At 40.7% G+C, this 576,716-nt stretch overlaps 7 protein-coding genes and 1 long non-coding RNA gene across 26 annotated transcripts; 6 read left to right on the forward strand and 2 right to left on the reverse strand.

Moving 5' to 3' along the window:
- The first annotated feature begins 12,898 nt into the window (after positions 1-12,898).
- TMEM71 (transmembrane protein 71) lies at positions 12,899-24,552 on the forward strand. Of its 2 annotated transcripts, XM_050314515.1 has the most exons (10): positions 12,899-13,003; positions 15,935-15,992; positions 16,954-17,163; positions 17,991-18,160; positions 18,659-18,838; positions 19,363-19,438; positions 19,931-19,980; positions 20,189-20,261; positions 21,713-21,739; positions 23,346-24,552. In XM_050314515.1, coding segments are annotated over exons 1-9 (831 nt in total). In that variant the 5' UTR covers positions 12,899-12,990; the 3' UTR covers positions 21,714-21,739; positions 23,346-24,552. The 2 variants fall into 2 exon arrangements, with proteins under 2 accessions (XP_050170472.1, XP_050170460.1); XM_050314503.1 differs by lacking the exons at positions 21,713-21,739; positions 23,346-24,552 and adding an exon at positions 20,658-20,780.
- A 3,945-nt stretch (positions 24,553-28,497) lies between these two features.
- DNAAF11 (dynein axonemal assembly factor 11) lies at positions 28,498-60,978 on the forward strand. Of its 5 annotated transcripts, XM_050324835.1 has the most exons (13): positions 28,513-28,555; positions 32,110-32,277; positions 34,483-34,548; positions 35,095-35,172; positions 36,960-37,132; positions 37,827-38,026; positions 39,154-39,342; positions 41,993-42,070; positions 44,526-44,591; positions 46,224-46,293; positions 47,113-47,208; positions 51,754-51,839; positions 60,366-60,978. In XM_050324835.1, the coding sequence occupies exons 1-13, from the start codon at positions 28,546-28,548 to the stop codon at positions 60,550-60,552; spliced, it is 1,467 nt and encodes a 488-aa protein (XP_050180792.1). In that variant the 5' UTR covers positions 28,513-28,545; the 3' UTR covers positions 60,553-60,978. The 5 variants fall into 5 exon arrangements, with proteins under 5 accessions (XP_050180805.1, XP_050180792.1, XP_050180813.1 ...); XM_050324848.1 differs by lacking the exon at positions 34,483-34,548 and having other exon boundaries at positions 28,498-28,555; XM_050324856.1 differs by lacking the exon at positions 44,526-44,591.
- A 42,919-nt stretch (positions 60,979-103,897) lies between these two features.
- Positions 103,898-308,294, forward strand: KCNQ3 (potassium voltage-gated channel subfamily Q member 3). Its single transcript, XM_050322270.1, has 13 exons — positions 103,898-104,537; positions 270,886-270,976; positions 272,485-272,611; positions 274,369-274,541; positions 276,492-276,647; positions 284,639-284,661; positions 286,878-286,934; positions 294,785-294,972; positions 296,043-296,145; positions 298,572-298,703; positions 299,580-299,678; positions 301,381-301,465; positions 302,204-308,294. Exons 1-13 carry the CDS (start codon positions 104,206-104,208, stop codon positions 302,939-302,941), a joined length of 2,304 nt encoding a protein of 767 aa, XP_050178227.1. The 5' UTR covers positions 103,898-104,205; the 3' UTR covers positions 302,942-308,294.
- A 10,192-nt stretch (positions 308,295-318,486) lies between these two features.
- HHLA1 (HERV-H LTR-associating 1) lies at positions 318,487-331,831 on the forward strand. Its single transcript, XM_050329314.1, has 14 exons — positions 318,487-318,543; positions 319,539-319,619; positions 320,096-320,179; positions 320,275-320,358; positions 321,669-321,752; positions 322,318-322,374; positions 322,509-322,595; positions 323,379-323,471; positions 324,558-324,755; positions 325,301-325,372; positions 325,608-325,682; positions 330,509-330,665; positions 331,293-331,375; positions 331,606-331,831. The coding sequence occupies exons 2-14, from the start codon at positions 319,598-319,600 to the stop codon at positions 331,647-331,649; spliced, it is 1,140 nt and encodes a 379-aa protein (XP_050185271.1). The 5' UTR covers positions 318,487-318,543; positions 319,539-319,597; the 3' UTR covers positions 331,650-331,831.
- Positions 331,832-335,466: 3,635 nt separating this feature from the next.
- OC90 (otoconin 90) lies at positions 335,467-354,594 on the forward strand. The gene is given in 17 exon segments (XM_050329301.1): positions 335,467-335,504; positions 337,520-337,526; positions 339,015-339,084; positions 339,303-339,362; positions 339,618-339,792; positions 343,232-343,344; positions 343,836-343,964; positions 345,536-345,577; positions 345,867-345,923; positions 346,217-346,219; positions 347,930-348,006; positions 348,008-348,032; positions 350,216-350,359; positions 350,629-350,727; positions 352,308-352,482; positions 353,543-353,649; positions 354,121-354,594. Coding segments are annotated over 17 exon segments (1,632 nt in total). The 3' UTR covers positions 354,432-354,594.
- A 3,329-nt stretch (positions 354,595-357,923) lies between these two features.
- On the reverse strand, positions 357,924-435,556 carry EFR3A (EFR3 homolog A). 10 transcript variants are annotated; one of them, XM_050329239.1, is made up of 25 exons: positions 435,473-435,556; positions 430,985-431,038; positions 425,125-425,205; positions 412,692-412,768; positions 410,725-410,852; positions 409,650-409,800; positions 401,070-401,191; positions 396,714-396,863; positions 392,111-392,248; positions 386,336-386,414; positions 385,181-385,316; positions 383,824-383,988; positions 381,351-381,462; positions 379,461-379,512; positions 376,467-376,639; positions 375,942-376,017; positions 375,197-375,358; positions 373,830-373,961; positions 373,257-373,324; positions 371,905-372,032; positions 366,782-366,870; positions 363,777-363,825; positions 362,811-362,914; positions 362,166-362,215; positions 357,924-359,150 (listed from the first exon to the last, which is right to left on the reverse strand). In XM_050329239.1, exons 3-25 carry the CDS (start codon positions 425,135-425,137, stop codon positions 359,033-359,035), a joined length of 2,472 nt encoding a protein of 823 aa, XP_050185196.1. In that variant the 5' UTR covers positions 425,138-425,205; positions 430,985-431,038; positions 435,473-435,556; the 3' UTR covers positions 357,924-359,032. The 10 variants fall into 10 exon arrangements, with proteins under 10 accessions (XP_050185196.1, XP_050185216.1, XP_050185226.1 ...); XM_050329259.1 differs by lacking the exon at positions 435,473-435,556 and adding an exon at positions 434,993-435,121; XM_050329269.1 differs by lacking the exon at positions 425,125-425,205 and having other exon boundaries at positions 435,473-435,551.
- Positions 435,557-464,802: 29,246 nt separating this feature from the next.
- On the reverse strand, positions 464,803-533,740 carry LOC126644855 (uncharacterized). Of its 2 annotated transcripts, XR_007630033.1 has the most exons (6): positions 533,670-533,740; positions 528,148-528,319; positions 513,699-513,806; positions 481,691-481,783; positions 480,464-480,556; positions 464,803-465,543 (listed from the first exon to the last, which is right to left on the reverse strand). It is a non-coding gene; the product is annotated as an uncharacterized LOC126644855 (long non-coding RNA). The 2 variants fall into 2 exon arrangements; XR_007630034.1 differs by lacking the exon at positions 528,148-528,319 and having other exon boundaries at positions 533,670-533,727.
- Positions 521,393-526,773, forward strand: LOC126644842 (RILP-like protein 2). Of its 4 annotated transcripts, none has more exons than XR_007630032.1 (3): positions 521,393-523,262; positions 523,764-525,446; positions 526,109-526,773. XR_007630032.1 is itself a non-coding variant. In XM_050324639.1 (3 exons), exons 2-3 carry the CDS (start codon positions 523,257-523,259, stop codon positions 524,211-524,213), a joined length of 456 nt encoding a protein of 151 aa, XP_050180596.1. In that variant the 5' UTR covers positions 521,393-522,900; positions 523,082-523,256; the 3' UTR covers positions 524,214-526,773. The 4 variants fall into 4 exon arrangements, 2 of the variants coding, with proteins under 2 accessions (XP_050180596.1, XP_050180584.1); XR_007630031.1 differs by having other exon boundaries at positions 523,764-524,858; positions 525,111-526,773; XM_050324639.1 differs by having other exon boundaries at positions 521,393-522,900; positions 523,082-523,262; positions 523,764-526,773.
- Positions 533,741-576,716: the final 42,976 nt, after the last annotated feature.

The following is a 576,716-nucleotide window of genomic DNA, read 5'->3' on the forward strand; positions in this document are numbered from 1 at the left end:
CGGGGATGGGGACACTGCCAGGGACACCGGGATAGGACACTGCGACAGGGATACTGCCAGGGGCATCGAGCTGGGACACGGGGACAGGGACACTGCCAGGGATGGGGACGCCGTGACAGGGACACCGAGCTGCCCTGCGGACACAGGGCTGCCCTACGGACACAGGGGGCTGGGGACACCGGGCTGGGCATACTGCCTTAGGGACACAGTGCCAGGAACACTGGGCTGCTATGGGAATACACTCGTATGGCGACAGTGTGCCAGGACGTGGGGCTGCCCTGAGGACACACTGGAATGGGGACACACCGTTGGGGACACTTGCCCAGGGACACAGGGCTGCCACGGGGACACACTGCTGGGGACGCTGCACTGGGCACACCAGGCTGGGGACACCCTGCGGTGGGGACTCCGTCAGTGCCGCAGCTTTCCCCAGGGCCATCACGCCCCGTCAGCCTCCGTCACAGCAATAGGGGAGAGCAGAGGGCAAGAAAGGTGGTGAAAGGACTGGAGCATCTCTCCTACAAGGAAAGGCTGAGGGAGCTGGGGCTGTTTAGTTTTGAGAAGAGATGACTTGAGAGGGCACCTCATCAGTGGCTATGAGTATCTGAAGGGAGGGTAAGATGATGGAATCAGGTTCTTCCTGGTGGTGCTGAGCAATAGGACAAGAAGCAACAGGCAGAAATTGATGCACAGGAAGTTCCATCTGAATATGAGTAAGAACTTCTTTGCTGTGCAGTGACTGAGCACTGGAACAGGTTGCCTAAGGAGTTTGTGGAGGCTCCCTCACTGGGGGTATTCAAGAACTGTCTGGACACAATCCTGTGCCATGTGCTCTCGGATGACCCTGCTTAAGCAGGGAGGTTGGACCAGATGACCCACTGTGGTCCCTTCCAACCTAAGCCATTCTGTGGTTCTGTGAGAAGGAGAAAAAGGGGTGAAGGTGGCTGCCAAGGTGGCTGCAGGGGTGCCATAGCCAGCAGTTGGTGGCCATAGGAGAGCCCTGATCAGCCACAGCGGGCTCATGGCAGCCTGTCTTTTCCTCATTTTTTTGCCCATGAAACTGGCTTTATCTGACCCACAGATTTTTATCATTTTTATTCAGTCCAGCCTCCCTCATCCCTCTGGGAGCAGGGGTAAGTAAGTGGCTGCGTGGGCCCTTGGTTGCTGGTGGAAACAACCCACTTGCTGTCCCTGTGGCACCCAGAGTTGTAGTGACTGGCCTGTTTTTCCCAGGTGTTAAGCTGCTACTTGCTGTTGCTGCTTCCAACGCTGAATTATTTGTTCCCTCTCTTGCTACACATTAAGCTCCAAAGCTTCTGCATGGCTGCTGTCAGCTCTTGCTGTTTGCTGTGCTGCTTATCACTGTGTTCTGCTCTGCCTGGAAGACCTGTGATAAAGGCAACGACCATGAGCCAAGTCTGGCATTCAGCCCCTGCATTGCTGCCATCCCAGTGCTCAGGGAACCATCTCATGGAGACATTCTTTCTCTTTTTCTCCAGGATAGGTGTTTCCAAGCTTGTGATGGCAAGGTCAGCATCATCATATCCCCGTGGATGTGATCAGTAAGATAACTGTCAAGTTTCCACCAGCTAATAAAAAAGTTTTCCTAGGCATAGTGCATTTCTGGAAACTGCATATTCTGGGTCACAGTCACCTTGTGAGTCCTCTCCATTGACTGACCTTAAAGAACTTTTCCAAACATACTGAGTTTGTGTGGCAGAAGTTTGGTAGTGGGAGGGCCAGGGGGGTGGCTTCTGTGAGAGATTGACAGAAACTTCCCCCATGTCCAACAGAGCCAGTCCCTACCAGCTCTAAGATAGACCTGCCACCAGCAAAGGCCGAGCCCATCAGTGTTTTGCCTCTGATGGTAGCTGGTGAGTGATCTTTCCTTGTCCTTATCTTGACCAAGGAGACTTTTGTTATATTTTCTCTCCCCTGTCCAGCTGAGGAGGGGAGTGACAGAGCAGCTTTGCTGGGCACTTGGTGTCTGGACAAGGTCAGCCCACCACAGTTCCTGAACAGCAGCAAGATGATTTGTGTGGTAGCCCTTGGGCCTGTCCAGAAAGTACCAGCTGTAAGAAACATACTCTGTTCACCTGGAGCCTCTGGCAGAAAATACCTGGAAAGACCCAAGGTTGACCTCTGAGGTTCTGGAGCTGGGGTTGTCAAGGGTTTGAGGTGCTTGTGCTGCACTACATGTTCACAGGAAGGGTCTCCTCTACACATCATGCAACTGAAGCTACATGGAGTGAGAGGGTAGGACTGATCACACAGTGGGCTCTAATGAAGAAACACCACTGCCCTTGAATGCTGGAAGAGATCACTGTTGGGCCAGGAGGCAGAGATTTCAGAGCATCATCTGAGGAGGTGGCTCAAGCCCAAAAGTATAATAAATATGAAAGGCAACATGCTCTATTTGCCAGTGGATCCTGTTGTGTCATGCAAAACCATCTGATGTGCTCCACACAGCAGCTTTCTACAAGGATCAAGTTAATTGACTGGACTTGTAAAGACATTTGGGAGATGTCCCACAGAGTAAGGGAAAGATGTCTGTGTGAGTGTCAAAGGACCAGAAGAGCAGCCAGGGTTGATGGTGATGACTGGAGAATGTAGGAGCTGAGTATGGTGCTAATGGTGTGGAGCAAGGGGTGGAGATTGTACTGGGTGTGACTGGGATGGAGTTAACTTTCTTCATTGCTGCCCGTGTGCTGCCATATTTGGGATTTGTAGCTAAAACAGTGTTGATAACACACCAGTGTGTTGACTATTGCTGAATAACACTTGCACAGCATCAAGGCTTGCTTTTTTTTTTCCACCTGTCTTCCCCAGCAAGTAGATGGGTGGTGGGCAAGAGGAGGGGAGGAGTCAGGGCCAGGACAGTTGACCCAAATTGGCTAAAGGGATATTCCATGCCATAAAACATTGACCTCAGTGAGAAAAGCTGAAACAGAGGAAGAAGAATGGCAGGGCTTTAGTCATGACTGTTGCTGGGAGACTGTCTGGGTATAGGTCTGCTGGTGGGAAGTGGTGAGTGATTGCCTTTGCATTGCTTGGGGTATTTTTGGGTTGTGTTGTTTGGCTTAGGTTTGTTTCTTTGGTTGGTTGGTTGTTTTTTTGGTTTTTTTTTTTGGCATTCCTTCATTTATTAAACTGTCCTCACCTGGATCTACAAACATTCCTAGGGGTGCTGGTTGACAGCAGCTGACCATGAGCCAGTGTGTGCCCAGGTGGCCAAGAAGGCCAATGGCATCCTGGCCTGGATCAGTGATAGTTTGGCCAGCAGGACCAGGGCAGTGATTGCCCCTCTGTACTCGGCACTGGAGAAAACAGACCTTGAATCCCATGTTTGGTTTTGGGCCCCTCACTACAAAAAGGATATTGAGGTGCTGGAGCGTGTCCAGAGAAAGACAATGGAGCTGGGGGAGGGTCTGGAGCACAAGTCTGATGAGGAGCAGCTGAGGGATCTGGGGGTGTTTACCATGGAGAAAAGAAGGCTCGGGGGGAACCTTCTCACTCTCTACAACTCCTTGCAAGAAGTTTGTAGTGAGGTGGGGGTAGGTCTCTTCTCCCAGGTAACAAATGGCAGGAAAAGAGGAAATATCCTCAAATTGCAGCAGGGGAGGTTTAGATTGGATATTATGAAAATTTTTTTCACAGAACGGGTGGCCAGGCATTGGAACAGGCTGCTCAGGGAAGGGGTGGAATCCCTATGTCTGAAAGTGTTTATAAAAACATGTGGATGTGGCAGCTGGGGACATAGTTTAGTGGTGAACACAGCAGCACTTGGATAATGGTTGGACTCAGTTATCTCAGAGGTCTTTTCCAACCTTAAGGACTCTATGATTCCCACTTTTGTTCTTTCTATTTTCTCCTCTCTGCCACTGCTGAGGGAGTGAGCGAGTGGCTGTGTGGGTGTTTTGCTGCTGTTCGAGGTCAACCCATCTGCTTCATTTAATCCCTGCGAGGCTGCCTCCCACTTGAAGAGTCTTTATAAGCAGACCGTTCAGTAGGATATTTTAAAGTATTTGCTATGGTATTTTTTTTCTTGCATTGATTTTCCCCCGTTACCGTTTTCTGGAAGGTGGTGGCAAACAGGAGAGACTGAAGGAAGAAAGAGGCTTGAAGAAAAACAAAGAAAACAAATTAAGAAAACAAAAAAAGGAAAGGAAATGAGAATTTTTCCTTTTTTTTTAGTAAAGAAGTTGCCATTGCATTCCTTTGAATTCTTCAGTTCTTACTACCCTGAGTGTAGTTTTGATGCAGGCTTTTGTTTAGAGGGTTTGTTACAGGATGTTGAAGGTTGTTGTGCAAGGAATGAGATCTCTTTGAGTGGCAATGAATGTGCAGCATCAGGATACCAGTGAAGGTGCTTCTGTCCAAGGAGAGAGAGGTGGTAGAGGCAGTGAGGATGGGGCTGGGTACATGGGGTGATTGAGCCATGCTGTTGACTGCCAGAGGCTGTCTGGTTTACACTGTGGTTTGAGAAGGTCTCAGAGCAGTGTGTGACATCTCACTGCTGAGGGAGTTGGGAAAGGGAGGCAGAGCTGACAGAAGGCACAGCAAGCCCCAGGTATTTGGTAATAGGGACATCTGCACACTCGCAGAAGGGCACAGGAGGGTGAGCCCATACAATCCCCTGCCCTGGCAGCTCCTGGGAGCATCAAAGGCCCATTTCCTTGAGCTCAGGGGAGCCCAGGGGCAAAATGGGAACCAAATGGGCAGCTGGGAACCAAATTAAGGTCTCAGAGGAAGGGACACCCAATGCAGGGTGCTATGTGTGACTCCTACCATGCTGCCTTCAGAACAGCAGAAGTCCACCTGTGGTCCTGCAGTACAGGGTAGCATTTCATTGCACTATTATCAGAACGTTTAGGAAAACAAGGAGCCCCAGATAGTGTGCCCATTTCTTTGGTGCCATTTCATATATACCCACCCCTGCCCTGGTGGATCCCTGTGGGCACCCACAGCCTCTGGTGGCCCTGACTTGCCTATCCCAGTGCCTCCCCGCCTCTACCCATGGTCCAGGACCCCTTTTCAGCTATGCTGTTCCACCTTAAAGCAGCAACTTTGGCCAAGACCTGTTTTTATTCTTGTGGCACAAAAACATATCTGATATTTAGTCTTGTCTTGTCTTGTAGGAAAACAGGGTTTACATGGCTGAATTGCCTGTCTGCCTTCCATTTTATCTTTCTTCACTTTCTCGTAAATCTTCTGCCATACTTCAAGCTTGACAGAGAGAGAGAGCCGTCTCATCACATTATCCCAACCTTTCCTGTTAAAATGCTCAACTGGACAGGGGACAGCAATGGCATCAACCTCACCATGATGGAAAGACTCGGTGCTTCTTTTCCTTCAGACACCAAAACATGACAAGGGCGAGGTGCAGGAAAAGAGATTTCACTGCTTCTGTAGTGTTTAATCTTGTCACGAAGTATGTCTTCAGCATCATGAATATTATACAGACCATAAATTGGAAACCAAACTGGATGGGAGATTTTATCTTGCCAGTCAGTGACTCACTGAGACTTGGAGGGGGAAGAGAGGATTTCATAATCAGCTGAGCATGAGCTCATGATATGCTGTTGATGCTGAAAAGACTAATGCAGTCTTCGCAAAGCACATGCACATGGAAGCACAGAGTAGGAGTAGAAAGGTGACATTATCTCTGCACTTGGTACCAGTATGTTGTTATTAAAATAACTTACTGTTCAGAAAAGCCATCCAAAAACTGGAAGGGTTCAGGAAAGATCTGGGAGCATGATTAAACACCTGGGGTGAAAAAAAAAGGATATTATGGTGAGAAACCCAGACATCAGTTTGTTTATTTTGCCATTTATTTTTTTCTTGTGGGTGATTGTGTTAGTCCATAAAAGAACCACTTTAAATCTCAAATACTGCAATCATGAGGTGACAGCAGAATAAAGCAAAATTATTTGGTTTACCCTTATTATAGTAGAAAGACATATTTAAGATGACTGCTGGTGCTTGTATTCAAATGGTGCCTGCACAGTGTCAGTCTGGCAAACGTGCAGCAACACCTCTGCCCTGCTCTATCCATCTGTGTAAGCGGCTTGGTCATGACCTGGCTCTGCTCTGTCATCATCTCTCCTTTTCCTGCCACTTCCTTCATCTATTTCGACACCATATCTGACAACAAGTTGCTGTGTCCTCCTCTTCAGTTTCCCTGCCCTTCTTTCATCCCAGAAACTCCTTCCCCTCCAGAAATTCCTCCTTCCTTTGTGAAGATTTCCACTATCTCACCAAACACTTTTCTTTCCCTCTTAAAGCCCTAGATTTTCCAGATGCTGGGAAATACCCTAAAATGGATGAGTTTTGTAGCATCTGGCCTTGTATGGGAAGAGAAAGTAGTTCCCACCCATTGTCATGGACACCAAACAAAATAGTAACCAGATGGGTTTGGGATAAAAACCCCATTTTTTTCCAGTTTTGAAAGATACTGAAGCTGGACATTATTTACTCAATTGCTCACTGGTTCTTTGCAGAGTGCCTTTAACTCAATAAATGATGTCTCTCAGAGAGCTGGCTGTTGGCTGCATTTCACTGCATGCTGGAAAGGTGACATGAACCTGTAAACTAGAAAAAAGGTTTCCTACTGGCAGTATTTTAAGGTGAAGTACAGTAAGGTGAGGATGCTAAGGAATGAGCCCTGCTAAAGCCAAGTGGATAATGAAATTTGCATTTATCAGAGTTCCAACCACAGTGAAAGAGTCCCAAATCCATGCAAAGAAAGAGAAGAAAGAGTAAACACTTACATTTCATGGGGTTAAAGGGAATCCTTGAGGCAGAAGTTGCTGCTCACCAGAGTGGTACCCCTTGATGGGTACCATCCTCCATGGCTGGAAGGGAGCAGATACCTGTTTTGGATGCAGGCAGCTTTGCTGTGTCATGTTGCAGCCTTGCTGAACCACTTTCTGTGTGTCATTTGGTATTTCTTGGGGGCACACTCAACATTTGCTGTGCTATGAATATTGTTTTGCAATGAATGTTAGACCTCTTGAGATGTAATTGTGCTTTTGCCTTGAAAACAGTGCTGTGCAATACATCACTTACTTCTGCCTTACATATTGCAGCCATCTGTCTTGGATTGTGTTTTGTTTTTAGGGGAGATTCTGTAGATTGGAACGCATCAGTAAATATTTTGCTGACTTTTCTTTTAAAACCTTGATGAGAGCAGTGCTGAACAAAAGCTATACTAATCATACCTGCTCTATGCACTGATTTCCTAGGTTATTTCTCTGTGAGATTTAAATTCAGCACATACTTTATGGTGGATCAACAGCGCCCTTGACTCACAAACATGTCTCAGTGGTGAGTTTTTCCTGGTTTGCCATTTCTGAGAGCAGACCTCAGGGTGGGCAAGGAATGTCCTGCCAAGAGGATGGCTGAGTTGGAGACACTGCCTGAGCACTGAGCAATGGGACATTTATCACCATCATAATTATATTGGGGAGTCCTGTGTGGGGAAAGGAGAGTTTAGCAGGCAAAGCACTCCAAACCCTGTAGTCTGGCAAGGATGGGCTTGTAGTCAGATGGACAGTGTTAATGTCTAGAGAGACTTTGTAACTTGGACTGAAGGAAAACAGAACTTCCAAACTCACATGTGGAGTCCAGGAGTGAGAATGAAAAAGTATACATCCCATCTACCAGCAGGCAATACCAATCACTTTGTAAAACTAATATGATATTTTCCTATCTTTTTTGTGGTCCTGTGAAAACTGGGGTGTCCTCAGGGGCTGAAGGGTGGTGGTTGATTTTGAGATTCACTCTTAGTGCCCAACCCTGCCAGTAAAATACTTGCAAAGCATTTGTTCATAGGAGCATGTGTTCATGGCAGGAGTCACTTGTTTCTTGATACTTGGCTATTGTGTCTGTGCTGGCATCACATGGGCAGGTTCCTGGAAGGCTATCAGAGTTCTGCTCTCTGTCCTTAATTGTCGTGTAGGCCACATTCAAATCCTTGATCTTTATGCAATACTGGAGAGCATCCAAGCTGCAAAACCACTCTGCCTCTAGTGTGTTGTGATCCTCCTCTGGATGCCAGGGCTGCCTGTGCCTTTGCCTCTCCTTAGAATAGAATTAGTCCAGGACATCAGTTTGAATCCAGGTGAAAATGCGAATATGGCACAGGCATGGCTGGAAAAAATTGCAAACAGTTCCAAGAAAGGCCTGTGGACTCTCAGTACAAGTTTCACAAATTTAGACTTTGCTTAAGTGCTGGTAGACAGGCAGAAAGGAACTCAGTCACTGTCAGATTATAGCAGTTATTTACAAACAGAGACAACTGATAAGGGCACTGTCTAAAGACAGGAATTTTAAAAGAATGTTATTAGAGTATCACTGTCAGTTGTTATGTCTTCATTTATGCCTCATTCAGTTTTATTTACTACAGAAATGACCATGACATCAGTATGATCAGTATTTTGCCAGTGCTGTTGCCTCGGGAATGAGTGGTACCAACACCTCTCAACTATAGGTTTTCAATATATATAAAGCATGCTATGATCCTTTATAATCATATGTTGGCCAAAAGCCTTCACAGTATGTTGGTACAGGACCCTCTGGTCCATGTAGCTCACATCAGGACTGTCACAGAAACTGCACAGGTTCTCAGGTCCAGTGAGCAGCAGTGCAGCACCACCTCCAGAGGAACATTAATTTTCATTTTGGGACTCAAAATGTCACAAGGAAACTCCCAACCAAAGACTGACATTTTATGTGTCTAGTTAGAGCCCCTAGAAGGTCCCTAAAGCTGCGTGTATCTAAGTGGCCTGTTCAGCTTTCAGCCCCCAAGGTGCTGCAAGTGGCTTGTCCAGCATTAACTGCAGTGACGTGGAAGACCAGGAGTGTGGACAATCAAGTCTTCACCATGTCTTATGGGTTCTTCATGGATTGACCATGTAGTGATGTGTTTGGACATGACATTTACACCCTTTAGAGCTGAGAGTAAGCAGTCTCCCCATATTGTCCCACCTGCTTTAGTCCTTGTCCTTCCCTCTCAGTCTGGATGTCCTAAAATGTTGAAATGTGCCATGAAGATTTGTGCTGGAAGCCTGATGACCTGCTAGCTTAGGAACCATGGCCATGCACCATTCACACCTGCCACATTAAACCTCTTCCCACCCATTCTCCAGTCAGACCAGTGATGGGTGCATTAATGTTTCTATTCTCTGCAAATAAGGTGCTGCTGGAGCACAGTTGGCCAGGAGATGACTCTGCCCTGACTATTTCTAGTCACTGCAGACACTGCAGTGTGCTGATTCATGAACTTTAATAAAAACAAGTCAGACAGCTTTTAGTACAGATTTGTGTGTTTGTTACTTTTCTTAGTATTTTCTTAGTGTTCCTACCTTCTTGTTCAGTACAGTCAGTTCTCCTTGGGAGGAAGTTTATGAAGGACTCTAATGAGGACCCACCTGGGTTGTATTAAAAACCTTGAAATTCTGCTTTGGCTGATGGATTTGAGCCTCTTCCTTTTGTTTTCTTTTTTTGATAAAAGTTTTAAAGCAGTACTTTCAGGTGCAAGGTCAGGGAGCTGCAGACTCTATTGGAAGCACTTCTTTTATTTTCCCCATAAGCACTATTACACTGCTTATGATGTGGCATTTTCCCATGTCAACGTCAAGTTAAATACCAAGGAAATTTCCCTCTGCTACCATATAATCAAAGAGCAAGGAGATACAACACAGACTGGTCATGGCTCTGTACAGAGCAATATCATTGTACATTGCAGGTTTATTTGATTTAGATCTTTCTTGAACCCTTTTTGTCTCTCTGTGTGCATAGTGTTCTACAGAGGTAGCTGTCATAGCAGGTAAGCTCTTGTTGAGATCCAAGCAGCGTGGATGTATCAGCAAGCTCAGAGCTAATTCAAAGTTTTACAGGTCTATGCATTGTACTCCACCATGCAAACAAAAAATGCCCTCTGTTGCCTGTTTTGCAGGAGCAATTAAGCTAAAATAATTAATTGGGGGGGGAGAAATCAAGCCTGAATCGAAGAAAGTCTCTGCTGGGGTTGCCATCTGATAACATAAAGAATCACTTTCTTCCTCATTAAAGCAAATTAATCTTTGTTCATACAGCTGACCTGATAAGGTTATTAAAATCATATATGATGTGTCAGTTCTGTAACTTACAGTGTAATGCTAACTTTATGCAGATCAGCCTTCTCTTAAAATTGAAATGAAATGTCTAGGTGTGTGAGGTTGTTTTTTTTTTAATTACCAGGGTACCTCAAACATTGCTAAGTATTTCTGCCACATAAAGGAATGCACTTAACTTAAAATGTTATAATTCATGAAGGTGAATGGAAATGGGTCTTAGTTTTCCCTGCAGCAAGACTGCAGGCAAGGACAGTTTCATAGACCTTCATTTTGATCCAGTGTGGCTGCTCTGAAGTTCTCATGGTCAGCCCTTCCCCTACCGTTTTGGGGGATTTTTTTTTAATTTTTCAATTAAATTTCAGATATCTTAGAATATTTTTTTAACTTGTTGAATACTATATAAAAAGTATTGGCACAGCTCTGTGATATGGGACAAATGGGGCCTGATTTGATCATTGAAGCTGGTGGAAAAGGTAAAGGCTGTGAGGTTTCCAGGAGCTACAGTTACAGAAGCATCAAATTACTTTCAGTTGCATTCAGTCAATAAGCACTCTACTCCTTCCACCACAGCCACTCAATTAACTCTACCAGGAAAATACTCTTAATGAAAATTGTGTGTTTAGCTTAATAGTGCACTGCACTGAGTTGCAGTGGGTTGCTGAGATGGCAGAGTTGTGGTGTAATATGTGCTAAAAGCTCATCTGCACACCCACAGAGGAGCTCAGAGAGACACCAGTGTGAGGGGGAACCTAAAGAATGCCCTGCCCCAGCTGTTCCCATTCCAGGAGCCATCAACCCAGAAGAGTACGGGGACACAAAGTCAGATGGGAACCTGCATTAAGGACTGAAGAGGAAGGGACACCCTGTCTGTTGGGCCTTTCCCAAGCAGCACTTTGCTGCCCCAGCCTCTCCCCTCTGGGACTGTCAGACCCAGCACAATATGTTCCATCAAAGGTAGAGTAAGCCTGGGAGAAGAGTAGAAAGATAGGTGGAGTTTAGTATTGTAATTTTTCATTTCCTTCCCTTTGTGGGTTGCACAAAACTACTGCACAGCAAGTAATCTTGTTGCTCTACTCATTTTGTAGAATCTGAAACCTTGAGATGGGGCTTGGGGTGGGGTGGGAAATTTGAGGACCAACAGGGAGAGGAACCAAAAAACCTGTATATATACCCTTGTGTGTGTGTACTAACTAGAATCTAGCACTCACCTATAAAATATTCACCAATGCACAAAGTTTATCCATCAAATGCTTGTGGAACAGTGAGTTTCAGATACAAATAGTAGTGATTATAAAAGAAAACACCTCCAAGTCTAAACATGATGTAGACACAATATATTTTAACTAATCAAGACCTTCAAAAAAGCAGTCCTTCCAAAAAGCAGTCCAAGCTTGGAATTACCTTCTTCCTGTTGAGAAGAATATGAAAAGAAAGCAAAAATATGCCCAAGGAGTAAATTAGTGTGTGTACAGAAATTCTTCTGTAGGTGACCTAGTTTTAAAGATCATTGGGAATTTATATTCATTGCCTGTAGAGAGACAGGGTGGCCAGGGAAATGCTGCTGTGATGCATCCATGGAAATAGTGTTGGACTAAATTTCCTCATTGGCATAATTACACTACATTAAAAGAACTGATGTGAAGATTGAATATGTTCCTATGTTTTCACATCTGAGCAAAAGGACCATAAAATGTTCATTTTAGTTTAACTCCCAAACAGAAGGTCTTTTGCAACATCCTAATTGCCTAATTCCTATTTTTGTTTCCTTTTCTGTGAGGTGAGATTTTTATACTCCTTTTATCAGTGGAAGTATTTTTCCTTCTCCAAGGGGAAAAACCCCCACAAACTATCATTAAATCAAATCAATCATATTTTACTAGATTTATGTTTTCTTCTTTTGTCAGTGATACACAGATACATGTAGAGACATAACTAGTAGAATATTTTATCTATTTGGAGATGAAGTTTTACCCCCTAAGGCTGTACAATTCTTCAGTGTCAGGCAGCTGATTTATATCACTTTTGTGTGTAATAGTTCTACAACCAAACCCTTTTGATTGCCAGGACATCTTATTCAGGCTCCATTTCTCTTATGTGGATTTGACTTTGGCTTTCTATACTTCAAGGTATGATGAATTGATACCTTACAGAGTATGAAACATACAGAGTACAACAATGAATATGTTTCCAAGTGGCTTTATTCCTTTCTCCTTTCAACAGAATTTACATTAACATTGCATGGTATATATTTGCAATAACGTTTTTGACCATGAAACTTAAACAGCTCTGAACTCCCAGCAAATGCATCTTCTGTACAATAGTGCTTTTGCAAAATGTCTCATTACTGTACATGGATTTTTTTTTTTTTTGGTAGCAGGATCATTTTCTTAGATCAAAGCCTGTCAGGCTCACGAGTATTTCAACAAATGGAATGATATGGATACACCACTTGAAAGTTTTCTGTGTGAGGTAGAAAAGTAAACTTGAAACAGAAATGTGTCGCTTTTCTTTACGAGAAAAGGTTCTGTCTTTGTTCTCTGTATGATCGTTGGAGTGAAACGCTATTTGTAGTGTATCTCCTCTTTCACAAGAGCCTGCAAGAGCGTTCACTGGGCTAACCTTAATCTTCAAAACGAATGCTTCTGATGGGAGGCTACTTCACAGGAAGCGTGACCTCATTCGGTCTCTGTGCCGCTGATTGCACGGGGCTGTTTTCAAAAGGAAACAGGGGACTTCATAACCTGCCTTTCCAAAGAGCCAGGGCTGATCTCTCCCAGGAAGCTGCCGAAGGAACACCCTCCACCAACCATCCCACAGGCTCTCGGGCTGATGATGAGAAACTTTTTTGCACACGTGTGTTAATTGTGAGATGGATTTTCCAGGTTTGGGAGATTTTAGACTTATTTATCTCTTAATAGATTTGTCAGCTGAGGAATAACTAAGCTTTGGAGTCATTTCTATGCTGCCTCTTCAGGAAGTTTTGCATTCTCGTGAATGTTGTTATCATTACCTGCAGGGAGAAAAGACTAAACTGCTCTTCAAAAATGACTGATATGTGTGAACAAATAAAACTCCCTTTGCAGACACTTGTGTTTGGTAGGTACAATAGAATAAAACTGGTTGCCTGGGCTTCAGCTATTTTGATAGTTAGCACTTTATTTTGGCAGGTATTAATGTAAATATTTAGACTGTAAACTGATGGCATCATTGGCTTGAACACTAATTTGATTTTTGGAGGGAAAGGTATTTAAAACTGACTGGCTTGCACTGTGACTCTTTGTTTATATCATAACATGAACTTTTGTATATTTTGAAATTCAAGGGAAGTTTTGCCTTACATTTTTATTTGAGTTCTTTACATAAAACATTGCCACATTCACCTCAGATTCACTTTTAGTGAGAGTTGATAGAGCTGTTGGTCTTTTCTCATGCCATAGTTTAAAGGTTCTGTGTTGATGGCTCATTTTTTGGGTTACAGTTACAACACTAGTGCTTCAGTGTAGAGTGGTGGTTGAGACGCTTTGTTTTGGCTTGCTGATGTCGTTACTATAGCTTCTCACGCTATTAATAGCCCAGAACTAGGACTGAATATTAAATGAAAGCAGAACACTGTGCAGCATTGTCTAAAACATGATGTTTCCATGTTTTCTCCATCAGTGATTGAATTATGATTTTCAGGAACTCTCATTATTCATGAGACAAACATTTTCATGATCAAGGGCAGTAAAAAAATCTGCTGGACTGCCTGTTCTACGGCTGTTCACAGAAGCTTGGTATTGTCATTACTTAAAATAGTTTGAAAGCAAATTGCAGCTGCTGATTAACTGTTCTTGAAAAGAGAGAAATTCAGCACCTCCCAGTAATATATTTGCATGTGTATATTGTTAACTTTCTTTTATAAATAGATGTATATACTCTATTCTGTCTTAAACTTTATTTCTGTGGAGGGTGGCAGATAAACAAGCATCCTGCAGAGACACACCTTGCGAAGTTATGAAACAATTCAAATGAGTAACAGAAGGACTGTGGTTTGTTCTGCCACTGTGATCAGCATGTGTCAACACTTTCTAATGAAAGCCCTATGAAAGCTGCTACTCTTAAAAGTTACTCTTTTTTAGCGGTTGCTACTTTATATGATCATAACGTGAAACAATCACGTGCAGTACAGCTGTGTTGTGGGTTTCAGTTGCTGGACAGTTTTGCTCAGATCATTAGAGAGTTGTAGTAGGTCTAGCTGATCATGAGATATACTTCTATATCCCTTTTCTAACCAATTTGCCCTAGAATCAATCACTTTTGCCCGAGAATACATTATAAATAATAATGTGATACATATGGATGATATTATCTTACACATCCTAATTTTCAAACAAGGCAAAATAAAACATACTTGTGTTTGTTTTAAAAGTCTCTTCCAGATAATTTATATTCCCTCTTAACCCAGGATGTATGAAACAGTCCTTTTCAAGGTGTATGGAATATCACATGTTGCACTGACACCAGGAACAAGTAAATTTGGGCACATTTATCACAAATTTTAATAAAAAAAAATCTTGTGGAGGGCATCTTGTTTGACTGATAAGATTTAGGATTTTCCTGGTTTAGTTTATATCCAGATCTACAAACTACCTGTTGAGTTCTTACCGTATTTTCTTTTAGAGTTTGGATGGATTTCTTGGTTTGAATATAATATCTTTGCACCTTTAAAAATCCTGATTTTGCTTAAAATAAGAGAAATTATTTCAGAAGGTAGTTGTATTTGAAAAAAGTAGCTCTAATATGTCAGACTATGAAATACACCACTGCTCTGACTGTCTGTACAACTTGCTCTGTGGTGTTCTGACTGATGCTACTTGATCTCTCTATACCTCCAACAAATTTCTTCCAGTTGTCTCCTCCTTTTGGAAGCGTTATAGCATAATTTTTGCATGGTAAAGTGATTTTTTTTTTTTTAAGTGTAGGAAAACAGTATGTAATGGGAGCAGGATAAAAGGACTGATTTGTAAAAAATAACCTGAAGGTTTTACTTCTTTTTTTGGTGACCCTGCCTGATCCCAAGGGTGTGACTGACAACTGAACTCCAAATGAGTATAAACAAGATACCAAAGTGGAAACACTGACCTTCATGTCTTTTCTTTGCCTCAGCTCATAACTGAACATAAAAAAAATAAAATTCTCTTAGACCTATCTCCTCTAGGAAGTGAATGATGGACACTTACTAAAATGTGTTGTAAGTCTGAAGCTCTAAAGATACAGGAGAGGCAAGGTAATATAGGGGAAGATCATATCTTTTAACTTTTCATGTAATAACAGATATAAATTCTCCCTATGGATAGCCATTGCTCATATTTCATAAGATTGATTCTGTCAGGTGCTGAACACCCAGCAGCACCTTGCAGGCTTAAGCCACAGTAATCCAGACAAATCCTATTTCCTTAGTCTCCTGCCACAGTATTACTGTCAAATATTTTTCATTGTCACAATCTCTGTGCCTGTTGTGCTATGTCTGCAATTTTCATCTGAAAATATAACGTAATGGTAACAGTGGCCTTTCCATTCTACTCTGTGTCTGTTGCCAGTACATGTACTGGTTTTGGCGTGAAACAGATCTCTGGTAAAACACCATTAAAATTACTGCAGTTATTGTATTTGTATAGCTCTTTCACCTCTTCTTTCATCTGTTTTATCTCCTTTAATCTCACTATTAATTTCCTTTTAATTTTTTAGCTTTTTTATGATCTTTTTGATATACACGAGGTACCTGCCAGTGAATGTGGTAATGACTCCTTCATATTTCCCCTTTGCCTCTGCAGGTTCAGCGGCATTTAATGGAGAGCATAGACGCAGCCTCTCACAACATATTTTTCCAAGGTACTGAGGAAAATCACACTTGCTTAATTTTATTTTGTTATAGATTTTGTAAAAATCCCTTTTGAGCCACTTAGAATTGTAGTGCCGATATTAATTTAATTGCTGCTGTAAATGGAAGTTCAGAAGTACTGCTGTGGAGATTGGAAACACTGGCTTTGCAATTACAAGGTTTTGGAGTATCTCTCTTCCATCTGCTTTTCCCTACACTGAAATTATGGTATCCCTCTGTGACGTGCCATATGGGATAGTTAAACCTGCTACTGAAACACACTGAATCAATCCAGTGTCTTCCTTTCTTTCAATGATGTCACTGCATGGCAGTTTGGAACTTGGAGGTGTTGAAGAGAAAGGACTAACCATAAATCCAATTTTACTTAAGCTAAGTAAAATGTCTATGACATTTAGAATCTTTCACCTCTGTCACTACTTACTTCTATTTTAAATACCACATACTATGTTCTTTCTTTCTGTGCTAAATTTCATCTCAGAGTCAGTCGTGTTTCAGTGGTGGATGAAGTTATCACCATGTGTAGACTTTATGTCGTGTTGTTCTAGCTGCATGGTATTCTAGGATTTGTGAGAGTTAAAAGTCACGCATCCTTAAATCCTCTCCAAGTATGGAGGTAGGTGTAGGTAGGTGTAGGTGTGGCAGGACTCCTTGGCCAAGAGCACTGCCACAGAAACACACCATGCATGTCTCAGCTCAAGCTGGCTCCATGCAGGCACGAAATGCTCCTCTGGCATGTATCCCTCCTGTAATCTGAAGCTCTGGAAAGTGTGATGCAGGCACACTTCAGCTGGCTGAAACCCCCTAGTACGAAATATCATCACATCCACATATTTTAAATCTATGTCATTACCAGCCCGCATCATCTGGGAATGTAAATTCATTGCTATTAAATCATGAGTTTGCTCTGTCTAGACCTTCACGAAATAAGAAGCTTTCATTTCTCCTTTTCAGCTGTGCTTGTGCCTTTCTGGACAATGATCCTGCCTATGAGTGTTCCACAAGCCCTCTGACAGGCTCCCTTTCCCCGTGTCGCCGCAGCCCTCGACTGCTTTCTAATGGCTATTACGTTTTAACAGAAGACAGTTTTCTGTCTGATGAAGAGGGCAACGTGACACTGTCACCATCCCACACAAGAGTTACGTATAAAGAGAATTTAATTCGGTAAGTGAACTATGTGCAGATTTTACTCCATGTTGGCAATTGCCTCCACCTCTCCGGCCTCATCCAGAGCTATCTGTGTCCCTCTACGTTCTGCTTGGATCAATGCTTGGATCAGCATTGCTTCTGAATGGGAACACCTCAACTGCTTCAGTTTAGAGAGTGCCGTGATTGAAATAACCTGATTTTCAGTCATGTCTTACTACCCAAAAACTCTCCAGTACACAGTTGTTGCTATAATTGAAGTTGTTTCCAATAAAAAAAAGGAGAGCTACAGCTCATTTTGCCAGTGGGGTGTTGCTCTGAAAAGGACTAAGAAAAAAAGTATATATATATGGTTTTTAGATGTCTACATCTAAAAAACACATGCACAAACATACATATATATATATACAAATATAAAGGTCTTGTCCTGGAATTCTTACTCAAGGAAATATCTCTGTTGATTCCAGAAGAACATCAGTTTAGCCAAGTATATAAGATGTAGTTCAAAAAAGTTGAAGTTCAATGAATCCACACTGCCCTGAGTGGGATATGGTAGGGTGAAACTCATGAGTAGCATGAGACACTCACAGCAGTATCAGAGACCAATAGCTATGATATCATTGAGTATCACAGATTCCAGAATCACAACAGCACGATCTGCCCTCCTGCCACTACATTCCCTGACAAACTGTGATGTGCAGGAGTCATTCCTAGTGACACACCCAGGGGCAAGAACAGGGCTAGGAGTAGCACCCAGAACCTGGTTCTTTTGTCATTCCTGCAGGTTTTAGAACTCAGCAAGAATAATTAGCTCTATTCCTTGATAACAAATCTTTTCCTTCCAGTGTATTCAGGCGAAGGAAGAAAATCCGTCGCTCTCTTGACAGCTTGTTCAATCTCAGTGCCTCCAGCTCATGGCTCAGCTCCACCATTCCCAGCAATATGGATTGCTCCCATGTAGATGATCCTTGGCCTGATGGATGCAGTAAATTAGAAGCCAATCACAGCGATATTGGTAAGCCCGGATCAGGTACCAGGTAACCAAACTACAATATTACAGATTTGGGTATCTGTTTTTTTAAGTTTTGCAGGGGTTGTCTACCAAGATGCGCAGATAAAGGATAGATGCTCAACAGAATTCAAAGTGAGGAATAAAGCTCCTGGCACGAAACCAGCATTATGAGTTTGTAAAGACCTTTGTTTCAAAAAGGCATTTTTAAACCGAATTTGAATCCAAAGTCATCATCAGTAATGTTTATTCTGCTGTGATTAATATCTGGCACTGTCTGCTTTCACCTGGGTCTTTCAATAACTTCATCATGTTACGCTCTATTCAGTTTTGTCTTTACTCTGCATATTTTCTCCAGCATACATTGGGCCTGCCAATTCCCTACCCATGACAATTTTGGAACCCCTCCTGTGATAAAGCAATTAACCCTCTCCCCAGTTCATTAAGACAAAGTCTCAAAGCTCTTCTTTTGTGCAATCTCAGTGATATGTGCACTTTTTGTAGGTGATTCAGACTCTTCTTATGGATATTATAACCATGTGTCACAAAGGCAAATTCCTGCATATAATGGAGCACCTCTCACCAAAGATGATGAGTTTCTTCAGTCTGAGAAACCATTTAGTGCTTCAAAACCCTTCTCACCATTTATGATAAATGCAAACAAAGAAACCTTGAGCAATGGAGGTATGTTGTGTTCTTATTCTGACATGCCTCATTTTTGAGTGAACTGAAAATACTCACATTAAAAATATGGATCTGGCCTCTTGCAGAATAGAACTTATTTCCTTAAACATATATTTTAAATTAATTACTAAAATTAACAAATTATTGAAATTGTTATTTACTTGTTTACTCCCTTCTGCTCACAGCTTTTCCTCTCCATTTTTTGTAAAAAAAAAAAAAAAAAGGAGGAAAATGGAGGAAAGGGCATGGGAACAAAAACTGAAACAGGCAATTATGCAGAAAAGCTTGTTTTCTGAGAGCATGGAGGGCATAGTGTCTCTGTGGTTGTGGGGGAAAAAGACTCCTGAGAGACACCCAGAGCATAAAAATTAGGTTTCTGCTTTGAATCACTCTAGGCAAGTTCTCTTAAAAAGGAACTGAAGAGACTGGTCTCACAGGCTGAAGGTAGTCTTTCAAAACACCTCCTGTCATACATTTACTTTCCGGAAAACCCATTAAAATTATTTTTCTGATTTTTATTTCAGAATCCAGGACAGTGCAAAATGTCATCTCTCAGATGGTTGCACTGATCATGTTTTTAATCATTTCAATATGCACAAGGTAATTTTTATTTCTTTTATTTGCTGTTTCTGACGTTAGTGCTTACTCCATTTCAAGTGGTGAAAAAAATTTAGAGTCACACGTTCAAGTTCCATTTATCTTTCTGTAAAAATATATTTTCACATGATAGTCGATGCAGGCAATTGTCTGAACTATATAGATGCATAAAACTAAGAAATGTATGCAGATATGAAAACTACCTTTCCAAGTGTGCTTGGACAGGGGTTTTGGCAGGCTGAGAAGAATCAGAATGCATCCATGTCTTTTTAAGTGCATGTTTCAGTTTGAGAAAGCTGAGGTCTTTCTTTCTTGGAGATTATCCTCAATAGTTTACATAATTTAAAAAGTTTCAAATTGCAGTTCACCTACCAGAGTTCAGAGGGTTCGTCTGCAAAAACCTTCTCTCCTCCTCCCACCCAGGCTTCACCTCTTTTAACCCAATATGTATCCTGTGGCTTTTTCTAAACTTTCTGGATAATTTTATATTTACAGATATTTTCTGGGAGGATTGCCTGCCACTTTGTTGCTGATAATTTTAGTTTGTAAGTACAGAATTTCTTTATATACAGCACAGGGGTTTTTTTACTGAAAAATAAGGGGGTTTCTACTAAAAAACAACCAAGAACCAAAATCCATCTTTGGGTGTATATCCATGGCTCTTACTGATGCCAATAAACAGCAGTATGTGGGCAAATGGGGACAGAAAGTAACCTTTAATCTACTAGAGGATTTTGCACTTGAATTTCACAGGTCTTTTGTCTCAAGATGCTGCTGTGTCATCTTTCTGCAGTCTTAACACATCTTTCAAAACCACAAAGTTTTGGTAAGTGGCTCCGGTGTCATGTGGAGAATAGGGGAATTTAGAAGTTTTATATTAAGAAGAGGAAGGAGAAATTCCTGCTGTTGTTTTCATGTCAGAAGACAAGATCTGAAGTTACTAGTGAAGTATTTGGCTTTTCCTGTTACTGATTTGTATTCACAGAAACTTTCTGTTTATTTTGAAAACTTGCCTTTTCATAATGTGCAATAAATTTTGTAGCACCTATTTGTTAGCAGAAAAGGAAGATAAACCTAATATGTCATAACATAGACAGAAACAGGCCAAGAAGAGTAACTTAAGAATCCAGAGGTATGTCATCAAGCCTTACACTGAAGTCCTTGCTCTCTCAGGCCACCAAACAGAGCCTTTTTTTTTTTTTTTAATGGGAAAAAATAAAAGCAGCTAATTATGATGCCAGCCCCATCACCACCTTCCAGGGACTACAGAATTGACATAACTTGGGACCACCAACCCAATGCACCGTTAGGTTCTGGAGAGCTTTTCCTTTGACTGATACTGCAATCTGATAAATGTCTTAGAAAGAAGAATTAAATCACCCTGATCAGCTGAATAAAAGTGCTGATGTGGCTGTTTCAGGCTGCATTATTTCTGTGTTTCAAGTGTTGCACAGAGCTGTAGCTTTTAAATCCTTCTGGAGAAAAATTTTTACATGTTTAGAGGGTCTGAATTACATCCTTAGATGAAGCACACAGGCCTTCATGCTGAAAGCACATATGGATGTGCTGGATTTATGAATTACCATTTCTTTTACTTTTTATGCATGAGAAAAGGTCTAAAATCTAAAATGCTGTTAAGACTAAAACATTTGGGCTTATCTGAACTTTTAGGGGGTGAAAGTGAAGCTCAAGAGGATCTTGTTTGTTTCTGACACTGTCAGTGTTCAGGAGTTCAGTGTATCCCAAGGGCAATACGACCATCTGACAGACCTTTTAGCCTTTGAATTGATTATTAGAAGTTGGAAGTTAGAAACAGCCAGGAGTGTTTTGGAGAGCCCTATTGCAATCACAGTCTCATTTTTTGAGCTCCCAAGGGTCTTAGCACACCACCTTGGATACTCAAGGATGTTGTTTCCAGCTTTTTTGCTATGTAATTAGTCTCTAAAACTTTGGTTTTACCAAGGTCACCATGTTAGGACCAGTGTGTTGCAAACACATTCTCCAGAGTGCTTTCTGTCTTCCTGAATATTTTAGCCCTGAGTCATAAACAAAGCTGTTCTTCACAAGGGAAAAAACATACTCTGAGAGCTTTTCAGTCACAGGTATAGAGAAAATAACCTCCTTTATGCTCATCACTAGTGAAAAGTTATCTGCTCAAACAAGTAGTCCTACAACTGAGCTAAATTTGTCAAACAGGGCCTACAACATATATTGATTATAAGAAACTGTGGTTTAAATCAAGACATTAAAAAACTTCTTCTATTTTTTCCCCCACAGAAAATAATAGGAAAGAAATAATCATTGGTGAGTATATGTTTAAGTTTAGAAAAAATCCATATTTTTAGGGATGAGCTCTATTATGAGACAGGGTTCAAGCAGGGTTCAGAAAGGTTCCATGGACTTATTATTAAAAGGTTTAGCTTCAGGACACTTGCAGTTTCCACTGCAAATTACTCCACTTTGATGTCTACAGCTCCTTTTTTACTTCATTTAGATTAAATATTTTTTTTTCAATTGTTTGACAACAGTGGCTAAATAGTGTAAACTGTTAACAATTGCTGTGCTTCAGCCCAGAGCAAACATGTTTTTCAGTAACAGGCAAAACAAGTCTTCCTTTTTCCAAGTTTGAACTGAACAGCAGGACCAGGTGCTGTGCTGCTCTGACTTGGTAGCATTCCACAGAAGCACTGAAGCAGCATCAACATGAATCAGTGCAGAATATCTGAAAAACACTTACAGATTCTTCTATTCCCTATACTTTTTCACTAAAGCCTCCTGCTCAGACTCCAGTTTCTATTTTTCAAGCTTTTCTAAGCCTTGCTGCAGCTCAAACCCTTAAAACAGGAGCACTGATTTACGAGTATTTGGAGTTGGCCATCCCAGTCCTGGCTCCATTATTTCCTTTATGTCTTTACTTTGCAAGGAAAAAAATGAAAAGAAGGAATTAAGTGGAGTTGCACCCAGGTTTATGTTCCTTATAGTGTGGATAGAACAGCCTTGTTCATCAGTTTCCTGGTTGAGTGCAGTTCAGCTTCCAAGATCTAAAGGCATCTGCACAGCTGCAGACACAACCTGGAAAACTTTGCAGTCGGCCCTCAGGAGGAGGGTGGTAATCCTGAGAACAGCATTTCAGAAAGGAGAGAAGGCATTTGATCACTTTGCAGACTTGTTAAAGCCTGTAGTTAAAATGGCATCCTATTCACAGTGTGCCAAGCTGTGGACGCTACATATGGCACTTCTTAAAGCCAGTGGAGCTGTTTGTGTAAGGGCTGCAACACCAGAGCTTGAGAGCTGACTCTGATTTTGAAAGCCAGTATCAATGTTAACCAAAGCAGGTATTACAGGATGGAGTAAAGAACTTGGCACTTGTTGCCTAGCAGGAGTAAACTCAATACAGACCGGCATAGGTTACTGCAAGACAGGACCTCCCACTGCTCAAAATAAGGTTGTCTCTTGCATTTCATGAAAACTTAAAAGCAGAGTTGTTACTTCTGTATATTTTGAAATGAGTTCACTAAAAGTTTCAATTTTTCCTCCTCCTCAAATTTATTTTCCTCAGCTCTTCAACATCAAACTCCTATATACCTCCTTATGGCCATTGTTACACATGTTCCTGGGGGAGGGGGGGAGGAGGAAACACTAACCAGAATCGTTAGTATTCTTCCTCCAAATACAATTAATTTTAGCATTATTTTTATTCTGGTCAAATGTGAGTGAGGCCATACTTTGTGACTGAAAGCAGTCATGCAAAATATTGCTGTACATATAGTCTCTCATGTCAATGAAATCCTGTGTAGACATGGGGTCCTACAAGCATTTTGACAATAAATTGATGGTAAAAAGTGTTTTCTAATCCCCATGAAATAATTTTGTTTATAAAAATTCATGTTATCACATCTTTTATCTATAGATTCTTGTAACAACATGCTGTCAAAGATAACGGATTTGGATAGTGGCTGAGTACATATAATAACGTATTTCAGAAGCTTTATTATATCATCTATATGAACTGCCTTTTGGCCTTTAAGCTGAGCATTAAGAAAAGAGGGGAAAAAAAAAGAAAAAGAGGAAAGAAATATTACTGGAAGGAGAGCACTCTTCAGAAAACCAGGAATCAGGATGTGGAAAAGCAATGATGAATCTGCATTACCTGGAATCATGTACAAAAGTGTGAGACCTGCAGGTATTTACTTTGGAAACACTGAGCCCTGTTTTTCAGCTTTTATCTTTGCTACAACAGACTAAACTACAAATAGAGCCAAAACCTGTTATCTTGTGACTCCTAATAATCTGCTTCTTGAAACACCTCCCTGTGTGCCAGTTTATCTAGAACAGCGTGGATTTCGTCTGGCCGTGCAACAAAGCAATGATAATGTGTGAAGATGCTGTTGCCCCCAAATCATTCTGTAACTCCTGTTGCTTCTGGTCACCTTGTCCCCTGGTGTGCTGAAAGCAGTGCTAGCACTGACTTGAAACGGTGCCTGTGGAAGGGCTGGGTCTGCCCACGAGGTACAATCAGGCTGGCAGGCAGAATGACAGGGGTTCGAAAACTCTGCAGCAAAACTGCACAAGCGACAGGTTCTGAAGGAAGAAAGAACTTACATAACTAAAACACCACTGTCTGTCCAACACTGTGTCTAAGCCAAGCTCAGGGAGGTTATAACTGTATTTCTTGCATGGAAAATCCAAACAAATGACGCAATGAGGAAAAGAGTACTTGAAGTTAAAATGTGCATTTCTCTTCCAAAGGGTAAATATATGCTGGTTACATTTTGAGGATAAGCATCAATAACTCAGCATTAAGAGCTTAAAGAGTGAAATTTCACCCAAATTACCAATTTTCATAACCATTCACTTTATTCTAGTCCATTAAATTGACTGCACAAAGACAGACCATTTGATATAACAACACCACGAATAAATGGTGACAATAGAATGTTCTTCATAAAACTGATGTATTATGTAACTAAAACAGTATTTATAATACTCATCTTCATATTTATGTGTAGTTAATGCAGGTGACTAATTTTGTCAGTATTAAATTATTCCTCTTCCTTATTTAAACTACAGAGACAACTGAGAGTAAACATCATTCTGTAAAATGTATAAATATTTTGTTACCTGTTTTATGACTACTTTTAGAACTAAAGAATTATAAAGATCTTTAATGTTTAAATAATCTCCTGGAATAATAATCTGGAAAATCAAATTCCATATTGAGAGAAAAGACTAAGACTGCAATTACCCTGCAGTCGTCAAAGCAATTATGCTGAAAACTAGAAAAACAGAGTTCACTGTAAACTAGTTAATTGCCTCTAAACTAGTGGAGAAAAAGCTGATTCAGAATGAAAAAAAAAGAAAAAAAAAACTGGTCTAAAACGAATTGCTACAATCTATCTATTAATAAATACAAACTGCAAATTAGAACTGTTTTGATCTGGAGAGAGGGAACTTCAAGGGCAATTTTCCAACTGGAGTTCAAGAGCTAAAAATAAAATTGCTCAAGCTCTCTTAAGACCTGCCCCCCATGATATTCATTAATGTTGAATTAAAAAAGTTCTGTTCAGTTACCAGACTGATTGGCTGTGACAGTTCCCTTCCATATATTCCAATGGACATAAAAACAAGCCTCGTCTGTTTTCTCTGAAATGAGACGCAATTATATGTTCATTGCTGTTGGATGAAAAATTGAAGCCAGGGTCTGTCTGATGAAAAAGTGAAAACAAGATTTTGCAGCCTCAGTGTTTAAATCCAGCCCTTCAGAGGCAATTAGTATTTGCAGGTTCTGTTAACTAACTGATAATTGTGAAATGTAATTCTAGCAAAGTAAAACCACTTATTGATTAACGATTAACTGACACATCTACAAACAGAGAAAACAACGAGAATTTTATGGTTTTCTCCCCATTAAACTCTTACTCCTGTTTAATATATTAACTCCCTTATTTGGAAAAAGAGAATCAAATAGAAATTCCAAGATACAGATTTATAACTCCCTGTGTATTATCTCAAACCATTTATTACTTTTTTTAAATTTATTTTTGTCATTACACCTTGTCTTACGCTTTCTTATTTCTTGCTGTGTTCAGCTGAATTTCAGGGTCATTCCTGAGTATATATCATGCAGTGCTTTATAGCAGGAACGTTCATGTTGAAGATGATAATATTGATGGCATCTCTTACCTTATGATGTTCCAAGTCTGTGAGCAGCTCTGGTTTGTAGTTATCCTGAACCATTACTCATAGAAGCCAACCCATACAAGGATAACATCTTTTATTTAAGTGATATGGAATAAACCACACTGGTACAGAATACAGATTATGACCATTTAGTCCAGTTCTGCAGAGTCTGCTCTTTGATGTATGTTTTTGTGAATTGGCTGCACTGTTTTTTAAACCTCTTTGCACATTTTAATATACCCTGAGCAAAACTGTTATTTCATTTTATATTGAGGGGGGTTTTTTAAATGGTTTCTCATGATGCTTTACTCCCCCACCTCTGGCATTTCCATAACAGTACAGTTGTTCCTGTTCTCATTTATTCCTGTATTTGAGGGTGTTGTCAGTACTGCAGATTATTATCATTAGGAATTTTATATATTTCAGTGAATTTGTTATTTGTGAGCTTATGTCCCACCCTGTAGATTGTGTGCTCTTTGGGGAAGGATTTATTGGTACTTTTGTGCAAACATAAAGCCTTGGTTTGTTATAGTTACTAAGTTACTTATCACCACAGAAAAATAAAACAAAAAGTAATAGGAAATAAATAGAAATATATAGGTTCAGATTCTGCCTGGGTATAAATCAGCTAATTTACACCAGCTGAGACTCTGAGCTGCAGCATTTCAACAGCTAAGATTCAGCCATGGATATCAATGTGCTGGGGCTGTAGCACCTTACCTGAGTATATACTGGTGGAGCCCACACGTGTTCAAAATACTTCTGATGCACTGTAATAATGCTATAAAGCTTATTTTTGTCATGGCACAGAAACATATTTTATATTGCACTGTTTTATGCATTTGACAAATCAAGTTGTAATGTAGTAAAGCCGTAAAGTGAATTTCTTCAGGAAAGGTATGCCAGATGCAACCCTTTTTCTTCCTTCTCTACTCCATTCTTCTGTTTGAAATGTAGGTCATTAAATTATCTCTGGCACGTACTTTTCTTCACGCTAATATTTCAGGCTTGTGCTAGTTAAAGCTCTTAGTACATAATTTGAGTGAAAAATAACTGTGTCAAAATAGTGAACACAAAAAATAACCAACTTCAGCCTCTGGCTTTGCCCTGTGTGTGCTAGGCCACCAGGTTAGGACCAGTGTGTTGCAAACACATCCTGCAAAGTGCTGCTTTCTGTCTTCCTGAATAATTTAACCCTGAGTCATAAACAAAACTGTTCTTCACAAGAGAAAAACAAACACACTCTGAGAGCTTTTCAGTCACTGGTGTACAGAGAATACTTCTTTTGTGCTCATCATAAGTGAGAAGTTTCCTGCTCAAACAAGTAGTCCTGTAGCTTACAGGACCAACATATATACTGATTAAAACAAACCATGGCAAAGGGTCTGGAGTGAAGTTGATCTGGAAAGAAGGGATGAATAAAAGGAGGGTGGGTTTAGAGTTGTTATCATTTCTCACTATCCTACTCTGTTTAATTGGCAGTAAAGTACATTAATTTCCCCAAGTTGAATCTGTTTTGCCCATGATGGAAATTGTTTTGTCATGTCCTGTCCTTATTTCAGTCCATAAGCTTCTCACCATATTTTCTCCCACTCTTCTGTTGAGGTTGGGAAGTGAGACAACAGCTAGTGGGCACCTGGCATCCAGACAAGGCCAACCCACCACACCTTACCATTTGGCAATTTATTTAGTTGCAAATTGTATATTTCTTTCTTCAGAACTATCATACTGAATCTCAGCAAAAGGGATGAACACCCTCCCCCTTTGTTTTCAGCATAACAAAATAACGTAGGTACTTCCACGTAATACAATGTAGACACAGCATTTAAAATACTGCACACAGCAAGAAGAAGATTTATTTTTTTTTTTAATTCTACTTATTGAAATTGATTACGTGGATTACGAAGTCTGCTCCCAGGTAAAAAATTAATAGTACTAGCAAAAGGAGTAGCTATAAAGTCCTTATTTGAAGAGGCCTGCAATTTGATATAAACCAGCAGGTAGTGGAACCAGTGGCCCTCCTTTAATCTCTGTGGCTCTGTGGAGGGGCCCTGGGACACAGCGGTGACTCCAGCCAGCTGTGTAAACATCCCTGTCCTCGGCGTGGATTTGATACTCAGCCAGTCAGACGTGCCTGGACAAATACTATGCAGTTACAATAAAGTGCATAAACTACTTCTGCTCCATTGTGTCTCATTATCCCCACAAAACTCAGTAGCCTTCATACTCCATCCACTAATCCGCAATACAGCGAGAAAGGTGCAGAGTGGCTGTGGAGAGCTGCATTTACATCAGAGGCAAATGACTTAATAAATGAATTTGATACTTTTTAAACCCCCTACAGCCTTATTTAAACTTACATGTGAATTTCCTGTTAGTAGAAGATGACCTTTAGGTTTGATCAGACCTTTCGGTTAACGAAGATCTGTGTTAGCAGAGTGCTGCCCAAGAAAGCGGTGGAGTCACCATGTCACCATCCCTAGGTGGACGTGTAGATGTGGCACTTGGGGACATGGTTTAGTGGTGACTTCTCAGTGCTTGGTTAACAGATGGACTTGGTGATCTTAGAGGTCTTTTCCAACCTGAACGGCTCTGCGATTCTAAAACTCTGTGATACTATGGATCACGGGAACAGCCAGCTTCCATCAACACGCTTTCACCCCCAAACGCGTGAGGCAACCTGGCTGACGAACACACACGGCAGGAGGAGGGCAAAAGTGTCACAGAAAGGACAGACGTGAGATTTATGCCTGAGGAAGAGGCATCTCTACTGAGCCTTCCCAGACAACGAGCGGGGGCAGGAGCGGCGGTAAAACTCTCTGTATGTTTGTGCAAAGGCCTCGGCACCTCCCTCAGCGCCGCCCGCCCGGGCCCGTTGCCGCGGCAGCGCGGCGGCGTCCGGTGATGGCGGCGGCGGCGGCGGGGCGGCCATGGTGCGGAGTGAGTGTCAAAGAGCCGCTGCCCTCCCCTCCCCGGCCCCTTCCCCCCTCCCCAGGACGTGCCCCGCTCTCTTGGACACCGCCTTCTTGTCCGCAGAAGGGGCAGCGGAGCTGGGGAAGGGTCTGGAGCACAACTCTGATGAGGAGCGGCTGAGGGAGTTGGTGGGAGAGTGTCAGTCTGGAGAAGAGGAGGCTCAGGGGGGACCTTGTCGCTCTCTATAACTTCCTGAAAGGAGGTTGTGGCCAGGTGGGGGTTGGTCTCTTCTCCCAGTAACAAGTGACAGGACAAGAGGAAATGGCCTCAAGTTAAGCCAGGGTGTAGATTAGACATTAGGGAAGATTTCTTCACAGAAAGGGCACTGGCTCCCCAGGGAAGCGATGGAATCACCATTCCTGGAGGTATTTAAAAGGCATAGATGTGACACTTAGGGACAAGGTTTAGTGGTGGATTTGATAGCACCGGGTTGGTCTCGATGATCTCAAAGGCCTTTTCCAACCTGAATGATTCCATGATTCATGTTTCCCCTTCCCTGCCATTCCCACACTCCCCTGGCTGCGCCGTCCCCTCCTGCCTCCCTTGCTCTCCTCAGGTTGGCTTGATTATCAGGTTTCCCTCCTCCCTGGCAATAACAACCCATTTTATTCTACCAGATACAGCACAGGGGTGCTCTTGTCTCCTGAAACAGCTCCTGAGAGGCCTCGCAGGTGGGGACCCCTGTGTGTGCCTGCCCCTGCAAGGGGAGATGCTGGACAGGATGGGTTATGTCTGAGCCTGGGGCTCTCAGGTGTGAAAAACCCCCAAATGGGGTTAAAATACTCCCTGCTATTATTTGTGAATTGATTAACTGTTACAGGTACAGCAGTATGGTTTAAAAGACTGAGTGCTCACACCTGCCACTCGTAAAAAAAGCTTCCCTTCCTCTGTGATTTTTCCTTTAGTCTATTTTGATTGTAGATCATCACTGAACTGCCAGTCCCGTGCACGGCTAAAACAGTGCTTTGGAAAGGAACTCCTCCCTGCATGAAGCTGGCAGATGCCTTCTCTGGCAGGCATTGCCTGAAGGAGAATGGCTTTGTCTCTTGAACAGCACAGCTTGAATTTGAGTTCTAAAATAATGGTTGCATACTTCACCTTTCTGAAATGCAGCCTCCCCTACTGTTTCGTGATACACCTGCAGCTGTCCACCTGTTTATTCTTCCAGTTTCTTTGATGTTATCCTTCATATCTGCTTCCTTTTTTGAGTAAAACATGCAGTTTTTGGAAACCCAGCTGTTAGATCTTCAAGATCTGTTATCTCCAGTTGAGCGATGCCATCCCTTGTTTCCTCCTGTATTCATGGGAACCTGGGAGTAGCTGTGATCTCCGAGGTCACTGGTCCAGTCTCCTGTTACTTCACACAACATCAGAAAATCTGTTTAATGAACTTTTCAGTGAGTTTGGTGTGTCTTGTCAATGTCCTGAAAATACTGTTATTTAAAATTTTATTTAAAATTTGTCTCTTACAAGTTTGTTTCCCTCATTCCTCTTAAATGAACTAGATCATATGCAAAATGTCAAATATTCACCCACTTGCCTACAGCAGGACCCCAAAATAGGTCCCTGAAGCTTCATAGTAGCTTCTATGTGAATGATTGTCTCTGCTTTGCAAACCATCTGGTAGTGGAAGTGGACAGTTTTGCATAATAGCTGCAACAGTAATTTCAATTTTCATCATAAAAGGGAAATCTGGCTGTAATTAAACCACCAGGAACAGTTTGTATGACTTCTTTTTGTATAAAGGGCATAGAGCATAGTATTGCCACAGTGTGTATGAGTGCAGATTAAGGAATGTTGTTTTCTTGCTCAAAATTACCTGGAAATAGTGGCATTGAAAAATCTGCTTCAAACACAGTAGTAAGAAGGACTTTTTTTTTCCCCTTTAATTTCCAGCAGATTTACCAAGTAATTTGTTAAAAATGCCAGTGTTTTTCATAGTTTCTGTAAAGACTGAAGTATTTAGTCATGATTATTTACCTTTTTTTTTTTTTCTCATTTCTCTGTTACTTTAATCAAGTTCAGTCAATGGTCTATTAGAGAGAAGATGGTTGTTCAGATGTAGCAAACCTACCCAAGATGATTAAAAAAGACAAAGACACCTTTTCCAACATGAATTATGTGCAGACAGGTTCCCCCTTTCCATCAATATCAGTATCACCACGTTTAATTCTGTAAATCATGCCAGATGAAAATCTGTTGAGCAGAAGGGAAATTTAACCCTGGTCATCTCTCAATCATTAATATACACAAAACCAGTTTCACCCCTTTCCCACAGACTGTAAATACAGGAGCTGCACAGGCACATGTGAGTTTGGGCTGTATTGGTACATAGTTTTCCCAGCTTGGAGCAGACCTGTCTGTGTGAAAATGTGCAGCCATTCCAGGACCACTAATACAACTGGATAATTTCACAAACCCTTCCTGAGATAAAGAAGTGAAAGAATACTTTTAATTAATGTGTGATAAGTTGTTTTCACAGATCTGTCTGTAATTTTTCTTTTTACTTATTTTTTCTGCAGAGACTTTTTTAAAGGATTCATTTTTTCTTGAGTTGGGGGGGAGAGGGGGATTTGTTTTCAGGCTTTTTGTGGGTTTTTTGAGGGTACTTTGGCATTAGCAATCCTGAAAATACCTATGCTAATTTAATAAACCACTGTTTTTTTCATCAGTACTTCACTGCTTGTCAGGGAGAAGAAAACACCAACACTTTTTGGTGCAGTGGGCTGGAAACAAAGTACTAACATCTAGCTCAGGAGTGAATATTGGTTCTCACAGAATTTCTGTACCTTCATTATCCAGAGCCTTTCCACTGTTTGAAAGATTGCCTGGCATTAATTATTACTACATGATAACTCTGAGCCCAGGTCTCTGGTTGTTTTCAGCCACTGAAATTCCTTTGCTGGTTGCTAATGAGCTGGTGGTGCCTAAGGAATGTCCAGGTATACATTTCATTCTAACAAACATTTATAAGCATGAGTTGGTAATGGCTTTGCCATAAAAAATATCTGCCCACTTTCAACATTTATCCTGCTTATTTCTGTGCACACTGTGCTGAAGAATGTGATGACACACTGTAGTCAGTTTACTTCCCTTCCACCTCCCCCACTGCTCTCTGTGATGTGAACATCTGGCATCTGGAAATAAAACAGTATAAAACACTCCATTTCTTGTCTATATGAATCAATCTGCAACCCAAGCTGTGCAGAAAATAATGGCTGCTGGATTAATTTCTGCAAGGGTTGTATCACACTCTCATGGAAGACTCAGCAGTTTTCATACAGATTTTTCCAAATGTTACAGGTGACATGATGTGTTTCACAAAAGATGTTTGCTGTGGCAGAGTGGCCCGAGCTTACTTGGGACTCGGTATCTTTTCTTGCAGTTTTTATTTTTGTTGGCATTCCTACTGGTCTATTTGGTGTGGTGGAACAAAATATTTTAGCGAATTTGTAAGTTGCTTTTAAGTCAAATGGCAGAAAATGACTGAGGGGAAATATGACATCTAATGTTTCTTTCAGTCACTGAAGATCTTGTTAGAAGACGTGCAGAACATAACAACTGTGAAATTTTTTCACTGGAAGAAATCTCTTTACATCAGCAGGAAATAGAAAAACTAGAGTATCTTGACAAATGGTGTAGAGATTTAAAAATTCTCTATCTTCAGAATAATCTCATTCCAAAAATTGGTAAGTGTTCTCTGGATATGTTTATTTTGAAATGGATTTACCTGCCTAATTTTGAAATCAGGGGAAAAAAAGTACTTTAAGGGAATGCACAGTGACTAACTACAGGGAGGTTCTGCGTGGATGTGCTCCTGCATGAATTCCTTTCTGATTTCTTTATCAAATTTCTAAGAAGCTCAGAAATTTGCAAGAGAAATTTTAAGTGGAAAAGATACTACTAGGATACAAATACTAGAGTATGAGTGTGGAACACCTTTCATTGATTAAAATCTCAAAAGCCAAGATATAATTAAATGTACCATCTTTGTGGCAAACAGACAAAGAGTTCAGCCCTGGACTGTGCTATCGTAGGATCTCTTCAGGCTCATCTTTAAATCAAGTTTTTATGCAAATGGTATTTTCTTGGTTGACGTTGAAATAATTTTCATTAGAACAAAATACTTGCCTTTGTGCATGAACCAAACTTTTTACAACACAGTCTCAGTGGTCTTCCCGCAGCACAGGAGAGGGTATAATTTCATGGGGTCTGCGTTTTGTGGCTCGTGTTTCGTTGGTGTTCTACTGAAAGATGCAACAATCAACCCTATGGCTGGAAAAGCTTAGACTCTACACATATTGTGTAGATGAAGAGTGAAGTTGGAAGTATTCAGGAATTACATCAGCATATCTGTTTGAAGTTCCTTAAGAGGAAGAAAATAATTACTGAAGTTTTAAGATGAAATTCTGTGCTCAGAACTTGTAGGCAAGTCCATTAAGGTCTCTGGAGGGGCTCATCATGAAACTGTACTGCTAACATCTGCATTTCTTAGAGAGAAGGAATTTTCTCCCAGAGAGAATAAGGTTTCTGAAACTACTTTATGCTGCTTTGGCCCATCAAAAAGGGGACTGAAACTTAAGCTGGTTTTCTCTCTGTTACTGTGTCCTTAATAAGACATGAGTTTTCATCTTGTGATTTTTCTGTCAGCACTCAGGCCTCCTTTAGGTTAGTACAGGATATCATATTCCGATTGTTGCTTTTTGGACACAAAGTTTTCTTAGCAATTTCATTTTTGAGGCATGCAGTTTTTGTCTTGTGTAGTGTAATGGCTTTCCAAGATAAGAACTTAGTAACTAATGGGATAAAAATCCAAAACAAACACACACCACCCTGCACTATGGCGGGTGACCAAAAGCATTGCCAACAGGGGTTATGGGACAGAGTTTTGGATTTGACAAGTAATTCTTCTAGTGGATACCAACATGTCCTTGCAGAGGGCATAGCAGTTCCAAGCACCGTTCTGAATATCATCCTTGAATGGTTAATATTGACTCTATTAGGATGTGTCCTTTCTCTTCTTGAACAAAACCTTTCTGCAGCCCTCAAGATCAGACTTGCCTACTGAGCAAGGTTGTCAGGCACCAACTGTATGGACGAGTTCTGGTCCTCTTCTATAAATGAAAAAACCCCAAGATATCACAGGCTTCAACACTCAACTCTCCCACATCTTCGTGTGTACAGGCACTGCCATTACAGAAATACTGCAAGAAAAACATCCAACCTAAGGTGCACAAGTTCTTGCTGAGAAATTAATTTCATCATTTGTTTGCGAATTATGAAGAAAATACCTCTCCGAGGCCTTATTACTAAGTGGTAGGATTCTGGTCACCACATCTGTAGACATCATTGTCTACAAATTATAGTATCTGTTACTGTATCTTCCCTTTATAACCAGTCATGAAGAAAAGCCATATTTTTGTGCATGATTTGATTCACTAGTTCTAGACAGCCAATTTAAGGTAAGACAAACTGCACCTTGAACAGCCTAGTTCTCTGTATTGATTGTAGAAGAGCCTGGACAACTAACTCAGCTGCAGACATCATCTGTGGTTGTCAGATGAACCTCCCTCTGCTTGAATTACTTTGTTTGCCTCAGCAGGCACAGTTTGTACAGCAGTTACTCAGTGCAGCTTGTGAATTAGAATTTGAGGTAAACTTTATGACTTCTTTGTCATAATTTTCTGATTTTCCCGTCAGATCTTTGAAACATGGTGATTGGGAAGAAATTGGTAACTATGACACAAGTTACACTCTGTATCTTGTCTCAGATTTAAGTCTCTGACCTGTGGGTCATGTATCTCAAAGTGGTCTTTGCATTTTTTCAGACATTTTTGGGAGTGATGAAGATTGTTGTTAACTTATTCCCTCTTTACCCCCTTTCTGTAATCCAGAGAGGAAATGTTCCCCACTCACTGTGAACCTGCTAACTCCAATAGGTCATGGTGAAAATAATACAGGTTAGACTCCAAGCTCAGGGAATGTGTGTGTGTGTCTTTGTTTTGTTCATACTGAACCCACAGAAATCCCTGTCTTTAAAATTTTTAACGAGGAGGAAGAGGAAGTTTCTTGAATTAAAACTGTAGATTAAAGATCTAAAAAATTTACATATACACTAAAAAAGCCAATATTTTCTAAAGTGTAAAACTCTAATTTTATAAAGCTTGTCTAAGTATGGCCTGATCCTTTCTGAGTTTCACAACAGGTGCTTTTTGCATTTTTCATGCTCTCAGCATGCTTTTTGGCCAGTCCTCTTGCATTAGATATATGTCTTATGGATTTGTGCTAAAAATGTGTTTATAAGATTCCTTAATGCTTTTTACTTTTTAATTTGTGTTTTCAGAGAATTTTGTTTTGTCCTTTAATTAATATTAAAATATTAATGCCCAGTAATGTGATGTGTGGTCTGATTTGTCCTTCCTATTTTTCTGCTTTATTGTTTCTTTGAAGTAAAGTGAGCAAGTAAAATGATAATACTGAAATAATGGATCTACGTTTTGTTACAGAAAATGTGAGCAAACTAAAGAAGCTGGAATATTTAAATGTAGCTTTGAACAACATTGAAAGAATTGAAAATCTGGAAGGTCAGTTTTTAAACAAATCATTTTGCCTTTTCATATTAGAACATTAAGTTGTGACTTTGTGTAAAAAAGGGTGGAAGCCAGTAAGCATATCCACCAGTGAAGGTATTTTGTTGATACTCAGAGTCTTTTTGTATGCAGGGTTTCAATAAATACTGCTTTGTAGCAAGTGCTTCCTACTGCTGAAGTTTTCTCCTTAAAATTAAACACTGAGCTTTTAAAAATGTCTCTGTGTAATGTTTCAACAATCATTTTCAATTCAGCAGTCAAGTGCCACACACAGGAAGGTTCTGCTCTGAGCACAGGTGTGGGGTATTTTTAAAGTGGTTTTCAGAAGATTTTTTTCTCACTGTATGAAATCCTGTCTGTTTTATCTGTGTTTAATCCTTTATCCTGTTGCTTTTGCACATTTTGTGTGCAAAGATCTGGCATTTTCTGAGATTATAATCTAAGATTTAGAGCCACCCATAAACACATTCCATATCACTGGAATAATTTATGACTTGATTGTTTTCTGGTTTTGATTCTGATTAGGGCAGTTGCTGACTCTTTAAGATATTCACCTTGACAAAGGAACAGTTAAAAAAAAAAAGAAAGCTAGTTTTTTGATTGGTTTGTTGTTTTTTGTTTCGTTTGGTTCACTGGGTGGTTGTTTTGTTTGTGTTTTGAAATCTGCAGGCTGATTCGAGAGGATGGCTTAAATCCAATAAAAAATTAGCAAATAGTCTAGAGGCAAATTTGTGAAAGTTGAAGAAATAGGTAGTATATCACATATTTGGCAATTTATTGAAAAACCTGCATTTATTTTCATGCCACTAAGTTTTAAATTCATCTGTCAGGCTGCATTATTTTTTTACCATGATTTGTTATTTACTTAAAAGTTAGGACCTTTGGGAATGCCCCTTGCATAGATTTGGGTTATTTAAATCCCCTAATAAATTGTTTTGCATTGTTACTTTCCTTCAGCTCCACTGTGAATAAAACTTGACAAATAGACCAGCAAAGGAAAAGAAGTGCTTACAATGATGAGCATCAAAGCTGAGCTTGCTCTTACCTGAACCTTTTTACTCTTAGAGTCAAGGTTTCATGGACAGATTATGATAAAAGGAGAGGCTGATAAATTTTGGATCGAGATAGTCCAGAGCATTTTGTTACCTAATTTGCAGTTTCTGTTTAAAATTGTTTTAGTTAACATTTTCTCACTGGTATTTGCAATTTAACCAGTGATAAAGTGTTTAAAACCCATGAATACAGTGGAACCTGTGGAAGACCTCTTCTTAACTTGGAGTGCATTTTTAGAAAACCTTGACTTTTCACTTTAATGATATTACCAAAGATTAATCATATACAGAAATGAAATCCATAATTGATCCTTCTGTCCTGAAGCAATTAAATTGTATTTTACCAACATGGTTAAGACTTAGTTGAGGAGGGGAATCAAGGCAATCAGACTGTTAAAAGTGAAGTCCATCTTCTCTAGAAATGAAACATTTAATACCTAATCTATAATTGATCACAAAGTTTTGATACTGATAAAACCAATAATGTTTTTATATTTTTTATTTTATTGAGTTTGTTTCCTTCCTGTAAATATTGTGACCTCATAAGCTTTAGCTGTGAGTCACTCTTTTCACTCAGAGTCTCAGAAAAGATGTATTCTGATAGAATAAAAATAGTTAGCAGAACACAAATGGAGGCAGTTTTATATCCAGGTGTGTGCATGTGTGTTCGTAGGTCATGTGTACATTTATGTTATGGACAAACTGAATTAAGGTTTTTCCAAACTTTAGGCTGTGAAGAACTGAAGAAACTTGACCTGACAGCGAATTTCATTGGTGAACTCTCCAGTGTTGAATCCCTCAAACATAACATACATCTGAAGGAACTGTTTCTAACGGGTAACCCATGCACTGAATTTGAAGGCTATAGACAATTTGTAGTGGCAACACTTCATCAATTACAAGTAAGATTAAAAAAATTAAATCCAAATAAAAAATGAGCATTGTTGACTGAACCTACTGATCCTAAATAAAATAAATATCTGTGCTGGGAAAACTAGTAGCATTTTTTTTTTACTTTCCATAGGAAATTAAATTATATTCTGAAGAATAAGTGACTGCAGTAAATTAATTCTAATAATGGGTTCTATTTTGATGGAACCACACATATTTGTTAACTTTTCTGTCCTTCTTATAGGAGATCCTTAAAGTTTTGAAGAAATAAATGTTTGTACCGTTCTGTGGTTTTTGTTTTTTTTCCTCATTTGTTTATATATGCAGTGGGTTTGTAAATTATTATCATTATTGCAGAAAGTTACTAGGTTGTTGGTACCATACCAGCAATATGTTCTAAACCTGCAGTGCAAGGCAGTAGAAAGGCACAAGTTGGTGTAAAATGTGCTATGTTATATTGGCTGCAAATAGCTACTTTGAGACTGAGCTTCTGTGCCAAAACCACCATAAACCATTTTCAGATCTGAATAGACAGTTATTAATTCTTTTGAATAGATTATAACTTAGTTCTATGGAGGTTTGTAAGGTGCATTTCTAATTCTATACAGAATTTTCAAAATTAACCTACAGTTTAATAGAATTATTGATTTGAATATGTTTAGACTTTCTCACATATCTATATTGATTTTTTTCTTCTTTGGGAAGTATTTGGATAGTAAAGAAATAGAACGTTCAGAGAGGATTAAAGCACTTCAAGACTATCCAGAAGTGAAACAGAAAATCAGAGAACAGGAACAAGTTTACCTTCTCAAAAGGGCCAGAGAAAAGGAAGAGGCTGAAAGAAGGATGCAAGAAAAAAAGGACAAGAAACAAAAACAGATGGAATCTAAGCTTGGATTCGACAGGTAACAGTAAGCAACAATAGTTTGTGAGCAAACATCATTTCTTCTCTTTCTTTATTAAGAAGTTTGGTTTTCCTCATTGAAGAGTGTATTATTTCACTTAAATATTTTTGTTCATCTTTATTGTTGATTCAAGCAGAATTATTTCTCCTTGTGCATGTTATCTCTAATGAAAAATATAACTAATTACAAACATAGTTTTTTATTGACTTGCAGACAGTGCAATAGAATTTTTGTCCCAAAACTCCAAGCTAAGTTGTCTGGGTGCCAAAATAACGTAATTGACAGCTTCTTTCAGGAGAACAGCTGGAAATTGTTATTTAAGGTAATGCAGAGGTTCCAGAGAAAGCATCTATTCACCTATAACTGCTTTTGCTTTAGCATTATTAGATCTGAAGACTGAAATGGAATGTAGCTGGTCTTTGGAGATGTAAAAGGCTGTGCAGTGTTCATTTTCATACTTCTTCCACTTCATATCACTGATACTCCCCAGACAGCAGCAGGATTTTTTGTTTGAGGTCATCTTACACTGCAGTTGCCATCTATCTTACTTTTAATCCAATAGAGACTAAGTTCCATGGAGCTGCCTGTGGAACTCTGTCCTCATAGATCACAGCTCTGTCATAAATTTAGTTTTCTCCCTCTGTTGACAGAAAATTAGAGAGGCATAGAGCTAGAAGGAAAAATTACTCAGTGCTAAGATGGCACCTGAGGAGATGCTTATTGCTACCTTATACATTTCTAATCTGCTGCTGCCTGGTATTGGGAATACTTAAACAACACATGGGCTGAAAGTTTTCTCTCACCTGAAAGTTGTGAGAGTATCTGAAAATTCTGCCTCTGAAGTTAAATCTGTTGAACTATCTATCAGGGTTTTCAGAGGATTAGGCATAGCCATACTATCACTTCTTAGACAAGTCAATGAAAAGCATTATGTCAAAATGTGTTTTATTGATTGACAAAAAAAGCAGAGCAGAGGATGTTACCCCAATATATAAGATAATGTTCTTGGTAGGAATTATACAGCTGTTATTACTGGGTTGAAAAAAATATTACTGCAATTATTCATTAGCAAGTACTGTTACTCTTCTTTCATTTCATTGGGATAATATTCCAGTGTTCTTGTGTAGCCCAGACTCCCCACAGGAGAGAGAAAACCATCAGGCAGAAGGAGATGGAGAGCAAGAAACATGCAGAACAGTTGAAGATGATGAAGAAGACAGAAGATTTTGGGAAGAGCCTACACCATATACTCCAGAATCTAGATTAGAAACTCACAGATATATTGAAGAAAAGAGAAGAGCTAAAGACAATACAAGGTGCTTTTTTGTTTTAATATATTCTATGAATTGAAGAAAGAGACATTTTCAAAGATACAGAGAACAGGTAGGTGACTGCCTGACATTAAATATTACAGAGAACTGGCAGCTTAAATCCCTGTTGCCTGTGAAAATAGGCTTATAAAATATAAATAAAATATTCAGATTGTTCATTTTATTTCATTTTTCTGAACTTCACATATGGTACTCTTTATTTTGCCTCAAATAGGGTTTTTAAATGTAGTTTCTCTTTTCAACTCCATTTTATGGAGTTTAGAAGTTTCACTTTTCTGTCAGCTAACTAATATTTGTGTAGTTCTACATTAAATATTCTACTAAAAGCATTCATGCAGATTGCATTATATAAATGCCATAAGGCCATGCTACAAAATTTTGCACAAGTGGCATTTCAGGAACCTTTTCTGTGTAACTGAGAATTTTTTTCCCATATTTTATGAAAGATAGTTGTCGCAAGTAATAAGATTCTTCCTGTTATCTGTGCTGCTTGGCATGGTGAATCTGAAGAAGTCTGGCCCCTGAAAAGCCTTTAAGACTTTCTAAAGTTGTCACTGGTTTTGCTGAACATGGAAAATTCATGCAGATACTGGCAAAAAGCCCCAGTATTTTATTGCTACTGGCTTATCAGTTCCACAAACATTGTAAGCAATGTCTTTTTTCTTTTTTTATATAACATAATTTATACCAGAGGTTTTTTTTAGCTGTTCTTTTTTAAGAGCATGCTTCTTGGAAGTTTTATCAAGCCTGAGTATTGAAAAAGCCAGTCCTAGGGAACTCTCCAAGAAGTCTGGAAATGTGCATAACTTGTTGCTATTATTAATTCAAGGTCTAGCACTTTCCTGGAGGAACTACTGTGAAGCCAGATCCTACCCAGTTAGAATGTTGCTATGTTTGGAAGTGCCTTACTCTACTCAAAAGCAAATGTGTTCCAAATGCTTCCCTGTAAGGATTCAAGGAGAGTCCAAATAATGTTACAATAAAGATAGAATAATTATTTTCTGGATTTTTTCTAAATTTTGAAGGCATCTTAAAGGAGTTAAAAATCCTTTTGAATTTCATTTTGTTTTAGTGTTGGTGTTTTTGTTAGGTAGCAGGAGAAAGGTGAGAACAGAAAAGTAGCCCTGACAACTTGAAATCATCGTTGCTGGTGGACAGAGGCTGAAATGCAACTTTAATATAAGTTACTCAGTATAAAAGGATGTGTGTTTTAGGATAAAATTGATACGAATATATCTTATGAGCAGAGTGGTGGTTTGTTCACTTTTCATTTCAAGTCAAGAGTTGGAATTCAGGTATAGAAACTGTTAGCCCACAAATCCCACATGGGGACTCCGATTTATACCGTAGAATAGTATGTAACACATGGGTAACTGTGTCTCTTTCTTTAACAGAAATAGTTTTTATATAGTTGTTCCAGTAGCTGTACTTGAGTGTTTTTGTTTCTTCCTCAAATCCATTGTATTTTTAGACCAAATCTATTTTTATGCCTTTTTAACCCCAGAGGGCTTAAGTACTTTATATCCCTCATTAGTGATTTACATTTAATATTCTCTTAACCTTGAACTTATAGTAAGAAATAGGTTCAGGAGCAAAAAAAAATCCAATGTATTGCTGTTGGGTTTTTTTGATAAAATGTTTTCTTTTTAATATGCTGGCTGAAGTAGCCATACCCACTATATTGACCAGCTGAAGAGTAGATTAATGCAACATGACAATTACAGTGCTGTATTTTTAACAGCCAGGTTTTTACCTACATGCAAGCAAGGATTTTCTTTTTCATGTTTTAAGATTCCTTACTCTTCCTTTCCTTGCTCATGATCTAAACATTTAAACGGGAAAATACCAGTACTGTGATCTGCCTTGTTTGGGCAGATAAATTTAAGGTAGCTTATTTATTGCACTAATTGAAAGTCAGCCACAGTTTGATTACTGGTAGCTGGAAATGGATAGTGAATATTAATGAGACAATCATCAATATATTAGGAATATGTGCTGTATATTTCAAGGAAGAACAAAGCAAAAAAATGTAATAAATACATCAACAAATAATCTGTATGTCTGCACTGGGGCCCTACTGTATCATATTTGGTGCTGCTTGTAATCTTTTGACCATTAAAATTCTTATTACTAGTGCAGAATAGAGACTGAGAGACAGATACTGTTTGGAGGTAGGCCAAGCATTTGTTCAGTAGCAGTAATTAGGTGAGCATGAATAAAATTTCTTTGGACTTGCTTAAACATCCATCAAACCAGTTAGCAGTAACAACACTTCATGACTAGTTTTACCATTCATATCTAGAATTTTCAGATGTGTAAGCAATCCACTGTTTTCTTATGGTATAGCAGATAATTTGATATGTTACTGTTTGATAGTGGGTATTGTGACATGCAGAAGAAGTTATTATCCGTGTAAGATGTGATATTACAAAGCATTTGCTCATCTTTAGCTGATGCTTTTAATGTGCAGTTGGAAATGTGATATAATCTGTTTTGTTCCTGAAATAAGTTATAGCCTGAACATCAAATACCAGATAATTCTTACTTCTTACTGTGCTCTTTTTTGCTATTAAACATAATAATAGCAAAATTTTAACCATTAACCATAAACCATTTTTGTTTCTGTTTATTTAAGGGAATCAAAAAAGAGTGAGAAGCCTCCTTGGACCTTGGTCACTGCAGAAGGAAAAGTTCTGAATGTGAATGTGCCTAAGTATGTAAGGTTAAGAGGTTAAACAATCTAATCTCTAGAGCTGATTTGGGAAACTGGTTCAAGATGTGTGACAATACAAAAATAAGAGAGCTGAGAAATTCTCGTTGGAGTATTATATTCCTTTTGGGAAAACTGTCTTCTAAATTTATATTCTGATGCTGGAAAAAGAATCAGTCTTCAGTGAGTAAAGTGTTGAAGATTGTTTAATTTAACATCTTGGTCTTCAATGGTTAAAGAACTTGTTTTACTGTAAAAGATGTAAGACATTTTAGTCTTTTCCCTTCTATGGTAAGGCTCTTTCTTGGAGCATCTTGTTAATAGTGGAAAAAGTTTAACTGGTTTGACTATTAAAGATAAATGTGTATGAGCAGCCACTTTAAATGTGGGAAAAAAACCCAACCGAGTAATATTTCTGGACAAAATCCTTTTGTCCTCTGATGCAGATATAAAATTGGCAGAATTGGGAAGGGCATGTTATCAGCTTCTGTGGCATGAGGCCCTTTGACAATGAGTGAGGTCTATGAACATCAACAGAGGCTGATGTTCTGTCAGCCTGGGTATTCCAGTATTTTGGAATGAGTTTCCAGGCATATCATCCATGTGTTGTCTTTAGTTTCACTTGAACCAAACCTTCATTTTCTAAGGGAAAGGAGGAGACTGAGAGCACAAACGTTCCCTTATAAACAGCTCCCCAAAGAGCCTCCTACAAGAGACTGGGATCAGAAAGTGGCCACTTACCTGTCTGCTATTCTCTGAAGAAGTTTTTCATCATCCTGCTTTCCAAATCTTGTAAATTTATAAACCCATGCATATTAAAAGAATTTGAAAATCTACATTATATGTAGTGCACAATATTCAGTAAAAATATATATATAGTTTTCTAGTCCAAAGAAGGCAAGCCTAAAATAATTTAAATCTTGTGCTAATAGAAGCTGATTATGCCTTTAAAAAACAGAGATATGTAGACTAAAGCCCTGGCTGTCTTTTTAGAAGAAATACAGGGTTTACTGTTAGTAGGAGCCCTGTTTGTGTCACCCAAGTTTTCTGGATTAGGATTTAGTCTGTGGATGTGCCCACGTAAAGCCAGACCAATGAGCAGTTTCTGTCATGGCTTCAACAAGAATATCACATCTCCTCAGTGCAATCTGGCAGTGAATTGGAGAGGCATAAAGAGAGAGATAAGAGTAAGCAGATGGTGTTCTCCAAAGTTTTTGCTTCAGTGTCGAAGTCTAATGGCCATAACAGTGTCCAGGTTTCTCCGCTGTTCTGGAAGGTTAGGAAGAGAAATGGCTGCGTACTACTGAGGACAGACTGTTTCTCTTCTCCAGTTCTGATTAACCTTCCTCCTAGAAAATTTTACAGTTCTATTCTCTTGTTCACCCTTCATGTGTTAGTGAATTCTCAAAACCAACGATGCAGTAAGGGAAAGAAGCTGTTTTGTATTCAATGCAGTTTCCATTTTAAAAAACTCATAAACTACAACTCCATAAACTTTTTTGCATATTGACTGTATCAGAATACAGGAGAAAAAAGAGTAAAAAGTATATGTTGGAAATATTTTTATTGCTGAAAACATTTACTCTTTTATCTGTTACCATTTGAGCATCTCTCCATTACCTGAACCCAATGTATCTAAGTATTTTAATGTCAATTAAATAGTCCAGATAAATTATTTGAAGCAAACACGTCTCATTTTGTACTAATAACTAATTTATATGTGATTTTATTCTGGTTTTTCTCTACTTTAATACATGGGAAACTTTCTGAGCATATGAGCAGAACTTGTAAGTCTAGACTAGATCTCCTTAGATTGTAGATGACATTTTCAATTTATAACTGGGAAGATTTGTTCATAATTTTAAGAACTCAGCCAGCAGATCACAAACATGCAGCTAATACAATCTACAGGCTCATTTTCAACAAATGTGAAGCTCACAGAACCAAGGATATTATGCAAATCATGTTTTACTTTGGAAATGCACAGACAGATATCTAGGCAAATTAATTGCTATGAACAAATTTTTTTTTTTTTTTTTTAAACATACCATAACGTTACAGTTGCCAAGTTCTGGGCTTTTCATGCATTTTATATCTGTTTTTTTTTCTATGAGGGTGTAACAGAGCAGACAGGTTTCACCAGCAGATGTCTCTCGTTCTGCATTGACAGAATGAGCTTAATTTTAACTGACCTTCAGCAGTGGGGTTTTTTTCATTTTCTTGTGGATTGAGTGGGAAGAACAGAAAATAAATGTAAGAATGACTTCGGTTCAAATGCCAGTATTTTTTTTTCTGTTCATGGGGCAAGTTGCAACCGTTTCTAAAATGATCACATGACATATTGTCTAAATGGTATTTGTATTCACCCAAAATTGCTGGCAGTTGAAGTGTGCTGTAATGTTTGCATATTCACTCCAGTTGTATTTATACTGGAAGTGTTTCTTATCATTGTTATTAGGCTTCATTTCTCTTTGAAAGATGATGAAGAAAACAACCAGTTCATCTTGGAACTTGCTGTTTACAGGTCAGATTTTTTTTTCCTCTTAATTTTTGCCATTTCTAAGATCTAATACCAAGTATTTCAGTTATACTCCTCTCTGTACTGGGGCCTTTTCAAGAGGAAAACAAAAATCAAAGGGGTGATGGAATAAATCTGGAGGCTGTGCCACAGGAGTGAAGCCAAATAAGCTAAAGACCCTTCAGATTGTTCTGTTACTCCTGAATGAGGACTGAATCCTTTTGGGAACTGATGTTTTCTGCAGTCCACAGGCAGGTCTCCTCCATGCCTGTCCTTTTATACTTATGTAAAATCTTTTCCATTCTTCATTTGCAGATCAGGGTTGTAGGGAGTGGGGTTTTTGCTCATTCTTTGGCCCTAGAAGTGCTCCAGTACAATTCACATACTTCTACTTAAATTCTTCTCCTCTCTGAAAAAGGGTAGGGTAGCCTTGTCCTACTTTCCTTGCTTACTGGAAAGAGTCCATGGCTAATTCTTGAACTATACCAGGGAATAAACTGGAATAAATTTGGTTGAACCAGGCCAAAGTATCATGAAGATAACTACTAACTATTTGATAGTTCTAAGCAGTATAATGATCTTTTCCATTCTTCAGGAAGAGGCTGGAAAGCCACAAGTTTATCTGCCCATAATAGGAACTTGTTAGAATAAAGCTTGAACTAGTTTTACAGCACAGAAATACTGTTCTTGCCCAGTGTTCTTCCCTTAAAGCTCATTAATTTCCCTCAGAAGAGGCCTGCTCCCTGTTTCTGAATTATAAGACACAGGTTTTTTGGAACCTCAGAAAATCTGTTCAGGTGCAATAAGTTGTTTGGTGTATTATCACAGAATCATTTAGGTTGGAAAAGACCTCTAAGATCATGGAATCCAACCTTTGACCCATCATCACCTTGTCAACTAAACTATGGCACTGAGTGCCATTTCTGGAACACCTCCAGGGATGGTGACTCCACCACCTCCCTGGCAGTGCATATTGTAATATTCTGTGCTCACTTGTAAGAAATGCAGACTAAATAATCTGAAAAATTCACCTGAGAAGTAATGTTATTAAAGAAGGGGAATGGGGAATGCACTTGTGCATTCACATGACTCACATCAGGTGTCACATGATGAAGAGCAGATGTTAAAGTGGAGTTTTTACAGGTCACAAATTTTGTCTGACAGTACTGAAATTTTAAAAGTATTGTGTTTCCTGGGAATGTAAAGGATTTCTGTTCATTGTTTTCCAGCGTAATTCTATGCAAAAAAGAGAACTCCTATTATAAATTTACCAGTAAGGTCTTCAGAAAGAAAAGTAGGAAAATAGTTTTGCAATTTTAAGTAGAACATAGATTAATTTTCTTATTAATGTAAAGCACTGCACTAATAGATGAAAAACCTTTTTATTCTCCACAAAGGTTTTGAATTGTTGCAGTTATACAATAGCTAATGTGGTGGATTTGACAGAATTTAAACATTGTTTTAATGGACAATCACAGGAAGATCGTGTTTTTCTTCCAAAGACTTTAAATTCTAATAATATTTTATATAACTTAATAACTGAAATTTAATTTTGTACTTTATAAGCTGTGAAATCATCACAAAAGAGGTAAATGGTCTACTATAGATCGATTCATTTATTTATATTTCATTCTGAAGATATTTGGACACTTCTCTGCTTGATGTTGACGTGCAGCCAACTTACATACGAGTGCTGGTGAAGGGAAAGGTTGGTGTTTTCTTACTACATTCATTTCAAATCAAGAGTTAATATTCACCATAGCTGTTCAGTGGACTTAGGATCTGACTTTTATGTTGTTTGTATCTATGCAGAAAGAATGTTCTTTAAATACCTGCATTATTTTGGACCACATATAAACTGTGGAAGTCCTAACCAGAAGACTTGCAAAGCCTGCAATTGAAATTTCGCTGTCTTTCTCTCCTTCTCTCTTCTTATTCCCCCCACACAGTGTACCATAATTCACTTTAGAAGAGAGCTTCCTAGTTGCCCTAGGCTAGAATTTAGCAATTTCACAATCTGGAATTTATAGCTGACAGAAGCCAGTGGATGTATGTTCTTCTGAAAGGGCATTTAAAATGTCATTCCAGTTTTCTCTCTTCTCAGTGGTTTTAATTTTGTCATCAATTTTTTTAAAAATTCAAAGTTCTTTCACAGTAAACCAAAATCCCTATTTTTGACTGTACCAACTGCATAAACAAAACTTCAGAATTGCTTAACTTCCAAAATAGACTGGATAATCTTTCTCATTTAATTGCTAATGTAAGTCAAGCATCATTTTATAACCCTCTTTAGAAATGTCACTTCAGGAATGGCAGCAATTCAGGAATATGCATCTGACTATACTTATAAGTAAAAGCTGTTTACCATGCTAATAATTTATTAGGATTATATAAAGTGAGAGGATTTAGAACCTATACTGGCCTTAAAATCAAAGGATGTGAGAGTGATGTTTTAACACGTGCTTTGTCCATATCAAAGGAAAAAAAAATTTTGCATGATATTCTTCAATCCCATATTTTCTCACAGCCATTTCAGTTTGTCCTCCCTGAGGAAGTGAAGCCAGACAGCAGTTCTGCTAAAAGATCACAAACAACTGGCCATTTGGCTGTCACCATGCCGAAGGTATGTAAAGTAGTGTGAGGAGACATCACACGAAAATCCCTAAATGTTGTGAGTGCTTTGGGAACGTTTCTGAGTTACAGGTAACATCTGGCTTGCTAAAGATATTCAGTCTAGCCTTTCCCATAGGGGCATATTTTCCAAAAAAGGAACACTGCATAAGAACAATTTAATCATAGGCCTTAGTATTTAAAATCCTTTTAAAGGAACATTATGAAAATCAGTATTAATAGAACTGTTTGTATTTATTTTAAACAAAACCATCTTTTTATGTGCTAAAAGAGACTCTGCAAAACATGCAGTCTTATGCAAATGTGTAAGAAGATAGTTTTTTTAAAATAATGACAATAAGCAACATACCTACTTTCTTTTGCCACTGTTGAAACAATAAAAACAATTTGATTTTTCAAAATTTGTGTGGCGCACATATGTATGAAGGTTACATTGTTGTTCAAATAGAGACACTCCTGTCACATCTCATGTTTGGAACAAGAGTTGCCATGAAGTTGAACATGAGTCAGCAATGTCCCCTTCTGTCACAGAAGACCAATTGTATCCTGAGCTCCGTTAGGAGTGTTGGCAGCAGGTTGAGGGAGACAATCCTTCCCTGTGTTTGGCATTGCTGAGATGCACATGGAGCACTGTGGCCAGTGCTGGGCTCCCCAGGGCAAGAGGGACATGGACATACTGGAGGGAATCCAGCAAAGGGTTGTGAAGATGATTAAGGAACTGGAGCACCTCTCCTGTGAGGGAAGGCTGAGGGAGCTGGGACTGTTCAGCCTGGAGAAGAGAAGGCTCGAGGGGATCTTATCAATACATATAAATACCTGAAGGAAGGATGCAAAGAGGCAGAGCCAGGCTCTTTACAGTGGTGCCAGTGACAGGACCAGAGACTGTGGGCACAGACTGGAGCACAAGAGGTTCCCTCTGAACATCAGGAAAGAATTTCTTACTGTGAGGGTGACCAAGTGCCTGCACAGGTCACCCAGGGAGGCTGGAATTCTCCAGTCCTGGAGATACTCCAAAACCATCTGGACGTGGTCCTTGGCAGTTGGCTCTAGGTGGCCCTGCTTGAGCAGGAGGGTTGGGCAAACTGACATCCACAGGTCCCTGCCAATCTCAGCCATTCTGTGATCCTGTGAACTTCATGGATTTACTGACCAAAGATGGATTTGTGTTACTTCACAGCAATTGCATGTAACAAATACCAGCCTATTGTTCTTTGTTCTATGTTGTAGTTACAGAGTGTTCTCTTCCCCCAGGGCTGAATTACAGTGCTCAGGTTAAATTTTTGGTATACATATACTTTTCAGATGCTTTCTATCCATAAAAATTTTATTATTATTAATAGGATGTAATCTAGGAAGCAAGGTATAATGAGTAATAATTAACAATTGGAAGGCCAATATGTATTTTTCTTGCAGAATATTGTGGCTGATTTTATCAACAATGCTTGAGAATACTAATTTTGGATCATCAATCTAATGTGAATTCCTTTTAGTAAGATAATTGGAAGACCAGAGTTCATGCAACTTCTTTCAGGCTGTATCAGTGATAAGACAAGCCTAGTGATTATATTGCACTATATTTAATATTTTTGTTCCTGATAAAAAATTATCAAAATAAAATTATTTGCAACTAGATAAATGGTCTAGCACATTCCTTAGGTAACTGAAATATTAAAAAATGCCACCGACCTAAAAATAGTGTCCTATAACATGCTACTTACAATAGTATCCTAAAAATATCTCACTCTTCTCAGTAACAACAGAAATCTAACTGAATTCTGAGTAGTTTTCACTTCCTTTAGTGAGTTTCTGATCAAGTTAGTAAACCTTTCACCATTCATCTTCCAGCCTGTTCATAGTTCCCAAGACTTTAAAAAGGAAAACAAAACTTCTTTCCTTGCCTCTCCAATTACCTTGCCACACCACAGATACTGGAGATTGTAAATTCCAAATGAAGTAGAAGAAAGCAAATAATTCTCACCTTCTTTTCTGGGAACATTTTTTTTTACCTGTGCCATGTACTCCACAGCAAATCCCACAGAGTGGGTGCCTTTCTAAGGCAGTGTCGATATCAACATTTTTTTGGAAGGTCATCAAAACAAACTGAAAGCCACAAGGTTCAGTGAAATGATGCAGTGACACTTTAAAAGTGTAGTGTTTGGACTGTAATAGTCATCTGTACAGAGAGTTTTGCATGACTACACTGGACGTGCTTCGTATTCTGGGAAAAATATTTGTGACTTGAAGCTTTTGAAATCTTGAACACCTGTTCCCTGACAGCATCATCTTTGCAGATGATTCAGGAAAATTAAAACCTGAGGGTTTCTTTAACAGACTTTGGCCAAAATTGGCATATATGATTTTATAAAATGTCATCATAGATTACGCCAGTAGCATTTTAATTAATGTCTGAGAAAAAGCATCAAAACCCAGCACTATTAGCAAGCAGGTTTAATTTAGGGCTCTGAGACATTCTGTGTCATGTTTTAAAACTTTCCTTTTCTTATTTTAGTGAATCAGAGAGAAAAATTTGGACTTTTTATTAATTCTTTATTATATAAGTGGTCACAAATGAATTCTGACAGCTTTTTATTGCCTGGGCCTTCAAAAGCATTTAGAAATGAAAAGATCAGTGAGAGTTAAATTCCTTAATTAATCTAAAAATAGGTGGTATGTATTATGAATGTCAGTGTTATTTGATAGAATTATGTTATATAATTCTCACTTATCTAGGTATGGTAAATGCAGTAATATTTCATTAGCATCAAAGGCATGTGGAGACATACAGCTGTGGAGCCCTGGAAAACCAATAATCCTTCAGAATAAATGTGTTTCAGTGAAACTCTGTTACTCAATGGAATTCCTGCTGCAGAAGAAGAAAGCACAGCAGGAAAATAATGTGGACTGAAAATACGAATAAAAATATGGTTTTCACATATTCCTTCTGTTTTCTCAAATAAACTGCAATTTCTGTTTAATACATCTATTTCTAGCATTCTCTGGCAATGATCTTAAAAGAGGTGTCCCTTCTGTTTTCCAAATAATGTAAATATTAGAAATAGTTTCATAGAATAACTTCCAGAAAGCTTCATCATATTAATTTAGTCCATCTTCCTGTATACCACAGGCTTTAAATTTGGCACAGTTATCTTTCTGCTGAGCCCAAAGTCTTACCTTTGGCCACAGCTGAAGCTGTGGCAGTTCTGTTTTTCAGAGGAGTTTTCCTCAGTGATCATTGTCACTAAGAGATGGACAGTCAGTTACTGTTTTTTTGTTGTTCTTGTTCGTTTTTTGTTTGTTTGTTTAGGGGGTTGTTTTTTGTTTTGTTGGTTTTTTAATTGAACAGAGGTAGGAGGACATCTTTTCAGCAGAAGAGCTTTTATGTCAAGCAATATTTGATAATTGATAGATGTTCTAGTAGGCAAATCCTAACCCTTCCCTAAGATGCAGGATCAGTTCTTGTGAAGGAAGTATCTTCTGTTGAGTGCAGAACCAGCACATTTCCTCACCATCCTTGATGATGTTCTGAGGGCAAAGTAAGGAACATGAGTCTCAACGGGATTAGTGGAATAAATTATTTTAACAGAACAGAACACTTGAGGGCCTCCTGAGAGAAGAGAGTACAAAGAAACAGACTTTGCTTCACCAGAGCATATACAGAATGAAAGGGCATCAGCCTCTTCACACAGAATTCCAGAAACAAATGACAGAAGCTACAGGTTTTGTCTTATTTCTTGTGAGGTTTAGAATGGAGACTCTAAATTCACAGGGCTTCTGGAACACACTGCTCTCAAATCTATTACACTATTAAATAGTCAATAAAATGAACTATTTGGTATAGTTTCTGTTCTTTTCCTTCCTTAAGGGGAATGCTTAAGGTATCCCTCTCCCATGATGTTGTTAAGAAGGGAAAGAGGCTCTTTTACAATGAGATACCCTTTTGTCAACAACACATCTTCCAAAAAATGATGGCAGACATGTTTTCTTTGAGTAGGAGAATTCACCTGGACTTTGAACTTAAGATTCTGCTTTAGCAAAGATCTGAGGGAGTTTGTGGTCACTTACCATTTTTATAAAGAGTGAGGAGAAGTCCAGACTGCAACTGATTCTGTAATAAAAATGTCTGAACAACAAGCACATGGACACCAGAACTGGAATGCAAGTGAGAGGCACATCTTGAGTCAGTTAGTTAGCTATGGAAAAAATAAGTACTATGCATTATTAACATGGTGCTAAACAAGACACCATATATTTAAATATGAATAGATGTATATATTTAAATTGTCATATATATATATACACACACACACTCTTTTATAAATGCTTGACTATAATTCCATTCAGATAATTTGGTTAAATCTGCCTTATGTCTGTGCTTCATGCCGAGCGAAGTGTTAAAATCTAACAGAAAGAGTAAATGTCACTTGAGAAAATTTATGCAGACGCTCTCAATTTTCTGTTTTTGAGAGATTATTTTAAATGCTTGTGAGCAAAAGTGTCGACTGTTATGGGAATTATTCTTTGTCTGTTTTTATTTCAGGCTAAAGAAATAACCCTGGCTAAGCAAAAAGTTTCAGCTTCAGTTAAACATTCTGACTGCGATACACTGCAAAAAAATGCAAGAAGGTAATTCCTTTTTGTCTCCCACATTTGTTTTATTTTTTTCAGTGTTATTCACATGCCAGAAAATGTGCTTCTTTTTATGTTACTGTTGAAAATATGAAAGCATTGATTTGTGAAGAGTAAAACTATTTCTATAAGCTTTAGACTAATAGCCTGTCTGGTGCTGTTTATAAAGTGATCTCCTCCAATAGCAGAGCCAAAAAAGCACTTATTTCAGCCCATCAGTTTTGTACCATCAGCTCATTCAGATTATTAACTGGTATGTCCTAAAACTAAATCACCTACTGAGAATGGCCTCTGCAGAGCTCCTTGCTATGGAACCCAAGTCTGAAAACCTTTTAGCAAGCAATGATTTTGAACCTCTCTCAGGAATGTGTTTTCTCTCTGATATGCAAGTTGTGCAAGTAAATAGGTTCAAAAGGCAATTCTGCAAGGGTTTATAACATAGATCCATCCTATTAAATGTGGTGTAAACTCCAGCTCTTGAAATCTTCCAGTCAGTGACTGCCAGAAGCAAGTATCCGTGATGCAGGATTTTTTGGTTTCACCCTTAGCAAGTATTCATGTAGATAGACACGAGGGTTGATGGACACTTGGCCTAAGTAAAAATAACATGATATTTCTTTTAATCCTTCCTTTTCCTCTTGCTGTAGCCAATGCTATTTATATCAGGAAAAGATATGATAACAACAGAGTTTGTTAAGCTGTTTATCTGTTTATATTTGAAGTGTTGCACTTGTTACCTTGTTTGTTTTCATTGTGGTGAATGTTGAAGAAAAGACTAAGCAGATAGTAAAAAAATGGTTCTGCAAGGGTCAGTTGTAATTAATGCTGCTTGTTATTTCTTATTTCTAATAAAAATCAGTCATTAACTTCTCTTCTTGCATGACCTGCATCATGAGGAGAAGATAGGACAAGAGGGCACGGGCTTAAGCTCTGCCAGGGGAGGTTTAGGTTGGATATTAGAAAGAAGTTCTTTACAGAGAGAGTGATCAGGCATTGGAATGGCCTGCCCAGGGAGGTGGTGGATTCATCATCCCTGGAGGTTTTTAATATGAGGCCTGCACGTGGCACTGATTGCCATGATCTGGTAATCACAGTGGGGTTGGATCAAGGGTTGGACTTGATGATCTCGGAGGTCTCTTCCAACCCAGTTAATTCTATGATTCTGTGATTCTATGATAGGGCAACTGTAAGAATTTATGAGGTTACTAAAGGGCCACGAGGACTGCACCCCTTCTTTAGGCAGGATTCATCACAACAGTGCATCCTCTTGATTACTGAGTATTTCAAAAATTTTTAGAAGGTCCAATCTAAACGGTGGATTCTTACTCTCCATTATATTTGCGAAGTCATGACAGTCTGGGGAAGTCCCTGGTGACTGGAAAAATGGAAAGATTGCACCCATTTTTTAAAAAAGGAGGGAAAAAAGAGGACACTAATGACTAGATACCTGTCAGCCTCACCTTTGAAATTTCTACTTTGTCTGGGAAGATCATAGACCAGATCCTCCCAGAAGCTGTGCTAAGGCACATGGAGGACAGGGGGCTGATTCAGGACAGCCAGCAGAGCTTCCCCAAGGGCAAGTCCTGCCTGACCAACCGAGGGGCCTTCTGTGATGGAGTGACTGCATCAGTGGATGAGGGACAGGCAATGGATGTCATCTGTCTTGACTTCTGTAAAGCCTTTGACACAGGCCCCCACAACATCCTGCTCTCTGAATTGGAGAGAGATGGATTTGATGGATGGACTGGTTCAGTGGATGAGGAATTGGTAGGATGGTTGCATCTAGAGGGGAGTGGGCAGTGACTCAATGTCTGTAGGGAGATCAGTGACAAGTGGTGTCCCTCAGGGGGCAATGACATAGACAATGGAACCAAGTGCACCCCCAACAAGTTTGCCAATGACACCAAGCTGGGTGGTGCAGTTGACAGACCTGAAGGACAGGATGCCATCCAGAGGGACCTGGACAAGCTTGAGAAGTGGGCCCATATGAATGTCATGAGGCTGGACAAGGACAAATGCAAGGTGTGCACCTGGGTCAGGGCAACCCCTGGTGTAAATAAAAGCTGAGGAAATAAAGAGCAGCCCTGAGAAGTACTTGGGGATACTTGTGCTTGGAAAACTGGACATGAGCTGGCAACGTGCACTTGCAGCCAGAAAGCCAGTTGTGTCCTGGGCTGCATCAAAAGCAGTGTGGCCAGCAGGTTGAGGGAGGGGATTCTCCCTGTCTACTCCACTCTGGTGAAATCCCACCTGGAGTACTCCATCCAGCTCTGGGGTCCTCAGTACAGGAAAGACATGGACCTGCTGGAGCCAGTCTGGAGGAGGGCCACAAAAGTCATCAGAGGTCTGGGACACCTCCTTTGAGGAAAGGCTGAGAGAGTTTGGGTTCTTCAGACTGGAAAAGATAAGGCTCCAGCGAGCAGCCTTGCCTACTAAAGAGGATCTTGAAAGATGGGGGACAGATTTTTTAATAGGGCTTGTAGTGATAGGACAAGGGGTAATTGTTTTAAAGTAAATGAGAAGAAAGATATAAGAAAGATTTTTTTATTATGAGGATTTCCCAGAGAGGTGGTGGATGCACCATCCCTGTAAACATTAAAGGTCACGTTGAATGGGGTCTCTGAGCAACCTGATCTAGTTGAGGATGTCCTTGCTCATTGCAGGGCTGTTGGATTTCAGTGCAGTTTTAAGTAATTATGAATATGCTTCCCACAGATTTTGAGGGTTAAAATATTGCAGGAATATATATTACAAAAGTAGAAGTAGGAAAAGAGTCTCTGAATTACAGCTCTTTCTAAAATTAGTAAGTTTTGACCTCTTTACTTGAAAAGTCGCTGAGTAGCCAGATGTTAAAAAATTTGCTGAATAGTTGTCTCTTAGATTACAGAAGAACATTCATTACAGTGGTTGCACTTGACAGCTACAGATGTCTTAGCTAAATGCTGTCAGACATATAATCTGCTAAACTGTAATGTAGTGCTTTAAATCTCTTTAACTCTTGTTAGCTAGATTACATGATGATACTGTCATTACTTCTGCCACATATGAGGGATTTCTCATGTGACTGTACACAGAACTGTATTTCAAACCTTCAGAGAGGCAAGTGTCTGTGGAAGCAATTTGACAGAGTAATTTATTACACTTAGAAAGCCTCTATTAATGCAGTAGCTCAGTATTCCATTCCTTCCTGGAACTGGCCTCACGGTTCAGCTGCGAGGTACTGAAGCTGAGTTCTCCACAGCTGCATAGATGAAACTCAGCAGTAGGTAGGAACCGACTTTTCTGAATAATACTAGTAATTTTAAGAGTAACAGTTACATAAAGTCAATAATCCTTGTCTCAGCTTTAGACTATTCTTCCTTTGGCATGTTTGAAAAGAAAAAAAAAAGAAATAAAACTCAAAATGTCTTTAAATGTAAATATACACACATTTTAATTCCTCCAGAAAAGAGAGATATATAAGAATACAACTTTTTTGCTTTGTTTTTGGGGGGTTTGTTGGGTTTGTTTTGTTTGGTTTTTTGGTTTGGTTTGGTTTGGTTTGATTTGTTTTTTGGAAAACACAAAAAATATACTGCTGGAGTATCCATCTCTGTCTGCTGGTATACCCATAAATGCTGGTATACCCATAAATGCCTTTGAACAGTTTCAACCAAATTTCACTAATTGTGAGAGACATAAAATTGCTTCTAAGTTATGTTGAACTTGGGACCAGGAAAACTTGAATGTTTTTAATCACTGTATTGGATTTTAATTCTAACCTTTTTCTAGCAAGCATGTCATGATAATACTCATTTGGCAGAACTTCCTTTATGGTTTGCAGTTTCATGGTCATAAACAAGCATTACTTTACTTTCCTTGGAGAAGTTTGTGGTTTTAGTTGAGCTTTTTTTCATTTATTAATGAGTAGAGAATAAAAGACTGATTATTTCAAAAACTCTCCACAGTTGTCTTACTTGGGATGTAGCAGTGTTGCTGAAGATGAGACATACTGAGATGTAGTTAAGTACCTGAGAGTAGATCACAAATCTTGGGAGTTGAATAGATTTGCAGAATCAATATTTTCTGGTTGCAAAGTTTGCTAGCTGTCATGAAGACATTGAGAACTTTCAGAATGCAAGTTATATTGTCTGGGAAAGGAGGAATGATAGGAACTATAATTCAATTGACTAACAAGAGAGTAGAGTCAGGTATGACTAAGCAACATATTAAAAAGGCTTTTTACTCAAATTAATCTTCAAGTATGGACTCATTTCCATTCTCATGGAGGCATGGAGCTAATCACAGCAGAGGGTATACACCTCTGTCATTTGATCAATGAGGAGAACAAAAGGTGGGGTGCCTCAGAAGTGATTTGAAAATTAATTTTCACACGCAGGCCTCTGGTAATCCCTGATTGTAGTAAGGGCAAGGAGACTTCAGAAACGTGCCCTTCTGCAGAAAAGCATTCTCAAGAACACTGTTCATTTAGGTCTTGTTCACTACAATCTGAAGTTATCTCCAGTTGTGTATATGTGACAAGGACAAAAGACTGAAGGCAGAGATGTACTTTAAAGTTGTGTTCTAAAATTCCATAACTTTGTAGACAACTTTGTTAGAATAAAGTGTGTTGTCACTCTAAGCTTCCCTTAATGTTTAACACTTTAGGGACTCGACTTTGGCTGACAAACTGAACAGTGAAAGGGGTGAAAATAAGATGGTATTACAGCCACATGCAAAAATTCAGAGTCAGTTTGCACATCACAGGTATTGGAGCATATTTCTTGCTAACAGACAAGGTCAGTTTATTTAGTATCTTGAAGTGATTGTGCAAAAGAAGGTAAGGGATGTCACAGGGATTATGATTTTCTGTCTAACTTTTAGAAACTTGGACTCTGCTATTATATACAGTCTCAGTCTGATGAATCCTATTTGTGAGATGTATTTGTCTTTTAGAACAGAATGACCCAGGCATCATCAGCCTTTCATTTGTCAGAACTTCTCACCAGTGATTTGTTAGTTCTTCTTGGTTGTAGTTTAGTCCCTGAAAAATGAATTTGATTCTACCAGTCTTTATATTTTTCCAATGATCCCGTCTGAAGACTCCAGTTATAGTTTCCTTTCTCTCTGTAGAGAGATTTGAAAGGCCTGTTATACAATGAAAGAGGTGTTAACCATAATTAGTTGCTTAGATTACCTAGTAGATGTTTCTATTTTCAAAAGTTTGAGAGTATGGCAAAAGTCAGACATTCACCATCAGTTTTTAACATACATAAATAAAGATTTGTTTCTCTCTCTAAAGCTCTCAAATAAGGTATTCGATATAACGGAATCATTGTGTTTTCTTATTCAAGAAAAGGATTTATTAGTACTTTTTCTAAGATGAAATTATTTTTGTGCTGTTTCATTCATAATGTTAGAAGACTGGAAAAAGTTTCTCTTCAAAGCAGTTGGTTTTGACTTGAAAATATCTTTGGATATCCTGGTGCCAGAAACAAAACTTTCAGTTAAATCTCAATAATTGTATATTCTGGATCAAATATATGAGAAATCTTTAGCAACCTAACTTTTATTGAAATTCAGAAGTTGAAGCAAGGGAATGTAACTGTCAAATCATTAAAGTATCAAATATGTGCATTAAGAACTGTGTGAACAAAAAGTGTAAATTATCAAGAAATATCGAATTATCAGATATGCACTCTGTCACACACCAGATTGTTCAGCAGGCTGCTATAGTTATGCAAAATGGAGGAACTAACTTTCTTTGTTGTGGTCTTTTCATTTGTACTTTAAAAGCATTATTGAACTGTGTGGAGTTAGAAATAGCTTTTCAAAGGGACAAAAATATCAGGAAGAAAGAAAGCATTTAATCCAGTATTATTTATTTTTGTATGGTGCTCTAGTCTTTAGACCATAATTTTTTGAGTAGACAGCATTGAACAGCAGGTAGTAGTGACAAAAACTATGAAACTGTGACCTTCATCTGCTTTTCAACCTGAACTCGAAGCATTTTGCAAACATTGAGATTTTCAGATCTGTGCTGTAGCTGGTCCTGCAATGAATATCACAGTTGTCTTACCATTGCTCATGGAAGAGCTTCAGCAACAAGATGATTTTATTTCTGCTAGGTAGAACTGCATGGAAAACCCCCTCATTCTTTCTTCCAAAAATGTTCAGTTGGGTTAGTCTTGATGTCATCAATACCCAGGCTGTTTTTGCGTAGATTGCACGATGAGAGGAGCAGATGCTCAGCAGATCACTGTGCCAGAGCTGCACTGACTCAGCCAAAGCTGCATCGTGGTAGTTGTGATCCCACTCTGAAGCTTTACTAAACAAGTATAGAATGTTTGATCATGTTCATGTAAGTATGTAAAAATCCACTTCCTTTCTCCAAGAAAATCACCTCTGATTGATTCTCAGTCTTACCTGTTGTCTAAGACACCTCCAGATTACGTGTCGATGAATTTTGAGAATGGCTGATGCATATAATCCTTTCACAGCTTGTTGATGTGTATTGTTACTTATGAAACTACTGCTAATTCATTTCTGGTATACTAAAGTTTATTCTGCTACTAAACAAACTACTCAAACTCCACAGAGTTTGTTGTATTTGCATGAATAACAATTTGTACAATTTTAGAGCTGCTCAACAAACGTGAAGTACCACTGCTAATTAAAATACTTCTAATCAAGGACATTCTTTTCTAATGTGATGGAAACAAACACTGAGCCTGATATCTTTTCATATTTATGGTTTTTCAGCTTCTTCTGTGGTGCTTCAGATTAGTGGTTAATGATTAAATTAAGATTCTGGACAGTGTCTGCTCTCTTTGCCATCTCACCAGCAGCTACTGATAAAGTGATTGCAGGTCACAGCACATTTCATAAATTACACAGGAAGCAAAAATGTCTGTTGATTTTTGGGGATGAACATTTTCCAGAATGTTGCCACAAATAGAATACATTTTTATTTCATTAAATAGCATGATGTAATATAAGGACAAAAATCTAGCCTTATAAATTGAAGAACATTCAAGGTAAATAGTTAAGACTTTTCTTGTATTTGTTTTCATTACCCATAAAATTCTCCTCTGAGCAGTTTTTGCTTATGCTACTATTTGGAAAAGGTTTACCCAGATTATTAAAGCAGGTTGTTTTCCCCTCAGCAAAATGATCAGTTGATTCCTGTATAGAAGAGAAATCCAGCGGCAGAGGGCTGAGAGGTGGTTGGGCTTAGGAACTGCCTCTTCTTTCGTCAGCACAGCATAGGAGGAAACCTCCCATGAACTCTTTTGCTTCCTCACTGGGACAGCGATCCTGCACACAGATGTGGGCTGGAATGTCTGAGATCCCACAGAGCCTTGATGGAGATGCACTGGCAGAATTTGGAAACTGCTTTGCAGAACTCTCCCTGTTTTAACAACTAAAGATGGTGTATTTTCAGTTAAAAATCTTGTAATATACTTTATTTACATGCTTTTGTCACCTGTGTTGTGATCCCAGAAGTGCATTCTCTCATGCAGTGACTTTGCCTCTGTTCTGTTTGTTCTGGTTCTGATCTCCTGAGTAAACACAGAGTTTTCTCACATCTGTCTCGTGCAATGCTGAGCTTGGAACTGTGACCCAAAGTACCACTTAGTATACAATGGAGTAGGAAGATGTACAAATCATGTTGTAATGGTACTATTAAATTTCCATTTTGCTAATTTTCATGTAAACACAAATTGCATGAAAGCAAGCTAGGTTTTTTCCACTTAATCACTGAGCCCCTCTATTAGAAAAGAACAATGAGATTAAATGCTGAAATTCAGAGAGTGTATTTCAAATCTTTGATCATCGTGTCATGTGGGTAAGTTGACTTAATGAGTGGCCTGTACACATTTCTAAGTGTGATCTGAAGGAGTATCCTTAATAGCAGTAAAATTTTGTTAAAACTCTGACCTTTCTTACAAATTTTTTTTTCATAGTACAATCATGGTGAGGATTGACATTACTAAAACATAAAAATTAGATGATCAAATAAAAAAGTTTATACAATTTTATTTTCTCTCTAAATAAAAGTATTTCTGTTTTCCAAAGATGAATTTGTCACATAAAAATTAATAAACAGCCAGTGTGTTAAAAATGAGCAGAAAGAAAAAAATAATTTAAAAACAATTAGATAAAAAAATGGTCTTATATCAAAAGGCAACCATTTGTAGTGTAATACCAGCAGTCACCATGTTCTGATATAAAACAAATTACAGATATGAAAAATTAAATTTTGATGTTTGTAGGCTAAAGATTATTTTCTACAAAATCTTAAGAGATTTTGTAGTACTTTTCTGGGTTTATGTTGAGGTTTTTTATAGCAATCAATTATCAAGTTACAAGAACTCTTAACCCTTGCTTAATTTGACTTAGTAACAACCCTCTCGCTAAAGTCAATGTCTTCATAAACAGGCACTCAAAATAGAATCACAGAATCACAGAATAAAGTCAAATAGTTCTCTTATATTTGACACTGAAGTTAAGTTTTTTCCATTTGTTTCCCTTTTGTTTCAGGAGTGGAAAAGTTGAGAAGTTAGAAGTGGATCCTAGCAAATACTCATTCCCTGATGTGACAAAGATAATCCAAGAAAAGGAACGAACTGGACAGGGACCTATAAAGCTACAACCAGAGAAGATTACAGAGGTTAAGAAGAGTTGTGTTGATTTTGAAAATGATGAAGATGTTCCTCCCTTAATTTGAAACATTCTTAAACAGTCCCTCTATAATATATGTCCCTCTATAATGTGTCCTTAAACAGTCACTCTCTCTCTCTATATATATATCTATGTAGTGTGGATGGCTGAGTTTTGGAACCCTATGTGTAAAGCAAATATAATAGAGCTGGAGTTGGAAATATGATTACATTTCTTATCAATAACTTTTTTATGCTTGTGTTTTTTGCTGAATTTTCTGTTAGTATATTGCTATATAAATTCATTTTTCTATATTGCTTGCTTAGTGTGAGATCAAAATGGGAGTCATATATCAGAAGCTGTCATTTCTTCAAGGAATTTACTGTCTGGGTTGAAAGATGACATATTACTGTAGAAAAAGAGAGAAGGAAGGAAGAAAGCACTTGTAACCAGATTTATGATTATTCTCATTAAACTAAGGATAGGAAAAATCTCTATGCATTCCTTCAGTGTTTTCATTTTCATGAAGGACAACAGTAGAAGAAAATAAGGTATTAGGAGAGTGAGAGACATTGCTGTAATCTGTCATACATCAGTGGATGTTTTTCCTGCATAATGCACAGCTCCTGGATTCTGGAGCTGGTTTAACAATGCCACTCCTTGAAGGTTGAAGGAAAGAATAAAGAGAAACTTCAAGCAAAAAGTGAGCTACATTACCTTGCTAATGCTCTTGAAATTGTTTCTTTGTCAAGGAAGACATCATTTGGTTCTGCAGAAAGAAAATGCTTCAGATTCACATCAGCTTTTGCTTCTGGTCAAATGGGATAGGGCAAGCAAACTTAAGTCAGGAAGAATCAAACCGTATTATCTGGTTAGAACTTGTTTTCATCCTGAAGATAGAAAATTAATAAGTTGCAATTATAACTGAACCACTAAAACTCCACTTAAAATACAGTGTTTAAGCAGCAGTCTAGATTCAGATAGTGCCCGTATACCTTCAGCATATAATCAAGTTCATGACACATTCTTCGAAAGTGTTGTATCCCTAACTGTGAAAAACATCATGCAAAAAACTCAGCAGTTCGAATGAAAATACTGCTATTGAATTCTGGGAATTTTTAGCCACTCTAAAGTGCTTTATGATTCTTCACAGATGTTTAATGTAAGATAAAGATAAATAGTCTATCTTAAAGGGCACTGAAGAGAAGCAGAATATACCCATCAACTCAGGCTGATGGCTTGAACTGATGCATTTCCTTCGGTTGCAATTTGAAACGGATATAGGATTAAAAAAATGAAGTTTCATACTAATGCTGCCTATACTGAGAGCTGAAAAGAAAGTTTATATATTACAAAGACATAGACCAAAGTGGAATTTGGGTATCATCTGATGCACTGTCATATATATCATCTCAGATTTTTCTTATGAACTGACTCAATTTTTCCAGTTCCACAATACATTATTCCATGATACAAGTCTCTCAGCCCTGAAATCTGTTTAATTAGCTCTGCTCTGGTTAATGGAGTATAAAAACATGAACTGCTTTTGCAATGTGTTCCTGTTCACTATAAATGGCTAATTGTGCTGAGGAGGAGGAGCCGAGGAGGAGCCAAGGAGGGAGCAGCAGCAGAGGCACCCTGAGGGGAGCTGGAGGAGCAGGAGGAGGGCAGGGGGGAGCTGCAGGTCCTGGGCAGGGATCATCCCCCTGGCAGCCCCAGGAAGACTTCACTGGAGCAGAGACCCCCCCTGCAGCCTGGGAGGTCCTAAAAGTTGGTGCTATTTTATGTAGCTGTGCAGCCCTAGTAGGAAAACAGGCAACAGACAATGTAATTTTTACCAGTCAGATGGGCAATTTATGTTTTTGTTCTTTTCAAGTCTACTTTTGTGTGGGAGTATGAATATTGCTGACCTTGGGATGGGTGAAGAGGAAAGGCTCCACCACCTTTTTGAGGATAAAAATCAGTAGATTTTGGCAGCACATCCAAAAATTTGTCTCCTGTAGTTTCATTGATTGCTGTGGGGATTTTCTGAAGTTTCTAGAGAGTTGAACCCATTGCAGGCTTCCCTATTTTCCTTGACTGCTTGTTTCTGAAAATCACATAGTGACAGTCCACCTTTCAGACCTTCTGCCAGTTTGGATGAACCTGTCAAGGGTTTCAGAAGGTTGTAGAAAACAGGCATCTGGTCATGTGTGATTATTTTATTGTTTTCATAAGCAAAGAGCTCTAAAAATTGGTCTCTGTTGCCAAACCAGAGGCTAACACATCTGGATCTTTCCCCTTTCCAACTCAGTTCTCTTTTTCATCTAGTTTCTAGTGAATGTATTTTGCTCTGTTTTGGGAAAAAAACCAAAAAACTGCATTGAGCTACAATTACACCTCATAGGAGAATTAATAGCAGGGACCAAAATATACTTGGAACTACCAAAGTAAGAGTTCTTTCACATGGTACCATAATTTTGGGTCCAGTCTGAAAATGGAGTGTGTTCTGAGAGTCAGCTTCAACGAAACTCTCAAGGATTTTATGGGCCATGGAGAACAGGAGCAGAGGTTGATCACAGAGAAATGAAGTGCACAAGCACAAGATGACACCAATGGCCCACAAAAGCATAAACACACCTCACAAAGTATCAGTTACTGACCACTAAGGTAATGCAACTTTGAGAAAAGAAAGCAAGAGGACAAAGGACATGTGGCCAATGTAGATAAAACATCCCCTGTACAACGAAAATGCAAAGAAGGTAACAAAAGGAATAAAAGATCTTCACAGCCCTCACCAGGAAAAGGAAGAGGAAAGAAGGAAACTCCAACACTGTCTTCCCCAGTTAAGGACGTGGCAGCTGATCAAAGCCATTGTGCATCTACAGCACGATGCTCCTACTTAGAGCAGGCAACAAAGAGCTGCTTTTTGGTTTGCCACTTGCCTCACTCTGCCACTGCAGACTCAGCAGTTGTATGTACAGTATTATCTCTTACTATGTAATTGGGTTAAGTAGATTAAAATTTCAGAAGGCTCTGAGTGTGTGTTGTGATGTTTCACCTCTAACTAGATGACTGGATGAATTTTAGCAGTATGCAGGGGATGGGCCTGTTCATCATCCATTAGACAGGAGATGGATGGGGTTAATGACAAATTCTAGCAGTACTAAGAGAAAAGATGTGTAATGGTTCAGGAGTGCCCTTGGATTTGCCACAAAATCTTGTTCTATAACTGGGATGGGATCTGCAGTCAGAACACGAGGGTTTTGTTGATGCACAAAACAGAAGGTGTCCAGTTCCCTCCAGCACTAAATTGATTCATCTTGGTCGAAAAAAAAAAAAAAAAGCAAAAGCAGAAGTGAATCTGTTACGCTATGACAGGGTAAAGCTCTCCTACACTTACAATTCAGTATTGAATTCAGTATTGTAGAGCAACGTGCAATAAAATAGCAAAGCTTGGTTTAAAACTGCCTTTTGTCCTACAGTCTTAGATGTGTTTGTTAATATACTCAGTGTGGGTAACAGCGTTGGACATGCAAAATATGCTTTCCCACTGCATGTTTCAACTGCTAATTGCCATAAGGGGAAGCTGGTGAGGAGCAGATAACATTTCTTCCTGGTTAATGAATACTGAAAGAAAGCTGCAGGGTGGCCTGAGCATTAAGCCTTTTCCTGAGCAGTTACTAAAGACCAGGTGTTTACTGTCAGAGCTTAGACTGGGTAACTAACCACCCAAACAAAAACAGCATCACAGAATGTTCAAAGTTGGAAAGGGCCTGTGGTGGTCATCTGGTCTGATTTCCCTGCTCAAACCTAGAGCCAGTTGCCCTGGACCATGTCCAGATGGCTTTGGAATATTTCCAGAGGTGGAGAATTCACAACCTCCCTGGGTGATCCATGCAGGCACTTGGTCACCCTCACAGTAAGAAAGAGTTTCAGGGAGAACCTCCTGTGTTTCAGTCTGTGCCCACTGTCTCTGGTCCTGTCACTAGGCACCACCTATTTATTGTTTAATTGTAAATTATTTGTGAATAAATGTGTTTCTTCTGTTACAGAGTCCTCTGTAGCACACTGAAGCAAATTGTTCTCATTTGCATCACTTAAACAATACTGACAGAATCCAGCTGTCTCCTTCCGCCTCTGATACACCCAGGCAGACTAAAAGCTCAATGAAGCTGAAATCTGAGCAAACAGCATATAAATTAACAAGGACAAAAGGTATGACATAATTTAGAAAACACAGCTTACTCTGAGAGTGACAGTTCATGTTTTACTTTTTAAAGAGTAGAAATGATCAAATAGATTATTAGTGGCAGAAGTGCCGCTGTTGGTTGCACAGTTGTGCGCTGAAATTACCTGATAATCAGCTGGGATCTCTCTGAGGCAGGTTCTGTACAAATTGTTCCCACATCAAACCTGTCACAGTTAAAACACTATGAGAGCCACATCAGGCCTCAGGACTATTCACTGTATCATTTTCCGAACCACCACGGATTAGCTGAGCTAGTTATCAAACCTTTAGACATTAGAAGGAACAGGGGGGCAAGGGAAATAATGTCCCCTGTTAACCCAACCATTGGCAATGTTACTTTGTCCCTTGTTTCCTTTAACATAAAGCAAGTTAGAAAGTCTGGGCATAGTCTCTCCTGCCTTACAAGCCCTTCCTATAGGCAACAGCAAGCAACCCCTGCCACAGAACAGGCTCTAACACAAAGCTTAAAAGAGAGCCACATATTGGTTTAAGAAACTACTCTACAGCTCCCCACAGGGAAGCCCTGATGTGGTGGGAATTGGCCAGCCCATTCCCTGAAGGAGATGGGGTAGTACAGAACCAGCCCTCTACTTTGGGTGTTGGCAAAATAAATACTTTGCCCTTGGATGACTCCAGCTCTGCACAGTGGCTATTTTTCCATATAGGCCACTGTCTGGAAGTGTGTCAGCCTATAAGGGACTCTTCAGCTTTCAGTGTGGTACAGCCTGAGTGTCTGGGGAAAAAAAGTCTCAGAAGTTATAGCATGTATGATATGAACAGAAGCACTTAAAAGCTCCACAGCTTTAAAATGTAAGCATCTTTCTCCTCAGAAACTTCACAGGAAATCTGTGTGTAGAAGAGTTGACTGGTGAACATTTGGCTAGAAAGATGTGAGCTGTGGCTATGCTTTGACCCTTGTTGTTGTGCTCTCAGTGCTAACCATCTGCAAGTCTACCAGCAGCATAATTATGCCTGTTTGACAGTGTACATAAATTAGTGTTGGCTCTTCTGGTTTTGCAACAAGGCAGGCAGCCATCTGACTTTTTAATTAAGGATTTAACTGAGATTGATAATAAAGTTCCAATATGCTTCCATATTTAAATGAAAGTGCATCAGCAGTATAAAATTTTCAAAGGGAAAACATCCATGGAGATTTATCAGTCACCTGTGAAGCATAGCTGAAGTGAAGCATGACATCAGCTATGGAAGATATCCAAGCTGTCTGGTTTTCCTGCACCAAACTCCATTCTGCAGTGGAAATCCTCTAAGGGAATCAAGTCCCTTTTTTTCCACTCATTTTATTTTAATTTCCATGAACCTGAGACTTTGTACTGTACTTGTGAACATTTAAAGATGCTGATATCCTGCATCATTTTCAGAACTTCCTTATGTGTGCTTATGCTCAGTAATTAGTTACAGCTTCAGCTACTTAAATGCTTAAAAACGTTCCACCCTTCCTTATGTTTGTAGTAAAAGCTATATTCATCTTACTAAAATTATTTTCCAATATTCTAAATAAAAATATATCTCTGTTTAAATTTATGCTTACAGTTTAGCTCAATCTGGAAATTCACGTTTGAAACTAAGTCAACTTCAGGCATTCTTAAAACTTTTCCAAGTGGGCCTCCAGTACAGGTCTACAGTATCTTAGATCAATCAATTCAACTTTTTCAGTTTCCTTCCCTCAAATCTTGAGTGCAGCCTGAACATTCTCAAAGTGGTAGTGAAGTGTCAAAGGCTCCTGCAGCATGTTAATGTGTATGTCATAGGTGTGAATGTGTCATCAGATTAGTCGGTGCTGACTGGGCTGGGGGGATTTTTGTGGGGCTGGAGGTAATTTCTCACACTTTATCAGCTGTGATGAGACACATAATTACATGCCTGTGATCTGTAAAGCAAATTCTCCCTCTTTATCAGTGTTTGACACTGGATGCTTAACAACCTGGTTAATCAGAACCAGATTATGCTGCTAGAATTAATGAGGCATTGAAAGGGTTTAATGACTGAAGGAAGCTTTCTAAAGCCTGTGTCTAAGGGATTTCTTAGTTTAATATTTGCTCATAAGTAGTAGAGAAATGTGTGGCATGGAAGTTGCAGTTATTCAGATAAATGAATTTCGCTGGGTCAACCTAACCCTGATATCACGGAAAATCTGAACTCTAGTTCATGTTCTTTTGATAGACAAAGAAGCTCTTTCTTCTTTCCCATTGTATTAGTTCAGGGTTCAGTACAGAAGATTCAAGGACAGCTGGCAAAAATGACCATTTAAATAATTTCAGGACTGAATTAGAAGAGATTTAATTGTTGTATAATATGTAAATCACAGGGTTAATACAAATTACTACACCTAGTTAGAGATACAGAAGTCTGCCTGTTATATGAGCTACAGAATTAGTTTCAGCACCTGATAGCACTTGAATTTATCACTGGGCCCTTCAGTCAGGAAAAAAACCCATAGTTTGATCAGATAGACTGAGGTTTCAGGTTTTCCTCTTTGATTATAAGAACTCTGTGTGGTATTCTTTGACTCAGAGCTTTTTTCAGATTGGGAAAGAGGATCCAAAGTGTTGTTCAGTGTGTCCAAGAAATGAACACCTGTGTGTGAACACAAGCGTGAATGTTCTTCCCAGTGCTTGTACTGCAAAATGCTCTCACTGCTTCTGTACTTCCTTACTCATACAGGGACATGACAGTGGGTCCTTTCAGCTGGTTCTGGGAATTATTGCCTGACACTGCAAACAAGGGAACAGCAAATGGAGACAAGCAGGACACCCACTTCAAAAGTACCATCCAGTCCTGAACTAAGCCAGACTCCATCACTCCATTTCCAGGTGTCCCAGTTTAAATGAGACAAGGGTCTTTTGCTGAGGATGGATTAGGAGGAAAAGACCCAAACTTCTCTTTCCAAGCAATTATAAATCCAAAATTAAGAGGCTTTGATTGAAGGAAAACAAATTATGGAAAAGGGAAAATAACAGCCCTTTATTAAAAGGTATGTGTGTATTAACAGGAACACGAAAAAAAAAAAAAAAACCAAGTAAAATAACTAAGTAATACTCCTATACCCACCAATAATCCCCTTTAAGAACAAAACCGATAAACCGGCAAAAGGAAAATAGTTCAATTTCTTGCAAGCTTTGGTGCAGTTCCAACCATAGTCAGCAGGGGGCGCCGTCGGGTCACTGGAGATGCAAAATTTGTAATGTCCTGTACCATTCACCAGGTGACGCTGTTGGATCACTGAAGGAGTAGAACTTGTAATGTCCAGTGCCCGTCACCAGGTGGCGCTGTTGGATCCTTGGCTGCCGCCAGGTGTGTGGGGGGGGAGCGGGGGGGAAGAAGGGGAAGGAAAACAACAGCAATAAAACAGAAAGTTCTCCCAATGGAAGAAAACTCACAAACTTCAGCTGATTAGGGTCCGCTGTAACCAGGGCTTGCAACCAGCCACAGCCGAACCAAGAGCAGCAGCCAGAACTCCCCTCCGACAGGAAAGAGACAAAGGAACCCGGCAGTGTCTGCAGCCCGCAGCAGCCTCTCACCCCGGCAGAGAGAGAGACTCCCCCCTCCACCCAGCCTCCACCCCCTTCCAGTCACACACCAGCCAACTCCCCCCCTTCGTTGTCAAGGAAACAAATCTCAACCATTAGGGGCTCGGGATGATTCTTTTGTTCAACTAATGGGCAATATACAGAGTGCGCGCGCGCACACACACACACGGCAGGAGGAAAGGAAAGAAAAATTCCTTGCTAAAAAATACGAACTATGACACCAGGCTACTGCTTCTAATGAACATGGAGCTGGTTTGGATCTTTCATGTTGATTTTAGAGTTCCTGGTTCATGTTCATAAGAAATTGCCATTTGCTTTTGCCAAAGGAATTTGGGTAAACAGCTTGATGTGCAAACTAACTCTTAAATTCTGCATCTAGCATGGTTTATTGTCAGGATGAGTCACTTAAGGAAAAAAGCCTTCGCAATAACAAATTCCCAGCACTCAGATCCCAGATCCTTTACTCCAGGACTCCATGCATCATTCCCAGAAAGGGCTAAGCTCCGTTGGTTTATCTAGTCTCTACTCACTTCCTGAGGAGACCTGAAAGCTTCCCAACATATCTCAGCTTAATAGATACTGAAATTACTGGTAAACCAAGAGTCAGAACTGGGAAAATATATCCCCATCCTGGGGGTGAGCACATGAAGAGTTTTAGATAAAGTGACAAACCTCAGTCACTCAATCCAACAGTGGAGAATCAATCCAACAGCTGAGAATACAATTCTGAATCCCATCATTTGAGGATATCATTCAGAAGCCCATCAGTTGAGGGTGGAGGTACAAATACACCAATAAATTTCTTATGCATTGGCCCACAGCAGTAGGTGTAAGCAAGACCAGCTGAAGCCACATCAGGAGTCCATTTGGCCCAAGATGTGGCTCATTTCAAGCTGGACTCTTCATAGAATAGCAGTGTAGCCACCACTCTGGAGGGCTGTGTGTGAGTGCCCCATCACACCTGCTAACCCTTGATGGAGGCAGGATTGAGATTGTGGTTCTCTTGCACTCTCCAACATAGCCCAGCCCCTTCCCCCTCATCCTGGGGGAGGCAAAATTCAATTTTGCATACCCTGCTGGGAGCACTTGACCCTGTTCTGTATAAGAAATATTGAAAAGAGTGATCCTTTCCTGATACAATCTCAGACAGTCAGCAGCTGTAGGAAAGCCTGACCTAAGGGCTAACATGCAATTATATTTGATGGAACACTCCTCTGTGAATCTGTGTTGTCATTATTTCACACTAACTATGCTTATAAACCTCCATTCTGTATCCTGTGGCTACAAGTTCCATGCTTTAATTATGCATCCTGCAAATATTGGCCTTAGTTTATTTTAAGCCTATCAACATTTCCTTGGGGATTCCTAGTTCCTTTGATTCATCCTGTTGTTTTCCTCAGAACCTTTTCTACTTCTATACGTTTCTACTTCATTGAGGAATGACCAGGACGAAATCTAAGATGTGTTTGTTCTGTAGTTTCACACAGCCCCTGTTATCTCTCATTTTCCTACAGATTTGTAGTGGTCTCTTTTCTTTTGAGCACTGTCAAGCACTGAGCCCACATATTTATAAAACTGCCTACAGGGAGCTCAGATTTTATTTCCTGAGTTTCAACAACTAGACACAAACTTGCCATTATGTACTGACAGATCAAGCTGGTTTAGGTAGGGTTATTTTCCCCTTTGTATTTAGAGACATTAAACTATTGTTTCCTTCAGTCACTCAACTCCTCGGGATTTCCAGACATTTTTGTGTTCTTCTCAGGCAGTTTGAGGTATGATTCCTGCAAACCTCAAAATTTATTTTAGCAAATACTATCATCTCATTGTTCATCTCTTTGTCTGGACCATTTGATAAGCTCAACTTTGAGCCCACGTCTCTATAGGGATCCACAGATAATCCTCCATTGTGAAAACTGAACTATTTATTCCTACTCTGTCCTGTCTTTAAGAAATTCTTAATCTTTGGGGTGACCTTCCTTCTTATGCCATGGCAGCTTAGTTCCTTCCATAATCTTTCAACCTTGTCAAAAGCTGCCTGAAAAACTGAATGCATTATATCAACTAGAACATTCTTTTCCATACACTCACTAAAAGTATGACTAGTCATTTTAGTTGCTTCTGTATTTAGTATCTAATCTGAGATGCCTTTGGAGGGCAGTGATTTTTCACCTTTTTCAATAAGTGACCAAGCCCTTTAGTCATTACCCTGGAGAAGTTTAACGTTGAACACACCAGTTCTTGCTTAAAAACTTGCGTAGGCCATGAGGAAATGTACAAACAGAAAGTAGAATAAAGTGGCATTTCTGATTATGCTGAAGACAGAGACTGGCCACAAAACACAAAGGTGAGAATTTCAAAAACACATGTCCTTCAAAAAACACAAAATAGACACTCCTTGCTTCCCATCCAGCTTTTATCCAGTTAAATGAGTTAAATGCACAAGAGTTTTTTCCACATGAAGGCAGATAGGATGAAAAAAAGACATCACTACTTGCAGAGAAAGCAGAGGAGTGTCCTCCCCTCTTTTGAACTGGAGTTGAGGAGGAAGCAGAACATGCTGAGATTCCAAAGGCACTAAGGGTAAAAACCCTTCAAGCACTTTTGTTCATGTCACTGCCTGAGAGTAAATTGCTGGGACCTTTTCACATCCACAGCAATCTGGCTGTACAATGGTTTTCAAAAATGTCATTTTCAGTTGGAAGGTCATTCCAGCAGAAAAGTTCTCCAACAGCTAGCAGTGCAAATTTTGACTTTCACCTTTAGAAATCCATTTCAAATTTCCTTTTTGAATTTTTTTTTTTAAAGGTAATGAACTCTTATTCTACATTAGAGCTCAAAAGAGCTGAATGTTCCTGTTCCCTTTAGATTTGAAAGAACTTACCATTTGCATGTCAATAGTCTTTAGCAGATCCACTTTGTACATCATTTGCATGCCTTTGACTGCATGACAATTAACAAATTAATGTCTGCATATGATGTATCTTTCTGGGAAATGGTAAGAAGTTAGTGAGAAGCTTTACCATATTCAACATATTCATTGGCATTTCAGGGTGAAGCAATTACAGTGCCTCCACTAAATTTATTACTGCACTCTGTCAAGGGATTCAGACCTTGACAGTTTAACCTTGATTATTCTGATAGTATGATATAGAAATATGGCAGACCATAAAAAATGCAAGAGTTGTTTAGACCTTAGTCAAGAAACTCATTGTGAATTCCATTGTAAAGAGTTTTGGAGTGAAGCATGACTTGAGAGTCCAAATATAGCATTTTAAATGACAAATACATCAATGAACCTGAGAACATCAGTCAGGAGAAGGAGTTATGGTCTGAATACAGGAACTGCAAACAGGTGCTAATTCTTCTTCCACTAAATCCTTATGAACTTGGGTAGTTTTTATTGGTCTCCTCCTTCATTCTGGCATTTCAGTACAAGAAAGGCTGTGAAGAATTCAACTGCATTTCCATGCATAGGTGTTGAATCCTTGTAAACAAGGTCTGATATGAATTTTTGCAGACCTTATGCATCTAAATCCACTGATGCACCACTAAGGTTGTATGTGTAAAACCCTGCAGAAGTGGGACAACAAGAATTAACTTGACATGCCCCCTGAAGCTTCCTGAGATCACTTTTACCTCCCTCTTTCTAATCAAAGATTTCTATAATCCTCGCAGGGTTGATGGAGTTACCTGATCATAGTCCCCACTCCCTCTTCTTCCTCTTTCAAAGTAGGTTGTGAGGCAACAAAATTTGTTCCTGCAGTGGTGATAATGCACTGTTAATACCCATACTATGGCAGTCTGACAAATTACCATTTTCTACACTCTGTAGACACTTAGAAGATGAGGGTGCACAGATAGGTTGAAGGAAAGTGGGAGGGGGGACTTGTGGAGAGTTGGGTGTGCTGGCAACCTTTGTCTGGCTTATGCTAGGATAGAGTTTAGATCCATGACTTCCCACGAGCTTCCCACTGCAATATCCATGGCCTCACACTCCAGTGCTGACAGCCAGCCTTCTGATATGGAGCGCTCATATAGGAGAGCTGAAGAAAGACTGCAGCATCCCATGCACTTGTTTGAAGACTTCTGGCTGGTAGTAGTGGATGGAGTCTGACAGTCCTGACCTCTCCAAGCACTGGGAGTCACCTGGTGGGTGACACCAGAAGGCTGAAGGCAAGTGATCCCCAGCATGTGGCACCCAGTCACCCTTAGCAACCCTTCCCTTTGATAAGACAAGAGGATCTGCATGACTTTTTGGTGAAATTAGCTCATAGAAAACAAATCTTTGCTTGTTAAATGCATGACATGTCAATTGTTTGTACATGCATCTAATTAGCACGAGATTCTAAGACATCTTTGGAGGGAGCCAGAGGGTAGAGGAGAGGCATCACATTCTGCTTGTTTGTCCCTTTTTCTTTGTCAAAACCATATCATTTATGTTAAATGTCTTATTAACCAGAGCTTGACTTTCTGACATGTAAAAATACATCCCTTTGAAACTAAGCTGTCCAGATTATGTAAGACCCAAGACACATTTTCTCCAGCTTTGCAATGGATTAGTCTCTGTTACCAGATCAGTGAACACTGACATCTTTTTTTGTTTGATAGCTCGGCATATTTAGTTGCTGAGCAAACCATGATCCTTTTTTTTCTTTTTTTTTTGCCTCTGGGTGCATTGCCAAGGTGCAGTCAAGCAGCAGAACATTTCAGTGAAGTATTTTATGAGAGAATTTGAATTTGGTTATGTCTTACATGAATTCATCCCAAGTCACCCTTGTTAGTTTAAAATATGAAGTAGCCTTTAAATTGGACACGTGCAAACACTCCATTTTAATTGAGAAACTATTTAATTGGGTACTGGAGCAGGTTGCCCAGAGAATTTGTGGGTGCCCCATCCCTGGAAGTGTTCAAGGCCAGATTGGATGGGGCCCTGAGCAACCTGATCTAGTGGGTGAGATCCCTGCCTGTGGCAGGGGCATTGGGACTCCACAACCTTTAAGGTCCCTCCTCACCCAAGACATTCTATGATTTTTCAAGTGTCTTTTCCGTACCTCAGCTAAATTTAACTAACATGAAACTTAACAATCAGCTCTTTGCACAGGCTGCAGCACATCCCAGGAGCTCTCCTGCAGAATGGCCATGCACAGAGCAGTCTCATGCCTTGTGCATGACCTACACGAGGTCTCTTCACCATGTGTCCCCATGCCTCAGTATCTTCTAACGATGTCTGATCTGTGCATTTCCAGAACTGACAGTCATCATAGAGTCATAGAATACCCTGAGTTGGAAGGGACCAGCTCCTTACAGTCTTGCAGACGTAAAATATCTTCCAATCTTTTTTTTTTTTTTTTCCTGCTGGGAAACTGTAAAGGGAGTTCACTGCCATTGAGAGCAGCTATTGCAAGTTCCACTGGCAGCTGCTTTTTCACAGGAGCCAGGGGAGGAATGTACAGAGGAGCCAGACTGGGAGTGTGGAGAAAGGCCCTTCAAAATGCCAATCACCTTTGAGAACACAGGCCCAGAGAGATGACAATGATCCAAGAAACTGAGAGGTGAAGATGTGCTGTGGAAAACTCACCAAAAAGACCCAGACACGCTTGCAGAAGTTGTTCAAGGAGCTGATCAGTCAGAGGGACCCTTTGCTAACAAGACATATGAGGATATCCCCAGTCAACAGATCACTGGTAAAATACCTTCCATCTGTGGATCTGTGGGTAGAGCCAGACATTAATTTATCCTCAATCTGTCTAGAAGCAAGGCTGATTTACTTCACTCCTGTCCATACGCAGTGTAGGGCAGAATATCACCATGATATGAAAAGCAGTGATATCAGTAAAAATTTGCAATGACTCCAGCTCATTGCAAATATTGTGCTAGTTCCAGATGTCTGGTTAGCACCAAATTGCTGAGAAAATGAAAAAAATGCAAAATATAAAGAGAAATAAATGGGATACTAAGAACTCCAGACACAAGGAATACCAAAAGACATGGTTGCCCTCAAAAAATCAGCTCTTCTTTAGTGCACACACCTGGCAGTCTTTATTCAGTCTTTCTTATCTTTATATAGAAAGAGAGTGAATGAATATATGCATAATTAAAAGATAGGGCTGATTTGTACTGTAATGAACCATCATAACTGTAGGAATTCCTGACTTTGTATATGCCTAAAATATCTTCTTTGAATAATATTTGTATTATTCTTATTTTTATTTTTATTTTTAATTTATTTAATTCTTAAAAACTATTTAAACTCCAGAGATGCCTTGAAAGAAGTCACTGACAATTATATGCTCCTGCTTAATATTCAGAAGAAAGAGAAAAGAAGCTGTTAAACTATCCATGGTCTGCGCCAGATCTCCAAATGTCTTCTCTGAAAGCTAATTACATCTTGGCATATGGAGTCTTGGCAAAAGTGTTGCAATAAAAATAGAGAACAAGAAAAGAAATAATTCTCTGCATTTAAAAAAAAAAAAATTCATAGAGCAAAACTCCTTGGTCTCCTGCTGCTTGCAAGCTGTTAATATAGACCAGAAAGGAACGTTTCCTAATTTAGTATGGACTTTCTTGTAAGAACTGCCAATTCTTCAGATGCTGGGGGAGAGCTAGAGTAGCAGAGCTGTCCAGAATACCAGAGTTATAATTGTTTTTGTCAGTCTCTGCTGCCTATCAGCAGAGACACTGGCAAGTAATCCAATTAAAACAAGCATCTCTCATTTGGAGACTTGAACCTCAACACGGAAATCCAAGCTCCACTGAGGAAAATGGGAGTTTGCCCTCAGCTTCAGTGAAACCAGGATTTAAAGAACTGGCCTTGATTTTAGAAATTATTGGTGGGCAAGGACATTTGAAGTGCATGTGTAAAACTAAACTATTAATTTAGTACCATTGATTTTAATGTGGAACATTATGTTCCAAGTCCAGCTGTCAGACACTTCAGTCAGATTCATCCCAGCTACCTTTAGATTCCTACCATGTAGATGTCTATCTCTCTCCTAGTCACTTTTCACACTTCTAAAATCAGAGAGAGAAAAATAAGCCGCTTAAAGATATAAATAATCTACTTTTGGCATTTGTGACAAAGCGCCTGTTTCTCAAGTCTATCTAGAAGAGGACTTTCAGGCTACATCTGTGCTATTAAGTTAACGGTGTTGATTCTCCACACAGTTTCTGGAAATTGTTCCTGATGCATTTTCTGCCTGGGACCAGCTACCATGCTCCCACGTAGTCCCCAGACTCAGCTGAGGAGCTAACACGAGCCAGGGTCATTCCCCATGGCACTATGGATGCAGCTCTTCTGTTTCCCAGTGGAAAGGATTTGTTCATACAGGTGCAGGCAGACACCCCTTGATGTCAGACAGGGGGATGTAGACACAACCTGAGAGACCTGGTCCAGAGTACAGGTCAGCTTTGGAAAGGTCTGCATTCAGCCACAGGAATGGATTTTGTGTGTCCAAGTAGATGAAATGGTTTTTTTCTTCCTAATAAAAAAACCCTTTCCACAGCACAACATTTCTTTGATGGCAAGGGCAAACATGGCAATCAGCGTGTGTTGTAAAGTGAGCTTAACGGGAAAGTACTGTCAGCAGCAATAGAACTGAATTCCTCTGCAGTTCTGATGCAGTGTTCATCCTCTCTGAGCCTGGCCTGGCAGGCAGAGATCTAGAAAGCCCAGAAAACAAGTTCAATATGTTGCAGCTACCATGCAACCCTGGATCTGCAATACTTAGAGCAAATGGGAACCTGATTGTGTGCTCAGTGCATGCCTGTATAAGAAATTGCAGTGTTTACCTTACTACATCTGACTTTTACATAGAATTAGGATTTTGACCTGCATAGAGAGGGAAAGAGAGATAAAGCTAAATTGATACTGTCCTGCCACATGGTGACAGCATGTTCCTGGACATTTCTGAGTCTTTGTACACTTTGTGCTTTTTCGTGCTCAAATATTTTTCTTCTGAGGTTTATGAAAAGAAAGCTCATCTTGAAACACTTGTGACTTTGGGTATGTGTTTGTGAAATTCAGTTTGACATAGGATAGAGATAATATTAGTTTACCTAAGGCCATGGAGAAAATCTGCTTGAGTGACGCCAATCCCAGATCAGTTTAGAAGAGTGTGATTTTTCTAGGGTCTGAGGAGATATGCTATAAAAAGATGAGGAGAACATTTTAACCATCCAAACAAAAATTTTATGGGAGATATTTTCATAATCAGCCAAGAGATTGTAATCCAAGTGCCACTGAAATAAAAAATAACAGGACTTCAAATCACCAGGACTATTTAAGAATTGTAAATAGATTGCATTTTAATGTTTCTTACCCATGTCACTTTTCACCAGGAGTTAGTTGGGAAAGATCCTTCTGCATCTTTAAAATATTTTCACGATATATAATAAAGTATATAAGGCAAGAATGTTACTGCTTATTTTAAGGCTATTTAAAACACGTTTCCTTAAACTATTATTGACTGTGCTCTTGGTGGTCAGAGTCACAGAACCATGAAATCATAGAAAGTCCTGAGCTAGAAGGGAACCCACAAGGATCACTGAGTCCAGTTCCTGGCCCTGCACAGGACAACTCCAAGAATCACTCTGTGTATCTGAGATTATTGTCCAGACACTTCTGGAACTCTGCCAGGCTTGGTGCTGTGACCACTGCCCTGGGGAGCCTGTTCCAGTGTCCAACCACCTTCTGGGGGAAGAACCTTTTTCTAATATCCAACCTAAACCTCCCCTGACACAACTTCAGGCCATTCCCTCAGGTTACCAGAGGTTACACAGATCTCCATTGATACTTTGCTACTTTAGATTTTGATCTGTTACACAGAGTTATTACATGAAGTTTTGGACTCATTTAGCCTAAAATTAAGAGGCAGAGTCCTACCTGTTATGAAATTAAGGAGGTGTTTATTTAGCTTTACATCTTCTGCATTAATGAGGATGACATGCTATGTAGGAACACTGCCCTGGGGAGACCACCAAGAAACTACTCCCCCTTATAGATTACCTGCCCCCTCCCCTCACCCCCAGCCCCAATTATTCAAATTTACTATAATTTTTCAAGACCATGTTATATCTACAGCTTCACCTTGTATTTCATTACCAAGGACAACTGTAGCAAACAATCAAAATGCTCTAATTTATGCTAATGTTTTCTTTTTATTTTGCTTTTCATTCAGCAAACAGGGTTGTACTAATCTTCCTCAGCAACAGAAACACTTCAGTCTATTAATAGAACTAGATGTTCAGTGCTCAGCTATCAAATGATATTAAGCGTATTTCTTATTCCAAAATTAAACAGTAATAAAGAGGAATAGAAGGTAAAACTTAATTAAAAAAATAGATTTGCACTAATACAATGACTGAAAATGAGATTTATGAACATTTCATATATAACTAGTGGTTTCTCCCATGTTTGCAAATCAGTGATAATAGGGAACCAGTCAAAGTCAGAGAACGAAATGCCTGTGTTAGACCCACAAGTCTATGAATGGTGCTTTAATGAGGGTTGCACCTGGTTGTTCAGAGAAAAGAAAGGTGCCCAGCGAGGTTCTGTGAGAGCCAGCAGCATAGACTGAGTGAGGTTTGGGCTCTGAAAACCACAGGCTGCAGTGAGAGCCTCAGACCCAGCCTCCATTTGGGACCCCACAGGCACTGCTGCAACACTCCCTGCAGTCCATAAGCAGCTCCTCAAACAGATGTGGGACAACCACGGCCCTCTGATCCAGCAGGCACAGGTACAGAGACCCAGGGACTGTAAACTGAAGCCACATTGCCAGGAATGGAAAAATTAAGCTAATGTTTAACTAACAGGGCAATTAACCAACTTCATGATTATTCAAATAAAGTCTTTTATCATTACAGGCCTTTAAACCATGGTTGAAAACCTCTACTATAAAAATTATAGGTCGACTCTAAGTTAAGTTGTGGTCCCTACTGTGTCTTGTGATTGACCCCTTTCGTCTCTACACATTCAGTTAGTTGCTTCATTTTTGAGGGAGGTGATTTGAGGTTCCCAATAATCTGAATTTTGTCCTTTGCCCGGCTTCCCTACTTCCTACCAAGGATTCCTCTTGAAGACCACCATGAACTTCTCTGACTGGCAGTGCAGAGAAGTCTTACTGCTCTTCTGCAGTCTGTTGTGGGTGTCACTTCCATGGGCAGAGCAGGAGAGGAAATCACTTCCATTCAAATAGGGAGAATTTGGTCTACAAATGGAGGTCAGGTCAGTCATGTTACAATTCTCTGAGGGCCACTGAGTCCTCCCACTGGAGTCATCTTGAATTATTTAATCTAAAGAATGGGAGAGAGATCTGTTATGAGAAAGAGATGGGATCAGTACTGAGTGACATGATCACAGGCCAGGACTATGTGTCACTTGTGAGTTAAAACTTAGATTGTCAGCAATTTAGACTGTCAGTGAAGTCAAAGACATCATGTCTTGTTGAGAGCGAAATTAGGGCTGTTGTTGGTGTTCAGAAATAGCACAGTATGTAAATGCAATTAAACCAGTATCACTGATGACTCTGAGAGACTATGCCAGCAGAATAAGCCTTGGCAAAGCTGTGACTGGCTCTGAGGCCCCTCTTCCACTTCCCTTGTGGAGCAGCTACTCCTTGGGGAAGGAGGCATCCCTTTCATCCTGGATGTACCTTTTAAGCTGCATGCCAGTGTGGTTCTGCTGTCAACACCTTCCTGTGCCCCCCACCCCACCACTGGATGAGCTTGGCACCTGGTTCCCAGCACTGCTGTGGGGTCCCTCAGAGTCTTAGGAATTAGAGCACCAAGGACATATTGGAGACTGTTTCAGTTCCCCAAGATCAGAACAGCTACACCCAAACTTTTCTCAGACATTTGCCCAATGTGCCTTTAAAAGCAGTGTCTATGGCCACGTTGTTTTTGTGCTGTAGACAAAGGCAGCACCATTTCCTCTGCCCTCACAGAGCAGAAAATATTGCTTATCCCTTCCACAGCCACCTTGCCTGGATGCCATGACTCCTAAAAGGCTCAGCCACACTTTCCCACTACTTCCCAGTTGATCCTTTCTCTGAAAACACTGCTCTTCTTTGGACATCTTGATCCAGCTACTCTCTCTTTCTAAAACCTTGTGTTAGAACTAAACTTGAATTAAATTTGAATTTGAGATATTATTTTTCCTAAGGGCTGTGCAAATGTTTGTGGAAGGTAATCTCATCTCCAGCAGTTGAATTCAGAATGTGCAATTTTCTTCTGCCAAGCACTAAGCCTTCTTCAAAGACTGTACCAGGGAGATGAGTAAAAGGTTTGTTCTGTTAAAGAAGGTGAAACCAAGGAGTGAGGTGGTTTATTGTCATTGCTAGTATTCAGTCACTGTGTGGGAAACAAGATTTCCCAAACCACAGGACTAAGGAAGGTTCCCAACCACTTGACAGCCAGTACAGAGAGAAGGGCGGCATGGGAAGGTAGTGATATTTTAATAGTCAACCTTGCCAAAGATAAAGATCTGGACTGCAAAGAACTGTCCTGCTTTGGAAATGTCTTTTCAGTAAACAGAAGGAATGTAAGACGAAGTGTTTCGGTTTTGATGCTCTACTTCTGTTGCACTCAGTTTGGGAAATGCAGTGCCAGCAACTGCAAGTGCTGATGAGACACAGAGAAAACTGTAAAACACTGAGGCATTTAGGGCCTTGTGGATCCCAGTAATGACAGATGATGGGCTACAATAGGCACAAAGCACAGACCCTTTGCTGGGTAAAGCCCTTTTAGAAGTTAACAGCAAGAGCAGGAAATAAGAAAATAGGACTTGATGATAGTGCAAGAGCACATATGTGGGGAGAAAGAAATCAGGTGAAACACTGAATGGGAGAAAGACTCAGAAATCAGTGACAATGAGGGAGACATAAGGGAACTGCAAGCAGTGAATCAGATATGAGCCTGAAAAGCAGTAGGGCAAGTACAGGTTTTTAAAGAAGTATAAATATAATTTTGGACTGGAGACCCAGGTTTCTACTCCAGATTGCATGGTAAGTAGTTGTGAAGCAGCAGCTCCCAACTTTACTGTTTGCAAGCTTTACTCTCTGTAATATGTTACTTCTTCCATATACCCATTTCTGGGCTCATGAGCCTATTGACATTATCAAATATAAGCTTGTTCAAACCTAATGATATATTGATTTCACTTCCATTTCAGGATTCTTAAGACATTTTTATTCTAATCTGTTTAAATAAAAGGACAGAAGCCTTTTTTAATGATCTGCTAGCATGCAGGCCAAATTCTTATGAAGCCTACATAACTCACATTTAGAAATGTTAGCTGAAATTTGAAGGACTTTTATGTTCACAAACTACATTCAAAACACTCTCCGAAAGTTTCTGGCCTCTGGTGCCAGCCCTAATGGAGTTCTCATGGGTGCACTTGTGGGCTGAGATTGGTCTAGTTTGACTTTTGCAGCATGCAACACACTGAGAAAGGATAATGTTGCTTTTTCTTGCTCATTGATTATGCTCTTGTATTGCTTTAATTCTCAAAATGAACTGCATCCAGTTAAACTTCAGAAATTTTAGGCAAGTTGGAAACAAGTAATAACATAATGTTAGAAAGATTTTGGCAGGCAAAAGTGAGTTTTGAAGGACAAAGCAATCACAGTGGGGCTAGACTGAAATTGGTGACTTAAAGGCAAACAATGCGAAATAATAAGGCAAATCCTAAAATAGCCTCGTCAGTCCTTATCCCTGCAGAGAAACCTCCAGCGATGTCTCAGGCAGCTGTTTTAACAATGGATACTTAGAAGCTTTTAGAAAATTAGTTTGCTTTGATTTCAGTAGTGTCAGACACCTGAACTTCTTATAGGAAGTTTACCGAAAATATAAGTTGAAGAAAATACGTCAGTATTTGGTTTCATATTAGCTTAAGTGGGAGGGAAGTGCTGTCCCAGAGGGATGTAAAGGAAAACAGTCCAGAAGCACCACCTTATTGCAGTCTGTTTTGAAGGGATGAGGAGAATGTGTCAGATCTATTTTGATTCAAGGTCGAGTGGTAAAAACAATAAAACCCAGTGATATGCCAAATCAAAACAAGCCTGGCATTAGGATTTGTTCAGACTGAGGTGTTCACTCTACCTGACAGTTATTCTGCATAGTGTGAACTATCAAGTATATATAAGACTATATACATATAGAAGCATATAAATATACAAAGCTATATGTATTCTAAGTCACTAGCATACTTACCAAAAAAACTTCCCAAATGCAAGCACTGTTGCAGCATTAGCTATTTCTTCTGCAGGCAGACCAAAACCCCTCCTCTGAATGATGTCTGTGCCTGCCACTCACTGTTATCCTTGTTGAGAGCAGCTGCACTATTTTTCTCCATCAGGGTAGTTCCAGTATGACTTGCTATCACTCACTGCGCCTTGCAGGGCCAAAACACGGTCCCTGTGCTAAAGAGCATCAAAGGAGTATGAATTTAATCAGACATCTTTCCTATTTAAGGCCCATAGCTGACTAATAATTGTAAAGCCTAATGTCAAATCCAGAAGATACTACTAATAAAAGCTCTGCTAATGACTGTGTTGCCAGGTGGGGCAGCCAGAGAGGTTGCAAGAGAGACAAAAAAGGAAAGAGGCAAGGGAATCCGAGTCAGATTGGGAAGGAGGACAATGCAGGATGATGTGCTGCAAAGCATATTGTCCATTGTAGCAAGTGCAGTATGTTAGAAGTGATAAAGATGTTTTCAGAGTTTACTCACTACAGGAAAACTTTATTCTGCCCTTGATCTCTGTGCAAGTTTCTGTTTGACATCAGTGGGAAATTCCCTTGCTGCCTATCAGCCTGAGGATCATCACCAAAAAGGACACTGACAATCACTTTCCACTGTCAATCACTATCCAAATCAGCACTACTCTATTTACAGATTACACTCTTCCTGTCCACCCACTGTTCCCCACTTATTGATACATCAGCTTAATGACAGCAAATGTTGTCAGACTAGCCTTGAAGGCCATAGCTTTTTAGATTTCTATTTATTTATTTATTTATTTATTTATTTATTTTAACCCAGAAAGACCATAAGCAGCAGTGGTAGAGTTTACCTCTGCTCTTCTGCTAATATTCCCTATTCCCCAATGCCAGGGACCTGCAGGGAGCAGAAAGAATTGAATTTCTGCCTTCACTGTGTTTATGCTGCTAATGAAGGAGGCTCATGGACACATTCATTCTGGGACACAGACAGCCACTTCTTGAGAAATGGGACTGAGAACACAGCTCATTTTGTCAGGGAAACTCAGCAGCGAAGACAATCACACTTGTTATTGAACTTCCAGGCTGCTCGCAGCCTTCCTCTGGGAGTTTTTGGGAGGGAGTGGAAGCTGTGTGACAACATTAATTAATGCAAGAGCTGTGCACGACTCCCTGTCTGTGAGGGGGACCAGGTGGAAAGAGAAGGTGCTGAGATAGATGAGCATGCACTGCAGAGCTAACCAGCATATATACACTGTATGTAGTACATACCATACAGCTGGTGGCTTTTTGTCGAGGTCTTTTGCTCACACAGTAGTTTTTGGTGTTTTCTACTCTCATGTCGGTATGCTGCTTCAGCCATGGCAATGGGAGGGCACCGGGACAGAGGCTAAACCCCTGAAACCCAGTTCTCCTCCATACTAGGCAAATGGTGCCTTGGATCCTTCTTTTGGGCCGTGAAAAATCCCTTTGCTTTGCTGCATCCCTGGGGCCCTGCTGTAAGTCTCCATCTCAGCTGCACATTGGGTAAGCCAGTGCCTGCAGTGCTCACACAGGGCTCTGGGTTTATGCAGTGGAGGCACTTCCTAACAGCAAGGGGAAAGCTGTGGCTGTGAATACAAAAATCTTGTTTTCCACAAAGAATATAAAGAGGAAAAAAATTCATTGAGGCATTCTCAAATCTTTACCCCTCAATCTCCTAAAAACCACAAGAAATTCTGCTAAAAAAGGCATTTGTCAAAAATATACATGAAAAATAGATCACTGCCCAAGTATGCCTGTGACTGGAGTGGAGAGGTATTGTCCTTTGCTGGAAATCCAGAGCTGGTATTGTACCCAACATGGCACTGCAGGCTTCTGTGAACAGCCTCTGCCAGCAGCATCTAGGAGTAGTTCCTTTGGAAAACTGCTGGAACACATACCTGTGATAACATAACCAGCCACTGAGTGTCCTCTTTGCTCCACAAACCCAGCTGGAAAAGGACTTGTGTGACGGAAAGGAGAAGGGATGTTTGACTATTGAGGAGCGCTCAGATACGACTGTTAGGAGCAAGACACAAACCTCGTGGTAAACTGGAGAGCATTAATTAACTCACCTGCTTGAATAGCACAGCGTTCAGCCTCTTTGATCTGCAGTTTCTCTCTGATGTGAGTATTTGAACTTAAAGATCACAGCTTGCTTCTGGAGAATGGAAAGAATACATTTCTTTCCGTTGTCTCCAGACATGCTGAACCAGGGATGGATTTGACCCAGTGAAGCATAAGGCTGAGCTAGTGAGCACCAAAACAATGCTTTTATATCTTCCTCTTCACACTCAGGGGCTGAATCTCACAATGCGGCAGTTGTTCTCTTTCCTTCCTCATTAATTAATTGCAGTATATAGTTCTCCTGAAATGGCCCATGCGTTGAAACAGATAGCCTGACTCATATTTTCCACTGAACATTGGCCAGGGTTTCCTGTCCGGGGATCCAATGCTACATCATTTGAGCCAAGACTCTCTATTTAATGACCATAACTCTTTTAATGGACTCAGTCTCCTCCTCATCTCCTGCTGGACAGGCTTCTGGGGGCTCCAGGTCTGTTCCCTGCCAGGTCAGAGAATGCTGCCAAGACCTCAGGGACCTGCAACACATTTCATGGCTTGTCAGTAGACAAGCTGTGAGAGTTCAAATCACTCCCAGATGACTTGGGACTGTGGACAACCACCAGCATGTCTCTCTCAGACTCTCCAGTTATGGTCCTACACAGGCAAGGTCATGCACAAAGCCATTTACAGCTGCTCTGAGATGTTCAAAGTAATTTTCATCTACCATTAGTCTGCTGACTGCAAACACCTTCGCCTTTGCTCAGTCACAGGACTCTCAGCACCTTCGTTCTCACTTCCTAATCCCTCTCCTTTACCACCTCAAGATGATTGCAGACCACACCTCCTCTTTGTTGCTATATGGAGGCACAGCTGAGCAGCACTGCAGTAATCAAAATGTATTTATTGGTTTCTTCCTACTATATATAGGCTGTTAGGAAGTTTAAGTTTGAATCCCTGCTGAGGCCGATCAGGAAATCATTAGGCAGAAGTAGAAGAAAATTAAATTCTAGAGTATACTGTTCTTCCTAAATTGTAACATAAGGATGCAAAAAATTATGGCAATTCTTGCAAGAGGAGGGTCATGGATGCCAGAGGAAATTCTCTCCTAGAAATTTTTGATGGAAGGAGAAACATGGTATATTTGCCACTTCAATTCCCTCTGTGTATCTTCCGTGCTGACTTATAAGATGTTACTGTGTTGAGACACCAAATGAACAGTATCCGGTTTCCCCCAGCAATTTATCCTTGTCTAATTAAAACCATAAACTCAGAATATCCTCTTGCTGTTCTGCAAGAGGGCAAATCTTGCTCAAGTCTGAACAAAGGCACCTGAAGATACCCTGAGTTATGGAGCTTCTATTTCAGCCAACTGCCAACAGAGTAATCACAAAAGCATATCCCAGTGTCAGATATATTGTCCCAGTTTCACAGGTGGAGCTCTGACCTTAAACTCGAAGGACTGGCTCTAACTCCAGGGTCAGTTGACCCATTGTCTCACTTGTTTTGCCCACCACTGCAGTAGAACCGATGAATAGTCTCATGTTTAAGAATTAAGTAGCACTGTTGTGTGTTCTAAAGGTTTAAGTGTGTCAGATCAGTAGTACAAGTCCTCAGATCTTACCTGGGATGGAGGCAGTGACCTTCAAGTGTGACTCCAGAGAATCTGTTTTATTGAAGCACCAAACAAAACCCCCCTGCCACCCCAATTATATATCTTTAGAACTTAGGTTACACGGTAACTGACTTTCAATCAAAGAATATGTAAATAACTTTTTGCATCCAGTCACTGGGCAGGTTGGGCTTCACAAAATTACATAGCAGCTGAGGTTGGAAGGCACACCTGGAGCTCATCTAGTCCAATTCCCTGCTCAAAACAGGGTCACTTATATCAGACTGCCCACGGCAAAAACCCCTCAGGCTCTGAGCATCTCCAAGGACAGAAACTACACAAACTACCTGAGAAACACATTCCGTTTCTAACCACCCTCAGAATACAAAGGTATTTTCGTGTTTTAAGTGGAATTTCCTATATTTGAATTTGTGCCTATTGCCTCTTTTACTATCACTGAACAACAGCGAGAAGACTCTGTCTCCATCATCTTTACTCCCCCAAACAGATATTCATAACCAAGGATAAGATCCCCCTGATCCTTTTCTTCTGGCTGAATAACCTGAGCTCTCTCAGACTCTCTTTGCGCAAGAGATGCTCCAACCCCCTCATTATCTTCACAGCCCTTCAGTGGAATTGCTCCAGTGTGTCCATGTCTCTCACACTGGGAGGCCCAGCACTGGATACAGAATGCAGGTGTGTCTCACCAGTGCTGAGCAGAGGGGAAGGATCACCTCCCTTAGCCTGCTGGCAATACCTTGTCAACTGCAGCCCAGGAGTCCGCTGGTCTTCTTCTCTGCAAGGACAAATTTCTGTGTCATGGTCTACTTGCAATCCACCAGGGACCCCTTGGTCCTGTTCTGCAAAGCTGTTTTCCAGCTTGTTGGCACCCAGCCTATTATGGTGCATGGGGTTGTTCCTTGGCAGATGCAGGACTTTCCATTTCCATGTATTGAATCTCACAAGATTCCTGTCAACCCATTTTTTTCAGCCTGTTCAGGTTCCCTTGAATGGCAACATGGCCCTCTGGTGTATCAACCACTTCTTCCAGTTTGGGTCACTTGAAAATCTTCTGAGGCTGCACAGTCAAGTCATCTGTGTCAGTAAAGCAGATGTTAAATAATATTTAGGCCAGGATAAAAGCTGTGTTACACCACTAGTGACTGACCTCTGGCTGGGCTGCTGCTGATAACAGAATATTGAGCCTGGAAGTGGATTGTTTGTGACCTGCTGTGTTGCCCCTTCAGAGGATACCAGAGTGATTCAAGTTCCCCCACCCAGACCAGAGTCTGTGAACGTGAGGCTTCTTCCAGTTGTCTGAAGAAGCATCATCTGCGATTTATCAGCTACATATCAGCCATGCTTTTCTGACCACTATTCCTGACCCATAAGCTCTCAGCTGGCTCATCCACCCTAGACAGAGGTTCTTGCCTTTCTCCTGCTCTCACATACTGGGAAACTTGTTTGACCTTCCAGCTGGTCCCTCCCAAAGAGCCTTTACTCATCCATTGTAGCACTCCAGCCATCGCTACTATCCCACCACAACTCTCTGATCCAAATGAGACTGCATTTGTCAAGTTTTCTATTAAAAGTAAGCTATTTTTATTGTATTAAAGAAAAACGATCAGGGTTAACAGCCTTCAAATGCATATCTCCCTGTTCATATAAAAACTTAATGAATAACACTCACCAAAAAAAAAAGAAATCACCTTAAAAATGAGGTATATTGATGAAACAGAGAAACATGGGAAAGATGAAGAGTCAGCAGCTCAGAAAGCTAATATTCTCCAATAAAATATTAATAGAGTGGGAAAGATTGTGGTTTAGTGAAACTTAGGCCTCATGAAAGCCAGTGGGATCTCAAAATCCCTTTCAGGGCAGAATAAAGGTTGTAGTAGGCAATAGAGGAAGAGGAAGATTGTTGGCACCTGATTAGACAGTCCTTATCTTAGGCTTGGGAAACAGCAGTGTATGTCTCCAGCAGGTATAAGGGTTTGCCTTGCTAGGACAGTTGCTTCTGCACTAGGACTGACTTGTAAAAGCTGTGCCAGATGGAGATGTGTGGCTATTTTTCTTGTTCTTAGCCAGTGCAGCCAATTGGTGAAAATTCTGCCTAGAGGGGGTGTTTCCTTGGTATGGTGCTCATCTCTAGGCCTTGCCACAGTCATTTAAATGATTGCTTTTGCAAATACAGATGTGCTAGAAAGCAACTCACGTGCTGCGATGGTTTGCAGTTTTTTCATGTTTTTTTGTATTTCTGCTCTGTTCTTATTCAAATTATAATGCATTTCCTTCCCCTTTCTTCTCCTCTTCATATTTTCACATTTTCCCTATACAGCTTGATGATTTTTTTTTTTTAACAGTGGTAATTATTGGAGGTTTTTATTAATCATGTTTGTGTCAGTTTATACCCAGGAACACAAGAAGAATGAGTCTTTTCTGCATGCAGCCAAAACACTTCCTTTGATAAAAACTGTCAACAGAAGAGATCCCCCCAGATAGACAGAGTATATGACATACTAGACAATGCACTGCCCACACATGGTATGTTAGAATTCTATCTGCTTTCATTTCTCTGCAAAAATTATGACCCAAGTCCAGGTGTGCAGCTCAGAGATAGAGACGATCCGCTGTAGTAGATCAGAACGAGACAGTGACACCTTGAAGAAAAGGAGTGAAGGATACAGAGAAAGTGCTAAAAATGTGGGAGCAGCAAGGGGAAAATGAAGGTGAAGTCAAGGAAGGAGAAGGTTGAAGTGAGTCACTGTGGGAAGAAAGTAGTGTCAGACCAGATGTCATGGACTGAATGGAAGCTGTGGACAAGGTTTATCAGGGAGACTCTCCTGTTGAGTCATGAGGTGCAGAAAGGACCCTCTTGCTCTCTAAACTCCTCAGAAAGGAGTCTGCATGTAGCTGGATCCACTTGTAGTCCCAGACTTGGTCAATGATTTGTGTCTAAAGGATTATATAGGTGTGATTGAGCCTCTATATGACTTTCTTGCGCAGGATAAAAGATGGCAAGCCAAACATATGGATAAAATAAATGATTTATTTAAACTGATGATGATAATGATTAGAATATAAGACTTTAATCAGAATTATTTACTACACAGTATAGATAGCTAGAACTATTAGTATAGTGCACTATTTATTAAATCAACAATTTCAAAGCTAGCCTAATAATTTTTAAGTAGAGATTGATGTTACTCACCCATATCAATGACTTTGGGCAAATCTCTTTCACTCAGCCTTGAGAAATGACCTTGAGGGAGTCCCCAGTCAAGGGAGGAATCTCCACACACTCCTAGGAGGAGTATGCTAAAAGCCCCCACCATTAAAAAGTGGGAGTGGGCTTTTATAGGATAAGGTGACTGTCAGTCATATATTTCCAGGTGAGCTGTGTCAGCTCAGCAGCCTTTGGCTCAGCAGCCTTAGACAGGTCCTCAGTACTACCACTTGTTGGTTCCTTTGTCAGGAGTCTTGGGGGCCGCATCCTCACCAGTGCCAGTTTCTGCTAGAAAACATTGTTCTTCACATCCTATGAATGTTTAACTTTGGAGTTGATGGGTCAGGCTGGTCTCAGCATTTTTCAACACCAAAAGCAGGATCAAACCCCCGTCCTCCATCCACCAATAACTTTTGCAAGTAGACTCAAGTTTGAGCTGTTTTACCCTCACTTAGGCAGAGCATCCACCAGAGCTTTCCAAGGAGCCAGACATCTCCACTTTGGATGCTCTTGGAAGTGCTTTTATCATCAGGGACTCCCCAGGTATTCATGGCAAGGATTGAAAGTATAGGTGTTATCTGGGATGAGGAAGTTCACGATGTTCCCCTAAATTAGAGCTGAAGAAATATCCTGTTAATAAACCCATAGTTTTTTTGACCATCTGCCCAGCAACAAGAATCCAGAATGCTGCCACGACCTCTGTTTTCATTCAAGGTCTCTGGATATTTGTCACTTCCAATTTTAGCATTCCTCCCAAACATGGACACAACACTCAGTGCTGTAAGAGGGCAGAGAGCCAACACGGTGTGATGTGCAGGCCTGCTTCCACTTTGTAGATGTAGTTTCCTCTTACATAAAGCAATTCTTGGAAGAACTCACTGTCTTTAGGAATCCTTCCTTCATGGAGGTTTGGGAGCTGATGAAGCATCATTCAGTCATTTTTTTTAAGATGAGACCCACAATCATGTCAGGGATCCAACAGCTACAGGACAGAACATCCCAGTCTGCACTTAAACACCACTTGCCTTTGCTCCCAAGCTTCTTCCCCTGGAGCAATTTTTTCATTATCGCTGTTTACTTGGAAAGATTTAAGGAATAAGGACAAGAATACTGTCTTCTTGATAAGCTTAAAATTGGTACAGAGCTTGCAGTGCTGATATTATTAAAGGATTGCAACAGTTCAGCTATTAATACATTTTCTCTGGCAGAGCTTAGCAGAATATGATGAATTCTGGGTAGAGTATGTTATGCTAATTAGCATAAATATAGGAAAGCCCTTTTCCCTTCTGAATATAAGAATACTCCAAGCAAATACTGTAGTTAACATATGCACACAGGATCACAAGATTATATGTATCACTGACAACATCAGCTTATTAGCTAGAAACATATGCTTTGTACAAGGAGAGGCTCTTACTGTCAAAGGAAGGGCAGGATCCTGGCAGATGAGGTGAGGAGAAGAAGTAGGTGGTGGAGCTCTTTAGATACAGGAGACTTCTTAGACTGAAAACTGCCTGTTACTGTACAAACATATTTCTACAGAACAGCTCTTCAGGGCCTTTTTGGGAAAAAAAATAAAAAAAAAATGACCCAACCCTTTCATTCCCATCACATTTATATCGGTTAATTATTATGGACTGGGGTTTTCCCCCCTTTTAATAAAAGCTATCATGCAAAGATGAAGGGGAAAAAAGCAAGCCCCCCAAAGATATCTTTCTCCTCAATAGTTCAAGTATTCAGTTGTATGGAAATAAATAACCTTGTCTGAAATGCTTCCTTATATAATAACTCCATAGGAATAAGTGGGTGGTTATGGGGGCAGTTTCCTTTTCTTTTTAAATACTGTCTTGACATAAGAAATTGAGAAGCTTCCAAAGCTTTTGTAATCAATTGACAGAATTGGATGCTGGTATGAAACATTGCTTTTGGAAAGATAACCAGGACTGTGTCACAGCGGGAGCTACAGTAGGATAATGAAGCACAATCCTCCTAATTACAAGACCAAAACAAAACAAAATGCTAATGCTTCTCAAATCACATGTAGTGCACAGACATAGAAGATGTTGCTGAAATGGAGGTCTTTACATCTTTCCCCTTTCTTTTAGCACTGCTTTAAGCCAACAAGAATTTCTCTGCTGTAGTGCTTGTTCATACAAAGCAGAGCTTGGCTCACATGTATTGATGTGGCCTTGAGCAACCTGGTCTCGTGGAAGGTGTCCCTGCCCATGGCAGTGGGCTCTCACTAAGAGATCCTTAAGGTTCCTTCCAACCTGAACCATTCTGTGATTCCAAACTTTTAGTCACTTGAGGTTCAATTGTATTTTCTCTGTGAATGCTTAAGAGCAATTTTATTTATGAGAGTAACCAGAGAAAGTAGAAACAAATGCACAGGAGAGTTTCCTTTCATTTTTCATTCAGAAACTGTTAAGAGCCTGATTTCTTCATCTCAAGTCTAGAAAATTACTTCAGATGCCATACTTGAAGAACTAATAAGGATATGAGCAGCCTGATCTAACAAAGTTTACAAAACTCAACATAAAGTTCCCCACTGCCTTCCTAGAATTTTACATTTTGGGGCATTATTTTTTGGTGTTTTTTTTGTGTTTGTTTTTTTTTTTTAGGAATGAATGTTTCTATTTGACCTGTATTGTGGTGCTGCATCATAAAAAATTAAGATGATACACAATATCTTCTATTATTCAGTACTACTCTGAAGATGCATCAAATGGAGTATGTTTTCCAAGCACAGGATGGCCCGTCTGCTGTTACTTACGCTGCAGTAAATTCTCTGGGGGATACATTATGCGACTCAGGATCAGGTTGAAACAACACAGTCCCCCTTGGTTCCTGGTAATCACATTGGAGAGGCACTTTGCACCATCCCATGCACGGAACGTGTTGTGTTATTCAGATCCGTCTTTTTAGTCTCTGTTTTCTTTCAAGTACACGAAACACAGGGCTGGGTCATCAGGAGTTCAGGTTTTGGTGAGACAGCACTAGTGATTAGGGTTCTAGCCTGTGTTCATAGTAAAAGGAATATATATATATATATATATAAGTAGCCACACCATAAGCCTGGTTGCTCCAGATCTTTTCCAGGTTGAAGGAAGAAGGAAAGACAAGGCAGAACTGAATCCTGCCATTCAGACACAAAATGCTAGAAGGGTTTGTTTTTTGGGGGATTGTGGGATTTATTTTTTCCCCTATTCAATCTTAGCTTTATTTACAAAATGCCTCTATCACCTATTCTCTATCCAGTCAGTATAGACTTTTACGTTTGATAGAAAAAGAAGTGTAATGACGGTAAAAATATTCTCCAAAATTATGTGTGGGTTAAAATGTGCTTGTTAAAAGACGTAGTAATAATTTGCAAAAGGCTTTGGCTATTGAGACAGATGCTTCAGAGAACAACTATTTCTCCTTCTGTCCCAGCAACAATTTATTGAAGGTCTGTATTTAGAAACATAGATCGTGGATGTCTTGGAGAAGGCTGCAGAATTACAGCTGCTCCAATCATTTTCTGTATAATTTTGATCACCAGGATCCAAGAATAAGACCTGCAGTGCAAAGCTGCAGTTCTTTGAGCTCCAGGGTGAACTCCTGCAGTCTGAAAATTAAGTGATCTAAGCTGCCTAACAGTTCTATGGATTTAATTGCTCGGAAGCACATGTGGATATTTTACATATTATAGAGACATTCTGAAAAAATTACTTATTTTTTTCCTTTACATGTGTTCTCTGTCAACCAGGTATAGTGAAGATTTCCTCTGTCTCACTGGTGCACTGTAAGCATTGGTTAAGTGAAGAGTTGGAAGTATTTAATTATTGTGATAATATGAGGCCATTATACCCCATTGATTGTAGGTAACTGGCTCTAGGGAATGCACTGTATAAACATCTGAAGTGCTTTCCAGATACTAATTATTGCCACATCATCTCCATTTCAAGGTAGGGAAATTAAGGCATGGATCAGTGAGCACTGGGGCTTTCGAACACCACAAATCCCAGGCTAGACACTGAAATCCATACTGAAATTTTTCAGCCAATTGCAGAGTTTTGCTCCATCCAAGCTTGATGGAAATCTGCTGGGGTAATACACAGGTGATACACTCAGGAGATGTGAGTGAGGCCTTTTGTTTTGGCCAAGTCTCCCTGCTTGCCCTTAGCTTTCCATCAGTTCTGTTTGTGCAGAGCTTCTGGTGGCTAATACAGCTTGAGCCTGGGCGAACTAAGGATGTATTTTGGAATATGGGGGCCAAGAGATTTGCTCCCTGTTGTGCTGGGAGTTGCTGGGGTGAGAGTTAGAAATTCCAGATTTAGCTTCCCAGATCTCCTGCCCTTCCATCTTTCAGTCTCCAGCAGCACCAAGTCACACCTCTGGTCCAGCACAGCCCTGTCGCAGACAGAAATGCTGAAAGGCAGCTGAGGAAGTGAGGAGGAACGTGGGCTTCCCTCCAACATCACAAATGTGCAATGTCTCATTAATGCATTTAAATTAATGCTCTGGTAGCTTCCTGGTGAGGACAAAAATATCTTGTGGTGCAGGCACTTTCCCTTTTAGTGAACAGTGATGCCTTCAATGAATAAGGTCTTGACAGTCTGAAAGAATTAAGTCTCTTTTTGAGCAGAAAGGTCAGCCACAGGTGAAGGAGTTGCACTGAGAATACCTTTAAACTGTTCTGTCTCTTGCCTCCGTGATGAATTGCTGGAAGCTCTTCTCAAAGGCTAGATATATTTAGACTTTCTTTGATAGATCATTCTTTTACCGGTGGATTGATTGGGCCAAGATAGGAGCAGATCAGCTGTAATTTGGCCTTAAAGCAGATGGTGATCTGGCAAAATGGATCCTCGTCTGCATCTCTTCCTCTGAGCTCTCATGTTTTATTCACTTACTGGCATCTGTGCTGAACTCTGCTACATTCACAGGGGCCACCAGGACTCAAAGGAACGAGAAAATACCCAGGAAGGCATTTAAATACATTTAAATCTCCTAAATTGTTGGGATTCAAACTTCAAGAGGCTGCAAGAGGGTGCTGAACTGGAGGCTGTAACACTGCTCTTCTGAAAACAGTAACAAAGTCTTAGGATGAGCTCTGGACTTTGCACTGTCCAAAGTCTCTGCCATTCAAGGGACTGTAATTTCCAAGACCTCACATTATGGCATGAAAAGAAAGTGGAAGCTCATTTTTTAACCTGCTTCTTTTCCCTTCATGAAATTGAAAAAGTGAGTTTGCAGTGTTCTTCTGAAACTACAGAAAGGTGCCTAAACACTGGTCCAAGAAAAGTGTCCCCACTAGGATCAAACATCTGGAATGGCAAATCTCCATGGCAAAAAAAAAAAAAAAAAAAAAAAAAAAGAGGCCAGCAGATCCCCCAGGCTCCTAACTTGTCTTATATGTTCTGCAACCAAAAAAGGATGTCTTCTTATCTTAACAGAGCAACAGCCAGCTCAGGTAGCCAAAATCTATGACTACACCAGAGTTAAAATTTATTTCTCTGTAACCAATTTAAATTGCTTGTGAATTAGGGAGGAAGGCGCAGCACCCGGAACTTCAGCTGCTTGAGCAACGCCCCTCAGCACTCATCAGTCTTTGCTGGGTGGAGTTTGGGGTGTCTGAGGCTGTCACGGTGGATGGATTACACTACAAACACAGGGAGAAAGAGGTGTTGCACTGGAAAGGAACAATAAATGGGTTCTGGCTGCTGTTGTGTTGCTGAATGCAGAGCAGTGCCATAAGAAAAGTCACTGCAAATTCAACCCCGTTAAAGAACCTCATGCAACTACAGCAGTACTGCAAGCAACCTCAAAGCTCAGAAAACAGAGGGAGAAATTTGGTTTTGCCTGCTCAAAATGCTGCATTTTGGCTTTGGCCAAATTTCTCATTTTATTACTACTGGTTTGAACCTCTAAAAAACCCCTTTGAAATGGTAAGCCATACACTTCAAACAAATCTTCAAAAGAAAGTTTTTTACTCTGTTTAAGCTTCTGCAAAAGAGTTAAGAACCCTCCACCCAATTTTATCATTTTCCTGTTAATATTTTTTGAGTTTGTCGAAAAAAGTTTCCCCTCAGCTCAAGTCCTATCGTGATTTCAAGAGGTTGAATCCGTTCATCTCACAATGCTTTTGTTCTCATATCTTGCTAGAAATGTCTACCAAAGAATTCAGCATTGGGGTTTGTAGTGAACCTGGGTATCACTAATGATCTTCTGCCTAAAAAAGAGGATCAAGCTGGAATTAAGCTTAAATGCTCCTCAGTTTGATTTATAGAGTCGTAGAATGTTTTGGTTTGGACCTTGAACACCATCGAGTTCCAACCTCCTGCCATGAGCAGGGACACCTTCCACTAGACCAGCTTGCTCCAAGTCCTATCCAACCTCCAGCCACAGTCACAGCCCAAACCTTTCCTGCTGTGAAAATGGGATGGGACAGCAAGATGAACGCACAGCCATGCAAGGAAGAAATATTTTCTCTTTTCATCAGAACAGAACTGATGTTTAGTTTGGGAGCCCAAGAGGTTATGACACCTTCTTTACAAGGTGAAACATTACAGTGAGTGTGAGTTCAGGCTGTCTGAAGATTCAAACAAACATAGGGACGTGTGGCCTTGCTACTGAACCTCACTTAAAAAGGTATCAAATCTTCCCAGTTTACAGGGCCACAGGTCAGCAAACAGATCTTTGTATGAGTGGGAACAGCCTGTTCAGTGCCTGACTTTCTGTGCTGCTGCCCTGGCTGGTCACACATGTCCTCAGCCTCCAGCCCAAGAAGAAAATAGTGCCCTGGTTTAAACCTCCCTGAAGCTCTGAGCACGAGGAACTACTGAGACACTGAAACCTTGAATTATTGCTTGCTCAACCTTTTAACAACTTCTTGCCAAACTCTTCCATTTTGCTGGTTTTATTTTGTTAAACTGAAATAGAATCAGCTTTCAAACTATTTTTAGTGAGCCAAAAACCTTGTTTCCCAAGCAAGAAACTTCTAAACCTTCTTTCCAAGAAAGAATAATAACAAAAAGGAAGACCTGAAGTTAGAACATTTTGACTAAAAAAAAAAAAGATTGGCTTCTCTTTTTTAAATCAATTCATCCATTCAAAAGAAAACTCTGAGAGTCTTTAACCTAATGCTGAAGAATTTCCATGGGTTTATGTTCCTATCAAAGTTTTCAGCTGTTAGACCACTATTCTCCTATCTGGGGTGTGTCCACTCCTCAGCCAGCCCTGAACTAAAACCCAGATTAAATAAATGACAGCAACTTTGGGCACTGAAAGGAACCATCTGGTGGAGATGGGCCTAACAGATGTGCTTTCACTGTCGGTACCTCAGTCCACACACCTAAGAACTGCACTGCCATCCACCTCCTCGTTCACCTGCCTATTAATAATGTAGCCCGTCTGTTCTTGCAGCGCTGAGGGAGCCCATTCATCATGCCAGGCCCTGTGCAGTACCAGACGTTCTACTCCCAATGCACTAAAGCCCTAATGCTCCAGTGAACTGTGTGCACTGGCCTTGGAAGAAAATGAAGCACAGGACCAAAGCCTAAGGAACTGAGACAAACAACTGCTCCCTGAGTGGTAAATGGAGTATTACTGATCACAGCCACACAGGGAATAAGTAATAGCAGAAACAGAATGCAAGATCTTTTAAGTGCTACACCTACATATTAATTTCCAATTCAACTCTCCTCCCAAAGAGATGAGAGCAAATCCTACTCCTTCCCTCTGTGTCTTCTAGACACACTGTCTCTGCTCGCAGTTTCTCTGAATCTTCCATTATGAAATCAAGCTAAGAAATAATAAGGTTCAAGAAGCACATCCATGTTGTCACTGCCCAGGTACCCTGGACTCTTCCAAACCAACATTTGCAATTTTCTTGCAAGGGCAACTTGCTGGGTAGGCAGAGGGTTACTCCAAAGCAGAGCCCTGCGACCGTGTTCTTGTGGCTACTTCCTAACCAGATCTTTTTAGGAACAGGAAAGATAATAGTAGTAGGAACAAGTTGCTTTGGTAGTGCAGGGTCCCACGTCCTTCAGGGTTGGAGGTATGGGCATTTATTGCTCAGAAAAGGGGAATAAATACTTAATTTGGCAGATTCCCAGTGCATTCCTTGCTCACTAAGCTGTAAGAATTATGCAATACCTGGGAGCTGCAACAAAGTTATAGCCACACCATCGCATGTCTGAAGTCAACTTTGGTACTGTGCAGGTTGATCAACACTTATCTTTGTGCAATAAAGTACAGTTACATACAATCAATGATTTTCCCTTTCTCCTTCTGAACACTAACGTAGAGGAGGTGCAAATTATGAAATAGAAAGGCAGCATTTGAGAACAACAGAAGCCATAAATTTCGAACCTTCATTCAAGGGGAATGTGTGTGTTGGGGTGGGTCTGGTCAGCTGAAAAGCAGGTAGAAAAAAATCTGTGAGCGCCTGGCATTGTGCAGCTCACTGTCACTTTCAACATGAGGAGACTGCATGAGTTGGAGAGCAGTGCCTGCCTGTGCAGGAGAATGTTCACCCTCAGACGAGCCATCTGAAAATCTGGATATTTGGGGGGGTGGACTTGGAGGCTTTTGCTGGTCCTTCTGAGCTTCAGTGTTCAGAAAGCCCTGGAGAAGCTTGTCAGAGTCTGCTTTCAGTGGGAGGAGGAAGTATCATCTTGGAGATGAGTGGGCAAGGAAAAGGAGACGGGAAGTAGATTTTCAGTTTTACATTTGGGAAGACAGAAGTTGTCCTAACACAGGGCAGTTTCTTCCTCTGTTTGGGGAAGTGATAAGTGGCATCCTTGGAAGACTGGAGTGAAATCTTGCAGCTACCAAAGACAGTGGACAGAAATTTTGCCCGTAGGATCATCGTCAACCCATGGGGTGTTCTCCTCTGAAGAGCTGAATATAAACCCACCTCTGCAAACCAGATATGAGTTCCACATGTGAAGGACTGATAGCTGTCAATCATGATGTAGCTCTTCGTTAAATTCCTTGAAACTAAAATATATGTCAGGTTCTTCAATCCTTTGTGTAGCTGGGAGTTCAGAAGGCAGAAATGATGTCATATTTAATTGCAGTGTTTCCAACCTTTGAGATAGTAAAAAACCAGCTGGACACCATCCTGGGCAACTGACTCCAGGTGGCTCTGTTAAAGTAGAAGGATTTGACTAGATGACCTCCAGAGATCCATTCCAACTTCAATCAGTCCTTGATTCTGTGATTCCATGAATATCTGAAGACTGCTTCCTATTCATGAGAGATAGCTCCAACTGAAGTTATCAGGAACCCACTGGAATAGGACTATTGTTGTAAAGCAGGCTGTGCCATGAGGACTTGACAGACAACATCTCCATTTCACGTTATGTGGTGCTTCATACAACCAGTTATGGTCCTACCCAGAGCTGGTGGTGAGGTTGTACCAGTTATTTAATAATCCTCATGTTTTACCTTCAGTGATGGAATCCATGTAATGAAGAAACACACAATTCTGACACCCAAAGCAAAGGCCTCTTCTCTCTTGCTCCACTAGAAGGGACTTGACTGAGGAGTTTGCAGAGGATCAGTTTATAGCAATTATAAATTGATATTCAAAGGTTTCTGCCATATCTAGCAACCATTCCTCCCTCTTTTCTATTTCAAATTGTGCCACATGGACATTCCTATTCTGCATAACATTAGAAGCACTAGGTAAATATTTCTAGAAGATACCCAAAAGAGGTACTGGTCTGCTAAACCAGGCTGCTGCCTTGTATAAAAATAGGCAGATAATGAAGGAAACCAGTGGGTAAGTTCCCTGCAAGACACGTTGTTTCAAGTGTGACTTCTTCAGGTCTAAAGGCAAAGGGAATTTGATGGGAGCCCTTTGTAAAACCAGTCACAGGCTGTACCTCCTAGTAACTCGGTACTAACTTTGTTTGATGTTGAATCTACAGCACAATCAGATTTCCACTACTGACATTCCAATTACTTAATCTGATGTAAAGGAAAAATATCCAGTTGACAGACTCACTTTGACAAGGGGAGACTGTTTTATATCAGGCACATTATGAAACCTTAAAAATTATCTGAAGTAAACAGAGAAATCATTTCAGTCAGTAATGATTCCAATACATATTCCTCAGAGTTGCCAACTGTAGTGATAAGAGGGCAAATGTCAGTATTCTGGGTTGATCGTGTGATGTCCCAACTCCTGGAAGGGAGACACTCACCTTACTTTCATTCACTTACAGTCAGGAGGGAAAGAGAGAAATTCCAAGAGGCTCAGAAAAAGTTGTAAAACTAAGGGAGAGGATGCAAAAGACCCATGAAGACCCATTTTTATTTGCTTACTTTCCTTCTGTGAAGAATTTTTTCAGGTAGTGCTTTGATTTTTAACGCTTTAGTGCTGCCTTGCCTTGTGTGCTGAAAGGCCATTCCTGAAAATGAATCAAGGTAAGGCAGATCCAGCCACGTGAGAGGGTTAAGCTCAGAGGGCTGAGAAACAAAGAAGTTTAGGATGAGTAGTTTTTTCAAGGAAGTCAAAGACTGGGATGGTCAGAGCTCAGCAGAGCTAGAACACAAGGTTTGAAGGTACTGATACAATGCATGAACCTTGCTGCTGAAATCCCTCCTCCTGTCTCAAAGACAGGGACTGTGCAAAATGATGGGACAAGATTATGGATGCACACGTGCTTCCTGACTGTGATGTGGATTCAGTCAGGTGAGCATGAGTGAATTATGGATGCCCTTTTGATTAGTTTTCAACGATCTTTTAATGACATTGAGACGGTGTGAAGTTACAGTGTATTGATTTTCTTCTGCCCATGCAGTAATTTGTAGTGGTGGAGATTTATTTTCCACTTCATGTTTTCCATGAAGCTGGTAGGCAGCGAGGCCAGTGGCAGATGGAAGCTGGTCTCCCATTCCTATGGATGGCACTGAGGATCACTGGGTGCTGGGGGACTCCATGCTTAGGGAGAACAGAGTTTGCATGGGGGATTTCTGTGGTTTCATTTCCACCACTGTCTGCTAGGGCAGAGCTGCTGCAGTTGCAAACCAGGGAACACTTGCCCTGCTATCTCCTGGGCAAGGGGACCTGTCCTGGCAAGTATTTGCCTCAAGTGAGCACTGTTTCTATGAAGTTATTTGACAGTTGGTGGGGTTTTTGCACTTTGTTTGGTTTTGGTGGGGTTTTTTGTTGTTTTTAGTTTTGGGGTTTTGTTTCAGGTTTTTGTTTGGTTTTTTTGCTTGGTTTTGGAGGTTTTGTTTGTTTGTTTGTTGGGATTTTTGTTTTGTTTGTGTGTGTATGGCTTGGGTTTTTTTTTTCTTTTAATAAATTTTGCTCACTTTGGGACTATCAGCCCCAGCCCCACAGTTATTCTGATCCTGAACAGGAGCTAGAACAGACTTCCATCCAGACCTGATCACTGCAGAGAAAACATTTTGAGGCAACAGGTTAGGGTTAGGCTCATCAGCAGTCTGGGGAAGGAGGAGCTGCCTGTCATAACTAACTTATTTTTCTGCACAGCTTTGAGATTTCATGGACATCTCCACCACTCTTCCATCAGCAGATTTAAAGAGAAGACACTGCTTTCAGTCTTCCCAACATGATTCTTGTGTGCCCTTCTGCCTGACCTGTTTTTGTGCAGTTCATGCAATGATCTGAAAGCCGGAAGGTGACATTGTTATCAGTTTGACCACCTGCAGATCACAGACCATAACTTCAAGTAAAATTAGGCCATAGATTTTAAAAAATAAAGATCAAAACTGCAACTCTGACTTAAGGCCAATATGAGAGAGCTTCATGCTTGACTAGGCTGTTCTGCCTTGTTCTTACTAGTTTTTCTGACTTGTTGGGCTTCACTTTGTGTTAGTTTAAGCCACAGCTTAGATTCCTTCTTTTCACTCTAAATGATAAACTAGAAGCCTTGAAGTACTGCAAAAATGTTACTTAATGAAATAGAAGAAGGATAGAAAGAGAAGGGCAACAAAATTCAGCATCAGTGCTTACACTGAAACTGAGATCCCACTTCCTTCTATGGTTATATAGCTTCACCCTCCATGCGCTGGGTCTTGCTATATATAAGACTCCTGGGTCAAGAGGTCCTCAAGCTTCAAATCTTTCATCCCAGGAAATGTTCCCTGTGGTTCTGCTCTTCAGCACCTTTCTCAAAGCATGCCCTACTAAAGTAGGACAAGACATTTTAATGAGTTTCACTCACACTGTAGACAGTGTTGCTTTCTGTTCCTGGTTCCTAGAGAGCCCCTGACTATTTTTTCACGTACCAAATCTCTCTTCCTCTGTCACTGAAGCTCGTGAGCAGCTGAGCTCATGAGCAGTTGATTTTGCTCCTGAAGTCTTTTGCACAGTAACTGATTTTCTGTTTGCACTTTTCCTTCTTGTAAACATGATCTAGATGTTCCAGCTGAATGTTCATGTTGCTCTGTGCATTTGTGTGAGGTTTACCAACCACTCCTGTGCTTTGTCATTCACAAGAATCCAGATAAATCTATGAAAAAGCCAAGATAAAGGCATAATATATTGACCAACAGATATAATCCCTTCCTGGTTTTCTGATTTTAGATATAAACTCTTTGACTGAAGCAGTTTCCTGTTTGACGAGGGCCAGCACAGCCTACTGGAGATGCTCACCAGCAGTTCCTCTGCACACTCCTGGCAGACCCTGTTACAGCTCCTGGCTGCAGCTTGGCAGAAGCACTTGCTTTTGATTACAGAGATCTCCAGTGTCAGCCAAGGAGGTGGATATCAAACCTGTGCATGCTGGTTCCTGCCAGCAACACATCATAAATAATAGTAATGGAGTGTAATTGCTCATTAAGCCAAATCATAGCCTGGAGCCCTCCATCTGGCCAAACTCCCTTCGACATCAGCAGGAGCTTTGCCAGCAGGTGTGCAATAGGATTGGGGTCCCAAGCAGTGGTACTGCCAACCACGTACAGTAGCACCACTACTGGGTTCTGATTCAGAGCCCCTTGAAACTGCTGTGTCTCTTTGGACTGATCTAGAAGGATTTAGCTAACTCCCCTTGTGTTTCACTGCTTCTCAGCCAGTACGGCTACATCTGTGCAACAGTTATCCCAGATGGAGTATGGAGGAGGAGAATTCCTGACACTGAGCTATGAGATTTTAATTTTAGAGAGGAGATGGAAACTCTTTCCTGTTGGGTCTCAAATGGTCGTTTGTATGGGTGTAATTTGAGGCTTGAAAATGTCCCAGAAGCCTGCAACTGAAAACCCCCAACATGTAATTGATATTGAAAAGTGTTGTGTCCCTGGTGCAAGGGCTATAAAAGGCATACTTGGTGTGCCTGCCTATCAGTCACCTATTGCTATTTGACAGTGGTACAACCCTTTGCAAGAGAAAATAATTTACTGCCTTCCCCCATGAAAATTATTTACCATTCCCATTTCGGTTTGAACATTTACTGTTGTGGTTCAAAGCTGTGATGAATTGGTTAACTATAAATTTTCTTTCCTCTACCATTCTCCTCCCACCTCTTCCTAATGCAACACTGGGATGAAGGTTAAGGCATAGGGTGTTATCTGAAGGAAATGCTCCACTCTCAGTGCCCCATCCATCCTTGCTAATGCTTATAGCTCCCCTGTGGTATTGGGAAGTGTAATCGCTATTGTACTGAGGTAGAACAGGAGCTGGAGAGAGATAAATGGCCTAGTTATCAAAACTTCCTAGCCTCCCACAGCCCTCCTTGGGAATACAGCTATAAATGACATTCAAATGATGCTGATAGATGTGAGCTGAGCAGGCAGCAGAACGTGTGCGGTCCCGGTGGTGCGCCTGGGCCAGCCCCTCCTCGCTGATAATGTCATGGAGATCTCAGCTATCCCGACACTGGCTGCAGACACTTGGGGGGTTGTGCATGAGATACGCTGCTGTCTGCTCTCAGCTGCTTGGAGACAAATCCCATGAGGTTGCAAAGGCTCAAAATTGAACGGTGACTGAAACATGGTAATGCTGGAGCTTGCAGAGCTGAAGGCAGAGGTTTTTTTTTTCCTTCTTTGGCACAGATTCTGCTCAAGAGAATCACCTCAGAGGTGAAATATGTAGGGAAAACAGCCCTTTTTCCACCTGGCACTGTGATGACAGAAGTGTCACTTATAAGTGACTTGGGTCCAAAACAGTATGGCCTGTGGGGGGTCCAGAAATCACCTCCAGGAGCTCCCTTTCCATATGCTGTCCTTCCTGGTGTGTGAAACAGGAGGACTGCACATCCCTCAGAAATGGAACAGGAGCAGCTAGAGTAGGTGGCAAATCTGCTTCTCTTATGAGTCTGGAAGAACTCTTGGGTATCTTGGCATCTCTTCAGGAGATACCAGGAAAACTCCCCCATCTGGAGGAGGAGAACCTCCCATGAAAACAAGAAGCAATCTGTAAGGCTTTGCATCTTATTTTATTATTTTAATTTAATAATTTATTTAATTTTATTGTATTTTATTTTATTTTTAGACCTTTTTTTCCTCCTAAGGTGCAGATATGTGAATGCACTGCCCTGCAGATAGCTTTTTACTCAAGAGCACGTCTTGGAGGGGTTGTTTCTAGTGCGTTGTGGCAGAAATCCCAGGGCACCAAGAGTGTAGGGCAAACAAAAGCTTGTCCCTTCCCGTCTTCCTTGCAGCCCAGAAACTGAAAGGAAAAGGGTACAGGGCTGTCAATCACATCCCGTCAGGTTTTAGGTCCGAAGTCAGGACCAGGGTGCGGGTGCACATGGCAAAGCGGAGCGAGGGGAGTTCTTGGGTCCCACCGTTCGGGGCGGACCCCTGGGGTCCTCAGCCGGGCTCGGGACCGGCGCTGCTCTCTCCAGGAGCCATCCGGGAGGGGACAGCGGCAGCATCTCCCGCGAGAGCCCCGTGCAAAAAGGGGCTCCCCGGCGGGGCCGGGGCTGCCCGGCTATGCTGCCCCCGAAGCCCCGCTCCGCGGGCAGAGGCTCCGGCTCGGCTCGGCTCGGCTCGAGCCGCAGCGGCAGCGGCAGCAGCGCCGGCAGCCACCCACCCGCCGCCTCTCCCGGCATCCTTCATCCCCATCCTCCCCTCCTTCCTGCTTCGGCGGTGGAAGCAGCCCCCGCCGGGGGCCGGGGATGCCCTCCTCTCCCCTCCCTCCCCTCCAGCCGCAACGGGGGAGGGGGGCTGTGATGCTGCAGGGGGATCCCCGGGTGTCGAGCGGGGTCTCCCCTTCCGTCGGCTGCCGGGATCTCCCCGCTCGGCGCCGGCGGCCCCAGCGGCGGCTGCGGGGGGCTGTCAGCCGGGGGCTGGGGGGCGCAGGGGGGCAGTCCCGTGGCGGGGGCCGGGACCGGTGCCCCCACACCGCAGATGACTCGACAGCCGGGGCTGGGGAGCGGGGGCGGGCGCCCGGCTATTTGCTGGCTGCATACAATGGGCCACTCCCTAACGTGAGGGCTGGGGGGAGGCAGGAGCTGGGAGGAGGAGGAGGAGGAGGAGGAGGAGGAGGAAGGGAAGGCGCGGGGGGTGGGGTGGGGGAGGAAGGGGCTCGGGCAGCGGGCTGGTAAATAAACTCCGCGATGATTCCCCTCCCTCCCGCCGGCCCCAGGTGCGCGCCGCGCTCCCGCCTGCCCGCCAGCGGGAATGACCTGACGGGGATGTGACCGACTCCCCAGCCCACCGCCGCTTACCCCCCGCTCCCTCCGTATATATATATATACATACATACATAGATGAATATATATATATAAATACATAGAGAAGTCGTTCTGGGGGGAGGGGCGGGGACCTCGGATCATGGCCCTGGGGCTCCCGGGGCTGCCCGCCGCCGCCGCCGATCCGCAGCTCGCCTCCGGGGCCCGACCATGGGGCTGAAGGCTCGGCGCGGCGCCGCGGGCAGTAGCGCGGCCGGCGGGGCGGCGGCAGCGGCGGGGCGGCGAGCGGCGAGCGGCGGCGACCCCGAGCAGGGCTCGCTGGCCCTGGGTGCCGGCGGCGACCGCGACGGGACGCTGCTGCTGGAGGGCGGCGGGAAGGAGGAGGGCGGCAAGCGGAGCCCGCCGGGGCTGGGGCTGCTGGCGAAGACCCCCCTGAGCCGCCCGGTGAAGCGGAACCACGCCAGGTACCGCCGCATCCAAACTTTGATCTACGACGCCCTGGAACGACCCCGCGGCTGGGCGCTGCTCTATCACGCCTTCGTGTGAGTACGCGGTGCTCCCCGGGGGGATGCCGGGGGCTGCCCCGGGGGGATGATGCGCCCGCGGACACCGTTTTGCTTTATCATTCTCGGCGTAAGGCGCTCCAGGGGCTCGCTCCGGCGCCGGGTGTGTGTGGAAGCAAGGGTCTGATACGGGGTGTGCTGCTGAGCGGCTCTATTTCTTTCTTTTCTGTCGTCGGGTTTCCCAAAAAAGAGAAGCTGCTTTTAAGTGTGTGTCCCTGTCTTGGCCGTACCCCCACGTTGCCTTGGAGTGGCATTCCCGAGCCTCTGTGTCTGAGACGCTGGGAAAGGGATGCCAGAAAGACCAAGCTCTGAGCGGTTTTAAGGCTCGAAGTGCTTCAGGGGAACGCGGCCAGTTCAGCTCAGCCCAGAGCACCGCGTGCTGTTACAAACCCCGAGCGAACCGGCTCCTTCAGTAGTTGAAAGTGTCAAATGGAAACCGTCGGGTTTTGGTCCGATAAGCATCACCCCGCAGTGCATGAAACCTGAGCGTTGCAGCGAAGTCAGGCAGAAAGTTACACTGACCACAAGTGAACTGAGAGGAAACAAAACTCGTTTTGCGGCCCGAAGGTGACAAGTCAAGTGAATAACGGCTGGTTTGCACTCCTAAAAAATTCTGTACCTTTAAGTTTTCATAAGAAAAAATAATTCTGGGTACAGCATAGAATGGAGCTGGCAGAGACCAATTAAAATAAATGTGAGGTTTAGTGTTGTGAATGTGTTTGGAAACCCAAGGGATTATCAGTGATCACGGTGGTACTGTTTTTCTTTGGTGCTATTAGGTGTGCACAGCTCTATGTGACAGAGGATTTAAGCAGTGATTTCTGAAACTGGTTTACTTGGCAAAGACAAACAAAGCTCTCTAAGCTGCATGGACTGTAGCCTGGAGCCTGATCGTGGGAAGTCTTAATCATTGGCACAGTCTTTGCACCTGCAAATAAAACACCTTGAGCTCAGGGCTATGATTTTACCTTCAGGCAAATTTTTCATGATGTTGGCAAGGATTTAGCCCTGGGCAAGTATTAAAATGAAACGTTCACTACTGGCGTGCTGCTGTGTGCCACTCACTCATTGCTGCTACCCCCTTTTCAGTGTTTATTTATGAAGTACATCTTGGGACACAGGTCCTGTTTTACAGATTAATTTCTATGAAAATGTGGATACTGGATGCTGTGACACTTTTTCAGTTCTTTCGCTCCTTTGTGCCACAGGAAAACTTGTGCTGGCAGGCAGGGAGCGACAGCTCTTGGAATGTGTTACTCTGGGAAGGCTCTTTGGTCCAGAGCTTGCTGTTCAGATTACGCTCAGTGTTGCATAACCTGCTTCTTGATGGGGAGAGCCATGTCTGGACAGAGGGGCACCCCTTTCATCCTGCCTTGGTCAACCCACACACACTGCACCAGTGAGGTTTTGGCACATGGCAGAGCATCGTGAGCAGTTGGCATTCCTCTGTGGCAGCTGGGTCAAATCTGTGCCCAGGCTTGTGTCTGGATATAGGCAATAGGACAGTGGATGTGTCTGGAGAGGCTCAGGTGAGCTGAGAGGTTCACATTTATTTGCAGTGGTATAAGAATTTCCAAGTTACAATGTTTATTTTCGGTAGCTCTCTATATATGTGGTTGACCTTAAAATCCTTATCCAATATGGCTCACAGAACGGGAAAATAATCAGGATGTTTGGAAGGTTCCATCCTTCTTAGGAGCGGCCTGACACTGTGTGGTCAACTTTGCTTTGGTGACTACTCAGTCCTGCAAAACTGAAATGTGAGTCTGACCTGCTCTCTCAGAAGTCAATAACAGTCTTGTTAAAACCATTGATGCCAAGTTCAGTGTTAATGAAAATGAAACAAAACACTTTTAGAAGTCCTTACCCTTAAAGCAAGTAAAACACACAAGTCTGTCAGCTGAGCACAAACACCCTGTCTCTTCCCAGGACACCCCAGGGGGCTCAGCAGTCCAAGTTGGTCCCACTGGGTTTCTGTTCAGTCTCAGCTCCTTCTGAACTCAGTTGAAGTTCTGGGGTCTTACCTCAGTGTAGGATCAAACCCTACAAAAAGGAATCTGGTGAGAGTGATGGCAGAGTGTGCTGAGATCTTGCTGACAGGCTTCAGAGCTTCTGCCTGCCACTGGAGAATGAAGACGACCTGCTTGAGAGCAGGAGAAGTGCTGTGGGAAGCAGCATCTAAGTTGGTATCCAAAGTCTCTGTTCTTGCTTTCAAATGAATTGTCTTTTAACCTTTTTTCCTTCCCTAACGGAGTCCCTCTGATGTTGGAGGTGTTTCTGTGATAATTTGTAGTGCCATCCCAGCAGTCCCCCAGTGATACTTTTCACACTAGAACAGTTTTCCTTGGGAAGGCAAGAGATTTGCAGTCTTTCCATAAAATTGACAATTTTGATCCTGTGTTACTCTTTAGTAAAAGTCCCATTTATCTTATCTTAGTGGCATGTTACACTTTGTGTCATCTTCTGAGTAATCTTGCAATAAATGCCGTGCACTCGAAACTACTAGTGAGATGGTTGCTCTCATATACAAATAACCAGACAATAAATAGCTGAGGACCAAAAGGGATTGCAGCATGGATGGATGTGATTAAGTCCTTATAGATCCAAGCATTCAGATACAAAGGACTCCAGTGCTGTGTATATTCCAGGGTTTGGGAAGCAGGAAGCTGCTGATGGAAGAGGGTTGCAACTTTCAGGACATGCTGAGGATGCTGTGTGGGGCTCAGGAGGGGCTTTGCCAAGGTCTTTGCAAAAGCTTTGGATGCCAGAACTTTTAAAAGGGTGGTACAGATGGGATCTCATTAAATGATACAGTGATGCACATGTGGCTGCCAAGGGGTCATGATCCCCTGTGTATCTCACTCCTATAATGTGCACATAAATAAGGCTTGGGCAGTGCCTGTTGTAAACTCTTGCTTTAGTTTTAGGTGGTGTTAGATCTACTGAAATTATTCAGTCTACTGACATAATTCAAGGAGAATGCATGAACGTGATCAGGCCAAGCCCTAGGGACAAAGATGCAGGGGAGAAAGGGAAAAGTTCCTGATGGCAACTTTAACATTCAGCTTTCACTGGCAGTGATTTCCAGAAAGTGGCACGAGATATTTTCTTTGTGATTCTTCCTTCTTGTTCTGCAAAAGTGAGTTTGTCCAAGCCTATCCTTGGGGAGTTGTTCCCTAAAGAAGCTGACTCTGTTTCCTTTCCTATCTGAAAATTTATTCTCTGCCAGCTCTACTGGACAGGAGATTTATGTATCACCCATGAAGTTCTGCTTTGCTAGGACACCAGGGTTGATGGACTTCTTGGCAATATGGCAATATCTTAGTGGCATAGTTGGTAAGAGAAATTTGTTTTTCCTAAGAAGAGCTTCACCTCTGTAAGGCTAAACTCCTGCTGAACATTTTCAATAAAATAAAATGAAATAAAGTAAAATAAAATAAATCTCTTTAACCTTTGAGGTATTTCATTTGGAAATATTTCTTGGGGGTTGCAGGTCAGGCTACAATCTATCCCTGCTCTTTCCTGAGCTCGTGTCGCTGTAGGAATAAGTGATGTTCCCATGATGCACTATATTACCCTTTGTGTTAGGCAGCACAAAATATTGTAGGAAACCCCTGCGGTTGTGCCTTGTGGGATGTGTACTTTGGCCAGGGAGACAGACTTGAGACCTGTCCACCTCCACAAACCATCCAAATGCTTTATTTATGCCCTGAAGCATTAATGAATAGAATGAAAAATTGAAAACAAGTAAGATTTTGATTTTTCCAGTTTAATTGTAAGCCCAGACTATTTGGTGGATAATGAACAGAGTCCACAAAGATAACATAACACAGATCAAGTTTGGAATTGCAATTTGTGGAAAATTTTCAACCTGACTTAAAGAAAAGAGAGGCTGAAGGAGAGATATCTAGGATATATTCTCATTTTCATACCAGCTTCTGAGACAGCTGCAGCCTTTCACAGAAAAATAAGACCAGGGAAAGGTTTGGGATTAGATTTTTCTTTTTGGGAAAGTGTGAAATATCAGCTGCACTCTGCTGGTGTAGATCACCGTGGTGTACCTGCTGAAGAGAAGGGGAAACCATGGGGAACATTAGAGAACCCTTCTCTATTTGCCATGTAATCTTCTTTCAGTACTGCTTAATACCTGGAATAAAAAGAGGAGGCATAGTCATGTGTTCCATCAAATTGTCAGCATTTCTGGGAAGCACCAGCGAGCACCTCCTGCATGACTGATCGTAGGTGTGTTGTTTGCAGAGAAGAGTGTCATGGGACTTGGGGAACAGGTTGAAGGTCTGGGGGCTTTCCATTATTTTCTTCCTCTCCTTTTGGGAGATGCTCTGTAAGGTGCTCACCCACCTCCAGCCTGTGTATAACATCTGGGGTGAAATAGGAACAGGTTTGGGGTAAAAAGAAGGACAAATATGAATCCTTCCTTGGCCTGTTTGGCAAGGACTTGTATCTAAGTGAGTCCCTGGAGCAGCAGAGCGAGCCTGGTCCATTAGCGAGTGCCCTTTGCTTATGTGTTTGCCAATCTGAGTTCTGTTTTTAATTATTTATGCTAATTCATCATAATGCACAGATAAATATTCTGCAGTATACTTTGTAAAAAATAATGAAGTCTTAGTCATTGGAGACCTTACCACACACCCCTGCTGTTGCAGCTCCAGGCTTGCGGAGCTGCCCTGGGTTTGTGTGTGGTTTAAGGAGATGAGACTGTGCCTCAGCCACTGGGATCAGCCCACATGACGGGCTGTGGTCACTGGGAGTTTGCTGGGAGGAATGCGAGGGGGCATCAGAGCCTGGGGAAGCCACTGCCTGGGTAACATGCGTGGCTTGTGTGATTCCCAACCATAGCTTTGGAGTCACTTCAACAGCTCGCAGGTGCCCAGTGCTTGTTGAAGCGTCCAAACTGCCTCTGACATTACAGACCTTTGGTGTGAATAGATGTGTTTTCATTTACAGCTTCTTATTTCTGTGCTTGGGCATTGGTGCTGACAGCAAGACCCACTCCGTAGTGGTACCTGCAGGTTGAGTTGGTTTGCCCACGTATTCCGTGTTGCCATGGCTATGCTGGTAACTTGAGTTTTGGTGCTACTCATGCCTGCTCAAGGGGCTCGTGGGAGCTGCAGGCACGTGATTCCATGTTGCACAGGTGTGTGCCTCAGTGTCCCCTAAATCCCTGGGGATGCAGGTCCCTGAGCACTCTTTTGTCCCCAGCTCAGACCATGCAATGCAGCCTCACCTGGATGGACGTCGAGATCCGCTGTGGTCAGCGATGCACGAGGGAGGGAGTCACATCTGGGTGAACGTCAGCACTGCCAGTGTCAGCAAACATGCAGCAGCTGGTCTTTCAGTGCTGTCAGCTCGGCCTAGGAACAAGAGCTCCTCAAAAAGAAGTCATGGTCCCTGGTGTAATGTCTATAAAACTGAACAGTCCCAAATTTCATCAATTTGTTGAGCAGTGATACAGCAAAGCCTCTCCAGCAGCCAAAAAATCAGATTTTTCTTCTCTGTTATGAACTTTGTGAGAGGAGCAGCACCATCTCAGTGCCATCCCAGCAGTTCTGGAGACACTACCCAGCAGTTAAGCCCAGGACTAGAGCTACCACAGTATCTCCAGCCTGGACTCTGGTTGGAAGCACCACTTTGTTCCTAGAAGCCATCTCAGTTTCTTCACGTGCTTCTGTTTGCTCCTCACAGCAAACATTAGATCATGACAGGACACAGCAGGTTCTGGGCTCCTCTGGAACAGCTGCTGGGTGGAGAGGGCACCTGAGTTTTGCTTATTGTTTTAACCTGAGAGGGAGATTAGGAAAATGGTACAAAAAATGAAGAGGGAGAAACTTTCCAAGCCTGTTTTGCTCATTTTGCTGCAAAATGTAGAAACACTCAAAACAAATCTAATGGGAAAAAATAGTAACTAAAGACTATTAACAGCTGGATTAAAAAATTAATACATATATATAGCGCCAGTCATACATCAAGGTGTGCTTGAATGTGTGCAAGTGAACATGAAGGTGCCCCAGCAATTCCTACTTCTCCCACAGGTCACCTCAGAACCTACTCACCCTGCACATTTCTGTTCTTTTTTTGGGACTCCTTGTTTTCAAATATCACTTGAATAAATCCTCTTTAATTATAGGTTACCCAGCATACAAACCTGTGCATGTATTTTGAACACAATTCTGTGTCTCTTGGTCATCAGAAGGTCCTTTGTAGCATTGAGATGCATGTTCAGTATTCAAGGACGAGGTCTGAACTGGAATAACTTGAATCTAATTTAACAGCTGTAATAAACTTTCTGATCAAAATCAGTCAAATGATTGTTAAGATCACTTATATCTGTTTTAAAAAATCATAGATTGTTCACCTTAGACACAGCCAGGTAGCTGAGTGGCTGGGTACCATGATCAGCCTTGCATGGTATAAATAAATTATAATGTTTATTCTTGTATTTAATAATGATATATTCCCTTCTTGTGTTTAATAATGCCACACTCTCTTCTTGTGCGTGGAACTTTACAGAAGGAATAGAGCCATGGAGACATTGTATCTGCTATTGCTTCTGGCAGATACTGTATTAAATAGGATAACTTAAATATTAATAGCTTTGCAGGGAATGTGGTCTGCAAGAGCTGTTAAGTGTATGCTGACTTCTGTCTCGAGATGGTAGCTGGGAAATTTAGTGTTTTCTGTGGAGAGAGGGACACGCCTTGGGATATTTAGGTTCATGGTAACCTACTTTGGAAAAAGGCACTTTGGGAGAACTTCCAGGCTGGAAATCTGTAAATTGCCTTCCCCAGCCTTAAGTGAGCAAACTACTTAAAAGTCTGTTTGACTTGGAGCAAGTGATATCAGGAGGAACCTCTCCAAGGCAGCACTGAGGTGATCTGAAGCACAGGAGTGCAACTGAGATTTGGTGGAAAGCAGCACTTGGTATCGTCATCTTCCTCTGCACAACCAGCTCTCTGTTCTGTTCAGGCCTGGCGAGATTCCTCTAACCTCCACTTCTCTATAGGATCCTTCAAAGTTCTTCATCCCTTCCAGAGCTTAACGGCCACCTCTAGTTGTAGTCACCAGGATAACACCTTGTCCTCCTTAGTGATGCAAACCATGCTGAGGTGGAGGTTTAATATCTCTAACACTGCTGAATCTCAGTTTGGAGAGGTGCTGAGACACTGGCAGAGAAGCCCCCAGTGTCTCTTGAGGTGCCATGTGCTCTCACTCCCTTCTCCTACGTATATCAATCTTGCCAAGGTCTTTCCCACTTTACTTTTTCTTCAGTGCTGGTCCATGGTGGTGGAGCAGTACAGACCCATGGTATGGCAGCAGCAGTGGAGGAGTCCTCATCCTCTCTGGATGAGGCTCTTGTCTTTTTACTTACTTTGAGTTCACACACTTTATTTTATGGATACTTATATCTCGCTTTTCCCCCAAGTTTTCAGAGCCGTGGCTGGGAGCTGTATGAATGTGTTTTGCATTACTTTGCCCACCTGTGTTAATTTGTGATTGTCATGTTAACTCCAGTGCTGTTTTTTAATCTCAGGTGCTTTTTATATTTGCTTTATTCTGTCCTTACTAGTGTCTTGATCACCTTCTAGATTAGTACCTTGTAATTTTTTGCTAACGTAGTTCTTTGCCAACATAGTTCTTTTTCTAGATCATTAAGAAAGTATTTAATAAGGCCAGAACTAAGAAACTTCATTCAGCATTTCACTAAATAAAGACTTCCCCCCTTCCTTGTTAATCTGATATCAATTTTTAGGGCTTTATTTATATCTCTGAACCCAGTTTTTAATGACATCTGAATTTTAATGGTCATCTGAATTAATACTAAAACAAAGATTTTATGAGATACTTCACCTGTGTCAAAATTGCAAATAGTTCCTCATTTATTTTTATTCAAACCTGTTTTGTTTATCTATTTAGTTCTGTGATGTTCATTTAATTGTTATCTTCCTATCTCAGATATTTTGTGCTTTTGACATGGTGTGTATCTAATATAACAATATAATTCATTGTTCTTAGTACCATCCGCCTCTAAAGTAGAGCTAAAGCAATGCTGAAAGCTTAAATGTCCTAATCCATCCAGGTCCTAGTTCTTCTATATTTTGTAGGAGCTGTTAATTTGGGTTATATCTAACTTTAGGTGAACGACAGAGATGCTAATACTAAACCAGAAGACTCTTTACAGGGAATTCCCCACTGACTGTAAATTCAGAGTCTAAAATTTTCTGCTTTCAGTGGGGATGGAGGAGAAGCAAGTACAGCTGTTGAGGGACTGATAGTGAAATCCCCCAAGCGCCCTGTGGGGAGCTGCCCACCAGCTCTCAGCAGTGCAGCATCAGCTCTGCTTATCTTTGCTCCCCTCATGCCTCCCCATGCAGGGCTCAGAGCGTTTATGAGGAGGGATTACACCCTGAGGAGGGAATGTCAAGAGCAGCTGATTGAAATTGCAGGGGAATTAATTTAGGAAGGTAATTACACGAACTGGAATTTGCTCTTCTACCTTTGCTAACACTGCTGCTCTTGTGAGACGTGCAGGAGGAATTTCAATGCACGCAGCTGGCTGAGGCTCCCTGATCACACCTCAGACACCGTCTGTGCCGTGGCACCAGATGCACAGGGCCACACTCAGGACCAACAGGGCCACACTCAGGACCAGCCTTGCTCTGCAGCTATGACAGTGGCTTTCCTCATGAAATTAACTATGTCTAGACCATTTGGCAGAGCCATACCAGGAGTGTTCCCAAGCAGTGACACACGCTGACTGATAGCACAACACTGCTGGATGACCTGTGCCATGGGTTTGTTCTGAGTGGCTGAGCACAGATCAAGTCCCCACAGACCTGGGACCACTCCCAGCAGGAATCTGAGTGGGGCTTTGGAGGCAAGTGAGGTCAATGATATGGACATTGGTCATGCCAGCTGGACAGAGGGCAGGGCTGAGCATCTTTGGGTTACTAGAAAAGACATAATTCTTATATGTGAGATCTTAAAATTAGGATATCCTCCTGGTCTATGCAGAAACCCACTTTTTTGGGATAGAATCTTAGAATAATTTGGGTTGGAAGGGACCTTTAAAGGCCATTTAGTCCAACCCTCCTGCCGTGGGCAGGGATGCCTTCAACTTGAGCAGGTTGCTCAGAGCCTCATCCAACCCGACCTTGAATGTTTCCAGGGATGAGGGAACCAACACCTCTCTGGACAACCTTTGCTGGTGTTTTGTCACTCTCATTGTAAAAAAATTCTTCCTTATACCTAACATAAATGGACAGTCTTTTAGTGTAAAACCATGACCCGTGGAATAAGACCCTTCACTTAGATAAAGACCCAAGAAATCCTAACCCACTGAAATAAGGCAGGTTTCACTCTATGTGTGTGTCCAGTCACACATTTTATATTCTATATCTTTTATTCTTCCTGTTCATGGGACTTTGCCACGGCTTCTGCCTTTTCCGTTTCAATATTCCTTGTGCTGATGAAACTCCTGTGGAGGTTCAAACACTTCACCCCTACATCTTGGCATATTAACAAAAGAATACATTTTTGTGATACAGATCCAGGAGGAAGAGCCTACTGATAATTCATTACCAAACTCCTTACTTGCATAACATAGAAGAAGATATTATTAGTTGCTTTGCTGCTGATATTTGGGTATTTCTCCTGATTTTGTCTCACTCATTATTGTAGATATTGCTCCATTACCTTGTTGGGTCCTGGGTGCAGAGGTGGGATCTGACAGAGGCAGTTCCTGCTCTCAGAGTATGGTGCTATCACATAGTGCATTGTCAAATACCCTGCTTTTTTCAGTGTTAAATTACTTAAACAAACTGCATTTCCCTGCTTTTCCTTAGGGCTTGAGCGTCAGTCTCTCCACAGTCACAATGGGATCCATCCATCTATCACATTATCTGAGGAAGCTGTCTGGAGTCCTTTTATAGATGCTGAAGAAAAACAGGAAATGGAACTTTCTGGAGTGCAATTAATCTCATTCTAAAGACAGTTCTAAAATAGGTGAGATTAATCACCTCTTGCAGCGCCTGAAACTTTCTGCTGACTACAAAGGAGAGCTCATGTGACTAACTTAAATTTGGGTATTTGCACCAAAAACACCTGGGGAATGGGAAACTTTTTGCCTGACCTGAAAGGCAAGGATCAAAGCCACACTGAGATGACAGCTGAATTTAGACATGTTCATGTATGGAATTTAGACATGTTCAGTAGGTATTTAACTTCTCTTTATAGTCAGTGGAGATCTAGTCAGTACAGTCAATGGATTTTTTGGTGCAATTCATCCAACCAGACGTGGGGATCTGCTTTACATGGAGATAAATTACACCTTCAGCTCTACTGAGCAACTCTCTGTTGTCTATAGCAGGAACTGAGGTGACTTGATCTCTGGTAAATGTCCTCAGTAAAAGCCACAATCAAACAGAAAAGTCACACCTCTAAATGCAAGAGGAACATGACTCTTATTATTACATGGGCTTTTATTAAAATTAGGCTCGATTCTAATTCCCTTTCCTCAAGAGTTTTACATATGTGACTACCTATTATCACAGACCATGACAAGCCTACGGTCATCCCTGACATGATACCGAAGAACATATGATTTCAGTAGCTTTAAGATCTTTCTCTAGTTGGGAGTCTTGGGCTTGCCTTTTCACTTTCCCTTTTTTCTCTGTTTTGCCATGGGCTTTATCTCCCTGAGCCCTCCCATATATTTGCCCTTGGTTTATGATCACAGTGGCAGTTGATCTTGAGGTCACACTCAAATCCAGACATAACTACCCTTTGTACTGGGCTTCAGATCCAAGCCTGAGATTGACTCCATTTTCTCTCCATCTTCTTGAGGCCATTCAGGATTTACCTGGGCACAGGTGTTACTGTGGTGGGAGTTTGCCAGCAACAGGCCAACTTCCTCCCATTCCTGAATTTCTGTCCATTTGCATTGCTTCTCTTGACTCCATCACTCAAAATTGCCTCACCAAATCAAAGACAACTCTGCTTTCTAGCAGACGTCCTTAAGGGACCAGAAAATACTTTGTGAGTGGCTTGGACATTGCCCTTTTGAAGCCTGTAAGAAGTGTAAAAGGTCAATTTGAATGGCTTGGTGTGAATGAGGGTGATTGTGAGGGTCATTCATAAGCTCAGAGTGTTTTTTTAAGTGCTACAGTTTTCTCTGTAAAGTTGGAGACCTTGCAGATATGTAGGCACCACTCAGTATTTTCAGGGGCATGCTCACTTTCATACACCAGCTGAATCAGAAAACCAGCATTATTGAACCTAATACTGAAATCATCAGAGAACTGTACAAAATCTGGATGCATGCAAATGCCCTGACATGAAGAAGTGGTTTTGGGTGGTGGTGTGTTCCTTTTACAGCTGCTAGTTTGTGTTTTGCTTGTTTTTGCAGAAATACTGAGCCAGCAACCTCTTTTAGTCATGTCAGTGCAAATGTAGAGTAAATCTATTACAGTCAGAAGAACAATTGGATTTGGCTGCTGCACCACAAGCTTGTTTTGGACCTGATACAAAATCTTTTCATTTTTTACTGATACTCTCTGCTAGTACCAGAGGCCAAGAAGGTCCTACACCTCTGGCAAGGTACTTCCCTTCTACAACAGACTTGTCCTCTCAGTAAGGTAAGACAGCTTAAGGAATGGGATAAATAGGAGAGACGGAGATCCCCTGGCAGATCAAACGAGCATCACCCTGTTCCAGAGCCACCTGTATTCACACCATGGTGTTCACAGCTTGTTTCCTTCATGTTGGGAGCTGGTTTATGGAAACATGGAAGCTTTCCTTCCCTCTCTGCTCCTCAACATAGAAAGAGGATTTTTCCTCTCTCATAAATCCAGTTACTTGGTTAACAAATCCAGTGCAGATAATCTGGGGAAGTTAAGCAAGTGAAGCATTTTCTGCCCATTTCTTGGTGAAGGTTGTGTTTGATCGTGGGGCTGTAGCAGGGATTGACAGTTGCAACCATAAAACCTTTTAGTTTGTAAGGTTTTAGAGGCCTTCAGTCCAGTCCCCAGAGCAGGGTTAACTTCACAGTCAGATCAGCTTGCTTGGGGCTGTATCAGTTGAGTTTTGTGCATCTCCAAGAGTTGAACTATTTTATATTGTGAGGAGTGATAAATTTGGTTACTCTTCACAGGTATGTTGTTTAATATATATCTTATAACAAGGAGAGTTCTAAGCCAGGAGTCATGGAGAGTCTTCTTCCCTCCCCACTCCATTCAGTCCTGAGTATGCATGGACAGAAGAGAGATGTAACATCTGGACAGAGATGCTGGGCAGATCAGCCCACTGTGGAGGAAACAAGGCTCCAAATTATTAGTACAAGGAGAGTTGTGTGCTGCTAGGCTAACTAGCACCAACACTGCCTGTGTTTGCAGTACTGACACTGGAGAATGCTAGGAATAACCTTCAGTGTAATCAGTACAGGTAATTGAAAAAAGAAACCTTTCCCAATGACTTCTCAATTTTTTTTTGTTTTTGTTTTTTTTTACTGTGCTTTGACGTTTCCACCGAATTTTCATTATTCAGAAGAATAATTCAGTCTCAACTCTACAACTCCTTCATGCTTTCCCAGCTCTTTCTCCTTGTTCCTCTCTCCCATATTCTCTTCTTCCCTTGGTGGCATTCATTGCCTCATTACTGAAGAACAGCACCAATCCCTGGATCATCCAGCTCTTCTTCCTGCCTTTCCTCAGTCTTTCCTATTTTGACTATGTCAGTAGAGTTCAGTCTTAAAATCTTAGAGTTCAGACTTAAAATCTGTGGACCTAAGTGCTAATAGCAGGTTGACAGAGCTGACATGACAAACTGTCTCCTACCCAGACATAGCTGTATTTACCTTTTGGTCTTTTTTACACTTTTTTATTTAAGTTACTGGATTTTGACATGGAGCTCACCCATGTCAGGATTCAAACTGTGCCTCAAATTCCCTCAGAGTAGGGACTCAACAAGAATTACTCTGTCCTTATGGTGCAAGGTAGTTTAGGTGCAGGACTTATCTCTGAATCATCTTGTGTTTCATTAGTGTTTCTCTCTTGCTTGCACAGCTCCCTGATGTCAAATATGGCATTTGGTGCTAAGGTGCTTCTGCTGGACCAGCTCGTGACTTTGAGCACAGCCCAAAGTTGGAGTCCCTACACAAACAGCATCCTTGTAGGAGAAGAGCTGTTTTGATTCAAACCCACACACTTCTGAGTCAGGGCTCCTGATCACTCTTTGCTCCAGGGGTGATGGTGGTGTTAGGGAAGGACTGATTTATTCATGACCTGTGTAGGTAACAGCTTTCTTGTGGTGACTCAGCTGTTCCCTCAAGAAAGAGGGAACATGAAGTGGAGGTGGACACCCATATCTCTTCCCAGAAAGGGTACAAACTGATTTAATATCTGTCCCTGGTTTCAGTGGTAGGAGGAAGTGGTTTAGGAGCACGACATGCGGGCTAATCCATGATCTGCATGTTACTGCATACATAGCCTGAGCTGTTGCTCCCAGTCAAGATGATAACACAATGTCCTAGTTTGCAGCTCCATTTGCTGTCAGTGTTGATAAACAGGAAATTAAAGATGGGAGCTCTTGGTGTGACAATAAATGGACAGCAGCTTTCTCTAGCAATTGAGCGTATGGGCAGGGCTGAATTCCTGAATCATCACATTCCCCAGCAAATGGGATGAGAAGGAACATTGCTCCCAGAGACCAAAACAGGACATAATCACCTCTGAGACAACATTTTGTTGGACACCATAGGGAAGCTCTTCTGTTACAGAGTAATATCTTACAGTTTTCTGGAAACAGTAACTCTAAAGAAAACATCATTAGGATGAGTGAAGAAAAAAGATTTTGAGCAGATGGAAATCTGTCTTCATTGGCAATGCATGTTTTCACTTATTCCACCATGAGTTAATTTCCCAGCAACTTGAAGTAGATAATGTGTTTATAAGCCTTAATCTGAGTTCTCCATCAATGTTTGTTCCAGGCTATGAAGACTAGGAGTTTCTGTTATACTAGAGGGCTTTTTAATTGCATAAATGATGATATAACATGGTTGAAAGATGATGCAAGATAAATTCAGGCTATATATAAGCTCTAATAGGGGAACAGATATCTGCTGGAAGAATTTGCACAAGAAATTATCAATTTTCCACTTGTCATTTTTAAACCAAACTTGGAGAATTTTCTAGAAGACAGCTGTAGGCTATAGCTTTGCTGCAAAATATGGGCTAAATCAATAATTCTGCATATTCTTGGCTGGTGATTAAGCAAGACTTAAAGTTATAACTAGGAATATGTTGGGGTTTGTTTTTTTCTCTAATTTAGCAACAATAAGAGAAGTGGATGAGAAATGAAGTAACTCAGGAAAAAGATATTTAGTTATATTGTAACTGTATTGTTAACATCCTAATATAATATAACAGAAGCAGTAGCAGTTATAGTAATTGGGCTGGGATTCTTGAGACTAAATGTAGTTATGTCTTCCCTGTAAATATCTAAATGTGTCATTTCAGTCTCCTCAGATTCTGGTATAAGCCACTGCTGCAGAAGCATTGCTGATGTTCAACTCATCCCAAAGTAAATGGCGACAGGGATATATCATGTCCTAATTACCATCGATGATGCCAAATAAATTGATATCTCTTGACTGTAGTGGGAGCTGCAATACATGGCTTAGATGTAGACACCTACATTACAAACAGTAACTTTTTGAGATGAATCCTATCCTAATCACATCGTTGAAGGCCTTGTGGGGATAGTAACTTCACAAAGTACTCTGGACAGGAGGGTAGAACAGAGCCATCCTTTTTGGCCTAAAGATGACTGCCCCGAATACAAAAATCTCATCCAGTCTAAAGTCTGGAACACCTTCCTCAAAGCACGTAAATACATGAACCAAGATCACAAAATTTCTGCAGCGCTGAATTGTGACTCAGTCTTGTCCCTAAATCTTGTTATTGTGCCTTTGTGCCTTTAAGTCTTACCCTCTGGTGACCTCTGCTGATGTCCCTCAGGCTCCACGTGCATGCAGAAGGTGAAGCTCATCTAGCATAGCTTTGCAGAACTGGGGTCAGAAATTGTTGCTGGTTTCTTTGGTCAAGGTATCCCTACATTAATAGTGAAATAATAATTGCAAGAATGTGGTATTTTGGTTTTGTTGTTATTGTTTTTATTTTTTGTTTTTGTTTTTTTTTCTGGAAAGGACCCCAAGTTAATGTTATCCTATTCAGAACATAAATACCTAGCTCTATCTCTTGAGTTATTTAAAAAATCAATTGCAATATGGTCATTCCTTCAGCTGTCATCTCTGTTGAAGAGTGGGATGTAATTTTTAGGTGTCCATGCAGTCTCTTTGCCACTGATCCTGCAAGGAGAACAGATGGACCTGTCTGATGTCTGCCTTGTCCAGAGGGAAAAAAGAATGGTTTTCAGCCCACAAAAAAAAGAAAAGCCAGAGGGAAAATAAGCAAGAAAGCCCATGTTTTTTAGAGTGAGACAAGAGCAGTAATGGTGCAGGGAAGAAGGCAGCAGCTGTGAACACAGTTCCAGTGACAATGACAAAACAGCAGCTGAGTTGGAGAAGGAGGCAAGGGAGATGTTGGAAACAAACTTGCGAAAGGGAGAAGGAAGAGGTGTAACCTCATTGTGAGAGGTAAAACAGAAGAAGAAGGGGAATTAAGATTCCTCATGTAGGTGAACATGTTAAAAGCTACTTAATGAAGGTGCTGCTTGTATAGAGAAAACAGCTTAATTGCCCTCCTGGTGCTGTGGTGCCTGTTTCAGGCAAGTTGCCTATTTTCCTCTAATTGCAAAGTGTCTTCAGTGTGAAACCTGATGTTGCTGTTGATCTACAGGGACCCAGTGTGCTCTCAGTGGACAAGCCCAAGACCTGGTCAGTAGTGAAGTGTTTTGGCCAGGCAGTGGTGGAAAGCAGCTGTTTTATTGCTTAAACTACTCCTACTCTGCCGAGAGCTGGGGGACTGTGATTTCTGAGGTGTATCCATTGTCTTTGTACATGTCACGGTTGTCACTGTCACTTGGCAGTACAGGGCTGTGAGTTCCATACTGACACCCAAACAGCACGAGAGTTAAACTTCAACTGTCAATGCAGTGCAGAGCATAGCCCTCAAGAAATGAAATCCCAGGATAGTGTGCTTTGTGGCAATTTGGGGCTGGCCCTGGAACAGTGAACCTCCCTCTCTCCCCTACACGCTCATGGTTTAGCTGCAAAACCTGAAGAAGGTCCAAAGAATAAACAGAGGCACCAAAGGAGCAGCACATTCCAGGCACATTGAATGTAAAAGAAAAGAGGAATAGCTTAGAATCTTAGAATCATTAAGGTTGGAAAAGATCTTCAAGATCATCAACTCCAGCCTTTGATCAAATACCACCATCCCCACTAAACCATCATAAAGTGTCATATCTACTTGTTTTTTTGGACATTTTGAGGGATGGTGACTCCACCACTTCATTCTGAAACCTAAACTTTATTCTCAGCACTCAGTTCCCAGCACTGGGAGAGGCACATAAGTGGGGTGAAGATTTTAGCTGTTCTCTCTCTCGTCTCATGGCCTGACAGCACTTCTCTTTAGTAAGTTTCAGTAAGTTTCTTTACGTCTGTGACCTTACCCTACAACATGATATCAAGCTGCAAGACCTTTTGTAATTCTCCATTTATGGTGTTATATCACTTACAGGATATTGCCTGCAGGTTGGTGGTTTGCTGCTTTTTGGGTTTTTCTTTAAGGTTAGGTAGAGGAAAGTCACTGGCCTTGCTCTGAGTCAGCAAATCTAGCATAAAATCAGGGTTTTAGTTGGAGATTAATCTTTGTGTTATGGTGCCCTTTTTAAGCCCCTGAATCATTTTTAGTGGAGATAAGGACATTTTTAGCAGTGTGCAGTCATGTGATAAGCCAAAATGAATGGGAGGTGAATGTGATGGCAAAGGTTATGTCTGACATACCTGTGAATGTGTGTTTGAAACAGCACAGTACCACACAGTCACTGCAGCTCTTATTCCTATTTGGATGTAGTAAGTGCTTTTTTACTATCCCAGAAATGATTTATAATGTATTTATACATACTACAGAAGCATCTTCAGGGACAAGCAGAGATGAAAGCCCTTTGGGCTGTGCATCCCAGAGTATCCCAGATTCCTTCCAGCACTTTTAGGTCCCACCACATTTCTTCCATAAAAACTTCCAGATTTTTCCTGAGAAGCTGAGGAGGCGCAGACACGCCTGACCTCCTCAGTGAGATGCAGTCCACCCTGCCCAGCTGAGTCCCTTGTGCTGTGTGCTGCCCAGACAGAGCACAGAGGATCTTTAACCCAGGTTGGGTCCAAGTTTGTACACAACACGGCACAGAAATGACTGTGATTGACAGCTGGGGCAGGTATAATTTAACAAGAAATCAGTTACAATGGCTGTAATAATCAGTTGTCTCAGTGCTCCAGAATTGTTAGTGTTTTGCATATGTGGCACAGACACAAGCCTTCTGCAAGTGAAGACTGGAAGGAGCAAAACGCCGTGTTTGCTGATTCTTACAGACTGCTCCTTTCTTGCTTGGGGGACGGAGAGTGAAAAGGAGAGTGAAAAAGGGGATCAATAAGTAGGAGAAGATGGTATCACTGGTGGAAAAGAGAGTGGTGTCACTCCAGACCAAGCAATGGTTCAGCATTAGTAACTGTTCTTTGAGAACTGAGGGTTCAGTCCATTGTTGTTCTGGGAAGACGTTGGGAAATAAAGGTCATGGTCCACTGGAGAGACTGTTCCCTCTGACTGGCCTTGAAATGATATTCAAAAGCCATCCCCAAAGCTGACATCCTCACTGGCAGTATTTTCACTTATGCCACAGATTAAATGAGTAAAAGGTCTAGTGCAAAGGGCACCTCTGCTTTGCCACTGTTCCTGAGAGTATGAACTCCAAGACCAGCCGGGGCTCAGTGGTAGTGCAAGGTGTGGGCACACAAACTGTTGTTTATCATACTATTTTCACTCTCAGGGAGAGAAGACGAATCAGCTGAAGGCTGTCGTGTTTCAGGGCTGCTAATTCAGCTTCTTTTATATCAATTCAGCTTGCCAGGGATGTTTTGTGGCTGGGGTCTCACACATGGTCATACCCCTCCTATGCAGCTGGCTGCTCATACAGAGCCTGTGATGGGGTGCAATATTTGTGTCTAATCCACCTGTTTGCTGGGGCCAGCTGGGTTTGTGTTTCTGACCAGTCTGGAGGTCCTGTCCATCTTTATTCTCAAACCACGCTTTTCAGCCACATTTCACTCAGATTCATATACAAGCTCCAGGTAGGTTGGGTGGATTTGCTTAATTCTCTTCACCTGAACTCTGCAGGTCCCTCTTGTTGCCCCAGGCCTACTGTCAGTGGGGAAATGGAGAGTTTAAGACATGTAGCCTGTGTGCATCCTCTGCCCCCACCTGTGTTCTGTCTCATCTCTGTCCTTCCTGCACTTCCATCTTTGATGGAAATACAGAGGATTTAGGGAGGTAATAAAGAAGATAGAATTGTGTAACACTGAGGTTTTCTTCGTTTTCTGGGCCACCATGAGCTGTTGAGCAATGACATTTCATGGCAGCTGCTGCCACGGGCTAAATATGGGAGAGATACGGGCTAAACCTTATGCACAAATCTCAAGGTGGGTTGTGATCCTTCCGCTGGCAAGTGGCTTAGCTCCTGTATATTGTTTATGTTGTTGATTTATGCAGACAGACTTGCAGTTGGCTTTGTTTTGGGCAACTCTGGAAAGCAAAGCCTGTTCCTGTGTGTCTGGATCCTGTATGTGGTGCTGCTGGGGGCAGGGAATGGGGACAGAGTTGACACAGGTGCTGGATGCTACTGGGCCTTGTAGGCAGCAATTTGCACCTTCTCAATAAGCAGGTCTGGTTGCAAGGTGTCTGATTTAACTGGGGAGGAAAGTGACAGGGAGGAGAGATGGGCTAGAAGGGCTGGAAAGGGAAAGCAGATTTTGTCATTCCATGGTCAAAACTTGTTACAGTGGGATGACACTCATAACTGCAGTTTAGGGGACAATGGCTGAAATTTGCTAATTTTTGAGTAATTAGGGAAGAGAGAGCAAGCAAGGAAAGTGGAAGGCCAGTTCATGGGAAGTAGTACTTTAAATAAAATATTTCTGTTGCAGCATCAGCAAGAACCTAGTTATGGTCTGTGGTCTCACTGCAAATGCAGATAACAAACTGGTCTTCACGCAAAGACCTTACAATTTCAGTGTAACAGGGGAATTTACAGGTAGATCCAGAGGAAAAGGGGTGAAACAAGAAACACTGGCAGCACTCCCAGTTTGCCCTCAGCATAAACTGTTAATAATAATGTTGTATATACCGCAGGAATAGATTATTTGAAGAAAGGCTATTAGAAAAGTCAGCGAGGCAGCTTCATGCATCTTTGCCTCCTCCAGCTGATGCCAAAGCAGCAAATACATTTGGGGTAAGTGCAATAAAGATCTGTCATGCAATCAATAAGGGCTGGCACAGATCTGGGAGAAAATGCTCTTCCCAGCAAGAGGCAAGGGAAAGCACAGGAGGAACCATGACTCAGGGGTACGTTGCTCTGTCAAGATGGTCTTGCAGTGTTTGGGCTGTGCTCCAGCATCTGTGCTGAAGCCCAGCCTTTAGTGATAAAGCTCTCCTAAGGACAGCGTGCTGTGCTTTGGAAAACATGGTGGGTGCTCCTAGAGGAGCACCTCTGCTCCATATCAGCTCCTCAGTCTTAGCTGTCAAACACCAGGAGATAAATCCTGGATGAACCTTGCAGGGTCCGGAGAACAGTGAACAAACGACCACTTTCTGTTGGAAGATGTTGTGCACCAGGGAAAAAAAAATCCATGAACCCAAGAACCTCTCTCAATTCAGCTGCAGAACAGTTTTCTAGAAGGATCCTTGTCTTGTCTGTTAGTGCATTGGAGGTTATCCCTGACAACATGAACGGAAAGAAAAATGAGTGAGCAGCTCTGAATAGTGTGTGCTGGAGGCGCTCAGAGAAACGGTGTCATTTCCATGTGTCATAAGCTGAGCTGGAAGTTGGCTGAATGTTCTGGTGAAGATTAAGTGAACTAAGAGAAAAACTGGCTGCAGAGAGGCCTGTAGTGTATGAATGCCAAAAATATGTTTCTGGCAAAGCCGTAAGACCTTCTGCCTGTCTTCATCATCCAGTTTTGTGTCCTTTGGCTCTGTAGCTTGACTGTTCCAGAGAAGAGCAGAGGTGGGAAATCAGAATTATGACTGTGCAACTAATTTTAGAAACACCAATATGGCACACCACTGCTCACTGGTTTATTTAAATCTCTGGCTAGAAAATTGCTGGTTGTAGAGGAATGAGCTTATTCTGGAGACAACAGCTGAAAAACATTAAAAGTGAGCTGGATAAAATGTCTTTCTGATTTCCGTAATTTCTTGTAGTAGTCAGCTGTTAAAAAGCCAAGCAGCTCCCTTTAAAAAAACCCCAAAGATTTCCAAGGTACAGAAAGCTTTTATGCCACATTTCTGACTTGGCAAACTGAAGAGGTACCAGGAGAAGCTGCTCAGTGTGTTCTACACACGGCTTCAACTTGGAAGTTGTCCCAGTTTAAATGAGACAAGGGTCTTTTGCTGAGGATGAATTAGGAGGAAAAGACCCAAACTTCTCTTTCCAAACAATTATAAATCCAAAATTAAGAGGCTCCGATTGAAGGAAAACAAATTATGGAAAAGGGAAAATAACAGCCCTTTATTAAAAGGTATGTGTGTATTAACAGGAACACGAAAAAAAAAAAACTCAAGTAAAATAACTAAGTAATACTCCTATACCCACCAATAATCCCCTTCAAGAACAAAACTGATAAACCGGCAAAAAAAAGAAATAGTTCAATTTCTTGCACCCTTTGGTGCTGTTCCAACCACAGTCAGCAGGGGGCGCCGTCGGGTCACTGGAGATGCAAAATTTGTAATGTCCTGTACCATTCACCAGGTGGCGCTGTTGGGTCACTGAAGGTGTAAAAAACTTGTAGTGTCCTATTATAGTCACCAGGTGGCGCTGTTGGATCACTGAAGGAGTTGAACTTGTAATGTCCAGTGCCCGTCACCAGGTGGCGCTGTTGGATCCTTGGCTGCCACCGGGGGAGGGGGGAAGACAACAGCAATAAAACAGAAAGTTCTCCCAATGGAAGAAAACTCACAAACTTCAGCTGATTAGGGTCCGTTGTAAGCAGAGCTTGCAGTCAGCCAGAGGTGAGCCAAGAGCAGCAGCCAAAAACTCCCCTCCGACAGGAAAAAAAAAAACAAAGGAACCCGGCAGTGTCTGCAGCTCCGCAGCAGCCTCTCTCCCGGCAGTGCGAGAGAGCGAGAGTGTCTCCTCCCCCAGCCTCCACCCCCTTCCAGTCACACACCAGCCAACTCCCCCCTTCGTTGTCAAGGAGACAAATCTCCATCGTTAAGGGCTCCGGGTGATTCTTTTGTTCAACTAAAATGGCCCATCACAGAGCACACACACAGGCAGGAGGAAAGGAAAGAAAAATTCTTTGCTAAAAATACGAACTATGACATTATCCACCCCTAATTTTTTTTTCCTTTTCTCATGCCACCATACATCTATCAAATGGAACCTTTTTTAACTCCACATATACATACATCATTCTAGACTATGTACATATTCACAAATACATATAGATACAAATATGGGTAGAGTTATGACCTGTTTACCCTAAGATTATATCTCCTTGGGGTATGCACCGGGTTTCTCCATCTTCTTGCATCACCCACCATGTGCAACCAGGTCCTTGGGCAAAGACAACTCCACGAATGGATTTGCCTTTGCTCGAGGCATGGTTAACCCAAACTGTTTTGCCTAACATACCTCTCATGTGAACCACTGGGACCTTGTCCCCGTCTACAGTGTGAAGGGACTCTGATTGGGCAGGGCCGGCTCGATTGACGGAGCCTCTAGTGTTGACTAACCATGTAGCCTTTGCTAGGTGTTGATCCCAGTGTTTGAAAGTCCCTCCACCTAATGCTTTCAGGGTAGTCTTCAACAGTCCATTGCACCGTTCAACTTTCCCGGCAGCTGCTGCATGGTATGGTATGTGATAGACCCACTCAATGCCATGCTCTTTCGCCCAGGTGGTAACTAAACTATTTTTGAAGTGTGTCCCATTATCTGACTCAATCCGCTCTGGAGTGCCGTGCCGCCACAGGACCTGTTTTTCGAGGCCCAGGATGGTATTTCTGGCAGTGGCGTGGGGCACCGGATGCGTCTCCAGCCATCCAGTGGTGGCTTCCACCATGGTGAGCACATAGTGCTTACCTTGACGGGTCTGTGGCAGTGTGATATAATCAACCTGCCAAGCCTCCCCATACCTGTATTTATTCCACCGTCCACCATACCATAGGGGTTTCAGTCTCTTAGCCTGTTTAATGGCAGCGCATGTCTCACAGTCATGGATAACCTGAGAGATAGCATCCATGGTTAGATCCACCCCTCGGTCTCGTGCCCATTTGTAGGTGGCATCTCTGCCTTGATGGCCGGCGGCATCATGAGCCCATCGTGCTAAGAACAGTTCACCTTTGTGCTGCCAGTCTAGGTCCACCTGTGACACCTCAACTTGTGCAGCTCGGTCTGCCCGTTCATTGTTGCGATGTTCTTCATTGGCTCGATTTTTGGGCACGTGGGCATCTACGTGGCGGACCCTCACAATCAGCTTCTCTACCCGGGTAGCGATGTCTTGCCATATATCAGCGGCCCAGATGGGTTTTCCCCTACGTTTCCAATTGGTCTTCTTCCATCTGTCCAACCACCCCCACAGGGCATTGGCCACCATCCATGAGTCCGTGTAGAGGTAAAGTTTTGGCCACTTCTCTCGTTCAGCAATGTCCAATGCCAACTGGACAGCTTTGAGCTCTGCGAATTGGCTTGATTCACCCTCTCCTTCCATAGCTTCTGCAACTTGTCGTGTGGGACTCCATACAGCTGCTTTCCATTTACGTTTCATCCCTACAATACGGCAGGAACCATCAGTAAAGAGTGCGTAGCGTATGTCTTCTTCTGGTAGTTGGTTGTATGCTGGGGCTTCCTCTGCCCGTACTACCTGCTCTCCTTTTTCTTCTTCTGCTAGACTAAAATCCTCACCTTCCGGCCAGTTCGTGATGATTTCTAGGATCCCAGGGCGATTTGGGTTTCCAATGCGGGCGCGCTGCGTGATCAGGGCAGTCCATTTGCTCCAGGTGGCATCAGTGGCATGATGAGTAGAGGGCGTCTTCCCTTTGAACATCCAACTCAACACTGGCAGCCGAGGTGCCAGGAGGAGCTGTTCTTCTGTGCCAATCACCTCTGAGGCAGCTTGTACTCCCTCATAAGCTGCTAGGATCTCTTTTTCTGTTGGAGTGTAATTGGCTTCCGATCCCCTGTAGCATCGGCTCCAGAATCCAAGTGGGCGGCCTCGGGTCTCTCCAGGCACCTTCTGCCAGAGGCTCCAGGAGAGGCCCTTATCCCCAGATGCAGAGTAGAGTACATTCTTCACATCTGGTCCTGTCCTAACTGGCCCAAGGGCTACAGCATGGGCAATCTCCTGTTTAATCTGTTCAAATGCTTGCTGTTGTTCAGGACCCCACTGGAAATCATTCTTCTTGCGGGTTACCAGATAGAGAGGGCTTACGATCTGGCTGTACTCGGGGATATGCATTCTCCAAAAACCTATGGCACCCAGGAAAGCTTGTGTTTCCTTCTTGCTAGTTGGTGGGGCCATTGCTGTGATTTTATCGATGACTTCAGTCGGGATTTGACGACGTCCATCTTGCCACTTTACCCCCAGGAACTGGATCTCTCGGGCAGGTCCCTTGACTTTACTCTTTTTAATGGCAAACCCAGCTTCCAGGAGAATCTGTATGATCTTTTTTCCTTTCTCAGAGACCTCTTCTGCTGTGTCCCCCCATACAATGATGTCATCAATGTACTGCAGGTGTTCTGGGGCTTCACCTTTCTCTAGTGTAGCCTGGATCAATCCGTGGCAGATGGTGGGACTGTGTTTCCACCCCTGGGGCAGTCGGTTCCACGTGTACTGCACGCCCCTCCACGTGAAAGCAAACTGCGGCCTGCACTCTGCTGCCAAGGGAATGGAGAAGAATGCATTCGCAATGTCGATAGTGGCGTACCACCTCGCTGCCTTAGACTCCAGCTCGTACTGGAGCTCCAACATGTCTGGAACTGCAGCACTCAATGGCGGGGTGGCTTCATTCAGGCCACGATAGTCCACAGTCAGTCTCCATTCTCCGTCGGACTTACGCACAGGCCAGATGGGGCTGTTGAAGGGGGAGTGGATCCTGCTGATCACTCCTTGGCTCTCCAGCTCACGGATCATCTTATGGATGGGAATCACAGAGTCTCGGTTTGTTCGGTACTGCCGACGGTGCACTATTGTAGTGGCAATTGGCACTCGCTGTTCCTCAACCTTCAACAGTCCCACAGCAGAAGGGTTCTCTGAGAGGCCAGGTAGTGAATTCAACTGCTTAGCAGCCTCTGTCTCCACAGCAGCTATTCCAAAAGCCCATCTATGTCCCTTGGGGTCTTTGAAATACCCATTCCTAAGGTAGTCAATGCCCAGGATACATGGGGCATCTGGACCAGTCACAATGGGGTGTTTCTGCCACTTCTTCCCGGTCAAGCTCACTTCAGCTTCCAGCACGGTCAACTGCTGCGACCCTCCTGTTACCCCAGAAATGGAAATAGCCTCTGGTCCCACATGTCCTGAGGGCATTAACGTACATTGAGCGCCAGTGTCAACCAAAGCCTTATATTCTTGTGGGTCTGATGTGCCAGGCCATCGGATCCACACCGTCCAATAGACACGGTTGTCCCGTGCCTCTACCTGGCTAGAGGCAGGGCCCCTCTAATACTGGTCTCTATCCTGCTCGTCACAGTTTTCCGTCTGCAAATACCGGCGGGAGGTACTCTTCTAGTGGGTCAGATCCCTGCCCACGGGATACTGGCACTGCACTCACTTTCACGGACTTTGTTTTTCTCTGGTCCTTCAGCTCTTGTACTCGGGCTGCCAAGACATGGGTAGGTTTCCTGTCCCACTGTCTCATGTCTTCTCCATGGCCAGATAGGAAATACCACAGCTCAGTTCGTGAGGTCTGTCTACCCTCTCTAGCTGGGGGGCGCCTGGTTCTCACTGGTGCCACCTGGGAGCTGTTTCTCTCAATCTTTTCTAGGATTTTCTCCTGTTGATCTTGTAATTTTGTAGCTATGTTAGTCAGGTTATTGATCGAGGTCTCTACAGAGGAAACGCGGGCTTGTAGTGATCCTTGGACCATACTGTCGTACATCCGAAGTTTATTTGCTATAAACGCCACTGGCTCACTCTTTTCCCCAGCCTCCAATGATGTCAAGTAACTGACGTGTGTAGATGGCCCCATACGTATGAAGGTCCACCACATGTATGGTGTAAATCTAACCTTGTCAGGATCGTGATTAGCTTGCATATCCCTTCCAAACAGAATCTCCAACAGTGCCATTTCCCTCAGGCGTCGGATCCCCTCCTCCATGGTATTCCAGCTCTTCACCAAATGGTCTGCCTGCAAAGCCTCTTTGTAAACGAACCTCTCTCTCACAGCGTCCAGCAGCCGTGCCCAGAGAGACAGGGGCTTTGATTCTCTCACAAATGCCTCTTCAATGCCCACATCCTGGGCAATAGACCTCAAGAACCTTGCTTCACCGCCATCAAGGTTTATGGTATCACCCGTGGAGTCCCAGACTCGAATCATCCAGGTCAGTATGGGCTCATTCGAGTGACGAAGGACATCTGACCGTAATTTCCGGAGGTTGTCATATGATAAGGACTCAGTGATGATTTCTGGCTCCGGGTTGGCTACCTGTGAGGGTCCTGCCTCCCCATCATCATCTACTGGGCGAACTGATTTGGTCTTATATTTCCTCTTTTGGATAGGGGCAACCTCCATTGACTTGTTTGGTTCCTTGGAACTGGCCTTATCTGGAGTCACCCTTGTATCAGACCTCTCACTTTCATCTTTTCCTTTACCCTGTGAGGGCTGCACCATACCGAGCACCTTTTGGTCCTGGTAAATCCTGGGCCTAACTACGAATATTAGATATGACACCGTGGCAATAGATATGACACCTTGCACGAGAAGCCCCAGAAGTAAAATGTCTCTTACATCTAAAGAGAGTTTAAATCTCTCAGAGGCTATTGTAGTGGAACCAAAGGGAAAATGTATGAAGGGTTGGGCAAATATACTCCCCTGTGTTTCTCCATAGGAATAGGTGCCATTATCCTTAAAACCCCAAAGGAGACAGTGTAGGTTAGAGCAGTAATATATCCTTGAGAACATTTCCCGAAGGAAAATAACAGGTACTGAGTTTACTATGTCATAAAACCAGTGCGAGATCTCAAACATACTTATTGCAAGGAGGGTCATAGTGTCTGAGCTGAAAAACATCGACAGGTGGGACATAGATTTCGGCATAATTATATACCACAGAAAAGCAGCGATCTTAGACTTCATGGTGCCTACAGGTTCACAAACACATATAAAGTCACACAAGGGCAGTTATTCCTTTTCCACTTTTCCTCTCTCGGGCCCCACGTTGGGCGCCAAAAGATGTCCCAGTTTAAATGAGACAAGGGTCTTTTGCTGAGGATGAATTAGGAGGAAAAGACCCAAACTTCTCTTTCCAAACAATTATAAATCCAAAATTAAGAGGCTCCGATTGAAGGAAAACAAATTATGGAAAAGGGAAAAATAACAGCCCTTTATTAAAAGGTATGTGTGTATTAACAGGAACACGAAAAAAAAAAAAAAAAAACTCAAGTAAAATAACTAAGTAATACTCCTATACCCACCAATAATCCCCTTCAAGAACAAAACTGATAAACCGGCAAAAAAAGAAATAGTTCAATTTCTTGCACCCTTTGGTGCTGTTCCAACCACAGTCAGCAGGGGGCGCCGTCGGGTCACTGGAGATGCAAAATTTGTAATGTCCTGTACCATTCACCAGGTGGCGCTGTTGGGTCACTGAAGGTGTAAAAAACTTGTAGTGTCCTATTATAGTCACCAGGTGGCGCTGTTGGATCACTGAAGGAGTTGAACTTGTAATGTCCAGTGCCCGTCACCAGGTGGCGCTGTTGGATCCTTTGGCTAGCCACCGGGGAGGGGGGGGAAGACAACAGCAATAAAACAGAAAGTTCTCCCAATGGAAGAAAACTCACAAACTTCAGCTGATTAGGGTCCGTTGTAAGCAGAGCTTGCAGTCAGCCAGAGGTGAGCCAAGAGCAGCAGCCAAAAACTCCCCTCCGACAGGAAAAAAAACAAAGGAACCCGGCAGTGTCTGCAGCCCGCAGCAGCCTCTCTCCCCGGCAGCGCGAGAGAGAGCGAGAGTGTCTCCTCCCCCCCCAGTCTCCACCCCCTTCCAGTCACACACCAGCCAACTCCCCCCTTCGTTGTCAAGGAGACAAATCTCCATCGTTAAGGGCTCCGGGTGATTCTTTTGTTCAACTAAAATGGCCCATCACAGAGCACACACACAGGCAGGAGGAAAGGAAAGAAAAATTCTTTGCTAAAAATACGAACTATGACAGAAGTGTAGCCATTTGAAATGTCACCACTGATTTCACAAATGACTCTATTGATGTTGAACACTTTGGCTGGATAACACACATATTATAAACAAGAAAAGTCTGGGCTTTTTCCTCGTTTTGATGTGTTAAGGCAATGTCATTGAAACAGCCATTATCCTCCCCTTCTAAACACAACGTAGGTAGATGTTTCCAGAACTACAGTACAGTGCTGATATCTCTCCATGGATAGTAACTATCAGACTTACTTCCTGGTGTGTAATGCCCTTGTATAGGCACTGTCACTGGTAGAAATTGGGACAGTCCTGTAAACCCATAGACCTGCAAGGAGCAGACTCAAGCCCTTCACTTCTCAAAGGGAGAAGTGTTCCCAAGTTGTCATCTTCCCTTACACATTTCTTTCAATCCTCTCTCGCCATTCACGTGGTCACCTCTCAAACCCCTTTCTGGCTCTGGCAGGGACAGGAGATACTGTGGCTGAGCCAAAGCAGGGACCTGGTCCCTCTCAGCAGTGCCACATCCCTGGAGCCCCTTGCTGTGGCTCCGGTGCCTGCAGCCCTACCTGTCCACCGTGGGCCTCTGATAGACCCAGGGAAGTGCTTCCTTACAAGCCTCTTCTGTGTGACAGGATAGTGAATTTAATGCCATTGTTGCCATGGCATGAAGAGCTGAATGGGTGGTTATGGGAATGGTGAGGCTTTGCTAGCTGTTTCCACCTTAGGTGATAAAAGTCTCCAGTGCAAATAAGGTTGTCAGTGCTTTTTCAAACGTAAAATTTTCTATAAATTGATTTTTTTATCTGGATGCAATGATTTTTTGGACATGAGGTATTTTGTTTGGAGGGACACGGAACTTTCCCTGTTGCTCTATAGAGCACAAACCCTTTGATAGATGAGCACCTTAATTCAATGTAAGGTAGACTATTGTTAGCAAAAGATACTCTAAATTTGCTGGACTACCTGGGGAACAGTAGTGAGTGGTTACAACAGAGGGAGAGGAGAGCCTGTAATGGAGCACACATCTTTCACTGTTGTGAGCTGAGTGATAACCAGGCAGGTAGAGGCTTGAAACAATCAGCTGTAATTGATCTGTTGGGATTTTAATAAAACCTTTGAAGCAATAAAAATGCTTTTATGAAAAACAGGTCTGGGTATCTTTTCTAAGGAGGTCTTTACTGTAACTGCTGGTTTAAATGTTAATTATGGTTTTGTGAGGCATCTCTTCTCAGCAAGTGATCAGCAGCAGAAAGATGTGGTGTAGTCAGCCCTGTGCCTGTGAGGTCATGTCTCTTTGGGACACTCCATGCCCATGCCTATGTTCTTCCTGAAGCTTGGGCAGCTCAGGGACGATTTGTGAACCCTTGAGGTATCTACAGCATGTAGAGAAGCGAGGAATCTGTGGGAATGCTGTGTCATGCAAGTGAGGACTATTTATAGCCAGGCAAGCTGAAAAGGTAGATATTGAAAATAAGCAGATTATATAAAGATCAGTCAAATACTGCAATTTTCCCTCAGATTATAAAAGAGCCTTTTGTTAAAATAGAAAAGCACAATCTTTAAGATATATCTATGTTTTTCTCCTATTGCCTGTGTCTTCATGTTTGGAGAAAGCCCAAGGATCCTTCTACACAAATAAGTTTCACAGCTGTTGTTGCTAGCACCTGGTCAGGAGTTCAGAGTTGCAAAGCCATTGACAAAGAAATATTTCTTATGTATCTGCTCCTAATTAGAGAAAAACAACAATAAAATAATTAAAAAAAAATCAATCTTTAGACTTGTGTTGTCTCTGTTTTAACACCATTAGGCAGAAACACTGTAAATGAAATTTAAACACATTTGTTTATTGAATTTTGAATTACAGATGACTTGAATATCTCTTAAAAAAAGTCTTAGTGGTTCTGACTCCCAGTTTGAGTACAGATCCCCAGATACTTGCAGAGTTTCTTGCAGTCCTAATCACAAGAGACCTTTTCTGATAATTATAGCAGCTTTTTACATATATGTTAATCTTCTTTATTTATTCCTTTCGCCTTTGGAAGGTTTATGTTACCAAGCAGTACAGAGATCTATGTGTATGTATAAGCTTTCCAAGATACAAACTGGGAAATGAATACTTCCAGCTTTCCCAAATTTGCTTTCTTTTTTTTAACAAACAAACAAACAAAACCCAAAAACCCCAACAACAACAAAACAAACAGACAAAACAAACAAACAAAACCCCCAAACTTGTATAAAATAGAAATCATAATCTCATTTCTCCTGGGGACTCAGTTCTGATTTTGCCTGTGAAAGGCTCCTGCTATTGTATCTTTCCAGAAGAGCAAAAAGGCATTTTTTTAAACATAATAGGTTCATAGTCTAAAAAAAAAAAAAAAAATGGTGTGGGTGAGATTAGGAAGGCAAAAGAAAAAATAGCTAATACAGTAAAGTGGAAAAAGTGACAAGTCTGTTCAGTAGATGTAGTGTGAGACAATAGCCCATTTACCTGTGTTATTACAGGTGCACCTGATAAGTGGGGACTGCTTTGGGCAGCACATTGTGCAGCCACAGGGTAAAACTGGTCCTTCCCTCATTGCTCAGGCACCTCTGCCTGGACATCAGAAGAGGCTTTATAGCTCTCAGACTCCCTTGGCAAGCTGATGACAAAAGTACGGGGTTGCAGGAGATTTTGTTTCTCTGAAAAGAAGCAAGCACCAGTAGAAGAAGCCAGCACAGGAAGGAGATCTTTGCAGGGACTGAGTTCTGTTCTCTTCTGTCTGAGGCAGGAAGATAATGTGGTCTTTTCCTTAAGTGAATAAAGTCTTTGTGAAAGCTAATTAGAACCTGTCCATACTGGGCTCAGAACAGGACTGCAGTGCACTACTGGACTGGCACTACTTTTGGATGATGAGCTCAGGTGTCAGTAGCAGCTGAGAATGGAGCTCCACAGGGGCCACGGAGGAGGCTGAGAAGGAAGGAAAAAGGCTGGAATACTCAGCAAATTAACCCAAACTGAGGTCTAGGCTCTGTAGGCAGGCAGTTCCCAAGAGTGAACAGTGCTCCGAGAGCCTGGGCACATCTGCACATCCCTGTCGGGTACACGGATCCTGCTGCTTTGCTCCCACGGCTGCTATTTGAAGACTGTTCAAGGCTTTTGCTATTTTAGTGGCTCAAAACCTTTCAATTCCATATCTATATTTATGCACAGCCTGTGTATATTCATTTCTGTCTTTTGCCAGTGCTGGTTTTCAGTTCAAACAGCTCTTCTGCTTCCCCCATTCCTCACTTTCCCAGCATAATTAAAGGGAACAGTCATCTTCTATCTTAACAGCTTGCTGAAAAGATCATGTTTGTGGATCTAAGACGAAAAATCCCCTGAAAACAGCCTTGTGATCCATTTTTGGGATGTCTTCACAATTTTTGCCACCTTGTTTTATAATACATGAACCAAAAATTAACTCAGAGAGACTCTTAGTGTCTTGTGATTTACTGACATTGGTGTTTTTTAAGTTCTGAATCAAGATCAGGCTTCTAATTTTCCTAGGAACAAGGACTGTCTTTCCACTGCCCCATTTATGATTTTAACAAATGAGAGACACAACAGAAATACAGAGCACGAGAGATCCTGTTAATGGATGTGCTTACTCCTTTTAAATGTTTCTTGAAAATAATTAGATTTAAAGTTGAGTTCTTTTTGTACCCTTATGATTTATTATAGGAAAAATAGTATAGGCAAGAAGATTGACTAAAAATATACAGGTTTCTCTTTTTCTTACTTTATACCTTGGAATATTGGAAATGTCAAAGTTAATTTTTGCTGCTATGGAGGAGTTCTCTGGCATGTGTTGGAGCCCAGCTGCTGGAAACTCCTGAGATCTCAGCCCAGCTGTTACCTGAGTGCCGGGAAGCAGAGCCAGTGGCACTAGGGAGTCCCTTGGTGGCCAGTCCCTCACTGACACCTCACCTGCATCTGCAGCAAAGCCCACAGGTCTTGGCTCAGCTGCTTCACAAAAGCAGGCTAAAACATTCATCCCTTGAGGCGGTGTCAGTGAATTTGCCTCTCTGATTAGCAGTTCCCTCTGAGCTTTTTATGAATTTCCATCATCTCCCTTATGATTTTCTCCAAACTGTTTAAAGATGCTCCAGGTAATTCTGGTGATGTTTTGCTCTTTGCTTAATCAATTTCTTTTAGCATCTCGTCTTTAGATACATCTGTCCTTGATTCCCAGTTTTCCATGTTCCTTAGGACAGATTGGTATTTCCTCTAAGTGCTAACCTTAGTGGGAAAAATTAACTTTTAAAAATTATTTTATTTTATTTTATTTTATTTTATTTTAAATTAACTTCACCTCTGAAGGATTCAATGCATAGAATTATTCAGTGAAGGTAAGCCCTGGCTTTAGAAAGGGATCAGTCAAACAGGTTATCTTTGTACAGATGTCAGATTTATAGCCTTCCTTTACCATAAACTGCAGAATTAATCACAGACATGGGCTAAGGGGTGATTCATGGTCGGAGCAATCCAGGTTGTAACTGTGCTCCTCTGTCAGTAGTCACTGTGTTTGTGACAAGGCTGGGCACTGATTTTTACAGCATTGATTTCAGACAGTGGAAATGCATTAATTACAGCCTCCTCTGTGATTTCTTGTTCTTGTCACAAGGTAGTTGCAGAGGTGGGGAAAATGCATAAATTATTTTGTGGGAATGCTGAAGACTCCCGTCAAAGATTTCACAAGAGGAGTGCGACAGGTGATGGGAGAGATGCACAAAGGGGAAGCATCTGATGCTGCCTTGTACAGCTTTTGCTTTTGGAGCTGTGCAGATAAATGACGACAAGGAGTTCAGATAAAAATGGCTGTGATTGACTGGCCCCTTTGTGTTAAGTTTGGGGCCAATGATTTAATGGAGAAGGAGGAGGAAAAAACCCCAAGTAACTAATAGGCATTCAAGATTTTTTTTTTTTTTTTTTTAAGTAGCTTCTAAAATTTCATTAGAATCCAGTGGATGCTTATCCTGTGTTATTAATGAGCTTTACTAGATGTCATGTGGAGTTTGGGAACATTAAAAAGCCACTGTAGTGATGTAGGGCTGGGAAAAACATATGAAAAGTAACCTTTTCTCTCCCCTGGAGTCTGGTTTTATTAAACCAGCTTGAGGGTAATTTTTCTACCTTGTAAGGGAGGGGGAGGACTTTAGGAAGAAAACTTTGAGAAACCTCTTAGTGTTTTACTTTTTTAAAGTGCTTCCTGAACTCCTTCCATTCTTTTCATGTTCTTCTGAACACCAGGAGTAGATGTATTCAAGATAATACACTCTCCCCTCTATGCAGCATAACCTCAAAATGTAAGATTGGGTGGGACCTTAGCTGGTCACCTTGTGCTCTGCTAAACCAGAAACCAAAGCACATTAGCATATCCCTGTCATTTGTGAAGGGTATTTGTCCAATCTCTTCTTAAAATTCAGAAATCATGTTGAGTAAATAATGCCTTAGACCATCTATCTCCGTTTCATTGCCTTTCCTGTTGGACAGTTTTCCTCCAAGTCTATTTGAAACCAATTTCTTCCCACATTTGTGTCTCTACTCACTTTTGTTTGATACCCCTCTTATAAATCACACATCCCCCGCTCCTTTTTATTACTGCAGCAAGAATCCATGAAAAATTTCCATCTGAATCACCTTATCTGGGTTCATGGTTGATTTTGCAGCTGTGGCAGATGATGTATTTTGTAGCAGTGACTTGTTCTGCTTTCTTCCTACCTGCTGATCTGTGCATCACTGCAGACTTCCCTGGTAAAAGCACTCGGTCAGTGATCACAGTGCTAGACCAAGGACCAGTTCTTGGGAACAACTTCGAAAAATTATCTCTTATTGACATCTATCTTCTGAGTACTGTCAGTAAGGCAACTGTAACCCATCCACTGTATGTTACTGAAAGATTTTAAAGTCAAAATGCTGCATGGTACTAATTTACATGCTTTTAAATACAAGCATTATAATTAATTGATCAATTGTTCTTTAATACAAAAAAAGGGAGAGTTTAAAAAACCACTTGCTGTGAGATTGTGCTGAAGGGCTTAATTACTTTTTTTCCTCAAATTTTTGTTGATGTAGTCTAGAATTCAGCATTATATTATTTACCCAGGATCAGTATCAGCCTGCTTGGTTTATAATTCTCTAGTTCATCCCTTTTATACTTTTTGGTATTCAAATGATGTTGACAGTCCTGCAGTCATTTTAAGTTTTCTTTGTTTCCCAGGATTGTTGAAATTAACTTTATGGAGAGAGTTCCTCATCCCTTAAAGGCTCTTGGTGCAAGATATGTGTCTGTTGTTTTTAAAAAAATGTTTAATTTTAGCAAATGCTACCTCACATCCCCTTTTCATCACAGATGGCAATCTTTCTGTTCCACCCTCGGTATAAAATTCCTGCTCAGTTTGATATAAAGACAAAAATATCTATCCTTTTAAAATATCTACTTTTTCTACTTGCCTAAGAACAGTTTTTCTGTGTGCCTGTAAGCAATAACTCACAGTGAAAAAAACGCTATAATTATTTCTATCTGTATTGGTCATTTCATTGTTCCCTTCATTTCCTCATCATCAGTCAAGTGTTTTGTAAATTATAATTACCATTTCCTTCCTGACTCTACAAATATATAAAGATTTATGCCTTACTGCCATTTCCATGTGCCTTTTTAATATTTCAGAAATTTTTTTTTCCCAACAGAGCACTGCCATGACTGTGGGTTTCTGGCTTTTGGAGCTTCCAATAGGAAATTTGAGAACAATTCCCACTGGAGTCTTCTGTTAGGATTTCTCTCTTTAAATTTCTGTCCCTGTCAGTGATGTTGAAAATCTCACTAGTTTGGCAAAACCTAGAGCTTTCAAAAATTCTTATGCTGCTGGTCACTGGTGTGTTCTGTTTGCACACAATAAATGTAAACAGATCATCATCATAATCTTAAGTACCTAAGCAACCACTCATTTTTAGCTCATCAATTGATTTTCCTTTGTCCATCAAAATGAGGTCTAGTATTAAGTTACACTATGCTAGGTAGAAGATTTCCTCTTCCAAGAAATTACCTGTTATTTTTAGAATATCAGGGGAATTTAATTGCTGATTGCACTCTTCCAAAAAAGGGAGCTCAAGTGAGGTCACCTCTAATGAATATGAGGCCTATGGATCAGGTCACTTAATTCTCCAGTGAGCTTTAGATACTGAAAACAGGTAGCAGCCAGTTCTCCTGAATCAGTGGAGTTATGATCCAAAGTGTCTTTTTTGTTGTCACTCAGAAAGTTGATGGCAGATTTAGGAGAGTTTACTCCTACTCTGTTAACGTGCTTCACCTGGGAAATATCAGAGCACTGAAACCAAAGGCTGTGGGTGCCTCTGGCCTCAGTGGGGTGACCTTCATCCGTGCCCCTAAGTGAGGCTCAGCAGGCTGAAAGACTTTACCCCAGCTTTTAAAAGATTTTAGGGGCCCATTTTTCGTGGCAGCACCTGGCTCTTTAGCTGTTTTTCAGTACCTGGGAAATCCTGAGAAGATGAACCCTGTAAACTTCCAGTCTGAAAGTCTTCTTTTCAGCCCCCTGAACATCAAACAGCACAGCGGCATTGTGGTGGTGCTTGTTTTCTTTGCAGAGTGTTACTGCAGCAGCAAATTAGAGCTATTGCAGGCACTGGAGGACCTGCTGAGCTATTTCACTCGTGGTGACTCTTCATATTTGATGTAATTTCTTGTATGTTGGGTAAATATTCACCTGGGATGTGATTTTGAAGATGACTTGCTTCTTTGTGAGGTGACAGCAAACTACCAAAGGATTGAACACCATGAGCTTTTGAGGCCTGAAGTCCAAAGATAAAAGCTGGCACATGACATAAGATAAAGCTCCAGAGCTGTTTTCTGAATTATCTTGAGATTTTTTTAGAGGAAAACAGGAAAAATGGAACTCCAGACTTGTTTTCCTGTTGCTGGCATCAGGAGCACCTGGGTCTCTCAGTCCACATTGACACAATATAACCCTGGAGTCTGTCTTGTGCATCTTTTGTTTTGCTCTGCCTGTGGTACACAGCTCATAAAACTGTATTTGGGCTTGCACTTCAATATGCCACTCTATCTTATCCTTGGCACACCGGGGGTGGAAAAATGGTTCTGCTCCTGAAACTCCAAATGAATACTTAAACGCACATATTTTTTAGTAGATGCTAATTAATATTATGGATAAGGGATTCTCGGGGATTTGGGGAGGGGAATGATTTTAAATAAGCAAATTATTTCATTTAGAAGTACATTTACTATACATAATAATGGATAGCTTTCTTATGGTGCTTTGCAACTTCAAAGTACTTTGCAACTATTAATTAATTAACATGCGTGCTCTTTTGGAGGTAGGGAACTAATTATTAACAGCCCAGTCTTTCACACAGGGAACTAAATGATAAACATTCGTGTTATTTAAACAATTTAGCCATTGTATTGCATGCTTAATTTGTCTCTGCAAGTACCACTTCTCCATACATAATGTGGATTAATGCATATGCAAATGAATAGCTTAAACAGCTGCATTCATGCAACACATGATGATCATCATGCATAATATGTGCCCAGTGCCTTCTACCTTAAAATGAGAATGAGTCATCCTTCCTTGTGTTCCCTGGAAGTCATTTGAGATTCATATTTGTCCCCAAGTGGGAGAGGAAAGATGGCGTGGGCCAAGAGTTGTCTGGGAAGATGGTCCTTCATGTAACAGATTCTGGAGTGAATCCTGTAAAGTGGTGGGGAAAACAAGCCTTAGACTGCCTGGAGCTAGTGCTGCACGTAGCTTATATGGTGACACTCTTGTTCCAAAAGAGAACCCAACTCAGTCCCAACTAAGACAAAGGAGTAAAGACCAGTAAAAAATTCAGCCTCACTTTGTTGGTGGCAGACCAGAGACACAGTGGCTCAGCCAACATTCTGTACCTCAGCTCCTGTCACCTGCACCTTGTGCTGCTGTTTCTGTGGGCAGCCTAAGCTAACCCTTATGTTAGCCTGGGTCCAAATCCTAGCAACCCTATGGCAGACAAATTTCAAGGTAATTTAGGGAGCCTTTGTCTCTGCCAGAAATCAGTCAAGAGGACGGTGCTGTAAAGATGGATGGGACAGATGATTCTGCTAGAACAGGCGCTGAGCACCAGGCTTGTGCCTCAGCCAGGAAACTACTCCTGTAAATCATTTGAGGAGGGTGAGCTTATATTTTTCCTCCAGGAATACCAGGTGATCACCCAGGAGTAGGTGCAAAGTGTGGACAGACAGCAGATCTAGACTGATGTTGCACTGTGCAGCAGCACTGGCAAAGCTGAAGAAACAAAGTGACCTCCCCAGGGTCCAGCACTTACACACCTTCACATGTTATTTAAGGCATGTCCATTTGGGATTTGAGATGCTGGTGGTGGGAGGCGATTTGCATCACAGACACAAGCAGGCATCCAGTTTATGCTGCAGTTCTGCCAGGAGCAGAAGGCAACATGTGTAACTGGGGATGAACTTCCCACTTCCCTGTGATGAGAGGAGAAGCTGCGCCATGAGATTTAGGGCTCCCTGAACAAAACAGAAAGGGCATAAGGAAAGCTGAGAAAAGCATCCTTGGGAAGGCACAAAAGGAGTGTGACAGCTGAGGGAGGAAAAGCAACTGCTAAATAAGCAGAAGTGTTACCAGGCTCAGACACATGGAGAGCTTAAAAAAGGCAACAGGAATAAAGCACCTGGAAGTGTGTGGAGAGCCTGGGGGATCTTAGCAGAAGTGAATCTGTGCAGACCCTCCTCAGGCTCCCAGGACATCCAGTCTGTGGGCTGCTGAGAAATTGCCAACATGGTCTTCTGATCTCTGCATGGCTCTGTGTGTTCCATAAGGCTTTGTGTGCTGGCACATGGACTGTCCTTATCACAGCTCCTGACTGTTCCACTAACAGTTCGCTTCAATTTTTCTATTTGCCAGTAATCCCATTTCCTTCCTCCTGGTCTTTTCTAACTCAGCATTGCCCCTCTACACTTTGGGCTCCCCTTTGCCTTCCCAGCAACTTCCACACTCTTTCTGTTTAAGCCACCCCTTAGAGAAACCCATGCATAGACAATTCATGACCCTTGGATGACACTTGCATCTCTCCTTGCAGCTCTCCTGCTGCCTTCTGTTCCTTCCCCATATTGTTATGTCTCTTCTGATATTTTCAGCCTGTTCTGCTGTACATTGCCCTGTTCTCTATTTTTACAGCTCCTGACACGCTTGTTTCCATTCTGAGATGATGTCTCTAGGCATTGCCTTCTTACTATTAACAATAACGACCACATAACTTTTTAATTTCTTGATACATTTTTAAGAAAACCTATATTTAGCTTTTAATCCTAACGTAGACAGCGTGTTCTTATCAATAATTGGCCTGTTAAGTTACGGGTACAGCTGAGTAAATTCCATGCTGATGAAACTGCTTGAGCAGGCAGTGCATTTAGCTGACTGTAGACTGGTATTTATGTAGTTCCAGCAGAGTAAATAAAGCCTAGTTGGGGGCCATCAATATAGCATTATTTTATCTCCCTCCTTCCTTTGCCCTCAGTTTGATGCAAAAGCCCAATCTCATACACAGAGTTGTACCTCCCAGACAGTATTAAATTTCTTCAGCTTCTACTGAAATGAATGGCACTGGGGACAGTCCCTGTCCTCCAAGACCAGGCTCTAATTCCCTGAATAAGCCTGAAAAGTTATGAGGCTGTTTCTAATGTCCATTCCCATCACAACTGATGATGTTCAGTGCAGGACTGATAGCACCTTTGCCTGTCCAGCTCCATGGACTACACTGATCACCCTCATTCTCTGAATAATAAATTAATATATACACTATGTAGGGGAGTGTTTTTGAATGCTGGGCAAAGTCAAAATTCCACATTTTTTCCTTCTAATATTTATGCTTGAAATAACTTTACTAATTCTACTTTCCTTATATTATAAATCATTTGCAAAACAGTCTTCTACAGGAAATGCTTATTTTGAATTTATTAAAAAGATACCTACAGCCTCCTGTATCCTCCAGGACAAGTTTATGTGCTTGTTGATATTAGTGTTTGAGTGCCAGCTCTGTAAAATACTCAACATGTGCATTGCTTGCTTTCAGTTTGAACAGCTTAAGAGAGTCAAATCATGTAATCATGGAATGGGTTGGATTGGAAGGGACCTTGAAGATTATCTGGTTCCAACCCCCTCTTATGGGCAAGGACACCTTCCACTAGACCAGGTTACTTCAAGCCCCATCTAACCTGGCCTTGAACACTCCCAGGGATGGGGCATCCTCAGCTTCTCTGGGCAACCTGTTCCAGTGCCTCACCTCCCTCACAGTAAAGAATTCCTTCCTAATATCTAATCTAAACTTTCTTTCAGTTTGAAGCCATTCCCCCTTTTCCTGTCACTACATGCCCTTGTAAACAGTTCCTCTCCAGCTGTTGTTCCTTTCCAGACAATCTTTCTCACATGCATGAGTAGACCTCTTCAAACTTACACGTAAGTTTAAAATGAAGCACACCCCTGTAATCAGTGTGTTCTAGGTCTGAGTCTCCAAAAAGATACCTTAGGCAAAAAAGTGATCGAGGTGGTTCCCCCCCCCCCAAAAAAATTAATCTGTTTCAAAAAACCCACTATTTTTTTATTATTTAGGACTTACCTGTCTTGATGCTCAAAGTAAGCTGATATAGGCAGAGATGAAATCACATACATGTACTAAAATTCCTTAAACCAGATTAGTAATGGCACAGTTACAAAGACCTGACACAGAGATGTGGAGAGTTTCTGAAGATTGTAGGAATGGATTTGCCCTATATAAGGTGGAAGAAATCCTGCCAGAGATGGACTGGTGAAGGAAAAGAAGAAAACAGCTCAAGGGTTATCAAAACAGAAGTTTTTAATGTTGTTTAAACAGATCTTAAGGTGGCTTTTCTGTATTTTGCAAAGTCACTGCTTCTCCTTCCCAACACCCCCCTGTGAAGGACCCTTATGCAGGAATGTCCTGGGAAGATACCCTGAGGTCTTCCCATTGGCCTTTGTTTCACCTCTTTCTATTGGCTGTTAACTCTTTACCTGATTGGGTTTTTCTGTGGTACCTTGGCTTTGTAATTGGTCCCTTTCCAATCCCCCTGAAACTCATATAAACCCCCATCCCCAAATAAACTTCCTCTTTCGTCCATCCCTCAGCCGTGGTCCTGTGTGTCCTTACGGGCTCAGAGAGCCACGTGCTCGAGGGGCAGTTGGGAGAGCATTACACCTCCAGAGAATGGTTTAACCCCCAAGACCTGAAGGTGCCCCCTCTCCAAATCAGCTGTCGTAGAAGGTAACGAGACCCTGGCAGCTGCTGCCACTTTGGAATGACCCTTTGCATGTTCCCCATGGACACCAATAACTTACTGCCTTATACCAAAGCAGTTGCTCAGTTCAGAGCTGCCAAGTACCAAACTGCAGACATAGCATTTCCTTGGACAAATAAACAGGAATTAGGTTGTTGTGTCACATAAGGTGCTTGTAAAAGAGTGTGTGGAGCCTGAGGAAAAATTAGAGAGTCAATCAGTCCCTCTGGAAAGAGAAGCACAGCTGGAAGGAGAGTGAGCATGCTGAAGCAGCCAACAAACCAGACAAATACATGACAGCATGAACAGTATCCCTGCTCTAGATTACAGACATTGGAATTTATGGCCCCAGTGTTTCCCATCCCGGCACATCCTTTTATGAGAGTTCCTTCTGCCTTTTATCATGTTGCACCAAAAGTGTTTGGTTTTGAGTTTTTTGGGGGGGTTGTTTTTTGTCTTCTTGTTTGTTTGTTTGTTTGAATTCAAGATTTTTCCTCTGCCTTGCAACAGCTGGTACATCTCTAGGGGGGAGAAGTCAGGAGAGAAACACTACACTGGAGTATAACCAGCATAGAAGTGGGGAGTGAGGCCCTTGAACACAGAGACTGGCAAAGTCATGTCAACACAGTTTGGACTGGAGGAAAAGTCTATGTATTCAGTTTGTTAGTGATTAGCTGCTAGGAGAGATGAACCAAGTGAGCCCAAATGCTGTCTGCCAGCAAGTCTTTTCACTGAGAATAGCTTCCTTTCTATCTTCTTAACCAAAATAAAACAATGGATTCTGGAAAATTTGCACATCAGTTTCTGTGTTATAGGCACAAAATCAGGGCAGATAATCCTAATGGCCCCTCAGAGATTTTCTTGTGTTCCCCCCATTATGATCAATCAACCTGAGCTCTCATGTCGTTTGGATCAAGGATTTCACTGTGAAGATTTTCCAGCACCAACCTTATCCCTTCTGATGTCCAAATTGATGCCTCTGACTCTCCCAGGCTGACACACAGAGACAGTTGGTGTTTGGAACAGAGTAATCCAGATCTCCCCACTCCCACATCCCTGCTGTGGTGCTGCCTTTGCTGTCCCTCGTATAGAGCAGAGCCACAGGCAGCAGAGCAAGTGCACGGATCAGCTCTTCTGGCTCCAGGGAGGTGGTGGTTCCTCTTTGGCTGCACAGGCTTGGAAAAGACAGGGAGAATTTTTCACGATGAATAATTTAAAATGAGCCTTTTTGACCTCATTTTCTATATGCATCTCCTAGCAGAAAGTTGAAGCTAAAGTCATTTGTCACGGCTGACTGTAAATCCAAGGGGAGCAGATGGGGGTTTCCCTGCCATGTAGCCGTGCAGGCAGTGTGTGCATGAAAATGGACTGTCTGGAATGAGGCAGGAAAAACCTCCACGAAGGAAAATGGAGCTGAAGTTAAATTTTTCAGAATCAACCTCCTGAGTTTAGTGGTGGGGCTTTGTTCTCCTGTGAACCTAGTCCAGGTTTCAGTCAGTTTAGAGGTAATGTCTTCATCAATTAATTCTACCTCTTCACTTATTTTTTACACTTGGAAAAAAATTGCTGTCCAGTAAACTGTTTTTCTTTCTGGTATCTGCTGGTAATGGCTTTGTGGCATACTGTGGAAAGGGCTGAGGAGGTTTCTGGGGCTTAGTAAGAACGTGGAAGATTCTCTGTCATTTGAAATCTTTACACGCTGTTTAGTGTCTCCTCGTGTTGTAGTAGTGCATTTATGGACTTGGTGAAGAAATTATTATCATATTGTTAACAATCCTTTACCAGTGCGTTCCTAAGGGTGATAGAATAGCCTTCTATTTTCCAGGGAAGCCCCAGTTATCTCCTTTCAGCTTTCATTACTGTGCATAACTGCACAGCTTGCCAAAGAGCAGTATCGATTCCTGCGCATTGAGCGGATCAGGGCTGGGTTTGTTGTGCAAATAACAACTCAGCAGCAGCACTGCAGACAGAGGAGCAGAAGGAGACAAGGCTCTGTCTCAGGCATTTGGATTTGTACGTTCTGCCTGGTGTTTGTGATGCAGTGTGACGAGCTGCCTTGGTCTCGATGCACATTTTCCGTACGAGCTCGATGCGCTGTGGGGACTTCAGGCTGTCAGCTGCAGGAGGCAGCTCCCGGCGGAGCGTGCCCTTGGAAAGGCTGTCTTGAGCTCTGAAAAATGAATTATTTAGACAGCCTCACAAACATCTTTGAGCCAAAGCTAAAGATACATCTGCTTGTGATGGGCAGCCATGAATGTGTGACGAGAGCAGAGGGGTTTCCCTGTGACACAGCCCAGCCTGTTGCTCGCTGCTGCAATGCTGCGCAGTGGAAAGAACAGCAACGGGAAGAAAGGGAATGCTCTCCCCGTAGGAGGGGTTTGCTTTTACAATAGCCTATATCACAATGTGATCTTCAGCTGAATCAAAATGTTACACGACCTGACATGGGTTTTGCTGAGGTTCTGGCTGACCAAGCACAGGACTGGTCTGGTGGGGCTGGTACTGGGAGCTGTCACTTGTGCCATCCCTAAGGCAGTTTGCACATAGGGATGATGTCTTTTAATCTGAAAATAGGCTCTAGTGGGGTTTGCAGCAGTTTAAGCCCTGCCCCAAGCCAATGCAGATGACTGCATTATGGATTTTTCACTGATGTGGTCACACTGTAGGGAGTTTCCTCGATGCAAACACCTAACGCCTTAGGCAAATCATTTAGCATCCCTTTCTCTTTTAGCTGTCAGATTGACAAGGTGCTGCCTGTCTGCCTTGGATGAGGAACAATGCCTTATCATTTTAGCTTTAGCTTCCAAATAACATGGGATTAGAAGGAGAATTTCCTTGAGGTTGGATTCCTCTGTTCCGGGTAGCTGAGAGGTTTCTTATACCTTCCTCTGAACTCTCCTGTGGGAGATGAGATGCTGTAACTACGGAGACCTAAGGCTGAGCTGAACTGGCAGTTCCTCCCCTCCTGCTGGTGTGGGAATTAATTAATATTTTTGTGCTACGTACAATCATGCAATGGTAAAGCAAAATGTGATGGTTAAGTGGTTCATCCCTATGCTTGTTTTAAAGCGTAGTTCTTGGTGCAAAACCTCTTTTTTTTACTGCTCGGTGCTGTATCATGCAGTGCTATGAAGCCTGTCTGGAGGACTTCTAGTAGTACTAGTAATAATAATGATAATAATTTCTAGCTCATATATAACCCTCCTTTGCAAGGTTTCCCAAAGTTCTTTTCCAAGGAGAATAATGTGTTAACAGAGAGAGAAAATTATTTTCCTTGGGTCCTTTGAAGCTCATGGGATGCAGGTAGAAGTGGGAGTGGATTTTTTCAGGCTTTGTATCCTTGCAGGCGCCACCTCTCAGGATACCAGTACTGTAGGTTAGAAATTGAAACGAGGTGTCTGAATTGCTCGTACAGTGGGTTTGGGTGGTTTGTGTAGGCTACAGTTTGAAACCGGGGAAAATGATTACAGATACCTCACCTATAGGACTATGGCTTTTGGGAAAAGAGCAGAAGCCTTTCTTATGTCTCTTTGCCCATCTCACTGTCTGTGCCCCAGTTTCCTTATTGCACAGGTACTTCCATAACTTGAGTAATTAACATCCTGGGTGGGAGGCATTAAGTGGAACAATAATGCCTGACTCAGTTTGACACTGAGTGCCAGGAAATGGTGAATATTCACTGAGAAATAAGGAGTTCTTAGTCACAGTCTTAAGTAGGATTAACTATGAGGCCATGTCCCCACCAGTGTAAGGACCCAGGATTTAGCCCTGCCAGTGCTCCTGGACTGAAAAGGCCAGTAGATTTCAGGAATTAGCCAGTAGATTTCAGCTTTAACACAAAGTACCTTCAAAGCACAGGCCCTGAGTGAAATAGCTCCATTCCTTGAGGTTTGAAAAAGGGACTTTGCCAAAAACTGTTGGGAACCTTGAAACTACAACTATGAGTGTCATGGCAAAATTCCCTAAATCATGTCTAGGAATGCACCCTCCCAAGGGCTTGGATGGTCAGCTGTGAGCTCCCAAAATGCACCGCATTTTGTTTTAATTTTAAAAGAGAAATCATCAGTCTCATTTGGGGACATGATAGCTTTTCATTTGTTGTGGCCCAACAGAGATATGTTGCTGATGTGTGTTACAGGAAAAGAGGGTGGGAAAAGGAGCAGTACTGAATTGTCCATGCTGGGACTGAGATACAGAAATTCTTCTAGGGGGTATTATTCTGGGTACATTTTGAGAAGAACATCTTAATTCAACTTTCAGTCATATTGTCTTGTTTTCACTTTTAAATATTAAATACTATGTACATGGCTTGTAAATACATCATGACTCAGCATTACCCAGAGATGTTGCAGAATTCATGTGGAGCTCTCAGGTTTTTTAAGAGCTGTTGATTCTTCCTTGAGGAGTGCATTCTGGGGAGATATATTTCCTTCCTATCTGTTCACAGATGAAAGGAATAGGAATAGATTTAAAGATTCTAATTTATTGGGAAGATAAACAGTTTATGGCTAGTATCTTAAAGCTTCTTTCCTATTCAATAGCAAAACACATATGGCAGCTTTTGCTCTTTAGAACCAAAGATAAAATAGTTTCTGGGAAGATGGAATATGTTATTTTCATGTTATTTTGGTTTTGATCTTTTTAGGAACAGGAAATGTACATTTGAGAAGGGTTTAATTTTGTTATGTTTTTGTTTGCTTGATCTTGCCTTTTTGTATTATGTTATTCCCCAACCTTTTTTTATGCATTATTGAAACAGATAATGAGATTCAATTCTTGCTCTAGGGAATTTTCTGTCCTTGCAAACAAAGAATTTACATCCAAAGAAGCTACAATTAAGAAGACAGACAAATAGTGGAAGGAAAATATTATTGCCTCTTAGCCTTGAGGTGGGGAGTGAATTACAAGGAGATTAAAGTTTTAGGTCAGCAAAACTCTTAAATGCATGTAATATGTGCCTAGATCTGGCCCACAAAGGAAGTAAGGATGTCTTTAAGTCCTGCTGACCTTGTGTGGCTTCTTAAAAGAGCCATGGAATACAAATAGCACAAACAGTCAGACATGAATTTGTTAGTTAAAGACATGGACATAAGAACTTTAATATGTAGCCTATAATTAAACACACACTTGAGCTTGACTAGACTGGGTAAAAGACACTCGGGTTAGATGGAAGTTGATGGAAGATTTCAAGTTCTGATGCTATTTCAGATAGTGACCTTGTGAGTGCTTCTTCGAGGACCTCATATTTTCCAGGCTTATCTGTCAATAAACCTGGCAATTGCCCATCTCAGTAATGTTTTTATACTGATCTAACACTTCCTTTGTCCATGGAAGGATGCAGTTTCATACTTTTGAGATTTGATTGATTGTGTCTTTAAAACCGCTATTGATACAGCTAGATAGTCCCCTTTTCAGAATGAAATAATCTCTTGTAGAATCTTCAAACACACAACGTGTAGGTCAGGCTTACTGATCTCTTCACTTTGTCAATCCTAGATATGTATTCTGTCTACTTTCGTCTTCCAAAGCCTTTAAATCTCCCTGAATATGACTTAAAAAAGGGTGGATTATTATTTTTTTGCATCCATCAGATGACAAAGTTTCTTCGGGATGCTTTCTTCTCTTGCAGTCAGAGTCTGCATTGAATTTTGTCTTTGTTGTTAGGTCCATAGACTTATTTTCTAAGCTTTTATCTTCTATGCAGAGGATATATCAGCTGCACAGTCTCTGCTGTGGGACTGGCTGAGTCATTCCTGCATTCACAAATAGTCTCAGTCCTGCTGTGCATTGATAATATCAGCGCTCATTGATGACCATCGCTGGAGCCCCTGGATCTGTCTCCTCCTGCTGTTCTCTCGCTTCCCTTTCAGGCACTGCACAATACATCTGAAATTTCCTGTCCCTGTGCACTTTGGGGTCTGAGCTCTGAAGGATTTTCTTCTTCAGGGGATGGTCCTGCAGTGGTCTCTGTGTGGGACCCATGTCTGGCCAGATGACAGGAGAGTGTTGACACCTCTAAGCTGCCACTGGTGGTGATGTCGAAGTGGGGGAAATGGTCCACCTTGGAGGCATCTCCTGAACATCAGGTCTTGCACATGCCATGCTTCTCTCCTGCCAAAAACACCAGTTCTCTTGATGCCTTTTACTTTGCATGCTGGAGACAGATGGCAGGCAGATTGGCAAAGCACTTTTGCTTATTCTGTGATATCTGGGGGTATGAGAGAGGTCATAACCATGCACTGCAAAGTGTATAAGGTGCAGGCATTGGTTTGGTTGGAGAGGAGGAAGCAGTTGTGTGAGCCCTGTGCTCAGTGTTTGACTTGTAATGGATCTGGGGGTGCTGTGGGACAGAAACGCTTCCTTTTCTGTGCGACTCCTCAGACCTGTGGCATAAATGAGACCTGTGGCAAAAATGAGACCTGTCCCAGCATGACAGTGCCCTGCTGGTGCAAATATCCCTTACAGTCCCTTCAGGGCTCAGTTTGAGTGATGCAGTTCTTGCTTGAGTTCCACAGTGGCGCACCCCTTGTTGTTGCTACCACTGCTACTCTTGGTTAAACTTCTGCTGCCAGTGATGATTCCCAAATCTCCTTGTTAGCCCAGAGGAATAAGCTCCTGAGGATATTGCCTCAGAAGAAACAGTCCAACAATCCTCCTGGCTTTACCATCTGAATATTTATCCTTCACCTTGATATTTTACCTATCATGCAGCTTGAAACCTCCCATCATAGTGTGTGGCTTGGGCTTGTGGCCACTCTTTTAAGATCTTCTATAGTTTTCACAGGCTTTTATCTCCTCCCTTCTGGAGCTATAATCAATTCCTGAAGATGGAGTAAGTAAGTGAAGAAAGTTAATTTCAATGTGTCCTTCCCAATAACCTCTTTAGCAAGAAAATAGCTCAGATATTGTCATTAATCATTCTTTTACGCAATCACTCTACCCAGCTGACTTTCTTCTGTTTTCCCGGTCAACAATTTTATAACAGGACTGCTCAGTTGACCAAAGGGCTGTTATTCTTCAGACTGGGGAGGGCAGGGGCAGGGAGGGAGTTTGCCTTGTCACTGTATCACAGCTAAGTTGTCTTGACGTGTGAAGAGCAGGATGGTGGAGGGGGTGGTTAAGGCTCCTCCATCCTACAGTACTCCGGTGAATTCTGTTTGCTTGATAATGAGCATTTTCCACCTATAGATTAGACACCTGAAGACATATTTTTGATAATATTGGAGGATTTGATAGAATCATAGAATAATTTGGGTTGGAAGTGACCTTGGAGATCACCTACTTCTAATCTCTCTGCCATGGGCAGGGACATCTTCTGCAGTAGAATATCCTGAGTGGGAGGAGACTCACGAAGGTCATCAAAACCGACTCCTGACTCCACACAGGGGAGCCTAAAAGTTAAACCATGTATCCAAGAGTGTTGTCCAAATGCTTCCTGAACACTGACAGGCTTGAGGCCGTGACCACCTCCCTAGGGAGTTCGTTCCAGTGCTTGACCACCATCTCAGCTAATACTTCAGAAGAACTGTGTGAGAATCTAAATAGACATTGTTTTGAATTGTACACTGCTAGTCACAGTGACAAAAGGTTTCACAGGTCTGGGTTGGTAGAAAACACGCAAATAAACGCACAAGCAGGGCTGCTTCATTTTTCCATGTGATTTTTAAATGCCATCAAAGAGCTAACTAAGATAATTAGATGCTGGTTGTTTTTTTTTTGTAATGAAGGTTTTTAGTTACAGGATCTTTTTTTTCCAGAAATAAACACCCTTGATTTGCTAAGGTATCTGAGTTTAGGTAAGTACAGTTGCTAATTGCACCCACAGTTAAATTGTATGCACAACAGGGCATGTTGCAGTTACTCTACAAAGGACAAGACTCTTTATCCAAATGTTTTCCTCCTCCTTGTCCCCCACCAGGATTTCACTCTTTCAGTATTAGAGGTGCCTTCACCTGTTTGGTCGCTTTCTTCCCCCATGAGTGTTTCAACCATGGTCAACCCAAATTCAGATCAGGTTGCTCAACACCCTGTCCAACCTGACCTTGAACAGTTCCAGAGATGGATTTGCCTCTCCAGTTGGAGGGACACCGTTGCAATTACTGATATTAGTCTTGTGTAAACTGGGTGTGACGTGTGAAGAGAGCTGGGGCAGAGCAGTCCTTGCACAGAACATCTGAGGCCAGGGGAGCTGGCTGTAAATAGGCAGCTCTTTGTTATTTTGGGGTAATTGCATCAGCAGGAATGGTAGGAGCCAGCAGTGTCTGTGCACAGGGAGCCGGGATGCAGCAAGGCAGGAGCGAGGACACAGTCCTGTCAGTCTTGGTGCAAAGTCCTCCTTAAGTCTCTGGTACCTTAAAACTTCTGATCTCAGCTGTTCTCCTGCCTCTTGGCAGGTATTAGGAGAAACAAGAGACTCAATGAACAGAGGAATCTGTTTAAAAAAAAGTAAATTGCTGCACTTCTGTATCCCCTAGTGACAGTAAGCGTGCAGGTCCTTCTGTATCAGATACAGGCAGGACTGGTACTGATGTCTGTCATTAACACTAATTAGACACTACTGGCAAAATTTTAACCATTGGCCCCATCTGAAAATCTGCCACCTGATCTTTTTAAATTTTCAACAAAAACAACAGGCCATTTCAGAAAATGAAATCAGGAGATATTTTTTTTTGTGCGTGGTAAAAAGGGATGCTACATAGAAATTTATGGCATCTTTATGACTGTGGATTTAGCACTGGTAAGAAACATTGCCTTTATGTCTGGGATATTTAATTTGCTGTTCCTGTACAAGTTTCCATATGGGAGAAACTGTGAGTTTTGGAAAATTCTGGTCTCTTACAAGAAACTCAGTGAAATTTATCGGCTGACTTCTTCCAGATTCTGTCAGCTCTGAGTCTGCTTGGGGTGGAGGGTGTTGGCTGGACTTGTCCAGAGACAGTTTCTTCCCAGGGAACGTCAGGAGGCTGGAAGAGGAGAGTTGCCTTACTTTCTCCTGCTTGATGCCCCAGGGAGGAGGAGGAGCGGGTGTGGATGTGGGAGCAAATGGGACAGCACATCTGACTTGCAGAAGGACTCCTCGCTTCCAGCTGCAGCCAGAGTCAGAGCGAGCTGTGCTGTGGACTGATAAAAACCTTGAGGATGGAAAAATGAAATATGGTGTCCTTATTCTGAGATGTCAAAAATTAAATTGTTCTTTTGATCCAGTCCTCCCAGCCCCGGTTCTTCCCTCAATAAAATAGATCCAGGACTGCTCTGATGTCACAGCAGATTTATGAGAAGAAATTTGTGTGTCTTCGTGGAGCTTGCAGGGATTTGTAGCATTGGGTGTGATGAAACCAACAGTCTTATTTTCCTGGCAGGGTTTTGAAGTGTGCAGCAAGGTTATACACAGGGTGCAGCTATGAGGGAATACTATTCAGAGGTTTGCCCAGTGTGCCTCGTTCTCTGCACTGAGTTGTGAAACCTGCAAAAATAATAATATATGTTCACTTATAATTACAGGCTTCATCATAATGCATGAGCACAGGGGAGGCAAATGAAGGTTTATGCATGTGCAATTATTGAATATCTGTCTAAATTATAGCATCTTGCTAAAGCAGCAGAGGTTCAGGCTAATTTAGGGAGTCACAGAAAAGGTCTGTAATACTGCTCAGTGCAGAAGTATTCTTAACCCCTACAACATGATTTTTTTTTCTTTATCAAGACTAGGTGTATTAATTTAATTTTTTATTTTCTGGATTCAGGAAAGGGAATGTGAAAATAATCCTTAGTTTTTTTCTGCAGGGCAGAGACCACTTGGTGCTTTGAATTTCCACACTACATGACACCAGGGCCACCATTCTTGGTGGCTGTTTGGTCTTACCCTATCAAACATAATAAATAATATTTTGAGCTCCAGATTGCAGTGTCATTGTGTGTTTATGCATATATATAAACTCGTGGTTTAAAGAGCCCTGTACTATAATTTATTGTGAAGTTCAGCCATATTTAAATGAAAAATATCCTTATTTTTCCTATGGAAATTTCTAACAAACCTTTTCTCTAGGCATCTGTACAAAATTTGATAGTGAGACCTTTCCAAAATCTCAGAAGCTGATATGTCTGTATATCAAATAAGGACCATTTGGATTTAATTTCTACTTTTGGGTGAAGACACAGTATTGAAGAAAACAAAAAGAAGTGAAATCTTGACTCCGCATAAAATTAATTTCTCCACAGCTTTCAATGGAATGGGAATTTTGCCTTAAGTGTAGGAAAGCTGTAAATATTATGCCTTTGTTTGCTGCATTTTATTGTCTTGTAAAGGCTCATACAGATGTTTTTTAGCCTCACCTGTATGTTTTTTTATCCATGACTTCTGAAGTTACACAAAAGCAGTACCCGCCTTCCAGTTTTCACACACAGAAGCCTCTGTAAGGCTGAGATACGCCTGAAAGGATAAATTAAGTTAGAAAGATCCAAACACAGTGGAGGGAGCTGGGCAGTTGACTCCCTCTATCTATAACCCCCATCTGTACAGAGCACGCTGTAAAACCAGTTACTGCGTTCCTGGACTCTCAGCGGACACTGGAGAAGTCAGGCTGTACTCCCAGTATGAGTATGAAACACTGCTGTTTTTCTGGACCATTTGAGAGCCCTGGGCAAGGCTGTGTCAGCATAAATAGTTCTGTGTTTGCCTGCAGTGACCTTTCCTGAGCCATAAGAGGAAATCACTGTGCTGAACTCTCCTGTTCAGTGTAGGGGAATTGGGTGCAAATGCTGTAACCTCACAAAAGCTCCTGTTTGCTGCTGCAGCAACTCAAATGCCCCATCCCTACCAGTGTTCAAGGCTGGGTTGGATGGGCATTTGAGCAACCTGTTCTAGCATAATGTATCCCTAACTATGGCTGGGGAGCTGGAATTAGATGGTCTTTAAGGTCCCTCCCAACCCAAACCATTCTGTGATTCTATGAAATCCATCGTGGGCATCTTTGCACAGTACTTTCAGTTTCTGGCATCCACCTGTCAAGTTCTTTTCCAAACCAGCTGACAGAAACATGAGAGAACCCTTGTGGGAAAAGGCAGTCATATGGACAAATTCTGGTGCACCACAGTTTGCCATTCCCAATATGGCAATAAGACCCACATAAAAAAAAAATATATAGATATTTGGGATCATCTTTCCAAGGCATGTAAGGCACATAACGTGTTTCATACAGGTAATGTTATTACATTACCCTCTTTTCCTCTTTTCAGATTAGATACAGGAAGAGCGGTCTGTGGCAAAGAGGAGAATGACATTAGGATGCCTGGCAGTGCTACTTGGATTTATGGCAGTAGTGCCCAGTGACCTTTCTCAAGGGTAAAGACCTTATCCACTGGGCACTGTGCAAACAGAATAAAATATGCAGTGCAGTCTCTGCCCCAGGGAATCTCACAAGACAAACATGACCAATAGTCAAGGCAGGCACCTGAAAGGTGAAGACAAAATGAGAAAATAAGATAAGCAGAACTTTTCTCTGGCAGCTATCCTAGCTTATAGGCCATTTCATAGAGGTAATTTTAAGAGCTTTTATGTTCTGTTACTAGACAGTTGTTTTTTCGTAGTTGCAGGGCATGCATAAACATTGAGTGAAGTTTGTTCCAAAGTGTTCCTTTGCTTGGCTTAATAAACCATTAGAAAGATAAGAAATGTAACAATAACATAATTTTATTTTTTGAGTTCCAGAGGCCCAGAATCTAATAAGGGAGGAACACTGCATTGCATGTAATTTATCTATGTTGGACCTTTGCTCCAAAGTAACTCCAACAAATAACAACAGACCAGAATAAAAGCAGAAGAAACATCCTGCAGGAAAATAAATTGATAATCTGGACACAAATCATATTTATTAGAATTATTAGGGTTATGGACTTTGAGAAAATACAATTTCAAAAGCAAATTTTCAGTCTGTGCAACTGTGGATGGTGGTCTCATTAGAGAGAACCTGACCTTAAATTGTGCAAACGGGTTTGCTACAGCTAAGAATTATTTTTAAGAAGCTAATTAAATGTATTAATGTTCCAACCATGAGATTATATTATGATGACAATTTAGACAGCAGGATCTTCAAATGTCCGCACATTCATAGCATTGCTGTGTTTATTAGGGAATCATCCAGAAGATCATTAGGACATCAGTGATCTGGAAAAGAACTGTAATCGAAAAATACCCTCATCACTGAGTCTTTCATTGATTTTCTGAGTATAACTTTTTTTTTACCTCTTTGGGCCCCAGTCAGGATGTGGAGGCTCATAGGAGTAGTTGTGGTCCAGACAAGATGACACTGTCACCAAAATCTCTGAAGTGCAGTGGCTCAGAGCACTCTGTATTGTATGGACCCCAGCAGGAAAGTGACTTGTACCAATGAAAAGAAGATGTTTTTTCTCCAAACCTGAAAATTTTTCAGTCCCAAAGTGCCAAAAATTGAGGAAAAAAAAGGAGCTCTTTTGTAGACCTGAGTTTTCAAATGAAAAATCAGATTTTTCTCAAATCTCTTTTGCTTGGTTTGAACACCCAATTTGACATCAAAATGAGATCTTGACAGAAAACTTTTTACCAGTTGTAGCTCAGTCTCCAGTGGCAGGTAGTTCCTATGAACTACCAATGTAAAGGCAGGAAACAATAATGAGCAGACAATCAACTGTGGACTTCATGAGTTGTGCTGCCTGAAGGAATTCCTACCAACTCTGTGCTCTTCTCCCTCTCCTGGATACCACACATATCCTGAGGCATGTTCATGTAAACAGAGACCAGAGAGATAAATCACTTCTAAGGTATCAGACTTCACAGGTTTTGTTGAGCTCAGTCTCTATATTTTTTTTATAAAAAGATCTGATGAAATGGAAGTATTATTTGCATTACCATATTATCCTCTTTTGCCTTAGTAAATTCAAGGAGTTCTCAGGATATGTGCATGGCTGAGAATGTTTTATTGGTTGTTTTATTTTGATGAATAAGATCCACTTGAACAGCAGCACAATATTTATTTTCTCACAGGGGGATTAATAGGGCATAATATAGTAAAGGTTTTGTCACATTGCTATATTCACTGCCACTATAACCTGATTTGGGATAACATATAGAAGTACGTCAGGGAACATCTAATTTTATAGCTTTTAAATTCAGTATAATATAAACTCAGCTCTGTTACTGAGATTTAAAGTCGTTGCAGGACAGAGGATTTTTGAACAAAGAACAAATCCATTATTCATTATGCAGAGTTCCAGTCATAGTGTTTTTCTTCAGATTCATTGCCTCTGTGTAATGCTGCCTTTGTTTGAGAAAGTTTGGGTTTTTCTCACAGTATGAAAATAATTTCTCTGCAGTAGAGTTTTTTATCTTGTTTTTTTTTAAATCAAGATGTTTCAAAGAGATTTATTGCCCGTATAATGTGATATTGAGAAGTCAGAAGGAGGAACAGGAGATCTGAGTTGTAAACTGTTTGCATCTTTGAGACAAATCACACACTATGGATGTGATTTCCAGTGTCAAAGGCAGTTCCACCATTTGCTATAAAAGCCCTTTATGTTACAACCAGACAGGGAGTGGCCATTAAATAGGTAGTTCCCAAACAATGAGCAGTAAATACTAATAACCTATGAATTAACTCATTCCTGAAAGAAGTGAAGGCCAAACACATTTTAAGCCTGACCAGTTTTCCAAAACATATCAGAAGAACTAAATATTTAAGAGTAAATACTAAATGCAGTAAGACCAACAAGACCACTCCTGTTTGTGGGACGAGGGCTATGGAGCTCAGCAAAAGAAGTGGACACAGGTTATGAAAACTTCAGCATATATTAGGTACAAAATACTTCTGCAAATCAATCAATTTCCTGTCTAGATCTGAATCAAGTAATTTTGATAATTGTGGTGCTGCTTTTGATTGCTTCCCTGGACCAAGGCCATGCTAGACCCCCAAGAAGCAGCTATGGACCTTGTTCTACACTCTTTAGTGAAGCAGTAGCCCTCCTCTCATCCAGCAGATGCTCATTTCTTCATTTCACCTTATCTAAAGGTATATCCTAACAACTTGTTTTTAAGGGGAACACAATGTTTTTCAATCTGCCTCATCGTTCATTTTGTTGCAGAGGGGAAACTAACATCTCTGAGGAGAAATCTGTGTGAGGGAACGTGGTGTTTTTTCTGAGCTAAATAGCCAACGAGTTCCTTTATATATTTCTTTCTTGGTTTGTGTGTCTTGCTAATGGGATGTAACATCAGAATTTGTTTTGCCTTTTGCTGGTACACCCACATTCATTTTACATTAGGATCCTCCTACATATTGCACCTTGTATGTTTCAGCAGATTTTGAGATATCTTCCCCTTTTAAGTGACTAATTAGGTGCACAGTGGTTTCTGGGTACATGCCTTTGTAGAGAGGCTGGAAACAGAGACCAAGGTTAGAGGCTCCAGGTTTGTTACCAGAGGTCGCTGAGAAACCACAGGATGTGTCACCAGGTCCTCAACCTCCATCACAGCCTTGTTCCTTCAGGTCAGAGAGCAGACACTCTGCAATATGCAAGGCAATGGGCATTTGCAAAATCAAAACACGGGAGTATGGAAACTTACAAGTACCAAACCAGAAGTAAATGAAGTTTGTAATAAAAATGTGAACATACTGTCTTTGGATAGCTGCAAAGTAGGATCATCACTGTTTTGGTACTTGCCAGTTGGTGGAAAGCTTCAACAATTGTTTTAAAATAATTTTTTTTTCTATTGTTATTAAGTACTTCTAAATTAATATCCTGGGACATGTTTTTTCCTTGAAGATACCAAAGGGAGGGAGAGAGATTTTGTTGCTACACTGGAAAAAGTAGCCTGATACAGCTGACTGCACTATAAAGTCAGGAGTGCTTTGTGGACCAATAGCTGACCACTTATAAATGTCCACCATGACTGCAAAGCTCATTATTTGGGAACTACCTGTTTAATGGTCAGCCCAGCTCTGGTTTGCTGTTATGACCATAAATGCCAGTTGCAACAGAAAGGACTTCTGTAACAAAAGGCAGAGCTGTGTTTGACACTGGAAATCCCATTTGGGTGGTTGTCTGAATGTTGTTTTGGCTGAGCCTGAAAGTAGCTGAAAGTTTGTTAAAAACATTATTTTCAAAAAGCAAGCAGACGGCTGAAATCACTGCTGTGAATTCAGTGGGCTCTGAAAGGAAACTTTTGTTGTTGTGGTTGATCTAAAGAGTTTAGAAAAGCATTTGCTTTCCAGTTTTCCCCCCTCATTTTATCAGGTGCTTCTGTGTTTTCTCCTGTGATCCTGCTGTCTGTTTCCTCTTTTAGTTTTCTTTTCATCACTGGAAAAGAAAGGGCGAGACAAAGAGAAAAGACATGATGAGTAAAAAGAGACGTTATTAATTTAACATTTTGTTAGAAAACTTTTTGATTTCTAATGATGGTATTTTATTTTTTTTTAACACCCAAAGGAAATAGTTCATTTTTACCAACCTGCAGTGCACAGACTAGTGCTTTCAACTTCTCCTGTGGAAAATAAATTGAGGCTCAACTACCTCCTTAATATGCAAATGCACATAACTAAATTCACAGTGCCTGACATTAAAAGATGAAGGGACTCAAATCTCCCAAACAGAAATCTTCTGAATAGTTCTGCAGCTGGTCTCAGTGCTGACTCCACTGACCAATGATGCTGGGGACACCATTCAGCTCTCTGAGCCATCAGAGCTGCCTAGGGGTACCCAGCCCAGCCTTCAGCTGCCTGTCCAGAGGATGTGGCTCGCTTAAAGGTCCTGAGACACTTCAGAGCATCTAGGTGGCACTAGCAGCCTATATTTAGGCACATGAACTGAGCCCCCGGGGTACGATTCAGGTTCAGTAGTGGACATTTGGATATCTACAGTGTGCTTTAGGTGTCTACCCTCTCATACTGGATAGAGACCCAGGTCTGAATTTGTTTACCCACAAACATACAGTGGTATGTGAAATGCCCTTGGATGTCAGAAGCATCTCTGCAGGGCTGGCAGATACTGGAGTGGGTGAGCTGAATTACTTCATAATCACTTCATAACGTTGCTTCCAGACAGACATCTCTGCTGTAGATGTTTCCATGGAGGATTCAGTCTGGAGCTGGCAGCCCCTGGGGGGCGTCCAAGCTCTCATGCCCCGCTCGCTCAGCCGGGAACAGATGGGGAAGTATTCGTGATGCACTTAGTGCAAACCAGACCCTGACTGTCCAGGTGGCAACTTGGTAAAGTGAGTCTTGTCCCCTTGTTCAGCAGTCATTCTCGAGAAATCACAAAGGACAAGAGCCAGGATGGCATAGAATGGCATAGGATGGCACAGGATGGGCTCACTGTGTTGCATGGAAGGAACATCACTATTCCCTTTAACCTGGTGGCTTTTAACAGCTGTGACTGGGTGACTCCCACTAGCTCTGACTACCTTCCAGCCCTGCTGCTGATCTGAGTCTGGCAGGCAAACCCTTCATAAAATTGATTTATAAGGGAAGAGGTCACAGGAAATCATTTTACAACACAGTTCATCTTCTATATAACTAGAAGGCCAGGGCAAATTTTTGACACCTGCTCCTAGACTGCTTTTTGGAATGGTAAGTGGGTAAATCTGCATCATTCTTTGGAATTTACTGAATGAAGGCTGCACTGAACAGTGATCTGCTTGTTGAGATACTTACCTGACTCCCTGAACTGTATCAAGGCCAGTAGTTTCAGGACCAGTCTTCCTAGAAACTGGAATCTCTTTAGGTGAAAAGAAAAGTTGGTATTTAGGTATCTCAGAAAGTTATTATTATATTTTCAAGGCAAAAAAGAATTGCCTGGACATCTAGGTGACAGAAAACCTTGAGAAGCCATGTAATCCAACCCTAGACCACAATTACTTTCTGTGTTTTCTCATACAACGGGTAGGGAAACTGAGGCGTGGTACAATTGCAGATTTTCCATGGAGACTCACAAACAAGGGAGGCTGACATGAGCCTCACTCGTGTATCTTTAACTGCATGTCTCCTGCCCAGGAGTCAGGTTGAAGTTGGAGTGTGTTTTGACTTTCTTCTCTAGTAAACTCTGAAATGCACCAGGGGAGTGTGTGCAGTTAATTACTGAATTTCAGTTTAAACTTGCCCAACTAAATCTCCTTAGTGAGAGTGCAGAAGCACTTCAGACTAGGAGCCCTAATGAAAGGAAATGCATTCCTTTACTCAGTGAGTGAAATGAAGTGGACACTATCTCGTCTCTCCACTAAATTCTTGATGAGGAAGACTCAAGACTATGTTCCCAACTGTGAAATATTACACACTTAATATTTTGACAACATTCTAGCCCTCCCACACAGGGGAGGAATAGATTATGACCCTCCTTCTCACACTATTCCTGATTTATACCCATCTGAAATGAGAGACTCTAGAGGTTCATCATAAAAGTGCTGACCCAGCCACTTGTGAGGCCGTGATAAATATTGCATGAGATATCCACACATGAAGAAATCTTTTATAGAGCATTAATCACTGCTAACTTAATGCTGTGGGATGTTTTACTATTTTGTAAGTACTAAATGATTAATTTTAAAAGCTGATTTACTCAGAACTTTGACCCAAACTTTTGGAAGGGTGAGGACACAGAGATTCAGGAGCAGCAAAATTTCACTTTGCCTCTGATGTTTCCTCTTTTTTTTTTCTGTCTTTTTTTTCCTTCCCATAAACTTTCTCTGCATTTCCCACCCTACGGAGTGTTGATGAGCTCATGTACCACTTGAAGCTACACAGTGTGAACACTCGCCCCTTTAATTTATAATGCTGGACCTCAGACACTCCAACAGCACTTCTCATATTCCCTTAGTTGTGAATCTTTATTCCTCTTGGTACTTTTTTCTTGCCCCCAGGCTTGGACCGAGCCTTAGGCAATATTCATCTGAGTGACTGCAAAGGCCTGAGTCATCTCAGCAAAGGCAGCATCTACTCTGACATGTGTGACACCCTGAACTCGTGGCTACACAACAAGCCTTTCTTCACCTAGAAGGGGAACGTAGAGAGGAGCCTTCACCTTTTGTAGCCATCCCTGGCAAATACTGCTCAGAGGACACTACGTGCTTGCAAGTGAGAAATTCCACTTTTAGTTAGGCTACTCCATGTCTGAGCTTCCCATCTAATCAAACAGGTCTTTTGGGGAATATTTCTCTCACCCTAAAATAGGGCAGAGGAACTGTGAAAGCTGTGATCTACGTGCACCTGCTTCTCTTCTGTGTTAAAAAAAAAAAAAAAAGCACCAAGGCAATTTGCTCAGATACAGACATTTATAGATAGAATGAGGTGATCTCATCCATCAGCATCAGGTTCAGCCACATGGGCCATGTGAGGTGCTCTAGGGCATTGTGGCTGCCCCCACTTGCCCCCTCTGGAAGGCTCTTGTCCTGTCCTCCATACCAGCGGTCCTGTGGATCCCTATTCCCTTGGACATCTCCAGTGGCACCTGACACCCATACGTGGGTAAATGAATTGAGTCCTTGGTATCATTAATTTGCACTCCTTCATGCACCTTGCAGGGTTTCTGCTTGAAATAGGAAAGTAATCCTCTTGTCCATGTTTTAAGAACCCATTTTACAAGAGCCTGCTGCAAATACAGGAAATTAGAGTTGAAGCTGAACTTCTGAACCATGTTCTTCAAAAATAAGGCTTCTTTTACCACATATTGGCAAACAGATTAGCAGCTCATGCAGTCCAGTTGCAGTCCAGTTGCAGACCAGTTTATTTGCTTCACAGCATTTGATTTCCTTGGCAAATGTGGAAACTGGTCTAGGCTAGAAGGGTTTTGCCTGGGGCTGACTGGGTTTGTGATTGTACAGATAACAGACATTTTCAGCATCCTGTAGACCGTGGCTGACCTTCATGTGCTTGTTCCTTTCCTTGGCTGACTCAGTTCATTTGCTTCACACAGTTGGATTTCCTTGGCAAATGTAGAAACTTTTCCTTCCTTTCACTGCTGTCCCAGCAACCAACATCTGGTGAGTTGTGGGCATCTGCCAGCTGTAGCTGCTGGCAGAGGTCTCTTCTGTGCACGTGCCTCGTTGCACTCTCGTGTTACAGCTGAACGCCTGTGTGGTATAAGACATTCAAGGATTTATGGAAAGCAGGACAATATTTGTGTGGGAAAATGCTTCTGGTTTCAGAACTCTTTTTAATTTTTGATGGGAGAGCTTGAAACAGAGAATTTGGGTGTCTCATGTAAAGCGTTGAGTGGGGCTTTTCTTTTGTTCCAGAACACCCTTGTTAACAAACTGTTTGCATAACTAAAACAATAAGAGCTTGTGACTGCGCCAGGTTAGGAAACACACAGACCAGTAGGATGAACAGAGCAGATGGAATATCTTGTATATTTTTATAAAATGATCAGTTTATTTCACAATTTAGACTTGATTCTTCATACTGAGTGTAATTTGACCACAGCAATCCAGTAACACAGGCCAGAATGCACTGATGTCCTCTTATTTGATGGTGTGTAAACTAAGTTTAAAGATAGCAATCACTCCAGCTAATTGAGAGATAAAAATACAGAGAACCTATGCTGCATTTTAGCAATGCTGGAAACTCTTTCTACTCCTTTTGTTATGTCTTCCATTTTCTTGTCAATATCTGTATTTTTGAATTCTCTTATCTAACTGCACAAAACCCCTCACACATTAAGTTGCCTTAAAAGAAAAATAACCTTGTAAACATTTTGCTGGAGGTTTCAAACGATAATGAGCCAGAGTGAATTTCTTGCTGTGGTCAACCCACGCACCTCTGAGAAGTGCAAACAGCAATAAGGAAGGGGAATTGCAAAGGATGGTATAAGGTGGTATAATTATCTGTAACTGGCTGGAATTACTGAAGGGAAGATGCAGGCAGGTTGTGAGGGCATTGTTGTGAGCATGGGTTTGATAGGACTGTGGAGCAGATCTCTGGTTTGCTTGAACTAGTGGTTTTTTTTGTTGCAATGGACAACAGAGAACTTTTTTAAAGGACAAGGAATTTCCTATTAGGAAAAAGTCGTGCAGCAACAGATGACTATGTTTATAGAGTGGTTCTATCAATCCAGCCTTCTTTTTTGGGTCCCATCCTGTCATGTGATAGTTGTATGTCTGGCAACATGGCAAAAGGAGAGCGAGGACTGGTTATCACCACTGAGAACAGTTAATTTCTTGTCTGCTGTCTGCCTCACTCCAAAATGCTCTGAAGAGCAAGGTTCACTGATCATTTTAGCTCCTGAGGTCAAAACAGAAGTACTGTTGCGTGTACAATACAATATACATCGAATGTCCAGTAAATTCAGCTCCTCTAGGAAACCTTAGATTTACTGAAGATGTTCCCTGTGTTGTCCATACACCAGAGATTTGAGCTACACATTCAAGGAGGAGCTATACCTTAGAGCACTTTCATGCCAATTGAACTTGATGATCAACCCTTCCCACACAAAATACTGTAGCATCATTGATCAACAGTACAATTTCTGTAAAAAAACTTCTTGTTCTTTGAGATGTTTTGCTGTTATGAGGAGATAAGAAAGCAAGAAGCCATTTTAGGTTTGTTAAATAAAGAGAATTTGTGGCTATTACTAGAGTAAAACAAGTGGTTATGCTCATGCAAAGTTATGTAATATTGGAAAGGACATCTTCAATCTGAAGTCAGACTACACTGGAATCTAATTGCTAATGTAATTCTAGAAGAAATTAAAGCTATTACAGGAGTGATTTCCACTTGGAAAAGTCTGTAGGAAGCCAGACTTCCCTGCCTCTCATCAGAACTAATGAAACCTTTCAGAGAAGGAATCTTCTCAGGTGATGAGATAATGATAGGAGAGAAGACCTGAAATTCTGCTTTCTTTTCTGTCTGGTTCAAGTCATGGACCTGACCTCCAAGCTTTACTCTCTTAGTTAAAATTAAAGAACCACGAAAGGAGGGTTAAAATAACCCTTATCTACATATGGGAACTGTGGAACCATGTCACAGGTGGTGTGACAGCACCTGGGGTTGATGGGGAACAAAAGAGGCTGTGGTAGCAAATGCACAGCATCTCCCTCCCTCTCTTTTTTGCATTAGCAATGATTATGTATGCAAAGTGGAGCAATTCCCACAGGAAGCTGGAGAGACCTGGGAGAGCCTGGCTGCTGGAGGGGCTTCTACTCCAATCTCTTTGTGCTGTCTCTTTATGCCTTTTTCATTTTAATCAAATGTTTTGTTTCTGTTGAAATTGGTACAGGCATCCCTTAAAAATGGCTCCATTGTGAATGAATCTCATTTTCCTGCCAAAAGTCATTTTAGTGGGACATGCTGGAAAATCCTTTTGCTTGCTGGCAATTCCTCCTTGTGGAAGACCAGCTGCTCATTTCTGGTAGCAGAGCAGGTATTAATTCCTCAAGGGGAATACACTGCAAGGGCAAAGCCTGCCCAAATGCAAGTGCAAAAGCCTGGGAAAGCCACTGGGGAAAGAAGACAAAGATTTAAAGATAAAGATGATTTTTGGCTGCAAGAGTGTCTGGCTTTGCCCAAGAAATGACTCATGACCTCTTGGCAGGGCAGTATCTCCTCTTGATGATCAACCCGTGGTGATTCTTTTGGCTTTTGCTGTTCCTCCTCCAAGTCAGGAGTTCTGACTGACACTCATTTCTCTAGAGGGGGCTGTGAGAAATATACCTGATCAGACTGGCCTCACAGGGACAGAGATGGTTGATGCCTGTCAGGAAACGAGTCAATAATGTACAAAACTGTGAGTACTGCAGACTTATTGGGAGAAGTTTTAGATACAGACATCATACAGGCACCAATAAGTTTATGACACCTAATGAGGCAATTTTCTCACCAGGGGCTCTTTCATTCCTTTCATCTAGTGTCTCTATTCCTGGTTGCTCTTCACTTTCCTCTTCCCTCCCCTCTTTTTAGTCAAAATAACCAGAATTAATTTCTTTCCTTTAATATAGATAGCGCTTGTCTTGGGAAAAACCTATTTCATCTGTCTAGGTAATGAACCCTCTGTTAAGAACTATGGTATTTTTAGGAGTTGCTTGCATATATAATCATGCTTTGCATTGTCAGGTATTTTATAGCACACCAGATTTTCCAGTGTTGTTAGACTCTCTTTATTTCTTTACTGATAAATATGCGTATATCTCATTGGCAGAGATGATAAGCTTAGCTGCAGGAGCTACAAGAGTAGAAATCAGAGACCAAACATGGTTTTTTTTTTTGTACCAGCAGTCCCATTCTCCATCATTCTGCTAGTGCCGGTAGAGAGGCTCTAGACTTACACAGGGGAATCTGAAGAATGTAGATTCTGTGTTATAGCAGTAGCTACCCTACACTTAACTTGGTGAATGCTGGACTGCTTTTTTTCTGAGAGGAATTAGCTGAGTGAAGAAATAGCTGTCTGCCCCTATGAAAATAAACCCTAATATGCAATTAAAATGAAAGATTTCCCTTCTGAGGGTGTGGGGAGCTGTTAGATAAAATTATAGGAGGACCAGATGCGAAAAGTACTGTTATTTAAGATATTTTTAAATGAGGATAATTAAAAGAAGTGGAACATATAGAGTCTGTCTTTAAAGGGGAATGCATTTGTAAGCCTCCCTGCTAGCATCTGTATCATTAGGGAGTGTGTAAGGACTAGTTATTGCATATGGCAGATAGATGACTAATTACAGAACACACACACACACTTGGATTTCCTTAATATAATAATGAGAATGTATTAAGTAGTGGTAGGTAACAGCAGGATCAGTGCTGCAGTATTATTATTATTTATTTCTATTACAGTGCTGCACATAGGAAGGAAATTAAATGGGACTCCCCATTGTGCTGGGTGCTGCATGAGCACAAATTGGGTGATGGACTCCTGTGGTTTAAACACCACTCTCTGTAGCCATTTCCTGTGGGGATTAGAGTCCAGCTCTGATGATGCTGGAGCAGGTACCTTTTTCACTTTAACTTGTGGGAATTAATTTTGCAATAGGTATGTCAAAGGTTTGACCACTTGAGGACTAGCAGAGGGATCCTGTAGAGCTGAGGGACGTACATGAAAGGGCAGAAGTGGAAGCTGCATTGGACAAGCAGGGTGGTAGCACAGGCATACAAATCGATCTGGGTGTAGAGGTTGGATTATTGCAAGAACAGTTTATTTCAGAAGAAAAAAAAAGGAAAACTTATAAATTCAAAATTTCCTGTGTGTCACTGAGATGATGAAATATGCAGCATCATGTCTCCATAGTGTAAGCAGTTCCTAATCCTCAACCATTTGTAGGGACAGGATATGTTTGTCCTCCTGGAAAAGAAAGGGATTTGAATAAAGATGAGCTGTGATAGGCAGGAGACTCACATGGCTTTTCCCCATCTCTGTCCTCTGCTTTTGGAGTACAAAGCCATGTTGTCCCTGGTCTGTGGAAAGCCCTGCAGCAGGCAGTCTGACAAGACATTTCGGAGGAGCCCCACTGGTTAATTCACATTCCCAGCTGCAGCTCTGTCCTATAATCCTTCTTCTGTCACCTGTGGAATGAGACAACACATAGAATCTCAGCTGTGATGTCAGAAAAATACCAAGAAGCTTGTCTACAAACTGAGACATCTGTCACAGGGGAAAAATTTTTGTTTGGTTCACATTTCCCTACACTAGGAAGTCTTAAGTCTTTTGTAATCTTACTGATTTGCACCCTCTTAGGAAGAGTAATAATTAAGAAAGGAAGTCAGGAACGTTTAGGTCTTTTTTGTTGCCAGCATTTCTTTCTTCCCAGTGAACACTTGCAGCATTTATTATACCTGCATTTTGCTTATATAAGAGTCTTTGTTATCAGAAAATATTTACAAGCTCAGGATCCTCTTCCCAATACTTACTTGAACTGGATAGAAAGAAAGACATTAAGATAACTATATCCTGATCTTTTTTCAGAATATTTTCCCAGATTTCTAAGACTTTTGGTGCAGTATTTTCTGGTTTCTTTTCTTTGTAAAGCCCATCTGATTTCTCTCCCATTATATAATGGATTCTACCTCCAGTCACCTCTAAACATGGTACGTAATGAATGTTCTCCTTTTTTCTTTGCCTTTTTAAACAGAACTCGCTGGGTTTATGTTATTTTTTTTGGTTGAAAAGACACCTGGAAGTTGTTCATCCTTTTCACTGTCTCCATCTGACTTTTGACAATCACGGAGCTTTTTCACATCAGTTGTTTCATTTCCAGGCAAACAAATGAAGTAGTTCCTCAAATGAAGACTAAAAGTGTACTTTGGGAGCATATGCTATGCTGGAATGAACCATACTTGTTGGGGATGTTATAGATTTCCTTTGTCAGCAAGTGGAGTGTATATGTAATTGAGTTTACTTTGAAAATTTTGTCTGCAGTAATCAATTTCTTTGGTTGGGAACCAATATTGGCTCTCTAAAATGCTTGAGTGACCAGCATTGCCTGAAGATGCAGTGCTGTTCGATGGAAATGATTTGGTTGCATAAACACTGTTATCCAGTGTGAGAAGCCCTGGGTTATCCAGGATAACTACATTAGGGTGACAAAAATGAGATCTGAAGGGGACCTAAGCTTTTGGAATCTGCTCTGGACTTTCTCAAGGCCGGATCAGATAACCCAGGATATGTCAGGTGACATTTTCTGCCTCCTTTTAGCAGAGTGATTCTTCTCAACACCACTGAAAGGTAACCCTTCTTTATGAGGCTGCACATATGAGGAATTAGGTGCTGGCCTTTAGATACTTCAGCTTAAGAAAGTTGTTGCCATGATTTTCACTAACAATGATAACTTTTATCCTCATCTATATGAGTAAAAAGGGAGCTCCAGATGTGCTGTAAGCAACTTTTTAACGAATCCACATTTGGTTAGCATTATTGGCATTTCTCTGGATATTCTTGTGTGGCTTTATTTGTGTGTTCTAATTAAAAGAACTAAGAAGCTTTTGGATGTCTTCTTTATTTATGCATTTTTTAATTAGAAAATTCAATAGTTAAGAATTGGGGCATGTGAAGATACAGCCATTTCATCCCCTGCTGTGATCTTCTTACATGTCCCGAATTAATTGATAGCAAGCCAAGTTAGAACTTGGATAAAAATACCGTTAGGGATTAATCCTGGGTGTATTTGCAGGTCAGGCTGATGATTTAATATGTGTCAGCTGGACGAGGCTGCTGAGTCTTGCAATTCTTCTTGTCTTGCCATGCCAGGCATCCTTATCCTGGAGATACACACTCACTAAATACCCTGTGATGCATTTTCCAGAGGAGGAGGTTTTGGTTTGGATGGTGTGGCCCATTTCCAAAGGCCTTGTGGCTTCTGGAGTTACAGCCATACCTGTGTCAGTGGGGCAGTTGTGCCCTCATTTGTCGCTTCCAAGGCCAAATCCTCTGGGGCCAAGGGAACTCTTTTGGCTGAAATGGACACACAACCATCCAGTCTAGTTGGGTTCCACAGATCTCCTCACAGGGGCCATACTCACCTCCCTACAAATAAGTCGTCATGCAAATCACCTGGATCCTTTGGAGAAGTTCTTTTTAAAACCATCCATAGGGTGTCATTTTCTTACAGAAGACCCCTGTGCCCCAATTTGTAGTTGTTGGAACAAGAAGCTGCTTGCAGAGGTGATTTGGACACTTGGATGAGTGAACCTTATGAACAGTTCTCTCTGTTACTGTTTGTCTGGAAAGAACAAAGATGTGGGCAAAAGCCTTGGCTTTCCCTTGGGAAAAGGGCTGGGGACTCCCATAGGTTCCTAACCTGTTCAGTTTCTCAACCTTTTCCTTCACTTGCAGTCTGTGGAAAAGAAACACACGAAGGACAGCATAACTCCACAGCAGTTTTCCTACAGAGAGCCCAAACGAAGTATTTCACCTTACCTTGTGCTACCTCTGAAAACAAGGACAAAAGCCATTGTTTCTGGAGAAGCCAGGATTTTCATCTGCATTCTCCTGACAATGATTCTGTGTAGCACAAATCAGAAATTATGCAAGAGGAATGCTTTGATACTCTGCTATTTATATGTATGCAATGCTAAATGAATTAGAAGCTATACGTAGATGATTATAACGTGTCAGCATTTTGGAAATGATAGAAGTAAATGACACCCTTGCTCACAGACACAATACAAAGGCAAAGGCTTGAACATGCAAAAAACAAGTGGGGTCCCTATTTTCCCATAAGGAAAGGAGACTCAGAATAAAACCCATTGAGGCAAACCCTGCATCATGATTGCTGCTGCTGTATCTCTCTCTTATACAGCTGTGGAATTATGTGGAGGAGGACTTGATTGCAAATATTGTTTACTGTCAGATTCCTGTTCCCTGGTATAATTCTGCTTTGAGTATCTTCTGAGTTCTGCCTTTGGCCAGCTCTTCGTGCCATTAAATAAACAGTAAATCAAAGTAATCTCCCCCTCACTGAAATATAAGTAAAAATGAAAACTGAAGTCGATCAGAAATTCATGGTCAGATTTGTTAGCTGTGTTAACACCACCGGTTTGCATCAGTTGAGAATCTGATCTTAGCACTTTTTTTTTTTGTCACCTACATTAGATTAGAAATACCTTTCTTAAAGCCTCTGTAAACATGTGTTCTTTAATTCTATTTTAAATTCTCAGTGGACTAAGAATGTGTCTAATTTACCCCTGCATAATGTGCCTAAAAGAATGCTCTTCAGTGTTGGAACACTTTATAGAGCATCTTTAAAACCCTTTATGGAGACACTAATGGAATTTTCCTGCTTTCTACCCAGCATTCCCCTTTCTAAAAACTTCAAAAATATACCAGACAGCATAATGCAGAATATGAATTGTTTAACATCAGGCATCTTTTCTCTCCTTCCCTTTCCCCATGCCAAGCAATTTTCTTTTTAAATGTTTCAAAATTTGCAGCTGTACAGCTGTAACAGGATGTCCTTAGCTATGGGAAAGCATCTGTATGCTTTCTGACTCAAAATGTTTTAATTCAATTTTAGGGTACACTTGATGTGATGAATTCAAGCCATGTAACTATTGAATAAGCATTGGGGAAGATGGATAGAGAAGTGGAAAAGTAATGTGTCATTTGATGACACATTTTCTTCCACCCTATCTCAATGTCAAGGACATGAAAGGGAATGAATTAGTTTGAACAAATATACTTAGAGACTTGTATTCCATTATCTATTACATTGGAACCAGTCTGAAATCAGACTGTCAGGGACACATTTGGATACTGAACTGAAGATTTACAAGGAAGAGGCAGCAGCTAGGGGAGAAATATGAAAAATGGAGCTCTGGGTGACCTCTCCCCAGTGTTTTATATTCATTGGAGCTGCCAGTGTTGTGTCTATCCAGGTTTCCTTTGAGACAATTACAGATGAAGGATGATCCCAAGACAAGAATGCTGCCACCAGCCAGGGAAGTCCTGCAGCTTGCTCTTTTTTCTGTCACAAAATTTCTGTGTGATCTTGGGCTAACCACACCACGAGGCTTGAGGCCCAGCCTTGGGAGGGGTGAGGAGTGAATTAGCACACAGCTTAACACATGCTGTGATGGCTGGTCATGTTCGTGCTTTTGGCTGCCCCCAGCATGAATGTGTCAGCTCCAGCCCCAGGAGGTGGCTGGTAGAATCAAAAACCATGTTCTGTGCACTGTCACCACTGAACAGTCATCTGTGATGCCGTAGTAAACAGTAGCGGTGAATAATCTGACAGTGCAGATTATAATATTTTTTCAAAATAATTATCCATTGGTTTTAAAACAAAACTGCCAGAGATATAGTTAAATTCATCCTGATTTATTAATGATTCAACAGCACACTTCAGTAATAATACGTGAGGGTACAAACCACATATTTCATCCTTTGAGGGACTGGGGTCTAAATTCTGATTCAAGGAAGAGTCTGGTTGTTTAATATTCATCTTTAGAACTTAGTGCTGCTATAAATCCTTCCTATGTTGGTTAGTTAAATGGTATTTTATATTCCTGATGTATTGATTAAGAGACTAAATTAAAAAGCTTCTGTTAGATTAGCATTTTCTTCTGGGAGCAGTTAAGCAGTGAAGGCTGCGTGACCTCTTCTGGAGATGTTGGGGACCCCCCATCAGTCTGCAAAGGCAGCCTTGTGGTTGTGATGGATGTGCAGTGAATGCAAGAGCCTGCCATGTGTGCCTCACAAAGTTTGTATGGAAAAGCTTCATAAGAGGGGAAATGCAGTAGGGTAAAAGTATTAATCTGTACAGTTCCTGCTTTCAGAGGGTTGGGGAAATCGGCCATGATATAGTAGAGAACTACTGACGGTAATGTGGGACCACTGTCAAGATAATTTGAACGTTTTTTTCCTCTATGAATTGCACTCATTGCCTTTCTGAATATGATGAGGCTTTACCTGTGTTTTGCAAAGTGCTTTGCAGTCCTTCTCTGAGATGTACTAAACTCCTCATATTTCCAGGACATGCTGTTGCTTGGTAAAGATCTGTCCTTTTGCTGGCAACAGCTTTCGCTCATGGCCTCTGTTCACCAACCGCAGAAGTGACCTGGTTCGAATCCATGCTTGGCTCAGACCCTGCTTTCTCAGGGATTGTTTTCCATACCATGTCCAGGAATTGTTTTGAATGAGATGCCTTGTGACTTTCTGAATCTGTTGGGCTTTTTTGTGTTGTTCTGTTTTGTTACATTAGCAGGGATGGACGGGAGTTTTGAACAAATCTGTTCACAGCAAACACATCGAGTTTGGCTGCTGCTGTTCCTCAGCTTACAGCCAGGAGACATTGCTGGGAAAGCACCTCTGCCAAGGTGCCTGTGGACATGCAAACAATATCCAAATAGAAGAGTAACCCTGAACAAAGGCTCTCAGTGTAGCTGTCAGGAAACATTTTTTTAATCATGTGAATAAAGGAGTCTGAGGGGAGACCTTATCACTGTCTACAACTCCCTGAAAGGAGGCTGTAGCCAGGTCGGGGGCAGTCTCTTCTCCCAGGTAGCAATTAACAGGATGAGAGGAAATGCCCTCAAGTTGCACGAGAGGAGGTTTTAGATTGGATATTAGGAAAAATTTTGTCACTGAAAAGGCGGTCATATATTGCACAAGCTGTCCAGGGAAGTGGTGGAATTACAGCCCATTGGAAGTGTTCAAAAATATGAAGATGTGGTGCTTGGAGACAGGGTGGGTTGTGGCAGCATGGCAGTGTAGGGTTGATGGTTGGACTCAGTGATCTGGGAGGTCTTCTCCATCCTTAATGATTCTACAGTTCTATGAATTGGGATATTACCTGGACTGAACATGTCATAGATTTCCCCTCCCTTTCTCTATACCTCAAGCCGTATCCCATGAGCCAAATTTGTCACTCCACATAATTATTTCAAAGATATTCCCATAGGTAAACCCAAACCAAATTGTTCCCTGTCCAAACCCAATTGTTTTTCTTTTAAAAAGGATAAATATCTAATATCTGAGTGTATCTTGTGTACTAAGCAGATAACCACAGTAATAAGAAACTGATTTTTGTCTAGAAGAAAATTACAGTCTTGTAACTGTGAAATACCACACTCCTGACCAAAAACAATAAAATAAATAAATAATATTTAAAAGGGCTGAGATCTCCGAAGTGGATTCAGATTTTAGGTATATACTATATTCAGTGGACGTGTATCTGAATCTTTGAGATTGCTTTGGAAATTTCATCCTCAGAATGTGTGCTGTGCCTCTTACCTGCCTATGCAGAGGGCTCTGTTTCAGGGAGAGCCATGTTTCAGGTGCTGCACGTTGTTGAAATGTTGAAATTTGATGAGTGTGTAAGGATAGGAGAAAGCAGATATAAATCATTACAAACGGAGGAGTCCAAAACAGACGTGTGAAGCCTTTGCAGCCAATAATGTGGTTACAAAATGTGGTCACTTTGTGACCTGCTTTGCCTTAAACTACAACCCTTGCCCCTTGGCGCTCTCCGTGTGCATTGAGTATAAGGTGAGGATGGAGAATGAGTTTCTGAACACAAATACAGCAGAGAATTCTTCAACATTAAGATGCAAATATGTAGGCAGGAAGGCTTTCTCGGGTCCTTATAATTGTAGTTATCTACTAAGCCAAAAAACAGGGACAAAGCATACCTGAGGAGAACTTGGGTTACTTGAAGGCCATATTTTTTCAAGTAAAAATGAATAAAATGGTTTTATGTATTTAATTTTTCCAATGTCTGGAAGATAAAGACTGAACAATTATATGTGTTCATCCAGAAAAACCCTTTACTCTGCAAAGGTTGTATTTAATAGCTTACAATTTGATAACTTCTCTCTCTCCCTCTTTCCGGGCTAGTTATGCCATCAGATACCTTTCTGTACCTTTCCTGATGGTGTCAGCATCTCTTACATAGGGGAACAGTTTTGTCAAGATAAAATATATGGTATTTTAGCAATACCATTGTGTTCTAAAGAAGTTCACAGCACTGTCTTGGGTTCTCCCCCTCCCTTCATCTGCAGCTGCGGAATATAATGGATTAATTTGCTGCTGCAGGGAAAACTACTCGAGCATACAGCTGGGATTGCCTCTTCCCTGAGGCCCCATTCCCTTACCTCAGGCTCCCTCCTGCCTTTGACAACCAGACATCTGCTCTTGCTGCTTCCCATAGCACTGTCACACCTGTATCTGTCCCATTAAACTCACTGAGTCTGCAAAGATTTATTTCATTCTTCTTGCTCAGGTTCACTTTTCATGCAGACAGCTCAGTGTCTGCAAACTTTCATAGATGTCTACACTGGGGTGAGGTGCACTGAGGGATTCCCTCACTTGTCCCATTATAATTTTCTGAGTTGGGAGAGGTAATTCAAAGTCTGTATTTAGACAGTTTTTTTCTGTGTTGAGTTCTGTGTTATTCTGAGGACACCGTTATTCGTCCCAAGACATCTGAGAAAGCACTTTACCTCTATTCAGTTTTTATTGTGATGAATTTTCCCATGTGTTTCATCTAAGCTATTATGCCAGATAAACTGTCTGAAGACTTTGCTGTTCCTGTTAGGGGCAAATGCTGAAAAGTTACCTCAGTGGCATAACTTGATTTGCTGAGGAAGCTGGTAGGAACTGGAGTTGTGTCTATTACTGGGACCATCCATCTTCTTTAATTCTGTGAGGCAGTAGCTTTTTGTTGTGAGCCTGCTATATAAAAGTGTACATGCTAAGGAGGTTGGCTTGTTTTAGACTACAATAGGACATTTAAAGACCACCTGAATTTTGTGGAAATAGAAAGCAGACTTCAGGAACAGCATTTAGCTTCAAGTGAAAGCTAGTGACTTTGGAGGTTTTAGCCTTTCAGAGCTCTCTTCTTGTGAGGAGGTTTTGTTGTTTTCCTGCTGATTAGCAGTGGAAGCTAATCATAAAGAATAGCAGGAAATTATGGGAAAGCCTGACTTTCATGGAATAGCATTAACAGGCGTGAAGGTCCATCCCCACAGTGAGGCAATAATAGGCAAGATGGTCCATCCCATCCCTGAAGCTGTGGGAAGAGTGTTGAAATGCATTAGGACAAAAGGGTGGAGGGAATCAGACTGAGATGAGGGGATGTGATAATGACAACAAAGAGGCTGATTTCATTGCACAAAATCTAAATATGGTTAAACATAGAAATAGATGAAAAAAGTTGTCTAAGCAATGGTATTTTTACTCATCAATCTTGTATATGCTTGCAATCATCACAGCATTTTTATATTTATTTTTCTTTCTTTCTACGTTGTTCTTTTCCCCTAGTCCATTTACTTTTCAAGCTGAGCCAGTTTCTGGTGTCTCTGCTTTGCAGCACTTGCATTATTCCTTTATTTTATTAGAAAAGAGGCACACAAATGCAGAGATGGGAACAAACATTTTAGCAGGGTGTCTTACAATAGGCCAAGGGTTTTTAAACTGAAGGAGGATGGACTTAGCTTAGGTGTAAGAAAGAAATTTAGCCATCAGCGTGCTTGTAGCAAGCGTGGGTAGAGCCCTTCTCAAATCTTCATTCGCGAAGCCTAGCCATGATGATGATGATGATGAGGTGTAAGAAAGACAGTTTTTACAATGAGGGTGGTAAAATCCTGGATCAGGTTGCCCAGAGAGGTGGTGGCTGCCCCATCCCTGGAAACATTCAAGGTCAGGCTGGGTGGGGCTCTGAGCAGCCTGGTCTAGTGGAATATATCCCTGCCCATGCAGGAGGGTTGGAACAGATGACCTTTAAATGTCCGTTCCAACCCAAACCATTCTGTAATTCCAAGATGCTTGAGATGGACAGCACTGGACTTTGCCATAGACACGGGCCCTGCTGCCTCCCCCTCAGAAGGTACAAGTCTGACTTGCAAATACTGCCAAAAGAGGATACAAAGTGAATGCATGATCTGGTGAAAAAAAAGAAACCAAACCCCTGAAATCATATAGAGCATCAATGCAGAACTCTAATGCCTTGGAAACCAAAGTTAACAACATTAACGTGATCCAGCTGATGGCTTTTCTTCAACACCTGCCCTGGGCTACACAAGGGAACCTTCTCTCCCCTGCCCTGGTGAAAGTAAATCTGAATGTCACCTTCTGCTTTCTCTTGCCTCTTGCCTCTCTCTCTTCATAGCTCTCCTTTCAGTGCAGGCCTAACCCAATTCTGCTTAGTTTGTAAAGCTGACAGGATCACCGCTCAAGGTGTTAAGTTTGTAAGGTGCATTCATTTTTCATTTCAAATTCTGCCTCTCAAGCTATCTATAGTTCGGCGTTTAGACAGCAAATAAAGCTGTAGCTGGTGAGCTGAGCAGAAAAAAGGGATGATAAATGAGTTAATACTGAGTTTGTCACAAGGCAATTTGCTGTATGAATTAAAACACAAATTGGCCCATGGGTTTAGGGTATACAAGCCCTGCTACAAAATATGTTAGTGCAGAAATCTGGTGATAGTGTGTTTGAAGGTCTATTTTTCTTAAAGCTAGGCAACTTGGCTGTCCTCTCCCTCTGGCACAAAGTCAAAAGAATAGAGAAGAACACTGTGCTCATATGAGTGATGCTTTAAAAGGGGAGTGTCATGCATGCATTAAATTAATCTCTTCAGGTCAGGGAAGCTGTCTGCTTAGCAGCATGTGTCCATAAAGTATTATGTACTTGTGGTCCCATTTCCTGAGGTCTAATGTATTGTTATGTTAAATGGTGCTCTTAGCTGGCCTCCTCTCCTTTTGGAAGTCACAGAGACCATTGCTGTTAATTAAAGTAATACCTGACTCCATGCTAGAGAGCAGGACATGTGCCATGAGAACAGTACTCTCCTACCACTCAAAACAGCTCCTGTCACGAAAAACGAAGGACAACCTGGACCTGCAGGAGAAAGGACTTAACACGGATGAAGAGGAGGTAGTGTAGTAAATGCCAAATTAATCTCCATTTTTATTTTAATTTGATATAGTGCAACCATATTGCCCTGGTCTAAGAGAGCAGCTCACCTTACACTCCCTCTGTTGCTGCCTGCAGACATCAGGTCTGGGTTCATGAGTTTGTGTTCCGTCACAGCGTCCCTCCTTCTCAGAGACTGGGCCTCTGTAGGCTGCACTTTTCAGACATGGTCTGTCTTCACTTGATGACTAAAAGTCCTTTTCTTCCTGTGACAGCCTTTTCAAAACAAATAATTTCCTTCTCACCCATGGCAAACTGAATGACAAGGAAAGGAGCGCACACTTGTGTATATATTTGCCTAATGCAAACCATAAATGTCCTAATCAATTCTCATAAATCCCAGTCAGTCAAGTAACCTCCATCTCAATGCACGAGACTATGTAATGGCATATTCTTCCCTCTTTTACATGTCCTGTGGGCTCCATGTGCCTTCAGAGCACCCACCAGCACTAAAGTCTTTTCACCACAGGGCAGCTGCAGTCAAAGATTCCCTAGATCCCTCCTGTAAGCTTGGGAGGAGCTGACTGTGGAGGAGAGCAAGTAGCTTTCCATGAACTACACCAACTCCCTCTCACTTCCCCCCCATCCCCTTTATTTTTACGGAAATTTATGGTTGTTCATTTAATTTTGCCATGTTACATTTCTTTTATTTTGGTTAAAATTTATCAGCCATCTTGGGCAGTAATGCACGCAGATAAATTAAAATGCTGTTAGGACTGATAACAATAATATGCAGAACTTCCTCAATCTCCTGGCTGCTTGTGAGTTACCAAGCATGTTACTAGTTGTGGTTCATTTATCTTTCCCAACCTGCCATAAGCTCAGGGAATACTCCCTTTATCTCACAGAGGGGAAGCTGAAACAGGGTGGGTAAAGTCTGGAGGTTCTAAGGTATGTAGGTGAAATGGGATCCAGAGGAAAGCAGGCACTTCAACTGTGAGATTCTTAACTAAATTGGAAGTTCTGGGCTTATGGGACTTCTCAAAGTCATGCAAGGATGGCTGTGGAAGAGCAGGGACCTTAGTCCAAGGTTCTGTATGCTCAGACAAACACTTTGTAATGATCCCAGATTTCACTGTATGCAGTTATGCACAGGGAAGGGTAAGTAGTTAAATATTCTTTTCTCCTGAGTGAGTTTGTGAGGAGCTTTGCCTTCGTCAGCTGCAAATGCGAAGATTAAGCCCACAGAAAGAGGTGGTACTTTGCTATATGTCACCCTGAGAAGTTTCCTAAGAAGAAGATTATAGAAAGAGGCTTTTCCTGCCTTGAAAGGCAGGTGTCAGCTGTGGTTTTTACCTGCTGTTGGGGTGTTTCTGAAATCTCTGAAAAATTGCCTGAAAGTGTCAAAGATCTGAGATCTTAATTTCTGTGATCCTCCTGGAGTCTGAGTTGAATTCTCCCACAGTTCTAACTATGCTAAACTTTGTCCTTCCTCTGCTTCTCCAACTGTGTTACAGTGATTGGCATTCAGCCTGTTCCCCATGCCACTGAACAAGTGCCAGAGCCCAGAAAGATTCATCCCGTGGGCTCCTGAACGTTGACACTGCTATTTGTTTGCAAGCTCTCAAAAGCAGAAAGACAATTGTTAGTGTTCTCAGAGCCTCTCATTTTCTTACCCACACAGTAAGAGGGGAAGAGGGGAAGGAGCTCTGCCTTACTTCTGGAAGGGCTGGACATTAGGGCTGTGAATCCTAGTTCTTTAAAACATAATTTGTATAACAACAAGATTACCTGGTTAGCTAGATGGCTGCCCATGCCCACACCTGATTCTGACTGAGCCTTGAATCTTATCTTTGTTTAAGAGTGGTAAGTTGTACCTTGACCAAGGTGTTCTTCTTTCATGAGGTGTGTGGCACTTGGGGCTTGGAATTCAGCAGAAGGAAAGTCAAGAACTGGGTTTTTCAGCTGAAATCTGTGGGAACTAGTGACAAGGTTTATGGAGCTGAAGTTAGTGGTGAGAGAAAATTTATGAAAATCGATTTTTTTTGTTACAATTTGCTATGATTCTGTGATCCTGATTAGAATGACCAGGCAAGAGATTCCTGGAAGTGATCAAATTTTGTTTAGATAAGACACTTGTAAATAGAAATTATTTTTGCAGGTGCAGAATTGATTATATTGGACAGTCTTTTTAGTGTATTTATTTTGGAGATTTTTTTTTTATGATATGTGAGAAGTGATAAATTATGTTTCCTGGGGTGTTCACAAGAACCACAGGCCAGCTGGAATATAGGAACTGAGCAGAAGAGCCTTACCCAAACTGGATGAAGGTGTCATTACAAGGATATTCACAACAGACTCCCATCATCAGTGGCAACAAGCAAGTACCTCTGTTTGAGAGATTTGATTCCTCACAGGAGTGCTATCCTGTGCCAAGGTCCCAATAAACCAGTTCTCCTCTTTGACAAACACTCTGTTCATGAGTGTCTGTGTAACAAACTGTGGACAGAAATGCCACAAAAATGTCAAGTATTCAGAAAGATCAATCCATGGGCATAACAAACCGGGCTCTCAGAGTTGACAGTGTGTCTAACAATATCTCCCTCAGCCCTGGTTCCTTATGTTTAAAATGGGGATATTAATGCTCTTGAAGTCTTATGAAAATAGGTCCCTCTTGGAGTCATGACAAAAATGGTACAGAGTTACCATTAAACAGTGGCATTAATCTGGAGTTTTGAACAGCTACCTGGTCAGTGCACATCATGTTTATGTGCAATGAATGAGATCGGAGCCCAGTGGGAAAACTAGTCTGATTATGTCCTTAAAGGCTATCATAGTGCCCATGAAGTAGGAATAAAAAGGAATGGAGGGTTAAATAGCTGTTACATTTTTCTTTTTGTATTTTCTTGACAGTTGAATGCTTTGACCCTAAATGTTGCTATTGTGTCACATACATTTCTGGACATGAGTGGTAATAAATATCAGTTCATTAGGGCCAAAAAGCTCATTTACAATATCCCCTTAGAGCTTCTTGATGGAATAGTTTGTGTCCCATGGGACTGGCTTTATAAGAACTGGAACATTTCTTTTTCTTTTCACAAAGCTTTACCATGACACATGCAATAACAAATACTGTGCTACAACAGTATGTGTTTGTGTTTACTCTGCTTGAGACTCCCCATCAACCCTCACCACTGTTAATAATCCTGTCATCGAAGTTGAGATTGCCATGGGAAGCATATAGGCAAAGTTAAACAAACAAAGTGAGGGACTAAAGAAAAATAAGCAAATTGCATCATGGAAATCTGTGTCCCTGCTGTGTGCTAACAGCATACCAGCATATGGAAGAATTGCCAAGAAAGGGATTAGGGAACTTCATTTCCTTAGAGAGGAACCAGGGCAGGCAGACCTCGCTAAAACAGAGATTGTTTTTTCTTGCAGATCAAGATCATTTCTTTCTCTGAACTCGTTTCTAGCTTCTTTCATTCAGTGTGACTCTGAATGTCTTGATGTATTTCTGTGTTTCTGTCTGGGCCACTCCATGCTTTTAGAGTTACTTCAGCAGCATTTCATCTGAGCTGGTGTCCCTGTAATGGCTGAGGTAAAAAAACCAAAAAAATCCCCCAGACAGTAAAAACCCAACACAGACAGTGGTGCTAGTGTCAAGTTTGATTTAAGAATCAAGTGAAGATTGATCTTGAGCAGGCAAGAATCAGTCCATAGTCTGTAAGCTAACTGTGAGAAAAGGTGGAAACATCTCACATATTAATGAGCATCTTGGAGTTGTGGAGTTCAGGATTAACAATGAGATATTCGTAGGTGCCACTGCATTAGTGGTGAGTTACAGCTTGCCTGTGTTTTACAATTAATCCTGTAAGGCAGGAAGGGATGTATTGCCATTGCTGTGTAATTATGTTACAGAGGTTCTTTCATTAAGCTCTGTACAATGGCAGCTGAGCAGTTCTTGTCCTGCAGCAGTGAACCTGCTTTTCAGGCACAGATGAGGGGACCAGCAGGAATGTGCATTCCTACATGTGCAACACAGCCATAGTAGGAGTGAAAAGCATCTCAGAGAAAGTCACTTCTTTGCTTCAGGCTATTTCTGACTCTGCTTTGCTCTCTGTTCACCCCAGAGAAGGAGGCTACAGAGAAATTAAAAAATGTCAAACATGTTAAAAGTGATGTGTCTTTGTGCAAGATATCTCTGAGGCTGTTGATGCTCTTTGCCCATCATCAATCACGTAGTGGGAATAAGACCTGGCTGGGCACCACCTTTGACTCCACTGTTGTGTTTAGACCCAGCAGCTGGGTGCATTGCATGTGTGGTCATACTGTTTTCCAGAGATGTCTGGCTAGAAGTAGGTTCACATTCTAAAGCTTCACATTATTGGCTTGATAGAGGCAGTTTTCTGAGTAATGTGTTCAAGACTGATGCTGAAATGCCAGCCAAGACAGGCAAGTACCTGGCCCTCAGTCAGATTACCCTTGGTCTTCTCCACTGTCCTCTGCAAACATCAATCATAGAATCATAGAATGGTTTGGGTTGGAAGGGATCTCGAAGATCATCCAATTCCAACCCCCCTGCCATGAGCTGGGACACCTTCCACTTGACCCAGCTGTTCAAAGCCCTATTGAGCCTGGCCTTGAGCACTTCCAGGGATGGGTCATCCACAGCTTTTCTGGGCAACCTGTGCCAGGGCCTCACCACCCTCACAGTGTAAAGAATTTCTTCCTAATATCAAATCTAAGCTTACACTCTTTCAATTTGAAGCCATTCCCCCATATCCTGTCAATACATGCCCTTGTAAATAGTACCTCTCTGGCTTTCTTGCATCACCAGAAATAAACTGATTTTCACTTATCTGAACTAGGTTTACTTGTTAGGATGAGTGCTGAGGAACAGGAAGGCTGTTAGCTATCTGAAAAGAGAAGGACTGGGCAACTACAGACTTTTGACCCTTCTTTGCATGTTGGCTCCTTATGAGTGCAGCAAAAGGAACAAAGCCAAGGAGAATGAGCTGTCTGACATTGCATGTTCCCATCACCCTTTATCTGAGCAGGCTGAAACCTGCCAGTTATAGCCAGAAGTCAGAACAAGCTTCCTAGCCAGAGCTGTGCATTTTAATTAGCTGCTGTGCACTTGGTTGCTGAGCAGTGACATAAAGCAGCTTTCTTAGCTGGGTTTTAAAAAGATGACAGTTTACGGGGAGGAATCTCCCATTTTAGCAATTTTCTTTGTCTGAGCACAGGTGCAGACTGTCTGCAGGCAAATATTTCTTACAGCAGGAACATCAGATTTTGTATTTGCCAGATCTCAAGATACTGCTTACCAATACTGCTCTGTTGAAGCCAGGAATTGTTTTGATTTATCTCAGCAGCAGATACATATTGGCTCAGGAAAACGAGGTGGGGGGGGAAGGAAATTAAAAGAAAAGAGACAACCAGGAAAGTGCAAAATAAAGGACAAACTTGGGTAGTTTGTTGCTATAATGAACTTCCCTTTTTAACCCACAGAATGTTATTTGTACTGCTGTAGCTGGCCTGTGCTAGCTTACAGGAGGTTATTAAAAAATCTTTGGCTAAGCTTGGTGAAGCTGATGAAAAGGTTTGCTTTATTTTAGTGAGTCTGAGAGTAGACACAGCACCACTGGATGCTTTCTAAGAAATAGAGACCCTTATCAATTTTTCCTCCTGCTGTGCAGGGGAGATGTCTTAGGGCTGTTTTTGCCTTTGTTCCATCGCGATGCTCCTCTGACAGTCTCAGTGCTGTCAGAGCCTTCTTGCAAGGGAGGATTCCAGCTCAGGAAAGTGATTCCCGTTTCTTTTATTTTTAGCATCAAGATGTCTTTTATTCTGGCTGAAGGACAAAATCCCTTTTCACAGGGGCTGCTTGAACAGCAGAAATGAGTGGCTATTAAAAGAAGGCTTACTGTAAAATAGGATAATAACCTAGTTATTTTGCATTTCTAAGTCATTCTTGAATTGATATTTCCTTTCCTACAATGTACACCAATTAAAAGCAACTGAGCAATAAAAAAAGCAGTCTGTGCAATAATCTGACAAAGAATCATGAGCTGTGAAATGAATTATTTTGTTGCATTAATATGAGGATCCATAGCAAATTCTTACAAAGCAGATTTTGTCCTCGACTATTGCTACAAATGTCCTTTAAGTCTTAGAAATATCTTGCATATTTTAATGCCTTTGATGTACAAATAAACATAGGTGACCCTTTAGGTTTCAAAGACAACTGCTCTTCTTGCCTGTCCCCTGAATGCTCCTTGAATGTCCTTCGTATTTCTACTTGTGCACAGGTCCAAAGGCTGTGCAAGGCTTTCTTATCCCTGATGCATTTGATGAGATTATTGACAATATATGAATATTCCTCTAGAGGTGGGGGATGTTCTCTGGAGGACAAAACATTGAATAGGATGAGGGTAGTGTAATATTCTCTATCAATGCATAATAGTTAAGAATGGTGTATTTCAGTGCCCCTGAGGTTAATGGGGAGATTGGGACAACCCTCAGTCAAGCTGTTTAGCAAATATCGCCAAAACCCTGCCGTAACTGCACTGCAGATTTGGATGCAAGAATGGAAGAGGACAGATGAAGCTTGTAAACAGACAAGGCACTCATTATGCTAACTTGATTGTAGCTAATTAAAAAGGGATATTAGCTGATTGGATTACAGGGGATGGAGCAGAATGACCCTTTGTTCATGCCTGTGCTTGCATCAGTAGGATCGTCTACTCCGTCCAAGAGCGTGTCTGTATTATCCCTGTTCTCATTTCTTCTCTCCTGCTTTCAGGGGCAGATGCTCCCTCACGGTCTGCTCTCCAGAGCACCATGCCAAACACCCCAGCAGCTGATGTGCCAGGCCAGCTTGTGCTCCTGTGGCTCTGCTGTCAGGCCGTGGCAGGGAGAAGCTGCCACAGCGCTGCTGCGCTCGCTGAGTGCTCGGTGGGTGTGCGTTCTGCTGGCTGCTCTCCACGGAGCTTGGAACAGACAATCAGGGAACCACATCCAGCACCCACTGACACCACACTAAGCAGGGCCCTTATTTCTTCCGTGTTGCTTGACAACCTCAGTTTCCGTGAACAGAATCTTATGCCCTGTCCCTGGAAGTGTTCAAGGCCAGGCTGGATGGGGCTTTGAGCAGCCTGGTCTGGTGGAAGGTGTCCATGCCCATGGCAGGGAGCTTGGAATTAGATGTTCTTTAAGGTCCCTTCCAACCCAAACCATTCTGTGATTCTATGAAGTTTCTTGTACAAACCTTAAATGATAATTAGATTGAAGTATTTTGCACCTACCAGATGTGAGACAACATAGACACTTATTGTCAGTCAGGTAAGAAAAGTAGCAATAGTGGAATATAGATTTTGCAACTAAATATGACCAAGACTGAAACAAAGCGTCACATTTCTACCTTAGTCCTTCATACAAAATAACAGGCTACCATTGCATAGTCTCTTTAGTTCTTGACCTGCAAAACCACAGCTCTTAGAAATGAAGTCTTAGCTGTGTACTAATTCTTTTGCCTTTGGCAGGACTGATGGTGTTATGATTTGTCATGGTTGTCTTGTGTTTTAAATTCAGAGCAGAATGGCAGACAGACAGAACTGCCAGAGCAGGCAGCAATATTAAGAAGCCTGAAGAGAGACTTGCATATGTGCTGGAAAAGGAGAGAGGAGTGTGAGGTCTTTTTCTGAAAAGAGGTGAGCCAAGGGAGTCTCTTCCCAGATTTTCTAGCAGGCCATGCCCCTCTCATTCTGTTCAGAAAGCAGATATTGAATCACAGTCTTGACACTAGAAGCTATTCTGTTCAATGATCATTTGAATATTTAGTGACCACCAAATTTTCAAAGGAAAGAGGTACTCTATAAAAAAAAAACATTTGGCACAGCTTATTTATTGAGGAACCAGCATTTCCTGGACTGGAACCAGACTATGGCTGATTCACTGTGCATAATCATTTGTTAAAAGCATTATGTTTACCCCATTTTGGTGTCTGTGTCCATTAAAGTCACGGAACATAATTACAGAGCTCATCTCACCTGTCTGTAGCTCTTTGATAGGAAGGTCCCGAATCTGCACTGCTCCTCTAGGCTTATGGAATAACTGTGGACAAAAAGCCCAGTGCTTTTGGAGGGCTGTAATAGCAAGAGAGATGTCTAACACAGTTGAACAGTTGATCCTCTCATGGAGATGCCTTTCTCCATAAGATGCAATTAATGGCATATAAGGACACTTTTAGAGATCCAGTGTATATTTGCCTGACAAAATCTTTAGGTATCTATGATGTGGATATCTGCATCAGAGATTTAATTGAGGCTTTTGTTATAGTCAGTGCAGGTAAGGTGTGACAATCATCTGATCTCTTCTTGAGATCTCATCATGTATGAAGATTATTCCTATAACTCATAGATTATATGAATAATAACACTCATTTAAATTGAATCTCAGCCTAACTTCCATTGAACACCTTGGTTAGATCTCTGTTGACTACTGGGAAGCCTTTGGTAACTTGTTCAGATACAGACCTCTACACTTAAAGGTCTTCCTGTGGAGTAAGAGGAATGCTGTCTCACCACTGATCTGAAGTTTCTTATCAGGCAAACTGTTGATCACCCTGTAGGGAAAGAGATTGGATTACCATTTTCACATTGAGAGGCAGAATAGTTGTCAAAATACATGCAAACATCAAGACTTGAGGATGCAGAACCATGGTTTCTCATTTTTAGATTAAAAATATAGTATTCATTACCACTTGATAGTTATCTAAATATGCCTAGGAAGTTTAATTTCAACAGAGGTCTGGAAATGCAGAAGGAAAAAAGAATCCCTTTCAATCACAAAGGATCAGGACCTGGTTCTGAAAGAAAACCTTTGATACAGCAAGAATTTAAGTATGGCCCAAGAACTGTTAAGGGAATCTCAGTCAGACTTAAGAGATGCTACTCGTGTTGTGGTTAGAAATGCAAGGTGCTAATAACATTACTCCTTTTAATCATGGTAAATTAGATTGATAACAGCATACCCTGATGTCACAAAGTAGGGCAGACACAGTAGGAACCAGGACTATTGAGGAGTAGATTTTTGGCTGCCCTAGGACAGGTGAATAGCAGCAGATTTTGTAGTTGGAAAATAGGGCACCTGTGCTGCAGGGAGTCCTGTGGTGACCAACAACCATTTTGTTTGAAAGGAAATGTGGTCACTGATGTTGATCCAAACAGCAATACAGAAACAGGGAGACTATGGAAATCTGCACTGAAAAGAAGGAAATTTATTTTAAAGCTGGTTTTGGTTTCTTTTTTTTCCTTTCTTCCTTCTTTTTAATTTGCTTGGCTTTGAAGAAGATATCTTCAAGCTTTGTGTTTTGTGTATATTGGTGCCCATTTCAGGTTAAAAATACCATTTAATTACAAACCCAGTGAAGGCATACTCACTGCTTTGGTGCCTGGATAGTTTTTTTGTCCAAGGTCATAATAAAAATTGATCCAGAAATCTGTCTCTCTTCAGTGAGAAAGTAAAGATAGTGTTGAAAGTATTAATGTGCAAAGCCTTGCTGCACTGTTTCCTATTCTGCTCAAGCTCTCAGGCTCAGTAGTGCCAATAATGCTGCTTTAGTTTCTCCCAGGTCCTCTCCAAGTTTTCTGTTGTCTAGAGTTTTCACAGTCTGTCTGAAAGTACATTAGGTTCATGTCCTCTGTTCTGAAATGAGAAGAATTGAACATGTAAAAACATTTCAGTAAGATGTTTTAAATTCAGTAAATGTGTTGATTTTATATTTTAAAGTTCAGCTGAAAGCAAGGACCTTGGGAAGATTACATTAGAAAAATAAAATAGTCTACCATGAGCAGCTGACACATCTAAATTATATATTTTACTGAATGCTGTAATTGGGAGAAGTTTGGATAAGAGTGAATTTTGGTACATGAGTGTACACTTAATGACCCCTTAAAAGACCTTTTCAGTCCTGTTTTTTATGATTCTCCCTGTAGAAGAAATTGGAAAGTATGTAAGCAATTTGACTGAAGACACTCATAAAACTCCCAGCTTTCTGAAGGTCATTTTCTTGACTGTGTCCATAGACATATAAATTCGGACCATATCAAAAAACAGATTCCTCTGAATGTGAGAGTGAGATAGAATGGATATAGACCAGTTGAGCTACCTAAATTCCAATGGCTATTTTCCACCACTGTAAAAATCAAGTATATGCTCTACATTACTCCTCTCAAACTTGAAAAAAGAATTTCCTACAATCCCCCGAGGAGTACAAAGTCTTAATGGATGCCATTATCTTATAACATTCAGCTTGAGAATAAATCTTTGGTTTAGTTTATTTTTTGTTGTTAGATTTATTTAGTTGTTGGGGGTTTGTGATTATTTTTTCCTTTAGTTGAAATAGGTGAGATTACTTTGTACACTGCATTTTATTCTCCTGCCTGTGACAACCAACTTGTCCGTCCTTATCTACCTGCCATCCAAACCCTGCCTGAGGTTTATTGATTTTGAGAAATGGTCCATTTTTTTTTCTGGAAGTGAAGTTATTGTCATACCACACTGAGAGGCCAGATACTTGACAGCTCTCAGAATTCTTTCTTTAGGATGCTGTGCCCTACGAACCAGTTCTAGAAACGTCCTTTTCTTTTTGTGTGTGTGTGTGTGTGTGCATGTGATTGAGAGTTGCAGGAAGAGCTACAGCTTTCCACCTTCCTTGCAGGCATTGTCTCACAGAGGGGTCAGTTGCTGCATTTTCCTTTAACTTTCTCTGAGTTATGTTCCATGCTTCCAATGACAGCAGAATCATGCCCCCAGATGTCTGTAGCTATGAATCAAGCACAGCTTCTCTACATTAATGGATTATTGACTAAAAGAGCCTGGAGTTGCTGTATGATTCATTTTGCCATTCTAGTGAATGTTGAGCTTCGGTGTGTCATTTGACCTACATACTAACCTGGGAAATTGCTCTATGAAAGACATTCAAAGTCAGATTTTGCCTAGTTTATGTTAACAGAATTCCCTATAGGTTTTCATCATGCAGTTGATTAATTTATTATTAGAACACATTATAGGCAGCACTGACATCATACTTCTAATTTACTTCTTGTGACCCATTTTGCCCTCCTTTTATTCCAGTATATTTTTTTTCTCTGTCTCTGATTAGTAGTTTCATCTTAGATTCATGGAGTCTGCATTTGAAAAATACGTGTTAGGTCATGTAGGACAAGTTCTGCCATTACTAAAGCTGCTGTGTAGGTGATACATGGAGGCCTCACTGCAGGCATTTCTGTAGCTAGGATATGTTGGAGTGTTCAGCAGTGCATTCCCATAACAGAGCAAGGTTAATCAGACAGTTGTCTGTCTTCTGTGCTGTGCTAGGCTGCCTCTGCCTCGAATCAGTCACACAGTGAAAACTCATCTGAGCCTCTAATTTGACCCATATTGCCTTTCTGAGCTATCTTGTAGTGGATTTAAACACAAATCCTACAATAAGTGGCTGTAAAAATAAAAGAAGAGCCCAGGGATCTGGGTAAAAATAGTATTTTGTGAGTCATTAGATCTGGCTTTTCTGTGTGATTAAGGCACATTTCTCGTCTGCCACACTCCAAATCTGACTTTCACAGAGCGAAATGTCTCTAGATAAAGGAGGTGATGATATTCTGCCTCATGCATTACTACCAAAAAACCCCCTCAAATCAGCTAAATTCTGATCACAAAAATCTTTATCCCTGGTGAAGGGGAAGGAGGCAGAAAGGTCACAATTTGACTTTCAGATCTCCAGTTACATCTTCAAGGCTGGCATTTGGTGCATGTATGTGGGGATCATTTCACTTGCAAATTGAGCATTTTTACTGACGGGTTCTCCTTATGTCTGCCTCTTTCATACATTATCTTGTTCATCTCATTCAGACATTTGCAGAATAAGGACTATGTTTATGGGCTGGAGGGGCCTAAGATAGTTACCCAAGACCAATTCCAGTTGCTACTATTTCATACAACTTCTTACTTGTGGATATCAAGCTCAATCTGAAAAGATTTTAAATATTTCACGCTCACAACTCCAAAATGAATGTCAGTTATGGAGCTTCACATACTTAAAAACCTTTGTCTGTATACTCGTTTATTACCCCTACGTTTTGTTGGCGTTGGCTTCGTTTGGCTCCCTACTATTTACTCTCCTGATTAATCAAAAAACTTTAATTTAGCTAAACTGACCAGATTATCACCTGGTACTCTCTTCTTAGATGATCTTCTCTTCTCTTCTGCATGACACTGGTCTTTGAGTTGCTTTAACATGAACTGCTTTTTCTGGAACATCAGTGTCCCTACTTAGACATAGTGTTGCAGAGGCAACCATCCCAGTTACAGATCAGTGTGCAACCAGAAGAAAACTGAGAACCAGTACCTAATATAATATATATTATTATAATATAATATTGAAAAAGCTTCCAGAGTAAGAGCCTATACTCCTAAGGGAAGAAAATAAGGAGAGGAAACTTTTTTTTTGAGAATCAGCGAAATTTTAGTAATCTGGTTTGTATAGTCTGTTGCTAGGTCGTGACTAGAATTAAGCGGTAATACTGATGTGCCTTGGCACTTCCATCTTCAATAACCTTTGCTATCATTATCTAATTGTTCCTCATTGCATACCTGAAAAGTAAATAAAGATGGTTTCTTAACAGAGGCACCCTAATTATAGCATAAATGAGAAATTCTTATAATTAGGCTATTTAAAATAGAAATAGTTCAGAAAAAAATGGGTAGTGACAGAACATAAAAGAAAATGCTATGCTAAAAATTATATCCCAAAATAAGAACCGGGACTTCTTCCCTGATTTTTTAATTCTCTTCTTATAACATCATTAAAATAAAGAAGAAACAAAGAAAAATTTAAGACATTGTGAGAATTTTTTTCATAAGAAAAGATAGTGTTTCTCCCTAACATTGGTGAAATGCATCGATAGTGAAGCAATATTGATGGTGAGGGTAAAACCCCACTATAATGGAAACCTGCACTTGATCCCAGTGCACTCACCACCTCTGTGCCTTAGGACAGGCAGGAGTTTCAGCTATCCTGTGCCTGGCCGTGAGTCCCTCCATCCTCTTCATGCTGGTCATGGATTGTATTGATCAGCTGACAGCAGAGACCAGGCATGCTGGGGATGGGGATTTACTTCCTGATGGCTGGAGTCAGTTGGTGGCTCTTTTCTGTCAGGTGCTTAGGAGCAGCTTCCAACCCAAAAAGGTGCTGTATTTCTCATTTCAAAAGATCCAGCTCCCCTCACCAACCCTGGATCTGAGGATTCTTGGGAAGAGCAAGTTCCTCTTAGATTAACTAAACAAAAAGATGTTTAAAAGTCAACCCCTGGCCCCATGTTGGGGATGGGGTACGTTCTGGATCTTAAGAGTCCTCACTCACTGCTATGGTATGCAAATCATTCCCTAGGATGATCATCTCAAAACAGCAAAGGAACAAGGAGGAATGCAGAGTTCACTGGGTCAAACAGGTTTTGCCAGTAGGTTTTTTCAAGGCTAGCATGATGGTGCCCTAGATTAGATACCAAGCTAGTCTAACTCAAGTTAATCAGGACTACAGCCAGGTTGTGAAACACATACTCCCTCATAAGAGCAGATACTTTTGAAAGGATTTCAGCATATTCTTGGTATCATTTCTCTGCTCACTGACATAATTCCTAGAGCAGATGAGACTTTTGTATATATCCCACATTTTTCAGCTAGAAAATAATACTACAAGGTTCAGGTGGTTTCCTAGATCGTAGAGGAAGCTAGAGCAAAGAACATAATGCTTCTGTAGAGGTCTAGAGCTCACATAATCCAAAGTAATTAAAGACTGATTTAGATTGATACTGAGGAATGTTCAAATATGTCAGCAAGAGCTAAAGATAGATTATCCAAATAGAGGATCTATAGATGCCAATCAAGGACAGTGATGAAATCTTGTTTTGTAAACAAGAGAAGCGTTGAGCTGGAAATCAACAGACTAAAATCGGTGTGTTGGGAAGTAGGACTAACTGAAAAAATTGAGCCAGTGGTACATGTAATGTTTTTCATAGAATCATAAAATTATTTGGGTTGGAAGGAGCCTTAAAGATCATTTAGTTCCAACCCTCCATCACGGGCAGGGATGCCACTCACTGGATCGGGTTGCCCAGGGTCCCATCCAACCCAGCTTTGAACACTTCCAGGAATGGGGCATCCATAACTGAGAAGCCTGTGCCTCACCTAATAAGTTTTTTGGGGCTTATTTGTTTGAAATTATGGGAATGATAACTGGAGAAGAGGTAGAAAGGATCAGAGTCATTATTTCTTCCATCTGCTGAACTCCAAACATCATAGATGTTGCTGAGCTTTCATATATTCACCTCGAGACATGATTGGGCAAGTTGGATGTGAAGAAATCTGTTTAGCTTTTTTCCCTCCTTTCTCAGCTGGCTTGAACAACTCAAGGAATAGTGGTTATACTATCTCTATTTTATGTTTTCTTTCCCTTTCTACACTTACTTTTTCTCTTTCTCATCTTTTCTTGCCATGTGCTTAAAAAATGGATCATGCTCAGAGAACATTTGGCTGTGAACTCATCACCAAAAAGGCAGCTAAGCAGCAATGTTCTAAAGAGCACCACAATGACATAAGTTTGCCAGGTCTCCAGGTGGCCTGAAAGTATGTTGTGTCTGTCTGTCTCCTACAGTGAGTATGTTTACAAGAGTTAGCACCACAATCAGAAATGGCAGGTTTTATCTTTGCTGTTCTTTTTTTCTCCCCTATGTGTATCCTGTTGTTATTCTGTCCAAAGAAACTGCTTAGGACCCAAATAAGAGAAACAGAGATCATTCCCATCTTCTCTTTTTCTCCCCTAAAGGCTTTTGCATTCAATGTCAAAGACTCTCTGTAGCAATTACCCGCAGAAGAAAATGAGGGATGCTGGTTTCCAAAGACGTTTCAAAATCTGACAATACTTTACTCTGAAATGTTTGCACTGCTTTTCCCCTCCCGTTCATTCTCCCCTCACTCATTCTCCTGAGAGCCAGCACAGCTCTGATCCAAACTATCAGTTCTGTGACAGGGCAGGTCTGAAAATCAAGCCATGTACCTTGTCTGGTGACAAGAGAGAGGACATGGCCGTGGACATGGAGATAAATGGTAATTTCTGTGAAACTCCCCTCCCTTTTGCATCCCCCAGGGCAGTGTGGCTCCAGCCAATGTGCAACTTCTCTTCTGATTTCCATCTCTCCAGGCCAGCACCTCCAGGAAATCAACTGGTCAGTGTTCTGGCTCACCAGCTGCATGTGTCATAGGCGTTTTGGTAGTCAATAAGGTCAGTGATGGACTCTCTCCTGCTCTCTTCTGTTTGAACAAGAGAAGTAATGACATAGGAGTCAAGAACGTCCCAAAAATATTTAGTTTGGGGGCTAAGTGCGTTGACGTGTCACCATCTCAGCTCTTATTTGTTATTTATTACCCATTTAATTCTTCTTCTGCTGCTGCTGTTGTCTCTCAGACACATTGAAACAGATCTTCCCAAACCCAAGATTTTCCAGCTTCAGATCTCAAAGGAAAACAAGCTGCAAGCAGAAGCTAACCACGTGAATAAACAAGAGTAATTTGCAATGTGAAAGGCTGCTGCTGACTTAGAATTAACAAAATTTCAGACCTCCTCAGCCATCCCTCTGCTTTTTGCACAGCCCAAGGCTTGTGTGTCCTAGTTAGGCTGTGTAGAGGGGGGGGGGTCTCTGTCTCCTGGTTTATGGGGTGAAAACATCATTTTAGATTGCAGGAACTTGTTCAGCTACCTCTAAAAGCAGAAAGGTAAAAGCAATGTGTTTTCCATTCTGGGGTAACCACCTCTTCAGGCTCTCTTCTCTCCCACTGCAAGTTGAAGTTTCCCAAACCTGATCCAGTGCCATGGGAAAGAAAGAAAAGTCTGTCCTTGTCTTCACTGCACTTTGCATCAGGATCTGTGTGGGTCAGATGTAAATGGTTTGTGACATTACATTCATCTGCAGCCTCCTGAATTGAAGGCTAATGTCTTCTGGGGAAGATCAAAGTGAACTGCCTTAAAACCCAAGCCCAGGAAGGAGCACAAATAGGTGTAGAAGTGACAGGATTTCGTGGGGTTGTTTTTACCTGGTAGCTTTACCTAGTGCGCAAATCTGAGGCACAGTGGGAAGTGCTGTTCCTGAATGGTGAGTCACGGTGGTTCTTGAGGAGCAGTGTGGGCCAGATGCACCTGTCTGCCTGCTCTCCTCTGACTCAACGTGGGAATAAAACCCTGATCTGACATCACAGCTGAGGCTGGAGCATTTTCCCTGGTTAAGGCAGAAGGAACCACTTTTCTATCGCTTTCTCTCATCTTTTTGTGACACGTTGTATATGTTGGTTGTCCTGGGCATTTTTCGCAAGTGTGGGCTGGGAACCTGATTCTCTGACATGAGTAAGCCCTTAGTAAATTGACTTAAACCCATCATATTGACTCTTGTCATTCTCACTATTGTTTTGAAGTCTTGAATGTAGTCCCTCATCTCATTAGCTGCATATGGCCATATGATGTTCCCCCTGCCCTTACCAAATCCAAATACAATATAAAGCTCTTGTTCACTATTTGCACACATGCTCTGAGCCAGTATGGCTGGTCTCTTATTACCTATTAAATTAACAACTTGCTTGGCAACTTCAGCCTGACAGAAGCTGTCTATATTTGTGTGCTTGACAGTCAACCTCCATGAAAATTACTGTTATTGTGGATGCACTCAGTGCATCAGCACCATTTACAGCAAGGGGAATTTTCAGGAAGAAGCTGTAGAACTCAGAAATTTCCCTTCAGGGGTTGCAAGATCTCCCTCTCTTGCACACAAACTTCTTGTCTTACCTCAAGTACTTATTGGTCATGCTCATATTTTCACTAACAGTATCAGATAGAAATCCAATGAATCCTGAATATACAGAAAAACATACTTCTGTTCTGGCAAATTTTATCACAGAGCAATGAAGAAATAACTTTCTCAATTTTACTAACACACAGAATGAAGCTTTCAAATACTGATATGTCAGCATTTGAAAAACTTAAATGAAAAAAAGGATCTTGAAGGACATTTCTTTTGAAATAGAAATATAAGAGAGCATTTCATGGTTGCTTGCTGTATTCACTTGCACATCCCATAGTAATTTTTTGTAATCCACATGCAGAATCTTCTGTTATGCAGGAAATACAAGATTATGTCAACAAATTTAAAGCTCATGGTATGTATCCATTTCTCTGCTTTCAGTAGACTGTTTTTTAAGTAGAAATGTGTTTGAATCTTATCCTAGACATTAGGTCTGAAGAATCTTGCCCTTAATGGTTGTAAGCTGGATTTGATGTTTAGGTCTGAATTAATAAACTTGACAGGTTTAAGACATGGGTGCAAGAACTGTCCAGACTGTGCAAAGTTATCATGCCCCTGGCGTGGCTGCAAACAGGGCAGGTTCCACAGAGATCACATCTTCAGGAACAGTACATGCAACCATGATTCCCAGGAAGGAGCAGGGATGTGGCAGGGGGAGAGAGAGGTTTCAATACGGAGCATAGAATCACGAAACTACTGAATGGGTCAGGTTGGCAGGGACCACAGTAGGTCATCTGGTCCAGCCTGCCTGCTCAGGTAGGGTCATCCCAGAGCACATGGCACAGGATTGCATCCAGGTGGTTCTCGAATGTCTCCGGTGAGGGAGACTCCACAGCCTCTCTGGGCAACCTGTAATGCCATGCCATACCTATACAATGCTATGCCAAGGTGTTAAGATCCATTAGTGAAGATTCCCCTGCCCAAATTAAGGTGCAAACGAGACCATATGCCAAAGTCAGTAGTTTGGATTTTATCTAACAATAAATGTGAGGTAAGGACATCAAAAGAAATAGAAAAGAAATGGGAAAGAGAGAGATATCAAGTAGAAGATAGTCACCACCAATGAATCCAGAGGCATCCTGTTAGTCCTTCTTCACCCTGGGCTTCCCGGTGGTGGGGGTCCCGGAGTCGTTCTTCTGGGGGGCTCCACCTTTATGTAGTCCAAGTTGTGGATATCCATGGGGTAATCACAGATGCCATTCCCATAACTTGGAGTGGTATATGTCTGAACAGTTAATTCCATTCCCACAGTGGGAAGTTTTCGTCCAGATGCATTAAACAGGATGCACTAACCAGATCTTGCCTCCACCAGGCCTGGAATTAGCGCCTTCCTGTCGCAAATTCCTCCCTTCTGTGCTTATCTCAAGTTCTCGCTGTGGTGGCTTATCTTATGGCAGGTTCCTTCTGTGTCCTTGACAGTATTTGAGACAGGCAACTGTGCTCTTTCAGTCCTTACACAAGCGACAGCAGATGAGTCCCAGTCCTTTTATGTACTAGTATAGATGTAGCTGGTGGATCCTTAGGAACTGTCTGGAGAAAATAGATGTCAAATGGCAGCAGCATCTCTGAACTTCCACTAAGGAAAACCCTGAGACAGCATCAAAAAGACAAACTGGAGAGAACAACCAAAGCACAGAGCAGAGACATGAGCTGCTGAAAGGCTCCTTCAGAGCGGGAGACACCATTTAATGGCTCCTTGGTCAAAGAGGGACTTTGCTGTTTGACTGGCAGACAGAAGAGGAATTCCAAACCCCACAACATTGCTGGTTTATTCCCTTGAGCAGCAAGGAATGATTTTTTTGTCATCTATTCTTATGGACCATGTCTTGTTTTAGAGCAGCTTTACAGCCTCCTGCTAAAGTTAAGAGAAGAGGAGGTACTGTGAGCTCAGTGCCCAAGACTGAGGAGCCAAGAGACTCAGACCCATGCCAATGTCACAAAAAGGGCTGGCTGAGGGTGAGAGCTAGAAGTCATGGTACACTGCGCTGGTAGCTTGTCAGAGTGCTTCAAAAGTCTTGCTTTACCAGTGGACAGGGTAGATATGAGAGGTGTTTCAGCTGGACTATGCTTAGAACCCCTGAAGAGCTGCTGAGAGGAATCTGAGACTTGAAGGTACCAGAAAAACATGACAGGTTGTGAAGGAGCACCTGTAGCCAAAAAGAAGAGGGACCAGCATTTCCAAATTAATTTTGCCCTGTTCTTCCCTCTCAGGGACCAGAAACAGTGTGAGAGAAGGCAACTGTTGAAGAAGTTTAAAACCTGGGGTTTCCACCTGCTTGCAGTGTAAGCCAGCTCCTCTGTGGAGCCCAGCTGGGGGTCACTGCTCACAGGGAGCTGCTCTGAAGCATGGTTTTGTGCACTGCCCACAGGGTGTTTTCATTTTGGAGTGCTGCTCTCAGAGATAACCAGCCTTATTCTCCCTCCGCTAGACATTATAAGGAGCATTTGTCTTCTTATTGTTTCCATATATTCTCTCTTTGTTTTCTCTCTTGATATGCTCAGGAAAAGCAATTGGGTATGCTTTGGGAACCTCATTTTAGGGAAAGATGCTACGTGCACATCAGCCATGTAGTCCAAGCCAGTTTTCTTGTTGGAGACAATGTGGTTGTATTTCTGAGCTGCGGGCAAGGCTCCTCTGTGTGGAGGTGACCTGGCCCACCATCTGGGCAGAGAGGCTTAACCAGTCTAGAGAGAAGCAACGTCCAGCACACAGGAAAGATATGGAAACCAAACAAGATGGAGACTTCCAACATCTTCTGTCCTAGCTTGCCTTCCTTCCCTGACTCAGGTTATTTTGGGCACACACGTGGGCATTAGGGATCTCAGCAATAACCCCATTTCAAATGTGAGCAATTTTAGGATTTTTGCTGTCCAGGCTTTGTTGCATTTGGCAGAAGACAGTAGCACACTGGTCCATGCTCTTGGCTCAGGATTTGATTTGCATTTCTAGTACATGGGCATTAATTTTTAGCCATCATTGGATCCCTCAGGAACCTCTTCTTTCCCTATTTATTTAGAAAACACAAATCACAAGCACTTTCCCAGTACAAATATAACTCATTCTAAATCCCTGCTAATTCCACAAGACACCAGTTTTACTAATTGCTACCTTGATTAATTAAAGTGAAAATAATTTAAGATGCCATTTGCTTCCAACTAGGAAGGTCATTTAAATTTGTTTGTTAACTGAGTTAGAAATACAAAATTTGTTCAATCTCTTTCCAATAATCAAGCTCATATTGTATGTTATCAAGTTCCCTTTCTGATTACCTTTTCAGTAGGATCATGTGGTCATGTTTGTGATTTCAGAATGATGGGGAGTGCTACCTAAGGCCCATCCTCCTTTCTAAAGGATTCAGCAAACTCAAATTATTACTTTGCTGTCTATTAGTGTGGGCTTTTAGAAGACCCCAGTCTCTTCAGTCTCTAGGTCAGTTCCAATGTGCTTAGATCTTAAGAAAAAATTAAAATATCTAAAATAAGTGTTTGCTTGAGGAGACAAGGAGGACTGTCACCATCTCATTGCTTGTGCTTATATCCACAGATACATTCAGTGATGGGAACAGCAATTTAGGAGTATTTTGAAGTTCATCTGTCCTGCAACTCAGATCTGAAAAATGCAGTTATTCCCTGGGGGTGCTGGTACAAATTAACACCACTGCCGACCCATTCTGGCTGCTCTGGAATTGTTTGTAGGCACATCAACATGCCAGGAGTAATCTGTTCCCATCAGTGGAATTAGTGAAACATTCCTTTCTTGTAAAAATTTTAAACAAATTCTTACAAACTATGGTCCCATCAGGCCATAAGCAATCTTATCCATAGCCCCCCCCCCCCTTATCAATTGGTCAGGCTTCCACTGGTGTTTGTGGAGTTTGGGCCTCACCACTGTGCTTCATACTGAGAGCTGGTGTTTTAAAGAAAGAAGTGCTTCAGTAGTTTCTCCAGTGGTGCACTGTGAGAGCTTTAGGGTAGCAGCAGTATTTTGACAGCAAAATACTTCTGCTGAAGTATCTTTTATGTACTTTGATCACAGTGCTCAAAGGATATGTTGGCTTTGGTCTTATCTCTAACTCTCTTCCACACAACCCTTAAGTGAAGGGTTTAAAGCAGCCACCAGTGTCTGTTTAAGAGGAATATTCTCTGAACTGAATTTTACAGGATTTTGAAAATTATTATTAAACACTTGGAATATCATATTTGACAGGTCAACAGATTATTGGGCTTTGGCTTAAATATCAAAAGCCACAATCCTTGGCACATTTCATCACACTGGGGAAATGCTTGAAATTCACTGCAAATAAAATATTTAGAAGCTGATTATCTAATGTTCTGCAGGGAAACTGATGGGGAGGCATGCTACAACCTGGCACCGTGTTTCAGCTGGATTTGTAGCTTCTTACTTACTGATCCACTTTTACAAAGTGTCTGTGGTAAGATTCTAATATCTTGGAGACTTCAGCAAATGTGAGGGTATTTCAGACCTCTCTATCTCTCTGTCTTCCTGCTTCTGTTGGAAAGGACCTTAAAGATCTTCTCGTGGCATTTCCATTTCCATGGAGTTTCCATTTCCATGGGAATGTGTTCTGATAAGGAAAATGCACAAAGATTGCTCCACCTGTCTCACTATTCCCAGGAACAGTCCAACAGTCCACAGTCCAACTGTGGACTCTGCCAAGAACCTCCTGTTAAAAAACCCAGAGAGTTGGTTTTGAAAGCCAACTCACAAAACAATGAAAGAAATGGGGTCAGTCCCTACCTGTTTCAGTTGTACAAGATCCACTGAATTCTGCAAGCCTGGAACAATTTACTTCAGCTGAGGAGTTGCCTTAGCATTAGAGTTTAACAATAACAGTCTCTTGAAGCCTGTTCCACAGATCTGTATGGGAAGTTTGCCATTGCCTTTAGTCCTTGGCAGCTGGACTAGAGTTCAGGCACGTTGGCCAAGATTCACAGTAGCACCATTGCTCTGGTCTCCCATGAATTTCAGTGAGATTCAGGCGGTAAAATACCTTTATGAATCTGGGCCTTCATTCCGAAAAAACTGAAAATCTGAGGAAGCTTATTTAGCACACAGTATCCTCAGAGCCTGTGGGTCATCCTATTTTTTTGTTAAAGCCAATCATTCTTTCACACTGCTAATGCACAAATTAATGGGATTAATGGGATACCTTTCTGCTGATTTCAGCCAAAAGGGTATTTAGCTGCCATCAGTGACTCATTGAAAGCTCAGAACTTGGCTTTTGGCATAAAAAATATAGGTCAAACCTCAGAAACAGAAGGGCAAAGCAAGGCAAGGTGACAGGTGAAGAGCCATCCAGGGAGAAGACTTACTCATAAACCCCAACAACATTCTTCTAATGCTGGAATCTGTTTTTATGGGGTTTTCTTTCTTTTTTTGAGCCTCTGTTAAGTCGTTTAGGTGAACTGATCAATGGGGTGAGGCTGAAGCCCAGGGCTCTCAAAGTTAATTCCTATGCAGCATCATTAATTATTCTCATTCTCCTAAGACAGTGACTTCCAAGGAGTGCAGTTTGCCTTACAGTGGGACAGAAGGGTCTCCATGGTTGACATATTTCTCAGACACACATTCCTGTTAAATTTGATCATTTTTGCTGATGCATGACCCATACAGAGGGTTCCTCTGTGCAGTTGTCCCTACTGTGTAGTAAAGCAAGAGCAGTACACAGCAGGGTGATATCTTAAGGGATGCATCCAAGAAGGAAGCAGGCTTCTGGGTAAACTTTTAGCCAAGGATTCTGGGGCCTGGCCATAATGTAGGGCTTTTCTTCAGTTTGTTACAGTCATTTCAACAGGGAGAGGAGCGAACAGGGTAGAGACCTCATGTTCATCACTGTGTCAGTTATTTCTGGCTTTCTGTCCTTGAGTCAGTGTAGAAATGTGACATATATGCTAGAGAAGGGCCACTGAAAGTAGTTTTCTCTTCCCAGTTCAGCTATCCCAGCTTAGGTCTTCCAGAGGAAAGGAGGAGTGAAGAGCTTTTACCTTTGCAGAACACCATGTGAGGAAGTGATGCATTAGCCTACTGCTGTATGGAGCACCCCAGGGGGAGGCAAATGAATGATACCCTGGATTATTCATAAAGATACTGGGTAAAGGCCCACATAGACAACTGAAATGAGCCCATCTTTCCTAGGGATCCCACTACTGTCCCTGGATATGCATTCAGTGAAGTCAGTGCAGCCCAGAGAGTAATTCAGCTTACCCTGGAGTGGGCAGCTGGTGCCTGCATGACCAGCTCCCTCCTCAGGCCCCATTGGCTCTATTGACTGAATGTCTTTGCCTCAAAAAGAGCTTAAGATAAGCAGTATTCAGACAGAAACCTATCTGGATGGATATATTTCCTTATTCTTGAACTGATTTCCACACAAGACAACATTGTATTTTTCCCAGGGCAAAATGGTTGAGTTCAAACCACCAGCAAAATTTCAGCTATGATGAAAACAAATCCATGCCAAGAAATTAGCTTTCTTAGCAGGACAGGTATTTTTCCTGCAGTATCCCACCTGTAATATAAAAAACCCAAACAAACAAACACAAAAACAAACAAAAACCACAACAAAAACAAAAACAAAAGTTCCCTCAATCAACACATTTTTGTGCTGGGTTCCCATTTGATTTTAGTACAAACACTTTATTTGTGTGTGTAAGTCTTCTTTTGGAAATGTTAAGTCAAGGGATAAGGGCTTTCTAGTAGACTAGGTGAGTCAGTAACACCAATGAAAAGATGTACTCAAAAGACTTAGCAGCCCACATCAAAGACAAACAACAGAAGGAAAGAAAAGATGGTGTTGGAGAGTCAGTTTGACAAAACAGGAAACTTAGAGGTAGTGTTTCAGGAAAGATGTAGGCAGGGAATGGATAATCAAGAGAGCATCAGATGAACCTGAAGGGAAAGAAATGTTCAAGTTTTGATTTTGAAGACGTGGCAAGGCACCTCACTCAAGTTAGTGGTACAATAAATAATGCATGATCTAGAGATTTTTGGTTTGAGTAAAACTTCCCGAACACTTGTGTATACCCAGGTTTAGATTTGCAGATTTGAAAACCTCGAATGTAAAAAAATAATGTTTTCTTGGTTTTGTTTTTGTTTTGTTTTGTTTTTTTTCTTCTATTTACTTGGTTGGCTTACAAATCTGTTATGCTTACAGTGCTTACAAATGCATGTTTGTGAACAAGGGGTGCATGCTTTCCAAAAAAGCAATGAGTAGCTGTTCCACCACCCTCCCTTCCTTCTCCCCCAAATTTATGTGCTTACCTGTGGTATGGAACATCCCTTTGGTCAGTTGGGGTCAGCTGTCCAGTCTATGTCCCCCTCCAGCTCCTGGTGCACCCCCAGCCTCCTCGCTGGTGGGGTGGGGTGAGGAGCAGAAAAGCCCTTGGCTCTGTGTAAGCCCTGCCCAGCAGTAACAAAAACATCCCTGTGTCATCAGCATTGTTTTCATCACAAATCCAAACCACAGCTCCAGACTAGGTACTGTAGAGCACATTATCTCTATCACAGTCAAAAAATTCTGTAGCTGTTACTTTATATCTGATTTTCCCCAGTATATGCCATTTTTAATTCAGATACATTTTTAACTAGTTTAACTCCAGGGCAGCCAGGTGTCATCTTGAAGATTTAACATTTCAAGACAGAATTAAGGCTAAGTGACTACAAAAGGAAAGAGCTGAAACACAGGATAGGGCTAAAAATGGAGATATGTATGCTATGGAAAACAGAGCACTTTGGTCATAAATTTGCTTGTTCTTTAGAGGAAACTGCAGCTCTTGTTTGCTGGGCATTTTCTGTTGTTCACATCTTGTTAATGGTTGAATTTTAAGAGATGTAGTGATTACTGAATCTGGAATTAATTATGAAAAATAATTTGGCAGATGAAGTATACAGGCCAACAGCATGAAGGAAGGACAAAACAAAGGACTTGACAGGAAGCAAGACCTGGCATTTCAGGATCAGCTCTCATTAGCTCGGTAGGGTTTTATAAAGGGACTGCATGCAGTGGAGCCAGTCCTAAAGAGATATATGCTCTCTGAATTTAAAGATAGGATAAGGACTTTTGAGGAATAACTTGTGCATTCTCTGAGGGTCCTTTATAATTTACCTAAAACTAACACAAGTTTGAGTATTGGCCAGTTTAACAACCTAAGGAACACAGAAGGTTTCTGTTGTAACTCAAGTACAGCATGCAATTTCATTATCTTGCTATCTCTTTTCACAGCAGCAGTTTAGAAGCCATGTATGTGAATCTGCCTTTCATTCACTTCCTAATGAGGATAGACAGAAATCAAATGAGTACCTGAATCTGAAAAAACCTGAATAATTTCCCCAGATCACCTCTATCCTCAATTTTAACTGTGTTGAACAGACAGTCTCTGACTGGCAAGGATGATGCACCCATAATCTTGAGCTAAGGCCAGTAATAGAGCTTTTCAGTAACAGAATTCATTTCCAGCAGGTGTTTGTGTTACTTTTCAGGGGTCTGTTCAGCTTTTCTTTGAAAAGCACAGCATTGGTAACATTCTCAAGGGTCAGGAACTGAGCTTGCACTGGTTTTCATGAGCTCCTGCCATGTGTCTCAAGCCTAAATCACCCCAATTGAAGCACTACAGAGCAATCTGTGAGTCCATCTATGTTTTCTTTGTGCTCATCACCAGAGCGTGAAGGGTGCTCTTGGAACTAAAACCAAACCGAATGGATTGGCACAGGGTTATAAGAGAGACTAAAGTGACAATATCCTTATTTCCCACAATGTAGGTAGGCACTTAAAGCTGCCCAGGTTGAGTCTGGGTCCGGATCTGTTCAATTCCTAAGGCACTGGATTGAACCTTTCCTTCTCCAGAGTGATGGTGTCCTGCAGCCACCACCTATGCCCAGGATGTCTGACACTGCTGGGAATGCCACTCAGGCACTTTGGATCTCAAGACAGACCAAGTGGAATCCCAAGTCATCCCAAGTGGGATCCTCAGGGAAATCAAGTCCTTGAGGAGGAACTGAGGACATCGAAGAGCCCTGAGTTCAGAGGTTTTCTCCATGGTAGGGAGGTGGGGTCAGGAGCAGTGAATGTCTGGCCCAGACCTTCTCAACAATATCCCAGTGGAAGGGAAACATTTCACCTCAAAGGGAGACTTTTCTTCTATGGGTAGAAAAGCTGCCTCCCCCATTCATGCAGAAAGAAGGATTATTGAAAGCCTGGATTGCTGTAGGACTGAGCCTTGCTCTCCTGCCTATGAGCCTGACAGGCAGTGTAGACATGATTACATCCGTGTTCTTTTCTCAGCCTCAGCTTCCACTTTTGGCTTTCCTGTTCACAGCAGATATAACTCCAGAGTTTCTTGCAGGCACTACATTTCTTGAGCACCACGTATGGGCAATTATACAGTAGAACATGAAATTATTACATTTCCTGACTTATGGTCAGTTATTTGTGCAATTTTCGTTCCAACGAAATAGCACAGGGTCTTTAACAAAGCAAGATAGGTCAGTCGCCTCAATTTGTCAGAAAATGATTTGGAACTGTCAGGTCTTATCTGTGACCTGAAAGAGTAAAAGAAACAGATCATCTGTTTTAAAATGGGTATAGTTGGTTATTCGACCAGGAGCTAAAGAAAATTTACTCCTGTTCCAGTCCTGCAGGACTGTCAGTGTATTTAGTAGGTAAATTTGGAGTCACCCCATGAAGCTTATGCAGCTACATTAGTGACTAGATGGGAGAGAATATGCATCTATCCAGCCAGGCATCTAAGGAAAAGGGTTAGCACCTGCAAGATTTGTTGATTTACTTTTGTCAATCAGTATATTCCCTTCTGTCTAAAAAAAAATGAATCTTCCTAACAATATCTTGTCTTATTTCAATTAGTTTTTGTTACAACAAGCAGCCTTGGTTGCAGAAAAACAATACCAAAAAAACTGTGAAAAATCTTTGCTCCAGTATTTACAGGGCAGGGCAGGTATAAGACATGCACAAAACCATTGTCCAGTGTAGACCTCAGGAAATGACAGCATTTTATACAGCAGTGGGAGATTAAACCTCAGAAGTCAAAATAGCCCTTCAAAGCAGGCTGAAGTTGCAGTGGGAAATCTTGCTTCTCTTCCATCAATAGTTAATAAACAAGGGTGAAATTTGCTTGGGTGATGTGGTTATCTGCAACGTGAACACCCAGATCTGAGCAACTGTCCCTGCCTACCCATTATATCCAGGGAAAGAGCTGGTCAGTAGAGTTTAGGATGCAATTTGCCTTATCATAAGCCTACGTTTGGTCCCTGTTGACTCTGTTGTCTTGAGTTTTGATTCAGTGCTGAAGATCTGGGCAATAGCTCTATGTAACAAAGCTGGGACTCCTCAGTTGTGTCACCTGTGCCTGTATTTCCCAGCAGCAGGGTAATAGGAATTTTGAACATATTATGCACAGAGGTGGCATCTGCATCTGCCTGTCCTCAGAAATAAACCTGACATTGTCAGCCTGTTCTAGAACAGTCTGTAGCTCCCACAGATGTGGGGAGGAGCTTTTGTGTTGTTTCAGCTCCATCGTACAGTGATCCCCCCAGATCTGCTGTAAGAGCAGAGACATTTTAGATGTAATTAGAAAGTCCTGCAATGGGCTAAGGCGGGTTTATTTCCCTTCACATCAAAAGTTTATTGGCTTTAGGGTGAGCTGTGGGTGTAATTCTGAAAAGGTCAGCAGCATAGCAGGGAGCATAAATCTATTTTACAGCCAAATAAAGGCTGACAGTGACTATGGAATGGTGCTTCCCAGCTCCATGAAGGAGCGTGGTGGCCATAGATGTATTGCTTTGGTGGTGATGGATCCTGAATCCATTCTTGCAATAGTGGAGGGTTGCTGTGACTTTGCAGTGCAAGCAAGGAAGGTAGAAAGTGCAGGGAGGAGAAAGTGGACTGTAGAGAGGACCATAATGCTGCAGAGGCAGGTAGAAATCCCTCTTGGAATAAACTGGAGGGACCACAGATGTACAAAGGCCAGTGCAAACTGAAAAAGTCATCAGAGAATAAATAACAAGTATCTGCTTCAGCTGTCCTTCTTCCTGACACACCAGACCAGTACATCACTGGTGAGACTGACCTCTGGACTTTATCTGTGGCTAAATTGAATGGCAGGAGTTCAAAAACATCGTACCAACAGGACCCAATAATTTTTTTTTAATTACTATTCAGTTCATCTTTATAAGTAGTTAGAAAAGGTTAAAGAAAAATAAATAGGTGTTAAAAGCATGTTGCTAATAGGAGTAGCATGTCCTTTTTATGTGGTACACTTCCATCACATTAGTAAATCTGTGGACCTCTTAGATTCTTAACTGTCATAACACTGACCAACCATTTATTGACAGTCATTAAGCATTTATTATCTCTGCCTGAATTGTTTCTAAATGTTCCAGTAATATAAATTGTCCTTTCAAAATGGAATAATGCAGCTGTGCTTTACCTGTAGTTCTCTCTTTGCCCAGCATTTAATATGTTTAAAATCCCCTCTGAGTAAAAATTTCTGTAGAAAGTCATTAGAAGGAGAGTGTTCTTTACCACAGTAATCCCCCATGCATGTATCTCTGTTAATTGAGTTACTTTTCTAGACAATGCAGTAATTATAGCTCATTCAAGAGCATCAAAGAGCTTTGCTGTTATTTTACCCTGACATTTTCTCCATCAGTGTGGGGTCTCATCAGCATAATGGGGGCTTCTCCCTTGAATCACAGGGCACAGGTAGGAACTGTGTTGTTTTGTCAACACTGGGAAACCGTGTCAGAGGCACAGGCATTTTTTACACAGGATTATTTTGTACAATCTTTTCCCTCCATTCAGGCTCAACCCAGGCAGAACACGCTGAGCTCTATGGTTGTGAGGCACCTGCCTTGGCCAGCACCTCTGTGTGTCAAAAAAGTCTAACAGATGAAAAAAAAAAAAGTTCTTACTATTTTTGTTATTATCTTCTGATTTTTAAAGACCCAAGATGTGTAACTGTACTTACAGGCTGGGACCTATTGTGTTGTGAGGCTGACTGTAAGGTCTGGGTTTGCTTTTCATGTAAGACAAATCCAACCAGGATGGCTTTGTTCCTGCTGAAGGCAGGGATTGGACCCCCATCGTTTTGGCTGGTGACTGGGCAGGGAATCAGATTTAGCAAGTACAGTATGTGTGGCTTCCTGAGCCTGGAGATGTTCTGCTTTGTAGCTCAAAGTTATCACAGATGAACATTAGTGAAACATGAAAATCAGCTTAGTCAGAGTACAGGAACAGGATATGGGAACAAGACTTTGTGTTGAGCTTTCTGAAATGTTAAACAATTCAGTGGGCTTCTGCAGTTTTCCAGACCTAATAATTTACTTGATCACTAAAGAGGCTTCTCCTCCTAAGTTCTGTCATTCTGGATATGACCTCTGGAGAAAAGCCCTCTGTTTACTTATTAATCAACAGTCAAATCTTAACTTATCAATATGTAATACTTGTTAGAACAGTTATCTGAGTAATGTCTATGCTTGGAGGGAGGTTTATCAGGTGTATACTGAATGAGAGTTTTGAGGGAGAGAACAGATAAATTCAAGTAGTAACAAAATAATTTTCAAGGTGAATTAGGTAGGGATCACAAAGGTCACTGCTATTTACCAGCATCCCTTCAAAACACATCTCCAGTAACTGATGCATCTCCTGTTCCCACAAAGAAAAGAATCCAAAGAAGAACTCCAAACTTCAATTGGGAACAAAAGCCTAGTTCCAGACAGTGATGGCTAAAGGTTATTGTTTTTTAATGGACTATGTGGTACATTCTGAGCTGCATCCAAAATGCTAAAATTTAGCAGTTGACATGGTTGGCAGTGTTGGTGAACCATAAATCCAGGTGCATTTAAGGAGGGATTTTTGGATCTGAATGTCAGCTTGAACCATTGTGAATATCTCGAAAAGCTCTCTGGTGACCCTCTCAGCAAATAAATGAAGGGCTGAGCTCCCCATTAGAGCTGATCTTTCTAACATCAGGTTTATGCTTAGTGTGAGGAGGCTGTGCTTCTATTGCTCCCTACATACCCTGCCAGGGTCCATCCTGTTCCTTTCACTGATGATTGCTTTGATAGCAGTAACTGCAGACTCCTTGTCCTTGGAGAAATGCTGTTCCTCAAGGAGAACACAGCTGGGCCTTGGATCCTACAGAGCCCCAGGGAATTGTTTTGTGATCAAGTGGGTAAGCTATTTGCTTGCAAAGGAGGCTGGAGAAGCTTGCAGAGCTATCATCCTGGGAAATGGGCCACATCTCATACAGCTGCTGCTGATCTGTAAACTGGGACCTTTCAGCCCCACAGTAATTATATATTGCTGTAAATTACTTTGGAGTGGCTCTCAATATGTTGTCATCAAGGCTGTCATCTTAAGGGACAAGCTCAGACACAAGAGAAAGAAGCTAAAGTGAATCAGACAATGGTGGTGGCTGAGTTCATTTCATTGAGCTTGAACAGTCATCCTGACCTCCATAAAAGTTCTCCATTTCTGTCTTCTGAGGAAAAAGCTATAGCCTTCCCCTTTTGAACTTTTTAAGTGGAGGAAAAGTAGGAAAGACTCTTTTGTCCTTTAGCCAGAAACAAGACAAGCCCATCAATGCTTTAGCAATAAAACCACACTTAGCATTTGTTGTTCTTACCTGCCAGGCCATAAATCAAATTTCAGCTTGTCACTCATTTCATCACAGAGCTTTCAACTTTTACCCACTCCAGTATTACACATCTGAAGGGTAGTGTAGAGATCTGAAATGTAGTGCTGAAATTTTTAAGGTGGAAGTAGGTGTGATTTAATTTATAGCTCTGGCTACTGCCCTTTTAAGCTGCATCTTGGACAGAATGCTGTTCAGATGCCCTTCTGGATTCTACTCTTCACCTCTAAACAATAATGTGCTTATGAGTGAGATCTGTCAGGAAAGTTGTAATGGTGCATAGCAATGTTAAGCAGACTTAAAAAATGTATTTTCTAATGAGATACTAAGAAAAGGAACAGAAGTTATACTCTGAATCTCTGATGGTCTTGTAACTGTAACATTTTAGCTCAAAAATGAGATAAAAATGAAATCGTTTTGCTTCATTATACTTGGTAATTTGGCTTTGCAATTAGGAAAATCTGGAGCAGTGTGTTTTGTATCTTCCTGGTATGAAAGATTATAAAAGCTCCATGAACATGTGTAAAAGTAGCACTATAGTGAGTGAGTTTCTGCTGATGAACATCTCCCTGTGTTCAATCTGACAACTGAAAATATAAGGAGCTCTGAAGCTGCCATTATGTTCCATCATCTCAGTGATCCGTGGATTAGGAACTGGCACAGCCACACTTAAGAGCTCTAAAGAAGCTGTAATAGCCTATCTTGTCAGCAGCCAGGCACTGTGGATTAAAGTGGGAGAGCACTGAACCACATACACTCCCTTTCCGTCCTGTGCTCTTCACCTCTTTTTAAACTGCGAGGGTTGTCCACTTTCAGAAATATAATAATCAGCAACTGTTGGTGAAAACTGGAGGTCTTTTTGTCATAACAACTTCTATGGGCCAGCTAGGGAGAAAACTCCTGATAAGTGTGGTGGTGGCTTGTCCATTGCAAATAAGTTTGGCTGTGATCCCTAAATGTGTCACATGGCCAACTCCCCCTTTCTGTGTCAGACCCCTGGGCTGTGCACTAATGGGCTTGCCAATGACAGTCCCTGTTTGCCAGGTCCATTAGTCAGCCTGCCCAAGCACAGCCATGCTCCTTGCAGGGTCTACTGGAGGCACCTGAATATGTGATGAAGTTCAAGATGATCTCGAGTGCTCGACCCAAGCTGGGTTTGTACAGGGGCAGTTCAAGTGTTTCTATGTGGAGCTGCTGCAGTGAAAGCCCTGGCAAGTGCAGAGCAGTGGTGATTCTTCTGCACTGCATTGCATTCTCAGTGTTTTCCCTGGGAAAGCAGCACAGCACTGCAGGGGAACAGGCTCTGTGCATTAATACAGTGGGACATGTCCCCCTTCACTGTTCTTTGGGACTGCAGGGCACTGGAGTGACCGGAGGTTTACAAGGACTAATCCAAATCTTGCAGGGCTGCAGCTGAAAGCTAATGGGTCCTATGGGACCCAGACTTACTCTGTAAAGAACCTGATGGATGTCTTTGCAACTTGCATCTGTAGTTCCTTTTGTTAACTCAGTTATCCGAACCCACCATTATCCTGGATAATTGAGAGTTGATCTTTAGGTTAATAACACCTATGTCTTGACATTTTCAATACATTTTTAGACTTAACATGAGAAATTGGGTGAAATAGTAATTGCTCATTTAAAGTTTTTAATGGAGTCCACTTTACATTTTAGTAACAAAACAGCATTTACCTTTGACCACTATTGACCTGGAGCAGATCTAGCCCAATGACCTACATGGGAAAACATCTATATCTGTTGCTAAGCATCTGAGCCAAGCATTCCCTAGTGCAATGGGTTTTCAGTCCTTAATCCTGGAAATAAATACAGAAAAGCAGAGTCTTATGACCAGGCTGGTACTTGCTGCAATTTCTGAGGTTTCTATGAGAAAGAACAGGGACCACAGTCAGGGATTTCAGGAAGAATAGCATATGTGTTTCAGGAAAATTCAGAATGCTACAGAACACTGTATGATCCAAATCTCAGGGTTTTCATGCACACAAGGTCAGGACTATGCACTGTTGTATCAAAGTTTAATATTTGCCATTTATATCTTAGTGAAACTTGGACCTGTCCTATTAATTTTGGGTTCTAGTCACATCTGCTTGCTCCTTCTGCTGTTATGGAGCAGGTAACTGAGCCATGATTTCTCTCCTCCCCTTCTCTCCCTTCCCCTTCTCTCCCCTCTCCTCCCGTTTTTTATCTTCTTCTCTGTTTCTCAAGATCAGTGGGAAAACAAGCTCATTCTAGATTCACAGCAGTTACACTTGTAATCTCTTCTCTTTTTTTACGAGGCACTATTAAATTAATTCTACCTCCATTAATCTTCCATCACTTAGACGCTCTGTATTCCTTGGAGAAGACAAGAGAAAAATGTTAAATCAGAGTCACTTCATCATTACTATATTTTTCCTCATATGCACAGGCGTGAACTTCAAGACCTGAAAGGTTCCTCTGAAACCTACTACAGAGGGAGAGAGATTGATCTTTCTGCAGTGGGAAAGCCAGTCCCTCTGCCTTAGTGATCTGTGCCACTCCTTCATGTTAAAGAGTTTGTGTATGATTTCCAGTCAATACTTTCTGACCAGATTTACAACCTTTTTTTCACTTTTTTTAAAAGATTAATATTTCCTGTTTCTTTTTCTTTTCATTCTTATAGCCCTCAGTTAATTCCGGTATGCCTTAGAAACCAATGCACATTTACTCCTCTCAATCACAATCATGTCAAAATTACATAAGAGAGGTAACTGTGGTTATAAAAGTCCTTCATTCTGAAAGAAGGAATCTTACAGTTTACACTATGATAGGATTGAAAGAGACCTTGTTTTTTCACATCAAATCATTTGCTGCTGCACTTTATGGAATCCAAATCATAATCATACTTCATGTTTTTGTCACCATCAACCTTTCTATATGACTGAGTGAAAGCTGCTGCCATAAAATTGTTACCAATTTTGTAGCCTAAAATTTTCATTGCCAAATTTTTTTTTTATTTTTTTTTAATCATTGGGAGAGGATGATCTCTTAACCCAAACAGCTTCTTTTTTTTTTTTCCCTCATTATTTCTAACTACATCGTTATTTTCATCTCTCTTGTTCAGGGGGACTGATGGTTTCTTGTACCAAATAATGCAGGTTCCATCATATTGGCATGTATGAAATGCCAGGAGTGCAGTGTCAGTGCAAGGAAACAGTTCTGAAATGCAGTGATTTTCTGGTTTAGGTACACAGCCCTGCCTCTGCGCAGTCAAAAAATTCACCATTTGTAATGTCTTCATCCCTACACAACCCTTATGTCCCCTTATGTAAGTGACAAAGTGCACCATCCACATTTTGCAGTGGGAAAGCAAGGTGAAGCCTTGAGTCACAGAGGGAGTTTCCCATGGACCAGGCAGCCTTGGCACACAAAAGCCCTGGCTGCTGGAAGATCCTCCCTCCCTTCTGAAGTTTTTGTAGTCGCTTAAGGGATTTGATTCTCAGGCCTCATTAAATTAAATGGGATGAGGGCATTCAGACATCTGAAGTTACTCTGAAAATCTCAGCTGTAAAAGACAGCTTATTAGGCCGTTTCCCCCATATCTTACAAGCAGAAAAAGCAGATCCATTGTGAGGGAAAGAGAGAGACCAGCACATCATAATAAATAAGAGAAATAGCTACTATTTTGTAATTCAATTGTAACTTCCCATTAAATTTAATAATGCATACACTTTAACTTCATTTTATTCTTATTAAGAGAAAATAAATTGGTCCAGGCAAGCAAGCAAATAATTAAATAGAAATATTAAAAAATGCATGAAGAGTATAGAGCTTAAATGTGTATCACTTTTATAGTGGCAGACATGATTTAGAAACTGGGCTCCTAAAAATGAAACATTCTTCAAGCTTTTGAAAGCTCTCTAGGAATTCTAGCATCAGAAATGAGTTTTCACAGTGCCGGTATCTCCAGAGACACAAGGTTGCTTATTTTTTCACAGTCCCCATCATGGGCTATATTAAATACAGGAACACTGAGGGTAAGTCCACACTGAGTGATAGAAAAGGCCACAGCATAGGACTGGAAATACCTGAGCTGCCTTTGAAGGCACATGGTGTGACTCTTGGGAATAGTCCTGTGCAGCACTAAGGGTTGGACTCAATGATCCTTGTGCGTTCCTTCCAACTCAGCATATTCTGTGATTCTGTAATTAGCTATCTGGGATATTAGCACCCTGCTTCTTAATAGGCTGAGGGAAGACAAGCTGCTTTCCAACTGAAGTAGCAGCTTTGAAACACAGCAATAATCACTACAGTGCCCTGCAGTGATTGCCTGATAGACCAGCCCTACCCAAGCAGATCAGGACCAGCATTTAGGTTCTGAAAATAGAGACATCACAAAAACCACTTACTGAAATTCCAGGGCTCTCTAAGGGTGTCCATGTTACAAGAAATTTACCTGGAGAGCTTGAAGTGAAGCCAATGGAGCTGATTTCAGCCAATTTTATCTTTATAAACACATGCAAACCTGACCTCTTTGAGGCCTCTTCACATTCATTGCCAGAGGATTTTCCAAGCGTTGCAGATCTCTTTTTCCACAGAGATGTTTCGTCTTCAACCAGAAAGTTTTGTGTCACCACACTGGCTGGAGAGAACAGGCAAGAAAAGGACAGGCACTTTAAGTACACAGAGAGAAATACCTCCTTAATCTGACTGACCTCTCACTTACATGCCTGTTTAAAACTTTCTTATTCTTTCAGCAAAATCCATTTGTGGTAGATAAACATTATCTGGATGTGCCTGATCAAATTACTGTTAAAAAAAATATATATATATTAAGTCTTGACATTGAAATGTCTAGAATTATCCTGTTAAGGAGAACTGAACATTAATTCTTTAAAAGGTCTAAATCATCTTCTATATGCAGAGCACTAGAAATGCTGTTGCAAGGCCAGGCAGACACGGAAGATAAAGGAGAGGGAATCTTTGCTTCCTCAGTGCTATCACTTCAGTAACTGTTCACCTTCATGGTTGAAATAAACTTTACAGTTTCAATATTCCTCTTTATTTCCTCTGCAGGGGAACGTTACATTGCATTACCGTTCTACCTGCTGATTTCAAGTCTGTGTGGGAAAGGACAAAAAAGTATGATTCTTTCTGCTTTAAAACAACTTCTGCTCTTCAGCCAGTGGCCCTGTATGGTAATGAGGCACTTGGACTGAGCTATGCAAACTTTGCCTCTGAATCTTGTTTTCCTAACAGGATTGTGGCAAAGTGGAGTTTGATCTCTTCTTCTAGGCAAGAAGCAACAGGACAAAAGCAAATGGCCTCAAATTGTGCCGGGGAGGCTCAGGTTGGATATTAGAAAAATTTTTTCACTCAAACAGTGGTTAATCACTGGAACAGGGTGCTCAGGAAAGTGGTGGAGTCACCATCCCTGGAAGTTTTCAAAGAATGAGTGGATGTGGAACTTCACAATGTGGTTTAGTGGGCATGGTAGTGCTGGTTGAAGGTGGGACTCAGTGATCTTGGAAGTCTTTTCTAATCTTAATCGTTCTGTAATTATTTGTAGACATGTCTATGCTCACTTGTATCTGGAGGCATTCCTCTTCAATATAGGAGATTTTATATAGAAGGCTTTATGTTAAATGCCAGGGAACAGGAGCACCAGAAATGAGTAACTACTACTGGCTTTTAGTGTCATTACTAAATTGGATAAGATGGAGTAATTAAAGGCAGCCAATACAAGTACCAAAAGCAGGTCAGGCAAAACAAACATGCACAAAAGCCAGACTTACTTGTTGCTTTTAGGGAACCTCCACAGCAGATAAGAAAGAGTGAAAGTATTGATCAAACTAAATGCTACTCAGAAGAGAACAAAAATGGTGTGAGGTCAGAGCACTGAAAGCGAGATATGTGGCTGTGTGAAAGACTTGTTTAGCAAGGACAGTGAGAGGGCTAGAAATGGGATGGAGGTCTTTTAACCAGGAAGGAGCTGAGGAGCTGCAGCACAGGCTGATGCCAGAACCAGGCTAGTGCTGTACATTGTACTGTTCAGCTGGAAGATGGATTGGGTTTCTAAAGAAAATACATGTCATATCTTCTAATAACAATGAAGAGCAGCAGGCTGACCACTGACGAAGAGGGATGTCTAGTTTTGAAGTGTTAAGGCAGAAGTGACAATATAGGCCAGAAAAATGATCTGTGAGGTGGTTGTAACTATGGGTGAAGTTAAAAGCGTTCTCACCCCTTTGTTCTTCTGGGAAGGATGCTATTTCCCTTAGTGACATTGTGCTCTAGTGCTTTAGAATGTTCAGGTTTTACTGGCTATTTTCTACTGAGCACAGAAGCTCTGGGAATAAAATATAAACCTTGATTTAGTGCCAATATCTACAGATCAATCTGAATTTCCAAACAGGTGAACATTATTCATGGCAATACATGGCCTGAGCCTGAAATAAAGCATGACATGAGTTACATTTCTGTCTCGGTCTTGCTCTGGGGACAAACCACAAGAGAGTGACACAACCAAAGGCGAAAGAACAAAATCATAACCATGGCTCCAGCATTTCACAGCCTGGAGAGCAGATCATCGGGAAATCCTTTTTAGCCATCACAGCAGGAACACTGCTTCCCTGTACTTTATCAGCCCAGTGAGAAAATCAGGACAACCTCTTTGCATTGGCAACTTGCCTTGCCACCACCTAGGGCTGTTGGCTCAGAGTGTCAGGATGTTTGAAGAGCTCTGCAGAAAAGCCAATATTTAAATGGACAGAGGGTCAGATTCAAACCTCCCTGGAACAAATGGGACTCCTACTACATGTTTGTGTGGGTTTTAGATTAAGGCAATGGGAGCTAATTTATCCCAGAGACCCTGAAAACCTCTATTCAGATATTTATGGAGGTTCATTGATAAAAAGGACCTGGACAACTGGAATGCTGCTTCTTGAGGGATGCTTCTTTGTCACTGACAAGAAGAGTTGAGTCTTCAGCTGTTGCTGACATATATTGTTACTTTGATACTCAACCTAACTTCTGAGATTTATTAAGGGAAACTTTTCATGGCCAATATAAATAGTGTGGGCTTTTGCCAATGTCCGTAACTGCTCAAACTGTAACCAACAGGGACTTACATGAACAATTGATCTGAGTACTTTGCTTTCAAGGGGAAGCAGATGGGAATGAGGCAGTGAACAGAAGTCAGGTAGGTGCATATAAACATAAAGAGCTAAAACTGTGTGATTGAAATGTTTCCCAATTTATAGTCTTACCACTACAGATCCAAAGAAATGGCAATTGGGTAACTTATGCCTGAACTGTTGGTTGAATATGCTTCCATATATACTGTGAGGCTGCTGGTAGAACAAAGTGTCAGATCTGGTCTTTTGAGCCCATATGCAAATATTTATTTACTAAAGAGACTGGCAGATTTACTATTAATGATTTTTTTTTCCTATAATTTGAATCCAACCTTCTCCCTGAACGTTGCCATAGACATTTTTAATTAGGACAATATTTTAAAATATTAGTTTATTTAAACATTGAAGAATATGTTATCAAGAGACACAGACATCTTGATAGGAGAATTAAAGTTATATACCATTTTTTGCTGTGTATTTTGGAGTTAGAATGAAGGACAGAAAAATTTCACTTTCGCCTGCAAAACCAATACATCATCATGTAAGTTACTGTGCCCTAAGCATTCATATTAAAAAATACACTGGAAGCCAAAATTCGGGGGAGAGGTGGGGGGATGGTTTGCAGGGATTTGTTTTAATAAGAGCAACTTTAAATGGAATGTTTCTAAGATAGAAGTATCAACAATCACCTCATATGACTTTAAAAAAGAGAGATTTTCTTTTCATTATGCAGAGAGAAGCCTGTGATGACGTTTGTTGCCTCTGCAGTTCTAGAAGCAGCAAGATCTGGTGTCAGTATGTCCGGTAGCAATGCCAGTTCATAAGGACACAGATCAACAGCTTGCTGAAGTCAAAACTGTCTCTCCTTTAGCCATTTCTATGCTCTTCACAAATTTATTCTTTACCATATTTTGTCTAATCTAGACTAATGTTACCTGTTCTGAATGCACTGGTTAAACGTGAGTCTGATTCACAGCCCTGCATGTCTTCTTTGTTTCCCTGATTTTAATTCTGTTTTTTTATCTCTTAAATATTGCTTTCTTTGGCTTTTCCTTCACACACCTTGCTGTTTGTTTTCACTGGTAACAAGAAGACAGATGCACTTTTGTAAGGTACAGCTTTATATTTAAATCCTGTCTGGATTTACGCTGGATTTTGCCAGCACAAGCCAGCAGCATGACTGAGGGTCTGACCTACACAAGGATTTAACACTTTTTCCCTCTGAGTCCCTGCTCCACTGGTGTAAGACAGTAAAGAACTGCTTTTGAACAGTGAGCCCTGATCCTCCTCCTGTCTCAGTTTGTGCTTATCCAACAAGTACAGACTCTGATTTCCCAGGTGAGATGATGGGGTCAGCCTCTTTCACCCCTACAAACTCATGGGACTTCCATAGTCCTCTTCCCACTTCTCTGCACTTAATGCTGCAGGTGGTCATGTTAGTTTTTATTTTTCAGCTATTTTAGTAATTTCCTTGATTTAATACCTGGTTTCATCTGGGGCTAACAGAAGAGACAGATTGGGAGGTCTTAGGTTGTGCTATAACTTTCCTCCTTTCTATATGAAGAGTGAAAAAAGACAGCAGTGCAGAGAGCAGAGTCCTTAAATAGTGCAAGGAATTTTTTTAGATGTTAAAAGGAAACAGCATCATGGAACTACCTGTGATTCTGAAATAACAACTTGGTTTACCATTTAATGAAAGACTGAGATTACAGCATTTTCAGTTGTGATTTTCAGATAAACATCCTGCCTTCCCCCTCACACATCATTGAATCCACAGCCATTTTCATAGCCATAATACAATAACTTTGTTAATCCTTACCATTGCTTCCAAGCAAGATTATAGTGAAAACTACCTGGCATTTTGGTATTCAGGAAAAATAATCCAAGAATTGAACCCATGGCATTAATTGTATTTCTAATGAGGGATTTTATAAGGAAAGCTTGGTGAATGTGGAAATTGAAACTCTGCTCCCAGCAATTATTAAATCTTTCATTGCTTTGCTCTATTCAAGGTACACTCAGAAAAGGAATTATTCTATATATGAGTAGCTGGGTATTGTCTCACCCTTTCTATCAGAATGGGGTTACCAAGACAAAGCACTACAGAGAGGTCTTATTGGGGATCAGAAATACTGAGTAGTAACATCTGTGCAGTTTTAAGAAGGTGAAAAACATTTCAGGTCCAAGTGTGAGAGGAGTAAGGGGTGATCTAAAAATTGCAAACCTGAATGTTATATTCTTTGTCTTCTATAAAGCAGGAAAAACATTCAGAAACATTTTGCATTCAACTGTATTAAACAGGTTCCACCACTTTCAGGTTTTGACAGCTTCTGTTCCATTGTAATGTAGTTTAGATTAAAACAGAAATGTTTGACAGGTTCATTCCAGTACTCAGCTACACAGTGAAAGGTCACTTATGCCTCTGCATATGGTGGGGTTTGGAAGAAATAATCTATACAGAAAGTAATTGAAACTGAAAATATCTGCATTTAACTGGTAAATGAAATAAGGTCTGATACTGCCATCCAAAAGCAAGTAATTTGTAGGCTGTGAGAGTTACATTTCAGGATGACACCAAGGGCAGCTTTCTAGCACTTCACTTCTGTTGCATGGTTGCATGGCTCTGTGGGAACTGGACAAAGTATCCTGATGGGCATCCTGCCTTCCATCCAGACCAGTGGGTGCTCAAATCCTACATCTGTTGAGAACAAGATAGCAAATTAATTACAGCGCATTGTATCAGGGATATAGGATCTGAGACTCAGACGATTTTTCATAGCTTAAATATGCAGCACTGAGCACTTAAAGGAAAGTGTCCATTTAAATTTGCCATTTTTTCGAGTTTTGAGGGGGGATTTAGGCTGGAAATGAACACACCAACAAACAAACACACACAAATAAACCCCACAGTGACAGCTGCAAAAATCTCTCCCTGCTCCAACAATCATCCAAGTGGAAATCAAGGCACTAGAGAAACCAGTGGAGTCCCTACCATGATATGATGTAAAATCCCAGCTGCAAATGTGAAGAGCTTTATAAGACAGATTACAGTTCTGATTTCTTAACAAGAGTTTCTGGAGTTCACCATTTCAAGGACAACAGATTTGTGCTTTAAAAACTTATTAGAATGAGCCAACTTAAAAGTAAAGCTTGTTCTTTCAAAACATAATCATTATGGGAAATAAAAAGAATAAGGAAAGAATGAATGGCAGAGCTTGTATGCAATTGCATAAATATATTTCAATAGGTAGTAAACTAAAGGTGAAACATTACAGTCTTTTATGTATAATTTAAATGACCCTGCTATCACATTGACATCCTGCCACTTTTATTCTAAAACTAAAATTCAAAAGCCAATATTAAGTAAAAGAAGATGAATCACTAGTCATTACCTCACAGATTTATTTATACCTGCATTCAGTTTTCCAAAACTGTGGCAGGCAAGAGGGCAAACCCCATCCTGGGGGGCATCAAACACAGCATGACCAGACAGGCAACAGAGGTGATTATCCCACTGTGGCCAGCGTTGGTGTGGCCTCACGTGGAGCCCTTTGTCCAGTGCTGGGACCCACCGGTTAAGAAGGATGTGAAGGTCCTTGAATGTGTCCCAAGGAGGGTAAAGAAGCTGGAGACAGGGCTGGAAAGCATGTCCTGTGAGAAGCAGCTGAAGGCTCTGGGCTTGTCTAGTTTGAAGAAGAGGAATTTGAGGGGTGACCCCATTGCTCTCTACAGGGAGAGGGAGGTGCTGAGCGCTTCTCCCTGGTATTCAGTGATAGGACATGTGCCAATGGTTCAAAGCTGCATCAAGGGAAGCTCAGTCTTGACTTTAGAAAGCTTTTCTTCACTGAGAGGGTGGTCAAACAGTGGAACAAACTTCCTAGAGAAGTGGTCGGCACTCCAAGACTGTCAGTGTTTAAGAGGCATTTGGACAATGCCCTTAACAACAGGCTTTAACTTTTTGTCATCCCTGGAGCGGTCAGGCAGTTGGAGTACATGGTCATTGTGGAGCCCTTCTAACTGAACTATTCTATTCTATTCCATTCCATTCTGTCACAAATAATTGCTTTACACAAGAAGACCTGGCAACTGGATAGTCAAAGTGAACACTTTTCTTAAATTTCAAAGTTTGCTTCTGCTTTCAGCTGTTTTTCATATGAATGCCTTTCCAACTGGAAAGTGCTAAGTGGGTTTGCAAACTCCAAGCCCACAGCAAGGACTTTTTTTTTTTTTTTTTCTTTAAGGTGGAGCAGCATTTGAATCTAAATTGCTCACAGTCCCTGGAGTTAATAGCTTCATTCATCCTGTAACCATTTTGGCTGTGGTATCAGAGGCATTACAATGTGACGCATAACACTAAGTCTGCAATACTAATGGTCACCAATATACTGCCCAAGTCATATTTCTCTTTTGCAGCAGTGTTAATAAAGCAACTGTGGAAGCTATAAACTGCAAGGGAGGGAAGTTACAACTGTGCAATGTTCCAGGGAGGTATTTGAGATGACCATAGTGGTTCCACAACCCATCAGTCATTTCTATAAGCAGGAAAAAGAAAAAAATCAAAATCATGATGGTATGTACTGAAGACTAAAAACACCCTATCAGTCTTGGGAGTGAGTGGTAGCCTTTGAATTACTAGCAATTTGTCTACCTGGCAAGTTTATCAACCTGGTGAGGCAGAAGACTGAGGAAAACAGATTTTTAGGGAAAGGTTTTAACATATTTTCAGTGTTCATTGCTTTACTGACAGAAAGTTCCTGCCTTTCTAGGGCAGAGAGAGACAAGGCTGAGGCTCAGTTTGTGCTCTAGGAGCTGCTGAGCTGCCTTTCTCTGCAGTAGTGTTGCTAGGCAGTTGCTAAGGCTGTTTTTGCTCCAAGCTAGATGATCTACCTGTTTACTGCTCTAAACTGTGGGATTTAGGCATGCATTATTATCCCCAGCCTGAGTAGTTAGCCCTGGCTACTCCTTATGGATATGCAGGATACCTGGTTGCTGTGCCACAATGAAAGGCTCAGATGGCAGCTTGGTTGAGAGCCAGGCTGTAGCAGGAGACTCCCAGGGCCACAAGGCGGGATTTTCCTTCGGGATTTGACTCCTCAGGATGAAGACTGGGATTTCTTCTTCTGAGAGTAGCTGTCACAGGTCAGCATAGGAGTGCAAACAGTGGTGTCATGCAAGCAGGACAGATTGTTCTGCCTGAGTTTTCCTGGGAGTTATGGCTGATTTTGTTGCTCTAATTATTTATCTAGTTGTTCTATTCATGCCCAAAGTATGATTCTAGTCATACCCAAAGTTTTCCATGAAATAAGCAGAATTCATTTGTACCACAGACAGTAGCTCATATTCCTTTAGTGATTAACAGTGTTTTCTGCAAAGAATTTAGAGCAAGGCCAGATTGATCAGATCTATGTTCAGCCACTGATGACATTACTCGCTTTTTCTATTGGCAAGGCATCACCTGAACTTGCATCTGCCTTAGAGGGAAACAAATAGAGTGTGCATATCTCTAAATCCTAAAGTCCCAGTAGCAGTTTTGATAAAATTTAATTTGGTAGATTGGATTAAAGAGATCTGGGATTGATTCTCAGTTCAGTTTTTGCTGGATATCCATCAAATGAGCCTATCAGGCAACAGTTCTGTGCACTCTCAGGTAGCTCACTTAATCTACTTTATGCTTTAGTTCATCCTTAGTGAAATAAGGCTAATACCTTATTACTACCTTAGCAGAAAACCCAAAAAGCATTACTGAATATGAACTATTCAGATGCTTGGAGAGCTGTGAGACAAGAGGAGGATATCAGTATTTTTTTTCTAATTTAGTAAGGTGATATTTTCTAAGGGAGTGTTCAGTTATCAAATTTCATTCTGGAAGAAATATTTCACATGGCCAAATCATTATTTATCATATCAATTCCGTATAGTCCCTTTCTAGAAGTCTTATTTTACAGAGCTTTCTCTGTTCCATCTCTAAATGGAGTTGGCGTCCTGCTGGTTGCTTCATCACTTCTCAACACTCCCAAGTTTTCAGAATGGCTTTCATTTCCCTATTGAATTACCACGATCTCTGGTGATAGCTGAGAACAAGCAACAAAGCAGAGATGTTTCCTCTGTACCTGCAGCCACAAGTCTGCGTTTTTTTCCTTTCTCCGTGAGTGCTACAAAAGTTGCTTCAATTAAAAGTACAGAGACAGTAAGATCAAGCACCTGTGTGAAAGGAAGTGAAATGAGGATTCACAAAATTAGTACCGGTGCTTTTGACAGTTTTGTGTAGGCTCTTTGCATCTGGGTATTGTCTACTTCAGTTTCAAAATGTTTCTTTTACAGAACCCATTGCAGTTACTTTACTGAGTTTTTTTATGTTTGTGAAAAGAGCTGGCTGGCAGAGCTCCAGCCTGCATCCTCCTCTCGCAAAAACAGGTATAAGATCAGCACAGAAGGGATGTGGGGATATTACCCTGACAGTGTTTTGCCTGAAGAAAAGCTTAGCATCACAGAAATTATTTTTGATTGGTCCTTAACAGGCTTCAGGTGATGGAGATGGTGACTGGCTGTGAAACAGATCAGCACTAGGATGTTCCTGGTGTTGGACACCTCTGCTGATATGCAGATGTTGTTTGCTGTCATTCTCTCTGTCTTAACATCATCCACATATTTCTACCAAAATAATTTTTTTGTATTATTCAGGCAAGAAATTTCACTTTTGGGAATTAGGCTAATGGTCCATATGCTTTGACCACTAGGAATAACATTGATTAGTTTCAGTGAGGAGACCAGCAGCCTTCATTTGATGCTGAGCAATAGGACAAGAGGCAAAGGACAGAAACTGATGCACAGGAAGTTCCACCTGAATATTAGGAAGAAGTTCTTTACTGTGTGTGTGACCAAGCACTGGAACAGACTGCCCTGAGAGGTTGTGGAGTCTCCCTCACTGGAGATACTAGAACTGTCTGGACACAATCCTGTGCCCTGTGCTCTGGGATGACCCTGCTGGAGCAGGGAGGTTGACCAGATGACCCACTGTGGTCCCTTCCAACCTGACCAGTTCTGTGATTCTGTGAAACATCAAAGGGACAAACACCTTTGGGACATGTTGTATTGCTGGATACACACCAGGTAAGCCTAATGCAGAACTGCTCCTGCTGTTGGATCTTACAAAGTTTCTTCTAAAATGGAAGTTTTCTCTTCTTGGTTTGTTCTCCCCACCCCAGTGACATCTCTCTCAAAAGGTGCACTGGGTGTTTCTGTACCAGATTCCATGCTCATTCTACAGATGCATTTTAGTGGGGTTGGGTCTTTGGAGTAAACTACTTGCATTGAGATTGCTTTGGAAAGTATAGGCTTATTACAGAAATCTGTCTGCAAAAGAGTTTCTATTTTACCCAGTTGTGAAATTATGGGTAAATGAGGAGAAAGCTGTGAAAATATACGTATGTATGGAAAGAAGAAAGAGAGTGATTTGGTGGGTGGAGGAGGGGGGAGATTAGGGAGTAATCAAGTGCCACTGAGACATAAGGAATTTAAACTGGCTGTTGATTACACCAGAGTAATTCAAGAAGAGAAGCAATAGAAAGACTGCTAATCATAAGCGGATCATATCTGACAAAAATGTGAGGTAGTGAACAACTTTGTTTATTTCCTCGTCTGTTCAGCCAGAATTTATTCTGCCTAAATTAAAGCATATAAGGTGGGTATGGCAAGAACTATTTTGCTTTAAGCTCCTTATATTCATCAGAGAAGAAGTAAAGACACCTCTAGAGTTTGCAAGAATGGGCCAAAAGTGGTTTCTCAATAATTGAGCAGAATATACCCCACAAGGTACTTCTTGTCTCTTCATTCACTCTTAGGAAAATTAGTTATTCTGAGGGCAACCCAAAAATTAGGGCCAGGTTTTTTTGTTGTTGAAGCTCTTTTCCAGCAAGGTGATTTGAACATGTAAAGGATGATTCAGCAAAGCACTTAATTGCATGTCTCAGCCTATCCCTAATTAGCAGAAATCTTAAATTCTTGTACAGTCCTAAGCATATCCTTGAAGTTAACTAAGGCACTTACCTAAACTGCTCAGTATGCCTGGTGCAAAGCAGGGAAGTTAAGCAAGTGTTTCCATGGCAGGCCATAGAACCTGCCAACAGATACATCATATCCCTGGTAAAACCAACAGCTGAACCTACAGCAGCAGAATTTCTTCCTTATGCTAAAATCACAAAACTACCTTTCCTAAACATGTAAACTGCACCCCCTTTCACTGTTCTAATGCATGGATGTGAGTTTTGTCCATGTTCCTGACATGGGAGCATTGTTCTCTGCATATTACTGTGTGTTTTGTGCTAAAGGATGTTCTGAAGTATAGAAGCTCAAAATATTTTTGAGAATCTGTTTCTTTTCACTGAACTTTATTGACCTTGAGTGCCTTGTGTTTCACTCTGAGAATGGCTGACTCTCTTTTTCCCAGGCTTTTGGAGTTCAATATTCAAGTGTGGGAGCCTTGGCTTTTTTCCACCTCAACGTGCCTGAATTTCTGCAGGAGAGACCACAAAGTGTTAACAGTGAAAATTGCTCAATATCCTCTGGTGTTCTGATGGATGGCAGTATCCTTGCTCCGTGTCTCTTGGTACAGCAAAACACTTCAGCTGAAGAGGTTTTAAAAATCTATTTTGGCTACTCGAATACATGAGTTTTGTGGTAATGAACAGCCTTGATACCAAGGTCAAATCAGAATAATTGCCACTAAGCAGATTTGTTAGTGAAAACAAGGCTGTATTATTTGATAAGGGAGTAAGGATTGGGGTTATCCTGCACTCTTGCTAGTTTTGGTCTTTACTGAGAATTTGCAGGAAACTGGGAGATTTATTCGTTCTTCTTCTTTCACCCTTCACATTTCCCAGTGTGGGGGGCACAATCTGCATCTTGTAATGGGAAAGGTCCTGCCATCACCAGTATCCAGATATACATATCCTGGGGCAGAATCCAGCCCAGTGCTATGAATAGTCCTCAGACAGCTGAGCCATGATCAGCTTTTATTTTATTTATGACATTTATTTTGTTCCAAACCCAAACTGGCTGGTTGCCCATGACGAGTACTATAGATATATTCCCCCGTTGGTCTCCAAAACCTGGCATGTCATTTGGTTTCATAGGAGAAAATAATTGTCACCTTTATGTGAAACAGCAGAGATTGGCTGTGACAAGAGATGGGATGATGGCCAGAACCACACTGGTGTTCCTGCAGGTGCTGGATGTATTGTTCCAGAGTTTTATTCATTCAACATGGGTTAAAATGACCATAAGATAGATGGTTTGGGGGATATTTTTTTTTCCATTTTGGAGGATTAAAAGCTGGGGTGGTTTGGTTTTTTTTTTTCTCTTTTGTTGTTTCTGTAGTTTGGGGTATAATCCACCACCCTGGAAGAACAGGGTATTTTCACTTGAGTGCTTTTGCAACTGAAAGAATTAAGTCCTCCATCTCTCCTCTTCTCCCTTGCTGTATTGTGTAGTTCTGGTTACTTTTGATCCTTTGTACATTTACAATGTTGCACATTTACATTGTACCTTTACGATGTTAAAGGTGACTTGTGTTGAGCTGAGGTTTTGTGGGTACTTCCAGATGAAATGTGTCCATAATTACCTGCAATTGCAAAGACTGAGTACAGGCCCAGCTGGTCTCAGGAATCCTGTGTTCCCTTCCTTCCTACACACACTCCTCTACAAGCAAAGAAACATAGAGTTATTTTCAGAAGCTCTTCTGAACATATTTGCTTAAACTCTGCCAATGCAGCCTCAACCTTCAGTTCTGACTGGCAATGTCATTCTTGCATCCTGTTTTATATAAATAACTGTGTAGCATTGCTGTCATTGCCCTTCATGATGTGTTGTACAAGGGAATTCCTTATAGATTTTTAAAGAGTACAGCCCTTTGACTGGGACAGGAAAATGAGTACAATCTAATCCTTGGAGTATTTGTAGTAAGTCACTACAAAATGCTAGTTGTCACAGCTTTAGTTGCTCAGCCAAGCTGTCCAAGGTGAGTTATTTTAATAACATGGTTTTAAGGCCTGGGATGTTTCCCAAATAATTTTATTATAATACTTAATGAAATGAGCCAATCTGCTCAGAAAACAATCTGCTCTCCGCTGCTCCTGAGATCTGTGTAGCATGAGTGAGTCTGAATTTGAAATAGATCCTAATCACCTGGCATGACCAGAAAATGTTTATAACTCTGGCTTTCAGGTAAGAAGTATGATAGAACCTTCTTGAAAATTTCAAAATATACCCTCTCTTTTTGATCCATATGGAGGAGAGGCCAAAGAACAGTCAGAGGCTGTCCACCTCATAGGGGTGGGGTAGGAGACTAGAAAGGCACAGTAAGAATTTATCCATGGTGAAAGACAGCAAATTAATTTCAGGGTCTACCTTAAATGAAGTACATGAACCTCAGAAATACTATGAAATTAAATTACTGCAAAATTTCTTCAGGCCTAATCATTAAAGGTCTAATTAGAAGAACATTATGTGTCAGTGTAGTGTCCCACTACCTTGTAAGACATATTAGGCTGGGATTTCTCTAGGATTTCTTCAGCCTCAATACCTTCATTTCTCCCTTCCATTTCTCTCTTCCTTCCTTCCATCTTCCCCTCCCTTCCTTTTTCCTTCTCATTCCCTTTCCTTTTTCCTTTTCCTTCCTTTTCCTTTTCCTTCTCTTCTTCCTCTCTTCATCCCTTTCCCCCCCTTCCTCCTTCCCTCTGTCATTCACTCCCTTGGTGTCTCTCAGCAGCCTGTGCAGCAAAAAAATTTGTTTTATTTTGAACATAGAACTGCAGTTTCCAACCTGCGGTTTGCAGACCCTCAGGGCTACTTGTAAGAAGGGAAGAGTATGAAAAAGAACTAGAAAAAGCAAATTGAGGTACTAAATCCCTGCATGATAGCTATGCCCCTGAAAATAAAATTGGACCTTCACAAAGTAAAATAGTTGGAAGCTACCAGGAAAGAAGGAATTATAACAAGAAAAAACATCAGGAGGTTTGGAAGGTCATTATGGTCAAACATACAGGGGAGGTAAACTTCAGAGGAAATCTGTTCAGTGTTAATACCATTTTAGATCAAAGGAATAACATAGTACCTGAGCTGTAGACAGGTAGTGAAATTAAACTTTTGAGCCTCTTTAAGACTTTCCTGTCACTTTATATAGCCATTAAAAAAAAAAGAAATCCTATTTCCTTCCCTGCAGTAAATTGACTGAAGTTCATTAATGAATTTGAACTCAAATATTAAAGCTCTGAGACACTGTTGCTTTGTATATGTGGGAACTTTCATTCTAGTGGATCTCAGAATGATTTATACATGCTCATTTCATAGGGCACAGGTGGCATCAGAAGCCACATTTCATACAGCTGTATCTGGCACATCCATAAATAACTTCACAGAAACATGTAGGTTGAATTTTTTTTTTAAAAGCATTACAAAGAAGTGATTTGTTTACAAAACACAGCAAAACTGCATGACTATGCCAGGTCTGGAAGTGAATTCTTCCTGAGGTAAAGGCATAAAGATGCAGAATAAAGATTATTTGCAATTCAAACACCAAAGTGTTACGTAATTAAAGCACACAGGTTTGAGTCAGGGGAATCTTCATATACCTGTGCATACAAAAGTGTCCAGCTCTTCTTGGATCAGACCAGGAATGTCACAACTGTTTGTCTAAGGCACTGCAATTTAATAGCATTTGCTGTTGAGAAAAGGTCTCAGGCTCTTTGCATAGACAGATTGAAAGGACCACCCCCACCCCAGGAATTAAAACCCACCCCAAAATGTTTGCTACACTAGGTGATGGCAGAATCATTGCTTCCTTCCTTTGTGTCCTTGCCCTTGGGAGTGGGTTCTGGCTGTCTAGCTTTGGGGCTACAGATTCTTAATCCTGTTGGATTTAGAGTATATCAAAAGCAAACTCCTCACTGAGGTATGTCATGAGGAAATCTTACCTGGGAATGCTCTTTGGTGTCATCCCATGAACCGAATTGGTTTGAATTAACACAGCCCTATCCATGCACTCACTTCTGTTGAGAGGCATCACACATTTTGTCTCATCTAACCTTGTCCCCCCCAGTGAACAGTGTTGCTGCATCTCATTTTGATCGAGCCTGCTTTGTTTAAAGGAAGGGCACCGTGACAAAACTCACAGATAATTTGAACCACAGGTAAGCTGGAAAATCTCTGACAAGCTTTAGGTCTCAGAGGCGAGTTTATAGCAGTTATATCTCTGGGACTCTTAGCAAGTGGAGTTAAATCCGGGCAAGGGGTGGTAGGAAGATGAGGTGGAGCTGAGCAGTGCTTTCCTAGTGCCCAGGAGCTGCAGGAGTTGGCTCCGCTGCAAGGGAGGTGGATTTGGGAGCACATGGTAATGGTGATTGCACAGAGAAGGGGTTGCATTCCTCCATGCAACCATGTGTAGTCCTCTTTCTGCCCTGCTGGAGCCCTCAGTACTCCCAGGACAGATTTTATGGCTTGTGCAGTGCTTGTGAGTTACTTACCCATGACACAAGCCACAGCTTTTGGAGTGCATCACTCTCATGAACAAAATGCCAAGCATGAAGCTGCCCAGGCTTGCAGGCATGCCCCAGTGCTCCCTGTTGGGGAGGCAAAGATGCCTTTGTTCTTTTGCAAGCACATTTTGTGGCCCAGAGATTCTGGTTTCTGGGATACAGCACGGAGATCTGCTTTATTCCTGTTATTCACAGTTTCTCCCGAACAATACTGATATATAAGAAGGTATGTTTTTTCATGGGCACTACAGTGTGAACAACTGTTCTCTGGTTAGATTCCTACCATTATTTGTCCACTACCCCAGTGGTGTTAGTGAAATTATGAGTATGATCCCCAAAATAATAAAAAAGTAAAATTTTAAAAGCTAAACCCAAGCAAAGTTACCAGTTTTCTAAAGTTAGAGCCTTCATATCTGATACTCTCAGACACTTCTGTATAGCTGTCACATCAACAGATCATTTTTTTCCTTTATTTTGCCAAAAGCAGAGATTCTTGTGTAATCATATAACTAAAGGAGCTGGGGCTTTAGAAAAATGCTGATTATGTTATACTGTTGCAATTTGCCAGAAGAATTGCTTCTCTGAGCAATTGAGATCTACAAGGTGCAGCTTAGATTATCCAGAATAAATTGTGCCTTGACTGAGAATCCAAAAGAATAGCCCCGTGATTATTATTTTGGGACAACCTCAAAGCAGGATTTTCTTCCCTGTGCCCCTGCCCCTGCATGCAGCCTCACTCAGCTCTCTCCAGCAGTCAGTTCATTTCTTTGCAGGGATTCTGCCCAGTGTGAGCTGGGTTTCACAGCTCCCAGGGGCTGCGGATGCACAGTTGCCTGCAGCAATTGAAATCTGAGCAATAAAATAAGTACTGTGTTTTCTGAAGCACATTCTCAGTGGTTTTACAGACTGATCAACACCTTCGGCTCCTAAAGGCAGAGCCTAAATCTGGAGTGGGGGAGCAGTTGCAGTGGGGTGTGTTGAAGCCAAACCTCCGACACTGCGGTGGGCTGTGCCAGGGGACATTTCACAGGATCGTTTCCACTCTGTGTTAATGATCTTTTATGCTGTTGGAGCAGCTGAAAAACGCTTCGTGTAATGGAGAATCAGCCTCTTTCCACGCATTTCTATCACTGCTTCCAGCAGCACAGCTGAAGACTTTGTCCACTGTCCCCACCCAGATCCCCAGTGAGCAGCCAGAGAGGCCCCTGTGGGTCCCTACTGCCAACATGGGGAGCCTCATCAATCTGCAGACACTCATTTAATTGCCTGCCAGGGCCTCTGTGTTTCCAAAGGGGCAGGATTTATGTCCAAAGAGTGCTCGTATCACTGCAGTGGGATCCAAGACTTGTCAATTCAGTTGCCAGCTGCTGCTGATTCGCGAGATGTCCAAGACAAGCAGCTTAACTTTCTTTTTTCCTCTGTTTCTGTTGTCAAAGAAACCACTTCTCGGCTGCACACCAGGGGGCTGTTGTGAGTTTGAATTAATTTGAGGCTTCCAAATTAAAATTGCTGCAATACAGCAATTCATTTCACCCTGTGAGGAATATCTCAGATCCGCTGACTCTTCCTGTGGAGGCACCTGTTTCCCTCCAAAGCCAGCTCAGCTAACTGGCTTAGGCATTTCACTGACTGATCTGAGTGTTAACTCTTCTCTTAGCAGGTCTTGGGAGCCCACAGGCAGGAAAAAGCACCCTAGCTTGTGTCACATGGGAAGTTAACTGAATATTGTGAACAAACCCTATTTCCAGCAAGCATGGGCATGCTGCTGTTATATTTGTGCTCTGGCTTAAAAACATTCAATTGAGAATGTCATTAGGGGGTTAATGGAAGCATTGTACTTAGAAAGTCTCTCTGAAAGCTAGTCTAGCCTCCTTACCTTACTGTGTGATCAAAGTCATTATTTTCCAGCTCCTGCTGTGATTGCAAACAGTCAGATTTGAGCAAATGAGCTGTGGATGTATTTATATCAGGACAATAACATGAGGGGGTTTGCAGAATGGCATGCTATGACTAGCTCAAGAAATAATGTAATTAAATTATTGTTTACAGAAAGGAGACTGGTACTTCTTAGTAGAAGATATTTTTAAACTTTCTTGAAAAGAAACTAGAGTCTGGAACATCCTTTACAAACAGAAATTAGAGGTCAAATACTAGATGAGAAAGCAAGAATGGGGGAATTTCAACTCCAGAACTTCATTAGGAGCACACACATGCACAGACAAACATACACAAAGATACACATACAATTATACCCTTTTTTCATGCAGATCTTAGGCAGAATGAGAGCATCTATACTATCAAGGCATTATTCATTTAAGCAGTGTGAGCAACTACTGAACCCATGATTTCCCAGCTTTCAGGAGACCAAGTTCAAGGCTTGAGCTTGACATAAAAAATAGGTGCAAGATATCAACATACAGTCTTCATCTTATGATGAGGGAATGCATTGTTCAAGGGCTTTTTTGTTTTGTTTTTCTTTTATTTGGGGAGCACTGTGACAGGGCAGAGGGACACGGGACTGGGGAGGGGGACAGAGTTACCATTTTGAACTCAGTTTATTGTCTATATTTGTCTAGTGACATTCCAGATGACCAAAGTATCAGTTTGGACACAGAGAAAATCCCTCATGGCAGCACCATGTCAGTTCAAATAAACCAAGCCCTAGATCTCCACTAATAGTAAGGGGAAATGAGGCACCTTGCCTACCTGTGGACTGAGCACACAGGTGTATAATTAGTCCCAGAATTAACCCTGCCTTCTTGCTTATATTTTGTTTGGGATTATTATTTCAAAGAAAGAACCATCATTTTCATACTTGCAGTTCTCATAACAGCTGGGTTACTGCTGTGACCAGTTAAATAGGGCTGAGTGACTCTTGTGGGCTCCTCTGACCAGGAGGAACCATCAGTTCTGTTGTAGTGCTGTCACGACACTGGAGGGGTGTGCTGGGACCACACTTGAACATTGTGCAACTGTTAGATTTTCCTGTTTTAGCTTCTGTACAACATCATAGACAAGCTCTGAAACTGTGGCTGCCAACCCCCAAATGCTTGACAGTTTCATCCGATGACATTTAGATTGACTTGAAACATGTGCAAAGCTTGGCCTGTCTCCAGAGCCAAAGTAGAGAGCCACCTCCACCACCAGAGCCTGTTTGCATCTTATTCCTGTTTCAGGAGAAACTTGGAGGCCCCAAAAAACATGCAGTCTGCCATGCAGTTGCTGTGCTATAGCTTATGCAGCCCAAACCATTCAGGCCTGTTGTGCCTGTAGCAGCTGAGATCTCAAGTCCTTGTTTCTTCTTCAGAATTCATCAGGACCATGGCCCAAAACATGAGTCTCTTGCAGTGGATCACCTCCTCTCTCCCTTGACATTACAACATCCCTCCCACTATCTATTGACCTTTTGCTCTTCTCAGCAAACATTTGGATGTGCCACTTTTTTGATTCCAATATCAGTTTGATCACCCCTCCAGTTTTCATGCTCAGATTATGTTTTACTTACCTATAGTAACATCAGCCTTGACTGACCTAGCCAGATAAACTTCTTAAAAGGAGTCCTTATGAAAGTTGTGTTTTAGATGGATACTGTCAGAGTGGAGAGATCCAACGTTGCTAATACGGCAGCTGTGGATGTTGGAAGAGTGCAGAGAGTAGACTGGAAAATGTGTTTTACTCTTAGTATTGCTCCTACACAGCTCCTACTTCTGTTTCTGGAAAAAAATCACCTGGGTGGATCAGTGGTGTGAGCTAGCAGGACACTTCTTTCATATCTCTTTTCCAGACTACTGAGTATTCAGCTAGGCCATGCAGTTCACCTGAAAAATGATAAGGGAGAAAGTTTTTGTCTTCTCAAACTGCAGGCAACATGATTTGTAAGGAGATAGAGAAGAAGGTTACTGCCTTTTCTTCAACTGAAGTCTCACCTCCCACCCTGACCTGGGAATTACCACTCTCACAGTGGTAAAGATGGCAAAGATGTGGAATGAATTCCTCCTGTCCTGTTTCTGTCAAAATGACCCACAATAGAAAAGACATTCCAGTTACCCTGAGCAATCTAATGCCTTTCAGCTTTCCTTCCCAAAAGGAAGGTAGATGTCATCAATTGATCCCATCGAGACTGCTGTGATTGAGAACAGTGTGGGCAGGTTCAGAGGTGTGGCTTGATCCTTAGGTCTGCACAGACGTCTGTTCCCACTAAGGAAAGAGGTGGGAAGAAGATTGTGTGGTGAAAATGATGAAATGCACCTGTGGAAGGTGTGTACAGTGCATTTCAAAGGTATGACAACAAGTATAAAGCACTCTGGCTAAACAGAGCCATTTCATTGTTTAACTAGAACACAGCTGATGTCCTTTCAGTGCTAGGGAAGATGTGTAACAGTCAGGTCTCAGATTTAGTATGTTTAGCTCTTTTTGAATGCTATTGAGGAGGTTTCACAGAATGTTACTGAATGTGCCAAAATGGAGTAATACATTTCATTTGTTGATCATCCTTCAAATGGCAAACTCACATGTTCTCATACTTGAATACCTTCATTTTTAAGTCAAGAAAGGATCCTTCTGAGCAACAGTATAAACAGCTCCTATACTGACAAGAAGGCTCACAATGTCATTTTGTATTCATGAAAGAACTCTCTGATTTTTTCTTTTTCAGAGCATCTTTTTTAGAAAGAAATCAGATTTTAGTTTTCTTTACAAAATTTTTAAAAAATTCCATCGCAGTACTCCCAGGATAAAAGAAGCAAGCAGGAAATAAAGATGTCTGTCCTTTATAAACAAAATGCAGTTAATAATCTGAAAGCCTTATATAATTTTTTTTTCAAAATTGATACTTTGGCCTCAGTAAGTTTTCAGAGAATGCTTGGTTTGCTCTCAGAACTGAAACAAAATCCACAAGTCCTGACTCTCAAACCCATACTATATCCAAGGGAACCAGAACTGTCCCTGAGGAAAAGTTAAATTAAAATTATTCTAATGCACTCCAAAGGCCACAGTTCTGTGTCTGTCTTCATCACTGGATTATTACTGGTGATCTGTTCCAATTTGGAACAGAGACAAAATGACAATTATGCTTCCTAACAAGTCTTGAAATAACCCATAAGCTTTGAGGTGCTACAAGAAAATTCTCTTTTCACATATTATTATTGGCTGGGACCATGAGGTTCTAGTCCCATTTGTCTGCAGGTATCCCTTTGCACCAAACTCTGATTTCTTACTTAACTGATCAGAGAGCACAGAGAGAGCAACCCAGAAAATTAAGCATCTAAGAATATACTCCTCAACACCAACCAGACAAGCTCAATTCACAGATTAGGTAAGGCCCTGGGACTGGGTAGAATATGTGAGGAGAATTAGGTACCCAAGGGTAAGCTCTGTCTCTGCAAGTAGATGACCATGTGAATTAGTCAAGAGAAAGTAAAGAATAGAAGAGTAAAGCCTAAATTCGGACATGCCCTTGGAGCTGGCTGTTTAGCACTGCACTGGGGATACTGCCTTACTTTGAAATTCAGCTATGAACCCTGGGCAGGTGAGAGGCTCTGACAGAAAATCAATCCTGCTTTGTCCATAACACAGGAGGCTTCCCATGGCCACAGCTCTTCTCACTTAGAAGCCCTTGGTTAGAGTTCATATCTGAATCTGTAAGAGTTAAATCCACCAGGTCCTTTAAAAAGTGTCCATTGGGTAACTCAGAGCACTGCAAATCTGTTTAGTCTGAATTAATCCTGCACGTGAATTGGCACCTGGAGCATAATAAAAGAAGTGAACACTATGACAGAAGGAGAGAAGAGTTGAAAATCACATCAAAACTCAGAAAATACGGATTGACAGAGAGAAAGTTTCAAGCAATAGCTTCTAAAAGACACAGGAGCTAGTTAAAAAAAAGAGGAATCAACTCTCAGTACTGAAACTCTCAGTACTTTTAAGTAGTTTCCATTTAGTGCTCTGGTGGAATTAGGCAGCACATGAAATGATGTTACAGAAAGCTGCACTCATGGGAGAAACCAAGCACGTGAGCAAGTGTGTTCTAAACAGATCACACAAGAAGGTGAGCTCATAGGAAAGTTTGGTTTCTCAAGCCTGAAAACACAGGTTATCACAGTGGGAAAAGAGTGGTGAGGAAGGCTAATCCTTTCAGTGACCAGACTGGACTGATAGAGGGATCTGGTGTGTAAAGTCAGAAAATCAATTCTTGAAAAAGCAAGAAGAATTTTCCCAGCAGGAAAAATCTTCCTGTCCATACTGAAGCTTACTAAAGATGACCAAGGCTCTAAGAACATAACTTTGGAAAAAAATAATTCAAAATAAGGAAAGAGACCTGAGGCAGAATGGCATTTGAAATTTCAGGTCAGAAGGTTTTGAAATATGTAAAATTGTGGATTGTGGCAATAAAAACTCTTACTTAGACAAGGAAATCATAGTTTATCAATTGCTTATCTATGAAGTGAAACAAAACAGAGGCTCAAACATATAGAACAACACAGAGAAAAGCTAATTCAACTAACACAGGCCCTGTTGAAAAACAATGCAACAACTCGGTCTTGACTATTTACCTGAAAGCAGATGGACATTTCAAATTGGTCATAAATGTTTTAGGCAAAACAGTGTTATTGATAGTTGATCCAGAAAGAGTGAAAAGCCATGGAGACATTTGTTTATTAAGCCAGGCAGTAGAAGGGAGGCACCAGAGCTGCTGATGGGGAAGAGCAAATCTACAGTGATAGAAATAAAAATGTACTGAAGTTGCTGTAATGATTGATATACAGCTGACTGACTGAATTCAATCACCTGTCCAAGGAAGACAGGTGTAAAAATAAAGGTAGTAACCAAGGACTTAGGCTTCTGTTTAATACTTTGAATCTCTGTTCTTCAGTTAAAGCCATTTGGCTACATTTGTCCACTTGAATTGAATTAATTGACTTACAATGATTTTACTTGGAATAAACAAAAAGAGATCTGTTCCTCCAGATTTTTCTTTGAGAAAAGTGGAGGTTTAGTTACTGAAGCCATTGGGACTGGACACCTCAGTGAACTGAATGTGGTATAAACTTCACATTTCTTTGGCCAAGGGTATAATTGGATATTGACAATTTGAACCCAAAGAAAGCAAACGATCTGGGGGGAAAAAAAAAAAAGAGAGAAAAAAATCCTACCTATTTAGACTATCCATGTTAAAAACATATCAATAAGGGAAAAAAAAGGAATTGAGCAAGAGAATCAGTCTTTACAGGAAGTGAAGACATGATATGCTAACTGCAAAACCAACTGATTTAAACATTATGAAAGAAATAGAAAGCAAGAACAGAAGGTTTTCTAGAATTATAAATAAAAAGAGACTAAGAACAGAAATGCAGGGGAAGTGAGGCCAAGAGCAAAGATTATTTGGGTACAAGCCAAAAAAAAACCCCAAGTGAATATATAATAAAAGAGGTTATCAGATCCAGTATGGAAACAAAACTGAAAGAAAATAAGGCTTTCTCACCAGGAGAACATCACACTCCTTGTCCCAGAATCCTGAAAAAACTGGCATATTGATTGTCATATGAGTGTTTTCAGTAAATCTGTCAAACTGAATGCCAGTATGTGCATGAGGAATAGTCAACATGTTACCTGTAGTCAGATGGTGAGAAGGTGATCTGTTGGCACTCTGGCCTCAGGAGCAGGCAGGGCAGTAAGAGTTTCTTACTTTTAAAAGACAGCAGTAAACAGAAAATGTAACATGACTGTGAAAGAGCAAATGCACTTGTGGGAGGCATGAGAAGTTTTAGTCACTGGAGAAGGGGAAGTATTGCTGAGATACTAAGATCTAAAATACTGCAAACCTGTGGTTTTTATTTGAGGTCCATGGAGTATTTGTAGGAATTGAACAAAAGGCAGGTCAGAGAAGTAGCTTTGTGTTCCATTGGCCTTCGGGCACTTGGAAAGGATCCCCAACTTCATTCAAAAAATTTCAGGAAAGATGGAGCCTGAGAAAGCTGCAGCCCATATTTATACACAAATCTGGCCACTCATATTGAGAGCAGAGAAGTTCAAACTAGGTCAGGTGCAGAAGTGGGCCACCCTCCACCCTAACGACAAAGGAGAGGGATTATTTTCTTATGAGGAGAGACACACTGAGTCAGCTTGTTTAACTTCAGCAAAGTGGAGGTTCCAAAAATATATGCTGTCTGTCAATACATCAGTGTGTGATCACTGGGGAGGCAGACACAATTGTCAGCAGACAGGACAGTGCTGGCAGAACCAAACGGGAATATACTGCTCGTGATTAATTCAGGCTGAAAACAAGAAGGGTTAGGACTAGTTGAGGAGTGAGATTATGTGACACTCTTGCATCAGAAGCACCAGAGGAGAGACAAACACAGCAATGGAGATGCAGTCTGACCTGCTTTTGCACAGGATTATGTGATGTCCCATGGGGAGCAGGGACGTAATGACCTAAGGGATTGATTTCCTTCAGATGTTTTATTTTCCTGTAATTTGCCTCACTGCCCACTGGCGTTTTTATCCCATAACCTGTCAGATTGAAAAACCCCAGTACCATCAAGGTTAAGGCAGATGTGTTGCTACTACAAGATAAGAAAAATGTTCCCTGTGTGTTTGACTTTCATACAAAGCTTCAGACTTTTATATCTCCACAAGACACTGCATCTCCCTGAGATCCAAGAGAGAACACAGTTTAACTGGTGCAGTTACTTGGGTGGTAGCAGTTATGATAACATCTTACTTCAGCCTTACGTGGCATTGTTCAGCTCAAAGGATTTCATATGGCTTTGAAAATTTATGACCTGATAAAACTATTCATAATGAGTTTTGTTTTACTTAATGGCTGGACCTACAGGGAAAGTAAGATCATGTGAGAATGTGTCAGAGTTCAGCTCTCAACAAAACAGTTTGTGGTATGGGCACCCTCCTTACATGTGAATCCAACCTATAAGCACCAAAATGCAAACTCCTGGAGAACAAAATATGCCAAAAGTACACTGTGGTTTGGGAAGACAGAAGTTTAAGGCAGGCCATCTGCTTCAAGGCCATCTATAATAAGACACCAGAATGAGCAAACTATGCTCTTCCTTGACTGATCACAACTGATGTGGAGTCCCTGCTCCTTAGAAAAATGCAACATGTACATCCCAAAACTATGCTTGGAAGAAATTTAATAATCAGGTTAGAAACAGGGAGAACAGGGCTAAACCATGTCACTCCACAATGCCTTGGACACTGGCAGATGTCACAGACAGTGTAGGTGAGACCTCCCAAGACAGTTAGACCTGTTATACATTCAAACCACCAGAAATCCTAAAAAGATGTAGCTATTTAGCCAGAGTACCAGACTTGCCTCCCAACCCAGAGAAGAAGTTATGTTTTGTGCAGGGGGCAGAATAAATAGCAAACTAGGGGATGGGCAGTTCACCAGTCTCATTCCCTGCATTTCTTTGTATTGCTGACAACATCGAGGATCCATTGTCATGAGTGTAGCAGAATCATAATATAAAAGCTCATTCCTGCACCAAGTTTTTATTAATTCAATGGGAAAAGTTAATGCTAGAAAGATAATAATAACAGAAAATATGACTTAGACAAATATGTGCCTTTAAGAATCTTTGTAGCATCTCTTCACTTGTAAAAGTAATTCATTAGCGCTGACAAATTTTGAAACATTAGTGAAAATCAGCAAGAACTTTATAAGCTTGCAGGAGACAATTTCTTTGCCATGTTGTGACCTAGTCTGTTCATGAATCAAAAAGTGTTGTGTGGCTTCTTGTAATAAATTAAAGAACATTCTGCAATCCCTCACACTCCTCCTTTGTGTGGGGTTTGTTTTTAGGGCTATGATATGCAGCACAGTTATATGGTGACATATCACTTAGTTCATAAAATACGTTCCCTACTTATTACCATAAATTCTGGGATAAAAATAGAGATTTTTCTTGCTTTACAAGATCCTCTAGTCTCATACAGAGGCAGGTAACTCTAGGTCAATAGTCTGCAGCTTTCCCATCTCTTGGGGTCAGCAATAGAATTTATAACTAGGTTGTTATTTTGAAACCATTCATTATTTCAGCTCTTTTTCAATTGCCTCTTTTCATATTTTGTTGCCTTGCCCTTTCCTAATGCAGCCTAACACCATCCTTGTGGTTACCCAGCACAGAACACTGAACAGATGTTTTCTTTGAGCTGTGCTCAACCAAATCTCGGCCCTTTCCCTCAGTAATTACAGTTAATTCTAGGAATCCTCAGTGAATATTAATAGTGGAAATTGTTCCATCAAATATCCATAACATTACACTGAATGCTCCTTCACAATTCAGTGCTCAATTACGCAGATGCATTACATCATCCTGAAGTTGCATGTACTCCTCTTTATGCTTAATTAGATTGAAAAAGAGTGCCTGGAGGAGTGGGGGAATGGACTGTGGGCTCCCATAAATCCCTAAAGCACAGTACACCCCACACTCAGAAATGTCTCTCTCCTTAATGTTTTAATTTTGTGTATTTGCTATTAATTTTGGGTGTTTATCCTCTAGCATGATGGAAAGGATGTACTTGCCTTGAAATTTATAAAGGCTTTCCATCCTGTACCCTGCTCAATTTCTCCTGTTTGATCCTGCAGTAAAGACACAGATCTTTACTGTGTTAGATCAACACAGTAGACCAAAACATAGACCAAAACACTGCCTCTAACTATGTCACTGACTGTCATCATCACAGGTTTAGTCTATGACTTCATCCCAGGGCCAGACAGGGGAGTGAAATGGGAAGCAAAGGATAATGGCTGTGATTAAGCACAAATCACCAGAGCAATTAGAGAATGTGACCAGACTGTAAAAAGCACAGGGAGATGTCTCTCTGTTCAATGAATTCATAGGGGTTTTTCTAGTCATAAAGCTGGTTTTAATGTTTACCACCCTCTTTGCTCCTATTCTGTTTAAGGAAGGTTGGCTGGGCATAAAGAAAAGCTACAAAGGCAAATAACCTGGTCTTTGTACCCAGCAGCTGTAGAACTGCACCCATGGTGGAGGGCAGAGAAGCAATTCTCTAAAGCACATGATGCTCCCTGAAGCCAGCAAGGAGCACAGCTCTCTGTTTGCCCTCTGACTTGGGCAAGCAACTCTCACTTACAGCCCTCTCTCTATTGGCTGATTTATTGAAAGAAACTGCTGATCTTTTTTGTTGGCTTCTGTCATCAAATCAGGCATCAAGAAGGCGTGGTTGTCTTGCAGTCATGCAGAAATTTGCTCCATTAAAGCTGGAATCATAATGTATATAATTAGCCCTCTGTCCAGACCTAGCAGTCAGTCATTAAGCAGGACTGAACACTGTACAAAGTCTTATGAAAATAGGACTCTGGTTAGCACAATAAAAATTTGACTAACGGTGTTTCATATCGTAGAAGGAAAGACTTGCTGTAAAGGATGTGGAAGAAGCTAAGGAATTCTACATTGCAGAGGTGTCCTGTGAAACAGATCGAGAAAGACCATCTGACCACCTCCTGCAGTCACATTTTTCAAGGTTGTAGAAACAGGCCATAGAAACTGTCTTAGGGAGGTACTCCCTGATGTTGTTGTTCCCAGGAACCATGCAGACCATATAACTGGAAGCCAAGACATCACTCAATCTCAGGTCCAATGTCCTGTGACACACAAGTGCAATCAAATGTGTTATCAAGTGATAGAAGCAACTTTATATGTTGGGAGACATGGTAATTGCTTAAAAGTCTTATTTTGTGACAAGTTCTGAGCATGTGACATAGGCTGCTCACATGGGGATTGTGGGCTACATACAAGCCCTGTCACCCCAATGGACATCTACCCATACATAACCAAACTGCAGGTACCTCACTAGCATTTTATCACACAGCAGGATATATCAGCTTTCTGGATGGGTGTGGACATTACTGATGTGAAGTGCAGGGCCTGAGGTTCAAGGCATTCAGATGCCTCTGCAAAATATTGCGTGCCTCAATTTGGGCAACATTTGGGGTACCATGGTCATTATTTATTTTTGTGAAATGTGCAGCTACTGCTAAATAAAGCCCCTGTTAAATGACATAACCACTCAAGGATGCAGTTGCAATCATGCTCTGTAAAAAGTGGACAGAAATAAACCCATTGGCCCAATGCTGTAAAACTGCCCAGCGAAGTGCATGCAGCTGCATTCAACTTGTGTGCATTATGCTATAGCTTTGGCTTTCTCATAAATATTAATATTGATCCTTTAGCACCTTTGGTCTAAGGATCCCAAAGCAGTTGACAAGTATAAATTAGCGAAGCTTTGCAACACCCAGAAGGAGAGGGTAAGTGCTGCATTCTTTTAACACAAGGCATAAAATGGCAAAATGAGGTTAATTGACTTGTCCAGGGTCAGGCACTGAGTCAGACTGGGAGCTGGAAAGTGATACCCAGGAGTTCCCATTCTGCTGCTGCTGGATATACACAAGAAGAGGAAATTGGGGAGTTGCCTGAGCAGTGTTTGCTACAGCTGGTGCTGAGTCTCACAGCCCATTATCTCTGTGTATAGGTGCCCTCAAGAGCTGAAGCACAAACACTCTCAGCCCATATGCTCAGGTGCTGGGAGCATCCCAGAGAGTTCTACAGGTGCTGTGAAGAGGATTCCTCTGGGCTGATGAATGTAGAGAATGACTTTAAACAGTGTGTGAGTTCAGTATGGAAGGGGAGTAGGCAGTGATGGATGCCTTTTTCTGCATTTAGAGCTACTTCTTTAGGGGAATTTCTCTGTTGCCATGGTCATTTAGGTCATTCAGGTAGAAAAAGGATTTTTTTTAACTCTTTTTTTTTTTTTTTTTTTTTTTTTTTGAGATATCCTGCATTGGTAGCAACAATAATATTGTTGTTTTTCCTAATTTCAAGTTGCTGAAATTGCAAACATTTCATTGGTCTGAAATGTAGAAAAATCATAAGGTTTCCATTTCACAGATCAGTAAGTAGAGGCTAAGGAAGCCCATCTGCAGCAGAACCAGGAACTGAAAATCTTTCACAGACACTGGACAGCTTTCCTTTGTGGCTACAGGGAAGTATTATATATGAACATGATAAAAATTTAAATTAATCTGCTGAGACATTACCCTGTATACTGACACTAAAAACACTGTCTAAAAGAGACCACAATAAAGATCATTACCATAATTACCAACCTAGCCAAAGCTATTACCAAAGCCAAAACCGTGGCTAAAATCACTTATGGTACCATGGTTCAGAAGTTCCTGCTCTAAGCTAACATGTTTTGTTTCACAGCTGTAGAGGGTTATGGATGTATGCATGGCCACTTACCATGCCCAGCTGATAGTCAATAACCTGTTACACAATGATGCTTTGATTGCTTTGGCTTAAGCAAGTGCTTAGACCTCTACTCTGAATTTTGGCTACATTAAAATAACCTCCATCTACTGTGTTTTTTCTCAGTGTAAGTGGAGATTTTTCCTGTCCCACATATGCACAAGGCAGTGGCTGCTTTTCTCCTGCTGTCAAATGGCCACTGGGAATGGATCATCCACTCTGTCATCCCAAAATAAATTCTGCCCGAGTCAGCTATAAATCAGAGTTGATCTCTGAGGCACAGTGGCTCCATGTTGCTCAGCCTACACTGATACAATGTAGGGCACAGTGCCACAATCCAGCTGTTGAGATATGAATAAACTACCAGGAATAATTTATAGAGAAATTTAAATTGCCACAATCCAGCTGTTGAGATATGAATAAACTACCAGGAATAATTTATAGAGAAATTTAAATACTGCTGACTTAGGGGAAATAAAATCACTGAAACACTGAGGGATGCGGCAGGCTTGAAGCCAAAATCACATTTGTTTTTGTTCTGCTCTGACATGGGGTGTAATTGGGTTACAGCGACAACATTGAAATAATCTTTTAAGGTGAGGAGAACAAAAACATTTCTGACAGTGGTCAGGAGCATGTGAACAACACTAATTGTTCATCAAGAATCAGAGAGAATTATAGAATCATAGAATATGCTGAGTTAGAAAGGACCCATCAAGATCATCAAGTCCAACTCCTGGCCCTGCTCACAATATCCCAAGAGCCACACCATAAGTGCCTGAGAGCACTTTCCGAATGCTTCTTGAACTCTTGGCTCAGGGTTGAGTGCCATGACCACGCTTCCCCTGGGGAGCCTGTTCCAGTGCCCAACCACCCTCTGGTGGCTAACTTTCTCTGATATCCAACCTAAACCTTCCCCAGCTCAGCTTCACGCCAGTTCCTTGAGTCCTGTCACTGCATTACGGGAGCAAAAGGGACACTGCCTCTCTGCTTCCCCTCATGGGGATGTTGTAGACCACTGTGAGGTCTCCCTCAGTCTCCTCCAGGCTGAACAAACGAGAGTGTCCTCAGCTGCTCCTGCTACAGCTTCCCCTCCAGACCTTTACCATCCCCATGGCCCTCCTTTGCACTGTCTAATGGCTTAATGTCTCTTTTATATTGTGGTGCCTAAAACTGGACAAAATATTTAAAGTGAGGCTTTATTAGCCCAGCGTAGAGCAGGACAATCCTCCCCTGACTGGCTGGCGATGCTTTGCCTGATGCTCCCAGGCCCTCCTGGCTGCCAGGGCACTGCTGACTCATATTCAACTTGCCATCAACCAGGACCCCCAGTTCCCTTTCCACAGTGCTGCTCTCCAGCCTCTCATTCCCCAGTCTATACACACATCCAGGGTTGCCCCTGACTGTGACTGTGACTGTGACTGGCCTTCCAGACACTCAGACAGGCAGTGGTCATTAACCTCCAAAGTTACTAACAAAAAAAAAAAATTCCTCTAGAATGAGTGTAGAAATGATATTTTTTTGTTTTTCCCTTTTTTTTTTTTTACTTTAAGTAATAAAGAAAATATTAAAATATCCAGAATGTATAGAGTGATATTTGGTTCACTGAGGGTAATGGGATCCACCAGTGATGGCTTTTTCCAAACTTTCTGTGGAAATATGGACTGAAAGACTTCCCCCCACTCTGAGGAGTGGTGGGTGGGGATGGGGCTGTGATTGGCCCCTCACAGCCCCTCTGGACTACTCCTTCTGCCTCCTCCATCTCCCTGCACCCAGCAGGGCCATTCCCTGGGCTGCAGCCCTTCCAGTGGGGAGCTGTGCAGCACAGACAGCTGGCACAACTCCCTGGGGAAAGCAGGGGAGCAACAGATGGCTGAGACAGAAAATGGTGTTTAGACTGAAATGAATTTTCAGCTCTTCCAAGCCCTTGGACTTTGCAGTGCTAGGAATGGATTTTGAGGACAGTTGCAAATTCTATTTTGGGTTGTCTGGTTTGGGGACTCCTGGTTTTGCCAATATAACATATCACCAGGCACTGTCTGGGCAGGAGCCAAGGCAGGTCCGAGCTGTAGCACCTCTTGGAGTCAATCCATCACTGCAAGTGACAACTTCCGAGGAGTTCTCTTCGACATTTACTTGGCTCATGCTCTCTTACCACTAACACACACTTCTGCTGCCTCCTTGAGAGAAACATGGGACACCAAAATGCCTTTAAATCACCTGTTTCAGCCATAAAGTTTTATTAACAAAGAATGAATTTCTGTCATTGAGCAGCACTTGTTGTTTCTTCATGGCCCCAAACCATGCCTCTTTTGGTTCTTCAGCCTGTCAGACTGAGCAGAACTCATCCTGGGGTACCTGAAGGCACTGCTTTGACCCTGCAAGTACTTGCAGAAGGTGTTGAATTCTACCTTCTTCTGCATGGCTATTATTTATTAATGTATTAGACTTTTGCTCTGCTATATATTCTTGGATTTAGCTTGCAATGAGATATGCAGATGTTCAGCCTGCTCAGCTAGCCAGCCAAAAGTCAATAAAATGCTGTAACCTGAGCAGGGAGAGAAGCTGCACATTATAGGGTCTGAATCAGTTCACCCGAGACCAAAGCCAGTGTATCTTTCCCAGTAGGATTGGAATGGAGATTATCCCAAGAGAACTGGTAGGTGAGGGCAGAATCTATCCTTTAAATGCTTATCATCTCAGAGCCAGAAGGCTGTATTTTAAAATGAAAAGATTAAAGTTTAAAGCAGACTAGGAAGGATTCATTTAGATGCTGATCCATTTAGGTGCTAGTAATGTTTTGCTAAGGTGAGAAAGGAGTTGATGGAAGATGTTGTGTTGTTTTTTCCTAGTAAAATGTTTTGGTTTATGTTGTGTTTTTTTTCCAGGACAAATTCCGTATCTCTTTGTAGTGCAAAGTACAGTGTGTCCTCAGGGTGGGAAGGAGCAAGCAACGAGATGAAAAATAAAAGAGCAGTGGGCAGTTACAAGATAAATTTCAAGGTCTTTTGGCACTGGGAAGCCTTAGAGGCAAAACCCCACTAAATTACCTTTTGTGTACATCCCAGGAGAATATTTTCTCCTTTGGCATGTTGAATCTGTGTGTTTACTCATGTATTAAAATTGCTGCTTGGTCTGCAGTGTAAAGATAACGTAAAATGAATCCTAAATACCAGATATAGGTTTACAGCCTGAGATGCTCTCTAGAGCTGTCATCACTTGTGGGTTGTGGTTGTGCTGGGATGTCGTGTTTTGTGCTCTGCAGCTTGTGGACAATGCCAAGGCTAAAGGGATTTAGAGGAACTGACCAGCAGATGTAGGCCAGGAGACTACTAGGGAAGCACAAAGCAAGTGATGAGCAATTGCCAAGTGAAGAGAAAATGGTGCTGAGGGGCAAGATTAAAATGTAGGTTATCACCATGCAAAGTTTATCCTACTCCTTGCTGTGTCAAAAGCTCTGTTAGAGTCTGGATTTCATCAGGGACTTGGGGACTGAGAGGAGCAGGTCCCAGACTTTCCTGGAGGAGGGGGAGCAAGTCACAGCTCTCAGGCAGACAGAAACTGGTCTCATTCCTCAGGGTCACAGCAGCCACTGTGCACTAGATGAAGTTGTTTTACTTCTGCATTCATAGTGCCAACATTACTTGCCTCAGTGGGGTGGGAGAGGTAAACCTCAGAACACAATGCCTTGGACACTGGCAGATGTCACAGACAGTGTAGGTGAGACCTCCCAAGACAGTTAGACCTGTTATACATTCAAACCACCAGAAATCCTAAAAAGATGTAGCTATTTAGCCAGAGTACCAGACTTGCCTCCCAACCCAGAGAAGAAGTTATGTTTTGTGCAGGGGGCAGAATAAATAGCAAACTAGGGGATGGGCAGTTCACCAGTCTCATTCCCTGCATTTCTTTGTATTGCTGACAACATTGAGGATCCATTGTCATGGGTATAGCAGAATCATAATATAAAAGCTCATTCCTGCACCAAGTTTTTATTAATTCAATGGGAAAAGTTAATGTTAGAAAGATAGCAATAACAGAAAATATGACTTAGACAAATATGTGCCTTTAAGAACCTTTGTAGCATCTCTTCACTTGTAAAATTAATTCATTAGCGCTGACAAATTTTGAAACATTAGTGAAAATCAGCAAGAACTTTATAAGCTTGCAGGAGACAAACAATTTCTTTGCCATGTTGTGACCTAGTCTGTTCATGAATCAAAAAGTGTTGTGTGGCTTCTTGTAATAAATGAAAGAACATTCTGCAATCCCTCACACTCCTCCTTTGTGTGGGGTTTGTTTTTAGGGCTATGATATGCAGCACAGTTACATGGTGACATATCACTTTGTTCATAAAATACGTTCCCTACTTATTACCATAAATTCTGGGATAAAAATAGAGATTTTTCTTGCTTTACAAGATCCTCTAGTCTCATACAGAGGCAGGTAACTCTAGGTCAATAGTCTACAGCTTTCCCATCTCTTGGGGTCAGCAATAGAATTTATAACTAGGTTGTTATTGTGAAACCATTCATTATTTCAGCTCTTTTTCAATTGCCTCTTTTCATATTTTGTTGCCTTGCCCTTTCCTAATGCAGCCTAACACCATCCTTGTGGTTACCCAGCACAGAGCACTGAACAGATGTTTTCTTTGAGCTGTGCTCAACCAAATCTCGGCCCTTTCCCTCAGTAATTACAGTTAATTCTAGGAATCCTCAGTGAATATTAATAGTGGAAATTGTTCCATCAAATATCCATAACATTACACTGAATGCTCCTTCACAATTCAGTGCTCAATTACGCAGATGCATTACATCATCCTGAAGTTGCATGTACTCCTCTTTATGCTTAATTAGATTGAAAAAGAGTGCCTGGAGGAGTGGGGAATGGACTGTGGGCTCCCATAAATCCCTAAAGCACAGTACACCCCACACTCAGAAATGTCTCTCTCCTTAATGTTTTAATTTTGGGTATTTGCTATTAATTTTGGGTGTTTATCCTCTAGCATGATGGAAAGGATGTACTTGCCTTGAAATTTATAAAGGCTTTCCATCCTGTACCCTGCTCAATTTCTCCTGTTTGATCCTGCAGTAAAGACACAGATCTTTACTGTGTTAGATCAACACAGTAGACCAAAACATAGACCAAAACACTGCCTCTAACTATGTCACTGACTGTCATCATCACAGGTTTAGTCTATGACTTCATCCCAGGGCCAGACAGGGGAGTGAAATGGGAAGCAAAGGATAATGGCTGTGATTAAGCACAAATCACCAGAGCAATTAGAGAATGTGACCAGACTGTAAAAAGCACAGGGAGATGTCTCTCTGTTCAATGAATTCATGGGGGTTTTTTTCTAGTCATAAAGCTGGTTTTAATGTTTACCACCCTCTTTGCTCCTATTCTGTTTAAGGAAGGTTGGCTGGGCATAAAGAAAAGCTACAAAGGCAAATAACCTGGTCTTTGTACCCAGCAGCTGTAGAACTGCACCCATGGTGGAGGGCAGAGAAGCAATTCTCTAAAGCACATGATGCTCCCTGAAGCCAGCAAGGAGCACAGCTCTCTGTTTGCCCTCTGACTTGGGCAAGCAACTCTCACTTACAGCCCTCTCTCTATTGGCTGATTTATTGAAAGAAACTGCTGATCTTTTTTGTTGGCTTCTGTCATCAAATCAGGCATCAAGAAGGCGTGGTTGTCTTGCAGTCATGCAGAAATTTGCTCCATTAAAGCTGGAATCATAATGTATATAATTAGCCCTCTGTCCAGACCTAGCAGTCAGTCATTAAGCAGGACTGAACACTGTACAAAGTCTTATGAAAATAGGACTCTGGTTAGCACAATAAAAATTTGACTAACGGTGTTTCATATCGCAGAAGGAAAGACTGGCTGTAAAGGATGTGGAAGAAGCTAAGGAATTCTACATTGCAGAGGTGTCCTGTGAAACAGATCGAGAAAGACCATCTGACCACCTCCTGCAGTCACATTTTTCAAGGTCGTAGAAACAGGCCATAGAAACTGTCTTAGGGAGGTACTCCCTGATGTTGTTGTCCCCAGGAACCATGCAGACCATATAACTGGAAGCCAAGACATCACTCAACCTCAGGTCCAATGTCCTGTGACACACAAGTGCAATCAAATGTGTTATCAAGTGATAGAAGCAACTTTATATGTTGGGAGACATGGTAATTGCTTAAAAGTCTTATTTTGTGACAAGTTCTGAGCATGTGACATAGGCTGCTCACATGGGGATTGTGGGCTACATACAAGCCCTGTCACCCCAATGGACATCTACCATTTAGGACATAACCAAACTGCAGGTACCTCACTAGCATTTTATCACGCAGCAGGATACATCAGCTTTCTGGATGGGTGTGGACATTACTGATGTGAAGTGCAGGGCCTGAGGTTCAAGGCATTCAGATGCCTCTGCAAAATATTGTGTGCCTCAATTTGGGCAACATTTGGGGTACCATGGTCATTATTTCTTTTTGTGAAACGTGCAGCTACTGCTAAATAAAGCCCCTGTTAAATGACATAACCACTCAAGGATGCAGTTGCAATCATGCTCTGTAAAAAGTGGACAGAAATAAACCCATTGGCCCAACGCTGTAAAACTGCCCAGCGAAGTGCATGCAGCTGCATTCAACTTGTGTGCATTATGCTATAGCTTTGGCTTTCTCATAAATATTAATATTGATCCTTTAGCACCTTTGGTCTAAGGATCCCAAAGCAGTTGACAAGTATAAATTAGCGAAGCTTTGCAACACCCAGAAGGAGAGGGTAAGTGCTGCATTCTTTTAACACAAGGCATGAAATGGCAAAATGAGGTTAACTGACTTGTCCAGGGTCAGGCACCGAGTCAGACTGGGAGTTGGAAAGTGATACCCAGGAGTTCCCATTCTGCTGCTGCTGGATATACACAAGAAGAGGAAATTGGGGAGTTGCCTGAGCAGTGTTTGCTACAGCTGGTGCTGAGTCTCACAGCCCATTATCTCTGTGCATAGTGCCCTCAAGAGCTGAAGCACAAACGCTCTCAGCCCATATGCTCAGGTGCTGGGAGCATCCCAGAGTGTTCTATAGGTGCTGTGAAGAGGATTCCTCTGGGCTGATGAATGTAGAGAATGACTTTAAACAGTGTGTGAGTTCAGTATGGAAGGGGAGTAGGCAGTGATAGACGCCTTTTTCTGCATTTAGAGCTACTTCTTTAGGGGAATTTCTCTGTTGCCATGGTCATTTAGGTCATTCAGGTAGAAAAAGGATTTTTTTTTTAACTTTTTTTTTCTTTTTTTTTTTTTTTTTTTGAGATATCCTGCATTGGTAGCAACAATAATATTGTTGTTTTTCCTAATTTCAAGTTGCTGAAATTGCAAACATTTCATTGGTCTGAAATGTAGAAAAATCATAAGGTTTCCATTTCACAGATCAGTAAGTAGAGGCTAAGGAAGCCCATCTGCAGCAGAACCAGGAACTGAAAATCTTTCACAGACACTGGACAGCTTTCCTTTGTGGCTACAGGGAAGTATTATATATGAACATGATAAAAATTTAAATTAATCTGCTGAGACATTACCCTGTATACTGACACTAAAAACACTGTCTAAAAGAGACCACAATAAAGATCATTACCATAATTACCAACCTAGCCAAAGCTATTACCAAAGCCAAAGCCGTGGCTGAAATCACTTATGGTACCATGGTTCAGAAGTTCCTGCTCTAAGCTAACATGTTTTGTTTCACAGCTGTAGAGGGTTATGGATGTATGCATGGCCACTTACCATGCCCAGCTGATAGTCAATAACCTGTTACACAATGATGCTTTGATTGCTTTGGCTTAAGCAAGTGCTTAGACCTCTACTCTGAATTTTGGCTACATTAAAATAACCTCCATCTACTGTGTTTTTTCTCAGTGTAAGTGGAGATTTTTCCTGTCCCACATATGCACAAGGCAGTGGCTGCTTTTCTCCTGCTGTCAAATGGCCACTGGGAATGGATCATCCACTCTGTCATCCCAAAATAAATTCTGCCCGAGTCAGCTATAAATCAGAGTTGATCTCTGAGGCACAGTGGCTCCATGTTGCTCAGCCTACACTGATACAATGTAGGGCACAGTGCCACAATCCAGCTGTTGAGATATGAATAAACTACCAGGAATAATTTATAGAGAAATTTAAATACTGCTGACTTAGGGGAAATAAAATCACTGAAACACTGAGGGATGCTGGCAGGCTTGAAGCCAAAATCACATTTGTTTTTGTTCTGCTCTGACATGGGGTGTAATTGGGTTACAGCGACAACATTGAAATAATCTTTTTTTAAGGTGAGGAGAACAAAAACATTTCTGACAGTGGTCAGGAGCATGTGAACAACACTAATTGTTCATCAAGAATCAGAGAGAATTATAGAATCATAGAATATGCTGAGTTAGAAAGGACCCATCAAGATCATCAAGTCCAACTCCTGGCCCTGCTCACAATATCCCAAGAGTCACACCATGTGCCTGAGAGCATTTTCCAAATGCTTCTTGAACTCTGTCAGGGTTGGTGCCATGACCACTTCCCTGGGGAGCCTGTTCCAGTGCCCAACCACCCTCTGGTGAAAAACTTTCTCCTGATATCCAACCTAAACCTTCCCCAGCTCAGCTTCACGCCAGTTCCTTGAGTCCTGTCACTGGTTACGAGAGTAAAGGGAACCTGCCTCTCTGCTTCCCCTCATGAGGATGTTGTAGACCACTGTGAGGTCTCCCCTCAGTCTCCTCCAGGCTGAACAAACGAAGTGTCCTCAGCTGCTCCTGCTACAGCTTCCCCTCCAGACCTTTACCATCCCCATGGCCCTCCTTTGCACACTGTCTAATGGCTTAATGTCTCTTTTATATTGTGGTGCCTAAAACTGGACAAAATATTTAAAGTGAGGCTTTATTAGCCCAGCGTAGAGCAGGACAATCCCCTCCCTTGACTGGCTGGTGATGCTTTGCCTGATGCTCCCCAGGCCCTCCTGGCTGCCAGGGCACTGCTGACTCATATTCAACTTGCCATCAACCAGGACCCCCAGTTCCCTTTCCACAGTGCTGCTCTCCAGCCTCTCATTCCCCAGTCTATACACACATCCAGGGTTGCCCCTGACTGTGACTGTGACTGTGACTGGCCTTCCAGACACTCAGACAGGCAGTGGTCATTAACTCCAAAAAGTTACTAACAAAAAAAAAAAATTCCCCTAGAATGAGTGTAGAAATAATATTTTTTTGTTTTTCCCTTTTTTTTTTTTTACTTTAAGTAATAAAGAAAATATTAAAATATCCAGAATGTATAGAGTGATATTTGGTTCACTGAGGGTAATGGGATCCACCAGTGATGGTTTTTTCCAAACTTTCTGTGGAAATATGGACTGAAAGCACTTCCCCCCCACTCTGAGGAGTGGGTGGGTGGGGATGGGGCTGTGATTGGCCCCTCACAGCCCCTCTGGACTACTCCTTCTGCCTCCCCCATCTCCCTGCCCCAGCAGGGGCCATTCCCTGGGCTGCAGCCCTTCAGTGGGGAGCTGTGCAGCACAGACAGCTGGCACAACTCCCTGGGGAAAGCAGGGGAGCAACAGATGGCTGAGACAGAAAATAGTGTTTAGACTGGAAATGAATTTCAGCTCTTCCAAGCCCTTGGACTTTGCAGTGCTAGGAATGGATTTTGAGGACAGTTGCAAATTCTATTTTGGGTTGTCTGGTTTGGGGACTCCTGGTTTTGCCAATATAACATATCACCAGGCACTGTCTGCAGGAGCCAAGGCAGGTCCAGCTGTAGCACCTCTTGGAGTCAATCCATCACTGCAAGTGACAACTTCCGAGGAGTTCTCTTCGACATTTACTTGGCTCATGCTCTCTTACCACTAACACACTTCTGCTGCCTCCTTGAGAGAAACATGGGACACCAAAATGCCTTTAAATCACCTGTTTCAGCCATAAAGTTTTATTAACAAAGAATGAATTTCTGTCATTGAGCAGCACTTGTTGTTTCTTCATGGCCCCACCATGCCCTTGGTTCTTCAGCCTGTCAGACTGAGCAGCTCATCCTGGGGTACCTGGTGGCACTGCTTTGACCCTTGCAAGTACTTGCAGAAGGTGTTGAATTCCTACCTTCTTCTGCATGGCTATTATTTATTAATGTATTAGACTTTTGCTCGCTATATATTCTTGGATTTAGCTTGCAATGAGATATGCAGACGTTCAGCCTGCTCAGCTAGCCACCAAAAGTCAATAAAATGCTGTAACCTGAGCAGGGAGAGAAGCTGCACATTATAGGGTCTGAATCAGTTCACCCGAGACCAAAGCCAGTGTATCTTTCCCAGTAGGATTGGAATGGAGATTATCCCAAGAGAACTGGTAGGTGAGGGCAGAATTTATCCTTTTAAGTGTTTAATATCTCAGAGCCAGAAGGCTGTATTTTAAAATGAAAAGATTAAAGTTTAAAGCAGACTAGGAAGGATTCATTTAGATGCTGATCCATTTAGGTGCTAGTAATGTTTTGCTAAGGTGAGAAAGGAGTTGATGGAAGATGTTGTGTTGTTTTTTCCTAGTAAAATGTTTTGGTTTATGTTGTGTTTTTTTTCCAGGACAAATTCCGTATCTCTTTGTAATGCAAAGTACAGTGTGTCCTCAGGTTGGGAAGGAGCAGCAATGAGATGAAAAATAAAAGAGCAGTGGGCAGTTACAAGATAAATTTCAAGGTCTTTTGGCACTGGGAAGCCTTAGAGGCAAAAACCCCACTAAATTACCTTTTGTGTACATCCCAGGAGAATATTTTCTCCTTTGGCATGTTGAATCTGTGTGTTTACTCATGTATTAAAATTGCTGCTTGGTCTGCAGTGTAAAGATAACGTAAAATGAATCCTAAATACCAGATATAGGTTTACAGCCTGAGATGCTCTCTAGAGCTGTCATCACTTGTGGGTTGTGGTTGTGCTGGGATGTCGTGTTTTGTGCTCTGCAGCTTGTGGACAATGCCAAGGCTAAAGGGATTTAGAGGAACTGACCAGCAGATGTAGGCCAGGAGACTACTAGGGAAGCACAAAGCAAGTGATGAGCAATTGCCAAGGAAGAGAAAAATGGTGCTGAGGGGCAAGATTAAAAATGTAGGTTATCACCATGCAAAGTTTATCCTACCTTGCTGTGTCAAAAGCTCTGTTAGAGTCTGGATTTCACAGGGACTTGGGGACTGAGAGGAGCAGGTCCCAGACTTTCCTGGAGGAGGGGGAGCAAGTCACAGCTCTCAGGCAGACAGAAACTGGTCTCATTCCTCAGGGTCACAGCAGCCACTGTGCACTAGATGAAGTTGTTTTACTTCTGTATTCATAGTGCCAACATTACTTGCCTCAGTGGGGTGGAGAGAGGTAAACCTCAGAACACAATGGCACCCAAGGGTGTCTGTCTTTCATGTGGTCATGTATAACCAAAAGCAATTCATCTTTCCTTGTGATGGTATTACCTGCGAGATTTTTGCCAGTTTACACACCACAGCCTGGGAGCTCACAGCACTGCAGAAATGAACTTTTGCCCAGGGAGAGCTCTCTGCCTAGTCTGACATGCCATGCTGCTTGTCCCAGAGATGATTTTCCCCCGTTCCTCAGGAGTATAAGTGCTCCTGGAAGTGGTAAAGTTGTGTTGACAGCAGCTGTAGTGATCAAAATGGGCTGTGCTGGCAGACACCACCTGGGCTGCATGGCATTTGGGAAGGGAGCAGGGAAGGAGAAGGGTGATTGCTTTTATTGTGGGTAACCTCCTCCTTACCCCGTGAGCCAGTGGCTGTATTATTGCAGGGTTTCATTTGTGATTAATGAGCTATTATCAGCATTATTAGAAAATCCAGCATAGTTGTTTGTCACCAGATAACATTCATCTCCTACTCAATTTCTGCTTTTGGCTGTCAGGCTTTGGCTGAAATCAGACATTGAGGTGGAAGCACTGGAAGGCAATGGATGATTTCAATTTAGGTTATATAAAGAGACCAGTTGCTCTGCAGAAGCACACCTCTGTGTGTTTGGTATTGATAGCATTAGTGCAAGCTAATTCATATTCCAAGATTGTAAGCTGGCTCCAGGTTAAATTGTATGTCCTGCAAAGGAAATTACCAAGCCACTGTTTCTTAATAACACAGAACAGTCTTTTTTTTTTTTTTTAATGAATTTTGAGTTCAAGCCTCACACTTCAGGACTATCTCAACAAGGCTCCCTTAATTGAAGTTTTGTTAGCACAAAGGGTCCTGGAAATTTCCAGAAAATATTGGCCCTGTAACCTTTGTACATTTGCACTTCCTAAGGTCTCCTGCAGCAGAACTCTTGGATTTGTGCTGCATGCTGTGATTACCTGTGTAACTCAGGGGAAGGCAGCATTAGGTTTGGTCTGACATCACCCAGGTGAATTGTGAAGATAGCAGTTAATTTATTGGGTTATTGTTAACATGGTTCTAAGAAGAACCTCCCATCAGAAATGTTACCTCTTGTTGTTTTGGAGCCTGCCTCTGTAGAGTGTTTCAGAATTGTGTGAATCACAAGAGCGCTGCCAGACTGCACTGAGAGGCTGTACGTGAAGTTACCTCATCTCCCTGTCTGCAAGAAGAAATTGCTGAGGCGTAATGATTCAGGTATGCGGATGGTCAGATATCAGACTGATACCAGAAAGCAAAAAAACCCATAACTTTCAGAAATGTGATTAGAGTCAAGCAGCTTCTTTGAATTATCTTGAGTTGTGTGGACAATATTTCATACTTATAAGACAGGAAAGTGTAACTGTGAAGCTTCTGGCACATACTTGTGTCAGATGACACTTTGTCTATAATTTCAGTTCCCACTTGAGGTTTCTCTCTCATCATCAACAAGCAAACATCAGGCAGGGGAGCTAACCTTCTGTCTCATATTTGTCAGTCTGTGGAAAGGACATGTAGCATACAGGGCTTCAGTAGGTCTTCATCACCAGTAGGGTTTAAATATTTTGAGCATGGACATGTTGAATAAAGGCAATATTTCATTTTGGCACCAGGCTCTATAGAAGCCAGTGGCTCATTCTGTATGTATATACATCACTCTTCTGTCCTGTTCTTCCTCTCTTCTGTCATTCCTTGCCAGACGGTAGAGATCTTACTCAACTTAAGTGATACCTCTCACCCACAAATATTTGCATTAAAGTTGAGAGGATTACTGAGCATGCATAAAGATGCCTGCCACTTTCTGGCTTAAAATAGTTGTCAGGTCCCCTTAGCAACTGGTTTTTGCATATCCAACAAAGTGTTTTCCATGAGTGTTAATTGTCAGACATTGATGCCCATGCTGGAGAGTTAACATTGATGCCCTCTTCGTGCTGCAGCTGTTACTCAGAGATTTGCTCACATTATATAATTAGATCAAATGATCCTCTTACATGTTTCTCTTTAATATTTCCTTGAGGGTAAATAGAAGGGTTTACTTAAGAAATAAATTTGTTATTTAACTTTCCGTTGGTTTGCTTTAGCTTTGAAAACAGACGTTTCACATCAACACTGACACCGATGGAAAACTTTACTCCATTTGTGGTGGTATGCCATCCCACAAACCCTTGAAATGATCCCCACTTTTGCTGTTTATTGAATCACTGCATTTTAAATTAACATAAAGCCTCATGCAGTTATAAGTAGTTTTTTTCAGCTGCCTGTGGCATTGTTTGTTCTTATGTCATGGTAAAGACCTCTGTTCTGTTGCCAGACAGTTTGATCCAGAGCTTGATTTTGCCAAAAATATCCAGAAACCTCTCATTTTCTTAACACTTTTCTCTCTCCATTTTAAGGTAAAACATTCTTTTCTGTCCATAACTGTCGATTGCCTCCTAGAACAGCTGCAGATTTTGTTTAGAGGGTTAGTTAATGAAGGCAAGGAGGAAGAAGTATGATGCTATTTCATATTCTCATCCTAAGGGGCAATGAAGCATCTGAGGTTTTCAACCTTGACTTTGAAATGGCTTTGTAATTATGCCTTCTTATGACAGTAGGTTTTAAAGTCTGTTTCTCGCTGGCTGAGTGGGAGAAGGAATCTTGTCATTTATGATGGCTGATAACTCGCATGCCAGATCAAAATTAAGAATAACCTTTCACCATCAGCTCTAGCACAGCCCTCATTCTTTCTGCCTTCTCAGTGGGTACCAATGAGATTACAGTCAGTTTGCACATGACAAACCAAAAATAACCCCAGCAGTCTGTTAAAATTTAACTCCCCCAAAAGATTACATCCTCACAAGCTCTGCAGCCTAGTGTGGTTCAGCTGATCAATGGGAGGTGAATCATATGCTTTATTTTTCTCAAAGTTTTCAAAAGTCTCAATCAGAAAAGAATTCATCTTGGGAACAGAGAATGATGTATCATGGTGTAATATCCAGCACAGATTGCATGGTAAAGTCTTTGCAGGATTAAAGCCCCAGGCCTTCAGAACTGACACGGTAAAATTCAAAACTAATACTTTTCTCCTAATAAAACCTTAGCTAAATCCTGTCTGCTTCCATTCCCTGAGCCTTCATTGCCCTAGTAGGTTTCTCCTATTCTGTACATATCTGTCTGTTGGAAAGCACATAAAACTACAGCATTAGCTAAGGGGCAGCTCAATTTGCCACCTGTATTCCAAGCCATTAAAATGAAAAGGGTTTTTTTACAGTTGTAAGATATCTCTTTAAATTGCTCTTTAAGGTGTCTCCCATTCACCAGACACACAGGTACTCAGAATTGGTGGGGTAAAAATTTGTAAGGTGACAACAAATAGGCTGGGAAAAAGAAAAAAAAAAAAAAAAAAGAGAAAACATCAAAGAAAAATAATCAGCAACTTTGAACATCTTGAGTTCAGTGCACAGTGACAGTATGTTTGGGGCCATCTCCCCCAAAGAAGGAAATCACCAGACATCAGAAGTACTTAGGTCACTGAAGCATGGAGATTTTCACATGAAAGGGTTTGGCTATAGGCTTTGCTGTCTGACTGTCACCATTTCTCTGTGCCTACAGTCTTTCATCATTGACCTGTTCATTTCTTCCCCTCTTGGGCTCATGCTTTAAGCTCTGATGTTTCACTATTAAAGTCACTGACAGTTTTGCCAGTAATTTCTATAAGAATAAGATCAATCTCTGACTTTTCTTTCACACTCTTTCTTAAGTTTCCAAATGTTTCTTTCTAGGCTTCATTCCCCAAAGCACAGGTGTTCATTTATTTCTTCAAGCATTTTGGGAAATCCTCTTTAGAGGATAAGGGTGATAATCAAAGTAGTTTAAATCTTTCATCTCTCCTACAAGTAGCAAACTAATATCTGTAGGATGTCTAGTTGCCAGAGAATAAATTCAGATACACGTTCACATGCTCACTCCTGCATACAAACCTGCCTCTAAGTAATTTTGGTATTCATGTTAAAAATAATTAAATAATTTCTGGTTGCTCACATCTAAGCTCTGTGAACAATTCATGCATTTTAAAGTTGCTAAATTAAACCTTCCTGACTCCAATAATGCTGGTATATCAAGCAGATGTGTTCCGGAGTACTACCCACTGCCTTGATATCTCCTGAATAGCTGCACATAAAGAGGGAAGAACACTCATGTAACACTGTCTATAAATATAACAACCAGCATACACTCTGGAGATGTTGTGAGGGCTCCAAAGTTAAGTTTAGTTTGAGGTTTTGAGCTCGAATCAGAACTAAAGCTGCCATAAAAGATGTTATAATGATAGAATATACTTTCCAGATTAAACATCTTCACAACCCCATTTAATTTCCTGTAATATTTTTAGCTCACATGAAAAGATGTTCTCCCTATTCATCAAAAGTTATTTTAAACCTGACAGGGGGAAAATGAAGCTACTGATGTCTGCTTCCTTTATTTAGTACTTTTCACTTGACATCCTGTGCTGTCACGTCAGCTTCCTAAAGCTGTTGAGGAACCAGGGAGAAGAGCTGGTCAGTAAAATTGTAGGGAGTGTAGGAACATGGAATAAGGAGTCAGATGTGCATTTTGGACCTGAAGGTATATTAAGTTTGCTGATGATGATAAATTGGAAGAAGCTGTTCACTCCCTCGAAGGCAGGGAGGCCCTGCAGTGTGACCTTGACAAATTAGAGGACTGGGCAACTTCACCAACCGCGTGAAGTTTAACAAGGGCAGGTGCTGGATTCTGCACATGGGACAGGGCAATCCTGGATGTTTGACCAAACTAGAGAACCAGAGGCAGGAAAGCAGAGCTGGGAAAGGGACCTGGTGGTCCTGGTCAATGGCAAGTTGAATATGAGTCAGCAGTGCCCTGGCAGCCAGGAGGGCCAGCCATGTCCTGGGGGGCATCAGGCAAAGCTGGTGGAGGGAGGGGTTTGTCCTGCTCTGCTATGCATTGGGGTGGCCTCACCTTGAATATTGGGGCAGTTTTGGGCACCACAGTATAAAAGAGACTATTAGACTATACTATTATATAGTATAAAAGAGCTATTAGAGAGTGTGCAAAAGAGGGCCACGAAGATGGTAAAGGGTCTGGAAGGGAAACCGTGTGAGGAGTGGCTGAGGGCACTTGATTTGTGCAGCCTGGAGGAGACTGAGAGAAGACCTCATTGCAGTCTACAGCTTCCTCACAGGAGGAAGCAGACAGACAGGCATGATCTTTTCTCTGTGATGACCAGTGACGGGACCCAAGGGAATGGCATGAAGTTGTGTCAGGGGAGGTTTCGGTTGAATATTAGGAAAAGTTTCTTCACTCAGAGAGTGATCAGGCACTGGAACAGGCTCCCCAGGGCAGTGGTCACAGCACCAAGCCCAACAGAGTTCAAGAAGCATTTGGACAATGCTCTCAGGCACATGGTGTGATTATTGGGGTTGTCCTGCACAGGAAGAGAAGTTGGATTCAATGATCCGTATGAGTCCCTATCCCAGTCAGGATATTCCATGATTCTATGACCTTTCTGTGTTCATTTCAGTGGTCTGTCCACTGCATGTGCAGGAGTTACAGCTCCTCCAGCACCTCCGTGCTGCACAGTCAGGCTCCAGAATCATTGGAAATGGCTACAGGGACCAACAGCTTCATTCACATGTAGTCACAGAAAATTGTTCTCTTCAGAGGATAACAGAGATGATCTATTTATGCAGTGCATTCACCAGGACAATGACTAAGTCACCTCTACGATGAATCTGAATCATTTAAATAAAAAAGGCCTATATTGAAGACCAAGCGTCTGAAGATTGAGACACTAATCATTTCCTGCTATAACAAAATAATTCCCAGATAGGCCTAAGAAGTAATGCCTTATGTTGCAGGGAAAAGAAAAGAAAATATCTAGGCCTAAGCCAAAACTCAGAGCCAGAGTGAAGTGAAGAGATATCCCTTCCTGATGCCAAATCTGGTTCTTGGCTTAAGTCAGACTGTGGAAGTAAGATGTAGAAAGTGTGTCATCCTGTGCATCAAAGACTTCCTGGATTTTGTGACATTTCTATTCAAGCTGTCATTACTTTCCTTAAATGACGGCCTTTGCAGATGTACTGCTTTTAATAAACAAAAAACACAAGTATGGAACAGGTTTCAGTGGGATGAAGAAATACCTGAGCCTGCTTTATCCATGCTACAATGACAATGGAAGCAGATTAACTGTGAAAGCGTAGGACTTTGTGCCCTCACATTAATTAATTCCTTCTTAGTATGAAAAAGTTAACCCATTCTATTTCAGCTACATTTGTCTTAATACCCTTGAAAGATTCATTAATTCTAGCACTTTCATACTAACACACCCTATAATTAAATGAGAGGTACAAAAAAGTAACAGTAATAGTATGGCCTGCTGTTTGACCATATCTGGTTCTCCATCTTCAAGGTAAGCTTTAAGGGTGTATGTACAGAAATTTGTTCTCAGGGACCACAGATAATATTTTTTCTTATTAATCAGGATTGAAATCCCATCACAGAGTAACTAGAGGGATGTCAATGTAAATTTGTGGTGCTTAGTGAAGACTGGGCAACTGTCTTATGCAACAGTGCTCAAGTGGTCTTTCAAATTCCTCTGCCAAGACACTTCTGCATCAGTCTGTTAGTTCTGTCCACACTGTAGTGGTCCTGAGGCACCTCAAACAGCATGTAGGACTTGAGGGATTACCCTGATTTTTAGCTGAATGATCAATGGTGTAATAAAGGATAAATAGACAGATGTACAATTTATTCCATGCTCTGTAAACTGGGACACTAACAAAAGCTGTGTAGAAATAAGTAAATAAATAAATAAATAGAGCAGAAAATCTGAAACAACTTTCAGGAAGCAAGAAAACTTTTATATGTGACGGTATCCTCCAACATAAAGAATTTCCACATGTTAAATAATTACAGAATGAATAAAGCTGACATCAGCTTAAGCACTGGAGCAGGGTTGAAGATGCAACAGAACTGTACAAGATGGCCATTGCATTATTAATTTCTACTGTGCTGGCCCAAGGGAAAAGCTGCTCCTGCTTTTGTGCACAGTGGGACATATCTTGCATAAGGACAATGACTCAAAATTCCTGGCAAAAAAATATTTGTATCTGAAAGATTTCACACACTTTTGTATTCTTCTATCCTGTGAAGGAAAGAACACAGTGATCCATGCTGGAAGAAGGAGCACAGGTTCCCTCAAGAGTCTAAAGAATGAAATATTTCTTAGCCTGCCCCGTAAACTCCAATAGTGGGGTGTGCAGAACTTAATTCCCTGCTTTCTATTGTGGGCATATTGAGTCACTTGTGTTAGATAAACATCATCCACAGCCACATTACATCTGTTTAGTGCACTCTTAAAGCAGGCACCTTGAGACACATCTAATAGCCTTGCAAGCAAGCTGAGTATAACCATGTGCTTATTTTTAAAATGTCACAATGACCAAAATAGTGCCAGTAATTTAATGTGAAGTATTCACCATGAAACCCTTTTCAATTTTGTTCTTGTGAGTAATTAACTTTAGCATTAAACTTACCACAGCACCCCCACACTTCTAATAACTTGAAAACTAATAGTTACAAGGTCTCTCCTCTCCCTCTCCTGCCCGCCCTCCCCTCCAAACAAGCCACCTGGGACCAGCTCCTTAATTTCCTGTTTAAAAAAATAGGAACTACTATGAGTATAGATCAGAATTCTGAACCTTTGTGGGGCTACTGCTGCTGGTAAGCTATGGAAAAATCAATGTGCAATCAGTCATGAGCATCTTGATAAAGACTACTCAGAAAACATCCCTGGAACAGTTAGACCCTATGAGCTAAATAATTAATCAGTGTTGAGAACAACTTCAAGCCATGTTATGCCAGATACAAATGTACATCCAATGCTGTAGATAGCCAGGGCTAATATCCCTATGTAATCAGAGCAATGAGATACTGGAGGGATCATCTGATTCAGGATGTCTTTCACCCAGGAAAGAGTTACAGCCTAGTGCTCACTTGATACTGTTTTCTGTAGTCACATGGCAAGTATGTCACCCTATCCCTAGAGATGTCTTGGTGGGATTTGGAGGGAGAAAAACCTGACTTTCCACACACTTTCGATGTCTGTGTCAACCATCACAGTTGTCTGGGAGGTCAATAAAAGCCTAGACATGACATTCATCCCTCTGCATCCATTCTAATTTTACAGGAAAAGGAAAAGCTCTATATGTCTGATGCAAACCTTCCCCATCATCCCAGTATTTGGGACTGGCAGAGGCACTGCAAGTTGTGAGCAGAGCATCAGTATTGCTGCTTTCTTCTCCAGACTTTCTGTTCTATTCACCTGCATGAGATGAGATTCAATGGATGATGTAGATAATCAGTTCAGGCACCCAAATATCTGTGTGCACAGGTGTGAGTTAAGTATCTGCTCTCCCACTAATCCAGCTGGTACAGTGTGTGCAGCTCAGGGCTGTTCTGCTCTCTGAGTGAGCTTTGTTGCTGGCTGGTCAGATCTATCATGCTATAGCTGAAAATGGATAACTCTTCACTCTTACAGATTCATTATTAGGCCACTCTCTGCATTTATGCCACAACAGAAGCAGGTGGCAAATCTTGAATTAGGAATAGGAATTCCTGTTACCATGGATGTCAAGTAAGAACAGAAAAGTTATCTCAAGGCTTGTGTCCCACTGTGCCCAGAACTCCTCTGTTCCAGAGGAAAAGCCTTCAGTAAATACAGCTATTCCATTTAGGAGAGACTCAAAGATTCATGTATTTTGAGGACACAAACATCTGAGTCCCAACAGAGTTGTTAGCAGAGATTAGACTGCTTTGCTAGATTGCATTCTGCAATCAGAACTTCTCATTCCTGCAAACTGGGGTTTATTTTTCTAAATGGACTTTACATATGCTGAATTCTGTGCTATTTCAATTTACTTATTCAACTCAATAGAGCTATTTCTTCAAAGAAAAACAAATAATAATATTCCCTTCCATATTGCCATTTTGTCCTGAAGGTTTGATAGAATTGTCTTTCTTTGAATCTGTCAGGTTGAATGGGGATAATATAATCTGAGATATTAATGAGTCAGTTGAGCAAAAGGACCATCATACATTGTGTTGAAAAGCATTGTTGCAGATGCTGGTGAAGCACTTCAGGAATAAAATTGGACAGGTCTGGAAAAGGCTGATAACCTCCAACAAGGACTTCAGACTTCAAATGACATATCACATGCTTACAGATGATTGTTCTGAATTCTGAACGCTGATTAATTGCTTGTGGCAATGCAAAACAGCAGAAATACTTTAAAACAGCATCAAATTTACATAGCTACAAATGCCGCGTGCTGTTGTTACTGCCCCGTTGTGTAAATCAGACTTCTGTGGATACAATGACCTCCAAAGAGCTTATCCACAGTTCACCTTCGAGGAGGGCGTGATTCATTTGCCATGCTGACACAACTCATCAGTTACTAATGAATGTGAACTGGAGATGAAAAAGAAGCACAGATAAATTGTCTGTACCACACACTTCAACTGTTCCTGTGTTGCCCTCAGTGGCTCCATTAGCACCATGGACCTGCAGCTGCAAACTCTTCAGAGTTCTTTCCTGGGGAGGTGCAGATCTTACAGAAATTCCACATGACACAGCCTCTGTAAGCACCTTTGGTGAATCACTTCAAAGTTATTGACTTATATTCTCATTAGTTTAAAGGCAATATATTGAAAAAAATCCCACTATTATAAAAGGATTTGCCTCTGCACAATTGATCATCACCCTCACATTTCTATCCAGACCACATATCTTGTTTTGTGTTGAACCATCAAAGCAGCAGCTGACATTTTAGGGTTGAAATCCACTTTCTGTCCCTCCTCTGTCTTCCCACCAAATTGTTTAAAAAATCCCAGTGTTCATACAGAACTACCAGGGAAGAGAAGCCCTCAAATACATTTTGAAAGGGAGGTAATAAAGTGCATAAGACCTGTGGCAGTTGTTTGATTGGTGTGAGGCTGAGTTACAGGGAGTGGTTTCATTTCTGCACTGAGAGAAAGGGCCTGGCAGCATTCAGCCATCTGGGAAAAGTGTGACTGGGAGACCACGATGCTCAGGTCAACATCCAAAAGGCACCCAAAAGTTGCACCAGGTAGTCCCTCATTATCAGATAAAAGCCCATCCTTTGCAATCAGACTGAGATAAGACTCTTATATTGATATGCTTTAAAATGGCTAATTTCACTTGACATTTGAAATTATCTGGAACCTCTGAGACATTCCCAGTTCTTTTCTAGAGAGATATTTTAGAATATTCTACATTCAGTGGCCTTTCCCTGGCCTCCAGCTAATGCCATTTTCTAGAGTACTGGAAATGGGCCAGAGCTGTGAATTCTTGTTGCCTGACTGATCATCAATGCCAAACTACAGCCTGCTTATCTATGGAGCACAAAGAAAAAATGAAGAGTCTGGTGTAAGAAAAGGTTTATAGGAACAGGATCAAGTCAGACTAGATTAAAAATATGGTTTAATTTGCAGGGAAACTGGGTCTATTAACACAGTATTCTGTCTGTGTCGATTTGTGTATTCCAAGAGAAAGCATTCCTCCACACCACCACTGTTCATTATATCCACAGCTCCTGTAACGTGAGTTTGGACCTTGCATCTTTTAGCACAAATCCTTTCTCCTCTTTTTCTCTCTCTGTGGATAAAGTGAGAGCAGCTCATCTGCTTTGCATTCTGCATGGTAAGAAATCCTTCCCTGACTGATTGGTGTGAGCTTGTTCTGCAGTACCACTGGGTCTGTGAATGGGTCATAGTCCACAGACCAGATTGTTAAGGAAAGCTGATGTGCAGTGTTGTCACACTGGCTCAGATGCAGTAATGACTCTGCACTCTCCACTTATATAAAAATTAGAAACATTTCAGAGTTACCTGGACCTGGAGAGTACTGGCAGTGTTGTGGGGTGCAGGTCATGTGCAGCAATGCATCTCTTCCTTACACAGCTGCAAATCTTTGACCATGCTAAAGTATCCACTGGGAATGGATATTGCATGCAACTTTTCTTCTGAATGTCCCACTCCATTTGAAAACTGAGATCACTGCATGAAGTGCACATGTTCACACATAAAGGTGTGTGATGGTGTTTGAGAAGGCACATGCAAAGAAGATACAGTCCCAACTGGAAATGGTTTTTTCACTTGGCAATCCCACCTGGCTGAAAGTGCTATGTTAGGTTGAAAGTATTGGCATTTTTGGAAGTACTTTTTTTGCAATGTAGAGTGCAAAATATAAAAAAACCCGCTACTATCAAAACTTCCAATCTGGTTGAAGTCTTGGATAAAGAGTAAAGACTCACTGTAAGAATCTGCCTGGTCACAAAATTAATATTGTCAATTCCCTACCTAGAAACTCTGTATTAGACACTACAGAGGTTATTTCTGGACAGTGCTGCCTTCATATTAGAAATAACTTTCAGCTATATCACCTTTGGAGGACCTAAATCATTTCATGTGAGTGCCTATGAAAAAGGGGAATTTGGTCAAGTCCTAGAAAGGGTGGGTGGGTGTGCTCTTGGACTTTTTTTTTCTGCTTGTTTGTTTTTTGTCTGTCTCCTACAGTCTTTTGATTTTCATCGATTTAAAATGGGAAGGTAGAAAATATCAACGACAGCACTTTCAGTCAGGGCAAGAGGCACAACAGTAGTTTCAGATGTTTCTCTCATTTATATTTTTTGGAGCTTTCTAAAAATTTACTCAGAGGATATAACTCATTCCTCTCCTCCTTCCTAAAGAAATGTGAGGGGTTTGTGGGGAGATCAGTGCATGTCTGTGTGAAAGGTTCAAATTCTTGTGTACCCCTGAGATTTTGTCCTGTTTGAAGTAGACTCCTTGATCTTTTGTCTCTCTGGACACAGCAGCATTGGTGATATTTAAAAAGGTACCTTCATGGAAATTCTTCTCCAGATGTTTGGGCATTCATATGGATGATTACCACACTTACCTTAGGCTCTTTATATAATATAAATTCACTTCTTTACAGGGTTTGCTGAAGGCTGGGCACTTGACTGCTCAATTACAGGCTGACCTTTGAATGCCCTACACTTTTATTTTTGCAAAAATTAGAAGAAACCAATGTATGAATCCTAAAGTTTACCTTCAAATGGCTTCATGCAAGTTTGTAGATGTTCTTTGGAGAATGTCCTGTCAGAAGCATTTCTGAAACTCATTTGATTTGTGGGTTTTGCAGCTGGGGCTGCTGGGGGATGCAGTTTGGCTGTGTGCCCTCCCTGCTTTGCTGTGCTGCATGGCTCTCTGTGTTTCCTTGTCGATGTGTCTCAACTCAATTAGCAGCACACTGCCAGCCAGAGATAAGCCCATGGATAAGCATACTGGTCACGGCAGATAAAAGCCCCAAACAATAGTTCAGTCCAATGTCCTTCACTTAATATAAAAATAGAATTTAAACCCCCTAACGAAGTAACTCAGGATATTTAGTTGCAACGGTCAGAATCTTTTCTGTCCTTATTCAAGCTGCAGGAGGATAGAAGACAACTCCTTGGGAGCTAATGCTGTCATTGCCTCTCCTCTGCTCCTGCCATCTGTCCCCCAGTCAGTCACCCATGTGATGAGCCGTCCACCTCTCTCCTAATAACTTACATATGCCAGGCCTTTTGGAGCACCTTTAACACTTGTCTCAAGAGGGGTATAGGATCTTGGTGGATGACTCTTGTCTTCCAAGGAAATGCAGTCTGGGCTGTTTTGCAGTCTCTTGCCAGCAAACCTGGGAAATGTGTCAGGCCATTCTCCTGAAATGTCCCCTGGGGCAGAAAATCCAGGATGGTGGTGTCTGTGCTATCTGACATTGCTGACCCAAAATACTTTGTACCAGCATGCCAAACTCCCTAAGAAAGCTGTCAACTGTGGGCAACAGGCACCAAAGAAAAAGGGTTTTAGGAGTGGACCTGAAGAAAAAACAACAAAATAAAGAGGCTTTAACCTGGGTCTTGGCTTATACATGGAGGAAAGGAAAGAGGAAACATCTGATACAAAAGCTGTTCTTTTGCAACCTGGATGCCCTGCTGTGAAGCACAGCTTTCCTCTCCCAGATCTTGATTTTAAAAGCTTTCCAGATTTAAGGAAAGGGCAGTGAAGCCAATTCAGAGACATTCCTGCCAACGAGAACACAAGGTCATCAAAAACCTGGCATGAGTAAGGGTTTGGGCTTTTCTTACTCAGCTTCCTACCATGCAAGGGACAATGTCTGTCATTTCTGTCACCAAGGGACTAGTGTCATTCTGGGCTACCACCGCATCACCTGTCAGATCAACTTGTATGCCAGTGAGACTAGGGAACTTTTGGGGATCTTTACTTCTTAGAGTTTCCTTCAGCATTTTGTGGAGGAACTTGCTTTGCCTCTACCACTGCAGCAGAACAAGAGTGTAATTCATCTTACTGAGTGTGGCATTGGTACCCTGTCCTTGCTCTATGATGGCATTGGAACAGGGACTCCTGCATGGAACTTTGTGTACTCAGTGGAATCTGGGGATGCAGAGAAAGAGGAATCTTTGAACATCCCTGCCTGTAGGACTTGCTGCTTTTTCCCTTCTCCAGGACCTCCACTAAGTTTCTCAGTGCTTTTCCCTGCATGTCCTGCACTTCTGTAGCCTCACAAAGTGTTTGCATTTTTTCTGTCACTCTTATCTCAGTACTGATCTCTGTCCTACTGCTTGGAAGAGCAGAGATTCAAGAATCTGAATATTAAACAGTGAATATTCCCAAGTCTGTGGAAATCAGGCACACATTCCCTTCTCTCTGAAGAGCTGTTCTCAAATATTTGGTAATGTCATTTTTTTTTTTTTTAGTGTTAAAAATCCCAACTCAAGCCTCTCATTAGCAATCATAAAACGATCAGTGCAAGATACTGCAGATGTTCTGTGAAAAATGAAGCTTGGATGAAGAGAAAAAGATGGTGGGTAGGAATATAGAGCAACTGAAAAAACTGTGAGAAAAGATGCATTTTTAATCCTTATGGGTAAAAGCCAATAGTTGAAGAAAATAAGCTTGTTCCAATATGAAATTTGGGAAAGTGTGTGGGAATCATGGTTTAGAACCATATTGCTTTGAGTACCCTAAACCAAAAATTTAGCAAAACATTGCCAGATTTTCCTTATATATCACAATCTTAGAGAATTCCATTAGCATTTACCAGGTGGCAGAACATAATGAAACCAGAGCACAGGCTTTAAGGGAAGATATAAAAGTTTGAAATGAAGCAAAGCAGAAAAAGCTAAGATCCATGTGAACATTTGGAGGCAGAAGAAATCCGAGTGGCTTGCAAGAAATGGTACTGAAGAAGTGAGAGCAAACAGAAGTCTGCATTGTCACACTGCAGGGGATTTCTTACTTGTAACTGTTCAAGAGGCTTTCCTGCTCAGAGCCTGGAATAGATGACAGGCAAATTATGATGTGATCTGCCCCTACAGTTTTGAAGAAAGAGATGGTGAAAAGGAAACATGATAAGCACCTGTGTATATATATAAAACTTCACAGGTTCTCTATGTTCTGTTGGCTCCAAATGAAAGCAGATAGAAAAGAAAAACTCAAAAAAATGGGAAATATTAAAACAAGTAAAAATTTACCAAATGAAACAGTCTGTGAAGCTCCTGCAAGAAACATTAGATTCAGCTCATGCATAGTCATAAACTGCCTCTTCTTTTCTGAAAAATTATATATTGTTTTTGGAATACTGTTTTTAATACACCAAAATATCATAATTAGAAAATATGAGCATTAAGTAAGTGATTTCTAAAACTAAGCATGTTTACTAGAATAACACATTAGTTGTGACAGTGACAAAAGAGCTCTGCCATTTGGTGGTCTGGAACTTATGCATGCAACAAAGTATTTAGATTTTAGGCATAATGCTGTGAACAGGGATAATGTAATGCGCTGTGAAAAATAATGTAAAATAATAACAAGGATGATTCTAAAAAGCTGAAGGATCACATTCAGGTATTTGGTATATGTGATTTACAGTCTTGAAGTCTGGACTGCCACCTGCTGAAACACTGTTTAACAGTGAGCTTAGGCTTAATAGAACTCAATTTTCATTTCAAACTTTGTTTTTTACCCTGTTTCTTTCTTCTAACCCTTGGTGCCTATGTCCCATGAATCCCACAATATGGGCAGAAGCAGCAAGGGGAAGATGTACCTTGTTATCATCTTTGCTGAGCAAGGGGGACTGATGAAGAAAAGACAACATCTGTGTAACATCTTGCATAGAAAGAGGACACAAGAAGACTTGCAGGCTTCACAAACACCAAGATCCAAAACAGAAGAGGCTTGGTTGCATAGCATCAATGCAAATTAAAATTCACAGAGTGCTCTGAACCACAGTTGCAATTGCAGATTCTCAGGGAGGATTTCTGAGATGTGAGTTGATTAACTTGTGGGTGATTGCAGTTGGTATTTAGCCTTTGGAAATGGTGCAGCAGGAGAACAGCTGACTCTTCCAAGATGGATTGCAGCTGCAGGAAGGGGCAGGAGCCTGGCTCTGTGGTCTGTGTGGTTTTTGGGTACTGCAAATTCAGCAGTTGCGTCTCTGAGGTGCATTCATGCGCATCCTGCAACAGAGGTTTCAGACCATATTCCCTGCTCAGATTTGACCTTAAAATTATTCATTGGGAATTGTGATCTCCAATCTCACTCTCTCACCCTATTTTTACTGGTTTCTTGTCCTGCATGATCTGTTGTTTTCATGGGTGGGCTCTCACTTGGTGCACTGGATTTTGCAGCTTGAGCTGTGCCATAGGTAGCAATCAAATAAGCAGCACCCCTTGTCCATTTATATCAACATTTGGGACTTTTAGCGAGCAAGGAAAAGCTCTTTCACCACCGTGAGGCTGCTTTTCTTGCATATCAAATACATGGGTGCGATCACCTGAACATCACCTGCACTGGGCCTGTTTCATGGGGAAGGAAAACAAGAGCGAGCTGTATCCCCTTGCTCTGTGGAGCACCGGTACCCTCTAGCGGTAAAACCGCAGGCATTTTTAGGCAGAAGATGACGATTTCACTACTAACTTGTCTTCTGTCTTCCTCTTGGACAAAAATCTGTACATCATCTTTAATTGACAATGGAGTTCTGTTGAATGATATGGTAAATTCACGCCTTTAGTTTAAGTAGCTAATGATGTAATGCAATGATGTAATTTCCTTGGACTGTTTTCAGTGTGTTTCACGTTTCATTAAATCATTTAAATGATACTTGTGAGCTGATGGGTGACTGAATTTTCACGTGATATAAAGAAATGTCTGTAATGGAAAGTATCAAGAGGCAGCTGCTCAAGGCTTTAAGTGGAGTGTCAGTGATGGTACCACTTTAATGGCTGTAATGTGGCAGATCAAGAGCTTATAGATAATCAAAAGAATCGTTGTCTTGGTTGAGGTTTCACTAGTTTGCTCATGGAGGTGCAGAATAGATGGATTGGGAGTCTTGGCAAGCCGGTGAGCCAAATGTCTCAAGCAGTGGGAATGTGGTTATAGGTAAATGGAAAAAGACCTATTCTGGACCCAATGGCTGTTTCTTACCAACTGCATAACCCATGCCCCAGGGCATGTCTGGTGAGTGGAAAAAGGTGAAACTTGTCAAAGAAATCCAGAATTATTTAGCACAAGAAAACACATTTATTTCTGTTCTAAACTTGCTCAAAATGGCTGATATGAAATTTTCCTGGCATAAGAAAATTCAGTCAGAACAGCTAATTTTAGGAAAGCCACAGCAAAGTAATCCTTCAGGGTTTGCTGTGAAATGTTTCACTGTTGTCTTTTCTTTGCATGGAGGGTGCTAGTGGATGCTGTTTGGAGGAAATTCCGCCCCCTGCCCCCTCCAAAAGGCAGCAGGAGTTATCTGGAGCTCAACTCTGTCCTTTTACTCCAGCTGCAAAGAAGTTGCAAATTCTCAGAACACCGTTTTCTAGCCCTAGGTTTTCTCATACATGAAGGAAGTGAAAAGCCAAGGCAGGTTAGAGGACAGGTGTCTCTGAGCTGAGCCCTTGCTCGCTGCCTCCACCCTGCAGGCTGTGGCTCTGCTCATTTCACCCAGTGAAACAAAGTGGAGTTTTACTCAAGAAATGAAATCGCACTACAGGTATCAGATTGAAATTCAAAATAGGTACTACAGACTAAACACAGCTTATGCCTATCATTTCTTTGATGTACCCTAGCTACGAGAGCAGGGGATCCAGAGCTTTTATGGAGACATCCTTCCCATTTATTTAGGGAACTCAAAGTTATTTCCATGGCCACCTGCACCTCTGTTCCTGTGGATCAGATTTTGGAAGCACATTAAAATGCCCATGATCTGGGTAGATGGAGTACCAAAATATGAACTTCGCCTACTCTGCCTCACAGTAATGACTTAGAGGCTCTCTTGATTTTTTTACCTCTTTGTGTATAAAGGATTTTGAATAGCTTGACCCCAGGAATAGCTTTACAAAGCAGATCAACAAGATTGAATTGAATTTACCAGCAGTGGCTGTTAAATTTTCAGTCAAATCTCTGTGTTCTGGAGCCTCTCAGACAGACTGATTTATCACACACTGTGTTTACTGGAGAGCAGAAATTTACCCTCTCCTGTTTCTCTTTCAATCCTTTTCATCTTTTCATCTGCATAGAAAATGAGTGCAAAAAGAAAAAGGAAAAAAGAAATGCAGTACAGTTTTCAAGAGAGGGTTTGTCCTGGTGCTGCATTGTAGAGAAGCGTTTACTGTTTCCCAGGTCTCAGGAAGTGCCAAGTAGATTCATTCCACTGTAACTGCAGTGCCATTCTGGGAAGCACAGAGCATGTCAGCTTGGAATAGACCTCCTGAGCAATACAGTCCTCTGCTATATCATACAATTCCTTCCAAAAATGCAGTATCACTCATTCTTGAAGAATGCAAATAAGTTAATTAATACATGTCTGTCCCACGAACATTCTGACTTAGGATCTTGCCGTCACTGCCAGTTTCCCCCACTCCATCCTGGTTGAGAATCCTTGATCTTCATGAAAGCCCACCTGTCTGCTCACCAGTAGGAAGCAGCCATGCTCTGATGGATTTTATAGGTAATATCTCCAATGCAAATACAGAGAGGGGTAACTATGCTGTGTTTTTTTTCTTTTATTTCATTCCAGGTTCCTGATTGTCTTGGGGTGTTTGATCTTAGCTGTCCTGACAACTTTCAAGGAGTATGAAACTGTTTCAGGAGACTGGCTCCTCCTGCTGGTAAGTAGGCTGTGGCTGGTTCATCACCCTGGTAACACCCTTGAATTGAAATCAGCCCCATCTGCAGGGATGGAAACTTACTCCCAGCTCTGCATGCCATAACATTTCTGCCACTGGTCCTGGGGCAGTGACCATGCACTTACCTACTGAAGAGTTCCCAATCCATTGTCAACAACAACTGAGTAAAAAGAAAGTGAGGTTCCTGAGTAAAAAGAAAATGAGTGGAAAAATATCAGCCTAAGGCTTTTGAGCATTAGCCTAACAGTCCTTCCATCAAGTTATCAGTTAATTTGCTACTGACCATGCCAGACCTAAGCACATTTGAAAACTATTTTTGGGAGGATCTTTCAAATATTTTGATTCACTCTGTAGTATTCTACTAATCCCAATATTTCTTTCAAGGGAGGTCATCAGAACTGGACTCATGCTTGTGCCCAATAGCAGCATAACTGAAATTGTTGCAGGCAGTGCCTCTGAGAGAAAATGTATTAGCAGCAAATACATTCCTTTCTCTGTGTGTTCCAGAATGCTGGTTCTATAAATGTTGAAGTTCATGCTCAAGACTTTATTTCTCTAGGCCTTCTGTTTGGCAGAAGAGTGAAAAAATAGAGGACACCCCCCTGCCCCCCCCCCCAGCATAAACATGGCATATTCAAAGCTTTATGAAAACGACCTTAACCGTGAACTTCCTCTGCTCCTATAGCTGTCATGAAATAGAGAGCACAACATCTCGCCTAACCTGGCCTTGTATAAAGTATCCCCAGCAAAATTAGTTCTAGGGTCTCAATTTACCCTTCCCTTGTACCCCCAGAGGCACGTAGATCAGAGCAACTGCTAAATGCCGAAAGGAAGGAAAAGTGAATTCCCCTTGCATGTTCCTTCTCATAAAGTTCCCCCATCCCTTAGGGAATGTGAAACTTGCTTTTGGCCTCTGTTACCCTGCTTATAGCCCATCTTTCACCTTTGAGAAAGCCTCAGGTAGTTTTTCTTCCTCCTGTGCTTGTTTGTGTGTGGCTCTCAGCGGTTTTCAGAAGCACCCAGGAGCTGTGGGTTTGAGCATGAGGAAAAGTGCCCCTTAGAAAGTATATGAATATACTGTGTCCTGCCCTGTGTCTGTAGATGTGGCTGCATGAATGAGCTGCTGGTGGGTCATCCTGGGTTATGGGTATAGAGTGCACCGGGGACTTTGCAGTCACCACTTGCAAATGTCTCCCCCTTTTGCGTGGAACAAGAGGCCTTTCTGTGTAAGTAGCTGCCCTTACATTAAGGCAGGGTAAGCACTTCACATTTACCCAACAGCAGGGGCAAATTCCTCCTGCAGACTGCTTGGAAGGCTGGAAAGGCATGTCCCACTTTGCCTTGCCTCTTTCATCAACCTGTATTCTCCTCCTCTCTCTCTCACACATATCCTAACACTTGTGCCTCATTTCCTTCAGCTACACCCTTGTGTCCAGAATTACTGCAAAACTTGTCATGAGACTAACAATGTAGTTTGTGTCTTGATACAGGAAACTTTTGCCATTTTCATCTTCGGAGCAGAGTTCGCCTTAAGAATCTGGGCTGCTGGCTGTTGCTGTCGCTACAAAGGATGGAGGGGGAGACTCAAATTTGCCAGGAAGCCTTTGTGCATGCTGGGTAGGCACATGCTCTCTACTACTGTTTTCTCTGTTTTGTTCTTTTCCTTCTAAGCCAGTTTGGGGGATGTCAAAGAACTGATGAATGGCAGTGCGAGGAGCACTGAAATCAGATCTGCCCTTTATGCCAGGACCTGTGTCCTGCTTGGAGTAGTTTTTTGAAGTAGCCAGCAATAACAATTAATTTGAGAGACATTTGGGTGTCTAGTCAGTGAGAAAAAAATGAATCCTTCTACTCTTCAAACACATTGCCCTTCTCCTGAGTCCCGCTGCATTCTTCTGAAACTCATCCCCAAAAAGACTCTCTCTGCCTTCAGTTTCAAAGGACTTCAGATCACAATCCTACCCAATCTTCCTCATCTCTCTTTCATGTTTGTGTTGTGTTTTACCGTTGTATTGTCAGTCTGCATTTGCAAACAAGTATCTTTGTGATTTCACCTATGTTATCATTCAGGCTTGGAAGTCACTGCCTATAACTATCCATAAAACTTCTCATTATTCATGTTTGAATCCCCTCCTGCAACTCCTCATCATAACCACAAACCAACCAGCCAGTATTTAGGAGCTCACTCTGCCCCAAGCACCTGTCTTGCACATCCACATTCATTCACTGATTTTAGGATGTTTCAGTGCTGTTCAGGCCAAACAGTAGAGTTTTGTTCTTTATTTGTACAGCATGTAGTACTCTGGGGAGCTGTGGGGCCACATGAATACACACCTCTCTTCCCTCTCCCCCCTTTTGTTCATCTCTTGGGTCTAAATGGTAGATATAAGATTGTAGCAAATTTTGTTTGTGCATCTGTGCTATCCTCAATTTAGTAGTGCTCCTTTGTGTGCTACTGTTGTATAGATACATCTTATACTTCTAATAGGATTGTGAAGGCAGCAGAGTGTGGTGTGAGCAAATGGGATTGATCCTGTCTCATGCCTTCTTGGTAAAATTGTCATCGCACTTCTGAGAATGAATCTTCATTGATATCTGGGTAAAGAACAGAAAATATTCTGGACTTATGAATATCATCTCTCATTTGTCATTCCTGCAAATTTTTTTTGAGAATGATTGGAAGTGAATAAATCTGAAATCCACTCTTTTGGCTGGAAATATAAAGACAATTTATATTATTACTATATTATATTACTATAAATTCTATATTATTACTTATCTATGCCCAGAGAATGTTTGAAGCTGTTTGGTACCACTTTCATCTTGTATGTGTATAGGATCAAAAGCAAGAGGGAAACAAAGAGAAAAAAACCAAGAAGCGATGTGGTTTTGCATTTCAAACCTCTTTAGTTGATCAACAAATTGGTCCTGTGAGCACTTACAAAAAAATAGTAGCACTGGCTTGGAGATTTTAATGGGAAAACTCAGCCAAAAGAATCAAATAGTGGGTGTACGATCAAAACTGAATTTCTCATCTGCTGACCTGTTCACTGTGGTGTTCCTGTGGTACAGATGAATAAAAGTCTGTTTTTCTGTCAGCCTTAGGACACTGTTTCTCTGCATACCTAAGCAAGCTCAGACAGAATCTCAAGTCCAGTGCATCAATCTGTAAACAGATCCCGAGGCTTTCCGGGAGGTTTTGTCTGTGATGCTGCCTGTGTGGCAGATGCAGATAGCTGTTTAATTGGAAAGAGCAGGCATTTCCAGGCAGCTTCAAAATATGCCATGGGAAATTTGCAGCACAACCAGATGGGATTAAGAAGCAGGTGACAGGGCCACTGTCGTTGGCAGGCTTTGTTCTTCTCGCCTTGCAGATATCTTTGTGCTGATCGCTTCAGTGCCAGTGGTTGCTGTTGGGAACCAGGGCAATGTTCTGGCCACGTCTCTCAGAAGCCTCCGCTTCCTTCAGATCCTACGGATGCTCCGAATGGACAGGCGGGGCGGCACCTGGAAACTTTTAGGATCAGCTATTTGTGCACATAGCAAAGTAAGTGAGGAGCTTGCAGGGCTCAGCTGGGGGCTTGGGGAGAAAGACTGAAGGGAAAGAGAGGGGATGCACAGGTACAGCAATGCCATGGAATTATGTTTAGTAGTTCCAAAAATAGTTTTGTTCCTTAAGTTTTATTCCCTCTTCCATTCTCTGAACCATTTCTGCCGCTTGTTTTACCCTTCTCCACTCAATAGTGGTGCTGGGAAGGGAGAGTTCATTCCCACACATTACAACAGGGATTTTGTCTTTTGTCCTTAATGAAAGCAGGGACAACCCTTTAATGGTGAAAGATGCTGAAATTTTTGACAGAAACGCCTGTGAAGCTGCGACATGTTTGTAGTGGCTTCTCAGACTTGTCTGGTCAACAGATGGAGCAGGACTGGACTCCAGAGGGATGGCAAGAGGCTGATTAGCAGATATGTGGTTTCTGAATGAGTAAGTTATTGGTAAAATTTTTCTGTGGAAGGATGGGTCAGACAATACAGGAATGAGACAATACAGTGAGAACCCAGACAGGGAAAATTTCTAAAATCATCTTTGTTTGGTCTAACTTGATGCTGTAGTCAGACACACCCTGTCTCGCACCAGACAGATATTTGTTCTTGCATTTTCACAAAACATTATTACAAGTTAAAAACTATCTGCATAATAATCCTCTAGATAAGATTTCTCATCTGCACGGGGTGTAGAAATATTGCATAGGCTCTGTGCTACATACTGCTTTTTCTTATCCATGAGTGACATTCCTGACATTTTAGGGGGGTTTGAAAATTAAAATGCCAGCTGGCACAGCATAATTAGAGTTTGCTTCTGCATAGAGGCTGATGGGGATACCCATTCTGCTTCATTTCTTACCAGCTTATGTTTCTTCCCTGTATAAACTTGCTACAAAGCAGGTGGCACATAAACACTGTCAAAAATGTTTCCCAGGAAACAGATCATGGAAGAAGTCTGTGTACCAAAGACATTGTTAAGAAATTGTTTAAGGCTTCATTTTGTGGGATTTCATTTACATGTTGCTTGTTTGGTTGCCCACCACCACCCTCTGGATCTCAGCTGGCTCAGAGATAAGAAGGGGTTGTAAGAACTTTGCTTTATTGGAGATAATGAAGAAACAATTGTGATAACAGTTTTCTTCTGTGATTGCTCACCAGAAATTAGCTGAGGAGGTTTGCTTACCTGAAGATTCAATTATGAAGTTCTCAGCTTCAATGTTTTGTTGTTTTTTTCTTCCAATAAAGTTCTCATAAAAGGAATTGGAATATTGATTTTTTTAGCCACTTTTGAAGAACTTCTCAAAAAATTTTTCTTCTTTGTTTCAGATGTTGTTGGGATTTTAATTTAGGTGACTGCATCTCCCACCTCAGTGGGATTAGACACACACTCCAGTCACTCTCTCTAAAACAGGGAGGCTCAGGTTTTGTTTTCACACAGATGCTTTTCAAGGTCTGTTCTTACTGCATGAATTCACGTTGAAGACATCATTCATTCGTGATGGAATCTGCTTTGATATGGCTAGAGAGAAGCAAATCCATCCTGCAGCTCTGGCTCTCTGGAGGGAGGGAGAGGGCAGGGCTGTGATTTGCTGGCTAAGAGTGACCAAGCCCAGGGGTAGAAGTGATGTGAAGAGCCAAGGTCAGGGACAGAGCCCTGCAGCAGCTGTGTCACGGGTGCAGATACATCCTTAGCCCAGCTTTATGCAGAACTACAACTGCAGATTGCTCCAAGCTGCTCCCCAGGGAGATGCCATGTAAGGGCTAATTCTTGTAAATCTCTGCATTATTTCCCACTGAGTGCTGAGCTGGGCTGGTCAGGGTCTGTGACCAAGCCAGCAGTGACAGCTCTGCTGTTACCCTGTGTGACTTTCTCTCCTCCTGATGTTTACTCTGCTACTCTGAGTACTGAGGATGTTTTCAGACCCTTCATGTCCATCTGTTTCTTTTGCAGGAACTCATCACTGCTTGGTACATTGGGTTCCTGACGCTCATCTTATCCTCGTTTCTTGTTTATCTGGTTGAAAAAGATGTTCCTGAAAAAGATGCTAATGGAGTGGAGATGAAAGAAGAGTTTGAAACCTATGCAGATGCACTGTGGTGGGGGCTGGTAAGTGACTCCAAAATATCTTATCCCCTTCTTAAAAACTTCATACCCAAGAAGAGATAAGATGTTGATATTAGAGATTATAGTGCAAGGGCTGCTGTATTTGGGTGAAAGGCATGTTACCCATGTAAAATTACCAGAGTAGGGATGCCCCTACAACCAAAGAACAGAACTTACATCCCCGTTGATTTTCAGGTTGATTTTCAGTCAGACAAAGGCCCTTAGGAGCTTAAACCTCCTTCAGAAATCAGTCTATGCTCCTGGCTCCTGGGAACCCTCTCTTTTAGAGGAGTATCTCTTCAGGTCTAACTGCCTGTGAAAGACCTGGCTCTCATGACAGCAGTGTCCTGCCTGTGAGAGCTGCGTCCCTCAGAAAATGGCAGAACCAGAGCTGCCAATGGATGGTTCTGTTGGGCAAGCAAAGAGCACCAAAAGTTTGGGCAGTTGAGGTAGACACTCTTGGAAGTTTGGTTCTTAAGAAACCAGTGACTGAAGATGTCTGAATTCAGATGCAGAAAGTAGAAAAATATTTCTGGAAAGATTAACTCAACTATTCTCATTTTAAATACATTGTCTTGCATGTATTCCACAAAAATCAGGCAGTAGGATGATGAACAAGAGGGACCTTTGATACGTCTGTTCTTGTCTCTTCTGATGAAGAGAGTATTGGTTTACATCATTAACTTATTTGATCACAAAATATTCCTGTCATTCCAGCATTCATGTTGCTTTGCTACCGATAGGCAGAGAAGTCTATATTATGCTGTGACTAAAATTCAGCAGCTTATTTTTTATTTAATGTAGTTCACTCATAAATGGCAAGATATTTCCCCATACTCCCATCCCATTGTTAGTCGAAAGGTATTAAGTGTTGACAGTCCTACCTCCCATCTCTCATAAAACTCTTATTTACAGACCAGATAATTTAAAAAAAAAAAAAGGAAAAACTTCTTCCTCCTACAGTGATTTAGTATAGAATGTATTACTCATACTCCACTGCAGTTTGTGCTTTGGCTGTATTGAAATAAATGAGCAATAAAGGAATGTGGTACTACTGGAGAGAACAGCCCATAAATGCCCTCAGTCTGCAGGCTCATCCATCAGTTAAGTACTTAATGGGAAAGCTGCTATAGCAATAAATGGCATTGTCTAATCAGTGGTTGATAAAGAGAGAAGAATTGATCCAAAGCTTTCACAGAAGCTTTTAATAAACTACAAATTACACCTGGCTGTTTCAAAATTTGAGGGGTGGGAGCGCTTTAAGAGGCAGGGTTTCTATTGAGTGATGTGGAAACTCTTTAGGAACTCCACAGTTCTAGAGTTAAACACTGTGACAGATCCTTCTATGATCCCTCCTTGGAAGCAGGATCTGGCATTACCATACAGCTCCTTGTTCTTAGACCATTTGGGAAAAACACAGAGGACACAACAGAGTGGAAGAGTCCTTTTCAGAAGTTCGATCCCAAGGCAAGGCTTCAAGGAAGGACTTGTCATAGTAGAAAACCAATTGAGGTTTGGCAGCAGCTCCTTCAAGGCTTTACTGAGGCTCCCTTTAAACTAAAACTGTGAAGATATGAGATATGAGGAAGAGGACAATTGACTGCCCTGGAGCTGGACTGGGTCCTGTAAGCAGTGAAGGGAGGTGGTACATGTGATGCAGCTCTGTTAAGAGTAGCATTTTCCCTGCAGGGTCTGTACAATCCCCCAAACCAGGAGGAACTGGGGCTGTGCTATCCATGGCTCACTGGTGGGGATTTTACTGACTTTATGCCAGAGGGGCCTCCAGCTTTTTTTTCCTTAATCAATGCCTAAACCTACTGTCCCCATGAAATCTCAGGTAGCAATTGCTCTTCTGCCAGTATTGCAAAGCTTTTTCATCTTTTCAGTTCTCAATAAGGAAGATTTATGAGAAAGAGATACTAATGCTCATTTCTGCTGGAGTGCAGCAAATCATTCAGCAAACATTTGGTAGCCTGACCTACATTTAAGATGGGCCTTTGCTTGATGGACATATTGTTTATTCTGACCCAACTCTATGTCTTAGTTTGGGTAATGAATATTGAGCCTTATTTTTCAGTGCTGTTGTTGGCAGCTGTTCATCTGATTTTGACTGGTGTTGAAACTTCAGCACTTGTATTGACAGGCATTTTAGTGAAGAGTTTTGAACTTTCTCCCAGGGTCCTGTTCCTAATCCTCATTTTCCAGCTGTAGAACTAGACATCAAGAGACATCATTCCTAGATCTATTATTATGTGATTGCAGAAAAGTCATTTATCCCTGTTTCCTTATCTCTACAAGATAAATAATATTATCTACCTTTGGAAAGTTGGCTTGTTTTTTTAAGTGGCATAATCAGTACCAGTCCTACCTATTATGAATGAAAGAATTCATAAAATGTGGCGCACTTTTGTATTGTCAGTGTTAACAACAAAAGGAAAATAAAGCCATACTTTGCAAGGTGTAAAATTTCACTGTCAGCATTTCATCTTAATACATCTGCCCTAAAAACAGGAAGGAGAAAAAAGCCACTCTGATCTCCACACTACATTAACTACAAATGAAAGGCTGCTCCCATTTTTCATAGAGCTTTTCATGGGTAATCATTAACGTCTCAATAACTTTTCTTCACTTTACAGTAATGTCATGTTTAGTAGGGAGTCATTCTTTGGATCAAGCCTCACAAGAAAACTTAGGTATATACATTCAAGTAACAGTTGAGCCTTATTCTTTTCATATTTCTTGCATGCCATTCCCTGCCTGCACTTTCTGTTTTTACTACAATAGTTCACCTAAGCACCATCAAAAGTAAGGGGTGATAAGACTGAAAAGTTATTAAGCATAAAAAGAAATTTGCATGACCTTGCAAATAGTTAATTGTTCTGCTGTTCAGAAAATATGGGATATAACCCTGGCTCTCCCAATGATATGCTTAGAAACAAGTGCTTTTCTCTGTTTTCATAGAATGGGAGTGATACTAACCTACTCTGCAAATCATTTTGAAATTTACTGTAAAAAAATATACACTGTAAGAGCTAAACACTGTTCCTTATGCAGTCCCAACCCTGCCAACACAAATTCTTGCAAGTTACTTGGAATTTGAGTTCACTGGAAGAGCATCTTTGCATGTGTATTTGCAGGTTTTGGTTCAGCAAATGGAAAACAAGTGGATGCTTTTGATCATCTGAAAAAAGTTAGTGACATGCTTTAATATCTTCCTGAACTGTGACCTAAGATGAGGGGCAAGAACTTTATCTTCCTTTAAAGAGTCATAGAGATAATCCTTCTCATTTCAGGAATAAGAAAGAAATATCATTAGAAATAATATTTTGACTGAGTTGTCAAGCACTTTATCCTATCCCACACAAACACTTCGCTGTCATTCAACTTCAGCTCACTGTTCTCATTCCCACTTCATTCATCAAACATGAAATCATCAACACACAACTCAGCTTTTCTAGCTTAAGCTCTTCAACTTTTGGAGAGCAGCTAGTGAAGCTCTCCATTTTTTTCATTGATGATTGGCCCGTACAAAATGGTCAGAAGACATTGATTTTGCAGTTTGATTTGCTTTCTAGTGGTTGATACATGGAGATATGTTCACTTCAAAGCAAAAAGTGGGTCAACATCCATATGGTTTCTACCTACAATGGCTGCATGCATTGGTGAAAAATATCCATCCTGTTTCAACAAAGAATTGGATTTGGATTATTCTTCCCATAGATTTATGTGACATTGTTTATTTTTACCCATTCCCAGTCACTTTTGAAAGTGTAGGTGAGAAAAGGGGCTAAGCAAAGGCCTTTAGTGTGCACAAGGGCTCTTTCTGAAGGGCATCAGAGTCCAAGTTAGGATTTGTGTTCATGTTTCTGTGTAGATAATCTGGGCGGTAGATGAGTTTGGATTTGAAGTCACACTCACCCTTAAATACCAATGAGGACACACACCACCTAAGAGTATGGAAATTGGTTGAGTTAGAAAAGATGTTTCCTCCTCAGACATTAGAAATTTTTTTGGTTTTGGTTGTTAGGGGTCAACTATTTTGAGATTAAACATTTTTGTGAGATGCTCTCTGCAGAAAAGAATGTTACTCAATAAAAGGGAAAGCTGATTGGCCAAAGTTAAGAAGTACCTTGAAGTGCAGAATGTTCTTTATTTTATCTTAGGAAAACTCACAGACTTTCTGAGATCAGTTGAACATGTTCACTGCAGGATTCATGTCTGTCTTCATAACATGAGTTTTGTGCTAATTTCTATTAGGGAAAGTTCAAATCAGAATACTTCTGGAAATCTCATTCAGAATGTTTGTTTTTCCAAATCTAAGTTCACCCATACAAGTTCAGCTGATAAGCTGTAAAAATATTGGAGTAAACATGACTGCCTTTTGCTTCCAGTTGCTTGAGATTAACTGAATCCAGTTATTAGCTAACTTGTGGAAAATATAGAAAAATTCCCAGGTTATTTTCATTTCTTGTTAGGTGAAAGTGGTAAACACATGGCATAGGGCTGTTTGATTCACTGTTAGCATTAGTTTATTATTTTTCTCCTCATTCATGTACCATTTGTTTATGAAACTCCAATACTAGGCAGAGGACAGAGAGGAGAGTATCTGGCTTGCATGATGGGATGTAACTGCATTGTTTCTTTGCATGACTGTTTCTGGAAAAGTATTTCTAGTTCAGTGGTTCCCACTCTTTATTCTGAGCAAGGGTAAAACATGTGCTGCAGAAGCCAGACATCTCTCGTATGTCCACCCACCAAATTAATCTCTCAGGTGGTCCAAAATAATTCCCACTGCTCTTGGGGAAAAAGAATTTGAGAGCTGAATTTTTCTTTAGGAAGAAAGAAACTGTCTGCACTGCTTCCACCTTCCTCCCTTTATGTATCTACCACAGAGTTAAGGAATTCTTGTCCTGGGTCCCCATTTCAAACACACAGGTTTTGGAACCCATGAGGGAGAGGATGCAATAGCACGCAAGACAAGCAATGGAAACATATCCAGGGTAGTCAGAGAAACTACCCTGCATTTTTATCAGTATGTTTGGGATGCATTTGAATCTCCCCAGTTCCTGGAACTGTGTTGGAAGTCGGGAATCACATTTTATTGAACGTTAAGAGTGCCAGGACCACTGTTTCAAGGGGAGGAAGAGTAGCTAACACCAGCTGGAGAATTCTGAAGGAGACAGGCAACAGTGTATGAAGCTGTGGGTGGGAACCACTGTCCTAGCCACTCTCATGGAGGGTGATGTGATCTGCGCATGCTTCGTACCCTGGGACTGAGCCATGCGCATGCTGTTTAATGGGGGAGATTGTGTCATGAGAACAAATGTTTCCTCAGTCTTTTCAAAAGATCAATGGAAACAAAAACCCCAGCAGATCCAGATTTCATCCCTTGGAAATGAGAATAAAGTCCCTTTTTTTTTTCCCTGATGACAGCTAGTCATTATCTGGAAAGAAGCTTGGGTTTTGTTTTGAGTTCTTTTGTATACAACATACTGTTGTATTTTGGGATGTGAAGCTGATTAATTATTTTCTGATGATTCTACTGCTCTGGCTGCCTGGCTATGAACACAATTGTCATATTTATTGCACAAACATACTGTTACGAATCTGAATGTTACTTTAAGGGTTAATCATCAGGATTCAATTAACAAGGAGGGCTTCAGCTCAGGTAATTTTAACTTAGACTAGAGACTTGCTTTTTAAATGACCTCTCATCTAGATCTTTCTGTAGTCAGTAACAAGAGCCAAGTTCCCCAAGTGTAAAGTCTTCCCAATATGAACCACACTCTTCCCACTCACTGGTTAGGGTTGCTAACTTCCCACTGAATACAGAAATAGGTCTAAAGATTAATCTTAGACAGGAAGATAGGCTTTTTTAACAGCTGAAGACAGATCAGATGAAGTCTAGCTCCTAAATTTAAGATATTAAAGCAACAGTCTCGGGAGAATTGTTTGTTCCTAAACTGACATTTGTCAATGGGGATAGCTGAGAAACTCCCTGAAAGAGAGTTTGGGAATGCTTTTAGTTTGTATTATCTACCATAAATACCACCCCCTTCCCCTCCAAAAAAAAAAAAAAGTACCCCACAGATGCATGTGCCTTCCCCCCAACCCCTTCCCTCTCCAAGTGGGCAGAGGAGAGAGAAAGAAAAAAAAAAACCAGCCAGGATTTTTGAGTAGAGGTAAGAACTAGGAGGAGGCAGTGTTAACAGGCAAAACAAATTCAGAGTGAGAATAAAACTTAGATTTATTACTAACAAACTAAAAGCTAAATTCAATACTAACAGAATAAGAGCTAAAGAGTAAAAAATAAAGAGTAAATAAAGAGTAAAGAGTCTTGAAACACAACACCTTCCCCCACTCCTCCTTCTTTGCAGATCTCCTCTCCTTCTCCCAGCCATGCAGAAGACGGAAAAAAGGGGGTTCATTGTTGTTTCAGTCCCTCGCCCGGACCACAACTCTTCCCATTTTGTTGTCCTGGAGGTTACTCTTCCATGGTAGTATAAGGGGACACCTATTTCACTGTGGTCTTCACCACGGGCTACAGGGGGACATTTCTGAGTCCTTCCTCTGTTTCCATGGGGTCCCTCCCACGGGAGACAGCCCCTGATGGATTTCTCCAGCGTGAGTTCTATCCCCTCTGGGGAATGCTACTAACACCACTGGTAGCCATAAAAAATTATTAACCAATCCATTTTCTAACTGCTTGCTTTTTTTCCAAATATAACAACACAGCTAAAATGCTAACTGTACAAAGGCAGTGTTGCTTGCTGATTGTCTGTAAACAGCTTTATTGTTTGTTATGATTAATCATGGTTTAGATTTCTCCTGATCCGTGCCATAGGGCCAGGGTTCAGCATCCAGGCTGGTCTGGGGGGAATTTAAAGTTCTGATTCATGCTGTTGTTCCATAGTCTTGCATAGAGAAATGTTATGGTGTAAGGGATGAAGTCTCTGTTGATTCACCATGTACAAAAATTTCTTGACTGTAAATACTAAGATGGATGTCTCAGACAGAACCGCAGGATAATCAATCTCTCTGGCAGTACTGTAAAAGCTACATTAAATTTGAGCCTTTGGTCCCACCCCTGCTGAGAAAAATGGGAAAGCTCCCCATCACACTGGGGAATTTACAAGCACCGAAAATGAAGGAGTCATCAATCCTAATACTGGTCAGTCACTGAAGACTGCAGCAGAGCAGCCATTGTCACTCAAACTGCAAGGTTTCAAATGGAAATGATATATTTATAACCCTCTTCAGCTAAGTAAAGAGTCAAAGGCACATACAGTAATTCTAAGGCAAAAGTTTAAGCTAAACTGCTATCAGTGGATAATCCATAATGAAATTCAGTAGCAATTAAAAGAAGAACAACTCCACAGACTCCTGCTGAAGCTATGTCCAATCGTAACCCCATTTATAGTGCAGAGAAAAGGAACAAGAACCGTAGCAATATTTGAAAGCTGTTCATCAGAGGTCAGGCCTAAGTTCCAGTCCCTGGCCTGATGAAGAATTATCTTTTGTTAGTTTGTTTTTTAAACATTTCATGCAACACATGCAGCACATTCAATAAAGGAAGTTGGGAAAAAATAATTAACACTTGCTGTCCTCTGGATTTTTGGGTTCAAATCTCCTTTAACAGAAAAGGAAAACCTATCCCAGGTTTTCTTACAATACAGGCAAGTGTTGTAGTGACAAATTATTGGGAAAGGTTGTCTTCCCCCTCTTGGCACTGTAATCCTGAGCTAACCTGCTCCTCTTCAAAGACTGCCTGGATGGGAGCTAAGTAGTTTGGGAACCCTCAGGAATCTTAGGTACTCTACATCCATGGCACTACCCAGGCTAAGCAGTCACTAATGTAGATGTCTGGAGATTTCAGCCACCTGCAGTGACGGCAACAGCTGAACTCTGGTCTTTAAAATGTAGGAGACAGCTTAGGAGCCGAAATCCTTTTGAGTATGTAATTCCACACCTCGAGTTGAAACGTTCTGACCCAGATGCAGCAGCAGATTAAAATTAGGTAAGTGAATGGCTGCTGCAGTTGACTGTTGGTCACAGATCCCCTAGAGAAGCTCCTGCATCTGCAGCAGCCGAACAGTTTGTGGAGTAGTCTCTGAGTTACTGTCTCTTTCAGACCAGTAGAAATCATTTTATGTTGACACACTGAATTAAAAATGGAAAAGTATGACTCACAACTCAAAGTCTTTAAAACTGTAATCCCGAGGCCCCTCATTCTAGCTGGATATATCTTGCTTTTATGTTGTTACATATGTAATAACCTCCAGCAAAATCATCAGTAAACCTGCCTTGGGGCCTTCCTGTTAGCAGGAATGTGTTTATGGAATGAAGCATTCAATTAAATGCATTGGAAACCCTCCAGGTAAACAGACAAATGATGGTACTTGTGGGAGCATCCACTGATTTCAGTAGAACTGGGATTGAGCCATAAAATCTGGTTGTTTTGACAGTCCTACCTCCCATCTCTCATAAAACTCTTATTTACAGACCAGATAATTTAAAAAAAAAAAAGGAAAAACTTCTTCCTCCTACAGTGATTTAGTATAGAATGTATTACTCATACTCCACTGCAGTTTGTGCTTTGGCTGTATTGAAATAAATGAGCAATAAAGGAATGTGGTACTACTGGAGAGAACAGCCCATAAATGCCCTCAGTCTGCAGGCTCATCCATCAGTTAAGTACTTAATGGGAAAGCTGCTATAGCAATAAATGGCATTGTCTAATCAGTGGTTGATAAAGAAGAGAGAAGAATTGATCCAAAGCTTTCACAGAAGCTTTTAATAAACTACAAATTACACCTGGCTGTTTCAAAATTTGAGGGGTGGGAGCGCTTTAAGAGGCAGGGTTTCTATTGAGTGATGTGGAAACTCTTTAGGAACTCCACAGTTCTAGAGTTAAACACTGTGACAGATACTTCTATGATCCCTCCTTGGAAGCAGGATCTGGCATTACCATACAGCTCCTTGTTCTTAGACCATTTGGGAAAAACACAGAGGACACAACAGAGTGGAAGAGTCCATTTCAGAAGTTCGATCCCAAGGCAAGGCTTCAAGGAAGGACTTGTCATAGTAGAAAACCAATTGAGGTTTGGCAGCAGCTCCTTCAAGGCTTTACTGAGGCTCCCTTTAAACTAAAACTGTGAAGATATGAGATATGAGGAAGAGGACAATTGACTGCCCTGGAGCTGGACTGGGTCCTGTAAGCAGTGAAGGGAAGTGGTACATGTGATGCAGCTCTGTTAAGAGTAGCATTTTCCCTGCAGGGTCTGTACAATCCCCCAAACCAGGAGGAACTGGGGCTGTGCTATCCATGGCTCACTGGTGGGGATTTTACTGACTTTATGCCAGAGGGGCCTCCAGCTTTTTTTTCCTTAATCAATTCCTAAACCTACCATCCCCATGAAATCTCAGGTAGCAATTGCTCTTCTGCCAGTATTGCAAAGCTTTTTCATCTGTTCAGTTCTCAAGAAGGAAGATTTATGAGAAAGAGATACTAATGCTCATTTCTGCTGGAGTGCAGCAAATCATTCAGCAAACATTTGGTAGCCTGACCTACATTTAAGATGGGCCTTTGCTTGATGGACATATTGCTTATTCTGAACCAACTCTTTATGTCTTAGTTTGGGTAATGAATATTGAGCCTTATTTTTCAGTGCTGTTGTTAGCAGCTGTTCATCTGATTTTGACTGGTGTTGAAACTTCAGCACTTGTATGGACAGGCATTTTAGTGAAGAGTTTTGAATTTTCTCCCAGGGTCCTGTCCCTAATCCTCATTTTCCAGCTGTAGAACTAGACATCAAGAGATTATGTTCATTCCTAGATCTATTATTATGTGATTGCAGAAAAGTCATTTATCCCTGTTTCCTTATCTCTACAAGATAAATAATATTTATCTACCTTTGGAAAGTTGGCTTGTTTTTTTTAAGTGGCATAATCAGTACCAGTCCTACCTATTATGAATGAAAGAATTCATAAAATGTGGTGCACTTTTGTATTGTCAGTGTTAACAACAAAAGGAAAATAAAGCCATACTTTGCAAGGTGTAAAATTTCACTGTCAGCATTTCATCTTAATACATCTGCCCTAAAAACAGGAAGGAGAAAAAAGCCACTCTGATCTCCACACTACATTAACTACAAATGAAAGGCTGCTCCCATTTTTCATAGAGCTTTTCATGGGTAATCATTAACGTCTCAATAACTTTTCTTCACTTTACAGTAATGTCATGTTTAGTAGGGAGTCATTCTTTGGATCAAGCCTCACAAGAAAACTTAGGTATATACATTCAAGTAACAGTTGAGCCTTATTCTTTTCATATTTCTTGCATGACATTCCCTGCCTGCACTTTCTGTTTTTACTACAATAGTTCACCTAAGCACCATCAAAAGTAAGGGGTGATAAGACTGAAAAGTTATTAAGCATAAAAAGAAAGTTGCATGACCTTGCAAATAGTTAATTGTTCTGCTGTTCAGAAAATATGGGATATAACCCTGGCTCTCCCAATGATATGCTTAGAAACAAGTGCTTTTCTCTGTTTTCATAGAATGGGAGTGATACTAACCTACTCTGCAAATCAGTTTGAAATTTACTGTAAAAAAATATACACTGTAAGAGCTAAACACTGTTCCTTATGCAGTCCCAACCCTGCCAACACAAATTCTTGCAAGTTACTTGGAATTTGAGTTCACTGGAAGAGCATCTTTGCATGTGTATTTGCAGGTTTTGGTTCAGCAAATGGAAAACAAGTGGATGCTTTTGATCATCTGAAAAAAGTTAGTGACATGCTTTAATATCTTCCTGAACTGTGACCTAAGATGAGGGGCAAGAATTTTATCTTCCTTTAAAGAGTCATAGAGATAATCCTTCTCATTTCAGGAATAAGAAAGAAATATCATTAGAAATAATATTTTGACTGAGTTGTCAAGCACTTTATCCTATCCCACACAAACACTTCGCTGTCATTCAACTTCAGCTCACTGTTCTCATTCCCACTTCATTCATCAAACATGAAATCATCAACACACAACTCAGCTTTTCTAGCTTAAGCTCTTCAACTTTTGGAGAGCAGCTAGTGAAGCTCTCCATTTTTTTAATTGGTGATTGGCCCATACAAAATGATAAGAAGACATTGATTTTGCAGTTTGATTTGCTTTCTAGTGGTTGATACATGGAGATATGTTCACTTCAAAGCAAAAAGTGGGTCAACATCCATATGGTTTCTACCTACAATGGCTGCATGCATTGGTGAAAAATATCCATTCTGTTTCAACAAAGAATTGGATTTGGATTATTCTTCCCATAGATTTATGTGACATTGTTTATTTTTACCCATTCCCAGTCACTTTTGAAAGTGTGGGTGAGAAAAGGGGCTAAGCAAAGGCCTTTAGTGTGCACAAGGGCTCTTTCTGAAGGGCATCAGAGTCCAAGTTAGGATTTGTGTTCATGTTTCTGTGTAGATAATCTGGGCGGTAGATGAGTTTGGATTTGAAGTCACACTCACCCTTAAATACCAATGAGGACACACACCACCTAAGAGTATGGAAATTGGTTGAGTTAGAAAAGATGTTTCCTCCTCAGACATTAGAAATTTTTTGGTTTTGGTTGTTAGGGTCAACTATTTTGAGATTAAACATTTTTGTGAGATCCTCTCTGCAGAAAAGAATGTTACTCAATAAAAGGGAAAGCTGATTGGCCAAAGTTAAGAAGTACCTTGAAGTGCAGAATGTTCTTTATTTTATCTTAGGAAAACTCACAGACTTTCTGAGATCAGTTGAACATGTTCACTGCAGGATTCATGTCTGTCTTCATAACATGAGTTTTGTGCTAATTTCTATTAGGGAAAGTTCAAATCAGAATACTTCTGGAAATCTCATTCAGAATGTTTGTTTTTCCAAATCTAAGTTCACCCATACAAGTTCAGCTGATAAGCTGTAAAAATATTGGAGTAAACATGACTGCCTTTTGCTTCCAGTTGCTTGAGATTAACTGAATCCAGTTATTAGCTAACTTGTGGAAAATATAGAAAAATTCCCAGGTTATTTTCATTTCTTGTTAGGTGAAAGTGGTAAACACATGGCATAGGGCTGTTTGATTCACTGTTAGCATTAGTTTATTATTTTTCTCCTCATTCATGTACCATTTGTTTATGAAACTCCAATACTAGGCAGAGGACAGAGAGGAGAGTATCTGGCTTGCATGATGGGATGTAACTGCATTGTTTCTTTGCATGACTGTTTCTGGAAAAGTATTTCTAGTTCAGTGGTTCCCACTCTTTATTCTGAGCAAGGGTAAAACATGTGCTGCAGAAGCCAGACATCTCTCGCATGTCCACCCACCAAATTAATCTCTCAGGTGGTCCAAAATAATTCCCACTGCTCTTGGGGAAAAAGAATTTGAGAGATGATTTTTTCTTTAGGAAGGAAGAAACTGTCTGCACTGCTTCCACCTTCCTCCCTTTATGTATCTACCACAGAGTTAAGGAATTCTCGTCCTGGGTCCCCATTTCAAACACAAAGGTTTTGGAACCCATGAGGGAGAGGATGCAATAGCACACAAGACAAGCAATGGAAACATATCCAAGGTAGTCAGAGAAACTACCCTGCATTTTTATCAGTATGTTTGGGATGCATTTGAATCTCCTCAGTTCCTGGAACTGTGTTGGAAGTCGGGAATCACATTTTATTGAACGTAAGAGTGCCAAATGAAACAGGACCACTGTTTCAAGGGGAGGAAGAGTAGCTAACACCAGCTGGAGAATTCTGAAGGAGACAGGCAGCAGTGCACGAAGCTGTGGGTGGGAACCACTGTCCTAGCCACTCTCATGGAGGGTGATGTGATCTGCGCATGCTTCGTACCCTGGGACTGAGCCATGCGCATGCTGTTTAATGGGGGAGATTGTGTCATGAGAACAAATGTTTCCTCAGTCTTTTCAAAAAAGATCAATGGAAACAAAAACCCCAGCAGATCCAGATTTCATCCCTTGGAAATGAGAATAAAGTCCCTTTTTTTTTCCCTGATGACAGCTAGTCATTATCTGGAAAGAAGCTTGGGTTTTGTTTTGAGTTCTTTTGTATACAACATACTGTTGTATTTTGGGATGTGAAGCTGATTAATTATTTTCTGATGATTCTACTGCTCTGGCTGCCTGGCTATGAACACAATTGTCATATTTATTGCACAAACATACTGTTACGAATCTGAATGTTACTTTAAGGGTTAATCATCAGGATTCAATGAACAAGGAGGGCTTCAGCTCAGGTAATTTTAACTTAGACTAGAGACTTGCTTTTCAAATGACCTCTCATCTAGATCTTTCTGTAGTCAGTAACAAGAGCCAAGTTCCCCAAGTGTAAAGTCTTCCCAATATGAACCACACTCTTCCCACTCACTGGTTAGGGTTGCTAACTTCCCACTGAATACAGAAATAGGTCTAAAGATTAATCTTAGACAGGAAGATAGGCTTTTTTAACAGCTGAAGACAGATCAGATGAGGGCTAGCTCCTAAATTTAAGATGTTAGAGCAACAGTCTCGGGAGAATTGTTTGTTCCTAAACTGACATTTGTCAATGGGGATAGCTGAGAAACTCCCTGGAAAGAGAGTTTGGGAATGCTTTTAGTTTGTATTATCTACCATAAATACCACCCCTCCCCCCCCCAAAAGAAAAAGTACCCCACAGATGCATGTGCCTTCCCCCCAACCCCTTCCTTCTCCAAGTGGGCAGAGGAGAGAGAAAGAAAAAAAAAAACCAGCCAGGATTTTTGAGTAGAGATAAGAACTAGGAGGAGGCTGTGTTAACAGGCAAAACAAATTCAGAGTGAGAATAAAACTTAGATTTATTACTAACAAACTAAAAGCTAAATTCAATGCTAACAGAATAAGAACTAAAGAGTTAAAAAATAAAAAAGAGTCTTGAAACACAACACCTTCCCCCACTCCTCCTTCTTTGCAGATCTCCTCTCCTTCTCCCAGCCATGCAGAAGACGGAAAAAAGGGGGTTCATTGTTGTTTCAGTCCCTCCCCGGACCACAGCTCTTCCCATTTTGTTGTCCTGGAGGTTACTCCTCCATGGTAGTATAAGGGGACACCTATTTCACTGTGGTCTTCACCACGGGCTACAGGGGGACATTTCTGAGTCCTTCCCCTGTTTCCGTGGGGTCCCTCCCACGGGAGACAGCCCCTGATGGATTTCTCCAGCGTGAGTCTATCCCTTCGGGGAGCAGTTCTTCCCCAGTCTGCTGTCCCGTGGGTCATCCCTTCACCAGTGAGCTGTATTGGCCTGGGTCCCCCCACAGGGCCACAAGTCCTACCCAGGAAAAATTGCTTCAGCGTGGGTTTTCCTCTCCACGGGCCACAGGTCTCCTGCAGGACTTTGCTCTATCCTTGGGCCTCCCACGGGGTCGGTCACAGCTTCCTTCATGGAACCACCAGTTTCAGCATGGGCTCTTCCATGAGCTGTCCGGGAGGGGTGTGGTAATCTCTGAACCCCTATGGTCTTCCATGAGTGGCAGGGCACTCGGCTCTCAGTGTTTGCCTTGCTGGAGGGGGAGAGGGAGGACCCTCCCCCAGGCCTCTCCTCCCCCCTCTTGGAGCTGACCTTGAAGTCTGCTTGTTATCCCATGTTCTTCTCTCTTCTCCGGGCTGGATTTTCTTCTGCCACAGAGCCTTCTCTTCCTCCGTTCTTAACTATGTTACCACAGAAGGGCACCTTCACTGGCTCAGCCTTGGCCAGCAATGGGAAATCCCTCCTAGAGCTGGCTATCGTTGGCTTTTCCTAAGACAGGGGAAACTTCTAGTAGCTTCTAACTGAAACCACCCCTATGGCCTCCCTACTACCAAAAACCCAGCCACCTGAGCCCACGGCAGTGCAGAGGATTATTTTGATCTGTTTTGGTCTATGAGGAGGATATCAAATTTTGGTCAATCCTATTCTTGTATAGCTCTATGACAGAGATTTCTGCATTTGTGTTTTTCCTTGTGTTTTGGTAAGGAAGGCAATTATAACAGGAGTTTTAAGGGGGAAATTTTGGGACATCTGGATATGCATTTTGAAGGACTAAGCAGGTTTCTGGGGAGAGAGTCAGAGACCACCTGTAATGGCAAGTATTTTCTTCTAATATAGTATTAAGCTGCTTTTATAAACAACAGCAATGTGCCTTCTAATCTATTTTTCTGCTTCTTCATATTTCAGGTTCTGTGCCTTAAATGTATTCTTCTCTCAAGAGCTTCTCTGTAGTGTTACTAATTTAAATCTTGTGACATTTAATATGTTTCTCGAAGCCAGTGTGTAGTATGTGACCTCTTCTTGCCTTTGAGGAAATTACCTCATCATCTGAAATCATCTGAGTTTCACTGCTAGATTTAATCCTTCTGATCCCATAAGGTCTCTCCAAAAGCTCTTGATCCAAGACATTGAATCTTAAAATCCTGAAGAATAGGTGGGCTACACTATTCCTTTCATTTGAGATTCATCTATCAATTGTCTATCATGGTGACCAGTAAATCCTCCCACCAGGAAAAAGCTGATCTCCACAAAAAGCCTTTTGAACGTGCCTTTTTTTCAGACCCAGGGACAAATTTCTTCATTTTATTATCATTGAACAGATCTCCTCATTCTAAAACTGCTTCAGTCTTTTCCTTCTTGTAGCTTATTTCAGTCTCCTTCAGTCTACAAAGATCACCACCATACCACGCTTGCCTAAGTGCTCTTTTAGTTTATATAAAGAAATGCTCACTCTCACAAGCTCATTCTCTCTAACACCTTAAGGCTCACCAGCTTATATTGCCTGGCTGATTCTGTTATCACTCAGCTAGATTTTTGGTGCATTTCTTTGCATTAAAATTCTTTTCTGTGATGTGCATGATTCCAGACTCTTCTTGACCACCCTTCTCAAAATTAATTCCTCCTTCAAACTTTGATTTTATTATTATTATTGAGATATGTGAATTTATTTTCCCTACTTTACTCCCCAAAAAACCCACACACAAATCATTCTGTTGACTTTTACTTCCTCACCTTTATTTTTTCATGCCCTTTCAAACTTGCTCAGTAGTTGTCATCTTCTCCTGTGTATATTTTTGTATATTGGCATATCAACAAGAAAATTCTGAAGGGCTGAAAAAACTTCCTACCCAAAGCTTTAGTGCTTTCATCTTTTTGTGACAGAGAAGCCCATATTTCATTACTTCCTGGGTCAAAGATCTGTTAATCAGAAACAGCTAGTAGAGATGAGGACCTCAGTAATCAATGCAGACAAAAAATAATGCAAAAACTTGCAATAGCTGTGGTGTTCAATGCTCAGATCAGGTGTCAATTTTGTATGCTGTAAATTTTTTACTTTTACTACTTTTCTTACTTTTTCTACTTGTACTATAGTTAGCACTCTTATGAAAGCTGTGCTGTCATCATGCATATTTTTAAGTCTTTCCTTTACCATTTTAAGAGGAATATCCTCAGAATTTCCATTATGGTGGAATACTGCAACAGACATAGCTCTGAGATAGAAACATATCCTTCTTTCACACTTGCAAGGTCAGCAGCCAAGTCTCCATCTTTGTCCACTATGTCCTTGCATGGTGGACCCTGCCCAGACTTGCCTGTCCTGCCAGTAGGTTTAGTGGCTTCAGATGATCCTACTGCACAGATCCCTTACTGGATACCTATTAACTCTTTCTTCTGGTAACTGTGGCTGTTCATCCTTCAGCTCTGCTCCCACCTGTGGCTCTCAGGAACCTGCCAGCTATGATGGCTTCTTCCCTCCTTCCCTCCCTCACATTCAACCTGTTTGACCTGGTGTCCCACACAGAACTGCCTCTTGATCATGTGTGCACAATTCACCTCTCCTAGAGCTGTCCCACACTGCAGCATCCAGGAATGTGTTAAAAGGCAGGCTTTCTTCCCATGGCTTAGCCCTGCTTTTTTTTTTTCTTTTTTTTTTTTTTAACAAATGTGCGATTACCAAATGTTTGAGCAGCAAAGTGAACAAACAAATCAAATATTTATACCATCTATCACCTAAAAAGTGTTCAGAACATATATAAGCTCATATACTCACTAGCAGATTCCTTTTCTGTTGCTCTTTTCAGTTGTAATAGCGATTGCCTTTTAGATGGTTTCTGTCATCAGGCCGTCAGGGTTAGTCATGGTGGTAAAATAGCAGGTAGATGAAATTCTAGCTATATGTTGTCACTGAAGGACAAGTGTCTTTGGGCAGTAAATCTGTTAGAGGGACAGTGCAAGAAATCGTCGGTGGAACAAAATATGTCACTTCAACTCACATAGGTCACCTCAGTTCTTGGGGTAGCGAGAGATGGCTGACAGCAAATGGTGGAGAGAACAGGGCAGCCTGCCCTGCCATGTATGTAGTCATTGCTTTGCAATGCCTTGCCAGAGTTTTCCTGGTAATTTATTTTTTCACAGCACCTCTGACTTTCGTTTACTCCTGACTGCACAGCTCTTATATGAATAAACGGCTGAGAGAGTTGGGGTTGTTGCATTTGGATAAGAGAATGAATGCTCTGGGAAGACCTTGAAGCACTTTCCAGTGACCAAAGGGGGACTGCAAGAAAGGAGGAGAGGGACTTTTAACAAGGACAGGTAGTGAAAGAACAAGGGGGAATGACTTCACACTGAAAGAGGGCAGATTCAGACTAGATATTAGGAAGAAATTCTTCACTGTGAGGGAGGTGAGGCACTGGAACAGGTTGCTCTGAGAAGCTGTGGATGCCCCATCCCTGGAAGTGTTCAAGGCCAGGCTGGATGGGGCTTTGAGCAACCTGGTCTAGTGGAAGGTGTCCCTGCTCATGGCAATAGTGGTGTTTTTGTCTTAATATTAAAACTAATGCTTCAGGCATGCTACGTGAGCTGAAGCATTGTGATACCTTGCAGGGAGAGGACAGCAAGACCCTCTGGTAACATTTTCAACATTGATACAAAAGTGCTCATAAAAAGCAGTCAATTATCTGTGGAGCTTAACTGTTGCTTATGAAGATGTTCATTTATTATGGTAGCCCCAGCAGTGTTCTTGTATACAAAACACTGATTTAACCCATTATATACTTAAAGCATCATGAAAACAAGTTAATAGTGTACAAAGGAGGAAAATGTTTACTTTTGCTTATTTTGTAGCCAAAAGCTGGGTCTCTTGGATCGGGTTCGTGGTACCAATACTAAAGGAAAGCTATTTACCCCTCTGAATGTAGATGCCATTGAAGAAAGTCCTTCAAAAGAGCCTAAGAATGTTGTCTTGAATAATAAGGAGCGTTTTCGCACTGCATTCCGAATGAAAGCGTACGCTTTTTGGCAAAGCTCAGAAGGTAGCCCATCTGTGTTGGTTTGTTCCTATGCATCCCCTGTTCTCCCCATTTTACTTTGTCCCTCTGCATCTTCTGTTGAAGGTTTTTGACTCTGTGGGCCAAGCGTATCTGGTACCTGGTTTTACGTGGTACAATTGGGGAAGCCCAAGGAAATGAATCCCAGAGTCCAGGCAACACAGTGCTTGGAAAAACACAGCAACCATCCATGAAAACAACAACTGATATGCGATAAAGCCAGTGTTGGAATCAGCCTATTTGACCCAGAAAAAGAGGGCACACTGGACACTGAACATATATCCCCCCAAAAACACATGCCATCATGGCTCGGTTTATGAGCAGGGCTGCTGTGCTAAGGTAGCTGCCTCCTAGACTGCATTCAGCCCTGCACTAGCCTGTGTCCAGGCATCTCAAATATCTCCTCACTGCCATCTCATAAAAAAAATCTTGTTATGTAGAGTCAAGGTCTTCTTCCCCTCCTCTCTCCCCAAACCCTCTGCCTCTCAGCAGATTTCCACCGGGTGTCCACACAACATTATAGGGCATTTTTCCTCTCAGCTTCCCTGAGCACACATTTTCCTCTTCTTGCCTATAGCATCCAAATGGTCTTTAAATAACAGTTTTCTCCTTTATTGAGCCAGCTGGCATCAGTGCTGGCCTACTACCATGGGTATAATCTGGGTGTTCCACACCAGGAACTTAATTATTATTCTTCTTCATGAAGGTACACGAGCTCCAAGCAGTGAAAGTGAAAGAAGAGCTTGATCTGTGGCACCTAAACCTGTTTTAGCCTTTACCTAAAATATTTGGGCAAAGATCCATTGTCAAGGAAGAAAAGTTCCCAATGTTTCAGAAATGTTGGAATCTGAGAGGAGATCCCTCAAATAATGTGACTTACAGCTGTCCCAGAACTATTAACTCCCATTCAAGAGCTGAACAGTGAAAGAGGAACATGTAAGAGATGTTCCTTTATTAAATGCAGTTACTTTAAGCACTGCTTTAGTCAGACAGACATCCCTCTAATTACTGTGTGGTCAGATGTTCACACAGCTGTTTTTTGGCCTGCTTTGCAGATGCAGGAACAGGGGAACCCATGGCAGAAGACAGAGGCGACAGTAATGATTTTCTTATGGAAGATATGATCCCCACATTCAAGACAGCCATCCGAGCTGTCAGGTAAATATCTCTAATGCTCCTCAATGCCTATTTTTTTTCTCCTCTCTTTTTTTTGCCTTTTTTCTTATCCCCTCTTTGTTTGTTTGTTTATTTTGGTTTTTTGTTAATAATGTTTATGCTTCAGGAAATCACTTCACCATGTTGATAAATGTTGATTCATGTTATTGCTTTTTTAAAATGCAATATAATAGATAATTCTGGTTGCATTCAAAAGCACAAGACAGACACTATTCAGTCTGTTGAAAATATGCAGAAAGGAGAATGTTTTTCAAAAACACTGACCATGTCATTTTTGCAAGAAACTCCATACTTATTATAAAATAATGTTGTATACAGTTCCACATTAAAATACTGTATTAATATGACATATTACTCAGTTTAGTGACTAATATTTATTTTAAACTGGAATTTTCACTAGACAAAAAACTGAACTGAGTCAGCTCTTCTCTATTCACAATTGTATGAGTGTGCAATATACTTTTCAGCTATCATCTTTTAATAGATGCTGAGGTCTCCATTTCAGCAGTTTTTGGCTTGTGACACATGTCACCTCTATTTTCATATCACAAGAGATATTCCCCGGGGTTAGAAAACTCCTAGTAAGCCTTGATAATGTGTTTAGCACATCAAGCAAATAGAATTCCCTCACTGATGCTCTGTTACTTCTCAGTGTTCTGTCTTGAAAAATGCTCCCATATGAAAATACTCTGCTTTCATTGCAATTGCCATTTATTCCAGACGCTCCTAAGTTGTGGGCCAGGGATTTAGCACTTTTCAGGTGAAATACTGCAAGTCTGAAGTGCCCCAAAATTATCTACGAAAAAACTTCAAGGAAGAGGGTTGTAAAAATATAACTATATACATATATATATATATATATAACCATAAGATATATATATAACCATAAGATGTACTCTCCTGGTTCTTTTCCAATTGGGTGCAAGAGAACGAGTCACTAAAAATTCCAAGTTTTCTCAAGCCTACTGAAAGCCAGGCTTTGCTCGTGTTACCCATGACTGCTTCCCTCCCACTGGAAGTTTCTTCATCCCTATGTCCTCCAGAGCTTTCCCTTCCTTTCCCTGATACCTTCTTGCTTTCTAACTCAGAGACATGCTACTTATTACTTTTGCAAAAGTTCTTTCCCACATCCTGTCCAAATCTAAACGATTCATGTAATTTCCCTTTAAACTCAAACAGGAGCCAAGATTTTTTTTTTCTTGTGTATTTTATCCAGATCCTGAAATGTTAATGGGAAGTATTTCTTTCAGACAACACCACTTAGTGGATTTCAGGGTCATGATCAAGGGGATGTTAAATTGAAATTGCTAACAGTGGGATTCCTATTTTTCATTTATGTCTTTTAGTGTGTAGTTTTGCTGTTCTCATATATGATTTGGCTAAAATAGGCACAGATAGAATTCTGAAATCTTGAAAGATTTATAAGCAACAGAGTTGAAGAGTCAGCAGCCCTGATAACAGAATTATCCTTGCTAAATGGCAGTTTATGAAGATTTAAAAAACATTTAAAAAAACCCCAACATTAAATAAGAACCAGGTCAGAATCTTAACAGATGACAGGAATTCCCCAATTCTGACCAACAAGACTACTGAGAAAACAAACCCTCAGAACCCAAGCCTAAAACATATGAAGATAAAGATTTCATTCTTTAAACAAGTTTTTTCTATTTGTTTAATCTACCAAGACTTAACTGTTTAAAGCAATGTATAAACAGAAAAGAATGAACAAAAATAATGCCAAATATTTTTTTAAGTGCTCTGGCCAACACCGGTCCTTGTTATAAGAATTCTGTAACTAATTACTGAGTCATTTTATAATAATAGCAATAATAACAGCAATTATATTATTATATTATTATCATTACAGCAACAATAAAAATGTTTTACTGCTGTTTTTTTCAAGGACACTTCAGACAGTTCTAACAATTTTTCTTCTCTTCACAACTTGAACTGCTGTTAACTTCCTAACTTCCACATTTATATCTAATTTGCATTTCCTATCCAAAATTCTCCCAGGTGCAAAATGAAAACCAAGATGAAAATTATTCAGCATTACATATGCTATAAATTAGCTTTATAATGGGCTGAATCTTTAAAAAGCAACTTCAACTTCACAGCTTCAAAATCTCCCATGGCTTATGTTGTTCAAATTCAAACTCCAAATAAGATTCTGTAGCTCTTAACCATTTGTTTTAGCCTATTAATTATGAAAAGCCAACTATTAAGTATTTCCAAATGTGGTGTGGTATGATGTTAGAGATCCTCTGCTTATATTTTATGGCCTTGTTTGGAAATAACATGCTCTATTCCCAAGCACCCAGTGTATTTATCAATTATTTGACGAAACTGGAAATTACCATTATGGAGTTTATATAATAAATTAATTTTTTTTCCTGTTTATTATGCAGAATATTACAGTTTCGTCTCTATAAAAAAAAATTCAAGGAGACTTTGAGGCCTTATGATGTAAAGGATGTGATAGAGCAATACTCAGCAGGGCATCTTGATATGCTTTCCAGAATAAAATACCTTCAGGCAAGGTAAGAATCTTCTGGTTTGTGGGGAAAATGTTTAGCTTTGCTATCAAAATAAAGGCATACTTGGCCTACTTGTGTAGGGTCACCCAGCAGCTATGACTTTGCACAGTGTAGCTGGTCCATGAGAAAACTTTTCCCTGAAGAAAAAAGGCGAGTAGCTAGCAGGGATAATTGGTATTTCCATGTACTGGGCTATCTCTTTTTCAAGTATATAACAAGTCTGGTTCCCACCTCACTATTATTGCTCTAGAAAATCTTCTTTCTTTAATTATGTACCACAAACCACAACTGTTACTCTCTAAAATGAGCTCTGCATCACATGAGCTTAGATTTTTTTATGAAGTAATATCTTTTTGAACTCACTGTGAAACTTCATTTAAAGTTACGTTTTTCAAACCAAAAAAGAACCAATTAGTAAATACAAAAATATTGCTGAACAATTAGATACAGCAACTGCCAGAATATCATTGGTTTATTGAGAATTTAGGGAATTCTACCTTTCACCAAGTTCTGATTTTCATTATCCAGCACAAAACCTGACAGGTCTCCTGACACTTTTAAGAGCAGCTGCTATTGGGGATTCTTTGACAATCATGCTGTTTGGTTCCTCTGAAGGAAAAGACGTAATGTGTTTCAAATGTTGAAGTGTGGAAACTGTGAGCCAGAGCATAACTTAATTGCCATTAAATTACTACGTAATTGCAATTCAGTATATTGGTTGTGGACCCAGAACAGAACAAACACACCATGACCCCCAATATATTACCAAATCAACATCTGCTTTCTTTCTGAATCTTTGTTTCAGAGATGCATAGCATATTCTGTCATGTGTTAGCATTTGGAGATGGACTTATGCAGTTGCACTTTTCTTTTTTTCAGAGTAGATATGATTTTTACACCTGGACCTCCATCTACTCCCAAGCATAAGAAATCCCAAAAGGGAGGAGCTTTCTCTTACCCTTCACAACAGTCTCCCAGGTGAATTTTTTTATGCCTAGTATTTAGCATAGCCCAATACAGAAATGAAAAGTTAATTCTTACCAATAAGCATGAACTTTATTCACCGAGTGTTACAGTAATGATACTGAGAGGATACGTTGCTGTAAGATATACATGTGGGTAAATGTTGAGCCAGCAAGTCACTGCCTTCCCTAACAACAATGTATGATGGAAATCTAAACTATGGCTTCTCATTTGTCTGTGTCAGCTTCTCCACAGTTTGGAAATATGATTTTAAATTAATTACACACGTTTGATTGCTGATGTGCTGAATTTCTAAAATTCAATTAGTAAACTCACTTAAAAGCTTGACATTAACAACAGTTTGAAAGTAAACTAGTTTTCTTCCCAAAGTGAAAAAAGCTTCATTATGGCCCTCACCAAATGCCAGGCAAAGATTTTTAATGCTGCTGCTTTTAAAAAAGTGATTGGTGAGAGATGCTCAAAATAAATTGTAACACCAGGTTTCTGGTTGTGAAAGTTGCAGCATCTTATTGTATTGCTGCATTCCTGGTAGCACGAATTCAATAATAAATGACGTTTCTTCTGTTGTTTACAACTATCAATCTGTCAATAAATACCCATCAAGAACCACACAAGACCATCAACAATCTGTCCCCAAAGCTGTTGTAGTTGCTCAGAACAAAAGCAATCTTACAGAAAATAAATTATCCACCCAGGAAAAAATCTGAGCCCATGTAAATGGGAAGACAGAGACCTAAGCATATGGAGGAGACAGTGATCATTTGGGAAACAAAGCAGATTGCAAAAACTGAATGAGCCATATCACCAATAACACAATGTGGAAAATCTGACATATTTTCATTATAGTTTCTGCTCTGGTAAAATCACAGCTATATTTTAGATTTTGTCAGAAAGAGAAGAACTGGACCTGTTAAAAGTTTTAGAGTGTATTTGTTGCAATCCACGTTAAAGAGCAATGAAGTGCTTAGAAATTGTTTTTCTAGACTTTGGCACAGGTTATGGGAAGATATAGATTCCTTTGAGGTTGGTTTAGAAACCACTTGACAAAGGTTTAACTTGATCATGAGCAGCCTAGCTCCTATGAAGTCATAAATCATAGCTCTTTAGTTAGAGATCATCTTCTTACCTCCTGAAGTTTGTCCATATGGTGGACAGGAAGAAAGAAATTGCATAGATGAAAATTTATTCTGGAACCTGCTACCAGACTGTCTCTTTTCAGCATTTCCAGCCTCTGCCACTTATTATTTGGTTTAATGAAATCGAGAAAAAAAATAACACTCATCCTTGAAACTCAGATTCAGTCTCTAAATACACTAATTATAAAGAATTAGATTTGAAAACACATGGCCATCTGTAGGCCCACTAACTAGACTATCTCAGTATTCTTCACAAAACTGAAATTATTCCACCAAGCCAGAGATTAATTTCAACATTGTTTTGAACTTTTTTTTTTGCTTTTGTTTTTTCTTAATTTTTATTGAACAAAACAAAACAAAAAATTTAAAATCAAGAGTACAATTTTTAGAATTGAATTAGAATCACATAGAATTTTTACTCTTGTTTTTATGATAAATAACTCAATGGTCTCTGAGGATCTATAGGAATACATCACCAAGATGTGAATTGTGTTTCTGATAGAAATTGCTGACTGCAATGCAAAAATTGAACACTAATTAGAGTTATTAATTCTTTGTAGAAATGATCCGTATGTAGCCAAAGCATCTACAGCAGATACTGAAGACCAAAGTATGATGGGCAAATTTGTTAAAGTTGAACGACAGGTATGTAATTTCATGACAGTGATGGAGGCTGAGGTGCCTGTACAGAAATGGTAGAGCTGACACAAATCCTGTATGACTCTGGCTGAGCCAGGAAGGATTCTACTGCTGGTTGTTAGTTTTTCATGATAGAAATGATCATTTTGAAACCTGTTGAATCAATATCATTATATATGGCAGAAGATCCTGACCATGACGTTTAAGTGGGGCTTTTTCATTTCCTTAAATGCCATACTCATCACACCTGGCGTTCTGTTGTGAGCAACCCCTTCTTCTCCAGGGTCTGACACTCAAAATGATTACTTTTGGGCCCTATGAAAAGAAAAAGGAAATAAGTCCTGATATGTAACCCTGAAGTTGTGGGACTGTAAAAGAGTTAGAGAAGAGGCCTGTCTGCAAAGGAAATTCCATATTGGATTTTGCTAATGGCTATTTACCATATGGTATCAAGATTTTGTAATAACCTTATAGACTGCCGGTGGATACTGGACTGTTAAATATCCAGCTACACCAAGAATTTTTTTGGCACAGTTCATAGGGACAGGTTTTCTTATTCTGAGGCAGTTAGAGGATAAGCTGGCATCCACTGCAGCTTAGCTTGTGAGGGAAGGTCATGATTATCCTGTGTTTACCAATAAAGGTGACAGCACACCATTGCTGGGGGCAGTGCATGTATGGGAGCGTGGACTCTTCTGTTGAACAACTGACTTGAGGCAATGTCATGACATTGGTATTTTTCAGGTAAATGACATGGGGAAGAAACTGGATTTTCTTGTTGATATGCACATGCATCATATGGAACAGCTGCAAATACAAGTCGCTGAGATAAGTCCATTGAGGGAAACTGCTTCTCCTGCGAGGGAGAAGAGAGAAGAAAACAAATACTCTGAATTAAAAACAATAATATATAAATACACTGAGCAGTGTGCTCGTGAAACTCCTTACAACTTCCAGCAGGTTCCAGTCAACAAAGTCAGTCCTTACGGTTTCTCAGCACGAGGTCATATGACTCATTCACAACCTTTATCAGCAGGTGGGCAAAACTCTGGCAAACTGCAAGCCACACCTTCCTCAACTTCGTATGCAGAAAGGCCAACAGTTCTGCCCATATTCACGCTGATGGACTCCCAGGTCAGCTACCACTCCCAAGGAGACCTGCAAAGCCCTTACTCAGACAAGGTGTCTCCGAGGCACAGAAGGAGCCTAACAAGAGACAGTGACACTCCATTGTCCCTCCTCTCAGTCAACCACGAGGAACTCGAGCGCTCCCCAAGTGGCTTCAGTATCTCCCAGGAGAGAGACGACTTCCCGTTTGGCCCCAACGGAGGATCGGCGTGGATGAGGGAGAAACGCTACCTGGCAGAGGGGGAAACAGACACAGACACAGACCCCTTCACACCAAGTGGCTCCATGCCTTTGTCTTCTACAGGAGATGGGATTTCAGATTCAATATGGACCCCTTCGAACAAGCCAGTTTAAAAGCGCGTGTGGGGGCAGTCACTGGTTGACTTCTCCGTGTAATGTAAGCATACTTTGTATATCTCACTTACTCTACACCCAAAGCTTACTAGTTCAAAACACCAATGGCTGCATAAGATGCATGTGATATTAGTGGTAGTCATTCTGCACCATTTCATACGATTTAATAATGCAGTTTTTTTCATGCTACCAAAACTAAGGAGCTTAGTTTTGAGCATGGTTTGCATGACTTTACCCTATATAAATGGTACAGCTGATTTCTTCTATGATACATATCTATCTGATACTCTTCCATACAACAATGGTGAATTGATAACAGGCAAGATACAGTGGTCCTTGCTACATTTTGTAAACAGAGCAGCAAAGTAAAAATATTTTCAGGAGCAATATCCCTTTGTGGAAGCATAATGTATGAATCATTTTCCAATATAAGTCAATCAATCTCTAACAAACCTAGCCAAGAATTTCTAATATTAAAAGCAGGGAAAAACCTGAGTCAAAGTATGACCTTATTGAAATGGGTTTGTGAACTAAGTGTTTCTCATGTGATTTCTTGTATAATTACCCCTGAAATACAATGTTGAAATTAATTTAAGGGTAGAATTTTAAATCATCAAAGCCAGCTTCTGGGATTAAACATAGTTATTTTTTCATTGTAAAATGTAAATATAAATCCCTCAAACTACTTTGAAAATCTTCACTAGTGCTTATAAAATTACTCACAGTGAGACTGCAATGCTATTTTATAGAAAATCGTTTCCTAAGTCAATTTGTTACTTATGGGGCCGAATTTTCTTTCTGTTCCAAAAATAAGGTTATTCAGTGTAGGGAACACCAGGTTTATACACTCCACTCTTTTATTGACTTATGTGCTGCTAAGTAAGGTGCATAATGTAACTCTGCCTCAGTTTCCCAATCTGTTAATTGGGAGTTATACTTCCCCACATAAACACAGGTTGTAAGGCTCAAGTCACTAATATTTGCCAAGTGCTTTGAGCTCCTGAGATGTGCAGAATATCATTATTGTATCTTCTCTGAGTCCTACAGTGTGGGATGCTGCCAGGATCTGTTTCTCTCTGTTTACTGCTTCTCTTGGAAATAGACTGCTCCAAAACCATGAATGTTTGGCCATATTTAGGATCAGTGTATGAAAAAATAAACACCATTTTTGTCCCCTGTCCCTGAGCAGCAGAGGGGCAAGTATGCTCCCTAAGCCTTGGCCAAATATTAATTTCACAGAAATTGGATATTATATTGAAGGAGAGCAGGAAATTCATTCAACCTACTGGGAAGAAATGAATCAAAGATCTCAGCAGTGGGAATGTAATACCTGAAAAGCTAGTGAAACTAAGCCTATCTGAACATCCTATGCAGGTCTTACCTGGTGTCAATCAAGGTGTCCATAAAATAGCATCCATTTGATTTCAAGTTTGATGGCTGTACACTCTTTACAGCTGGTGGGAAATAAGGCAGTACAGTCAGTGAGCACAGGGTACAAGAACCAAGGCACATGTCAGCTTTAGGATGAGATTAATCTCACCTCTGACTCAATTATCTACAATGACAAATTTCTACCAGCTTCACAGGGAGCAGAGGGTGACTTACTTAGATGTCAAACGGTCGGAGACACCCACAGTCAGTGGGAAGGCTCTCACCTCTACCCCACTGATCCAAGGAGCAGCCTCTCTGCCATGGCTCCTGTCAAGAATGACCCCTGTCACTCCACACAACATCCAGGGCACTTTCTGTAGTGACTGCTGGTATTACACTGCAGCTGCACAACTGAGCATCCTTGGCACACAGCACAAGAACATGTTATTGGGCTTCCCAGTACTTACTGGGTATTGAACAGCCCTGGACAGAGTGCACTTGAATAGACAATATTTTGTTGCGTTTTGCCCACTATAGGAAACTTCATGTTCAATTCCTCAGCATTGTTGACATCTCCTAAGAGTCATTCCATCCAGGGAGCTTCTGTTCCTTTCCAGATGCAGGCATTGCCTTCATCTTCATTGTTTATTCTGTATTGGAAGAGACATCTAAAGGATTAGGATCTTCTTACTTCATCTGCTTCTTCTGCTAAATCATGCTGCATCCTTCTGGGATGAATCTTCAGGGAGAACAAATTGCTGTTGTTAGTGGAATAAACAATGCAGGCCAGTTACAGCCTTTCAAGGCTGGCCTTAGTCTGTTCTGAGGCCAGTAACTATGACATGAGGCACAATTTTGGTAATTACTTAATTGACAGAATAGCCATTGGCATGTAAGATAATCTCTGGTGCAATTTTTGTGGCTAAATTTGCAGAGAATAAAAGTAACTGACAAATTCATTATAATTTGGTATGTTAAGAAGAATTCTTTGGCCTTTGGTGATTCTTGGAAATACCTGTGTTGCACCTGCTGCAGGCTTTCTGATACAGGAATAGATGCCTGTGGCAACTCATGAGATTTAACCCTCACATGAAAAGAGAATGAAAGAGAATGAAAAAGAATGAAAAATTATTTTGACATTACTACACTTCTGAAATTGGTGTAAGTGTATGCTAGACAAGCCTGCTTCACTTTTCTTATTTGACAAGGGTCTGTCATTCCTACCGATTTTATCTGAGTTTGGTCCTTCTTAAAATGCTTTCTAGATCTGAGCAATCAGAAATCAAGACAGCCAAAAAGCAGGTGCAATTTGAGAAATTTGTTTGTGACTGTCTTTGACAGTGGCTGTGCCATGCAGTTTCCTGTCCAATTCCCACTTAAATTCTTCAGTTCAAGTTTCTATTCTTTCCCATGCCAGGTGATATAAAAGGAATCTTCCCTCAGTATTAAACCTGGCTGAAAATCCATAAACAGCCTCATTATAAAGGTTTGTTCTTTCCAAGAGAAAATCCAGGCAAGGGCAGAGACTTGAGTGAATCTTCACCTGCACACAGAGTGCAGACCCAGAGAAAGCAGGATTTGGGCTGCCTGCACTCTGTACACTTAGCAGCTCAACTGCCTTTAAATTGTTCTGCAGCTTAAAGGCACCAGGTCAGGTTTTAGTAGCCACATCATGAAATATTTAATGATATGCTAACTGGCCAGATGAGGTCTGCCTCTTCTTAAAAAGCACTGGTGGTAAACTCAACAAGACCCTCTGCAGGGGACATCTGTGGATCCTGTGGAGGAGACCCAAGAAATCGGACAAGGAAGATCTGATTAGCTTTTTTCCTACACACTTCTTCACACTGAAACCAGTCACTGCTCTGTTCAGAAGGGTAATGTGCTTAGCAGCTCTCTGCCCTCTACATCAGCTGGATTAAAAATAGGGTGTGCATCAGTTCTGCTGTCTGTGCTGACAACAGACAATGTGTCAAGGTGTCACCAGCCAGGTGAGATCTGGAGGTCTTCCCTGTTCTGGGATGTGCACACAAACTTCATCAGACTGCAGTTCAGATGAGTCTATGGAGTGCATCCACCTTTGAACTGCAGTTTATGTGCCTGCCATAGATACTCGACAAAACAAAATAAACTATGAGTGACCCTTAACAAGTTAGAAGGTCAGGACTTTCTTCCCCATGCAATTCACAATTTCATTTGAGAGAGCTGTCTGGGTCAACAATAGTCTTCACAATAGGAATGAATTAGATTTATACCTTCTGTTTCTGTGTGATGGTTCAGTTTAAGAGCTACCAATGCCCTTTGGGTGAGATCTTTCTAGCATCTCAACTGACACTAACACTTTGTTTACATATGGTTAATATAAAAGGGAATTGACCACTCTTTGATGACTTAATTCAGTCCTTGAGATATTTTTCATAATCAGAAACTGTGGAACTTTTCTCTGTTCTCCTCAAAGTCAAAAACCTTCTCAAACTGATGCAGTGGGAGCAGGGCTGAGACCTAATCTGCCTTTATTTGTGAATTTCCTTGTGAAAGACAGAACTGATCTGGAAACATTTTTCTTGGCTACATTCTTAGACTGATTTTCAGTCCCTAGTGAATGCCACACATCTGGAAGTTTTCAAAAAGGTGAATCTGTGTTTACATTGTGTGCCTCTCTTTGCAGCATCATTATCAATTGAGGTTCTTCACTTTAGATTCAAACTGGGAATACTTGATTAAGACAGAAGAGAATGTTTAGTTGAAGTACGCAGGTATAGAAAAATGTGATTTATGCTCTATTTAGGGAGAACTTCTAACAAAAAATCTAGGCAGGTAATGGCTGTTGTCCCTGCCTTGGCTTTTCCCTGCACTGAATTAATCAGTTTAGCTCCCATCAAAATAAAAAGGGAATTCAACATGTGGAGAGATTGATTAAAAAGTCCCTAAACCGACTTTGGCTATATTTGCTCTGGTTTTATCTGTAACTTTGCTGCATTGTTACGGTTCAGAGGGGAAGCAGTTTAAAATTTTCCTGCTCCAAGTTGTGGCCCAGGAGCACCACAAACCCAACCCAACCTGAACCCGTGCATAGCGGGGCCGCTGCCTCGCGGCCTTCAGGCAAGCACCGAGGTCCAACCGGTTCGCAAGATCACAGCCTAAAGCAGTCAGAAAATTCAGAGTAAGGAGCAAATCCTGCCCTGCTGGGAGCCCAGTTGCTGCAGAGCTGTCATATCCGCTTAGGTAAGCACTAAATTCGTCCTTCTTTACCGAAGAGCACGTGGGAAAGAGCTGGACCTTGATTCCTTGCACCCCACAGCCCCCACCACTGAGCTTTAGGCGCCTAAGAAGGGCAAACCTAAAGTTTTTGAATTTGGTGGGATATCACTTTTTCAGGAGCCCAGCTGAATGTGGATGTTCACCCTGGAAGACTATTTTCAGAGGTACAGAGATAAAAAAGGGCCATTTTCAAGTGTTTTTAGCTGGGCGCTGTGGGAATGAAGATCCTGGGTATCACTTTTGCTTCTGATTATTTAGGCTGTAAGATTTGACCCTTCCCAATTCAGCTTTGAGTAGCTTCCCTCTGAAGTTAAGTGAAACAAAATACTGAAAGTGGGATCCTATTCCATCGTCGAGAACACGCTGGGACTGAAGGTTACATAACAAACTGCATTTTGTTTTCTAGTTATGGCATCTTATTATTACTAGTATTTGTGCCTTGCTCACTGAAATTTTCTCCATGCTACAAAGATGCTTTTTTCAGATTCTGGCTGACAAGGGAACACAACTTTTATACAAGTGGCCTTTAGTGCTCTTTATAATATTATTTATTGTAATTTTTAAACTGTATGTGTAATTTCTATTCTGGCACTGTCCAATATTTGAACAACTTTAATATGTTTATTTCAATATATTATGCAAACAATACTTCTTAACTGATTTTTTTATGTTCTGTCTTTAAAAACTGCACCACTTATTAATAAATAGAAATTTCAATTATGATGTGGATGGATTTATTTTTGTTTAAATCACAATATCTTCACACGTATTCAAATATACCCCCAGGAAAGACATTGACAAAGACCCTTTTGACTTCAACTAGGCAGGTCTGAACTCACAGCTACACAGTAGGTTTTGTCTGGCTTCCACAGCTAGTCCCAATTTAATACAGTACACAGTAGATCCCACTGTTTGTGACTTCTTTTGATTTACTGTCCATGTGACTTATATGGCTTTGAGCATATGTGTGGGGGCAAATGAAAACTGGGGGAAAATACATTCATATTAGAGACGTTAATTTGCTAAAATATTATGAAATCGCAAACAAAATATACAGAGAACACAGTAATGGCACACGAGGGAACAGAATATCCTCTACAGGGAATTTGCATGAATTCTGCCCCTGGTTCTGTTGCAGTATTTCTATGTGGTCTTGTGTCTGAATGAGACAGGAAGGGAAACACATGAAAAGTCACCTCTTCACAGAACAGCTGGACTTAGTGAGTAATTCCAAGGTGTGAGTAATTTCAAGGCATTCCCTGTGGCTTCCTGGCTGTCACTGAAGAATCTGCTCTGCTCAACACTTGAAATACAACCTAGAAAAAGGTTTCTTAATTTTTTGTGGCAAGTAAAAAATTATTGTCTTATCCCAGTTCTGTAACCCTTTAAAGTGCGGATAAATAAAAAGTTCTTTAGTGCTGCAACATCATGTTGTGGTGCTTTTGAGTTAGGATTTATTTAAATAAAAAAAATAAATCAATAAGAAACAGGATGAGTGCCAGGCTCCTACAGCCAAGTTCTATCATTTCGTCCAAAGATTGACAGTTTGGTTTGTTGTGGTTTTTTAAACCAATGCCCCAGAGTGTGGAATTCTGAATCTCTTGGGTTCGGTTTTCCACACAGCTCTAAAGACTATGTACTTTCTTACTAGCACTTTCTTAATTCCCTACATTTTTTTTTAAGAAAACAGAAAGGTACTTCAAATGTCTTCACTGTTATTGACAACATTACCCCACGTCATCGTTGCTAACTTAGCAGTGAATGTCCCAGCTTGAACTGAAGAGCAGCTGCTCAGCAGCCACAGAAATGAAATTTAAATGAGTGTTTCACAGACACAATGGGTGAACCACTCAGTTTCTGTTCACCTGCACTGAAATGTATTGCATTAACATTTCCCCTTGGCTGTCACCCAAATACAGAAGCCTGAAAAATCACTAGATTTCAGTAAGGCACTGGGTCTGATCTTCTAAGAAATAGATTCTAAAATGGTAACCAGGTGTGACACCTCTCCTCAGGCAAAGCCCTGCTTAAATCCAGGGAGTTTTTCCCTCCAGCAAGCTATGCTTATGTTAATATGGGACTTCTGAAGTCTTACATAATTGTCCCCCTCCTAAGCAGAACAAGACTTAGACTTAACCTTAGAAAGGGTCAATATGGATGCATCCAATGTAGCTCAAGCAACAATGTCAGGACGGGAAGGTTCTCAGTGTGTCCTTCTCTTTCTTCTCAAGATGCTTTTATTTATAAGACTTGCCAGAGTAAAACGGTCACTTGATTAACATAAAGCATCCTCTTGGACCACAGAGAAGGGATGGAATCGGGAAAGCCAAGTCCCATGGCACAGAGCAGCAGGAGAGATAGACTGTCCTTAAAGAAATTGCCCTCTAAGATGATGGCTGATAGGCCGGTGTGCTTGAGACAGCACCACAGCTTTTATCCTGCTTCCTTGTGTCAGATGTAGATGGTCAGCAGAATACAGACCAAGAACCATGAAGAAAGATGTGAGATGTGCTATGAATGCTTTGGCAGACTTGATGGGATCAGTTATGTGTCTGGCACACATCCTAACAGAAATAAAATCACTGGATAGGTCATTAAATATTTTTCTAAGTAAGTTCTGGACAGCTGCAACTTTTCTGTATCTTATCAAAGCTTTATGAGACTCTGTATTTACAAATGCCGAATGTTTGATCACAAATTAACATCTTTGGAAGCCCCAAAGGAGCAGTGCACAGTAGTGTGTGGGTCTGTAAATATCTCATATGATATATCTAACATACAGATAACAAAAAAAACCACCTGGACTTCATGCCTCTCATCCCTTCATAGTTTCACAATTTTCATGCCTCCTTTTTTTCCAGTTTTTCTCCTTTTTCTCCCCTAAGAATATGCTTGAAATCATAAAAGTTTTACAATGTCAGAAACTTCAAAAGAAAGTGTTCCCTGCTTTAGACAAACAAATATACAAAACATTCTTACTGAAAACAGCAAAAGTGAATGCTCATAAAGTTTAATGCTCGTTCTTTTCAGGAAGTTTTGTGGTGTTAGTACCAATCTTAGCAAAATATTGATAAGAAAAATTAAAGAATGTTACAAAGGGCAGGAATTATTTGCAATTTTAAATATATTTTCTGAAAGAAAGTACTACAAATGGGAATAAGTATATGTTTATATGTATTACAAGTGATAGAACAAGAGGAAATGGCCTCAAGTTGCACCAGGGCAGGTTAGATTTGATATTAGGAGCAATTTCTTCAATGAAAAGGTTGCCAAGCACTGGAACAGGCTGCCCAGGAAAGTGGTGGAATCACCATCCCTAGAGACATTTAAAAAATGTGTAGATGTGGCACCTGGGGACGTGGTTTAGTGGTAGACTCGGCAGTGCTGAGTTAATGGTTGGACTTGATGATCTTAGAGGTCTTTTCCAACATAAATGATCCTATGGTTTTATATATAGTTTTAAGAGATGAAATATTATTTTAAAAAAAAGACAAATAAACATAATTACATTTAGAGAATTATCCTTAATAGAACTTTTGCATGAATAAATAAAATAGAAGAACATTGCTAATGTGTGAAATTAAATTCAGATGAAAATAAACTTTACAGCACTAGTGAATTTCTTTAAAAATAAACTAAATATCTTGTAAAATTGTAATGGCAGAGGACTAACAGAGAAGTGTTGAAATGCAATCAGGCTTTTTCAGAACAAATGGAATGTACAGAATTGATACTTTTCTAAACAAAGTTTATTAAACAATTACTCAAAGGTGCTTTCAAGGAAACATTTGTCACAGTATAATGAAGTGTAAATGAAACTAAAAATTCATATGGAGTAAGCTTGGGTTAGGTTTGCTTCTTTGTTCTTTATTTAAAAACAGCATTTCTTTCTCTTTGCACATCAGCATCTGATGAGAGAAGGGCACAGCTGGATATGTGTTTTCCTACCAGGCATATAAGACAGGTTTGCAAGGTGCTGTAGGTACTACAGAACTCCGTGTGCCACAGCTCATTTTTAGGGCCCAGATGGTTCATACCCCAGCCAGGGTGGAGGGTGGTGCTATCTGAGGACAGTGGCAGACCAGGACAGAGCAGGTGGGAGCGGATGCTGGTTGGTGATGCCATCGCAAGAACGTCTGTCTGGAGCCCTTGCAGTCACTCACACATATCGTAATTGCCATGTAGAAATGTGGTGTTTAAAACATGTTTAAAAGTCTAAGAAAAAGCCAGAAGGAAGAAATAATGCATTGCTTTCACACTGTGCTCTCAGCCCACAGAGAGATCAAGCACCAACAGTCAGACTGTTTTCTCCCTCCTTACCAGAATGTCATGCCACGCTGTCCTCTCTTTTACAGATAAACCACAGGTATTTCCTTGAATGTGTGTTTATTTGAATTGCATCAGCAGTGACTTAACGTGCCTAACCTTCAGCAGATGAATGCGTTTACTCAGTAATTTATATGAATTACAACTCTGTTACTAAGAGACACTAAAAATGTCTTCTTTTCCTGCTCTGGATTTTGGGATGCTAATTATGGGCCCAGTGCTGCCACACAAAGGGATGCTGGAAAAAAAAAGTCATGTAAAGACTATACTCCTGAGAAAGCTACTTGCTCAGAGGGATGCTCTGAGTGAGAACACAGCATTGTCCCCAAGAGTCAAAGTTGGGGCTGAACAATATCCCCCTCCCTGGTCACCTGAGCTGAGGAAAGTTAAAATTACAGAGTCCCAGGGTAAAACGCAGCACGAGGCAAAAACCTGCTGAAAGTCTAATTATCCTCACAGCCAAACATCAAACGGCTGGAACTGCTCCCAGTGCACACATCTTCCTGGCTTTACCTGGTTTTGTCAGCTGTTACAGAGAGGACTTTCATCCCAGACTTCTTGATGTGATATTGAGCAACTGGTAATTAAGTCAGTAAAAGTAAGTCTTGTCAAAGAAAAGGTGTTTCCATATTCCTCAAGCTGCAGCAGTTAGTCACGAGTCACGAAATTTTGCCTTTTATCACAGCCAGTAAGTTCCATATAGAATTAAATAATTTTAGATGCAATGACATCCCACTGCGTAAGGCTTTTCTGTGAAAGGCAGAGTGAAAGAAAACAAAGGTAAGATTGTGCATGCATGTGCACAGACGTGTCTAAGCATCTTATTTACCAGCTGCAGTTCTGTTAAATTGGCTGCAGTCACCTTCCAGCTTCTGAAGTTCTTGGTGAAGGAAGGATTTTCGGGCAGAGACACAGCCCAACCACACACATAACCTGATCACTAAAGCACTTTTTATTTCATAAACTGACTGTGAATCCATTTAGCTTTCCTTTTATTAATTGCTACAAGGTTGTGCATTATTTCTGATGAAATGTTCTGATGAAACTACTGAATGGACAACCACTGGCTTTTAACAGCTTGCATCTAAACTCACTGATTTCAAAGGAATCACTTGCAGCCCACTAGATTAAATGGGAGCAGAATATTATCCACTGTTTCCAACAGTGATCATCTCTTGGGTACTACTGAACATCACTCAGCTTCACTGAAATTACCCTATGTCATTGCTGTGACTGGATCTCTCTCTCCCTTCCTCACCACTTCACCATGATGCCAAGCAATTTTCTGTTTTAACTGTCATTTTATTCCTTTTGAGGTTCCACACTTAAGATACACTTCTGGTTTCATCTCTGTTATCTTGGCAATGTCCTCTGTTTGAATTGAAGGGTGGCCAAAGCTTTTACCAAAGGGGCTTAACCTTGCCTACCTCTCACCATCAAAGGTGGCGTTGGTCTAACTGCAGTAAGATGAGCTGCTCCTTTAAAAGGGAAAAAAAATCCTCCACAATTCAATTCTACTGCCAAAAGGAGCTTCCAATACCCACCTGACCTGCCACAGAGCCCTTCCATGCAGGATTCAACAGGTACTTTGTGTGCTTATGATTGTGTTACCTCTAGTTAGTCCTTCAGGGATTAAGATAACAATTTTCACAGGATTTTAGGGAAAGATTGTCAAGCCTGTCTACTCAAAGTTTCTCACAAAGTGTTCATTAAGACCTGGCAATAACCTCCAGTTTTATATATGCTCTGAAGATTACAATCTTTGTCAAGAGAAGTCAGGTAAGTTGATATTAACTATTCCAGATCTTGGCGTTTTCACACGTACTTGGAGGAAACCATTTCAGCTGTGCTATTAACGCTCAGTGGAAATGTAGCAAATGACATGTATTTTTATTAAATGTATATTTATTGCATTTTACTGCATTCTCACACAAATAAATCTGAACTTAAAAAGTAGTTGTAGCAATGTAATGAAGCATGCAGCTGTAACATGGACATATTTTCACATTAACTTGAAGTATTTCTTTAGAGTTGGTGCATGATGGTCTGCTTAAAATGAGAGATGACCCTTAGATGTTGGAACTGAAGGAAGGTAAGGAAATTCATACTCAAGGTCTTTCCTTTTTGTATTTCTTTCTTCTCTTAACTTCTGTTCTGCTCTGTTAAGCGTGAAGACACGAGGAAACTACTTGATATCTCATTGCACTCTGTTTGTACGGGAAAAATGGAAACAATTCAAACTTCATGGTTACCTGCTACATTAAAATGAGTTCTACTGAAGCATAGCTAATAAACACATTGGTTTCAGATTGCTGTTAACGCAGAGTAACAGAGAAGTATTTAATAAGAGGTCTTCATGAGTGTATAAAGGTAATCTGAACAGGATTAAAATCTTCAATTCAGCAGTTCAGGGAACTCTGGATCAACAGTTCTAAGTAAAATGAATTCTACTAATATCATTCAGCTTAAAATAAACAGAGGAGGATTATCATGTCCAGTAGAGGTGAAGGAGAATTTGTAACCAAAGGCTTGACCTTCACTCTGTATCAGATAAATGTTTGGAAGGAAAACATTCTCTGAGTCAGTTTATGGGATTTGTCTCTCTGCTCACAGCTGTGTGGCACCTGTGCCTTCAGTGCCTGTGAATCTCAGCGTGGTTTGAAATGGAAATTGTAATTTTGAGCTGGAGGAAAATAAGGGTTTCATATTTGCAATCTGGACATATATTTCAGTCATCACAGTCGTGTCACTTCAAGAGAGATACAGTTACAAAGTAATAAAGACTTGCCCGTGATAAATGAAAATTGGATATCAAATAAGCAGAGCAACGCAAATGTGGTGTGTATGGTAAGAGTTAATATTACTAATATTCACATTGCTGAGAGATAAGGTATTTCAGGCAACAGATCTAGGATTTTTTGTCACACATGGCTTTGAAATTTAGACAGCATAAATTTCAGAGGGTTAATGCTGGAAGAAGATTTCGGGAAGCAGCTAAAAGCTAATGCTTCAAAATCGAATCAACCTCTACCAACTGAGGAGCAAAAGTAGTCTGTTTTGAAGTGATGTCCCCAGTATTAGGATTTATCTGCAATTTCTTTCTAAGCATCTTTTACTGGCCAGGGGTAAATCTGGCATTCAGGCAAAACAAACACTCCCATGAATGGAGGATTTTTCATCATTTTATACCAACAATATTTAATATTGCTTTGCTAGAAGTAGAACAAGATTTGTGTTGTTACGATCCATCCTTCCAGATTGTATTTGTCTGCTGTCCCAGTCCTTATATGCTTTGCTTGGTTAAGTCTGTAGTGTGTCATGGCCACACTAATGCCTTCTCTGAATTACTGTTGGAAATCAGCATTGTATGTGGAGAAAATTGTGTTTGTTAGCATGGAGGAGGAGCTCAGCAGGGAGGACAGCAGGGATCTGACAGTTTAGGTGAGTGAGAAAGCATCTCCAAATATGCTGAGAATGCTTCCAAGCACAGCTTTGCATCTCACTCTATTCTGTTTGTACTTTTACAGCTGTTTTTCCTTTCTCTCTCTTTCAGTGCCTTGTAAGAGGGTCCTTTCCTGTATTAATCCTCTTGCCTCTTCTCTGTCTTTTAGGAATGTGCTCTTTCTAGATCCTGCTCTCACCTGCTGATGTCAGATGACTTTTCCCTGTCCCACTACCATGAAAAACTCCAAGCCAGTTTAAATAAATCAATAATAAGTTAGACCTTTGACAGGAAATTATCTACTATCTACCACTTCACTTACAAAGCTTTATAAAACAGCTGTGTTTGCCCATCAGTCTGTGAAATGCTTTTACCAAGGATTTCAGTGTTAGTCAAAGTGCGATTCACTGGTAACCCATGTTTCTCAAAGAAGATCCTGGAAATTAGGATTCCTCAGTCTGGATGAGCACTGACTGGCCTTTGATCTATAGGGGCAGACTGAAAATGGGGCATGGGATGCCCTCTTCCCCCACCTCCTGGTTATTTGCCATGCATACAAAATCCTCATGAAGGGCAGATATGTGGGGTCCTCCAGCCAAGCAGCCTCACACCTCAGGGACAGTACAGTGGCAGCACTTCTGCTGGCCGTGTTTTCTGCTGATGTCCCTTTGGGTAGGTGAGCAAAGAGACAGTGCTGGCCTGGTCACAGCTGTGTGCAGGAACAGGTCATGAGGAACGTGCTCAGAGGGTCTGTGTCCCATAAACAGTGAATCATCATCATGGGACATAACTCATCCTAATGCAAATTTTGCAGAGCCAAGGAGACACTCAATTCTCATAGTACAATCCAAATTCATAATGTTCTGTTTATAAACCAGCACATCAACCCACTTCTGACCTCAAAGACACAACCCAGTAGTTCCCCGTCAACAGGACACTTGATTAACTGGATGCACCAGCCACTCTAGACACCCTGCTCCAAAACACATGAAGTTACATACCTCCCTTTACATGATCACCCAACTCTCCATCTCCCAAAGCCTTCTCTCCCCAGCACCTTTGAAACGTGGATTTTTCCTCATACTCAGCTCCACTGAGGTCTATCTCTCACTAACTCCTCTCTATTTCACTCAACCAAACCAAAAAGGACAAAAAATACAAAACTTGAGCAGAATCCAGAGATGTGAATTAGTTTTATACCTGTCTTCATGCAGACTAAATCACCACTGCTTCCATCACATCAGGATGTGAGTGGGCTTGAGCTGATATACTGGTCTACTCTAAATACAGAGTCAACAGATCAGTGAAAAAAAGCTGTTACAAGTCCCAGCAAGCTTTGTAACACTGGAGTGTGGAAGCTGGGATAGCCTGCCAGGCAGGGTGGCAGGCCCTGTGATTTTCAGGACAGCAATATATTCACAGTTTGTAGTCTAGCAGTTTGTCGGATCCCAAATAGTGTTGCAAGAAGAGCCAAGTTTAGGATTCTTTGGTGCCAGACTGGTCCACGGGACACTGGACCCTGTCCATGCAAAATTAGTCCAGCTCATAGGAAGGTGATGAGATTTGGCCAATGCCAATGCTTTCTCTCTGCCTCAGTCCTGTTCTTCTGCATATGCTGTGCAAAAACCACGGATGAGTCCAGGCTTGAGGCTGAGTGAAAAGGATTAGGCAGATGGGCTGAATAGATGGGATGAACTGCCTGAAAGCTTCCAGAGCTTTGTCTGAATTAGCAGAGCTGGCACTTACACACTGTTGACTCATCAGACAAGCAAATACAGACATTTAAAACACAGAAATACTTGGTATTGTTTCATCATCCCAAGGAAGAGTCTCTTTAGAGCCACTAAGTACAAATTACCACATTATCAGAATGCGGTAATTCTCTAGTGAGTTCAAGATGAAAAATATTTTAAATATGATGATAATAGTTTGCTAATCAAACAGTATTATCTTCAAGATAATGATTTGCTGTGTACTTGCAAGATTAGCTATCCCAAGAGGATATTAAAAATAAAAAGTGGACTCTTTTTTTGCTAATTTTCATATGGTACCTCATTTTCTGACAATTACAGAGTTATTTGGCATGTTCCAATATTACAAAAACAGGGGAAACATGAAAAGAACCCTTTTTTTTTCCCCTAACCACCTTCAATTACATCTTTGAAATCCGGAAAGGAGCTCTCTGAAAGGCAGAAAGGCACTGTTAATCCTTCCCAAGCAGCTAGACAAGGTAGCACAGGACAGAACCTGGTGACAATAACTACAGAAATGCAAGACTAGGGATGGCAGGACAAGCAACATTTCTGCATAAAAGCAGCTCAGTCGATATCTGGTCTGAAATTGAACACAAGCAAATGTTACCTTGTTTTAACAGAAAGGATTTAGGCACCTGATGTGTCAGTGTCATTTAGGCACAGGTCATTCTGTCAGAGAAGAGGGTTGTATCACCAACCTTACCAAGTCCCCAAAAAAGGCACAGCTATGTAGGACTCAAAAATCAAAAGTTACTTACTAAACTCCTGACACCCACATGTATACAGAAAATACTGATCGTGGGATTTCTGTTTCTTTGCCATTTCCACCATCAGACTTTCTCTGCATCCCAGAGGTCTCCTATTTCTCCCATGGTCAAATAATTCGGGGACAAGGGCTGGACAGAGTTTCACACCACCACAAACATCACCAAAAGAGCATTTCTCTCTCCTAGACCAGCCAAACCTGCTGGAAGTCAGCACCCATAATGCAGTGGTTCTGCTGGCATGTGGCAGCGAAGATGAGCCTGGGATTTCTGTGTCTTCTTCTGGTTTTCAGCACAGGTAAGGATGGTGGTTTGGTGCTGCCCATGGAATAACCCAGGTGTCTCTTTTCTGATTGCTCCCACAGACCCATTCACACATCTGTGGTAGGCTTGGTTCTTTCACTCTGTGTAAGCAAGGCTGATGGGCTGGAGCTCCAGGGCAGGTCCCATGCCACAGGGCAGACCAGATTATGTCTATTCCTTGGATCCCATGCCAAGGAATCTGCAGTCAAATCTGGAGTCAAAAAGCTTTATAAGTAAAGAGAGAGAAGGGTTAAAAAACAGAGAGTTGTTTGGTGTCTCAACAGGGAAAACTGTTCCTCAGTCTCTTTTTTCTCTTTTCAGCCTCGTGTATAAGAAGAGAAAACAAGAAAGAGAAGCAAGTGGCAGTGCTGGCTACTGCAGGTAACAAGCAGCACATCAGGAGACGCAGTGTTGGGGTTTTAATGGGAGTGGGAGGTGTTGTGCTGGGCATGGAGGTGGCAGCAGATGGGCCCTTCTGCAGAGTCTGTGAGCGCAAACCCACCCTTCTGTAAGGGCACCTCACCCAATCCAGGGCTTACCCAAGTCCCAGACCAGGGTAACCACTGTCCTTCCAAAATCTAATCTGTTTTCTCTTTTTCCTTTCTCTCCTTCCCTGCTCTTCACTCACTTCTGTTTTTCCTTTCCTCTCTTCTGTGCTGTGGACAAGCACTGATTTCAACCCTGGGGTGCAGCTTGGTTTCAAATTGGTTATAAACAACACTGATGTCACTGGAAAATTGTATTTCTCCACAAATTTGATTTTGTTCTCATCTCAGCTTTCTGTGCTTCATTTTCCATCCTGCTCTGCTTTTCCTCTCTCTGTCATGCCCACACAGACCTTCCTCCTCTCACACACACACTGAGCTGCTCTGCTTCAGTGTGACTTTGTGTGAGGGAAGCAAGAGAACATCTTCAGAAAATCTGGAAAAAAAAAAAAAAAAAAAATCGGTATTTTTATGTAGAGTTGGGGCAGGGGGAATATTTCCTGAGCAGTTGCTCTGCTGTTTCTGACCTGCAAAGGGAGATCTACCGCTCTGTTGGCAGCAAACACCCATCACCCAGAAGGAGGGGGCACCAGCACGCCGGGGCTGGCTGGGTCCTGCAGCTGCTCAAGGGCACGTTCAAGGGCAGAGCTGACAGACCTGAAATTTTGGCCCACCATGCCATACCTTGCTATTTTCCAGACTCCTCTCTGGAACTTTATTTTTTCATCAGTGGTTTTTTTTGTTTGGTTTTTTTTGTGTGTGTGTGTGCTCTGGTATATAATCAGCTCATTTGGGTTCCCCCATTCTGGAAGATTTCTCCTGTACATCAGCAGGAGATGAACAGCCGTTTCTTTGCACCTTTATGCACCCTTTTTTTTTTTTTTTTTCCAGAGTTGCCTGCAAAGTCCCTGGACCTGGCTGCTATTAACCTGACGGAGCTGGTGAATGGGATGCTGAGCTCTGTGCTCAGAGGTAACGGGATACAGCTGGGGAGGCCACAGCCTGTCAGCCCAGCAGTGCAGGAGATAAAGCACTAACAGCATTAGCAGGAGGAGCTGTAAACATGTGCTGTCTGCCTCCAAAATTGCTTCTAGGAGCACGTTAGCCTCACACATTTATAATGCAGGTAGCTGTCTGACCCAAAGAACTAAGAAATTTGTGTGGGTTTATAAATAGACACAACATAATTACTTATGGGATGCCTTTAGAAAATGCTTTATAGTCCAGTGTAAGTTTCAATTAAAAAAAAAAAAAAAAAAAAGAAGGAAAGAAGTAATATAACTGATACTTCCCTCAGTGGAAATGAAAAATGAGAAGGAACTGAGTGTCAGGCAGCTGTATCATATCAGCACCTCAGGAATCCTTTAGACATTAAATTAGCAGAGTCAAAACATGCTGTTCTCACAATTTGTTCCGACTGCTAATGGCATGGGCATGTGTTTCTGCAGGTACCAAAAAACTGTTCTCTTTGCTGAGTGTCACGTCTTACAGCTCATTCGCCTTCCACAAAGTGTCAGTCACCATTTATAACAGTGAGTTTCTGGTGCTTTGCTCTGCTCAGGGGTGGTTTCTCTCTCACAGCCTGTGCAACAAAATACTGATTTTTTTTCTCTGTCTCTCCCTACAGTCTCTAATGCAAAAAATGTTGACCCTGGCAAGTTCCCTATGCACTACTGCTACTGTTTGAACAATGCCACAAACGACTTGACAGGTGGGCACACAAGAGAGGTTGGCAATTGCATGTGTTTAAGCTGAATTATTTCCTTTGGAGCTGAAGGCTGTAGCCTGAATTCTGCAGGCTGCATCCTTATGAGCAGCATCACCATACTGAGACCAACAGCCATAACTCACGATGAATGCCTGCTCCGACTCAGTGAGCCGGGTCTCAGGTGGCTGCACCCAGCCAGCCAATCTGGGATGGAGCCATCAGTCAAGAGGCTGGGGTGGTTTGCCTGGTGAAAAGACCTCTCCTTCCTCCCTGGAATACAAATTGCAGCACAGGAGAGACAACCAGCAATGTACGATACATCACCTTGGCCACTTCTGCTCTCCTGAGATAACCCACAGGAGATCAAAAAGGGCTTCTCTGTGCCAACGGACTCCAGCAACTTCAATGAGCCCAACAGAAGGGAATAGCAAGGACCAATTTTATAGAGCACTTTGATCAAGTGTTCTGGGCAAAGCTGCTGGGCAAAGCCTTCACAGTATTTAATATTTCAGGATGCATCTGAGCGCTTGGATTCTATGACTGGTTAATGTAAGCTATCAAGAGTAGCTCAGCAGCTTGGGACCAGAACCCAAACCTCTGTGCTGCATTTGGTGACCCCACATACGAGCCACAGTAGCTTTCATGGCTGTTTCTAGACCCACACATCTCATGAGCCTTATTGCAAAATGACCCACTCTGCCTTGGATGACAACAGAGAAACTTCAATCTTTCTGCCTCACTTCCAGAATATCTTGGTGGACAGAGCATTCTCCAAAGTAGTAAAAATTAAGGGCTCAACATAGGGCTCATGTCCATCACTCCCTGAATGAGAACATCGACCTGTTACTGCTAAAAGGTACCACTAACACCACCACCTGCCATTTTTCAGGCTGACAACATCATCTGTATGTCTGAGGAGACAGTGTGATGCCTCCTGGGAGATCCTACATGGCAGTCAGTCAGCTAGAGCAAGCAGGCTTTAGATCTTCTTCTACATTTAAGCAAACCTAGTAGAGTATCATCTTTAAAATTTTCTCTTGAACAGATAAATTCCATTTAAATTTACTTTTAAGCACATTGGTGTTATTTTGTATGTCAACTTTGAAGTATATTTCTGCAGAATATTCTCGTCCAGTCCCACCCAGCAAAAACATCGGGAACTTTAAAATATTTTAAGCTTTGTCATATATGAGCAAATATATCCAAATATATCAAATATATCCAAAACATCATCATATGTAAAAGTGAATTTTTGCCTCAGCATAGATAATGGACTGTGTGTTTCAATGATAAATTTTCTCTATTTTTTCTAGATTTTACAGCTTTACTTGTTGATATCATTGGAAACTCCACCAGTTACCTCACAGAAATTTTTAAATCCACTTCTATTCTCTCAGGTTTGAATTTCCTTTTAACATTTATCATTATCTTATTTGTCTCACTTATTTCTGGTATGGAAACAAGCACAGAAATGCAGATAAAAGCCTACTGCTCTTACTCAGCAGCAATTTTTTTTGCAAAGCATGGAACAAATACACATATAATATGTGTGTATGTAATATAGAGACATACATGTTTCTATGAACACCTATGTTTTGTTTGAATGTTTGGTTAATAATTACTAAAGCCTTGTATTTTTGAGAATCATTATTAAATACTCATATTTGGGACAATTATGATTCCCATTAATAATTAGGAGCTTTATTATCAGAATAATTTTTTTTTGTATAAAAATACTTGTAATTTAGAATTTTAATTAGATGGAAACGTCTCCCCTGAAAATATTAACATGTGGATTTGATGCTGGTTTGAGGTTTTGCCAAAAAACAGATAAGAAGGAAAATACTTGACCAGCTGCCATAACCACATACCATATTTTGTTTGTTTTCTCAACTGTTTAAGATAATGTTATATAATGAAAAGTGGTAACAATGATCTCTTTTACACTTTTTTGCCTTTCAGTACGTCAGAGCAATGACTCAGATTGTATCTATATCTGTGTGATGACAGGGCAGACAGGTAAAAGCTAAAACCATTCCACCCCCAAATATTGCCCTGTTTATTCTTGGTGATAACTTATACTAAAAAAAAAAAAAAAAAAAAAAAGAAAGCCTTTCTTGATGTTTGATGTTTGTAAGCATTTCTGTTTGCAGGGAAAAATCTGTCTGACCTTTGGGAAATATTAGAGAAGTCTCCTGTTATTAATTACACATTTTCCAGTAACACATCATCTGACCTGGGTAAGTACATCCTGGGGCATAAAAGGAAACAACAAGAACTGTGAAAACCACATCCATGTAGCACTTGCAATGAGTACTCCATCTTCATAGTGTAAAAATACTTTAAATGTTATTTTATTTTTATTATTGCTTATATTTTTACACATTACTATGTATTTTACTGTAATTAATATAAACCTATATTTTGTATTACTGTATGTTTATTATAATAACCATATCATAAGTAAATTTTACAAACTTTTAAATTATTTGTTACAAGGTCTTCTAGTGGAGGAACAAATAAACATGCTGGGATGAGAGCTTTTACAGAATTCAGCACTGGACTGGGGAGGGTCCCTGGTGTTCTAATCTTCCTTAGCTCTCAGCACAAATGACCTCCCATGTGAATTACCTTCAGAAAGGGGTGCAATGTGGTCAGTGTGCTGCATGGCTCCTCCACCCAAAGCTGCTTTGCCAGTGTGAGCTGCACTTCAGATGCTCACCTCTCTCTACTGCCCACGACTCTCATTTTCAAGGCTTGATTGAAGCGGGCAGATACTCAGTGAAATCAGTGGCAAGTTATGTGTGCTGAAAGCTGTAGGATCTCTCCCTCCTGACAAAAACAAAAAAAAACAGGCACTTTGCAAAAAAAAACAAAAACAAAAACCAGAAAACAAATCCAAACCTTTAATTAAAAAAAGACAACAGCTACTTCTATGATACCAGAACGTGATTCTTTCCTTTATATCACAAAATATGCGATGGATGGTGAGTGCTCTAACCCTGTCTTCTCATACCTCAAAGACCTAGAATCGATTTTCTCAAGTTTCGTGAAATTGCAGGAAGAGCCAAACAAGACCCTGGATCCATCAGCAGAACACGTGTGGACATTTAAAAGTGAGCACATATTGTCAGAACTAAATTTGTGCCATCCTTGATTAATGTCTTGGCAAGTGATCATGTATGTTTGCTGCACAGCGCTGTGACATTACCTACAATTACAAAGCAACATAAAAGTTTGTCTGAAACAATAGAAGGTGAGGTCAGTAATGCATGAAATAGCTGGAGGATAGAAAAACTATTGTAAAAAGTAATTTTATTGGAAAATGTTTATACGTTATTATAAAGGGACAGAGAAGAAAGACTTGTTGTTGGCTTCAAACCAAAAACCAAGACTGTTTATATCTTTTCCTCTTCTTTTTTATTGCAATTTTTCTCTGTATTTGCCTCTATCTTCCTCTTTATATGACAGTCAGTTGTTTCAACCTGAGCATTTAATAACTTCAGTAGATTTTACTTTGCCACAGGGCTTCAAGATAGCAAAGTGCTGGTGTGCCACATTTTGGAAGCCACAAAGCAAAGCTTTGCTGTTGGTCACACATAGTAGAAATCAATAGAAATTCAGACCTTGATTTCATGCCTCCCTGTCACTGCAGCTGCATTTCTCTGCGACAAAATTTCCACATTTCCCATAGTCAGTCTGATGGCTTTTTATGAACTTTTAATTTCCTTAACCACAGGCCAACTTTTATTATCTCTGCTAGCCATGAGTGACATTTCAGTTCTCAAATGGCAATATTTGCCCTCCAGTACCTGCCTGCTCCCCTTCACGCAGAGACCTTTTATCTCTTTCCTCTCTAGTGAAGCAGCTTAGGTTATAAAAAATAAATTAAGTGAAGAAAAGAAACAAAACGCTTTGCACCAGTATTTCTGTTTCTTTTTTTGTTTATGAGAATTTGCACATTAAAAGGTTCTCAGTCAAAATTTCAAACGTTATTGGCACTCCCTGTGTTTTCATACTTAAAATGAAAAGGAAGCATGGTCACTCACCTGCCAGAGAGGCACTCAAGGAGTCGATGAGATTTTCTAGGTGTATTTTAGATATTATTGTCCCGCAGTGTGTTGCGCTCTCTGCTGCCTTGGGGCACCAGCATCCCCAGTGTGCTGGTGCCCTCCCTCCCTCTGTCTCTCTTGCTTTTCCAGCCACGAGGATCCCTCTGGCCCAGAAAGGGGAGGAAATGCCCACCACGAGGTTCCCACCATGGCCAAGGACGGTTGGAGCAAAAGGATCGTGGTTTCCATCACCCCATGGGGAAGCTTCCAGGTCACAAGGCACAGCTGGATCCCCTCCTACTCCTGGGAGGAGCTCAGTCCCATCCCCAACCCCAAAGCCCAGCCCCAGTGAGTACAGGGAGGAGGACTGGAACCTGTTTCACCCTACTGCCTGTGGGGTTTGGCCGAATGTCTCTGAGGTGGAGGTTGGGAGGCCCTTCAGGGAGCCCCACTCTGGGTCACTAGTGAGTTGATTACTTTATTGCAGAAGTGCTAAAATCAGCTACAGGCAACCAACGTGTAGTTTCTTATCCTGTAGGGAAAAAACTCAGTCTTGCTCCTCATAGATGCTTCTGCCACTTGGGTCTTCCCTCACATTTTGCTCCAAATTTGGTGAGCAGACCTGTGTGAAAGCAATAGAGAGCTGCTTCTCTTGGTCTCCTCTGAAGACACCTTCTTTAAATCCTGCCCTTCCGTAGCCCACAGGCTTTTCAAGCTCTAGTCAACTACAGCTTCTGTCCTTCCTATTTCACCTTGACATTTTTATATGCCACTGGCAGTACTGGGTGAGGGACTTTGGCTGTTGAGCTGTCTCATACATAGCAATTCTTCTCAGTAGACAGATAAATAACAACTATGAGTGACAGGGAGTGTGTGTCTCTCTGTTCCCGTAGCTGACGAGCCCATGTTTTGGATGCAGACGGTGTCTCCACAAGAAACCAGCAAACAGATGCAAACAGAGCCAGGTAAGACTGGTCTGGTATAGCAACAGAGTGTGTCAGTTGGCACATTAATTAAATAGAAAGTAATATATAGGAATAAGTGACTGATCATGTATTGATACACCAATGTCTAGCTAAGTGTTTATTAGTGAACTGTTACTTCAGTGTTTGTCATTTTTTCTTTTCTGTTACTCCTTCAATCAACCTTCCTTTTTGTTTTGTGATGTCAAAGCAAGCTCTATTCTTTTCCTTCCCTCAGATTTGCCTTCCTCAGTACTGCCTATGCCACCCTCCTACAGACCTGGTGTGACACTGAAACTTTACTCAGCTACCAGTAAGTAGGTGCACCTCATGCAGCAAAAATAGTAGTATGTTTGAAAGTAATGCAAGATGCAAAATTTCCCATACAGACACAACATACATGTGTAATTTGCCTATGATAGTTTATGTATGTAAACCACCCAAGATGTCCAAGGGACTGCTTCCATAATTGTTTCATACACAGTTGCATATTCAAAGCATGTGCTGATAGATTTAACATCTGTACTGTGTGCCAATTTTAGCATCGATTATGTATTGGAGAATCTTAACAATCCTTCTGAAAGAAAATATCATGCTTTAAATCTCCTTATTGATACAAATAAAAATATGAAGCCAACTCATGCCACATGAAATCTCCAGAATTGTCCAGAATTTCCAATACTGCAAACTATTTCCTTGGATAAGGAAGGATCATCATCAAGTAGATTTTCATGAAAGCTCAGTTTTTCTTTTTAAGCACCTGAATAAAAGGTTAGAAATTAAAAGCTAGAGTAAGATGATGAGCCACTCCATTTATAAGTAGTATGTTTGACAATAAAACTATATTTATAGAGAAGTTTTTTGTAAGAAACTACATACTTTGAAAAACTGGACCTGTTTCAATGCCAGGAGGACAGTCTGAACTCTGGGAGAGTCCAGCAGCTACTTTTGATGCTGAGCATGTGTGTGTGTCTGGTTGGTGTGAAAGCTCTTATAGTACAAGATGCTGGGGCAGTGCCTGTGCTCAGCTTGAGACTAGAAAAGAAAAAATGATCCCCACTTTTCCAAAAAAAGCAGGTGGCTCAGTTCCAAATTTTCCCTTCATTAGGACTATGTCCTTCCAGTTTGGCTACTTAGAGTTGTGATAGAGCTCTGAGCCCATGGGATGCTCAGGGAAGAGGCTGTTCTCGGTCCCTCCCCATTGATGTTGACTCTCCTGCTACTTTAAATAAGTGAGAATGTGAGCCTGGCTGGGTGGTAAGGACTGGTGGAGGCAATTTTGGAAATCTGTCTCTTGCTTGTGTTTCTGTGAGGTGTCTCAGAAAATGATGCTATGTAGAGCAAAGAATAGGTTGGACTAAATTGCAGGGGTCTTCAGTGTCCTTTGGACCTGCTATTACAGATAAAACCAGAGGAGTCTAAAGAACATAAATACCAGGCAAAACATATTTTTCAAAGGTCTTTTTGAACATCCAGGAAATAAAACCAAGAAAAGTTGGTAATATGAAGGAGCAAATAAAGACTTGCATAAAGACTCTGAAGGATGGTGAGTGAGGAGAGCAAAAAGAAATGCTGTTTATGTGGTTTGTGATGGATTAACAGGAAATGTGGAAAAATAAACTGCACTATTCTGTTATTGTCAAACGAAATTGTGGGTCTTTGATATGGTTTCCTAATAAATCTGAATAAGAGAAGATTGTTGCCTGTCAAAACAGGAGAGGTGAGGTGAAAACTGAACATCACCATTCAGGTTTGTGCATGAAGGGAAACCACAGCCTTGTGGTTCTCCTTTGGTAGTGGAGCTGACTCAGAGCACCAGGGGTGCCACCAGCTCTCTGGCTCCATGTAGGCAATCATTGGATCTTCATTTTGGGATTATTTGTATGCTTGAAATGCAATCTTGGATCTGGATTCCCTGCTAATCTCACAATTTCCAATCATATTTCAATTATTGACTTCTGCTGTCTCATTGATGAATTCCAACATAGCTTTACTTATCTGTAAAGGTGTCTTTTTTGAGGTAAACATATGTGACTCAGAGAGAAAGGTTCTTTCACAAATTCTTTCAAAGGTTCTTTAGTTTTTCTGTCACTGGGAATAATTGTACTATTAGCAATAGTATCTTACAGTTTTGGTGTCATTTGCTTCTTCCATTGCTTTTGCTGGTTTTGCCTATTGCAGCAATCCAAGACCAGGATCCTGTGCTGTTACTTGTTTTAGCTTTTGCTGATATAAATCAGGTTTTTCATAGTTTCCAGTCCCATTCTGGTTGTCTGAACTATCAACATATAGAATACAACAAGGAAGGTTGTTTGCCTTCCTTTTTTTTTTTTTTCCTTACTATTAGAAAAGAAAGTATGTAAGGGCATATTTCTCAGTGGGTCATCTGTTTTAAGAATTAAGTAGCATTTTCAAGTTAAGAAGGTGACCATAAAACCTGAAGTGTGACAATATCATCCAGTGATCATACAAATACAACTGCTGCAGACAGGCAGTGTCAGAGGGGGAGGAAGCTATTGCCCAGGAGGCCTGAGAACACAGCAGTAAAAAAACCAACAACTGAGATTCATTTCCAAGGAAAAGACTCATTGGTGCTGAGCCAGGGAGCAGTTCTTAATGTAAAAGACTCTTCAAACCATGGAGACAGGAAGCCAAATAACTTCAGTTTTCATGGTCATCTTTTTAACTCTGATAATGCTTCTGAATTCTGAAAACAGATGATCTTTCTCTCATTTAAAGATCTCCAAATACCAGAGTATCCTCTTACCCTGCATGACATACATCGGCTGCGTGAAGGAAATGAGTCAATGCCATAACATGTGAATATAGTTTGACTTCTTGACACTCTTGATGGTTTGAAGAGAAGAATTTAAGATGAACTAGGTCTTCTTAAACTTACTGGGAGCAGAAGAATATATTACAACAATTCTCATCCATCAAAGATTCTGCAGAAGACCAAAGTTCTCTGCATGCCTTATTTGCTTTGGGTGAATTTGAGTTGAGGATTAACCAGCAGCCAGGCAGTCGGAAGTTGCTGGAGTGTGTGACTGGACTTGTGGTGTCCAGAGTTTGCTCATGTGCCCATTGCTGTCAGGTGGGCAACTCTGCAGACCCTGGAGAACCTAGGACTGGGAACAGCCCATTTTGAGAAGGCTGGGAGACATGGATTTCAATGAGATCAGTGCATGGAGAGTCACCAGTTGCCCCTCTATCAGAATCATGATAGCAGAGGCAGTCTGCTTTCATCTAGCAATCATGAATTTGGGGAAATGAATTGAACAGTGGGATCACAGAGCAAGGAAGGGCATCCACCTTGGTCTGGGCACTGAGACATTATTCCAGTAATTCGTTTCTTGAATCATGAAAATGGGTGCCAACTTGGAAAATATGCAAATGTGCATATTTGAGCATGCAGGGAGGGATATTTTAAGTCTGAATCATTTCCAGTAACCATAACGTTGCTCTTCACTGGCAGCAAAATTTAATCTCAGTGTCAGAGGGATGTGATATTGAGTTAATAAAGGAACTGTCTGTTTACTTCAAGAGTTGGTCACTTCCCTGCCTGTGACAGTAATGTGGCAACTTCAAATATGCAGGAGCAAAGCTCTGTACAGTGAGCTGTCCTCCCTGCCTTTTCTGGTCTCTTTTGACTAAATCAGTTTCTTAGGAAAGAGCATTCTTTTTTTTTTTTTTTTACTTCAATCCAAATCTGTATAAGCCTATGAATGGAATACAAAAAATACATTTCACAGTAGAGATGTGTTACACAAAAAATATGAAACATGACTATGGATCACTGAAAATTTTAATTTTAGTTATATGATGTGAGTATACCATGCATTCCAAAAGAAATTAAATGCAACATGAATTGAAAAAGAAGTTCAGCATTAAATAAATACAGTAGTATGCAAATGCAGTGTTAACTTAAAATTAAGATATTGTCAAAAATGAAAACCAGAGCAATTTCCTTAGCTTTTAGCTTTTTTATCTTTCCCACACAGATGACTCCAAATTGAAATTGCCATCTTTCAATGTACAGTTAGATAAAGCTGAATTTCTGCTGGAAAAGTAGATCGTTTGAGTAAAACATTTAACACCTGTTTGGCAGGATAGGAGTCCCCACACTGGCAGAGGCTGAGATTCACAGGACAGTAGCCTTAAGGAAGTTTGGATCACTCACATCAGCTGTAACATTACTTTTCAGGGGCAACTTACTTTGAAACCTCACTGCTTCATGCTTTGATATTTAGTTATTAACATTAAGTGTATTTACTAAAGCAAGAAATCATTAATTTTTAATTGATATTGAGTGGAAAAATATCAAGGTGTGTCAAATGCTCTTAAGTGGACAAAGCCCAATTGCATTTATGCAAAGTAGCTGAGGTTAAGAGAATTGGGGCTCCTTGGCTAATTACACCTGATATTTGTGTAGTGCCTTTGACACACAACTGGTTTTCAGGTTGGCCCGTGAGTCTGGGAGCTGTCATTGTCTACTCCTTAATGCTCCGTGACTCCTCCTACGTTGGGCAAGCGCTACCAGAAGAGAAATAGTTCTGTAGCAATCTCTTTCAGGTTGGCAGAGCCTTTATTTTCCTCCTGCCCAAGAATGCCATTTTATATTAAACTTCTTGTCAGCAGTAGACGACTCAAGCTTATTTCAACAGAACTTCATTAGTCCAAATTTAACCCCCGTAACCTCTGCTATCACATAACATAAGATGGCCCAAAGCTATAAAGTGTGGGAGACATGTGAACCTGGAAATGCAATTACACTGTCTAAGGGGATTATACTCAGCAGGTAACTCAGTTTATCCACACATGGCCAAAGCCTGCTGCTGGTTACACAAATGGAAAAAATAGTTGACAATCACACGGCGGCCACTTTTGCAGTGCTTGTTCACCTCTTCCACCCCAATGGGTGCACGTGAAGGGGACACCCTTATCATGCAAAATGTGCCTTCTCACAGCCTGGGCCCTGGTTATCTTTTCAGGGCGGTGTTTGCAGGGATGTCCCTTATTTTTCAGAGTGCTGGAGTAGACAAGACATTGTTCTGGAGCTCATAGCCCACATAAGGTGTTGCAAGAAGTTTAGTGGGGTGAGTATTTGGACTAGTTCAGAGCTGTGTTTTTTTTCCCCAGGGTGCCCACAGGCAATCCTCAGAGAGCCCCGTGTGACCTCCCCTCCTGTCACTCTTGTAGTGCAGAAGATCAACCCCTGTGTGATGGAGCTCTGTAGGTTCTTTCAGCTGTGCCTCTGTGTCGGTCAGAGAAGATACTCCAGAAAGGAAGCCATGAGGTAAACCTGGTGCTAGTTTCTCTTTCTCTCTCTGTTTTAAATACTCCATCAAGTTTTTTTCCAAATGACAATTTTCAATCACTCATGCTTGTTTTTGAGAGTCTGTGGCTACTGGCTGAGACCCAGATGGGTCCCAGAGCACTGGTCAGTACCTGATCTTGCTTCCTGTATTCAGACTAACTGAATAAAGCCCAGCTGCATTTTTCTAAATATCTAATGACATCATTGTGGTTGTACTCTGGTTTTTTATGTCCATATTCAATAGTACCAGCATGGTATGCTGTGCTTATAGAATCATGTAATGGTTTGGTTTGGAAGGACCTTAAAGATCATTCAGTTCCAGTCCCCCTGACATGAGTAGGGAACAAGTTCCAATAGACCAGGTTGCTCAAAGCCTCATCCAGCCTGGCCTTGAACACTTACAGGGATGGGGCATCCACAGCTTCTCTGGGAAACCTGTGCCAGTGCCTCACCACACTTTTGTAAAGAATTTCTTCCCAATGTCTAATCTAAACCTGCTATCCTTCAGTTTAGGGCCATTCCCTCTTGTCCTATCACCACATGAGCTTGTGAAAAGTCCTTAATGAAAGATAAGCTACTACCTCCTAACTTTAACTACATCTTCAGGTACTGTGTGGAATACTATTCCTGGTTTGTGAAAAATGCAAGTTATGTCTGTGAAAGAGTCAAAAGAGTTACTTACTCCCACAGTAAGTACATTTTCTTTTTATATATCTATATCTCTACATACCTTATTGCGTAAATATAACATAAAATTGTACATATCCACAGACTGTTTGCTGTCTTTCATCAGGTAGTTGTTTTATCTGATAATGACTTTTAAGGGATTGAAAAAAAAAGGATTATTTGACCTTCATGTATGTTTTTAGTATTTCCTCATATACCCTCCTCTAATGAACATTTTCTTGTGTTCTTCCAGCATTAAAGCAAAAATGCCTCAAAAACATCTGTGCGTCTGTTTAGAGAATTGGGAAATGTCACTGCAAGTTGGAAGACTGTGGCAATTTTAGTTGTCTTTTTTGATTTCTCAGTGTAAACATCAGAATGCAACATGTTTTTTGCAAATATTTGTAATAAGAAAAGCTATTAACCAGATGTTAACCTAGAAACCTCTCTTCCTCCAAGGCATTGTAAAAATAATGTGTACAAACAGATATATTTTATACAAGTGATGCAATAAAATAATTGAAAGGCTTTTAAAAATCTTATTTTTAAAGGATATTTATATGGTTAGCCAGTGAATGAAAATAGTTTATACTAGTTTTGTTTACAATTAAGACATAGTAATCGAAATGAACAAGCACAAAATAATTTAAAAGCAACCTGAAATACTGAAGACAAGAAGGACTTTCCCTAGTGTTAAACACAGATTATCTTCTAAATCAAGAGTTTCCCATTACTCAGCAACACATGGATTGCAGAGGTCAAGCCCGGAAGAGTTCAGGCCTCTTGTACTTTCAGTCTGAGACATATTTTTGTGAGCTCACAAGGATTCATAGAAACACAGAATCATAGATTTGTTTGGGTTGGAAGAGACCTTAAAGATCATTTACTTCCAATCCCCCTTCCATGGGTGGGGATCCCACCCATGCGATCACGTTGTTCAGACCATCCAATCTGGTCTTGAACACTTCATGTCCTTCTTTATGTGCAAATCTGGTGAACTAAAAGCCAGTTCTGAAAAATTAAACAATAACCAATCCAATTGCATGAGCCCATATTTTGCTACCCTGCAGCAATATCATGCTGCTGTCTCCACAAAACAGTATCATCAAACCATTAATATTCTTTTCAAAAAGAAGTTTATTTGCACCATATCTGGTGCACATACCCGTTCAAAGTAAGATGAAGCCAAGGAGAAAGGTGGCACCGTAAGGAATGCTGACCCCAGGGAGGGGTGGGATGCAACAACCCTCTTTCCAAATACATTTCACCCTTGTGCCCATGACAGAAGCATTTCTGTCATGTCAAAGAGCAGGATAGGTTGGAGTAGTACCAATTACAGTTCATATTGAAAGTTAGGCTAATGGAATAAGTAGGAATGTCGATACGTTGGGAATGTTAACATGGCCATGGTATTGTGATGCTGTGGGAGATCTCGCTCTGCAGCAGCTCTCTCAATGTGTGCCCTTTGCCTCTTGTCATGAGAGGCTCCTGTCAGAGGCTGGCTCTGTCCTATTTGCACCCTCCCTTTGGGTGTTCATGGGCATTGATGAGGTCCCACTGAGACTTCTCTAATGAAGAGCCCCAGCTCTCTCATCCTCTCCTCATGAGAGATGTTCTAGCCCATCACTTTTGTGGCCCTTCTCTGAACTGTCTCAAGTTTGTTCAGGTCTGTCTTATACTGAGGAGCCCAGAACTGGACAGAGGTGTGGCCTCACCAGTGCTGAGTAGAGGGGTGGGACCCACTCCCTCGATCTGTGAGCAGTACTTTGCCAAATGCAGCTGAGGACATCCTCAGCCTTCTCTGCTGCAAGGGCACACTGCTTGCTCAAGTTCAACCCAGCAGGACCCCAGGTCCTTTTCTACTGAGCTGCTTTCCATCTGAGTGGCCCCCAGCACATATCTGTATATGAGGTTGTACCTCCCCAGGTGCAGGATTTTGCACTTTGTTGGACTTCCTGAATGTCCTGTTGGCCCATTCCTTCAGGCTGTTGAGGTCCCTCTGGATGGCAGCGTGACCCTTTGAAATATCAGTCACTCCTCTCAGTTCAGTGTCATTTGCCAGCCTGCTGAGGGCACACCCTGCCCCATCATCCAGATCATTGATGAAGATGCTAAGCAAGACTGGACCCAGCACTGACCACTGGCACACACCACTAGTCACTGACCTCCAAATAGACTTTGTGCCACTGATCACCACCCTCTGGGTCCCACCAATCAGTTGGTTTTCAACCCACCTCACTGGGCACAGCCAGCACAGATATCAACAGCTTCTCTGTGAGGACTTTATGGGCCCACCGTGTCAAAGGCCTTCCTGAACACCATGGAGTTCACAGACTCAGAAGGAGCCAAGCCTTTTGTTCAGGTGAGTATTTTCACAATTTCAAATTTGTCAGACTTCTCCATGACAAAATTCACTGGGCAGTTTGCTTTTGTTGATGGACTCTTTGCAGGGTAGCTGTGTCTGGCCCTGGCAGGAAGCACACCTTCCCAATGAGGAGAAGCCTTCCCAAAGCTCACTGACTCAGCCTTTCCCTGGATTTCTCTCAGCCTTGGATCAGAGACTCCGTGGATAGACAAGAGCCGACTTCCCAGCCCTGAGGAATGCCAGTGTTTAAAGCTGTGTAAATTCTCACTCATCTTTCATCACTGAACTCTACCTCTTGCTAAGCTATTAAAGCCATATTCACATGCCCAAGAGATTTGGTGAGTGATTAGTAACAAAGGGATGATTGTTATTTAATTACAGCCAGGAGTATTAGGGAAAGTTATGATACAGTGAATGCACCTGCAGAACAGACTTCTCAGTATAGATCCTTTACGTGGCTGGGGCCATATTACTAAATACACTCTGGGCATAATGACTCTAAGGAATTTTGTGGAAGAATTAATTAATAAATGTTGAAGTGGGTTTGATAAAGGAAGTGATCACATGGGTGAGGTTTATATACAGGTGGGTATAAATAACTTAGTACTGACTTTGTTGAAATCCATTTGTCTTCCATCCAACTGCTTTCAAATAATATCTCTCAAGGTAAGCCTTTCTTGACATATTCTATAATACAGGAATCAGGAGGAAAATGATGTAGAATAAGCTATTTTGGACTGTGGAACTGTAGACTAAAGAGTAGGTAAGAAATTTGGGATAGTAGACGATAAATATTTAGAGCTGTTAGATTTATAACCTCACTTCCTGATGAAATATTACAAGATTTTATAACAGAAATGAATGCAGTATTTGAACTTAGAAAAGCAAATAATCATCAGGAGGTACATATTTGAAAACTGATATATAAATATTCATTTATTTGTCTGTAAAAAGCTCCATACCTGATTTACTTGGAAAATCATTCCAAATTTAGAGTAACCTGTGACTGTAGTTAAAAAAAAAATCTATTATCTTCCATTTAATGAATATCAATGCAACACTTTCAGCTTCAGAATTCTTTACACATTTCTGTAAATTCAAGCACCGCCAGAACCTGAAGCTCTCCAAACATCATGTCTGTCATTAGGAAAATTTATGATACATTAGATCAGTCTCAACACAGATTAGAATAAATGTTTGACTACAAAGTGAGAAAGATTTTTGTGATATGAAACAAACTAATATAATGGATTGAAGATTAACTGGAGTTAATAGAAGTAATCCCAGAATATCTTTTCATTTACACAGTGCTTCATGATATCTGCATTTAAACATATGAAGAATTGTTTGAATATCCTGTTATACCAAGGAAAATATGAAAACTGCAGACCAAAATAATCTTCAATTGCATCATTTTATTGCTAAATGTTACTTTCACAGAGTCTATTGACTCACTTAAAGCAACACCAAAACAGATATTTTTAGTCAGATTTACAGAGGACTTCGGTAAAATTTGAAGGATACATAAACATCATCATTTCTGTAATATGTGCATTTGTTTTGATAAGGGTAAAAAATGAATTGTATCAAGCAGAAATTTTTCCAGGCTACAAAAGAATGATTTCCTAAGCTAATGTCTTCCCACTTTCAGAGTCAAGAGATAATATTCTGCCTAATATTTTGCTTAACTCACCAGGCACACCAGTCTGCTGTGTGGCTTTTTTTCTTGTCTTTGGATTAAACAAAAAAATGATTGTAATTCTGCTGATGTCTATGTCCGTGGTGGTGTACAGTGGTAAGTGGCAATGTATTTTTATGATTATTTGACATTGTGTCAAAATTTTATTTTAAGTATGAGCATTTGGAAACAATCCTTCAGAAACACACCTTCTCTCCCCTCAAACCTTGTTGTTCAACATCCAAATGCACTTAAAAGGTTTATTTATGAAGTACTTATAAATATTTTTTTCTCAGGACTTCTAGTGAAGCAAGAAATATTTTGTGGGGCTAAAAATATAACAAAAAAATTGCAACTTCCCTTTGCTAGCACTTGGTCTATTTACATCTTTTAGACTCCAAAAATTGCATGTTACATATAAAAAGATTCTGCTCATTAAGTACATGTGTACTGTCTTAATTCTCCAAACTACTCAGTGCATCCTGTAATATAACCCGTGTTCAGTTAAAGCCCCGCATTCAAATTTTACTATGAATAGAATTTTTTTCTTCATACAGCTCTTTAGATTTTATTGTTATAATTGAATGAACTTCCCACAGACAGGGATGGTCAAACACCTGAAATTTCTGCAGTACCTGTACTGTGTAGGAATGTCAGTAAGAGTTGTGATGTGCAAGTGAAGAGAAGGACTCTTAGAAGGTGTAACACCATTTCTGGTCCATATCTAACACAAAAAACCCACACAGGCTAAAATATATTGATGAAGCTGAACTTTAGGTCTCCCCTATATAGAGAGAAATCAGCGAGAATATTCACATTTCCCACTACAGTGATAGAGAATGCTGAAATACCTGCACCATTTATTAATTTAAAAAATATTTTAAATTTTTAATAGCATTTCTTAATAAAATTTTAAAATTTTATTAATTTTTTTTAAATATTGGTAGTGCACTTAAAAAAATCTGGTCACTCATAAATTTTTCTCACATAACATTTGAAAGAGACCCCAAAAAGCTCAAAAGACTGTGCAACAGTGTCTGGATTCTTTTCGCCCAGCTAAGCACATTCTGAGCACAAAGATTTAAAATGTTACTGTGTTTAAGTTTGGAGAAGATAATTGATTTAAGTTTGATTGGGATCTATTCTGCTGATGTCTGCTTTGAGACTGAAGCAAATATCTGTACATGAAGTTGCATCTTTGAGAGAAGGTAATGTGATTTACCTTGAATAAATCAAATAGTTTGGGTTTGATGCACCCTGACTTTTCCTGGCACAATCAATATTTCTTCTCCCCAAGGATTGTAATGACTGTACCTGTGCCCTGTATTTTGACATTTTAATGAGCCACAATTGCAAAAAAAAAAAACAACTGGAGGTGCACTGATGGTTTTTTGATGGGCTTTTTTTCAGGCAACGCTTCAGAAAACTCTCGTCAGACTAGGAAAGTCACAGGTGCAGTCCAGAAACCATTTTACGTGTAGCTGAATGCTGAAAGAAATTCCATGGATACCGCGTACAAAGGGAAATATGTGCCAAGTTTTTTAGCAGATTTTTGAGAAAGGCAAGAGAACTTGACATCCTCAGGGTCTTCTGAGATTTAGAGGACTGAGTTTTGTAGTGCAGTCTTTTACTGGTTGCACAGGGAATGACGCAGGACCAGTAGCTCCAAATGATACCAAAAGAAGAAAAGAGAGTAGTTAATCCAGAAAGTGGTTTCTCTTTGTTCCTCCCCCCGTAATTTAAACAAAAGTAAGCAATCTTGTTAGCAAACATCGGTTCATTGATCTTGACTTAGTGACAATTGGAAATATTGTTCTTTGTAATGAGAGGATTAGAAGAGCCAATGGTTTACAACACTGCTGACCCCGTGGCAGAGATTCTTCTCCAGGGAGAACTTCAAACATTTATGTGTTAATTGGGTGTACAACTCAGTTTGCTGAGGAGAATTAAGTGCAAATGAAGGATACTGGAGCAATCACAGCTTCCAGCAGCCCTGAATATATATGGCTCCATCAATTTTCTCTTCTGATGCATTTCAAATCAATGGGATTTTCATGTTTCTCAGAATTTTGCTGAAAGGGCTAAATGCTCAGTGGCTGTTCATCAGCAGACACTGAGTTTGAGCCACAGTGTTATCCTGGCTCTAGGTGCACTTGATAGAACACAGCTCAGGGGAAGGATATGTGTCATGGCAGAGGAAATACAAGTTCTAAGCCTGGAAATAAGGGTCAGTTTTTCTTTAGCAAGCATATATACAAATATAGCATTCGATGCTGTTTTTGCAAGTTATGCCATTATTTTGCTTGAATCTGAATTCCTCATGGGCATCAGGCTTTCAGTTCAGACGTGTTCCAGTTCTGTGAAAAGCACTGCCTTTATCAGGAGACCTTTTCTGGTTTGTGGAAAGCAATTTTTTCCCCTTGGACCTGCTGCAATGAAGGACATTTCTGATGAATTTCTGTTTATCTAAAAGCTGCTTCTGACTAAGACTTTCAGGAAAAGAGTAACACAAGAGGAAGCACCTCTCCCTGCCTCACTCAATCCCCTATCCATATTTCACAACTGAACTCGAGAAATGAATTGCTGGACTGTTACCATGAATATCCTGTGTCATGCCACAAAAGTTGTGGGCATCCTGAGAAAGTCCTTATATATGATTTTAAAAAAACCAACTTATTTTTCCTAATCCTTTGCTAAACATGGAGTTAAGTTTTATACCTAAGAAGCCACTACTCTGCTTTACTCTCTTCCACCTCTATTTATTGCAGGAAAATGTAACAGATGAGCAAGAGAGCTGTCAGCTCTTTCCCAGAATCTTTCGAAGAGAAAAAGGACAACTTTCCTAATGCCAGTTATTCTGTAACACAAGATATGTCATAATTTTAACATTATGGGTTTTCTTCAGCTTTCGGTTTTTAGATTCTTGTGAAAGTAAATACCTTTGACTTACTAAGTTTTTTTAAAAAATAACCAAGTTTAAATAAATCCAAAGTAACACATTGTCTTCTGAAGTCATGAAGAGGAAAACAACAGGTTAAAAAAATGTGAAGGGAGATAACAAGTATTAGATTTCACTCCAATTCAGGACTTGGCAAACAGAAAAAACATGAAAGTGTTGAAAATATACCAAATATACCACAGCATCTTCAAAAAGAAAAAGAGATAATTAACTATAAGTAAATAAATAGTGATAGGAAGAGGGGCAATAAGGTAATAGCCAAAAAGACTCAGAAAAACCAAACCATTTGTCTTCAAATAACCTTGCTTCAAACAAGAGCATAGGGTTACAGAGTAGAAATATTTGGGGCATAGTCGGGCACTAAAACAGTTTTAAATAAATCTACTGATTTATCCCAGTAAGGGCTAATGTTCAGGTGAGCACAGGAAGACAAAGGTTTGCACACCCTCAACAGCAATACCTGTGTAATAGAGACTGGTTTTTGAGCTGAAGTGGATGTGACTTACCACTGTGCTTCATGGCTTTGGTAAATCAGCCTGTCAGTGCAGGAAGGTGTTCAAAATGCCTGCAGGGTATGTGTCATAATGAAATATATGATGATGGTTTAACGTGTTGGTTTTTTGTTTTAAAACCTTTTTCTTCTCAAATTTGTTTGCTGAGATAGGTGGCCAAGAGCTGGAGCCTCCAGCGTTCCTGCCAGAGCTTCTTAACACGCCTGAGAGAATCTTGAGTAAGAATGGTTTAAGCTTTACTTTCTGCATTCTGGCATGGCAGAGGGGAATCCCTCCTGCTCCAGAAGCATTGCAGGGAAGTGGGCTGTGAGCAAATAGCTGGGAGCTCATCTCAAAATGGTTTAACAACTGAAGCAAAACCAGGGGCAGTCTGGGGACAGTTATTGTCATTTACTTTTTTAAAAATAAGTGTGGGTTGTTTATTTTTTTCATTTAGACAATGCCACACTCTTCAACGGAGTCTTTCAAAATGTGGAAAGTGTTGCGTTATTTTTTGGTAAGTATGTGTTCCAGTTGTACTTGAGTACTGAACAAAAATCCCGTAGAGTTTGTTTTTATGTGTTTACTGAGAAGAAATGCTTTTTTTAAGCTGTAGATTTCCCCCAAGGCACTGTAATACTAAATACTGCTGAGTGCTAAGCACTGCTTAATGTCCCTGTGTTGCTGCCTTGTTCAGGCTCCATGTTCATGTGAATGACCCACTCCTGGCTCCCCTCCTTTACCATGTGTTTTATGACTGTTCCCTTTCCAGACTGCCTGGGTTCTCACTTCACCTGGTTACAGTCCATCTTCACCAACTTCCCTGCCCTTCTCAACTTTGTGAACAAGATGAAGTGTGTTACTGGGTTCTGCCCCAGGGATTTTGAAGACTATGGTTGCTCTTGCAGGTTTGAGATGGAAGGGCTCCCCGTGGATGAGGCTGATGAGTAAGTTGTATCCATGAGATGTGCTTTTCTACCCTGACTGGCTCTAAATGCCCTCATGCTCTGATTATTCAAAGCATAACATGTGTGTAAATGATTTAAAGACAGTTGTGGGGAAAAAAAAATTGATTTGGGGGTAAATAAGACCCACACCATCTGGCTCTGTTTAATTTAGTCATCACTCAATTGCCACCGGAATATCTGATAACGATCCATGGAAGGTAACTTCAAGTCTGGTGTATCAGCCCTTCCTGTGTTATTCCTGCCTACTGGTGAGCACTGTCTGCTTTGCTGGGCCAGCAGCCCCTGCCAGTTGCCTTACAGCACAGCTTGGAAACAGACCTTTGGGAATAAACCCTCGTTAATTCAGGGAATTCACTTGCACACATAAATCAGTGACCAAAACTGGAGGCCCTGTTAATAAGGAGAGTTGGGGAGCTCTAATCTGAGCAGTTTGGTGGGTTTGCAGTTTTACCAAACTGTTGGTATTGGGGGCTGTGTAATAAACCAGCAATCTAAGTTCACAGTGGACTCTAATAAAAATGTTGGCATCTGAGGGGGATTTAAGCATCATCAGAATCAGGTTACAGCTAAGTATGACTTTAGGTGGCATTAGGAGGTTAAGTAGATCTTGCCCTGAGTGCCTGTGTACATGACAAGGTTGTAAGACACGGGAGCATCAAGGCCAGAGCAATGTAGCTCAATGTTTCTTCCCAGTACCATGCACCAGGAATAGACCATCCAAATTCCACTCTGTGCTTTGGAGGGATATTGCCCCAGACCCTGACTGGGATAGTGAGAAAAAATGTAATCTTAGGCCAGGACAATCAGATGATTGTTCACTTATATCAGCAGTGGGTTTGAAAGGAAATTCAAGGAGAATCAAGATACATCCACGTCTTTGCAGAAAAAAGTTTTTCCAGCAATTTAATGTATTAATTCCCTGCATGAAGACAGCAATGGCTCAGAAAGGGCTGATGCCTATAGCTGGATGGAAATTAATCCATCCACTTTGCAGCACGGGATGGCTGGGAAAATGGAGAACTGACTCTGCTACTGGAAAACAGCCATGGAACTTCTCTATGAAAGGTTTTCTGAACAATTGTGATGACATCCTGAAATGAGAACCTGAGTCAGTTCTATGGGTTGATACCCAAAGAGCTGAGCACCTGGGCTTTTGCTTCACTCAGCTTTATTTTAATGTAGAGCAGCATAAAACCAGAAACTACAGAACCATCTGTCAGCAGGTTTGTCCTGAGAAACATCCAGAGAGTCAGTCTGTGTTTACAAATTGGTTTCCAGCCCCAGGGTGAGGTTTTCTTAGCAGCTCAGAAATCTCACTGCCCTGTGCAGCGAACAGGGCTGATTATTGCTTTGCCACTGACACAGATGTGCCCCTGGCTCAAAAGAGCCTCCAAACCAGTGGCTGTTAGGTGTTTGTCCCAGAGACAGTTCCCAATGTGTTGCAATTTTTTTCACTAATTTATTTCTTAAAAAACTAGTTTAGCAAACCTTGGGTTTGCCACTTCTGCTCCATAGGGAAAGGCTGAACACCTCACTGCAAGTTTTTAAGGCATTAGAAAGTGTCTTAGTGCCTATAAAACCAACCTTTTCCCATTTCCCAGAATAGTTAATTGTCATATCTAAATTAGAAGCCTAGTCTACCTCCATAGTCCATATGAAAGAGAAGCATGCCCAAGGGACAATCCATGCCTTACAATCTCCTGCTTGCAAAGGCAAAGCAAGTAAATTTTCGGATTAACTACTGCAGTAAGTGTTGATGTAATTGCGATGCTCCAACCAAACAAGAACTGCAGGGAGTTTGCATTAGACTAATTATGCAGCTAGAGGAGCTTTCAGATGCTAACACCTCACTAGACCTCAGGCAGAGACAGGAGTGTTTTGAGACGTGTCATCAGCTGGATCCTTAAAACCCTGTTGCTGATGGAGCTCACAGACTTCAGCCTCATCTCTGAAACAAGGCACGGCAGAATCTGTGGTGCAGAGGAGCCATCAGGGCCTCTCTGCTGAATGCTATTTCATTTGTTAGGGATGTTACTTGGACTCCCCTGGTTGTGAGGACAAATTAAATATTGTAATCATGGTTTATTAATATAGTAAGTGGTTAAATATTAAATGCTCTCCAATTATAGGAAGTGAGAAAGTGCACTTGTAGCCTAGAAGGGAGCCTGGCAAGGGGCAGGTGTTTGCTCTGTGCTGTAATCACTGCAGGACTGTTTTGTCCACCGATGCCTCAGGGCTGTGGGTGATGTGTAATAACACATTCACTTTGCCTTTAACAAAAATACCACATGAGCTTAACTAAATGTAACTCCTTAGTCTGTGATCACAAGTTCACCCTTCCTGGCATCAGCTGCTGGATGTGGGTGTTGATGTTGTCTTTGCATTTGGCATGGTCCAGGCCAATGGCAATTCAATAACAGACCCATGTCCTGAGTCCATTTCTCTGAAATATTTCAGTCTAGATCTAACAGCAAACCCCTGTTTAATCTGTGTAAAAATTTTACATGGAGTATATGGTGACTTGAGTTTTTTATTATTGTTTCATTTACGGGTGATGTCAGAGTACACAGATGCTGCTATTATATGAAAGCAGATGATTTATCTGTACAAACAGCAGAAGAGAGGAGAGGATTGATGAAGACCTTGTTGTTTTTTAGTTGAATTTTCATTGCTATTCACAGCTAAAGTGGCCATACAGGCATTTGAGGTTTGCAGGACAGCACTTGTGTAGCAAAACACAAGGTTTCTGACTGCCTGTGTTGTGTGGTGGTAGGAGAAATCTGCTTCACTCCAGTGTGAGACAATTATTTTGTGTCCCTTTCCCATGGATAAATGGTGCATTTTAATTCTTATTGTTGAATAGAAGCAAAAGAAATAGAGGATGACACTATCTGTATTTATGCAGTCCCAGTAAGACACTGGGTTCTGAAAGGCATTGCCAAGCCATTAACCCTCCATGAGTGCCAGGTCCAGTGCAGTTCTCCGAATCTGCAGTGGGAAAGTTTGGGACAGGACTGGATCTAAGACCTCTAGAGTTGAGCCATGGGACAATGTTTGTCAGCGAGGTGTCAGTGTTGAGGGGAGGTATTTGGGCACTGATAGTGGATTTCGTATTTAAACTGCCTGTATAGTCCTTGTACTTGTGGTACTCAGGTACCACAGCAGGACAGAAATGTGTGATCACACACGACTCGCAGACCTGCTCCCACAGCTCTGCATCCAGATATATTTATCCGACTACTCTCACTCAGGGAAAAGCAGTACTCAGCCTTTCTTTTGTCTAGGGATCCCACCATGGACCCCCTTTTCTCCTTTGGCACCTTTTGCATTGTTGTGTAAGGGCAACGTGGCAGCGTTACAGTCTGACCTCAAACTGAAATTTAGTTGTGAGAACTCTCTGTTATTTCATTCTTTTAAGATGCTGCTTCCAGCACCGCAAATGCTACGAGGAAGCACTGGAGATGGAGTGCACGTGGGACCCATCAAAGATTTCTACAGATGTCAGCTGCTCTACTGAAAACCTGACCTGTGGTGAGATTAACCTGTCACAAGAGCTAACACTGGAGCCTCACCATGACCAGAAGTGCGTTCTGGTCTATCTACCAAAAAGTCATAGACAAATCAAGCAGAAACCACCAGGGCTTGCCAGGGGTCCTGTAACAAGCAGCCTCTCCCTGAGGTTTCCCTGACTTTTCAGGACCACTAAACACTGCTTGAGATGTCTCCACACATCAGAAATGCAGCAGATGCTGAGTAGAGACCTGAAAAACAATTCTTTTGAGGCATCGAGGTCTGATTTTTATAAACGAACCAGAGAGGCAATAATCCAGCCATGCCAGACTTCACTGGTTTGTGTTTCAAAACCAGTGTTGGACTATGAAACTTGGCTGTGTTTAGCATGGAGAAGCTCAGTATAAATAGGTTTGCACTAATGAATACAGGCACAAACCTTACAGGCAGGAAAAGGCAGGTGGAAAAGGTTTTTCAATAGTGCCTTGTTTGGATCTTTGTTTTATTTCCAGAGTCTGGGGATCCCTGTGAACAGTTCCTCTGCACCTGTGACAAAGATGCCATTGAATGCCTTGTGAATGCACATATTAACTCTTCCCTGAATGGGCTGGATGTTTCCTTCTGTCCATCTCCAGTTACAGGTAATAATAAGGATCTGATCCACTGCCTCCTCCTGCCAGTTTGTCTGCCAGTATCGAATCTGACCCAAGGAGAATGAAGCAGTAGCTGGGTGCTTTCCTGCCACAATCCTGGCAGTCTGTCCTGTTCTCAGTTTCATGTGTCCTGCCCATTTACTGCTACTCGAGTGAATACCAGGAGAGGAGAAGGCAGCAGACTAATTGCTGTCCTGGAGCAGGTCCAGGAGAGGTTACTGAGATGGGGAGGGGGCTGAAGCCCATGATGAAAGAGGAGGAGACTCGGGGGAGATCTTTTTGCTGTCCTCAGTACTTAGTGGGGTGTGGAGAGAAAGAAGATGGAGCCAGACTCTTCCTGGAGGTGCACAGGGGCAGGACAAGAGGCAAGAGACACAACTACAGCAGGAAAATCCAGTTAGGTATGAAGAAGTTTTTTTGTCAGGAAGGTCCTGTCAGCCTTGTGAGGCTTTTTCCAGCTGGAAGGAATGAGTGATACTTGTGATGAGGTCACTAACAGGAATGCTAAAGGTATTGCTAGCCCAAATCTTCCCTTGAACCATGCAAAAACTAACTGGAAAAGCGAAAAACAGTCTGGTGAGTTACTTGGTTTCCATTTTGGAAGGAAAAATCCCTGCTAAAGATGAAGGGAATGTTTATGTCCATTGTCAAACACTGATTCCAGCTCTCTAGATGAAATTACAGCCTTGCGAGACCAAACACCTGTCCTGTGGGAGCAGGGCGGGGTTAAAAACTTCGTTCATATGGATTGCAATTGGAGCATGGCAGGGGGAGGACCTCTGGACTCCTAAACTGGGGGAGATGTGAAAAGGCAACGTTAGCTTTTCTAATCCTTTGGCTCGTAGTCACAGACCTCATTGCTGAGATCAGGCATATACCTCTGTATCGTGCTCTGGATGTGTGTACCCCCTCCTGAATAGGTCAAGGGAGAAGAAAATGCCCCAGGCAAGTTTGCATGGAAGCCAGGTTATTTTTTTGGGTTTTTTGGTTTTGTTTTTGGTTTTGTGGGTTTTTTTTGTGTTTTTTGTGGTTTTGCTTTTGGTGTTTTTTTTTTTAAGACAGTAATCTTTCACTGGGATCAGATGGCCCTAATATACAGTATGGTAGTTCCAACACACTACAGATAAAGGGGAAATTGTTAGGTGCTAACAGGAAAATCATGCTGGTTTTACCACTGCTGATAAAGATGGATTCATTTTTAGCTCACTGGATACCTCCACTGATTTTAGGTCCCCGACTATATTTCTTAATAAAAAAAAAAAAAAAGCGCCTTTGAATGAAACATTTTTATTTAGTGTTCACTCACGTTATTATCCTTCTGTGCAGCTGTTCTGCTCAGTTCAGATTTTGGGGGAAAAAATAATCCTATCTGATAAAATTCCAGGAAAAGGATTTTGTTAGATTCTTTATTACAGTGAAAAATTAGTGAAATGGGCATGTGTCTGACTAAACTTTGTTTTAATAGGAATACATTCAATAAATGCCTGATTTGGACTATTCAGATCAAACAGTGACAAATCCCCTCTGCACACTTAATGACAGACCTTTCTCTTTTTCAGAAACAATCAGCAAGAGAGAGCAGACAACACGTCATACAGAGGGTAGGTCATCTCTGTAATTCTTTGTCTGGAACATATTAAATTGAGACCAATTTATACTCAGAAAAATAAGCTGCTGAAACAGGAATTTAAAGAATGGTGATTGCTAACCAATTCCTCGTTTTTTTTATGTTGAAACTCTTTAACATTATTTTTTATTATTATACTCTATGTTGCTGAGTAGATTTTAGTATCAGCATGGTAAAAGTACTAAATTAGAAGTGCCAAGATCCAGTCTAAGGAGCATCCTAAGTCACAAGTCTGTGGAGTAAGAATCCATTTCTTTTTGCAGAGCTCCTTCATCGTGGGACTGATGGAACACGGGCAGTGACTGCCTCTGTGGAAGAAGGTTTGCAACTTAGAGTGCAAGAAGCTCTGTTTTCAGCTCCCAAAAGCTGAAAGAATACAAGTTGTTAGTTTTCTTTCTGGCCTTCTGAAAGGACTGATGTAGAAGCAGATATAACGTTTTGGTGATTGAATTTAGGACTGGATTGGGAAAGGTGCAATTTTTCAATTTGTGCATGTAATGTGTTTACCCAGTGTTTACAGTAAGTTTCCCAAGGGCTGAGAATGAGCACTCTACAACAAAATCTGTTTTCATCAAAACAGCCTTCTTTTTTCCCCTGGGAACACAGGCTGGAGCAGGTGAGCTGTTGGCAGAGATGTGCTGTGTGGGTGCCAGCCACTGGACCCACAGCCAGGTGCTTATTTCTTGTCTCTAAAGAGATGTTTAATTCCACAAGATCAAGCAGGAGAGTGAGGAAAGACTGAGCATGGTTTGTGGCAATGAGGCAGCAGTTTGGTGGTTTATTTTCTTGTAATGCAGAGACCCAGGCTGAAATCTTCTCACTCTGGTGCCTTCTGGGTGAGTCCCTAAACCATGAGACCAAGTGGTTCTTATGACAGTCTTAATTTTTTTTTCTGCTACAATCAATAGTTGTCTTACTGAGGAGTAAATGCTTGCAAAAACTCAACCACTGGGTGGGTGCAACCAAGCCACTGCTTAACTCAGAAAATCCTGAAATGGGTTGGGTTGGAAGGGACCTTGAAGATCATCTGGTTCCAGCACCCCTGCTGTGGGCAGGGACACCTTCCATTAGACTTGGTTGCCCAGGGAGAGGTGGAAAGTCGCATTTTTTTAGAACTTCAGAACCTGGTTTCAGGGTGTAGTGTGCTTCTCTCTGTGAGCCATTGCCCTAAGTGTTAATCTGGAATAAAGAAAACCATACAGAATCTTATTGGTTTTTTTTTTTAAGAAACAACACTTCTGACTTTTAAAGTCAGAAACAGCACATGCATGAGTGTATGTACTTGAAGAGGCTGAGTGTAAGTGCTGGCTGTTCCTTCATATCTCTTCTGTATTACCAGAGGAATTTTTTTTTACCAGATATTTCTCATTTTCACCTAGCAACAGCTCCAGTGTTGGGCCATGTTTTCTGGCTGCTTCTAGAAAGCTTGGTAGTAGAAAACTGAGAACTCCTGAAGGAGGAGAGCACCTGTATTTGCACATCTGTAGCAATCTTTCACCTCCTGAAAAACAATTGCTTGTGCTCTCTAAAGAGGCATAAGTCCAACACAGAGCTCAAAATATTACTAAGGGATAAAAACCTGTACTAGGAATTTTAGAAAGCTGAAAATGTAACACAGATAACATACCTAGTCAGATTTTGAAGGAAACATTTGGAGAACCACCTATCATTTAATTCTGATTATTCAAGCCCAAAGGACCTTCAACTTTGTCAGCTGTGGAAGCCGCATTAAACCAGAGCTAAGTATCACTCAGAAACTCATTCAAAGGCAAAGGCATTCTTCTTCACATCTCACAGCCCTGACAACACACAAAAAGAGGCAGAGATGATTTTTTGGATCATTTGATAGCCATGCTTCTAATTTATCAAAAGGTAGCTGACAAATGAAATTTATTTTATGAGATAAAGAAATAAATTAGAGGTTAGGGAGTTACATGGCCTTATAGCTGCCCACCCATACCTGACACAAGGTGTTCACAAGGAATGTTGCATCTTTCTGTGCACAACAGTGGGATTTCAGACCTAATCCTGTTTAGTCCATTTGTAAAATGAATTTCCCACATCAGTCATATCTATGTTCCTTCTTTCATAGAAACATAGTATCCTGTGTTAGTGGAAAGTGCATTATTTGCATGCAGCAATGAGATTATTTTATCAGTATCACTTTGCCTACAACAATCAATACACCACTGAGAAAAATAGGCAAATCTCACTCCATGACATGCCTAGGTCTTCCTGTTTTCAGAAAAATCTCTTCTCAGCAACTATCCATAAGAGTCTGTGCTGGCCACTTGTATTCTGAGATTACATTTTCTGTCTTCAACAGTGATTTCTTTTGAGCCCAGTGAAATGATCTTGGTGACTCCCAAAGCCAGAGGTAAGAGTCTGATTAAACTTTTATTGGAAAAATTTGGCAGTCTTGACTCCAGGTGAAGATGGATTTTTCATTTATGAAGCTCTGTGGTGCCACAGTCTAAAATCTGAAGCACGGGATTTCTGGATAATACCTCTACTACTTCTGCTGACTGGCACATCCCTCAGCAAACTACTTCCTTTCTCCTAATTACCCTCTTTATAAAATCAGGCTAATAGTGATGTTTCATTAAGCTTTATAATGCTTTTGGTAATAGTCACTCCAGAAATGCACATCAGAGATGCAGCAGGTAGGTGACTACCATGATGCCTCTGTTTTTTGTACAGTAACTACAAGAGACCACAGAGGAACAGCTCCTGCTCCTCCCACCCTGTCGATGAAAGGTCAGTGACCCTCAGCTTTCCTCTTTCTTTGACTGACACAGCAATTCTTTCTCTAAAAGCATTACAGTTAAAACCCTGTGCATGGTGACAACAGAGAATCAAATTTAGATCAGGGTCAGATAGCAGATACACAAACAATAAAACCAGACTGAGAAGCATTAGCTGTTTCTCGCCTCCAGCCACTCATTTGCACTCCTCACCCAAGTATTTCTGAAAACCTCTTCACATGAGCTTTTCAGATATAATGGTTGGTGCTGTAAATTACATTCATAGCATCTGCTGCCAGAAGGGCTCACTTTGATTTTGCCTCCTCCTTTATTATAGATAATTTCATCAAATTCTTTACCACTCTAAGACCTGTTTCAGCTTTCACAGGTGTTTGTGCTTCGAGCACGGCCATATCAGTAGGTACAGCTAAAAATGGAGCATCTTGGTAGTTTGGGAACTTTTCTGTGGCTCTCTTTGTGTAGGAAGGATTATCCAGGCAGGATGAAATCCACCAGAAAAATGTAAAGGAACTTTGCATATGGGGAGTAGAAAATAGTAATTTTTTGACTCTGATTACACTGAGCAGTATCCTGTCTCCCATCTCAGTGCAGAAATTTGGCATTACTGTACTAAACACTGGTCAAAATCACTAAATGTTCCCCCTGTTAACTTGAATGTTAATCAGAAAATCTGTGTATTGTGTTCCAGGCCTGCACAGCTTCCACGAGATTATTTGTAATATTTATTCTTTGTGCAGAACTTCCCAAACTCTGGTTTTATTTTCTATATCTAGCAAGAATTGCTTTCATTTCAACACATCACTGCCACAGTGGTATAAGATGTGCATGTTGCTGAGCCATCAAAACTACTGTGAGACTGTTGATCCCTTTCTGCCACCTTTCATGGGCTTTGTTGTGTTCTTAGCAGTACTTTCTTTTAATCTGTTCTCTTATCCTATGACAGGTTATTTTCAAAACATACTAAAACCAGAACGTCAGAGAGACAAGGTTAATGAATTTGGGTTTAGTCCAATTAAAAATTTCAGCCAAGGAATTCAGAAGAAAAGATCTTAAAATACCGAAACTCAGGCTCACTAGTATTTCAAAGCATTTAGTTTGTGAAATGCCACATTCTTCATACTGACATTTAGAAAAAATGAAACATTTGATAACAATGCTTCCTTTTACAAGCTAGCTTATATAAAAAAAAGGTTTAAAAAGAAAGAAAAAAGGATATTAAGTATCCACAAATTTAACAAAACATTCTTGCTCAACAATAAATATATACCAATTTAAACTAATGTCCTGAAAATAATGTATTGATATGTCAAATTATTTTTCCCCTGATATTTTCTTGTGTTTACAACCCAGTAAACCCTTCAGTCACCCAGCTCTGCATCAGTCAAATAATTTCCTGCTTTGACTAATGTTGTTCCCAATTTTGGAACCTTCAGGTAAATAGTCACCTTTTTTAAATCAATTTACTCAGAAAATGACATCTCATGACATCTCACCTGTGCTTTATCTCTCATTACAGCTGACTAAGAAGCAACCAATGTGGTTTTCAGCAACTGGCACAGCTCTTTTTCTCAGTACACATAAACAGAATTTAAAAAAAAAGAAATCAGTAGTTAAACTGATCATAGTTAACCACAGTACTTTCTTCTGAAAGGAAAGGGATGTGAAGAAATGACCAGTGTGGATACTCTTTGCTTTTCCAATTTTCCTCTTGAATGTCTTTTCTCTATGGCCATCAATTCCCACTGGTTCTGCCTGAGGGTATTACTCTGACCAGCTATCTAAAATTAAAATCTCACTGTTTATTTTCCATGTCTTCTTCTGCTTTACTGTTTCTGCTTACTCAGAAGAAGATGGATTTATGGCAGCTGTGGTCCCAGTGGAAGAGATAACCACCTCCCCAGCCTCATTCCCAGGAGATATTTACTCAGTGCAAGTCAAAATTGTCCCCACTGAGACTTCCACGGGCACATCTGCAAGGACAAAAGAGAAAGGCAAGTAAAAAATGAATTACACCTAATTTATAGCACTCCCCTATTCCTGTTCACAGCTGTCTGAGGAGTGCACAACACTGACTGCCCTGGAAAGGGTAGCTCACTGCCAGCTGACAAGGAAAGCTTAACTAACATTTAATGAACAGCCTCCAACTATGAATTGAAAATTTTAGTTGATTATGCTTCAGAATATGCACCCTTGGACACATCACTGAAAGAAGAATTTATTCAACCTTCACAAATCTGATCTATGCATCTGTCTTCTCCAGAGACAAGTCCTGCAAGGGGTGCCCCAACCATGGCTTCCTCTGCAATAGCTCTGGAACTGGGACTGTCTGACAGGGGACCCGATGAACCTGCAGGAAAAGGTAAATAAGGGGTTATTTCCCCATTATAGCTGGTAAAATATTCAGCTACCTCTATATTAAAAGTAGGTATATATTACATACAGAGATTATAGTTACTTTAAACCATAGATAAGCACAGATGTATTGGTATTTATAAGAAGAGGAGGTGCAGACATCTGCAAAACTTTCCATCAGTATAACCTCTCCTGCCAATGTGCTATCACTCACACTTAAAGAACCTACTTATTATTAGGTTATAAGAACATTTTTTCATACAGTGCAAAATCTAAAATGAGCTCAGTGAATGTTCCCACTTGCTTTTGCTTGTAGGCAGTAATTTAATGACATTTTTAAGTTACTTTGTTTTACAGCAGAAGTAATATTAGGAACTTCCTAACTCCTCGTTCTGACCTTTTGCAAAAGTCTTGCCAGAGTCAGACTTCTTCTCACCATTTCTGATTCTGTACCCATTCCTGCTCAGAGATCCCAGAAATCCCAAGACATTTCGAGGCCTGACACTGCTGGAAATTCACGCTCATGGACTGTCCCATCCATCTTGTTTGCCTTTCTAATGGAGAGAAGCAGCCCCAGAACTGAAAAGAGCAGACATGAAGAATCAAACCAACCTGCCACCAAAGTGGAAAATTTGATTGTAAAGCATCAGCTGTTAGAGAGCACATGTCAATGCATGAACCTTGTGGTTCATCCTCAGTGAATTAACATGAGAGAGTGAAGACTCAAGCAGGCACGTAGGCAGAATTTCCTTTTGGAGGCAGTAATCCAGGGTTGTCCCTGGAAGAAGCAGGGAGTCAGTCTAGAGCTTCAGAAGGGGAGATGGGATTACTCAAGGGATCAGGGAGGATGCAGAGGGAACACAAGCCCTCCATCTCTTTCCTGCAATCCAACCAATCAGTCCCTTCAAGTCCTTTCCCTGGCAACATCCCAAAAGAGGCCCCCTTGACATCTTTTTGCTGATATGGAATACTGTTTTCTCTCAAATCTTAGGAATAATTCCCACAATATCTGTTCTTCCTGAATAGGGGGAGCCACAGAGACATTAGGATTGGGACATGGTGATGCCCAAACCTCGGCACCACAGCAGCCACTACAACAGATCATTCCTTCACCTGGACCAGGGGGATTATAGATTGAATTGAACTATATTTCAAATTAAACCAAAAAAGATATTGTTTCCTCCAGCACAACATGGTCATTGCCCAGCTATCACTGTGCAAGTACAAGAAGTTAGGGCTGTATTTGCTGAATTAGCTGAGATAGAAGCCACTGAATAAATTTTTCAGAAGAAAAATTTAGCTATGAAGGATTACAAAGGACTGCAAAGCATTCTCATTGCAATCCAATTTGATTTGTAATTTTATTTTCAGAGGAAGTCTCTCTCCCCTTGAAGTATTTCCCTGTCCTTCTGCTGTCTTGCTCAGCAGAATTCTAAGAGCCATAACTTACAGACTGAAGCAATAACTTACAGATTATGAAGTGTTGTCTTTCAAAGTTTCTGATAGCTCTGAAAACACTTCTGTCATCACAAGGGAGCCCCCAGCCAGTGAAAACATGATGTGTCAAATAACGACTTTGCTTTACAGCGTGTGAGCGATTAACCTTCCTGCAAGAGAGAGGAAGTGGAAGAGCGAAGAGGGAGCTGCCCCAGCTTGGAGAAATGCTGTTCTGCTTAACTGAGCGGTGCCCAGAGGAGTTTGAGTCTTATGGTTGCTACTGTGGCCAAGAGGGAAGGGGCCATCCCACCGATGCACTGGACAGGTGTGGGCTCTTCTGTGGTTGCCACTAACTGTGGGGATTATTGGGGTGCCCATGGACCAAGAAAGATCAGTGCATCTTTTGTTGGGCATTGCACAGCTATGTATCAGTAGTCAGGTCACATTTTGGGGAAAAAAAAGTCCACTTAAATAAGTAACACATGAAATACTCTAATGTCATTAAGACTCATTCTACTGTTGCGTCAGTGTTTTGGAGAGGACTTAGTAACTCAATTAAAATAATTAAAATAAGAAAGGAGGTAAGCAGAGCAGAAGGAAGGGTATATTAAAAGGGATGAGGACAATTGAAACTTGGCTAAGAGGTGGTTTGGAAAGTGATTTATGAAGAGAAGAATTAACATCCCCCCACACTGCACTGTCCTTCAGAAGAGAGAAGAGATGGAGCAAAGTCCTCCTGAAGTTGCAGCCCAGAGCCCTTCCATAGCTGTCATGGCATGGCTGTCAATGAGGAATAATGCAGAGAATTCAATCAAAGTAAAGAAGTTTCCTCTGAGAGTGTTGGATTTACAACCAAAAATCTCTCCCTGTGTGGAAGTTCATGATAGTTGGGGCACATCAGGTCTAAATACAGCACCTGGTTTACAGCACACACCTTTTTCCTACACTTGCACACAAATACAACTGCCCATTCATGAAAAAAATAGACCAGATGAAGGCTGGTGATCTGGCCATCATGATGCAGCTTTCATATTTTCAGCCAAGATTGGAATACTTGAAGACACTTCTCATGGCAGATTAGGTCATGGTCACAATTGTAATTATGTGCCTTAAAATACCACCCCCCCCCCCAAAACAACAGCATTGTTAAACACATGACACCAAAGGAATTAGGAAGGAGGAAGAAAAAGTAGGAGCAAGTATAGGAGGTAAGTAGGAACAGTTTTTGTTTTCTTCTTTATAGAAAAAAAATTCCATGGTATGAAATTTTCTAAAATTTCTTACTTTTAATGGGCATTGAAAATAAAGACATACAAATAATTGAGAGCACTCTGGGATGCAGGAAGACTTAAGTATTTTGCATTTACATCTACTGTTTATTTTAGATGCTGCTTCTCTCATCACTGTTGTATGGAACAAGTTAAGAAACTGGGATGTCATGCAGAAAGAAGTTCGAGATCTGAAGTTTTATGTATTGATCATATGCCAAAATGTAAGTTTGTGTTAGAGGAAATTCTCATGTCCTGACAGTGTATCAGCATGACTGTATTCAGCATGACAGACTGAATGCCACCATGACTGAGAGCTGCTAGGGCTGAGTATGGAGACACAAATATTTAGGTTACAAAAAGTTAATGACGTTTACTTTAAACTAGAGCTTTATTCCCAGTTGAAACAAAGGTTATTCTGCCACTGTGCGTGATGTGACCTGGTCAGGTTGAGAAAATTACGTTCAGACATTTTGTAATTGCAGACAGGAGTCAGCTCTTTGTGCCTTTACATTCATAAATTCAATTAAAGCCAGTCAGGCCTTCCGCTGCCTAGCACCTCTGTGTCAGGCTTGTAGTTAGATGGCTGAAGGTGAATTTGGAGACTAAAATTTGAGGAAGATTTGAAAATTTCATCACACTTTGACTAATTCTAACTGCTTTCAAACATTAATTCCTCAACTCTTCTTTTTAAGGCGTTGGCTGGAGCATATGTGAGAAACTCCTCTGTGCCTGCGACACGGCGGCAGCCGAGTGCATGGGCTCTGCCTTCTTCAACGAGAGCCTGAAGCTCCCACATGGGCAGCAGTGCCGAGAGGAGAAACCCTCCTGTCAAAGTGACCCTTATGAAAAGCCCCCAGGAGGCACAGGAACAGGCACAGGCGTTTCCAGCTCCGAGGAGAGCAGTGAAGAGGAAGGTCCACTGAGGAGGCAGTCAAGAAGGGCAAAGAGGGGGACACGCCGTTCCGTTGGGAACTCCAGAACTGTGGGACGTGGAGGCAGATAACCGGCCACCTTCATGGGCTTGGGAAGCAGCACGGAGCCTTTTGCAGTCAGCCACCATGTACCTTACTCCTCCTTAGGCTGCCTTACACAGCACACAGATGATGTAACCATAGACTAGGTATTAGAATTAGGCTGTATTAACTCATTACTGTAGGGAGGTCATCACTGTGGACCATCTACCTAGGCCAGATACTACATGAAATAATTATTTGACAGTATTCTGTATAATTTCACTTGATTTCTACGTAAAAAATGTTCTAATCACAGACTGATTTTTGTTAACTGTGTGCTTGGTTCAGGCTGGATCTTGCTGTATTCAGGTTTTTAATTAAACCAATCTGCAACTACTGCAACTCCTTTTGCAGACATTCTTCCTTTACTGAGCTTAGCAGGAAACACACAGAAGGAAAGCTGAAGTAGCTACATGAAAATGAGCTCCTTTTCCCATTCCTATCTACAGCTGTGTGTGACTCACTTCTGAGGGGAATAGGAGGTCCAAAATGCTGGACAGACCCTTCTCTTAGGGAAGTCTTTTGCCTCCCTGGGGCCCAGGTTAAGGATATCACTAGGAAACTTCCCAGCTTGGTACGGCCCTTGGACCTTTACTCATTACTGTTCTTCCATGTGGGGGGCGATGAAGTCACGACGTGTAATCCAAGGGTGATCAAGAGACTTGAGCACCTTGGAATGGTTGGTCAGGGAATGTGGAGCACAGGTCACTTTTAGCCCTATCCTTCCAGAAACAGACACAGTCTATTAATATCTGTCTCCATGGCTGGTGTCACTGCGACAATTATGGGGTTTTTTTGGTAACAGCTCCAGGCCTGCTGGTGTCAGATGGGATTCACCTTTCTCACAGGGGAAAGAAGGTCTTTGCTCATGAGCTATCAGGGCTGACAAGCTTTAAAACAGACTTGAAGGAAGAGAGGGGTAATATCAGGCTGTGACAAGGCTTTAGAGGTCCCTTCCAACCCAACCCATTCTATGACTTACTAACATTTCTTAGAGCAAAAATTTTGCTACAAACTTCACAGGGATTCAGCTGCTCTGAAAGGTCTGGATTTCTTTTCTATCAGCTCGTTCTACAGGGCTGAACTTTGTCCCCAAAGTTTTCGTTACAGACCAATGACTGTATCCTCATGCTGCGTTTTTTCAGACCACGCAGCAGTTACCTAAACCCCAGCATTTGATCTGTGCAGGCTCAATGGTGCAAGAACTGCAGGTGAAAACTCCAGTGAATGTTCCTGGATGAGCAGTTTATGTGGTATAAACCTCTGGCTGGTGCTATTCCTCTCTCAGTATTTTTCCTACCTTCAAAGTGCAAAGGATTAGTGCAGTGCAAAAAATCCCCAAAAAAACCAAAACACAAAAGCAAAAAAGAACACCACACACACTCCCAAAACACCCCCAAAGGTGTTTAGTCACGTGAATCCCAGTGGCTACACCACCAGCACTAGTGAAAAAACACAACAGAATAAAAAGATATTTTTTAAGGGAAGGCAGACGAGATTTTAATTAAGTTCCCCCTTATGCTGTAAAGAAAGAGGACATCTCAGTACTGAAGCAAAACGATACAGCTGCAAAATGCCCATTTTTGCCCTACGCTGAGGATGAGATCTGCATTACACTGGAACTTTCATCAGCCTTTTATTGTAGGGATGAAAAGTTATTTTATGTTTTACAGCATTTATAAATAAAGATGGCAATGAAAAAGTGAGATAATGAGCTGAAATGGGAAAAACTGGCCTTTAAACAAGTGAAGTGCACTGCTGAGCAATTATGTCACCAGCTCATTTCTCTGATGAGAGCAGTGCTGCTGCTCTGAACACTGCATCTTAAAATAAAAACCCATTCCTTTCTGCTAATTATTAGAAACCAGGATTACCTTCATGGTTATACAAATAACACATGCACATACTCACTCAACAATGCTGAATTTTCTGATTGCAGAGATAGGGATGGATCATTTGAATCGATCACGGAGAAATTACAATATAAATAGGCTGTTATTCAGGCAAGGTTGTCATTGATTCCTTTGAGCTTTATTTTCCAGTATCTCTTACTTCAGGTAGAATTTAACACCCAAGTTGTGCTGTAATTACAGCACTACTGTAATTAACTGTAATTAACTACCCTATGAGTTGTGTTGATAAAGAGAAGTCTTAAATAATCTAGCTACAATTGGCTATATTTATTTATTTATTCTGAGAGATCAGTGCTAAAATAATAGAAAACATGTCAAGCAGGTCAAGAAGAGACATTGAGCATAGCTTTCTTCTTTCTCCTCTCATTCTCACAGTCACTTTACATCATATTTTTCACAGATTTTGGGCACAGCTGGCTGAAACCTAGCTGAGGATGCACTCACATCTCTCTGTCCATGTCACTGACAAAGAGGTTAAGAAATGTCAGTCCCGATACCAACACCTGAGGATGCCACTCGTCACTGGTCTCCACCTGGACATTGAGTCGTGAATGCAACCATCCAGGCAATTCCTTATCCAACAAAGTGGGTCATCAGTCAAATCCATGTCTCTGCAGTTTAGAGACAAGGGTGTCATGGGACAGTGCTAAAGGCTTTGCACAAGTCCAGGTAGAGAAGGTCTGTTGCTCAATTAACACAATCATTTAGGTTGGAAAAGACTTCCAAGATCATCGAGTCCAACCTGTGGCCAACCAACACCTTGTCAACCAGACCAGAGCACTGAGTACCACGTCTAGTCGTTTCTTGGACACCTCCAGGGGTGGTGACTCCACCGCTTCCCTGGGCAGCCCGTTCCAAAATGTGGGACACCTGCTGAAGGAGGTGGGTGGCTTAGGAGAGCAGACACACACAGCTGAGGCACTCAAAGGGACCTCTGAGGTGACACAGCTTCTGCTCAAAACAGGGTCAGTTAAGAGGCCACACCTGGTACCTCAGGGCTGCATCCAGTTGGGTTTTGAAAACCTCCCAGCACAGAGACTGAACAACCTTTGCTGTGCCTTCCCATCAGCAAGGTCTGCCAGACTCTGTGTAGGGACAAGGCTCAAGGAGGAGCAGGAAGAGCAGCAGGTAAGCTCTGAGTCACCAACCACTTCGGAGGACTTTGGGTTCCTTCCAGCCTGATTTATTTTATGACCGTAACCCCAAAACAAGGTGTAGAAAACTCACACAATTGTATTAAGTGACTAGAATTGATACTAAAAACCCAACCCTAAAAGGTTTTTCAGCGAGGCAGGCCTGAAAAGCAGAGTTTATTTATCTTCTTGAAGCTTATTTGCTATTAGGAAATTATTTTTCTATCATTGAAGTCTCAAATGCTCGTGGTCTTAGTAACAGCGATGGTTTAATAGTAAATAAATACAGTATTTTAATAATGCTGCAGTGCTGTAACATTTGCAAAACCAAGTAAAATGGTGTGTAAAATGAGCTCTACTTTAAATGCTAAAAAAGTCATGTCATTTACATCTTAACTGTGAGCAGTAAAAATAAACTGACACACCTTAGAATAGATTAATTTGAAATTTTGGTTTATTTTATTGCTTAAATATAGATTGCACAGTGTGTTCTTACATTTATTGAAACTGGTTCATTACATACAGTACAGAATATATGACCATCAGAACAACAGACAAATTAGCCCTACTCTGATTTTGGATAACAGGCTATTTTTACCTTTTGAAATTACCACAGATTTAATTTACCTTAAAGTGACCCACTACAAAAGCTATATTTTTTTTCAAAATGACATAATGGTAAAGAGAACCCAAAGCAACAGCTGGAATACACTTAAACAGCTGGGTACCACTTTATAACCATTATGACAGTGCTCAAAGTGTTGCAGATAAAACAGGACCAGTTTGCATAAGGAGCTTTTAAAGTTCTGCAACTTGTCTGAAGAACATAAAGAGAGAAGTGAAACGCAGCAGCTTCATACTGTACAACAAACAGCATTCTTAATTCTTTTGGTTTCATTCATTAGCTACATATACCAATAGCTACCAAACCAATACATTTTACAGTCTCACCCATATCCCATATGTCTAGAAAGGCCAAAGTGAACCAACTACCAACTTAGAGACTCCCTGAATTTCCAGAAAGGAAGAAATTAAATATCACGTGAACACGCAGGGTGTTACAAGCTCTTCATTCCCTGCACAACACCTGCACAACACCTGCATTTGCCAAACAAAGCTCATTTCAACACTGGAAACATGAAAACCTACCATCAGCATCACTGAAAAATACTTCATAAAAAGAACAGAAAATGAAATGCTGAATCTAGTTATTTTCACATGCAGCATTCATGCAACAGAATCCAATCACAGAAACAATCCTGTATTTACAGCACAGTCTTCATACTGCACAAGTGCAAACTGAAGTACATTCTTTATTTCTTAGACTCCTTATTTTCTTTTTGTACAAAAGTGCAGAGTGATATTCTTAAAAAATGACAGCGTGGAGAAGTGTTTTACACTGTATCCCTAGGTTAGATTTACTGTTTAAAAAAATTACACTCTTTATATAGACCAAAAAGCTATTAGTCTTACCTTAAAAAAAACCAAACAAAAACCAAAAAACCAACAACAAAAAAAGGTGAAAACTAAAGGCTAGAGTCCTATTTATGTGTAGACTGTGGTCTGATCAGGCTGATACGCTGCAGCAGTAAAAATCGCAACGGAATGCTGTAGATAAGGGGCTGTTTCGTCATCCACTAACAGCTGTGATTGCACTGTTAAACTGAAAAGAAGGTCTCAATTACCTTTTGAGCTTTGTGAATGCCTTCTGAAAGTCTCAGCATGTCATCTCATAGGTTTAAGTAGCTGATATTTCTCTGATGTTATGTCACATCAGACTTTTAAAAGTAGCCCAGCAGAATACTGGACTACAGTTCAAGAAAGTTAAAATCTTTCTTACAGTGGGTTTGCAAATGCTTCAAACAGTCAGCAAATTAGCTGGGCTGATAACCCTTCGGATGGAAGAGTTATGCAATCAAAGATTAATTTAGGTTGGGACTTCTGAAAGTCATCTAAACCAAGCTCCTGCTCAAAGCAGGGCTAACTGAAGTCAGATCACTTTGTTCACGGCCTGATCACTGTTCGTGCAAACCACTGGCTAAATTAAATGTCTACATTTATTATAGATTTTTGAGAGCATTCATTCATGTTTGTGCTGCTTCAGCCAGATTCAGAGAGATTAAGGGATTTCAAACTTACTATTCGTGCCATCAATGAATGCTGTTTTTCTTTTTTTGCCTGCAGAATTTACTGAGTCATAAAGACAGCTTTGGCAATTATCATCAAAAGTCAGTGATTTCCTGTATCAGTTTTACTTTATTTACATTTGAATAGTATGCTCAGATACATAAACCTATGAAAGTTACCTTAAAGGTTTGAGAAATGAAACAAAAACAAACACAGAGATGCATCTCTAAAAATGCTTTTGCTTGAAAATATATGTAATAAGTTCTTGATCTTTAAATGGTTTCATTTAGTTTTCTTTCAATTTCTAAAATATGACTAAAAAGCTGTAATAAACTACAGAGAAATGCCTCATAGAATATATTTATAATTTCATTAATTATTATTTAAAATGCCCTCAGTTTATTTTCTGCTATACTAAATATATCTCTCAAGTATTATACTAAAGCAGACAGTAAAATACTACTATGTTTTCAAAAGTACAGTCTGTAAACCATACACCTTAAGACATGAAAAATATTGCACAATTTCCTGCTTTGAGAGGAGATTTCTCCTCGCTTATGCAAAGCATTCAACTTTTAGCAAGAAACACAGGACATACACTGGGCATATTTATCTAAAAAGCATGTTATGTGATGCATCCAAAAAATACTTAACAAGTGTCCATTAATTCACTCATTGTACTTGAACACATGTAAGGTTTTTTTTCCATATATTCCAAACCAAACAAGTTGACTAGCTATGACAGTAGGAACAAAAGGGAGCTAAGGTAGTGCTCCACTGGTTACATTTAATGAGATGAAGCAAGGCAAAAGCATTCTAGTTAGACATAGAATTGAGGTGGAGATGAGAAAAAAACCAACCAACCAATAAAAAAAAAAAAAAAAAAAAAAAAGATTTAACAGGTTCTTCAGTTACAGTATCGCCAATTAAAGGAATGTGCAGCAACACAAATTCCTAGAGTAACTGAAATATTCACCTGTATGGCAAGACAACTTTAATATCTGACTTTTACATGTACTCAAATATGAAAACGAAATCAACGTGATCTATGAAAAACCTAACTTACAATATATTACAGAAGGAAACAATTCAAGACAATCTCATGAATTTGGCTAAAGTAAATCTGTATTTGGCTCATGTCCATCATTATATTACTTAGTTTAGATACAGTAAACAATAAAATTTGAAAACTCATCTTGTTCTTTCTATTGTACTCTATTCTAAATAATGTCCAGCAGACTTCAGAAGACACTTAATACACACAAAGATCTGGAAACTTCATCTCATAGACTGGAACAGAATGGTAATGAGCATGTCCAGCAGTAATGGTCATCGTTCCTGAGGGGCTAGGCGGAGGACTGTGTGAGAAGCACAATCAATATATGTAATTTATAATTATATGGATTGCTTTGTTATAATTTTACACACTAACAGCTGAGAAACAAGAATAAACTATCCCCCCACCCCCAAACAACAGTATTTTATTCTAGTCTTGAAATTCTAATGAAATTACCAAGCCCTGGGGAGTTTTGTATTCTTGTCTATATCATCAATTTCACTGATGTTACAGAACTATCCAAATGCATTTTATTGCTAATAAATACTATTTATTCTGCACAATGGATGTGCACAACTCTGTAATAATGTCATGTACTATTCTGGGTGCTCAGTATCTAATTACATTCTCAAACAGATGCAGCAGTGGGAAAACAACAGCATTCTGCAACACTACTGATAGACACAGAAATACTGTAAGACACTATGACATGGTTTCTGGAGAGTCTCCACTATCAAAAAGATTCAAAATAGGAAGAAAATCAAAGTGATGAAGAGTACTCTTTTTCAGTGTACTGGTTTTGGCTGGGAATAATTTTTTTTACATTAGCTGGTCTGGGACTGTGTTGTAGATTTGTGCTGGGAACAGTGTTGATAACACAGGGATGTTTTTGTTATTGCTGAGCAGAGCTTACACAGAGCCAAGGCCTTTTTTGCTTCTCACGCTACTGTGCCAGTGTGAGTGCTCGAAGTGGGCAAGGAGTTGGGAGAGGACACAGATGGAACAGGTGACCCCAACTGACCCATGGGATATCCCAGACCATGTGGTGTCATGCTCACCAATAGGAACTTTAAGGAAAGAAGTAGGATAGGAAGGACATTCAGAGTGATGGCATTTGTCTTCCCAATAAGCCCTGATTTCCTGGAGATGGCTAAACACCTGCCCATCCACGGGAAGTGAATGAATTTCTTGTTTTGCTTTGCTGGCATGTGGGACTTTTGCTTTACCTATTAAGCTGTTCTTATCTCAACCCATGGATTTTCCCACTTTTACCCTTCCAATTCTCCTCCATATCCCACTGAGGAGGGGTAAGCCAGTGGTTATGTGAGGCTGAAACGCCTACCAGGGTTCAACCACAGCACACAGTTAAGGCCATTATTTTCTCCCTATTAGATGTGCTTAAGAACACCATGACATAACCAACTGAAAGTAACCACAATTGCTTTATAACTCATTTTTCACTCATGATGACACTCTTCCTACATAAAGCCTTACCGAATGGTGAGTTCCAGTATCTGTGCAAGTCTGTCATGAAGCAAGTTTGCCTAGGGAAGAAAAATTAAAATTGAATTATTAACTCCTATATATTGAGCTGAGCTCCCAATGAATGTGCCAGATCATACTCAGTGAGTGTGTTCTGCGTTGCCAGATGCAAATCTAGGCAGCAATTCCTGTCCCAGTTTCTCACTGCTGAAAGGATTCTGAGCCTTTAGGATGCATTTGAGATTGAGTGAGCCTGTCCTGGAGTGCCAGGAAATTCTGCTGTTGCAGAATTAGGTTAACAAACCTGAAATACATTTACTTGTTCAAAATATATAATGGGGTAAATACTGCTCCAGTTATCCCAGAATGAAAGAGGAATGGATTATGAATGTGGATTTCAAAGATAGCAAGGAAAACACTAAGGTGAAGAGTATATGAGATATCCATTCCTTTCCAAATGGTCTAGGAACAACCAGAAGCACACTCTAAATTACTGGAATCTCCCAACACTGATAACAGTGGAGACAAAACAAAGAACTGAACTTCTTCAGAAGTAACAGCAGCAGTGACACAACATAAATCACCTGCAGCCAGCCCATCCCCATTAATGCCTACATCAATATCTTCAGTGCTGCATAACATTTTCCAGAAACTCACTTTGGTTTCACACTGGGCTGCGATTTCTTCAAATGGCGCTTTTTGGAACTTTTCAATCACCAGACGCCTCTTTTCCTTTTCCTGTTCTTCGAGTCCATTGTTATCTTAAAAGAATAATAAAAAAATAGAGACAAATGCAATCTTTGCCTATCAAGTGTAAGAGATATAAACCTTCCTTTATGCACTGCAGAAAAAGCACTGTGCTTGAAGTGATGCACCCATTCTCAGGTGAGCTGTCATCTGGCATTGCTTCTAAAGCGAAATGCAGGTAAAATTTCAGGGAGCTGGTCTGAGGACCCAGTTTTGCCCCTTTCTTACTAAGTGCTTTAATTATGAGTACATCTAGACTCCCTTTTGCTTTATTGCCTGGAATCAAGACTGCACTTGAGTGCACACAGGTTCAGACTCAAGAGAAAAGAGGGAAGTATCCTGCCCTCAGTATCATGCTGACAGGTGGCCAGAATTTTCTATTAGAATTTGAGAAAAGCGAGTTCAACCTCCATAGGCTGAGTGAACTTACAAGCAGCTGGAACTTTCTTTTAAAAAATCTGAGTGGTTTTGAAGTCCACAACGTGTACCTTAAAATCTGTTTTCTGAATGCACTGAAGACCTTAAAATCTTAATACATAAAAAATATTTAAGTTGCTTTATAAATAATCACTCAATACAACTTGCAAATCTCATATTATTTATGGCTTGGCCTGTAAGGCAAATTTAATAGATGTTAGGCTTTTCTACATGCTTTTCATTCAGTCCCATTAACTTCAGAAAAATGAATTCACTAACATTATCAAGGTATCATTTCAGAAATTCAGAAATAAATAACTGAAATTTTAAATAAATTTACTAACTTAAGAGAAACAAATGTAATAATTTCACTCTGTTATTCTGGCCACTCCTTTTTCTCTAGCAATTCCACAGTAATTGAGAACTATTCTGCATAAACACAATTGTAATAAATCTTACCAATGGCTTTCTTCAAAGCTTCAAACGTGATTTCTTCAGTATTGTCAATCTAAACACAAAGAAACAAAACTCTTAATCATCACATATAACATAAGTTTCTAAAAAATAAGGAATGCGAAAAATACAGAAGGCCAAAATGGCCAGGGCTTTTCTGCCTTACAAGTCTCTAATAGCTTTATCTGGAGTTCCTGTGACAGACAACAGATCACTAATTCACATTTTTATAGCCACTGCACATAGTGATGAAATTTTTATCAAACGAGCTGAAGTAAAACTTTCCAAATTCTAGTCAAGATGCTCTATAGCAACTGTACTTTGGAAAAGGACTTGAATTTTGGCAGAACACTCCTTTGGGTCAGCAATAGGCTGTAGTGTTTCTATACTGTAAAGTTTAAGTACTGGGTTCTTAAACAACTGCTGTGAATAACAGCAATAACAGCAACTGCTTCCTGAGACTCGTTGAGTTACCAACAATGTGATGCTAAAATGAGAGGTGGCAGTGGAGGGGAGAGTGGAAAATGGTTATTGCTTTAGTCTAACTTCGTACCATTATGGGTGCCAAATAATTTGGTGCTTATGTCATAAACACGGGAGTTAAAGGGCTCTTTGTAACAAGCTATGTCTGATGCACTGAGAAAATCTGTTCATCTAGTGATATGAATACCCATTTGCTGCAGATCTACTTCATTAGGAACTGCTTGGGGCTGCAAAATTACCAAAGATGCACAAATACTTCTCTGAAGAGCTCCAGCTCATGGATCCTTGTGTTTCAATTCATTACAGAGCTGGACTTTCTGTAGAGTTTCTATACCAGTAAATATATTTACAGTGAAACCACTGTGATGATAGTAGGGGAGAATGCTTAGGTGGCAGAACAGTGTTCACCTGAATATAACATGGTTCCTTGGCTTGAACTGCTTCATTTTAATCCTTCAAACATGTAAATAGGCAGTGTTTTTATTTTATCTTTCCTTATAAACACTAACTGTTTAGAATGGTCTAATATGATTTAAGATAAGAGATCTGCAAGGTACCAGAAAGTTACTTCATCCAATTCAGAAGACTCTGAATTCTTTCAGTTTTCTAATTGATTGGCTTGAGCTATCATAGAGGGAAAAGCCAGCAGAAGTAGCTGTTACCTTTTTATTTAAGTGTTATTTCAGGAGATGGAGCTGTAAATGATACTTTTCTATCATTTTACTACATGAGCACTGTATTCTCTACCTCTGAATATTTAAAAGATTTATTAATAAACAGTGAAACACCCTTTGTGTCAAATATTTGTGGCTATGGCTAGAGATCTAGAGTATTCAGGTTCTGAAGTAATCACCTTTTGGTGAATTAATCATTAATTCTAAAATTTCCATTAATTAAGTAGGTAATCCTCTCAATCCTAAAGCTTTATGTTCCTTTTTTTTTTTGCAGTTTAGTTCTGCTGACAGTTATGGATTGTTGTATTTACTAATCTAGAATGCAAGACAACCAGATTTCATACATAGCTATGAAAGTGCAGTCAGCAAACTGGAAAATATTGGTTTTTCATTTGCCTTGTAAACAAACATGATAAAGCAATAAGGGAGGAATACTTTACTTTCTGTGTTTCTGATTAATATAATTCTTCTTTTTAAGAGGTAAGAAAGTAATTAATTATCCAAGACACTGGACCACATTAAGCCCACATTAAATTGAGAACCCATAAAAAGATTTTGATTTATCTACAATCACTTCAAAAAAGTCTATATATCAATGCTTGATATAGTATCAGCATAATAATTTGAAATCTGAAATGGAAGCTTCATTCATTTAATTCTAGTTTCAAGAGAGTTTTCAATCATATATAACTACATATAATACACAATCATAAAATGAATACTAATGTCAAACACCCCCAATCCTGCAAGGAGCATTTCCTTTCTTCAGAAGGCTAGAGATCTGATTGTCTCCCTTATTTTTCAAACACTTTTTTCTTCTTTCTCATGAACTTTTATCTGCATCCTTGCTAAAGCACAAAAGTGAACACAAAATATCATCTGAGGAACCCTCAGCACAAAGCAGAAATTAATAATAATAATCATGCAAAACATAGATCACTTCTGTCTAAAATGAAGCTTGCTCCTTTGCAATAGCTTAATATTGCATTTTTAACTAGCACTCAGCTTGGCTAAGTCCACATATTCTGCCTCATGCCTTTAGGCAGTTTGTGCTTGAAGGTGCCAAAGGTAAGAATCATCTGTACTTCATCTGAGGTACAAACACCTCAATTTCAACTAATCTCCACTGCAGCCAGCAGAAATCTGGTTAATAAAAATCAGCAGAACCTTGAAAAAGATTCAGCAGAAGTAGAAATTTATTTTAAGAAATACTCCAAATGAAGTGTCAAAAGATGTGGGGTAATTTTAATTATACGGCAGTCTTCCTAAGGGATAATTAGCATTTGCTCCTGTACCCTATATATGAACTTTTTGTTACTACTTTATCCTTTCTGTGACTTCAAAGTGCTGCTCTGGAAGGGAGCAGTGATGCTGTAACTCCGTGGTGCACAGAGCCTGACCAGTCTCCACCTGTCCCTCTCAGAGACACCAGGTCAACCACCAGTCTTATATCTCTCTGGTCTTACATCTTTCAGCCCCATGTGGATGAACAAGTTTGTCAAACACTTCAAATAATGCAGGAATACAGGTTCAGGAATTTACTGGATGCCTCAAAAGCAGATAGAATATTTGATCATAAAATATCAGTTGTTCAGTGTGTAAATGGATTGCTACCCCATATTCTGCAGCACTATCTGTAAAAAACTACAGTGATAAAATACTTGACATTTTTATACAGCAAGACCAGCACCAGTGTCTTTGACAACACACTTCTGCAAACACAACTTAAAAATCAACTCCTTGAAGTATTTACATAGCTAGAATAATCAGATACTAGACTTTCTGGGAAAACTTCACTTGCATTCCCCCTCTCCCTCCAAGATGCTGCTTTAAAATATTCTAGGATTCTCATACCTTGTCCTCTGTGTTGTTGCCAGGCAGAATATCCACCTGAAGAGACACTGTGTCCACAATGCTTTTCCTCCTGGAGAGTCTGTCCTCATCTAGAAGAAAAAAAACTTCTCTCACTTCTTGTGTAACACTTGAAAACCTGATCAATCAAATTTCTACCCATGAGATGCAAATTTGCTTCCATATGCCTATTTAACCCACGATCATCTATTTTATTATTTGAATTGTTGTAAAATGATCAGTTACAGCTCTAAATTACTAAATATGAAAGAAAATAACTTTTTTATTGTTCCTTTCCCCTCCCATCCCAGATCTTGCCAACTTTCCCCTGAAAGCCCAGAATTTTAAAAAATGAGATGAGCTCTTATTGAAATGCACAATAAATAACATAGCACATGATGATATATAGCTGTAGAGTTCTTTACAAAAGTCTGAACTTATTTTCTTGATTTTGAAATTTAAATATTAAGGTCTTAATCTGAAGGTATTGTGAAACAGAAAAGGGCTTCTTGGAAGATGACTCATTAACAGAAGAAATAGATTTCTGAATGGAAATGAACAACAATCCTTCCTTATTTCTTGTTGCTACAAGTACCATATTCAGCGAGTCTAAAAATCTACTGGGTGAAAAAAATTCTCTCCATTTCACACTTCCTACAAAGATTTTAGTGGGTCCAGCTAGCCTAAAAAGTTGTCAGAGTAAGACCAACTGTGCTGATACTAAAAGGAGCACAACAATTTCATTAATGCATAAGCAGATTATGATTGAACCATCCATCAGTTGATGGATTTTCCTTCTGAGACTGCATTCCTGAAGCAGTGCAGCAATAATCTTTTCTCATTTTTAACATTTAATGTATTAACATAAGATTTTAATAAACAGTAAAAATGCATTTTAAGACATGTCATGAGGATCCTTTGACAAACAGACTTGAGAGGTCTGACTTTTGTGTATCTCATTTACAAAACCATGAATTGCAATGACATGTTTTAAATTTTAGCCAAGATCAAGCCATTTGGACCTGGCTACTATTATTTGATGACAGTTAAAAGCACCTAGAGGCAGTTGATACTAAGATTAGGAGAAGGATTTAAAATTCCTCCACCACAAGGTAATTTATATTGGTTCTTCTGCAAGCTTTGCTTAAACCACTTCTAGCAAAGTGCTTTTACTGTGCAAATATTGAGCATGAACAAACAGAATTCATTCCAGCAGAGCTGAACATCCTTAGCTTTTAAAATCAAGAAATAACTTTCAGAAGTTGAATAAATGAAATGTCATTTTAAGATCAAGAGGCAGTGAAAGAACAAGATTAGTGGAAAACACCTGAATTCTAGCTATATTTGCCAGGTTCTCAGAGATCCTGAGCATTTGAAGTGGCATTCTGAAGGATTTACCTAATTTTTTAATCCCTGATGGCTCGCTGGTACATGACCCAATATATACTGAGTCTGAGGAAAGCACCTCAGCCCTCAAAAGAAAACACAAGACAAAACTACATCTCTGCTGCCATCTTGCTGCTCTCTATATAACTGCCACACAAACACCACAAGATTCATTTTTGCAGCTACTTTGGATAGAAATCATTTTTGTAATGGATGCTTCACTGTACTCAACTGAGAAAAATACCCATTTGTCTCTAATTTCAACATATGAAGTAGGTAAAAAATGGTGAAAGTTTCCATTTTTTCTGTTATATGATACAAAGCTCATCTCCAAATGCAAAGGAGCCCAGAGGCACAAGGACAGCCCCAACACCCAGTGCCCCAGCCCCTGACAGGCCTGTCCCAGGAGCCCTGGCTCCATGGGCTGAGGGGTGGCACCCACACCATGGAGCAAGGGGAGCAGCTCTCTGCATCCACCTCACTGGCTGATGACTTTTCACAAGGGCATGCAGGAACAGGACAGGGGGAATGGCTTTGAAGTAAAAGAGGGTACATTTAGATTGGGTATTAGGAATAAATTCTTTACTGTGAGGGTGGTGAAGCACTGAACAGGTTGCCCAAAGAAACTGGGTCTGCCCCAGCCCTGGAAGTGTTCAAGGCCAGGTTGGATGGGGCTTTGAGCAACCTGGTCTAGGGGAAGATGTCCCTGCCCACAGCAGGGGGTTTGGAACTAGATGATCATCAAGGTCCCTCTTTTCCTGGGTGAGGAACTCTATTCTTTGTGCACTCATATGCAGGGGGGTCTGAGCACAGTAACTGGAGTCAGACCACAGGTCAGAGGCCTGGTGGGTCTGGAGCAAACAAAGGTGCACAGCATGATGATTCCCATGTGATCCTGAGGGAGCATCAAGCTGGACCAGCAGGCGAGTAGGCCAAGTGGTCTGGGAGCAGGGGGGGCAGGATCGTGTGTGTCTGGCTCTGTGTGTCCCTAAGGGGAAGGCCTCCGGAGAGACCAGGAGGCCCAGGTCAGCTGTCAGGAAGACCATGGAGCCTGGGGGGTTGACTGGGATCCATGGACATGCACATGGGCATCACAGTGTGCAAGGGGGATCTGTACCAGCAGCTGGACCGGGGCTGTGGGACTCGAAGGACTCACATGCTCAGGTGCCAGTGACTGGGGAGACTGGGAACCAGGAGACAGCTGGTGGGTAGGCAGTGTCTAAGCCCAGTCCTGGTGGGATGCACACAGCCACTGGGATGCAGACAGAACATGTGCACATACACATGTTCTGCTAACAGACCTTTATCCTGAGCAGCCAGTGAGTAACATGACTCTTCATTCTTTGAACAACTGAGAGCTTCTTCCAACTTTCTACAAGTTCTTGCGATGTCACTCAAAGAGGTAATTAGTACCATCACAAAAATGATACCTCTAGCCCTACTGCCTGCTCAGGTAAAGAAAATAGGAAGCTACCACTGTAGAGTTTCAAATCAAGGGTAAACACAAAGGTAAACCTCACAGCTGTTAACATTGCTACAGGTATATCAACAAAGATATAAACAAAAAAAAGCATAAGGAAACACTAAATACACCAAGTACAACACAATTTCTGGCCTAAAGATCTAAAGGCCTTCTAAAAGCATTTTTTGACTGTGCACATCCTACAGAGACATCACAAGCAGCAGGACAGCAGGCTGACCTACGACTCATTTTTACCTTTTGACTTGTGTTTGCATTTATGAGGTTTTTTGCCTGATGGAAATAGAGCTGAATTAAAAAATATATATGTACGGACAAAAAAAATGATTAAAAGTACATTTAAATATCAGTTTTCTCCCTCCCCCAAGTAAGGAAGAGAAAAAGGCAGATAAAATATTTGCAGATATGAATGTCTTTCAAACTGACAAGAAATATCAAAACATGAAACAAAGACAGGATGACAAAATTATGTCTACAAGCCATTGTTAAGCATCGTGTCACTGATACTTGGAAATACCAGAAATAATCAGGATGAAATATTTACTGGCTTTTTGGGTTCAACCTTGGATTTCACAGGAACATACAAAAATGGATTCCTTTTTTACTAAGATTAACGATTTCTTTTGAAACACCACATTCTAGCATTGTAATATTAATAGCAGAATTGAAACATTAAAAGCTTAGGAATTGCAAAATATCCATTTGTTCCTGATTTAGTTATATGAAAACCTTGGAAGCTCAATATTCCACAGGATTAATGATTTTATTAGCTATGGTAACAGACAAGAAGCAAGTTTTGATTACTGCTCTTTACAAAAAATTTACAGGAAACCCCAAACCCATCTGACTCACATATGTTAAGATTTAGGATTAAATATGGCAATTTCTCATCACCTGCAGAGGCAGTTAATCATATACATGCTGCAAGACTCACTTAATCTTGCTGTCAGAACTTTCATGTCTTCCTCTGTGTAGGAATGCATTTTCAGCAAAGTATCCAAGAAAACCCTAACAAGGTCATTTGGGCACAAATACACCTCGGTTTCTAGAAGAGGCTTAACATAAATCTCAAACCAGGCTATCTACCTCATTCCATTCTCATTCACTCAAAGCCAGTAACATTTCCTTACTTGCTGGCTACCTCTTCTGCCAATACTAAAATATAACATTAACTGCTTTTCTGGATGCCAGAAGAAGTAATCTGTCAAGGATAGGAACATTATCCTTTCCAGAAGAAGACAACCAGTAACAGAAAACACAGACACTGTAGCTGTGTCAGAACACATCACTAGTGTGCCTGCTAGCATTTGGGACAAACCCACTTGTGCTGTCTGGAGAACTCAATTCCTCCCACAGCAGCTATCCAAAAAAGATACTCAGGAGCAGGCAGCTTTGTCTCTGTATCAGACTGCAGGAGCGATAGATCTGGCATTCACTGTCCCTTTGTACTATGGTTCTCTTTTATGTGTGAGCTACAGAACAGAGAAATCACATTTTTCTGCTAGGTACTTTAAAAAGGTCTGTGCTTTAGACTGGGGTGACCCACAGTCTGTTTACAATAGCAACTGGTTACATAGAGCCACAAAACACACATTGTTAAGAAAACAAATTCTTCAAACAATTTTTTGAGTAAGTTGCTCAATTGGCTCTTGAAAATATATTAAAAGCCAAAAGCACATAATATCACATACTAGCTAGTCCTCCACATACTGTTCACACAGCCTGCGTAGCTGGAACTCCCACAAACCTTCCTCAGGCATTTCTACTGTTACCTGACACTAAGCTTGCATAGGTATCTAATGGAGGAAAACATCCCATTCTTGACTAAATTAACATGTACTCATTTAGAATTTATCTAAGGCAAATAACTCAGCACAAGACCATATGGCAAAAGCATGGAATATCTTTCATTCAGTGTTTACATAAAAAGAATAAAGTATTCTGGCTTGTATATTCTCAAATTAACACAAGTAGTCTTTTGAAAGTAAAGACTTCATTAAAAAGAGTCAAAATAGGTTCAAAGCTTTTCTGCCCTCTTCCTTTAATGTAAAAGAAATAAAAATTGAAAGGACAAATAGTTAAAACATTTTATAGTTTCACAGAATAGCTAAAGAGAAAAACACCCCATCCTCAGTAGACAAAATGATCTGATTAGGTTTTTTGGCCAAGCAGTCACATTGCATTCCATTGCCACAGAAAACATTAAAAAAGTACTCTTAATAACTGGTACTTAATGGTGTTGCTACCAATCACCACTTACCTGTTACCTGGGGTACATATGGAACTGACAATCTTTCCACACTGTATCCACTGCCTCCTAATGATTCTGCAATCTTGTTCGTCAGGAAAAATAAATCTTTTTCATGCTTCTCTAAGGATTTTGGAAGACTGTCAAAATATATATTTGAAGTTATTTGTTGGTTACAGAAAATATTCCTCCAATGTCTGTGAGCAACCAATGGTAATGACTTGATGGAAATGAAGCTTTTTAGGAATGAAGTTTTTTAGGAATGAATATACATCCAAAATTAGTTTATTCAACACCTCTGGATTATTTTAAATTACCTTAACACTTATTGCCTATCTGAAACATGTTCCTCACCTATTCTGCTAATTTTGAGAGAAAATGGTCTCTGTTAAATAAAAAAAAAAACCTGCAGAGCAATAGTAATATTAATAGTAATAATTAATTACTAGCAACAGTAATATTTGCCAGCAGTGCATGCTTGTGGCAAAAAAGACCGAGGTATCCTGGGCTGCCTCCTGTATCCTGGCTGACAGGAAGAGCACTGTCAGCAGGTTAAGGGAGACCCTGCCCCTCTACTCAGCTCTGGTAAGGTCACACCTGGACTATCGAGTCAGGTGCTGCACTCACCAGGGAAGGTGAGGCATGGATTTACTTTAGGGAGTCCAACAAAGGGCCACTAAAGTGGATTAAAAGGGACTGGAGTATCTCTCCAATGAAGACAGACAAAGAGAGCTGGGACAGTTCAGCTTGGAGAACAGAAGGTGGATCTTATCAATGTGTATGACTACCTTAAGGGAGAGAGGGGTGGAAAGGTCACTGTCTTGTCAGTGCTGCTCTGTGACAGAGCCAGAGGCAGTGGCACCAACTGAAACACAGAAGGTTCTGGCTGAACATCAGGAAACAGTTCTTTCCTGTGAGGGTGACCAAGCATTGGCACAGGTTATCCAGAGGGGTTGTGGAGTCTCTATCCCTGGAGATATTCCAAAGCCACGTGAATGAGGTCCTGCACAGTTTGCTCTTGGTGGCCCTGCTTGAGCAGGGACCAGATGACCTCCAGAGATGCCTTCCAGCCTCACCTATTCTGTGATTCAGTGAAAATGCATCTGGTTGTGTTAGCATGCACACCAAGCATCATATTGTGAGGGTGTAAGTGCCTCTGATTACAATAAAAAAGTCCAAAACCTACATTTTCTTTTTCCTATACATGCATATGCTTTCAATATTTGGGTTTCTTCTGCTTACCCTATACACTACTAAACTCCTAAATTATTTTTCACATACGTAACATATTTCAGTGATGTCTAAATTTTAACAACAAAAGAGGTACTTCACTGCCCACTAATTGACATTTGGTATCTCCTTACTCGCATTTGTCTTTGAAAATTGTTTCTGGGAGAAAATAAGATGCTTCCACACTTCTGGTTTCAATGACCTGAAAAAAACACAAGACAAATAGTACAAATGGAGTAGTTCCATAGTACAAATGGAGTAGTTCCATAGCTGTTTTTTCCCATAACTAACCCTCACTAACATCTACCTCAGCACAAATGAGATCTTTAGAATTTCTTTTAACCAGAGAAAGAGACTGTGGCATTCACCCATTTGGATGAAAAACTTGGTTCTCACAGTCTTGTACATGTCAGTACTTTTCCACGCAAGCCAGTGAGGGTGTAAAGTCTTATACCAGATGAAGATTTAGCCCATTATATATGGCACTATAAACAAAGTAAAAATGCTACACTTTGAGAGAAGACTATTCTGTTTATAATTTTAACAGTCAGTAAGTAATGCCATCAGAGACTGAAGAACAAGAGCAACGTCAGTGGACACAAATATGGGGGTACATCATAAGTAATTACATGACACAAATTATCTACCCATTTTACAGTAGAATGTGTACTGTCATAAATGACTTGAATTATTTAATTATGTGTTACCTTGCTGACATGCTGACAAAAGGCAGGAACTGCAATCATCTGACTCAGAAAGTTTAGATAGGCTGCAACCAATGCCATGACACCACAACGATTGAACATTGGCAGATTATCCTCGTTGATGATGGCAATGTCCTGAAATATAAGGGATAGCATTATGCTTTCCAAAGTTAACAGCCTGTCCTGAATATATGGAAGACAAAATTATTAGTAGTAACACTACCTGACATATGATGACTATCTGCTACTACTTAGCATTTGATACCTCTCATCTTAAAATTCTAGTCTTTTAGCTCATTCCTGAATTACAAATATATTGATCTGAAGTTGCAAAGCCTAAAAGATTCAACCATTATGAAGAGATATAAATTTACTCAACTCAAAATTCTGTTTCTCAGAAAGGAAGTACAGATTAATAACTGGTAATCTCTTGTACTTACCACCACCTGATCAAAACATTTTTTCAGGAAAATTAGAAATAGCAGTTTAATCACAAAAATCACTTGTGTGAGTCACAGATACGGCACCGTAAAGGGAATTATTTAATCCTTATTAGCATTTCTATGTTTATTCAGACTGCATTATTTTTGCTCTAGTAAAACTCAAAATGTCATTTTCATCAAGTAAGGATTTGGTTCAGTGACATATTTTATAATTAAGGATGCACACTGCATTTCAGAAGTTTCATAATACAGATGAACATTTGGGAACAAGATTAATAACAAAGAGAACTGGGAATACAGGGCCTGATTTCATCAAATTTCCAGGGCACATGTTAGCACTCTTTTATTTTTTGTTTAATGCTTTGATTTCAACACAGAAAAACTTAGTAGGTTTGACAGTTTCCCTGAAGACTGTATGCAAGTATGAGATAATGTATGATTTTTTTAATGAAATAAGGAATAAAACCTATCAACACACTAACAGAATTTTACTCTAAGGTGAGATTAAATAGCTTGGTTTGACAAATATTCCTAAACAATCAATTACACAAAAGCTTTCATCCAAGGTGAGGACAGTCCATACATTTTATACAGAACACTGATGCACAATAACAGGTTGTAAGAACACCTTTTCACTCTGCTAATGAATATCAGTGATTCTAGGAAACGTTTCAACAAATTTCCACATCTGCTACTTTTCCTGACCAGCACATACTGTAGAAATTTGTTACAAAACTGATTAGTTGAAGCTTCCCCTTTAATAAGTGGCACATACAAAGTGCACTTCCTTAGTGGATCAATCATGTTTGGACCAAATGACGAGATTTCCAATTTGAAGATCAATACACAAACAAAACAAGTTACCCACATATCCAATTACAAATATAAATTGTCAGTCAATGACCCCAAACCAACTCAGCCTCATACCTGCAAGGCAATAGCTAATCGAATGAGGTCAATAACCACTTCTTCGTTGGCCAGTTCAATTGTGGTAAGAGCTAGAGATGTAAACAGCAGTTCAAAGTTTTTCTGGACATTGTCTTCTTCTTTGCAGCCTAAGTAGATGTGTCTGTACAACTGCTGACCATGCTATAAAAGACGTAAAAGGGAAAATGAGTATTAAAATAATAGATTAATTTAGGTTAGAAAGGATATTTAAGGTTCTTCTAGTCCAACTCTCTACTCCAAGGAGGGCCAACTTAAATAAATTGTCCATTTATGAAAACGAGGAATCTATCTTTTAATATTTCAACAGGAAATGAAGGCCAACATCTAACCACAATGCAGCATTCATGCAGTTCTTGGCATAAAATAGAATAGGACTGTGTTTATAAAGAAGTTGTTAGAAACTGGTGGTAATATTGGTTAATCATGTACTTGTTTGTGTGTGTATGTGTATACATGTATTTTATCCTTTTTTTATTCTTTTAATTCTCTGTCTAATTTCATGCATACAAGGGTTTTCACCTAAGACATACATGGCAATTTTATTCCATGGAACCATCTTTAAAGTATCTAGAGCACCTCAACAACAAAATCACTGTAATTTGATTAAAATCATTTGGTACTGATCTTTGCAACTTCTTGCAAAAATACAACTGCAGAACAAAAGCAAAATACCTGGTTCGGTTGTTTTATTTCTAGATAGAAAAGTGATGTATTACTCTATTACCTTTTTCATGAAGCTCACATCTTGCCTTGAAATCTTGTCTCGTTTTATCTTTAGATCAGAAACATCTGGTATTATTCTACAAATGGAAGAAAAATATCGTTTTAGCAAAAAAAAGTTGAAAAGGAAGAGAATGTGAAATATAGGAACTATTCAAACAAATCTTGATGCAATTTCCATTTTAATTATATTGTCTTAACAATGACACTCAAATTTCAGTTGAAGACGGAGAACAATAAACAGAATTATGACAACAAAGTGTGGTTTTTTTCTCTACATAAAATAACATTCTGTCTTCCACAGCTAAATTAGCAGATATTTGAACCAGATATATGGTTATTTAAGGTGTGAGCACTGAGGCTTACCAGTAAAACACCTGCCATCAATAAGAGACACTGTGCCCTGTGCATTTACCAAAACAGTACATTAAAATTTCACATTAGCAAAGGTGTTTAAAAATCAACAGTACTTATCATTCAGGTGTTAAACCAGAATTTCTAGCAGGCCAAAGCAAACCAAAAGCAGTACCGTATCCCTCTGAGCTTCGCTCTGTTGTCGTGCCGATCGATGAGGTTGTGCAGGATTTCCAGGACCAGCTGCCTGAGCTCAGAGTCCTCCATGAGGGAAGGAGACAGTAACGGGTCCAGGAACGGGGCAGGAAGTGCATTACTGATCGTTGTGGCTTTGTATCCCGAAGTCACCTGTTCGTTGTCGGAAGTAAAATTAATGTGTGTGCTGTTACTGCACTGTAAGAATTAATTGCATTTGTCACTCATTTCTTAGTGGGCTTGCTTTGGCATCTGAAAGGTGGATTCAAATTGAAGTATTGGATTAATTTTTGAAAATTCCTGACCTCACTATGGATTTGGAAGGACTCCAACACACATTTTCAAATTAACTTTCTCATTTGTTAAAAGGATTGTTTCTCGGGTTCCTTCCTTTACCAAGATCCCCAGAAGAAAAAATAAAGGTATGATTTATGATTTTTTTTTAAATGACCTATGAAAAGTTGTAGGGCACAAAATAAAGATGGTAATAATTACAACAGAGATTTTTCCATTTCAGGTTATGAGCTGTTCACATATGGGAGTAAGCTCATTTAAATTAAAAAAGAAAAGTCAGAGCCTATATGTACACCTTAAACATTTATTGATACTACTTTATTGCAAAACATAATGTGAGCAGCAAACACCACTTTCTTAGAAATCTGGTACCATGGTGCTTTTTTGTTTTCCTTTGTTAAACTAATACTACCTCTGACTTGCCTTATTCAATTACTTTTAATTAAAGCAAATTCTGTAGGTACATAAAGTAAACTTCTACCTGACAATTCAAATATTAATTATCTGAACATTTACAGCAGTCAGAAATGTTTAAAATTTAAAATGGAGGTTATCAGAATACTAGAATCTCAAAACCAAAACAGATTCAGAAACTGCAAAGTATAAGGTATTGAGCATGAGGGGAAAATAAATATTCAAAATTTAATTATAATAAACACAGTAATATTTTTATCTAAGGCTTACCTAATAATTGTATCTTCATTATACATATTCCATACCCTTTTACATTTGAACTGTCTTGTTCTAATTTTGGCTGAGATAGTTAATTTTCTTCATAGTAGCACACAGGCTGCTGTGTTTTGTGCTGTGCTCTGGATTCGTGACCAAAACAGTGCTGATAACATGGAGTTGATTTAGTTACTGCTGAGCAGAGCTTGCACACTTCCAGAGGGACATCCCACACTAAAATGTGTCATCTCAGCAACAAAAGAGGTGGCAGTTTGCAAGGGCTGCCACTCCTCAGGGACTGGCTGGGTATCAGCTGGATGTGGTGAGCAACTGGGTTTTGGGTGGGGGTTTTGTTTTATTTTATTATTACTTTTTTTCCCCCTGGTTTTGTTTTTCTTGGTTTCCTTCTTTTACTTACTAAACTGTCTTCATCTCAACCCACTTTTTTCACTGGTACCTTCTGATTCTCTCCCTTGTCCCTCTGGGGAAGAGTGAGGGAGCGACTGGGTGGTCCCTGGTGCCTGCTGGGTTCAACCACAGCATGGGAGGAAGCACTGGGCCTGCAGTATAACTGAAGGTGATCAAAGCCAAGTGGCTGGCAGAGAAGCACAAGGGCACATGAAGGTATCTAATCAATCATTTCGTAAAGTGAAAATGACTAATATTACAAGCAGCAAGGCTGCAAATGTATGTGAACACTTTTAATGAAGTGACAGACTTTAACTGCCTATTACCATTGTCTGCCTGTGTGTATGCAATGACAACAGACTAATTATTTTATGAAATATTATTCTGTTGTAAAGAATACGTGATGTACAATGCTCAAATTTTTTTCACAGTATTTATCAATGTCTGAGTAATTCATTAAGCATCAGAATATTCACTTTCACACCTTTGTGCCCATGATGGGATTTTACTCCCGTATTCTAAGGAGAAGGCAAACTGAAATTCAGTGTCCACAATGTTAAATTCCTTCCACACGCACGACCTGAATCCCTTAAAGCATTCTTAGGCTATGCAGTGCCCAAAATCATTAGAACAATTCTTACTAACTTGGATGGAACTTTAAGACTGGTGAGATGAATATTGTCAGGAACAGTTTAGACATCCCTGAGCCTTATCTTTACTGGAGAAAATGTGCAAAATGACCACCTGAGGCCCTTTCTAACAACTTTTCTATCCTTAAATTGCAACTGTGAATGCTCAGGTCTTCTGCAAAGCACAGTCTAGGATTTCAGATTTGGACAAAGAATGGTTTAAACAACTTGCCTAACACCACACACAAATTCCATGTCAAAGCATGGATAGAAGCTCATTTTCCAGGATGGTATTCTGCTTTAGTTGGGAAATCATTCTTTATGCTGTATCCTCTGCTTCAGTGACTAAACAGTTTCCAGCTTCTGCAACAAAACAGCCCAGGATTCTACTGGCAAGAGTCTCCTTTACTACCCACTTTCTGATTCTTACCATCTGTGTCTATTTCCAGAAATACTCTTTAAAGGTTTACAGTTGAAAAATGTATTTGTGATAAAACATTCAGTCATACCTTACAAGAAACTTGGGAAATAATAGGAAGGAAAGAATAATCGCGTCTGAGGCTTTAAGGGCTTGGAGATAGGCATCCACTCCTATGGTTTTAAAAATAATGTCCATTCTACTAATTACTGCTTTTCTGGGCTCAGAGACAAAAGTGATTTCATTTTGATATTGCCAGTATTGCTGGCAGAACTCAACCTACTCTAGGATGTTCTTTTGGATCTGCAGATCCAATTATAACTGATATTCACTAAAGTGCTCCAAGAGATGGACATGTATTTCTTGAGTTGTTTGTAATATAAGTTGAGAAAACACTTTCACAATTTTACACAGTAGAATTACAGATCTATGTAATAGGAATGCATGTTTAATTTCATAATCCAGATTTGTTATACTGTACTTCCATGTGTAAAAACATAGACAAAGTGAAACATGGTGTGCTTATAACATAGTGTACTGAGCACAAAAGGCTTACCATAAGTAAAGATCTCAGTAACATGATCTGAATCCTTCTAGTTCCCAAGTCACTGCAATTAGAAAAAAAAAAAGTTGCAAATTAGGTTTTTTTGCATATCTCCAAAATATTATCCAGACATCATTTTAATAACTGCATTTCTACAAGTGAATACAGCAGTCTTGGAAGGGATGCTGGATGATCACAAATAAAGGGCAAATATCTCCAACTGATGGGCAATAACTAAATGTTTTTGAAAGAGACATTTACAGAAAGGCTTAAAAAATGGAGCTTATGCCATTGAAGAAAACAGTAAATTGTATATTGTAAAGCAGATCTAAAACTCATGTTTCACTTAGCAATCTCTCTGTATCTAAAATGTTCAATCACTACAAGCTTGACTTTATTTTCACAAGCATCAGCACTCAGAATTTCTTCTGAATTTAAAATGTAATTGAGTCTTCTTAAGAAACAAGGACACCTCTTATTTAAATCAGACCCAAGAATTCTGAGACTGGAAAAATGTTATCTGCAAAATCAGTAAGGAAAACTGAAAGACCCCTCAGTTTTCATATCACAGGAAGGTATACGGAACACGACTTAACCTGTTCTTCATCTGTTTTCACTTTCCTTCTGCTGGGACTAAAAGAGGTCAAATAGCTAATGGTATATATCACTACTCTTGCAAGATTTCAGGAGATAAAGTGCACTTGGAATAAACTGCTCCATTCAAAGAGACTCTCTCAGGAAAATAAAAAAGGTACAAACCACTTTGTGCATCAATAGCACAGAGAAAGAGCAAAACTCTCCACAGGAGTTGGCCCCTACATAACAGTGGGAACTTCTACCTATAGGGGCTATAATTCTGGCTATTGTATCATTCAAATGTCTCAGGTAGCAGAGACCAAAATTTCACACAATGCAAGACTGTATGAGCAGTCACAAAGCCTGCTGTATTCAGAATGACACATGCACATCATACTAACACACATATTTACACATAACCCCATAAAAGGAAAGTTGTGTAGGTAAAATACACCCCCACCAACTGTTAATCCAAGCACAGAACTTTACATGGATTTGTTCTTCAAATACCTTCTTAATGAGAGATAACTGCCTGGCACAGACAGATTTCTATCTTCCATGGAATATCATCCCATGCTGCAGAGACACAATACTGGACAAAAAGCCAGGAGAATGGCAATGACTTCCTACTTAATCTATCAGGGGACCAGTTCTGTGGTGCAGTGTCCATGCACATCTGGAAAGAACAGCTGTAGCCTCTTCAGTGACTTTCCCCATACTGAGGAAGCACAGTCTTTTCAACTTAATTACTCATGTTACAGGGAAAAATTACTTCAATGTATGGCAATATTTTAATTATGGATTTATTATAGAAATCTAACCACCTACAGCTTTTTCTTATTTATAAGCAAATAGGGAAAATTTAAAACAAATTCACTGGAATTTCTGCAGTTTATTTCTTAAGCTGAAGTCAGTTTGAACAGAATGTATTTAAAACAAAGAACATTTGAAAATTATACAGCTATTTGCAAAAAATGTAGTCATAGTTCAATTTCCCTCATTCCCAAAACACACATGTAAGAAATTATGGAATTAATCAGCATTCACTGGATAATTTGGGAAACATCTGTACAGATGTGGAGAGAAGAAATGTTTTAGTGCAAAATAAACTTGATTCCAATCAGGTATTTTCTATCAGTATCAAGTCTGTAGGCTGATTTCATATTGCTGGCCCTGTGCTTGTCTTGGTTCTGCATAGTATTTAATACAGCCCCTAATGAGTAAGGATTTGTATTTCACTTTTCTTAATGTTTTTCACTTCATACTTTATCAAGAATCTAAAATCTAAATTTTATTTAGGAGTTTAAAAATGTAGGATATACAAACCCCAGGTGGCTAGTATCCAGTGATTGTGAAGTCCCCAAAACAGGTACTTTGCCCATAATGAACATCATAATCTCTGACCTCTGGTAATCTGGGAGATTGCTTCCAAAAAATCCTAAATAAAAATAGAATGAAATCACAGAAGAAAAGATGAAAAAGGCCCTTCTCTTTATAAGGAAAGCCTTATAAATACAAGGAATATATTAACAAGGTCAAAATAGATGAGAATAAACTTATGATGTGTTTTAGGCCATAAACTCACATGTTCATTTCTGCAGAATGGCTTTAGAGAGTCTTTTTGTGACATTTGTTTACAACTCTGAATTCTAAATTTTATCCTAATTTTATTTATTCTAATTTTATCCTCCTCTAAATATACCATTTAAAAATTAAATATGTGGCATCTGTTAATTTGTAACTAGTGAGGAACTGGAAGTTTCTCACGGTACGCAGTGCTGTAACTTTTGTCTGTTAAGTCTCTATTAAGAATTACAAGTGAGGGGACAGAAATCCCAGGCATACAAGTGTTATATCTGACTCTTCCTGTATGGAGGGACTGACAATGAGAGCAGCTCCCAATGGGAAGTGAAGTGCTCAAGGGAGCTGCACAGGGGGGTTTCCTGAACCAAAGGAACCTCAGGGGAGCAGAAAGACCCACCTGGAGCCCACCTCCTGTGCCACAATAGCTGAAGGGGCCTGTGTAGGGCCAGGAGAAACACCAGGCACAGACCCCCTCCCAGGCCTTAAAAGAATCCCTTAGGGAGCACTAGCAACAGTAGGCACACAAGGAGGGTGTGGCTTCTGGCTTCTCTAAGGCCCTGGCTTCCCTAAGCTCTGCACCCCCCACGACTGAGGCAGCTGCCCCGACAAAGCTCCATCAGGACACTGCCACCCCAATGCCAGCTGCAGGCTGGGCCCTGCTCTTATGGCAGCATGGCCACAGCTCTGTGACTGCACCCGGGGACAGGAACAGAGATGATGCTGTTATTCCCAGCATTCCCCATGGAAAGAGACCTGGGGTTCCTGGTCAGTGGCAAGTTAAGTGTGAGTCAGCGGTGCCCTGACAGCCAGGAGGGCCAACCATGTCCTGGAGGGCATCAGGCACAGCATTGCCAGCCAGTCTAGGAAGGTGATTGTCCCACTCTGCTCTGCACTGGAGTAGCCTCACCGAGTCCATAATTATGGGTACCTCAATATAAGAACATCAAAGTATTAAGAGGCTGTTCAGAGGAGGACAACCAACATGCTGAAGGGTGCTGAGGGCAAGACTTCTGAGGAGCAGCTGAGATGACTTGGTTTGTTCAACTTGGAGGCTGGGGGTGCCCTCATCACAGTCTACACCTTCCTCAAGGGCAGTGGAAGGGGAGGTGCTGATGCCCTTTCTCTGGTGACCAGAGATAGGACACGAGGAAATGGACGGAAGCCACATCAGGGGAGGCTCAGATGGGAAAAGGTTCCTTACTGAATAGGTGGTTGGTCACTAGAACAGGTTCCCCAGGGAAGTGGTCACAGCACTAAGCCTGACAGAGCTCAAGAAGCGTCTGGACAATGTTCTTTGCATGGTTTAGTTGTAAGAAGTCCTGAGAGGAGCAGGGAGTTGGAATTGATGACCCTTATGGGTCCCTTCCAACTTCAGATATTTTATTCTATTATTGTGCAGTAGTACAGAGTTAACTTGGACAGAAACAAGCTTTACTTTAACAATTGGGTTGTGGGGTTTTCAGCATTTCTTTTTTTTTGGGGGGACATTTAAAATTCTGAGTTTTACTGCAGCGGAGAGAAATAATCTACTGCTTACTTGCTACTGCTCTAGAAAGCTTCAAGGTACAGATTAGTGAACAACATTTAAGTTGCACTGCCCCTTGTTCTTTAAGAAAAGGAATAGACATCATAAATGCAGTGCAATATATAATAACTCTACCATAAAGAGAAAATCTGAGAAAATCTATTCTAACAAAATAATCTACAGAATTTGTTACTCCAATTTCAGTGCTGTCCTTTGCAGTACTTAAGTTGTAGCAGCACAACCAGCCATTAGGTGTCGTTGTTGCTACTGGTTTAACATTCTTTTCCACAGGTTTTCAGGTAGCACCCACTAAAATATATATTACTGTATATGATTGTTTGCAATATGGTTTTCATAAAAGGACTAATATTAGTTCCATACCAAAGGCAGGGATTTATTTCTATATTTCAAGGGCCATACAATAATATAACTAAAATTTCTTTGAAGTCTACCAGCCTTTTTATTTTTTATTATCATCGAGATTCTTCCCTATCTGCTCAGTTAGCATTTAAAAGAACAACCTTTCAGAAGACAAACACTTAAAGTGGCCTGAGAATGAGGCAAATACAATCATGGATATCACACTTGGTATTATTCTTTTTGGATTCAAGTTGGTCCAATACCACCTCATTGTGGAAGGGGGAAAACAGGAGGGATTTCAAGTGAGCCTCTGTTACTGTCATTACTCACCAATTGTCTGAATAATTGCATTCTGGACAATCCTCTCATCACTCTCCTTGGAGCTCGTGCTGAAAGTGGCACTTCCCGCTGAGCTGCGCCTGTCACCCAGCTCGAAGTCAACGCTGATGCGCAAGTGCTTCAACAAGGTATTAAACACCTCCAGAACTGTCGGGCCTGGAAACAACAAATAACAGTGATTGCACCTGTCAAGGGAAAGATGTCTTAAGAAAATGAAAACTGACCTTTTCAATCCCTTTTCAAAAGAAATCAGAGTAAGCATAGAAAACCCAAGTCAAATTCAGTGTTTGAGGTGTAAGGCCTAGGGATGAAGTTTTGAAGTGTGCCTACACCTTGATGTTTTAGGAATTAACTTGGAATCAGGAAGTGCAATCAGATATGTCTGCATAATCCATTCTGATCAAGTATACCAGGTCTGGCCAGGATGGAGGTAACTTTTTTTTTTCCTTGCGCATGCAGCTTTTGCTCCACCCATTAAATTGTCTTTATCTTCATCCATGAGACTTCTCACCTTCTGTCTACATTGTCTCAGTCCTGTGGGAAAGGGGAATGAGCAAAGAGCTGTTGGCCAGAATCAAGCCACCATGCACGTTTCAGATAAAAAACAGGAGTGGTTGCTGAAATTAAGCATCAGCAATGGGTTAAACTGCAGGTACTCACCCCTGGACTTCAGTTATTTCAAAACTGCTACTAAAATACAGTTCTATATATTGGATCAAATAATGAGCTCTTTTCATCATACAGTAAAAGACTTCACAGGTCTGTGCATGCAAGTGGGTCTTGTATAAAGAGAAAGGACAGGCTCAGACTCAAACTAATGAAGCAGAGCAATAACACTACAGCAGGAGACCAAAAAAAATCAGGAGCAGAGCACTTGTGTGTATGCATTTTCCTAACTACTCCTATTTCAAGGAACTATACCACACTTAAATTACATATTTCACCTTGTTTCAGCTGCTTCACAGTTATTAAGGTAAAATTTCTCAGAAGATCATTCTACTCAACTCCCATATTACCACTCAGGTCACGGCAGCTGTGTCAAAAAGCGACAGTGCTCTTGACATTCTGTAGTCACACAGTTCTCTCAGACTTTGTGAACTTCTTAACAAACAGGAGTTCCTGCCTTTCACAATTTTTTCATTCAGTTTTTCAATACAGGGATTATATAACAGTCAAACTACTAAGTAAGTACATTTGAGTAATTTATCAGTAGAAAGGAAAAATCACGAGTAAGCACAAAACCTTCTCAAAAATAAATGCTTTCATTCAGTCTGAAACCAAAGCAAAAATGAGCACCACCCTGCAAATCTATCCTTTGACCTGATGCCTTAATTTTAATACAACTTACCTATTGATCCTTTAGCTGCTATTGCAACTGCTTCCAAAAGAACCTGAATAATGCCAGCACGGACTCGTGGTGAGTCCCTTTTGCGGACGTCAAGGTGTCCAAGGATTTCTTGTATGACATGATGGGAATATTGTGCCTATTAAAAAACAGACAGAAAAGTTTCATCTGTGACTTTAAGGAGAATGAACTCACGCACTGCTCAGCTCTAGTCACGACCATGTTCCTGTTCTGCAACACTGTCATTCAGAAATTTATCAAAATTTCCATCAATTCATGACTAAATATGGTATCAAAAAACTACCATGATAGATGAAGCTACACAGGTCCATTCAGCCCAGTATGCAAAAGTTTACAGCCTTAAAATATCCAGGAACATCTACAGCACAGAGGAAGCATGAAGTGGTCCTTCACTGAGCTAACTGCAGTTCAAGGACTTCAGTAGCATTGTTATAAATGCTAAGAAAACTCAGCTTTCTTCTACAAACCTGGACTGTTATGACTAGATCTTCTACATGTCTGTTTGACACAACCAAAGAATCAGACCTGGATCATGTTTACCACAGACAATCATATAATCATAGAATGGTTTGGGGTGGAAGAGACCTAGTTCCAAATCCCCTGCCATGGGCAGGGAACCTCCCAATAGACCAGGTTACTCAGAGACCCATCCAGCCTGGTCTTGAACACTTCCAGGGATGGGGCATCCACAACTTCTCTGGGAAGCCTGTACAGTGCCTCACCACCCTCACAGTAAAGAATTTCTCCCTAATATCCAATTCCCACCTTCCCTCCTTCGACTTAAGGTCACAATACCTGCTGCTCACTAGTAAAAATCTTGAGCACAACACAGTTGCACGTGAAGTTGGTTTCTTGAGCTGCAAAAGCAGCACAGCTGTATTGGTACAGACAAATAACCAAGTTGAGAGATGTGTTTGTCAAGTACAATGTCAGGTCAGTACAGCTATCCCAGTCCTCACTCTGGAGCTTGCTGAAGGACCTCTGCACTACCTGCCACTGGAGTTATTGAAAGGGATCTTTTGGATCCTTTGACTTCGTCTACTGTCTACCACTGTCATGGGAAGGTGAGCATTTAAACCTCTCTCATGTGCTCAAAATATGTATGCAAGGAAAAAAAAACGCTGGAGAAAATCCTACCTGTATAGAATACATGATGATTTTAAAGCAGGAAACAGCAAATTCATTCGGATCCCATAGTCTGTGATGGTCTAAATGCCTGTAAGAAAAAATTAAGAGACCTGAAATAATGACATTCCGTGGACATAACAAATGGTATCTTAGCATTTTCTCAAAATTCACCTCAAAGGGATTATTTACTTACATAAAACTTCTAAGTAATGACTTACTGACTCAGTGAGAAATCTAAAACTTCAGAAAAGTACTTGTTTTCAGGGTTTAGGATGTAATCACAGTACATGTGGTTGAAAAAGAAATGCCTGAGCTTCTAGTTCCAGAAATCTAAGGAACCTCATCATTCCAAAGATATGCAGTTAAGAATATACTGTTTCCACACAAAGTACATGCATAAAAATGGCTGTGACATTAGATGCTCACTAATGTGAGAGATATGCTGATGAGGATGTTGTAACACTGTGACAAACTTCTACTCTATGGAAGATAAATAATTTGTTTTGAATCACGAGCTACAAAATAATTAGGGCTGAATGTTCCATCCAGAACAGAGACTCTAAGAACTATTTTTGTTTTCATGGTGGTTTCATGAATAAAATATGTGGAAAACAAAAAAAAAGAGCTATTCTTTATGCATATACACCTTTATATCTGAAGCATTTCAACAGTTTCTGCAAGAAAGATCAAAACAGAATCCAAATGATAAAATGCATTGTTTAATTTTTAAATGGGAGAGGAACCACAAATGAAAAACTCTGTCAAGAGTTCTAAGCAAAAACAAGGAATTCTGCTCAAGAGCTATGCTGAATGCTATGAATAGGGCACACAAAGTTTTGCAAAAAGGAGATCTGAAAATCTGAAAAAGCCTGACAAAAGTAACTGCATTTTTCAATCTAGAAGACTGAAAAAAAAGGTAATTTTGGATGTATTTTAATTGGTATGATTTAAGTTTAAAAAAACCTAAACCAAACCCAACAAATTCACCAAATAAAACAAACAAACAGGCCAAGCCAACAAAAAACTTCCTAACAGAAACTGAATTTAGGTTGCGTTTCTAAACATGTATCTCAGCTACAGAATTATTACTGCTCTGCTCTTTCTCAAAGAACTTAGGAAACACATAAAGATGCTTCCGAACAGCAAGCTCAAAAGCCCACAGGTGAAAGGAATCAGTGCTCTGAACACAGGAGGACTGACTGGATGCTTAAACTTTCTCTGCCTAGAATATGGAGGTCTCAATTCACTCACAGCTGCTCCCAGCACAGTGACCCAGCTGAGTACAGAAGTCTCCTTCAAGGTTGATTAAACCAGCTGACACAAAGCCACCCTCTCCTGTGCCCTAAATTGTCTTGCAGTCCACTGCAGAGATTAAAAAAAAAAAAAGTACTGCCATTTTGACAAATTACATACCTTTAACAGAAATCCCTACAGGAAAGAATGTCAGGGATTTTAAAGGTGTTTGTCTGTCAAGATAACAGCAGATTTGCATTACTAAATATCAAACCTGTTGGGGACAGCTGCCTTTCTTGTGCACACTGCAAATGCACAGGCATAATTAATCCTGCCTTGGGGTAGAAAAACAAATAAAATCACCTCTTTAAATCCTTCAAGGCACAGAGGCTCATAATGTATTTATTCATGTCTTCTTCCTCCTTAATATCATTTCAGTACAGTCCATCATTTCTTCTACATGATAGCTTATTTTAGCTAACCTATTTTATTTTTGTCTCATCAAATACAAAATCATACTCTGCACTATTTTCTCCTGATTGGAACTGATCCCTTAATCTTTCAGGGCAGCATGTGTTCTCTGTTACCCTTCACACTTCCTATTTATGTGCCTTAAACATCCATTCAGACAGATTATGGTCAACTAAATCTTATATCACGTTAAAAAAAAAAAGAAAAATTCCTCTCAAAACAAGACATCCAGTTTTCTTTTTTCACAAAGGCCAAGTATTAGCTGCTTTGGGTAGATGAACTGATGGGATGACACCAGGTGGAAGGTGACAGCCTAGGTTAAAGATCCGTGTAACAGCTCAGTGGGCAGCATACTTTGTGTACTAGAATTTTCCTCCTAAGAACAGCAGTATTGGATTACTGCAGGTGACATATTTTATTGGTCCTAACAGAGTGTATTCAATGTAGCTTTGTTTTTGTAAAAGTGGTTGAAGGGTATTTTCAGCATGGTGCATTTACTTCGTTAAAATCAAGTCACACCTTGACTCCTTTTTTTTTTTTTTTTCAAATTACATTTCTTTCACTAAGGAATATCCAAGTAAGATTTCAAAACATTTTACTGCTGGATTAACAAATGCCAAGCTGCCTTCCATTGAGATCTGCTGTATACATGTGGCAAATGTGCACAACTGGGTTTCTCAATTTAAAATGAACAGCAGAACCAATCATGCAAATTACTTAACGGACAGAGAGAGCCACTAATGATCCCTGAACTCCCTCTCACTGTCACACACACAAGCAATCCTTGCAGAACAAGATGATAAACTGATACTGAGGATTAGAAAGCGTAACTGAGACGTGCATGTATAGAAAAATACAAAATAATCTGCTCATGCACCAGTCTGTTAGTGTTTGAAACCCCTGCAGAGGTGATCTGATAACTGACAAGAAAGGAAATACAGTAAGATAAACAATTGTTACACTTGGGAAGTTTTTCCTATTCACTAGGTTTCTGGATCTCTCTCTGAATCTGCCTAATCTGTTCACCACTGCAAATTCATGCTCAGTAAGTCTCAATAGCTTCTGACTGTTGACATGACATATAAAATTTTTTCAGGTAATGTTAATATAATTACTTCTTTTACTTTCATTAAGCAACTTGCCACATTGATCTGACAGATTTCATTAAAAATTATTATTTGAGAGTATTTAGCTATATGAAGGCACTTATAACCATGGAGATTTTCCACCAAAGGCAAGGAAAATTAAGGTCAATCCAGACCTGTATAAGGAGACTGACTTCAGATTTCTACTATCTTCATTACATTTAAATCCCTCAATCACTGAACATACCCAGTCTCATGATGACAGAAACATTATTATCTCAGTTTTGCAAGGAAGTGATACCATGTTGCCTGATATCCCAGTGCCACATGAAGCAAGTCTTCCACTGGGGAACTGGACCTGCACCTTCAGTGTTGAAAATTGTTAGAAGAAACTGTTTTCTAATCATAAGCTAAGTCAGGTTTATCAATCCAATGAAGTACAATGGACTCACTATCTCAAACTTCCATTCTAACTGTTGTGCTCACTCACAAAGTGAAGCTGATTAGATACAGCACTCTCTTTTAGTTTAGGAAAAACAGCTTGAAATTGCATTTTCTGCATCTCTTGTTCTTCAAAAATACTAAACCTGTACAGCAATCACTTCTAAAAAGACACATTTGGCAATTCTTCCTCAAAATGAACACAAAAATGGTGACCACAGAGACTCTCTATTCATAAAAGAAATTACACATTCTGAGCACCTGGTCATTATCCACTGATTTCAGTGCAGCATGTGGCACGTTGAGGTGCACACAGTATGAATGCATCAGGCTTCAGATTTTCGACAGGAAAAACAGGTATGACAACTTCTCAAATCCCAAACCAAGCACTAACTCTCGTCTAGGGAATCAGGAATTATTTGTAGGAAACTTCCCTGGTACTAAAATGATACAAAAGACTGTAGTAACCGCACATGATGGTAAAGTTTTGTGATAAACTCATCAAAAGAATTTTAAAGTGGTAAGAAAGCAGCTGCAATACAGTTCCAAACAATCCATTCAGACTTTTTGGCACCTAACTGTTCACTCTGGTGGCAGATGTTTGAAGAATGCAAATTTTAAATCTAGGAAAGAATGAATATTTCGTAATTAAACACTCAACTTGGTAACATTTAAAATCCTATCAGGTTGGTATAATAGGTACATACAGAAAATAAGAAAATAGCACAGTTCTTTGTATTTAATTCTTCCTGGGGATAAACAAGGGGCTACAAAAATTTTCTGCCCTCAATACTAACCCTAGCTTCCTTTGCAATTTCTGTTCTTAACAGCAGTAACTTGAAAACAGCTTTTGGTAGCTTGAAAGTCCTTCAGTGTATGAATAAAATACTTGATATATGTGGGAAGAACTAGGCCATCTAAGAAAACGTATTCCTGCAAGAGGAGCATATCTTGAAAAATCTACAAGAAGCAAACAGCTCTTCTCACCCCCAGGAAAAGCCAGGGTTTGAAAGTGCAGAGCTTCCTGGAAAGATTTCTGCTGAGAACACATGAACTTGCAACGAATCACAGAATGGTTTGGGTTGGAAGGGACCATTAAGATCACCCCTCTGCCATGGGATGGGACACCTTCGACTAGACCAGGTTGCTCAAAGCCCCATCTAACCTGTCCTTCCGACACTTCCGGGGATGGAGCATCTACAGCTTATCTGGGAAACCTGTGCCAGTGCTTCATCTTCCCATGAAGAATTTCTTCCTAATATCTAATCTGGATCTACACTCTTTCAGGTTAAAGCCATGCCCCTATGTCCCCCTAGGGGCTCTAAGGTCCTTCCAGAGCCTTCTCTTCTTGAGGTTGAACAAACCCAGCTCTCTCAGCCTCTTTTCACAGGAGAGGTGCTCCAGCCCTCGATCATCTTTGGGGCCTCCTCTGGACTCACTCCAACAGGTCCATGTCCTTCTTCCACTGGGGGCCCCAGAGCCAGACACAATACTCCAGGTGGGGTCCCAGAGGGCAGAGTAGATGGGGAGAATCCCCTCCCTTTTTGATGCAGCTCAGGACATGGATGGCTTTCCAGAGTGTCAGAGCACATTGCCAGGTACTGCTGGGCTGTTCATCAGCAAACATTCCCAAGTCCTTCTTCCCAGTGCTGCTCTCAATCCCTTCATCCCCAGCCTGTACTGATTCTGGGGACTGGCCTGACTCAGGTGCAGGACCTCATGCTGAACCTCATGAAGTTTGCACAGGTCCCACCTCTCAAGCCTGTCCCCACCCCTTGGGATGCCATCCCTTCCCTCTCAAGTGTTGACTGCATGACACAGCTTGGTGTTATGGGACAATATTCTGAGGGTGTACTGAATCCCACTGTCCGTATCATCAACAGAGATGTTAAAAAGAGCTGTCCCATGACCAACCCCACGGAGCACCACCTGTCACTGATCTCCACCTGGACACTGAGCCTGAGAGGTCTCCCTGTACGCCATGCCCCCCTGCTCTGCTGTGGAATGCGGCTCACCAAAGCTGTGAGATCAATGTCTGCTTTGTAACAGACATTTGACAGAGGCGAGAGAAGCAGCTTTAACTCATCTCAATGCTTGTAGCTTTTTTCACAACATATTTTTAAGGAACCAACATGGCCAATGAAGAGAGCTGAAAAACACTGGACTTGACTTGGCAGTATAAATTGCAATTTTATGGGGCACAGTATTCCTCTGTGCTATTTGCATTTTACTTGGTTTGTCTCTCCACTGTTTGCAACACTCATCTATGGGAAATTAGTATCTTGAATAAACAGATTCACGTTGAAAAAAAAAGGCCAGCTGAGGCAACAATCCATCCAAAACATTGTATTCACTTCTGAAATCACTTTCCTCTGTAACTACCTTCGAGTTAATATACAGGTAACAAAGAGCTGAGATGAAAAGAGGAGCAATTTTTTGAAGAAACATGAATGGAATCCTTTGTGTTGAAAAGGAGGAAGGAATTTAGTGCAACAGAATTAAGAGGATGAAATAAAGAAAATCTCTTAAGACATTCCATGAATTTTCAACTTACGCAAAAACCGGTCTGACAGCATTATTCATGTTTCCATAGGTTGCTCGTCCTAGTAGTTCTCTGAAACAATTCTCAGCCAGCAGAGCAGGATTTTCCTCTTTCTCTCCTCCTGTAGGAGAGGATGGAGGGCCTACTCTGCTGAAATAAGACAAAATATATTGATTATACTACTGATTAATATTCATCTTCCTTACTGTACCCACCCTTGATACTAAACAAGAGTCACACTCTTGATCTAGGCAGGAACTGTATTTCAAATACGCATCAAACCAGAATTCTGAATAAAATATTTTATTCTCTTATAGCTGGACTATAAATCCACTCAGTACTAACCACAGTATTAGTAAATATTTATATGGCAAAACCAAAGGCTGCTAATAGAGAGTTAAATTGTTAAATTGTTACCGTCCCCATTTTGACAAACCACTACCTGTTGCCAATGATGAACGAAGGCTGTGAAACCATGAAAAATGTTAGGCAGAGTCTTAGTCATTTTGTTCAGATTAATGATCTCATTCACCTGCCCACTACTGAATCCATACTGTGTGGGTGAGTGTTAAATGAAACTCCAGTACTTCTGCACAAACAGATGGCTTGTGAGGTGAAAAAAAAAGTCTGACTGAACTAATTAGAACATCATCACCCACACAGTTACCTCTAGATAGTGCAGAAGCTGGTCACCTTCTAACTGGTGTCTCCCATCATTACAATGGACAGGGCACAGCTGAGCCCCTCAGCCAAGCTGAGGGTGTTGGGGTGAAAACAGTTTCAGAAAGCAAGCAAACAGTTCCCCCTCAGGTACCTCTATAACTTATCAAGAGGCACTGAACCTACAGGTGCTTTAAACACATTATAGAAACTTAAGTGAGGATTTATTCACCTACATTAACATTATGCATCTATGCATTAGGAGATTTTATTTTAAATTGCAGAAATCAGTACACTAAATCTTCAAACATTATTTCAGCTCTGCAGTGCAAGCTTGAGAGATAAGTATGTTTAAAGGTGTTCACCAAGAGCACCCAGCTTTAGTTAAGGTTCACTCTTCAGCATCATAAAACCTCAGCTTCAGAGCATTACAAAAAGTTGCAAACTGAAATATCACTAGTCAAATGAACATGTTGACATAATAGTTGTAATATATCTTCTGATAGCAGAAGATTTTCTACTATTTCAATACTACTAAGCAGCAATATAAAAATCCTGTTGCCTCTGGTAACATTGGTGTTTCAGAAGTTACCATAATGTTGCCAGCTTGTCAGATTTTAGTAACAGAAGAGCCTAAGGCACCCTGTTATATAAGTGAGGAGAAACAGCTTTACAAATGCACCATGATTAGATTTTTAAAAGGCATGACAATTTGTATATAATCTGCCACGAGTACCACTAAACTACAGCTTTATTCAACTGCTGTGCCACTTAATCTCCCTTTTTTTCCCCTGTATTGCCCAGACTCAGATCTAGGCAGATGGGCATCCTTCTCAGCACAGAGAAGGTACAAATGACAGTGTAGGTACTGTCATTCCCACTGCTGTTTTGACTGATTCCCTAAAACACAACAGCATTGCAAAGGTAGGTGGGTGGGGAGGAAAAAGCAAGCAGGCTGCAGAACACACAGAGCGAGGCTGTCAGGAAGAATGCCAGTTAAAATGCAGTAAAAGTACGTTATGTTTTAAGTGCTTGTATATGCAAACCTACAGAAGGTGACTTCTCAGCCCTGCCTGGAGTCTTATTTTAGAACAGGTTAAAGGATGAAATTACAATCCAGTGTTCCTAGTATAAAATGTTACTCTTTGACTGCATAGGAACATTCAAAACTATCTTGTGTTGTCTGTAGGAATCACATTTTATTTTGAACAGCACCTACGTAAAAGTGTTTCTCACTAAGTGTTCCTTGGCATTATTAGATGAAAGACAATGAATAGTAAACTCCTCTTCTTTAGTTTTAGAGAAAAGCTTCATACAGCCTCTCCAGTTTCTATTCCAAATGAGCAATTCATACTCATTTTGTTTCACTGACTTGACTTTTACAGAAATGTCAAAAAACATCTGACAAATCCAACTCCAACACTTAAAAAAAATACTAGTATTCCTAGTATAAAAAAATACTAGTATTTGTAGACAAGTCTACAAATTTTTTTTTTTTGTAGACAAAAGTCTACAAATAGACTTTTTGTATTACCACAGGTCCAGAGGGCTGAAAATGCACTGAAATGGGCAAGAGCTACTCCCTTCAGCTGCTTTATTGGTTTAATTGTGGGTAATCTCTACCAGAAGAAGTGGTAAAAAGGAAATGAAAGGATGATGTGCTGAAGTTCAGCAGTTTGAACAGCAAACACCTTATCACAGGTTTGAACTGGCTTAGAGCAACTCAGCATCTCATGCTGTAACACCACAAAACCAGGACTGGCCAAAAAAACAGACAGGATGTGAAGTAAGACTTAACCACTACTTACGAGCAGAGTAGTTGCAGGATTGTTTGACTATGATTTATTAACCCTGAGAAAGAAATACATTCTAACCTACCTCTAAACCAGAATTTGTATGAACATTATAGATATATTAGAAGGATTTGAAGTCAAGTTTAGAACAAGTGCTAGAGTGTCTGCCTGAAATAAGTTCAGCCAGTGCATTACCAATTTCATATATCCCTTTTCTATTTTAGAGATGCACATAAATAGACACACATAACTAGACACATAACTAGACTGTGCATTCAGACATATGAACAAATGATGGCATCCAAGAATATAACTACCTCTTTAAAATGTTGTTTAAATAGTAAATTCTTAACTCCAAAAAGTGTCTCTTATGACATGTACTCAGAAGAATCTTGAATTAAGCTATTACAGTTCCACAAGTTAAAATTACCCTGACCTTTAAAGTGAGCTTTACCTTACATGTACTTCAGCTTTAACAAAAAATGTTCTTTTCTATGGACTTAAGCTGGGGGTATTTTCTGGAATTTCTGCTCTTTCTCAAATAATGGTTTGATTCCATCTGCCAGAACAATATGCCTCCTACTCCTACTCTTCAAGATGTCTCTGTTTGTGCTCCACAAACATGAAATCACACATAAAACGAGAAATTCCGTACAACATCACTTAGGGCCAGCAGATCAACAATTTACAAATACTGTTTTCAGCTCTTCTGTCATGTGCATATCATACAAGGCCCCTACTCACCACTTAGAAAATCATTAGTCTTTTTTTTTAACGTTGTATGTGCATTATACAACAAGATTCAAAGAGACAGTTCAGATATTTAGGTAACAGTTTCTTTTTGATAGATTTGTTTTTCTACCACCACTACTGCATTGCTCAACAAACGATAAAAATCAGTCCTGCAGGACATATAAACTGATCTGCTTTAAGTGGTTAATCCAAATCCTACTTCAGTCAGCTTTTCTATCAGTAGTTAATTTATTTTGCTATATAAAGGGAAGTGTACACCTGAGGGCACTGTAAAAGGTAACAAAGGAAAGGGCCCATCTGCAGCCAGGAGCCCTCTAAGAGCAAGCAAAGGCAAACCAGGCTCTCCTTGTTCAAACTGCAGCTTCAGAAACCTTAATCTCTTACTCAGATCCCTCTTCAGATGTAAAATTCAAATAGGCATCTCTGTACATATTGTGTGCATAGATAAAACACGGACAGGCAGACAACTATTGATTTTAATCATTTAGCTTGAAAATTTGCTTTAGAGAAGAGATAGGTACTGGGAATTAGAAATAAGAGAAGAAAAATAAAGCTGAGAAACAGAAAAATAAACACCACTAAAACTCAAACCAAAAAATGAAGCCTGACATAAAGTCGAGTGAAAGCATGAAAAGTCTGTTGTTATAGAAAGGCTGCTGAGCCTCTTGCCAATCAAGTTTTGAAGCAGCTAGGGTTGGACACAGAATGAATATTTAAGCTTGCCTGCACAGATGAAGTTGGTTTTATGGAAATTCCCCAGTGCTACCAATAAACAGTTTTTACAACTACAGAGTATTTAACCACAAATACAGACATGGACCAAAAAAAGTGACTTTTCAAGTGTAAGGAGACTGGCATGTCCACAATTTTAATAATCACAGACACCTTTTTGAGGATCTTTTTGCACACCTGGCAGGTACTATGCCTAGGAATCACTGAAAGCAAAAAAAAAAAAAAAGTGTGTCTACATATAAATAAACTTTAAATCCTTAAGTACTGCTGCAGCCAGGACAGATAGTTGTTGCTAATGGCTAATGGAAATTAAACCCTCAATTTTTAACAAATGTAAGTAGCAACATCATTTGAGTCACCTAAAAGCCTGTACATAGTTATCTCTGCATCTGATTTTATAAAACACAGTTTTACAATTTTTATCAAGTCAAAACATGGATATACAATTTCTGGAGCAACTTTTAGACCAATAGAAGCTAGAACAAGTGAAAAAAAAGTGGCTGAAAAGACTTTGAGACAAGAAACATTGAGTCATCATGCAGAGCTGTGCTACCAGTTTCAGTGAGCCTCAGCTAGTAAAGGTTAGTTGTTTCCACTAAAAATAGAAGATACCCCTCACAAAAACTAAGCCTTGATACTGCTTAAACAAACATGCCAGTGACAAGGAAAAAAATTACCTGTCAATATCTTCTATTTTCTGCATGTTGAACAGCAATGATGGTACGATCTTGTCCATGTGCTGAGGTTCCCATATAGTTGCTCGAAGTTCATCGTTAACTGTTTTTCGAACCACTCCCTGAATGCCCCTGATTCCAGCAATTCTGATCCTAAGGAATGAAAAAAAAAGGAATTACAGAGAATGAGAAACACAGCACCTCCCAGTATGGCTCTTTACCTACTGGGCAAAAGTAATTATGTATTGTGGAATTCCAGAAGGTTCTCACGAGCCGCAATAAGGAAAATGGGCCAATTCATTAAGGTTGTCAATGTTTTCTCCAAGCACTTTTAAAGCCCATAAGGAACCTGACAAAACAAACAACTGAACAGAAGATGACCTGTCAGGATGAAGCTGACACTGATCAATGAAGACTCAAACTGTGTATATCACCTCAGACAAAAGTCATGTGGGAAAAACTCATGAACTCTCCCCAGTTTATACCCCATCAGTCAAAATTTTGCACAGTTTCAACCTATTCCGGCGCTGAAGAAAAACGCCGTGAAGTGACCGCAGCACTGCTGCAGTAACACCGGGCACAGCCATGGGATCAAGGCCTTAACATTTGAAATTAAGGCTATGAATTAATCAGAAAAGATCTCTCAAGATTTCTTAAGGGTTCAGAAGAAGGAGAGTAAAGGATGATTCTGTCAGCTTAAGCCTGCTGCATAAAAGGAACCACCACCTTTATCCTAAAACTGTTTGGATGAAACCAACTGAGAACTAATCAACAACAATGAAATAAAAAAAAAAAAGAAAAATAATAATTTCAATAAAGGACTTGGTCTAACTTCCAGCTGTTTTCATTATTTGGTTAAACAAAAACAGCTTGCAGGAAAATTTGTGCAATTAAATGAGTAGCAAAATACTCTTTTTTGAAGTGGTAATAACACATTAGCCATTATAACAAATGGCAGGAAGAAAATTTTATTTCGTGAGGGTGGTACAGCTGCCAGGTGAAATAAGCACAAGCTTCACTAAAACTTGAAATGATTTCTATGAAAATAATTTTTTAAATATTGATTTCAGTATGGACAACACATAACTAGCCCTTTCTCAGTCAAATTCGCTGAATTAAAACATTTGTAAGATGAAGTACAGAGGTAACTAAACTGCATAATTAATATTTTTGTTTAGATTTCAATTTGTAAATACTTAAACCTGTAGCCTCCTATATTTCAGCTATTTCTGACCAAAACCATGGCCGTTGAATATGGATCTGATACCATTCTAGACCTTTTGAGATAGTTTTAATAGGATTACATGCAAAGCAGGTAAGAAAAGGGATGTACAAACAGCTAGAAAAGCACTTGATATTGCTGTACTACAACTGCAGTAAAGCATCTGATGTTAAGTTTTCAATATTAAGATTGACATTAACCTAAGATTGACATTTAAGACATAGAGCTTTCAGAAATCTATCACTGAAACTTTTCTTTTTAATTATTAGGTCTTAAGGCAATCAAGATTTGCTGACACTGTGGCGTTAGATACATTAAATACTAGCACTGACCCCCCTTGACAAAAGGGAAATCTGATTTACTGGGGAGATTCCAGAAGCCCACATTACCTGACAACAACCACTTGTGTAGGTGAGGTTCAAGGTCCCCCTCAAGCCACTCAGTTCAGTGGGACCTCAAGTTATGCAGGTGAACAGCAACTCCAGATGTCTGGTTTAGGATCAGCTGAATTAGCCCCTGTTCCCCATCAACGGTATCGACCGTTTGTGATACCTGCATTTACAACTGCCCTCTGCAGTTCAGCTGATTGTTGAATTACCTCAGTATCAACAAACCTGCCGTGCCAACTCCAAGAATGATTGCTGCTCACAAAGACCTCCTTTGAAAGGGGTACATTTAAGCTGTCTAGGATAACGTGGAAAAAGCCATATTGCTATATATTTGGTCACCCTCAGTAAAAAAAAATATTTGTGGAAGGCACCAAACAGAAACAGAGACTATACCACAAGTGGAGACAGATCTACAAAAAACATAATGAAGATGAAGTTTAAAACTATGGACTTACACACTGGAATGGACATCTGTGAACAGACCTTTGAACCTGCTTGACATAGACAATGTTGTTTCACCCCCATTAGTAATGTTAATGCATGTTAAAACCATTGTACCCCAGTTGTAAATTCATATTTTATTCCCTTATAAGTTTTCCCTCATGAACCCTTTCCCCTGATTGGCTGTTGAATCCCCAGTTATGATTGGTGAGATTTTGCCGCAGTAAGGCGGTCTCACCACACCCCCCAGATCATCCTATAGGTTAAAAGTTAATGTATTCCCTCTGTTACTCCCTTATTGGTTCTCCCCTTATGTCAATCACATACTCCTCCCAGTTTCTAGACCCTTCCTTCCTTAACCCTATATAAGTCCTGTTCGCCCTTTGTTCTGGGCAGCACCCTCGCGGCTCAGCGCCAGGAAGCGCCCTCACGCCTCCTGTACCATCAATAAATCTGCTGCAGACTGCGACCCCCCTGAGTGCTGTCAGTCCTTTCCCACTCGGGCTGCGGCAAATATTCACACGTGGAAAAAAGGCCACACTTTTGTGTACAGGAATGCCACTAGCACGAATTTCATGTTCTTACTATTGCACAAAATGATAAAAAGTGTGTGTTGAAGTAGTGAGGAAAGTGCAGCATCAAATTTCATTGCACGGGAAAGGTTTCATTCCTCTAAACAAGGTTCAGACAGAAAGTAAAGTGGAGATTACATTTAATTTAAGGTCATGTACAATATTATGTCACTAGGATGAAATTCCTCCCTCAGAGCTCATCAACATGGCAAACTGAAGCACAGATAACAGTGCAAGCTGCCAATCTGGAGAGCAAAAGGTTAGCACAGTTCTCTTTCTCCTAGAGCAATCACAGTTTTGAGGCATTTTACTATGAGGTATCCTTGTGGCAGGTAGGTCATACCTGATACATGAATCAGGGATGTCCAAGTCACTTAACTTCTTCCATATTCCAGTTCATTACTAATATTAGCTCTCATTTGCAAGGGGCAATGGAGGTTGAAAGTAATGCTGAAAATCCTGAGCTGATCTTCATATCTGAACCTCTTAGGAAATGTTTTACAGTTAGTAAGTACTTGAACATTTCTGGTTTAGTTTCACTAAACCTAAAAATGCAGAATTGAACCCTTTGAATAAAGCTCATTGAAACCTTTACGAATACTATTTGCAACCATCAGTTTTAGCTAAATACACTGCACCTGACTGAAGCCTAAGTTATGAGGTAGTTGCATGATACACCAACTTCACTGCTGACACCTCTTTAAGAAGTTTCCATCCCCTTTGCCCTTTGGTCCCTGAGTACAAGTCCTTAAAAAACTGATGATGTAAAACCATTCAATGGGATAATCTTCCTAAAGGGAAAGCTGGTGGGGGCAGGGGTAATGGTACAGCCAAAGCAGGCAGATTTAATCCTGACTCTTTTGGAGATTACAGCAGAACCCTATGCACAGAAGTAGGGCAACAGATAAAATGCCAGTAAATTACTAAAAATAAGGAGGAATTATTTATTGGGTTTATGTTTGGGGTTTCTTCCTCCTAATCAATGTATACAGTATTCATTAATTTTGAAAATAAAGTTCACAGATTTCTGAAGCTGCAAATTTTCAGGAAAACCCCGGAGCTAATGTAACAACAGCACACCCAAAAGGTGGAATAAATGCTCAGCACATGGACTTGTCATAGTTGGATAAGCAATTTAATGCATGGAAATAGAAAAAACGAGTACAAGGGAGATGTAACTGATATAAACTGAAAAGCCTTATGCTTTACAAAATGCTCAGGAGTTAAGCACCGATTACCAATTCCTGCGAAGGACACATCCACCAGGGGGAGCCGCAGGGAAACAAACTGCGGCGCTTACATAAGCACAGAAAAATGTGGAATTCTCATCCATGGAGGCACTTCAGTTTCACACATGTGAGCATACATCTGGCATCTAAGACAATTCAATTTTCATGAGTAATTCTCAAAGAGCAATCTCAAAATATGCTTTTGCTGCTCGTATAAGTAGCCCAGTTAATTTCTCAAGTAAGTTATGAACTTGCACATTTACAGTATTAAGTTGTGCCTTTCTGGGGAGAATCCACAGTCTGAGAGGTACTAGTCAGGCAAACTGACACTTAAATATTCTAGGAGTTGCAGCTACCTAGATTTGCAATATTTGGTGCTATTTAAAGAGTCAGACTTTCATTTTCTTCCTGTGAACTACTCCACTAAATACCCTAACAAAAGCTGTATTACAGACAATATTGATGTGTCAAGTCAGTTTTTGTAATTCACACAGAATGGCACTTACTCGGTTTGTATTTCTGGATCGGGGTAACATGAGTGGCACATGGCACTGAATCGAGACACAAAGAAGTCGTAGCGTCTGTGATAGGAAGGTGTGTCTTCCTCAATGTTGGCAAATTTGACAAACTGGAAAAAGAAATACATTTTAAAAAGCTTTTAGTACCAATTTCTCCAAACGGAATAGTGAGTACTAAGCTTCAATGAAGAAGCAACATAAACCAACTGCATTAATGTTCAAATCTAGATTTGACAACACTTTAAAACTTTAGAGAAAAAAAATTTGAATTAGAGAGTTTTCTTTTTAAAGTCTTTCCACTAGAACTTCATTTAGATACTGATGAAAGACTGCAACTACAAGAAACGCAACACACTATGCAATATAGAAACATCTAACACTTGAACAGTGAGTATCATCAATTGGTAGAACCATTTAGGGTGGAAAAGACCCTTAGGATCATCAGGGCCAACCATTTACCTAACACTGCCAAGTCCACCACTAAACCACGTGTAAATAACTCCATGGTGACTCAACCACTTCCTGAAAAGCCTGTTTCAATGCTTGATAACTATTTCAGTGAAGAAATTTTCCTTAATATCCAACCTAAACCTCCTCTGGCACAACTTGAAGCTGTTTCCTCTTTTCCCATCTCTTGAAATTTGGGAGAAGAGACTGACCCCCACCTGGCTACACCCTTCTCTTGGGTGGTTGTAGAGAGCAGTTCAAGCAATCAAATGGTCCACTGACCCTACCAGGTTACCTACCAACATTCTGACTTACCAAAGTCCAAGGGAAATAAACTTGGAGCCATTCTGTCAATTCTATCTTGCCATAAGTGAAAAAGGAGTCATGGAATTACAAGCCAGTCAATATTAATTCCATTCACAGAGAGATACTTAAAGAAAAGAAGCCAATTTGTAAACATCTATAGAGTATCGAAGGGGTAAGTAACAGTCAACACTGATTTGTCAAGAACAAATCACATCAATCCATCTTATTCCTATGACAAGGAAATAAATTTTGTGAATCCAGATGAAGCAGCATCTGTCAAATCTTAAATTCAGTGATGCTGTTGACAAAAAAATACACAAAATTCTCAAAGGGAAGCTGTCAAGAGAACAATCCCCATAAAGTAGATGGAAAAGAATTTGGAAAAAACCCCGTAGAAATTCTTGTAAATCATAAAAATACAAAAATGTATTGAGTGAACTTCTGGAGGGGCCTATTTGGAAAATACATAAGAATTTGAGTTCACTAGAGACTTAGATGGCAGAATGGGCTCATCAAATTTGCAAATAACACTAAGCTGGCCAGAGATGAAGGCACACTTGATGCCTGGTTCCTGACAAACTGGAAACAAAACCTGAAAAATGGAAGGAGGTTGCAAAACACCACTTTTAAAACAGCTGTACAGACACAAGCCAGAAACAGCTGAATGCAGAAAAGGAACATGGTCAGTGCTGTTACAATGGCAAGAAAAACAAACAGTATATTGTGATACGCTCTGTACTGATCATGAGACCTATGAAGAAACTTTTGCCATCCAATTTGGCCAAGTAAGCCCTCAGATGAAGTGCTGCATCCAGTTGAAACATCAGAGCTGAAGATGGTGATTAATTGATATAGTCCCTCAATTATTCAAGGGGTGAACAAAGCTTTAGATAAACATCTGTTTAAAAAGACTGAAAGACATTAAATTATCTGGTCTAGAGCTGCCTAAAAGATATCAGCCTGACAGCGTACAGAAGAAAACTATAAAAAAGAAAAGAAATAAATGGTTTTCTTTGTCCAGTGGTAATAGGAAAAGCAATAATGGGCTTACACTGAAGCCTATCTAAGTTAGACATTAAAAACCCCTCCTTCCTAAAGTGAGCAGACTGCCTAAAGACCTTTTGGATTCTCCACCACTGACAGTTCTAAGAACAGATTACAGAGGGAAGGGAAAAGGAAAACGAAATGTCGTCAGGAAAGGCTGAACACAGTGCAGGTTCTACCCTGAAGCAGAGTGATGTCCCAGTAAGAACCCTCTGCTTTACCCACCCCAGTATAATTCTTACCAATTCCTAAGCACAGGCTGAGGCATTTCTTTTATACTTTCAATAACGCAGAACCTGCTTTTATCAGCACGTTACTCATGTACATCTAGACAAGCCCAAAGAACTGCAGCATAACCTCCAGCACACTGATCTGTGGAAGTTTTGAGGTTTTCAAGTGAAAGTGAAAGAAAAAAAAATATTTTTTCTACTCTTTTTTTAGTCTTTTTCTGTTTTATCTAGAACACTTATCCCTTTCAGATGCACTACCACTTTACCCACTAAAATTTGCAGGTGCAGCTGTAAATGATACAGTTTGTAAAAGAACATTCTCAGCTATTACTGAAAATGGAACAAAATTGTATGAGTCCATTTTACAAGCAATTCTGTTACGAACATCCTGGATTTCAGGTGGTAAGAAAGTGACAAAAGTCAAAAAGTCACAATTCTGTACGGCCTCCTGACACACTCTGAAAAACAATCCACAAAGAGCACCCACATGTTTTGTTCAATACAGTGAGTTATAAAAATGAGTGTTTCCTTCCCAAGTGACCCTGGAAAATGCTTTATATGTCTTATGTCTCCTTGTTTTGTTTCATGGAATTGTTGACATCAAAACAGAGATTTTCCAAATTTTTTTTTTGAAGACAAGAATTTCATTAGTTCTTACAACTCAATAAGGCATAAAGACAAGGATTATCAAAAACCCCAGAAAACATGATCTTAGTATTTTCCAGACATTCAAGTGTTCAAGTTCTGCAATTGATTCACCCATCAAACTTCCATAAAAGCATGTAAAAGAATGGAAACAAAAAGTTTGAAGAACTTAGAGCACTATGGGAGTGGCTGTGAGAATAAGAATATTAACTCATGCAGAAGTTAATACCAGCATTTACTATAATATTAATATTACTTAAACACAAAATTATTTGACTGACAGGCTCTGCCAACATGAAAACTTAAACTCTAAGAACTGTTTTGCTAGCAGAAAGATTTACTGTACCACGAGATCACTTTTTAAAAATAAAAGATGAATTTAGCCCAAGAAAGTGTCAGGAACTCCCTTCTCCTACGTAGTGGTGCAGCTTTGCAGCAGGGAAACAGGGACCCCAAAATTATATCTCTTTAAAAGGCATGCACAGGAAAATGTCCAGAAGGGACAAAGTTTTTTTATGTCCTTATGTCTATAACAAAACAATTTCACCCACTGAACATACAGCATTTCTGAAGCACGTTCCAAGATTACCATTCAGATGACTGAACATTTAGGACACAGGAAAGCTGATTGTAATAACAGTTTTAAATTGTGCCCTGTCATCCAGTAAAGTATAAAATTCCATTTCATCATAGAAATTTTAAGTTGTTACAGTACACATACTTCCTCCTTGCTCTGCAGTGCTGCAGTTAAGCTGTTATTGTTGTACTTTATCCCTGTGCACATATTTTCAAACGTACTTCAAATATAAAAAATATTCAGTCTCAAGAAAGATAAAATTCTAATGAAAGTCCAAGCACTTGCCTCGGATTTACTTACAAAGCTTTTACAGGTGCGAATATGTCATTCAGTCACAGTAAACGCTTGCAAGCACCCCATGGCAACTTATGGAACTTTTACCAGTAGAAGCATCTTCTGTATTTCATAATACAGGAGGTACAGAAAGGAATTTACACTGGTAGTATCTTATTTACATTAATTTTGAAACCACAAAATTTCAGTAAATATAGAAATCTATCACAAAGTAGAGAAGAAACATATTATCTATTCAGAAGATGCTTGTTCCAGCCTGAGTCAAGAAAGTTGGACCATATAACCAGGGAGAGAGAGATTGTGCAAGTCCTGCAAGTAAATCATGCAAGTTCTCAAGTTAAATTGCTAAGGACATAAATTCTTCTATGTATTAACACTTTTTTATAACTCTTATGCAGAGAGTAAATTAGGAGAAAATAGTAACTTTTAGTGGTCCCTGGATGCCTTTAAAGAAGATCAGCTTTTTTTCATGCATCATATGTGAGTCTGAGTTATGTTATTTAAAGCATCCCCCTGTAAGAACACTAGGCTGGATCTGAGCAGTATTTTTTTCATATCCGAGCTCCTCAATCTGCCTTCTACAGCCTGCAATTTTATCTTGTTTCAAATAGAGAAAGAGGTACTGACAGGTATCACCTTTTATGGCCTAATGTATTTTATGGACTAAGTATTTTATAATTATGAAACTATTACATTGGAAGACTTGATACTCTATAAACACAAGACTTACAAACCACACATGACAGACTTACTATGAAGTGTGAATGTATGTTATGCACTTCACCAAACAAATGCCAGAGGACAAGCCCTTCAACTTTCTAAATAGAAAAATTTTAAACACTGGATTCGTACATTAACTTCACAAACACAGTGTTAAAATTATCACAGTAAATAATCACAAGATAAGATTCTCAGCAATAGAAATCAGTGAATGTTTTATCAGAATGGGATAGATAATTTCACATTTCATTTTACTTTGTGTCCCTTGGATGAAAATGATCCTGAACACCATATGTAGAGATGTGTAACAAAGTCAGCACTACCATGCTGGCTCCCAGGGCAGACCAGCAAACCCAGAGAACACAGGCACGAGAGGGAGGAAGCAACACTTAACTGAGTGACCCTAAAGGACTCTCTGAAACTCCAGGGGATGCAGAAACAGAATTTTTAAGATGATTTAATAACCCACAGGATGAGAAAGAGTGCCTTCTGTAATTCTGTCTCCCTGTGCTTTAACTCCTATTAAACAGACAGAGCAGAGATCTGAGAGAATAAATAGTTCCATTGTGTATTAAATCACTACAAGCACATAATTCTGTACTGTCACATGGAATGAAAGCACCATCTTGCACTAAAGATAAGCTTCCATCACATACTTCCGGATTAGCAAACTGCAGACAAGGCAAACAAGTAAGGACCCTACTGGGAATATTAATTTTGGCATTCCTTAATCTCACAGTTTTGACATTTTATACTATTTTTACATACACATGCACTTCAATTCTGCCCAAACCAACTACTTTTATAACCCAACATTAACAAATATATAAGTCTTGTTGTTGTCTCAGGCACTGATCGGTCACTTTTCCACTTGGGATACTGCTTGGCTTCCTTTAAATAACAAATGATAACAACCAGCAATAATAGTCACCTCCTCATGCTCAGGAAGCCCAGAACTGTCACTTATGAGATCATTATTTCACTGCTCCTAAAAAGAAACAGCCCTTATAAAATGAAGCAGCCTATCAACTAAAGAAAGCATTTATGGTAAATAATCTAAAATGTGGTGATACTGGGTTCTCTACATATATCTGGTATTTTACAGACAAAACCCCAGTATTTCACTGTCAAAATACAAGAAAGTATTCACCCCATCAGCATTCCAAATTAGCTTAAAGTGTTTCATATTCAACTGAGTTTTGTCAATATGTTTAAGATGAAATTTTCACGAAATTATGTATCCCATTGGTTTTGATCAGTTGCTCACTAAAGAAATTTTCTGCGTCTTCTTTAAAAAAATTAACATAAAATTAAAAATAGATATAAATTGGATCTAGATAATTGTCCCAAACAATTTTGACCACAAGTTCAGACTTCAAAGCTTTTCAACTTGTATCCCAGTAATATAACACTATGGACCTAAGGAATACATTTAATGATATGTACATGAGAGATGGAGATGTTTTACATAATACTCAGTTACTGAAATTCCGCAGGAAAATAAAGACAGAAATTTGGTATTGCCGTAAATTTCTAAGGAAAAGCTTGTTGCAATCAGTCTTCAGATCCTGTAACACTTAAGCCAAAGAAATATCACTTCTTCCCACCACGTTTTTTTCAGTTTCTTCACCAGCATATGCTATCCTAGCACATGTTTAATAAAAATATCTTCCATGACAGAAAAAGCCATTTTGAACCTCACAGGCACTGTCAATTCGAAATCTGGTCCACAAAAAAAATCCCCAACAACTATTCAACATACCCACTATTGAATTTCACCTGTTTTCAAGTATCTGCCTATATAAACAGATTTAAAATTATGTTACCAAAAAAAAAATCATTGCTGCTGCAGGGAATAAGCTAGTATTAACTTATATATGCAATACATAAAAAGTCACAGCAATTAACTACATGTAACCTGAAGATCAGGCTAAAAACTATACAAATAAACCCCAAACAATTATATATATAAAACAGTAACATTCAGGTTTACTTTTTATAAGTAAATCAACTTAAAAAATGAAATTTAAATTCCAAAAATGATTTAGCAAGACAAACAACTGAGTGAAAGTTTGAATTTTCTTCTAAGACATAAAGCACCAGGTACAATAAGTTCTGCATCCAAAACTGGATATTTTGAAGTCAGCAAAACACTTTTAGAAGACAGTTGGAGCTTGCAGATCGTTCCAAGCCTTTAAACTACTCAGAGGCACCCAGTATACAGATTTGTTTAATTTGAAACCCTGACTTCTGAGCAATCACAAGAGTCTCGACAAAATCTGCTTGTGAGGCTGAAAAACCCTACAGCTCAAGTCAGGAGATTTGAATCTTACTTCAAAGACATCACTGCCTTTGTATCCCAGTGAAGCTCTGGGATGGAAAATAATCAAGTTCTACTTACAGCTACAATCACACTGTGTATCTTTTAAAGTGCAAGTAGACTATAAATTTGTAGGGTCCTTAAACTGAGTTTAACCTAAAAATACTATGGAAAGTTTTCCAAAAGTTGCCTGTCTTTTCACCAGTTTAAAGACATTTACTTCCCATACAGTGCAGTCTTCTCTTCTAGACAATACCAGTTTCCACTCCAAAGTAGTAAGTCAGAATATCTAAAGCACATGAAACATTTATTCAGTCACTCTACCATCTATTATTGTTGTTTATTTTTTTAATTTGTTTATTTATTCCCTTCTGCAGAAGAAAAAATAGGCTGAATTTGATGGCAAATTTTTCTCCATCCCTAATAAAATTTATTTAAGAACCCAGTAGGTCAGTGTCCTTGGTAACAGACAAGCTGTCAGTGCCAATACACTTTGCTCCTCTTGAGTCAACACAAAAAGACTCTATCTTTTGTCTTCATTAACTGCAGAAGGCACCTAGGGAAATTAGTAGAGTTAGGCTAAAATTAGCTTTTGGAATACTGCTGAAGAGCCATAAAGATTCACTCTCCTCACAGAAATTCACATTTTATTTAGGAAAACTTAATTATTTTCTGTTTCTGAGTTTTATAAAAGACAAACACAAATTATCTCCTAATTCAGGAATTCCATTAATCTCCTTTCCTCATAAAAGACTCCCTTAGGAAGTGACAGGAATATCAAACAGATTACCCTAGGGTGGAGTTCTGTACAAAAACATGCCTTTCGAAGTGACACGTGTCTTGTGGAGGTTGGCAGTAACTGTTTGCCACCAGGGACTTCAAACAAATGGAAAGTGATGCACATCTTGCCATTTGGCAGCCCAGGAAATAAGTTCCAAAGCTATTTCCCTAAGAGGCCTCACCCAGGCATTATTATATAAACAAATCAAAACAAGAAGGATAGCCTGGCTTGAAGATAGATAAATAAATAAATAACATTTGCAGGTTTAATGAGATGTTTATCTCATTCCCTTCAGTAAAGCTGCCCTGTCAGTTTGGAGCACAAGGAGACACTTCTAGCTTACATCACAGCAAAACTCTCTGCATTCTGTGATATTAAGAAATTCTACTCCAGAGCAGCATCACTTTACTACACCCTCCTATCTCCCTGAACTGCAACTCCCAGCTGGGGATCAATCCCAAAGGAAAGCCCAACAGTTTTACTAAACCCATAAAGAACCCCATGCAAGCACTACTCTATACTCATGTAAAAACAAGCCCTCTAAGTGAAAACAGTCCATATCACAATCCTGGATTTTATAAGATTCCTATTTTACCAGCTGGGAAATACAATGGTTAGAAGGGAATTATGACAGAACTATAACACTGATTGCACCCATCATTCTATTTGGAAACCTGGATCTCCAAATCTTCATTTTGACACTTTTAGTTATGCCCTCCAAGCAGGGATCTGAATCCTGAAATATTTAAGCCAAGAAGATGGAGAGGTGTTGATATTGAAAGTTACTTTTCAGCTAACAGGAATCTTTCTGTGTAGTGTCAATGCTGGGGAGAAGGATGTTACGTTCTCCTCATACCATCACTCTTGTTGCTGGAGAGCCAAACACTGTCTCACCTATGCACTGGTTCCAGGACGGCTGCTGTAAAGACTCAAAATACGAACTCACAGAACAGCATTCCTGTTACCTCCAGAAGTCATTTCTGCAGGGAATGAGCCCAGACATCACAAGCATTTGAGACACTGAAAGCAGACAGTTTTATCTGCCTTCAGCTGGTATCTGCTCTGTGTTTAGGTCCAAGTGATACACCCTGCCACAGACAGAATCTTCTAAATTCATGTGAACTGGCAGACATTTGTAAATTCTGAAACTACTTTCCCACGCAAAGGTTTACTCTGATTTGATGCAGTGTCTGAGCTTACTCACAGAATTAGTTCCAAGGACTTGCAGCTTTGGTTCGCCTGATTCCAGAAGCTTGGCCACCATGTGAAGGAAACTTTCCACAAATGGTTTTATGCTTTGAGAATGACAAGCCATCAGAAGTTGGTCCAATGCCTCCATGGCAATTAAAACATAACTGAAAATTAATTAGAGAGACTTACATAAAGACGTATTGCATTTATCTTAACTCCATTAGTTCTTTATTTAGGTCCTTATTACCACAAAAATCAGAAAACAAAGGAAGGCACATATTTCCCACTGTATAAAAATGAAACTTAGTGCTATTTCTGACATACATATCTTTTCTGCTTGGGGAGAGGAAGTGAGGAATTGAGTGCTGGCCATTTACCCTCTCTACAGAGTTATAAACATAGCTTTGGACATCATGAAGGCAAAAAATGATGGTCTGCGATGGATGTTGCCTTTCTTTTCCAACTCCTGACACTTCTTAGATATGATTCAGCCAAAAGGGCTGAAAAGAAAGATATTCCTGCTTCCTATATCCTGACTTACATTCGGGGGTGTACTGGGCTTACACAGCAAGGTTTTGGCAGCAAGGGGCTGCAGGGGTGGTTTCTGTGTGAAGACACCAGGAGCTGCCCCCCATGTCGGACAGAGCTCCAGCCAAGCTCCAAGATGGACCTACCAGCTCCCAAAAGTGAGCCCCTCAGGGACACTGGCAGTGCCCAGAGAAAGCAGATATCCATGCTGCAGACCATGGAGGACGCCGTGCTGGAGCAGCTGGATGTGTCCCGAAAGAAGATGCTGCCCATGGAAAGGTCGAGCTGGAAGAGGCTCCTGGCAGAGCCCACGGAGAGGAGCCCACGCAGGAGCAATTTTTCTGGCAGGACCTGACCCATGAGCTTTGCATTTTATTTTCTCCCCTGTCTGGCAGAGCAAGAGGAGAGAGCGAGTTGGGTGGACACCTGCCAGCCCGACAAGGTTTACTGACCACAGAGGCACTGGGTCTGTCTTGCCTCCCCAGCTTGATCAGAACAAACACGATGAAATCCCACGACATGCAAGCATCTCTTTTCAATGCTGTGACCTCTCTCCTCACCCATAGCGGTGTCTGACGACATCCCTGCTCAGCCTCTCTGCCAGGTAAGCTCCAATTCGATCCAGCTTTTCTGGTGCAGAAACCGCATAGAAAGTCAACTTCTCCATGTCAGCTTTCACAAGACCATCCTAAAAGCAGAAATATGAAATATAAAATAAAAAAGGTCACAGAAAGTATGAAGCTTCTGAAGTGTTTTTCCTTTTGTCTACTCAACATTTACAGATTCAAGCCTTACTGACAGGAATAAGCTACTGAAAAAAACCACAATCTTTCGAGCAAAACTGCCATTAGCTGAGCTGCAAAAATCAGCAACTTAAGAAAATTATGTAAAATATTTTTTAAGGAAACAAAGTAAGTATCTTCCTCCTCCTTTTTGGTGAGGGAATAGGTATTCTAAAAGAAGGTATTTAGTGAGAGATGTCACCAGTTCTATGTCACACTTCTTCCCTATTGGCACAATGTAATTTTTTTCTTTTCCCATCCCTCCAAAAGTATATTTGATGCGTAATTTTGCAACTACATACAAACAAAATTGTAGTTTAAATATTTTAGATTGTAGTTTAAATATCTTATTTCTTCAGTGTCACATATTGAATAAGGCTGAGCTACAGGCTACCCAAAAGCTATTTGTTAGAAAAAGATCAAAGATTGACAAATTAGTTCCAACATCAACTGTAACATGGATCTACTCAGATGAGGTTATAATCATAACTACCAGGTAAGCAAGATAAGGCTTTTTTGTCTTTTTATCTTTTTTTTTTAATTATTTTTTTCCCTGGAAGTTCATAAAAGCATTCTGTTTTTCAAATAAATTACTTCAAAGCTTTAAAATACTTATTATTAACGAAAGCATTTCATCAAACAAGTCTTCTCATACTTCAGAGAAGGCCTGCAACTCAGTGAAACATCATGGACTGGCCTGTGTCCTGCAAGGAACCAATGAATATTAACCAAAGCAGACACTAAGAAGTGCCATCTCGGGGCTCCTGTGTGAGATTTAAGCTATAACACTAAAACTGTAGCAATTCCAGGTGTTCCTACATCTGTAGAGAAAGAGTAGATTAGAACAAATAAACCTATAAAACCACGTTGTTCCATGCATGCAATATCCTGCATACACAGAAAACATTTCCTTTAAAGCCAGTAACATGCAGTAACTAGCACTCAGTAACAACATATTTTTAAGAAAAGCCCACATCCTTTGTAACACGTAAGCCAAATATTATAGAAACACTGACTGTTCTGCTTACTTGAACTATAACAAAAAATGAAAAAATTTGGTAACACATTTAAAAAAATACAGTAGCAGAAGAATAAGCTCTTGATCAGTGTGAACTGTCACATGGTTATGTACAGAAAAAGGCTACCATTACCGAATGGTAGCACAGAAGTTATTAAAATAAATAACACGTAGTGTAAGAGGTAGGTTTTAATACAGCTCCAAGATGGTTGCAGCGAAATGAAAAGAAAAAATTGGACATGAGTAACTGGAGAATTTAAAAGATACCACCAAAAAAACCTTGTGGGTCACAATAATCTACCAGAACTACAAAGTCAGTAAGCCAGGAATTAAAAAAAAAATCCTGCAGAAAACCAGAAAATATTCACACCTGCAACCATACCAAAGCAAGTGTTTGTAGTTCAAAGTACTTATGAAGTTAAGTGCTACCCCTGCAGCAGAATACCTTGTTGAATTAAATCTCTGTTTCTCTGAGCAAAACATACTAATTTTATTCTTCAATGCACAGCCCCCCTCTGGAAACGGAATTAGACAAGATGATCTGTATATGACCCTCTCCAGCTAAATTATTCCCGTAACATCTGTTAAAGCTATGAAGAGCTAAAGCAGAATGTTAAAAAGAGAAAAGAAAAAGAAAAAAAAATAAAATTAAAAAATTGCTAAAGCATTAGCTATAACTGAAAATTTCCAAACATCAATCCTTTAAAATTTTAAAGTCATCACTCACTTTTGGATCTTCAGGAAATATGTTATCCACCAGACGCTTGTAGCGAGGTCTTAGCGCAGCACAGCAACAGCAAACTCCTGCAGAGGGAATTACACAACGGGATTTAAAAGGCAGTTTTAGGGACTCATTTGAAAGGACAAGCTGACACGCATGGAGGAGAAAGATATACTGAATTCAGCTGCCTGTCACTATGAGCAGTAAGGCAAAATCAACGTAACTGAAAATAAGCACAAAAAAGTCAAATAAGCAGAACTACTCTCACAGAAAATATGCAAGCAACTTGGGTACTAGAAATGCACCTGCCATCCAGCCACACTTAAAAACATGCAGAAAAATGAAGACATTTTAAAATTTAGCCATATTAACCAAAGCTACTTTAGTTGCTGTTTTATCTTCATTCTGAATGACCACTTCAAAACATCAAAATGTCCATTATGTTCATTGTTCTAAAAAAGAAATCAACTGTGAAGTCTTCTATTTTACAGGCATCCATAAAAACCAATGTAAAGCATAATACACAAAACAAGCTCTGCCTTCCTTATCCCTTATCCTGCCTTTACCTGAGCATCAGTGAAAAGACAGTCACCTGAAGTGGAGATTTTTTTTAATTTCATTTCTACTCTAGCACTAATCCTGCACTCATATAATCAGAACAGTGCATGTAACTTTAATTTTATTAATTTTAGAAGTCATACTGCCTGCTCTAAAAAGATAAACTTACAAAGCATTTATTGGGTTTTTTCCTAGCACTCAGGGCTAGTAGAACTTTGGAATTAAGTTAAAACTCAGCACAAAAATAAAATAAAAAAAAAAAGTTTCTAGATATCTGCCCAACTGTTTTACCAGTATACATTTATTCCCAACTCTTCTTGGAATTTTTTGAAAATCAGGTTTTAAATATTTCAGTGGCCCTATTATCAGACTAACTCACTGGTCTGACCTCAGATCAAAACTAAAGCTGCTCTGATACGTAAGAGCCACAAAGTAAACAATAATACACTCAATAATAATATATCAAGTACAAGTAGATCAGTGGCTTTCTGGTTTTTCAAGTCTCAACCCCTGAAGCATTCAGAGTACCTAAATACCTTACAGATACCTTATTAAAGGTATCCATTTCCATACTCCAAAAAATCCTTATATACTTTACTAAAAATAGTAAAAACTGCAAAACAATAAAGCCTATACTGGCAGAAACTTTGACGATTACAATTTATCTGCAAAATTTTCAGGCTGTGAAGAAGCATTAGACAAATACATTAGAACCTGTATTTTTTTTATTTATCTAAGTAACCTGAATTGTTTTTAACCATATTTATCATAACATCTGGGAGATTCATGACAAAGACTTCCCCTGCTGTACTTGCTTTTATTACAAGCCTCTACAGGAGTAGCCATTCTCCCTCTATTCCACCTGTTTACTGAAGCTATTTGTCTTTTGGACAGAAGTGCATTCTGCTCATACTCTGACAGCTTAATGCTTGTAATTTATTTAAATAAAAACAATTATCAAAGACAGATCTATGATTTTAAAACCATGCATTAACTCCAAGTTCTCCTCAGGGGTCTTGAATTCTCCCCAGCTCATGAATTAGAGTGTCTGGTACCACCAGTAAGAAGATCAACACTGACTTATGACTTCAGTAAGTTACTACAAAAACAAAAAGCACTTAAGGAATAAATAACTGGAATATTGAGAAATTTTGTGTTAAACAGTGCTTTGTTACTGCTGTCAAGTTCTTCATACGATTCCTGCTGACATGTCCCACTCACCGAGGTCTAAGCAATGCAAAAATATACATTTACATAAAAGCTGCAGGTAAGAAGTAGCTAAAATCAAAGTTCTTTCATATGCCACTCAAAAATGTAGGTATAAAAGAGATTAAAAACATAACTGAACCAAAACAAGACCTAATATTGTTAAATATTTCTTGAGTTAGGTATGCAACTCCGCACCTGGATCAACACTCTTTGTACCTGCTCTTCCTACTTTATTTTCTACCTTATGGTCCAGAGTATACAGCAAATGTGATGTTTCCAAATATAGAAAAATATTCTGAAAATAACTGTAATAAAACATTTTGATAAAACTACCTAAACTGTAACAAGAACAGGAAAATATTTTAAAATACTGCACGCAAGACAGAGCCAATTAAAAATACAGTTATAATTAGTTTCTCTTTAAGTGACAGAAGAAAAAAATCTTTGCAAAGAACCACAATTTAAATCTTAAAATGGTGTTTTAAACCCATTATAAAAATTTAACATAAAACCTGGATACTGTTACTCCTTTGAGATGGATAAAAAATATCAGATAACAGTAGCAACTCATTCTGGCCCCCTACCAGGTGGTTTCAGTTAATGGAAACTCAATATTGTTGAAATACTCCTCTTCAAATTTATGGTACATAGCGAATTTTGACACAAGAAAAGGCCTAGAATTAAGTATACTGAGCAAGATTTAAAATGTTCTCCTCATCTTAGATTTTCAGTAATGTCTTTATGTTATTATGTATTTAATTATAGAAAAATTTACACCAAAAACCCCATAAACTTCTCAAAAATTCTCTGTCATCAAAGCACAAATCTACAAGTAATATGGATGTTAATGTCATTAAAAGAACTGCCTAAATTAAACAGAACATTGAAGTAGCAGAAAAAGAAAGTTAATCTATCAAGGCTTTCAGACTCCAAAGATATTTTGAGTAGGGAAATATAAGCAGAACACTATCAGAAATAAAACTGACAGGCACTCCAAAGAACACAGAAAAAATGAAAACCAAAAGCAAAAACCAAAACAATTAACAGTCATAACAGAGATTTTGTGGGGAAACTATTGATCATTGCTCAGTTACATCATTTTGACATAACCATGGAAAATTATTAAAATTGTAGGAATGGGTTTAAAGAATGTATGAATTTTAAAAAAAAAAAGGACAATGAAACACAATCCCACAAAAATCATTTCGTAACAACATACATTAAAAATAAGACTGTACTTAAAAATAAAATAAAATCTGGGAATATTTTTCTACATAGACCAGGAAAGATGAATGCTGCAAAGATGTACAATTGAAAATGGATTCTCTACATCTTGGATAGCAATTTAACCCAGATAAAAATTTATCCAAATAAACACATTTGGTTCACACAAATAAGGTGTTTATATGGTCTATAGAACACAGATACTATGTCAGGTAAAAAGAACCTGTTCCATTTTACGTGGGTTTATCAAAGAAAAATCCTATGACAATCCCTTTTCAGTGTCAAGCAAAATTTGCATTTTAATCATCTCGCCCTTGCAGACATCTTTACATCATGTTATACCAGTAAACACAAAGGTTTAAGCAGTCTCTATAGAAGTTCACATTGTTATGTGAGATTTAACATAAAAGGATTAAAAAATACTCATTGTTTACTTTTCCAGTCGCGGGGATTTTCCAAGTTAAAACATGCCTGTTCTCTTCTGCCGAAGGAGTCCTATAATCTGCATTTTACACGTTAAGACCGTACACATTTACCAGCTGTTCGGGCACTTCTTGTGACACACAAATTTATTCCACACAGCAGCAGCAAGATACAGTCCCCGCCATCAGAAAATGGTAATTTCACCTACCCAAACACATACACGGTCTCGGTTCAAAGGCAGAATTATAATCATAGGCTTTTTCTTGCTCAACAGTTGGGACTTGCACATACTGCCTCATCCTGGATATGATTGTACTCCCTGGGAACTCTCCTGGCTCGGAAATTTGCTCTCTCACACTCCCATAGCAGCAGTTCCCGCGAGGGCTCTGCAGCACTGTAAGCTTATCTGATCAGCTCTGTGACATCTACATAAAGCCACCAAACACGTGAAAAACTTCAGTATCGAATTCTGTTAACAAGGCCAAGCACAAGAAAGTAGAAGAGAATAAAAGATGCATTGTCAGTGTGTGATTCACAGCTCCTCGAATGAAACTGCACGGAAGCAGTTTCATTACTTCAGCTTTCCTGGTACACACAGTTCATTATTTCTGTGACTGGAAGTAAAAAATCCATACAGTTTCAGATAAAACTATGCTCAGTCAGGTGCCACATATCACTGCAGAGTGATAAATATTTTAGTAAAACCTACTCACTTGATCTTGCTGGAGAATGGACAAAAAGAAAAGTATTCAAAGCAGACTACTGACCAAAAAGACTTTTTCAAACAGAAGGGTTTACCTCTAAGATTAAAGAAACACTTGAAAATTACTGAACTTAACATTATTTCTAATAATACTTCTGAGTTTAAGAAACAAGGATTACAGAACTTAAATCCTTAACACCTTTACTCACAAAGATTATGATACATAAAACTACTTGTGAGTTAAACAATTCTGAAGTTACTTTCTTGCTTCCCATTAATTCTCAGCACTTTATTGTTTCGATTCCTACGTTATATCCACTTGGGCAACAAATACAGGATTTTCATACAGGCATTTTTATAAACCCTGGAAATCATAACTACTGGTTTTAATAAAAACACAGCTAATAACTTCCACTAATGACAACTTCATACAAATTCTAGGCTTAGAAGATTAGTGCTAATAAAGTAGTGTTTATTGCTAATAAATTCAGAGAAAACATTAAGCTGCTCAGAAACTGTCACCACGTATTTCACTAAGGGAAGTCCTACGGTGTAAATTAGAAAAATGCACATGACAATAAGTTTTATTTCAAATTAGCTTGTCTGAATATTTGTGCTACATCTTACTCATAAAAAGATTACAGGAAAGCAAAACCTTCAAAGAGACTTTAAACACAAAGCACTAACTTCTGCCCATCAAGTTTAAAATGTCCACATTATTTTCTTCTCCATGAAACCCTAGCAAAACAGAAAACAAATCAACTGTATCATTTATCTAATGTTTGAATTTCTTCCAAAATTTGGTAATGCTGTCTAATATTGTTAACAGTTTACAGAACATTAACAACCTGAAGCAAGATTTCATGTTCACTCACTGAATATTTTTGTCATGACTCAAGTTTGGACCTGGTTGTTTATTGACTATCCTCCAAGATTAAAAAAATAAATCTTATTCTATAAAAAAATAGTATAATTAACATAAAAGTTTGAATCTACAAATAAATGCATATTTTGCTAATATCAAGAAACTGAGAAATACTAAAATTACATTTGTTGCTCAGTGTATTTAAACATAACTTTGCAAAAATTTACTTGACTTCTATACATTAAACTTTCGTTTTCCTTATTTTTATGTATCCAAGATTAGAAAAATAAACAAAAAAAGAAATTTCTTTTAAATATCAAAGGAAAGTGCATAAAATAACACTACAACCGTTATCACTTACTATACCTGGTTAGTTTGGAACTGTTAATATCAGTTGATGCATTTAATTCAGGACTAAAAAGATTTTCAAGGGCATTCCCATTTTACTGTGAAAAAGAGATCAGATATTTTAGAACAAGGAAATTATTCCAGCCATATAAGGGAGCTAATTAAAAATATTCTTCAACTTACTATAAAAAGAACAACTGCTGTAAGGACGGGCTCATCAGCCATTGCAATGTTGCTGCAATGCACTCCCAGAGGGAACAGCAGACTCATCATTCAGACAGGATGAAGTCTCATCCCTGGGTGAGCCTCTCCTCCTCCCACCCAAGTGACAACTGACTTCCATACACCTGGTTTCCACCCTCCCTCCACCAAAATGCAGCAAAAATAATGTCCAACATGCAGATGAAATTTTTGTCTTGAGAACACGATATTCACTTTGATGTGAACTTCTCACCCGCTGACAGTAAAACCTCAGTAACAGCTAACAGGGAAAATTCCATTCATGTGTAGGTTTGACAATTTTACATTTATTTTAAAAAATATTTTGGTGCTCAGTTAATTTGAAACAAATGGAAAAAAAAACCCCAAACCTTTCTCCCTAGAATTTATTCTTACTATAAAGCTAATTATAAAGTGTGTAAAGTGTCATTATAAGGTGATATGACTTCAAGATGTGTTTTTCTATACTGGAATCACATAATCATTAATGTTGGAAGACCTCTAAGACCTTCAAGTTCAACTCTCAACACATCATGACCACCAGTTTCACCCTTAAACCATGTCCTCAACTGCCACATCCACATTTGATGAACACTTTCAGGGATGGTGACTCAACCACTTCCCTGAGCAGCCTATTCCAATGCCCAACCACCTTTTCTGTGAATAATTTTTTTCTTAATATCCATGCTAAACATCCCCTGGTGCAACTTGAGGCCATTTCTGCTCATTCTGGAGAAGAGACCAAACCCCACCTGGCTACAACCTCCATTCAGGGAGCTGTAGAGAGCAGTAAGGTCTCCCTTGAGCCTCCTCTTCTCCAGGCTGAACAACCCCAGCTGCTTCACATCACACTTGTGCTCCAGATCCTTCCCCAGCATCACTGCCCTTCTCTGGACGCACTCCAGCACCTCAAAGTCTTTCTTGTAATGAGGGGCCCAAAAATGAACACAGGATTTGAGGTGTGGCCTCACCAGTGCCAAGTATAGATAGACAATCACTGCCCTGGCCCTGCTGGTCACACAATTTCTGATACAGCCCAGGATGTTATTGGCCTTCTTGCCCACCTGGGCACATACTGGCTCATGTTCTGTTGCTGTTGACCAACACCCCCAGGTCGTTTTTGCCGGTCTTTCTTTCCAGCCGGTCTTCTCCAAACTTGCACTGAATGAGCATGCAGAGATGCACAGCATGCTAGTGTGAAAGACATGTAAAAATAATTTGAGTACAGACTTTTTGTGAAAGTAAGAAATGACAATGCATGTGAAGATACTAATAAGAAGCAGAAAAAATCCCCAAGCTGCTTACCACTAAGCTTCTTCAATGAAGTATTCTTTCCTGAAGAAGCAATTAAAACAAATCCCTAGGAAAGATATTATCTTCGGGAAAGTGCCTTTTAAAGACTCCTAATCCATTAAAAGGAAGTTTTCCATTACATCAAGTTCTCCGGTTGCATTCTTTTACACAAGTTCCACCACCTGCAGTGTTTCCATACTGTCTCTTCTTTCCTCCACCTTTGTTCTTTTCACATAGTAACTTCTTGCTCATATCCGTTCCTCTCAACACCACCTCCACCTTTCCTACTCCAAGATTGTACCAGCACTCTCTATTTTTAATACAGCATTAAAATTACCTAAAATTAATTTGATTCCAGGGAAAGAAGCTCTATGACATTATGAGTTTTGCTTGTTAGTTCATTACTTATCTTCCTATTAAGCTGGTCAAGGTCATTTATTTCTCATCACTGAAACAATATGAAAAAGAAGTTTTGCCCCTCTGACTTCAGGAGACTGGAAAGACATATCTACATAAATCTCCTTGACCCCTCTCCTTCACAGGTAGCAGCGATAACCTGATCATGGTTAAAAAAAAAAATGGGCCAAGTCTAACTTTCATTCCTGCTTTCAGTATTTGGTTCACAGTCAGGAAATAAGTTCTGGGTAATAAACCCAGCAGAGGAAAAGAACAACCCAGAGGTTTTGTGTCATCACACTCCTATTTATAAACAAACACTGATTTCATAACAAGGTGTTTCATGAATCTGAAAAATGGGGACGTAAGCAAACTACTGGACTAAAGAGAAGGGAAATGGAGGCTCATAGTGCTTTGTGTATTCTCTGAAGCACATGAACTGGATTTATTTCTCCATCCAGGCAAGTAGCAGAGCATGGAGCAGACTCATAAAACTGACAAAACACCCACTGTACACATCCAGTAACACAGTGAGCCAGGAGGACATTCTTTACCTACTAATTAATTCAGAATAAAAAAGTAAAGAGGGACTGACATTATCACAGCAACCTCTTTCTACTCCTGCTACTTAACACAAATATTTTGATCTACCTCTGCCTGTCCAAATGCCTGGCCTGCCCCAAGATCCATGAGTATGGGTGAATGGAGTCTCCTCAGCACAGTGATGATCCTGGCACAGAAGTAACCTCCCAGTACCAGACCACCCTGTTGAAAGCCTGGCTTCATCTTGACCCTAACCTATTCTCTAACCCCAATGAGCCATTTTCAGAATGCTCCATCCTTGAACACTTCCCAGCTGCAGGGGACAGAAGAGTGTGCTGTAACCTTTATAGGAACAAAAGGCCAAGTAACTTGCTTTACACTCCTCCCTGAGCTCCACTGAGGAGAGGGGATGCAGCACCTGCATCTCTCCTACCACTTTGTTCCCATTTTGTTGCATCTAAGGAGCAACACGTTACACTGAATATCATTCTACAGAAGGTACTGGTGCACCTCAGGATTGAGATGGACACTGTGTCTGAGGGGGAGAAAAGACACTATGGAAGGCGTGGTTGGAAGGTAACAGTCAAAGGAGGAACAATTAGCCTATCTCCAGGGTGGCCAGAGGTGGGTAATGAGCAATTCTTGAGGGATGCCAAGGGCAAAATTATTCCAATAGGGTCACTCTCTGCTTCTGGAGCCTGCAAACTGTACTTCTGATCAGCAGGTTGGCCAACTACAGGTAAAAACATATATACTTGGCTAAATGCCTCAGTAAACTTTGGTGACTGCCACGTAAAGCCTAGGCTAGAGAACCCCTTCCAGATTCTCCAGCTGGTCATACCTTTTCTTCCCAGTCCCAGCTCCAGGTAGCAGAGTAGATAGCAGACCGGGACTTTCTCTGTGCCACTCCACCCATGCCCAGTTCTAGTTTTAAAATTTCAGAAATAGGTTTTCCACATTTCCCACTCCATTGCATTTCCTCAGATTACTGGACATAGCCGTCTTTCCTGACAAGGAAGAAAATTACTTTGCTGTTTTAACACTTGCTGCTCACTTCTTCTGCCACAGGAATTTGCATGGATTAGGCTGTTGCCTTTAAAGGAACACCCCTTGTATATACATGAATTCTAAGAATGACAGGGGCACCAACAGGGAGCTGGAACAAGAGCATACGTCTGGATACAGCTCTGAAGGAGCATCAGGAGCATATGTTGACAGTCAATTAAGCAGAGGCTAAATCAAAGGCAACATCTCATGGCAATATTGCAAGTTACAGGAGCTCCCAATTGTAAATGTAGCCTACAGAAGACAAGCCCACTTCAAACCAGTGAGTAACAACCCAGCAAGTGGCCAGGCTTTCGAGTCTTCCCAGAGCGATAAACACCTGCAACTTTGTGAATTGAAAAACCTGAATGTAAAGAAGCATGAAGAATTTTCCTGACTACTGTTATTTTTGTCATTTCCTTAAGACAATGCATTTTTTTTTCTTGATCCAACTCACTGGGCAGGAATACAGCTGCAGTGGTAAGAACTCCCAGAATTTTCTGCTTTTCTTGAGAAAAAAAAGGATGCTCAGAACAGCTGTGTGACTTCTCCATCATAGGTATCCTATGACAGCAGTATCTAGGCTGGGAGGATTAAATTCTCCACTCCTGCCCAATGGTGACTTCCAGCACACGTTGCACAAATACACAGGGCTGAGGTAGGTACTCAAGGGAGTAGGTACCACATTGTCACTTGAAGTAAAATAAGGCATAAGAAGCTTTCTGTGAATGAAAAAGGAATGTATGTCATGATTAAAAGTCCTGATGAGGAGGAGGAAGCAAAGGTTCACAGGTCTTCTTTCTCAAAGCTAATGCAGTTGGCAAGTTTAGCTCAGGGATTTTAACTACTGTAGCATAAACTGCTGAGCTGTATACAGGACATGTAAGAGTATGTGGTTCTATAGATCCTTTTTTCTATTAAAACATTCCAAATGCCAACATAAGCACAGCCAGAGCTTCAATAACAAGTTTTAACTTCATGTGAGCACATTCAGCTACAAACTTCAGTACATATGCACAGATTTTGAAAAACATTTCCCAATTAAAAAGAAAATGTTCTGTTCACAAGTAATTCTATACCACGTTACATAAATTTTATTTCCCCCCACACAGACATACATAGAAAGCAACATAAGAAAGAACAGATGAAAGCATTTCTGTGCATCCAGAACCATACTGTGGTATCTCCTCTGAGAAAACAGAGTGCAGCAATTCTCCTGAGGCACATACACAGGGCTCCAAACACAACAAAACATCTGTTCCTGTTCAGCCATGAAAGTGTTTAAACTGTACTGACATTAAAAATAAAATGCTAAAATAAAAATGTTGCAATGTTACTTTGAAAAAAAAGAGTCACAGAGGATACTTTCAAGAACTCAAATTCTCATTTAAATATCACCAATCCTCAATAAAATACTCCGATTTGTGTCTATTGTTACCTGTTTGATTTTCTGGAAAGCATTTACAAAATTGGATATGGCAATTTGGACAAGGAAACACAGACATTGTTTCTATTAAAAGAACGTGGAATCAAAAATTTGAAAAAAATCTTGTTACATATTACAAAAACAGGTCCTTGGAGCTGCCAATACACTCCATTTTCACACTTTCCTTTCTTTGCAGACAGTTTTACCTAGCTCATCCTGCCCTCACAGGAGAGAAGCTTTTGAACAAACCAACAAACAGAATTTTATGCAACAACTTTTCAATATTAAACAGTTTTAAACATAGACTTGAAAGACACAGGTTTTGCTAAAAAACCCTCTTCTTCTAGGTTAATCTGAGTTATAAAATATCCTCACAGTTGTTACCTTTCATATTAGTTCTAAAAAGTGCTTCAGCTTGAATTCAGGTTTCCTACAAGAACTGAAAAGCAGCTGTTAAAAGGTTCTGAACTGTCTCCTCTCCCAAACAGTGAGATTAAAGAGTAAAACATATTCCTATCTAGAACCACATATCCCAGGTAACTAAAAAGCATCCTCCCCCCTCCTGTAACATCTAATAAGTCAGAGAGTACACAAGGAACACAGAGGCAGTGGATTGCTCTTCTGTGCACCTTCAGTACCCAAAGGCCACATTCCTTTACTACCACGACTTCTGTTTCCCACCACACTGAACTGTTCAGTCCAGATAGACAGCTTTGTATTTATACACAAAGAAGTAGTTTTATAAACACATCTCGTTAATCAGTAAATACTGGGTGTCCCAGCTTTCCGTGGAAAGCAGATGGGACATCTGTGGGCACACAGGCTCATCGGTTTCTACAGCAATCCAGCAGCTCCTGCCCACAACCAGCACTTCTCATCACGCTGCAATTCCAACATCAGATTCAATTTGCAAAAATTATGTTTTGTCAGTTGTGAAGAACTTCAAGCTCATGACTAAACTAATGTCAACAACAAATCACAAACTTATTAAAAAAAACACCACATGCACATAGAAAAGGTCCCAAATCCAGCTTACACTGCATTTATTACAAGACAAGAGGACTCTGCTAGCTCAATCATGTCAGACACAGATCAATTACAATTTAATATCTATTCATATTTTATTACATATGAAGTTCATAAGTAGCGTATCAGCATCCTAAAGTCCTTTTCTAATCATTAGACAGTTAGAGTGTACTTTACTGAACACAGGAAAATTGGTTTTAATAGCATAAATTATTCTGTATTTGTTGGTGCATTTCTGTAGTTCTAACAAAATATCTGGGAAGCTTTATCTATACATATTTCCTTACCTATTAACAGCTTTAGAAAACAATCAGGAAGGAGTACTGATTTAATATAATTATATAGCAAAGTGTTAGGTTGAAATTCCTTACTCATCCTCTCACTAAGGAATGAGTAAGCATTCTCAAACCACAACTGAAGACTCAGGGTGCCCATTTCAAGCCAAAGTGCAGACTGTAATCAGCAAAACACTGTAACAGGTCCAAGTACAATTCAGAATCACAAATGTGCTCTTGAAAAATGAAAGGACTGAGACCTTTAACAGATCTCAAGTTGGACATGGAGAGGAACACTGAGTTATAAAGGAAACAACTATTTTTTGAAGTCTTGGGATCTACAAGTTGTTTGATGAGGAATCACAGAATACTCTGTGTAGGAAGGGACCCAACAAGGATCATCGAGTCCAACCAACTCCTGGCCCTGCACTGAAAAGCCCCAAGAATCACACCATGTGCCTGAGAGCACTCTCCAAACACTTCCTGAACTCTTGGCAGATGCAGAAGAAGAGTCTTGTTCATCTACCTACCTCACCTTTCTATTCATTCCTGTCTAATTCCTGCATGAATTAATCTGGAATGACGTAACTTCCTAGAAATGAAGTAGCACTCTTGGAAAGCCAAGGCTACCCTCCCATCTGTAGGAACCTGATTGTCTAGAGAGCCACTGGAGTTCACAGTGGTTGATGGTGGGATGCAAAGTCCATATACCAAGGAAAGGGAAGGTCAAAATACTTTAAAAAGCGGTTCATCCTGGCTTTTCCAGAGACATGCATTTAATCATGTAATGGAAATCATACCCCCCACTCACCAAAATCGATTTTTCTTTGTTGTCATGCACAAAAAAATAGGACACTTGCATGCATAGTCAGCATGAGCCTTCTTACCCTTTCGTCCCATGACTGAGAAATCAATAGCAAACAAGGCTGCACATGAAGGTTAATCGACTGACAGTTGCAAAGTCATTTCTGTAAATAACAACGACAGCCATATTTTAATAAAACCTGAGAAAACTATTAAACCACATTTTAACATTTGGTGAATTGTCCATGTATGGTTTAAAAGCACATAAAGGCTTCGATGGGGACTGAATGGAGTTCACCTTGAAAGCATTCAATTTTCTATGTCATATGCCCAGATGGTGCACACATAAATAACAGCTGAAAAAACCAAATTTCTCAGGTTATGACAACAAATGGATGAAACAAAATTGTTCATTTCTTGGCTATACTAAAGTGTGTTCCAAAACAAATGGAAGAAATGGAAGAATGAATAACGATAACGATGTCACTGGGCTTTAATTGCCATATCTTAATAGGAGTGTTTTCCACTTTCTATGGAACTGCTCCTAAACATCAACTTTCCTAAGTGGGGTTAAGATGATGTGTACACAGAACTACCAGCTAACAGAAAACAACAAAAGGAACATTTGTCAAAGAAATCCACGCAGATTCATTAAAGACCATGGAAGCAACCAATTCATTGGCACTCAAAGTTGCTTAATGTACCATGAGTTAAATAAACAGATGCACAAACAGTTACACTTTTCCAGCTGCAAGTTCCTGTCTTGTTTTTTTTCTTAGACTTGTCAAAGGACACATTTAGAGAAGTTACTAGTTTTTCTTTTCAGTGAAGAAAAGACAGTGCCCTAAAAATCATCTGCAAAAATTCCGTATCTAAGTGTTTACATATTGAAAGCATTTTCCATTATATATTCTGTAGCCACAGTAGTTACACAATAGTTACAGGTATTCTGAAACACACTTATTTTCCTTTTCTGGCCTAGGTCTTGCAAATGGCAAAGTGACAAAGGAAGCCCAACCATGACATTCCCTTGGCAACTGTTTTTCAAGTTCCTGGGTCCCTTAGGTTAGTAGCTGAAAAGGACATGATACAAGGCTGCTGATGTTTCTCCTCCTGAGATAACAGACTGAAGCTGCAGACAATGACGTCAGATACCCCCCCATGTAACTCTTCTGTAATAGCCAAAATAGGAAAACGCCACAGAATTATAATCTATTTAACTCTATTGTAAGTAGTCAACGATACTCTCAAAAAATTAATAGGGTTTCTACTGCCTATAAAATAAATTAAAACAATTATCACAATTTCTTTATTAAATAAAAGGTTCCATTTATGGTTTTAAAGGGTGAAGGCTACAAGAGAAACATACTCCAGATGAGGAAAAAAGTATGTTGGATGGAGAGTAGATACTGTTATTAATAAGAACTATGGTTTAATTTTCAGTAAAAACATTAGCATGTTTAGCCCATGAAATATTTATATAGACACATTAAGGATCACATCTCCAGCCACCATGGCTTCAGAACTGTACTTCATAGGGAGATAAATCTTCCCTTTCCATTAACAATCTCATTAACACTTATTATATATTCAATAAAAACTAGAATCCCAAAACACAAATACATGAATTTCCCAAAATTGTTGTGAGGGGAGAAACCCAAAATGAGGAAATCACCTGCCTCTTAAAATGTGTTAAGAACATTAAATGCCAGTTAAGAATTCACTCATTTCAAATTCCATTTCAAGTGCTGTTTTCCCTCCCACACTTGGCAAGGAAGCTCTATTCACATAGCAGATTATACTTTTAAAAGTCTGGTGGGTATTTTTGATTTGGGAGGAGGGTCATTTATTTATTTAAAGACTATGAAGTAACTGAAAGCAGTAACATCCCTGAATACAATAAAAAAACAAGCACTGTTCAATTGTTATATTTTCTGTTTACTTTCACCTGGCACCAACCAGGGAAGCCACCAGTAAGTTCCACCTTCTGCCAGAGTAGCTGCCTCTGCACAGACAACTGGCAAAAAGCCACGTGGTGTTTGGAAGGCCAAGGAAACACAGTGTTATGCAGTTTGACACGAAGCAATCTGCACTGAGTACCCTTGGAGGTGCATTCTGAAGCTACCAAAACAGCCACTTCATTGTAACCAGAACCAGGTCAAATCATGGAATATTTTCCTCACCACTGATACATGCACCTCTTAAATCAGAGTGGTCTCTTTCCAACTGGCAAATATTTGACAGAATAGCGTAGGAGGTGTTCATAATAATAAATTTCACAGCAGTAACTCAAGGGAAGAATGTGGGAAAATTACATTTGGCAAAATCCTTATTTTTATTTATTTGCTCTCAACTTACATGTTACCATCAGTCATAAGGACTTGACAGCAGTTAAAACAGTTTAGCATAATTATTATTAACAAAACCTTGAAAAGCAAAGATATAATTATGTTAATGGCATAAGCCATAAAAGAATAAGTAAAGAAAAAGAAAAAAAAATCACACAGAGAGCTACCACCAGTAAAATACATTCTGATGTATTCTGATGTCAGCAGGTGCTCTCACCTATATCACACATAATTCTTCTAGTTCAAGCAATTTCATTTTAGTACAAAATCTGCCTTTAAGTTAAATGTTTAATTCCAGTCAGGGAATACAGCCAGTAAGTAGGTTAGCTGTTTCTGAAAAAAACTCTCATTATCTACCAAGCTGTGTTTCAAGCATCTGATTAATAAGTGTGAATATCCAGAACATACTGTTCAAAAAGAAGACTCTCTTAAACAAATGTTTTGATATATGACTTAGCTACTGCTTTTTTTCCTTAACACAAGCATTTGTGACATTTCAATCCAAATGCAGCCCACAAAAACAAACCTACCCAAACCACCCATGTTCCGTAAGTAGGTTAAACGAAATTATTTACACAAGTTATTTAACATGGAAATTGAGAGCACACTTGAAGCAAATGAAAAACACATACTGTCTGTGCTGCAAAGGCTACCTGGTTATAAGTTCTTTGGGGTTGCTTTTAAATAAAACATGAATTAATGAAAAAATAATTTAAATAAAAGCATGAATTAATCTTTAAATCCCCAGTTTCTTTGTGGTAAGGTACAGCTTAAACAGTTAACAAAATAGCTGTGGCTCAAATTGCTCTGCTCGTACTGTATCATAACAGCAATGAGAAAACATACTTGCTTTCTCAACATTTCAGAATTTGCACTTTAGCCAAAGACACCATGTTTGTAAACATATCTCACCTCAATGCCCAAGTTACTGGCACAAGAGAAACTCAAAACGTAAAGTTATAAAGAATGCAGGGAAAAGCCAAGCCTTGGCACCTCCCCTGCAGACTAGATATCAACACAAATGTCATGCCATGGATAGTCAAAGCCAAGCACTTTCACATCTTAAGATTTTTTTACTATTTTAGACTATTACTGCATTGAGACTACAACCTTAATATTATTTCATTAATGATTCAATGCAACACAAAATCCCTGCATTCCTAAATGTGATCACTGAGCAGAAACATCAACTGAAAATCTGATAACCGGAATATGTAACAACCAACCAGTGCAAAGAGCAGCACTCATGACTGAGTTCAGTGAGAAGGGCATTACACCTCTGGTTAACCATCTACATTCATCTCTCCCCCTCCCAGCACCCCATCCCAGTTCTGACTACACGCCTATTTTTTTCCACAGTTAATACTGAATGAGATAAAAAGTACTGTCCTGTGAATGTTTCATGCACAGTAACTTCAAGACTGACTTCTAAAATGTCACTAGGAATAGCTAAAATCTCCAAAAAGACTAATTAAGTCCTCTTATTCAGTCTTCATGTAATACCAGTACCTTGGCCTCTCCTGATATTTCCAAACACCACTTTCAGCCCTACGCATTTCTTAACAACTGTACTGCAAAAAGGGGTAAAATTACCAGCAGGAACTGATAGATAAACTCAGGAAAACAAGAAGGGCAACACTGGCTGAGGGAGTTGGTCAGCAGGACCCAAGAACTCCATCAAACTTTCCTGTTAACTAGATATTATTTTTCTACTTAATTTATAAAGAACTCATTCTAGCATGACAAAGATGTTTATGGAAAATGTCTCACAGTAACAGCCTTTTCCACATTTTATTGCAAAAGATGTTTGCGTTTCTTCATGCGTGGGATGAGAGAACTCCATGGGAAAAAAAATAATAACATTTAAAATGATCCAGCCTTTCGAAACAACTTTTTTCGCATTTCAAGGATAAATACTTTAAGATTTCAAAGTAACACTAAATAGCAGCAGCTCAGCCCACCAAAATGCTCTGAAAAGAAGCCTGTGGAACCTCTAGAGAAACCTAAATTAGCAGGCAGAGGCTCTTCTTCTCACATGCAACAAAGCTGACATCCTGAAGGCTCTCTTTATCTCTACTGATAATAAGTAAACCAGCCACAAAAAGATGTTTCTTTGCCTTAAAATCCAATCACACTTCTTCATGGCCATCACTTTTGGAAGTTAAATGTTACTAAAGTCCTGTTATGAAATTTCTTAAGAGTTGCAATACACACACACACACACACGCATCTGTTAGGTTCCCTTCCCTTCACCTGTGCACTTAAACTCATTAAAGACAAATAAACGCTCTGGAGCTCTGGAGGTCTCGTGCAGACAAACACTGCCATGGGTTGTTTTGGTCTCCTCCAAGTTCCATCTGCTGCAGAAATGCAGGCTCTACATGCATTAGAAGTAACGACCCTGAACACAAGCCTAACTGGTTTAGAAGAAAAAAAATATTACTTTTGCAATTTAATTGCTTAAGAAACCCACACACTCCTTCACAGCAGCAGTGAGTCCCATGACAGAGGCCTCAGCAGCACTGACCAGCAGCTGAAGCCTCACCAGCAGCTCCCCGTGTTACAAACCTGAATCCCAGTCGACACAATCCACGCCGGCAGCTTCTCATGTACATGTATGACATAATACACACATATGTGGCACAAGTCTGTTACAGAGCCACGTCTATGCAGAGAAATAATTTCAACCTACTGAGTTTTTACCACAAAAGCAGAAGACACCCAAATACAGTAAGATATTTTACATGAAAGTGGTTCATTCAAACAACACAACACAGAATTACTGTAAGGCAGTTCTAGTACCCAGTAGTCACAGCTTACTACAAATCACTGCAAAAAAAAAGTGCTCAAACATTTCCTCATGAAATTAAACATCCATGAAATCCATTACAAACCTATATAATTAAAGTGCATGCAATACGATTGGTACTGTAACTTTATGAATACTTTATCCTCTGGATAAAGCAGACTGCTTTATCCAAAGTCTGATGTTGGTAATCTTACTAGAGATCATGCAGAATGTTTTCTAAATAAAAAACAGAAAGAAATAATCTTAAAAAAAAGTTAAATTAATACTATTATAACACATTTCACAACTTGAGCATTTGTGTTAGTGAAATTTGCTACCCTTGAAGGTAATTTGATTCTTAGAAACATCTGCCTCAAAAATCTCACTTAACACTGAATGTTAAAAATTTTAAGCCTTATCACTTTTTATCCTAAATAGTGATTCTATGTTCTATAAACACTAGTTATCATTTTCCAAAGACAGAATTATATCTACATCAGAGTATATTTTTATTTTTTTAATACAACTATTCCAGAACATACTTTAAATCACAAAATTCATCAGTGTTAAACCATGAATTTCTGATCGAAAAGGAAAATGCAGAGCCTACATCAGGTTCTTTGAAAAACATATGGAGATTTATAGAGACCAGATAACACTGAGATCTTAAAATTCCTAAAAATGACAGCAAGTGTAATTCTTTTTTCCATCTTAATTTTGCTAGAATTTTTAATCCCCAAAGAAAATATCTTAATAGTAAACGCCCCTAAATATTGTCTTAATGTACTTAAAAGTAAGAATACTTACTGGCAGGCATTATTAATCAGGAGTCTGTCTTCAGCTTTGCAAAAACATAATAAACTATAAAGAAAACAAACAAACAAAAAGTCAAGACGACAGCTTTAGACAATTTACATCCAAATACACACAGTAACTTCTGCAGAATGAGCCAAAGTCACATTCTTCAGCTCCAACACCAAAGAGGCTGTTACCACAGAAACCCAGATATCATTTTATCTGACCAGACTATATGTAGGTTTTGCCAGTGCAGTCATTCCATCCTTGCCTTTGAAGCCAGAATAAACATTTTGCTCTGTGTGTATTGGGATGACCTTTCCAAATACCACTGTTCCAGGATGCTAAACCGGGTACAGCCTCACAGGACACTTTCCCTTCAGATGGAAATCACAGCACTTGCCTGCTAAAATTCCTCGGAGAGGTTTCTGTTCAACATTATGAGAAAACAACAACATGTGTGACACTTTCTAGGGCATTTTTCCCCAGTACCAAAAAAAGGCAGATTTTGCAGATCAGAGTGCAAAGTACTGTAAACATTAGCTGACCAAAGGATTTTTGAGGCAATTAAATATGTTCATACAATTAATTCAATTGAAGTTACAATAATCTATTTTGAGGATAAAAGTAGCCTAATCCACCGTTTAATTAATTAGCATTAAAGTACAAATCATTTGAAGATTTTTCTATATTAAAGCAGTGCATTTTGGGTTTCATTAACTGCTCAATGCAACCTCCCTGCAAATTAACCCTTCCACAAATAAAAACAAAATCTCAGTTAAAGACACAGAGCTTTGCTGTTTTAAAAAAATACAATTAAAAGATTAAATAAAAGATATTCATCTAAGAATTGACTGTATATGCACACCAAATAAACATAATTTCAGAGACTGCTAACTTGCTAATGTGAGAATAAACATTTTATTTGGTCATATGTTTTAATGACCACACATTAAAGCAATGTTTACAGTTGCTAAAAATAAACTTGATTCACATTGTACATGTATTTCAATCAAAGTTTGCAATTTGTTGACAGCAACTGTGATTAAAAATAGTATTTCAAAGTAACTTATTTAAAATAATCCTTCCTATTAGAAAGCTCTGTGTGTCCCTCTCCAAGGACAGAGTGAGAAGCACCATCATTTTATAAAAGAAAACATGCTGTGGATTGTGATGGACAAGAGACATATGGAAAAGCAAAATCTCTAATTCAGTGTAGTTAACTTAAGAGAGATTACAGAAGATAGATTTACTAGCATATTAGAACATAAAAATGCAAAGAACATGGTGACAGTTTCAGGGAGTCAGGTGCCAGAGACCCTGAGTGTTTTACTGACCATCACCAGCCAGCAGGAAATGACTGCCAGCAAAGTCAACTCACTTGGGAAGATATTAATGCAGAAATTATTTTAAAAATTGTATAAGCAACTAAAACAAGCCAAAGATATTTGGCTCTGTTTTTAAATAATTCACTGGATTTTTAATCATTTTAAGATCTGTAACAGGACCAAAAATTCAATACGGAGGTGGCCTGGCTTCTACAAGCAGAACAGACCATACAGTTCCCTCTCCATAAAACCTTCAATCCCTTTCTCGTTTGGCCTGGGGCAAAGTTTAATTCACAGATGCTGTTTTCTGTTCCAGCAGAACAGAACTAAACTAAACCAAACTAAGAAGCTTCCCACCATGAGTCTGCTCGGTTGTTCGTCACTGAATTAAAGTTTTACATAGTGATAGGAAAAAATAAAACCAAACCCACAGAAGTAGAACTTGGCTCCAATTAAAAGAGAGATGTGGAAAAGCATGAGATATTTAGATTACTAAATAGTGTCTAACACTGTTTTAACATATTCCATGTCATTTTGTGACACTTGAGATCACCAGAAGCAATTTAAGGATGTATGTATACAGTGTTTCCAGCACCAAAGGAACTGACTCTTGGGTATTAAAATGATAAATAAAATCACGTCTACTTTTTTGTGGAGGACTAAAACTTATTTTGTTTTCACAGGGATATAACAATAATTCTAAATCCAATTATATTCAAAGTGCAACGATAGTGAATGCACCTTAAAAAGCCAATCAACACTTGCATGACATGCAAGAGTCATTGTTCTGAACAAACCCTTTCAGATTAGAGAAGATTCTACACAATTTACCCAGCACAGAAAAACCCAATTGTTCTACCAGAACAAGAATGAAAATACAGTTTGTTCGACTTGCTGATTTTTTTTCATTAACTAAGCTGGGATCTGAAATTAAAGTATAGTTTATAAGCACAAACTACTTATTATTATCACAGGATTCCATAAGTGGCACTGAAAACCAAACAGAAGAGCAAAGATCTTTTTCCTGTCTGCCCTAAAAAAGTGGACCTCTTCAAACGATCTAAAATGGAAAAATATATATAACCTTGTGCTACAAGCAAAGGAAGTCAGCATATCTGAGTTTTTGTACTTTCTTATAATAAGAAAGTACAAAACATGTACTCTCTAACATGTTATTCTATTATGCAACACCGTAAATGTTTCACTTGATTTTAAGTCTTCAAAATCAAATTGTCAGCTGGGCACCGATTCATTCCTCCAACTTAAGCCAAAGTAGAGCAGAGGTTTAAGCACCTCTGACAGTCAGGCAACCCAAGCTAGGCAGGCATGAACTGAAAAATTAAAAATCCACTGCACATTAAGTTTTCACATCACTTGGTTCCCCACTCATATTTCCTATTTGAAAAATTAATCAATGTCTTTAGCTTGGAAGGTACGAAAATGGCCAGTGCAATGCAAGATTAATAAGCCACATACTCATTCCTAAATGTAGACAAGTCAGGCTCCAACTCCACCTACCAGAACCCAAAACCGCAACGTAAGATGGATTTACGTAGCACAGTGTAATTCTGTGAAAGCACCTGACTTTATTTTGAATTAGCTTTTTCAGGTGAAGAAGCAATGCCATGCATGAGTTCAGTTAATGAGACTACCCTGTTCTCCTCCCTAAAAGAGAATACAACTATAGAAAACAGGACTTGTTTCTATTTAAAAAAATTAAGTGTCTTCAAAGTTGTTTAAAAATTGTGCAGTACCCTTAGAAGAATTACTCCTTACAGAGTTAAGCTGGGCAGTTAAAACTCACTGATACCAACCAAAGCTGTTTCTATCTCTATAATTTAGATGTCATAATTTCAAAGAGTGAAATCCCCTTTTATTATATTTGTAGTTTGACTGCCAAGTCCAATCAGTATTCTAGTCCATCTCTCAACTTGCACATAATATGAAATTTTTTCATTCTTTTCTCCTGAACAAGTTTGGATTAGAAGTACAGAGAAGTTACCGGCCATCATTAACCACAAAACATTTTCATGAATGGATTAAATATAAAAATATTTAGTTTTAAAACAATTACAAACTGTACTCTATTTCCCATCTTTATGAGGTTTTTCCTGAATCAGAAATTAATCCCATTCTAGCAGCATTTTTTTAGACAAATATTAAAAGGCTTAATGGATAAGCCTTTAGGCATATCAGGGCACTACAGTCAAGATTTCAACTCCAAAGCACCAGTTTCTCAGAGAAATTTCACCATGTAGTCTTCCAGCAAGATGCCTTGATGGTTTTTGAGAAAACATTTCAAATTAACTAGATTGAATTACAAATAATTCAGGAAGTAATTACCTATAAAATCCCAAAGCCTTGGCTGTTAACTCTGGTTTTAGCTTACCTACTCGATTTGCACAGCAAACATTTGATGTAGCTTTACAAAGTATAAAATCTGGGCGAGCAAACTTCGTTTTGATAAAGGCACTAAAACTCTGGTTCTAAGTTAGAGGCTTTGCCACAAGTTCTACAACAGAGCAGAGATCTATCCAACCCGGGATCCTTTCCCCCCTGTGTATCAGCTCAAAGTACCACGGGATCCCTTCCTAGATGTACCCAGAGAGACACACTGTGCTATAATTAGTTCTCAATAACAGGATTTGTGAACCTACACCCCAATTATCCAAAGCACGGCTCCGTGACTCACAATTAACTTTAAAGTAGAAGACGAAGCTACGCAGGCTCACAGTGTCGTCTGTCTGTAAATCTGCACTTGGCTGGCTTAATATCTCGCTGTGTTAAAGTCCATTTGAGGAAAACCCGCTGAGGGAAATCCCAAAGCCACAGCCCTCCCCGTGAAAGGCGGGGGGATCCCCCCGGCACAGCTCCTGTGGGGAGCAGGCGCCCGTTCCGGGGACGGAGAGCCAACAGTCCCGCCAGGACCACAGGGACACGCCGGGACCACAGGGACCGGCAGGTCCGGGCTGAGACGATGCCCTGGGGATTCTCCTCCCACCGCAGCCGGGGGGCCCGAGCCTCCCGCCGCCCCCTCAGCACTCGCCCCTCTGGCGCGTCCTCCTCGATCCCGAGTGCGGACAAAGGGAAGGGAGCGGAGGGTCGGGAAGAGGAGGCGGCTGGGAGGGTGAGCGCGGGCGACGGGAGCGCGGCCGGACTGCCCCACACTCACCTCAGCCGCCGCTCCCGCTCGGCTCCGCAGCCGCCATCTTCCCCCCACCCCTTGTTGAGGAGCACGGGGCGCAGTGCACGCCGGGAGGTGTAGTTCTGTCGGAAGCCGTGCCTTACCCCTCTCCACCCATCTCTCCCGCACTGAGGGAACAACGAGGGCTCATCGCGGGCAAATGAGCGCCTCGGCACGGCCCGAGGAAACAACCCCGGGCATGGGGCCGGCTAGGCAGCGCCAGGCGCGGGCCGGGCGGACGGAGGCCTCCGCGTTGGACTACAACTCCCAGCAGCCCTTGCGGTTCGGACTCCTCGGCTCCTGGGGGCAGAGTCCCGGGTCACGTGTCCGAGCGCCAGCCGGGACAGGGGCGGCCGTGAGGGAGGGTTCTGTCCTGGGCTGGGAGTTTGTGCTGATATCCGTCGGATCGGGGCTCTGGGAGCGGCCGTGGCTGTGCTGGGCTCCCCTCAGCCGTGGGCTGAAGGAAGGGGAAGGGGAGGAAGAGCGGTGCTTGGGGGCTCCGCTGAGACCAGAGCTCAAATGCACTTACACACGCCGTGATGCCAAACCCCGGTTAGAATCACGTGAAAACCAAGCCAGCACAACCTCCCAGTCTGTTCTCCTGGAAATAATACTGCTGGCTTTCAAATCTGATGCCTTTGATGCCTGATTTTCTAGACGGGCAAGGGGAAATTTGAAAAGTTTGTTTCATTTAATTATAGAATTGCTAAGTTTGGAAAAGACTTCCAAGATCATTGAGTCCAACCTTTGACCTTGTCAAATGACACTGAGTGCCACGTCCACTCGTTTCTTGAACTCTTTCAGGGATGGTGACTTCACCGCTGTCCTGGCAGCCCCTTCCAATGCTTGACCACTCTTTCAGTGAAGAATTTCTCCCGGATGAACAACCTCAACCTTCCCTAGCACAGCTTGAGGCCATTTCCTCTTGTCCTGTCACTTGTTGCCTGGGAGAAGAGGCCAGCCCCCATCTGGCTACAGCCTCCCGCCAGGCAGTTGTAGAGAGCAGTCTCTCCTGAGCCTTCTTTTCTCCAGGCTAAACACCCCCAGCTCCCTCAGCTTCTCCTCGCAGGACTTGTGCTCTAGACCCTTCCCCAGCTCTGTTGCCCTTCTCTGGACACGCTCCAGCACCTCAATGTCTTGTCGTGAGGGGTCCAAAACTGAACCCACGATCTGAGGTGCAGCCTCACCAGTGCCCCCTTTGGCTACAGGGGAAGGATCACTGCCCTGGTCCTGCTGGTCACACTGTTGCTGACACAGCCCAGGCCTTCTTGGCCACCTGGGCACAAAGTGGCTCATATTCAGCTACTGTTGATCAGCACCCTCCAGTTCTTTTCCTCAGGGCTGCTCCCAGACACTCTTCCCCCAGCCTGCAGCACTGCAGGGATTGTTGTGACCCAAGTGCAGGACCCGGCACTTCACCTGAGCCCATCAGTGCAGTACAAAGTCCCTCACAACCCCTTTCCTGCTGTAGTTCCTTCTGAAGGAAGAGTCAATCCACCTGCCAGGTTAGGTGGATGAGTCCATTTGAGTTTATATATTTTACTGACTTCAGGTCTCCTCCTGTTGCATCTATTAAAGACTAGCATTTGATTTTCTTAACATTTTTTTAATCTATTTTCTTTCAACAATAGTCGAAACAGAATCAGTGTTTCTCAATTGCGTTCCTTGAAAATAATCCCTAAAAATGTGAAACTGAGGAGGTGAGATGTCTACACGTCTCACAGTTTTCAACAGTATCCAAGGCATGTTAATTTGCAAAAATTGGCCAGACTATCACATGTGGGTGCAACTGAGGGAGTGAAAGGAAGAAACTAAAGTCCTTCTTGTTCGTTTATAAGATTTCTGAAACACAGCTTATGGTTTTGAACTCTTGGGGTCAAACATAATGAAAGTGATAACACACAGTGAACAGTCATACTCAATATGCGTGTTGAGTCACTGCCTGCAAAGCAGAACATGTTGGAATTACCACGCAATTTATTGATGTTTCTGCCAACAACAGTCAGCACTGAGATATTCCATAGAGCTACATTTGTCCTTTAAGTACAGCTGGTGATAATAATCCTCCTTGTTATTTTCAGAAACCTAGAGGAAAGTTTTAAAAAATTTTTTCGTCAGCCAAAAATACGAATGAATCGTCATACCCTTAACTCACGTCAGATGCAGCTTTAGTTCAAAGATCATTTTGCCATCCATCAGCTCCAGGCAGTCTGCTCTCTTTATTGAAGTGTTTCGTTCTAGCTATTTATCTTATTTTTCTATTAACTGTGCCTAGGGGCATGCAGGCTCCAACGTGCTCATCAAGCCATAGGGTTTCACCAAAATGCTGGCAAATAGTGCAGTTCCCAGATCTTACTAATTGTCTGAATGGTTTGATGTTCATTCAGCCAATACTCATGGATATAAATGGACATCCTAATTTCTCTTAAACAGTTTAAAACCAAAATTTCAGTTGCCTGACATTACAGATGCTGTTTTTGTGATGAATACCTTTTATTCTCTGAGGCTTTTAAAAATATTTCTATTGTGTTACAAGCAGCTATGAATATGGAGTAGCCTTATAAAGCTCAAATCATGAAATTCGTATAGTGTTGGAATTGAGGTTTGTTTGAAGAGAACTAGCATGTTTTAAAGCAGGCCTCTTTTATGACTTTATATTATACATAAACCATGTGGTATCTAATATTAAATAAAAGTCAGTAAAGCCCTTAGTGTAATTATAGTGTTGTTATTCAAAACAACTGTTTTCCTAATTCAATTTCAAAACAGAGGAAACAGCTGTAGTCTATGAATATGCATGTGTTGATCTCTTTGAGCTTCCTTATGTGTTATATAATGGGTAGCAAATTTAGTTGTGAAATACAAGAATGTTTTGGTTTAGTATGGACATCAGAAGAGTATCCAGACACTTTTCTGTCCAACACCAATTTTTCGTTTATTGTCAATGAAAGACGGACCTGGTCACTTGACCACATGAAGAATGACAATCACACTACCCAATAAGATTAAAAAAAGGTTGAATTGCATACAGATAACATTGCTACATGACTAATTTGTAGCCAATCTCTCTCACTTTACTTTCCCTCATCCTAAGCCCCAGCTAAGTGGACTGCCCAGTTTTGCGTGAATATCTCCTAAATCTCCTGGAGCAACAGTTCATACATGTGTTGATCCCCATATCCACGAAATTCCATGGCTCAAGTGACCTGCCTTTACATTTCTTTAAAAAGTGATGGTCATAATTTTGGAGCGGGTCCAACAGAGGACAGCAGAGATAATTAAGGGACTGGAGCATCTCTCTTATTAGGAAAGGCTGAGGGAGCTGGGACTGTTCAGCCTCGAGAACTGAGGGAGGGACCTCATCCATGTCTGTCAGTATCTGAAGGGAGGGTGTCAGGAGGATGGACCAGGCTCTGCTCGGTGGTGCCGAGCAAAAGGACAAAAGGCAACAGGCGGAAGTGGATACTTCATGAATTATGAGTGACCATGTATCATGGTTTTGCTCGTTCTTAGAAACTAAGCAGGAACTTTTCCCTTCCCCCTGCCCACTGCTCGAAGGGAGGTTAAGTGAACAGTTAAGAAACACAAAAGAAGCTGCTGGTAAGGCCACATTCCTAGCTAATGACCCTCAGAATCTTGCTTTAGGGGGAGGGTGAGGAGCTCCTTTTAACGTTTTCTCTCCTCTCATCTCCTGGGAAACGGAGGGAGGAGTTCAGGTGGCTGTTAAAGCTGGAACAAGGTCAGAGTAGGAGCTTGGAGTGGTTTTTGTTCTCAGCTTGGCTGTCAGCTGTGAATTCTGCTTGGGTTTTCATCGGAGAGGACCTGTTTCAGGAGGTTTTTCCCCTTCCCTGTTCCCGTTTGTTTGTTTCTTAGCAGCGGCCCTTGTGCACATCAAAGGGAGAGGAAACACTATACCACACGATTCATCCAGCAGGACAGACTGAGTTCCCATTGGGGAGGACCTTTTTTGTTGTTGTTTCTCTCCCTCCTCTCTCTCCCCTTTCTCAGTGGGTGTGTGTCTGGGAAACCCATTTTTGGTTTCTCCAACACACCCCAAAGTGTGTTCCCCCACGTGGCAACGACCAGTGATCCCACAGCGCCCCCTGCTGACCAGCATACAGAACTGCAGGCTCTGCATCTCCAGTGATCCAACAGCTCCCCCTGGTGATTGGCACAGGACACTACAAACTCTGCATCTCTACTGATCCAGCAGCGCCCCCTGTTGACTGTGGTTAGAATTGCACCAAAGGGCACAAACTGAACTGTTTACCTTTTTTTCCTGTGTTTGTTTATTGGTTTGTTTTGAAGGGGATTATTTATGGGTATAGGAGTACTGTTTGATTGTTTTACTTGTTCTCTTTCATTGTTTCTGCCAATACACATATATCTTTTAATAAAAGGCTGTTATTTTTACCTTTTTCCACATTTTTTCCCCTCTCAATCAGTGCCTCTTATTTTTGGATTTACAATTGCTTAGAGGGAGGAGTTTGGGTATTCCTCATAGCTCATCCTCAGCAAAACACCTGTGTCTCATTTAAACTGAGACACCATGCACTGGAACAAATTGCTCAGAGAGGTTGTGGACTCTCCAACACTGGAGGTATTCAAGAACTCTCTGGACACAATCCTGTTCCATGTGCTCTGGGATGACCCTTCTTGAGCAGGAAGGTTGGACCAGATGACCCACTGTGGCCCCTTCCAAGCTGACCCATTCTGTGGTTCTGTGATCATTACATCAGCAGAGCTTTTAGAGCGTTCACTCTGGTAGTGTCTAAAGTGTGAGACAGAAATGTCCTGTTCTGAGGCCAATAATAAAATGTAAATTGCATGAGCAATTTGGCAGCAGCAGTTCTGTGTTTTCTAATTGGATTACTAATTCACCTAAAAGTATAATCAAATGTTCGGTGTCTGCAGCAAGCAGCAAAAAGTACCTTAGTTTGAAATGCTTATGGAGGTTCAAAAGGGTTTTAGGAATGAATAGTTAGCCTTAGATGGTTTAAGAGAATGAGCTCTTCAAGGAGTTTTAAAGAAAAAGAAAAGTAAGAAACCCTGAAGGAATTAATGTACTCTGACAACAATATAATGTAGGAATGACAGAAAGTTAATGTTACTTTTATACAGTTAATTTTAAAATGTTATAGATAGAAAAAAGAGATAAGGAAATGTACAGTATTCATCAACAGAAATTATTAGAGGATGGATTGATGAGCATTAATAATCCAATTGCTGAGCAATTATAGTTCATTATAACATTAATTTTGGCTTTCCATAGTGAGAAAACAGGAGTTTTCACAGCAATGACTCTACTTGCTCAGCCACCAGTAAAGAAAGCCACTCACAGGCATTTCATTGAAATATGTTTTATTTATAAAAAAGTCAGTCACCAAAGGAAGAACCATTTTGTTAATACATGTCTGTTGGTGTAATTTTCCAACCTTGTGTTTTTATGGTCGATTCTGTAAACGGATGGTAATTACGACATTGTACAACCGTCCAAATGTAGTTGATGATAGAAGATGTTTCTACCAAGCGTTGTTAGACTGCAGAGATCAAATCCTCAGGGCCTGTGTTAGGACTTTTACTCTGTCACTGTTCATTTTGTCAGGAGCCAGGGTGGATGCCAACTGATGACATTAACCAGCCGTGAAAAGCAGAGCAGAGAGTTCATGCCAGTTCTGCCCTCCAAACCATCGAGTAGTTCCTGGTTGATCTCTCTTTTTTTTTTTTTTCCCAGTCTCATCTCAAGTGATAGCTCTCAGTGACAGCTCTGCTCACTGGGAAGACAGCTGTCAGAGGGACAGCAAAAATAGATTGGAATGACTACATTTTTTTTTTTTTATAAATTCCCAGGAAGTGCTGAGCAGCCACTGTCAGAAAAGTGAGTTTCTTGCAGATGTCTCAGAGCAAGAATCTTAAAATTGCAGCCAAAATCCCCAAATACTTTTCAAAACTATGGCCATATGCACTTGGAGAATAAAAGATGTCGGGTATGTAAGAAAAGTTCTCACATTTACACACATGTATATATTTGATAACAAATAATAGTTTAGATTCAGAGAGGTTTTATTCTTGTGTCATTAATTGTCCTAAAGATTCTTTGCAACAAAATTATTCAAACAGAGGAGACATTTTTATTCCATTGGATTACATAATTTTCATCCTTTCCTCTGGCATCAGAAGTATCTATAATGATGATGTTTTTCTGGCAGATTAGAGCATTTTTGATAGGTTTTATTTTTAGGATAGGCAGTGTTTCTATAAAGTAAAGGTGGGTTTAATACCATGTTAAAATGAGGTCTGTGTTATTAAAATTTAACTTACTCGTCCAGCTGGGAACAGAAGGGGAATGAAGTACAGAGCCTTCACCAGTCCAGAGTGGGTGGCAATGGGATGCCTCACATATGGCATGTGACACTCAGATTTCCTGAAGTGTTGTCTGTAAGGACACGTGCACGGGTCTCAGCTGATCCCATTGCAGTTTGTCATGATCCGAATCAGTGACTTTGTATATTAGGCAAGTTCCCACTCCATTCCACTGAGCTGCTGATGTGCCTTGGCATATTCTGTATATCTTGAAGCGTTCTCTTGCCTCTCCTATAAAATAGGAGAGTAATGTCAAAATATTTTATTATGATAACATCCAAAAATAGAATCTAATTATTCTCTTCCGTTTTCAGCCTTGGCTAGATTATTTTTTTGACAATCAATTAAAACCCTTTAGAAAAGAGTGAATGTGCTCCAAAAATCTTTGCTTTTGTTGCAAAGAATGTTTATTCTGTGTCATTTAAAGTACTGTTAACAAACAATGCAAATTATGTCCCATAATTTTTAAAAAATTTTTCCTTGGTTTCTAGAGCTTTGGCAAGATATCTCTAGTAATCTGGGAACCAATATGAATAGAAGTCTAACAGGTAAAATAGTTCCAGAGGATTTGTGAAAATCTGTTCAGTGGCTGGCAGAATGAACTGAATTAGTGACCTCACTGAGAGAAAAAAGCCTCACAGGAACTCCACATTTTTTTTTGGCCTGGCCATGCTGTGCACACAAACTACAGGCACAACCAACATCAGACAGCACAGACACAGCACCAATCCAGGCCTGATGTCTTCTTCTTTCGTCCCAGATGGCAGTGAGGGAATGTGGAGGGGCTACTAAAACTATCAGGGGATGGCAGCATGATGAAAATAAACAAAAACAATTAGGCAGGAATATTTTTTAGGGAAATAGGCATAAAGTTATGGTATTAGCTATATTAACTATTTTAAGTGTATCAAAACTAAGTAGGATATTCATCCCTTTCTGTCCCAAAACATTTCTCAGTTTTCTTTACCCGGTTACAGGAAGCAGTATCTGCTTGGCAAGAAGACCTAGGCTGGGGCAAAAGCCTGAAACATGGATGCAAGGAAGAGACTGGGACTGTGAGGAGGAGTCAGTGACATCACATAATTTCATATATTTTAAAAAATAAATTCCCCCCTGCCCCAACTACAGGTGACTCCGTAAGTTTTTGTTGAGCTGGTTTATAATGTTTTAACCGACCCCTCCCGTGTCATTTAGATAAATTTTGAAATAATACTACATGGAGCAAAACTCCCAGGAGATTTCATTTTGAAAATAACAGTATAGATGTAACTTTTTTTTCCTATTTTTTTCTAGTCACGGTTTGGCACATACTGAGGATTTGCATTTTTCTGCAAAGCTACAATGTGGGCAATACATAAATAAGTCACTGAGCTCTATTTAAAAAATGCCAGGAGATGGCGTGTGACTCCTGAATTTCCTCCCTCAGACTCAAGCACATAGTTTTGCACTTTGAGTACCTGATTATATATAGGCATTTGCTTCCACTTGGACTTCTGCCATGTTTTAGGTACATAGCAATTAGTGTTTACCAAATGAGAAGCTATTCTCTGATTTGTTTGCTAGTCACTGTTCAGCGTGTGCCCCAGTGGAACATTTGTTACCTCTTCAGATTTTGCTTTTATAACTTAATTTCCTTGTGGACTTTTGCCTTAGTGCTCATCAATGCTTATCAGAGTTCCTCACAAAATGTACATGTTAATTTGCTTCATACAGCACCTTTTTGAGATGAGTATGTAAGACACTTTTACCTCATTTGAACTGAGGCATAGAGAGTTAAGGTCTGGGATACAGTTTGCAATGCAGAAAATGTGGTTGTTTTTTTGTTTTGGTTTGGTTTTGGTTTGTTTTTGTTTGGTTGTTTTTTTTGTTTTTGTGTGTGTGGGGTTTTTTTGTTTTTGTTTTTGTTTTTGTTTTTCCCTGAAGTATTTATCTAGGACAATTGCTATGCATATGGCCCCTTGCAGAAGCAATCACTGTCAATGCCTACCTGCTAATTTCCAGTATCTCCAGTGCTTTCCCACTCCAAGCCTGTCTCCTAAGTCTAAAGTTGGACAACTGGAAAAAATGTAAAGTAGTTGCTAAGGGCAAGATAGGGTTTGTGGGTTATGGGAGAGGTGGGAGACCCATAATTCAGGGGGACTAGAATAAGAGGAGGGAGACTAAGTATAAGAGATGGTGGAAAAGGATAGGTGGAGGTAAAGCCCCTCTACCTTACTGTATCCCAGTCTTCCAGAGTCATGCTGGCATCACTCAGTATTCCTCACCAAAAGCCCACCCAAATTCCCCTGCTTGTCTCACAGTCTCTTGGTCTTCCCAGTGCCTGCATGAATTTCTCATATTTTCCTTTAGTCATCTCCTGCCAGCTTTCATTTTCCCCACTTCCTACCCACATTAACAAGTTGAATTTTGCCTATAGAGCTGAAAAGCTGAATAAAGCTGCCATCACCAAACACATAGAAAGTTATTTGCCACCTTTAGCATCATTATTTTTCTCCCCTCCTCCCCTCTTTCCCTTCCCTCCCCTCCTCTCCTTCTCCCCTCCCCTCTCCCCTCTTCTCTTTGCTTTTTCATGTATTTATTTGTATCAATATGCCAAGTTCCTAATCAGAAAACTGTGGTAAAGGTGTTGCTTTGTGCAGTTTGTGTTGGATTCAGCAGCCTGAGAGGAGGTCATGCCCTGACATGACATTTGTGACTATCAAAATCTCAAACTAGTTTCAGCTTTGCTCCCAGGTGTGCCAGCTGGTCCTTGTGCTTACAACCTGATTCCCTAAAGCCATATGTCCTTCATTAAGGGTTCACATCAGGTGTCACCCTGAAGACAAAAATCCTTAGGGCCAAAACTGATCAAAAAGTTGGCAGTGAGGAAGGCCAGCACTTCCACAGCGAGGTTACTACTGTCAGTAAAGTGACCTGATGCTGTCTATTATTCATATGCTTTTTCTTTAGGCACTGGAATTTATTAATTTTGCCCAAAGTGATCTAGAACTTGCACAGCCAAGTGCTATATCCTACCATGTACTTCTTAATCCCCTGAAGCTTATTCCTGCTCCCTGGGAACAGGTGAGATTCTCAAATTCATCTGACTTTCCCAAGCTAATCAGAATGCCCAAGGAAATAGTGAAGGGCTGAGCATGTGTCTAAATAGTGTGGATTCTGACTATGAAAAACCCAAACCACATCGAAAATATAAAGAGGATGCAGTGTTAAAATGCAGCTTCTCAACATAACTTGTAAAACCACTTCAAGAAATGCTGTTCAGAAACTCAGTGATGGGGTTGATTTCTGACCTCACTTTGCCCTATAGAAGGAAGTTCAGTAAAATAAGAAAGCTTTGTATACATGTGAATGGACGAAATTTAGGTCAGAGTTGTCCATCTGCTGTGGCTGCTGCATAGAAAATATTATGTGTTGCTTGACCATATTCTGTCCTTTATCCTGGCATGATTTTTACAGAAGAAGAGATATGACATTTATCCTGTGTTTAACACATTTGAGGAAACTCTTTTAAGTTTTAAATAGAAAAATATCTATAGCCATTTCTAACCAATCCTCCCTCTGTGAATAGGTAATCACTGGGATTAAACAAGTGTCTCTAAATTGCTTATGTATTCCAATTGGTTCTATTTTCTGCTGGCTTCATGATTGGCCTTCTAAAGAAAGCCTGAAAGAGATATTTGCTTTACTTTTGAAATAGCCTGCAAAAGATGGGACTTTTATTTCAGAAATAACAACAAGTCACTGTTTCTGAGGAATAAAAACTTTATTTTGCAATCTTGAACTGATTTCCACTTCAAAGTTTCTGAAGCAAGAGAGCTTGTATGCATTTTTTATCTTCTAAATTCAAATCCTCACAGTATTTAAGGAAATAAAAGAAGCAAACAGAAAATTCTAGTTGAGTTAAAAAAATATTCATTTTCTTTGTGACCTTTCACTCGTGAACCACAGAAAACATGAAAAATGCTACACAGTATTGGTAGTACTCATGCCTAAATTGTGAGTAACATATTGAATATATCTGAATATATAAATTTAACATACCTGTACCCGAAGGGAACTTACAGGGGCAAGACTATTTACAAGAGCATGTAGTGACAGGATAAGGAAGAATGGATTCAAATTGAAAGATAGTAGGTTTAGATTAGATATTAGGAAAAAATTCTTTACTATGAGTGGTGAGACACCGGAATACATTGCCCAGAGAAGGTGTGGCTGCCCCATCCCTGAAAAAGTGTTCAGGGCCAGGTTTGATGGGTCTTTGAGCAACCTGGTCTAGTGGAAGGTGTCCCTGACCATGGCTGGGGGTTTGGAACTAGACAATCTTCAAGGTCCCTTTACAGTCAAAACCATTCTATGATTTTATGATAAGCCTTTTATCTAAAGAAACTGGACAGGTTTTACAAATAGAGATTCTGCAAGAATCTCTTCCCAGCTACTTGCCTTCCAATCATTCATAGGGTGCCTTGCCCATGGTTATATAGTCATTTAAACTGTGAATGGGTCAGAGAGTAAAAAGCAGTTGCATCATGCTCTTAAAGTAGCTGAGATTTTTGTTTAGAATACATCACAGTGTTTTTGCATAGAGACCAGAAAAAGGTGAATAACCCTTTGCTTTCTTTACAGAGTATCTTACAACCTGTCAGTATATGGAAAGGAAAGAAATAGGTTTGGCTTTTGGAAGCACCATTCTTTTCTTGTCACATGAATTTATTTTTTAAGTGTAGACTTTAGTCTGTATGTAATGTTTTGGACCTTCAGAAGAATGAAACCAAGTAAATTTAAATATTTCCTTTTATATCAAAGGACTCCTAGAAGTAGTATATCCAATTGTAACTATTGCAATACTGTGTAGTTTTCTTACTTTTAATTTCTGGAAGGATAACTGTTACTCTAATAGCAGTCATCTCTTTCCTCCCACTAACATGGTTTTGTTGTTCAGATTAGTGCATAGAATGGGCTGATGGAAATGGTGTGTAACTTGGAAATATTTTACTGTGTGCTGTATTTTTACTGCAGGTGTGCAGTGTTCCATATGCATCACTAAAACATGTGGTTCCAAGACAAGATAGACTTTAATGCCAAGCCTATGACATGCAAAATTCTGCGAAGACAAATGTAGGTCATCTGGAGCTAAGAGTTCTTCAGGAAATTAAAATAAAACTTTCTGTGTTACAGAAAGGCCTGTTTAAAATGCTTTTGTGGCCAAGATACAGGAGTGGGATTCTAATTTGTCACATAATCACTCTATTGGTTGTTGTACATAATAAAGCCTAAGTGAGATGCATCTGATTTTTCATTTGTTTACCTTTTACAAACATTAATCAAATCTTCAGAACTTCAAATCACTTCTATAGAGAGATCTGTCAGATTTGCCAATTTCCCTCCCTCATTCCTTCCCTCCTTCCCTTTTCTGTGTATCAGGATAACTTTTCTGGAAGCTGTCATGACACTCACTTTGCAACTGGAAAATAATTCCATCATGTGTTGCACCAGTATGACTAATCATGTATGACAGTACTATCTCCTTGTGTTTTTTGAAAACAGCAAAGATGATTTCACAAGGAATAAGGCTTGACAGAATAGAAGTCTTGCAGTCATCTGGCCTTTCAATGTTATGGTTAATGGATCTTGTTACCTATATTCTAGTGTAAAAGGAGAATATTGCTAATAGGAAATTTTTCTCACTTAAGCCTAATCTAAAATTTGCTTTGCTTGTTATATGCAAATAATTAAAAAAACCCCCACAACAGTTATTTAAAACAAACCACAACTATCAACATATGTACTGAAGAGAAATTCATGGCTACAGCCAAAAAATACTGTGCCATGGTGTAATTCACACCCGTTTTAGTCATTTTCTGACCATCTTCAGATGTTTTGCAACTACAGATACACTTGCAAACAAATCAATCCAGGTTTAGCCTCTCAAACTTAGGATAAAGTGTTTGCTTATCACTGCTCATAGTTGATGTGTGTCACCCACCAGATTTATTAACATAGCATTTGCAGTTTATCCCATCTTCAGTACAGTTTACACTGGCAATTCTTTTATCTCCAAATGCAGGAGCTCATTTTGGACAGTGTCCAAAGAATTCATTGCTTTGAACGTCTGATCTGACTTCTGTCAGGGAATCTAAACATGTTCCAATCCCACACAAGTGGGCTGTGGTCTCAGGCATCATCTTTCTACAGCCTTGGTGTTGCTCTCTCTGTACTTACAAAAGCTGCAGGCCTTAGTTTACAGCTGGTGTTTGTGCACTTGAATCTTAAGTGAAAGGTGACTGAATGAAACACATTTTTATTGTATTGACAATAAAATGTTTAATGGCAAGATTAAAGGCAAACTATGGACATTTTTTGTTTTCTGGTGTTGTATAAAATGCAAAAGATTAACTTGTCCTACACCTTCTCCTACTGCCTTTAGACAGATGTTTGCCATTGATTGCAAACTTCTGATGCAATTCCTCGGCCACGTTCATGTTGCTACTTATTATTGGCTGAGAAGATACTTCAATATTCCCTATTCTCTTGTACACTCTTTCAAAGGGTAGGTAGAAAGCATTGCTGTCACACAAGCAAAGCCTTCTTGAAGGGAAGATTTTGTCTCCTTATTTGACCTTTTTAGAAGACCAGGCTTGCATAAACCTCTCTTCCCTCCCAGCTATGGTGCTATACCTGATTCATTGTTTCCTACATCATCAGTCCCATTCCAGAGAGTAGTGGTCCATAAAATTACACCTTTCCACTTGGCTGGCAACAGACTAATTTTTGCTCCCTTGCACAGAGCAAAACTTCGTAAAGCAAAAGGAGGAATAAAAATAAAGGAAGGAACATTTTTTCAGGAAACTCTGCGCAGTTGCAAGAATCGACTTTGCTTACAAACCAGAAGAATCATAGAATCACAGAATGGTTTGAGTTGGAATGAAATTCAAAGATCATGTTGTTCCAACACTCCTGCCTTGAGAGGCTGTAACCTGCATTTGAAGCAAGTTACAATTGAAAAAACCCTAACTGTTGTTTGACAATGATCCTTGACTTCAACCTTAATTTTACTTCTCAGTGAAGACTGACAGACTGAAAGACTCCAGCAGCTTCTCACCTTTAGCCTCTTGGGCTTGTGTTAAGTAGTTTATAAATGGCTGTTCAAATCACATGGAAATGGTTGGGGTTTGTGGTTTCTTCATATGAGGTAGCTTTTTTTCTGCCATAGGATTCATTAGGAATGGATTTGTGTGATTGCCTGTACAACTTGAAGAGTGTTTTCCCACAACTCTCTGTGTATTTGAAATGCTCAACAGATAACAATTCTGATCAGCATAGCTTGAAAAGGTCCTTTCTTGAATTCTGATAATAGATTACCGTGATATCATTGACTAAACTGTAGAGGGGTAAAATTAAGACAGGGACAAGGTAAGGCACAGGAGATGAGGTAAAGGTTGGTGGAGAACTTCAGAACTAGGAATAATTTCTCTGTGTTGCTCCCTGAATGTTATCTCAGGCACAGCTTTTCCTCCCAGCTATGTCTCCAGCTGTGATGCCTGTCTGGTAACCTACTTACATTCCCATCCCATGCTTTGCTGAGGAATAACACCCAACAATTCAGGAGACTCCCATAAGAAATGAAAATCTCAGCTGAACACTCATTCAGGACATACATCACTCTTTAGGTGATGTGGTGGTTGATTTCCAGTGGTGATGAGTCTGGTGAGAGAAGGATTGAGGGCAATAACTGATGTCACCCAGGTTGCTCTACTGTGACTTTGAATTCAAAATGATAAGCAGCCAAAACCAGGCTTCTCATTATGCAGCTTTTCCCCTAACGTGTAAAATCTCCTTAACTTCCAAGCTGATTCAGCATAGTGAGGGATGTGCTAACAAATCTTGCATTATATACTTGTATGTTTATAAGATAAATAGTTATAAATCCATTGTGTCGTGGTTTTGCCACAAAACCACAACACATTGTTACACCTGCAGAAGTGAATGGGTCATCTGAACACTGATGACAAATGGTACACAATTCCTTGTTTGTAATACACTGGCTCACCCTTCAGAGTTACTGTAGGTGTTATAGCACTGCAGATTATTCTGATAACTTCTGTCTCGGGAGAGAATCCAAGTGAGATGAAGCTGGGGTGAGAGGAACATAGAGGATGAAGGAACATTAATACCATTCTCTTATCACCCACTTCCACTGATCCTGCAAAAGCCTGTCTTTGGCTCCATCAGCAGATCTCAGGCGCCAGGGAGGCTGCAGGGCCATTCTCCACGGTACTACTTCCACCCTTCAGGGACTGCTGTTTGTTGGGAGTAAGGGAAGGGGACAGACAGGAGACTGTGCCTGCAAGCTGTGAGGTACATTTAGAACTGGGAGACGAAAAGCGTCACTGGGCTTGCAATATTTGCATTTCACAGAATGACTTCCCAGTGTTTTGCCCACAAGGAAGAAAATTGAAATTTCAAAAATGCTTAAGGGATAACACTAGTCCTCTCTCTGGCATAGACTCTGCCTTTGCTCAGGCTGACCCAGTTCTGTTCCTCCTTTAGCGAGACAGTGTCTCCCTGGAATAACAACATAGCTCAGTTCATATACAATGTCCCTTGCCACTGCTAGGATTCAGAATATAATTCAGTTATAAATATAGCTATTAATTTCGGGATCTCTAGGGATATGCTGAGACACTGATACCTAGTTCCTACATTACTTTAGGATGTATCTTACACAGATTGCAGAAACATTTTTATACATTCTCTAGTTTAGATTAATAAATATATCTGAAGGAAATAAAATTTACATCAGAACATTTTGTTGCAAATTTACCTTTCCTGTTAGACTTGTTGGCTGCCTGAAAAATATATTTTATATAAAGTACTCTTGTAATAAATAAATGTACTCTCCATGAGGAGGAACTCAAGACTCAGACTCTGCCCTTGCCCTACTATGTGCTCAGGGGTGTTTTCCCACTCCTCATATTTGAAATGGGACCAGTAATTGCTACATCCTATATAAAGAACTCTCTATATAAATTCACTTCCACTGATGCAAAACACTTCTATGGGAGCCAGATGTACTGATGATATAGCAAACTAGCCAATCCTCCCACCTGCTATCTTGGCTTTTATGGTCCTTCAGGTACTGGAAAGCCACAATTGGATCACCCTCTCAGCCTTCTCTTTTCCAGGCTGAATAATTCCCGTTCTCTCAGCCTTTCCTCATAGGAGAGGTGCTCCACCCCTTTAATCATCTTGGTGGCCTCCTCTGGGCTCACTCGGACAGATTGATGTCCTTCCTGTGCTGGGGATCCCTGAGCCAGATGCAGCACTCCAGGAGGGATCTCACCAGAGCAGAGTAGAGAGGCAGAATTCCCCCTCGACCTGCTTGCCAAACTGCCTTGAATGCAGCCCAGGACATGTTTGGCTTCCTGGGCTACAAGTGTGCATTGCTGGCTCATGCCCAGCCTCTGCTCCACCAATACCTGCAAGTCCTTCTTGTCAGACCTGCTCTCAATCTGTTCACCCTGCAGCCTGGATTGATATCAGAGGTTGCCCTGACCCAGGTGCAGGACCAGCACTTTGTCTTACTTATTGAACCTCATGACATTCACGTTGGTCCACTTCTCAAGCTTGTCCAGGTCCTTCTGGATGGCATCCTGTCCTTCAGGAGTGTCAGTTGGACCACCCAGCTTGGTGTCATCTGAAAATTTGCTAAGGGTGCACTTGATCCTTTCATTTACATTATTAATGAAGATGTTAAATAACAGCGGTCCCAATACAGACCCTTGAGGGACAACACTTATCACTGATGTCCATTGGCACTCTGAGCCATTGACCACAACCCTCTGGATGTGACCATTTAACCAGTTTCTTATCCATCCAACAGTTCACTCATCAAATCAATCTCCAGTACAGAGAGAGGGATGTTGTGGAGTCCCTGTCAAAGGCTTTATGGGAGTCCAGATAAATGACATCCATAGCCGTTCCCTTGTCCACTGTTACTCCATCATGGAGTTACTCCATCATAGAAGGCCCCTCAGTTGGTCAGGCAGGACTCTCCCTTGGGGAAGCCATGCTGGCTGTCTCAAATCACTTCCCTGTTCTCTATGTACCTTAGCAGAGCTTCTAGGGCGATCTGTTCCACAATCTTCCCAGTACAGAGCTGAGTCTGACAGGTCAGTGGTTCCCAGGGTCCTCCTATCTACCCTTTTTAAAGATGGGTATAATGTTTCCTTTTTTTCAGTCACCTGGGACTTTCTCTGACTGCCATGACTTTTCAAACATCATGTAGAGTGGCTTGGCAACTACATCAGCCTATTCCCTCATGACTCAGCAACCTTATTTCTGGTTTCACTTTCTCAGTGATGTCCATTAGCTGCTGGTTACTCTTTAGCATCCCAGTGGGCATCACAAACACTTTGGTACCCTAAAAGGTCTCTTCACAGTCTTCCAGCTTCCTCTTTTTCATAATTGGCCTGTCTAGTCCATCATGGCTGTTTGTGAGAAGAATTGAGTCAGGCACTGGGAGGTTCAAGTTCAAATGGATCTGAGTGAGATCATGAATATTCAGGATAGAGTCCTTAAAGAAAACACTGAGTTCTCAAACCTTTCTGGGAAAAACTTTGCTACAAGGTCTTCAGCCTCACTCACGATCTATTCCCTGAAGGAGTCAACCTTGGGCTTCACCTCCAGGTCCACCTTGACCAGCAAGTTAGCTCTCCTCAGGTCCAGGGTTATAGTTTTACTTGCTGTCCTGCTTCTTCTTCACCTGTTACTGAATTCCACAATCTCATGGTCACCGCAGCCAAGGCTGCCCACAGCCTTCACATCCCCAGCAAGGCCTTCCCTGTTTTGTTAGTATGAGGTCAGGCAGCACACCATTCCTTATGGGATCCACTATCTTTTAAGTAGAACTTACAGTTTTCATGTGCAATATTGTGACAAATGCCTAAAACTCAACCTTCTATCTACAAGTTTTACACTCAAAGAGCTATCTACAATGATTAACTGAGCCAAGATGCTTATGGAGTACCATTTCAACATCAGAGGCTCAAATTTGCATCACTGACAGTAAAAACATCTGCCACTGAAGCTGTAGAACACTTCAATTGAAAAGAAGAGTTCTGAGGTCACCTTGAATTTATAACAACAACTGGTGTGAAGTACAAGCAAAAATCAGCTGCACAGATCTCTCTGTGGGAGTGGATGTAAATCCTGTTGGCCGCAATAGGATAAAAAAGTACTCTCTTGTAAAGGAGTCAATGGCTTGATTGTAACAACCCTGTTGTAGATGGATAGCACTTGCCTCCCACTCCTCTCTCCTAACCAGCACTCAACAGCAGATAAAACTTCGCTCTAAAATGAACGTACAGCACCACCTCTCGATGGGATTGCTTTCTGCAATGTGATCCTTGCAAAGTTCCTCACCCCCTCCTCCCCACCCTCTCGATGAAGGTAATAAGAAATTGGGGAAAGTAGCACAGTATTTTGCTATTATGAATCTGTAAAAGTACAATTATTTTGCCATCCCTGGAGGCTGCAGGATCAATGTGTTCGCACACTGGCAGTCCTGTGAAGTGCTGCCATTTACATCCCTCAGGTTAGATCTGTCCACTCTGGGCAAACTGCCTGTTGGAAACCTCTACATGTTGGCATCCTGGAAGTACCCCAGATATGCCAAGACTTCTGCCATGGTTTAACCCTGGCCAGCAACCAAGCCCCACGCAGCTGCCTGTCCTCTGACCCCCAGCTGGTTGCGGGAGAGAATCAGAAGAGTAAAAGTGAGAAGACTTGTGAGTTGAGGTAAAACAGCTCAATAAGTAAAGCAAAAGCTGTACACACAAGCAAAGCAAGCCAGGGAATTCATTCACCACTTTCCATGGGCAGGCAGGTGTTCAGCCACCTCCAGGACAGCAGGGTTTCATCACATATAACAGTGACTTGGGAGGATAAACAACATCACTCTGAATGTCCTCTCCCTTCCTTCTTCTTCCCCAGCTTTATACGCTGAGTACAACACCATATGGTTTGGAATATACCTGTGGTCACCTGTCCCAGCTGTGTTCCCTCCCAGCTCCTTGTGCACTTGTTTCTCTGAGGAGCAGAAAAAGTCTTAGCACTGTGTAAGCTCTGCTCAGCAATAACTAAATCATCCCCGTGTTATCAAAACTGTTTCCAGCACAAATCCAAAACACAGCCCTAGATAAGCTGCAACTTTTATCCCAGGCGAACCAGTACAGCATCTGAAATGAAACTCAGACTGGGCAACTGAGGCCTTTCCTCTGCTGAGAGGTAAGAACCCACATTTGGGTGCTTTGTCAAGGCAGTAGATGTAGCAGGGGTAGAAATCTCTTGAATTTTATCTGCTACCATCAAAAAAGTGGTATGGGTAGCAGCTTTGTATGGAGCTGTATTTTTTATACAATTCAGCCATCCTGATGATGTTAACTTATTTTAATTTTAAATTTTTTTTTCCCCTTGAATTTCACTGTTTTGATATAAAAATTTTGATCCTTGTTTGGGCTGGGCTTTTTGTTACCAGAAATTAAAGGAATAAAAGCTCCTTTCAATAAATAGAAGTCCCTATTAGAAAACACTTAAAGCCTGTTAGCATCTAAAAAGTAAAAAGAACCAAAACCAACATGGATCCATGGTAATTCGGGTACCTACAAATATAAATAATCAAAAAAGCCTAGATTAATTCATAAGTTTCTAAAGACTATGTGAGAATCTCTTCTAACTATTGTCTGTTTCTCAGTGATGAAGCAGTATCTATAAATAATCCAATATGTGCAGATTCAGAGGAAAATTGATTTTCTATGTGGCTCATTTCTTTCACAAAGAAACATGAGCTCAGAACTTTGAGAACTGGATGCTTAAACTAATCAATGTCCTGGCTGACTAGATCCTCATAATAACGTTATTTTTCTGAAAAAGTCCTCGTGGCAGCAGATTTTTTAGAACACTAAACTCTATGCTGACTTTCACTTAAGGAACACAATAGAAGAATATTTTCTTTTAGCACAGAGCCTGCTGTGGGAAACAGCAAATGAGTGCTCTTAGGTAACATGAAATCTGTGGTATAATCACAATTTTATTCTGCTACCAAAAGATACAACACTGCAGGAATTCAAAATTCTTTACATGTTATCCATGACATTGCAGTGTTGTGCAGATAACATGCTGAAGTGCCACAGACTGATTTACACATTAGAGGTAAAGAATGGTATATGTACCAAACTTTTGATCATTTTCTCAGAAAAATAAATCACTTTGTCATTTTTATTTTGTAGGCTATTAAAAAATGTGATGGCTAATTAGAATGAAAAAATGAAGTTTCCTTATTGATTGAATTGAGCTGCATATAAATGCGCTATCAAAAGGATCTGGAGAAGAAAAGATGCATTAAATTAGTAACACCAAACTTGAAAGTTTCTAAAAAGTGCACATAAATAATTAATCTCAAAGATTATAAAAAATTAAAAGCAATTCGAATCTTGAGAGCATTTGCAGTCCTTATGCAATCAAAAGTCCCACAGAAACAAGAAGTTTGACTATGAAAGGAAAGACTTCAAGGCTTAGGAGATGAGATCAGATGAAGGAAGAATGAGCACTTTATTAAAAATGATCCAATCCAAGAAACCATTTCTTGAGTTGAAGCTGTAGTCTAATCCTTCCTAATAGACATTAGCACTTTTTAATCCTGTTTTTTGCACCTTATTCTTTGAAACAGTAACAGTGCTTTACAAAGGACGAAGGTGCCATAAAAGCTTGCCATTCTAACTCCTGTTAGTTCACTTGCCTCCTGTAAAAAGGACCCATGCTCACAACTTTATAATCTTTGTTTTGTTTGCATGAAGCAAAGAGAAAGGAGGAAGTAAGAACTCTTTAGTGACTTTTTGTCCACTCCCTAGCTCCAGGGAAGAGAGAGATTCACATCTCTCCGAAGGTGATGGGCTAAGACCAGGTCAAATCAGTCACTAGAAAACAATGAAATGAACGAATTCATTTGGAAAAAATAAACCAAAAAACATTCTCATAGGACTCTATTAGAAGAAAGTACATATTTTAATTATGTCACACATGCTCATTGCCTTTGCAAAAAAAAAAAAAATTCTTCATCATGTCTAGTTATTGCCGACCCACATGCTCACCTTTACTGACAGCTTGCTGAGAGGAGCAGGAAGATGGAGTGTAACTGGTGTGTAACAGGGTTATGCTCAGCTGTGCACACAGGAGAAACAATGCTTACACACTCCCATAGCTGTGTCTCTCTTGGACCTTTTTCAGGTTGCTCTTCATTTGCTTGCCATGGGGGTAGATGAGCACATGCTCACTGACTCTTCAGAAATCCTCCAAATATAAGGCAGGAGCAACTGGATGCACAAAAGAACCTGAGTAAAGCTCAGCTTAAGCAAAAATCCCAAGCATTTTTAAAGAAGAATACTAAAATTATTTCATTTTATTACTTTAGGTGATGATGCAGAAATTTATATGACCCTAAATATCAGTAGAAGGACTACTCAGTTATTGTCTCATAAAACGTGCTGTTCTTCATTAGTGCTTAAGTTTTTAGAAAACCTGTAAAGACTTTTGTGTTTGGAAATGAAAAATAAATTGAATTGTATAGAGTGTCAGCAGTCTTAGGCAAAATGAAGCTTTTGGGAAGGCATAATGGCAGGGAACATAATAGTATTTAAATTACTGGGCCATAAAAGACAGAACTATCAACAAGTGAACAAAAAAACATAGCCCACAAAGAAAATTCCCAGAGCAAAGTACAGTTATTTTATCCCATTATGGGATTCAGCTTCTTTGCTAATTTTTTGAAGCAGATGGTATGACAAGATTGGCAATGCTCTGCAGCACGAGCATCATCTAACTCATTCAGAGCTGAGCTGAAAATAACAAAATGAAACTCAGCATGGAAAAAGGCTCAAGCTAACCCATGTGTGGGGAAAGAAATTCCAAACAAAGAGATGGAAGAGAAAAGCTGGAAAGCAAGTGTGCTAAAGAATGCCAGGGGAAGGGTGGCAGGTAGGTGATGTCCACTTAACCAGGAAAGGGGTTTTAAGTATGTAGACTATAATTATCCAAACTGGAACATGACTGAGACATTGCGACTTGAACTTCTACGCTCAGCTAATAAATTAGTGATTACACAGCTTTTAATGATGAGAAGTCACTGCAGCTTGAGTTTCTATGCTTTTGCTAAATTTTTGCATACTTTCCTGACCTTCTCCAGGGAAGACACATGAAGCATCATATTTTATGGCTCAGAAAATTTGTAAGTCTTTTCAGAGTTGCAGATTGCTCTTTTTCCTCCCCCCACCCCGGGGAAGATGTGATCCAGCTCCACAGTGACACCTTCTGAGACACCAACACTGAGTGCTGTGTGTTTGGGTGTTTGTCTTGACCAAATAAATATTCACCGGGCTACCCGGTGAGAGAGAACAGAGTGAGAGAACTGTCCTTTCCTGACCAAAGTGTATCTTTCCTGTCTTTTTTATTTTTTTTTTACAACAATACTCCAGCACTTACTATACATTACATTCCCATGATACATTTGATTATAATTTGTTATGTAAAGTAGTTCAGCATATCCTTTATTTATTTTCATATGGGTAAAAAATGGAGCTAATCATAACTCATTCAGAGATTTGATGGCTGTTAGCAATTCCAATTTTTAAGTTTTAGGAGTTGCTGTTTTGGTCTTTTCATTGTTTACTTCCTTAACACCTTCAATACTTTTTATAATGGTCTCTTTTTTGTGATTACTAGGGCATAGATTGAAAAAAGTATCCTGGCTTTCATCATCTCTTTAAACAAATGAAGATATATTTCATGTAATATTTATTTTTCCCTGGATGTCTCAATTACTTTTTTTTCTTTTAAATCAATAGTCTTTTACTCTCTAACTTAAATTTAACAAGGATTATTTGGAAATACAGACAAAACTGATCTATTTTTTCATTAAAATAAGAGAATTAAAATCAATTTAGAATCACTGGTAAATATTTCAAAGCGAGACAAGGTTTCTTGATAAGAGGGAATCCTGATTTGTGTTCTCCATCCCAGTCCCTTTGTACACAATTAAGTCAAATGCTTTCCTTGCTTCTTTATGCAACATCTGTGTCCTCTTATTTGATCTCTGCAAAATGTTAATAATGACAATTTTTTAAAAAAGGGCTTTTTTTCCCGTTTTGTTTTAATTTCAGCAAATAGCAATGCCTGGTCTAGGACAGAATAATACAGACAAATACAACTATTTGGGGAAATTCTGTGCTTTGTGTCCTTATAGACTGTCTAGATGACCTTTAAGGTCTCTTCCAACCCTAGCTATCCTGTGGTTCTACGGTTCCGTGCCTGGCTCTGGCCACCTCCACTTCTGGCCAGCAAAACAAGTCGGATAGTCATGATGGATTTTTGGATCATGAAGTTTAAGGTATTTAAAATTTATATCCTTAAGCTAAGAAGCTTCGTTCATTAGGGTTGCTACACGAGACTTGGAGACACACAGTTACATCTAAAAGGGTGCCTCAGAACATGGAAACTACATTCATTTTTATGGAACTTAAATTTGGGGTATCCTCTTCGTGCTTACTGACTACCCCTGCTATGACAGCCTGGAGAAGGTCCCTGTAGTAAAAAAACCTGTCCCTTGGTCTCAGCAGTTGGTTACTGGGATATCTCCCAGTTAAGCAGGTTGTTGTATCCTTTCCTTTCCTTCTCCTCAGTCCTTCTTATGGTCCATTATGTTGCTCTTTTCCTGCCTGCTTGGCTTTTCCCCATACAGTCTTTTGAAAGCTCAGCAGTACATATGCTTACTTCGTGTAAAACAGATAACTGAAATAAATAATTTTATAATAACCTTGCTAAATTCATGGCATTCGTTCTGTCTTGAGCTTCATATTGACAGCAGCCAGAGTACAACCAACGATGAAATGAAGGAAAGGCGTTTAAGCCAAGCAGTACAAGCCATCCAGCTTTCAGGAAACTTGTTCTGGACATTTAGTAATTTTAATTGTGTTTGTTTTGAAAGAAAGATTATAAACACACATGTCAAAGAAATGAAAACTCTTCTGAGTGAAAATTATTTTCCTTTGCGATTCCAATTATAAGAATAACAATGATTATTTCGGACCAGTGTTTATATTTTCCATTAACAGAGCAGTTGCCAAGGAAAAGTTTCTCACTGGTTTTGTAAAGAATCTTTACATGAGCAGAAGATATATGATACTTCCTGAATAATATCTCATGTTCCCAATTAAAAGTAGCCCCTTACAGAAAGTTTTTCCTTCTGACTTGATTTTAAGTTATTACAGTGACTCATTAAAATATATTGTTTCTGAAAACTCCCTAAGGCTGCAAAGGAAGTGTCATTCAGATAGATCATCATCTGTAAGGCACTGCTTTGCAATTTATATGACTTCTGTAATGCAAATCTGAGAGGGGGGGGTTAATTGAAAATGTGTACTGACTTTTTTTGTTGGTTTTTTTTTCAACAGTACAGGCAACTTTGAAGTGCTGGGAGTCGCTTTGGGTGTGTAGAGAGGGATGATCATGGGGATACAGCCCGTCGTTGCCTCTCAGGATGTAAATGCTTCATGTCCGCCCTTGTCAGCACAAAGGTCCAACATGGGAATTTGTGCATACAAATGTAAGAAACTGCTTTCAAACCCTCATGGTGGATTTAACAAATATATGTAACTCACTGGCTGGCTACACAGATACTTGGTGGATGAAAGACCTGTACTGAGGGAGAGGGCCTGAGTAAAGACATCAGAGGGTTGCAGTGGTGTAATCAACAACAATACAGAGTGGAGAGAAACACCAGGTTTAATTTTACTTGGTGCTTGAGGAGACTGTGGTCCAGCTTAATCCCATTCAGGAATATGTCCTTCTACCTCCCTGGAAAGGCTAGAGCCTTTCATTCTCTCCTACTCCTAGTTGTAAATACTCATTATATCCCTGGACACAGATCTAGGTTAGTGTCCCAGTCACAGTCATGGGGGAATATTTCATATAGTTTTATTCATAAAGTGTAAAAAGGTCAAACTGAATTCCTTCTAAACGAGAATATTAGAAGTATTTACTACAGCCAAACATAGCATTTGCCTGACAGATCCAAAACTGTTCAAATCCCTCTGTCATGCAGAATCATTCTATTAAGGAAAAAATATATTGGTTTGCTTTTCCAAACTGGCATGTTTTCCTGATCTGTTTGTTCAGCTTATAACCTGCAATATCAGATGGGGAATTCATCAAGGATGAAGTAAACAGTTGGTGCTGAGGCTGAGACCTCCAGATGCTCTGAACTGCCTTTTGGGAATGTCGCTTTCCCTGCTACCTCCACCCCCAGCCTAGGAAAATCAGCCTGCTGGTGCAGGGCTCAAAGCAGGCAGGGTAACAGACTGCATGCAGCCTTCACTTGCTGCAGGGTTGTGCCCTAGTGAGACTGGGATCCCCAGGGCATGAAACCATGCCTCTAACTAGGGAATCAGTGCCTCAGTGCTCTGCTCAGGCACGTGTAACAGTTAGACCATCTGAAGCACTGCTGGCACTGTTACCCCTCTGCTTGCACAGTGGGGCTTGTTTCTGGCAGGTATTCTTGACTGAGGAAAAAATTAGTTGCTTGAATTTTTTCTCCCTGCTGCTTTGAAAACCTATATGTTGTTCCATCATCACCAAGCAGTGATGCAATACCCTCAGTGAACACCATGGTGTCAGGGCATAGAGGATTTTAAATCATGGTGTCTGGACTGTAGTCTTTCCCCTTCTTATTTGCTGCCTGGATACTTTCTTCCTCCTTCCTTCTTCCCTCTCACTCTCCAGCTGTCTTTCTTTCCCTCCTTTCCCTTTATGAAAGGATAATTGTTCCCTCTCCATTTCTTTCTAAACTAAGGGGAGATACTGCATCTCCCAGTTACATTTAGTGTTTTGGCTCTAATCAAACCAAAACACACCCAAGGAGGCTTTTATCATGCTCTGGAGATCTTTATGTGACTCCAGGGACTAATAATGAATATTCAGCAGCTCAATTATGTACTATGGAAATAGAGGTGGATAACCCAGGGGAAAGAGAAATAAAAGGCCTAATCAAAGGAAAGAGATAACTTGAAGATAAATGTGATGGAACCGTGAAACAGAGAATTACAAAAGGCTTCTCCAGATTGCAGAGGCGTGGAGGAGAAAGCTTTTCCCTGTACAAGATAAAACACTGTGTGAAGAAGAGTCATAGTGGCCAGGAAAAAGTATTACTACCATCATAGTTATGGTCCTCCAATTAAATCATACCTTTACTCGACATTTGTCCTGTTGGGATTGGAGAGGTCCAGCTGCTGACCTGCCCCCAGATCTGGCTCATCTATCCCACTTAGAGCAGCTATTTAGGCAGCAAGAGCTGTCATAATCCCTGAGCACTTCCTTTTAAACCCAGGGTGTCCCTGTATGGAGCATGCCTGAGCTGGTCTTGCCTCTGCTTCCCAGAGAGTGGGAAACAAAGAGCAGACATCTGCTTGCTAGAACAGTTGAGCTGAAATGGCTGGTGCTGTCACATCCACGTTACCTGCAAGGAAAAGGAATATGCCCTCCCAGTCCCCCCTGAATCTGACCCCACAAATAACATATTTGAACCCCTTTTTAAAGCTTTTGAGCTAGATTAAATGGATTGTCCATAACAAAACCAGCAACAATGAGTAAAAAGGTTTCCTAGCTGAAAAAAAGTTCTGTTAATCCTGTTTCAGTGCTCTTTGCTGTTCCGTAAGGTGTCTGATTTAAATTCTATTTCCTTAACACATTAATAACAGGGCACAGTCTCAGGTAATTACTCTTTCTTTGCTGCTGGAAATTAAACAGGAAGAATTTGAGCCTCCTGTGCCTGTGAAGGGTTTGCTTGCTGGGTCATGGGGGACTGCAGTGAAATTACTTCACAGATTCTTCCTTGGTTTGGAATTTGTGAATGACCAGCAAGTGGTTTTCTGCCATCAATCAGGAGCTCTACTTTAACTGAATTATTTAAATGAGAGAACCAAATTCTGGTCTCGATTTCTCTTAAGAAAACTGTAAAGGTAAAATCTGCTTTCAGATTGAAATATGATGTTTTAGGATTTAGAGATGAACCTGAGGGGCCTTGCAACACACATTCCCCAATCAGCTACACTTTTGGGGAGCACCCCCAAGAGCCTCTCTGAATTTAGGAATTAAAAATCAAAATCCATTTACTCAAGTCCCAGAGCAGAGCAATTTGGACTTTGATTTCTTGTAGCAGCTTTTGGCTGATTTATGCTATGATTAAATTTTTTGTTGCTGATGATGCATTATGCATGCAATAGCTGATGAAGTAACATCACAGTAAAATCTAAAAATAGAGTCATTCAAGTATCTTTAAAAGAAAACCTGACATGAATACCAGCTCACACATCAATGAAACTGAGCTGCAAAGGCACATTCCTCTTATCCGCACTTCATGCAGAATTTAAAGCACAGACAGATCTCTGCTGTGCACATTTCTACCATCTAAACCTCAGAAGTGATTTGATTTGATTTAGTTTAATTTAATGAGACAGGAAGAGTGGTGAGGTGTACACAGAGCTCTTCTGTACAGCAGAGGTTGATAGTTTTGCCCATTTTGCCCTTCTCAGTTTAATGTGTTGCAGTTGGCTGTCGTGACTGCTCCTTAGCAGGTACAACCCCAAGTTAGGGGTAGCATTTCAAAACAGCTTTCATTTTCCCTCAAATAAAAGGATAAAATAACCTTATTGACATCAACTGATGAAAAAATCTTTCTCCCTTTCAAACTATAAGCAGTCACAGCCTGAACATTTGTTCTCTACCTGAATCATTTATTTTCTCCTTTGTTTGAAAGTGTGCACGGGAGGGTTCAGGGCTGAAGGCTGATTCCTACAACCTGCTTATTGGTGTCCTAGCAGAAGAACTGGCTGCCTTCTTGAGTAATTGGGGACCCCAAAACCCACTGTTTTGTTTCTGTCCCTTGAAATGGACACTTCTTAGAGGGGAACTTCATTCAGCCTCCTGATGAGGGTGACGAGGAAGGTAATAAGTGAGGGTGTGATCAGCTATAAAGAGCCACACACGTTTTGATCTGTATATTCACTGAGTGAATGTGCTCTGTGGGTGTGATATAGTTATGCAGACCATGACAGAGGATCCACACATTCTCGAGCAGCACAACACTTTAATTATGCTCATTTTGTGTAGCTTGAAAGGGGAAGAGCTGAGTAAAGAGATCTTAAAAATTACAGTAAAGGGGTTCTTCAAGTTTAGCCACAGAAGAATACAATAAAACAAGAAAACATGAATGCCAACTAAAGAAATGGAGATTGTTTGGAAAGAGAAGGGTGATGGAAGAATCAGTGTGACTTCTGGACTCTTCCCCTTCCAGCGACTAAGTGATTTTCAGATCTTTTCCAAGAGTGTGTTTTAATGTTTGCCTCCATACTGCCATCACTTTCCTTTTCTCCAGAGTTAACCCTGAAGAATACAGGTCTCTTTTTAAATAATGGTGCAATTTGGTGCAATTTGTTGTTTTGGTTTCAGTGTGATAGTAACTGCTGTCAGCTCATGGGGGTCAACAGCGGGCTTTGGTTTCGAACACAAAAGTTATAAACAGACCTGCCTATAAAGAGCACAGAGTGACCTTGCAGACATTGTGTACTGTGGTGATGTGTGCTTGCTCCTTGCTGAAGGGATTTATTTGTTTTACTTCTGTGTCTTCAGCAGTGAAAGGCTCTGACAGAATATCAATGCAATGGGTTATTTCTCAGGCATTTCAAGACACCCTTACCCTGCAATCGAGATTTCATCACTTTGAGACTTGAGAAAAAAGTATTTTTTTGCTTTTCCCTGTGCAGCACGTAGTGGCTCTAGCTGGCTCGTTTCAGGCACATCTGCAGCATTTAACTAAGCTTTCACTAATCCACAGAAGGAAAAGGTACAGGCTTTCATTAAGTGCCTGTAGAACAATTAGCCTCTTAACATTCAGTAAAGCAGAGATACAACTTTAATTATTTCATTTGCAGTTGCTACTTCCAGTGTGGTTTGTTTGGAATCACGCAGCTGTAGTAGTTAATGACTGCAGCACACCCAGAGAAAGCAACAGTTAGGTAGATGTGCTTGCAAGCAAAGCTATGTGCAACCTGTCTTCCTGCCATGCTTGATTCCTACCCTTTAAAACTGGTCAAATGAGGGCTCTACAGTGTCTGCTGCAACCTCCACGTTTAGTATTATAAACAGTGTTTAATGCATGCAGATTCACCCTCCCCATGGTGAGTAACAGCCTGTTATTTAATAGTATGTGACAGAACTGCTTCTTTTGCTCAAATTGTGTGGATCTCTACTTTCAGAGCTGAAAGCTCCGGGTTTATTTCCAGTTAATGACAGTAGCACTGGTGCCTGTGCACATGCATTATTTACATAGAAACAAAATTAAAACTTTGACAGAGGGGAATATTTTAGGTAGATTGTTTCTGCTTTCATGAAGCAGTGGGAAGCAGCGATGCCGTAACTGAGAGAATAACACAGTTAGATCCATCTTTGATACACCCAAAAGTGACAATGCAATTTTGCCAAGGGTCAAAGTATTCTAGACCTGTTCCTGAGTAATGAGCTAGCGATCCATCTCCCATCAAACAGGGTACTTCCACACTATGAAATTTTGAAAATTACATGGAATAACTGCATCCTGATAATTCTGTTTAAATTATTCACATCCATAGAAAAGATAGATCCATCAACCAGAGTGTCATTTATTTTTTTGTGAATCTGACAATCTAAATAGTATGCAGTCGAGATTGCAGTAACTTGGATTGCTTACTGGTTTTGTCCTACATTTATAGCAGCCAAATGAAAGCTTCTTTCTAGCCTCAAAAAGGCAGTTCTTCCCCGATCTGCTTTCTTAAACACTGGAAGAAAATATTTCCTTTAAAGCAGCCAAGACAAGAATATCAAACATTTATTGGGAAAATATTTGGGCTCCTGAAAAGTTAATAGAAAAACAAATCACTCTAGTATCAAACTCATATGCAATTTTCAATAGTTTTAGAAGCAAAATTTATGGGCATAATTATTGTAAAGTCTAGTCTATTATTGTGAAGGTAAAAAAAAAATATTCACCCATGCTCACACTATCTTCAAATGTGTTTTTATATTTAGACTCAGTTCTTAAAGTACAGCTGTTTACAAAGATTTAAGGTGAAAATCTTTTTCTGCTCTACTTCCTTCCCAGAAAATGGATTTTTCAAAGCAAATATTTTTTCAAGACTATCTATTTCAGGAAAGACGGCATTTCCACTCAATTATGTGAGACCACTTCCCCAGCAGTCCTCTGGGATATGAAAACCTAAAGACTGTTCTTAAACATACCTGATTCTCACTACTGCCCTCTGTTCTGAACGTTTTGTTTGTTTCTCCCCTTCTTCCTTGGACAAATCTGGGCTATATATGAATTGCTACACTTCTTCCATTTCTAAAATGAAACATTTTGAGTTCATTTTGATTTAACAGGTTAAATCCCGAGCTACTGAGATCAGCCATAATTTTGCTGTGGTTTTGAAACAGATACAACAGCTCAGAAACCTAATGGCGTAATGGATGGTCCAGTTCACTTAAGGTGTTAAGCTTGTGCTCCAACCTCATTCCACTTCAATGATCCTTGTCATGACTACTCCACCAATTTTGACTACCTGAAAAAAAAAAAAAAAGCATAATTTGCTGTTTCAAGGCAAAATATTTGGACCATTGGAGACACACCTGGAGAGAGCATTCTGACAACAGCCAGTCCCCAAGGGAGAGCAGTGTCCCCTGACTCCTTCCATAGCAGCCCAGGATCTGCACCCCTGAGGGTCTCACTGTAAGGGGAAAAGAGTCCTTTTAGATGGTGTGTTTGAGTAACTTGGGGGAAACATCAAATCCAACACTTCATCCCCCAACCTGCAAATCACTGACAGTCAGGTCACAGAACCATGGCTTGGTATGGTCTTGGGTAGACTCTTTACCAAGCTTTCAGTGTTTGGTGTAGCTCTAATAACATGTGAGGTGCAGAGAGAGAGTGGAAACCCCTGTCCTGCATTAGGGCACAAAGGGTTTAACTAAAAGCAGTCTGAAATTAGCTTGAGCCTGTGAGGTGTTTTAGTGATGCAGAATCACAATTCTCCCACTGGAACAGAATTGAAACGGAACATTTTCAAAGCTGATCTGGCCAAAAAGATCACTTGGGTATGGCCATATTTAGCTACTGCCAGCTCAGGAAAGCACCTGTGTGTATGATTACACAGTAGCAGGTGCTTCAGAGTGACCCTAAATAAGGACAAAGCTGAAGATCTAAGGGCTCTATGGGCAACTGGGCTCTGACACAGCACTTAGTTCAGTGTTTATGAACAGAAAAGCAGTCAGATATGACACAGAGTAGCAAATTATGTTTATAATAAAAAAGGCGATACATTCCCTTATTTTTCAGACCATGTTTCAGTTCTACTGGATTCTCAGCACAAGTGAGAATTACACTGGAGGGCAGAAGTCTGCTGCTGCTGGATAACAAAGCCTCCCTAAGTTTGATAGCTGAATAATTAAGAAAGACAGTGCTTCCGTCAAGACTCTTTTAGCCATGAATTGCTTCAGTGCTATATTTACAGCTGTTACATAACCTTAAAGGTTGCTTTTGATATAATGAAGAAACCCAGCAGGTTGCCAGCTTAAATAATATTTCACGTGTGTGTTAAAATGAGTTATCCATCCCTGTTCATTTGTATTGTTACAGTCCTGGGACTTGGACAATCTTAATTTTGGTTTGTTTACAATTTTATAATAAATTTTGCTGCAGTATGAAGCTAAATTTTTTTTTAATAATGATGCATATTGGATTATTATTCAAAAGTAGAAACAAAAAATCAACAGATGTAACAGATATATTTAAACTAATTACCAACACATCACAGCAGAAACAGGCACATGGAGCGTGGATTCTTTTTCCTCTACCAACCATCTGATCCATGCCTGTGATCATTAATTTAGCACATGCCGAATTGTATTTTCAAATACATCTCAAAACAAATGAATATGTTCTTAGGTTTTCAGATTCCAATCATTCTGCTGGACCCTGACAGCCAGCAGCATTATTTATCAGTGAAGTGTGTAATGGTCCAATTCTGCAGATGTTGAAATTATTACACGATGGTTGCATCTTGTCAGCAATCACTGAATATCCAGAGTGAAATTTAACAGCTGCCACAAATGGAACTCAATTTAGATTTACAGTAAGAGGTAGGTGGTGGGGCAAAGGAGGGAAGGAGATTCAGAGCACACCCTTGCCAAGGGGTTTGGTAAGCAGCAACTTCTGAGTCGTTTTTTAATCTCTTACCAGGAAATACTTGCAACTCCCCAGTTAAATTATAACAAATGCAGATTGAACTGGGACTTGCACAGCAAAAAATCTGTGCTAGAGCTTCAGTTTAAAACATGTAATTCTGAAGAAGAACTAGGCAATAACAACTCCTGAACAGTGTGAAACAGAGCAAATAAAATATGAATAAATGTACTTCCACGAGCTGTTCCCCTCACATTAACGAGACGACACTCAGGAGTCTGGTTACTTGCATTAACAAGATGTGCAGTTTGCAACGTTTGTTGGAAAGGAAAACTGTCTGTCTTTCACATGCAGAAACTGCATATTTTTATGCTTTAGTTAAGGTCATTGCAGAAGTGGTTTCTGAGTCATGCAGCTTTTTATTTCTTTAGCAACGATATTACCACAAGGAGAGACAATAAAATTACATGAAGGACAGCATAAATATTTGAACATTAATATTGGCAGGAAAGATACATTTAGTGCTGCCTGCTGACTGTTCTAGGGTCTGAAAAAGTAGACTGGCAGGTTGCAGCTGAGGGAGATGCTGACATTTGTGCAGAGAGGGGTTATTAGTTAGTGTTGGGCAGGTAAGATGAAACTTTTCTAGTAACAGTAGGTGCTATCCTGTCTCTAAAGCTTCTCTGAGGCTCTAAGCTTGCATCTCTAATGCAACACAGCTCTCTGTCTGCTTTCTTTAGCTATACCACTCAGCTTCTGAGATGATGGGAAAAGAATGGACAAAACATGATATCGAGGAGACCAGTGAGATGGTTCCTAATGCACCTATAATCAATGGCATCATTGATAGCTGAAAGGGAAAATAAAATCCCTAGTAACCCAAGCACATAGGATTGACCTGTATCTGCTTTCTAATACCTATCTGACTGTAGTAATGTAGACCCTATCAACTTAGACTTTATAAAGTTGATCTTCACAAGAAGGGAAGGAAGGAAAGAAGAAATAATTATTCCTGCATTTTATATAGAAAATTGAGATATATAAAGATAGCATTGTGAATCTCCTCCAAACCAGGGAATAAGAACAGATTACAAGAGGCCCAGGTTGTTTTAAAGAGCTGGTGAGATCTTTACGTTGGGATTGACCGAATGCCTGGCAGAAATGCAACTTCTCCCCACTCCATCTGACTACTGTCCAAAGAGACATCTACCTCAATAGACAGAACTGTGCACTCCAGCTTGGGTGGGCCCTCTGGAGGGTGTGTGGAATGAGAAAGATACGAATGTTTGTCATTGGGAATTATTCCTCCGTCAAGCAGCACCACAGTACAAAACATTTTAAGATCAGCCATTACCCACCCCAGCCCTTCCCTCAGTGGCCTTTGTGAGGCCGTCTCACGACCTCACCCCTGTGAAAGCACAAAGCTCACAGTTTCTCAACCCCCTCAGCTTTCCTTAGCCCAGGGGACCTGCCATTTCCACAGCTCCCCCTCATCTCAGGTGTCCTGATTCCTTCCCAGAGAAGGAAGGGCACCGAGTGAGGGGCACCGTGGCAGGCACCTCCACCTGGTACACAGTGTGAGCATTTTTATCAGACCCTGCTTACAGCCAGGGTGGGCAGCCAGGCAGCAGTGGTGAGGAGAAACTCCCAGTGTAGCCATCCGTGCCTTCGAGAGAGGGATGGATTGCTCTTGCTGGCTGCTCTTCAGGAACACTCACTGTCACCAAATCCTCTGCTTCAGCCTGGCATGGAGGGTTTGCTGTGTGCCCTGCAGCTCCCCAGCCCATGTGCTTCGGGCACGAAAGGGGGAGGGCTGCAGGGTTGCAGATCTGCCACACAGATGTTCCTTCCCTTCAGCCTGAGACTGACCCTGCGCCAAAGTGCCACAGGAGTGATCTCATTCAGCCCCTGCCTCCACAGGCTCTGCTCAGCCTCTGCCCCTGTTAATACAGACCAGTTTGAGAACTGCAGGCAGGAAGGTGGGTGGTAGCTAGGGGGAAGATTAAGAAATAGCAAGCTGAGGTTTAAGAACAGTAAGAGAAAGTGTGAGGTCTTAGATATTTTAAAGTACAGTTCACACAAGGAACCTTCAAAATAGTAGTTTTCCAGGCAGATGCAGCACACCATAATCTTGTACAAATACTCCAGCCCTTCTGCAGCCCAGAGATAATTTAGAAGGAAGGTATATTAAGTATCCTGGCATTGCTTTTTTAATAGCTGTGAAAGCCTCTTTGCATCTCTTCAAACACGAGCTGCTTATATGGGAAAACTGACTAAGCTGCCTTTTGTTTTCAGGCGAGTTCTACGGTGGAGAGGCTGTGGAGGATCAGGCTGTGAGGCAAAAAACAAACACCCCCTCCACATGGCTAGGCTACAAGCACGCTGATATGTTAGTATATCCATATTCAAAATTCTATACCTAGCAGGGCAAAGACTGCAGACTGCAAGGATGTGACAGCTAAGAACTGTTAAGCTTTTCAGGGCCAGAGTCCACAACTTTAGACTAACAGCTCTAAACATAAAAATCCCCTGCCTTCTTTGCATGCCATGCAGACTGACTGTTGGCCAGGTCTCATCCTACTGCACGGTGGGCTTCAGCTTCAGGCATCAAGAGCTTGCCTCAGTTTTCAGAGATATTATAATAGGAGAAGGAAATGAATAACAAGCAGTTGTGGAAAGGTCTGGGGTAAGAAGAGTAGTGGGAAGCTTTAACACAAATTACTGTGCTCTTAATTCCCAGTCAAGAGGTTTGGTGGCAATGCACAACCTGTTCAGGCAGCTTCTGCCTTAAGCTAAAGTGGGTTTTGAGATGAGGCTGAGGTGCATGCAGGTTGATAGGCTTAAAACTTTTCAAATTATCTAACACTCACAAAAAAAAAAAAAAAGAAAAAGGTATCAGAAAGGAATTTGAAGCAGGGAAGAGTACTTAACAGTACAGCCACCTAAAGAGCAAAGGAAGGAGCCAACCTAGCTGCTAACCAATAAGGACAGATAGGGCAGAAGTAACTGGAGATCTTTGAAGATTATGAAGATAAACTGGCTTATGGTCTAGGGAAGGAGGAGGTGTGAGGAATTTTCAGACCCAGAGTAACAGGTTGGGATGGCACTTGCAGAATTAGTTTTGCTTTAGACAATACAGGAAATATCACCCGGTCTGGACAAAAAGAAGCAGGTCCACAGCAAATTGTCAGCCAAACGCAGCTCCCCACTCATAGAGTTCTTCTCGTTGCTGCCACCCAACCTGACGGTGTCCTGCCCAGTGCAGTGTTTGCACTAATGCATTGCTGCTGGAAGCCCATTCTGAACAAAACAAACCACCTCCACATGCACAGACAAAACTGAGTCTGAGCCAGACAAAACTGAGTCTGCTCATCTCCCTGCACTCCTGCTTTGACCCAAGGCTGTGTTTTTAGCAGCAGGCTGCAGGCAGCTTCCAACCAGATTCTGCTAAGGTGGGTGCTGTGTCTAAGGTGAGAGTAAATCATTTAATAAAGCTTCTTTCCAGAACCTCGATAAAAAAAGGCTCCATGGAATTTTTAGGTTGGCACTTAAGGGATTTTTTCTCCATAAACGTCCCCCAGCCTCTTCTCTTAACAGACTGGGATGCCCTCATTTCTTAATAGAGAATCAAATTCTGGCTTCCCTGGTGCTTTCAGTTTAGGGTGGGGATTTTTTTGCTGATTTTTTGGGTTTTGTTTGTTTGTTTGTTTTCCTTCTGGTGAGGACAGAGAGCAGTATGTATAAAAGAAAGGAAAACAAATGCACTTCTTAACTATACATGAGTAATGGGAACCTTCCCCCCACAGCACTCCCTTGTTAAGGGACTCAGTACTACTGATTCATTTTCAAGTCTGTTTTACTGGTGTGGGAGTTATACAAGAAAGAATAAACTAGAAAAAAAAAAAAAGATAAAAGAAAATGCTTCTTTTGCTGTTTCCTCTTGGAGACTTTGCACATCATGCTGGGTTTTGTTTTGTTTGGTTTTTTTTTTTTGCTTATGTGGACAGTGATTCTACCACCTTCTCCCCATTTTAAAAAGTAAACTCTTCAAAGGTGCTCTGTGTAATGTGTTAAAGAACATTTTGTTTCAGGTAGATGTCTGAGTCTATCTGCTTACTACTGGGTTTACTGAGAAAAGACTAATAGCACCTTTCAGACCTTGAAACCACATAATTTCAGCAGTATAGCTTAATGTCTTATTACAGGAAAAATTGTACAGTCATTCTGGGACTGAGTAAAGGTTCCTCAGCCCATCAAGGTTTGTCCACCCCTTGTACTCCATTTCCCCTAGGGAAGCCTCTAATCTGTTTTCAATGATCCCAATATTTTTTTGCCTCATCCACCTTGCTTTGGAAGCAATGTTCACATTTATGGATCTGTTTACCAGCATCAGACTGAAGCTTGTTTTCCTTTTTTTATTTGACTCTCTCTTAGAAATAAAATCCCAGGCAAAACCCCTTGCTACAAAGCACACCTTGAGCTCTGAGGGTGACCTTTCTCTTTCCTTCTACTGGACTTTTTTAAAATTCATTGAGACCCATCAGATACCTCCCTTTCCTCCTTTTTTTTTCAGTAAAAAAGAAAAGGAAACAAGTTACATGTTTCTTCACTTTCTTTTGTCCTACATCACTATATGGTATCTTCATGTCCTGGAAATCTTATGGCATTAATGAGACCCTGAGAAGTACCTGAGGTCAGAAATGGATTTTAAAATGTACCACAATCCCACTACTATTGAGTTCTGAAGGAATGAAATGCATTTTTTTTTCCTGGAATTTGCTATTTCATTAAATAAGTCATTTTACACTGAGATTTCATGATTAGATAGTGTTTTCTTTTTTACTAGGTATCTTCTTTTAGGGGGCAGATTTTCCTAAGAAACACTTTAATTAGGAAAAAAATAGAAACCAAAGTCTCATTTTATTGAATATGGCAGGTCCACAGCATATAGTCTGATAAAACCCAGCCCTCTTGCAGAACATGTAAGCTCTGGCAGTTTCTGTCTCCCAGAGCCTTTAATAAGGTCTCCAATTGTCTCTTGCACCAAAACACATCCCATCTCATCTCCTTCAAGTCAAACAATTTTACTGGTTTCCATTTTTTTCAGATAAAAGATACCTGAGAAGCTCTTTCATTTTAAAAGTGATTAAAAGCTGCTTCTGCTATGACAGACCGTAATCCACAACTGAAAAACAACCAGGCTTTATGGGGCAAACAAGCAAAACCCCTGATCATAATAGCTTCAGGAATCTCCAGTTATAGCAATTGCGGTTTTGTTCTCTATTTGTTTTGGGTTTTTTTACACAGTTAAAAAGCAGAATGAAAGAAGCTGTGAAAAGAAAGATTTTTGGGATTCTGTGTAACTGTTCCTGAAAAAAATTATCCTTATTTAATAGAACCATTCAGTCTGTTTACCTTGTCTTGACCTACACTTAGGTGCTTTTAGTATGATTGCCAAAGAAAAAAAATGGTTTCACATTCCTTCAATGTCATGCTGAAATGTCCAAGGAAAGTACAGAGGCAATTTCTCAGGCTGGAAACGTCTAAAGCATTTTAACCAGGAGCTGGGAAGAAGGAAGACTTTATCTCCAAAGCAGTGTGTCCTCTCCATTAATGTGGTATAGAACATGTGCCCCAGGTGATGTTAATGGGGAAGGCTACAACTTCCTAAAACCCTTCTGTCAGCCCATTCTCTTTAAGGTTTCACGGGTTAGAGCAAATGAAACTTCACTTAGAGACCAAATGCATTCATGTTCATCCCAGAATGTCACAGCCAGATCCTTGCATTCAGGTACAGCGTACCTGGCTCTCATGTTTTACATAAATTCAAAACTTTTCCTGCTCTGAAGTTCTCTCTCTGCAATGCAGAACATTTGTTGTGTGCAGACCTTCTGTCCAAACTGTTCAAATACGGCAAACTTCTCACTGGTTTTTCCTGTAGCCATAAAAGGTTGGTTTCTAGGCTCTCACTTCTGTTGGTGTCCATTCACAAACCTGCCTGTGACCACTGCTGCTTGGTCCTGTGTCCACTGGCACCCTGAGCCCTTGGGCTGAGCTAGCTAGGAATGGTACTTTGTGCAGCATTGCTGTGTTCACCTCGGACTCTGGGAGTACTTGGAGGGAAGTTAATGGATTAAATCTGGCTATATAAAACTAGAAATATTAGTGCAAACAGCTGTATTTACAAAAATGAGGACATCAGAAATGTTTTCAGTAGAAAAAAAGAAAGAGGTGGCAAATCATATTTTTCAATTATGGACTGCATTTGCACTGGATGCATTGCCATGAAAAATATTAGGCTTATATCGAGGGAGTTTAATTGTGCCTTTACCATGGCCCAACATGTTTCTCTTTCATCCTTTCTTGATTATTCCCTTGTTCAGCATGATTTCTAGTTTTCAATATGCAGCACCCCAGCTGAGTTATTTGCATTCATTAACCTTTCAACCTGCACTTTGGGTTTTGGTTTGACTTTAGAGTAATGATTTTACTCTTTCTTTCCTCACTCGGAGTTAGATTCCTCTTCTCTCCCCCTACCCCTTGTCCTGAACTGAAGAGAGTCAGAGAAATACTTTGGCTAAAAGGAGCACAAGTTCTAAAAAGTAATTCTCTGTGCAAATGAACCCTTCAGAAAAACCTACTGCTGTTTTTCAGTTCATTTATTTCTTGGATGTTGTCAAGCAATACTTTGCACTGCTGAACCTTCCCTCAGGGTTTCCACTTACAGTGCTCCCATATTTCTCATTTCCTACTGATCCCATATTTGGCTGCAGAATAGCCTGAATTTTATACCACTGCAAAGTTCTTCAGACCAATGCAAATTGATACCTCTAAGTGTAGCTCAGACATAATCTTTCAATCATGTTTCCTCCTCCAGCAGTTACCATCAGCTCTATCAGCTCTTGCTTCATTGCGATCTTCAGGGACCTAATTGTCCTTGTCATCCTGTCTGGCTTTGAATGCTTCACTGGCAACAGGGAAAACTGCATTTGGGCTTCATGCAGATACTTAATGATGCCCAAGATCCTGGTCCTCCCAGTCACCCCCCTCTTCCCATTCACACATTCAGGTGTCCTTTCTGAATTGCTTCTCACTTATGTTCAGATGAAATCTCAATCATCTTTGTTGTAGCTGCTGTACTAACAGAGGACTTTATGCAAATCTCAGGTGAGCAGAGGGGTCCTGACTCATGCATTTACAACAGGTCTGTCTCACAGCTGATAACAGGTAACACGTGGAGTAGCTGCACCAATTCTGGCAGCAGAGCTAGTTCAGGGTACCTCTCCCCTAAAAGCACCTCTCCTCTAAAAGCAGCTTTTCCCTTGAGGAAGAGCCATGGTCTATCCCCAGGTAACTCCACTGAGCAAATCACCACAGCCCTCTATTCTCCAAATGTCTGAGGTTTCTCCTTCTGGTTTGTATTGTTTTCCTGTGTCCCCTGATGCACGAGGTCGAGGTGCTGAGAGTGGGTATTGACGCCTGTGATGACTTGCCTCTTGGCTGTTCTTTACAGATGGGGAAGAGGAGGGTTTGTGTGGGCAAGAGAGGAGAAGAAGAATTGTTATGAGAGGATATCTGTTAAAATCTAGTTCTCATTTCGAAAAAAAAACAAAACACAAACAACAAAACCCCACAAAGAACCTTTGGAAACCTGAAGGAGGAGATGTGAAGATCAAGCAGACTGTTTGCAAGTTTTCAATCTGTAGAAACATTTTCATGCTCCATTTGTAATTTCTGCACTGGAATTACCCTCTGCCTGTTGCTGTCTGACCTACAGTGGTCTGTGTCCATTGCAGAAACCCTTTCTTGATTCTCCTGGGCTCATTTTTCCTTCACTTCTAATGAATTATGCCTCTTCCAGAAAAAAAAAGATGGTCTTTTTCCTGCTGTCCTGTAAGAGTCCTCTTATCACCTACTGTGTGCCCTTTGCTGTTGAAGTCTGTGTTTGTGCTACTGTATTATCTTATCAATGGGAGATACTTGCACATGGCAACTTGGCACTTACTCCTTAGAGTAAGATACTACCCGTGGAGTGAAATTCCAAGCCAGAGCAAGTGTTAAGAGATATATGTTAAACAGATAAATGTTACTGTGTGGTTTTGTGTTTTTTAAAAAAGACCTTTTCAAGTCGTCTTCTGCGGTGGTAACATGAGAGGGTATGACCCCAGCTCCAGTACATCTGGATTACTGGAATAATTCCTGTGTAATGCAGGATAACAGCAAAACTGAAAACGTTCTGGTTTGTTGTACAGTAAGAGATAGTTTCCTTATCAGGAAAATCGCCTTCACCAGAAAATGGCATGGCATGGGAGGTCTGTATCAGAACTGAGCAGTGTCCCTGTTGTTTCCTTTTATCAGTGAAGAACATGGAAATGAGGATGCTGAAGGTTCAAACAAACCTCAGACATGCAAAATTTCTCACCCAAGAAGGAGGAAACTAATTTAAGATAATGAGAACAGAATAAATAGCTTTCCTCTTTTTTTTCCCCCATTATTTTTCTTTTTAATTTTGCAAGAGAAGAAACTTATTTTTAGCTTGTACATAGATTCCCACCTAATCACACAGAGCTGGCACTTCAGGAAGAACAATGTAAATAGCAGGAGGCTGAGGATAGGACTCTGGCTGTCATCACCACAGTATGGTCAGACCATTGTGATTCCCAGGGCCAGGATTACAGCACAGAGTAGCCCAATTGCTGCAGTTTGAACATGGAGCAGTTCTGTCTCTTTGCTTCTTGGGTTCTTTCTTACTCCTGGAGAAGATGGCACCTACTGCTTGGCTTTCAGTAGTTCCAGAAGCCTGTTCTGGGCTTCCTCAGCTCTTCTCACCTTGAGGATATTTACTGTCTAATGGAAGAAGAAGTTGGAGGGACATAAGTTATGGAGAACTAAGTGAAAAAAGGCAATAAATCATATTTTAGACTTACAGGTTTCTCAGAACAGGAACGGTGGCCTTTAGCTACAGCTCTGAGGACCAGATTTTACAGATGAGCTACTTTTGGATATTTTTTACAGATGAGTTGAGTAAAATGAGAAAACATCCCCTTCTGAGTTGCTTTGGATGAAGGGTTTTTTTGGATTAGGGTTTTTTGAAAGAGAGAGATAGAGAAGCATATACTTTTTAAACTAAAAGAAAATCTGCCTTTCTGCCTGAGGGTGTCAGCAGATATTTGAAATTCTCCTGGAAAAAAAAAAAAAGAGGCAGTGAGTCTTTCTTAAAAACAATCTGCACTTTCTGCGGTCTTCTGAAGGAAAAAACATTTCTGCACCAGCTGCTTTATCTGTTTATCAGCTGCTTTAAAATATTTGTCTGGGAGAACTGAAGGAACAGAAGGTTTCCTGAAGGCTTCTATCACCTGGACCTGCATTTTCTGACCACCAGTGGTCCCCACTTGACTTCAAATCCTTGCACACTCACTTTACTGATAATTTGCACATCTATCAGTGTCTGTGTCACATCTACCAGTATCACTGGTAGTCTCCAGCAGCCTAAACTATGCATGAATTTTGTTGGGGTCTTTGTGTGCCTTTGGCCTTGGAAAGCTTCTGTCCTGAAAGATAATGGTTTGAGAGCTTTTCAGGCTCACTTAGCTCACACCAGAAATTTGGAATATGTCCTATTCTTACCATATTTTCCTGATGAGAACTGCTTCTGGTCACAGCTGGTGTGTGGCTCTTCCTTCATGATTAGTATGTAACATTTATGAACTCTGTGACTACTATGGGACTTCTGATTCAGCTGTTAGAGTAAGAAGGCCAGCATGTGCCCCGCTTTCCTATGTGGTGTGAGTGACTGACTGTGATTTCAAGAGAGATACTCACAGATCAAAGTACAACTGAGAGTAAAGGCTTTGGTTTCCAAAGGAGGTAGTGGTCCCAACTTGCTTGAATAGTCAGGTAGCTCCTCCTGGAATTGTGCAGGGAGCTACACAACCTGCTCCACAGTACATTTCCTGTGTGGATCACTCACCTTGAGGTTCTGTTAAGGCTTTGCCATGAGTTTTGCAAAAGGGCAGCTGTATCTCAGTGGGGAGCTGCTGAACACACTCCCTTATTCAGGAATAAATATCTCGCCCTGGAGATGGTGCGGCTTAAACACACTTGGACCTCCCCATCCTGCCACTGTCAGTGGGCAGCACACTGACAAAACAGAGCCACTGTCACTCATGGGGCCACTGCTATAGGCAGGGAGTCTGGCCTTTCTCTCAAGCCATTATTGCAGCACTTGGGGTTGATCCTCACCCCTCAGCTTCACGTGAGGGTGAGTGAGCTGCCACTTTCCCTCAGCAAATGGATTTTGAACACCATTATCCTCTGTGGTTCACTCATTCCAACCTGCACACACTGACAGAAAGAAAAACAGTGACATTAACTGATACACAGAATCACCGAATCATAGAATGGCCTGGGTTGGAAGGGACCTTAAAGAACATCTAGTTATAACCCCCCTACCATGGACAGACACACCTCTCACTAGACCAGGCTGCTCAATGCCCCATCCAAGCTGGCCTTGAACACTGCCAGTGTTGGGGCATCCACAGCATCTGTGGGCAACCTGTTCCAGTGCCTCACCATCCTCACAGGAAAGAATTTCTTCCATATATTTAACTTAAATATCCCCTCTTTCAGTTTGAACCCATTACTCTTTGTCCTATCACTACAGTTCCTGATGAAGGGTCCTTCTCTGGCTTCTCAATAGGCCCCTTCAGGTACTGGAAGGTGCTATGAGGTCTCTATGCAACTTTCTCCAGGCTGAACAGCCCCGACTTTCTCAGCCTGTCTTCAAAGGGGAGGTGCTCCAACCCTCTTATCAACTTTGTGACCCTCCTCTGAATTTACTGTGACAGTTCCATGTCCTTCTTATGTTGGGGGCCTCGGAGCTGGATACAGCACTCCAGGTGAGGTCTCACCAGGCAGAGGAGATGGGCAGAATCCCCTCCCTCGACCTGCTGCCTGCACTGATTTTGATGCAACCCGGGACACATTTGGTTTTCTGGGCTGTGAGCACTCATTGCTAGGACATGTTGAGTTTTTCATCAACCATCACCCCCAAGTCCTTCTCCACAGGACTGCTCTCAAACACTTCTCTGCCCAACCTGCACATGTGAATATAAATCCGTGTTGTTTTCCCCACATTTTCTTCATACCCTGAGTAGGATGTTACTGTTAGTTTAGATTTTTGTTAAAGAGGTTTGCTGTATGGCTTACAGTATTCAGTAATGAAGAGTTAGATACAGGGCAACATCTCTCTTGCACTTATTTTAGCAATCAGTTGTTAGCTTTCAAATCCATTGATTCTTTCAAGACATCACCCAAGCTACTGGAAACTTTATCTGCATCCTAAAGCCATTTCAGTTAGATGTGCCTTGACAACTTAGAAAGAAGCATTGACAAAATTGACTGCAATTCCTTTAGAAAATCTGAAATACCTTGTGTGCATAAAGGCTATTTCATGGCACTTAACACTGTGAGAAATTGAGCTTCCTTAGGCTCATGATGGTTTTTTTGCCACTGTTGTGCTTTATTTATTTTGTAATGGCAGTAACTGACACATTTTTTATATGAGCAAATTTTGTATATGAGTATGAGTAATTTATACGATTTTAATCTGAATTTTTCTGTATTCCTGACTGTACTTAATATCCTTCTTTTAAAGTATTACGCTGCCTTTTTCTCCCACAAAGTATGTCATTCTACCCAGAAATGGGGTATGACTTCATACAGAAATAATTTCCATTTGTATCAAGGGTGAAATTGATTTGTTGTGTTAAAGTCACGGTGTCCAATTTTGTATATTTATTCTACAGATGGTTTACTTAAATTCCTGTAAAATTGTTCATAAGATGTTCTTTTTCATCTTCTTCCAGTCAAATGCGTAAGGAAAATGGAAACGGTTTATCAGGTATATGGTCATAGTTTATTTTTCATGCTCAGTTGCTGGGATTGATTTCCAGAATGTAGCTCAGCTGCTTCCAGAAATAGGTCTGTAAAATTACAATGAAACCTCAAATCCCAAAGTAAAATCTGAGAGATGATAAACAAAATGAGACCAAAAAGAGGTTTTCTCACATCTCTGTGAATCTAGCCCATCTCATTTCAGAAAACACTCATTGATATTTTCCCTGTGTTTTCATATCTTTTTATATTCAATACATATAGCTTTTATACCTTGCTAGACATCTGAATTCACTGAGAAGAAATTCAGCTGGATATTGAAGAGCTTTTCCTTTCTCCCCAGAACCTATTTATTTGGGGGTAGCAGGGAAAATGTCTATTCTGAATCTATATTGAGCTCTTGAGCTCATTTCTAGACAGCTGTAAACAGTCACATATTTAGAATATGAAGCCCCTCAGAGAGAAAATCCTGCATTTTATTATTTTTGTGTACCTTCTGCACTGTGCACAACACATTGTGGTGCCAGTCTGGGCTTTCTGACGTAGAAAAGTTAGAAGAACAAAAGTTTGAAAAAAACCTTTACTGCACTTGCTTCTGTGGTGGTTTTGGTCACCTTTTACCCCTTGCAGCCCCTTCTTATCAGTCATTCCCACTCCTTCCCAGTCAGCTGGCATTCTTGAAAGAAGTGCATGTGAGTAATGCCACTATAGAGGTTCAGTTGTACCAGTGAAAGATAGGGGCACCAAGGGACAAGGAGATCTTTTGGAGTGTGCCAAGAGGGCAATGAAGGCATGACCTTGTACAAAGTAGGATGCTTTACTGTGTTAAAAACCACTCTATGTGAATCATTATCAGCTTTAAAGGTTGGGAGCATCCTTACTGCTATTTGATATTAATCAGGTGCTGCAACTTTCCATATCAATGAGCAGAAAAAGTTGACAGGCTCTTGCAGCAGGTGAAATCATTTACCTGCGTAGTTCGTAGAGACTGAACGTGGTCTTGTATTTATCCATTACTATTGGGGCATCTAACATTCAGCAATTCCATCTGAAGAACTTGGAAACAAGAGAGAAAGTCAGCATGTGAAGTATGAAACATAAATAGCAGGATGTGCAGTGAACGTTCTGGGGTGTTGCTAAGCGATGTGCCAGGCGTGGGCAAGAGCGATGCCATCCTGGGAATGCTCCAAGTTGCCAGCCCTTAATGGAATAATCTTCTGCCCAAGATGCCCAAAAGGTGAAATGCATTTGAGAACGAGGGGAGAGTAGTGGAGAGAGCATTAGGAAACTACTGAGGAGAAATAACAGCTTTTGAAATCAAATCCATTAATAAAACATGTGACAAAAGCTTGAAAGGCCCAGGTGGACTAATTTCCAAAGGCACAGGGGAAGTTCTCGTTTCTTACCTTAGAAATGTCTCCATATCTTCTTCCCTTCAGACAATTTCCTACTTAATCCCAAAATACGTCACAGAAGCCTCTGCATCTGGTGGCTTGGACCTAGAAAACATGGAGCAAGGTGCCCCAGTGCTCCGATATCCCATAGGAAGCTTGAACAGGAGGAACTACGTGAGGTTCTTGACACAGCTTTTTCTACATTTAATTGGTACCTTCTGGATGAAGATCTGCTATAAAAAATGAATCACCCTGCTAGCCCTGGGAATAGAGGGAATTAGGAGGAGTGTGCTCTTGATGAAAGAACGCCTCTATGAAGAATGATCATCAGAAAACTTCTCAAAGTGAATGTGAAAAGGCTGTTCATTATTTTCATGGACTGTTTGAACTGTCTCTCTCCTACTGATGGATTTTAAAAGTGTGGAGGCAACTTGTATTTTTGGTCTCTTCACCCCCAGTTAATTTTCTGGCCACACCCCAGGTTCATGTAAGGACAGGTAGGATGGTTGCTTCCCTCACTTCCCTGGGTGTCGTGGTGGGTTAGCTCTGGTAACAGTCAAACACCCCTACAACTGCTCACTCCCCAGTTCAATTGATGGGAAAAATTAGGATAAAAAAGTTCATGGATCAAGATGAAGACAGGGAGATCACTTGCCAGTTACCACTGTAGGCAGAGTTGAGGAAAATTAATTTATTGCCCTACTGCTGGCAAGGGCAGGGACAACCCACACTCCTTCCCCCCCCTACACACACATATTCCCTGTTTCTATGGGAAGCGAGCCTGGAAACCAGAGCTGAAAAAGGCAGAGCACAGTTTTGATGGTGTCTCTGATCTGCACATTTGAGGCCAGGGCCCAGAGTGTTTTGTGGAGCCCCACTGTGTCAGTGGCCTTTCCAGAGCTCATTCGGTCATTCTGAAGATGTCCCGGCTACCTATTGCTAATGATGAGACAGAGCATGTCCGTGACCCTGGACCCTCACAGGGGCAATCCATTCCAAACCTCCTAAACAGGGAATTCCTGCAGTAATCTGCAGCTCTACCTGGCACTGTAAAATGGGAGTAATCTGCACATATTCTTATGGGCTTGGTCTGACTTCTAAATCTTTTGAAATTGTATGGGGAATCAGGTGCTGTGCGCCCTCTGTCCCCCCTGCCCTGAGCCCACAGTTCTTTCCAAGATAAGCAGCAAGCTCCTCTTTTCTGTGAAATATCTCAAAGTGCAGGGTACAATCACATACCTGCTTTTCTCCATCATCAGAAAATTCCCAGTTGTTCCCTTCCTCCTTTAGTGAGAAACTGCTATACCAGGAAGATTGAATCTGCAAAGGAATCTGACGCCCAAGAGGTTAAACAGGCATTAGCTTCTGGCCATCAGCAAAAGTTTATGTACAAACAATTAATTCTTGTTGGCTTTTATCATTCAACTAGCTGTACAGGAACAGACTAGCACCAGTGACCTCCCCAGACTCATTTGTTTGCATGTTTCCTCTGTTGAAAGGACTTTTCTTCCAAAAAGAAAGGATATTTTCTGGAGGCACAGATAGGCAGTTCTCTAGGTACTGAATAAAACAGCAAATCCCAGATCCCAGTCCCAAATGCTCTAGTATTTACCAGCCTCTTACTTCAGTTATAATTTGACTGAAGCAAGAGAACACTGATGCACATCAATTCAGTAAGACTCTGAACATTGACATTTTTTCCCCATTGTCAGTCTGACAGTTACAAAAAAAAACAACAAACCAAACAAACAAAAAAACCCACCAAAACAAACAAACAAACAAACAAACAAAAACCAGTGGAGGGTATTTTCAAATTGCAAACTACACAGAAAATAGTAATTAAAAAAACCCAAAACCAATTTGCAGTAAAAGGAAGGCCAGAATTCAGTAATAGCTACAAGGAACTGTATACACATTTTACATTTATGGGACTAGTGCTGTTTAATATCTTTGTTGGCAACATGGACAGTGGGATTAAGTGACTAAATGCACCCTTAGCAGGTTTGCCAACTGCACCAAGTTGAATGGTCTGTTTGACATGCTGAAGGGAAGGGATGTCATTCAGAGGGATCTCAACAGGTTTGAGAATTGGCTCCATTTGCCCATGAGAAGGATGTGGACCTGTTGGAGTGAGCCCAGAGGAGGCCATGAAGATGATCAGGGGGCTGGAGCACTTCTCCTATGAAGACAGACTGACAGAGTTGGGGGCTGTTCAACCTGGAGAAAGCGCTCTGGGGAGACCTTCTAGCAGTCTTCCAACTCTGCAGTACAAAGGTCACACTAGATCTGTGATCTGGATACTAAGCATGGGTAAAGGACATAAATATAAGGTAAAGGACACGTTTGTTCTGAAATCAGATTCAGCTCTTTGGAGTTATTTTTATTGCAGATTAACACAAGGCAAAAACTGCTGTCTTTTAATGTACTAAAGTCACTTGGGTGAGATCTTTTAAGTGTGAAATGGTTCATTGATCTCATATTTATTCTGGTTCTGTGGTTACCTTGTCTTTCTATTTATGCTTTCTTATTACATAATCCAAGAGTATGGCAAAGCAGAATAGATCTCCTGTGCTGGCATTAGCTGCCTTTTTCCAGTTCAGGCTGTCAAACACTATTCTATTCATTTGACTTGTTGCCACAGTTGCCTCAATGTAGCTTTTTAATTTTGACCCATGTTCTTTGATCGAGAGATGTTCACGTGATCCCTTTAGCAGGAGGTTAATTGGTTGTATTCTTTTCTTCTCAGAGGAAACAAAAAAGGGGGAAATGGGGAATGAAATTTTACAATGGTGGCCAAATTTAGCTTAATTTTTAGATGGCTAAATTCCTGTGATGTGGAACAAAATTTGACTGCTGAGGTGTGATGTCTCAAAGCTCCTGGTGTTAGTACGAATGCAGAAGTTCTACTCTGAATTCTAAGCAGGCAAAGCCAATCCTGCTTCTCTGCACGAGCTCTACAGCAATTTTTTCCTTCTTCCCTACCTCCTGCAGCTGATTTTTCACAGATATTAAACTATCCACAGCCCCAACAAAATACTTCAATTTTCTGCTAAGAAGCAGATGCTTGCCAGCTCACATTTGTTATATAGTAATGGCAATCGGGAGCAAACTGAAAATGGCACTCTGCAAAACTGAAGTTTTTTTGCTTTCCATCCCCATTTTCTCTTTCAGGAAGAGTGGTCATGGAGAAACTCCACTGTGTTCTGCCATTGTACTGTCCCGCCAACGATACCTGTGTTGGATTTATTCATCAAGGCGTGGAGAATGTAGTAGTAATAATAATGGCAATCAGCCTGTTTTCTCACTCAACACAACATATGGTAGTAGGTGGATTTTTAGGTCTTGAACATTGGTGTAATTCTGGACCTCTGTTTTGATGTGGGACTACTAATACCCAGATAATAATTATGTCTTTGGAAAAAGCGAACAGTGCTTACAAAGTTGGATGTTGTGACAGTTCACGTCTCTCAGCTTCCACCAGCCATTAGCTAATTAGTGGGGTAGTCACATCCATCCAGGCCAAGTGGTTGTGGAGATTTGTGGGGTCAGTGGGATCACCCATCTACCCTTTACCTTCCTGCAGTGCAAAACAGTGATTGATCATCCAGTATTGTAGTCTGTCTGCGCTCCTGAGCTGTGAGAACACAACTGACAGGGGTTTTGTTCTCATCTGGTGGCCTGTTTGCTGTGACTGTAGTTGTATAAGCAGCAAGGGTCACCATCCACTGTGGGGTCAAGACAGACTTCGTGTCCTTCAAATCAAAAATCAAAAATCATCAGTAAGGATCTGGACTGCACTTAGGGGCACAGTCCAATCTATCCTTGTAATTAATATTTCCAAGAACTAAGACATACAGAACTAAATGAGAGAGAGGAGAGCAGTTGTTGCTCTGCATTGTGTATAAGGCTTTCACAGTCATGGAGATTAGCTTTCTCACTACTCAGATGAATTTCAACCACAGCGTTTGTTTGCAGCCTTCCCTGGCAGAAGGCAGCAGTGTTTTCCCTGTGAAGCCATTTGGTTCAAATCCAAATGACAGCATTTCTCAGAACAAAGCATGAAGGCACTTACTTTTTTGAGGCCACACAGGCAACGCTCATTTCTGCAGCGTATTCCTGACAATTGACCAATATCTGAACAAACCTTTTAGTGAGGACTGTAAACAAAATTAAAGTAAACAAACTTGTTACTTTCCTGCAGCCATAGTTTGAGCAAAAATGGAGTTCTTGGTTTTTTTATTTTTACCTGCTGTGAAACACATCACAAAATGCCTTAAAACCTAAAACCAAAACGCTTCTGGGACAGTTCAATGTCTCTGTACATATGGGGAGAGTTAATGAAACATTTTATATCAACCAAGATCCCCAGGACAACAGATAATGCCAAGACTGAGGAGAAGATTTCTATTATCTATAAGAATACAAATATGTACAAATTGGCATGTCCTCAAACAGTGCACATCAAAGAAATTCAGAAAGAGAAAAGATAAAGGTAACTCCTCTGTGCTCTCTGTCATCCAGCTATATTGATGGATGTTTTTTGTTTCAATTCATCTGGACATCCTCAAAACCACCATGGGCCTCACCAAGTCAGATGTTGAACAACACACAGCAAAGCCGATTTCCTCACCTTGAATGTATCTCCAGAACCACAGAATCACTGACTGGGTTAGGTTGGAAAGGACCACAGTCGGTCACCTGGTCCAACCTCCCTGCTCAAGCAGGGTCATCCCAGAGCACATGGCACGGGATTGTGTCCAGACAGTTCTGGAATATCTCCAGTGATGGAAACTCCACATTCTCTCGTGGCAACCTGTTCCAGTGCTTGGTCACACACACAGTAAAGAAGTTTTTTTCCTTCTTAGACAAAATTGCCTCTACCTTCTGCTAGAGTTAACCACAACATACCATATTAAAGATCAAAGTATTTTATTAGCTTGCTTTGTAGTAATTAGTATTTTTTTCTGGATAGATATAACGAATGATGGTGACTGCTGCACAGGAACACTACTCAATTCATCATCATGGCTAGGCTTTGAGAACGAAGATTTGAGAAGGGCTCTACCCATGCTTGCTACAAGCGCGAATTCACATGGTTTCTTTCAGATCAGGATCAAGGCTGACTAAAGATATATTAATGACATGTAATTAAGAGACAGTCGGTCAACTATACATTCTGGTTCAGTATTAGCAATACAACAGATAAAGCACAGTACTAGACAATTGTTATACATTTGAAGACCTAAGCACCTTACTAAAGGTAGTCTAATGGTTGCTTTTGAACCAGGGTCTGCCTGCAGGTGTTTTACCCTCATTTATCTCCCTACTGCTACACATTTTTCATACTATTTTACTATATCACTATATGGGCATTGTGCAAAGATTTAGTGGAACAAGTTGACCAGAGAAGCTGTGGCTGCCACATCCCTGGAAGTGTTCAAGGCTGAGTTGGATGGAACTCTTGAGCAACCTGATCCAGTGGAAGGTGTTGCTGTCCATGGTAAGGGGTTTGGAACTACCTGATCTTTAAGGTCTCTTCCAACTCAAACTATGCTATGGTTCCATGATTCACTTCTGTGAGGTTTGTACTTGTGATAATGGGACAAGGTAGTACATAATACAGCAAAATCAAAGTCAGTTTTCTCCAAGCCTGAAACCCTTCCTCAATTTTAGTATTTTACAGAGGCTTCCTAGTCAAGGGACACATATTTTCAACTCACCTCATGATTATTTATTATTTATTTATCAATGTGACAATATTATGTGCCTCCCATTTGTAAATTCTGCAGATGAATTGATAGTTGCTGCAGAGAATACACTAAATAAAGTACACAGTGTAATTTTATACGTTGTGGAGCCTGGTAAGTACTCAGGGGAGAGAAAGGATTATGGATTGTGAAGAAGAAAAAGGTTATTTTCAGTCCTGACTTTCTCTTTCTTTCTGAACTTAGCATGAACATGAATAAACCATAAGAAATTGATTGTTCTTATGGATCTGAGGAATCAGAAGCCAAGAATAGCACAAGATTTATAGACAAATTATCTGGTGCTTCTTGTTTCGCCTCCTGTTTCACATCCACATATTCTCCTCTGACAACAGAAGAGAAGAAAGAAACCCAAATTCTGGCATAATAGCAGATTCCTGTCCCCAGCAGACACTGGAGCCTCAGAAGCAGTAGAAGTTCTCCAAAAGAATTTCCAGTGCACAAAAACCCATAGAAATATGCAAACTCAATACTTTAGTAATCTTGATTGCAAAGGAAATAGTAATGGAAATCAGGTACCTTTGATATTTGTCATATTGCCAAGGAAAATTGCCATTTGGTAAGAACAAAGATGACAGATATTGGTGTTTTCATGAGGAGGCTTAATTGTACCAGGACACAAAAACACTAGCAAAGCTAGTGAACAGTTCACATCAAAATGCAAAGTGTGAGAGGAAAAGACTCAAAGATACCCATTCTGTCAAGCAGAACAATGAACACCAAAAAATTAGGAAATTTATTAATTTACCCAAGGGTCCTTAGGAACTAAACTTCTGTGGGAAATGTTAGAAAATGTTATCCATCTGCCTATAATTCTACACATTTGCATATTTGCATGTGGGAAAGAGTGGCTTTGCAGGGAACACTCATTTTTTTATGTGCAGACACACTTTCATCTTTGCTGAGAGCAATGTTGAGCCACTACATACCTTTGCTGGACGTATCGCTGAGGGATACACTGAAAAGAGTGTCCCTGGACTATTCAGTTTTTCCCACAGAGATTTTTTATTGTTGTTAAATTTTGTACCGTTGTCCCTGAAGAAATGTTCTGGAAAGAAAATCTTAATGAGTATGAAACAGAGCTGCTATACAGAGCAACTGGTGTTATAAGCCCATAACTCTTGGGCAATTTATGATATTTCCTGGTGGTCAAAAGATAGGAACAACCACAGGGAGAAAATGGAACTAGAGAATCCTACCTTTAATCTTTCTGACTTTGTAAAGGAAAAAGCGAGAGTTAAAAAAAATGCCTTTTCTTCTTCATTTTCTTCTGTCATTGGTAAAAAATAGGTTTTGTCAGCAAAAGAATGGCACCATTTAGGAAGGCAACAGAGAAGCAAAGAAATAGAAGTGGTGACAAAAGAGATAAAAATATTAGAGAAAAAAATTATAAGTGGGGACATGGAGGGAGCTGAATTTATGTCATCTGTTATAATAAAGAGTCAGGAAAGATAGTTTATATATAGCTTCAGAGTAACAATAAATATAAAGAAGATAATTCTCAGAGGATGATATGATAAGAAGCAGTGGCCTGAAACTATGAATGGAGAGCTTTAGGATACACATTGAGAGATACTTTTAAATGAGAAGGATAATCAAGGGGAGTGGCTAAAACAGCAACCTTTTAGAGAATCTCACCTGAGTAAGGTGAGATATTACCCTTAAAAATATTCCCATAGATTTAAAATACCAGACTGGTTGTAAATTGATTGATATCGAATTAAGTCTAAGAGTCCAGTATTTCAACTTTTCTTGAGAACAGTAACAAATATTTTTCTTTCTAGAATATTCTTCAGATCTCTGAGACTTATTATAAATTTCCTGATTTTCTAATGACAAGTAAAAAATATCTAAATGTTGTAGATCAAATACCTCTATTATATTATGTTATATACTTTTAAAAAATATTTGCATTTCCTTTTGTCCCTGAAACGGGGATTCTTTCAAGGCTTGCAGACAACATGTTGGTTCCCAGCTTTCAGGACCCATTGATGTCTCAGGAATTGTCACAAAGCACATGAAAGTGGTGAAGAAATTCCCTTACTGTCTGTCAAAATTCATGAAAATATTTCATATCACACAGTGCATTGCTTCTTCAAAGTCTTAATCCTGCACTAAGAAAACAGCTCTCAGCACCATCTTGTTATTGCTACTGAAACAGCATCTGAAAGTACATGAATCAGAAGAGTAAGAGAAGCAAAGTTGGTGACACAGAGATGAAGATAACGTTTAGCATCAGGTGGGAGAAAGCACTTTCCAGTGGACACCCTGGCACTGCAGCATTCAAAGCACCTTCTCACCCAAGTTAGCAAGAGGTGGTAATTATGGGCTCTTAGGTGGGATAAAAGGAAATCTTTGACACAACACTTTGGGTCTTGAAAACCACATTCATTCCCTGGGAGACTTACACCAGGCTCTGGGTGGAGATCCTGGGCTGGACTCAGAAAAATGTGTGAGAAATTCTTCAAGGCAATGCTCTGTCACCACCAGGCATACCCTATGGCTCATGTATCTCAACATAAATGCCACATATAATATTTACTATTTTTTAGAACCCTAAATCTTACCCTAAGTCTTCCCTGGGAATGTGTCTTTCTTCACTGAAGCTATCAAGAAACACAAAGAAGTGAGAACTAACTTTAGCACCAATTTACTCATTGTGGTTTCACCAGGGAAGGACCAAATCCCAAGGCTGTGTTACCTGCAGGCTTTATTCTAGTTTTAGTCCTACTTGTGAACACTAGCAGATCTTTCTGGGAATCCTTGCTATTTGATAGAATCACAAGATGGAAGAGCCCTCTATGTTTTTGTGTTTTCCAGTGAATCGAGATTTTTCTGTGTTATCTTCACAAACTTTAGCCCAGGCAAGTGTAAAGTGCATGTTCACTGATATCAGAGGAGGAAAGCTGGGATGAACCCATTTTGAAAGCAAGATTTAGATTGCTGACTGATGAATGCCTTGACTTTTCACACCCCTTTCCCTCAGAGCATTTTAGAAGGTGGGGTTAAGGTTCTCCCTAGGAGGGAAGCTGAATTTCAAAAATTATAAAACCCCTCACAAAAGCTGAATTTTTGCCTGTTGTTGAAGGTTAATTATAATCTTCTTCCCTTTCCTCCTTCTCTTATCCCAGGGCTTCAGCGATGTCCCATGATCTCTGCAAATGGAGCTGCCTGCAGCCTGAAGTCATGTCACACATAGGTTTTCCAAAGCAGACCCTAATTTTTCACAGGCACACACAGACAGGTTGATAACTTCCATTATTAACCAGGGGTACCAATAATACAATAGCTGTGACTAATAGCCTAACCTTCAGGCACAGGAACCAGAACTAGATCTGCTGATATCAGCTGCAGGTCAGAGATGAATCTGCACTATCAGATTACTGAGTTTTAGACTCATTCAGGCCCTTGGCAGCACATCCTCTGAAGGATTTAATTTTGTCTGAACAAGCTGGATCATAGAGACATGCTGCAAAGAGAAGATGACCAAGAGACAGGCCCAGATGAACATTGCTACCAGCCAGGGAGTGGGGAGCTGCTTTTATCCTGCTGCTTCAGACATATTAAAAAAAATCCCCAAAGTTCATAAATTACATTCCTAGGAAAGACTTGGAAATTAGTTAAAAGCACATGAGGGTTTCTTTTCTGAATTTGGGTTATTCCTTGGTAACTTTTCTCACTTAAGCTATCTGCAGAATTTTATTCAGGGCTTTTGAAACCCCAAGATCTTGCATTTGAGCTAAAGAACAAGTTTTCTCCTCTGAAGTTTTTATTGAACTAATTCATCTTTCATGTGTACCAGCCTCCAGAGGGAAAATGAAAAGTATCAACTTTTTCTCTGATAAAAATGACAATGCTCAGAACTGATTTGGTTGATGATTTCTCTCTCCTAGTATATTATAGGCTATATTTTTTCTGAGATATGATATATGTCAGTTAGAAGAAAGTTTTCTTTCTTATGGAGAGTGAAATGTTGTGGACTGAAAAGCAAAGGAAAAGCACAATCCCATACTGTGGAATGTTGATCTTTGAAACTGCAGGAAAAAAAATCTCTGGAGTTCCCAAATAGATATGCAAATTGCTTGCCTTAAATGGTGGAAAATTATTATAGTGTACAAGTTTAATGGGAAAATTTAGGAAAGCAGAACTGGGAAGCTAGTTTTTGGGTTTTGTTTTTGTGTGGGTTTTTTGTTCTTGTTTTTGTTTTGTTTGTTTGTGGTTTTTTAAATTTTAAATTGGGAGCAGACACACCTAATGTTGATACTGTCCGTTTTCAATGTGTAGTGATTTAATGGACCAGGAATGATCCAGAGCAGTGGCAAAAGAGGGCTTTCTAGTAACCTGGAATCTGAATATTTCCAAAAATGTGGAATAAAGACTTCATGACAAAGCAGTGTGGGTGGTGTGCTTGGTGTTACACAAGCCTCTATGGCTGTACAGCTTGCCTTTAAAAGACAGCATATGGTGGGGTCGCATTAGCCATGCACTAGCTTGGACTCTTGTTTATGTGTTGCAAATGCTAAATTTATAGAAAGTTGCATAATTTTCTGAAGATAAACAATTTCCACTGAGGATTGCCAACATTTGGCACGTGACAGGCAAGATAAGCCAAGCACTGAGGGTAGAAATTAGTGCGTCTCCTGACATATGGTGTCTGCCCGGGTGGAATTTCCTGAATGATCCATCAATTGCCCATACCTGTCAAGCAGTCAGTGAAGAAGCTCATTGCATGAAGGTGAATAGCTAAAGGGTTTTTAACCACTGTAAAATTCACATCTGTTATCATTTCATACAGTGCTTTTTATCTGAAGAGGAAATAACATGCTAAATCACAACAAAATCTTGGCTGTGCTCTGATCTGCAGCATCTTTATTAGAAGTAAATGATGAAATTTTCCTTTGTTTATTTTGTAGTCTTTGGATATTGTTATACTTTTTCAGCAAATGTGGAAATTTTAGTTTATTTTTTTCAAACTGTTTGTAAAGCTTACAAAAACTGGTACAAGTATGAGCCAAAGTGTGTCAAACCTCCTGTAGATTACTTTGATAGTTGTATAGATAGATTTCAGTCACTATGATGTTTTCTCTCACAAAGAGCTATTCTGGGTTTCTTGTTGCTTTTAGTTTACATACTTCTGCCAGATGACTCATTTCACAATCTAACTTGTGTTTCCATTTTTACTCTGGCGATACTCATCCTATTTTTTTCTGCACTCCTAATCAAAGAATAACTTCATTTAATCACGAAGACTAGTCTGCAAGAGAATTTCTTGCAGCTAAATTTAACTATCTACAAACTTCTTCAGGGGATGAAGAGAGTGAGTGGGCTTGAAAAATTGATTTAGTTGGTGTATACTGCCAGTCTTTTTTCTCATTAACAAGCAATTTTGACCTTCTTGTTCAACCAGAATGCTTTTATAGATGTTTTATCTTTTACCTTCTTTCCCTTTCTTCAAATTATAGAAGGGAATATTTAAGCTCAAGTGCTGTAAGATGTTTTCACTGATTGAAAATTGCTGCACAGCAGCAAACACGATGCAGCATTCCTTGATAGCCTGAATAGGCTGGACCTGAAAGTCTTACTGTCTACATTTAGGCAAATGTGTTGTTCAGAAACTGGGATTAGCTGAAGTAATGGCCAGGAGTTGTTGATATTTGATCATTACTGCAGACCAGGGCAATGGTGTGGTCTGTACCAGCCACCTCTCACAAACACTGCCTGATGCCACCCTCTTTTTCTTCTGGTGGTGCTGATGGAGTTTTTCCATATGGATGAGAGTGGTGCTGTGCTGCTTGGCCTTAGGGTCAATGAATGATCACTGGCCTGTTTTATTTATTACTACCTATATACAAACTGGGATCTACTTTGTGCATAACCAGATTAGAAAGGGAGAAAGTCCTCCATTCAGTCACACCACTTCTTCTGAATGATGGTGCCATAAAAGCAGGATTTCATTGCCTGCTCCTTTCTGCTGGATGAATCCATTAAGACCATTGAAACCAGCTTTGAGGCTGCCCTGAACCCCTGAAGATGCAAACCCAGGAATTTTAGGGTCAATTGTAGATGAACACAGAACTGTGCAAGGAACATCAAGAAATTACTTGTCTTTTCTTGTAATTTACATATGAAGATACCTACTCCATCATCTGTGTTGTTACAGCATAGAAATTGTCTGATAGAAACATCACATCCTTGGCTCATTGCTGCAGCCTGGGAAAGAGACCCACAAGCCTCTCAAAACTCAGCTGCACAGCTCCCACACCTCATATAAGTCTGTTGATATGGTTTATCCTCCTGAGCAAATATGTCCAACACTAAGTCAATCAGGGAGAAATAACCAAGAGAGTGAGGATGTACATTTAACTGCACAAATTAACTGCTCGGATTACGAGGAGCAGCAAACATCCAGATAAGATTTCCTCAAGAGGTGCTGGGGGAGAACAGGGAAGAACAGATGCACCCTGTACACTCATTCTATTTCAGAGAAGAAATAGAATGTTGGAGAGAGAGAAATCCTAGAGGTGTCTGTGAAGCACATGAAAACATCTAGGTGTTTCAGATTCACTGAGAAACAGAATGTATTGCCTGTGAACAGGCAAGAAAGATTATCCTACGTTATAGTAAGGGACATTTGAATTAGACCTTAGGAGAAATATTGAGTAGGATAGTTAAACTCACCAAAGGGTTTTAGGATGAGATAAATCTCTTCCATCTGTCACAAATGATGTCAGCATTATGAGACTGCCAGCTACGTGGCAGGGGACTACATGGCTTCTTAATTTCTTCTTGACTTCTATGACTCTACGGTTCTATGATTCTTCAAGTTGCTTTTAGACCATTTGTTCAGTGATTTTCCTGTGGATGAAGGTGGCAGTAGCAAATTTGGTTCAGCCCTCATGCTGGAGTTATTGCTCTGAACACTGCTTTACAAAACTAGAATCAAGAACAGTGTGGCTTAACAAAAAAAGCAGTGCCATTATTGAAAGGTCAAAACAGGCATTCAAACTACTGTACCTGCATGGAAAGCAGAGTGGTTTGGAAAGGCAGAAGAATGTTGAAACAAAACTTTTTAAACTTTTCTTATAACCACCTCCAGTACTAAGATATAGCACTGGCTTCCTTTGATAATTTGCTTTAAGACTTGCTGCTGGCAGAAACTGAAGAAACATGATTGCCACTGACATAAATCAGTAGCAGAGAGCAGAGCAATGTCAGAGAGCAGCTGGTAAAATGGCTAAAACAAGCTTTGGATCAAGCTGCTCACAGGATGCAAAGGCCAACAAGTAGAATGGATACAATCTGCAAAAAGCAGCTTAGAGACATTGCTCTTTTCACAGACTTAAAACAGAAGTTCCTTGGCCAAACATCTCTTTAATCACATCTGATTGTGTATTGAGGTCAGCAGGGAACGGCAGGGATGATTATCAGAAGCCTACAAGACACAAGGATGAGCTGCAGGGACAAAAAAGGGAAGAATTAATTGTGGATCCATCTCAAGCAGACTCAGAAAGGAGTTCCTATTGAAGGAGATTGGTTGTTAGCATGCCAGAGGTAAAAGCCCAGGAAGGCAGAGAGAAGATACACATATTTCAGCAATGGAAGGCTTAAACCTGAAATCTTGGTGGTTCTAGGCCCATGATAGGACAAAGTGAGAGTTGTCAGTATATTATATGGCCCTCTCTGAATGTTTCTGCTTGATGAGTCTATGCAAAGGTATGAAGTGTTACATATTCCATGTGGAGAGGCTGGTTCTTTCAACTGGCATGGTTACCTGGGCTGATTGAGTCAAAAACCAGAGACTACTCACAGTAATATGAAAATGTCATATTTTAGAATGAAAGGAAATTCCATACTGGAAGGTTTTGAGATTAAAATGTTAAATAAACTATAACTAAAAAAAAAATTAATTGTTACCAACCTTCCAAATAGAGAGAGATCAAATTCCAACTGTTTCATTGCCATAATGCCATATCAGGATATACTACAAACACACCAAGAGAGCTATTTTCTTTTCCTTTGAGTCTTTATTTATCCCATTCCAATGACTGGCATGGAAAGCATTCTATAGAAATGAAAAATCTGAAATAATGTCTGAAAATCACTGTGTGATTAGATGGGTATTTCCAATTAGAGTCACATGATGAGCTTTGCCCCTTTAGCAAATCCTGGAGCTGAGGTCAGGGTAAGTAGTGTTTAAAGACTAAAGCTTGCCTCTAGAGGTTTGATGGGATCTATTGCCATATTATGGCAAAGCCCATCAGACTTGCTGGGCTCTGTGGTCCACTGTTGGGCTCTTTTCAGATTGGAAGAGAAGGCACAAGTGGGATGAAAAGCCAGTGTACCTTTCTTTGGTCTACACTGTGGGTTGCCCATGTCCAGGCAGACAGAGTGGATAACTGCAGCTGGATTGGATCCATCTGCAACCTGCCTTGCTTATGGTAAAGGAAGAAGTTAGAGGGAAAGTTAATCCCTAGCAGACGTTATCAGAAGGCTTTCAATCTCCTTTTCACTGCCTGAACCATGCGACGCTGTCAGAGAAAACAATTCAGCATACAGGGCATCTCTTGTTAGGGTCAAGTAGTGATGTCCAGCATTCCAGTAATGTTCACAGGAGTTGGGGCTGCTGCAAGAAACTGAGCTGATATGGGCTTCGAAAACTGCAGCTCTCAGGATTCCTTCTTAGATGCCATACAAGGAACTGCATCCAATAATTATTCTTCATAGCTCCTTCCAGTGGTTTTCCAGTGTCAGAGATGGAAATGCCCCACTGTGCTGCTCCTCCTGTGCAGCACTGGTAGGACAAACCATGGCCCTGCTGCCCAAAGTTCCAAGCCCCTGCCAAGGGGGAACAGCACAAGGACATGCTCTTCCTGGGAGCTCTTCTGACAAAGAAACTGGTGGGACTCAGTACAGCTGTTTCCATCCTGGCATGACTCACTCTTAGGTAAAACACTATGATTCATGAAAGGGTTTTAACTCCATGATTCATTCAGGTCCACTTTTCATTACTGCCCAAAACATATAATCAGCAGGTGACTCGCCTTAGCCAAGAAAAGCTAAAAGTGAGGCAGTTAACAGCTCTTGCAAGGGAAATTAAGGCCCTTCTTTTTCAGAGGTATACAGCCAGCACCAGGGAGTATCACAGAATATATCACAGAATATTCTGAGGTGGAAGCAGTCCATAAGGATCAACAAGTCCAATTCTGAAGTGAATGGCCCCCTACAGGGTTTGAACCCACAACCTTGGTGTTATAAGCACAGTACTCTAACCAAAGATTAGAAACAGTAAAGCTTGGGATATACACAAAGCAAATACATTCCAGGCTGAGCAATATAGCAGATTGGTGAATAAATGTTTTTATTATTGATGTTTGTAAACTGAGTTGTCAGTTCCCTCTGCTCCTAATGTTGCTTCCAAACAAGGTGTCTTGCCCTGCAGTTTCCAAAGCTTTCTTTCTTAGAAATGTATAGATAAAAGTGGTTTATTATGTCTGTAATATTAAACATAACAGATCTAGGAGAAGTCAGGGGAACAGGTTTTTGGTCTTTCGGTCTCCTCCTGAACTTTTTCAGGCTCTTAGTTGTGCTGAATGCTGGATCAATCCTTTGCATGCTTCTACTGAAAGGGCAGAAGAAGTCACCATGGAAAGGAGAACAGAATAAGACTGAGGGAGGAAGAAATATTTTTAAATGGTGAAAACAAAGAAAATAATATTTGTCCACATGGTCATTAGCTATAGATTGGATTGTGAGCTATAATAGTTCCTTTGGAAAAGGAACAGAGATAACCAAATTCATTATATCATAGATAAGCTATGAGAACTGCTGGCAGGACTGTGAGAACTGCTGGCAATTCTACAAAGCTGGTTTCTATCCTTGGTGTTAAAGAAGTGTCCAAAGCCTGGTCCCACATGAAGCACCCACAGCATTTTGGGTACTTCAAGTAGCCCACATTTGAATTGGACTCCAGTAAATCCATTCTTTGATTCTTGGAAATGCAAATAATGTCACTGCCTTTGGTGTAAAACATTAACCACTAACAAAGGATTAGGGCCAAAGTCATACTTGGATTGCATGTGGTTGACCACAAGAATTACACCAAGAACAAATATGACTTTTTTTTTGGCAATAAAGAAATCATAACCGTGTGGGATTTGAGGGATCACCAAGGTGGTGAATTTGTGTCCAGCTTGTAAAGAACCAATCTCTGTGTGTGACCAAATAACCTCTCTAATGTTTCCCTATGTGGCTCTGCTGCCACTGTCCTCCTATGCAGAAATCCCTCAGCTCCAGTTTTCTGGGTTCTTGTGGAGGAAAGGGTCACTGTGATGGATAACAGAGGCTCATTTGTGGTTTGGAATGACATGGATCAGTTCCAAGCCAGGGGCCTTGGCTCCTAGGGCTGAGGAATCTGTCTCTGTTTCATCCCCTGTTACAGTTACTCTCTCCACAGCCTCAGAGTGGACCTTCTGCCTGCGTGTGTGCCTGGAGTGAACCCTAAATCAAATCCAGATATCCATTTGATTAGCTTCACTGGGTTGGAGCTCCAGGAAAAGAAACAAGGTGCCTGAAACCACTGAATGTAGCACTCACTCCCAATTTTCATTTGAGGCAAGAGCAGTCATGGTCAATCAGCTGAGAAGAAATTAAAAGTCAGTTTGATGTCCTTTTGCAGAAGTAATGAGGATAAACTGCCTTTTATACAAAACTTGTACAAGTGAACCACAAAACAAGGGGACTCACTGACTCATCTTTCTGCCGAGAACCACATAAAACTGTAGCATCTCTCCTTATGTAAGCTGAGCTTGGCTGGCAGCCAAACAGAGAAATATAAGGGGTGTATTTAAGGCTAAGTCAGCTCTGGCCAGAGCTGAGCCCGGGCCAAGCTAGGGCTGGATGAGTTAGGAAAGAAGAGACTGGAAATTGGTGGCAAAGAATGTTGCCAAGCATTGTGAATGTCCTGCATCTTACAAAAACTATACACATAAGGGTCTGTCATAAACCAGAATGAGTTTCCTCTAAGGCATGTTCAAAAAGCAAGCTAAAAAATTCAATATCATTTCAATTTCAGATACAAACAATTATAAACTTCCGAGGAATCAATTAGATGCACAGATCATGCAGTCAGGTCTCTGTCCATAAGGATTTCTGTCAGTCCAGGATACCACACTCATGCAGTGTACACTTGAGCTTTCTATTTTCATGTTCCATGAAAATGTAATATGGTGGCTGATGGTAACACCATGTGATGAATAGCTCTGTAAAGTTCTTCTCTTTCTTAGAACTCAGTTTAATTCTTTGCTGAACATGTAAGTTTCTGAAAATTAATTTCATTAATTAAAAAATTCATGATGGAAAATTCACTTTCAGGAAAAAAACCTTGATGTAATAGCTTTAAAATAGTTCTTAAATGTCAGAGGTACTGGTATATCGTAGCATCCACATCAGAAAAAGGATCAAAATTCTAGTCTGTGATATCCATACTATATTTGGATGAGAAAACCAATGAATAAGGCTCTTGGCTTTCTCACAGACAAGTGTATTCAGAGCTGGGTACATGCCTAGTGTCTGCATCTCAGTCAGAAAAGGATATTTCTGACAGGATGGAAGTGTCTCCTATTGTCCTCTTTCCTCTGCTGCAAGAAGACTGGAGCAGAGCCAGGAGAAAAGCATTGTGGCCTGCTGAAAAGTTATTACAAATAACAGGTGTCAAACTGTGGTATGGAGACAGTAAACTGAAACTCCAGGAGAGACATGAGTATGCACTTTGTGGGTGTCCACAACCAACTCATCCAGGAGGTGAGACTGAGCCCTACACTAACTCCCACTGATGCAGTTGTAAATCCAACAGGACATTTTGGGTTTGGTTGGTTTTTGGTTTTTTTTGTGTGTCCACAGATGGAGTTATGCTGAGCTCAAGTTACTACAAATACAGAGCAGTAAATTGTCTTACTTACGTGTTAGTTCACATTTGCCTCTCTCCACATCTTCCAAGTATAATCTGTTAGCACTCTGGTTTAGTCCTGATTAGTTGTTCCAATCATCAGGAAGACTGCAGAGCACAGAGCTGTCCATGGGGAGAGAAAGGCAGACTCTGGATCCATAGGTGGTCTGCCTGAGGGTGGGTGGAAGGAGATGAGCTCTCTGAGGAGCCACTTGGTCAACACTTAGAATTCCCAAAACCTGTACTGATACTGTGTTGTGACTTTTAGCCCACATTTTGAGGAAACACATCTTCAAATGATTCTAAGCATATCAGGTTATCAAACCACCACTGGGTATTTCCAGGACTTAGTGCTCTGTATTTTTGTGATGGTCTAATCAGGCTGTCCTGGACTATTTTAGCTGCACCTGCTGTCATCTCTCAGGTTTTTCGCCTTTTCACTTTCCCTCAAATTGCATTGAAAGCACTAAAGAAAACAGTCTACTCTTGGTTAGTTCCTCTCCTTGAGCAGATTTCTGCCGTCACTGTAATGAGACAGTATTCCCAGGACCATGATAGAGTGGTTTTCTTCCAGTCAAAGTGACAGCACATGTATGTGAATGATGTGATGGCAGGACCCTCAAAGACCAACAGATAGCAGGGGTAGGGGTGTGTGGTGTCACCCACTGGGACATGTAATAAGGAGGTTGCCAAAGACAGAGCAGGGAAGCTCTGTTGGTTAAACATTCCTGCTTCATTGCCGTGTTTGGTGCTGCAGGTGTAGGCTTTTGATGGATTAGTTTTTTATTTCGTCTATAGCCAGGCTGGCAGGTACTGTGACAACGGAAACAACGGGATAGATGTACACAGAGGGACCTTTTTGTGCTGTGAGGTACATGTAACTGCTACATTGCTTAGCCTCTGGTTCTTTGTTTTCCTTAGGTATTCTGTGGTTTTTGTAATGTTTCTTATGCACATTAGGGCAAAGGTGTGCAGCTGTGAATTCAATGAGATGGGAGTATTCAGGAGTGATCACTGAATATGCGAGTGACATTTACAGGCTCTGACACCCAATTTAGCAAATACATGCACAAGTTAAATTTGCAATCCTATACTTATACAATATTATAATTGTACCTTTTAAAGGCAGGTGTTTGTTCAAGTTGTTTATAGGTTCATCTGACCTGTTTTTTTTAAAAAAAACAAAAAAGTATTTTCCAACTCCTTTAGTCCAGCTGGAAAATGGCTCAAGCAAATCTTTTTTAACTTAAAAAAAAAAAAAAAAAAAAAAAAAAAGCAGGTGGTTTTACACGATCGTAAAGCCTTCATCCAGCCCCTGGTGGTCTAGTGGTAAAGGCGTCGCGCTATCACCGCCGAAACCCGGGTTCGATTCCCGGTCAGGGCCACTCCCGGGCAGGTGGGGCTCGTTAGCCCTTAAAGGCAACCCATCTACGTCCTAAGGACCTCGCTGCCACCGTCCAAGCTCGCTTGGCCCCGGCAGATGAACCTTAGGATTAAAGGGTGGGCTCAGTTCCGCGCACACTGTGTCTCACCTAAAAAATCCAATGCGCAGGCTGGAAGGTGTAAAGACCTTCCCCGGATCTTCGCTCGCGAAGACTGGCCATTATTTATTATTATTATTATTTATATTAAAGCCTTCATCCTGCAGGTGAGCTTTGCTTTATTTTCAAGTACTGTGCAAATGGAACAGAGTAGCAAACAGATTTGGAGTAATGCCTTCACAATGAATGCCTGATTCAGTGGAGTATTTGTAGGGCAAAGGTATGAGAATCCGAAGTTATGGAATGAAATTTGTAACCTTATCTACACCTATACCTATTGCAGTTCCCTGTAGAATCACCATGGCAACCCATGGATGCCACAGAGCTACAAATCCTACAATTTCAGTTACATTTGCAAGAGCTATTGTTTCTCTTTTATTTCATTTGTGCATGTTTCAGTCAGTCTCTGGAGCTAAGTAGGTCAAACCATCCTCCACATACTCAGGGTTGCCCAATTGTTGAGCTGTGTTTGGGTGAAGAGAGACTGAGAGCAAGGCATATGCCAGATTTTTCTGCTTATTGCATTCTGGGCAAGTTTTTTACACATAATTTGGCATCAAATACACCAATAACTGTGTTTTTGCATATTTAAAAGTCAACGTTTTCCTCTAGAGTATCTTCCTGCTTCTAAAACTTCACCAGGATGATCATCTTTAAATACCCAATTCCCAATTAAATCTGCTAGGCCAGGCACTTAAACAAATTATGTAACACCTGTGCTCATTCCTAGACATTCATCTTATGACTGGGCAAATTTTTGCATTTGTCTTCTAAACTTATAGAGGCTGTTCTTTCAAGAGAAGGGTAAATTACTGACTTGGCCAGGAAGGGGTCCCAGCTGCTGCTCTAAGGTGCACTGAGGTAAACACAGATATGTGATAACCCATCCTAAACCAGAAAGAATTAATTGTTCTCCATCATTGCTAGCAGAAGCCTAAACAAGGAAGCAACACTGGTGTCTTGACTTGTAGAGAATTAAGGTAAGGTGAGATAACCTCACTTATAGGCCTAATGGTACAGCCTAGTTTAGGCTCATATGATCCAGACTGAAGCATAACTCCATGGCTTGCATCACCAGGAATCCCAAAAGCAAAGGTGCTGTAATCAGAAAATGCACCTTTCTGATGTAATTTTCTACCTGCTCTTGCTGCTAGAGAAGGAGTCATGGCTTCAGATGCTGCCTAATGGTTGCCAAATATTTGTCTGTGGGGATACCTTCATGCTATTCCAGCTTTGATAAGCACTTATACAATTGACAAAAAATGTTAGGGGTGGAGCTGACTGCTTTCAGGTTTCTAATAATCTTTACAGTTTGGCTTCCTAACAGCAAGATATGTAATCTATTATGATGAGAAGTGAAGTATTAGTACAAATATCTATTTAAGGACCACTTAAACTCTTTGATTAATATTCAAGAGTAATAAAACAGACACACTGGGTGCTTCACATATATTTTTTCCTTGGTATGGCCATTAATCTGAGTTTCAGCACAGATCCAAAAGGAAGCTACCTGGTTGTCCCTTCTCCCCTTGGTAGCAAGCCCTGAGTCTCAGAGGAGCAACAATTATCCAGTGCGTGACAGTGGATGGATAATTGGGGCAGCGCCTCTCACCCTTCCTGCTGGCGTTTTTGTTATCTTGCTGAAGCAGGCTATGCAATGGATTCAGTAACCAGAGGACCTGAATCTGTCTTGTCAGCAGGGGATAAATATGTGGCAGTGACAGCTTTTTGTGACGGTGATTAGGGATGTCTGGCTGTCATAGTGCATTTGCATTGGTTGGTGTGACTACACAGGTCCAGAAAAGTGTGTGACATCTCTTTTTGTCCTTAGAGGCAGTTCAACTCAAGTGCTACTGGGCCTGTTTGGTAAAATATACATTTCAGTTTATTCCTGTGTTGTATAAATCACTAAGAAGCTTTTCTTTGTAATGGCTTTGTCAGGGAGGAAATGCAATTTAGAAGGTCCGTAAAACTATTCCTGCCCTATGTCGGGTTGCAAAGCTTGTTTGTTGCCAACATCATGCTTTATACATCCTGAGTGTTTTCCTGCCTTCAAATGAATTTGTAATCAGAAGTATTGAGAGAACTTTCTGTTTCTTTACAATGTGCTGAACTAGCTCAGCAATGTCATATATGAGAAAGAAATGCCTCCCAAACTCTAACCCTGCCCAGCCTTCACCCTTTAACATTTTTGCTTCCCTGGAGGCAGCACCAGACTGCTTATGACATCCTACTTCCATCACTGAAGACTGCAAATGAGAATTATCTTATCTGTTCCTAAGACTAACTGAAGAAAACTGTTCACTCTGCATCAGGGCTGGTTTCTCCAGAGCTCAGTTAGAAAAACTTGGGAAGGGCTTCAGCTCATTACTAATGAGTTTATATGCCTAAATTCACATTTCCAGGTGAGTCAGACATTTCAGGTCCCATTACAGTCACTGGAGACCTAAGGCTTTATCCAGCTATCTAAACTACTGCATGGCAGGTAACCACATGGAGCTGGTAGATCTCTGGGTGACCTGTGTCCTTCTGGACCAACACCTGGAGTCCAGGTGGGATTTCCTGGGATATTTCAAATGTCCTGAGCCTCTGCTGCAGCCACTGAATCACAACTCTAGAGGTGGACACCTAAATTAAGATGTGTAAGTGCTGGAGCTGAATCCCTTTCCCAAGAACATTAACGACCACCATTCACTCTGGATGCTGGAAGAAAACTGGAAACTTCTCAGGTTTGCACCAAAGTTTGCAGAAGTTGATACAGCTTCATTAATGTCTTCTGGAATGTGTTCTTAAAAAAAAGTAATGTTTTAAGGTGTGATTCATGCAAACAGCTTTAGTTTTTTGGTGTGTGTGGTTTTTTCTCCTTTTTTTTTTTTTTTTTTTTTTCACATTATCAAATGCACCTAGCTTATAAGGGAGAGAAACTAATGATGTCTCTTTTAATTAGAAGTGATATCAACTGACTCTGGGAATCATACTTTGTTCTTTCCTTCCCACCTTATCACGTTTTTCCAGTAGATACAACACATACAAATGAGTACACAACATGTTGGGTTCCTTCCTTACTAAAAGTAGATTAATGTGGTGAAGGTGACTGGAAACAAAATACGCAGAACCACCCAGTCTGACCTGAACATACAGCAGAGTTCTGAGAATTTTACTGATGATGTCTTCAGGGAAGGAAACTAGTCTGTCTCTAGGAAGGATGACCCAGCTGATCAATAAAGGTGAGCAGGTAACTCACTCATTGCCCTGTCTGCTTACAGCATGTGGATGGATATACATTTATGAAGGCTCAAAAACTAGGATAAGATGCTGAATTTTTAATAGAAATAATAAATTTTTTTAATAGTCAATGATTACTTTTTTAATTAAATGAGAATTAATTAAAATTACTTTGAGATTGAAAAGAAATGAACAGCTACAGCTACAGAGAAAAAAACCCAAAACATCCATTGTACCTGTTTATCATCCACACATTGTTCTATGAAAAACCCTGAACAGGTCATTATGAATTTCTTTCTACACTTTTTTTTATTCATCCCATGTACAGAGTTGGCACCAAGGCCAACCTGCAGATGAGGCTAAACTTTTCATGGCAAGAATTTTTTAAGCATCTTGGTGAGAATTTTTTGAAATGCCATTGAATTGCTTGTTGAAAATTCACCTTGATGCTTCAGAGCAGACTACTCCAAAACTGTCACTGAACTTTGAAATGTCACAATACCAGAACTATAGGTTCTAAAAATAGAGAAATGGTTTAAAGAGAAATTAAACTGACTTAGACAAGTTTAATGGATCACTATGCTTTGGGAAAAAAAAGTAACATGTTTTCTGTTGAAATGCAGAGACAGTTCAGACAGAGATTGGGTTGCACAGAGGCATTATCAGAAGACATCAGTGTGCTAAGCAAGAGCAAGCCCTGCTCTTCCCAGCTCCTGCTTTTGGAAAGGATGACAAGCCATTTCAATACAGCTCATGTTATCTCAGCCTTCCTGTTTGAACCTGGGGCCTCATCCAAATCCCCTAACAGCAAACATCTCCTTGGCTTGGTGGATTGAATCCATACTCTGGTATATCCTTGACTTGTTCATACCCACACACCTCTTCAACTGTGGGACCAAAGACAAGAACTGAACCTGGGACAGGAGGCAAAGGTCCTGTGGCCAAGTTATTGTGTTTTAATTGGTTGGAAGGTGAGGCTGGTGGCATTCATGAGGCAGAAGCTAACAAGGGACAAGGTAGTTTGTCATCAGCCACATGTCCTGCTATTTCTGACTGCACTCTGATAGACCCTGGACCTGAATCATCACCTCATCTTGTCTGGGGCTGCTGGGTAGGGTTAGGGTCACTAGCCCACTGTGAAGCTGGGCATCTGTGCCCTGCTGCTAAAGGCACAGTCTCTGCCTGAGCATGGTCTCCAGGCTTGTGTCCCTCCGGGAGCAGGCCTGCTCCTGCTGCTCCCTGACATTAGGTAATGTCAACACGTCTCTCACTGAGCACTGTGGATACCTGAGGAGTCAAGAGCTCACCCACCCCTGCCCTCAGCGTTGGCAAGAAGCAGGATGCTTTGGAGTGAAGCCACAGCTGCCTTCTGCCAGGGAAGAAGCAATGAATTTCACGAGCCCCTTCCCTGGGCAGCTCTCCAGCTGTCCCTTGGACATACAGAGCCCTGCTTAGCTATGCCCCAGTTTAGACTCACTTGGAGTACATAGACCCATTTTTGGCATCATTTAGGTGAACCCCAAAGCACCAAGAACCACTTTTTTTACTCCTAAACTAATTGTATCTCACCTGTCAAATGCAGCACAGTGGTGAAATGTGTGCAAGTGGCTCCACTGCACTGTGAATACCACGGTGTTTTTCTAATTCACCCTCTGCAAAAAGATTGTTAATATCAGCATACATTTTTTTCCCCAAGAAGAAACAAAGGGCCTGATCAATCCCGCCTTCCCCATATAACACTGAAGGTGCTTCTGCAGCAGGGGTACCTCAGCCAGACCCTTTCCCCATCAGAGTAGAGGATGCTCACCCCAGGTAATTCACTGAGCCCTGCATGGGTGTTGCTCACTTGTGCCAGGAGCAGGTTCAGGCCCCTCTGCTCTCTAATCTAGCAGGTGATACAGCCACAGCCTTCAGCACTTCAGCTGCACAAATGTCTTAGGCAAGGCTGTGTGTGTGGCCTGTGTGAGCAAGGATTTGCACAAGCTCTTTGCCAGGCCGAGGCTAACAGTCAAAACACAGTCCCATCCTCCCCTTCCTAAGGTCATGCAGAGATACTGAACTCAGAGTATGTTCTCCTGGCTGATCCTTTGGAAGCCAGAATTTCTAATTGGAAAACCGATAGCCCCTCAAGTCTGGCGGTGCAGTTGAGTGCTACTGTAATAAGGTAGAGTATATTGAATGTAAGGATAATGGATAATGTGGGATTTATAACAAAGCCATAACTCAATAGAGGGGGTGCAGATGATATCATGAATTGCAGCCATGAAGTATGATTGATCGATGAGATCATTAGAAAGCCGAGATTGAATTACAGGTCTGGTAATTTATCACTCTACAGCCTCAGCATTTTCTATGATATTTGAGGAACATTTACACATTTTCCTGCACTGTTTTTTTCAGGTTCCTAATTATAAATAGGATGCTGCAGATGCTTTTAATCAGTGGGCAGTCCAGAGCCCCTGTCTTCCACTGTAATCAGAGTTGCAGGCATACAGTGAACTTCCCTTTTGAATTATTTAAGATGTAGATCATTGCAGAATTACAACACAGCTTTTTCTTTCTCAGTGTTCCACACAGCAGTGGAAAATTCCAGTGTAGTAAGGTTGGAACATAAATTTCTTTCATAGTTAACATTTTATTGTACTAATTAAGAAGCAAAACAGAAAGAGATTCTACATTCTATGTAATTGCTAATTGTATTTCATATTAATTAATAAACATAGACCAGTTAGTCTGAGGCATGGCATTTTTCAACACCTGTTTTTTTTTCAGCTGGTTTAGTAGATTGTACTTGCTTCTTTGTACATGTTATCCTGCTCATTGCTTGGATATATGTTGTATATGCATTTAAGCTGTCAGGAACCATAACAGTTTGATAAAGTAACAAGGCATTTTCTGTCTAGAGGATGAAAATTAACAGCCACAGGCATACCTGAAAAATTAATGTATTCCAGTTAATTTTCCAACTCTGACAGCTACTAACCCGGAGCATTATACAGGAAAATGTCCAGCACGGCTGGCATATTTGAAAGCAGTCTCTGCAGACTGGGGAGAATGGTAAGCAAATTGTGAATGCACCTGGACGACATTTCTGAACCTGACTCTTAGGAAATGTAAAACAGAGATGCCACTTATACCTCATGTCTAATCAATTTGACACTCTCGTCCCTATAATGGCTGGAGGACAGGGACGTTCTATCTTGCCTCTTCCTTGTTTCTTCCCACGTGTCTCACTGCTCAAAGTCTCTGCAAAGGACATTCTCTGTACATGCAGCTTCCATACCTGTGTCACCCCAGCTTTCACAGTTCTTTCAAGAGGGTTAAGAGTGCTGGAGCTGTTGCAGATCTCTGTCTTCCACTGGTGTTTTGATGCCTTATAATGATCTTTTTTCATGTAGCAGAATGCAAGTGATGTGATTCCCTCAGGTTTCCCTGATGTGTTGCTTTAAAAGAAGAAAAATACCCTTTTTTATTTTTAGTTAGTTAGTTAGTTAGTTAGTTAGTTAGTTAGTTAGTTTGTTTGTTTGTTTGTTTGTGGGGGGGCTTGTTTGTGATTTTTTGTCTGCTTTTATTTGTTTTCTAATTTTGCTGGTATTGTCTGGCAGAACCAGTGGACAAGCAGCATTCACAGTTCTTTGGAAATTTCACCTAAGAAATGTATTCAGTCTGAATTAGGCTGGAATGGACAGAAAAATTCAGAATTTTCTGTGAACTGGAAATTCCCAAGAAAAATCTCACATCTGACACACCTGATTATTGTGTTTACAAAACAAAAGCTTTTCCTTGCAGCTGCACTTAAAAATTGACATTCTTGACAGTTCTCCTCCCTGTGCAGCTGCAAAGATGCTGACAGGAATGGTAATGCCACCATGGAGTTGGCAAGATGTTCAGGACCTGTGACTGACTCACGCTCTGCCTTGTGCTGCTCATCTGGGTACAACCAGGGTACAAATGCTCCCTTACACCTCAGAGACTCTACAATCTTCAAATGCTCAGAGATCTTGGAGAGTTAGCAGTTCCCTCTTGTCCTGTTGCAGAGTTGGTTGACAATTCTTTACTTGGAGCTCTGAAACTTTTTTAATCATCTCCCACTGCATGGCAAAAGGATGAGCAGCAGCAGACGCAGTATCTGTCTGCAAGCCAACAAATCCCTGCAAATTTACTTCCAGAGGTGCCAGCTTGTACTTAATGTGGTCAGCAGCTTTGTGCATATTCATTTCTCCCCTGATGTAAAACTCATCTCTCAGCCAGAATCCTGTAGAAGTGATTATTCTGTTCTGTCACTGATGTAAATTGGCATCATCAATGCACCTGTTTCAAGGTGGGCTGTTCTGTGTGAGGGTCCATCATGGCTCTGTTGCTGTAGTCCCTTATAAGTTTTCATTAACATGGCAGTTATTTTAATATTCTACATTAGTCGAATTCCTAAATGCCTGGTGTCGGCCTTGTGGAAGGAATATCAATCAAAACTAGACCCTAATTAGTTTTCTTCGGCATATTTCTGTTGCTCTTTGTCCAGATTACATGACTATTTCACAAATATTAATGACTTCTTGTCTATGCTTTCTTTGTTTGCTTTGCTTCCAGATCTGTTTGCAGCTTTGGGCATTTCTACTAAGGTTTTAGTGCAGTTTCACTCTCAATGTATTATATTTTTCTCCCAAAGCAGAAAAACTGCAAATGCAAATGCACTTGGAGGAGCAAAAATTAGAATGCTATAGTTAGAGAGATTTGATTTTAGATGCTATGTTATACCAGATCCTGTGATGCGATTTTGAAACACATATCTCTTTCAGAACACTGTACAAACCTCAGAGAAATTCAGAGAATTTGAGGGTGGGGAAAAAACCCCTTCACTAATTTAATAAGACCCAACAATATCATGCTGTTAAAAAAACAAAACAAACCTCAACCCCCAACACTCTTCCCACCAAAAAAAGCCACAAACCAAAAAATCTCCCCCCTCAAAATCCCTCACTAGCCAAAAAAAAACAAAACCAAAAAAGCACACACACAAGCCTCCAACCAAACAAAAGAAAAAAAAAAGAAAATAAATATTGTGCTGACATTGTGTTAGACACTTGAAAGAAACTACCTGGAACATGTATTGGAGAGTTCAAAGTCCAGGTTTTGGCATTAAGAAAGCAGTGGACTAACATGGACTAGATGGTGACAACCTAGATATGATAATCAGAGGTCTAGAAACCATGACTTACAAGGAATAATTGAAAAAATAACAGCTACTTGGCTTTGAAAGGGGAAGACTGGCTGGACACTCTATAACTGTGTTCAAATGTGTAACAGGCCAGCTTGAAGAATAGGTAACGACCTACTTGCTGGCATGACTGGGATCCACAGAAGGAAGTCCTATTGGATTTAAACCCCAAAAAAGAGAAATTTCCAGTATTTAAGATTAGACACTCTTTATAACAGTGCAATAACTGAATCACAAAGTAGAAAACAGGTTGTCTAAAGAGTTCTGGTATCTCAATCACTGGATGTATTTGTGAAAAAAATGACAAATGTTTCTTGATTTACATATAATTACATACAATTAACCCTAGGCTGAAGCAAGACGATGGGTAAATTACATCTTTCCTCTTTACATCTCTTAGGGTTTAGATCAGAAGCGAGAGATTAATATTATTTGTGTTTTAATGGGTTATTTTTATGCTGGGCTTTTAAGCGTAAGGTGGGAAGGAGACACTTTCTAAATCATTCTGACAAGCTGCATATTGCAAAGAGAACTGCAAGTACAAAGGAGATAAGCAAACTGGCCAAGCAGTTCATCATAGACAGGAACTGCAGCCAGTTGGGATATCACCAGCAGAAGCAATTTGCCATTAGAAAATGTCTGTGTCATAGTATTTTGGAGAAATATATTTTTGTGGAGAAATTCCCTGACTCCCAGAAAAATGCATTTACATAACCTTTAATGTTCTCTCCTGATGCTTTCTGGATAGAATAGTATTTTGGTTTTGTGTTGTGTTTTTTTTTTTTTTTTTTTTTTCACCTAACATTAACTGTTTTGAAATATGTAGATGTAATTAATTAAAATGGAAGAAATTGTCTTCGGAGCAAAGTGGTTGGATTTTCTTGTTTGGTTGGGTTTTTTTTCTAATAAATAAACATTATTATTAGTTTTAAATATAACACTTAGAAGCAGCAGCTTTGAGTTCTGTCTCAGAAGAAAAATAAATGTCAGAATTTTTCAACATCCTGTAGAATGGGCTTTCTACCTTCCTTCAAACTTCAATAAAAAAGGTCCTAGATTTTTAGTAAAATTAGACCTTGTTTGAATATGCACTTGGGGAATCCCTCTGGGTTTTAGAAAGTATGTATGCATAAAAGGAACTGAACAGTGGCTGTTTGTCCATGTTCAGTCTATAGCTGCAACATTTTTGTTTTGTTTCCTTTCTGTTATGGCTCAGGTTACCTTCAGTTTTTCAAAGGGTAAATTGGAGGTTTCATAGTAATATCACTCAAGCATAGGTTATGACAAAACTTGCAGTTAGACATGGTGGATGTCCTCTGAAAAGTGTAAAATATTTGAGCAAAGGCAGTTTTATTTGAAGTATTAAAGTATTCAGGATATTTAACTTCTTTTTAGAGAGTTATCTCGTAAAATATTAATATTTTCTCCTTCCCACTCTAACAAGGATGTATTTTTTAAATAATAATGAGATATAATTTCAAATTTATTACTTCTTACCTTTTCAGAAATGCCTTTCTTAATTTTTTTTTCTAAGAATGCATTTATTAGTCTTCCTTATAGTTTATCTAAAGTTTACAAACATAACATCACTGTGATATTATTTGACTGTCCATTTTGACCTGGAAGAGCCAAGTAGAAGTGGTCATTTACCTTCTTTGTATTTGAAAGTCTTTGTTATAAATTCATTGTTACTTTCTTGTTAGTACTGAAATAAGCCTTGAAAGAAAAAAAGCTTAGGCTGAAATTTGAAAAACAGAATTTATTAAAGACATTACCATCTACAACTTAAAGAAATAATCTGCCAACAAAAGCTTGAACCAGTCAGTTTTATGAAAACTGAAAATTTAAAGGCTTGAAATTCAAGGATATCTTTGAAAAATAAAGGGAATCTGTCTGCTATGCTTTATCCTGTTGGTTGGATTTGACCAAAGATAGCGCTTTACTGTGAATTCACAAGGTTTATCTGCAGTCCACTGATGTAAGTGAAGATTGAGGGCTCATATTCTCCTCCCCCTTCCAAACCTCATGCTGTAATTGCTCCCATTTCCACTGTTGGTCTGACTTGCCATGTAACCACTGTGGACAAGAGTGGGTATCAGGACACTGAGAGACAGCAGAAGTAATGCTGTGGGTGGGTTGTGTGTCAGTGCAGCAGGACAGAGCACGGTCTGCAGTAAACACCATGGTGTGGAAAATTTTTGGCGGGCGACGCCGAGACTGGAAATATGAGGTAAACTCATGACAGCTAAATCCAAAGTTCTAACTCAGAGATCCCTTTATCAAAATGAAATGTCTTTACTTTCTTGCAAATAACCTGAACGGAGACCGTGAATCATCCTGATGTCTTTGCTGCCCCGTGAATGTCCATCCCCCGCCCCGCGGAGGTGGCTGAGGGGCTGTGCATGTTAGAACATGGACATTTCGGATGGGCTCCAGTGTGCTCAGCACAGCGTGGAGCAGCCTGAAGGACCTTGCCATCACACCATCCCTCAAACACTCCCCTACCACCCCCAGGTTTACCTCTAGCCAGCCTGGTTTTATGCCTTTCCCCTTTCAAGTCCAGATTAAAACTCTTTTGATTAGCACTGCTCACTTTTTCACTAAGATCCTTTTTCCGCTTTGAGGCAGGTGTACCACATCTGTTGCCCATGGGCCTGGTTTCCTGTAGACCAACCCATGACAAAAACCCCCAAATTCTGCTGGTGACAGCAGGCTCAGAGCCAGGCATTGTTCTGCTGGCACTGGGGTACAGCCTGTTCCCATCAGAGCCCTATCTGGGCAGCTGCCTCAGTCGTGATGGATGCAGAGCTGAGTCCAGGGCCTTCTGCAGGTGGAAACCATTTGTCCCTGGTTGAGCTACAGTGTCCTTCTTGCCTGACAAGTGCCACAGTGCTCCTGTTTGTCAGTGTTCCCTAAGGGATTTTTTTTATGGGGAGAGGGGTTTGACCACTGATGCTTTTGGCCCCACTCAGGTGTCCTGGCGCTGTGGCGTGAGCTGTGAGCTATTGTTGAGTTTCTCTCACCCTTCAGGTTCTGTCCAGGGAGTCTCCTTGTGTATCCCTCTGGGGTGCTCCACTGCCCATCCTACCAACACTAGAGCAGCTGCCTTGGAGATTGCTATTGGGGTCACTGAAGTGCCCCCAAAACACTAAGGCCTGTGAACTTTTTGTTTCTTCCCACCATTTGAAGGCCTTCTCTGCTTTTTCCTGATCCAGCATGGTGTAGTAGAAACATACTGAAACACTGCATCCTTCTACTCAGCAGAACAGACTTCACAGTTTTGCAAAATATGCAGGAATATGTTATCAGTTTCTACAGTAATTAATGTGTTATCTGCACTCAAGCACACTGTTCTACTGAGCCATCAAGAAGAGATGCAGTTCTCAAGCAAATATGATGCTTGTTACTTAGATGGTGGCTTTATGAACTTTGTAAGTACTGAAAAAGATGAAGAAAAAGTATTTTTTCTTAATCAGGTTGCTTATAAAAATAAATCCAAGCTTAACCTTTCTTACTGTAATTGGTGAAATGGAGCTGCAGTTGAGATGATCACAGGTTTCCAGATAAGCATGCAAAAGCTTATTGATTAGCTAAGTAGCTCAGATCAATGTACTTCACCCTTGTTTAGCAAATGTCTCCAGTCCAAAATAGAATTTTTATTTCAATATTTATTACTAAACAAAGCTGAGACACTTTAATGGTAGAACCTGTCTGTGTGTGCTTATCTGTCCTTGGAAGAGTGGCAGAAATCCTTGATCTAAAAATGTCAGTGGAACAAGAACAAACCATAAAGAAATCCTGCATGCCCATTTTAAGCTCCAAGAAAGTTTTTTAATCCCTACCTTAAATAATGTTCAATGTTAATTTGTAAAGAATAAGTAGTCAGTCTAGAGCTCTACCTTACAGAGTTAGAGCACTCCAAATTTATTACAAAGCAGCTGCCACACTCTAACTTAGCCCTTAGATGAGTAAACACACTGTGTTGTTTTTAACCCGTGGCAGATGTGTGTAACCTGCTGTTGGACTGCACATATGACAGAGACTTGAAGCAATGTCATCCTATCCCAATCAAACACCAGAATCTGGATGCCAGAGAACTCAAGAAACATGAATGTTACATGATTAAAAGGGATATAATCTCTGCTGAAGACACCTCACCAGCCATTTGAAAGCTTTGTATTTCTCTTGCCCAGCCACCATTAAAATGGCCTTATGTGACTCTGAAAAAAATTATTCCAGACACACGTGCCAGTAATTAAAATCAAAACAATAATTTGGCAATTTCCAGATCTTAATCCATGAGTTAATTTCCATGGTACCAAGCCTGTTCAACAGAAAATTAACTGTGTATGAGCCCTTTATGAGCCTTTGTCTAAAAGGCTGAGTGTGCTTAAAGATGTTTATGTGCTCAGGGGTTTGTTTTTGGTGTGGGCTCTACTTCTGAGGTTGTGGGGAAAGAAAAGAAAGCAGTTTCTTGGTTTGCTTATGTTATAACTTGAAAGTTGTACAGGGCTATTCAGGGAAAGGAGAACAGGATGTAGCAGGCAGTTGAAAAGAGCTTTTTTTCTTAAGCCAGGACAGCAGCTGGTGGGAAAAGAGACATTTTATGAGACTTTTCCCATGTGCTGATCAAGAGCTTTATTAGCAAGACTCTGCTGAACTGGCGCAGGACTCTCAATCTGGATTTATTTATTCAACTGATTAAGTTTTTCAAGCCCCTTATGAGAAGAACCTGTTACGGAACCTGGGAAAAAAATTCAGAGTTTGGCCTCAATAATTGAAGATAGTGTCTTATCATTCATCCCAGAGCCCTTTATCAATTGTATATGGGAATAACGTCATCCAAACCAAAATAAAACACCTGCCTTGCTGGCATGAGCACAGTGGCTGTTAACAGAGCACAGGGCACGAAACAGCAGGGCTTGTGTGGGAGGTGAGGAGGAGTTTGAACTCCAGGTGCCATGTGAGGCAGAAGCAGCGATTGCTTAGGCTGAAAGGGAAAGCAGTACTAATGTAATTAGTACAGCAGAGCTGTGTAAGTGGTTTGCAGTGCAAGGTTTGTACTCTGTGAGTTCATCTTCTTTGACTGTGTTGAAGATAATGAGATTGACCTGATACCCAGAGCCAACAACTACTCTGACTATAAATTTCCCGGCCTCATCTCCTGGGGCCCATCTAGGCTCGACCCTGCAAGTTCTGCTGAACTCCCAGTCTGAGTCTGGCTCCATACTTTCACCTTCCAGGTCTAATTTTTTTTTTTTTTTTTGGTCACCTCTGGGAACTTCAGAGGTGAGACAGGCACCGAGCAAGGGAAGTTTGACAACCATTTTACAATGCGTCCTACAGAGGTAACTGTTCTACCTACAGACAGAGACAGCCCACAAGCAGGGAGGAATCTTTGGGCTGTTGTCTAGGAGGTTCCTGTTGACAACTGTGTTAGAAACATTAAGGTATGACAGAGACAGGGAAGGGTGGCTCCAGGCTGAATGCAGACAATGCTATGCATATTTATATAGTATGAGGTATAGTCATGCAGAGATACCTGGCTTAGCCTTACCTGTTGAATGAAGAACAGTCCTATAGAGACAGAGCCAGATATCCATGCTGTAGCAGGTCAGAAGCAGGACAGCTGTCATGGATCCTTGTCAGCCCACCAGTAGAAAAACTGTCAAAAAGGCAGTGCAGTAAGATATCAAAGAATAACTGGCTGCAAAGAAAACACAGAGGGATGGTGTTCAGTACACTCTGTGGTCAGTACAGAGGTGAGCTGAGCACTCATCGCAATCCTAACTCCTAAGAATGGCTCCCCTGATCTCACTGGGAGGTTTTTAGCGTGCAATCCTCAGAGATTCAGACCCTGAGCAAATACATTGATAGCAGGCTGTAGAATAGTGGTGGTTGGAGTCAACCAACAGCTGTCCAATGTGAAGTGCATAAATAGTCCATGAGAGAGGGACATGACCCTAACCCCCACTGAATAGAGTTATCCACCTCCTGGGATCTGGCAGAGTTATCCAGCTTGAAGAGAGGCATTAGGGTTATCCACCTGATACATCCTGGTGGTTAAATGTGTGGTAAACATGACCAAGAATGCTCTTTGCTAACCTGGGAAGTTGCTGGGTGAATGCCATGAGCACCAAGCTGTATTTGGGAGATGGGCCTGTGAGTCTTGCTCAGTAATATGGGCTCAGAGGAAAAGTAAACATACAAGCTCCATGAAGGGTGCAAGTTCAGATTTTCTTGGTTAGTGTTGCCTTGTGATAAGCTGTGTTTCCCCTCAGTCGTTTCTAGGTGTATCCTTAATCACCCTTTGGGGCCTGTGTTAGCTGAATAAAATACCTGACTCCGTTGTGCTGCTTCTTTCAGTTGAGATAAAACAGCTGCTCTTTAGATATCATTTCAAACCATTTGATTCCCCAGCAAAAGAAATTCAAGATTTGGTCTTCATTAAATATTTCTGAATTTGTTATTAACACAATCCTGAGCAAATAATTTAAATTCTTTATGTTTGCATTTCCTATGTGTTCTTTGACTTTCTTCTCAAGGACTTGTTAAAGATGGGGTGTCAGCTTCTCTCTGGACAGACTAGCATGCAAATAATTTTGTAATGGAGAATATAAAAGCAGGTAAGAGAAGAAACAGGACCAGGAAAGACTATGAAGGAAAAGGTATCTGTTTCAAGGAAGGAGTACTTTCTTCCCACTCCCAAATATTATAGAATGGGAGAAAATGTTCTTAAAAGAGAAAATAAACAATACTCGAGTGTTCTAGCCAACTTTTAATTTATCTCTCAGTCAATATTCACCTCAAATAGTTAGTACTGGCAGCTCTTAACAGAAGAACATAGACAATAGCTTACCATATTAATGGATTGCTTTGGTCCAATCTGGCAAAGTCTAGAATCCTATGGGAAAAAGAGTCCTGAAGCTAAAAAGCTGTTGATGAAATGCAAGAGTTTCAATAGAAGACTGTAAGGGAGAAACAGTAAATAAGTAAAAACTGGAAAGGCCTTCACTCGGCACAGTAATTCCTCCTTCACTGTTTTTGGGGTTTTATACCCTTTGTGTGAGTGAGTACATAGCTTAGACTTCTCTAATTGTTTGCATTTTGGAAAGCCCGTTGTTCTCAAGAGGTGTCACTATGAGTGCTTATTCCATTTTTCTTCTTTCGCTTTTTAATTAAAAAAAATTTGCAAATGCAAAACTTAGCTGGGTGATTTACGATGAAAAAGACTTCATTTGAAAAGGGTTTGGTAATGAGGACTCGGAAGATGCATTTGGTAGTTAAACTTCAATGCACTTTTTTCCATCTATCCTGACCAATTTTATTTGCTGATGCAAAAACCACTGTAGACTCATGAGTCATCTGTTATAATTATTTTCAATCACTACATTGTTTTTCATTCACAGGAAGTTCGCAGTTTACTTTTTATCAAAGGAGATAAAAAATAATCTCTACTTAAATATTTATTACGCTACAAATTTAGAAGCAGAAAACGAATGGCGGAAAAACATCTCTAAAATCAGTCTCTCTGCTGGCATTCAATCTGTGACGAAAGTCCCTGCTCTTCTGGGAAAAAAAACCCAACCAACAAACACGTCTGGCTGCAGGCATCAGAAGAAGGCAGCTGCCTGCATATGGAGCAGCTGGGAGCAGCTAGCCAGTCCCACTGGTAACTGTGACTCCAATTTTGGCCGAACCAGTCCTGCATGGAGCTACTCCTTTCTGGTGGAGCAAGAAGGAACCTGCTTGTTGGTGAGGTTTGACGGAAGGACAAATGAGTTGACAGATTTTGGCAGACTGCTTTAGGAAACAGGTCCATTGTCCTTGGGGAAATTAAATTTCAAATGTCTCACAGCCCTACGAGATGTGTGGGTGAACTCGGGATGAGAATGGATTACGTGTAGACAGTGACAGAAAAAAATTCTGGGCACTCTGGCTTTCAAAGGATGGTCATCTGGAATTTGTTTTCCTTTCTTTCAAGTTGCAGCTTATTTGAAGTTTGAGCTGCTAGATGACAATGTGAAGGACAAGATCTGCTTGGGCTGTGACAGCAAGCTCTTTAGTGGGGGATCCTGTGGGATCATGGAACTCCCTGTCTTAGGATGCCATGGGTGCTAGAAGTTAAGGTGCAGTGACTGTGCAACTTCATGGAGTCCAGATCTAATGGAGGTTGTCAAAAGCAAAGGCAGCTCTCCAACAAGTCTGTGAGCCATAAGTGATCTGCAGACTGGCAGAGCACCCTGGAGTGGAATCACTGCATGCCTGCTTTTTTTCTTCTGCTCCTTCCTTTGTATCCGCTTGCTGATTCTTGCTGGAGACAGGATACTTTGCTACCTAATCTCACCCCAGACAGCCTGGTCTAATACAAGCAGCCTGTCTCATACTTTGACATTCTCAGCTGTGCAATGACATAATGTCCTTAGCACACAGTGAGCCACCAAAAGCCAGAATTATTAATCTCAGCATGTTGTCACATGTAGGGGTGGCTATGACCTCAGTGTTAGCAGGGCTCATCCCACTGGAACTTTATAAGCCTCACAAAATCTTTCCTTGTTTTCTGTCTTAGCAGTGGCAAGCAGCAGTGGTGAACACACAGCAGAAGGTTTAGAAGAACAGTTTTGTATAAAAGAGCAACAGCCGATGCCATTCATGATCAAGATAATACTAACAAGTTGAGAACTTTGCAGCTTCATCCTACAGACCTTTCCATGGGCTCATTTGTTGCCACATTTCCATCTCCTGTGAACTTGGATGGAGTCAGCAAAATCCCCAAGTGAAGATGCACAACAGCTTGATATAACATGTGACAAAGCTGATATATCTTTAATGAAGGCTTTAACATGTTGCAGAGATATTGTGTGTCTGTGTGCCAGCACAATAACCCTCAGAGAGGATTTTGCCAGATAGGCTGGGCACAAAAGGAGTTTACTGGAGGAAGTTATAAGGTCCTTTATAGATAATGGCAATATTTCAGCTTTCAAATCTATAAGAAATAAATACTCCTCTTGTTAGTTGTATCTTTCCAACAGATAACTTTTACTGTTCTTTCTATGTTATCATTCTCTGAATCCTACATTGTGTTACACACACACACACAGACTCTTGAGCACTACATCATTTTCTTGAGATCCCCACCAGCCAAAAAACCATCACTGCTGCCAGTAACCATGTCTTCTTGTAAATAGGTTTCAGGCCTGAGCCAGTACCTTGCCCTACGCTAGTGCATAGTGTGGACATGTCATCTGGGACAGCACAAAGTGAGGTATCACTTCATTGTTTCATGGCATGAAAGTGACCGTGAAAAAGCTGTGTGTTTTGACCTAATTATGTCATCATATAATTATTAAGTGTATGTAGGTGTATATAAGTGTAGTGCCATTACTAAATGGCTCATAAGGGCAGCATAACCTTTGTACTCTCCTGCTCATGTTTATCTAATAGTCCCTTAATAACTTGTCTCCTCTTTTTCACAGATGGGTTATAATGTGTCTTTTCAGTGCAGCACAGCAGAGATCAGTGAAATTTGTAATATGCTGGAGAAATCATTGTTCTGTCTAAAATACTTCTTGTTGGAATACAAAATGCAGCTTACACTTTGTGTCAAAGTATAAAAAATTTCTGTTGGGGTCATGCCTAAGGCAAAGACAAGCATCGTTGTTGTTGTTCAAAAGTAATTTTAGATTTTTTTTTTTTCTTGAGAAAGAAAAAATTGTTAATAATATATGGTTTCAGAGTTGAGAGCATTTTCTTTGAGCAAACCCACTCTCTGTTCCCTTTTTGTGTCAGAAAGAGAAAAGAGTGATCACAAAGGAAAGTTTTCCTTTTTATTTGGGTTTAATTAGCCTTTTTAAGTTGCTTATTCGCTCTTGAAACAATAAGGCATTTTAGGAAATAAAGGAATCAGTGTGTAATATTGTGTCATCTCCAGCAAAGGATCACCTTTTCCTTTGATCAAACTGTCCCCTCAGTTAGTGAATAGGGTCAGTCATCACAGCTGTATTGCTCAACGATGACAAACTCTTTGCCAGAAAATTTTTCTAGGTTCTATTTGTAGTGCAATTATCAACAGCTTTAACATTGCCCTGATTTATTACTTGTAAACTTCATTGTTTTCCTACAACCTCATTACAGAATTATTTGTGAAAGCAGTAAACGTGTCTTATTGCCTCCTAATCATTTTAGATATAAAATATCTGGATGTTTTCCAGCTAATATATCAAATTATCTCGCTCTCTGAAAGGGTCCTACCAAAATATAGGTGCACCTAATAGTAGATAATTAATTATATTAATTACAGCTAGTAATTTCAGATGGGTGTCTGAATCTGACACATACTAATGCATCAGTTTAAAAAGATGGCAAGCTCCCTTGCTGGGATCTAATAGGAGATAGGTTGTCTACAGTATCACTTACACTTCTGAGTATCAATTATGTAGGTCAGTAATTTCTTAATGACAAAATTGTAATTACGTTCTCTGAGCAATAATACCCTTCTAGAATTACTTTCTCTCTCTCTTTTTTTATTTTTTCTTTTTTTTTTTTTTTTTTTTAGCACGCATGTGTAAACTCCTGTCCAGGGAATTCAGCATTCAGCAAGGCAAACAAACTTCAAAGGAACTGCCAGGCCATGTAACTTGGTGAGAACGGGTGAGATGTGCAGAAGAGGTGACATATTGCAATGGCTCACCTGTAACTTGGGCGTGACTCCTGCATAGCCCTTGTCAAACCACAGTGCCCCTCTCATCTTGGACCAAGGAAGCGTGATATTGGATGTGATCTGTCTTGCCCCTCTCAGAAATGCCACTGCACTTTACGTGAATTCTTACCTTGAAGCAAATTTCTCTCCCAAACTCTCTGTGCCTTTGATACCAGTGCATGGGAAAATGTCATTAAAGTGTTGTCCCAAACACAGTGGAACAATGACAACCCATAAAGTTTAATCTGTCACCTCTTTTTATACTCAAGGAAGTAAAATCTGAAATCATGTAATCATTCCCACAAGGGTGTATTATTCATTTATAGTCATTAGACCCTCCTGCATATAAAAGACATACAAAGAGGGCAGGAATTAGATCTGAAGACAAGTGCACATGGATAATGTGCATATTTAACCACTTTTTTCCAGGTTCAGAATACAGAAAGACAGATTCTCACTTTCTCAAATGACCTTGCTATGATAACTTGATTGATGACTATTTTTACCAATATTTAGCTTTACAGATTGATTTGGTATACTCAAAGGCTGAGCTGTGCTGCTGCCTCAGGTAAGTCACATCCCTTTCTCAAGCTACTCCCGAATGTACACAACCATTGCCAGCACAAGCACTGTCATGTACAAAACACATCTCTAATTTCACTTTGCACAGACAGTAAAAAGCAATTACTTGCATATTTGCAGGAAGGAGAGTGAAACTTGCATAAGCACAGATGAAATGAGTTAATTTCTAATTCTTATGGGAAATTTACTGATAATTTTTTCTGTTATTCACCAAGCAGAGAGAAACAATGTGAATCATCTAGCAGTGTTTTGCTACTGCTTTTCATATATGCATATTAAATGAAGACAGACCTGACTGTAAATAAACATCCTCAGGGTATTAACAGCTATCTGCGAGTGGTCGAGCTACTCAGTGAGTCAAACAGTGATTTCACAGAATGTATTTGACACAGTAGATGGGATAGTAGATGAAAATAAATATAAAAAATTACTGTGATTTGGCAAGTGACTGGAAGCTCGTTAAATCGCTGTAACACAATTACTTGTGATCCCCTGGCCTTTCCCGAATTCTCAGCCTTCTCAGTAGAATATTACTCCAGCAGCAATAATGTTTTCAGCTCTGAGCCATGAAAAGTTGTGGAAATTTTGTGTGTTTGTGTGTGTGTGTGTGTGTATGTGCCCCTTTTTGTTTTGTTTGGTTTGGTTTGGTTTTGTCTGTTTGGGTTTTTTACTATAAACCTACAAATTTTAGGGCCACTTGAGAATTCACAGCCATAGTAAGATTAATAATATGTGTTAAATGAAAGCTCGGTCTTGGATAAATATGGGCTGTGAAGTACTCAGTGCCCTCTGGATAACTGAAGAGAAGATCTCAGATAAGAATATTTCCAAGACAGATGAGAACAGGAAGGTGATAGTGGAGAAAACAGAAGAATGAATGGGGATGACAGATTATCAGATAGAGGCAAATTTAATGAAAAAAAAAATGTTCTTGGCTTGTTCTTTTCCCAAAATCAAAGTAGAAACAATTGTATTGTTTGGTTTGGTTGTACAAACTGTGCAAAATGCCAAATTATTCTGCCTTCCTTTTTTTCCCCAGCAGTTTCCCTCTGTGTGTTTGACTGCTTACTGCCTGGCCATGAACGTGTTCTGTAGTTAGCTTAGGCAAGAAAAATGGTGTCATATGAGCTCTGGGTTTGTGCTGAGATGGTGAGTGTCCTGTGTGCTCTGTCCCCAGTGCCATCACATTTACTGTACATTTCTCACTGCTGACCCCGTGCTGACAGCAGAACCCTTGGCCATCTGTCACCTCACAGGAGCTGATGAAAGGGGACTTCAGGGAATGGCTCACTGGAAGTGGGAGATGAGTAACTAGAGATGAGCAGAGGAAACACAACTGTGGCAGGGTTTATTGCCGTGAGGTCGTAGAGGCATCTGACAATGATTGATGCAGAGGACTCGTCATCATAGTCTGGCTCTGGACCATGTCAGTGTGGTAAGAGATGTTTCTCAACAAACACATCATTATCCAGGTCATCAAAACAGTAGGCAAAAGAGAAAATTGTGTGTATAGAGAGAGCAGACCATTTTATAAAGGTTTAATCTTTCAGTAAGTACCCAGGCTCTTTGTCTGGGGTCAATTTAAATCAGCAAGAGGTTTTGCTTTCTCTTCTCTGCAGAAGGTAGCTCTCTTTTGTTTCCTACCTCAGAACACTTTAACTTCTGCCTCTTCACTTTCATATAAATTCATGGAAGAGCTTTGTACACCTATGCCAAGCACTCATCAGTGTGTGCAGCTGCTTTGTGCTAAAGCACCTGGTTGTGACTGGTAGGCTGTCCTCCTATTGAGCATTTGTATTTTTTATCTATCTAATAAGGCTTGTTTTCTCATTCAGTCCCAGCCTACTGAAATCGATTGAAAGTTCACTTCAAGCGGCTGCAGGTTATGGTGTAGATTTTTATCCTTGATTTTATTTAGGACAAAAATGCATCCTTAGAGTCTGAACTAGTTTGGAGTCACTCTGATTTTGCCATGAGGGGTTTCAGCTCTGAAGAGTGGTTTGCTCCAGAGGTGGTATTTTTTTTTACTTCATGCTTGTGCGTCTCCAACCAGGAGAGATCATCTTAGTGTGGGCTATTGCAGGGTTGTAATCAGGCATTGTGGAGGTGCTCCTTAGGGAGGTTCTGCTGCTTTGATCTTCATGTAACAACACCCTGAGAGAGGAAACAGTGTCCCAGGAAAGTGTTTCCTGATCTGGCAGCTGCTGCTGATTATGTTAGGAGAAATGCCTACAGTCATTCTTGATTAGGGCAATCATTCTTTTCACCTAAATTAAAGGGCCTCTTTAAAGTTTCAATCTGAAATCTACAACTGTCTTACTACTGAGTTCATGTGATAAGGTCTCACTTGGTGATTAAACCTTAGCCAGCCCTTAAAAGTTATAAACTTCAAGTCACAAAACTGCAGTGGAACTTTAAGCATATCTCTTGTCCAGTCTATTTAATTGTATTCATTTCTTCAGGCAAAAGGGAAGCTAAATTAGTGAAGTACTCTGAATTCCTCAGCTAGGAATGAAAACTGCAGTAATGAAGCAGCTGCACCAGTCTTCAACAGAAAAGCAATAAATACTTTATGAAATGAGTAGATGGGTCTGATAGGGACCTCATACCACAGTAAGTAGATTTGAAGGAGCTTTTCAAATTGACCATTTGAGACCTGCCAGTATAACAGTCTATTCTTTGACTATCTGACTACTGAACTTTAGAAGATCTGTGTTAAAAATGGATTTTGATGCTTCTTTTTATTCATAAAACCTGTCTTCCACAGGATTTTACATTGTCTATTTCCACACATCCTTCCAAAACACATCTCCAGCTTCCTCAAGGAGCCGCCACTGAACTCAGTCATATTTTTTCTATTGTCTCCTAAGGAAATGAAGCAAGATTTTACTGCATCCAGTGGAGTTTACACTTCTTCAAAGTCATGTATATATCCATTTGGTATCAATACTTTTCTGCAGTTTGAAAGGTCTTTTTCTCAGTAGAGGTGTGTTCTCTTTTAGGTGACTGCATGCTAGAAAGCAGACTGGGCTTGCATTTCTTTACGCACTGCAAAGGGTTTACAATAATTTAGTTAAATCTTCATATACAGTCTATAGGAAATACATGGGAAGAGATTTTATTCGTGGTCTTGTTGCTTTGGAGTTTTTGATTTTTTAATTTTTATAGATTTTAGAAGTAGTTGTGCAGTGAATGTAGCTTTAAATGTACCTGTATTATATCCCTTACCCTTAACACAGTAGTTCCACATTTTACCTCATTCCATATCAATCCTTCTAAATTCTGTTAGCATGTTTAGTCTTCTTTTCAAGGTAGAATTGTAGAAAACTTGATAAGGCCTGGACCAGAAGCTTTCACACAGACACAGCAACCTTCAAGCCTAGAAATTTGGAGGAACTCCAAGGACTGTACGTGCTGCAAAGTAGATGAAGATGAGGAAGAAGGGGTCCTAAACACCCCCAGACTCAGTTCCCAAAGGGTGTGTCGAGCGGCAGAACGGGGCAGAACTGGGGGATGGACAGATTGGGATTGGATGGACATCATTTTAAATTCAAAGAACCTGTGTTCAAACGGGCATGTGGTATGTACTCCTCTAGGCCTAAGGACTCATTAAAGGACCAACTCTCTTTATGTAACCTCCTACCTAATTTGGCCTGCAGTCATTTTTTCCTCTGCAGGAGGAAAACAGTTTGGCACTCTGAAAGACAGAAAAGTGGGATCTTTGACTCCCCCAGATCGGGAAACATAATTCTGCAGGAAATTCTTCTTCTGCTGGCATATTTTGGAGAATTCCCGCACCGACCTTGAGAAGCTCAGCTCCTCAGAAACACACACATGGAGGTGAGATAAGAAAGCGGCTCCCTTGGGGTGATTTTGCTAGCAATTATAAAGTGGAGTTTCCCCTGGAAATTGGGAATACGGTGGGGCTGGGAAGTGAAGTGAGACTTGGGCCCGTGTTGTTGAAAAAGTCGGAGCTTTCCCAGTCTGTGGGCGAAAAGTGCTTCGCCTGGAGGGGCAGTTTGACTGGCCTGGAATGCTTAAGGGGGTGTGGGTTGAGGACCCCCCCATCCTCCTCCCCCTCTCCCCGGCACGGCTCCGGTAAAGGCAGGGCAGGGACGGTAGACGGGACCATAGCACTGTGTTTACTCAGGGGATTTTGTGTTGGCTTGGTACAGATGGAAGGAAAGGGGGGATGCCTTTCCACCTTAAACTAGCTGGCCCTGGCCTGAAGTCGCTTTAGGTGTGCAGAAAGTAGGACTCGTTTGATAATCATGAGTGCCACGGATTTGAATCCCATGCTGGAAGCTTTAGCTGCAGTTTTTTCCTGTCTTTTCTAAACAGCCCGGAACGGAGGATATAGATGGTGGCCCGGAGAGGGCTCTGGAGAAGAGCCCGTTCCAGATGACGGTCGACGATGTCTACTGCATCTCGACCGTGCTGGGCTGGGACTTCGTGCAGCTCAGTCTCGGGCCCAATTTCGCCGCTGCCCGCGCCCAGCTGCAGTTCAGGGTGCTGCGAGTCCTGGAGATGCTGGAGGCGCTTGTGAGCGAGGGCAGCGCGGCCGGGGAGCAGCTGCGGCGGCAGCGAGAGGCGTTGGGGGGGACAGCCCCGGGCTGTCCGGCAGCTGAAGGCCAGAGACCTGCGGCAGGCGGGGCCGGGGCTGCCCCTGCGGACACCGCGGACACCGCGGACACGAGTGGTCCTGCCCTGGGCCGCCCCAGGGCCCGCCCCGCATCCAGAGTCGGCACTGCCCGGCCCACTCGAGCTCCTGGCTCGCACTTGTTGCTATAGCAACAGAGTCCAGGACTAGTAGAAAACCGGGAAAGATACTTTATGCAACAGCGAGAAGAGAAGCTCAGAATGAAAGCTTGCCAGAGGCTGGCACTGTCCCCGTCCCTGTGGTGAACTGCGGGAGGGTTCCCAAAGGCAACCCGGCAGGAATAGACACGGTATGAAAGGCTGAGCGACTGGCGATGTCCCATGGACTGGCGGGCCATCGCTGTGGTCCCTCCCCTCGCCCGCTGGACTGGTTAACACGAAAAGTGTGGGGGAAGAAGAGCTAGCTATATTGCCCCCTGTGTGCTCTAGGCCTGTTTCAGGCTCACAGCCTGTGGGTACTCCTTCCCTCTGTGTCCCAATTGAGCTCAGAGGACTGTGGCAAAATCAGAAGGGGGGACACTGTTTTGCTCTCAGTGTGAACTAACAATTTATCACAAGTTGACTGTTTGCAGAAAGTCTATTTTAGCAGACAAACCTGGGAACTGTGCCATCAGAACTCAGACTGAAATTGGTATGGATGAAAACAACTTTTGTGCAGAAGTGAACAAATGCCTTAACAACTGCAAGTGAGATACACCAGAACAAGAGGTTTTGGACTGTAATAAGTAAACAAGAAAAACCAATACGGAAAAGCTTCTATCACAGTTAAGAACTCTGGTAAGATCAGCCTGTGATCTCCAAAGGTGGTGCACATACAAGAATCAGACTGCAATTTGAATAATACTGTCAGAACATTAGATAGTACCATGACTATTGTGTTTGGTTTTGTTATCTTCTGTCCTGTGTTGCTTTTAGGCTTCTCTTACTGTTAGTTTAATTGCAGAAAAATCGAAAGCTTATGTTGCTTTTGCTACACTGATTGCTTTAAAGTTTGCAGTGTTCGTATTTGTAAATGTTCTGTCCCAGTAGTTAACCAGCATTTTGAGAACACCGTTTGGAATATCTGCACCTCTTTGGCTACTGCAGCCTGTGAAAGGGATTCCTCCTGAAGGAGATGGTTTGGTAGAGAAATCCACATAGGATTTCATGTGATTGTGAGATCAAATTTATGTACCTCATGCCTCTAAAATGCTTTTGTGTCCAGTGTCATCTAGGAGTGTGTGAATGCTGAGTTTCACAGAAGAAAAGTCCTGTGTTAGGATGGAAAGGGGGGTGAGAAAGTGGCTGCAGCACTGGTTCTGTGGACCCTCCCATGGGACCCTGAGACCTGACTCACATCTTGCCGACAATCTTTGAGACAAACTGGTAACATCATTGTTGGGACAATTTGTTAAGTTCACTTAAATGGTTTGCTTAGATTGTTTCCTAGCTTTATTGTAATACAGCTGTTTTGTTGGTGTTCACATATACATAAGTGCACCTAACCCAGTATCCGAGGATGCTTTTATCCATGGAGGTGAGAGGTACTTGCCCTGCCACTCCATGAGGTAAAGATGATCGACTGCAGTCTAGGGCAGACTGTGACAGGATGTCCTTTCCCCAGTAAGGCCTGGAATCTGTCTGGAGAGTGAAAGCTCTCTGTGATGATCTACTGGCACTGCCAGAGAGCTATCTGGTGTTGCATTCAGACGCAGCCTGCTTTTGGTAAGCTCCTAAATGGCCTACAGATCTGTGACCGGCAGTTAATCACTATATGTTATAAAAGCTCAACTTCTTCTCACACAGTCAAGATGCAGGAATTCCAAGATCTAGGGTTCCTGTGAGATTGTCATCGGACAGAGAGTCACACTTCATTGACTCACAGTACACAAATAAACAGAGTTTGTCAAGAAACATCTATGTTGTGGGTTCAGGCCTTGTCTATGGCCATCCACGTACAGTCTAAGGCGCAAAACAACATAATCCCTATTCATTTAAAGGAAGGTTAATTTGCAAAACTGGTTACTGGTTTAGGCTCTGCTTTGCAGGAACTGCGGAGATTCATCGTGTCATCTAGACCTATGGGACTGGACATTCCTGTTCATCTGTTCCAGCCCAGAAACAGCCTATGCTCAACAGTGGGACTGAAAGCCCTGCAAGCCAAGCAGAAACAACTATTTCAAGTTCTGCTGACCATCTCCATCAGTTCAGAGTTGTTGGTAGAGAACCTTGGATTCTCTACCCAGAGGGAAAAAGGCCTCTGTTCCTGACCCAAGTGGAACAATGGAAACTGTTACAAACTGTTAAAATGATGTTTGCACTGTTTTTCTCTGTGCATTGTGTGATACCACCAGTTGTAGGAGAATTAGAGACCTTTTGGGTTAAGGCAGGAGGGAACCAGCTGGTGGGAATTTGAGGAGTCTCAAGGACTAAGTGTTTTGAGAACATGACAAGGACTGGACATCTGCAGGAATGAGAAAAACAGCACCTTCAGATGGGAGTTTGAGCTGGACCTGCCAGGAGGCATGTAAATAGAGTATTGTGGTTAGATTTAGAAGGAGAAGAATTTAGAAAATAAGATATGTTGGCTAGCCAATAATAATCGTGTGAACAGTGTGTGTTTTGTGTGCGTGACCAATAATAGGTTAAGTAGTCAAATATGTGGTAGTTATTGAATTGTATAAAAATAAGTGTAATTTCCAATAAAGATGAAGCTTCCAAAACATCGTATTGGTGTGTGTGAAGTTTCCACTGGGTCTCGCACGTGGTTACAACCAGTAACTATGGATTGGGTTTAGAACCAAAATTTAGATTTGGCTTTAGTAAAAATGCACCCAATATTCTTCATGAAAGTGAGTGCTGGATTTGCACTGTGGATTTGCCTGATATTTGGCAACAAGTTTAAATCCTAAAATGAGCAGTTCCTGAGGATGTCTCATTAGGTTTACAGAGATATCTTCCATAAAATTACTTCATGGTTACCGAACTGGACCCGGATAAAACAACTGTTTATATTAGTGATATACACAGTTAGTATTTGTGTAATAGCTCATTGTATGAACCGATGATGTAGGTATTAGTTATTTTACTGGTATGATGTTAAGTATAAGTGGTACAGGCTAGACAAGATCTTTGAGTCTTGTCCAGTCTCTAACAAGGGGACTATTGCCTTGGAGTTTTTGAATTTTTAATTTTGGTAGATTTTAGAAGTAGTTGTGTAGTGAGTATAGCTTTTAATGTAACTGTATTATATTCCTTACCCTTAACAGAGTAGTTCCACATTTTACCCCATTCCATATCAATCCTTCTAAATTCGGTTAGCATGTTTAGTCTTCTTTTCAAGGTAGAATTGTAGAAAAACCTTCTAAGGCCTGGGCCAGAAGACATCACACAGACACAGCGACCCTCAAGCCCAGAACTTTGGAGAAACTCCAAGGACTGTATGTGCTGTGAAGAAGACGATGATGAGGAAAGATGGGGTCCTAAACACCCCCAGACTCAATTCCTGAAGGGTGTGTTGTGGGGCAGAATGGGGCAGAACTGGGGGATGGACAGATTGGGGTTGGATGGACATAATTTTAAATTCATAGAACCTGAGTTCGAATGGGCATGTGGTATGCACTCCTCTAGGCCTAAGGACTCACTAAAGGACCAATTGTCTTTATGTAACCTCCTACCTAATTTGGCCTGCAGTCCTTTTTTCCTAAGCAGCCTTTTAGGCAATAGTCTTAGGTAGAAAGTATTATGGGTGCTAAATTGAAAGCAGCCTTCTGTGGGGATGAGATATTTGCTTCAGTCCCATGTGTTCTTCTGTCTAAATAGCCAAATTCACAGCTGGCATGTCCTGATGCATCTACCTCACATAAATAAAACACAGACAAAACACTGTGTCACAAAAGAAGCAGCCCCAAAAGAAGCAAGACTGTTAAAACTCAGCATAAATATTACAAAATTAACAAATTCCTTTAACCGGGAAGCAAATGTAGAGAGTGACCTTGTCCCGATCAGAGGCTTGAAACCAAAATAACTTCTGGGCACCACTGCACTTAATGAACATGCTGCTAAAAAACAACCTAAAGGGCCTCACTTTTTCCAAGAAGCGTCATTTCACACTCCTGTGCTGTCCAAGTGGGATTTTGTGACTGCTGACAAACCCACATAGCCTTCAGCTGAATCACACTTGCTTTTCCTCAGTGCCATTCAAGTCCAGCAAGATGCCATGTACAATTAGCCACTTCTGCATCCCCGGGTTCTGGAGGCTGGAAGACAGCAAAAGAAGGATCGCTGTGTTTTATGTTTGTTTGGGCTTAAAGGCAGTGAAGTGACCTGAAAGAGAGGTGCACTGGGGAAGGGGTGAGCAGGAATGAGCTCTGGTGAGGAGGGTGCTGCACCGGGCAGGGGAATTTGTTAACAGAACTTCCAAGGAGATGCAAGGAGGCAGAGGCTGGCTCTGAGGTGGAGCAGAATGATTGGAGGCAAACCAGGGGCTGAGAGACCAGGTGAAGATACACCTTGTCCAGTGGCCTATGACTGAAACAAGTTAAATATAGTCCCATGAAAAATTTCCAGTTGCACTGGAAATTAATGTCAACTGGTTGTCAAATTTACAGTAATGTTTATGAAAACCTGCCTTTAAAAACTGGGTGAGCAACTGATTATTCCTACTTACAGACAGAAAAAACTCATGATACTGTTCCCTGTGCTATAAAAAAAGCCTCTGGATAGCAATTAAAGGGATGCTCCAAACCCAGGCTAATCCAGCCTTACTTTTTAGTACCTTTAACATAATAAGGCTGTCTCTGACAACCTCCAGATTGGCTCCCCTATGAACAGGGCAATAAGAGAGTTTTTAAAATGATCCATTTGTATAACTCAGATAATCTGTAAAGGATCCAGTCATAGCTTCCTATAGTAGAGCCCATTTGTTAGCTCTTGCCCTCTTTTCTCTCCACACAAAGTAGTGAGAATATATTTGGGGAACAGAACTGTTCCCCACTGCTGTGTGGGTCATTGAGTGACTGTTTAGACAATCTTATTTACATATGCTGACTATGTCTGACGTGTTTTTAGAGCCACCCAGTGACTGAGAGACTGCAGTGGGCTTTGTCACTCTGTGCCGTCATCCTCATACATGGCATTTTGTAGCTGAGTAACACTTGCTACAAATTATTACTGATTCCCTCTTGTTATTTCATAGAGAACATGAACTACAATTTTTTTTCATATTTGAAGACTGTTGTCATACTATCCCATCATCTCATGTCTTTCTGACTCTTTCACAGGTCATGCTTATTGCACTGCTTGCTATTCTGGGTTTGTTTTTTTTTTTCTTAATCTTCTGAATTCTCTCAAATTTTTCAGAAATATTTGTAGTGTGTGGTGCCCAGAGCTGGTCACTTATTTCTAGGTCACAATACCCTACTACTAATTATAGTGGAATAATGATGACTGATGTTTTAGGCAGTGACACGTGGAAGATAATTTAAAAATTGAAATTTATTTTGTACCAGGAATCAGTGTTATAATCATAGAATGGTCTGAATTGGAAGAGACCTTCAAAGATCTTCTAGTTCTAATCCCTCTTCACAGGGATATCAGGTTGCTCAAAACCCCATCCAACATTGAACCCCATCCAATCTTGAACCATTCCAACAATGGCATGTCCACAGTTTCTGTGGGCAACCTGAGACAGTGTCCTGCCATCCTCATTGTAAAAACATTTCTTGCTTATGTGCAATTCAAACCCACCCTCTTTCATTTTAAAGCCATTACCTCTTGTCCTGTCACTACAGGCCTTGGTAAAAAGTTTCTCTTGATCTTTCTTATAAGCCCCCTTTGTATATTGAAAGGCCAAATAAGGCCATTCTGGAGCCTTCTCTCCTCCAGGCTGGGCACCTCTCTCCACAGCAGAGGTACTCCAGCCCCCTGAGCATCTTCATGATCTTCTCTGAACTTGCTCCCACAGGTCCATGTTATTCTTTGGGGGGCCCACACTGGACACAGCACTCCAGGTGGGCTCTCACAAAAGTGGATTATAGAGGCAGAATCACATCTCTCGACCGACTTTGATTGATGCAGCCCAGGATATGGTTGGCTTCTTGGGCTGCAAGTGCACCTTGCCAGTGCATGTCTAATTTTGCATCCACCATCATCTCTGCAGGGCTGGTCTCAATCCTCTCATCCTCCAGTCGGGATTGTTCTGATCCTGGTGAAGGACCTTGCTGACCTGGCCTTGTTGAACTTCATGAGGTTCATATGTTCCCACTCCTCAAGCCTGCCCAAGTCCCTGTGAATGGGATCCTTTCCCTCAAGCAAATAAACTGCAGCACTCAGCTTGGTGGCCTGTAAATTGGCTGAGAGTGCCCTTGACCCCACTCACTATGTCACTCATGAATATATTAAATAGTCCTGGTCCCAGTGTACCCTTGAGGGACACCACTTGATACTGGGTGCTGAATATACTGTTGTGTTGAACACATCTAATTTACCGAAATATTCCTTAACCTATTATTTCTTATTATATATTAGGCTCTTATCCTCTTCTTAAAATTAACACATTTAATAGTTCAGCTTCACTTAACCAGTATTTGAGTATGGAATATTGAACTTTCTTGCTCTTTTATTATTAGTTCTTTTCAGGTAAGAAATAGACTTACATTTCCCTTTGGGTTTGGGGTTTTTTTTGATTTTATTTTTTTCTCTCCTGATATGTTTGTACAATCCATCCTGATTACCTTTCTTTGTTCCGTGAGAATGGTTGTGCTGCTTAGCCTTTCTGACTGTAATTTTTGTGATTACTTTGTGGAGGAGAAGGGCAAATCAGCCTTTTACTGAATAGATTAGATGTATGTCGGTAGTGTTACTCTTCTAAAAGGATTATGCTGTCCAGTCATCATTTACCGACATGGCTATAGTGAAAAGTTTTATCATTTGACTTTATTACCTCAGAGATTATCTCATGTCTTATCTCACATCTACAATATCTTATCCCACCTCTAAGGACATGGCAATTTATCTGCTGCTGAAAATTTTACTGGGGAGAATAAGTGAACAATTTTGGTGGCTTGATACCACAGATTTCAACTGTATACTGATTTACATACTCACTTGCCTTGATGAAATACTGTAGCCAAGATTTTTCTAAAGATATTTGTGCAATATATAGATGGTAGCAAAAATTCTGCACTGAGCCATGCTTTTAACAACCACAATCAGTTATTCTTTCTATAAAACATCAGCTGAAGGCTGATGAGTTATGAAACACCCTGACTCATTATATACATGTACACTGCAGAAATTTTAGAACAAATTACCTTACTTGCAATGATAATTAATAATATTTATCTATCTCTTTTCATCCTGAAATATTTGAAGGCATTTCTCAGACATTCAGTAGCCAACATAGAAAACGTAAAAATTAACTGTATTTCCTCAGGATTAAATGAGGGAATCACAAGTTGTTGAAGGTAGAATTACATTACAGCTGACAATTAGCAATTGCCACAGGAGCTGTGCACAAAAATTCACTGTTCCAGCTCAGCTGATAATGTTCTTCTTTACTCCAGGCAAGTTTTCCAACATATCTACCCTAATATTCCTATTTACAAACTACCTAATGTTGAAAGCCATGTAGGGACCCTGAAGGGTTGCCAGCATAACCAGAGCTTATGGCTCTCTTGCTGTCTGTATGTAAACAGTATGTCTTCATCAGTATGGGTTAAGACTCTATCATTACTGCACAGCTTGCTGGATTTAAGATTTCCTCAGCACTGTACAAACATGAACTCATTATCTTCGTCTCTCACAAATTGTGTGGCTGATTGTACGATCTCCATTTCAAAAGTCAAGAAACTAAGGTGGGAGGCAAAGCACACTAATTAAGTTACCATATGAGACAGTATAAGGTGCCATCAGCATCTTTAGAAGCTGGCCTTGAGTTTCTAGATGATCAATGAAGGGGGTGATTCATGTCATCCCAAAGTAGATACCTACGTCTGCTTAAATGACTCACCTTATGCTTCACTGACTCTGTGGACTTGTTTTCTATAAACTATAAGAGGAACACAAGAAACTTGCTCAGATGTCAATGACTACATTTCTGGATACGAAATTTAGTTAGATAAGTTTTGGAAATGTAGGGAATACAGACCCTGACCTAAAAGCCCCAAGGAAATACAGATAACACATACTGGAACAGGCTCCCCAGGGCAGTTTCACAGCATCAAACCTGACAGAGTTCAAGAAGTGTTTGGACAATACTCTCAGGCATGTGGTGGGATTCTTGGGCTGTCCTGTTTAGGGCCAGGAGTTGGACTCAGTGATCCTTTTGGGTCCCTTCCACTCAGGATATTCTAAGATTCTAGGATGCTTTCAGATCCCCATTAAGCCAGTGAAAACCAGACTGCTCTAACCCTTTTGTTAGAATCAAATTAACATCAGCAAAACCTACATTAAATTGCCTTCCTCCTGACATGACAAGCTGTCCTTTCCCTCTAAGAATGACCTGTAGTCACAAACCCCAGAAATAATCCCTCTGCCATGAGTGTCATCTCTCTGCTTTGAGTACATGTGAGAGAGCACAGTGAGTACAGTGGTGACACCATGGGACAAATCCAGCAACCTGCTACCTAAGGCTGCCAGATGGAAGCTGACTGCATGAATAATGGAAAAGCATAACTAGGATGGCATATTTAGTCATTTACTACGAATCCCAAATTTCGGGGATGTGACTGCTTTTCCTCACTGACTGCACAGAAAGTCAGTGTCTGACAGTCTACATCCTGCATTGCTTTCATAAACATATAGAAGTGTCAGGAGTCTTAAGAGATTGCACAGTGAAAGTGACTCCAACTATTTTTTGGTCATATTGATAATTATTCTGGTGTTTGGATTTAAAAAAATGCATACCATAAGCATGTTGTTACAGACCGTGCAGCTTAGAGACCAATAAACATAAACTGATGGCTCTTCATTAGAAAACAGTTAGGGAAGAAACAGGAATAGAAACCAGTTCAGTTTCTTTTCATAGGATGTATTTCCTTTTTGCAAACGAAAAGGAGTTGTGTTTTAAAATGCTGTCCATTTTTAAGGTGCATTGCAGGTGTATTTTGGGGAACCATGTTAAATGCTTCCAAGGTTTCCTTGGGAGCATATGGTTAATTAAAAAGCAAACTCAGCAAATGATGACACAAACAGAATATCGGTGGCTAGCACTTACCCCATCTATCAGACACATGCTGGAGCATAAACATGGGGGTGCATTAGCAGTTATTGATGCCATCTGGTCTTTTTTCTATTGTGATTTTATAACAGTTTCTACATTTTAACACAGCCACGTTGGAGAGAATTGATAGTGAGAAGCAACAGCCATCCAAGCACAGGAAATTTAAACAGTTAATGATGTGGAAAATACATGAGAAATGAGATTGGAAGTTTGGCATCCCAGCTCATAAACAAAAGGTAACAGCAACCACAACAGCAACAAACAACACATCTGTCGATTTAAACATTGAAGTTTTTCCACCTAGGAAAAGAAATTACCATTTAGAGATTAGAAACAGTATAAACCACCATGACCTAGAAACACATTTAAGAGGAAGGGTGATTTACCCAAGCTTTCAGCTCTTCCAAGCTTTCTGCAGGAGCAGGGAAGATGCACAGACCGTGTTTGCTGAGGGCTGAGGGGCTGGAAGCTGTGCACAGCAAATACATCTGCAAAATGGGCTGCCTGAAGTGAGACGACAGGCTTTAAAGGGAAAGAGGGTAGTTTTAGATTGGATATTAGGAAGGAATTCTTTACTTTGTGTTGAGGCACTGGAATAGGTTATCCAGAGAAGCTTTGGATGCCCCATTCCTTGCAAATATTCCAGGCCAGGTTGGATGGGGCTTTGAGCAACCCGACCTAGTGGAAGTTGTCCCTGCCCATGGCAGGGTGGTTTGAACTAGATGATAACTTTAAGATCCCTTCCAACTCAAACTGTTCAGTGATTCTACAGTTCTATGACATTTTTACTGTGTGTTAACAGGGCTTGATTGTAACGTGCAGGAGGCTGAACTTGTAAATCCATGCACAGTTTTTGTTCCTAATGAACATTCTTTCCAGGAGGACTCTAAGTATGTTGTTAACACTAAACATGGGAAGACATGTAGGATACAGCTATTTCTGCCTGGGAGGTATTTTTTAAGGTTGAAAATATGAATGTTCCCTGTTATTTCAGGATGACAATAATTTTTCCCATTTAAGGAACAATACTAAGTCAAAACCATTAAAAAAAAAAAATCCAACTGACTGATCAGCTACAGCAAACAGTGACAGCCCTTCAGAATGGTCTCTAGCAGATGACTAAATGCAAGAACCTGTGAAACAAAAATTGCACTCACACCTAATACTTTACCCTCCAGGCTGTCCCACACTCTCCTGTTAGAGCTGTCTCATCCTAAATAATAGTAGAATATTAATTGAATTAGCAATTTGGTCTGTTTCTCCCCTATCTGAAGGCACTGTGAGACTAGATTTCTATTTTGGAGCTGAAGAATCCCTTCTGGCCCAAGGTCAGAAAAACTCTTGTAGTCCAGAAAGTTGCAATAAATGATAATTTTACAATTAAAAAAAACGTGTTAGCAGAAAATTTCCAAACAAGTCTATATAGTGCCTTGCTTGGATGTCAAACATTTCTCCACTGATGTGAACAAGATAGAACTTGGGAACCCTGCAGCATCTCTACCAGATTTCCTTAGTGATCTTGCATGAGTCACTTAATCCTTTGTGCTTTGCTTTTTATCCCCTCTCTCATCTGAGATTTGTGTCATTCTTTCTCAGTTGTAAGACAAATGGCAGAATCATTTTTGGAAGGTGCTGGGTGATGATTTTTTCTATAGTTAAAGCCTGTGAAAGAAAGCCTTTCTCTCCTTTTAACTACTTTGTAAAATTTGTTTACTCTGAAAGTTTTGATGCTTCCATTGCTTCTTCATCAGCTTATCACAAGTTTGCCATGTCATGTCCAAAGAATTTATCTTTTCATTATTTTAACTTTTTCTCTACACATAGTTCTTCCTAAATGATACATCAAAAGAAGGAAAAAAAATAAACACCTACTGTTCCTGTCTATTTTTTGCAGCTAGAGAAAATGAGTCATTAGTTCAGTGGCACTTAACCAGCCCACTTACAGAATCTGTGAACACTGACCTTACCCTATTGTGTTTTAGGAAAATGTTCAGTCACAGAATAAGATAAATAACACAGATTTCATTAAAGGGAATAACTTGGGCTCATTTCTGCTATTAGTGAAGGTGGGAGTGTTTACAGATCATGTTATCACTTCTTTTTCAGTCCTATAACCCTAACAGTGTTTCAGTGCAGATCTTTACATAATTAATTTGATCCAAATTACAATAAAATTACTTTTATCAGTTATTTTATATGTGCCATGTCATGGGCTGTTGTGTCTGCAATCCTTGGGGACCACGCAATAGTAGTCACTGATGTCAAAGAGGATTTTTAAGGAGCCTTTTTCTTGTGAGCACAAAAGGCTGTGGACAGAGAAGTTCCTGCATACTTATCACCTCCTTGCTGGTCAAACTTGTAGGTGAGGTGTCAGTACCTTTGGTCTTTCTTAGAGCTTACCAATCTCTGTATCATATTTTTTCTCTTTCAGCATATTTTCTTGTTTGGTTTTTCTTTTGTGAAGAAAGGGCAGATATTACCTGGATGGAAATCCTAGCCTAGCTCTGGAAGCAGATACTGAGCACTACAGCCAATGCTGTACATGACCTTGTGCTAGAAAGGAGGACCAAAGCCCACTAAAGCCAAGAAAAGCTTGCAGAAGTTTGCTTCAAGCCTTGAGGAAAAAGTGACTCAAGGAAATAGGCAAAACTGGGAAACTGCCTTTATTCAAAGCACAAAAATGGAGAAGCAAACATGCTAATTTCCACTTAATCATTTCACAGTATGACGTTGCACTGTGAAATCCAACACAGAAAATTGTCAGCACCAAAGCAATAACCTATTGCCATGCCACTCTCTTCCTTGAGTTTTAAGAGCTCAGCACACCTGTTTGCCAAGGAGAAAAGCTGGAATTAGTGCTGAGTGACTGTTTCTGTAGCTGAGTGGAAGAGGCAGACCCCAGCACTTGCTCACTGCAGTCAGTAGACATCTGCAGCATTCACAAACTGCAGATTTGTTCACACTTGACATTCTTTCTGTATCACTCCACTGAGAGTTTGACTGTAATAGCAAAACTACTTTGCAGTTTTAAGAGATGTCTCCCCACAGTGCTTCACAATCCTCCACAGACACAAATTAATTCAGCTTCACAGAACTGCTGGTTTAAGACCTTATTCCATGAGTTAAATGGAGGAGAAAATATTTTGTGTTAAATATTAAAAAAAAAAACAAACAGAAAAAAAGCCAGGTTTGGGACCCTGGAGACTCAGGGACACAGGACAACATGATACTTCAAACCGTAAAAATTGTAGAAGCCACCTGTAACACAAATATACAGATTACATTCTCTGTCTGCCTGTGCCTATATCTGCTGGGACTCACTCAGCTGCTCTTTATAAAGAGAGGATTCTTGCTTACATTAAAATGGTCTTGGGAGATGACTATAAGTATACCTTTTCAATTGCTTAATCTGTTTCTCAGTTATCTCTGTTTTCTTTTCTGCTAGTATGAGCACTATAGAGCCTGTTCAGATGTGGAATGGTTAGGGGGATTTTATTCGGCCAAATGTTTTAATCCATCTTCAGAAATTTAATTTCAGTCCTTGCTCCCACTGAATGAAATGACTGAGGTAAGCAGCCACCAGCTTCATTTAGAAAAATGGTCTGGCAAAATCCATTAAGGATTTCTGGATCTGTCCTACAGCTGCAAGGTTTTCATCTCAGGTCAAGGTCTGGTGTATTACTGTTTATCATCAGCTGAGGTGTGTATGCTGGGTATGCATATTTGCTACAACAGTAGGACACAGTTTTGTTTTAAATCACCATTGTGAGGGATTGAGGTAAAGCCATATGATATAATCATAGAATAGAAAAGACCTGGAAACATCATCTGGTCCAACCTTTCATGCAAAAGGAAGGTTAGAGGAGATCATCCAGCACACTGTATAGTCACATCCTCCAGCTATGGAAACCTCCAGCTGTGTGAACTCTACCACATCCCTGGGTAGGTTGTTCCAGTGATTGATTGTTCTCACTAAAATGTTTGCCTCTTATGTCAAGAAGAAACCTGTCTCTATGCAAGGTGCCCTCATTGCCTCTTGTCCTCTCCTTGTGACACCTTGTGAAAAGAGAGCCTTCATCCTTTATTTAGTTGCCATTTTAAGTACTGGAATACTGTGATGATGTATCCTGGAGCCATCTCTTCTCCAGGGTGAAAGGACCTGACTCCTTCAGTCTTTCCTCACAGGTTCTCTAGCCCTTCTTCATAGCCCTTCTTTGGACCCTCTCCAGTCTGTCCATGTCTTTTTTGAATTGTGGGAACAAGAGATGGGCACAGTGCTCAGGCCTGACCACCACAGGGTGTGTTGATCACGCCTCTGTCCCTGTGGATGCAGCCCAGGATCCCATTTACCTTCATTCATGCAGCAGCTTCACTGCTGACTCATGCTCCACCAGGAAACTCGGGTCCCTTTCAGCAAGGCTGCTTCCCATCCACACAGAGCAAAGCCTGCAAAGGGTTTTTTGTTTATGTCATCCCAGGTGCAGGAATCTCCACTTGTCTTTATTAAACTTCATACAGTTTTCACTAACCCCTCTTCCAGCCTGTCCAGGTGGTCTCTCTGTGACATGGCTTTTCCTTCTGATGTGTTCACCTCACGACCCAGTTTGGTGTCATCAGAAATCCTGATCACAGTGCTTTCAGTCCTGACATCCAGATCATTTGTGAAGGTGCTGAGCACAATTATCAATCCCTGGGGGACGCCACTTGTGATCTGAGTAAAAACCATTGATCCCCACTCCCTGAGTGAGGCAGTTTCCTACCCACCTCATAGACCATCTCCATCCTGTGCCTTGACAGTTTGTCGAGGAGGAGGAGGTTATGGGAGACTCTTTGCTGTCCAGGTAAACAACAGCCAATGGTCTCCCCAAGCCAACAGAGATAAAATTTTGTTGTGGAAGGTGACCAGGTTAGTATGGCTGATCATGCTGTACTGCAATGGCCTGACTGCAGGCAGCTGTGGTGGAATTCATCTCACATGACTTAAGGTGCTTTTGAAATCAGGTAGAAATTGTTCCCATCACTGAAGATTTTTCCTCCGTGTGGTTCTAGGTTTTAAACCAAAAATTCTAAGTGCCATTTAGAAAAAAATGAAAATAATATCCTTTGGTTTACAGTGCTAAAACTTATGAAATTTGCTGGGCAGAAAATCTGTCATTTTTCAAACAGTGTAAGGGAAACACCTTGCTTTCTTAAATCTCATGTATGTCACTTTTTAAGAAGGATGAATTTATCATGACCTAAATAAATGCAGACAGCTGGATAAATCCAGGCAGAAAATGATTTGTGATTATCTCAATGTGACTAGTCAAAAAATAGGAATGTTATATTTCTCTTGGGTACTCACAATAAGTACGTAAATCTTAGTGCTTTCACCAAACTTTTTAATCTTTTTTTGTCTACACATAAATGTTGATGATTTTTCTGAACTCCCAACGCAAGTGAACAATGCAACTGAACTAGTGTATATCTCCCTGAATCCTGGTCTAATTGCTCTGTTAGGAATGCAAAGATGCTCTGAATAAATTATTAGTTTAATAGCAAAATCCTGTTAATGAAACTGGGATATTTTTTAGTTCTTTGATAAATAAATAACTATTTCCTTTTCCCTTTTCCAGAACATCCCTAGTCACTAGGCTCTTTCTGATCAAAAATATGTCAATTCATATTATTTTTAAAAATTGCTGATGGCTTCTGTCACAGAGGCTTATAAATTAAGTGACCCAAATAATATACTCAAACAAAATTTATTTTACAAAACCAGTTGAAGCTTTGTCAAAATTGATGGATTACAGATTCAGGACGTCAAATGGAATTGCTACTACACAGCTGAGTTCAGAATTCCTAAGCTTCAGAAGGGTAACCCGGAATGTGCCATCCCTCATCCAGTAAAGCAATGGCTCTCAACTTCCAGGAGTTACCTTGGGCAGCGTCCTGACCCAAGGGGAGAGTCAGGAGAGATGGAAGGTTCTTTGGTCAATAAAAAGTTGGCATGTATGCTTATTTCATTACAGAAAAAGGACAGAATAAATCAGTGAAACCTGTCAAGACAAGATGGTAAGAAGTCAAGAAATACAAAGAACACATACTAGGGGGAATTAATTCCTGACTTGAATGGTTGGTCAATGGCTCACTTGGGAAGTGGAGGTATTGTGCTTTATAGGAGATGTTTATTGATTTTTCTTATGTATTATTGTGCATGATGTAACATCAATATTGTTTTTCTGTTTGCACAATTGGAACAATAACCATAAACCAGAAAAGGAAATGTACTCTTGAGAGACTTTAAAGAGGGAACGCCCTTGCCAATTACACAGATCAAGCCTTTCAAGCATTCAGAACTGAAGCCATGTGAAGGCTAGTGCTGTGCTCCATCCAAAAGAAACACAGGAGACTTGAGCAGCTGAAATGTGATAATACATAAATAAAGCTGTATTCCTCTAAAAGTGCTTCCTTGCAAAACTGATGTCCTTTACTCTGCTCAGCTGAGCAGCCAGCAGCCAAGGCCTCTCCCATCGACTAAGGAATTATGACTGGGCTCTTAGGCAACACAGATTCATATTTAATGAATTGGAAAAGATTAGAACCACATTTTTAGTGGTGTGGGATTAGCTCCTCCCAAAGGGACTTTCAGAAAACATCATGTGTTGAAAAACATGATTCAGCACCCAAGTCTCTGGTGCAGGGAAGTAAATAGTTCTCTGGGGCTTCTCTGGATTACTGATTTGCTTTTCAAGGAAGACCATAGAAACAGATAAAATACTGAACCTCTCTTCTCTTCATCTTACAGGGTATATGTATTATGTCTTTTCCTATGTTTGCACTGAATTGTCTTTGTATTCCTAAATATACCAGAAAACTGTGTATTTTACTCAGATTTTCCTGAAGATGTTCAGGGGTTGTCTACTCTGCTCTTGCTCAGGAGCTATCAAAGGGCACCTGCAACAACCTTAAGGTGATCATATGCACTACCAAAATAGCTAAAGGACTCAATACTTCCATAAATACATTTGAAAATATAGTTGCTTTGTAGATTAGCTAATATCAACTTGTTAATTTTTCCCCACAAGACATACATATTATTGTAGACACTTACAAACCCCTTCCCTTAACTACAATGGATTCCCTGACAAGTTTGTCTGGGGTTGAATTTTACTGCTGGAGAACATTTACCACAGAGAGATAAAGGTATCTTATGCTGGCACCAGCACTCCCTCCTGGACTCTTCCATCTGCTCAGGTTTCAGGGAACAGATGACAGGATGAGTTTCAGACCTGGGATGTGCAGCTGAGTGAAATAATGGCTTGTGGAGCACCAGTTTCCAAATTAAGAAGAAAATGCTTTAAAAACATGAAGAAAAATAACCCTTAAACCCAGATTCAGTAAAGTGCCCTGGAAACAGAATGATGGGCAGATAATTAAACGGTAAAAAGCCTCTTGGAAAGGCAAAAGAAGAGGACACTACCACGCAGGGGAATGACATCTCTCCTGCTAATGGCTTGTGGTTATGTTGGACAAATTAATATGTTGGAAGGAAACATTTTAAAAGGAAAAAAAATTACTCAAAGAAGAACTGAATTTTTTTAGTTAGATAATCATTGTAAGGTTAAAATGCTGAGAACCAATTAAGGGCTGGAACTATTTTGATAACAGTCCTCACAGGCTTAAAATAGCGGGTTGTTTCTTCCCCTAATAACCAGCTCAGTGTATCACATATGAGATCTTCAGGCAAAGAAGCTTCCAAGCTGGAAATACTTTAAAGCTAACTTTTGAAAGTGTCATCCTGATCTTCCACCAAATTTTAAAGCAGATTCCTAAAGAGTAATAAATCATCCATTTATTAGCCTTTAATATGAGTCCTGGAGGATGCCCACCTGGAGCAGCAAGGTTTGCCTGAAAACTTGTAGGAATCACTGAATTATTTCCTCACACTTCAGATCAAGAGTCCAGTTCCATGGAGGTTTTTTGCTGTGGTTATATTTTTTTTGTGTGTGTGTGACTTCTCCCCCCTCCCTCCACCCCCTAGTCTTGAAATACTAATGAAATTATGCAGTAACATTATAAAGGAGACTTCTCTGAATGTAAATCTATAATCAGCAAGTGGAATTAGGTACTTCTCAAAGTCAGTTGTTACTTATTTAACATAACATAATCACCCAATTACATCAAAATTACATCTTTTTGAACAACTTGATTCAAATATTTTTACTGTTTTTTACTTTTATTAATGAGTTCATGAGTGATTTTTTCCCTTTCATTAATGAGATCATGGGTGATTTTTTTCTGTAAGCATTTCTACCAGTCAGCATTAACTGTGTTAAACGGGAAGTATGGGAAATGTAGATTATAACATAAAAAATATAAATCACTTCAGAGAAAGCAGTTAAGACTGAAGCATTAATAAATCATGAGTCCTTGATTCTCTAGTTATAGCAAATACTTGACTGCCATCATGAAATAGATTAATTCTATAGCAATAAGAGAACTTCCACATGTGGCATCATGGACCATTGACTATCTAATGCGAATGTCAGAGTGTTTTATTGCTTAAACATTGTGGACTGGGTCCATAGCTCACTGAAATTCATTGGAAAACTTTTATTGACATCTGTGAGATTTGAGTTGAACTCAATATTTTCACAATTTTTTTTTTTTTTTCCTCCTCTCCATGAAGCTCCGGGTCAGTAAGAGCCAGTGAAATGTTTATCTGTCAGGAAGCACAGCTTTCCCAGTGGACTGAAGAGATATTGCTGTCACTGGGTTGAAGAGGGAAAAACACAGTAAGGAAGAAGACAGAGCAGTTGTAGGACATCAGAGGAGGGCCAAGAAGATGCTCAGAGGGCTGGAGCACCTCTCCTACAAAGACAGACTGAGATAGTTGGAGTTGTTTGGCTTGGAGAAGAGAAGGCTCCAGGAAGACCTTATTGCAGCCTTTCAGCACTTAAAGGCTTATAAAAGAGGTGGGGAATGCCTTTTTACATGGGCAGATAGTGACAAGAAAAAGGATGATAGTTTCAAACTACAAGAGAAAAGATTCAGATTAGATATTAAGAAGAAATTCTTTATTCAGAGGGCAGTGAGGCACTGGAACAGATTGCCCAGAGAAGCTGTGGATGCCCCATCGCTGGAATTGTTCAAGGCCTGGTTGGATGGGGCTGTGAGCAACCTGGTCTAGAGGGTGGCATCCCTGCCCACAGCAGGGAGGTTGGAACTAAATGATCTTTAAGGGCCCTTCCTATCCAAACCATCCTGCCCAAACCTGTTGGTTCCCAGAGACTGAATTCAGATCTCTGCTATGCCTCAACCTTACTGTATAGTCTTAAAGAAATAATTTATTGTCATATTAGCAGATCAGTTGTTTCTTCTTTTAAACTACCAATGCCATGAAACCAAGGCAGGAAAATCTTATCAAACCTGCTTAAGTTCCAAGTTGCCAGAAATGTTCAAGGTTACCACAATCTGAAGTTGGTAGCTGCATTCTCTATTTTCAAGAGCAGAAAACAGAGCATTCTCTATATCCCCATCTCTAGATAAAATGGGATCTCATTATCTTTTGAATTGCTACAGTGAAAAGAATTATACTCTAAAGTCTTTGAGGGGAGTATTTGGGACCCTCACACTACACTTGGTGGAGATACAGTGTGTATAGTCAGTGAAATCAGGGATGTGACTTCTTTGACCAGCTGTCTGCATCTGCTTTAAGACAAAAGGTACACCCTGTAAAGACTTTAAAGAGTCTAAAGCAGTTTGATCAGGTGTAGGTGCCTGCACTGGAAGCATCCACGTTTATTCAGAAGAACTGAATTTCTAGGATGCCCAATGTTGTGCTGCAACAGGTACTTGGGAAAGGTCTTTTACTGTGCTTATTTGTGTAGGACCCTTGTTTCCCAATCAGAAAACAGGAGTCTCAATGCCTCAGATGCTCAGGAGTACCCACAACTCTCACAGACTGCATTTCATTCATTTCAGAGCAGGTAGCAATTATACAGCACCTGTTTTTCTTGCCTTTGTAATGCTCAGCAGAAATGTATAGAAAGCAATGATTGAACTTACTAAGCACTACAGCTCATGTAGGACAAAAAGAAAGCATTTCCCTGTAGGGCCCATGTCAGTGGGGTGTGAGAAGCAAGAAGACTTCCTGGAGCTCAGATCTCCACTCTGTAGTGCCACTCAGCTGTGAAACACAAAGCAATGTTATCTGGTTTGACCCAAAGAAAATTCATGAACTTCATGCACATGAATGCATCCATGCTGGTCAAGCTGAGAGGGTCAACTAATCTTGGTTTACTGTTTGCATAAATCCAAATTTCAGAAGCACGTGAATGATGACGGCTGAGTGAGGAATATTCACCTCAGTATTGTTGCAGCACACAGCGCTATCCTTATAAGATTTATCAATGTTATCTTCTCAGGGACTTGTTTTGAAGAGAATCAGTAAGATTCCCAGTGAAGTCTCAGGACAATTGTTACTTAGGACTAAAAAGTGTGTTTAAAAGTGCTTTTATTTTATTTTTATTCAGTACTACAAAAACATTCAAATAAACTTGAGTTCAAAGACCTAAAAATCAAACCTTTCCTGAGTGAGTGAACCTCAGCAGTGGGGCATCGCAGATTTTTTCGTTGGCCCCTCAGGAGAGTTTTGCTCACGACATTCAGCATGCCAGGTAACACTGTACTAGCTCATGTGCAGTGGTGGCTGAATCACGAGGCTGAGGGTAGAAAATGTGATCTCTGCTGCTGGACCGTGGTGGTGGCCATGAAGCTTGAAGTCACTGACCCCACAGTCCACAGTGTGTTTAGATAACAGGTCCTCAGGCAGGACCCTTGGCCCTTGGTGACGTGGGAACACGAACATGAACAGATAAAATCCGGTGCTGTAAGACAATAATCGGAAAAAGTTGATTTTTCAAACTGACTTGTCTACCCAGGTAATGCTTTAGATGTGGTTCACATACATAAAATATTATAAGTACTGGCAAAATTATGCAGACTATACTTTAAAGGAAATAAGAAACAGATCAGGACTGGAGGAACTTTAAAGGGTGAAGGGGTACAAATATTAGATTTGATATGGAAATTTATATCTGCATATGAAATAATAAAGGAGAGTATTTTGTTACATGGGCTGTATTCAGGTCACCCTCCTCTCCTTCATTTCACCCTTTCAGCAGCAACCCTTTCAGAGTACAGCCTTGCTTTAAAAATGCCATCCACCATTTCCTCTGGACCTGCAAGGAGAAGTTCTCTCCCTGGCAGACTAGCTGAACCACAGCAGGGCAGCAGCATTCTTTAACTCATTGACAACATAATCGCACCAAACCCTGTCAAGGTTTATTTATTGCTGATTATTATTCTGTCTTCCCCTCTACTTTCACCTCACATGCCGTTCACTCCTGGTTGCCATGGGGATGCTACACAGTATTAGTCTAACTTTAGATTAGCCTTGTAACCTTGCATACTTTAAAATTCTTTAGGTTTCTTAGCAACTCGACTGAGTATCTGGATCACAGCTATTCTCCTAGACACTGGGAGAATGGGTTTACCATCCCTGCATATGCACAGTGCCTGTTATCCTGTGACAAGGGAGAGGACAATGTCTTGCCTACATTTGGGAACCCACACCCTTGCCCATAGATCTGCTGATGTTCACTGAAGTCACCTGAGGATTAATGGAGTTCTCCATAAATAGGTGTTTCCAGGCTGAAGTCCTGCAAGGATTTGCATTGCAACAGAGGTTGTTGGGTTTTATACTGGCTTTTTGTTTGTTTGGTTTTGTTTTTTTCTTTAGCAGGAACTAAAGAAAGTATTAATAAATGATATACTAAGGATTTTGAAAAAAAAAATCCCTTGTAAAAATGGAGGTTTGACAAAAAGATGACATGGATATCTGTTCCTAACCCAAAGCAGTATTGTAGGACTGAACCTCAAAGAATCTTTCAGCTGTTAATTATCTAACCAATAAACCTGTAAAAGTCATGAGATAGGGCCCTGACTGCAAACTGTCCTTGGTATAACTCCACAGAAGAATCAATTGTAACTATTCAGTGTCACAGAAGCTCCCCATGCAAAGGGAAGAAGGGAGAGGAAATCTCTAGGCAGCAGCATTCATCCATTCATCTTTTGCTGATACAAACCCCAGCACTCCTGAGTGCTAAAAAGACCTTTGGAATGGACAAAACTGCATCAGGAAAACTTAAGTCCCCCAAGCAAGAAATACCTACACCAGTGATTCTGGAGACAATCTCCCACTACTTTCTAACTACCCATTTACAGGAGATGGAAATGAAACTATGTCCATTTAGTTCAGGCTATTCAGAGATGTATGAAACCTCAGATATTTACAGAAATAGTATGTAGTCACAGAATAATGGGCATTTAAAACAGAAACCACAAGGAAGTGTTGGGTATTTTACCTTTTTACAGACCTTCCTAAGGTGGAGTTTTTACAGAAGGTGCAGACCTTCCTAAGTTGGATTCAGTGCAGCATAAGCAGCTCTGTGAAATATCAGAGTTTCTAAAGCAATTCAGACAAAATGTTCCTAAAGGGAAGCAACTGGGAATAAACTTTGTGCATTCACATCTAGAGCATGCCCTAACTGTCATGTCTCATTTATCTTCCTATTAGTTCTGTACTTTTCCTCTCCCCTCTAACCTGTGTTCTGTTCTGTAATCTGAAAAAAAGGAAACAAAATGCTGACAGAGCAACTGTCCTGTTCATCACTCCAGACTTCTGTCTGAGAGGCTACCACACTGGAGGGCGCCTTAGGAAACAGAGGTAGGTAGAACTTCTGCTCCTCTCCTCCTCCTTGTTTGAAGAATAATTGGGACAATGTTTTTCAGTACCACTTCTATAGCCAACACACTGTGAACCTGTCTGGGTTCCACATACAACACAAGGGTGGAATCAGGCCAGTTTTGTCTTCTCCTTATAGGCTGTCATATAGCATTAGATGGTAAGAAACTCTAATTTAAATAGAGACTGAAAAAATACAATCCTAAATTTCATACCATGCTTCTCTCTGTTTTTTTTTTTTTTTTTTGTTTTGGTTTTTTTTTGGTAATTAATTTCATATAATTCCAGTCTCTATCTCTCCTCACTGGACTACAGCAAGATGCTTATATCCACATACCCCTTCTATGCCACAAAAAAGTCAACCCTGAGTGTTCTAACAATCTGTAATTGGTAAATGTCATCAGGAATGGTGAAACTGAGAGTGTCATTTTCTCTGACTAAAAGAAAGATCAGAAAAAACAAGTTATGACCAGAGCAGCTGTCAGGAACCCAGATGAGTTGCACCAGATACGGAATTGCTCTGCATTTTTCAGAAAAAGGTCTATTCTTTTATCAGAATCAGTTTAGTATCTCAGTTATTAATCTGGATGGTTTAGGGAAAGCAACTGAAAATGAAGGGGATTCTCAGAAATGGGCTGAATTTATTAACAGTTTAGGATGACATTGAGTTTCAGTGCACTGTGCATAATGTGAAGAGAGTTAGCACATTTCTAAAATTATCCCTACTCTTTACATGCACACTGAAATACTCCTAATGAAACCAGTGGGAGTTTTAGTTGAAAGTCTAGATTAAAGGAGAGGGTGAAATAAAGCTGGATGGGATTGTAATTGCTAATACCAAACCTGAATATTAAGCAGTATATCACAGAATCATAGAATGGTTTGGGTAGGAAGGGACCTTAAAGAACATCTAGTTCCAACCCCACTGCCATGGAGAGACACATCTCCCACTAGACCAGGTTGCTCAGTGCCCCATCTAACCTTGACTTGAACACCTCTAGGGGATGGGGCATTCACAGATTCTCCGGGCAACTTGTTCCAGTGCCTCAGCCATCCTCTGAGTAAAGAATTTCTTTCTAATATCTCTTCTAAACCTGTCCTCTTTCAGTTAAAAGCCATTTGCCCTTTGACAAGGACTACATGTCCTTGTCAAAAGTCCCTTTCCAGCTCCCTTGTAGCACCTTTAGGTACCGGAAAGTGCTCAAAGTTCTCCCTGGACCCTCTTCTGTTCACCAGGCTTAACAGCCCCAGCTTTCTCAGTTTGTCTTTATGGGTGCCCCAACACTCAATGTCACTCCTGTACTGGGGACCCCAGAGCTGGAGGCAGAACTGCAGGTGGGGTCTCACCAGAGCAGAGCAAAGGAGGAGAGTCCCCTCTCCGACCTGCTGCCCTTGCTGCTTTTGATGCTGCCCAGGACAAGTTTGGCTTTCTGGGCTGCAAGGGTACATTGCCAGGTCATTTTGAGATTTTCATCCACCAACACACCCAAGTCCTTCTTCCCAGGTCTGCACTTGATCCATTCTCCTCCCAGCCTGTACCTGTGCTTGGCACTGCCCTAACCTGGGTGCAGGACCTTGCATTTGGCCTTGTAGAACTTCATGAGATTCACACAACCCCACCTCTTAAGCCTGTCCGAGTCCCTCTGGATGCCATCCCTTCCCTCCAGCCTGTTGACAGCACCACACAGCTGTAGTATGTGTATATACATACAGAAAGATAGATAAGTATTCTTCCTCTCATTTCACTGATTAATTTACCTTCAAGTTATGTTACAGGAATGTAGACCAAAAAAAAGACAAAACAAACAGTGCATTAGCCAAAGGAACTGTGCTTATGTAACTAACTGGAAATCCATCTGAAACGTGTGTGAGAAATTGCAACTATACCTCAGAATACCAATTTTTTTGTTTGTTTTTCTCATAAACCAAAGCACAGAGGAATTATTATTAAAAGGTTGATTCAAATGCACTATTATTCTCTTATGCTTGAAATAAATTTGACTGCTACCAGACAAGACTTTGAGCTTATCTAAACTCTTTTGCTACTGAGAATGCTGTTAGTATGACCCCAGCTGGCTTAAGCTTAAATTTGTTTGATGGTTGTCTCTGCATCTAAGAGATTGAGAACATCCATGTGTTCAAACAGTTTGTGTTGATCTAGAAAACCTTAGACAAAGAAGAAAAAGTAGAACAAAACCAAGCCAGAATTGTTTAATGTCTGGGCTGTTTAATATTCAGTACTGAGCGTGTATCAGCTGTAGTGCTGCAGGGATGATGACCATTAGAACTGGTAAAAATTCAGAGCAAGCCTGTGGAAATAATTGCAAATAGGTGCACTGCATAACAGGAAGTGAGGCAGGTCCTACTTGTTCTGAAACTGTAGTTCCCAGATTTACAATGCAAATGAACGTCACCTGGGTCATTGTCCATTTTAGAATTTTTTTCCAAATGGATTAGGCCAAGGTAGACAGACATCACTTCAGAAAACAGCTTTCCATGGTAATATTTCCCCTTTGTTATAAGTGAAATAAATGAAAGTGCTGTTCTCTGAACTGCATTCCTATTGTCAGGAACACAACCAGTTATTTATCTTCCCAGGAGACCACCTCCTTTTTACTGGCTGCCATTCTATTTATATACAGTCTGCTTGGTAAACGAAGGATTTATTCATCTCTCAGGAAAGGGTCAGCACTTCTCCCAGGCACAAATTCCATCTGCTGTCAGAACCATTACATGAGCTAATAGTCAAAGACAGATGGGGGATGATTTTCTTCAGGAAACCAAGCCTGTTGGTGTAGAGAAAAAAAAGAATAGTTTATTCATGTCCAGGAGAATTAGCAGCTTGCTTCACATCTCTTTTGAAGGGTTGTAATTCCTAGAAGGGATTTGACTTGTAATATTTTTAGCTTGGAGTGTATTTTGGGGCTTGATACAAGTCCTGCAAGTCCCGACTCTTGGGAGTATGTATAGGCAGAAGTCTTTGGCTAGTTACATCAGGTAACTAGGAGGAGTATAGCAACTTGGATTTCTTTACAAACTGAAAAGATACCCAACAAGACGGGTAAACACTGCCTGGGGCTCCACAGAGCCTTAAGTTCTTTGTTGTCAGCTCTTAAGCTTGAGGTCAACTCATGTAAGCTGGCACAGCACAGATGTGCAGCGATGCTGTTACCTGACTCCCTGAGCTGCTGATGGTGAGATGACGCTCAAGCCATCCTGGCTGATGAGCTAGAACAGTAACCAAGTGCAGCACCACAAGAACAGACAGATGCTGGTTTCATCCATTCATTTCACTGGCTGTAAATCTTAAATGAGATTTCCTGTTCTATCCTAGAGTAAAGAGCTTTGCTTGAGCTAGTTTACCTTGAGTGGGGTCACTGGAGGCAATATCTTCTCCGTGCAGTGGAAAACGATGCAGAGATGCCAGCACTACCTCTAGGCCAGGAAGCTGTAAAAAATAATCAGCCTGTCTCTGTGTCTGAAGTAATTACCTGTATCACCATGCTGCTCTGAATTTCTCTTAGACCTGGGCCAGTGTTTCCTGTACTGTTTTTACCTACCTTAGTCTTGCCCAACTGCACCTGCATCTCTGCAGCTGTAGCGATTTAGAGCAAGGATTCACATTGCACTTGGTCCTGAGAGACACCAGCTGTAAGCAGCCTTGAGTGAAGGGTCAGAGGCTTTAGCATCTCATCAGGCACAGTCTCAGTCAGAGGGGTGTGGGCTTTCTCTCTCTCTCTCTCTCTCTCTCACACACACACACACACACACACACAAACTGTGCCACACTCAGGTGAAGGGAGAGGAGACTCCTTTCTAATAGGGTGGCTGCACTCCACTGCTGTCACATTCTAAAGCTCCTATGAAAATTCTGCATTAATTAATCTCAATCAAAATTACAGTACATTTCTTATCAGGATACCATTACATTTTTCTCATTTTGCTTTGGATGTCACATCCATTGCACTCTTCACTGTGCTCTGTAAACACTTTGTTCTTGCAGACAGGTCAGGACCCCTTAATTGGATACAGTTTTCAACCATTCATTCAGATTTCCTTGAAACCCTTCCACTTGGCTTAGTATCAAATTCCATGTATGTCTTTACCATTAATGCTTAAAAAGTAATGTCGAGCTTCTCAGCTTTTATAAACATCTTGCGTTTTATCTATTTTAGTCCATTAAATTGTTGCTATTTATCTTCACATTACAATACCTGACTTCTATTTTATTGTTAATACTGGTGAATCTCAGCTACATTTTTCCTTTGTTATGGTGATGACAATTTAAACTATGACACTTTACATTTAATTGCTGGTTGCTACACATGATCATGAAGATGTGATGAGAAAATACGTAATCTGTAATGCCAGCCTGTGTTCTGGGGCTGGTGTTTTGATTTTGGGTAGAATTTTTGCCAACTGATGGGTCCAAAAGAATTTGTATTGTTGCACAAGGTAGATTAATTCTGAACCATAGCTGATCATTGGAGTCTGATCCAGTGTGGCCTTGAAACTGTATTTCTAAGCTTTATGATACATATGGATTAATTATTTCAGTGAGACACGTTGAGGTTGTCAATGGCAAGACAATATATTTTTCTTATGATGAGTACCTTAGAAATAGATACAAAACTTTATAATCATAGAATCTTAGAATGGTTTAGGGTGGAAGGAGCCTTAAAGATCATCTGTTTCTAACCCCCAGCCATGGCAGGGACACCTTCCGCTAGACCAGATTGATCAAAACCCCATCCAGCCTGGCCTTGGACACTTCCAGGGAAGGGACATCCACAACCTCTCTGGGCAACCAGTTCCAGTGCCTCACAACCCTCACAGTAAAGAATTTCTTCATCATCATCATCATCATCATCCTGATAATAATAATAATAATAATAATCTTGTGAATATGTGATCTGCCCCTTGCGCTGTGCTTTTTGAGTACTAACAGTACCCAACCTACAGAGAGCAGCTGAAGTTCTTGGTGATCTTTTTTGTCTTAGTCACTGGTTCAGATATTTATTATGAATATTTTCTAAAGAAAGTCAAAATTAATTCTCTAATGTGTATAGTCTATCCAAAACCACAGAATCAGGCATTTTAAAAGTTAGTAAAAATACATTTTACATCTGCCTTTATCTCTGTAATGCAGCTGGGAACAACATGGTCTTCTCTTGTTCCAGCTGAAACACCTCATTGCACGTGATCATCTAAGGAGGTTCAACTGAGTTGCTTAATTATGGGCTTCTCATATCCTTTGGGATTCTGTAGGCTGTCCCAGCTCCAAGAAAGCATGAGTCACCTATAGGTCTTGGGGAGGTCCTCATTCCCATGTGGACGTCTTGGCTATCTGGGAGTGGTTTAGATGTTGCTTCTTTATTGCTTGACAGAAAAAGGTGAGCAGTGTGTGCCTGTCTGTGGTCCAGAGTCCAGGCTGCCATGCAGATCCAGTCCCTAAAGCTGGTGGAGCCTGAAAAGCTGTTCAGGTCACCTTTGGGTAGACTTTTTTTGTGCAGAATGGTGTGTGTCTGCTGGCATCTGGAATGCCTGAGCGTGCCAGGCATATCCACAGGGAGATGGCTGATATGCTACTGAATCTTTAGGAGACCTGTGCTCTCCTGGAGCAACAGCTGGAGGCCAACTAACACAGCCTGCAACACTTTCAAATTAGTGCTGAAATTTCATGCACTAAACTGGTCATGTCCACTGACCCTACTCAAGCAGCACACAGGTAAATACCTGAAAAGGCAGTTAAATTATTCTCAAACCAAATCCCGTTCTCTGTCAAATGTATACAGCGGAAAATCATTTCTCTGGCTCACTTGTAGTATGGAATTGACAAAGGCCCAGGATCGTGGTGTTTTCCTGTGCAGAGCCAGGAACTGGACTTGATGATCCTTGTGGGTCCCTTCCAACTCAGGACATTCTATGATTCTATGATTACTCTTATTGAAGGAAACAAAACAACAAAACAAAAGAAACAAACCCCAACCAATTAAAAAAAAAATCTTGAAAGAATTTTCTCATCATGTGTATTAGTCTTGGATGACAGTGCTCCATGGTACTCTATTTGGTTTGAGGTGTGGGGTTGTGTATAACATGGGTAATGACTTGTTCTGAGGCAGATCTACAGGGCCTGAGTCTTTTCCAGCTTCTGTTTCTATGAGCTAATATCTCAGGTTTAGTAGCTGTGCACTGAATTGTATGGCACAGCTCCAAATCTCATTGCCTGCAGCAGAAAAACAACTCAAATCAGAGATTTCACTTCAGTGCACTTGTGTACTTTCTATTCTTGAACAGCTCTTGATGCATCAAGAAGTGTGTATGTACTCTGTAAATAAAATCTTTTTAACAAAAGAGACAATGTACCATTTAGGTTTTACCTTGTCTTTTATTTGGCCTAGGTAGACAACCTACTTTTCTTTGCCCACCTTTTTGTTCCCACTGGAAATCAAAACCATTTTAAAAGACCCAGTCTGGTAAAACCAGGCCAATTTTATCCCCAATAATGTTAATTAGAATGCATCACAGTTTAGTTCAGCCAGTTGCATTGAGTTCTGCCCAGAATTTCTGAAGAACATTGTGCCAGTCCTTGCACTCAGCACATTGTTCAGACATTGGATGTTGGGATGTTTGGTCCATTCTCCATCTTCTCCATGGTATCCCTCATTCTGTGCTAAGGAAAGCACCCCAGGTGCCCCTGACTGAGGAAACAAGGCAGACACAAGGTATGGGCAGATCAGAGCTCTATTTCCTTTCTCCTTCAGGGATCAGTTGTCACACTGCTCAACAGGGACTCCTCAAACAACCACGACCTCATCACTTGCTCCACTTTATATTCCACATTGCCTCATGTTCCTCTCCCAGGTGAAAACCCACTCCTGTGTTACTCTTTTCCTATGGGGCCTGGCTTTTCTGATTTAACACTCATATGACAATCTTGGCCTTCATGAATGACTGAATTTTAATACCCTCATTTTAATACCTTTTGATATTTTTCACTCACTAGAGTTACTAATACTCATTTCATATCTTTTACTCCTAGGATCTCCATTATTGTTTTATTAGTTTAACTCCACTTTGGCTCAGACCACCTGTTTTTCCCCTTCCATTCCTTACAGTGATGAACAATTTCTCACACTTTTATCCATACAGGATTAACCTCAAGCCAGGTCTTGGCCATCAGCATGCATGCTTTACCTTCATTTTTATATATGTTGCAGTTTCTTTCTTTAGAAATAATTAGGGAGAAAATAAGTTAAGCAGAGGAAAATGATGCTATGTTTAACTGAGAAATCTACTGCTGTGTAAAAATAATTGATAATAGCAGAGATTAAAAAATTAGATTTAATTGCCAGAATGAATCAGAAGTTTCTGCTTCTGATTTCTTTAAGAAGGAATTTTTTTTCTTGTGTGAACCATTGAACTTGTTGAACTTACCAGCCCCTGCGACAACACAGATGTTTCCTTTTTCAGTTCTGCCTTGAGACAGATACTTACATTGGCCAATTCACACTGAGACTGTTGGTCACCTGATTTGGCTTCAGTTTGATTTGCTGCCACTGAGAGTTCACCCAAGGTGCTGGCACAATACACTGTAAATCCAGATGAGCTGATTTATATCTCCCACGTTGCCTCTTGTTGAATGCTAATAATTCAGGATGCTTACTGGTGCTGTTTGCATTGGTGTTCGTGACTGAGGCCTTTTGGGATGATTTTCACAACTGTAAGAAGGCATTAGAAAAACTAATAGGGATCTTACAGTTGGCCAGGACGCTTCCCACAAGAGACAATGAAGATAGAAAGCCTGGTCCCTCCGAGCCCTGGGTAAGATGGCCAGTTTGAATCAGGGACAGAAGGTCTAGAGCTGTACTCTTTGTAGTTAATCTGTGTCTACTGAGGACACCCTATGGCAACGTTTGAACTTAGAGCTGAATGTGCCTAGAAACACTCCTAGGCACTGAAGCCAACTGGCATGTGTTTTAATAAACCCTTCCAGCCTCCACAGCAGAGTGGCTCCATACACATTGTGTACTGGGAGTAGTCCCTGGACTGCTTTAACTTGCAGACAGTGCTCTGGAGCTTTTGGGAGACTGCTAATAGGCACAGGCTAAAATTGCACCAGGGACTGTTCAAACAGTCTCACAGTACAGTCTGTCACATTTCCATGACCAAGAACATTCCCCAGCTCTATCTAATTTACTGGTATAATCACTGCCTATGCAGCCTGTGCAGTAAAGTCAGCCTCCTGCAGCACAAAGCACTCTGAGCATATGGATATGCCTGTGCCAAGGCATGGTTGGAGATGGATCCACGAAAGCCAGAGCTTGAGAGCTGCAACATGTCCACTGAACTCACTTAGATTCAGGTGAGGATCTGATTTAATGTTTGACATGTAGTGCAGGCATTGCTCTCACAGACTGGAAATAGGGAGTGAAAACTTTATCCTCCATACTGAGCACAGTAAACACTCTGTCATTAGTCATAAATCTGGAACACATTCTCAGCATTATGCAGGAATTGGGAGATTTCTGTTAACACTGTGGAGCACTTAAAAGGTAGCAGGCTGTCATGGTACTTAATATATTTTTAATAACATAGGTTCAAACTAGCAGGGAGCACTCTAGCAGGTTAGTGGTAAAGAAATAACCTTGCAGAGTTGCACCTGCCATTAAATAAAAGATGTATCTGGGTATTATTCTGTCGGTGAATCTTAGTCTGTTCAAAATATTGTTACTTCTGTGACTTGTGAATCCCAAATGGATCAATTCTGAGTTATAAAATAATATATTCATCCAGGTCTGTGGGAGTTAAAATGACATCAAAGGCAGTAAAGACATTGAACTCAACTTTACTACCGTAAGGGGAAACATATTTGTAATTGAAAGGAGACCTGCAGATAGGAGCTGTCGGGCTCAGTGACCTGATAACAGCAGATATTTAGCATGAAATTCTCTGTGACCAACAGAGAGCAGCTTGTGAAAATACAGTTCATTCTTCAATTTATTGTGTTCAGCTTCTTTTTCTGTCAATACAGCCCCCAGGCTAAATCTTTGCTGACAACAGTAAGTCCCCCAAAAAACAACATTCCTGCAGACTCTCCTTGCCCTGCTGCCACCCACGTAGCAACCTGCTGTGTTCTGGGGAAAACACTGAAACTTTGATTACAGTCATTGCTCAGTTTACACTATAATGATATCAACACCAAGCAGGAGCTGAATGCAGGTCTACAACAGAGAAATTATCAGAATTAGCCTCTCAAAAGTTGAAAGGCATTATAAAGGCATGCTGGAATTTTGTGGTCAAGCAAAAATTTTGTTTTTGCAGGAATATTCGGCTTCACAGAAAGGACAACAGAAAATTAAGCTTTATCAAATGTTCCACAGAAAGTTTGTTTTCAACCTTATTAATAAAACATCAGGATAAGGATATCAAAATATCTAACTGTCATCCTTAAGGAGGAAGAATAATTATAGCAAACACAACTGCTACAAGGGGAAAATAAATTGTTTTAACAGTACTGCCATAATTTCATTTGTGGGAGCATGAATGTGTCCTTATTAAATAAAGTTAAACACAGTATTAGAAAGAAACTTAGGCATGAAAAGAATTTTAGTAGATCTCACACTTCTCTCTTCACCTCTGTTTTTCATTACCGTTTGTTGCTTTTGCCTCAGATTACATGACTGAGTTAAGACACCTAACACTGTCCTGAAATAGCAGTGCAAGAACTAGCAGTCCCCACCCAGGACCCATGAACCTCTCTTTCAAATGTTAAATTACCAGTGCCTTCAATAGCAGCTGCATGTCTGTAAAAGTCTGCCAATACTGTGCAACAGGGTAGTTTCTCAGGGCCCATGAGGATACCTGGTCACTTCTGGGCAATACTGAGATACAGAAGCATTCATAATACTTATTTAAACTGAAAATAAAATATAGTTTTGTGAGTTTTAGGTCCAGGGTGACTGCATTATTAGGACATAGATCCATTGTTTCTCTCTTATCTGTGCTTAGCAGTCGCACAATGACATAGACAACTCCAGCAAAGGACAATGAATCTGCAATTCGTAGGCTTAGAATTTTATATCCCCAGTTCATAGATCAGCTCCTATGTGGACAAATAAAGTGGATATTCCAGGCAATGACATTTGGGCTATTGCTATTACTGTTACCATCCAGCACTAATGGCCCCAGAAATCAGGATAACAGATTATCCTGACTCAGTGAGTTCAACAGAGCAAAGAACAGTTACACTGGGAGACAGTGGCCCAGGATGGAGCAGTTCTGGATTGCATTAGCTCTGCCCCAAACTTTTCATGTGAGCATGGGCAAATCACCTAACTCTGTGAGGTTTTAAAGGCTCACAATCTTCTCTTCATTTCCTTCTGCTGTGGCTCTGTTTGGTTCTCTGGGCTAGGACTCTCACCAGCAGCTTGTGGCAGGCTCAGCTCAGAGAGGCTCTGCCATAAATGTGATCACCAGCAAACTCAGGATGCAGGTGAAACAATCCCAGCTGAGAAGCCTAGGGATCTGAAGGAGAATATCTGCCTTTCTCCTGTTTTTCACTCAACAAGGGTCACACTTTCATATATGTACATACCTCAGAGGTGCTGAGGAGCATCCAGAAGGGTGGTGATGAGGAAGTGGCACTAAAATGCTGTGCCCATGACATGCAACTCCAGCTTCCAAACAGCCACTGAATGCAAGGAATACAATTTTCAGGGTCTGCCAGACCTCATTCATCATGTCGTGTTGGAAAAGCATGTGGAAGGGTCACTAATACCTGTTCTCCTTTCTCAGAGGGGTCCTGTTAGAGGCTGAGAGAATATGCTGGCTGATCAGAGCTCAATCTGAATTAGTCTTTCCTTCCAGCTGATCTTCCTATCACTACAGCCATCAGCCCCTCCTTATGTGCCAATTTATGTGACAACATGCAATACCATAACAGCAGCGTGCCCAGCTTTGTGAGAGCCGTGCAACAGCAGCTCACGAGATGAATGGGCAGTCAGACTTCACAAGGGCCAGCAGGCAGAGCAAGAGCTGCAAAGCAATATTTTATGATTTCTTCCTAGCTGGGAGCTGAGCCCTTCTGCTGCTGCCCTTGTACTTCCCAGACTGTGCTGTGTTACAGCTGGAATTGTATGCAAAGGAATAGAGGCCACACAAGGGCGACACAAAGCTGAGTAAACATAGCCGTGGACTGCACAGAAAGGCAAGACAGGGCTTCCTCTTGGCTTTGATTTATAATGAGCAGAAAAGCAGTGACCTGAGCAATTATCCATCTCTTTGACTGCACTGTGCTCTTTCTGCCACAGTGATTTTTTTGCTAGAAGACTCATGGTTATTTTTACATTTGTCTTTTTTATACAGTCAGGGCTTGCAATCTCTGCTGTGATGGGTTAAGCAGACAGCTGTGCCTTCCAGTAAAGCTGGCAACTATGACTTGCAAATATTTCTATTTATGCAGTTAAGCTGCACACTTCAAGGCTGAGCAATGCAAATTTCTTGTGTTTCTTTCTATGGTTCCTACTGGGATTTGAGGGAATTCAAGTCATGAGTGATATCCAGGGTAGAAATGAAGAGGACTGTGAGGTTTTAAGATATTCCTAGATATTGTAGGCTATACACAGACAGGAGGGCTGCTTGCTTTATCTGTAGTAAAGAACACCTGATAGGCAAATATTCTTCCTGTCCTTGCAAAAACCTGAAAATAAATAAATAAAAAATCATTGGTATCTGAGCAGGCTCCAATTGTAGTTGTGAATGTACAACCATTTATTCTAGACACTGTAGGCATTAGACACACAAATCCAAGGTTAATTCTTGATGGTATTCTAAGCACACTTGTGTGCCACTGAGCACTGCTTGCATACATGAGAAATGCAAATCCCATCATCCAATTAAGCCATGCACTGTGTTAGGTCTCACCTCATTGATGTCAACAGTAATTATGTTCATTTATGCCCATGGAGAATTGGATCTGTAAAATCATAAGGTAAAACACAAGCAAGACTCCCATGGACAATAGCATGGCATTTACTTCAAAAGATATCAGAGTCTGGCCTGTAGAAAAGAAAAGAGCTAAGTGATTCCTCACTCCTAATATGGAAGGTGATTTTCCACAGTTCTATAATTCCATTCATTCCTCTCTTCACCAGGATTTGTGATGAAACCTCCACTATTCCCTTGCTGTTTATCCACAGATATCCTCACCCTCACTGACAGGGAGAGTTCCCTGGTAGCTTTGTTTTCCTTTCGCTTGGTTTCCTTATATCACTTCCACTCAGCTTTAGCGTCTTACTGAATGCAGCTCTGTGAAAAATTTCTCCACCAGGGTAAATGCTGACAGGTGTTTAAAGAGACATGAATATGAATATAAGATTCCAAATATAAATAAGGGGACTTGAAAGTTTTTTTATTTCAAACAATTAACATTGATTAACATTGCTTAAAAAAAATCTCAGTTCCCAAATATTTCAGACCTCATCAGGAAGAAATAGCTGATTGGCATAGTCTGCAACTCTGTCTGACCGCTAATGAGCCTGCTCCTGTCAGGACTCCTCCGTACCATTCTCTGTTGCAAGCAGCAAATGTAGAAATCTTCCTTCTAAAAGCTGATGTGGTGACATTGAGCAGTACTTGAATTTTCAGGTGTTCTGGGAGAATTCAGGCTGGCCCAGAAACATGTGCCTATCAATTAGGAACAGGTTTCAGCTGAGGCACCGGCCTCCCCTCGAGTGCTGTGTGCAGTTTTGGCAGCCCCAGTTTAAAGAAAGAAATAAAGCTGTTAGAAAGTGTCCAGAGGTGGGCTACCATGACAGGGAAGGGCCTAGAGGGGAAGCCATGCAAGGAGCACATACTGAGGTCACTTGGTTTGTTTAGCCTGGAGAAGAGGAGGCTGAGAGGAGACCTCACTGCAGTTCCAACCTCCTTGTGAGGGGAAGAAGAGGGGCAGGCACTGATCTCTTCTCTGTGGTGAACAGTGACAGGACTCGAGGGAATGGCCTGAATTTGTGTCAGGGGAGGTTTAGGTTGGATCTTAGGAAAAGGTTCTTCACCCAGAGCATGGCTGGGCACTGAAACAGACTCCCCAGGGAAGTGGTCACAACACCAAACCTGACAGAGTTCAAGAAACATTTGGACAATGCTCTCAGGCACATGGTGTGACTCTTGGGCTGCCCCGTGCATGGTCAGGAGCTGGATTTCAGTGATCCTTATGGGTCCCTTCTAACTCAGGATATTCTGTGATTCTGTGATTCAAATGATGATTGCATTGCATATTTGTTGACACTTCCTCAGGAACCTATATAAGATCCTTGCGTTTGTTGAGCATCACAAGTATTTATTATCTCATTTAGAGTGCAGCAGTATGAAGATTAACCTGACCTTTGTGAAACTGATGTTAATTTCTTAACAGTACACAATTTGTATGCAAAGCAAACAAAAAAATATCTTCTGGGATGTTTGCATGGAGATAGTGTTGCTACTAAGTACTTTCATTTTCGTGCAAAAATTTTTCTGGCTCATTTATTTACAGAATCACAGAATCAATTAGGTTGGAAAAGACCTCTGAGGAGACCCTCAAGTCGAGCCCTTGACTGAACACTACCTTGTCAACTAGACCTCCACCTGGCTACAAACCTCCTTTCAGGTTAAAGAGAGGGATAAGGTCTCCCCTGAGCCTCCTTTTCTCCAGGCTGAACATCCCCAGCTCCCTCAGCCACTCCTTATCACACTTGTGCTCCAGACCCTTCCCCAGCTCTGCTGCCCTTCTCTGGACACATTCCAGCACCCCAACGTCTTTCTTCTCATGAGGGGCCCAAAAAATGAACACAGGATTTGAGGTGTGGCCTCACCCATGATGAGTCCATAGGGGCAATCACTGCACTGGTCCCGCTGGGGCCACACTATTGCTGATGCAAGCCAGGATATCATTGGCCTTCTTGGCCACCTGGGCTCACCCTGGCTTATGTTCAGCTGCTGTTGATCAGCACTCCCAAGTCCTTTATGCCAGGCAATTTTCCAGCCATTCTGCCCCCAGCCTATAGGGCTACCTGGGCTTGTTGTGACACAAGTGTGGGACCTGCTATTTGGCCTTGTTGATCCTCACACTGTTGGTCTCAGCCAATGAATTTTCTTGGTGCGACTGAGTACAACATAAATGGTTTTAAGGAGATCTTGACTTCTTTACTTTATGTTCTTGCCTCGCTCCTCTTCATAATCCAAAAATTCTAAAGCAGCATCATGCGGATGGCAAAAAAAAAATTATGCAAAGTGTTTGATTCATTTTCCTTGGGAAAAAAAAAAATTATGCCAAAAAAGAGAAAAAGAAAAAATAGTCGATCCCCTCATGTTAAATGGATGACACCACAAAAATGAAATGAACAGAGATATAGGTACAAAGAATTTCCCTGATTTTAAGAGAAAGCACTAACCAGCATGTAGAAAACATAGATTATTAAAGGAATCAGTGAGGAACTATGGTACAGTCTTAAGAAAAGCTTAGCCTTGTCTACATGAAATTTGTTTTACAAATACAAAGTGTTGATAAGCCTTCAAAAAAGGTGATGTTTAATGCTATTGTAGACATTTTGCTTTGATCCTCAAAAAATACAAACTGAGTTTCATCTCTGCACTGCAAAAATGTACCAGAGAATAAAAAAAACCTAAGTATTTTGCTGAAGAAGGAACTCAGAAATCTGAAATTACCTGTGCTACCTGTGCCTGTAGCATCTATGAATATTGAACAACCAGTCAGGGTTTTTTTCTGTAATTTTTGGGCAAGAATGAACTGGTTTTCTTACCAGTATCTTGGGTAAATGAATTCATTTTGCCTTACTGAAGACAATAGAGACAAAACCTGAAAACTGCTAAAGCAATTCCTCCCAGGATCACCAGGATGATGCAACCACTGGTGACTGATTCTGGTACAGACATCAGGAGCTATACAGAGCTAAATATTCTTGTAATCACTTAGCTATTTCACAGATTTATTTAGAACTCTGATTATTGAAATATACATAAAAATAAGGGAAGGTTTAAATTTTATTTCCATGCAAGCATGAAAATTGGATCTCAGTGCAAGTAATTGCCTAATGCCCTGGTGCAAAAGTCTAAAAAGCTATTCCAGTGTTCTATAAAAAGAGAAATTATTAAATTCAATTTCTCTGCTGAACTATAATTTATGTCACATATTGAATGAAAAACAGTTCTTCCTGAGAATGTTTTAATCACATAGGCTTGTGATTTTGCAAATATATAAAAAATGGACAAAAATAAAAGAACTTCATATTGATAAAGATTAGACTACAGTGTTAATAAGATGGTATATCCAAACATAAAGGTCTTTTTTCTTTGGATTCCAATAAGAATTACTGTTGCTTTCAAGCAGTCTGAAGATATGGATAAATAATTGTAAAATTATTTTTAATAATGATTGGAAAATATGGAAAAGCTGTCAGAAAATATATGTTGAATTATCATCCTCTCTCCCAAATCCCACTCCCAAATCCTTTCACTTAATACAATTTGGACTCACCTGGTGAGTAAAAACTCATTTACTTCAGGGCTATATCTGGTCCTCAGGCTTTGAGGATGTTTGTGTCAAACATAAATGTAGATGTCACTGCTTTCTGCTGAGAATAAGGAAGCTTTGGCAATAGAATTAATGCAAAGCATATTTGGCTCATTAGGTAGAAGCATGAATAATAGATCTGTTATCAATTAGCTGGTTTAATGAGCTATTTCATATGTCCAGGAACTGAGGAGTTTTCTGCATCTCTACATCTCTACATTCACGTTCAGAGTCAGGGTCCAGGGTATTTTAAGTCGTCCTTTTTTCCTTCAGCCAACCTCTCAGAAATTCCACATTTTTTAATTAAGGATAAAGCCATAGTTTTTTAGAATGCCAAAAGGAATGTATATAAATGAAATGAGAGAAGTTAATTTTCAGTGGGAACCCGAGGCCTTGAAAAAATGTCAGTAATTTCTGAAGTCACAGAAGTCATTGACAAAAATCTCAAATACCATTTTAATTCCAGGACATGTGCATTTAACCAAGGAGGAAATGAGGCACTGGGAGGTTGAGGCCATGAATCCTATTGAAATGAAATAAACTCAGTAAAGGAATAGCTGTTCAGGGGAGAAATAGTTTCAGAGTGTGAAAACTGAATCTTTTAATCATAAAATTGAAACTGGGATAACTCCATATATTCTCAACTCATCATGGCAAACTAACCATTTTGAGGACGTATTGTCTGAAATATCTCCTTTAGGTGGCAGAATACTTTCACAAAATATTTCACAAAATACGTCAGAGCTGAAGCACTTCATGGATCTGGGGCAGCAGGTATCAAAATGCAGAATTGACTTTGTTGGTATAGTGAGCACAACCAGTGTTGAGAATAAGGACATAATAGATTAGTAATAGTGAACACATCTTTTAAACTTCATTCATAGGTTTGGTATCTCCTGAAATGAAATTTATTTACTCTTAGTAATAAACTGAGAGTGAGAGGAAACCTTATTTCTTTCTACAGCTGCCTACTGTGTTGTTACACTGAAGATGGAACCTTATTCTTGCAGGTGCACAGTGAAAGGCACAAAAGGCAATGGAAATAAATTGCATTTTTCATTAGGTATAGGTAAAAAAAAAAATCTTCATAAAGCGAGTGCTCAGACACTGAAACAGTGCTGACCAGAGAGGCTGAGGAACTTCCATCTCTCGAGACTCTGGGTCCATATAGACTGCCTGAAAACAGGGGTTTCTTTTTCGTCTTTTGTGAACTTCCCCAAAGCATTCAGTAAATTTCCAAGGAAATGAAAATTGAAGATTGAAAACAACTGGAATAGACTGAAAGAGACTGGCCTTTCAGTTCTGTACAATAGCTTGTTCAAATGTAGCTGCTTCTCTCTAGATAAGACAGCTATAAAACGCTGATTTCTCCTGTAATAGTATATTTAATTTACTGGGAAGTGTTTAGGAAACCAGTCCATAAAGACAACGCAAAAGTTATCTTTTATATCATCAATAATGCATGAATTCTACAGAGGTATACCCAGTGGGAAGGTGTTTACAAGTTTACCTTTATTACTCCATAAAGAAAGTGTTAAAGCGTCTCTGTCTTCAGTAACTCCCAGTGGTGGCACATGGCTTTATGGGTTCTGAATCAAAAATGCCTGCCCTTGTTCTGCTCACCCTGTGCTGCTGGTGGGAGCTGTGGGTGTAGGAGGTTTCAACCCTCCACAAGTTCTCCAGCTCCTGTTTAGACAAATCCCACCCCATCAGCTGGTGATTGACCATAGCATCACTCTGTCACCTCTGATTATTTCTTAATATTACTTCTACCTCCCTCCCTCCATCCCTGCTCTTCCTTCCTACAATAAGAAGGGGAGTGGAAAGGCCCACAGGACCAAGAACTGCTTTGCTTAAAGCAACACTGGCAATCACTGTGATGACTATTACAGGAAGAGAAGCATAAAGCCTTTCTGGTATGTGTTAGAAAGCTGGTACTAGCAAAGAAGTCACTGATTTTTTGAACATTACACTTCCCACCATGCTTGAAGGTGAATTTGTTTTGGTAGACAACCTGATTAAAAAGGAAGTGTCCTCTCTTCTCTCTTCTATTCTGAAAAAAACACCTTTTTTTTTTTTTTTTTTTTTATCAGTAAGGTTCTTCATAAATCAAGAGCTGATCCAGCATATTAAAGATGAAGATGAATGATGGCACATCTTGATTAAAAACCTTTCTATGCAACAGTACAGTCTTCCCCTCCTGCACAAGAGACTGAGAATGATGAGCCAATCAGCTGCCAAGTGGAGGCATCATCAACCTGTGGAGGTCAGATCCACCTCTGAATGTATTTGAAATATGCTGCAGAAAACAACTTCGGGGACTTTTACTGAAAGCCATAAGTCTTTCACAAAGCTCCAGTTAAAGCATGTCTTTTCCTTGCCCTTCTGTTTGGCTGATAGACCTAGTTCAGTGTGATCTGAATGTTTAGTGTGTCTGCTCCCTAACACTAACAAAAGATTTAATGGCTTTCTTGTTTTCATAGTATTTTATGCTCTTAAATGTGTGACCTGTAATGAAACATAGATATTTGAGATCAAGATACTAGAAAAAATGTCAAACATTATCATGATGAGTCTGCTGCTACAAAATACATTCCATTTATTTTTCTATCTCCTTGGTAATTTTCACCTTACTTTGTTTGGTTTGTAGCTGCAGATTTAACAGTCCTCAATTACCTGATCTCACATTTGCTACTGTTGAACCTGATCCAACTTCTTGTACACTATTATGTTAGATCATCTCATTTTATGAAATTCTCAACTTCACTGTGTCAACAATGTCTCTCATCTTGACCTTTTCAGCAAATTTCATTACCTACTCTCTTCTATTTACTAAATTATAAATGAAGATGTTGTGGAGGTTCTCCATAGTGATGTTGATTCTGTGTTTAGACTCCTTTTAACCTGCTGCTTCAACATGATCCTTTATCACCTTTCTTTAAATTGTTAAGAGATCTAACATTTAGATCTCAGCTAAATTTGTAATAATACATCAAAAGCTTTTTCACAGAAGTTGCAGCTACCCCAAACAATGCATATGATTTTATTAATATTTTATATCTTCTCTGTAAGTTCTCCAGAAATTCAGAAATAAATCTGTTTTGTTACAGCTGCAGAATACCAAAATGGTGTTTTCTTACCGAGCTTAAGATTCTGGGATGCCCCTGTAGTCAATAGATTGGCAGTGGGTATAAATAAAATTACCAAATCCTCCTTCAGGAGTAGACAAATAGATCTCTTCTTTTGCCAAGGGAGCCTGTGTTGGTTTGGATGCCTACCGTTAGAGACTCAAATTTAAAATGATGATTTCCATCACAGCTTTCCTAAGAATAAACTTTATTTATTTATTATTTCAAATTTTAAAGGAGTCTGGATTTAAATGTATTGGCAGTCATTGCAAAAAGAAAACCATCCCACAACCTGTGCATTGTACAGACTGCATATTAAACTATTTTTTCCCTTGCTTGTTTCTTCAGGCACTGGTGGTTTAGACTGCAGGAGCATAAGGATGCAACAGGTTATCTTTGAACATGGGATGAACTGAGAGAAAGAGCAGTGATCTGCTTGATTCAGTTTGCAGCACTTGGTGTTAAGTGTTTTGGGTGTTGCTAAAGAGCTTATTTGCATAAATCAGAGTGGTAACACTGCATGTATAAAAGCATTTGCAGTTCTTTTTCCAAAGGTCAACAGACAGAGAGAAACCCCACAACAGCTGTGCCTGCCAGTGGGTTTCCTAAAAGAGGGTTAATAGTGTTCACAGAGGCCAAACTGAGAGAGACTGAATGGTGAAGACCCCAAGGAAATGGCAACAAATAGAGGGTTAAGGATCAGGATGTTGTAGAATGCCTGTGTCAAAATTTTATCTAGCAGAAAGATCTGTACTTTTCCTGGGAGTGCTGTCTTGGCTTTATCATTTGTAGACCACCTTTCCAGACCTCTGTATTCAGAGAAATGAGGCGCTCTCTACCCTCTAGCAGCCCAGCAGAACAGGATGAGCCATTTGGGGCAAAAGATAATGAAAAAGAGATTCAGGAGAAGGCCCAGTGTATGTTTGTGTAGCCAGAAATGGTTCCCCTGATGCTCATGCAACCAGCAACAGGACTATGGGTACAGATCCTCTGCACTGTGCCAGGCAAGGTAAGCTGTGGGAAGTGCACTGTATGGTCAGAGAAAACCATAACCCAATGGTCTTCTTCCAGCAGTATCTTTCTTCTCTGTTATTGCCCCAGAGAATTAACAAGTGTCTCCTGCCTGTGGGCTCTAGTCCCACTTGCCCATGAGCCTTATTTAAAGCCCCATCAGCACATTAGGGGTGTCCATCATGAAGCTGTGTTTCCCTTTCTTGGTGAGGTGGTTTCCACCTCTTCTCTGTAGGGAAGTGCTTGATGCACTGTCCTTAAGGAAGTGAAATTCCCACTCTCCTCTGGATGCACGTCTGAGATCCAGGATAGATCCCCAGCTATACTAAGGAATGGAAAAAGTTCTGTCACCTTGACTATGACAAGGGACTTGGATCTTCAGTTGCTGGAAGGGGCCTCATTCTTTGTTGTCCATGCTTTGTTTAGAAGAAGAAAGGTCCTAGAAGTGGCACTCAGGCTTGAGGAGTATTTCCAGCAGAGGTAGCTCCTATTATGTCCTGGTGCTCTTGACCTTGGTTAAAACAGGATATTTGAGAAAGCACAGACTGGAGGAGGCAGGAATGTGCCAAGCACCAGCTGGATCTGCTGCCTGAGAAAATCACAGAGGCAGGAGAGCTGCTACTTGTGTTTTCTACCTCTGGGCATCTTGAAATAAAGAGCTGTAACTAGTCTCCAGGTACCTGCAGGTAAGGGAGAAATTGTCATTGTTTGAACTAACAGAAACTGTAGAAAAGTTTCGGGATGCAGACTGAAAATAAAAGGTTCTTTCCATAACACGTATGACTCAGCTGCATTTTGCTGACTTTGTTGAAATCTGGCAAGCCAGGTTTTATAAACTAAGGCATGTGTTGGCTGAAGTTTAGGACTATCCTTTGTATTGTAATGGCCGTGTCATGAGGATTTCATACCTGATTGCAGGCATTTCCAGACTTGAAGTCTCCAAATCCCCTAAGACACAATTAATTAACTGCAATGTGATGAAAAAGCCTCTCCTGAGCAAGTCTGAGTGCCTTAGTTCTGCCATATGATCATTTTGGAGGCTGAAAGTTATATAAAGCTAAGTCTTTATTAACAAAGCTGTTCTACCTGAATAATACAATCCTCCAATTTGCATCACAGGACTCAAAGCCACAGCACATCAACCAACATTCACTTGTTGCTCACACTTACACTGAATGTGATGGGCCTTGTAAAGTGCTGCAGTTTTATGATGCTGATTTGCAATAAATAATCTCCAAGTGCTTCCCAATCCCAAAGTTAAAATCTGCTCTTCTTAAAACATGAATTCCACTACACTTGCCTTATCTCTTTAAGGAACTGAACACCAGGGCAAAAAAATTAACACACAAGGCACTAAAAGAATTTCTACATGGAGCAAACCCCATTGGAGTAATCCTGGCAACTATTGCAGTGGAAAGCTGGAGTTCTGATGTTTCGTTCTCAAATACATATTGAAATTCTTAGATTACTTTTGTCTGCAATCTGAAAAGGGAAAGAAAAATAGTAAGCTTTCTTTTTTTTCCTGATATATGCAGTTGTAACTCTCCCAGTAGCACCACCTTTTTCATGTTTAAGAAGGACTTGGAAGTCTGGATTAGAGACAGGGAAGTAATGCATGGAATGAGCAACTCAAAGCAGTTCTTAACCTTTTTGTCCCTGTTCAACATGGCATTTGAAAATACTCAGAAGTCATTCACTTCCAGGGGCACCCTGTGCTAGGATCTAAGTCAGTTATTAGTATCTTCTATTTTATATCAAATGGCATCTTGAATCAGGATCTAAGTCAGTTATTATTATCTTTTATATACAAACACATGTAACATTACAGTTGGGCTAGAAGCATCATAGGTAAAATACTAACTATGTCACTGAAATTGCATAAGGGATGAATCTCATTTTAATGTGGTGGTTATCTAATCAAATATAAGTTTAGGATTTGCACTTTACATTAAGTGCTATGAAAACCTTTCTTTAGAATTATTTAGGAAGAACAGAGAATGCCTCACAGATGACACAAAATTGACAGGTTAGTCAAATTCAGAGATGATTGAAAGAAACTAGAAAAATTCAAATAAGCTGTTTAAGCAATCAAGAAAATGCTGGATGTAACCAACTGTTGCTAAATGTAAAGCAGTACATAATATAGTAATAAAATTGACCTAGTTACATACTACACTGATACGACAATTCAGAACACATCCTTGTTTTACTTTCACTTTCAGGTCCAGGAAAAAAAACAAATAAAATGAAGGATACAGATGAAATCAAAGAATAAGAATATCTTTACTTTGCTACATAATAAGTGACTTCATTTTGAATGGAGTATGTTGTTCCTCATCTCATCTTAAAGAGGGGGTTGTAGTAGAGCAAGAGGACCTGAGAAGTGCCAACAAGGGTCCAATAATCTGGAATAACTATCAAACTAAACAACAAGTGAAAACAACACTATGTGGTGTATGGGAGAGAAATAAATAAATGAAGTCATAAGAAAAAAATCTACATATAGTATATAATCTGGAAAAGGTCAGACAAAGAATTATATTCCCATTGTTTCATAGCAAACAAATGCAAGGACGTTAAATGAAGCTGAAATGTGATGAACTGAAAATTGCTAAGAGAGAATAAGTGACTTTTTCTGCTGTAATTATCTGATGGAACCATTTGCTTCAGGAAGCAGTTGTAGGCTGAAGTAAAGAGGACTTAGAAAAGGACTAGTAACAATTCTCTCTATAAAACCCATTATTCATTACAATTACAGCCCAGACTGAGAGGGAAGTAAATCTCTTATTTCCAGCCTTGAGTGGTATTCTGGTCACTAGGTTATTACAACATACATTCAGCTGCTGCAAGTTTCTTATACCCTTCCCCACATTTGTGCAGTGGAAGCAAGGTATCAGAGCAATGCCATCTTACTGCAGTTCAATATGGCATTTCTCATGTTTTTAATACCAGTAATGTCTAGTGAATCTGAAAACCGAATCTAGGAAATAAGTGGGCTTTTTCATTACAACTCTCAGCAAAGCTGATTTTTCACACCAAGTTTATAACCATTTAGGTAGAACAGTCTCCCAGTGTCCCTATGTAGTTTCTGAAGCATTCAGAATAATGCTGCTATTTTCATTTCAATTCTAGTCTGCACCATCTACATCCAATCTGCAGCTGCTCAGCCATTCAAAACCAAAGGTTTGCTTTATAGTTCAGGATATGTAGTGAATTCTGTTTGAAGTCATAAAAATATATAGCTTGCTCCCTGAGCACATTTAATTTTAAAACAGCAAAAGCCAGTATAAGCAGATTCACATACATAATGACAATGTTTTCTAGGTGGATTTGATGGACTGTGCTGTTTCAACAAAGTCGAGTATGTTTGACAAAGCATTTTTCAGTCCATTCCCACGAATAAACAGACCCCACATCACAAGTTTTCTCATAGTATGAAACTAACTAGAATCTGTATCTTTGTCATCCTAATGTCTCGTCTTGTCACTCAGCCTGTTTCTTTAGGGGAGGTGCTCCAGGCCTCTGATCATCTTGATGACCCTCCTCTGGACACGTTCCAACAGGACCATGTCCTTTTCATGTTATGAGCCCCAAAGATAAATGCAATACTTCAGGTGGGATCTCATGAGAGCATAATAGAAGTGGAGAATCCTCTCTCTTGACCTGCTGCCCACGCTCCTTTTGAAGCAGCCCAGGATACGTTTGGCTTTCTGGGCTGCAACAACACAATGCTGGGTCATGTTGACCTATTATCCAACAACTTCTCATAATTATTTTTTTCATATCCTCAGACTGGTTGAATTAAATAATGATTTTTACTGGATTCCAATGACAAAATAAGCTTATGTTTGGGTACACTATGTTACTGTCATTACAGGGTAAAATTAATTGATAAAATGCTCACTTCTTATATTTGTGTCAATTTTCCTTTCCTTTGCAAAATCTCAAGCCTATATGATTGAAACAGTTGAATTATCTAATGCTCACTTGCAAGGCATTTTAGAGAGGACAGCTGATAGCAAAGACATTGCATTGTCTCAAGAGTACCTGAATTTGTCTTGCAGATCCAAGTCAGCAGAAGGATTGAAGTCTGTCCAGGTCTGTGTGCAGTAAGTGCTGGCCTCTTCAGTTAACTCTTCATTTGCTCAGTAAATAATTAGAGAACAAATTATTTTTGTTGTTCTATTCAGTTACCAGCCTTTTACTTTGTTTGTTTGTTTCATAAGTAAACTGAAATTATGTGAGACTTATATTTTGGGAAGGCCAATCTATATTTACCCACCAGCACAGAGGATTAGCAATTGTCCTATTGGAGTAGAGTTGAATTAGACCATCATTGAATTAGGCAATTATTGATCCAGGTGGTTGACTTACAAAAGAAATTAATAGGAACATTTCCCTGAATCAAATTATTTCCTGATAAGACTGCTCAGTCAATAAATGACTCTTGCAATATCATTCTGTAATGACAAACATAACATTCACTTTTCCTTAATCCCCTACATGTCAGCCTGCAACAGACATACTTGAAATGTTCTTACCTACCGATAAGTCTAATTTGTTTCGCTTTAGGATTTAAAATGCTGCTTTTTTGAAGTGGAGGTCTAGTCTCACTAGTCAACTTGCAAAAGTGACAACATAGGTTTTAATGAGATGACTCAGTGAGTTCCAGATTGTGTTCACTGCATCACTAAATAAATGTCCCTGTGCAAGTGGGATGTGTTACAACTCACACACTGGTGCCTTATGCAGTGTTGCTGCTCGAGAGGGCCAGCTAGTTGTGGGAATTTTCTCATACAGGAAGGTTTCTTGTTATAGATCAAGAGTATAAATATTATCTTCTTTTCTTTGCCAGTGATATCTCAGGATGCATTGGGAAAAGAATTGCCAGCAGGTCAAGGGTGGTGAACCTGCCCCTCTACTCAGCCTTAGTGAGGTCACAACTGGAGTGCTGTGTACAGTTCTGGGCTCCTCAATACAAGAGAGACATGGAGCTCCTGAAGCAGATCCAGAGGAGGGAAACGACGATGATTAAGGGACTGGAGTGTCTTTTGAACGAGGAAAGGTTGAGGGAACTCAAAGACATTGTTTAGTGATGAACACAGTGATGATGCTACACTGATCTTGGAGGTCTTTTCTAACCTTAACAATTCTATGATTCTATGATCTGGGCTTGTTCAGCCTCGGGAAGGGATGACTGAAAGCAACCTCATCAATGTCTGTCAGTATCTGAAGGGAGGGTATCTCAGTGATGCTGAGCAGTACATGAGAAGCAATGGGGAGAAACTGATGCACAGGAAGTTCCACATGAACATGAGGAAGAACTTGGGTGACCAAGCACTGGAACAGATTGCCCAGAGGGGTTTTGGAGTGTCCCTCACTGGAAATATTCAAGAACTGTATGGAAGGAAACTTATGCAATGTGCTCCAGGATGACCCTACTTGAGCAGGAAGATTGGACCAGATGACCAACTGTGGTCTCTTCCAGTGTGACCATCTCTGTGATTCTGTGGTTCTCTGACTCCTACTGAAGACTATCCCTTCTGGACTTAGTTATAAGTTTTCCAGCCATTCTTTCCTTTATTGTTGCTTAGAAAATATGACATGTCGTAAACAAATGCATCCGTAGGCTCTCTGGATTCAAGTCACCTCAGATTCTTATACAGTGCTAAGTTCATTAAAACAGGGATAACTTCGCTGTTATGTTAGATCTTGTCAACAAATCAAAGTCATTCTTAAGTAGATTCATGATAGCACAATCTGCACCTGAAAAGACATTAAAAAAGTAAAGAGCCAGTTAGACATTATTTTTTTTAAAATCTTGGGTTAAAACCAAGGTGTGCATCTGCTGGCCTGACAAGGAGTCATGTGAGTTATGCTGCATTCTGAGAGCTAAGGTCTGAGATGTTCTTGAGAGGGTGCCATAGTTTTTTGAGAACACTATTATCCGTTGCTATTCTTTCATGTGAGTATGAATGACATGGCAAGCCAGAACCTGGGTAGAATCAAGGAAGACTATAAAGCCCTGGGGATGCAGCTGAAAAGTTTTGCCCAAGTTATCTTTTCTTCCATTTTATCAATTAGAGGGAAGGGTACAGAAAAAATAGATGTATAATGCAAATCAACCTCTGATTTTGTGAGTGGTGATGTAGTGAGTGTTTTGGCTTTGATGACAACGGGATATTCTTTAGGGAGGAATGGGACCCACCTGCCTAGAAGAGGTATAGGAATTTTTGGCAGCAGGCAGACCAGCTTTGTGGGGCAAGCTTTAAAATGAAGGACTTGGGGACAGAATCCAAAGTGAAAACCCTCATGCCATCCCATCTGACTGGGAATAAGCCAGGCCAACAAGAGGAGCAGCAAAGGTTCCTTAGCTGCCTCCCCAGATGGGAACCACAGGGCCAAGCACCTCAAGGGTGTGTTTAGTATTGGGTCCTCTTGCACCCTTTCTGGGAAACCTACAAGCTCAATTACCTCTCTGAAATGCCTTTCCACCAATGCACACAGCATGGGGCATGAACAGGAAGAATTAGAGATCTGGGTGCAGTCTCAGGGCCGTGATCTCATTGCAGTTACAGAGCCATGGTGGGATAGCTCTCATGGCTGGAATGCTGTCGTGAATGGCTGTGTCCTTTTTAGGAAACAGGGTAGGATACCAAGGCAAGGTGGTGGATTTGCTCTTTGTGTTACAGAGAAACTGGAATGTCTATGGGGGGATGAAGAATTAGTTGAGAATTTATAGATAAGGATTAAGGGGCATGGTAACATGGGTGAAACTGTTATGGGTGTTTACTGCAGGCCATGCTATCAGGAAAAGGAAATGAGCAAGGCCTTCCACAGTAGCCTTCCACTACTTCCACAGTAGGAGTAGCCTCACTATCACAGGCCCTGGGTCACGCAGGGGATTTCAACCACCCTGTAGAGCACACACATTCCAAGAGGTTCCTGCAGAGCATCAATAATAACTTTTTGACATAGATGGTGGAGGATCCGACAAGGAGAGGAAAAGCTTCTTTACTCTGAGGGTGACAGAGCACTGGAACAGGCTGCCCAGAGGGTTTGTGGAGTCTCCTTCTGTGAAGCTGCTCAAAACCTGCCTGGATGTGAAAGCTGCTCTAGGTGAACCTGCTTGAGCAGGGGGGGGCTGGGCTGGCTGATCTCCAGAGGTCCCTTCTAACCCCAGCCATTCTGTGGTTCTGTAAGCACAATTGCCCTATTAGTCTAAGTGTAAAAGGATATAGGCAATTTGTCTTCCTTTCTTTTTTCTTCAAACTCCAGAAATCACAGAAGTTCACTCACTTTTTCAATTGGCTTCAGGTCCATAATGATGAATATTATCCAGATGGAAGTAAATAATTGTTTCCATGACAACTGAGCCAGACAAGTAACTCATTCTCTTAGAGCTGTAGTGGTACCAATTTAAAGACTATTGAAAACCACTTGTTTTAATAAAATAAGATTATATGACTTCGAGTATACAATAAAAATGGATTTGTGAGCTTCGTTTCTGGCCTGCTTTGCTACTTTTTGCCATTTCTAGGACTTTTTTTCCCCTTAAATACTGTGTAACAACAGCATAGAGACTATCTGCTCTCTCCCTTTAGTGAATCTCCTTCATTTATGTTGTATATTTCCTGTTGTTTCATTTTAACATCTCTATTTATACACTAGCAACTGTTCCTTATATTTAATTTTCCTTCCACATACTCCAAACCCCTTGTTCCGTATTTGTGGACAAATCTATTGCTTAGTAAAACTCTAGTCTTTGTGGTTTCACTTTAATTCATCACTGTTTATTGATTCTGTATTTTAAAGTGCTCACAGTTTGGATTCTGTGGCTGGTACGCATTGCAGGAGTGCTGCTCAAGCCACAGCACTGAAGCTTTTGAATGCCGGGCAGCTCTGTTTGTGCATCCTCCGTCAAAATTTGAATTATGAATACCTGAAGAATACAACCTTACTAACACTCACATAACACTTTATAGTCTTCTATAAAGTAGCTTTTTATTGATTTAGGAGAAGAGTGCCCAGTTCTTTAACATTAAAGTGGTAAGTTGGAGTGCTAAGAGTCACTAATGATTATAGAGAAGAACATGGAAAGGGCATATATGAGAAAGGTACTGAAATGTACTTCACTTTAAAGGAAAATCTCAACTGGTAAGAAAATCAAACATACTTTTGTTTATAAAAACTAGAGACATCTTTTAATTTCGTTCATTCCATATTCCTTTCGAGGGGTAATAAAGTGAGCCTAATTGTATTCCCAATATTTCTGTTGTTATATAAGAGCATACTTAGTCCAAGGAGGGTCCTATGCTAATGGAACTTTCAGGAAAAAGAAGACAGGTTTAGGTTATTTGACTGCAAGATAAAACTCTCCTGCTTTAAGTTGTTGGAAAGAAAAATTCTATAACTGAAATCCCCATAGAATATAATAAAAAATTATAATACCTTTAAAAGAAATATTCCATGTTGCATACTCAGAAAAGATCTGCATTATCTGAATTTTGCAATACTATGATCTGGCAAATGAAACCTGTGGCAAAACCAAGCCGATGATGCAATGAAATTTAGGTAGAATGGTCAGTGGTTAAGAACAGTCAATTTTTGATAGGATTTGAGCATAACAAGATCTAGAAATATATCTAGAAATATTTAGGCATCCTTAGCAAAGATTTTTTACATTGTTGTCTCGAAAATAATAAAGAACTGCCACAATGTGTTGGAAATACACAATGTCTTCATTAATTTTCTAAAAAAATTCTTCTTGTATCCACGTATGACTAACTCAACTGCTTTTGCAAACTCAGATTATTTTATTTACACCCATTTTACAGGAATATGCTAAAAACTGAATAAAAGAAAGAGAAGCTTTTACCCTCTTGTTTTGCCCATTGTTTTTCTTGGCCACATCAGTGCTGTAATGTAGAAAAATACTTCCTGAATAGACTGAAGAACCAGCAGAGATGAAAACTCTTGAAACTTCAATAAAGCACAACTAAAGGAACCAACGTGTTTCCTCAATTCTTGATTTACTGAAGATACACAGGTTTCTCCTACTAAGACAATTTTTTTAGTTGGCATGTTATTATTACATCTTACAAAGGAAAAGAAGTTCTCTCTTATTCTTTAACACCTAGATTTAAGAGGACAAATCCTAAGAAAAAGTTACTTATTTTTTTACCAAACATTTTTAGTTTTATTCTAGAGAAGGTCACTTTTGAAACCCCAACAATATGAAAATGGCTTTAATGAAGACATTTTATTTGGGTAAAACACAGTTTGGAGAGCTGAGGGCAGCTGCTGCCTGTATAGCTACCCTGTAAGGAAGAGCAAATAAGTAACAAGTACACGTAAAGCAGTTTTTCACTTGTCCAAAGGCATTGCAAGTAGCACCTGAAACTCACCGCTGACCATGAAAAGATGACATTTAATAGCTCAATAGAAAATCTGTTTAAGCATTTTACTCCAAGACCCTGTAGTCAATACAGAGAACTTGTCAAATTAAACAGGGAAGGTAAGAACATTATTTCCTTATCATAAAGTATGTACTACTCACTTAAATTCCATGTGATGCAACACACCTGAAACAGCATTAATTCCATTTATTCAGTCTGTGTTTACTAGAAGAGAAGCCTAAACAACTATTACAAAGGTGTCAGCACTGGAGATACATTAAGGTGAGATTAATTCTTTTTTTTAATGCAATATGTTAGATGATTGCTGGTATTTGTACCTAAACTGCAAATGTAATAATAATAGGATGAAAAAAACAATATAAAGAACAATATTAATGATGAATATTACACAGGGTAAATATTGAATCAGGTTATCCAACCATTTTGCTAGTACAGAAGAACTCTTTGAAGTCTGCTTTTGTAACATCACTTAATATATTAGCTCAGGATTTAATAATCTCCTTCCTATGACTCCCGATGGATGTTTGAATGGGTGAAAATGACAGACTGCAGTTCCAATCTGTAATAAACTGAATGTTATGAATAACTGTGGATATTATACCTATTGAATTTCATCATCTGCACTGTAGTTCTTCCTTTATCTCTTCATTTTTGATTTCAGGGGTTGTTGTGGGTTGAGTTTCGTTTGGTTTTCTCTCTTTTTTGTTTGCTCTACCCTTAAATAGTTACATAAGAACAGACATTGAAACAGATACCATTTAAACAAGAATCAGTTAATTGAAAGCTTATGCCAGATTGGCTGATGATTTTATTTGTGGGATTTTTTGTGTTTTGGGGGGCATGATGTTTCTGCTTTGAAATGTATTAATTGACATCCTACTTCATTAAAGTGGACTTCCACATCTGCAAGGGAATAAAATCAAGAAGGGAATCTACAGAGAAATACATCAATACAGGTTTGTTTGGTTTTTTTCTTTCAGTGTTTTTTGGGCTTCCTCTCCACGCCCTGTTCCCAGGCCCACCCTCACTCCTCCCGACCTCTCCCCCGAGGGCGCAGGGATGGGACCGAGGCTGCTCCCTCTCGTCTCCTTCCCCCAGGTCGAGCCCTTCCCCGTGGTGCAGCCCATCAGGGGCAGCTGCTCCCGCCGGGGCTCTCCTCAGCCACAGCTCCTGCAGGGAATATCCCCCGGGCTGCAGGGGGGTCGCTGCTCCAGCGGGGTCTCTCTGGGGCTGCCAGGGCGGGGGGATCCCTTCTCCGAGCCCGCAGCCCCTCCTGCCCTCCTCCTCCTCCTGCAGCCCTCAGGCACCCTCTGCTGCTGCTCCCTCCTCCTCCTCCTCTCCCACTGTTCTCAAAAAAACCCAAACCCAAACCAAACCGAAACAAACAAAAACCCCAACAAAACAAAAAAAAATAAACAAAAAACCCCAATAAACCTACCCCAAATCTGTGTTCTTTGTTAGCTGAGGGGCAGGACTTAGGCTGCATGCAAAGTAAACTTTCATAACGCATTCAG

The sequence above is a fragment of the Myiozetetes cayanensis genome, unplaced genomic scaffold, assembly GCF_022539395.1.
Source record: "Myiozetetes cayanensis isolate MyiCay16 unplaced genomic scaffold, myiCay2020 scf1, whole genome shotgun sequence".
Lineage (NCBI taxonomy): Eukaryota > Metazoa > Chordata > Aves > Passeriformes > Tyrannidae > Myiozetetes > Myiozetetes cayanensis.

What these genes read in the sequence shown, in the direction of transcription:
- TMEM71 (XM_050314503.1), top strand. An exon ending in AGAAACCTTGAGCAATGGAG is followed by an intron (nt 18,839 to 19,362) that starts GTATGTTGTGTT and finishes TTTTTATTTCAG; the next exon opens with AATCCAGGACAGTGCAAAAT. An exon ending in ATCATTTCAATATGCACAAG is followed by an intron (nt 19,439 to 19,930) that starts GTAATTTTTATT and finishes TTATATTTACAG; the next exon opens with ATATTTTCTGGGAGGATTGC.
- KCNQ3 (XM_050322270.1), top strand. Translation starts at nt 104,206, where the DNA reads ATGGGGCTGAAGGCTCGGCGCGGCGCCGCGGGCAGTAGCGCGGCCGGC. An exon ending in CTGCTCTATCACGCCTTCGT is followed by an intron (nt 104,538 to 270,885) that starts GTGAGTACGCGG and finishes ATTTCATTCCAG; the next exon opens with GTTCCTGATTGTCTTGGGGT. An exon ending in TTTTTGGCAAAGCTCAGAAG is followed by an intron (nt 294,973 to 296,042) that starts GTAGCCCATCTG and finishes CCTGCTTTGCAG; the next exon opens with ATGCAGGAACAGGGGAACCC.
- HHLA1 (XM_050329314.1), top strand. Translation starts at nt 319,598, where the DNA reads ATGCTGAGCTCTGTGCTCAGAG. An exon ending in TCCAGAAAGGAAGCCATGAG is followed by an intron (nt 330,666 to 331,292) that starts GTAAACCTGGTG and finishes CTACATCTTCAG; the next exon opens with GTACTGTGTGGAATACTATT. An exon ending in AAGAGTTACTTACTCCCACA is followed by an intron (nt 331,376 to 331,605) that starts GTAAGTACATTT and finishes GTGTTCTTCCAG; the next exon opens with CATTAAAGCAAAAATGCCTC.
- EFR3A (XM_050329239.1), bottom strand. An exon ending in GCAACAACACAGAGGACAAG is followed by an intron (nt 363,826 to 366,781) that starts GTATGAGAATCC and finishes CTTTGTGTTTAG; the next exon opens with ATTGACAATACTGAAGAAAT. An exon ending in CAGCCCAGTGTGAAACCAAA is followed by an intron (nt 362,216 to 362,810) that starts GTGAGTTTCTGG and finishes TTTCTTCCCTAG; the next exon opens with GCAAACTTGCTTCATGACAG.
- DNAAF11 (XM_050324835.1), top strand. An exon ending in TAATCTCATTCCAAAAATTG is followed by an intron (nt 32,278 to 34,482) that starts GTAAGTGTTCTC and finishes TCTGTAATCCAG; the next exon opens with AGAGGAAATGTTCCCCACTC. An exon ending in TGGCTGTCACCATGCCGAAG is followed by an intron (nt 47,209 to 51,753) that starts GTATGTAAAGTA and finishes TTTTTATTTCAG; the next exon opens with GCTAAAGAAATAACCCTGGC.